This window comes from Bos indicus, chromosome 27 (assembly GCF_029378745.1).
Source record: "Bos indicus isolate NIAB-ARS_2022 breed Sahiwal x Tharparkar chromosome 27, NIAB-ARS_B.indTharparkar_mat_pri_1.0, whole genome shotgun sequence".
Classification (NCBI taxonomy): domain Eukaryota; kingdom Metazoa; phylum Chordata; class Mammalia; order Artiodactyla; family Bovidae; genus Bos; species Bos indicus.
Window position 1 is genome coordinate 35,554,756 of NC_091786.1, and position 576,716 is coordinate 36,131,471.

The following is a 576,716-nucleotide window of genomic DNA, read 5'->3' on the forward strand; positions in this document are numbered from 1 at the left end:
CCTAAGAAGTTAGAACTTCCTAACACAGGTATTTCTGCCATCATGCACAGACATATCCAACTATAGCTCTCTGGAGAGCTCATCCTTGATGGAGGAGACCAGCACAATCCCTAGTCTGTGACCATCATTATCTAGTTGGCTAGCAGTGCCCTGAAAAAATGTTGGAAGGCAATTCTCTCTGGGTGTCTTACATGTCAGCACATCTTGTGATAAGGCTTCAACAGCTTATTTCCAGGCTATCTTAAAAGGATGGCTGCATAGCAAATCGCCTTTGAAGATAGAAACAGTATCTCCTTCTAAATAGGAAGGAATATTTGTTTCATGACCAGGGCAATGAAGATAATGTCTCCTCCAGGAAAAGTTTGGGCACATTGGCTAGAAGCCTCATTATAGATTGGGGGTTTACTAAGCTTGGGATTCCCCAGCTGAGATAAGCCCATTACATGGGTAACATCCTCCTGGACCCATCACCAATCACCCCCGTGGGGCTTTGGGGGCAAGAGGAGCCAGTGTGAACATGAAGCTCATGCTGTCTGCTGTGCCCTAATTAATGAGGTCTTCTGTCTTTGACCCTAGGGCTCCCCTCATGGCTTAACTGGTGAAGAATCCACCTGCAATGCAGGAGACCTGGGTTCGATCTCTGGGTTTTGAAGATCCCCTGGAGAAGGGAAAGGCTACCCACTCCAGTATTCTGGTTTGGAGAATTCCATGGACTGTATAATCCATGGGGTCCAGAAAGAGTCAGACACAACTGAGCAACTTTGACTTTTGTCTTTGACCCAGGAATTGTGTGTCTCCTTCCCCTGCCTATGAAATGGTAGAAGGCTAACTTGCTGGCTTGCAAGCAAGAAGAAATCTCAGAACCTTCATGGGCCTTAGCAGTAAGGGGACAAATTGCCTTCTTTCCTCAGTGAGGAAACAGTAAATTGGGCAAGAAGACGGAGAGAACCAGCAACGCCCAGGATTAGGGAGAAAATGGCGCTCCTTCTCCAAGGGAGGCTGGTTCTCTTCCTCCTGCAGCACAGAGGCAGGATTTTCCCACCACCAGAGCCCAGGAGTCTCAGAATCCAAGCCTGCACACCCCACACCCTGAGTGCAGAAGGAGAACATGGTCAAGGTGATAGAGCTTCGTCTTTGCTGCACTTCCCCTGTGGCTACATCCTGCTTGACATTTTAAGGTGCATTGATGCAAAAACTCCTTCCACTCAGCTCTGTGTAATAACTGGGAGATAGAGTGGGTCTCCACGGTTGTAAAGCTCAGAAAATTATACTAGTGGATAGAGTGAAAAGGTCACCCTTCCTGCCCTTCAATGTATTACCTCCTTATTTGAGGCAAACAATTTCTTTTAATTTAATATCATTTTAAAGTCATTCCAAGAGAAAATCAATGAAAGAGACTCCTGTTTATCTTGTCAATGCTCCAAGGTGAAAAATGTATGCTAATGTTAGGGCCCGAGAGTTGGTGGCTACGGCAGAATAAAGCTGAGATGATGAAAGGAGAAGTGTGAAGGAGAAGAAGGAGAAGGGGTTGACCAATGAACAAGGGACCCACAGGCACCTTGGGTGTCCATTCAAGGTTTGTTCTTGAATGGACGTGGACATATCAGAGATCCAGAGAGAAATATAAAGAAATGACAAAGGAACTCATGCTGGACTTTGAGAGTATCCATGATAAGCTATTGATACTATATTATATTATTATTTCTATGTAATTCATATTATATACATCTATTATATTATTATTACCATAACTAAAATTTATTAAGAATCCACTATATTCTAGGCACTGTTATAAGTGCCTCCAATATATATTAACTCAGTTAATCTCAATAAGAGTTTGAAGTAGGACCATTTTTCTTCTTTTATAGGTGAGAAAATGGAGTCACTAAAATGATAAATAACATGCCAAAAGTTACAGAATTAATAAACTCAGTCTAGACAACCTGCTCCAGAGGCCCCATCCTGGACCACGTACAATTTCTCTCACAGTCTATGGCTCTCTTTCTCTCATATACCCCTAAGTTTCTTGTATCCTGTGCTCCCAAATAGTACTGTCAAGAGGCAAATTCTAGAAACTTCTACTACTTCCAAACTAGAATACTGAATCTCTTTAAACTTCTCTTGATTATGTAATGATCACGGTGAACCCCCAATACCCTGATATCATTCAGTGAAACTTCACAGAGAATTCAATTGACAATTCATTTGTGCCTGCCATTCTGTGACTATCTGGAAGTTTCCCTTGTTTTCTTCTACATTTTTTTTTATGTCAGTCATACATTTTCTTTTCTTTTTTATTTATTTATTTTTGGCTATGCCACAAGGCATGTGGGATCTTAGTTCCCCGACCAGGGATCAAACTTACCCCCACTACAGTGGAAGTGTGGAGTCCTAATCACTGGACCATCAGGGAAATCCCTTCTGGTCGTCTTAATTAAGCTGACCAGTGTCATTGTTCTTTTGTCTTGCTTTTTTTTTTTTTTTTAAATAAATCTAACACAGTTATACAACATGTTAACTTTTAGGGAAGTTGAGTGAAGTTTTATGAGATGTTTCTGTACTGTCTGTATTGCTCTTCTGTAAAACTGTACATATTTTCAAAATCAAAAGTTAAAGAAAAAGCAGAGGCCAGGTATGACTATGACTAGGATTCTTGGCTCCTTTAATCACACTTGGGTTCCAACACTAACTATTCTACAACATTGCTTTTCACATTAGAGCCTGAGTTTCCTCATCTTTAATAGGCTTGCAGGATAATGATAGTTATAGGTGGTTCTCTCAGGAGGATTAGATGAAACAAAACACTGAATAGCTTTAGCACACAGCTCACCAAGTAAATGCTCAAAAATTGTAGCTCTAATTATCCTTTGTATGACCATAAAGAGAGGTCCCTAATCTGAGTCCACAGAAGACTTCAGAAAAATCTGCAAAGTCCCTAAAGCTTTCCATGAAATTGCTGCAAAAACTCATGTTTTCTTGGGTAAAACATTCAGAGATTTCACTGCATTCTCCAGCAGGGCTCAGTTGCTCAGTGGTGTCTGACTTTGTGACCCTATGGACTGTAGGCAGCCAGGCTCCTCTGTTCATGAGATTCTCCAGGCAAGAATATAGTAGAGAGTTGCCATTTCCCCTTCCAGGGTATCTTCCTGACGCAGGGATTGAATCCGTGTCTCCTGCATCTCCTGCCTTGACAGGTGAATTGTTTACCACTTTACCACTAGCACCACCTGGGAAGCTGGATTCTCCAAGAGGACCCTCCCCAAATGATTTTAACTTCAAGCCTAAAATAAAGGCTTTGAAGATTCTGAGGAAGAGAACAAGGGAGCTTAGCATGAAAGCACATTCTATATTTTTATTGTACTTTTTCAGAGCTGGGCTGCTCAAGATTTTTCCATATGTAGAATTTTTTTATCCCTTAGATTGTGTGCTTCACCTGAAGAAGTGAGAGAGAACATTGGATTCATGAAATTGCAGGGACGGCATCAGAGGGTCATTTCTCAGCTTCCATCATTCCCCATCCTCTTGTTTTACTCTAAATGTACCACTATCTGACCTCACATCCACCAATGGACTTGCTGATGGTCTGTCTCCCCACTGGACTGTAAGCCTCAGGAGAGCAGGGGTGTCTTTGTTCACCACTGCATCCTAGCTCCTAGAATATGGACTGGCCTGTGATTGGCACTTGGGAAACATGAACAGAGTGGATGAAGCCGGCAAAGTGCAGGCTGAGAGGAAGGCAAGCTTTAAGAAAAGCTGAGCGGGGTGGGATGAATTGGGAGACTGGGATTGACATATATGCACTATTGATGCTGGGTATAAAATAGATCACTATTGAGAACCTACCGTACAGCAGAGGGAACTCGACTCAATGCTCTGTGGTGACCTAAATGGGAAGGAAAACCAAAAATAAGGGGATATATGTAAATGTATGGCTGATTCACTTTGCTGTACAGTAGAAACTAATACAACATTGCAAAGCAACTGTACTCCAATAAAAATTCAGGAAAAGGAAAGTTGGGCTGGAAGCTCCAGAACCAAACCCGACCACAGGGATTTTCAGCATGAAGCTGAATCTGTCCATCTCTCCACTCAGACAGCCTTGGGCCCCTTCTCAGCTTTCCAGGTGACCCTTCCCCCCAGAATCTGCAGAGATCACCAAGAGGTCTGCCCTTTCATAGCAACATTTGTGAAAAGGTTTGGTTTTCATGGAGCTAAGACCACAGACGGCTGCTATTATGGACTAAATATTTTCCCCAAAGTCATATGTTGAAGTCTTCACTCTGAGAATCCCAGAATGTAACTGTAGAGACAGTTTGGAGACTGGTCTTTAAAGAAATAGTTTAGTGAAAACGAGGTCATTAACAAGTGGTGCCCTTACAAGATAGAGAAGGCAATGGCACCCCACTCCAGTACTCTTACCTGAAAATCCCATGGATGGAGGAGCCTGGTGGGCTGCGGTCCAGGGGGTCACAAACAGTTGGACACGACTGAGCGACTTCACTTTCACTTTTCACTTTCATGCATTGGAGAAGGAAATGGCAACCCACTCCAGTGTTCTTACCTAAAGAATCCCATGGACAGTGGAGCCTGGTGGGCTGCCATCTAGAGGTCGCACAGAGTCGGACACAACTGAAGCGACTTAGCAACAGCAGCAGCAGCAGCCCTTATAGGAAGAGACACAAACAGAGGAAAGACCATGTGAAGACACAAGGAAAGACAGTCATCTACTGTAAAAGGCAAGGAAAGAGACCTCAGAGGAAACCAATCCTGCCCACATCTTGATCTCAGAGTTCCCATCTTCAGAACTGTGAGACAATCAATTTCTGTTGTTAAAGCCCCCCAGTCTGGGCTACTTTGTTATAGTGGCCTGAGTAAACTAATACACACGGATACCAGAATTCAGGGTCTAACCTCAGGGTTCTGTTGAGGGTTAAGACCTGCAGACAAGATGAAAGTTCTATTCTCCCCTAAAGTGGTATAGTCAGCAGTTCTCAAAGTGTGGTCCTCAGATCAGCAGGATGGGCATCAACTGTGAGTTTGCAAGAAACGCAAATTTATGAGACCTACTTCAGATTTGCTGAACCAGACTCCCTGGGAATGGAACCCACGGGACTGTTTTAAAGAGACCCCCTGTGACTCTCAGTCACGTGAATATTTGAGGGTCTCTGGGGAAGAAGCTGCAGGGTGTGGGTTTCATCCCTATAAACTGGGCTCAGGCATTCACCCCATCTTGAAGTTGCCACACTTCCTTTCAAGCACTGCAATGGTAAAACAATGAGAAGGGTGTCATTACTGGTGACTTCATTAAAGATTAAGAAATGCAAGATTATCTGGTATTGAGGCAGACAATAAACTCAACTGAAAGTTCAATGCTTTTAAATGTACTTGGAAGCAAAAGGCTTGAGAAAACATACTGCTGGCAATTCAGTCAAGAGAATAAAAAATAATTAGCTGTTTTCCTAAAGGAGATCAATAAAAAATTGAATTCTATTGCAACAGAGTATTCTAAAAATCTCTAGTGCTTCAAGCCTTGTCTAATTGCAGGACTCTCACTGGGTCCCTTTGCCCAAAGAGCACTTTGCTTTCCATCACCAGGGAACAGAAAGTCACATCTGAGGCTTCTCAGGGGTTTTCCTCTTTCTGGATGGGCAATTTTAATGAGTGATTTTGCTGATAAAATGTGTAATTTCTGGAAAGGTGAAAAGCCACTGAGTCTTTTTGGTGAACCCGCAAAGAGTGAAGTTTGAAAATGAAAACTTAGAGCCCAAAGACTACAAATTCACTCCACTCCCCAAACCTATAATTCATGTAAGTTCCCCCAGGATCCCTGCCCGAGGGGACCTTGTCTCCATCTTCGTGACATCATGGACTAATGCACGTGGACAGATGGCTTCAACTCCAAATGCGTTTGACCGTCTTGCTTCTGCTTCTCGGTGATGACAGAAAAGCCTGATGTCATTACCAGACCAACGGACAAGAGAAGTCAGTACCTTCTCCCTCTCTGGTCTCCTGGACACACTCGACTACTCATCTCCATGGTTTCAATCAACACCCGCATTGAATACCAAACCCCATATTTCAGCCCCGACCTTCCTGATCCATTTTGCTAACCACTTCTGGTGATCTCAACCTGAATATCGTGTAAGCACCTCAAATTCAATACATCTGGAGCTTCAACACTATTAATAATTAAACTTCCATCATATGAGTGCCAAGCAGCATATTTCAGGTCACAACTTCTTGTGTGCTTACTCCTTGCAAGCCACTAGTCTCTCTTTTCATACCTACACTTATACCTTCCCCAACCCAGCTTAGAATAATCACTCCCTTCCTTGACCCTCAACTATCTTGACCCTTCTTCCCTTTGTTGCATCACAATCACTTTGCATCAAATCCCATCTTTTGTTCAACTAGACTCTCTATTCAGCACCTGCATCAAGCAGATGAACCTGGCTAAAACAAAAACTGAAAATTTGGAAAATTCTGAAAGAGATGGGAATACCAGACCACCTGACCTGCCTCTTGAGAAATTTGTATGCAGGTCATGAAGCAACAGTTAGAACTGGACATGGAACAACAGACTGGTTCCAAATAGGAAAAGGAGTACGTCAAGGCTGTATATTGTCACCCTGCTTATTTAACTTATATGCAGAGTACATCATGAGAAATGCTGGGCTGGAAGAAGCACAAGCTGGAATCAAGATTGCTGGAAGAAATATCAATAACCTCAGATATGCAGATGACACCACCCTTATGGCAGAAAGTGAAGAGGAACTCAAAAGCCTCTTGATGAAGGTGAAAGAGGAGAGTGAAAAAGTTGGCTTAAAGCTCAACATTCAGAAAACGAAGACCATGGCATCTTGTCCCATCACTTCATGGGAAATAGATGAGGAAATAGATGGGGAAACAGTGGAAACAGTGTCAGACTTTATTTTTGGGGGCTCCAAAATCACTGCAGATGGTGACTGCAGCCATGAAATTAAAAGACGCTTACTCCTTGGAAGACAAGTTATGACCAACCTAGATAGCATATTCAAAAGCAGAGACATTACTTTGCCAAAAAAGGTCCGTCTAGTCAAGGCTATGGTTTTTCCAGTGGTCATGTATGGATGTGAAATTTGGACTGTGAAGAAAGCTGAGCACCAAAGAATTGATGCTTTTGAACTGTGGTGTTTGAGAAGACTCTTGAGGGTCCCTTGGACTGCAAGGAGATCCAACCAGTCCATTCTGAAGGAGATCAGCCCTGGGATTTCTTTGGAAAGAATGATGTTAAAGCTGAAACTCCAGTACTTTGGCCACCTCACGAGAAGAGATGACTTATTGGAAAAGACTCTGATGCTAGGAGGGATTGGGGGCAGGAGGAGAAGGGGACGACAGAGAATGAGATGGCTGGATGGCATCACTGACTCGATGGATGTGAGTCTGAGTGAACTCCGGGAGTTGGTGATGGACAGGGAGGCCTGGCGTGCTGCGATTCATGGGGTCGCAAAGAGTCGGACATGACTGAGCGACTGAACTGAACTGAACTGAAAACAAAAACAAAACCCCCTGAAACATGCTGACTGATCTCACTTTCAATTTATGTGCACAGATCCCATTGTGACCCTTCATGCTATCTAGGAGTCATGCTACTTTTTATTCCCCAGCTCTCCAAGATGACTATTTCATTCCTTCTCTTTCCTCAAGCCTCCAAACCTCCTCCATCTTTCTCTTGCCCAGCTGATGATAGTTTCTCATTTCACTGAAGAAATAGAAGCAGTCAGAGAGAACGTCCCTCATCTCCCTCCCCACCACTACTCACAACCTCTGTATCCCTGTACCAAGACCTCTTTCCTATGAATGAGGGTGAACTGCGCCTGTTCCTTACTGAGCCTGACCCCCAGGAGTGGACCAGTAATTTCACTGGTTGAGATAATGCCCAGTAATTAAGTGGTAAAAACCCTGCTCATGTCATTTCCCCCGGTGATGCTCTATGAGATGGGGGTGGGTAACCTCGAGCTTGAGGTAGAATATCCCTGGAACCCAGCTATAGGATTTTATGGTTGGAACGAACAGTTCCCTATTTAATACCACCAAGCAGTGCAGAACAAATGGAGAGACTGGAAACAGAGCCAGATTCCCCAGTTCAGTGTATCAAAGGAGGATTCTCATCACTGATCAGTGGAACAGCCAGAATCAGAGAACAAAGCCAGCAGATGGGACAAAGGACCACCATGTCAGGAAAGAAAGGGTAAGAAAATCATGGACAACCAGGGGGCTAGGATGTTGTTGCTGACTGTGTGTGGTTGTCTAGTCACTCAGTCATGTCAGACTCTTGGTGACCTCATGGACTACATGACCACGTCCAGGTATTATTTGTAGCTCAGTCCACTGATTTTTAAAGGCCTGGGTGAGAAGAGACTGAAGACACAAAGATGGGCACAAAAGGGCTGCTTCCTGCCTTTTCCATGTATCCCTTCATTTTTTTTTAATTCCTCTTCACATTGAACATGGGACTTCCTGTACCGACAAATCAAGTGAGGAAGGTACATGGGAGGGGAAAGCTCTATGAGTCATGCCGTGAAGGTTGATGCCCCCACTGTGATGCCAGGAGCTGCCCACACCCAGCAGTGAGTAGCTCAAGGTTTCTCAGAGCCACTGGTAACTGACTGAACCACAGGTCTCCCCAGCAGACAAACTAAGAGAGCAATAACTCATCTTGATTCCGGCAGCTCTCACTCAGTGATTTTGTGTCTAACAGGGAAATAATTTGATCTGAACGAGTAAAGAGATGGCTCCAGAAGTCATCAGGCATTATGGAGGGAACACGGTCTCCCAAATCTATCAGTGACTGAATGAAGGGAATCCCATTTAACAACAGAAGATCAATTCTTCATGTGCCTTCTCTTCTGGCTGCAATAAAAAGGAAGAAAAAATCCCTATCAGTATAAAATGGGCCTATGATACTTGACATTATTGACCAATGACTATGTGAAATGGTGACCAGGCAGTCATTGGGTCCTCAACAGCTACTGCGTTCCACCCCAGAACCTTAAATTCAAAGCCAAGGACTCATATTCTTTCACCAAAGAGTGAAAGGAGTGGCTTTCACGCCAATCCACTTCCTTATTATCATTTCTGAAGATGTACTAAAGGCCTCACTCTGAGAGTTAGCGCATGTTTTATTGGGGTTACTCATCACTGCCTGGTGTTAGGTGACCTGAACAGAGGTAGGAAAAGATCTTCTAATAGCAGGGATACCTTTTCCTTTCCTTCCAGTCTACGAACCCTATGTAGTGATAGGGTTTCCAGTAAAATACAAAATGATCAAATTAACTTTGGTCATTATCTGCAATAGAACGTGAAGACTTCATCTGATGATCCCGTGTCGCTCAAATCTGAACACTGATTGTCTCTGGAAGTCGGGAATATGAGTGATTTGCATTATTTCTTTATCTTTTCTCTGGGGAGTCTCAAGTTGCCCACTAAGAAGTATATATAATTTTTATAATTTTTTTAAAAACTGCTAATTTTTCAAGGAAGGATAGGGAGGTAAAAGAAGAAATGAGGACTTTCTTCTCGATGAAGAGAGGGAAGTTGACATCACCAGAGTTCTTGGCAGAAAGCCCAAACACCTAGAAGCGGCAGAGCAGGTCGAATGCCACGTCTCACCCACATCTACGATCCTGTTATTCATCCCTACATTTCTGTGCAGCTTTTTGAAGCCCAATAGCTCCAGCTTGCTTTATTCGTTTTATCAAGGGGAGACAGAAAGCAGAAGGGGATTGACAGCAAACAGAGAGTGGATTCTGCAGCTTCTGTCCATCCCTGAGCCCACTTCACAGCAGACAGGCATCCGCATGGATTCCTGTCATAGGAAAGCGCAGGTGCTCATGAAAGAAAGCTCGGCCAGTGACACTGCTCTGAGGTCTTCATTATCCCTCTTTGACTGTCTACTGTGACATTGAGTGCAGAACCCTCTAGACCTGCAGGTTTGATATCTATTTAAACAAGCTGATGTTTCTTGGTTGAAATTTAGTTCCCTTATCCATCAAACCTCTCCCCAGCCTCCAAAGCTTTCTCCAGATGCAAACTGCCCCAGCATCACCCGTAAGACCTTGAACCTGTGGAAGGAGAGCTCCCCTTCTTCCACACTGACTACAAAAACCTGGGCTTCCCCAGTGTCTCAATGGTATAGAACCCCTCTGCAATGCAGAATTTGCAGGTGACATGGGTTCGATTCCTGGATTGGGAAAATCCCCTGGAGAAGGGCATGGCAACTTACTCTGGTATTCTTGCTTGGAGAATCCCATGGACAGAGAGCCTGGTGGGCTACATGACTGAGAGACTGAGCACACACACACACACACACAGACAAAATCCCAAAGCCATCGGCATGGTTTATATGGCTCTTCACTCGCCATTCTTAATTTATAATTTCAATGTTCCCACCACCCCAACTCATGTGACAGTTCAATTTTACCAGACTAATAACTGCCTGACCTCACCATGTGTTTATGTTCCTTCGTCTTTGTCTTTTTTTCCTTGCCAAAAATATAGTCCCTTTGTGCTGTTATTCACTTGGAACATTTCTGCCCATCCTTCTCTACCTAATATCCTCAGCGGTCTCCCAGATCCAAAGGGCAGCCCCGCCCCCTTAGGCTCTCACAACATCTGCACCCACCTATGTATGATCACACTTCCATCTAACTGGTGGTTTATTTGCTCTCTTATCTGTCGTGACCTTGTGACTCACACGGGAGAACTATTCATTATTCTCTGTGTTCCCAACAGGCAATTGCCTAGTAGTTGTTCTCTAAGTGTTTGATGAATGAAGAAGTGATTTCTTCTGCCAGGTTTTCAAATGCTGTGAGATTATGTCTCTCAATCTAATCACAAGTGTTGGGGGTTCTTTTTGTTTTGTTTTGTTTAAATATCTTCCATTGTGACTGGATTATTTTGGTTTTGTGCTTTATTTAAGGGAGCAGATATCTGTAGATTTAAGTGAATTAGCACCTGCAGTTAAGTATATGCCATTCCATCAACAAACAAGTAGGCACTGAAACCTTATTTTAGGCTAGCTCCGTGCTGGGTCATGGGGAGATGCTATCTTGTTAGGTCAGAAAGAGAAGGTACATATGGTCTAAGTGGAGAGATAAAGCTGAAAAAAATTTAGACACATATGTTCAGTTTAGTTCAGTTCAGTCACTCAGTTGTGTCCGACTCTTTGCGACCCCATGAATTGCAGTACGCCAGGCCTCCCTGTCCATCACCAACTCCCGGAGTTCACTCAAACTCAGGTCCATTGAGTTGGTGATGCCATCCAGCCATCTCATCCTCTGTCGTCCCCTTCTCCTCTTGCCCCCAATCCCTCCCAGCATCAGTCTTCTCCAATGAGTCAACTCTTTGCATGAGGTGAAAAGTATGGGAGTTTCAGCTTTAGCATCAATCCTTCCAATGTACACCCAGGACTGATCTTCAGAATGGACTGGTTAGATCTCCTTGCAGTCCAAGGGACTCTCAAGAGTATGTATCTTGGTTAATTAAGATTAATAATGTAGGTTTGATTTACATCGTTACATTACAGATCTTCCGAAGTTTACAATGGGTTTATATCCCAATCAACTCATTGTAAGTTGAAAACGTAAGTTGAAAATTTTAAATGCTTTAAAATGGATTTGAAACATCTCACCTACTTACACAGCTTTGCCTGGTCTATTTAAAGGTGCTCAGAACACTTGTATTAGCCTACAGTTGGGCGAAAGTCATCTAACACAGAGCCTATTTTATAATAAAATGTTGACTCTTTCATATAATTTATTGACTACTGTTTTCAGTGGGAAACAGCATGCTTGTCCGGGTACAGAAGAGTAACAAGCATATGGATTGTTTACCTCGTGGTGAGGTGGGAGCCGCAGCACCCTGGGCTGTTCCCAGATGCCAGAGAGGGTCTTACTACAGATCGCTAGCCTGGGAAAAGATCACAGTTCTAAGTTTTCTACTGACTGTTGTTGCTCTCACACCATGGGAAAGGTGAGAAATCATAACGCGAGGACCTTCTGTAGTGTCTGTCGCTAAGCGTGCTGGCTCCGGGGTAGGAGTGATCAGCATGCTCGGGAACAGCGGAGGAAGCCAGGGGAGGAAGCTGGGCTTTCGCCGCTGCTTGAAGGATCTGCACATATGTATAACTGCAGACCCTGGAGCGTGCCCACACTTCAGGAGAGGAAGCCGTCTTTTCTCTAGTAGATGCTGCTCTTAACATATCCGGGATGTCTTAAGCTCAACAAATGGATTCCCGACAGCACGGTTTCTCAACCTCAGCACCATTACTATTTTGCCCAGGATACTTCTTTGTCACAGAAACTGTCCTGTGCATTTAGAATGTCTAGCATATCTCTCAATGTCATAGCAACCCACCTCTTGCCCAATCGTAATGAACAAAAGTATTTCCAAACATTGCCAGTTATACTCAGTCAGGTATAAAGTCTTAAAGTCTCTAAGGGTCCAGCCACTATAAATGGGCTTTCCAGACTTGCTTTATTGAAGCATTGTTATGGATTCTTTAAGAGAGAGAAAGAGAAGTTGTATGGATTACCAGGAAGACAGCTCCTAAAAATTCACTATTTTTGTTTTCTTTTGTAATTTGCTAGTACTGGGAAAATGAGAAACACACACACTCTTCACTGTCTATTTCCTAGTGTTTATTACTCATCCAAGATGAACTGATAATACGCCAGCAATATGAAAATGGTGCCCAAAGCCATTGAATATGACTCTGAATTAAGCTTTGAAAATATTCTGAGCAACACGTTTAATTAACTAGGATACTTGGTTTCTATTAAATCCACATCAACTAATATTAAAAACATATATATTGAGGCTTAACAGCTTCAGAAGGGCTCAGGACGTAACTGGGATGTGATTCATTTTCCATGTATGAGTTCATTGAGTCTCCAAATGGAGCACTGGGGACGGGTACATTACCACTGATTTGGAAAGAAGCGAGGAAAATTAAGTCATGTGTAACAATGTTTATATTTCTTTCTTTTTAAAATTTGTATTGGAGCATAGTTGATTTACAATATTGTGTTCATTTTAGGTGTACAGCAAAGTGAATCACTTACGCATTTACATATATCCACCCTTTTACAGATTCTTTTCCCACATTGGTCATTACAGAGTACTGCTACACAGTAGGTCCTCATTAGCTGTCTGTTTTATTTACAGTAGTACGTGAATGTCAGTCCCCATCTTTCAACTTATCTGCCCACCTTCGTGTCTATATTTCTAAGCAGTGTTTATAATGAGCTATAAAGAGATTGGGGGACCTTGCTTCACTGATGGCAGTATTCTTCCTTCTACCTCGAAATGTTTGGGTTTCACTTCCTTAAGCAAATGCAGAACAACCAGAGTGATTGAAATGACTGATTGATCATCCCTTCCCCAACACCCTCTGGCAAAGTTTAGTTGAATATTCGGGATCATCACTAAAGGCTGCCCTAGGTTTGACCAGAGCTTGGAGGAAGCAAAATGGGACAGGATCTAGAAGCAATGGATCCCTGCCCCCACTGAGATGAGGGAGACAAAGGATCATGGGATTTGAGGGATTACCAGGACTGGGAAGTTGGTGGTGGACGCAGAGAATAGGCCTAAGAAGTTTCACTTAACATTTCATTCAACAAATATTGAGACAGGCTGGGACCTAGAATGCTTTGCTGCAGTGCTTGCACCTGGATAAACATCTCTTCCAGCAACAAAATACAAAGAAACTATATGGGACTAAAAATAACTGCATGCATGTGCAGTTGGGGAAAATTATGGACAAAAGATACAAAAAGACCCAAAAATCCAACTGCCACTTCTAAAGAGCTGGGAGGAAAAACAGGGTGTCCAGAGCAAAAGTAGGGTATGGTACATGGGCCCGCCTTTACCCTATACAAGCAACCAGATTGTCCTCCTTCAGGGAGCACACGAGGGAACCTGTTACTTGCTTTCGCCTCCTCCCTGATCCCTTTAACAGGGGTCCCAATAAAGCCTTGTCTGAGTTTTTTTGTCTGGCCTGTGACCAATTTCTATTGATTGGGAAGGCCAGGGACCGTGACTGGTATCAGTTCAATAGATCTCAGACTATGTAATCTGATTCATAAGATTCCAATTTTACAGGAGAAACCCTCTTAACCACAGAATTCTTTAATATTTTGCTTAACTGTATAACTTTCAGAATCTTACTCATCATATTCACATGTTGCCATCAAGTGCTCATAAATGGTTTCCTGTGTGTTGATTTTTCTGTCCCCCCTCCCCCCAAATATTGTAAGATTCTAAAAGACTGAATTAGAGAAGGGAGCAGAGCCTGTGAAGAAGGGACTTTCAGCCCCCACTGCCTCCCTTGTCAGGAATCCCTTGACTCTGTCCTAAAAATATTTGCGGACTTCTTACTCACCAAGGTGAAGACCACAGTGGATGCTGGGACCTCATTTCTGAGCCCACGCTGATCACTAAGGCCCCATTTTTTGACCAGTGCCCAAATCCTTGAACACAAGCTAAGAATGTCAAAACACAGTGAATTAACAAAGCCTAACACTATTCTCCGGAGAAGGCAGTGGAACCTTACTCCAGTACTCTTGCCTGGAAAATCCCATGGACAGAGGAGCCTGGTAGGCTGCAGTCCATGGGGTCGCAAAGAGTCAGACACGGCTGAGCGACTTCACTGTCATGCATTGGAGAAGGAAATGGCAACCCACTCCAGTGTTCTTGCCTGGAGAATCCCAGGGACGGGGGAGCCTGGTGGGCTGCCGTCTATGGGGTCGCACAGAGTCAGACACGACTGAAGCGACTTAGCAGCAGCAGCAGCAGCAACGCTATTCTCCACATTCACCCCTCCAGCAGCCCTTTCCCACTCTCCCAGTGGGTGCCTGCCAGGACACCTCTCTATACCCCAGACCATTCTTTTTTTTTTTTTTTTTGCTGAAGTATAGTTGATTTACAACGTTGTGTTAATTTCTGCTCTACAACAAAGTGATTCGATTGTACATATTTTGTTGTTCAGTTGCTCAGTCGTGTCTGACTCTTTGTGACTCAATGGACTGGAGCATGCCAGGCTTCCCTGTCCTTCACTATCTCTGGGAGTTTGCTCAAACTCACGTCCATGGAATCAGTGATGCCATCCAATTATTTCATCCTCTGTTGTCCCCTTCTCCTGCCCTCAATCTTTCCCAGCATCAGGGTCTTTACCAAAGAGTCGGCTCTTTGAATCAGGTGGCCAAAATGTTGGAGCTTCAGCATCAATCCTTCCAATGAATAATCAGGATTGATTTCCTTTATAACTGACTGGTTGGATATCCTTGCAGTCCAAGGGACTGTCAAGAGTCTTCTCCAGCACCACAGTTTGAAAGCATCAATTCTTCAGCGCTCAGCCTTCTTTATGGTTCCACTCTCATATCCATGGATGACTACTGGAAAACCATAGCTTTGACTATCCTATTGAAGACTTTATTTTTAAACAGGAAAAAAAATACCAAATAGCTTGAGATACTCAGAGTCAATCTGTCATTTTGTGATTGCTATTGTTCTGGATCGATTAAAAATTTGATACTAAAATGAAAATATCCTGATTAAGGCGATTTGGGGGACATTTCACAAGAAATCCTAAAAACTCCATTTGGAAAAGACAATTCTGACTTTCAAGGTCCATGAAATAAGAAATATATATCGTGGCCCAAACATTGTGGATTTCACAATTTTGTGTGTCAATGGAGAGGTGAAAAGACATTCGGAAGGAAAGATTAAAAAAGAAAAGACCAACTACGAATTGCAACGTTTAGAACAGTGTATGCAATCAAATTTGCTCTAAATTCTGTAGCTCATTGACATTTAACTTCTGAGCAGTAAGTGGAGGAAGGAAGGGCAGGAAGTTGATGGTAAAAATCCTCTGTGTGATGGTGTCATCGCATTTAATTCTCACCACAACCTTCTTGGTTGTGTCATTTATTGTTTTGCAGATGAAAGAAGTAACAGATATAAAGATATAAAACAGTTAAATAGCTTACCCAGTGTCAGTCAGTTTATAAATGACCATCAATCTCGAAATAAGCTGCAATCACAGATAGTTCGCCTTCATTTTACATGCAACTTGGAACAGATGGAAAATGTAAATTTCTTCTGAGGAGTTCCACTTAAGGTTTTTATAAAGGAAACACTGTGTCACAGATTGGGTGACCAGTCTCATTATTAGTGGGCAAACATCAGCAGTATCTCCATCTTGACTAATGAATGTGGGTGAGGAATGAGGAACTGTCAGCTTCTCAACATCATTCCTAGCAGAATTCTTCACCAACCTGTCAATAAACTCAGTACTAAAGATCTTTGTTGTTTTAGAAATAAAGCTAATGGTATGACTTCTTCCTCCAGGACATGGTGGCCCTTTGCATTCCTGGAGGCTGGATTCTGAATTTTGAGATCTCCTTCTAGCCAATTGTTCTATATTTCTACTTCTTATAAAACATAACTTCAATAATTTATTGAGTAATTGAAAGTTGCAATCAATTGTATTCTCAAACATTTGTTTCAGAAATTATCTCCATGTGCTGTGCTGTGCTGTGCTGTGCTAAGTCGCTTCAGTCGTTTCCGACTCTTTTCGACCCCATGGACTGTAGCCCACCAGGCTCCTCTATCCACGGGATTCTCCAGGCAAGAATACTGGAGTGGGTTGCCATGCCCTCCTCCAGGGGATCTTCCTGACCCAGGGATTGAACCTGTGTCTTCTATAACTCCTGCATTGCAGGCAGATTCTTTACTGCTGAGCCACCAGGAAAATACGACTTCCCAGTGTTTTTGGTGATAATGTTAGTGATTTGATTTTGTCAAGCTGGGAATGTTTCCAAAAAGCCAGTGGTGCTTTAAAAATCTGTAGAGATGTGGAAGGATCTAGAATCTGTCATACAGAGTGAAGCAAGTCAGAAAGTAAAACAAATATAGTAAATTAATCCATATTTGTGGAACCTAGAAAAAAAAATGGTACAGATGAACCTATTTGAACGGCAGGACTAGAAACACAGATGTAGAGAACAGATGTGGGGACACAAGGAGCAGGGAAAGGGTTGTGTGTGGTGAATGGGAGATTAGGATTGACATATGCACTCAGTTCAGTTCAGTTCAGTCGCTCAGTTGTGTCCGACTCTTTGCAACCCCATGAATCACAGCACGCCAGGCCTGTCCATCACCAACTCCTGGAGTTCACTCAGACTCACGTCCATCGGGTCAGTGATGCCATCCAGCCATCTCATCCTCTGTTGTCCCCTTCTCCTCCTGCCCCCAATCCCTCCTAGCATCAGAGTCTTTGCCAATGAGTCAACTCTTCGCATGAGGTGGCCAAAGTACTGGAGTTTCAGCTTTAGCATCAGTCCTTCCAAAGAAATCCCAGGGCTGATCTCCTTCAGAATGGACTGGTTGGATCTCCTTGCAGTCCAAGGGACCCTCAAGAGTCTTCTCCAACATCACAGTTCAAAAGTACCAATTCTTTGGCACTCAGCTTTCTTCACAGTCCAACTCTCACATCCATACATGACCACTGGAAAAACCATAGCCTTGACTAGACGGGCCTTTGTTGGCAAAGTAATGTCTGCTTTTGAATATGCTATCTAGGTTGGTCATAACTTGTCTTCCAAGGAGTAAGTGTCTTTTAATTTCATGGCTGCAGTCACCATCTGCAGTGATTTTGGAGCCCCCCAAAATAAATTCTGACACTGTTTCCACTGTTTCCCCATCTATTTCCCTTGAAGTGATGGGACCAGATGCCATGATCTTTGTTTTCTGAATGTTGAGCTTTAAGCCAACTTTTTCACTCTCCTCTTTCACCTTCATCAAGAGGCTTTTGAGTTCCTCTTCACTTTCTGCCATAAGGGTGGTATCATCTGCATATCTGAGGTTATTGATATTTCTCCCAGCAATCTTGATTCCAGCTTGTGCTTCTTCCAGCCCAGCGTTTCTCATGATGTACTCACCATATAAGTTAAATAAACAGGGTGACAATATACAGCCTTGATGTACTCCTTTTCCTATTTGGAACCAGTCTGTTGTTCCATATCCAGTTCTAACTGTTGTTTCCTGACCTGCATACAGGTTTCTCAAGAGGCAGGTCAGGTGGTCTGGTATTCCCATCTATTCCAGAATTTTCCACAGTTTATTGTGATCCACACAGTCAAAGGCTTTAACATAGTCAATAAAGCAAAAACAGATGTTTTTCTGGAACTCTCTTGCTTTTTCGATGATCCAGCAGATGTTGGCAATTTGATCTCTGGTTCCTCTGCCTTTTCTAAAACCAGCTTGAACATCTGGAAGTTCACGGTTCATGTATTGCTGAAGCCTGTCTTGGAGAAGTTTGAGCATTACTTTACTAGCATGTGAGATGAGTGCAATTGTGCAGTAGTTTGAGCATTCTTTGACATTGCCTTTCTTTGGGATCGGAATGAAAACTGACCTTTTCCAGTCCTGTGCCCACTGCTGAGTTTTCCAAATTTGCTGGCATATTGAATGCAGCACTTTCACAGCATCATCTTTTAAGATTTGAAATAGCTCAACTGATATTCCATCACCTCCACTAGCTTTGTCTGTAGTGATGCTTTCTAAGGCCCACTTGACTTCACATTCCAGGATGTCTGACTCTAGGTGAGTGATCACACCATTGTGATTATCTTGATCTTGAAGATCTTTTTTGTACAGTTCTTCTGTGTATTCTTGCCACCTCTTCTTAATATCTTTTGCTTCTGTTAGGTCCATATCATTCTGTCCTTTATCGAGCCCATCTTTGAATGAAATGTTCCTTTGGTATCTCTGATTTTCTTGAAGAGATCTCTAGTCTTTCCCATTCTGTTGTTTTCCTCTATTTCTTTGCACTGATCGCTGAAGAAGGCTTTCTTATCTCTTCTTGCTATTCTTTGGAACTCTGCATTCACATGTTTATATCTTTCCTTTTCTCCTTTACTTTTCACTTCTCTTCTTTTCACAGCTATTTGTAAGGCCTCCCCAGACAGCCATTTTGCTTTTTTGCATTTCTTTTCCATGGGGATGGTCTTGATCCCTGTCTCCTGTACAATGTCACGAACCTCATTCCATAGTTCATCAGGCACTCTATCTATCAGATCTTGTCCCTTAAATCTATTTCTCACTTCCACTGTATAATCATATATGCACTACCATGTGTAAAATAGATAGCTAATGGGAGCCTGCTGCATAGCACAGGGAGCTCAGCTTGTGCTCTGTGATGACCTAGGGGGTGGATGGGTGGGGTGGAAGGGAGGTCCAAGAAGGAAGGGACATACGTATACACATAGCTATCTGATTCACTTCATTGTACAGTAGAAGCTAACACAACATTGTAAAGCAAATATATACCAGCAAAATTTTTAAATGCCCCTTTCCTGGTGCTTATAGAGTTTACCAAGATTTTCTCATGTATTAACTCATTTAATCTTTGTGACAGCCCTAAGGCACACAAGAACCATTTCATTTTTCAGATTTGTGAACGGAGATTCAAAGGATTTTAGTAATTTGCAGAATCATATGAATAGTAAAAACACAGAACTTGAACTCATTTCTTTTGACTTTTGTTGTTGGGTTCCGCCCTGTATTTATCCATCCAATGCCTTGGGTCCCCAAATACTTTAGGGAGATTGGAATCCAGACACAGTGCTTTGCCCAGTACCTTATATACACCTTTCAAGAAGACCTGATGTGGGCACACGTGTGATGGCGCCAAGTTTAGTGGCAGACCCTGCAATCTAGCCCTTCCCTCACCATGCTTGAGCCTTCCTCTACTCAGAGTCAAATTAAATAACTAAAACTATCTGATACTGCTTTCTCTAGTTTGTCAACAGAAATCCATCCCAGCTGAGAAACACAAATTCAAGTATTTCCTTTTGACTTTTCATCAGAAGGGGTTGGCTACCCTGGGGATACAGAATTCTGTCTTCTACTCCTCAAATCTGCCTGTCTATATACCTATGTATTGTTATACTTTAAACAAATCTGCTCCTAAGGACTTTCCTGGAAATCCAGTGGCTAAGACTTTAGCTTCCAATATAGAGGTTACAGGTTTGACCCCTGATCCAGGAGCTAAAATCCCACATGTCTCATGGCCAAAAAAACCAAAACATAAAACAGAAGTGATATTGTAACAAATTCAATAAAGACTTTAACAATGGTCCGCATCAAGAACAATATTTTGAAAAAATTGCTCCTTGATAGGTCTCTCTCTGCTAAGCCTGTTATATCAAGAATGTATGAGAATTCCTAGAGAATAAGCCAAGGACTTTGTGTTCAACCTCTGCATTGAAAAGTAGCCTCCCCATTAAATAGCAGATCCTTCATCTCAGAGGTTGAATAGTCCAGCTCTTCAAAAAGACTTCCAGCTGGTTACCTATAAGGGGCTGGAATAAAGGCTGGTCCCAGAATATCTACTGGCTTGAGGCCACGATATATTTTTGTTTGATATTGAATGGGAAGCTTTTCACGTGTTCTCTATTCCTCCCCCGGGGACCTTCAGTCCTGTGGACACAGGCATGTGAGCCTGGGAGCCTCTGGCCAAAGTACCCTGCGTAGTGACCCCACTGAAATTCTATCTTCTCATCATCAGTTCTGGGAGGAGGGGGGATTCCTGCTTGGAATCCTTTGTCCAAAGAGAAAAACACACAAGACCAAAGGCTGTCTTCTTACGTTGCTTTGCCATTGCAAACTCTTCTGAAAAAGGGCAGCAAGAATGGGAAAGAGCCATGCCTTCCGGGCAGGGAAGTGGGTTTGCCTGTCTCGCCACCATCTTTGTACGACTGTCCCCTCTGACCCCAAACAGCTGCACGCCTGTCATCTCTCTTCATCCTTCTTCCACGGCTAATTCTCCTCTTCTCCCTCCTGTGTCCCTAACGTTAGACTCTCTCACCATTCAGGCTTTTAATCTCTGCTCAGTTTTAACTCTCTTTTAACTCAGAAAAGTATTGAGGTAGAAATAGTGCTCTGTCCTTTCCCAAGTATAGCAACTTTTCACCAGTGTCTTATTTCTAAAAAGATAATAAGAATTGGGATGATTCGTGATGCAGAATTTTGCTTTTAGTGCTTGCTGCTCACTTGTCCGTGTCTACTTGGCATTTACTTTGTTCTGTGCTTAGCTGCATCCGTATGCGACCCCATGGACCGTACCCCATGGACCGTACCCGGCCAGGCTCCTTTGTCCATGGGGATTCCCCAGGCAAGAATACTGGAGTGGGGGATTTTCTCCCCAAGAATACTGGAATTTCCCACCCCCTAAGAGTCCTGGGATTTTCCCAGCCCAAGCCAGGGCTCGAATCCAGGTCTCCCGCATTGCAGGCAAATTCTTTTCCAACCTAGCCACCGAAGTACAGTGGCACTGTTTGAATAAATAGCATGTGCAACTTTTTAAATGTTTATTTGGCTGCATTGGGGTCTTCACCATCTTCTTTACCATCTGAGCCACAGGAACCATAATGAAGGGCTTTCCCAGTGGTGCTAGTGGTAAAGAACCCACCGGCCAGTGCAGGCGATGTAAGAGATGTGGGTTCAATCCCTGGGTTGGGCAGTTCCTCAGGAGTAGGATATGGCTACCCACTCCAGGATTCTTGCCTGAAGAAATCCCATGAACACCGGAGCCTAACAGACTACAGTCCATGAGGTCGCCAAGAGTCGGACATGACTGAAGCGATTTAGCAGGCAACCATAATGATGTGTTTGTCTATGGAGATAACACCAAACTGTGTATGTCTAAACCCTGATCTCCTATGTCAGCTCCAATGTCTTAGGCTGACTACCTCCCTGACTTTTTTTTTTTTGGATGTGTTGGGTCTTTGTTGGGGCTTTCAGTTTCTTCACTGTGGCATGGGATTCTCCGTGTGTAGGCTTCTCTAATGTGGGTGAGTGGAGCTTAGTTGCTACTGCTGTATGTGGGATCTTAGTTTTCCCACTAGGGATTGAACCTGCTCCCCCTACATTGGAAGGCAGGTTCTTAACCACTGGGCCACCACGGAAGCCCCTCCCTGACATTTTGATTGTATACTACTCTTTCATCATTAATTGTCACTAAGGGAATAGCCATAATCCCTCATCTCACAGATGTTCCAAGGGACCAAGTAGTGGGTTTGTTCTGATACCAAAGACTGGTAGAGCCAGTGAAGAAAGAAGAGTTAATCACCTCTGGAGAAAGAGAAGGACCAAGAGCCAAGCTCAAATCCATCCCAAACTGGCTTCTATCATTAAGGGACCTGATTCAGTTGGGACCAGAGGGTTGAGTGGCAGCAGTTCTTAGCATCAGAAAGATGATATTATTATTAAATCAGGGTGGTAAATCCAGGGGAGGCAGAATGAGCCAGAAGCAAGATGTAGCTCTGTGATAAAAGGATAAAAGATAGCAGGGACATGGCAAAGGGTCATTGAAGTGAATGATCTCAGAAATGAGACCTCGTAGAGCCAATGCAGACCTGGAATAGAAACATCAAATTCTGCTTCTAGATCACCTGACCACTCCGGTGACTATGAGACATGGAGAATGTAGGTCAGGGCCATGAGACCAGAAGACAAGGGCAACGTCTCCCCACTGGAGAGAGGGGGCTTGTGTGCAGCTTGAGTTTCTGGGTTCTCAGTGGTGCTGAGTCTGCAAGAGAAAGCCTCCGTGCCTTTGGCCACAGAGGGTGAGAGCGGGTGAGCAGTGCCCAGTGGATGCGCCACCTGCTTGAACTGAGTTTCCCAGCTTCCCATGGTGACGTCACATTCTCGACATCTCGTCTGAAGGTTTCTGCTAGGTCTGATTTTGCACCCTCTGCTTCCTCATAGGTAAGCCGTCATTAAGTCCTAACGGCCACACCTCCAGCCTGTGCTAGTACGCTTGCTACCCTCTCCAAGCCTAAACTATGCTAGCTAATCTCCTGCTGTTTCACTTCATCCATCATCCACTTAACAGTTTCCCTCCAGGCTCTCTTCCATCAATCTATCCTTTTTCCATCTAAAATTCTATATATTTTAATCATAACACTCCCCTCTATGACTCAGCATTAGTTCCTGGGTAAAGTTCACATCCTTTCAACTCAGCTTTCAAACCATTCCACAAGCTGCTCCCCAGGCAGTGCTCTCACTTAATCTCTTGCTCAGTCTTAACAAAATTGTGGCCATCAAGTTCCTCCACCCACAGGCAGAACTCCTGGTAATTTTCACCCTACAACTTCTGCACATGCTGTACCCGTGACTCAGACACTGCTTCCCAACTGTACTTTCCTGTATTATTGCTCTCACCTCACTACTAAGATCCTGGTCACCTCTTCTCAGAACGTCCATTAACCTCCCAGTTTGCAAATAACTTACCTAGCATTTACCATCTCTTCCGCCATTCTGCTACTTTTGATATCTACTTATCTAGCTAATTGTCCATGTTTCTCAGACTGCATCCTGGTAGTTAAGCATTCCTGGGGATCCCAGCGTGTGTTTGTCCATTTCTACCAGAGGACCTATCTCCACAGCAGATAAACAAGAGATATTTCCTTAATAAATACCCTCCTTTTTCATACTGGTGTCTGCAAATGGATATGGCTGTTCTATTGGATATAGGCAATCCTGTGATCATTTCTATTTTTACTATACACAGGACAGCACTCTGAACTGCTTTCCTTCCAGTGGGAATGGACTTCTATGGATCCATTTACACAGGAGGTGTCCCCAGTGATGAATAAAATGGATCTGTGAGATGGTCTCCCAAGGCTACCATGTCTCAAAAGAGGTTTTTGCCTTTATAGAACTAATAAGGCAGAGTGGACTTTGAACCCACTTTAACAGAATGCATTAACCATCAGAGGCATATGGGCTCTGATCTACTTCAGTTTGGTGCAGTTATTTTTAATAATGAGAACAACTTATAGATATGAGCCCATGATTGTGGACATACACCCCCATCTCCCCTTCTAGCCTATTCTTATTTTATTATATCCCACTTAACATAGAAGTGGCCAGAACACTCCAATAGACCTTTGAGGTAGGTTGTTTTAGGGTGAAGGCTAAACCACCAAGTAATTGAAGGAGGAAAATAACACATTTTTTTTTTCTCTCTGTCTTAATTTTAAACAAATTAAGCCGTTAAAGACAGACAGCTGCCAAATTTCACCTTTTTACCGATATATGTAGGGGCATTTTGTCTTCCTGATATTTTAGCCACAATCAGGCCAACTCCTACACCTGGGATGGCCTTGCTGAACCAGGACAGCCCTCGGTACCTGGGGCTACCTGGGAACCTAGCTGCCTTTCCAGGAAAGAGACCATCACGGTAAAAAGTAAACATTCATAGTGGAATATGGAGGAGATGAAATAAACAGATAACTTATTCTACTCAAAGTTCCCGATCAGATGTGCCACTCTCCCTCCCCAAGGCAGTGTAAGCCAAGGAGTAGGACGGAGCCAGGAATGCTATACCCCCTAAGCTTTCCCTTGTGGAAGGAAACAGCAGGTGTGGAAATGAAACACCGCACTCCGAGGATATGCTTGTGCCAGCGCCGGACTCCAAGTTTCCACCCAGCCGGTCCCCAGCGAGGTTCAGAATACTTCTAAGTTACTACTTCCTCATCTCTCTAATTTGTTACTCACCTAAGCAAGGTCGGAAAGCAATAGTCAATCTAGGACCAGCAGTTTCAAGAGAAAAGCCAGGCTAGCTTCCAAACATGGGGACTAGATAAAAGCATAAATGAGCCAATTGCTCTATTCTAAATTCCGGAGAAGAGCTTATGCCAACATATGGAACTAGCTCAACACGACCACCTGGATTTTGAACCCTATCGCAGGACTGTGCATATGCGCACAAAGCAGCAGGGGTTTGACAAACACTCGTCTCGCAGGACCCTCTGTGTCAGCCCCAGGCTGCGACTTGATGCCAAGCAAGGATTCTAAGTCTATCTAAAGGCTAAAGCTTCTTGCATTCATTTGCAGAACTAGGAAATCCCAGCATGGATAACACACTTTAATTCATTTCTTACCCAATCTCTGCTTGTTTGTTTTTAATTGTCTGTGTGTCTCTAGATCCTGGAATGAATGGGGTCCTTCCTATTGTTAGAGATCAAGCCCATCTTAAGTACCAACTGTTGTACTGAGGATTTATTGATACTATATCATCTCATCTAATCTTCGCAAGAAAACTCATGAAAAATGGACAATTCCTGACTGCTGCTGCTGCTAAGTCACTTCAGTCGTGTCCGACTCTGCGCGACCCCATAGATGGCAGCCCACCAGGCTCCCCCGTCCCTGGGATTCTCCAGGCAAGAACACTGGAGTGGGTTGCCATTTCCTTCTCCAATGTATGAAAGTGAAAAGTGAAAGGGAAGTCGCTCAGTCGTGTCCGACTCTTAGCGACCCCATGGACTGCAGCCTTCCAGGCTCCTCCGTCCATGGGATTTTCCAGGCACAGAGCATCACAAAAGAATTTCCCCATAGTCACAGAGCTACTATGGGCTGAAGTTAGGATTTGACTCAAGGTTTTGGTGGTTCCAAAACTAGGTTTTCTCACCATGCTTGGCTCCAATCCCTAGATCATAGGAGAAAGGGCTGGTTGTTCAGTCCCACCCTGCTATTAATCTAATGAATGGGACTTCCCTGGTGGTCCAGTGGTTAAGAATCTGGCTTGCAGGGCAGGGAACTTGGGTTCTATTCCTGGTTGGGGAACTAAGATCTCTCATGCCGCAGGACAACTAAGCCTGAGTGCCACAGCTGGAGAGTCCATGCACCACAGTGAAAAGTCCCACGTGATACAGTGAAGATCCCACGTGCCACAACTAAGACCCAATGTAGTCAAGTAAATACATATTTAAATGTATATATTTTTAAAAATCTAATGAATGATCCAGAGCTGGGCACTTCTTGCTAAACTCCTATTTGTTTAGCAGAGAGGTCACTGTGAATCCCACCCATGACCTGCCAACAGTGTTGATCCAACTGGAGCTGATTATTTTCTCAGCACTTACCCAGGACTTTTTTCCACTCTTCCCAGGCCCCTTCTCCCCTAGCAGGGCCTCAGAAGGCATATCCCCTCCCTGCCTTTTCTCCTGGGCCATAGCAACTCTTTTCTCAGCATGTCTCTTGCTAAATATGCCTCTTTTGTATAAATAAAATATAATTTGAAGTTGTTCTCCCTCTCAAAAAAAGAAAAATTGTTTATCTATAAAGTGCCTGCCTCACTGGGCTATTGTGAGGAATAAAGGCGATTATTTATGTGAAGCTGTTATGCAAATTGCTTTTTAAAAAAGCACAGGAGTAGAAAGGATTCTAAGTATTTCCTTCCTGATCTGAACCTCAGGGGAGAGGGTCAGAGTGACACACTCATCAGAGCCTGAACTTTATTCCCCTTGACCTCATCACCTGCTCCTGTTTGTCCCAGTTTCTGCCAACTCCCTGTGCCCCAGGATTCTCTTCTTCTGTTTCTTCTCTCCAGTTGGCAAAACAGGGGTGGGGGAAGGCTTAGCATTTGACAAATGTTTGACAGGTGGAGGGAGTAAGGGAAGGCAAAGATTGCGAATGAACAAATGATTTTCACTTTTCAGTAGAAAGCTGGCAATGTGGGCAGAGGGATGTCAGACTGGAAAATAACTCAGGGAGATACGACTCCCCGGGTAGTGAATTCATCGACCTCGTGTGGATAAATCAAATACGAAATCACTCCTGACGTGGGTGTTGGTCAGATTCCTCCTACGCATGCCTTTCTCTTGGCTTCTGGGTGCATTTCCTTGGATGAATTCCTTTTCCAGTTGGGCCTTAAATAACATGTCTCTGAGCAGGAACGCCCAGGAGAGAAATAATTCACTTCAACAGGGGAAAAAAATCATGCGTGATAATTAATATTAAAATGCCAGGAAATTCAACAACAAATCCCCACTGAGTTTCATCAGGGGAGAAATGTCATCTGGGAAACTGGAAACTCTCTCAAAAGGAGCTCAGGGAGTGAAAGTAAGTGAAGGGGCTGTGAGGTGGGTGGCAGTGGGACTTCCTAGCAGGATGACCCAACTGCAAAGAAGGGACTGGAGGGTGGACACTGTCGACTACACACTGGCCCTTGCCATGGGCACTTGCCACCTACCTTGGTCGTGTCTGACCCTTTGAAACCCCTATGGACTGTAGCCCACCAGGCAAGAATTTCCCAGACAAGAGTATTGGAGTGGGTTGCTATTTCCTACACCAAGGGATCTTCTCCACCTAAGGATTGAACCTGAGTCTCCTGTGCCTCCTGCATTGGCAGGCAGATTCTTTACCACTGAGCCACCAAGGAAGCCGGCCATCTACCTCTATAAGGGTTAAATCTAACTCTACAAGGATTAAATCAGGGAACCCTGCAGCAGCTGACTTGCAACACCCCCTGAAAAGAGTTCAGGATGGAGATCAGAAATGAGGCACTCTGTGCTGGGGGAAAACTGGCAGAACCGGTCTGAAAATAGATACTTTCAGGAGCTGATTTTATAAGTCCAGTTCTTACATCTCCTTATATCTAGAAAAATCACTAAGCTCCTTCACGCTGAGATCTGCTCCTCATGGCTAACAGTAGCTCTTACAAGACTAGCAGAAACAATCTGCAAAACAAACAAACAAACAAACAAACAAAAATATATATATATATGCTTCATTGCATGTAGCCCCCCTTCACAAAAATCACATGTATACTGACCTTTCCCCTACCTCTTTGGAGCAGTTTCTCAGAGCTAACTGAAATGCTGTCTCTCGGGCTATAGTCCTCATTTTGCCCCGATAAAATGTAACTTAAAACTCTCACATTGCACATTATTTCAAAGTCAGCAAAACCTTGAAACAGGAGAGCCCCTAAATACCTGAACTTGAATTTCCTGCTTGCTGGGTGGGATGAAAGCTGTGAGTCTAAATTAAACTGATTTTTTAATTAAAAACAACAACAACAACAATATTCTTTGCACACCTGTCTTTGAGAACTGCGATTCATACTCATTACACAATCACACAGGAAATCAGAAAGGTCTCACCACGATTTTAAAAGAGAAATGAACCTATATGAGCATAGTCATGTTTTCCAATATGAAAAGGAAATCTGTTTTTATATAAATGAAGGATAGGATAGAGAAAGGGAGCTTTAAGATTGAAAATTCTCAAATATGACTCATAAACAAGACAAGGACCAAGGGCAGCTGCTCTGGGCTTTTTTCCCAGATTCTCAGATTTCTTCATTTGGTTAGCATGATCCAATTGTGTGCATTTATTGCGTTTATCCGGGGTTTTCTCACTCGGGGTCTGGCAGCGTAATGGAGTGGAAAGACCTCTGGGGGGCAGCAGAGAGACCCGGGTTCTATGAGACGCACCAGCTCAGGGGCCATTGGCAAGATACCGGGTTCTTCAGATCCCTCCTCAGTAAATAAAAGGATGGGGTTCATTTACTCTACTCGCAAGCAACTACTCCTTATGGGGGCTGGGCGAGCAGCCACCCAGCTGGGAGAATATTTCTTCACTGGCATTGTTTAGAATTATTGGTGCCTGGCTAATAAAAAGCAGACTGACTATTATTCTTTTTATTTTTATTTTTTGAAGTTCTTTCCAAAAAATGCACCCTCCCTTACTGGCCTACTCCATCAGTAGGAGGCTCAGACCCCTCCCTCTGTTCCTTCTTGGTACCCTCTGCTTGGAAGTCTTTTTCAGTCCCTGAAATCTAAGACTTTATTTTATTTTTTTCCTGATCAACATGTAAAGGTATCTTCTGCTTCTCCCCATTATTTTCCAGCTGGGCTGGGAGAGATAACAAACCAGGACTGTGTTGGGTTACCAGCAAAGACACAAGATCGAAAACTGGCAGGGAAAATGGCATGCATTAGCCTGCCAAATGGTGAGTGTTATTGAAAGATGTAAAATACCCCATGACTTTCATAATGTGGAGAAATGGCTTGACACAAACTCTAACTGCCAGCCAAAGAGAGGCAGTGACAGCTGATCCATTAGGCCTTCTTAGTTTCCAGGCATGAAGGTTCTTGTTGGCCCCCTGTGGCTTATTCAAAATCTGGCCTGAAGTATTAATTTGCAACCTGCTAAGAGCACTGTGAACTTGGATAAATACAGATAAATACAAGACAACTCATTTTAAAATACTCTTTTCCTTGTTCTGCTGATTTCCCTCCAGTGGGTATAGTATTTCCAAAGAACTCTGAAGTCACTTCTTCCATTGCATCTGCAGGACTTCACACTAGCCCTACCGGTATGGAAAACCCCTGAGTGCTTGCGGGCAGCACCGCTTGAGCTGCAGACCATGAGGCTGCAGAGAAGGAGGAGGGAAATGGTTCAAGGACAGGAAACCTCGGAAGTGAGCATCTCACGTCAGTGATGACCCCTTCCTCCTTTTCTCTGGCCCACTCCACCTTTGAAAGTGAAAGCATTAGTCACTCAGTCCCACCCGACTCTTGAGACCCCAGGGACAATAGCCTGTTAGACTCCTCTGTCCATGGAATTCTCCAAGCAAGAATACTGGAGTGGGTTGCCATTCCCTTCTCCAGGAGATCTTCCCCACCCAGGGATCAAACCTGAGTCTCCTGCATTGCAGGCTGATTCTTTACCACTGAGCCACTAGGGAAACCATTCCCAGCCTTTGGAGATTATTTGCTCAAGGTTCATGGTTTACAGATGGAAAAGGGAGAAACGTAGAAGAATGAGTAGGGAAAATAAAAACTAATCTCCATCCTAGCTGTTCTTTTCTCCTCCTCCTTTCAGTTTTGGGTATTTCAGCATCTTGGCTTGGGGGGCTCATTGGTCTCCCAGGTAAATCTTAACTCATCCCTTGTTTGTTTATTCCAAAGTTCTTACAGTTTTCAGTTCAGTTCAGTCACTCAGTCATGTCTGACTCTTTGCCGCCCCATGGACTGCAGCACACCAGGTTTCCCTGCCCATCACCAACTCCTGGAGCTTGCTCAAACTCAGGTCCATCGAATCAGTGATGCCATCCAACCATCTCATCCTCTGTCGTCCCCTTCTCCTCCTGCCTTCAATCTTTCCCAGCATAATTTGGTGTGTCCCCTCCACCCTGCTCCACAAGGAGAACACTGATCTAATCCAGTTTCTCATTTTATAGACAGTCAAGGATCAGACAGAATAAGTAGACTATGATGCTCTTTATTTAGTAATCAGGCAGGAACTTGAACACCAGCTCACTATATTTTATTGTTTTTTCTGTTCTTTGGGCTCTCAAGGCAGCACCAGCTCTGGGGGCTTCCACCCCTGGCCCCTGCCAGGTTTAATTACCAGCTGGTGTTTCTAGTGACAGCAGCCAACAAGGGTGTTTCAGTTGTAGGGGGCCGCCTGGGCCTGGGGCCAGCAAGGCAAAGCTCCTCAAATCCTGGGCAGCTTTTGTTCAGGAAGCAGAGGTGTTTGCAGCTGGAGTTGAACAGAAAGCCCCCTCTTCTGTCTTGGGAGACCCTCAGTGCCTGAAACTTTGGACCCCGAATCCTGCCAGGTTGAACAGGTTAGAAAGGCACAGCTCCAGGCCTTTGAGAAAGAGTGGAGGAACAGGAATTTGGAGATGAGGTGGTAAATTTTCTGAAATGAGATGTCTTTATTTTTTACCTGTTTTCCTTTCATCTGTTTCATGCGGAAATACCTGAGAAAGCAGAGGGCCTAGGCAAGAGAAATTTGGCCCCCGCTCTAATGATTTTCAACTCAGTAGACCAATCCAAAAATGAGTTGCATTTTAAAGGAGAAGAGATTTACCCAAACGAAGAGGCGATCTTAGATCTGACTGAGCAATGTACTCAAAGTAGACAGATTTCCTGCTAATCCTCTGGATCCTCCCCACCCTGAGAGACAGGGAAGGCAGCTTTCTGAGTGAATCATTGTCATTGTGGAGGTTCCCATAGCCTGAAAGGCAGTGTGAGTCCTTGGAAAACCAAGATTTTGGAGGAAAGCCTGAGATGAGAGCAGGGTGTGAACATGAGCGTCAGGGGGAGGGTGATGAGGTGTAGCAGGGCTGGAAACTCACTCTTGTGTACTTTGCATCCTTTGCCTGTGGCTCCAATAGACTGAATTATCTCAGAAGTCCTCTGGTCTGCAATTTAATGGGGGAGGTCAGCAAACAATGATGCACAGCCCACGTGGGGGCCCCCAAATTTTTCATACAACCTGCAAGCTAAGAAAAGTTTCTATAAATTTATAGGGTTAAAAAAATATCAGTAGAAGAATAGTGTTTTGTGAAAGTTATATGAAATCCAAATCTCTGTCTTCATTGACAAAGTGCAATTGAGCACAGGCACACTCATTAATATATGTACTGAATAAGTGCTATTTCCAGGCTTCCTAGGTAGCGCTAGTGGTGAAGAATCTGCCTGCCAATGTGAGACTTGGGTTTGATCCATGCATCGGGAAGATCCTCTGGAGGAGGGCCTGGCAACCCACTGCAGACTTCTGGCCTGGAGAATCCCAGGGACAGAGGAGCCACATGGGCAGGCTGTAGCCCATAGGTTTGCAAAAATGGACACAACTGAAGCAACTTAACACACACAGGGCTATTTCCATGCTACAAAAGTGGGACCCTCTGACCTGCAAAGCCCAGGATACTTACTATCTGGCCTTTTAGAGAAAAAAAAAATTGTTTTCTGGCCTCTGATACAGGGGCCGAAATAAAGACAGCAGTCATGGGGATTCCCTGGTGGTCCAGTGGTTAAGAATCCCATCTTGCAATGCAGGGGATGCAGGTTCGATCCCTGGCTGGGTAACCAAGATCCCACATGCCTCAGGGCAACTCAGCCTGTAGCTGTGACTAGCCAGTTCACGCACCACAAGGAAAGATCTTACATGATGAAATGAAGATCCGGTGTGCCGCCAGGAAGACCCTATGCAGCCAAATAAATAAGTAGAGTAACAGAGGGATTTGTAAAGTCACAGTGGAGAAAGATTTGTCTCCGTTCCTCTGAGATGAGTTGGAGGAGGGCATTTGCCTCCCTGGTAAAAACCTCCCAACCAGTTCTGTGTGTGTTCTTTCTTGTCACCAAGGTCAACCTCTGTTCGGCACATCCCTTCCACCTGACACAGGATGAAGCCAGTTTTTACAACAGAAACAAGTGAAGACTTTTCTTGAGCAGGTAGACTGGGCACTCAGTCTCAGTGTCAGGAAACAGCCCAACCTTCATAGATCCTTAGCAGGCAGGCAGCGACTTGGGGTATTGCTTCAGGCACGATCATGTTTTATTGTGGGAGGGAATTGGGTATTTAACTTTCAATACATATTTGTTGAACTGTTGCTGGCCCTAATGAACTGTCAGTTTTGAATCTGGAGAACAACCTCTGGATTCCAACACTTGTTTGCCCTTCCAAACTTTCCACTGGCACAACCTTTGAAATACAGAAGCCAAGTAGAGTCGCAACCTCTCTAGAGACATGGAAGTTGGTGGATGGTCTCGCTTTGAGCAACAAACAGAAAGATCTGAGGTACAACATCTTGGCTGTGCAGACACCAAGGAGGCTTTCATTTTTCCCCCCGTGTCCCTTCCTGAGCCACGTGGGCTTTTGTCAACCACAAGCGGAGGCCACCCCTCGTAGCTGCTGGATCTGCGGTGGCCCCGCCCTTCGGTTTTCCTGTTCTCCCACCCACACTTGCATCCCTCAGCCAGACTCTCTTCCTGGGAATTAGTCTCTTTCTCAGCACACTCTCTCTGAGACTTAAACCCCCGGCAGAGGCCAACGAAAGAAGGAAACAAACGGGCATGTCTTACACTTTGGAAGACTGTAATAACCTGAAGGAGGTGGAACCAACAATGGGAGGAATATCCGTGGGGGACTATAGTCTTTATTTTCTGTTTCTTGCAAAGAAAAAGAACTGGAATATTTTAGTTTTACACAAATAAATTCACCTTCCCACCATCAGATAACTGTAACATATAAGCAGATGAATCTCACTTTCCACAAAGACGGAAACTTCCTATGTCTGCACTCAGAGGCCACTGAACACTTGAAATGTGTCTAGTACAAATGGCGAACCACATTTTAAGTTTATTTTGTTTTAGTTACTTTGTAGCTGCATGTGGCTAGAGGCTACTGTATTGAACAGTACAAGTCTAAGGGGTACCCATTAGACAAATAAATGCCAGCCACCAGAAATTTGACTAAGGCTTCTAAACTTCAATATATCCTTATGCTTGAAATCTAACATGCAAAGTCAAACAAGTAAAAGCAGGGGAGCTAGGAAATTCCATTCTTTTTGAGGGCAAGCAATAGACCCTACTAGCTCTTGTCCCAATTAAGGATGAGTAGCAATAAAAAGAAAATAAACATTGGACCCAAAAATATATTTTGAGACATCAAAGAGCAAACACATATTTTTCATCTTCTAATGCAGGAAACAAAAAAATCTCTTTTGAAATCTATTGCTTAATGTTGCTTAAATTCTCCATAATACCCAAGAATAGGAACACTCTATAAAAGGAAAATTGAAAGATTAGCTGTTGAGACAACAAACTGAGATGGAAAAATAGGTAGTTGAAAATCAGAAAGAGATTAAAAAAAAAGTTGTTAGATGAAAGAAGGAAAGATTATAGACAATTGAAATGCAATCATAGAATTGCCATCTGCATCAGAAGTCCCAAAAGACAGAATCAATACTGTAAAAATCAAAAGAGCAATCTGGAAGATGCATTTCCAAAGCTCCACTTGCCTGTGGATTTTAAAAATGCAAAGAAATGCAAACCACTAAAGTTAAGAGGAACAAATGGAACAGAAGCAATAAGCAAACATATAATGAGAGAAAAACATTCATAAACATACAGACAGACACAAGGCACAGATTGACAGAGGTCATTAAGTGAAAGCTGGCAAAATAAGTGCAAACAAGCCAAAAGGCAGAAAGAGTTAGTCAAAAATTCTAAGACTTTTCAGACAAAGCTATTGGCACCGAGTCCAACCTCTTTCTGCTTGCCACGTGACAGGCCAATAGTCAGGAGAAGAGGTCTTGAGGCAAGGAAGAGTGACTTTCTTCAGAGAGCTGGGCATCCCAGAAGCTGGTATGAGGTATCCAGACAAGGAACAGTGACTTTATTCAGAGAGTTGGGCGTCCTGGAATCTGGTGGACTAGAGTCCTAGAGTACCATCTTTTCAGAGTCTGGGTGCTAGTTTCTTTAATAGAACAGAGAGGAGGAGGAGGTGAAGATGTAAAGTAGAAAGACTATAAGTCTTGAAAAAATATCTCTTGGCTTGGCCAGCCTTGGGGAAAAGTTGTATTAATTTCTTTTATCTTTCAACCATTCACAGGTGCTCAGGGTCAGAATGTCTCCCTGTGAACTGAACAACGGCAATTTAGTTTAACATTCAGGCAGAGGGGCAGGGTTTCTCCCAGGCAGGCCATTATGTAGGCTTAAAGGTAAAAACAACATCACTGTAGTAATTATAGTATTAATAACAAAAGCAATGGTGAGCAAAGGTTAAAGTCAAAGGAAAACCATCCAACGTGGAGTCAGATTTTGTTCTCTGTTACACTATCTCTCTTCACCTAACCTCCCCTAAAGTGGATGATACAAGAAAGAACAAATCTACTATTTCTACCAGCTACCTCAATATCACACTTGACAGTAAAGTATGTACATGCATACCGCAGTTACAGAGCTTTCATTTATGTGCAGTCTTTTACTGGATTTTTATAGAACAGCATGAAATAATGAAAATATTTTAAAATCAATTAATAAAGTGATAAAACATTCATATGTTTGAAAGAATGTCCATTTCTTCCTCAATATTCAATATTCCATCCATAAAATAATTTTTTCTTTTCTACAGTATGGACACTATTGGGAATTTCCCGGTGGTGCAGTGCTTAGGACCCTGAGCATCCACTACCAGGGACTGGGTTTGATCCCTGGTCAGGGAACTAAGATCCCACAAGCCATGCAGCCAAAAACTAAAATGAAATAAAACATGGAGGTATTGCCTCTCCAGCATTTCTTTCACAGATTTATTCAAAGTAATTACATTTTGAACCCTTCATAAAACTACATTTCTAACAATATTCAGAAATTGGCGCAAAATAGGCTATAATTTTTCACAGTTATGTCTTTTATGACTATTAAAACTGTTACATTTTAATGGATCGTGATAAAACTGGATCCAAAGATTCTTAAGGTCAAACTCTTCTTTTTAATCTTGCTTAGTGTCCATACCATAGTTTGCAGCTTAGTAGGAACTTAATTATCATTTTAATGTACCCTAACAACCTACACTTTTGATGAACTGCTGCACTGTAATACATCGAAGTTTGTTTGTTTTCAAAAACCTCTTTTCTGGAAATTCTCGTGAGTGTCTAAGTTCTGGGCCAGCATCCCTGAGACCGCAGGAATGTTGTTGCAGCAGTGTTTCAAGCTGCATCTGGGATTTGCCCACAGACTTTCATCTCACAGACCCCTTCCTCACCCTCAGAGCATAGGAATGTGTGAGCAGCCACAGCCTGGCCAGTCCTCCCCAAGACCGTTTATACAAATACCCCGCGAGGAGGAGTTCTCTTCTTGCCCATCTGACATTGGCCACCTGCCCCCTCATCCCCATGGAGAGAGAAATTCTGAATGGGCAGCAAGCAGAGAAGGATCCAGATGAAGGCAGCTGGGACCCAGGGGAGGGCGGTCCCTGCAGCCTGGACCTGCGGCTTCCCTGGAATTTCGTCTTCTCAGTCTTTTTTGCTCATGTGGATTTGAATTAGATTCCTACCTTCCAGGTGGCTCAGTGGTGAAGAATCCTCCTGCCAATGCAGGAGACGCAGATATGGGTTTGATTCCTCAGTCGGGAAGATCCCCTGGAGGAGGAAATGACAACCCACTCCAGTATTCTTGCCAGGAGAAATCCATGGGCAGAGGAGCCTGGGGGGACCATGGTCCATGGGGTCCCAAAGAGTCAGACACCACTGAGCATGCAGGCACTCTACCACCTACCTGCCATGGGAAGAGAGCTGACTGATAATTACAGAAATAAATGAAAAATTAAAAAAAAAAAAAAAACATACCTGAACCTTGAACAATGTGGGGGTTAGGGGTGCAGTCGAAAAGCCAGGTGTAACTTCTGTGCTTGTGACTTACGTATCCAGGGTTCTTCTGCCTCTGGGGATTCAACCAACCACAGGTACCTTAGTTGGTATTTACTGAACAAAATCTGTGTATAAGTGGACCTGGCAGTTCAAACCCATGTTGTTCAACAGTATACATATATTTATATTTTTAGACATTTTGTTAGTTAGAAAGGGGTGCCTATTATGACAGCTGTTTAATTCACCACTGAACTCTGTTCTGCTAAGCGGCTGCCATTGCCCTCTCACATTGTTTTAGACTTGTGTGTTTGCATACTTATCTCTGTCGTTGATTTATTTCTGTGTAGCAAATTATCCCAATACTAAGTTACTTGAAATGATCGTTTCATCTGGCGATATGATGGGTCAAGAATTCAGACAGGGCTGCACAGACGGTCTGCTGTACACGGTGTCCCTCGGATTATCTGGTAGCAGGCAGCTGGCGACTGGTCTGGTCCAGCAAGTCTAGAGAGTCCCAGTCACACATCTGCACTCTGTGGGAGTAACTGAAAGGCAGGGCTCAGCCAGGCGCTTCATCCACCCCATGCAACCTCCTGTTCTCCCTGTGGTCCACTCAGCAGAGTCAGACTTCCTGCATGGTGACCCAGGGCTCCGTGAGAGAAAGGACCCAGAAACCACTGATCTCTGAGGACTGGACCCAAATCTGGCACCTCATCACTTCTGCCATATTCTCATTGCCAATACCAGCCCAGATTCCAGAAGAAGAACAGTGTCAAAGAATCTGTGGCTTATTTTGTACCTATTACTCTGAGAGCAAGAAATGTGCCTTATTGATCTTTGCATCCCAAGGTCAAAAGCCAGGCCAGAAGCACAAAGACAAAGTTATCTGGAATCCAGACAGTCATCTGGAATCTTAAAAATATCCTTGGACAGCTGTACTAGTCCTGGACAGACCACCTCTCAACTTCTTGATACATGAAAACACAAACCAACAAAACCTATGTGTTTAAACTCTTGCTGATACAAAATCAGACTGGACTAATATTCCTCCTCTCCATGAGGTCTCAGAACACAACTGAGGAGCCTTCACAGTGGGGTTTCCTTGGAGGGACCAAGAGGATGGGGCGATCTTGACTTAAACTGTGCTGATTTCTCTAAAGCCATATTAGGAGGAATTTTCATTTTTGCATCAAGAAGTAAGGAAATACAGACTTTGGTGGTCCAGTGGTTAAGACTTTGCCTTCCAATGAAGGGGGTGCAGGTTGGATCCCTATGCAGCGAGCTAAGATCTCATATATCTCCCAGCCAAAAGACTAAAACATAAGGCAAAAACAATATTGTAACAAATTCAATAAGGACTTTAAAAATAGTCCAAATCAAAAAAATCTTAAAAAAAATAAGAATTAAGGAAATAATAGCCTTGAATATATGCTTAGAAAAATTTAAAGGTAACCACTATGGAATTTAAATTTTATTTAAATTACAAGTGAGTAGGAGAAAGGAAATACTGTCCATATAATTCAGAGAACACAAAGGAAATACATAAAATGCAAAGCAAAGTGATTTCAGACTGAATTTTTTGAAAGCCAGAATATGTAATGGTTTAATTCTCCTGGTAAGATACAAAGTCAAAGATTAAAGAAATAAAGCAAAACAAACAAAAACACAAGCCTAGTTAGTAGTATGTTTTTGACAAGACACACATCTAGATAAATGACACAGAAAGCTGTCAGGGCTGATGCGTGGGATGAGGCAGGGTGAGCAGAAACAGAACAGGTAAATGAAAAATAAAAGTAGGAATAAGGGGACAACCTTAACAATGTACCCAGTGTTCGGTCGTGTCTGACTCTTTGTGACCCTGTGGGCTGTAGCCCACCAGGCTCCTCTGTCCATCGGATTTCTCAGGCAAGAATATGGAGTGGGTTGTCATTTCTTTCTCCAGGGTATCTTCCAGACTCAGCCATCAAACCCAACTTTCCTGTGTCTCCCACATTGCAGGCAGATTCTTTATCTGCTGAGCCATCGGGGAAGCCCAATGTTCACAATAGACAATAAACTATAAAATATTAACCCAGATAAGGAAGGTTAGTTCATAATGTTAGAGATACAAGCCATGATAAATATATAATAGCTGTGACACTTACACCAAAACCATTTTGAAATACTTTGGGTAAAAAGGTATGGGCTTCCCTGGTGCCTCAGAGGTTAAAATGTCTGCCTCCAATGCGGGAAACCCGGGTTCGATCCCTGGGTTGGGAAGATCCCCTGGAGAAGGAAATGGCAACCCACTCCAGTATTCTTGCCTGAAGAATCCCATGGACGGAGGAGCTTGGTAGGCTACAGTCCCCGGGGTCGCAAAGAGTCGGACACGACTGATTGACTTCACTTTCACTTTCAAGCACATTTACAAATAGTATCTTATGGAATCTTCATCACTCTACTTTAAAATAGGTATTATTATACCTCCTTGACAGATATGGAAATCTAAGGGTCCAATCTTAGGTAAGAGTACAGGGGTGAAGCTTTTCAAGTGCAAATGACAGATGAGAATTTTAAAAAGTGGAAAGAGCTGGGGTCATTCTTTGAAATCTGCCCCAAACAGAGGAATTGGCAGGAGTAAAGACAAGAGCTGGCCTTCTTTCAGATGCCTGGTAAGGCGTATGCCCTCCTCTCCTCCAGATCCCACACTGGAGAGGGTAGCAGGGATGACCAGGAAGCCTGAGAGGCCCACAGGAGGAGGGCTTAACTGAGGACAGAGGGGTGGAGGGTGCTGCTGTTCTGACCTCGTGCCCTCTGGCTGGTTGCAGGGCTCAGGTAAATGCAAGACTGAGGGTTTTAAGGACGTATGCCGTACCTGTTGGAGGGACCCTGGCCCCAGAGTGGAATGGCCTTGCTCACTCTTCAAACATCTAGGAAATAGCTTAGGGGCTGTTTAGTGCTTGTTACTACTCAGTTATGGATGCTCTTCTGCTTACAAGCTATCAAATAATAATGTCCATCACAAGCACGGCTATAGTCCAGAGCAAAAAGGCATCCATCTGGGCTGCTATTAAAAGAAGCCGCCTGCTATTCACACACTGTGGCCCAGCCATTGTCTTGGATCGGTTGTTTGGCCGGTTTGGTTACATTTGGACTTTGCACTGAAATGACTTACAGACAACATTAAGCTCCACAAGTCCAGTGCCTCATTCGCGGAGAAGGTACTGAAAACACCAGTAAGATGAGACAGTGGGTTAGACACGGGGAGAAAAGTAAAGATAATGCATGAATAAACTAAAAGTGGATTTTAAAAAATATTTATATACTTAGGCTGCTCCAGGTCTTAATTGAGGCTCATGGGATCTTTGTGTCATGCACGTGGATCCCTAACCAAGTATCGAACCTGGGCTTCCCGCATTGAGGGTGCTGAGTCGTACTCACACAGAGTCTTATTTTCTTCCCTGGACCACCAGGGGAGTCCCTAACAGTGGGCTTTTTAAAATGACGAATACTGCGTGTCCTTGTGTTTGTGAAAATGAGTCGTTGGACTATCACAAGGATTCTGAAAGAGCACATTGTGTATCAGTGATAACCTGGAAACATGCGGAGAAGTGATTGACTGCAAGCACCATTGGCCTCCCTGGGGTCAGCTCAGGAAACTGCCAGGGTCACGGAGAAGCAGGGCAGATGGGGGAGGGGACCTCATAACACCACATGTGGGAGCCCCATCCCTGTGGTCCACTGGTTTAAGGCTGATGGAAACCGACTAGTTCTCCTGGGGAATTCATCAGGGAGAAAGTCTCTACTGATGTCCAGTTGTGAAGGGTGGTCTCCCCTTTTTGTTGGGCGTATATCTGAGGCTGCAGGTTAAGCCCTCTCATTATCAGTAGGGATTACAAGCAATTCAGAGCCTCCTAGAGTCTGGGTTTCTCTTTGGGGCTTGTTTTCAGAGTTCTCAAACCAGGGCTTCAGGGGGCCTGACTTGGCAAAGAGTGAGGCTCTGATCTGGAGTTTCTGCTGCGTCCGCCCTAGCTGTCATCACTGCCCAGAATTGCTAAGTTGCTAAGTAGTGTCTGACTCTTTGCGACCCCATGGACTATAGCCTGCCAGGCTCCTCTGTCCATGGAAATCTCCAGACAAGAGTACTGGAGTGGGTTGCCATTCCCTTTTCCAGGGAATCTTCCTGACCCAGGATCGGACCAGCGTCTCTTATGTCTTCTGCATTGGCAGGCAGGTTCTTTAACACTAATGCCACCTGGGAAGCCCAGGTTCTGACCCTAATTCTGCCCCTAGTCAGCTAGGACTTCAGGTGAGTTCTCTACCTTTCTTTGCCTCATTTCACTCATTGGGCTGGTACACACTCCAAGTTCTACAGCTATAAGGGAGAAGGGATGTCACAGGACCTAGTTTTAGAGAAGGATGCTACAGCCCCTACATGAACACATGTCTGCTAGTAAGCCTCCCTTCCCTCTGATTCATTTTTTAAATTAATTTTTGTATGAGCATAGAGGCTCCATGGTAAAGAATCTACCTGCCAATTCAGGAGCGTGCATGCTAAGCTGCTTCAGTCGTGTCTGACTCTTTGCGACCCTATGGACTGTAGCCTGCCAAGCTCCTCTGTCCATGGGATTCTCCAGGCAAGGATACTGGAGTGGGTAGCCATTTCCTTTTCCAGGAGATCTTCCCAACTCAGGGATCGGACCCAGGTCTCCTGTGTCTCCTGCATTGGCAGGCGGGTTCTTTACCACTGGTACCACCTGGGGGTTCAGTCCTGGGTCAGGAAGATCCTCTGGAGAAGGAAATAGTGACCCACTCCAGTATTCTTGCCTGGGAAATCCTATGGACAGAGGACCCTGGCAGGCTACAGTCCAAGGGATGGTAAAAGAGTAGGACATGACTTAGCAACTAAACAACAAAATGAGTACAGTTGGTTTACAATGCTGTGTTAGTTTCTGCTGTACAGCAAAGTGAATCAGCCTCTTTTCTGGATTCCCTTCCCCTTCAGGTCACCACAGAGCATTGAGAAGAGTTCCCTGTACTACATGCATAGTATCAGTAGTGTATATACATCAGTCTCAGTCTCCTCATCCATTCGCTACCCTCCTTGGTGCCCATACATCTGCGTCTCTAGCTCTGCTTTGTAAATAAGCTAATCTATACCATTTCTCTAGATTCCATGTGCTCAGGTGCTCCATTGTGTCTGACTCATGCCCCATGGACTGTAGCCCACAAGTCTCCTCTGTCTGTGGAATTCTCCAGGCAAGAATACTGGAGTGGGTTGCCATTTCCTTCTCCAGGGGCGCCTCCTGACCCAGCCACCAAACTTGCATCTCCTGTGCCTCCTGCATTGGCAGGCAGGCTCTTCACCACTGAGTCACCGGGAATTCCACATGTATGCATTAATAGACCATATTGTTTTTCTCTTTCTGACTTACTTCACTCCATATGACACAGTCTCAGTCCATCCACGAAAAGACTCTGACCAAAGTCAGTAGGCACGTGTTAGCCGCGGTTTTGTTAATTGCTTCTCACCATCCTCCCTCTGCATCCCATGTGTGAGGGCTTTCCCGATTCCAAGATGACAATCACTCCACGAGCACAGGGGTGCAAATAACTTGTTTTCTGCCGTTAGCCTCTCATGGAAGTCATTTCAGCTTACTTGTAGAGGGGGATTAATGAGGTCTATCTAATCTTCTTTTTCCAAAGTTACTATAGTTAACAGACTGTCCTCATTGCAAGAGCCCGTGGATGATCTATAGCTTTCTGCAAATGTGTAAAGAGCTAACTCATCACTCCACCCCACAGAGTGACTTAACTCCATCTATTTCCCCAGATTTTTTTGGTGGGGGTGGAGTGGAAGGTTTTTACAAGGAAAGGGAGCAGATAGTCCCCCTCAAAGAGGTAAAGCCGTAAAATCCTGACCCCTATTGATGGCTTGAACCAGCCTGGAATACTTCACAAACTATCAGAGTAAAGGAACATGATGAGTTGTGTGTGTGTGTGTTTGCGTGAACAGAACACCTTGGTCTTTCACCAGATGGAAAGCCTTCCGTTTATGTGCTTGAGAGCATCACGCTCCTCTAACACAGCTCTGTTGGTCCCTCAGTACAATAAGCAGTTACATTTCTCTAGGTATATTGATTTAAATACCAATTATGTAATTAGCAAAATGCAGTTCTAATTAGAGCTTTAAGTCCGTGACAGTTAAACACAGCTTTCTCCTTAACCTGTGCGAGCGTGTCTGTCCTGTATGTTTAGCTTCTGAAATGTGCTGAAATAAGACCTACAACAGCTCAGGCTGTTACCCACATAGCAGATCTATCTGTCAATGTTGATTTGCCAGTGGACAAAAGACCCTAAGTCAGCACTACAGGCGACCCTTATCCATTTGTCCCCCTCTGTTGTCTTGATTCCCAGAGGCGGTCCCTTGCTAGGGTGATGCTTACCAGTGGCCTGGTGCCCACTGAAGCAAGACCTGCCTTGTCCACGTGCCATGGCTTCTGAGCACCATGGCTAAGCTGACTACCCCCCAGAAATGGGCTGGTGCAGAAATCTGGCCATTTACTCTGTTCCCAGCAGCTGTGGGCAGAGGGCCTTGACATCCTCGGAGCAGAACTGAGCAGGAACATGTAGAGCAACCTGAAATAAGGTTGGAGTGGCATCCTACCCTCTCTCTGGTCAATGGCATGGATGCTTTGGGAAGCTGGGTCCCTTCCGCGCAGCCCTTCCCTGGGCTCCGCTGGCCGACTCTCCGCGTGCTGCCTGTGGGCACTTCCCCTGGGTTTCTTCGCTTCACGCTTCGTTCTGCCTTTGACTTTGCATCATCTCCACGTCCACGTCCTCTCTCGGCTCTCAGCCCGGCCTGGGGCTCCTGCTCAGTGTGGGCCAGCAGCAGGAGCAGAAGGCCCTGCATGGCCAGCTGAGCGAGCCAGGGCCAACCCCAGACAGCTCATCACTGTTGCCTGGACAATTGATGTGCTTTTCACCTGGGTGGCTGGGAGCCAGCCCCCCTCCTTCCAGCCTCTCCCTGGCAGCTTCTGACTGGCCGCTTGGTCTTTGCCACAAATCTGTGTTCCTACCCTGTCGCCGGACAGGAACGCTTTTCCAAACGACACCCTAGTTTGGATGATTGTCTGAAAACGGCATGATGTTCAGCTGAGCGGGTCTTTCTGTCTGAGCCCTGGCTGGCTGCCTGGTCAGTCTTTTGTGTCTGTGCCCCGGTTCAGCTGCTTCCTTAGCCGGGCCAACACAGAGCACCGGGGTCCCTGGGTGCCAGCCATGGAACTGACCTGAGATGTGACAGGGGAGGGTTCCCTCACAGGCCAGCAGTGGTCGGCGGCCAGGTAATTCCCTCCCCATCTCCTTTTCTAAAAGGGCTTGTGTGAAGATGGTGTGCGCCCCAGGGGCAGAAAGCCATGAGCAGGGTGAGCCATCCCTCTCGGTTTGTTTTGCAGAGAAGGGGCAGCGGGAGGTGGGAGGGGACTCCCTTTGCTGTTCTAACATCAATACTGCCAGAGAACAGGATGCAGCGTGGGCTGGGATGGACTTCCAGCCCGCATTGGATGAGCAAGAACTCAGAAGGCCTCTCCGGGACTCTCGGGGTTGGTGGCAGGCCTGGAATTAACACACCGACGCCTGCGCTGCTATAGCCTCGTGGCTGAGGTGCCTCAGGGAATGACCCAGGGCACTAGGCAGACTGTGGGCCTGTCCCCGTGTAGCTGACCCCGAGAAAGCTCCATGTCCATCTTTAGCCTAGTATCAGATGGCTAAAGAAATTTCTGAAAATTCACATTCCCTTGCCTTCTGAAGCCCTGATTTTCTTTAACTTTTCATTTCGTGTTGGAGTATAGCTGATTAACGATGAGATAGTTTCAGTTGCACAGCAAAGCGACCAAGCCATACAGACACTGTGTCCATCGTCCAAATTCGTCTCCCATCCAGGCTGCCACATAACAATGAACTGAGTTCCCTGTGAAAGCTTTGGTTATACGTCAGTTTTGTTTTGTTTTTGTTTTGTTGTTTTTTTTCTCTTTTTGGAGATGGGGTTTTGGCATGTGGGATCGTGGTTCCCCGACCAGGGATTGAGCCCCACCCCCACAACAGCAGAAGTATGGAGTTTTAACCATTGGAAGGGAAATCCCTCTTAAGCCTTGATTTTGCCTGAATTCTATTTTCCCATCCCTGTGCTTTTCCTCCCCTGTCTGGAGACCTAGAACTTAGCTGCAGCCTTTTTGCAGGAGCCAGACCTTCCCTCTCCCTCTCCTCTCTCAGCCCAGGAAGTAGAAACCAATACAGTGCTTTAATCTTCCTGGGGAACATCATTATCATTTGATATGCCAACGTGCAAGTGGGCAGTTTGCCAATCTTGTCATTTTGGAAGCAAATTGGCTTAAGTAATCACCTAAAGCATCCTCTTCCCTGGGACTTTTTCTTCCCCCTATGTAGGAAACAGCACCTGTCATTTCTGACTGTGAGGAACAGAGGAAAAGGCTCTTCTCCTAAGTGATACAAGGGGGTTGTTTGAAGCCTTTGCCGGCCTTCCATTTAAATAAAGCGCTCTCTCTCCTTCTTCTTTTTTTAAAGTAAAAATTCCCTGCACGCTCAGTGTTGTCAAATATTCAATTTAAACTCTCCCTGTTATTTACACCCTCCATCCTAACAACCATGATTACACAAGAAAATGTTGTCCCTGCGGAGAGCATTCGAGCCACGTGGGTCTGGTGTTATTACCCTAGCGATTCTTGTGTCCCGTGGGCTGGGTTCCAAAGCCTGGCCCCCATTGTTCCCTTTGTCCCTTCCAGCACCCAGAGGCGTTCTCTATGGCAGCAGACAGCGATGATTTCCATCTCTCAATAATCAGCCCTGTTTCCAAGGGGATGGAGACAGGGGAGCCAGAGACTGGAAGCTGCTGGGCGCTGTGCCCCCGGGGGTGGACAGCCCCCCTGCCCTGCTCTCCCTGCCTCCCTGCTACTCCTGATGGACGTGGGAAATGAACATCCTGCCTCTTCTGTTTCTCAGACAGAGGTTTTCTAGGTCGCCTAAAACCAGGTGCCGGATGCCGCCTCCTTCCTTCCCCAAGGCTCTGGCTGCCGGGCTGCTGTTACCTTCTGACTCAGGCCCGGGGGCAGTAACAGGACATTGTGTTTGGACCCTGGCAGGTGGTCATGGGCTGACTCTTGACAATGACGACGGGGGCCGCACACCTGAGTGTTCGATGACAGGGAGGCTGCAGAACAGTCTGCAGACCCTCACCCTGGCTGGGTGCTGCCTTGTCACATTACCTCCTAAGATCCATGGTGATTTGATCTCGGAGTCAACGCTCTTTGCTCCATTATCGCTGAATTGTTTGACCTACGTAGTTAGGTGAGCAAGCAAGGAGACCTGCTGTTTGTTTTTGCTCCTTGCTCCACCCCCCACCTCCGCTGAAGCAGGGGTCCCAGTAAAGCCTTGCCTGAAAAACAAAGATGAAAATGCTTCCTCCCTGTCAACTGAGACCTGCGATGCCTTGGACAATTGCTGCTGCTGCTAAGTCACTTCAGTCGTGTCCGACTCTCTGCGACCCCATAGACAGCAGCCCACCAGGCTCCCCCATCCCTGGGATTCTCCAGGCAAGAACACTGGAGTGGGTTGCCATTTCTTTCTCCAATGCATGAAAGTGAAAAGTGAAAGTAAAGTCACTCAGTCGTGTCCGACTCTTAGCAACCCCATGGACTGCAGCCTACCAGGCTCCTCTATCCATGGGATTTTCCAGGCAAGAGTACTGGAGTGGGTTGCCATCGCCTTTTCCGTGGACAATTGCAGGATCTTGAAAATATTGAAACTGTGAGTGGGAGCCGTGTCGTCAAAGAGGTGAATGGTGATAATACCGAGGCATTCTCCTGTCACTGCCGAGTGCGAGGAATAAAATGCCAGAATCCCCTCTGGACATCTTTTTTATGGCCGGGGGAGGCTTGATTGTGTAATATTGTGGGCATAGTAATTGCAAACTTCATTTGGGATGCTGGTGGCATCCAGTGTTAGCCTCCTGTGATCTGCTCATATAAATTTTTCTGAGTTGCTTTAATTCACATTCCTGAACCCCCAAATAACCTTAATGTGGGAGGTATTACTTCATCACAGTTACCACAGTAAAACGCATCATCACTTTCTTTATTATTCCATCGACTTCCTATTTTACATGGTAGCTGAGACCATCTTGTCCATAACTACCCTCCTGCTTTACTTGAGAAATCTGGGCTTAGAGAGAAGAAATTGGTTTGTCTTATAAAAACCCCAATTTCTCTTCTGACAAAGCCTGGTTAAAACTCCTAAATTTCCTACTTTTCAACTCCCTTCTGGCATCCGGATGCCTCCTAATTCATAGAGCTTCAAACTAAATTCATGATCGTTTCTGTTCAGTATTTAGCCTCAGATCGTTGAACAAGTGAAACCAAATATATTTTTTAAAATGTGTGCAAACCAGAGCCATGCATGGCTCCTTCCCCAACCACCCCCCAACCCCATTGTCAGGATTATTGCTGCCCCATTCATTAATGGTGAGAAGAAAAGCAGGAAGGGAGCTGCAAGCTAAAGATGGTCGGTGCAGAGAACAAACTGAGAGGAGGGCCCCATCTTCAACTGAGGGATCAGTAGTTCACGTCATCAAAATTGAGGGAGCTGGTGAAATCAACACAACCTCGATGTCAGAATCAGGCTCCAGGAATGAGGATCGAGGAGAGTAGTCAGCAGCTGGCCACGTGTCTAGGTCTGTCCAGAGAGACAGAAGCCTAATATTGTCAGGATATTTACTTTGAAAAGCTCAAGTCCATCAGGCTCTAGGTAGAAGGCTACTATACACACCCAAACCTCACTGATTGTCAAGCAGTGCTCTCACTGGCTCGAGGACAGGGTCAGATGGGACCCCTAAACCCACTGTGCCCCGAACAAGCCTGGGCAGATGTAAGCCAGCTCCAGCCCCGCAAGAATGCACTCATTTCCCAGTGATGAGGATGCTGGCCATGTTTCTCCAGCATCCGTGGTGTGACTCTGAACCAGAGGGAGGATTTCTGGGCAAAAGTATAGGGAATTTTAGCCAGCTAATAATGAAAATTTAGGGTGTCAAAGGGCAGACATATTTAGAGAGCTGGGTCCTTTGATCTCATGTCCACGTGTAGTCAGCTTCCTGGAGTTGGGGGCTAACGTGTCGTGATTGATGCAGTGGGTTAGACTCAACTGCACAAAGTTTACGATTCAGCAATGTCTGCCTGACATTTATTACCACTCAGACTGGCAGTCATAAATCCAGCTTCATTGTTACAGTCAAATGACTCCTCTCATGAGACAAAGGAACAAAGGGGAATAATCCACAGCTGTGCTATTCATTCTTTGTCATATCAAAAAAAAAAAAGGAAAAAAAAAGTTTAGAAATGAATAGGTCATGTTGTAGCAGATTCATATTTATGGACATGCACGCATGTATTCTGTAGACAAATGCTATATAAAAACATCTGTTAAACTCAGCTCCACCTATGAAAATGATGTTGAGTAGGCGGCTGTCTCATCTCTCTGTGTTAGAGTCAAACCTATCACAAGCACTTCTTGCTAGCTGCAAGTGTGGGTTCTGGAAACAAGGAAAAGCCCAACAGGCAGGCAGAGTTACTGACTTAGATGCTTGTGGGGACAGATGGCTGGTAAAGATGCTTGAGCCTGGGGTTGGGGGGTGGGGGAAGGCAGTTGGAGACAGATAAAGGTGCCTCTTGGGAATTCACACTGACAGCTTACGGAAAGCTTTAATCTTTGCTCTTCTGGGAAGCTATTTCCTGTTGGAGTTATACTAGCCGCATCCTTCTATATAGGGTTCTAAATCATCATGTATTTTTAAAAACAAGAACGATCAAAATGAGAAAGAGGACCAAGATCCTCTTAATGGCTTCTTCCAACTCTTATACTGAATGGTTCTATTTTACATCAAACAATTATTAGCTAGTTGGATGATAGAAAAGAGGAGAGAAGAAGAAATGCATATAGCTAATTGGTTTAAATGCTATAATTTTTTAATAAAAGTCTCACTGAGTGTGTGAGCTCAGTTGTTCCTTCTCCAGGGGAACTTCTGACCCTGGGATAGGATCTGTGTTTCTTATGTCTCCTGCATTGGCAGGAAGGTTCTTTACCACTAGCGCCACCTAAGGTATCACTCATCTCGCCTTAAATAGTGAGAAACTGAAGCTCAGGAAACTCCCATAACTTGCCCAAGATCATAGAGCAAATAAACGGCAGAACCACATTCTAAATTCAAGTTATTTTTTAACTCCTCCATCATTTCCTTTATAGTATCCCCTTCGTTTGGAACTTTTTATTCAGTAAATAATTATTAAATTGATATATGCACAGAACCCATACAACTTTTTTAGTCTTTGCTGTAAACTGGATTGCCAGGGTTTGAGAAAAAAAAAAAAAAGGTAAACAGGTTTTGGGTTTCACCTCCTAGAGGTACCCATCTCTATTCTCAGAGAATAGAGCTTTGGCGAAAGAAGTGTGATTGCAAAGAAAAGCTGGTTTGTTCTCTTCAAATCCTAGCAACAAGCCAGATAACATCAGATATTTCCTAGAAGTAGGAATCGTGCTCTGTCTTTACAACACCTGCAGCGATCAGGCTTTAGAGTAACCAAGACATGTGTTACTGGATAAGGACTGAGTCTATATCCACCCAGAGAGAAGCTTACCACTCACCGGGGAAGATGGGCAGGTTCTGAAGTAGTGAGTGACTGATATTAAAAAAAGTAGTTCATTTGCATCGCAATGCCATCAAAGAAGTAAATGGCTGGCAGAATCCCCCAGGTGTGGAACACTCAGGTTATTATAAACCTCCATGGGTAGCTTGTAAAGGATTCCAGAATAGTGTTCATCACAATTAAACTCTACAACTAAAGGACACTGAGAGATGGTAGCTTATATAAAGAAGTAGGAGATGAGCTTGTAATTGACTTTAAAATAAGTGGTAAGGAACAAGATAATGAAGACAGAGCCTTTAAAAAAGATACCGAGTCAGAAGTAGAAACTTGTTGGCTTTTAAAAAATGTGTCTCCAAAATGCCAAGTATTCTCCATGCCCTGACTATATTTTCCTGTTGTTAATTACTTTAACAGCAACATGCTCTAGTTAAGCAAGAGGGCTGGAGAAAAGGACACACCACTGAGAAGTTCTGAATATGTGGTCCTCGTAGCCAATCAACAGGAAAGCTGCAAAGGAGATCCAACGAGAGAAAGGAAGAATGAATGTGGGAGAAAAAGGGAAAGAAAACTCAAACCATTTATGAATGTTCCTCCAACTGACTGTGGACACCTGGAGGCCAGAGGATGTCTTTTCTCTCATGGGTGTGATCTTCCAAAGGCTTTGACAGTTCTAAGAGTTGCTGCAGACTGACTTCCTTGTAGTATGACTGTCCTTCTTTCCATTAGTCTCAAGCTCAACCAAAGAGATTATTTGTTAAAAAACTTTTTTTTATGTTGAAGTATAGTTGATTCACAATACTGCATTAGTTTCAGATGTACAGAAAAGTGATTTAGTTATACATATACATGTGTCTATTCTTTTTCAAGTTCTTTTTCCTTTTGTTCCATAATATTGAACAGAGTTCCCTGTGCTACACAGTATGTCCTTGTTGGCGCTCCATTTTATAGTTAAAAAAAATTAATGTGGAATCTACAAAAATGTTAGAGATGAACCTTTTTGCAAAGCAGAAATAGAGATACAGATGTAGAGAACAAATGGATGACACACCAAGGGGGAAGGGAGGGGAGGATGAATTGAAAGACTGGGTTTGGCGTATTACATAGATACCATATGTATAAAACAGTCAACTAATGAGAACCTACCGTAAGCACAGAGACTTCTACTCAACGCTCTGTGGTGACCTCAATGGGAAGGAAATCCAAAAACGAGGGGGTATATGTGTATGTATAGCTGATCCACTTTGCTGTACAGCAGAAACTAACACAACATTGTGTTAGCAACTATACTCACACAAAATGTTTTTTAAAAGAGAGATGATCTTTTTGACAAAAGAGAAAAACATCCTTACTACCTTGCTTACACATATGCAGCATTGATGATCATGGAATTCATATCGGGGGAGCCAATCTCATCTTTCCATTCTGAGCTTCTTCGGACGATTTACAGCCAGAGCAGTAAACTGATGGGACACAATGTTGACCCAACGCAGCAACTCTCTGGAGTCTGAAGGGTAAAACCGCCGGCACTGCTGCTGCTACGGATACCAATTAACACTCTATCCAGCTGTGAAGACAGTATCCAGCAACATAAGAACAGACAATGACAGCCTGATTTTAAAGTAGAACACTTGGCCACTGAGTTGGCCACTGCAAGGAAACCTTTCCTGGCCCATCATTTGTGGTTTTATGGTCAGACTTTTAATCTTTTTTAAAGTCAGGTAGAAAAATGCACTGAATTCTCAGAATTGCAAGGATGCAATAGGGGAATCCATTATTATGAAGAGCAATTTCACATTTCCCCTTTAATTAAAAAAAGTGACTAAATTTACAGCCAAATGCACTACACTGTACATTTCTTCAACGTTGTGAAACTGAATCAGCCCTTACTGATCCTGGTGCCACTTGGGGAATGAGAGAACTTGAGCGTGGACTTCAATCTCTGTTGACGTGTCAGTTTGGCACAGAAGGATACTTCGAGTGCTCTTCACAGTGTAACATGTTCATGATAGTTGGAGGTAGGGGGACAGAGAATATATTTTTTTTTTTCTTCACTCATATAATTTGAAGAGTATAGAATGTGGTTTTTAAAGGTCAGAATGAATTGCTAACGAAGTTGAGGCATTTGAAATTAACAAATAAAACTGCTCCTCAGAATGGTGACTAAGGAACAATTAATCATGTGGGGGAAATGGCAGCTGAGTAGACCCAGCAGGAAAATTTCTTTTTAACTAGTTTCCATAGAGCCTTCAAATGGCATTACTGAGAAGCTGTTTGGTTTTAATTCCTTTCCTTTCTCTTAGGCTATATACTTTTTTAAGAAAAAACAACCAATGTGCACCATTTTTCTAGAAAAAGAGAAGCCAAGGCAGACGCTCCCCCACCCAGACTCTTGCAGACATTCAGAAGTATATGGACCGGCCATGACTCTTCCCTCTTTAACTCAGCATGGGGAGGAATCAGGGTTACATTATGTAGGTATAAACTTCACCTTATTCTAATTAATTTTTAAATATAAATCACTGGCTATTTTGGGCATTTTTTTTCATTATACAAAAAATCAATTTTATTTCATTAGCAACAAAACAAAAAAAATGAAATTTAAGAAGATGTCATATAAATCAAAATTTTTAAAAAGTGTGGTCTAGTCACCAAGTCATGTCTGACTCTTGGTGACCACATGGACTGTAGCCCACCAGGTTCCTCTGTCCATGGGGTTTCCCAGGCAAGAGTACTGGAGTGAGTGGTTTGCCATTTCCTTCTCCAAGCATTTAAACTGTTATAACACAGGGACTTCCCTGGTGGTCCAGTGGTTAAGACTCTGGGCTTCCACTACAGGGGGCACGGGTTCCATCCCCAGTCAAGGAACGAAGATCCCACACGCAGGACAGCAAGGCCAAAACAGAAAAGGAAAAAAAAAAAGCCTATTATAATGCAAAATGACTTAATATACTCTTTAAAATCAGTGTTGACCTCCCCTCCTTCGTACCTTGGAGAACACCTGCTTTAAAATCTGCTTAAGGAAGCATTTTGTGTTTGCTCCTAGGTGCTTTGCGTTTCTATATGGACTACATTTGCCAGATTTGAGTTAGATATCCTGAGTCCATGGGCTTCCCAGGTGGCGCTAGTGGTAAAGAACCTGCCTGCCAATGCAGGAGACTTAAGAGATTCAGGTTTGATCCCTGGGTGGGAAGATCTCCTGGAGAAGGGAATGGCAACCCACTCCAGTATTCTTGCCTGGAGAATCCCATGGACAGAGGAGCCTGGTGGGCTACAGTCCATGGGGTCACAAAGAGTCAGACCGGACTGAAGCGACTTAGAACACACCCTTAGTCCATATGTAGACTTAGTCCCAGCACTGTAGATTTCCCCTCTCTGAGACACCATAGACTATTTCAGCTACTTAGTGAGCATCCTTTTAAATATAAAAATATTCCTCTAATATAAGCACACAATTAGCCTTGTGTGTTGGGGCTTCCCCAGTGGCTCAGTGGTAGAATCTGCCTGCCAATGCAGGAGATGCGGGTTGATTGCTGGGTCTGGAAGATCCTTTGGAGGAGGGCATGGCAACCCACTCCAGTATTCTTGCCTGGAGAATCCCTATGGACAGAGAAGCCTGGAGGGCTGCAGTCCATGGGGTCACAAAGAGTCAGATGCAACTGAACACTGAGGCTTGTGTGTTAACTCCAAATCATTTTTCCCTCATGGGGGTCAACTCCAAATGGGCAGCAGTTGGTTGGTCTAGTTGATACTGCTACAAGTATTATGGATTGGTGCCAGTACTTTGAATACTGACGATTTGGATACTCTCACTCTTTCAAATAGATAGGGTTCTCCCTTGGTTCCCTGAATGGAGATTTTAAGGGAAATTTTTGGATTCTTCTGTCTCCTGGAATCTCCCCTGTAATCAGATGGTCCTTCCAGAGCAGTAGCTCTGCAGGGGCTCATCCTCTCCACCAGAATTTGTATGGCTATCTGAAATTCTTCCCTTACATCTCAGTCCCATCATTCCTCATGAAATTGGAAGGTAAGAAACTACCTAATTAAACAAAAAGAACCATTCCCACCCAATAAGAGACAGAAACAATAAGCCTCTAGCTTCCCTAGCTGAGACGCTCCCATTCAACACTTCCCCAAATAGAAATCACATCCATCGCAGAATATGTCACCTCCATGGTACACAGGAATGATCATTCCTTTTATTTGCATGGATAGAAATAAAGAAATTTGAAAACAAACCACAAGACCTCTGGTAGGGTGTTTACTTGGACTTGACAGATTACCAAAGAGCCATGGTATCTAGATAAGGAATTCTAAAATAATCTGATATCTATAAAGGGTTTGGCACAGCCTCTCTGAAAAGCAAAAGAGATTTACATTCATTGGTGTGTCTATATTGTTATTAACAACAATAATAAAAAAAAAACACTATAAACACAAACAGAAACAAAGATTTTTTTTTCTTTCTTTTTTACTTAGTGCTTATTTTACAGCAGACTTGACAAAGAAAGCTTTATTTTACACATTCAAAGAAAAGTCATCATGGGAAGTTTGTAGCTCTGTGGTGTGCTTTCCAAAACAGAAAAATAGATTCTTCCTATCAAAGCTTCCTTCCTTCCCACGGGACGGACCGTGGCTGGTGAGACTGGCGGGGCTGGCTCTCTCTGAAGTCACAGAAACTGACAAGCCTGCTCTCTCCTGAGTGGACCCTTCTCAATAGAACAGGGCCAAATTGCAACCACCTCCGTAAAGACACTGTGCATCCCTATGTCATTCCATTTATTGCTCGCTGAGTTGTAACCACCTTAGGTCTCTGTGGAAAAATCACAGACACCCAGAAAACCCTGACATGGGGAGACCAACCCCCTGTGGTCACAATGTACAAAGGGCAACCCCAGTCAGGGCTCTAAGAAGCATTCAGAATAGAGTGTAAATGCCCAGCTTTGCAGTGAGCCTGCAGGACTACAAATCCAGTTGCCATGCAGAAGATTTCAACCTAGAGATTTCAGCTTCAGAGACATTCCCCTTCAGAGAGGAACAGTTTTCCAGTCTGCCATACCGGCCAGTGGCATTCTCTCCAGAGTGGCTGAATCTCAGCTCAGCAAGAGGACTTGAGTGACAAAGACAGGAACGGGTGACCTCAATGTCCAAGGTGGTTATTTGTGCAGAATTCCCTCATTTCTTTCCAGATCCTCCGTGCCCTACACGAACGTCCACAATTCAGGTCAACTTCATAAGAAAACATTCTTTTATTTCCCTCTCATTCTGGGGCTGATCGTTCTTTTCGTGAATGCCTTTGGGAAAACGTTTCATCGAGGTCAACTGCTATTAAGACATTTTTGCCTAAGAGGATCATCATGCAGGCAAACTAATTCTTTTCCTAAGCTATTATTTTGGCAGCTTGCAAAAGAGGACTTGGCTTAACCTTGAGAAACTATTCTTTGAATGATCAGGAAAAAAAAAAAAAAAAGGAGGATTTCTCCTTGATTTACTGTCCTTATTCTTGATCGGATGGCAAAGCTGGCTCGTATATTTGAAGGTGAAATGAGAATTTGTGTCCATTATGTAACTTCTACTAATGGTGGTCAGGCTCTGTGCACGTTGCCACCAATTGTGTTCAACACGATGAAAAAATAAAGTTTATTTCTTGATAGACGTGGTTTGCATTTCCACCAGCAAGGAGTTAACAGAATAATTACATGGTGAAGAAATCTGAGAATAAATTGGAAACTGAGATTTTTTTCCCCACTGTCTTTAAGTTTGAATGATGCTCCTGCTGTTTGCTATAGGATTATGATGTAGAACATGTGCTAAATATATTATCAGGAAAGAATTTTTCCAAAATCCATCCACATATCATAGCTTACCACAAAATTTAAAAAAAATAGAAAGAAAGGAAGCTCATTCATTCCCCAAAACTAAGATTAGTCCTATGTTAATCTGAATCCTCATGAGAAATGTTCATTGTTCGTGAACAGATCTTCCTCTGGTGGTTGGTAAGCATTTCTCCAAGGCAGAAAATCCTGACTTTTTTTCTCATCTCTTGATTGATGTTCTTACTACTTATTCTTCAGGCTGTAAGACAGAAGGAAACACCATTTTATCTGCTTTCATAATTACATATTTCAATCTTCTCCCCACCCACCCTCTCTCTCAAGCTCTTCCCACCCCCGACACCACTTTAGCCATCAAATTAAAGTAAGGATGAATCGATAGAATGAATTGTTTAAGTTTTCAATAAGCTGTGTATATCTTAATTCAATTACCAATGTCACCTCTGTGTATACACAAGAAAAACTCTATTTCTACTTTGGCAAACCAGACACCAAATTCATTCTGAAAGTTCTTGTGAAAATGAAAATAATAAGTTGAATCTTATGTACAGTGTATTGCAAATACCCATCTGTAAGATTCAGGTTTCACTCATTGCAAAGCCCTCCTTTTGGGAGGAAAGAATAATTTTATAGCATTTAGATTTCAAAGAATTACAAGTGCTTTTCTCAGTTCATTTGGAATTTTCAGTTAAATAGGAAAACATTGCTTCTGGTCTTGCTCTCAAAAAGTATTGATTGAAAGCAAATAGATAACCAACTTTTAAACAGGTTTTTAGTCTTTGTTCTTTGTGGTAAAAAGATGCCTCCATATATTACATTCCTACCACGTGACAAAATTTCCACATTTATTATTATTATTATTATTAGCTGCATTGGTGGGGGCAGCATGTGGAACTTCCGGAGCTAGGAGTGGAACCCCACACCACCTACAGTACAAGCCCAGCGTCTTAAACCCTGGCCCATCAGGGAGTGAAGTGAACTCGCTCAGTCGTGTCTGACTCTTTGCGACCCCGTGGACTGTAGCCCACCAGGCTCCTCTGTCCATGGAATTCTCCAGGCAAGAACACTGGAGTGGGTTGCCATTTCCTTCTCCAGGGAATCTTCCCAACCCAGGGATTGAATGCAGGTCTCCCACATGGCAGGCAGATGCTTTATCCTCTGAGCCACCAGGGAACACATCAGGGAAGCCCACACTAATTTTACGTTATAATGTAATCCCCTCAACCACCTTTAACGTGAGTGTCATTTCTCCCCATTTTAAAGGTGAGAGCAGTAAGACTAAACTTGGCTAAGTTACCAGAACAGCCATCAGCTGCCAAGGCGGGGAGTCGAATCCTGGGAAAGATCAAAATCAAAGGTTTAAGTTTTGAAAGAGCTTTTGGAAAGAGCTTGTTGACAAGATGTGAAAGGGATTTTTCTTACACTGAGGAAGGTTTCTTCTGTCTGCAATCAGCCTGCCGAGTTGTATCTTTTAACAATCTCCATTTACCCTAAGGCTATATTTTAGGACCGAGGGTGACAATGTGCTGCTAAGTTCTGCTAAGTTGCTTCAGTCGTGATCGACTCTGTGCGACCCCATAGGTGGCAGCCTACCAGGCTCCCCTGTCCCTGGGATTCTCCAGGCAAGAATACGGGAGTGGGTTGCCATTTCCTTCTCCAGTGCATGAAAGTGAAAAGTGAAAGTGAAGTTGCCCAGTCGTGTCCGACTCTTAGATGCTAGACAATGTGCTAGAGTAGGTCAGAATCATTGCACAGATTTTCCTGTTCAACACTGAGATCTAAATATCTTAGCGGAAATCTGATAAATGAAAACACACACACCACAAAGGAAAATTCTTCTACTCACCTAGAAGCACACAGCATATCTTGAAATTTTATTTTCCAAAAAACAGTGTTGTCATAGAGTATTCTTAGGATCTGAATAAGAATTAAATGCTCTTGGGATAATGTAGACCAAAAGAAAATGGAGACTACTTGCATTTGGTGGGGTGGGGGTTTGAAATTTTGCCTTGGAATGACCCTGGTAACCACAGATGCTTTTTAATAGTTGTTATAAAAAGAAAGAGCCTGTTTTAGAATCTCACATTCAGTGTCTGCTACCATCCGGTCATGACCTAAGGAAATTCTACAGTTCTTGTCATCTTCCTGAATTAATGTGACATAGAGGTTGGAAGTTCTCACTAAGCAAACAAGTATAATCGCATTTTTAAAAACTGCAAAGATGAACACTTTTCAAATGAAAATGAGTTTGAAGTGCAGCATGTCCACATAATAGTAAGAAGATCAAATATATTCCTAGCTGAGCAGACTTCAATCCTGATTACATCGTTTAGAAGAAACCACAAGAGAGGTTTTGGTTTTTTGTTTTTTTTTTAAACTTATAGTAAAAGTGTTATACTAAGAACATAATCCCATAATGAGGAAAAATAGTGCACTCTTCTATTTTATGGGCAGAATAATTATTCAGATCCTTCCTAAACACACAGAAGTAATGACAAATTAAAATGCCTTCCAATTCCATACAGCTTTTATAATTATTCAGCCGTTACTGTTATTATTGCTGGAAAGCCTCCTTCGTAGTTTAGTCAGCATCCCATCTGATACAAAAGAACATGGAAAATTTTACTGCTATTAATAAATACGCAGCCATCCAATCCAAGAAGAAAATTCTTTCTCATCTGAGAGATAAGCTGCATAATTCATGTATTTTCAGAAATTTCCTTAAATAGAAAATTGAAGAAAGGCATAGGAGAAAAAAAAGAATTCAGTACATAGCTTCCATTTGTGGGCAGGGATGGTCTTTGTTTTCAGTCTTCAACGTGATTCTGTTTGAAGAGACAATTTCAGTTGCATTGTATTCATACCAATCAAACAGAACTCACTTTATTTTCGACTTGTATCATGGTAAAAATGATGACAATGTGATCTTTTCTTTCATTATCTAAAAAATACGACCCTGTAATTAAAGGTTACTGGGACTTTTCTTGGGATTTTAGAATGCAATGAGAAAAGCTTAGAACAATTTGTGATGGGTATCTCTGATTTTCAAGAGAAGTTTCCACATCAGTACACAGTGCGGTTTCCACGATCCCCAGTCCTGTTGGAGTTCCTGCCCCCAAAAGGGACGTGTACGAGCATGCTTAGTCACTCGTGCCCAACTCTTTGCAACCCTATGGACTGTAGCCCACCAGGCTCCTCTGTCTGTAGGATTCTCTGGGCCAGAATACTGGAGTAGGTTGCCATTCCTTGCTCCAAGGGATCTTCCTGACCCAGGGATCAAAATCAAGTCTCCTATACTGCAGGTGGTTTCTTTGCTGTCTGAGCCACAAGGGAAGCCCTAAAAAGAGATGGGATGGCCTTAAAAACAGGTGTTGGATTTCAAAGTCCCAGTCAGAGAAGAGTCACATGTGCAGGTCCAGTTGGTAAAAAGCTTTTCTTTCCACTAATCACCCCATTCACCCATCTGACCTGACAGGTCCAGAGAGTAAGGATGCTCTGAATGGGCTGTGAGACAGAAGTATAATGCTGTCTGATAAAGACTTAATACCTGAAAAGGAGTCTTAAATGCTGAAATTAAACTGTTCTCACCATTGAAAATGACCAGAAATGTACACAGTTTTCTTAGATATTATCAAGGTGAGAGAGAGAAGTAGAGAAAGCGTTCAGACCAAGTGCGTTTAAAGTGGTGAGTAAGGGAAAATGAAATGAATCATTACCCCCAGGCTGAATTTACAGTTTGATAAACCAATCAAAAAGCAAAACAGAACATCCTCAGTTCTGATTAAGCCCAGTTTCTGACAGCCAGGCAGCAGTTAGCAGTGACATGAACCATGAAGCTCTAAGCCATGTCTTATCTGAAATGATATGCCCAGGATCCATCAGATGAGGAGTTATGTTCCAAAATCTTCCACAGACACGTTTCCGGACAGTCGCTGACTTTGAACTTATTCAACCCACTGCCTGTGCCTAAAAGGACTTCCAAGGGCTTGCTATCTTTGTCCGAGGTGTTAAGACAGTGACAACAATAAACCAGATTGAATTATGTTTCCATAATTGAACATCAGCAATCTCTAGTCTTTCTTTCCCTACATTTTCTAACTTGAATCCACAGTAGAAATTCAAGAGTTTTTCCTGACCTGTTTCTTCCTCTCCCACACCCCATAACCAATCAACCGTAAACCTGACTGGCTTCGTTTCGCTCTCCCAAGGGTTATTTGCTCTGCATCCGCTGCCCCTGCCCTATTTCTGGGCCTTGACACTGCACCATCTTCTATCTGGTAAGTTTTGCAACCACCCTGCTGTCTCCTCGCACTGCAATCATACTAGGCCTAGGTTCCCATCACCTACCGGAAGAAAATACAATCACAAAAGTCCTCTGTGATGTGACCACCGCCTTCTCCTGCATCTCCATCTTTTTGTTGGTCACCTTCATGACCACGCGAAACCCTGACCACAGAGACCTGCTTGAGGTCTCCGAACCTGCCAGGCTCCCATGTGCTGCCACAGTGTCTTTCTTCCTCCAGGGAGCTCATCCATGTCACGTGCTCTCATCCTGCTTAGTAGAAGCATATTTTCTCATGATATCCTTTCAGAAAATAACCCTGACAAGCTGTAACAAAATAAATGGATTTGGAAACTTCTGAGCTGCCTCTCAGGAGCAGAGAATAGAACCCCAAGAAAATGTCCAAGCTACAGAAAGTGATTGGTAAACTGCTACACCCAAGGCAAGGGGTGCAGTGTGCTTTGCTTCTGTGAGGGGTGAATGGAGGGAATAAGAGGGGTGGGGGAAAAGGGCGAGGAGATAAAGAAGGTAAGGGGGAAGGGGGAAGGAGATGAGGCAGAGAGAGTAGACAAGGAAGACAGTGTTGTTCTGTGCATGATGCTATCTCCATGATCCTCAAAACTTGTCTAAATACATAAAATATTTGCAATGTGTTATTATTAGTGGAAGTCTATGTAGTCTGATTGATACAGGGGCACTCAAAGTTATAAGGGGAGAAAGATATAGAAAGACCACAAGACACTGGAAGTTAAAAGGGCTTTGCATCCTAACAGGTTGCATAAACTTTGTTGGTGTCCTGAGTCAACCCACGATGACTGAGAGTGGATAAGGTTCAGCTGGGCTATGCAAGGGGAACTTCTCCAAACCTTCTTAGAAAAGCAAATCTCATATATTTTATAATCCATTAAATATAGAAATAACTTACAAAGATTCAGGCTAATTCAGAGAAAATGCAGATAGTCTGAACATTCAAGGAACTGCGACTATTCTGAAGTAAACAGTATTTAAAATGAATGCAGCTCTTCCACTTCCTATTATACTTAGAGTAACAAAATTGAAAAGACCGATCTGTAATTAACTTACCACAACACCTAAGAAAACAAGCCTCCTCTGCTTATACAGAATTTGCATTGTTTATATGCAAATGAAGGCTCCTGATGTGTTTGAGAACGATTTATCCCCTTAAGAAGGCAAATATTCTCTTTATAATCTTGTTTACTTTATTCATTTACTTTGCAAAACATTTTTCATCAAGATTACAAGATGTTAGAGGCAGAAGAGACCCCAGGGAAGTCCAAAGTCCTCATAGTACAGATAAGAAGCTCCATGGACCCTGAAGCACCCCCATATACCCTCAGCATTCTTGAGGTCTGCTACCCTCGCACCCCCATTCCTCTGATGCTGGGGGTCCAGCTATAGCTAGGGCAGATGCTAACAGAGCAATGATCCTGCAAAGCTTTAGGTTCAGGGCATCACCAGGACCCATCCGCCTCCCAGTTTGAAGCAAGAGATTCCAGTATCATTTCCAGATACACTGTAGGCTTTGTAAATCTCTGTTTCTAAGCCCTGGCTCCTACTTTAGCTCCCTCAGGAGATCTTTGCTGACTCCCTCTTACCCCAGTCCCATCCTGATTAGCTGCCCATCCTAAGCGTGTTCCTCTATTTTTTTTTTTTTAATTAAGGTTGCAGATGGAATAAAGTAGTTAACCAGCTGATTTATTTATTTGGCTGCACTGAGTCTTAGTTGCAGCACGCGGGATCTTCGTTGCATCAAAGGGGCTCTTTCGTGGCTCCGCATGGACTCTGTAGTTGTGGTGCCCAGGCTTTAGGAGTTGCAGTGCGTGGGCTTTTGCTCTGCAGCACGTGGGATCTTAGTTCCCCAGTCAGGGATTGAACCCATGTCCTCTGTATTGAAAGGCAGATTCCTAACCACTGGACCACCAGGGAAGTCCCTCCGCTACTGTTTTCCTAACTACATCCTATGGCCAACTTTCCTACACTTTCTGCCCACCCGGCAAAGAAGCCCAGGACTCTTTCTATATTTTCAGTGCTTGGGATAAGGCCTGACACAGGCTTTATTAATGCATCAGCTTCTCCAAATAAACCCAGGAAGAAAAACTGGCGAGAGAATCAATCATCTCCCAGGGAATGGAGCCTCACTCTAAGATTCTCACATTGCTCCTTTTCTGACCCACCTTAGCCAAGTTTGCTTCCATGCTGCATTTTTAGATAAGAAACACAATTAAGAATTCAGAGCATATCTCTATTTTTATCTTCTTCTACTCCTCTTTTTACAGATGCAAGGGACTTCTGATTTAAAATTAGGAAACTTGGTTTTTAAACTCCAACACCAACTGCTACTACTTGGACATTCATGGACCGCATTTTTAATTTTGTTTAGTCTCAGTGCACGCACTGCCAAAAAAATCACTAATAGATAAGAAAAATGAGGTAACATAATGTGTCCAGTAACCACTAAAATTTAGAAATTCAAAGGTCCTTATCCTTGATCTTAGTCAGCTGAAAGAGACACTTTTGATGTAGCTGCTATATAATAAAAAATTTAGCAGATTTTTTGTCCTGGATTCTTGGGTGGAGGTCCTGAGCCCTTAGAATTTCCCAACCGATAGGAGTATCTTTGTTATTCAGGCCGGGCTCTGATAGTGTTGGAGAAGGGAACAGCTTGGGTAGCTCCAGTATTCTGGCCTGGAGAATTCCGAGGCCTGGAGAATTCCGTGGGGTCGCAAAGAGCCAGACACAACTGAGTGACTCTCACTTTCTGACAGTGTATGCTAACAAGGTGATGCCTGGTAAGTCCCAGGATAAATTCAGGGTGGGGGCTGGCCATGCCAGATAGACTAGCCAGCAGATTAGAGAGGTGGGGCTTTCAGCCAAATGCTATTACTCTGACCCCAGGGGAAGGGAGGGTGGCTGGAGACCGAGGTCAGTGATGTGGCAGATGATTCAGTCCATCACACTGAAAAAAATCGAAGCCCCGATAAAAACTTTGGACACTGAAGCTTAGTTAAGCTTCCTTGTTATCCTGTGAATACATCAGTGTGCCAGGACGGTGGGTGGTGCCCCTGATTCCACAATGAGAGGGCGCAAGAGCTCTGCGCCTGGGAGCACATAGACCTTACCCGGTGCGTCTTGTCTGGGCCTGATTTCTATGCTTTACAAAGGCCCCCAAACTCTTTGGCTCTAGGAACTGGTCTGATGGAAGACAAGTTTCCCATGGACCATGGGGGAGGGGGGTGGTTTCAGGATACTTCAAGGGCATTACATTTATTGTACACTTTATTTCTAGTATTATTACATCAGCTCCACTTCAGATGATCAGGCATTAGATCTTGGAGGCTGGGGACCCCTGCTTTATAATTAAACTGTAATTATAAATCCAGTGCTATCTTGTGGAGAAGGAAATGGAAGCCCACTCCAGTGTTCTTGCCTGGAGAATCCCAGGGATGGAGGAGTCTGGTGGGCTGCCATCTATGGGGTCGCACAGAGTCGGACACGACTGAAGCGACTTAGCAGCAGCAGTGTTATCTTGAGATCTGCAGTTCCCTCTAGTGAACTGTCTAACCTGAGGGAGAGGTAGGGGCCCTGGAAGTTGTAGACACCTGGTCAGAAGTGCAGGAAGCCTGGGGATCCCCAGTCTTGCAGTTGGGGCCTACAGGGAGGGTGGTCTGATGGAAGATTACATCCTCACCTCCTGAAGGCTTTGCAGACTCCAGGCAACCAGTGCCAGAAGCATGCTGCAGTGCTGCAGCAGCACACCTACCCGGCTCTGCTTCTGGTTTAGTGGGCAGAGCCCAGCCCTGTCTCCATGTGGGCTGGGCCCCAGGCAGGGGCAGGGGGCGGGCTGGGAGCTTCTCTGCGGTGGTGCATAAGGTCGAGGCAGCTCTGTGGTTATGAGAGAGAGAGAGCTCTGCCATCACATGCTGGACCTCACACTCCAGACTGGACACTCATGACACCCATGGCCTTTACCTCTGTTTCCTGATCCTTAAGATGGGAATGACATAATATTCATAATAGCTCGTGAGACTGCTTCAAGATTAAATGAGACGGGAATTCCCTGGTGGCTCAGTGGTTAAGATGCCATGCTTCCAATGCAGGGATATAGGTTCAATCCCTGGCTGGGGAACTAAGATTCCCATATGCTGTGTGGTATAGCCTAAAAATGAAAAAACATACCAATTTTTAAAATCTATTAATAAAAAAGACTAAATCAGTTAACACGTGGAAGTATTATGTACCTCGTGCACACGGAGCAATAAGTAAATGTCCTCTCTTATGATCGCTGAGCTCTCACTGTTGGTATTAGTATTACTTACTCTGCTACATGAGCACTGCTTTAAGCTAAGTCAATAACTGTATCTTACATAACAGACAGGAACAGAGACAGGGTGTTGAAGAGAAATATGCTTTCTACAATAGAAGCCAAGGGCGGCTCTGGTTCTGTGTGTTTCTAGAGTAGTGAAAGGTCATGGGAAACCATGGAGTATGGCATAGAGATACTGGGGTAGGGGGAATGCTAATATTTCATGGGTTCTCAACATCCTCTCCTGCAACAACAACAACAGCAAAAAGCTTAATGATCTAGACTACGCTGCCCACCATGGTACCCAGTATAAACATGTGGTATTCAAATGCAAAATAAGTAAAACTGAGTAAAACTTAAGGTTCATTTCCTCAGTGCGTCCAAGAGAGTGGGGCTATATGTGCACATACAGCCAATGCACTTTGTTGTACAGCAGACGCTAACACAACATTGCAAAGAAACTCTACCCCGATAAAATAAATTAACAAACAAAAAGCTCCCAAAAAGCAAAAATAAAAAATTGAGAAGCAAGGCCTCGTGAGGCACATTGCTGAGCGGGTAACCGGGAAGGATGGTGGGCTGGTACGTAGCCAGCTTGCAGGAGGGGAGCTGCCAGGATGAAGAAGGAGAGAAGGATGCTGATGGAGGCAATATGGGGTCACAGAGGACTCTGGAACTCAAGCCTGCCTGCTGGAAGAGCATAACAATGCAATTTTTATAAGAAGTTACTTGGCGATTCTTATATTCTTATCAAAACACCAAACCATGGCATGATGGAATGAGTGACCTCCGAAAAGACATTAAATTAAGATCTGGGCCTGGATTTAGCACTCAATATCTACACTGCAAATATAGCGTCCTTTCCCCAAGCCTCAGCTTTCTCAACGACTCAATTAAGAGATGGACAGACTGGTTCTCTAGGCCCTTTCACCTCCGTCATGCTGGAATCCTGGGCCAAGGTCACTGCAGTGCAGATAGGTGCAGCCCTTAAGTCACCCAGTTCCAAGTTCAGCAGTTTTCTGTCAGCCCCATCTTAATGACCACAAACTCCAAAATGACAAATCCACAGATACAGAGGCTTCTATACTTTTTCCTTTCCTTTTCAATTTATTTTCCCTTCACACTCAGAGTTTATTTGCTAATCAGCATCAGCTACAGAGACAGCCAAATCTTTCAGCAGATGCCCAAATTCACTTCTGAAATTGTCAGGACATTTCCAAAGGAGCCAAACTCTAGCTTAGAAATGTGCAGACAGGCTGAAGAAGAGGACCAAGAAAGCCAGCATGTGCTCATGGAGAGCCTCTGGGAACTCTGATAGCACCTCTCTAGGGCACTCAGGTCTGGACCAAAACAAAGCAAAACACACACAAGCAGAAGGCGGTGGTGCCTGCAGCGTTGGTGATAGGGAAGCTCAATGACACAGAGACAAATCAGCCAAAATTAGAGGCCATCCTAGTAAAGTTATTCACCCGGATTCCTCACTCTAAATGACTCTAGAAAGATGATCTAAATAGACATTTCTCCAAAGAAGACATCAGTTCAGTTCAGTTTAGTCGCTCAGTCGTGTCCGACTCTTTGAGACCCCATGAATCGCAGCACGCCAGGCCTCCCTGTCCATCACCAACTCCCAGAGTTCACTCAGACTCACGTCCATCGAGTCAGTGATGCCATCCAGCCATCTCATCCTCTGTCGTCCTCTTCTCCTCCTGCCCCCAATCCCTCCCAGCACCAGAGACATACAGATGACTAAAAAGCACATGAGGCAAATGCTCAACATCAATAATTATTAGAGAAATGCAAATCAAACTACAACGAAGTGTGACCTCACACTGGTCAGAATGGCTATCATCAAGCAATCTACAAACAATAAATGCTGGAAGGATGTAGGGAGAAGGGAACCCTCCTACACTGCTGATGGGAATGTAAACTGGTACAGCCACTAGGGAGAAAAGTATGGAGGTTTAATAAAAAAACTAAAAATAGACCTGTCACATGATCTAGCAGTCCCTTTTCTGGACATGTGCTGGAGTGGATACATGCACCCTAATGTCCATAGAAACACTATTTACAATAGTCAGGAATTGGAAACAATCGAAATGTCCATCAACAGGTGAGTGGACAGTGAAGATGTGGTACATGTGTACAATGGAATATTATTCAGAGAGAGAACAAAATAATGGCATTTGCGACAACATAGATGGATCTAGAAATTGTCATACTGAGTGAAGTAAGTCTAATAGAGAAAGACAAATATCATATAATATCACTAATATGTAGAATCTAAAAAAACGAGGCACAATTGAACTTATCTACAAAACAGAAATAGAGTTGCAGATGTAGGGAACAAACTTGTTGTTACCAGGTGGTGAAGGCGAAGGAGGGATAAATGGAAAGATTGGCATCGACATAGACACAGGACTATATGTCAACAAATCTGGAAAACTCAGCAGTGGCCCCAGGACTGGAAAAGGTCAGCTTTCATTCCTATCTCAAAAAAGGGCAATGTTAAAGAATGTTCAACCTACTGCACAGCTGCGCTCATTTCACATGCTAGCAAGGTTCTGCTCAAAATCCTTCAAGCTGGGCTTCAGTAGTACGTGAACTGAGAACTTCCAGATGTACCAGCTGGGTTTAGAAAAGGCAGAGAAGCAAGAGATCAGACTGTCAACATTTGTTGGATCATGGAGAAAGCAAGGGAGTTTCAGAAAAACATTTGCTTCTGCTTCATTGACTACTCAAAAGCCTTTAATGTGTGGATCACAACAAACGGTGGAAAATTCATAAAGAGCTGAGAGTACTAGACCACTTGCTGCTGCTGCTGCTGCTGCTAAATTACTTCAGTCATGTCCAACTCTGTGCGACCCCAGAGACGGCAGCCCACCAGGCTCCCCTGTCCCTGGGATTCTCCTTACCTGTCTCCTAAGAAACTGCCGTACATTGGTCAAGAAGCAATAGTTAGAACTGGACCTGGAATAACTGACTGGTTCAAAATTGGGAAAAGAGGAAGACAAGGCTGTATATTGTCACCCTGCTTTTTTAACTTCTGTGCAGAGTACATCATGCAATATGCTGGGCTGGATGATCACAAGCTGGAATCAAATTTATTGGGAGAAATATCAACAAACTCAGATATGTAGATATACTACTCTAATGGCAGAAAGTACAGAAGAACTAAAGAGCCTCTTGATGAGGGTGAAAGAAAAGAGTCAAAAACCTGGCTTGAAACTCAACCTTAAAAAAAGAAAAAACCAAGATCATGGCATCCAGTCTAATTACTTCATGGCAAATAGAAGCAGGAAAAGTATAAGCAGTGACACATGTTATTTCCTGGGACCCCCAAATCACTACAGATGATGACTGCAGCCATGATATTAAAACACACTTGTTTCTTGAAAGGAAAGCTATGAGAAACCTAGGCAGTGTATTAAAAAGCAGAGTCATAACTTTGCAAACAAAGGTGCATATAGTCAAAGCTATGCTTTTACCAGTAGTCACTCACAGATGTGAGAGTTGGCCATAAAGAAGGCTGAGCTCTGAAAAACTGATGCTTCTGAATCGTGGTGCTGGAGAAGACTCTTGAGAACCCTTTGGACTACAAGGAAATCAAACCAGTCAATCATAAAGGAAATCAACCCTGAATACTCCCTGGAAGGACTGATGCTGAAGCTGAAGCTCCAATACTTTGGCCACTTGATGGAAGGAGCTGACTTATTGGAAAAGACTCTGATGCTAGGAAAGATTGAAGGCAAAAGAAGCGGGTGGCAGAGGAAGAGATGGCTAGATAGCATCACTGACTCAATGGATATGAATTTGAGCAAATTATCAGGAGATAGTGGAGGACAGGGCCTGGCATGCTGCACTTCATGGGTTTGCAAAGAGTTGGATAGACTTAGAGACTGAACAACAACAATAATATGTAAAATACGTAACTAATAAGGAGCTGCTGTGTAGCACGGGGAACGGCACTCAGCATTCTGTAAGGGCCTATCTGGGAACAGAACATAAAAAAGAGTGGATACATGTATTAACTGATTCGCTTTGCTGTACACCTGAAACTAACACAACATTGCAAATCAACTACACTCCAATAATTGTTTTTAATCATGTAACTGATAAAAAATGACTTGACCTCCCTGAGCCCCAGAGAGGGGCCCAAACCCTAAAACTGGGGAAAAGACATCTGCTGCATGGGACATTTGTGAGGAATAAGGAGGTTAATGAAAACCCTTTTAAATGACAAAGTGAGTGGGAAAAGCTATTTAAATGTAAATCATTAGAATTATAGCTTTAGCATAATGTAACTTGACTGCTTCTTAAAGACTATGTTATACATTTTAACTGATACAGTGTTATGGGAATAACATATTAGCCAACTACACCATCATCAGTTGTTTGTTTATATGATGAATCTCTGTCACTAAGGATTTCCAGGTGCCCAAGGACTTGAATCTAGCAGACTTGAGTTATTGGAAACAAGATGTCTGTTAGACTGGGGATGCTGAGAACCTTGGCCTGAGTAGCCAGGGGCTGCAAAGGGCAAAGAAAGCAAGAGGGAAGGGGAAGGGAAGAGCAGGGAGTGTGGGGGGGGGATTTCACAATTATGCATGGGAGGGATGCTAAAATATAGTTTCTCCCTAATAAGGTGGTCTTGACCAGCACTAATGAACTTGGTGACTGAGCAGAGGAGATTCTTAAGCTATGCTGAAGGTGCCACCTGGCTTCATCTTGCTGCTTATGGGGAACCCCGAGAGTGAGAAACTGAAGGAAGAACTGTTAAATGAAAAGAAACCCAGACCAGATGACTTTGAAAATTCTCAGTGTCTCTGGACAGAAAAAGATGCTAAAATTAAGAAACGATTTCTAAGCACTGTCAGAAAAATGTGGTCAAGACACAGGGCTGAAGGAGACCCGCATAACACTGGGTTAAGACTCCAAAAAGATCAAAGAATGAGCTGTTGCTGGGTCCAGCCCAGCAGCCTTAAAAGAGACTGAAGGTGTGTCTTACAGATTGTCCTAATGATTTTTCAACAGGACCCAAAGCTAGAGAAAGACTTTTCTCAGAGAGATTTGTAGGTGTGACATTATTCTAGTACAATGAACCCCTACAGTTCAGTTCAGTCGCTCAGTCATATCTGACTCTTTGCGACCCCATGGACTGCAGCACGCCAGACTTCCCTGTCCATCACCAACTCCCAGAGCTTGCTCAAACTAATGTCCATCGAGTCAGTGATGCCATCCAACCATCTCATCCTCTGTCGTCCCCTTCTCTTCCCACCTTCAATCTTTCCCAGCATCAGGGTCTTTTCCAATGAGTCAGTTCTTCGCATCAGGTGGCCAAAGTATTGGAGCTTTAGCTTCAACATCAGTCCTTCCAATGAATATTCAGGGTTGATTTCCTTTAGGATCGACTGGTTTGATCTCCTTGTAATTCAAAGGACTCTCAAGAGTCTTCTCCAACACCATAGTTCAAAAGCATCAGTTCTTTGGTGTTCAGCTTTATGGTCCAACTCTCACATGCATACATGACTACTGGAAAAACCATAGCTTTGACTATATGGACCTTTGTCAGTAAAGTAATGTCTCTGCTTTTTAATATGCTATCTAGGTTGGTCATAGCTTTTCTTCCAAGGAGCAAGCATCTTTTAATTTCATGTCTGCAGTCACCAACTGCAGTGATTTTGGAGCCTAAGAAAATAAAGTCTGTCACTGTTTCCATTGTTTCCCCATCTATGTGCCAGTAAGTAATGGGATTGGATGCCTTGATCTTCATTTTTTGAATGTTAAGTTTTAAGCCAGCTTTTTCACTCTCCTCTTTCACTTTAATCAAGAGGCTCTTCAGTTCCTGAACCCCTATAAGATTTACAGAAGTTTCAGTATTTTTGAGAAAATGATATTAGCAGAAATACTGTCATTTTGGATTAAAAGAAGTAGACACAGTACAAAATGGGAAGGGGCCATCAGAACCCAGAAATTCTACTCATAAGAAGCGGGCCAGGAAAACTATTCAGGGGCAAGCATGCATTGTGTGTGTGTGTGTGTGTGTGTGTGTGAGTTTCTCAGTCATGTCCAACTCTTTGAGAGTCCATGGACTGTAGCCCACCAGTCTCCTCTGTCCATGGAATGCTCAAGGCGAGAGTACTGGAGTGGTTCACAATGCCCTTCTCCAAGGGATTTTCCCTAATCAGGGATCGAACTTTGCCACCTGAACTACCCAGGAAGTTAGATTTCATGAAAAAGGAGGATGACTCAGAGAACAGACCATGGAGAGCAGCTTCCAAAGGTCCCCACCTTCTGGTACCAATGCCATGTATGAAGCCCCTACCTTGAGTGTGGGCTCAATCTGGTGACTTGATTCTAGCAAATAGGATGGGCATGCATGTGTGCTCAGTCACGTTGGTTGTGTCCAAGTCTTTGCAACCCTATGGACTATAGCCTATCAGGCTCCTCTGTCCATGGGATTCTCCAGGCAAGAATACTGGAGTAGGCTGCTACGCCCTCCTCCAGGGGATCTTTCTGACCCAGGGATTGAACCTGCATCTCCTGTGTCATCCTGCATTGCAGGCAGCTTCTTTACCACTGAGCCACCAGGAAGCCCAGTATATAGGACATGTACAGCCTTACTGCAAGACTAGGCTATGAAAAGACTGTGGTTTCCGTTTCCCCTCACAAGCTCTCTCATCCTCTTGCTTTCTTATTCAGATGGTTATGAGCTGCTCATGACCAGAAATGCCTCTGGTGAGTATTTGGTGAGGAATAGAAATCTTTATCTCGACAATTCACAAGCAGTTAGATCCTGCCCACAACCACGTGAAAGCTGATGCATCACTAGTGAAGCCTTGATGGAAGTCTTAGGAGAAAACCAGAAAACCCAGGTAAACCACGCCTGGATTCTTATAAGGCAACAAGGTTAGCAGTGATTCATTAAGGAAAAACAGATAACTAGTGGCCGGTGTTATGAACAGAATTGTGCCCCCACCCGCTCCCCTTACAATTTGTATGTTGAAGTTCTAACCTCCAGTAGCTTAGAATGTGGCCTTATTTGCAAGTAGTCATTGCAGTTGTAATAAGTTAAGGTAACCCTGCAGTAGGAAGGGCCTCAATTCCAGTATGACCAGTATGCTTAGAAACAGGGGAAATTTGGACAAAGATACGGAGATAATGCCATGTGGAAACTGAAATTATGCTCCTATAATCCAAGGAACAAGCCAAAGCTAGGAGAGAGTGCTGGAACATATCTTTTCCTAGCACCCTCATAGGGTCCTTCCAACACCTTGATCTAGGACCTCTGGCCACCCGAACTTGGAGGCAATCAATCGCAGCTGTTGAAGCCGCTCATCTGTGGTACCTTGTTACAGCAGTCATAGCAAACTGTTAGTAACTGGGGGCTTCCCTGGGGGCTCAGATGGTAAAAAATCTGCCTGCAATGCAGGAGACCCCGGTTTGATCCCTGGGTTGGGAAGATCCCCTGGAGAAGGGAATGGAAACCCGTGCCAGTATTCTGGCCTGGAGAATCCCATGGACAGAGGAGCCTGGTGGGCTACAGTCCATGGGGTCGCTCACAGCTTAGCAACAGAACAGCAAAATTAATACAGTCAGTAAGTGGGAGGAAAAATGTTACAGAATATCAAGTCAGAAGAGAACAACAAAGGGATGATTTGCTCTGGTTCCAGTAATCCTCGGAAACACTGACATGCCCTCACTAAATCTCAGCCAAACAAACAAAAAAGATCTATGTGTCCCCATTCAAATGCCATCCCTCCGGGGCACTTCTGATCACAGCAAGGAGTCACAGGACCCAGGCAGAGTCACCCAGGTGGGCATGGTCTTTGCACCATGACATTCACACTCCCAGAAAAGGTAAGCAGGGTAGAGTAGCTGGAAATCCCCAAGACACAGTAAAAAGAAAGATTCGGGTAAGGAGATCCCATGCATCTCACCCCTTGCACAGATTCATTACTAAAAGAATAAAAATAAATAAGGAGAAAATGTGACTCCCTTTTGTGTAAATTAATTTACAGCACTGGCTGACCCATTTAAAGAGCCACAGGGTGAATCGCTTTAACAAGAGACAACCGTCTTCTAACAGACCTCTTACATAAGCTCGGCCTCTGTGGCGAGGCACACGCCTTCTCAGCCCAGAATGTGAGCCAGCGGGCATCCAGGCGGCCAGATCCATCCGTTGTCAAATCCTACACATATTCGCTTTCAATTAATAGACAAAAAGAAATTGATTATGGCAAATTCAGGGCTGGAAAACAGACTCTCTGATTAAAATTCATGCTGACTGCTCTCATCCAGGGCTGGCAAGTCCTGGTGGGGAAGAAAAGCCTTTTCTGTTGACTTTGTTAATACTTGAGAAGAAAGAGTGAAGAAATGAATCACATTCTAATGGTCTCCAGGGGCGAGCACCAGTTCCTGGGGCAGCATAATCACATGCTTCCAGCCCATGACCTTTAATCCTTGGTGCCTGGCAGGTAAGGAAGCAGGGAGAGGAGCCCAGCGCGGCTCTCCAAGGCTCCCTGTGAGCTGCAAAGGTCAGGAAGCACTCTGCTCGAACAGATATGACAGAAATGTAGGCCACGTGTAGTCCATCAAGCTGCACCTAAATACAGCTCGATGATACTTCCAGCACGTCCTCTGAACAGATTCCAACACATCCCACCACCAAGGGTGGGTCTGAGCAGACCAGTGTTTTTAAAGCATCACACACACACTCACACACAGCAGACTAACAGAGAACAAATATGGAAATGCAATCATGATAAAGGGGTGACCTTTTTCAAGGTGCATCATTTGAAGTATTTTGATTAATTCCTCTTTCCGAATGGCAAAGCAGCTTTTGTGAATAAACAGCAAACTCTAGTTAGATATCTGTGCCTGCAGTCAAAGTGGAACCCTTGGCTGGCTCGCACGTGGCACGGGTTTTCCCAGGGTCTGGGTACGGCCATCCAGCCTGGGTGTCGGGAAGGTTTCCAGCAGTCTCCCAAGGCACCTGTGTTGAACTCCTGGAAGCACACAGACCACTGCAGGCTGGCTGCTGAGCACCCTTCTCTCCTTTCATTGATTCTCTCAATCAGATCCCTGACCACCATGCAGTCTAGATAGCAGGACCCCCCGTGCAGAAACCACTCCCTGAATATAGGAAATTATGGAGCTGGCTATTCAGAGAGAAAGGAAACCACCCAGCACTGAAAAGGTCATTGATCACGGGCCAGCCACTGATCTGGATTTGACTCTCAGCCTTGCCATTTTCCTAAATAGGTGACTTGGGGAAACTGTCCCCGCTTTCTCAGCCCTGTCCTATGAATATCCATTAATTACTATTAATAATTAATATTTAGTAGCTAATGAGTATGAATATGGATGGGAATTTTAATAGTCACCCTTTTAGAGCCAGGCATTGCTGCAATGTGCTTGAGGACACAGCAGGAAATCAAAGTGGCAAAAATCTTTGCCTTTTATTTTGGTAAGGAAAGGCTGGCAGTGGATGAAAATAAGTGAAGTATATGGTATAACGGAGGCAATAGAGACCATGAAGAAGAAGAAAGCAAAGCAGGAATTGGAGTCGGGAATGTTAAGGGTGGCCAGGGGATTGGCCGTTCCAACGTGTGGGCAAACTGCCATGCTTGTTGAGAAGAGCAGCAGGGATGGGCAAGGGCAGCAGGCCTGAGACAGAGCTCTGTGGGGGTGTCTGGGGAGCAAGGAGGAGGTGAGCGGGTCTGGAGCTGAGGGAAGTGGGTGAGAAGCAAGGGAGGGGACAAGAGAGCTGGAGGCAGGACAGTGAGGTGGCTGCAGGGCCTCACGACTTTCATGGTGAGAAAGATGGAAACCCATCCTTGTGCTCTGGACCTAGGAGTGACCTTGTCCTTGAGGATTTAGTGAATTTAAAGAAGACGAAGACAGGAGGAGGAGAGGGACTGTATGAATTTACATTCCCACCAACAGTGCAAGAGGGTTCCTTTGCTCCACACCCTCTCCAGCATTTACTGTTTGTAGATTTTTGGGTGATGGCCATTCTGACCGATGTGAGGTGATACCTCATTTTAGTTTTGATTTGCATTCCTCTAGTAATTAGTGATGGCACCCTACTCCAGTACTCTAGCCTGGAAAAATCCCATAGATGGAGGAGCCTGGTGGGCTACAGTCCATGGGGTCACTAAGAGTCAGACACGACTGAGCAACTTCACTTTCACTTTTCACGTTCATGCATTGGAGAAGGAAATGGCAACCCACTCCAGTGTTCTTGCCTGGAGAATCCCAGGGACGGGGGAGCCTGGTGGGCTGCCATCTATGGGGTCGCACATGGTTGGACATGACTGAGTGACTTAGCAGCAGCAGCAGCAATTAGTGATGACGCACGTCTTTTCATGTGCCTCTTGGCCGTCTGTGTGTCTTCTTTGGGGAAATGATGCAGCCACTGTGGAAAGCACTATGGAGCTATGACCCAGCAATCCCACTCCTGGGCATATAGCCAGAGAAAGTGATAGTTTCAAAAGCTATATGCACCGTAATATTCATTGCAGCACTGTTTACAATAGCCAGGACACGGAAACAAGCTCAAAGTCCACCAACAGGGATGAATAAAGAAGCTGTGGTACATATATATGTGTGTGTGTATATATATATATATATAGTGGGAATATTACTCAGACATAAAAAGAAAACTGTGCCATTTGCAGAGACATGGATGGACATAGAAACTGCCATACTGAGTGAAATAAGTCAGAAAAAAAAGTGCATATTAACACATATATATATAATCTAGAAAAATGGTACAGAGGAACCTATTTGCAAAGCAGAAATAGAGACACAGATATAGAGAACAAATGGATGGACACCAAGGAAGGAAGGAGGGGTGGGACAAACTGGGAGATTGGGATTGACATAAATACACTGCTATGTATAAAATCGCTGCAGATGGTGACTGCGGCCATGAAATTAAAAGTTGCTTGTTCCTTGGAATAAAAGCTGGGACAAATCTAGACAGCATATTAAAAAGCAGAGATATTACTTTACTGACAAAGGTCCATATAGTCAAAGCTATGGTTTTTCTAGTAGTCACGTATGAATATGAGAGTTGAACCATAAAAAAAGCTGAGCGCTGAAGAATTGATGCTTTTGAACTGTGGTGTTGGACAAGACTCTTGAGGGTCCCTTGGACTGCAAGATCAAACCAGTCCATCCTAAAGGAAATCAGTCCTGAATATTCGTTGGAAGGACTGATGCTGAGGATGAAACTCCAATACTTTGGCCACCTGATACAAAGAACTGACTCACTGGAGAAGATCCTGATACTGTGAAAAATTGAAGCAGGAGGAGAAAAGGATGACAAGGGATGAGATGGCTGAATGGCATCACCGACTCGAAGGATGTGAGTTTGAGTGAACTCCAGGAGTTGGTGATGGACAGGGAAGTCTTGGTGTGCTACAGTCCATGGGGTCGCAAAGAGTCAGACACGACTGAGCGACTGAAGCAACTGATGTATAAAATAGATAGCTAATGAGAACTGACTGTATAGCACAGGGAACTCTACTCAATGGTCTGTGGTTACCTAAGGGGGAAGGAAATCCAAAAAGGAGGGAATACATGTGTATGTATAACTGATTCACTTTGCTATACAGCAGAAACTAACGCAACACTGTACAGCCAACTATACTCCAGTAATTTCTTTTTTAAGGAAGTTGAGAGGAAGGGGGACAGGGAAGATGAAGGAAAAATGATACAAAGTGCAATAGGGAAGAATAAATCTGACTTCATATTGGATCTGTTTATTTCACTTGAATCTTTGTATTCTATCACGTTTGCTACAGGTTAGTCACTAAAGGAATATTGCCTATAACTTAAAGAGTTCATAATGGCCCATCTCTGGGAACCCTGCTTCCCATGACTAAGCATGAACCTCAAATGCCTTTGTTTAGGTCACAGGAAACATCCTGATCAGATCCACTCGTGAATGGCTGCAGGAAAGAAGAAATTAATAGATGCCCTCCCAGAATCTGGTCAAAACCAGGAGATTTTTGCAACATCTTCTGACCTATCAACTTTACCTTTTCATCTCCCTCCTTCTTTGTTCCATAAAAGAAGTTAGCATCCAGATACTAACAAGATGGTTCTGTAGGAGCCAGATGTAGTTCTGTAGATGACTGTTCCATTATCTTTTCAGTCTGCTAGCTTCCCGAATAAAGTCTTTATTCCCTGTCCCAATACCTCATCTCCTGATGTATTGGCCCAGTGTGGTGAGCAGATGGAGCTCGGACTCTGTAACAAAAGTACTCAGGCACCTCCTGAGACAGGTATGTGCTTTAAAAATGCTGTTTTGAAACCATCTTCATATTCCCCAGAGAATCACAACCATCTCTCTTTCTCTTCTCCTTTGCCCCAAGACAGTGTGGTTTATACATACAGTTTTGCTTGGGAATCTTTATGTTGCCGGAATGAATGTCATGAAACCTAAAGAATAGAAATGAAGTTTGGAATGAAAGCACGTTGTTTTTACTAGAGATTCTGGAGATTTGTGTGGGTGGTTTGTGTCTTGCTGGGTCCAGGAGCATAGGTTTCCATCCGTCCATCACTGACTGTCAGAGATGAGGGTGCTCATGACCAGTGTTTGCACGTTCCAACCCCCACCCCCATGCACCTGCCTGGAGTGAGCAAGGATGCAGCCCTCCAAAGGGACAGAGGAAGACAGACAGGGGCAGGCTGGTAAGTTCCTCATCCACGTGGTGAGAAATTCATGGCTGCTGTTCTGCCTACTGACCTCTGCTAAGTAGACAAAAGTCAGAATCGAAGGGAGCTCACTCAACTCCTCTCTTTACAAGATTTGAGGTGGCCGCTGACCCTGCAGGGGTTGTTAAAATGCCTCCCAAGCAAGTAAAGCTCACAAATCCAGTGTGCATCTCATGCACTGAGTTATCATCCCAGGTCTGGGTGAATCAGTGCTGAGGGATCTACTGAATAAAATGCATTATTGTCTAAAGAGCATTCGTTTTTCCCAAGCTGTTGTCTCTAGACGCAGTCCCTCATAGCTGAGGGGATGACCCCACTGTCTAGTGTGCAAGTCAGAAATCTGTAAACAAGAGACGCCTCACACACAACTGGTGACTAAGTGATGTTAATTCTAACCTCCACACACCTTTCCGAGCTTCTCCATTTCCGGTGTTACTGTGATGGCCAGAGCATCCCCTGTTCTACCTCTTTTCCCTATTTCTTATTATCTTCCAATCCATCTACTAATTCATTTCGGAGGAAAGAAAACTTATTCAAACCCTTCTCTACTTAAAAGGCTTCCCAGGTGGCAACAGTAATAAAGAACCTGCCTGCCAATGAAGAAGACATAAGAGATGCAAGATGGATTGGGAAGATCCCCTGGAGGAGGGCATGACAACCCACTCCAGCATTCTTGCCTGGAGAATCCCATGGACAGAGGAGCCTGGCGGGCCACAGTCCGTGAGGTTGCAAAGAGTTAGACATGACTGAAGTGATTTAACATGTCCTACTTAAAACTCTCCAATGTCTCCTCCCTGCCTAAACCCCTTAGATGTACACATTAGACTCTGATTGAGCTACTGAACATCTCTGCTTATTATTGAGTCGGCCAAAACATTCATTTGGGTTTTTTTGTATGATGTTATGAAAAACTCAAATGAATTTTTAAGCCAACCCAGTATTTCTCAACATCTGCCCTTCATCTTTCTTCATTTCCCCATCAAAATGCACATTAGCCAGATGGATCTTGGAGATCACCTAAAAGGTACCAAACTGCTTTAAGCAAACACTTTGCTTAATCGGCCCTGTCAGTCTGGAGATCTGGCCTCATAATCACTACAGGGACCCCGAGAACATGCCCCAGGGACCTACCACCCAAGGGGAGGGTGGCCTCAGACCCAGGATCCTGAGTACAGAGCTCTGATGGCTTCTCCCAGACCACAACTGAGGGCTGTTCCTTTCAGACCAAGGCAAAGGGCAGCCAATATGTTGAGGCCAATCCTTGCCCTGAAGGCAGGGAGCCCTGAGGCAGCCTCTCTCTGTCTTCCGATGATTTCCCTGGATGACAGGAATCTGGGTCACTTCTACCATCTTCCCTCACTCTTTCCTTTACCCCAGATCAGCCGGGAGGTCCAACAAGTTCCCCAGTTTCTCCTGGACCACCCCACAGTTCCTCTCACAGCCGTTCCCCCAGGAATATTCCTGCACGTTTAACCCTCTCTCAGCCTCTGGTCCCCTCACAACAGCCATGGGGTGAAAGCCTCCTTTTTATCAGACGCATCCTCACCAAGGTGTCTTATGACCGACCCCTGGGTAAAATGATACATCATATATAAAAATAGTATATTGCACATTATAACTAATCATAGCACTGCTAATCTTGGAGAAGTAAATACTCTCATGTGTCCACGGCACCCCAGCTGTAATGCCATCACACCTCCCACTACACTGCATGGGCTCCTCACAGCCCATGTGGTGGCGTCCAACACAACACCTCTGTGTCCAGAGAGCTGAGCACAGGGATTGGCCCACAGCCAGCAAGGGTTCATTGGTGATGAGAGAAGCGCTCAGCACACAACAGATGCTCAATAAATACACATTGAAAGAGTGAATGAGAGATGTTTACTGACTATATGAATGGATGCACACAAGTGTGGAGGGCAGGGGTCTCCAACAAAGGTCCTGGAGAAACCTAAGGGAGAGAGAGAAAATGTTTTGCTTCATACATCGGTACCTAGGTGTCAATGTGTGTGCATGGCTAGGTCCCCATGTTGTTCACCTGAAACTGTCACGTTATTTGTTAATCGGCTATACATACCCCAGCACAACATAAAAAGTTAAAAGAAAAAAAAAATTCAAGAAAAAAAAAAAGAAAGAAAATGTTTTGTTTCCTTGAAAGAATAATGGAGGATAAGCATATTCTGACAGGTAAGGATCTGGAATCAAGCTTGCTGGGAGAAATATCAATAACCTCAGATATGCAGATGACACCACCCTTAGGGCAGAAAGTGAAGAGGAACTCAAAAGCCTCTTGATGAAAGTGAAAGTGGAGAGTGAAAAAGTTGGCTTAAAGCTCAACATTCAGAAAACAAAGATCACGACATCTGGTCCCATCACTTCATGGGAAATAGATGGGGAAACAGTGGAAACAGTGTTAGACTTTATTTCTGGGGGCTCCAAAATCACTGCAGATGGTGACTGCAGCCATGATATTAAAAGACACTTACTCCTTAGAAGGAAAGTTATGACCAACCTAGATAGCATATTCAAAAGCAGAGGTATTACTTTGCCAACAAAGGTTCGTCTAGTCAAGGCTATGGCTTTTTCCTGTGGTCACGTATGGATGTGAGAGTTGGACTGTGAAGAAGGCTGAGTGCCGAAGAATTGATGCTTTTGAACTATGGTGTTGGAGAAGACTCTTGAGAGTCCCTTGGACTGCAAGGAGATCCAACCAGTCCATTCTGAAGGAGATCAGCCCTGGGATTTCTTTGGAAGGAATGATGCTAAAGCTGAAACTCCAGTACTTTGGCCACCTCATGTGAAGAGTTGACTCATTGGAAACTCTTGACTCTGATGCTGGGAGGGATTGGGGGCAGGAGGATAAGGGGACGGCAGAGGATGAGATGGCTGGATGGCATCACTGACTCGATGGACGTGAGTCTGAGTGAACTCCGGGAGTTGGTGATGGACATGGAGGCGTGGCGTGCTGTGATTCATGGGATCGCAAAGAGTCGGACACAACTGAGCGACTGAACTGAACTGAACTGAAGGATCATAAGAAAGGTACAGAATTGTACTTCTGACATGTCAATTTAAAATATAACCATAAGTTAAATATTGGACGTATTGTAATTTTGCTTTGTGGACTGTTTGGGTAATTAGGCTGTTATGAGTTGTTGTGTAGTGGAGGATGGATTAAGTATAGCCTGGATGTTTGCAAAAGATGTGCAATTTGTTGTGGGGAACATACAACCTTATTTCTGAATAGGAAAGACGTGGATTTGCAGAAGAGACTCTAAAAGAAAGTCATCACCAGGTTATATGTTACTGCCATAAAACTGCATTGTCAAGAGCAAGGCTTTTTTCAAGAAATGAGATAGACCTGGAGGTTACTCTCCACTGGTCTTTTGTTTAGGAAGATATGCTGTACCTTAGGAAATGTTAGTTAATCCAGGATGTATCTGCATTTGCAATTTCTCATCTTAAGAAAGGAAGGTTATGATATAACCCAGTGTAAAAACTTGGATTCAAAAAGCCCAGTTTGCCTCTTGCTAACTAGGTGACTTCGAACAAGGACCTCCCAGAGACTAATGGCCTCTAAAAGTAGAATAATAATAAAACTTCCCATACAGGGTTTGTGAGGATCGAATGAGATAATAAATGTGAACGCCGAAGGAACAGTGCTCAACACACAACTGCTGCTTGATAAACACCGGCTTAATCGACAGCCAAGGCTGTTGTGACATCGAAGGCTTTTGGAATGTCTGAGATGAATTTACAGCGTGGTGTTTCTCCAAAATCCAAATCTACTTGGAAAGGTTGTACATCATAACCCTCTCTCACTCTCACCAGACTCACTCAGCTGCTTTGGGCTGGATTCCCTACCCCCGTCTGAAGAGACCTCTTTTTTCGCCAGGTCTGAGAGATTTCCCCAGGCAGGTTCCCACTCTCATGGTCCTCTTCCCATCCGTCAAGCCACTATTGCTACTGCCATTGTCAGAGACTGCGGTCCGCCTCCGGGCCTCCCGATCTTGCCTTCCATAAACACGTGCAGCTATAAAGCTGGGATTTGAGCGCTTAATTCCCTGTCCTTTTCTATTGGAGCTTTGTCTCCCATCCCTGCCCCTGCTCTTCAAATCCTCGTGTCCTCTCCCTCCTCTACTTACTAAAACCTGTCTTACATCCGTGGTGCCCCAGTGGTTAAGATGTCACCTTCCAATGCAGGGGCTTAGGATTTGATCCTGGTCAGTTAGCCAAGACCCCACATGCCTCATGACAAGCAAACCAAAACATGAAACAGAAACAATATTGTAACAAATTCATTAAGGCTTTTAAAAAAATGGCCCACATCAAAAAAAATCTTAAAAAACGAAAACAAAACCCTTTGTCCTGGAAAGTATCTGATAAGTTACTTCCACTAGAGGTTTTTCAATACACTGAATTCATATTCATTGAACTCTTTTCTGTACTAGGCATTGTGTCCCTTCTTGCCATTTATTTTAAAGGAGACCATGTGTTAGAACATACAAATAAACATAAATCAAACTCTACTGGGAGAACCTGAGCAAGCAGTTGAAGTTGGTTGAGAAGGAAGATGCTGTCCCCATGCTAAACGGATCAGGAGCACTGACTGTCTCATACTGTGATGTCCTAGGGGACTGTTCATGAAATTTGACCCTAAGGAAGTGTGGTGGATTTCAAATACATCCTCATATTTGTTCACATGCCTGCCTTCAAGAGGAGGAGTCTCAACTCAGACTCCCCTTAAAGTGTGGCCAGACTTGAGTCCTTTCTAATAAATAGGAAAAATGGTAGAGTGAACGGTGTCTGACCTTACAGACTTGGTCACACAAGATGCTGTGTCTTCCTCTTGGATTTCTCATTCTGGAAGTAGCTGGCTGCATCTCATGGAGAGAGAGCCGTGTAGTGAGAACAGACACCTCCTGCCGATAGCCAGGTCGGTGTGCCGTCTTGAAAGCACATGCCTCAGCCCCAGTCAAGCCTTCAGATGACTATGTCACACATCATTCCTGGTTCCCAGACTGTGAGATAGCCAATATGTGCTGTTGGGAGCACCTTAGTTTGGGGATACTTTGTTACCCAGAAATAGTCGGTTAATATAGAGGAACCTGGACGTTATGATGTTGTACAGTTAGTTAGAAGTCATGGTGCTTCAAGGTGGCTGCTGAGTTTCTTGTACGATCACAAGGAAATGGGCCTAAAATGCTAAAACCAACACCACGGACAACTTCCAAAGGCAGAGCTGACTCTCACCCCAGGAGAGGCATGTCTGGACCTCAAGTGTCTCGGAGGACCAAAATAAAGGCGCCTTACATTCATGCATCATTCTGTGCCCGAAGTCATCTGATCTTCACAATAACCCCATGGGAATGCAGGGAAATTATAATTATAAATATATTTTGTAGATGATAAAAAGTCAATGCCTAAGTTTCATAGATAATGAGGGATATGGATGGTGTGAGAATTCAGATCCCTGAATGTCAATCCAACATCGTTTCTTCTATATTATGCTCTCTGCATGAATTTATTCCCAAGCCAATGACTGTGTTAGTTAATAGTGGAGAGGAAAGAAATAAACACTTTGTGATTGTTCATTCTGTGCCAAGAAGTACAGCAGGTGTTTCACACACACGATTTCATTTAATCACCACATCCATTGGCATAGCTCTTGTTATCTTAGTACTTCTGTCCTTGGAATTCCTTGTAGTTACAACCTGACCTGATATAAGGTCAAGGTCTGTCACCCCGAGTAATTTTTTGTCACATAAAGGCTTTTGTATTAGGGTAAAAGGCAAGAATAGAGCAGGCTTCAACTACAGCTACCAATGTCAAGGTCACCTCCAATTCCTGCTTCTGTTTTTGGTAAACCTATCACCATCTCTAACACAGGCAAACAATTAACAACACAAAGCGATTTGGGTCCTGGAAATACACCAATGTAAAAACTAAATATAAACTTCTGCCCCACCAAGCCCTCTGAAAGTGTCAAGCAGTCCCACACGTATAGAAACCAAGTAAAAATCTTCATTCTGTCCCATGCTACTTCCTCATCCAGGTGGGGCATCGACGGCCAATCTTTTAATTTGTTCTCCATCAACTGCCTCACAAAGACTTTTTAAGAAATTGGGATATAATTGCCTTACAACGTCATGTTAGTTTCTGCCGTAGAAGAGGGTGAATCGGCTGTACGTATACACATATCCCGTCTCTCTGGGCACTCCCTCCCACCCCTCTAGGTCATTACAGAGCATGGAGATCAGTTCTCTCTGGTATTCAGCAGGTTCCCACCAGCTGTCTATTTTACACACTGTAGTGTATATACGTCGATCCCAATCTCACAATTCATCCCACCCACCTCTTCCCCCACGATATCCACATATCTGTTCGCCATGTCTGCATCTGTATTCCTTCCCTGCCAATGGATCATCTGTACCATTTTTCTAGATTCCATATATATGTGTTAATGTTTGGTATTTGCTTTTCTCTTTCCGACTTACTTCACTTTGTCTGACAGACTCTAAGTCCCACTACATCTCTACAAATGACCCAATTCCACTCCTCTTTATGGATGAATAATGTTTCATTGTCTATATGTAGCAAATACTTCTTAGTCACAATCCAGGATGCCTTCAGATATCACAGTCTTCAAGATTAACCACCACAACAAAAGCAGCAGCTAACCTGCTGGAGCGCTTGTCCAGGTGGAGCACTGTGGGTAACTCTATGGTAACAATCTTATCTGTTTCTCAGACCCCTGTGAGATCAGCACAGGGATCCAGTTCTGTGGATGAAGAAACCAAAACCCAGAGAGGTTAAGCTACTTGCTCAAGTCAAACCATGAGGGAGTCGCGTGCCAGCTAGCAATGGTAATGTCGGAACCCAAGTTCTTCACTACAAAGGGATGCGGTCTCTCCTCCGGTCCCCACCCCTTCATTCTCAGCAGCAGAGGTTTCCTCTTCACTGATAAGACTGATCTGTGGAACAGCCCACCCGCCTCCTCCTCTCCAGTAAATCACACACCCACGATCACTTCCGTTCTCCTTCCAGTTTCAGAGTGTGGGTCCTCCTCCTGCCTTTAGCTCTCTGCCTCTGCTTCTTCTAGGACTTTCCTTCCCTGTGAAAAGTGAGTTTATGCAGTGAAGGGTCTGTACCCTCAACTTCCCTTCCTCCCCTTTCTTCACCTTTTGACACCCCACAAACCGTCTTCGCTCCCGACCTCTCCACAAACTGCTTTTGCTGAGATCATCAAACCAGCCCACTTCTATACTCTCCAGCGAACAGGTAGAGATTATTTCATCAGAATTCTCTCTTGCATTTGACTCTGCTAGACTCCTTCCTTCTTCAAAAGCTGTCCAGTGTTCTGAGGTGCTTACCACACGATCCTCCTCTGATATAACTACTCCTTTTTCATGTCCTTCATTACCCATACTTAAATGCTTCTGTTTCCACAGTTTTTTCCTTGCCTTCCTCTCTTTTCACCTCTCATCCTCTTTCTATCCAATAGGACTCAGGCTCTTCAGTTTAATAACCACCTAATTTGAGGATTCCCAAATCCCTAGATGTGGAAACACTCCTCAGTGATGTTTGCCCCTCCCAACTCTTATATCCATTTTTAGATGGAAAATCTTTCTTAATGCTCCACAGATAACTCAAACTTGACATCAGATCAGATCAGATCAGTCGCTCAGTCGTGACCAACTCTTTGCGACCCCATGAACTGCAGCACGCCAGGCCTCCCTGTCCATCACCAACTCCCGGAGTTCACTGAAGAGTCCATCGAGTCAGTGATGCCATCCAGCCATCTCATCCTCTGTCATCCCTTTCTTCTCCTGCCCCCAATCCCTCCCAGCATCAGAGTCTTTTCCAATGAGTCAACTCTTCGCATGAGGTGGCCAAAGTACTGGAATTTCAGCTTAAGCATCATTCCACCCAAAGAAATCCCAGGGCTGATCTCCTTCAGAATGGACTGGTTGGATCTCCTTGCAGTCCAAGGGACTCTCAAGAGTCTTCTCCAACACCACAGTTCAAAAGCATCAATTCTTCAGTGCTCAGCCTTCTTCACAGTCCAACTCTCACATCCATATATGACCACAGGAAAAACCATAGCCTTGACTAAATGAACCTTTGTTGGCAAAGTAATGTCTCTGCTTTTGAATATGCTATCTAGGTTGGTCATAACTTTCCTTCTAAGGAGTAAGTGTCTTTTAATATCATGGCTGCAGTCACCATCTGCAGTGATTTTGGAGCCCCCAAAAATAAAGTCTGACACTGTTTCCACTGTTTCCCCCTCTATTTCCCATGAAGTGATGGGACCGGATGCCATGGTCTTCGTTTTCTGAATGTTGAGCTTTAAGCCAACTTTTTCACTCTCCACTTTCACTTTCATCAAGAGGCTTTTGAGTTCCTCTTCACTTTCTGCCATAAGGGTGGTGTCATCTGCATATCTGAGGTTATTGATATTTCTCCTGGTACTCTTGATTCCAGCTTGTGTTTCTTCCAGTCCAGTGATTCTCATGATGTACTCTGCATAGAAGTTAAGTAAACAGGGTGACAATATACAGCCTTGACGAACTCCTTTTCCTATTTGGAACCAGTCTGTTGTTCCATGTCCAGTTCTAACTGTTGCTTCCTGACCTGCATATAGGTTTGTCAAGAGGCAGGTCAGGTGGTCTGGTATTCCCATCTCTTTCAGAATTTTCCACACTTTATTGTGATCCACACAGTCAAAGGCTTTGGCATAGTCAATAAAGCAGAAGTAGATGCTTTTCTGGAACTCTCTTGCTTTTTCCATGATCCAGCGGATATTGGCAATTTGATCTCTGGTTCCTCTGCCTTTTCTAAAACCAGCTTGAACATCTGGAAGTTCATGGTTCATGTATTGATGAAGCCTGGCTTGGAGAATTTTGAGCATTATTTTGCTAGCATGAGATCAGTGCAATTATGTGGTAGTTTGAGCATTCTTTGGCATTGCCTTTCTTTGGGATTGGAATGAAAACTGACCTTTTTCCAGTCCTGTGGCCACTGCTGAGTTTTCCAAATTTGCTGGCATATTGAGTGCAGCACTTTCACAGCATCATCTTTCAGGATTTGGAATAGCTCAACTGGAATTCTATCACCTCCACTAGCTTTGTTCGTAGTGATGCTTTCTAAGGCCCACTTGACTTCACATTCCAGGATGTCTGGCTCTAGGTCAGTGATCACACCATCGTGATTATCTGGGTCATGAAGATCTTTTTTGTACAGTTCTTCTGTGTATTCTTGCCATCTCTTCTTAATATCTTCTGCTTCTGTTAGGTCCACACCATTTCTGTCCTTTACTGAGCCCATCTTTGCATGAAATGTTCCTTTGGTATCTCTGATTTTCTTGAAGAGATCTCTAGTCTTTCTCATTCTGTTGTTTTCCTCTATTTCTTTGCATTGATTGCTGAGGAAGGCTTTCTTATCTCTTCTTGCTATTCTTTGGAACTCTGCATTCAGATGTTTATATCTTTCTTTTTCTCCTTTGCTTTTAACTTCTCTTCTTTTCACAGCTATTTGTAAGGCCTCCCCAAACAGCCATTTTGCTTTTTTGCATTTCTTTTCCATGGGGATAGTCTTGATCCCTGTCTCCTGGACAATGTCACGAAGCTCATTCCATAGTTCATCAGGCACTCTATCTATCAGATCTAGGCCCTAAATCTATTTCTCACTTCCACTGTATAATCATAAGGGATTTGATTTAGGTCATACCTGGATGGTCTAGTGGTTTTCCCTACTTTCTTCAATTTCAGTCTGAATTTGGCAATAAGGAGTTCATGGTCTGAGCTACAGTCAGCTCCTGGTCTTGTTTTTGCTGACTGTATAGAGCTCTCCATCTTTGGCTGCAAAGAACATAATCAATCTGATTTCGGTGTTGACCATCTGGTGAACATGACTAAAGCTAAATTCACAATTCTCCTCCTCCTTTCAGATCAGCTCTTCCTCCCTTATTCAAGTGATACTACCACCATCTCATCCAGTTCTTGAGTCTGGAGTTATAAAGATCACTTTCAATCTGCCCTTTCTTCAACTCCTAGTATTGATCCTATTAATAATATTGTTGTAGATAATACTGTGTATCTTACTCCATCCAGTCCTGCAACCCGGCCTCCTAGTGCAGGAGCTCATCACCCCTTGCCTGGATCACCTTTTCGCTGTTGTTCTTGTTTGCATGAATGCATGCATGCATGCATGCCAAGTTGCTTCATTCATGTCTGACTCTTTGTGACCCCATGGACTGCAGCCTGCTAGGCTCTACTGTCCATGGGATTCTCCAGGCAAGAATACTGGAGTCGGTTGCCATGCCCTCCTCCAGGGGAACTTCCTGACCCAGGGATCAAACCCGTGTCTCTTACATCTCCTGCACTGGCAGCTGGGTTCTTCACTACTAGCGCTACCTGGGAAACCACAGTTGTTGTTGTTTAGTCACTAAATCGTGTCTGACTGTTTGCAACCCCATGAACTATAGCCCACCACGCTCCTCTATCCATGGGACTTCCCAGGCAAGAATATTGGAATGAGTTTCTTGCAACCCCATGAACTATAGCCCACCACGCTCCTCTATCCATGGGACTTCCCAGGCAAGAATATTGGAATGAGTTTCCTTCTCTGGGGGATCTTCATTACCAAGGAATGGAACCCACATCTCTTGCTTAGCAGGCAGATTCTTTATCACAGAGCCAGCAGGGAGCCCTGGATTACTGTAATAATTGATTAACTGTTTTCTCCATTTCTACAGTTTTTCAATCTGTTGCTTTTCCTTTTTTTTTTTTTTTTAAATTGCAGTATAATTGCTTTACAATGTTATGTTAGTTTCTGCTGTACAAGGAAGTGAATCAGCTATATGTATACACATATCCCCTTCCTTCAGTCGTGTCCGACCCTTTGCGACCCCATGGCTGCCACACACCAGGCCTCCCTGTCCATCACCATCTCCCAGAGCTTGCTCAGACTCATGTCCATTGAGTCAGTGATGCCATCTAACCATCTCATCCTCTGTCCTCCCCTTCTCCTCCTGCCTTCAATCTTTCCCAGCATCAGGGTCTTTTCCAAAGAGTCAGTTCTTCATCATGTGGCCAAAGTATTGGAGTTTCAACTTCAGACTCAGTCCTTCCAATGAATATTCAGGACTGATTTCCTTTAGGATGGACTGGTTAGATCTCCTTGCAGTCCAAGGGACTTTTAAGAGTCTTCTCCAACACCACAGGTCAAAAGCATCCATTCTTCGGCGCTCAGCTTTCTTCACAGTCCAACTCTCACATCCATACATGACCACTGGAAAAAGCATAGCCTTGATTAGACGGACCTTTGTAGGCAAAGTAATGTCTTTGCTTTTTAATATGCTGTCTAGGTTGTTCATAACTTTTCTTCCAAGGAGCAGGTGTCTTTTAATTTAATGGCTGCAGTCACCATCTGCAGTGATTCTGGAGTCCAAGAAAATAAACTTTGTCACTGTTTCCATTGTTTTCCTGTCTATTTGTCATGAAGTAATGGGACCGGATGCCATGATCTTTGTTTTTCAAATGGTGAGTTTTAAGACAGCTTTTTCGTTCTCCTCTTTCACTTTCATCAAGAGGCTCTTCAGTTCCTCTTTGCTTTCTGCCATAAAGGTGGTGTCATCTGCATATCTGAGGTTATTGATCTTTCTCCCAGCAGTCTTGTTTCCAGCTTGTGCTTCATCCAGCCTGGCATTTCACATGATGTTCTCTGCATAGAAGTTAAATAAGCAGGGTGACAATATACAAGCTTGAGGTACTCCTTTTCCAATTTTGAACCAGCATGCTGTTCCATGCCCAGTTCCAACTGTTGCTTGTTGACCTGCATACAGGCTTCTCAGGAGGCAAGTCAGGTGGGCTGGTGGCTCTATTTTCAGTTTTTTAAGGAACCTCCATCCGGTTCTCCAGGGTAGTTGTATCAGTTTGCATCCCCACCAGCCATGTAGAAGGGCTTCCCTTTTCTCCATACCCTCTCTAGCATTTATTGTTTGTAGATTTTTAGAGGATGGTCATTCCAACCTGCGCAGAATAATACCTCAAAAATGTATCAGTGTGACTCTATGATCTGTGAGACTAACTTTCTATTTCCTGTACCTCTACTCATCAACAACTTAAGTCAACTCAAGTCAAATACCACCTCTTCTAGCTTGGCTCCCCATCTTGTGGGCTCCCTGCTTTCCCCTAATATGGCATTTTCCCATATTATATTAACATTTTCTGTCTCTGATTATCTTTAATATTAGGAGACAGTACGTGCTTCCTATGTGCTGACCCCTTCCAGGCACTGGGGATAAAGCAGTAAAAGTGACCTAGAAAATCCCCGTTCCTCTGGGATCTTTACACTATTTGTGAAAGCATAGATACAGGGATGGATGGCTAGATAAACAGATAGATAGAAATGCCAGAAAGAAACATGTGCTAGGCAGGGAATCAAAACAGGATGACACAGGATGATATGACAGAGAATATTTTGAAGTTTTTAAGCTGAGACCTGGCTGACAAGAGGAGCTAGTCACATGATGATTAGTTAAAAAAAAAAAAAAAAAACATGATAAGGAGAAAATCCAGAATGTGTGGGAAATATTAGTTCAGGCAGAAAAAGTTTTTGCTGTTAGAAAATCAGGATGAACCCCACAAAGGAGGCCTGGAGCAGCGCAGTGGGCAGGGGGAACTGGTCTGAGCTGACAGAGAGGTGGGTAGAGGTCAGATGACATCGGGCTCCATGAAGGACAGAGCATCTCAGTTCTCCTCTGTGTACAATGGAAAGTCTTCAGTGGATTTTCAGTAAAAGAGAATAAGATCTGGGTTACATTTTTATGAAAAAAAGATTTTAAATAAAAATAGAAACCTTGATTAAAAATAAAAAAAGGTAAATAAATAAAAGCTCACTCTGACTGTGTATGAGGAATGGTAAATAGAGAGACAAACGTGCTCCCAGAGAGTAAGTTAGAGGGCAGTTACAGTAAGCCCAGAAAAGACAGAGTCTAGAGGCTGGGACTACAGTGCTAATAGTGATGGAGAGATCCAGACCTATCTGAGATGTGCAGAGGCAGAGTCATAGGATTTGCTGGTAGACTGGATGTGGAACTGGAGGGAAAGAAAAGGATCAAGGTTAATTTCTAGACTTTTGCCTTGAGAAGCTGGATAAACTGTAGTGTTGTTTAGAGATATGCGGTGATTAGGGGAGAAGGAAGAAGGAGGTTGCAGAGGGAAATTAAGTGTTCTTTTTATTTTTCTTTCTTACTTTTTAAAAAGTATTTTGTGGAGTTACCAAAAAATTTAAAGATTTTTCTTTTTTAAAGTGGAAGTAAATTGATTTATAATACCGTATTAATTTCAGGCATACACCGTAGTAATACAATAATTTTATCAATTATAGTCAACTTAAAGTTATTATAAAATATTGGCTATATTCCCTGTGCTATATCCTTGCAACATATTTACTTTACACGTAATCGTTTGTATCTCCTAAGCTCCTAACCCTAACCCTCATCCTGCCACGCTGGTAGCCACTAGCTTATGCTTTACCGTTTCTATATTGTTATATTCATTTGTTTATTTTGTTTCTTAGATTCAGCATATAAGTGATAACATACATTTTTCCAAAAAAGACAAACATATGGCCAATAGGCACATGAAAAAAATGCACAAAAATAGGAAAAGGTAAATCAAAACCTCAATGAAATATCACCTCATACCTGTCAGAATGACCACCATCAAAAAGACAGCAAATAACACGTGTTGGCAAGGATGTAGGGATCGAGGCACGCTGTTGGTGGGAATGCAAACTGGTACAGCCCCTGTGAAAAATGGCATGCAGATTCTCCAAAAACCTGGAAATAGAAACACTACCCAACCCAGCGATTCCATTTCTGGGTCTATAACTGAAGAAAATGAAAACAACAATTCAAAAAGACACATGCACCCTAATGTTCACAGAAGCCCTATTTACAATAGCCGTAAGACAGAGGAAACCTAAGCGTCCATCAGTAGCTGAATGGATAAAGAAGATATATACATCATGGATTATCACTCAGCTATGAACAGAATAAAACTTTGCCATTTGCAATAACACAGACAGGTCAAGAAGGCATTATGATTAGTGAAATAAGTCAGACGAAGGAAGAGAAATACTGTATATTATCAAGATTTCTCTTTTTAACTATGCTAAGTTTGAGGTCTGAATAGACAGTCTGGAGTTCTAAGGGAAAGTGTATATATACATACATATACCATCAAATGTATATATGATAGTGCATGTGTATATATGTGTGTATATGTGTGTGTGTGTGTATATATATATTTATTCATATAGATAAATTGTATGTCATTGAATTAGATCCCTTTTGGAAAATGTGCTAATAGAGAAGAACAGAGCACCCAGGGATGGTACCCATAAGACTCCTTGTGACCAGACTTTTTTGATAAGCCTCCTTGGTAGGAATTTTAGAGATGCTGGGGCTGAGCAGGGACTTGGAAGTCTTTGTCAGTTTCTCCCTTTTTGTTCCCTGAAGGATGTCTGTGCCCTATCTCCTGTCCTCAAGCAGTTTCAGGAGATGGCCCTGCCACTGTGATCCTAGACACCACTCAGTAAATTTCCAGCTCCGCCCATTCACAAACTAGCTAGGCTATTTTCTTCGGAAAGATCTTCCATAACCCTGTCAAATTTTAAATATATACATTGAAAGCAAAATAGACAATTTCGCCAAGGGAAATTGGACATTCTATCATAACTCGTTGTCCTGAACAAATTATATAAATAATAATACTTGCAACCACAGATGGTCTATTTCCCGGGAAAGCTCTGTAATAAATCCCTAAGCCATAGGGATGTACCAGCAGAAAATGTTTTTTCTCTTCCTTTTTTACTCACCAGTGGGAAAACAAATCATTATTTTCTCTCTCCCTCAAATAAATTTCAGCAATTCAAATTAGTTTCAGATGAAACCATGTATTCTCCAGGTGGTGTTTCAATTCTTTAGTATTCTTGGTTCAATTCATTTCTAGGTGGATATTAATTATCTTACATATGTGATTCTAGAGTATTTTTATTAAAGTCATCAGTTCCATTAAAAATGGTCTTTCATTTATAATTTTTCTATGTACCTAAAGCAAAGAGATTCGGAATGCCATTCATTAATAAAACAAGGTCATTTTCTTGAGAAAATTGGAGCCCTCTAAAGTTCCTCTTCAATTTTTTTCAGGGCAGGACTAAATGACTCAGCACTTAATGCTCTGAACTTTCATCTGGCATTTAACTCTCTTTGCTTCTATTGTTATCCAGCTGCTTTTTCAGTGTGCTGTGGTAGTTTTGTAGTGTGCTAACACGGCTAGACTGAATGTTTCCTACATTCTCCTCCACTGTCTCATTCCAGTTTTGTCTTTTCACGCTTGAAGGTCAAGGCTTTTGTGGCTCACGCAGACAAGCATCTGATTCCCCTGCAGAATGCACCCTTCACTGAGGTGAGTGGTGGTGACCAGTGAGCACTAACAAGGGATTCTGTCCACCCTTGTGGGTTCCAGCTGGTGATCAGGAATTCAAGCTCATCCTGGCACTTCTCCACTTTCAACTCCTTTTTCCTCCAACAGCCTGGGCTGCATCCTCCAAGCCCCAGCCTCCAAAGCAAAAGCAACTTAGAAAAGCAAAAAGGCTTAGAGAGTATTTAGCCAGCTGCCACAGCTGCTGGAGGTCAAAAACCTCTGTTGTGGATACCTGGTGGCGGATGGGGGGAGTTGTTCAAGATGCTGCTTTTTCCTCTCTGCTGCTTTCCCAACACCAAATGACACATCTACCTTCTGGGCTTTAACTTGATCCTCTCTGTGAAAGTGAAAATATTAGTCGCTTCAGTCATGTCTGACTCTTTGCGACTCCATGGACTGTAGCCCACCAGGCTCCTCTCTCCATGTGACTTCCCAGGCAAGAATACTGGAGTGTATTACCTCTCCAGGGGATCTTCCTGACCCAGAGATCGAACTAAGGTCTCCTGCATTGTAGGCAGATTCTTTACCATCTGAGCCATCAGAGAAGCCCTCTCTAGTTAACTCCTTAACTCCAACATCCCCATTTTAAGCCTTGGCTTGTATCTGCACTCCCCATCTATTTCCAGCTACCTACAGGACATCCCCATCCCTTCAAAAGCAATGCATTTAAAGCTTAACTGACTAAAATCCCTGCCAGCCTCCATCAGCACCTCTTCCATCTTCTAGACTGGACAAAGGCAGGCACCTTTGACTCTTACCTCTGTTATCTTCTCAGCAATGGTTTTCAAATGGTTCCTCAGAGTTCTAGAAAACAGTATGTGCCTGGGAAGAAGTCCAGTGGGTAACACTTTTGACCCTACATGTCCAGTTCCAATAGACAGAGTTCTGTTTTCATGGAATTCCACATGCAGCTATTTTAAGAGTTCTGCTGTTTACTGTGGCATCTTCATGAAAAGTCCTATCCTTGGCATGTCCCAGAGTCACATGTCACCCTCTGCCCTCCTCACTGCTATTATCTGTGGGGCTGCAGGCCTGTCTTGCTCAACCTGTGAGAATATTGGTGAGGAACAACCTCACTCCACCCTCACACTCATCATTGGGGTCATCAGAGTTTTCAAATGTCAGCCAGGCTCCCATGGGGAAAACCAACCACCACCTCCCACTAGACAAGCCAGGCTCCCATGGGAAAAACCAACCACCACCTCCTAATGGGCAAACTAGATTTTTTGGTCTCTTCCTACTTAACTCTTTCTGGTATGAAGTGACTCTGTTCTGTACTCTTTGAAATGCTTTTCTCCCTTGGCTTCTAAACCATTAGTCTGCTTTGTTCTCCTGCTATTTGAAAAGAAATAAAAAGCCATCATTATGGGAAAAGGGGGTGACGTCACTTCCTTTGGTCACCCTGTGTGTGGGCATGTCCATCGGTGTATGTGTCCCTGTTTTTCTCCATACACTCTCTTTGAATGATCTCATCTCTTCCTGGTTCATCCTCTTCAACAATCTTCTATAAGCTGATGACCCTGAGTCCTATCTCAATCACCATCTATGATTTGTACTCCAGTCTCAAAGAACCAAATGTCCACTGGAATCTTGACCTGAACACTCCTAGACCCTTACAATCATCCCGTCTACAAATGAATCCATCCTTGTTCACCAGCCCAGGTTCATCTCATCCAAGTGTATTTCTCTCATTTATTCATGCTTGTACTATTCTCTCCTTTCTCTTGATTCTTGCATGATGGTATATAAGATCACTCTCAGATATTAGCATGTAAATATTCTTTTATTATGTACTTCTATTGTTTCCTCGTATAAACTCTAGGCTTCTTGAAGGCAGGGATCACACCATTGGCTGGTCTTCTAGACTCACAGTACCTGACATTTAGCTACACATAGAGCCAACACACGAAATGGTATAGAATTATTCTCCAGTATTTGGCTCAACTAATGAAATAAGATGCCAGAAAATCATAACTACATCCGCTCTCTAAATCCAAAAGTAACAGATGTAATTCATCTTATTTGAGTACTACTAACAGGAGAAATCATTCTAAAGTGGAAAATATGTAAGAAAAAAAATGTTCTAAAATAGATTTTAAAGTTTGACTTAGAGTTATGCCTTAAACATTTTCACCTGCATGACTTTGCATGACTTGATAATCCATCTTTCTCCAACTCCAGCCCTCTGACTGGACAAGGGCATATGAAGACAGATGAGAAAGGCATGATTTATTTGGCTATAGGGCTCTGTCCCTAGAGATAGTCAATCCTTGATTCTGAAAGCCAGTCAGAAATTGGGGGACTAAGGGGCAGCTGGGAAACAGAAGTGGGGCTTCCAGCTTTGCTTCCTGTGGCCAGTCTCCTGGTCCAGGGACAACTGCTGACCTTCCACCCTGTGGCCACGGGAGGAGCGGCCTCTCCACTCTCTTATGCCAGGTTCCCCCAGACTCTTAGAAGCCTCACAAATCTGCTATCTACTACCTTTCTCTGACTGAGAATGATGAAACGATAATGAAGCTACTTACTCCCTGCTAGCCTGCCAAAATGATAAAAAAAAAAGAAAAGAAAAACCGATGATGAGTCATGAGCTCAGTACATCCATAGTTGCTTTAGAATATTTGAAATCTTGGCTTGACGGGCACTAAGCAAGAGGAACCAAAAGAATCACCATGGACAAAGCCACAGTGACAAGGAGGTCTAGAAATCCTATGCAGGAGAAATAGTTAGCTCCTTGAGTCACACTTCTCACTTGCCCTTTTAAATCCAGACTATATAAAAGTAGATGCTATTTCTCCATCCCTGGGTCCCAAAAGGCCAAGCCTGGCCTGCCAGCGCCAGTCCCCCTCTGCCCTCTCTGCCCCACTCAATGGCATGCTTTAAATGTCCACACCAATCCCTCCCATCCAAACTCCTCGCAGACGAGATTCTCATATCTGTCATTTACACATCCCATTGTACAACCAGCCCTGGGACTTCTATGGGAAAGCAGACAAAAGTAATTTTTTTCTTCTTCTTCATCAATTAGCTATTAGGCATGTGTGGAGGGAAACGTATCATCATGAAAGAAGAAAGCCATTGCCTGAAATCAGACCCCAAGGCAGGTCCAGTGGTCCAGCCTGTCACATTCTCTCTGGGGAATAGCAAAATTACTCACAATTAACAGAGAACACTTTGGAATGATATTTGGTGACTTTAGTTATTCATATGCTGTGTTGGTCTCAACCCTAATTAGACAGTTGAGGAAAGAAAGACTATTAATTGCCTAGCCTCCATTGTGGACACAGGATGAGGTATTTTAATCAAAAGATTCAGGAATAATCCTTCTTCAAGGTTAAAAGAAAAATTACCTTCATGGATAGTTTAAAAAAAATCTGCTTTGGAATAATAAAGCAGTTCTTGTTATGAATATCTGACTCAGGCTGACTCTTTTATCTGTGTGCTACTTTATAGAAGCTAATCATATGCTATCAATGCCTAGAACCATATGCTAGAGCTCGTGTTAGAATCATGAAGAGAAAACAAATAATTAGAATTTATTTTCAACAGAATTTGGACAGATAAATGCATCTAATCATCATTCTTTGATCACAACTGTCACTTATTCCTAACGTAATTTGCATTCCTGGTTTCTTCTGAGGAATCGCCATGAAATATCCTATCAGGTGTTACAAGATTTAAATCATCATACATAAGACATGAGGGCTCTTCAAAGAAAACCCAGAAAATAGGGCATTTTGAGTGAAGAAAGCAAAGGCTTTTGGAGTAAAGTCTTAGAAGGCAAAGCTTCTGTGACAGTCCAGACAATGAAACGCCACGTGCTTACTTGATGCTTCACCCTGTTCATATCTGACACCCCTCCTGCATCCTCAGACCACCTTTGCTCTTCCCTTCCCAGCTCAGGTTCCCAGCTGCTACAGAAAGTAAAAGCTGCACCTAGAATGCGCATTCCTGGCGACACTTTCTTGGACACGCAGCAGGGGATGCTATGCCTGGTCACCCAGTTGCACTGCAGTTGGCACCTGCTCAGAAAATCTGTCAGCCTCCATCACTGAGAAGGGCCACCTTGCCCTCTCTCCTGCAATTTCAGTGGACCCTAAAATGAGAGGTCACTCTTGGGATCCCAGAGCTTTAGTGTTTAGGCATTTAAAAGGTGCATGAATGCTTTAAGGATACGGAATGTAATTTGTTAGTTTACCATTCTCTGCTAAGTGACTTGGAACCTAGAATGCAGTGGATCACTCTGTCATGACTGATTCAACTATTGACCCAATCAGTGGATGACCTGGAGTTCTTTCACCATGACTTATTGTTTCAATGAAAATGTCCAGCTCATGAGTGGAGCAAATTCCATCAGCAGAATGAACTCTCAAGATTCAATAAAGAACTATCCATTGCATGCTCTAGAAGGTTGACTAATTAGTGGCTTTCGATTAGGTTTCTTGAGAGTTAAATTTAAATGAGAGATGCCTCCTCAATGTGCATACATACATGAAACCTGCTGGTAGATCTTTAACTTGTACTGATGTTTTCTGAAATACTGGTGTGAGGGAGCCTAACTCCTTTCCTGTCACTTTTAGAAGGAGAACACCAAATGTCTTCCTTCTAATCCAGTAAACTTCTTGTCTGTAATGAATCACTCAGATTACATTCTGAACTGGTCTCTCTCTTAGACAGAAAGCATCCTTTTTACCTCCAGGATTCCTACATAATATGAAATAACACAACTGTGACATCTGGTTCCAAGAAATAGAAAACTGTGTAGTTGGTCTAAAAGGGTCCTTTCTATTATAGATACTCAAGAGCAACTCAATAAGTTGCCTGATCATGAAAATCTTAGCTGTCAGGAAATTTATCTTATTTAGCACTGGAAAGATGTTAGAACACAGAATCTATTGTTTAAGTTTTATCCATTATCAAGGAAGCCAAATCAGAGGTCTGAAACTCCTCTATTTGGGGCTATTATAAGATCATTCTTGTTAGAACAGGAATAAATTTGGCAGTGATGGTTTTGGAATCAAACAGAGTAAAGAGCACATGTTAGACTATTAGGTGTCTTTAGAAGAAAGAGCACTTAAATAAGGAAGCAAAAAGACAGATATATCTCTAGGGAATATAACAGGACCAGAAGCTGTGAGTAGAACTTTGAAGTTATTATGTCCTGAACTTGAAATGTCACCAACATTTTGAAAGCTAGCTAGATTTTGATTTGTATTTGACTACTCAGCATGACACAGACTGAGGTTTCTCTGTGACCCTAAAACCTATAGAAAAGAAAATACACATTCCTATTTCCTGTTAAGGACTATTCAAAGTGACACATATATACTATAATGATGCTCAAAAATGTATATTCAGACTGAGGCCCAGATTCTGATTACATCTTGCTATGCTTAACCCACTATAGAATGGCCTGGAAAATTTTAACTCCAAGAAAGAAAAAAAAAAACAAACAAAAACCTTCAAAATGTTTATTGCTGAGTTATAAATTAAATAACAGTAGTTAACACCTGCAAAGGTCACTCCCTAATACAGGAAGATCATTTGTTTTTTGAGAAAACCCTTCCAGATTCTAGAAGACAGGGTCACTTATCAAATGCTGTGAATCACAGTCAGATTTAATAAGTTAATGTTGAGATTAGCTAGTATCTAGCATGAGCTGCAGCAGACAGATGCCTGCATAAAAAAGGATACATATTATTTTTCAATGGCGAAATAAAAAATGCAAACGAAGAAGAAAAATGTGGTCTGTGTTAGCAGAATGGTAAAGAAAAATCTCTCCAAGGAGTCTCAAAAGAATATTAGAAGAATGACTTTAGGAAATGCATCCAAGAATATAGTCCCATTTATTTTATTTACTTTCAAGGTTTATAACTCCTGGTCTTTGGAGAATAGAGTGCTAATTACTGATGACTGGCAAAATGTAACTGGTAATCAGAGCCAGAGAAAGTCAGAAGCCTGAGTAGGAATCAGAGTGTAAAGACCACACACACATACTGGGAGCATTCAAAAAATTTCCTCCATAAAAAAGAATGAAATAATGTCATTTGCAGCAATATGGAGGACCTAGAGACTGTCACAGTGAGAGAAGTAAATCAGACAGAGAAAGATAAATATCATATGATATCACTTATATGTGGAATCTAAAATATGATACAAATGAATCTATCTGTGAAACAGACTCATAGATATGGAGAAAAGACTTATGGTGGCCAAGAGGGGAGAGTGGGGAGGGGAAGGATAGCTTGGGAGTTGGGGATTAGCAGATGTAAACTACCATATATATATATATATAGAGAGAGAGAGAGAGAATGGATAAACAACACGGTCCTATTGTGTAGCACAGGGAACGCTATTCAATATCCTGTAATAAATCATCATGGAATGCTATTCAGTATCCATGTAATAAGTAAATCATATTATATATATATATATGAAACTTAATCACTTTGCTGTACAGCAGAAATTAACACAATGTTGTAAATCAATGATACTTTAATAAAATAAATTCTTAAAAAGTGTTCTTTCTGATGTGGCAAGATTGAATACCAAGGTTGAAACTGTGTGAAATGAGGACTTGGAACAGGTGGAAGGCAATAGATCCCAACAAACTCAGAATGAGACTAGCCTTCTAAAGACTGTCCCAGATAATTCTTTATATTCCACTGTCTGATTTAGGTCAATTTGGGTCCTAAACCCTGAATGGCCCTAAACTTTTGTTTGAGTACAAAATCCCAACTTTGAGCAAGCAACTAAACTGTGCTATGAAGAATTCTGGAGCAATCTTAACAGAAGGAGTGTATGTGTCACTTAGTCGTTTCTGAGTCTTTGTGACCCCATGGACTATGGCCTGCCCGGCTCCCCTGTCCATGGGGATTCTCCAGGCAAGAATAGTGGAGTGAGTTGCTATTTCCTTCTCCAGGGGATCTTCCAAATCCATGGATCAAACCCAGCTCTTCCACATTGCAGGCAGATTTTTTACCATCTGAGCCACCAGGAAAGCCAAAAAGAGTACTTAGGACAAAAAAGTCCTGAGGGAGCCATCAATATTCATCTCCCTGTTCCCCAAAGTCCATTTCAAATGTAATTTCATTAATACAGAATGACAACTAACACTTATGAGAAAAAGGTCCATGCCATTCAAGCCAAGTATTGTCCAAGAAGTTTCATATTTTTTGTTATTGTTGCTTTTTGTGGTTCTTAAAACTCAGTCCTCACCACAGTTTTGCTAAGAGTTTTTATTTTTTTATTTTTATTATTTTTCTCCTTCTATTTTTTTTTAAATTTTATTTTTCTTTATTTTTTTTAAATCTGTCACTTTTTCAGGTGTGGAAACTAACCTCCAGAGAGGTCTTTGCATAAGAAACTCAAGGGCACCCAGTGAGAAGCTGTAGAGCCAGGATTGAATCCTGATGGTCTCATTCCTAAGTCCTTTCCCTGCCCTCACCCTTGACCACCTTTCCTTTGGGCCTCCAACCAGAGGCAACCACCTCTTCTGAATTCCAGCAGCATTTTCTACCAACATATCCTGTATTGATTTTAGCTGCATTTGCTTGACTATGCATTGCATCCCCTCAACTAGATTACAAGCTTGTTGAGAGGCATAATGATCTTCTATTATCCCTAAGACTGATTTCAATGTCTCAAACACAGTAGGTGCTCAACTGATTTTGGTCATTGGAGTGAACTGAATGGGGTGAGGGGTAGATTTGTCCAATCACTCAAACTACTACCTCCTTTATTTACACTGGGAAAATCCCAGCCAGAGTGGACCTCCTCAGTCCTCTCCTCCAGCTAAAGGGCAATGATGGAGATCCAGACTCAAAGCCATAACCATGCCACATTTCCAGCCCCATCCTGTCTCCTCCAACCACTCCCCTACCAGCATCGACCTATGTGAAGCAAGGTCCTTTATTTATCTTACGTCAGTTTCCTGGCATTTCCTGTTCTATGACAGTTTTAATAGATGAGACAAATGTTGGCCAAATTCAATATTTTTTCCAGAGTTAGGTTGGAATAGAAGTCAAGGCAGCTCAAGATAGTTAACACATGGACATATTCTAGTTTCTGATCACCTCTGGTGAAATGAGTGAGAACAGGTTACAGTAACTTACAAAGGCCCAGAATGAGTATAAAACCAGAGGCCTGACTGCTCAGGTGAGGGGCCAACGTCCCCTTTCCAGCCTTCCTCATGCCTTTCATCCATCCTGTTGGTCAGAGAAACCGACAGAATGAGTGCTTGGTATTCACAACACAGAATAAAGTGAAAGTAAGCTTTTTCCTCTACTCTCTCCTTGTATAATGAACTTCACCTCTTTTGCTCCAAGTCAGAGCCTTTGAAAAGCCCCTTTGTCTTTGTCTAAGGATAGGATAAACAGGCCTGTAGGACACCTTTCCTTTAGCAGAACCTGACTCTGAGGGGGTTGGTCAATTTCTGGGCCACTCAGCAAGAGACAAATAAACACTAAAGAAAGATGACTTAAGAGCCACTCTTCTGCACCTGGAAAATCCTAAAAAGCTTAAAAAGCTCAACCTTGAAGCATAAAATTAGATAATGTTGGCTTAACAGAGATCTTGACTACCCTGTATTCCAGGAGGGCTTTGAAACTCAGTGAGGGGACATGATTGAGAAGCACTGATCTAGGACTAGCTGTCCACCTTCCAATGCTGGGACTATTGAGCTCCATCACTTCCTTCTGGTGGCTCTTTTCTCTCTTGATGCAGATGCACTTTCCAGAACCAAGTCAGGTAACAGGCTTGCACCCTTGGAAGTTGGTACCAAGTGACTTTATTCTTCTTCTTCTTCTTTTTTTTTTTTTTTGATGTGAACTCTTTTTAAAGTCTTTACAAAATTTGTTACAATATTGTTTCTGTTTCATGCTTTGGCTTTTTGGCTGTGAGGCATGTGGGATCCTAGCTCCCTGACCAGGAATCAAACCTGCACCTCTTGCACTGGAAGATGAAGTCTCAACTACTGGACCATCAGGGGAGTCCCTAGGAGACCTAAGTGATGTTCTGGAGCAGGAAGACGAGAACATGAGAGGTAGGCAGGGGGACTCACTATCAAAGCTGAGACTTGAAACCATCAGCTCAGACCACTCTGGAGACAGCCATGACTCGTGCAAATGTCAAGCAGGTCAAAATCAAAGGCCCTCCAGGCTTCCCTGCTGGCTCAGTTGGTAAAGAATCCACCTGCAATGCCAGAGACCCTGGTTCGATTCCTGGGTTGGGAAGATCTACTGGAGAATGGATAAGCTACCCACTCCAGTATTTTTGGGCTTCCTTTGTGGCTCAGCTGGCAAAGAATCTGCCTGCAATGCGGGAGACCTGGGTTCGATGCCTGGGTTGGGAAAATCCCCTGGAGAAGGGAAAGGCAGCCCACTCCAGGATTCTGGCCTGGAGAATTCCATGGACTGTATAGTCCACAGAGTCGCAAAGAGTTGAACAACTGAGCAACTTTCACATCACATCCAGAAGGAGAGGGATGGGAAACGAGTGAGCTAGAGAATACTAGGGGTCATCAGTCATTCTGTAAATAATATGAAAGAGTGAAAGAGCTCTGTATTTAGTTCTTTCCAAGCCCACGAAAGGCCTAATCTATTCACAGACTGAAATTGTAATGTATCCTTAGATATGGCATATAGAGTAAACGCATGCAAGTGAGATTTAGGAAAAACAGAGATATTAGAATTGCCCGTGTACTAGTGCTATAGAGAGGGACATATCTAGTTTTTTTCCTGCTTCTCTGGAATTCCTTTATCTATAGGCTACTGTCTCTTCCACTTGAGAAATTGGACTCTGGGGCCTTCCACAAAGAAGGGAGGACTCTTAACAATAGTGGACTTCAGTATTCAATTTAAAACAGGGTTAATTGTGGAAAAGACTGGAGGTTCCTTAAAAAACTAATAATAGAGTTATCATATGATCCAGCAATTCTACTCCTGGGCATATATCCAGACAAGACACAAATTAATTTGAAAATATAATATACATGCATTCCAGTATTCACAATAACACTACTCACAATAGCCAAGACATAGAAGCAATCTGAGTGGCCATCAACAGAGGAATGGATAAAGAAGATGTGGTAAACATGTACAATGGAATACTACTCAGCCATCAAAAGGGAATGAAACTTTGCCATTTGCAACAACATGGATGGCCCTAGAGGGTATTATACTAAGTGAAGCAACTCAGGCAGAGAAAGACAAATATCATATGATATCACTGTGTGTGGAATCTAAAGAATGATACAAATGAACTTATTTACAAAACAGATTCACAGACATGAAAAACAAACTTATGGTTACAAAGGGTAAAGGAGGGGAGGGATACATTAGGAGTTTGGGATTAATAGATACATACTACCACATATAAAACAGATAAAGCACAAGAATTTACTGTACAGTAATATATTTACATTATATTTGTTATCTTGTAACATTATATTTGATATCTTGTAACAACCTATAATGGAAAAGAATCTGAAGCTGTACATCTGAAAATAACACAACACTGCAAAGCAACTATAGTTTAATAAATATATTTTAAAAAGCACGGCTAAACAGAGAATGGCCTTTAGTCCACAAGCCCTACCTCAGCCCCATCCTTGTGCTTCACCAGGCACCCTGTTCATGGTGCCTAGGTTGTAAATGGGCTTCCCAGATGGCGCTAATGGTAAAGAACCCTCCTGCCAATGCAGGGGACATAAATGCATGTTCAATCCCTGAGTTGGGAAGATCCCCAGAGAAGGAAATGACAACCCATGCCTGGAGAATCCCATGGACAGAGGAGCCTGGCAGGCTACGGTCCATTGGGTTGCAAAGATCCAGACAAGACAAGCGACTGAGCACACAGGATGCAAATCCAGCCCTGGGGCTAGAAAGACGTGGTGACACCCCACAAGCTCCACTCCCTACAGGGGCTCGTCTGCACGGCCAGATTCATAAACTGGAACAAACAAAGCAGTTGCCTTGGATTCTAGACTGTGCCCTTTATTCTGAGCCTTTCCAAGCAGCTTACGAATAATTATCAGCAGAGGAGAACTAACCTCACCCTCTTTGGGTAAGGACAGCTCTGTTGTCAACACTGTCTCATGCCCTGTTGATCTCAGCACTCAGAACTAAAGTCCCAACCCCTCTGGTTATTGAAATTGGTTATTGACAGGAAATGACATTGAAAATTCAACAAAAATTTCTATATTCTTAGCCTTCGAAGAAGTCCATGCCTTGACTTGGCTTTTGTTTGTTGGCTTGTTTCTGAAGAGAACATCACCTTGGAATATTGAGCTACTTAACTTATTATAATTGCTATTGCTGAATAGTCACTAAGTTATGGAATTTCCCAGGCAAGAATACTGGAGTGTGTTGCCATTTCTTTTTTCAGAGGATCTTCCCAACCCAGGGATTGAATCCAATCACCTGTGTCTCCTGAGTTGGCAGGAAGATTCTTTACCACTGAGCCACCAGAGAAGCCCAATAGTGAAGCTGAAGCTTCAATACTTTTGCAGAAGGGAAGAGCCGACTCATTGGAAAAGACCATGAAGTTGGGAAAGACTGAAGGCAAAAGGAGAAGGGGGCAGCAGAGAGTGAGATGGTTAGACAGCAGTGGACACGAAACTGAGCAAACTCTGGGAGATACTGGAAAACATAGCAGCCTGGTGTGCGACTGAACAGCAACAAATTTATTAAAATTCCAGTAGATTCTCCATGGTTGGCATCTCTTGCAAAAATATCTTATTTATTATTGATTGTACTCCCACCCAACTACTATCCTGAATGCAAGAACTGAATTCCAAGGTTTTTAAAGCAAATATATTCCAGCTCTGAAAATTAGATTGAACGTCCATTCAATCACTTCACAAATAAATGAACACAATGGGGAAGTGAATAATATGAAGGTTTTGTCTGGATGATTCATATTAATTGGGAAAAAAACTGCAGAAAAAGCAGTGGATATCACCATTTTAGGCTTCTTCTCAAAGGAAGCAGCACATTTAGAAATTACAACGAAATTGTGGTCAGTCAGATTTATTCTCTTAGACACATGTATCTCATTTTGAACTGTCTGAAATATCAAAGTAAGTAACGACAACTTTTATATCCTTTAATTCTAGGTAATATAATGTCCTGAGGCTTGAAGCGTTCCCTAAACTCAAATTTAAGTACATTATGGGCGGGGGGACTGTTCATTAGTCTATAGTATGAACTCATGTGTCTTTAAATTTCATTTTAAGCATTTGTACTAATTGACAGGCTAGATCTCCTGGAAATGTTGAAAAAATCTACTAATGGGCAATTGCTTTATATGTCAGGGTAATCATTTGCATTTCTAAACCTTTAATCTCATTAGATACTGAATATTTCTCTTGCTATTTAGCCATGGAGCAACATTTGACTGTCATTTTGCTGTTTATGACATTTGCCTAAAAAAGAAAAAGCCATTTAACTAGTTGAGCCAAGAACAGAAGTCAGGTTATTTGCAACCACTATTACAGTTATAGCAATACTTAAATAACGCTATTATTGTCATATTGCTCTTAAGTATTACTATAACAGTAATAGTAAAGGTTACCAATAAACCTGACTTCTGTTCTTGGCTCTGCCGACCAATTATTCTGGGGGCCTTGGACAAGTCTGAGATTCAATTTTCTAACCTATAAAGTGGAGATGCGTGGCTCTGGCCAATTACAGGACTACTATGTGTATGAGATGTGATCCTTTCAAAGCATTTTAGTCTATAGCTGTGTCCTAGTCTCATTCGAGTACCACTTCAGTTATCCAGGGTGGCGTCACCATCAAACCATCCTCTGCATCATCACCCCCACCATCATTGTCATGATCGGGAGCAGCATTGTAAGCAGGTGTCCAGGAAAATAGGACTGAAGGATTACTTACAAGACAAAGCATGTAAGTTTCACGCTATATTAATTTCCTAGGGCTGGCCTCAAAAAGTAGTCAAAGCTGAGTGACTTCAAATAACAGAAATGTATTCTCTCTAGAGAATGGAAGTTCTAGAAGTTGGAAGTCTGAAATCAAGCTGTCAGCTGGGCGCACTCCCCCTGACATCTCTGGAGGAGAATCCCCTGGCCTCTCCCAGACCCTACTGGCTCCTGGTGGTCCTTGGCTTGGAAGGAAGCAAACTCCGATCTCTATCTTCACATGGCCACCTTCTTCACGTGTGCAAAGCTCCCTTTCCATCTCCTCATAAAGACACCAGAAAGATTTCACTTTGAGATTCTCAACTTTTACTTCTGTAAAGGTGCTATTTACAAATGAGGTCGTATTGTGCAGTTCTGGGTGGACATAACTGGGGCAGGGGAGGGTCATTGCCAGTTTCAGTAAACAGTTAAGGCTGACTGGGGGCATGTTTCAGGAGGAATTTTAGGTCTGAATTCAGGTTTCATACAAAAGAATACCAGGATCATGAGTAAAGCGTGGAAAGTGGAACCACATTTGCCTCATTCTTGTCAGCACTAATCGCTTCTCTTTGAGGGAAGTGAGCCTGAAAGAGGGTTTGTTGGTGCCCAGGGTCACTCAGTGGCAAAACTGCCCTAGAAATAAAATTCAGTTCTCTTTCCAATACACAACTGGATCATGTTTGCTCATCTCAACACTTCTTTAGAAATGATTGCTAAAAATATAAAACCTTGAAAATTACTGACACTTTAATACTTATGTCGACTTAGATTAGAACAGTTAAAAAACCACTTGGCTGATCTCCATTTCTGGTTCTGGTTGAGTAACTGGTCACACTAACCTTCCACCTGAAGACAAAATAAGAGCTGGATGCAATTTAAAGGAAAAAGCTTTTGAAAGCCTTGAAGAGCTGCTGTAGTTGATGTTGGTATACCTCAAGGAAAATGCTACTAGTAACAAAGACAGACATTTCATGCTGGCAAAAGATGATTTTAGAAAAAGGGCCCATACAATAAGAAGGCATTAAAAATCCTAAACTTGGAAGTAGCTAATAATATATCTTTCAGTATATAAAACTAAATACAAAAGATTAACAGGACACATAGGCTAATCCATACGTATAGTTGGAAGTTTTTAATTATGTCTGCTTCTCATGGATATAACAAATAGATTTTAAAAAGTCAGTGAGGATATACTAATTTGAACTAGATTAAGAAACTACCTAATTGATAGCAAGGATCATTTACCCGACAGTAAATTCTTTTCAAGTAAACATAATACATGAGCAAAATTGACTGTATGCCTGGGGAACAGAGCACGTGCATGCGTGCTAAGTCGCTTCAGTCGTGTCTGACTCCATGGACTACAGCCTGCTAGGCTCCTCTATCCATGGGATTCTCCAGGCCAAAAAACTGGAGTGGGTTGCCATGCCCTCCTCCAGAGAATCTTCCCGACCCAGGGATTTAACCTGCATCTCTTAAATCTCCTGCATTGGCAGGCAGGTTCTTTACCACTAGCACGACTTGGGAAGCCCCAGGGAACACAGCAAGTCTATACAAATTTCAAGAGACTGAGGTCATTTAGAATATTTCCTCTGACCCTGGTAGAATCCAGATACAAATAAATTACAAAAAATATAAATAGAAAAATCCTATAAATATTTGATTTTAGATCTAACACTTCTAATCAAACATGAATAAAAGGAGAATTTCTAAACAAACATGAGTAAAAGGAGCAAAACAGAAAGTATATTGAAATAAGTGACAAAAAGCAAATACTACATATTAAAACTTTTGTAATACAAAAATTTGCTTTTAGAATGCAGCTAGAACAATCTGTTGAGGTACATTGAAAACCTGCTGCTGCTGCTAAGTTGCTTCAGTCCTGTCCGATTCTATGTGACCCCATAGACGGCAGCCCACCAGGCTCTGCCATCCCTGGGATTCTCCAGGCAAGAACACTGGAGTGGGTTGCCATTTCCTTCTCCAATGCAGGAAAGTGAAAAGTTAAAGTGAAGTCACTCAGTCGTGTCTGACTCTTAGCGACCCCATGGACTGCAGCCCACCAGGTTCCTCCATCCATGGGATTTTCCAGGCAAGAGTACTGGAGTGGGCTGCCATTGCCTTCTCCGAAATTCTTATACTAGAAAAAGAAAAAGCATTGAAAAATTGCTAACTTACACCTTTTTTTTTTTTTCTAATTTTTATATTGACGTATACAGTTCATGGGGTTGCAAAAGAGTCAGACACAACTTTAGTGACTAAACAATAACAGCAATAGTTAATTCACAATGTTGTGTTAGTTTCAAGTGTACAGCAAAGTGATTCAGTTTTATATATATGCATATATACATCTTTTTTCTTTTTCAGAGTTTTTTCATTATGGATCCTACACTTTTATATTAAGAAGCTAGAGAGGAAATGCAGATTAAACCTTAAAAGGTAGCAAAAAATGAAATAATGTTTTAAAGGTCATAAAATAACTGCACATAAAGAAAATAAACAAATCCCCAATATCTGATTATCTAAAAGAAACTTAATAAAGAATGATAAACTTCTAACAAAAAGATGAGCCAAAACAAGAGGAAGAAACAAATAAACAATGTCCAGAAAGAAAAAATATTCCACAAACATCAAAAATAAAATTAGGTGATAAAGTAAACAACTTTATACCAATATATTTTAAAATGTAAATAAAATGGACACACTCATTGAAAGACAGCTTATTTAAACTTGTATAAGAAAAACAGAAAATATGAACAGTATGGTAGTAAAAAAAAAAACAAACTACTTTTCTAATCAAAATACTCCCATAGCATAAATCCATCACCAACTCATTGGAAAAGACCCTGATGCTGAAAAAGATTGAAGACAAAAGGAGAAGCAGGTGACAGAAGAGGAGATGGTTATATAGCATCACTAACTCACTGGACATGAGTTTGAGTAAATTCCAGAAGATGGTGAAGGACAGGGAAGTCTGGAGTGCTGCAGTCCATGGGGTCGCAGAGAGTCAGACACAACTTAGCAACTGAACAGCAAAGCATAAATCTCTAGGCCTAGATGACTCCACCAATGAATTCTTAGTTTTTAAGATAAGAAACCAGAAGCGGTCTACCACAAACTCATTCAGGGATTAGAAATAGAAGGAAGAGCTCTCAACTTGTTTAAGGAGGCCCCCACACACTTGAAATCAAACCTAACAAGGATATTACAAGACAGTTATGGAGCAGTCTGGCTCATAAACCAGGATACTCAGATTCAGTATAACAGCAAATGAACCAGACCAGTGGGGCAGAGCGGTGACACTTGTTTTCTTCACATTTCCCTCATTTCACTCTTCAGAAGCACAGCAACCTCGTACTTTTGTGGTTAAAAAAAAAAGCAAACTCTTGTTTATTGAAAAGAAGCCAGCACAGGAGGTGATGTACCGTTCCGAAGTCATGTATGTTTATTAAATTACACTAGGGAGGCGATGCCCTTTTTCAAAATTCACCATGGGGCCTTCTACCGGCTGTCCCTGACATCCTGTGTCCCAAGCCTGTCTGCGGTGACTGAATGACATTAATTAATTAGAAGCATGAGTCAGATGCTGCTGAGTCCAGTCCTGGTTCTGCCATTTGTCGGGTGTTGGCTGACTTACTTAGCTTCTCTGAGCCTTGGTTTTCTCAAATCAAATAACAGGTCAGTAATATGTATGTTGGGGCTTCTGTTGTAGCTTAGCTGGTAAAGAATCCATCTGCAATGCAGGAGACCCCAGTTCGATCCCTTGGTTGGGAAGATCCCCTGGAGAAGGGACAGGCTACCCACTCCAGTATTCTTGGGCTTCCCTGGTGGTTCAGGGGGTAATATGGGAGACCTGGGTTTGATCCTAGGGTTGGGGAGATCCCCTGAAGGAGGGCACGGCAACCCACTCTGGGGTTCTTGCCTGGAGAATCCCATGGACAGAGAGCCTGGCGGGCTACAGTCCATGGGGTCGCAAAGAGTCAGACACGACTGAGTGACTAAGCATAATACGTATGTTGAGATAGTTAAGGGGACAAAATAAGCTAATAGATGTGACTATGCCTGGAAGGAAAGTTATGACCAACCTAGAGAGTATATTGAAAAGCAGAGACATTACTTTGCCAACAAAGGTCCGTCTAGTCAAGGCTATGGTTTTTCCAGTGGTCATGTATGGATGTGAGAGTTGGACTGTGAAGAAGGCTGAGTGCCAAAGAATTGATGCTTTTGAACCGTGGTGTTGGAGAAGACTCTTGAGAGTCCCTTGGACTGCAAGGAGATCCAACTAGTCCATCCTAAAGGAGATCAGTCCTGGGTGTTCACTGGAAGGACTGATGCTAAAGCTGAAACTCCAATACTTTGGCCACCTCATGGGAAAAGTTGACTCATGGGAAAAGACTCTGATGCTGGGAGGGATTGGGGGCAGGAGAAGAAGGGGACAACAGAGGATGAGATGGCTTGATGGCATCACTGACTCGATGGACGTGAGTTTGAGTGAACTCTGGGAGTTGGTGATGGACGAGGAGGCCTGGCGTGCTGCGATTCATGGGGTCGCAAAGAGTCGGACACGACTGAGCAACTGAACTTAACTGATGCCTGGCTCAAGTTCTATCACAGGAAGTTTTATAGGAACACAGAGAGAAGTAGACGTTTTCCTAAAACTGAGATGCTATCTACCTGCGTTAGTTATCTACATGATCCTTATCACCTAAAGTCATTATTGTCTACCTTTTTCTACCCACGAAGAGCAATAAATGTGCCCTAAATGATGATTGTTTCATGCTGCAGCTCCTTGTAAGGTGTGTGCGTGTTGTTAGAATGTTGGTTAGGATGCATGCACTGTGATGATTAGCGATGCTGCAGAGATTATGTTTTTGGTTGGGGGTGGCAGGTGGTATAGCAGCTCCTAATAATCAATGCAGGTGCTCAGGAACCAATCATAGAAAATACTGCTTTGGAAGATTTCCCTTGATAGAAGCCCTGTGGGGGTGAATAAGAGTAAAGCAAGTCATGAAAGCAGCTTTGGCTCACCCGACAGCCCAGCATGGAGGGAAAACTGAGTCAGTAAAGGTCAGTCAGAAACTCTGGGCTTAAACTCCCCCACTGCAGCCGGACCCACTGTGATCTACACATCTTTACAATATCTCTGCAAAGACATTTCCTATCTGCTTGGAAAGTCATTACTTATCTTTTTAAAATCACACATTCACGCCATCAGCAATGTATTGCTCTCGTTTAGTCGCTAAGTTGTGGCTGACTCTACAACCCCTTGGGCTATGGCTGACTCTACAACCCCTTGGACTTTAGCCCGCCAGGCTTCTCCATCCATTGGATTTCCCAGGCAAGAATACTGGAGTGGGTTGCCATTTCCTCCTCCAAGGGCTCTTCCCAATCCAGGGATCAAACCTGTATCTCCTGTGTGGTAAGCCGATTCTTTACCACTGAGTTACCTAGGAAGCCCATCAGGAATGTTCATGAAGCACTAGAAATGTATCAAGTGCTGTGCTGGCCACTGAGTGATAATAGAAAACAAAATCAAACCCCAACTTCATTGTTATGAACTCAGCCTCTATGTCGATGTCCCTGGAAATCTTTCCCTGTCCCTGGTCCTCAGAGCTTAGGGTGCCCATTTTATGGTAACAGTGAACAATCTATGTGTTTATATGACTGTTTCCCCAGCTTGGCAGAGCGTTCCCCAAGAGGAAGGCTTAAGTCCACTCAGCTTTTCTTCCCCAGGTCACACTCAGGGTCTGACACACGTGGGAGCTCCATCATTGTTTGCCAATGAGTCATTCATTATTCATGAGGCCCTGATATAGTCGAATCTGTTTCAATGATTCTGCTTATGAATATGAGAGAAATGAAAACAATTATTTTCAGGAAAATTGCATCTTTTTGAGATATCCTTTGATTTTTCCCTATTTTATTAGATTTTATTAGCAGTTCTAGCAGCTACTTTAAAAATACCTAAAAGCATTGGGTTTGTAAAAAGATGAGCAGTATGTATACAGGGGTAACAATGCCTGATTAGCTTTTTCTGCTATAAAATCATGAGAATCAGAGGGGGATGTGGAATGAGCTTCCATTCAATTGAAAATAGCTATACATGTGAATGACTTAAAATTCCAGAGTTGTTAGTTTTCCAGACTGATCAACCATACTCTTCTAGAAACAGAAAATGGTAGAAGGCATGCATAGAATTTGACTTCACAACAAGGAGGCCTGGTCCATCCCCAAAGTATTAAGAGAAATTATATTGTTTATTTTAAAACATTTAATAGACTTAAAGATTTCTGGGAAGTTCATACAAATGTGCTTACTGTCCTTGAAAAGAAGGAAAGAAATGGGGAAAAAAAAAAAGTCATCACTGTATCCAAAAAAAAGGAAAAAGTCAGTCTTCAAGCAGTGTCAGGCAAGCTCTGTAGGCTTGAGTGGCGTAAACATCAAGGGAACCTTGGAGATCAGAGATGTAGTTTTCATCTACTTATTTTGCAATAAGTAAAGCGGTTAGCCTTCATTCATCATACTGAAGGTTACATACAAAAGGGCTGAAGAGCGAAAGCATGAAAGTACCTACTTGGTCTGGTGTTTGGATCCTTTCAGATGGGCATGATACTGTTCTATTGAGTTTAGAGAGACACTGCAGGTGGTACATCTGTAATTGCGCCTCAGACCTGTGGATGACAGACACACAGACCTGGTTAGCTGCATCATTGTCATCAACCACAGGAACAAATCCCGGAATCTCCGAACGTTCAGGGACAGACTATCTTAGAAGCCACCCGATCTAACCCACATTTCAATCCCTCCTCCCAAGAACCCAACCAGCAGGTTCCTTAGCAGAAGCTGACTGTGAATACGTTGGAAGCAGCCTGTCTCATTGCTGAATGACTGAAATGATCAGGACATACTTTTTGGTGTAAAATGTTTCTGGATACTTTGTAACCCAAATAAAGAAGCATTCTAGTTTTTCCTTAAGGCAGACAGATGTGGTAAGCTACTGTTTCTGCAATGAAATTTGAGACTCCAGAGAAAAATTCTGTCTCAATTCCTCTTCTACCTCTATTCCAATCACAGAATCAGAAATTCAACTTTTTATATCATTCATGTCAACTCTTCTCCCAGGATCATCTTATAAAATGCAAATACCTAGGATAAGGATTAATTAATCTATTTATTTTTAAAGATTTTTTTTTTTTACTGTGGATAATTTTAAAGTAAGTCTTCATTGAATTTGTTACAATATCATTTCTATTTTATGTTTTGGTTTTTTGACCCCAAGGTACTTGTGACCTCAGCTCCCTGACCAGGGATCAAAGCCACATCCCCTGCAACGGTAGGTGAAGTTATAACCATTGGTCCTCCAGGGAAGCCTCAACTAACTTAAGTCACATGAAAAATCACTTCCCACCAGAGAGTTGCAATCAAAGTTATTCACTCATCTGTTTACTCATTTAGTTCATCCAGCAATAGAGTGTCAACTTTGGACCAGATATTAGGGATTCCAAGATATATAAGATGCTCTTTGTTTTCATGAACGGTAGTTCAAAAAAAAACACAAAACCTTGACTGCTATATAATACTGATTCATCTAGAGTCAAATGTGTTAGAAAGAAACTTCAGCCAAACATCCACCACAGCTCGTATTCCTTCTGCTGCTGTGTCCCCATCAGAGTGGAGAGAAAAAGTAGCTTCAGTGTCATGGCTGAGACTTCAGATTTTAAGTCTTGGCTCCAAATAGTCCTGGTTGTGTAGTGTAGAGGAAGTCACATAATTTCTTACTGGCTTTAGTTTTTCATCTATGAGATGAAGACAAAGCCATCCATATCACAAAGTTTTATAGGAATTAAGTGAATATAAATACTCAAGTGCTTAGCAAGTGAAACTTCTGGTTAATTTTACTCCAAGATTCTCTCTTCCCATTGTCAAACCCAGAATATTAAACAGTTATAGCATTTTTCCTGATGAATGCATAATATTTTCTTTCTAAGGGGCAATATCATTCTTATTTTCCTAAAAAGAAAGTAATGCATAGAGTTGGAAGAACTTTGCAATCTGTTACCTGAGTGACTTTACAAAAATTACTTGACTTCTCTGAAGTTCTGTTTTCTTATAAGATTGTGAGGAGGACTGAGTAAGATAAGGTATAAAGCAGTGTCTGCTACACAACAAATAATCAACATAAACTAGTTATTATATGATTGCAAAGAGGTATTATAAGGGAATCTCGGTTTCCCAATGCCCAGGACGAAGTCCTAAGTTGAATTTCTAAGACACAGATGCTAGTTACACCACCATGACTAAAGTAGAGATAAGAGTCCCAGTTCAGGGCATTCAACAGAAGTGATCAAGAACCAATTTCTAACTTAAACTGGCCACTCATCACCAGTCTGAAAAAAGAGACTGAGAAGAGAGAGAGAATTTACCAAAGGGAGCTCTCTCATACTATGAGTTTGACTTACCCTTGTCCATGTCAGATGGGGGATTCCTTCTCTTTCAACTCACACCCCTGGGAAAAGAATTCAGTGGAACTACCCGGAGATCTTGAGAAATTCCTTCCTGAGTTTGACTGTCCTGGACTGGACACCATCCTCAAGATCCAAAGAGTGAGAGACTGTGACTGCTTAGCTGCTCTGATGGGGAAGTAAGAGAGGTGGAAGGATTGTACCTGGCATGTATTCTCAGAGCTTGTTGGAGCAAAAGATGTTAAGTGTCCCACAGACCACGTGTGTGCCATGTATGAACAGTTGGAGCAATGTGACCTCAGCAGAAGAAGGCTATAGAGTTCAGCTGGACATCGAGGGCCTTAAAGTGACCCTGGAAGAGATGCTTAGCTTAAGGTTAAGTATCAACTAATGCTGAGTTCTTGAAAAAGCCAAGAAATCACCCCATGGGAAAGAGTCAAATGGCATCTAGGCTAGCTTTGTCTGTGTATCTATCAAGTAAGCCTTTATCTCCCTTACCTTTCTAACCTGATACCCTGCATCGCTCAGCCCTGGAGGAACCTGAGCTGAGAGAAAGGAAGAAAAGCAAAAGCCAAGGGCAATGAAAAAGAGAGAAGCCTATTGCCTCCTTTTGCATGGCTAACAGGCAGCCCAAGCAGAACTGACCTGAGGGAGGGGAGAAACTCACTTTCAATTAAGTTCAGAGTTATTTAAAAATTATCTTCTATCCTGTGTGAACAAAGGATGTCACTCGCCATCTCAGTCAACAAAGGAGCCATCGGCCCTGCAGCTGCTCCTGCTGCTGTGCTGCCTGAGGGGATTCAGGACGGGAAAACGGACACTGGCCCCAGGGGGTAAAGGCGAACACCAAAGGAAACGACTTCAGTGGGCCAAGACTCTTGCATCTTCCCAGAGATGGAAAAGCACTGAAATCATTAACTTGAAATGTTTTGTTTTTCTTAGTAGCAGTAATCTTCTGATGTTCAAATACATGTTTTGTTATGTTTTTTCTCTCAACAAAAGCTCCTATATATCCTGGCTCTTCCCTTATTATTTTTTTGGAACAGTCCCTCAGAGATATCGGAGAGACTGTATCTTGGGCTAAAGTCCTCCATAAATTCCACCGAATAAAGATAATTCTCAACCTCAAAGCTGTGTATATATTTTTTTTTTCAGAAGACACTAGGATATATCAGCTAATGACATAGAGCTTCTACGTAGCTAAGAATGAAAGTCAAGAACTCTTTACTAGTTAAAAGTGAGTGAAAATTCATGAAACTTACTCCACTTTATACCCGAAGGGTAGGAAAAAATTAACCCTCCAGAGATGGCATGAAAGGGCGGTGGATGGCAAAAATAAAGTTAGTTCTGATGATATCCAATGAGCCCTGTTTGTGGAACATTGTGGTGTCATCAGAATTGATCTTGTGTCCATATGTGGCAAAGGGTAGAACTTCCTGTAGACTTTAAGATTCCTACAGTTCAATGCATGTTTCCGAGAAATCTATTTGACATGGCGTGATAAGTTGATCTGGCCAGAGTATGAATTAAGTCGTTGTTTTGTTTTAGCTTCAATTACAGAATAATTGGACATTGACTTACTAATTATTCAATGAGGAATCAATTCAGTTATGAGAAAAGCAATGAAACCACAGTATCTTCTGGAGAAGCAACCTAAGGGACTCAAAACTTTCCAGGCACAGACTGACAGATCAGAGATGAAAGACATAATTCTTGTCTCTCTATTCCCTCAAGCAAAGACTCCTGGACATCCTAGAACATGCTCTGGTGATGGTGTTAAAATACGGATCCCTAGGCACAGCATCTGAAGGTTCTGATCCTATAAAACTTGGATGGGGCCTGAGACTCTACAAGAAGTTTCAGACTTGTAACTCTAACCTCTAATACACTACACACACATTTTAAAAAGTGCCATCCCATAGAGTCATACTTCTTTTGGTAGCTTGAATTTGTCAGAACAACACTGGGTCTTAAAGAAAAAAGTTATTCTATAAAGAAGAGCTGTGGTTCCATGGTTTTTCCATCTCACAGGTGTGCATGATTCAGAAAGTTTATCACAGTCTCCAAACCCAGAGGCAGTAAGTTATCAGAACCTGCATGTGAGTTGTTTGAATGCTTATCCAGGGCTGGTCTATCTCCACTTTTATGCATGGAATCAAAATATAAAAGCTAGCTTCAGGCATTCCTGCCTCCAGAGTTCTCTATCAATCTTATCATAATAAATGGTAACCAGTGTTTATATGGGTCCTCTTCAGACTACAGACTCATCAACGGTCTCCTCACAACGAATGGAGGTGAAGTGTGGCAAGAGGCATAAATATTTATGTTTTCAAATAGGCATTTTTAAGAGCACCAACAAATCTAAAAAATATTCGGATCTGTTGCTTTCCATTACAGTTCTCCAGCTCTGCAGCCAAACAGAAGCGTGGGCAGGAAATATTTGGCACTTTATTGCAATGCAAACTACAGGGAGCATAAACCAGAAAGGCAGTGCATATAAACAAGAACAAAGGCAGAGAAGGGGCAGAGGAGTCCTCCCCCACACATGACACAGTGTCCTTGGTGGGAACTTAGGGCTTTATTAATGTTCAGCTGAAATCCTAATTACTTTGGAATTATACAGCTCCTTTTTCCTCAGAGAAATGGCGAATCTTATTAAACAAAAATGCTAACTTTCTTATTCATTTTCAGTGCAATGCCATTTTATGTGTATACCCAAACCTCTGCAGATATAAAGGTTAATTTCTGCTGTATTGCCACTGTGTGCTCTGAAATACCATTCTTGCCTGCAAGGACTGACAATCCAGTTGCAGCGGGAAGATGTGTATGCTGTGCTTAGTCACTCAGACGTGTTCAATTCCTTGCGACCCCATGAACAGCAGTCCACTGGGCTCCCCTGTCCATGGGATTCTCCAGGCAAGAACTCTTGAGTGGGTTGCCATTTCCTTCTCCAGAAGATATGTGTACAAAACAGCAATAATACAAGGTGAACCACAAAAAGTACTACAGTCAGAATGAAGTGGAATGTTAGGAGAACTAGAGGAGGAGATTGTTTCCAACTTAGAAAATCTGGAAAAGCTTCCTGAAGATGGTTCACTTTTAAATTTATATTCCCTAGCACAGTGTGTGAAGCAGATGGTCCTGGAGAGTTCAGCAGTGTGACTACTCACTGTGTCTTTTCGGTTCTAGCAAAGCAGACTTTGGGTGCCCCTTAGCTTCAGGTGCATTCATTCTACGTTAGGGAAACATCCTTGTGCCTTTATTATGGTGCCAGATATTTCACCAAATGCCAAGAATATAAGAGAATATAGAGTAAATTTTCATACGGAGCTATTCACGTAGAAAGACAAAAAGCAAGGAAACAAATACAAACGTTGTAGAAATATTACAGAGGATGTAAACAGGAAAATGAGAGAGTCACAAAGAAGGCTGGTTTTGGATAGTATGGTTAACAGAGATCTCTGAGTAGCATGAAATGAAACTGGAGAGACAAGAATTTAGCCTGTGAAGTGAGGAACCGGTTAAAGAGTTGCCCAGGGAGAGTACAGGGCAAATAGCAAACAGAGAGGACCAGGAGTGAAATGGGCATGAATGGTCTAAGGAACAAAAAGTGGGGAAACAAACGAAACAAACAAACAACAAACAAAACAACAAACAAAACAAACAAACAACAAACAAAACAAACAAAACAACTGCCAACTTAGAATTCCACATCCAGCAAAAATACCCTTCAAACTTTAAAGTGGAATAAGGGCATTTTCAATAAATAAATAACAGAGAATGGTCTGCCAGGAGACTTGCACTAGAGAAATGCTTATAAAGTTCTTCAGTTGGAAGGCAAATGACATCAGATGCAAACTCATATCCACAGAAAAAATGAAGAACACCATAAATGATTACTATTGGTATTTTTTTATTGCTCCAAGTTTATTTAGAGATAGTATTTAAAGCAAAAACTATAATACTCTGCTTGTATTGTGCTGTTTATTCTGTATACAGATGTAAAAATATTGAGTTGTAACATATCATGAAAAACTCAAACTTTCTGACCAACCCAATATGTGACAAGAATGAATAAGAATAAGCAGTATTGTTGGAAGCTCATTATATTTTATATAAAATATAATTAACAATTAAGAAATAATAAATTTACCAATATTAACTTAAATATAGACAGTGGTCATTTATGAATGCACACTAATCCCCTAGAAATAAATACAAAGATATAAAGCTTAGGAGACTCTAGAGAAAATAAAACAGGATGATTAAAAAGTATTTGATTAACCCAGAAGTGAAAGTACCTATATTAAAATCAAACAAAACAGACTTCAAGACAAAAAGGATTTCCAGAGATAAAGATGTTTGGTAATAATAAAGAGAGAAACTCATTAGGAGAACCTAACAGTTCTAAATGCAATTTAACTAATAAAGCATAAAGATACATGAGGTAAGAACTGACTGAAGTACAGGCAGAGACACCATAACCATAAAAGATTTAACACTCCTATCTCAGTAGCTGACAGAACAGTAAGATAAAACAATTAGTAAATTTTAAAAGATCTAAAGGAAACTATCAATTAAATTGTACCAGAGTTTATAGAATGCTACACTCAACAACTGGAGAATACACAATATTTTCAAGCGTACAGCAAGTAAACTAAGTTAGGGAATATGCTAAGCCATTGACAATTCTTACTAAATTAGAAATAATTACATTTTGTACTGTGATTTCTTTGACTACCATTGAAATCAATAAGGATAAATAATAATATTATTTATAAAAAGACCTAAAATACTTCTAAATAACCTATTATCACCATAGGGAAAAATATCTAGAGAAATCAGAAGATATTTTGACAAGTGTAATAAGTTTTTAAAGGAAAATACATAGCTTTGTGTTAGAAAGAATGAAAGGCTTAAACTCAGTGGTCAAAGTTTAAATGCTATGAAACTAGAAAATGATAAGAAAATTAAAACAAAATCAAATATAAGGAAAGAAATAATATACCCATGTCAATTAAATATAACGCAAATTACCAAAAAAACAAAAAAAAAACAAAAAATCTGTTCTTTGAAAGGATTAAGCAAGTATTACCATTAGCAAGCTTGATGAATGCTTTTTAAAAAGGCAACATAAAAATTACTAAAATAAAAGGATTATTTTTAGTACAAAAGCTACAGACAATTTTTAAAGGATAATAAGAAAATATTATGAACAATATTATGCCAATAATAAACATAATAATGGACAAAAGCCATGAACGCAACAGAACAAGAGTCCAGAACTGGACCTAGACCCAAAGAATCAATTGATTTGCTCTCACTTTCATTAAGATATAACTGACATGCAGCTCTGTGTAAATTTAAGGTATACACAATAATGACTTGACATATATATATTGCTAAATGACTACCACAATGAGTTTAGTTAACATCCATTACCTCACATAGATTCAGAAAAAGAAAAAAAAAGTCCTAGTTATGAAAATTTTTAGGATCTACTCTTAGCAGCTTTCAAATATATAGCAGAGTTAAACTATAGTCATCATATTGTTCATTACATCCCCAATACTTAATTATCTAAAAGCTGGTATTTTCTCTTTTGATAACTTTCACTGATTTTCAACAAAGGTATCAAGGCAATTCCATGGGAGAAATGAAACATTTTTGAGAAAAGGGGGCTGGGATAATTGAATAAGTGCAGGAAAAAAAAAAACAACACAATCTCTACATCACAGTATCACAGTACACATTAAAATTAAGATTGATTATAGACTCAAATATAAAGGTAAAGCTATAAAGCTTCTATAAAAATACAGGGGATTATTTCTGTGAACTTGGAATAGGCATGGATTTCTTAAGAAATAAAATACAGCAAATATTTTTTAAAAGATGAATTGGATTTTACAAAAAATCAAAAGCTTTTGCTTAAAAAAGACACATCAAGAAAACCAAGTAAGCCACATCCTGGGAAAAATTAATTGCAATTCATATATCTGATTCAGGACTTCTGTCCAGAATATATAATTAACTCCTACAAATCAATAATAAAAAGACAAAAAATTCAACTTTTTCAAAGGACAAACTATTTGATCAGATATTCCATAAAAGAAGATATAAAAATGATCAATAAGCAAATGAAAAGGTGCTCAGCATCATTTGTCACCAGGAAATGAAAGTAAAAGAAAAATTCAAAATCATCTCGTAACTATTACAAGTGCTAGCATCAAACAAAGAAATAAACATCAAATAAAACAATACCAAATGTAAATAACCACATGGAACAGCCGAAATCCACATACAGAAGAATGTAAAATGGGAAAGTTTTCAATTTTTTGTAAACTTAGACTTACTCTGTGACTCAGAAATCCTACTAGACATTTACCCAAAAGGAACAAAAACTTAGTATAAAAAGGGACTTGTGCAAAAATGTTTATAGCAGCTTTATACATCATAGACAAAATTCAAAATGTTCAACACAAGAATTGATAAGCAAATGGTAATGTATTTATACAATGAAATAATAGCTGAAAATTAGAAGAATCTACTGATTTATGAACAACATAAATTAGAATAAAAAACATAACATATAGGTAAAGAAGTCAGATAGAAAAGAGAACATACTGTGTGATTTCATCTATATAAATTTCAAGAACAGCACAGCTATTCCATAATGTTAGAATTCAGAGTAGTGTTGCCTTCTGCGGGTAGGGAGTGACTGGAAGGGGACATGAGAATTTTCCAAAGTAACATAATGGTTCTATATCTTAGGATGGTAGCTACAGGGTATATTCATTTACCAGAAGTCATCAGATTATATACCTAAGACCTGTATATTTCACTTTCTTAAAAAATAAAGTTGGATGGTCATGGTTCCACAAAGAAATCTCAGCCAACTTTTTGAGACTTCAGTTTATTCTCATTTACTCTCTACAAATTCTATTGTTTTGCATTCCTAGAAAGTAAACTTTATATTCCTACTTATGCTTTGATAACCTTGAATCACTCACATAAATTTTTGCATATGTTCTGTATATTTAATGCTTACGAAAGCTAGAACCATTTCAAAAGATAATTAATAAAGTAAAAATGAAAAGAAAAGGTCTTTGGTTTGGAATGATTTCCTTCTTCTCTGACTCTTAAATATTCATGAATCAAACTGTCTTGTAAATGGATGCATCATCTTCTGGAATGAAAAATAATAACTAACACTTATGTATGTCATATATTAGCACTGTTGGATTCATTTATTCTTAGCAACACTCTACAAGCAGGCACGGCTGTTATCCTGTTTTAACAGATGAGGAAACCAAGGTGGAGCAACTTAGTGACCTTCACAGAGCCACGTAGAGACACAGCTGGGTTTGAACCTATCCGTTCTGCTCAGGCTGCTCCTCCCACTGTGCATGGGACAGACAACTGGGAACAATAGATTCACAGAACTATGGAAGGTTCTTTAGAGTTCAACTGGTCCAGTATTTCCCACACGGGCCACTAGAGAATTACGTGGGAGCTATTAACAACACAAATCCCAGGCCTTACCCCAGATGACTGTAAGTCAGAAAATCTAGAGTGAGACCTGGAAGTCTGCATTTTGTAGAGCTTCAGAAGGTGCTAGTTTTAGAGAAACCATTGGTCTAGTCCAAAACCCCATGGGCGTCACATAAGCGTTTTCCAGGCAGAACTGTTGGTGTCCACTTGCATTTGGAAGCTCTCCTTTCTCAAATAACCCACTTGTCCGAATTCTGCTTTGTGCACAAGTTTATTCGCATCTTCTCAAAACGATCACATCCACTAAGGTTCTGTTTACCAGGTTGAACGTCCATTGATACTTTGACAGTGTTCTTCATTAAAATATAATTTCAAGTTCCCCTTATCGTCTCTATTACCTTATGAATGAAATTTCCTGTTTGTTGATAACATTTTTAAACCATGACCCTGAAACTCAAGTCCAAGACCCTCGTGTGGCTGCATCAGTACAAAACACAGCAGGGCTGTCACAGCTCTTGTGCACCATTAATTCTATCAATATCTTTAAAGCTTTAAGTGTGTGTGTGTCTGGCACCCCTGACCCACTGTAATCTATACTCATACTGAACCTGCTAGCAATCAATTCTAAGTCTTTTCCACATGGATTTCTGCTAAGCCAAATCTTCATTTCCTCTACTCCTATACTTGATGACTTGGATGTTTCTGTTTATCCCCGTTAAGTTCTATCTCAGTGAACTCTGCTCATTCCTTTGGGGCATCTAGCAGCAAATGGAACCTGCCTCATGATCCATTCTGATTGGCAGCAGCAATGCTGTGAAGATACTATGAGCTCTCACTCCAGATGACCATCGAGGACGGCCACCATCTAGTAGCCAGTCTCTCACTGGCCCCTGGTGTGCTTGGCCTGTCGGTGAGATTCCAGCTCCAGCATGTCAACATATACAGAAAAGTCAGGGCAAGGAACATTCTGGTAAACAAGGCTTCATCTACGTCTAGGTGGTAGTTAAAGCTGTGAGTGAGTGAGTGAAGTCGCTCAGTCATGTCCGACTCTGTGCGATCCCATAGCCATAGCCTGCCAGTCCCCCCTGTCCATGGAATTTTCCAGGCAAGAGTACTGGAGGGGTTGCCATTTCCTTCTCCAGGTTACAGCTGTAGGGCTGGTCAGATCATCCATGAAGGCAATGTAGGTGAAGAGAGAGAGTGGTGGAGCAGTTAGTACCCCTTTATATTAGAGATACTCACCTTGACACGTGGGGTGGAGCCAGACTCACAAGCATCTCTGGCTCCGCCTTCCAGGTTACTGAGCCCTAGGACAGGTGTGGATTTGGGGACTGGGTATAAAGCCCCAGCCTGTCTTACATGTCACCCACATCATTAAGGCTAGAGCCCACCTGACCTGGAGGGGCTGAATGACCCCAGGTCGCCCTTACGGGCTCCAGCTCTCCCTCACAATTTGCTCTTCCCTGGAGCTCATGGCCATCTTTCCTTTCTGATTGCCGGAGCTACTGACTTCAGGCCCAACACTAGACGCAGAAGAAAAAGCATTACAACACTGCCTCACCAGTTGCCATAATTCTTATAAGTGCTTCTTTTGTGTCAGTCACGGTGGTTATACCCCTCCGAGAAGACCCCAGCTGATAGAGGTGATATCGAGGAACTAGAGAGAAGAAAGCTTTGCTAAAAGGTCATTGTTCTCATGTTTAATCCTCAAAACCACTTTATGAACATTATTAGCCCATTTTCCAGATGAGAAAAACCCTACTTCAAAGACATTAAATCCATAGAACTAGCAAGTGGATAAAGAGACCTGAAACTGCTTACTTCTGAATTCAAAGCTATTGACCTTAATGACGACACTAGGGCTTTTAAAAGAAATATAGGAGTGAAAGAAAGCAGGAGAACCCTGTTTTCAAAAATAAAAACTGTTAATGTGAAACATATTAATATATAAGATTGACAAAGCACAGCTACTCGAGTTGAAATGGGGGCTAGAGGTTTCAAATACCAGCCAGACCATCAAACTCCAAGCATAGTGCTTACTCCAAGCTTACTCCAATAAGGTACCTTGAACTTGGTGGAAAAGAGTTTGAAAATCACTGCATTTCATCATGCTACTCATCACAAGGATAACAGGAGGACTGCTGCTGTATCCGAACTTAGACTTGCACTGTGGAATATCTCTTCCTTGTGAATGTCAATTAAGGAAACTTCCTAGGATCAGGGCTGGCTGCAGACCCAAATAAAGAAGATACATATTACTCCATGCTAGAATCACTATGAGGTACAGAATGTTTAAACACTTAACCTTCTGAATTCAGCCCACTGCTTGCAGGCGCAGACTGCAGGATATCTAACAGTCAATTAAACAAAGAACACACATTTTCTAAAACAATTCTTTACTTAAATAGTATAAATGTGAAGCCTTGAAAATGGAATCAAGAAGCAAAAAGCTTTAACATCTTCAAAAGCTCTTGGCAAACAAATAAAATCTAAAGCTATGGACTAAATGTATTCCCCATAATTAAAAGACAATTTTTAGCCATGTTGGATGCCTGACCCAAGAAAGGACTGGAAAATTGTCATCCTACTGTGATGATTCAGAAGTAACAGAGTAGTTCATTTTAAGTACTTAAAGAGCTACTTGATCAGAAGATGGTTTAAATGTATTCTATCTGGTAGAGGACTGAGGATACTTTTCTTTTCCTGAGGCCATGTGGCATGTGGGATCTTAGTTCCCCAACCAGGGATTGAGCCATGCTCCCTGCACTGGGAGCACAGAGTCTTAACCACTGGACTGCTGGGAAAGACCCAACACATTTTCATATTTTGAGCAAATCAGCACCCAGACAGCCTTGATTTTTGCCTTGGAGGGGATCACTATTATTATGACTGCTAATAGAAAATGGGCTTCCACAGTGGCTCAGCAGTAAAGAATCCACCCACAATGCAGGAGCCTCAAGAGACGTGACTTCAATCCATGGGTCAAGAAGATCTCCTGGAGAAGGGCATGGCAACCCATTCCAGTATTCTTGCCTGGAGAATCCCATGGACAGAGGAGCCTGGCGGGCTACAGTCCATTGAGTTGCAAGAAGTCGGACATGACTGAAACGACTTTGCACACACACACTCACTAGAAAATGACAAGCAACCCAAAGAATTGAACTGATTTTTGATTTTGTGATTTGATCTAAATGTTAAGAAAAGAGAAGTAAACCTACTCTGAAGTCATCTACTATTTGAACGATACTCAAGATATCTATAATCATATGTTATAAACCAACACATGGGGGAAATACCCTCTTCCTGGCTTGGATATTGATGTGATACAAGTGGGAATTTATAGAACATGAAATGTGCTTTTTCCTTTGGGTCCCACGGGCTATGCCATAGATCTTACCTTATACAGGCAACTAATAACATAGCAGGGCTGTAGGTTTTTCATGTAAAATGTTCTCATAAAATGTGTTTTCTTTTTTCCTACAATACAACTTTTGATGACAGATTGCTTCATCCATAAAATAAACTGTACCCCTAAGGTGAAGTTGTGGATTAATGGCATCAAGGTCACCAAGGAGTTACATTAAACTCAAATGGGTTAAATTAAACTCATGGGGGCTGTTAGAAAGCATGTAAAGGAAAGAAGATGTGTGCCTCTTCCCTTCTCTCTCCGCCTTGTGGAGATGTGTCTTCCAGGCCATCTCTCATTTGTCCCCGAGAACTAGAGAATCACAGGCCATGTGATCTCCCCGAAGAATTGTCCTGATAGAGCTACAGCTATCAAAGAATCATGTCCCTAGCTTGTTAGCTGCATCAGCTGAGGACACAGTGACTGTCAACTCCTTTGTCATGGGCTAGAGGTCCAAATGCAACCCTGGTGACATTTGCTTTAGAGCTGTCCTGGCTAACTGGTCAACCAAAAGGCCCCAGGAAGCAGGAGGAAAACTGCTGGTCATTTTCAAGAGACCTCATCCAAGAAGGATTCAAAGGGGAAATATGAATGAAGAAAAAGTCCTAATTGTCAGTATCTTCCTTGAATCACATTATGAATGAGATCGTTCTCCCTCCCTGTTTCTCTCTTGCTATCAGTTCACACACAAGTCAGCTGTCGGGTGCTTGAATGTTATCTTTGGTGTCCTTCTGGTTCTTGTTAATCCCTCTTGTCTGCCTGTAGACATCTATCTCAGATGACTGGGTCTTTATCTTGCCTTCAGCAGACAGCCTGCCAAACCCCTTGTTAAGTCACGGCTGTCTGATGCTTCCTGCAGTATTGGCTCTTTAATAGGGATGTTTGACATTAAAAAGCTTTCAACATTTGAAGAAAAACAATGTGAAAGGTGAAATTTCAGGCCTGACCAGACAGGCAAGAGACCTTAAGAAGACAGTGGCCTTCCAATCTCAGAAGCCACCTGAATGTGCGCCCTGCCTTCCTCTGGACCAGACTGACACAGACACCCTGACACACGTGGCCCCACTGTGCCTTGAGTAAGTGACTTTTCTCTGCAACATGTCACAAGAGATCTCCCTGTTTAATACCACTGTCACAGGAGCCTCACCCACTTACAGAAGCACATTGACCTTATTCGATTCGCAATGTAATAGAGAATAGCAAAACGCACAATTTACTGATAAAGGTTGATTTTAACATTGCAAAAAAAAAAATCTAGAAAATGACTGAGGCTTCATAATTCTCAAATATAATTCGACCTGTGAATACGGGAAACAGAGAACATGAAAATGAAGTACAGATCATTTTCAAGAGGAGGAATTATTGGGTTGGCAAAAAGTTCATTCAGGTTCTTCTGTAAGATGGTATAGAAAGACCCAATAACTTTTTGGCCAACCCAATATATATTTTTTCCTCTTTCAATTTAAGCTTGTTACTTAATGTTTAGGTGTCTCTATTTCCTGACCTATAAAAGGAAGATAATAATTTTACCTATTCAGAAAGTTTCTATGAAAATTAAAAATGTTAGTGTAGGTGAACAACTTAGAAAAGAACCAAACAGCTTAATAAATGCAAACTATCATTGCTATTTTTAACCACAATGATTCTTTTCTTTGAACAAGAATAAAGACCTAAATCATGAGAGTGAGACTTCTTAGTAATTTAATATTCTATGAAGAGTTCTCTTTCATATAGCATCCTGAGGCATATTTAAATTATTCTGGCAAGCTGCCTTCTCTACAGATGCTATTTATACACATCTTTTTTTTGACAGGTCAAATGCTTCCTTATATAGTAATCATCCTATATAGTTGCTTGGCATAAAGTTGATTGGAAAATTATCTCTATTATTCATTTTTTAAAATTTTTTTAAAATATGGAAGATATGACATTACATGAACTATTTCCTAGGAAGCTGTTGACAGTAGATCTCAATATATTTTGCCTGGCTTTGTTCTTAAATTGAATGATTGAGGCTATTGAATAGGTAATTAACCAAGTTCATAAATTAGAATAAAAGGAAAATGCAGAAGAGTATATTGGAAGTCATGTAATTGCATCTTTTTTTTCTTAAGGCATGCACTCAGGAGCCATCTGAAGACCCGTTTTTATTCTTCCATTAATAGCCTTTGTTCACAATATTCTTTGTTCTCTTGGGCCCTTATAAACACTGAGCAGGCAACGGCTCTGGTGAGAGCAGCAATTCCATTCCAATGCTCAAACCGACTTCCCAGGAGACTTTGATGTACCTGAATAGAATATATATACAAATAAATAAGTATATAAATGTATCTCCTTATTAGTATATTATATATATTATTTGATTGGCGAAAAAGTTCATTCAAGTTTTTCATATTACAGAAAAACCCAAATGAACTTTTTGGTTGACCCAATATATTACATTATATTATATTATACTATATTGTATTATACTTTCTAGATCTGTATTTGTGAAATCACCTACCACTAAAATTTATTTGTAATCCACAAAATCAATATTAATGATGATTTGTGGTCATTCTTGGAACAGCCCACATGCACATTCTGTGATGAGGTTGAACAGGTCTGTCTCCTAGCTTCAGTTCTCACTGAGATGACCAGAGGTGGAGATGGTGGGAGCCACCAGTGTAGGGCAAGAAGTTCTAGCTTTGGGACCTGTTGATGGGATTTGAATTTCAACTCTAGTCCCTTTTGCTGGGCAGCCTCAGGCATGCTGCTTATCACTTCTAAACCTCATTTTCCCTTTGTTAATAAAAGGAAAATAGGCTCTCCTGATTTAAGTTGTTTATTAATATTATAATCTACTTGAGATGAACCATAGTCAGCTCTCAGTCTTGTTTTTGCTGACTGTATAGAGCTTCTCCATCTTTGGCTGCAAAGGATATAATCAATCTGATTTTGGTACTGACCATCTGGTGATGTCCACGTGTAGAGTCTTCTCTTGTGTTGTTGGAAGAGGGTGTTTGCTATGACCAGTGCATTCTCTTGGTAAAACTCTGTTAGCCTTTGCCCTGCTTCATTCAGTACTCCAAGGCCAAATTTGCCTGTTACTCCAGGTATCTCTTGACTTCCTACTTTTGCATTCCAGTCCCCTATAATGAAGAGGACATCTTTTTTGGGTGTTAGTTCTAGAAGGTCTTGTAGGTCTTCATAGAACCATTCAGCTTCAGCTTCTTCACTGTTACTGGTCGGGGTATAGACTTGGATTACCGTGATATTGAATGGTTTGCCTTGGAAACGAACAGAGATCACTCTGTCGTTTTTGAGACTGCATCCAAGTACTGCATTTTGGACTCTTGTTGACTATGATGGGCTTGATGGCTACTCCATTTCTTCTAAGGGATTCTTGCCCACAGTAGTAGATATAATGGTCATCTGAGTTGAATTTGCCTCTTCCTGTCCATTTTAGTTCGCTGATTGCTAAAATGTTGATTTTCACTCTTGCCATCTCCTGTTGGACCACTTTCAACTTGCCTTGATTCATGCACCTAACATTCCAGGTTCCTATGCAATATTGGTCTTTACAGCATCGGACTTTACTTCCATCATCCATCACATCACAACTGGGTGGTGTTTTTGCTTTGGCTCCATCTCTTCATCCTTCCTGGTGTTATTTCTCCACTCTTCTCCAGTAGCATATTGGGCACCTACCAACCTGGGGAGTTCATCTTTCAGTATCATACTTTTTGCCTTTTCATACTGTTCATGGGGTTCTCAAGCCAAGAATACTGAAGTGGTTTGCCATTCCCTTCTCCAGTGGACCACATTCTGTCAGACCTCTCTACCATGACCCGCCCATCTTGGGTGGTCTTACCTAGCCTGGCTCATAGTTTCATTGAGCTAGACAAGGCTGCGGTCCATGTGATCAGATTGGTTAGTTTTCTGTGATTGTGGTTTTCATTCTGTCTGTCCTCTGATGGATAAGGAGAAGAAGCTTACTGAAGCTTCCTAATGGGAAAAACTGACTGAGGGGGGAACTGGGTCTTGTTCTGATGGGCAGGGTGATGTTCAGTAAATCTTTAATCCAATTTTCTGTTGATGGACGGGGCTGTGTTCCCTCCCTGTTGCTTGCTGCTGCTACTGCTAAGTCACTTCAGTCTTGCCTGACTCTTAGCAACCCCATGGACTGCAGCCCACCAGGCTCCTCTGTCCATGGGATTTTCCAGGAAAGAGTACTGGAGTGGGGTGCCATTGCCTTCTACCCACTGTTGCTTGACCTGAGACCAAACTATGGTGGAGGTAATGAAGATAATGGTGACCTCCTTCAAAAGGTCCTGTGCAAGCAGGGCAGCACTCAGTGCCCCCAACCCTGCAGCAGGCCACCACCCACCCACGCCTCCGCCAGAGACTCCTGGACACTCATGGGCATGTCTGGGTCAGTTTCTTGTGGGGTCACTGCTCCTTTCTCCTGGGTCCTGGTGTGCACAAGGTTCTGTTTGTGCCCTCCAAGAGTCTGTTTCCCTAGTCCCATGTAAGTTCTGGTGGCTCTATGGTGGGGTTAATGGAGACCTCCTCCAAGAGAGCTTATGCCATACCCAGGTCTGCTGCACCCAGAGCCCCTGCAGCAGGCCACTGCTGACCTGTACCTCCACAGGGGACACTCAGATACAGTTCTGGCTCTGTCCCTGTGGGCTGGGCGTGTGTTTCATGCCCTTCCCAGGTATGAGCAGCTCAGGAGACCAGATGCTTTTGGCGAGTGCACTGTCCCAGGAGGGTCGTGCGTCTTAATCACCTCCCCGGTCCCAGCCGCTCAGTTTCCTGGGTGCGCAGTGAGAGCACGGTCTCAGGTGTGCCGTGTGTCCACTCTGGGGGGCTGACCTCGGGCTGCGACCCTCCTGGAGGACGGCAACCATCCAGGATCCCAGGAAGACGTGGTTAGCAGCTGGAAGCCAGCTCACAGTTTGGTGGAAGATGCCGTCTCTGGGGCTGAGACTGCAGCATCCTCTTGCCTTCCAGCTCTGGCTGTTGCAAGCCTGCCTCTCCACCTCTGGGCAGAGAGGGGCTGGTCTGCAGCCTGCCAGCTCTCCTTTGGTGTTCGCTCAACCTCGCTCAACCCTTTGTTCTGTGAGCAGACCAGGCTGTGTGTTAAGTTGTTACATTAGAGCCTTTCACAGGAAAGTTCTCTTTCCCGCAGTTGTAGCTGGGCATGTATTCTGTGTGTGTGTGTGTGTGTGTGTGTGTGTGTGTTTTAATCCAGATTATGTTACCTTCTGAGATTCCAAAACTCCCGGCAGACCCTTCTGTGAGAGAGTTTCCTACTGTGTGGAAACTTCTCCTTCATGATTCCCTCCCCAGGACCGGTCTCCATCCCTACCTCTTTTGTCTCTCTTTTTGTCTTTTATATTTTGTTCTACCTCCTTTCGAAAACAATGGGCTGCCTTTCTGGGTGCCTGGTGTCCTCCGCCAGTGTTCAGAAGTTGTTTTCTGGAAGTTGCTCAGCATTCAAATGATCTTTTGATGAATTTGTGGGGGAGAAAGTGGTCTCCCCATCCTATTCCTCCACCATCTTGGCATCTAATTGGACTGCAAGGAGAGCCAACCAGTCAATCCTACAGGAAATCAGTCCTGAATATTCACTGGAAGGGCTGATGCTGAAGCTGAAACTCCAATACTTTGGCCACCTGATGCAAAGAACTGACTGGTTGGAAAAGACCGTGATGCTGGGAAAGACTGAAGGCAGAAGGAGAAGGGGACAACAGAGGATGAGATGGTTGGATGCCATCGTCCACTTGATGGACATGAGCTTGAGCAAGCTCTGGGAGTTGGTGATGGACAGGGAAGTCTGGTGTGCTGCAGTCCATGGGGCAGCAAAGAGTCGGACACGAGTGAGCGACTGAACTGAACTGAAATACTTGACATATATATATATACACACATGCATATACATACAGATAAAATGATAGATGTTGTGATACTGTGATTTATAAGAAATACATATTTTATCTTCACCCCTGTTTCTGGCACAGAGCTTCTAAAACACTGGGAATTTCCAAAGTGGGGTCAGAGAGGTGTCTTGTTATGTTAATGAGGGGTGGCTGCCAGGAGAACCAACCATGTGATTAAAGGGTTAAAACTTTCAAGCCCATCCTTCCTTCTGATAGCTGGCTGGAGGTTGACTCTATCACCAACAGCCGATGGTGTAATCGATCATGCTGATGTATGACGAAACCTCCATAGGTACACAAAGGACTGGGTTTGGAGAGCTTCTAGGTCGGTGTCCAGGTGGAGATGTGGGGAGAGGGATGCCTGTAGGACACTAAGGGGCTCCTGCACACAAAAGCCTTTCTGTGTACCCCATTCCTGGATTATAGGAAATAGGCTTCACTCAGCCTTCATGATCTTCTCTAAGTTCCAAAGGGCAAGTTCACATTGTTGCTAATTAAGAAAGCAAAGAGGTGTTGAGACAAGGAAGAAACAGTCAATAGAAAGGACAGTGGCCAGCCTTAGGGCAGGGTCCTGATTCCCCCTTAAAGGATATAGAGAACAATATCTTTGAGCTGTTTTGCAGATACTCCCACCCTCAAATCAGGTGGGAGAAATCAATGGTGTGCTACACACAAGCACACAGAACCCAGTCATGTTGGAACCAGTAGGTTGACGATGCTGACTCCCACTTACTCCACCAACCAGTCAGAGGAATGTCCATGAGCTGGCCACACTCTCTTTGAACCATTACCATAAAACTCCTCACTACTTTCTCCAAGTGAGGACACACAGTTTTGAGGACATTAGCCCACTGTGGCCCTCTTTGCCTGGCAACGCAACAAAGTGATTCTTTTCTACTTCACCTAAAACTCTGCCTCTTTTTAAATATAGCAGTGTGTACATGACCTTCCCACACTGCTATATTTAAAATGGATAAGCAACAAAAACATCTTGTATTGCACATGGAACTCTGCTCAGTGCTACGTGGCAGCCTGGATGGGAGGAGGGGTTGGGGGGAGAATGGATACATGGCTATGTATGGCTGAGTCCCTTCACTGTTCACCTGGAGCTATCACAGCATTGGTAATTAGATTAAGGAATGAGACCCCACATGCTGAAACTGAGACTTTGTGCAGCCAAATAAATAAAATCTGAAAGGAAAAAAAAAAAAAACCTCTGCCTTTGAGATTTAATTTGGTTTTGGGGTACAGAAGCCAGATTTGACTTCAAGAGAGCCTGGAGATGGCATGAAAGGTTGTATCCCCTTCCTGCATTCATCTCTTCCATCTGGCTATTCCTGAGTTATATCTGTTTACAATAACCTGGTAATCTACTGAGCAAAATGTTTCTCTGAGTTGTGTGAGCTGCTCTAGCGAATTAATCAAACCCAAGGAGGGGGTCATTGGAACCTCCAATCAACAGCCAGTTGGTCAGAAGCACAGGTACAGACGACAACCTGGCCTTGCGGCGGCACCTGAATTGGGCTGGGGAGACCAGTAAGCATGGACTGGACCCATGGGGCCTGATGCTGTCTCCGGGTGGATGGGGTCAGAATCTAGTCGAATTTTAGGACACCCATCTGGCATCCCAAGGATTGCTTGCTGGTGTGGGAAACACCCTGCCAGCGTTGGCATAGGTACCAGAACCTATTTAAATATCCATATTCCCCTAGGAGCAATGGTTCTGGGGCTGATGCTAAGTCGCTTCAGTCACATCCTGCTGCTGCTGCTAAGTCGATCCACTCGTATCCTGCTGCTGCTGCTAAGTTACTTCAGTGCTATCCGACTCTGTGCGACCCCATAGACGGCAGCCCACCAGGCTCCGATGTCCCTGGGATTCTCCAGGAAAGAACACTGGAGTGGGTTGCCATTGCCATTTCCTTCTCCAATGCATGAAAGTGAAAGGTGAAAGTGAACTCGCTCAGTCGTGTCTGACTCTTCATGACCCCATGAACTGCAGCCTACCAAGCTCCTCCATCCATGGGATTTTCCAGGCAAGAGTACTGGAGTGTGTTGCCATTGCCTTCTTCTAGGAGCAATGGTTCAGTACTGGCTAATTCAGTTTTGGGGTGGGGGATTTATAGAATAACTACCTTGAATAAAAGCTAACTGCATATACACACAAGGGGAGTGACCAAGACAATGTGAGGACCTGCGGGCCACTGGGGTGGCTTTGGCTCTTAATTGCATGATGGGAGCCACTAGACTGAAGGTCAACAGGATCTGACTGCTATTTTGAGAGTTGTCTACAGGCAACACAAGAACAGAAGCAGGAAGAAGATGTAGAGATCAATTACAATCATTCTGATAAGAAAATGTAGAGACCTGGAGCAGGGTAGTGGCCCAGATTTCATAAAATGCCAGAAATGAGCTTAAAATGTGCCGTTCTCCTCCCAAAAGATGAAAAGCAAGAGAGCTTTAGCCATGTGATGTCTCCATTTGACTGCTCCTCCACAGTGCTTTGCATCATCTCCTGGGAGCACAGGCTAAGCCTTCAGAGTCATCCTCTGAGCCCCTTCCAGCCCCATCCAGCTCTCTGGCACATTGTCTGACATTTAAAAAATTCTTTTGATTGTGCTAAAATACACATAACATAAACTTTGCCATCGTAACCACTTTTAAGTGGACAGTCCAGTGGCATTAAGTAGAGTAGGTCCCTTGCATGTGAACGAGTTCCATTCTGAGAGTGCCTGTGTAAGTCCAATTTGTTCATGAGTCCAACATAGTTAGCCTAGATACCCAACTAACACAATCTGCTATATAGCACTGTACTGTAATATATTTTTTAATACTTTTCAACCAAATAATACATAAAAGACAGAACAAAGAAAACAAACTTTTAATCTTACAGTACAGTACCTTGGAAGTATGGTACAACAGCTGGCACGCAGGGGCTGGCACAGAGTGAAGAGGCAAGAAGAGTTAAATTACTGACCAGAGGAGGGAGAGGAAGTGAGAGATGGTTGAGCTGAAGGATCGTCAGCAAGAGGAGAGGGAGGGCACGCTGGAATTTCACTCATGCCTGACGCTGATGGAACACAAATTCCCATCTTTAAAAGTTCAAAACTCAAAGGTTCATATATAGGGCACTTCCTGTTCATTCATACCGTTCTGCTGCCATCACCACCAGCCATCCTCAGAGTGCTTTCCACCTCCCAAAACCAAAACTCTGTCCCCATGAGACAACATTTCTTTCCTCTGTCCCCACCGACAACCACCATCTACTTTGTCTCTATAAATATGACTATTCTAGGTACCTCACATGGGTGGAATCATCCGGGATTTTGTCCCGGTTTGTATCGGTTTGTGTCTTCAAGATTCACCCAAGTGGTAGCATTTGTCTGAACATCCTAGTTTTTAAGGCTGCACAATATTCCATTTGTATGAATATACTACATTTTGTTTCTCTGTTCATCCATGGACATGTTGATTTCACCTATTGCCTATTGGAAATATTGTTGCTATGAGCCTGGTATACACATACACATCTGTCTGAGTCCTTGCTTTGAATTCTTTTGTAAACAGACCCAGAAACCATCCTTGAAACCTCAGCTGCTACCACCCTAGTCTAAGCCCCCATAACTTTCTTATTTGGATGATACCAGTTGATACCCTCACCCTTCTGTTCCCCTTCCCTCTGTTTAGACCGTTCTCCACGCAGCAGTCAGAAGGATGCTGTTCACATTTCAGTCGAATGGCCCCCTTTGCACTCTGATGAAAAGCCATCACAGTGGCATCACACTGTCACCTTGGCTGGACCTCCCCCATTGCCTCTGCCTCACCCCCCGACCCCCTACCCCCACCCCCACTCCCACTGCTCCCAGCCTTCCACACCCCTGCCTCAGGGACCCGCCCTGGTTACTCTGCCTGCTCATCCCCAGGGCTGGGCGTGGCTTGCACTCAACTCTTCAGAGCTTCTTTCAAAGGTCGCCTTCTCCATGAGGTCTCCTCTGACTGCCCTGATGAGACTGCCACCTCCTGCTGCACTCTCGTCTGTTTTCCTCTCATCTTTCTCCATATTACCTAGCACCACCCATCATATTGTCGATTTTACTCTTTAAAACAATTTTCTGAAATGCTGCATTAAAATCTAACATTCAAAAAGGCATATATCTTTGTCTTTCTGTTCCAAGCACAGAGAAGTGCCTGGCATAGAAGCACTCAGTAAATATTTGAAGAGATAAATGAATGAACAAATGAAATGGACAATCATTCAAAGGTAATTCAGACGAGCTGAACATGAAAAGATGTTTAATCTTTAGAGAAATATCTAGTGGTCCTTTCTTTTGGTTTACCTAGATGGAAAAATTCATTGACCTATTATTTGAATTTCATGGCTATTGAAAACCAAGGTTTCTGGATGGGAGCGGGTTTCAGCAGTAACTATTCTGTCTCTCTGCCTCTCATCAAGATGCTAATATACCTCTCCAAAAGGAAGCATTTGAAGATGCAGAGAGGATATTTTTTAAAACTCCTTGAGGTTTATAACTTTATACCACAGACTGAAAAACTAAGAATACACACAATTCCTTTTTACATATGAGCACGGGCAGCTGCGACCGGCTCACTTAGCGCAGCCGAGAGGAGCTACCCCACGTCCGAGGTCAGGGGCAAAAGCCAGGAGGACCCCATACCTGAGGGGCGGCGGCCAAGAGGAGTTACAGGCAGGAACAGCCGAGAGGGGCTACCCCAGTCCGAGGTCAGGGGCAACAGCCGAGAGGAGCTACCCTGTGTCTGAAGTTAAGGGAGGCGGCCGAGAGGAGCTACCCCACCTCCGAGGCCAGGGGCAGTGGCCGGGAGGAGCAACCCCACGTCCAAGGAGCAGTGGCTGCGTGGGTGCAGGAGGGCCTAGAGGAGCTATTCCGCATTCAAGGTCAGGAGGGGCAGTGAGGAGATAACCCTCGTCCAAGGTAAGGAGCAGTGGCTGCACTTTGCTGGAGCAGCCATGAAGAGATGCCCCACGTCCAAGGTAAGAGAAACCCAAGTAAGATGGTAGGTGTTGCAAGAGGGCAAACACACTGAAACCATACTCACAGAAAACTAGTCAATCTAATCACACTAGGATGGGCGGGTCATGGTAGAGAGGTCTGACAGAATGTGGTCCACTGGAGAAGGGAATGGCAAACCACTTCAGTATTCTTGCCTTGAGAACCCCATGAACAGTATGAAAAGGCAAAATGATAGGGTACTTGAAAGGGGAACTTCCCGGGTCGGTAGGTGCCCAATATGCTACTGGAGATCAGTGGAGAAATAACTCCAGAAAGAATGAAGGGATGGAGCCAAATCAAAAACAATACCCAGCTGTGGATGTGACTGGTGATAGAAGCAAGGTCCGATGCTATAAAGAGCAATATTGCATAGGAACCCGGAATGTCAGGTCCATGAATCAAGGCAAATTGGAAGTGGTCAAACAGGAGATGGCAAGAGTGAATGTTGACATTCTAGGAATCATCGAACTAAAATGGACTGGAATGGGTGAATTTAACTCAGATGGCCATTATATCTACTACTGTGGGCAGGAATCCCTCAGAAGAAATGGAGTAGCCATCATGGTCAACAGAAGAGTCCGAAATGCAATACTTGGATGCAATCTCAAAAACGACAGAATGATCTCTGTTCGTTTCCAAGGCAAACCATTCAATATCACAGTAATCCAAGTCTATGCCCCAACCAGTAACGCTGAAGAAGCCGAAGTTGAATGGCTCTATGAAGACTTACAAGACCTTTTAGAACTAACACCCAAAAAAGATGTCCTTTTCATTATAGGGGACTGTACTGCAAAAGTGGGAAGTCAAGAAACACCTGGAATAACAGGCAAATTTGGCCTTGGAATACGGAATGAAGCAGAGCAAAGACTAACAGAGTTTTGCCAAGAAAATGCACTGGTCATAGCAAACACCCTCTTCCAACAACACCAGAGAAGACTCTACACATGGACATCACCAGATGGTCAACACCAAAATCAGATTGACTATATTCTTTGCAGCCAAAGATGGAGAAGTTATACAGTCAACAAAAACAAGACCAGGAGCTGACTATGGCTCAGATCATGAACTCCTTATTGCCAAATTCAGACTTACATTGAAGAAAGTAGGGAAAACCACTAGACCATTCAGGTATGACCTAAATCAAACTCCTTATGATTATACAGTGGAAGTGAGAAATAGATTTAAGGGCCTAGATCTGATAGATAGAGTGCCTGATGAACTATGGACGGAGGTTCGTGACATTGTACAAGAGACAGGGATCAAGACCATCCCCATGGAAAAGAAATGCAAAAAAGCAAAATGGCTGTCTGGGGAGGCCTTACAAATAGCTGTGAAAAGAAGAGAAGCGAAAAGCAAAGGAGAAAAGGAAAGATATAAGCATCTGAATGCAGAGTTCCAAAGAATAGCAAGAACAGATAAGAAAGCCTTCCTCAGCAATCAATGCCAAGAAATAGAGGAAAACAACAGAATGGGAAAGACTAGAGATTTCTTTAAGAAAATTAGAAATACCAAGGGAACAGTTCATGCAAAGATGGGCTCAATAAAGGACAGAAATGGTATGGACGTAACAGAAGCAGAAGATATTAAGAAGAGGTGGCAAGAATACACAGAAGAACTGTACAAAAAAGATCTTCACGACCCAGATAATCACGATGGTGTGACCACTCACCTAGAGCCAGACATCCTGGAAATGTGAAGTCAAGTGGGCCTTAGAAAGCATCACTATGAACAAAGCTAGTGGAGGTGATGGAATTCCAGTTGAGCTATTTCAAATCCTGAAAGATGATGCTGTGAAAGTGTTGCACTCAATATGCCAGCAAGTTTGGAAAACTCAGCAGTGGCCACAGGACTGGAAAAGGTCAGTTTTCATTCCAATCCCAAAGAAAGGCAATGCCAAAGAATGCTCAAACTACCACACAATTGCACTCATCTCAGATGCCAGTAAAGTAATGCTCAAAATTCTCCAAGCCAGGCTTCATCAATACATGAACCATGAACTTCCAGATGTTCAAGCTGGTTTTAGAAAAGGCAGAGGAACCAGAGATCAAATTGCCAACATTTGCTGGATCATCAAAAAAGTAAGAGAGTTCCAGAAAAACATCTATTTCTGCTTTACTGACTATGCCAAAGCCTTTGATGGTGTGGATCACAATAAACTGTGGAAAATTCTGAAAGAGATGGGAATACCAGACCACCTGACCTGCCTCTTGACAAACCTATATGCAGGTCAGGAAGCAACAGTTAGAACTGGCCATGGAACAACAGACTGGTTCCAAATAGGAAAAGGAGTTTGTCAAGGCTATATATTGTCACCCTGCTTATTTAACTTCTATGCAGAGTATATCATGAGAAACGCTGGGCTGGAAGAAACACAAGCTGGCATCAAGATTGCCAGGAGAAATATCAATAACCTCAGATATGCAGATGACACCACCCTTATGGCAGAAAGTGAAGAGGAACTCAAAAGCCTCTTGATGAAAGTGAAAGAGGAGAGTGAAAAAGTTGGCTTAAAGCTCAACATTCAGAAAGCGAAGATCATGGCATCTGGTCCCATCACTTCATGGGAAATAGATGGGGAAACAGTGGAAACAGTATCAGACTTTATTTTTTGGGGCTCCAAAATCACTGCAGATGGTGACTGCAGCCATGAAATTAAAAGACGCTTACTCCTTGGAAGGAAAGTTATGACCAACCTAGATAGCATATTCAAAAGCAGAGACATTACTTTGCCAACAAAGGTCTGTCTAGTCAAGGCTATGGTTTTTCCAGTGGTCATGTATGGATGTGAGAGTTGGACTGTGAAGAAGGCTGAGTGCCGAAGAATTGATGCTTTTGAACTGTGGTGTTGGAGAAGACTCTTGAGAGTCCCTTGGACTGCAAGGAGATCCAACCAGTCCATTCTGAAGGAGATCAGCCCTGGGATTTCTTTGGAAGGAATGATGCTAAAGCTGAATCTCCAGTACTTTGGCTACCTCATGCTAAGAGTTGACTCATTGGAAAAGACTCTGATGCTGGGAGGGATTGGGGCCAGGAGGAGAAGGGGATGACAGAGGATGAGATGGCTGGATGGCATCACTGACTCGATGGACGTGAGTCTGAGTGAACTCCAGGAGTTGGTGATGGACAGGGAGGCCTGGCATGCTGCGATTCATGAGGTCACAAAGAGTGGGACACGACTGAGCGATGGAACTGAACTGAACTGATGTTATATACATATTTTAAACATGAAAGTAAGGTGTCAAGTATATTATTAAAGGGTATGGTGAACTGATTTTGGAATTCTTTGTGCATATGTATTGTTGTCGTTCAGTCACTTAGTCGTGTCTGACCCTTTGCAACCCCACGGACTGCAACACGACAGGCTTCCCTGTCCATCACCAACTCCTGGAGCTTACTCAAACTCATGTCCACAGCATCGGTGATACCATCCAACCATCCCATCCTCTGAAGTCCCCTTCTCCTTCTGCCTTCAATCTTTCCCAGCATCAGGGTCTTTTCCAACGAGTCAGATCTTCGCATCAGGTGGCCAAAGTATTGGAGTTTCAGTTTCAGCATCAGCCCTTCCAATGAACACTCAGGACTGATTTCCTTTAGGTTGGACTGGTTGGATCTCCTTTCAGTCCAAGGAACTCTCAAGAGTCTTCTCCAACACAGTTCAAAAGCATCAGTTCTTCAGTGCTCAGCCATTTTTATGGTCCAACTCTCACATCCATACATGACTATTGGAAAAATCATAGCTTTGTCTATATGGAACTTTGTTGGCAAAATAATGTCTATGTTTTTAATATGCTGTCTAGGTGATTATGTATAGGAAAATAAATGGAATATTAGGCCTACAATCCACTGAGATGAAATCCCATTAGCTATAAAATATTGCTTTGATAGTCCAACCAACAGTTTCCACGATTAACCATCACCAGGCTTGTGAATTGTTACAGGCTTTTCTTCTGATCAACCAATACAAATGACTACTCTGTAGTTAACAGTCACATACTGGTGGGAAAATTTGACCAAACAATTGTTAATTCAATAAGATAAGTAGACATAGACAAGTCAATCAAAAGCTTTAAATTTAAGATTTTCTGAAATCTTCCAAATATCTGACATTGATCTGGACTCCAAAACAAACTGCAGATTCACTCACTGCAATTTATTTCATCCTTTTTCCTCTTTTTTTCCCCCACTGCACTTTAATTTTCTAACACTCTGGCCTCTTCTATTACTTAGTTATAGCCCCAGAGAACAGGAAATATCTGATTCATTTATGAATCTATTCCAGCCTAGGGCCTGGCACATAGTAGGTATTTAGTTGAAGTCTATTAATTACGTTTAATCATTGGACTCTGTCAAATAGACACATACATAAACATACATACAAAACACAGAGACATAAATGCATACACATAAACATGTATAAATACACATGCTTACACATATACAGGCTTTCCTGCTGGCTCAGTGGTAAAGAATCTGCCTGCCAAGCAGGAGACACGGGTTTGATTCCTGGGTCAGGAAGATTCCCTGGAGAAGGAAATGGCAACCCACTCCAGTATTCTTGCCTGGGAAATCCCATGGACAGAGGAGCCTGGCAGCCTACAGTCTATGGGGTCGCAAAAAGAGTCAGACATGACTCAGCAACTAAACAACAACCAATGCACACATACACATATCGAGTTCAGTGTTTCTACACTGATTTCGAAGAAGTTGAAAGAGTTCAGTTTCCAAGGTAAATTTCACCAAAGAAGGGCTTCCCTAACATAGCAGGTCTTCTCCATTAAAAGAGCTAAGCTGCTCTTCCCTTTGGTGAAACAGGGGTACACCTCATCTGACAACATATCCTCTTAGGGAACCATCAGCTTGCTTTGAACCCAAGAGTTGGCATCTGCAAAGCCCCATGTTAGTGAGCAGCTGTGCAGTGCCTGGCCATGGTTTCCTCTCCCGGGATTGTGCTCCAGGCAGTTGGGAGGGTGGGGTGAAGACAGCTGGAAGGAGGCTGACTGAGGCTGGTGCTGGCTCGAGCATGCTCTGTATGAGGAGGAGCGAAGGGAGGCTGGTGCGGTTCCCATCACTGAGCCCAGCTGAGCCCTCCGTTCCCGGCAATGATCTTTTTCTGCCTGGTCTCCCTCCCCTTGCACAGGGCCCAAGTTACCCTTAGGGTTCCTTGGACAGTGATGGCCTCCGCTGTTCATGCAGACCTTGCAAATGTTCTTGGTCTTGAACTATTCAAACGAGCATCATCTTTTTGGGTGTTTTCATCTCCCTGTTTAAACTAAAAGCTGCTTTGAAGCTACGGTGACATCTCAAGATAGTCATGCTTTCACCTCCCTCAAGACCTGCAGAGAGCTCTGCTCACAGGGCTACTTACAGAATAGGTATGTAGTCAAGCAGGCGTTTATGCAGGAGGGGGCAGGGATGTTGGAAGGGAGGAGTCAGGTGATAGATAAGGCTCTTTTTTTGCTTTATTTCCATACTTCGGGCATCAGTCATTCCTCCTAGTATGTAAGTCAACAGATAATAATAGTACAGTCTCCCTCACATTCAGATATTCTATTTTTCTGACCTCCTTTCTGGCCTGAGCCATGCGAACTCCTATCTCTAAGTTCTTCCAAGATAAAAATGGACCAATGGAAGCATTTCTACACCGCTCAGTATAGGATGCTGGAGAGTGCTGCCTGAGTCCCAGCCCACAGACACTGTTTCCTCCATCAGAGTGGACCCAGTTGCCTTTAACAACAGAAAAATACACACACACACACGCATAGGTCCCAACTTCCCCTGGGCATTCCCTAATGCCCCTGCCATCCTCAAGCAAGAGGCTATTCTAATCCTGGGGATTGGGCGTCTGAAGGACTCCCAACATCTAGGCTGTGTAACTTCATCTTGCCCCATGTCTGGAGACTGGATTCTCGACTGGGTCATGAGGCCTGAGTCCTCGTCCTGGAGAAGTCCTCTTTCCTCAGTCAGTCCCCCTGCACTTCAGCCCATTCCCCTTCCAGCTTTCCACAGAAAATCCACTTGATCCTTCCCATCAGTTCCAGAACTCCAACAGGGTGGAAGTAACTTTTGTCCCTCTAGCCAGGTGGGTTTGCAAAAGAGTAGTTTTAATCTATAGCTGAGCATGCAAATGTCAAGTACATAGCACAGACAGGCAAGGGTAGGACCTCCAGCCCTCAACTTGAAAATGGCTCTCACTAACAACCCTGATTGCTTGAACATTTGCAGTTGTTGAAGGAAATAATTTAAAGGATTCAAAAGATGGGGGGGGGGGGGGGGAGGTGAGACGGAAGCTCAAGAGGAAGGGGATATATGTATACACATGACTGATTCACATGATTGTACAGCAGAAACCAACACAACACTGCAAAGCAGTTAGCCTCCAATTAAAAATAAAAAAATTATTTAAAGGATTCAAATAAATCTGAATGGCTTTATTCATCTGATGTGCCATTAGGGAGCCCCCAAAACCAAGTGACCCAGGGTTGAAATAGAGTCAGTGTCACAGGGCACGGGAAAACTGAGTTTGGGTCCCTGTGGTTTGGATGGAGGCAACCTTTTTCCACTTGAACCAAAACTTGCAGCCCGGATACTAACAACCATTAGCATAGGATTTTCCTAGAAGGGTTTTAGCGTTGTGGTTGATCAGGCTGTCCAAGTGGCTAGGACGGGGAGATAAAGAGCAGAAAAGTAGGGTCCAAAGGTGGGGACTGGGCTCTCTGAGGTCTGTTTTATTCCGCTTATGTGGTCAGTCCTTCTCAAAATATCTGTGATGAAGAACCAGAATTTTTTGTTTTTACTGACTTTGAATTTTCACTATGCTGCAGAACCACACTTCTGTGAAATCCAATAAAAATTAAATTAGTAGGAAAATAAAATGAAAACAAAGTCATGTAAAACACCAGCCCAGAGTTATATTATCAGATTCAGCGCATTTAAAACGACGCTATAAAGTTTGAGGGGGAAGTTGCTAAATGTTTGCTCTCAATTCCCATGCTTATCTCACTGCAGACCGGTAAAACCCAGTTCTCAGGCCAGCACAGGTCCATGAACTAATTTTTGAGCAGGACTGTTTTGATTAAGTGGCGTTTCTTCATTGCCTGTCAATCACAAAGCCCCATCTGCCCATGGGAACATCCCCCTGCTTGACGGCGGGCACCCCTGTGACTGCCTAGCTCTTTCCTGCAGACCACTGCCCAAACGTGGTCCCCATGCTGCTGTCTTCAGCAAGAATTTATTCCCCAAACCCACAGTCAGATGTTAACACAGGCCAATCTGATCACCAGCCCCTGGAATGTGAGCAAACCACAGAGGCACCTCACTGTGACAAAACCGCACATTTAATTCTGGATTCTTCTCACCTTCCCTCATTCTCTCAATTCCTTGATGGATAACTGATTCAACATCTTTTGTTCTGTAATCCTTTCAAACTTTTTTGCTTCTGACAGCTTTGGACCATGGTTTTGCCCAAGTTTCATGTCCTTTCTGTCCCCCCAGCTCCCTTTGAGAAGACATCGTAGGTTCCAGGTGAACCCACAGAGTTCCAATTCAGGGGATTCAGGTGGCAGGATCTGCAGCGTCGATGACCAAATCTAAGTCCTACTCCCTGTCCTCTGTTCCGTCTCCATCAGCCAAGGTACGGCAGCATCTCCAGCTTTACGGTTATTAGATTTATTGATTAGATGAATTAATGCATCGCAATTTGAACAGATTCCAACCGGTGAATTCTATGCAGTATTTTTTAAGGAAGTTTTTTTAAAAGTATCTTTTAATAAAGTCAAGCCTTGAAAACAAACAAAACTGCAAAGAGTCCAAAAATAAATCCCCACTCATTATTGAATCCAGAGCCTGGCGATCTTCCGTTGTATACAATAAATCCAGAAAATTGACAGCTTATTTACAGAGGCACACACACAACCGAATGTAAAGAGTGCCCAAAATACTGTTCACCTGTACAAAGACCGGCTGGGTGTCTACTTATCTTTTATCTTGGATCAAACAGGCAAACCTCTGTGAGCGCATCATGCCTTAGGTGGACATAATACTACAAAGCAAAAAATGGACTGTGTGAGGCAGCCATGCAGGGTTGGAATTCATCTCATGAGGAGACACCCAAAGAAAATCACACACAAAAATAGCCTAATCAAGTGGATGATCCACCAAATCATACACATTTTTTTTTTTTTTAAATGCATCTGTCTGGAAAGCCTGATTGCCAGTTGAACCACTTAAGGGAAAATGACTCGTCTGCTTCATGTGGATAAAAGCAGGAACCATTGCTTTCATAAATGACATGAATACAATTTAATTCTGTTATCTTTTCTGCTTGGGAAAAGTGACTGGATTTCACACAGAAATAGAAATTTGATGTTTGTATATTTGCCATGTTTTCCTGAGAGTGTAAAAAGAAAGAGATGGTGCCTCCTGCATTTCGAATCTTTGGATGTGCCTTGGTTTCAACTGTGGACACTGCATAAACAGCAGAAGGGAGACAGAAGATGGGACAATAACACAAGGAGGTTTTGTGTGAAACCCAAGCTGGTTCTAGACTAGATTTTCTTCTATTTTCAAATTGAGTAATCAGATTTCCTTGGCGGCCAGTCTCAGCTTATGTGTATGCCGGCTGTTATGGAAATCCCTCTTTACCACCATATAAATACACAATTATCATTTTCAAAAAGATCCAAGGTGGCATCTGCCCTTTCTTTTGAGTTCTAAGAACAAGCAGCCTGTACTTAATTGAGAAGTTCCTTTGGCAAATGCAAAAGTTGTGGAATTTTTTGCTATAGAGAGTCACTTAAAAGTAGTTTTAATGGACCATGTAATAGCTTATTCCACTTCGCCCTTTTATTTCAGCATAAAAGCATAAATATTCCACTCAAATGCAGAAAATCTATTCAAAGCAAAAATACTGGCCCAGCCTGTCAGCTACAGCTCTCTTTGGGTTGTGGTCCATTTAAAGGACAACGACGGGTCATCATTCATCCCTTCTGCCTAGAACTTGTACGTATCATCTGTGGGACATATCGCTGAAATTTACACTTCAACTTAATGTCTGCTGCATGTAATCACATTGAGAAAACCATTATTCTGTCCTACAGCAAATCAATGTAGGATTTCCTTCTGAAGAAAATGTAGGCTGTTCATATTCTGAGCATTAGCAAGGGGGACCAGTAAAGAGGAAAAGTTAAAGTCTCCAATGTTCAAACAGTTTCTCAAGAGAGGTTAAAAATAAAATTTTACTATCATCTATTTTAGTTTTACAGACAAGTAGCTTAAGTGCCGCAGTAAACTGGGAAAGTAGGATCTGGAACTCTCCTGTAATCTAGAGAGCTGACTTTTCAGCAAGCGTTTTTACTGTCAGACCTGCATTGTCATGGTTGAACGGCAGAGAGTCCAGCGGAGGGCAAATCCCCGGGGCTTCGGGCTTCACTCTCAGCCCCAGGTCTTACTGTCGTGAGACACTGAGGCTCAGTCTTCAGCTTTGCAAGAATAAAGATCATTTCATACAGTCTGGAGGTGGGGGGTTATTGTGAAGGAAGGAGGCGACACATGGAATATACCCAGCACAGTTCATGGTATTCAATGAAGAGTCTGTCACTGCTCATTCCTAGTCTCTCTTCTCTCTCTCATGAATCTATTATGATAAATAATGATCACAAGTGCTCTGGGGCAAGACTGCAAACCTGAAGACTCACTGTGTGTCTACACAAATACAGAAGATGTGATTTGTTACTGCTTTTGTTTAGTTGGTAAGTCGTGTCCAACCCCTTGGCAATCCCATGGACTTTAGCTTGCCAGGCTCCTCTGTCCCTAGGATTTTCCAGGCAAGAATATTGGAGTAGGTTGCCATTTCCATCTCCAGGGGATCTTCTGGACCCAGGGATCAAACCCATATCTCCTGCTTGGAGCTCTGATTCCTAGGAAATCTAGGACTAAGAAAATTTCTGAAAAAGCTTTTGCACAACTTTAAAATAAAAGACTTTCTTCAATGAGATAAGAAGTCTTAGCTTATTTTTCTTTTTTGGCATCAGATATTAAAGGAAAAGAAAAATTAATATTTATAGTTTAAGCGTCTGTTGGGGGAAAGCTATATTCATTTTACAAAATTTGACTTTAGGTTTTCTAGCAGCTGGAATGGAGAAGGAAGCAGAATAGGTTTCATAAGTCAATAACAATTGGAAGTAAATTTATCAAGAAAAAAATATCTCAACTCTTACTAGACTCTCTGCTTTGGGAGGAATTTGTCATGATGTCATGATGCTCCTTATGTAAGAGTCATAAGGTAATGTCATGAATTGTATCCTTTATATTTTTTACACTGAAAAAAATATACAGAATACTCCTGATGTGGAATTTTCCTTTACTAGAATTCAGGGGAAAGCAATAGCAAGATTTTAGGACAGTAATTGTAAAATACTAATCTACATAAGAAGTTTCTTCAAAATACACATTTCAAGGCTTCATTGATGACTCAGAATTCCCAGGACTAGAGTCACGCCCAGAATACGTTACTTTGGAGAGGATGCAGGTACTGCCCACCAAAGGTTGAATACTGGCCCTTTCCAATGGTTCAACCTAAATGCTGTCTAGAAAAATGGTCCAACTTTGGCATCTTCTAAGAATGCATTCTAAATGTTACCCTAAATGAGGAGATCACCACACAGAAAGACACCATCATTGAGATTTGAGGAATTACAAAATGAGCATAAAGCTAAAATAAAATGGCAAATTATGGGTCAAGAAACACGGTGAATGTTCTTTGAGCAGGTATCTGTGTCACACCCTCAGTGGTTACAATGCCTTATCTAAGTAAATAGCATGGGACACGCAATATGGGATCCTGAAAAGCAGAGGTGGGGGACCCACCATTGATAAATTTACAGCACAATTCAGAGGAAGGATGATCACACAGCAAAAGGTTATGTCAATCAGGGCGAGTCAATGTACCATGAATTATGTCCACAGAGGCAAACTGTCTACCGAATATGCCAGCCACTGAGGACCTCCAATACCAGCCTAATGTTTTGTGTTTTCTGAAAGAAAGCCTTTGCCAGATAGCTCTGCTGCAGACAAATTGATTGAAATTAAAAATAAAACTAATAAGGAACTTCCTTCGTGGTCCTGTGGTTAAGATTTCGCCTTGCAGTGCAGGGGATGTGGGCTTGATCCCTGGTCGGAGAACAAAGATCCCATATTCTGAGGGGGGACAACCAAGTCCCTGGCACAGTAGTGAACCAGTGCGCCGCGGAGCAACTGCGCCTGCGCACCGCAACTAGCGAGTCTGTGCACCGCATCGAAAGCTCCTACATGATGACGTGATGCAACAAAGATCCTACAAGCCGAAACTGAGACCCAGCACAGCCAAATAAATAAATACAAATGATTTTTTTAAATTCCAAACAAAAAACGAAAAATAAGGCACGTGGCACAGATCAGACCACTAGAACATTCTCTGAAATTCCACCCCACTCCCTACCTTTATAAAGCACGACTTAAACAGCCTGACTGGTCAGAGTTGAATCCCCATAGTTTCCTATATATTTAATCTCCAAGCCCTAGGTTTCTACTGTCTGGGTGTGTGGCAACAAGCTGACCCAACACTGGGAATATGATTTTTCAAATTCAATATTTAGAGGTATTTTTAATCAGTCCACATATAACAAAGAGAAAGCATCCCTTATCCTGGGGTATCCAGAACAAAGGCAACATGAGGCAGTGTGCTCATTTGTAACAGAGTCCCTCTGGACTCACTGGTATTTATCTTCTACATCATTGCTCACAATTGTGTCAGAGGGTCTGGGGAAAACACACACACACACACACACAAATAATACTTCCCGACACCAAGTATATTTCATAGTGTCTAACAGATGCTCCAGATTTTAAAAATGGGACCATGGTTTAAATATCTTTTGAGGCGGATGCAGTCTGTGTGGACAGAAAAACGGATACTTCTGAGTGCAAGGATTTCAGCCGTCTTTTGACACTTGTGAGCAAGCTTTCTTTAGCTGTGGCGAGTAGGGGCTACTCTCTGGTTGCAGTTTCCGGGCTTCTCGTTGCGGTGGCTTTTCTTGTTGTGGAACGCAGACCCGAGAGCACATGGGCTCCAGTAGTTGTGACACAGGAGTTTAGCTGCCCCCGGCATGTGGAATTCTCCCGGACCAGGGGTGGAACACCATATGTCCCCTGCATTGGCAGGTGGATTCTTACCCACTGAACCACCAGGGAAGTCTGTCTTTCAAGACTTTTAAATCCAAGCTACCAACTCATTTAATGTAAAAACTGAAATTGCTTGATCCTTTTGATTCAGCGCATTCCATTCTTCCTGTGACTAGAAAAATCCTATGGCTTTTAGTGGCCAGAGCCACACTAAGGGTGGAAAGAGAAGAGAAGTGAAGCTCTGGCTCTCTCAGGCCGACCGTGCACCACTTCTGGCCATGTGCCCTGACTTGGTATTAAGTGGCAGCTTAGCTTGGGTTTCTGCAGAAGTGACTTGATGCAGGGAATCAAGTACAAGAATTTTCTTCTGAAGACAATTCCAGGAAACACTAATGAGGAAGGAGAAAAAGAGGTAAGGAAGATGATTGATGAAGGACTTGTTTTCCAGTAAGTGGGCTCTTAGAAGAAGGCTGAACTCCACCGGGTTAAGTGTCTGTCACAGATTAAGGCATGGACCCCACCGTCAATAAGCTCACAGCGTCATTCAGAAGAGGCACACCAGCACCTGGCCCATCACTGAGGACAGGCTGCTGGAGAAGGGGAGGGCTATTCACTCTCTGATGCCTGGAGCCTGCCATAGAGACAAGAAGGTGGACTCTGGTGAGCAGAGAAAGCCCTCAGACAAAGACATGCTGGTGGCAACAGCCTTAGCTCAAGGTGGCATGCCCTGAGTGACATGGGCAGAGTGCCATCAGTCGAAGAGGACTTGATCTCCAGTGCCCATTTAAATTCTCTGTAGTCACGAAGATGGCGGAGCAGGGGCAAAAGAGAAAAGCTTTTAAAATAAGTTTTGAAAAGCCTAAAAAATAATAAAATCACAACCAGTTTGGTCTTCTCGACGTGGGTGGAGCACACTTGGCGCCCTCAGGGTTTATTCTGTACTGGGTGGGATGCAGGCTGGGGACAGGAAGAGATGCTCATAGGGCAGACACTGATGAGCGATGCGTGGGTCCAGATGGAGAGCCCAGGAGAGGCAGTGGGGAAGGGAGGCAGAGACAGAACATTCCGCTCAGTCTCTGGGGTAACCGAGGGGAAGACAGTGCAGTCTGCAAGGTGAGGTCCAAGGAGGTGGGCACCGGAGAAACGCAGGGCCAGGGGGACAGAACATCTCGTGCAAAGTCCTGGCCGGACAAGAGTTCTATCTGGCTCATCTCTGAACATCAGTTCTGCACTTCTGACGGATCAAGCAGAGCACAGAAGGTGAATCGGGCAACCCTTCACCCCACCAGTGAAGAAACATGCCCTGGGCAGAGGACAGGGGGGTCACGGTAGACCATGGCCACCACAAACAGACTGACTGCCTGTCCTTTCATTATGGATCCGTGATGTCCTTCTCATACTTGCAGCCCAGCCCATTACCCACGGCCCAAGACACTGCAGTCTAGCTTCTCACACAGGCAAATCACTTACTCACATGGAAAACACACAGTGGAAACACAGCAGGCCATCCACCAAACAGAGTCCCAGCATTTGAAAGCTGTTGGTCACAAAACAGGAATCTAGATTGTTCTCGCTAGCCCTAGAGAGTTCTAAGAGATCCCAGGACATGGAAGTGTCTGGGCTGGTGGGTTGTTTAGGAAGGCGAGAGGCTAGAAATTGCTAGAGGGCACAAGCCGTGCCCCGCCCTGTGATCATTTGACCCTTGCCAGTCTTGGTCCCAAAGGGTCCCTGCAGAGGCACACTCCAAGTGACAACTGAAATCTGGGTGTCTAGAGCAACAACAGAGTGGCAGCTGGAGCGAAGGTTGATGTGGGAACAGTCAGAGGCCTCCTTCCTGTCTGTCCTTCTGCAGAGCCTGGCAGGACTCGTGGCCTCAGGGCACAAAACCAGGACAAACCAAAGATTTTCAAGCCCCGGGGCTGGGGAATCTGCCCTCTGACCAACATCATTTTTGTTCCTCTTGTTAAAGACTATTTCTGTAGCTCAGGATCCTTCCTACAAGATCTGGGAATCTCGGGTTCTAGCAAAGCAAGGACCCTGGTCAAAGGAAGACAACAGATTTGCTTCAGATTTTGAGAGGCTCGCGATGTAAAATCGTACGTTATCGTAACACAAATTATCCAGCCAATGATTCCTCACTCCCATAGCCTGTTTACAGATTTTTATTATCAAGCTCTTGATCCAGCCACTGGGGCTTGCCAGGGCTTCTGTTTGAGTCAGCCTGTAACAAACAGCCCTGATAGGTTATAATTCTGCATTTACAGTGCCTAATGCAATCTGGATGTGAACATGCACAAAAATGTAGCAGAAGATCTGTTTCTCTCTCTGGTTTTCTCAGACAAGCTTTTTTGCTGCCCAAGCTCCTTTTAAGCTGCGCTGTACAATTGTTTTTCAGCGAACGCATTTGATTATATATCCCCTGCTGCTTGTTCATTTCCAGTGCATCCTAGACCATTTGGAATACTAGTAAATTATTGACAGAATGATTTATATTCTAATGTTAGCAATGGTGTGTTCCACAAAATTGAGGCCTGAGTAGTTTTATTAGAGAAATGACATTCAACACTATTGGTCTCCATCTTTTTAACCTAATAAGAGCGGGTGATGCTCTGCAAAGGAGAGACGCTCTGATTCTAGTCTCATCTCTACCACAGAGGGGTGAGGGACCTTGGGAAAGTGACTCAGGGCTTGTGCCCATGAGACAGGCCTGCACACACCAGAACCACCTGTGGAAAGCCCGAAGGTGGAAAGATGGAAAGATGCCAGAAGGCTTAGACAAGGCCAGAACTCGCTTCATGAAAGGGTGAATTCAGACACAAGAGCCTGGTGATAGCCAGCCCCGAATCCATGTTCCAGTTGAGAGGAAAATGGGAAAAGAGCTGGAAGAGGATGTATTCCAGTAGCTGAGGCTTTGAAGTGGGTTCAGGTCTGGGTAGCTGGTGATCTGCAAAGACTCAGGGATTCAGAAGTTGGAGCAGAAAATAAGGGTGGGGGCAAGAAGACAGACTCACCCCAGTGGTATCAGGCAGGGCTGGGAATTAAAGGTCCAAGGTTGGAGTTGAACAATCTAGGAACTGTTCAAAGCAGATCAAATCATATTTGGCAAAAGCTTACCCACAGCTCTCAGATTTCAGTTGTGTCAGAGCCAATACACGAGTGGCAAGGTCATGGACTTTAAAGGGTGCTATAAATATTGACTCTTTCATTGAGTTTTAGTAAAAATAGAAACTCTACTTTCATTTACCAAAATAACAGCTTTCAGAAGTTTAGTATAAGAGTCAGTTCAAAGTATTTAACATGTGTAAACTGCCCATCGGTGATACATGAAAACACAAAAGAAAGTTCAATTGATAAATGAGCTGCCAATTCTTTAAAAAACAAAAACAAAAACAAATCACTGTGGCTTATAACTTAAACATACAAAACATAGAAGAAAGAAAAGACTTAATTTCAGAAATCCAGAGTTTACACTTGTATCTGCTCAGAGGAAACAGTGAAGAGGATGAATACATGTGTAAGGCTCACAACCAAAGGGTACTGGGAAGGACCATTGACCCAAAGACATGTCTTCTCAAAGACTCATGAGGAGGCCCCTCTGAGGCAGGGAATGTGACTTCCAGGAAGCTGGCACGGCCGACAGAGGTTTATGGAGAAGAAAACACACTGGCCAAGAATCTGTTCTATTTCCATCAGTGGCACTAAGTGGGCAACTTTGCACAAATCCTTCATTTCTCCTGGTTTTCTGCCTCATTTGCAAAAGAAGGTATTTAAGGCCAGCTTAAATGTTATTATTCTAAGAGGTTACTAAGTGTTAACACTTCCTTTGACAAACATTTACAGCTTCCCTCTGATGTGTCCGACTCTATGTTTAGGGGTGGGCAGCAAGACAAATGAAACGGCACATGTGGCTTCAGGGAGCCCTCCGTCTGGCTGGGGGACTAAGGAGGACACGCTAGTAGTGAAGTCCAGTCTGGCGGCTCACTGCTGGAAAGCCGATACTTGAGAGGCAAGGTTGGTGGAAAGGAAATCTTGCTTTTTTTTTCCTTTCTGGAGGCTGGCAACCAGGAAGACGGCAGACTTGTGCCCAAAGGCCAACAATCCATAGCTGGTCAGTGGGTGAGAAAAGAGGAGTTTCAGGGGTGTGTGGGGGGAGGGGCTACATGCAGAACATCACCATCAGCTTTAATGGCCATCTAGAAATCAGTTATCAGTGGTCTGACCAGCATCATCTTGATTGTTTTAAGTACAGTTACTCTTCAGTTCCAGGATCAGTTCACTCCCATTTCTTTGAGGCCAGTTCTTATCATTGTGGCAGCTTATGTCATGGCCATAGTCTGGTCATCATGTAGTTAACTTCTTCCACCCAGTGGGGGTTTCAGTATCTACAAGACAGCTCTCAGGATATGGCTCAGAAGATTATCTGTAGTCCTTGAGGAGGAACTGAACATCCTTGACTTTAATGACTAAATTAGTATTTGGTCTTATTTGAGTGTTTTTCCTCTGTTTCCGTATTTTTCTCATTTCTCTGATTAAATTTATTCTTTGACCAAAGTCCTTCTACAGACAAAAGGTAGGCTGAGGACTTGGGGGTAGGGAGGGATCAGTCAAAAGGCTCCCTTAGGGTCCTGCTCAGTTTTATAAGCACGGGACACTACACAGACAGAGGGAGGTCCCCTGATATAACAGAAGAAGCTAGCTGGAGATTAACAGCTGTTATCTGAGTAGCTGGCCCCATGGCAGCACAGCAGGGCAGCATGCAGCCCTAGGACAATGTGACATGGAGACAAGACGGTGGGCTCGGAGGCTGCTCTAGGCAAATACTGTAAGCACTCTGAGTGCTCCTCTGTGAATCTGAAAAACAAGACTAGTATTATTTTCCTTGCAGGGTAGGTGTGAGAATAAAAGTGAGCTAATGCATAAGAAAATGCTAACAAATGCCTAGCATAATTTTAATATGGAAGAACAAACCTGACTCCATTTTAGATCTATTTCATTTACTTTAACCTTTGTGCCCTGTGGCCTTTGCTGAGTCATGCTGGCTCTGTGCTTTTTGTAAAAGAAAGTGGCCTGTAGCCTGAAATATACAGGACAGTCCATTCTCAAGGCTCTGACCTTTCAAAATCTAACAGTCTTCCATTCAAACAGAGATAACAGAGTTGCACAATAGAGAATAACATTTGTGTTGTTGGAGGTTTACAGGAACATCGTGATCTGACCTATGGGGAGAGCTGCAAGAACAAAGGATTCTGACACCAAGAAGTCTGCAACAACCAACCCCATACCCTCCCCTTTTAGGGGATTCTAACTCAAGCAAGATGGTTCTTTGGGACATTAGTCTGCTGTCTTCTCGGTTCGATGGCTTTCTAAATAAAGTCATTACTCCTTGTCCCAACATCTCCTGATTTACTGGCCTTTTGTAGTGAGTAGAACAAGTTTGGACTTAGTAACATTATTTTGGTGATTTTCATTTTTACTAATATGCAAATTACTCAGAAGGGGAGCCAAGAGGACAAAAAGACAGACAAGGCAGTTTTGTCTCAGCTTGGCTGGAGAAAGTGATCATCACTAACTTGTAGACCCCAGATCCATCTTTTCCACAATGATCAGTGTATATTGTGGTACAAGGGGACCAGGGACCGTATCTAACATTCCAGCAGCAATCAGAAAACAACGGTGTCCTTGGCTGCGGGCGGTCCGCCTCACAGGCACATGAGATACGTTGAGTTCTAGAGCCACAAGGACCCCAGACAGACCACATCAATCCTAAGATGAAACAAAGGAAATTTCTTCCTCCAAGTTTCAGCCCTGCTGTCATAAACCACAGAAATAACAAAGCCTCTGCCTGTCCCATCCAACTCAGTGCTGACTCAGGTGGGAGAGACTTCTGTGATTGGAGGTCCTTTGTCCCCTCCATCCTGTAAACACTCAAGGTTTAAAAAACATGAGTTTGCCAGGCTCTCGTTATTGGCCCAATATCAATACTTGGGGAAGTTCCTGGGATGCTCACTCCACTCACACTTTCTCTGCTTGTCTGTGCCTTCAGCACCCTATGTGTTCTCTGTGGGTGCATCACAAGGCCCTGGGCATAGATCTGCTACAGATTGAGTCGTGCCCCTCACCCCGACCACCCTAACTCTACCTGCTGCTGCTGCTGCTAAGTCGCTTCAGTCGTGTCCGACTCTGTGCGACCCCAGAGGCGGCAGCCCACCAGGCTCCCCAGTCCCTTGGATTCTCCAGGCAAGAACACTGGAGTGGGTTGCCATTTCCTTCTCCAATGCATGAAAGTGAAAAGTGAAAGTGAAGTCGCTCAGTCGTGTCTGACTCTTCGAGACCCCATGGACTGCAGCCTACCAGGCTCCTCCTCCCATGGGATTTTCCAAGCAAGAGTACTGGAGTTGGGTGCCATTGCCTTCTCCGTTAACTCTACCTAGTGTGACTATATTTGGAGTTGGGTTTTTTATGAGGTAATTAGGATTAAATGAGTTCCTAAAAGTGGGGTCTTAATCTGATAGAATTAGTGGTCTAATAAGAGGAAGAGAGAAAAATCTCTTTCTTTCCAAATGTGTGTACAGAGGGAAGGGGTGCCAACTGAACAATAAGAGCATGACTAAAAGTTAAGAATTATATTCTATCCAGGAAGCTTTCTGAGAACTGAAACACAGGAGACAACCTCTCAGCTTACTCTGAGGGCTGCTCCACGAGGTAAAGGAAGAGTCAGGATATGTACAGTGTTTTGCAAAAAAAAAAAAATCCAGGTACTCAGAATGTCAGAAATTACTGTCAAAGAAAACCAAACATCTAAAGTTAATGATTTTAGCATTTTTCTCTGTATGAGAAAATGCAAATACTTGCTCAAGTGTCCTGTTTCTCTCTATCCTGAATCCCCTCAGTGTGCATAGTCAGGGAGTGGAAGAGGAGGAGGTTCATGGTTTCAATGGCTGATTACTTGAGGGCAGCAGCATCCTTTGATATGGCAGGGGGCACTTTTTGTCCACATACAGGTGAGGTGGCAGCAAGAAGATGACCATCCACAGACCAGCAAAAGAGCCCCCACCACAAGGCGACAATGCTGGCACCCTATCTTGGGCTTCTAGCCTCCAGGACTATGAGAAGATGAATGTCTGCTAGTTAAGTCTCCCAGACTGTGGCAGTTTTTGATGGCAGCCCGAGCTCACTGAGATGGTATTCACCTTCATTACCAAGTTACGCGCTCCTTGAAGGTAGAGACCTTGACTTGCTCGCCTTTGTTGCCACAGCCTCAAGTGCCCAGCACATCTTTAATTCCTAAGACATGTTTGTCATAAAGAACCCACCAATCAGAGCAGGAGACATAAGAGATGCAGGTTGGGAAGATTACCCTGGAGAAGGGAATCGCAACCCACTCCAGTATTCTCGCCTGGAGAATTCCATGGACAGAGGAATCTGGAGGGCTACAGTCCATAGGGTTGCTAAGAGTCAGACTGAAGCGACTTAGCATGCACCCACACAAGGCTGGAATACTTATCAGACACTGAATGCAGATGTAGAACAGGCAGCCGGACACATCAGTCTAGAACTCAAAGAAGAGGTCAGAACTAGATCAGTACATCTCTTGGTCATCAGCATACATACAGTACTTGAAGCCGGGAAATTAGATGAATGCAGTGGAGGAAATAAATAGAAGAAAGTAGGTGAGAAGAAGAAAGTGCAGGACTTCCCAAGTGGGGCAGAGGATAAGAATCTGCCTGCCAATGCAGGGGGCACAGGTTTGATCCCTAGTCTGGGAGGATTCCACCTGCGGCAGAGCAGCTAAGCTCGATGGCCACTTCTGAGCCCACGCACCCTAGAGCCTGTGCTACACAACAAGAGAAGCCACCACAATGAGAAGCCCCCACACCACAACAAAGAGTGACCCCACTTGCCACAGTTAGAGCAAGCCCGCAACAAGCAATGAAGACCCAATGCAGCCATAAATAAGTAAATATTTTAATTATATATAAAAAGAATAAGATGCAGACACATACTGTTTGAGATACCTAGAATACTCAGATTTATAGAGTCAGAAAGCACACTGGTAGTTTGCAGAGACTAGGGGCTGGGGGTGTGGGGAGGCGGGATGGAGAGTTAGTGTGTGATGGGAACCGCGTTTCAGTTGAGGAAGGTGAGGAGGTGGATGATGATGAGAGAGTTGCTCAACAACGGAAATGGAAATGTGCTTAATGCCACTGATGTACAGTTAAATATGGTTAAAGTAGTATGTTTTAAATTATGTGACTTTAACCACAATAAAAGTATTAAAACTAAAATATTAAAATAATCAAAAAATTAGATACCATTTTACACACACACATAAAAGAAGAGGCCCCAGGACACTTCAATTTCTAGAATCACATATGCAAGAAGCAGCCAATGGAGACCCTGAGAAGGCACAAGCAGTGAGGAGGGAATCCAGGTAAGTTTGGTATTTCAGAAACCAAGAGGAAATCAAAATGCTTCCTGTTGCATAAAATGAAGATTCTGACAATTCAGATAGCTGCTTTCTAGGGATAGGAGCAGCAGAAGAGACTTTTAGACCTCAAATGAGCAAACTGAAGGGAAAAAAGTCCCCAAGGGCATGCAACTCGTCTGGGTAAAGGGCTGAGACTAGACTCCAAGACTAAACGAGCCTGCAGGCAGGCCACCCTGCGATCCTGCCCTGTGGCACGCCACCCTCCCCCTGCCCTGACGTGAGCAGTGAACAAGACAGGGTGTTCAGGGCAAAGCTGGTTAAGCTCTCTTCGTACCTGAGCGCTGTGCCAGCACATGGGCTGGGAGGACAGACCAGATCTTTAAACCACCGGTGTAAAGTTAGGTCTCTGCGACTAAAGGAAGGAGCACCCAAATCTTTAAAAGAAGCAAAGCCATCAGTTACTCATGGGAGAGACTGGGTAGACAGGCACAAGTTAGAATTCAATGGGAGAAGTAAAAGAAAACACAGAGAGGAACTTCCCTATCTAGAATAAAAGCAAAACAAATGTAGACGTTTCCATAACAAAATGGCTCATGTACTAGCTGCTGTATAATACCTGTCCTCCTGGAGCACTAGAATCTCTATTTCAGAAATGAACTTTTGGGACTTCCCCGGTGGTCCAGTGGTTAAGACTCCATGCTTCCAATGCAGAGGACACAGGTTTGATCCCTGGTTGGGGAACCAAGATTCCTCATGCCATAGGTGGGGTTTAACCAAAAAAAAGAAAAGAAAGCATTTATAACTGTTGCCTCTGCAGGAGGGTTTGGAGTTTGGGTAAAGGTGAACAGAACCAGGAGATATGGAATTATCCACTGGATGAATTAAATTTCCAAACCAAAATTCAGCACATCTGACCCTGTGACGCTCTTCCTGATAACTCCACTCTGAATTATGTGTTTCCTCTGCAGTTTTTCTGAATAATTCTGCGTATAAAATCACGTTGTTCTTATCTACCTTTGTACCTAAGTGCCACTGAACCATTCCTGGTCTGGCAGACAGTCAGAAAGTGATTACTGAGCCAACCAATAATCAAACAATGAATGGATCAGAATATCTGACATTTGGTTTGTCCTTGAAAATCTGAGATGAGTACCTCCCTTAAGAATATTGCTGCAGAATATTCTATCAGAAAGGCTGAGATTTTCAAGGGCATTAAGCACACTGAGAATGTATCACTGCATTATGTAACTAGAACATTTGAGGTGTATCTGCAGCAGAGTCAGGCATTAGAATCCAATGCATAGATAAACAAAAGAATATATATACAAACATATATGTACACACACATATATACACACATATATACATGCATATATACTCAAAACTATATATATACATACATATACTTAGCTTTATATATTTGTATGTCTATATACACACAGAGAAAGAGATAAAAAATATTCTTTCACTGTCTTTATGGACCAGGAGGACATACACATGGCTAAAATTAATATTCAATAATATTATTAACAATATTATAATTCAACTTACTTGAATTGTAATTTTTCTACCATTTAAAATTTTTCTACTATGTATAAGCTGGGAATAGAATTAAAATATCTTACACTTTTGAGATTTCAATACCTTCTAGACTGATTTTCATATTTAAATTATTTCAACTTGCTTCTTCAACTTTAAATCTAATGAGAGCTGCATCTCTTTTCTTATACAGCAATAAGCATTCTCTGTGTTCAACAAATAGGTATGTTAATAAGGCTTTGTAACGGATCCAGCTCTACTTAGGGAGTCCTTGGAGAGGAGATGGGAGGAGGTGAGGATTAGTCTACAGACAGAGAGGCAAGAGGCCAAGGGATTGAATACTGGAAGGTCTCACTTCTGTCTGAGGCAGAAGGGAAGCCACCACTGAAAGTGAAGATGGTGGAGGCCAGGAAGAGCTTTGCAATCAGTTGTCAGCTCTGAACTGTCCACAGGGAAAAGGAAAGATACACAGAGATACACAGGAGGACTAAGCTCCGAGTCAAGAGCTGAGGAAGGACTGTGTTAATTTATCACGGCTGAGGTTTAGGTGATTTTTCCCACTGGTGTCTCAACATCCTGATCAGAGGAAAGGATGTGAAGATGTGTGGGTGACTCCAGGTTACAGCCTGTCTGGGGGGATGTAACACACCAGATGGCCAGAGACCTGAGGGTACTAATAAGAGATGTATTGAAGACAGAGAAGCAGGTAGATGTCTAGGTGATAAAAGAAATGAAGACAGGAAAAAGTTGATAAGATGACAATACATGTATCAAAGGACTAAAGGTCATAACACTGGACATTAAGATTTTGGAAGGCTTATTATGAGCCAACTATTGTGTGAGGTGTTTCACATACGTTATTCCATTACATAATAACTACGAAGCCTGCACTAAGACTATCTCTGTTATGAGCTCAAAGAGGTTGGGTAAGTTATCAAGGTCATGCTGCTAATAAATTATAGAACTAACAGGACTCAGCCCTCTTATCTATTATATTAGGAGACCACATGACAAATAGTTTCAGTGAGATTAAGAAATTGTTTTTTGAGTTCAGAAAGCTGTGATCTGGGCAAGAAATTCTGGATGAAAAGGAGAAACTGCTGGAGGACTGAAGTTCTAGAAGTTGGTAGCTGGCTGGCATAAGCATGGGAGGAGCCTGATTACTACCTTGGAGCAGAGAGCTGGAAATTTGCAAATGTCTTTAATAAACTATAAGGGTGTCAACAATGCTTCCGGGTTATTTGTAACTTAGAATGAAAATAAAGAGTAGCTAGAGGGGCTATGCCAACCCAAATCTATGCAAGACACAGTCACTACTGCTGTGAATCTGAGTACATAGCAGTCAACATCCATCACACAGTGGAAATAAAGACCATATTTCTATGGAAGATCACATAAACCTATTATAATGTCTTCTTAAGAAAACCTTACTTTCAGTCTTTCCTTTCTATTTGAATTCTACTTCCTGGACAAAAAAAACAACAACAACTTATTTTCAATTCCTACTTAATGATTCGATCCTCCATGTGAAGTTTCACACAACTCATGCCGGTTCCTCCATCTGAAAGGTCCAACCATCAGTGGCATTCATGCACACTCTCCCTTGTCTGGACCAAATTCCATATATTCTATGCAAAGTTTTTCTTTCTTTTCCAAACAGAAGTATAGCGTGTCCACCGAATCTGCAAGTGGTTGAATCTGAGAAACACAGAACCGGCAGATGCCAAGGGCTGAGTATACTACGCCATTTCATACAAGGAATTTGAGCAGCTGCAAATTTTGACATGAGGAGAGACTCAATCTTCCCTAGAAACTGAGGGACAACAGTCTCCACTACCTGTGCTCCAAAATCCCCAGCTTGCTCATTTATACTTCAAATGCCTGTCCTGTCTTTGACATGGAGTGTGAAAGTCGCTCAGTTGTGTCCAGTTCTTTGCGACCTCATGGACTATACAATCCATGGAACTCTCCAGGCCAGAATACTAGAGTGGACAGCCTTTCCCTTCTCCAGGGGATCTTCCCAACACAGGGATCGAACCCAGGTTTCCAGCATTGCAGACGGATTCTTTACCAGCTGAGCCACAAGGGAAGCCCTTGTCTTTCATAGTTATATCCATAATCATAAAACAACAGCTCACAATCATTGAGAACATATTCCCCGTCAGGCTTAGCATGGGTCCTTTTAAATAGATTTTCTCTGACTTTCACACATCTCCTATGTAGAGCGCAATTGGTATCAGATCCGTTTTATATATATGAAGAAACTGAGGTTCAGAGAGATTAGGTTACATGTTCAAGGTCACACAACCAAACAGGAGGAAACCCAGTACTGAGACACAGTCATACCTATTATTAATCTTGGACCCAACCTTAAGTTTTCCACACTTACATATTTATATTCTGTATATCTTGAGTGTTTCTTAGCAAGTAAGGACAGGTTAAGATCTGAGTCTAAATCATCTTTGTTTCCTAGAGTGGGCATGACAGTGCTTTGCCCATAGGAGGCTGTGCAAAGATTCTGAATGAAGGGAAAATGAATCAGCTTATAGTATTTAATAAAGAAAATGTTGTTCCTGGGCATACAAATAATTGTAGGAGAGGGTAAATTATCAGAAGAAAAATAATTTCAAAGTGAGGAAAAGTTGTTAATGTAGAAGAAAAATGACTGCCTTGGAAATGAACCAAGATCGTTCTGTCGTTGTTGAGATTGTACCCAAGTACTGCATTTCTTACTTTTGTTGACTCTGAGGGCTATTCCATTTCTTCTAAGGGATTCCTGCCCACAGTAGCAGACATAATCATCATCTGAATTAAATTCACCTCTTCCTGTCCATTTTAGTTCACTGATTTCTAAAATGTAAGTGTTCACTCTTGCTGTCTCCTGCCTGGCCACGTCCAGTGTGCCCTGATTCATGGACTTAACATTCTAGGTGCCTATGCAATATTCTCTTTACAGCATCAGACTTTTCTTTCACAGCCAGATACATCCACAAGTGAGCCTCATTTATGCTTTGGCCCAACCTCTTCATTCCTTCTGAAGATATGTCTCCACTCTTCCCCAGTAGTATATTGGATACCTAAACAGTCATTGGAAGGACTGAAGCTGAAGCTGAAGCTCCAATACTCTGGCCATCTAATATGAAAAGCCAACTCATTGGAAAAGACCCTGATTCTGGGAAAGATTGAGGGCAGGAGGAGAAGGGGACGACAGAGGATGAGATGGTTGGACGGTATCACTGACTCAGTGGACATGACTTTGAGCAAACTCCGGGAGCTACTGAAGAACAGGGACGCCTGGTGTGTTGCAGTTCAAGAGGTTACAAAGAGCTGGACATGACTTAGCAACTGAACTACAACAACAACACAAGAAAAATGGAACTACAGCATATCAGGAACACTACAGCGACCTGAGCCACCCCAGCGCTGCAGAAGCCTCCTAACTCCACTCACTGCTAACACACACACACGTTGTGTCAGTGCCTATGTGCATGTCTCCACAATGTCGTTTTCCAACCCATAAGAGTTTGATTTTCATTTAAAAACTTTTATTTTATTTTTCTTATCTCACTCCTTAATACCTCAGCAATGCACAGCCCATCAATGTCATGTATATTTTTTTTCCCAAAGCTAAGTAATGTCACAAAGGTCATCTATTAATGCAGTGATACATAATTTAAGTCAAAGCTTTTATTTTTCTAAATTAAATGTTATAACCTAGACCAGTGGTGGTACTACACTGCCTGATAGTTAAGGAAGGAGAGGAAATATGTCTTATGGTATAGTGTTTTTTAAAAACATGCCTTGTGTATATGTAGGTGTGCAGGAGTTTATACGTCCACACACGCAAATTAAAAGCACACATGAGGCATGATCACTACATGTAATGCTGAACATTTGGCCTTTAGTCTCAAAATTGTCTTGCACAGACATTATAGAACAGTGCTGGACAACCTAGATATATTGTGAGCCACATGCGTAATTTAAATTTTCTAGACGCCACAGTAAAAGAAAATAAAGCAAAACAGATGAAATTAATTCTAATAACATTAGTGTATTTTACTTAATATGTCTGAAATACTATCATTTCAACCTATAAGCAATAGAAAAATATTAATGATAAGCGCTTATTATTTTTAAGTGCCCAATAGCTATCACATCAGATGGTACACATGGAATGTTCCAGTTGGAAAGACTCACAGGGATTACATACTTGAATGCCATTAATTTACATATTAGACACCAAGGACCAGAAGGGCTGAGTGACTTGTTTGATTCTACACATTTCTAATGTAAGATACTTCGTTCCTCTTTATGGCTTGTTCCCTTATTGTTTCTTGTTTGAATGTAGGCAGAAGGAGGTAGGTTGGAATAAAGTAAAACCATTTAAACTTCCTGCAATAGAAATACTTTAATGGTACCAGGAAGTTCAAAACTCTAATTTCACAAATGAAGAAACTCAGAAAGAGGAATGGAGTCATATGTTAAGAGAGTTTCATGCTCCAAGCTTTGAGGTGAGACATCTGAGGCTCTGACTGGAAAGCTGCTTCTTAGAAGGTCCCTGAGCACCACATGGGGTGGGCACCCCAACCCTGAGGCGATAGTTATTAATTCTTCAGTTCAGGTTCAATCCTCCATATTCAAATGGGCAGAGTGTCTCTTACAAGGACATTCGTCATTGGATTTAGGACCCACCCTAATTCAGATGGTATCACCTGGATATAGTGACTATGGTGAAGTCGCTCAGTTGTGTCTGACTCTTTGCGACCCCATGGACTGTAGCCTACAAGGCTCCTCTGTCCATGGGATTTTCCAGGCAATACTCCTGGAGTGGATTGCCATTTCCTTCTCCAGGGGATCTTCCCAACCCAGGGATCGAACCTGGGTCTTCCGCATTGTAGACAGACGCTTTACTGTCTGAGCTACCAGGAAAGTCTTAACTACATCTGCAAGGAGCCTTCTTCCAAATAACGTCACATCCTGAGGTTCTGGGTGGATGTATCTTTTGGGGGCAACTTGAGAGTCCCTTGGACTGCAAGGAGATCCAACCAGTCCATTCTAAAGGAGATCAGCCCTGGGATTTCTTTGGAAGTTCAGTTCAGTTCAGTCGCTCAGTCGTGTCCAACTCTTTGAGACCCCACAAATCGCAGCACGCCAGGCCTCCCTGTCCATCACCAACTCCTGGAGTTCACTCAAACTCATGTCCATCAAGTCGGTGATGCCATCCAGCCATCTCATCCTCTGTTGTCCCCTTCTCCTCCTGCCCCCAATCCCTCCCAGCATCAGAGTCTTTTCCAATGAGTCAACTCTTTGCATGAGGTGGCCAAAGTACTGGACTTTCAGCTTTAGCGTCATTCCTTCCAAAGAAATCCCAGGGCTGATCTCCTTCAGAATGGACTGGTTGGATCTCCTTGAAGTCCAAGGGACTCAAGAGTCTTCTCCAACACTACAGTTCAAAAGCATCAATTCTTTGGCGCTCAGCCTTCTTCACAGTCCAACTCTCACATCCATACATGACCACTGGAAAAACCATAGCTTTGACTAGATGAACCTTTGTTGGCAAAGTAATGTCTCTGTTTTTCAACATGCTATCTAGGTTGGTCATAACTTTCCTTCTAAGGAGTAAGCGTCTTTTAATTTCATGGCTGCAGTCACCATCTGCAGTGATTTTAGAGCCCCAAAAAATAAAGTCTGACACTGTTTCCCCTGTTTCCCCATCTATTTCCCATGAAGTGATGGGATCGGATGCCATGATCTTTGTTTTCTGAATGTTGAGCTTTAAGTCAACTTTTTCACTTTCCTCTTTCACTTTCATCAAGAGGCTTTTTAGTTCCTTTTCACTTTCTGCCATAAGGGTGGTATCATCTGCATATCTGAGGTTATTGATATTTCTCCCAGCAATCTTGATTCCAGCTTGTGTTTCTTCCAGTCCAGCGTTTCTCATGATGTACTCTGCATATAAGTTAAATAAGCAGGGTGACAATATTCAGCCTTGATGAACTCCTTTTCCTATTTGGAACCAGTCTGTTGTTCCATGTCTAGTTCTAACTGTTGCTTCCTGACCTGCACACAAATTTCTCAAGAGGCAGGTCAGGTGGTCTGGTATTCCCATCTCTTTCAGAATTTTCCACACTTTATTGTGATCCACACAGTCAAAGGCTTTGGCATAGTCAATAAAGCAGAAATAGATGTTTTTCTGGAACTCTCTTGCTTTTTCCATGATCCAGCAGATGTTGGCAATTTGATCTCTGGTTCCTCTGCCTTTTCTAAAACCAGCTTGAACATCAGGAAGTTCACAGTTCACATATTGCTGAAGCCTGGCTTGGAGAATTTTGAGCATTACTTTACTAGCGTGTGAGATGAGTGCAATTGTGCGGTAGTTTGAGCATTCTTTGGCATTACCTTTCTTTGGGATTGGAATGAAAACTGACCTTTTCCAGTCCTGTAGCCACTGCTGAGTTTTCCAAATTTGCTGGCATATTGAGTGCAGGAATAATGCTAAAGCTGAAACTCTAGTACTTTGGTCACCTCATGCAAAGAGTTGACTCATTGGAAAAGACTCTGATGCTGGGAGGGATTGGGGGCAGGAGGAGAAGGGGACGACAGAGGATGAGATGGCTGGATGACATCACCGACTTGATGGACATGAGTTTGAGTGAACTCCAGGAGTTGGTGATGGACAGGGAGGCCTGGCGTGCTGCGATTCATGGGGTTGCAAAGAGTCGGACATGACTGAGCGACTGAACTGAACTCAACTGTTGGCTCAGTGGTAAAGAATCCAACTGCCAATGCAAGAGATGCAGGTTAGATCCATGGGTGGGAAAACATCCCCTGGAGAAGGAAATGGCAACCCACTCCAGTATTTTCACCTGGGAAACCCCACAGACAGTGGAGACTGGTGGGCTACAGTCCATGGGGTCCAAAAGAGTCAGACACGACTTAGCGACTAAACAATGACTGAAAATTATCTTTCACAGTGCAGAGACACTCCCCATAGCACAAATCCTAGAGAAAGATGATTTCCACATACTTAATTTCACCCAGAAATTCAAAAGTAAGCCAAAGCAGTAATGTTATGCATCAAGCTGCCATTCTACATGTAATGAAGAGGATCCAGAAGCCCTAATTCTGTGCACAGGGAGTTAGGCAGAAAATGTACACTACTTTCAGGGAAAGGTTTTCTCTCCTGAGGCATCATTCAGCATGGCGATCTTAAGCTCAATTATTAATAACTTCTCTGCATTCATAATACATCTGATCACTTTAAAAAAAAAACTACTCAAGCATCAATAATCTCCCACAATTCACTTGTGTGTAAAAGCTGCTAAGGAAGGAGTCATTGACACAGAGAAAAGATACGGATGCAGGATTCTATCACCTACATTCCTCATCACCTTGAAATCATTTGCTGCATTTTAATCTGTATAGATTTGTAGAGTTTGCTGGAGATAGATCTAGAGGCCAGTCATATGGTGCTATTTCTTCTCCCCATTTTGATGGTGGATGATCTTTTCAAAGGGAAGGGCAGAGATTTCCCTGGGGCTCATGTGTAAAGTGCTTGACCACTAATACAGCAAATGAGATTCTCCTCAGTCTGACGAACAGACAGTGTGCCTACGAGGTTTGCTCTCCCAAACCAGGGCAAAGCATTTCCATTCGTATGATTTCTGCGAGGTCCACTTAGCCGAGGCACAGACAAAGAGAAGGTGGCTTAGGAAATGATTTGCAATCAATCTTGATCGTAACTTTTCTCCAAAGACCTGGACACAAGTGGTGAGACTGACTGGGGAAATTTGCTCCCTGTAACTTCCTCGCTCAAAAGAACACTCCCTATCACCACACACAGACACACTCACACACATCAGTCAACACTCAGGCATACAGACATTCTCAGACACCCCATCTCCTGGCCAAGCAATCAAAATCCCATTCTCTTGTAGTGAATGTACACTACATATTCATTAAACATGATTCCTGGGAATTTCCTAGTGGTCTAGTGGTTAGGACTCTGCATGGGGGCATGGGTTTGCTCCTTGGCGGAGGAACTAAGATCCCACATGAAAAAGCACAGGCAAAAAAAATAAAAATAATACAATTTTTTTTAATAATAAATAAAAAAAAACTAAATGATTCCCACTGAAAGAGTGGCTACATGTTCCAGAAAGAGCCTCTGACTTTAATTTGAAAGTTTTGTGTATTCTCCTTGTTTTATCACTTAACTGAAAGGACAATGCCAAAAATGTTGAAACTGCCTTACAATTGTGCTCATTTCATATGATAGCAAGGTTATGCTCGAAATTCTTCAAGCTAGTCTTCAACAGTACATGAACTTTCAGAAGTACAAGCTGGGTTTCAAAGAAGTAGAGGAATCAGAGTTCAAATTGTCAATATTTGGTGGATCATGGAGAAAGCAAAGGAGTATCAGAGAAACATCTGCTTCATTGACTATACTAAATCCTTTGACTGTGTGGATCCCAGCGAACTGTGGAAAATTCTTCGAGATGGGAATATCAGACCACCTTACCGGTCTTCTGAGAAACCAGGTCAAGAAGCAACAGTTAGAACCAGACAAGGGACAACAGACTGGTTCTAAATTGGGAGAAGTACAATAAGGCTGTATATAAGGCTCAATGGGCATGAATTTGAGCAAACTCCAGGAGATAGGGGAGGATAGAGAAGCCTGGTATGCTGTAGTCCATGGGGTTACAAAATCAGACAAGGCTTAGTAAGTGAACAACAACAGATTCTGGGGCTTCTAAAAATTCCTCTGCATCTTCAGTGATCCCCTCATCAACTCTGGTGTCATGGCCAGGAAAACATTTAATACTCTGGATAAGTAGTTAATAGACATCGCTTTTGTACATGTGTTTGAAAAGCAATGTTTAAAAAGGGAAACTTAAAGAGTGTATATACATATATATACACATATATATATTCATATTCATATATGTGTGTGTGTGTGTGTGTGTGTGTGTGTGTGTGTGCTTGGTCACTTAGTCATGTCCAACTCTTTGCAACCCCGTGGACTATATAGCCTGCCAGATTCCTCTGACCATGGGATTCTCCAGGCAAGAATACTGGAGTAGGTTGCCATTTCCTCCTCCAGGGGATCTTCCTGACCCAGGGATCAAACCTGCATCTCCTGCATCGCAGACAGATTCTTTACCGCTGAGCTGCTGGGGAAGCCTGTATATATATATAACCAAATCACTTTGCTCTACATCTGAAACCAAAACAATATTACAAATCAACTATACTTCAAGTTTTAAAAAGTTAAGATGTTAAAAATAAAAATTAAAAAGGGACCTTAGGAAGTCAAAGAAACTATAGTCAAGTTTCAGAGTGGGAAAGGCTGAGTTCTGACATACCTTGTAGGGGTCCCCATCACCACCTGCCAAAAAGAACGTCAGTGACCTGGCCCTTTTCTAAAGGTTCCAGACTTCTGAGCAAGCTTCTTAGCCCCTGTCATAAGAGATGCCATGCAGAACTGTGAGAAAGTCCAGCAATCAAAATTAAGGACATTTCCAAAAGATCCTGTGACTATTCCATGGCACTTTTCAATATGTCATTGCCTTTTCATTTAATGGACATGAGAACATTTCCTAGCAGATATTTGAGGGTTACACATTTTGTATTACCTTTTCTTCTTAAGAAACAGGCCTGCACTCACAGAACTGATTGCAATGGGAAAAGAGACTCTGCCAAGCAGTGACGACTGATGTATGGTGCAGCAAAGCTTTCACTCTGGGAAAAACCAGCTTCTCGGACATAAAGGCAAACCGTTGCTTCGAGTCCTGCACATCCCCATTCTTATTTTTAACCCAGTGCTCAATTTATTCTGACAAAGAATCAAAATGGTCTCACAGTGTTTTGGGGGTTGTTTTTTGTGTGTTTGTTTGTTTTTTGGTGTTTCGAAGGTCAGCTTTAAATGCCTTCACATTTCTTTGGCTGCCTTCTGTTAATCTTCCAGGAAAATAAACAACAACTTAGAAAATTTAATTTGCTATGCCTGCTAAAGCTTCTGGAGCTGTAAGCTATAAACACGGGGCGATCACAAGTGACATAGCCTAGGGGAGCTTGTAATTACATAGAGGCATTTTGAGTCCAACCAGAAACCACTGATGAAAGATCGATGGGTAGGGGAGAGTTTTTGTCTCAGACAATCAAGTCTCATTCTAACAGATATATCTGGGGCACTGAGGAATCTTATACGAGGGATTAGGGCCCTAGGATCAATTTTAATTTCACTAAGTTCCTCAGATGCATTTGCCAAGTTGTTTGTTTCTTTTTTGTTGTTGTTTGTTTGTTTTCAATGAAAACTGTTTAATCTTTAGAAAAAATAAAATAAAAACACCTCCCTCCAGAGGGAGTCCTGGTCCTTTTTTCTGATCTGAAAGCTGGGCTAGGTATCCTGCAAAAGTAATTGCTTCTTTAGCCTTGGCTCAAGTGTGCAGTTTCTGAAAAAATAACCACCTTCAAAAGTTCCAAAGAGAGGAAGATGGTCTGAATCTCAAATATAAAAAAAAAATGAAATAGATTTTTTAAAAAATAAAAACTCTATGATTCCCAGGAGAGCAATCTTGAAATGTCTCCTCTGTCTCAAAGAGACATTTCTCAGCCAAATTGCAGGTGCTGGAGATGGGGGTCAGAAGAAACACTACAGTCATACGACCAAAATAGAATAACATAAAATTATTTTCAGATTATTCTCAGAATGGTACCCATTTCAGAGAGACAAGAAAAGCCAGTTGTTCTCATGGGAATTGCTGAGGGCCAAATCAGAATTAATGACAAGGAAGCTGACTCAGGCTAGAAGAGGCTGACACCCCAGTAAATGTGTGATTCCTCCCTTTGAGTCAGAATCCGCCAAGGTCTGGATAAAGGAAAGTAAACCGAGATGTCAATGTGGAATTCCTTATGGTTCTGCACCCCCTGTCTCCTCACAGAGAGAGAAATTAATGGGACTCAGAGAATTATTAAAATTAAACTTTAGAAGCAGAAATCCCTTCAAAGTCACAGTAAAATAGTTATTAGCCAGGTCTTGGCTATAATAGAAGTGGTGTATATTGACGATTCAGGTCATGATGAAGTCCTGGACAAACGTCTGCTTTGAAGAAGCCCTGAACCACTCATGTGACTGCGGGATGGAGGTATCCTCGTTTTTCAGACTCAATCGGGACACGAGGTACCCATCGCCGGGGGTCAGGGGGTGAAGCAGGGTACACTAGATCCTGAGGATGCTGGAATTTGGGCACCGTTGGGAAGACGTCCCGGCGGCCACCGACAACAAACCTTCAATCTGTCTTTATACTCAGTGGGGGATGGACTCTCTCATGGCACAGTTAATAGGAGGGTCAGAAAGCTCCTCTGTTTAGGAGGAAATCAGTTTCCGTCCCTTCTACGGTGTGAATAAGTGCTTATTAGATGGGAGGATACTTCTGTTGTAAGGACCAAGAGATGATGGAGAGTCAGAGGCGTGGGGACCAGGCAGAGAAGCACTGCAGGAGAGGCCCTGTCAGGGCTGTAGTAGCATCCGAAGAAACCAGTGTGAGCATTAAAGTCAAACTTCACCCACTTCTCAATTTGGCATTTCTCAGGCTGCACCTGGGTGTGAAAGGCCCCAGAGAAAGCTTCTGGTGTTTTGGAGAATATGGGACATAAACAAGGTCAGCCACAAGCGTACACACTGTTTGGATTTCTATTAAATGGGGGCAAAAGTGAGTAAATGCATAAGGCTGTATTTGGAGGAAGTAAAAGTCATAACGAATAGAAAGCACATTATAAACTTGAAGTGCAATAGAAAAGCTTTTGAGTTCAGTCTGTTATGTAGCTGTCATCTCTCTGATACAGCAGTGAGAAGTCATTACATAGCAATGAGAAATTACCCTCGGTCACAGCAGCCTCGGTCTACCCCTACAATGACTATGTTGGTGACGGCAGGGCACCCCCCCTGCACCCAACCCCCCAGGCCTATGACTGCTGTTTTCTTTGCCTTAGGGCTTATGGGATCTTAGCTCCTTGGCCAGGGATTGAACCCAGGCCCTCGGCAATGAGAGTGCAGAGTCCTAACCAATGGACTGCCAGGGAAGTCTCTGACTGCTGCTTCTCAGCTGAGCAAAGCCTAGAGGTGGTAAAGGCTCAAGTCACAGACAAGGTCATGGAGAAGTACTGGCCAACAACCCTTTAAAGGATTCATGCCTTCAGCTTGACTACTCTTTACCTTCTCATCCATGACTGTTCAGATATATATGTGAAAATTGGAGGTATGAAAATCGTACTTGGGTAAAATTTTCCACTAGGTTTTGAGTGAGCATGGAGATAGTTTGGGAGATGAGAAGGCCCAGCTGGGGCTAATGCACCCAGGCAGGCTCTGGATCTCCAGCCGGACACAAGGACCCCAGGTCCACACAGGGATTCCCACACTCGCAGGGGAATTCCCGGGCTCACACAGGGCTCAAGCTCAGGGAGCAGTTTTAAGTTTTAGAATCTCCACCATTCTCAGTCATGGGATTTTTGTAACAACCTTCCACAGAGGTGGATCAGAAAGACAAAGCTGTGTGTCTCTGAGGTGCAGCCAAGGTAAGGTTGAAGTGAACTGTTAGTCACTCTGTCCTGTCTGATTCTCTGTGACCCCAAGGACTGTGACCTGCCAGGCGCCTCTGTCCATGGAATCCTCCAGGCAAGGATACTGGAGTGGACAGGTATTCTCTTCTCCAGGGGATCTTCCTGACCCAGGGACCGAACTTAGGTCTCCTGCATTGCAGGCAAATTCTTTACCATCTGAGCCACCAGGATTTTCCTAAATAACTTTTCTACGGAAATAAAAAGCGAGGGGGAAGAGTGAGACAAAGCAAAAACACAAACACACAGATGAAGTCACACAAAAAATCAGTATCTGAGTTCCTACTTGCCTGGGTCTAACCTTCATAGTTTTGAGGGCAGGTGCTTGTCTCAAACAAAAGATCTTTATTATAAATAAATACATATGTAAAATACAGAGGTAACAATGTACAAATGTATGTAAATCCATGGCTTATATTTGCATATATTTATAAATGTATATATATATATATATAAGTATACGTGTAATATGGTATATATATTTGTATGCCTATATTATTACACAAGAGAAAAATGAAGAGAAACACTCAAGTGAGGGGAGAATTATAAAAAAAAGAAAAAGAAAAAAATGACAAGCTACCACAAGCCACTCCCTTCCCCTGTCCTCTCTTTCTTTGCCTTATATCTATTTATATTTACATTTATTTTGCTCAGATGACTTTCAAATCTTGGTACAGGAACAGGGAAAGTAAAAGCTCAGAAATGGCTCCATACTTTACATGTCTCAATAATTTACACAGAAATGAAATACTTAAAAGTATTGATAAATTTTAGTCTTTGTTTTTTTTTTAAATGATTTTTCAAATTTGAGGATCCTCTCTGGCAATAAAAACTGATGCTGCCAAGGGCAGTGAACGCATTTCCTTCTTCAAAGACATCTTTTACTCTTTATTTTATTGAAATTAAAGCTTTTAATGATATTTTGGCCTGAAGAATTAGGTATGGCACAAAGTGTACCAAATTTAGCAAGTGAACATACAGGAAGTGTGATTAAAATTGAATTTTGGATAAATAATAAATAATTTTTGAGTATCAGTGTGTCCCAAATATTGGATATTCATTGCATACTAAAATTAAATATACTAAAAATTATTTGTTATTTTTCTGTAATTCAAATTTATCTGATCTTCTTCTATTTTATCTGACAACCCAAGGGGCCATTAAAAAAGTCATACCCACACCATATAGCCTACTGTTTTTGTGGATGAGCATCAAATATAAGAAATTAAAAAATAATTATCCTAGGATGTCAAAGACAGTAGGAAAAAATTCACCATTTAGTCATCCTCATTAGCATGGCTGAGAGGCAGAACATACAAACAGTCAACGTGGCTTCCCGAAGATCCACACACTTTAGTGTATTCAGCTTTCCTCATTTCCTCCCTTGGCCAACAAGGTCATGCTTTTAGGACAAATATTTCCAGCTCACTCCATTCCATACAAAGATAAAAGACTTCCTTCTAAACCTGATGCACAAGCATGTCCTTCCTTCAGGAGAAAAATCTGGCTACATTATGGCAGTTTTAGACTCTCTCTCCTAAAAGCTATCTGTGAAAGGAGGGCTATTAATATTCTCCCCATTTCCTTGTCTAAGGAAGGAGGGTTGCAGGTGAGGCCTCTCCCCTATCAGATTTAGAGGAAGAGCATCAGTGTTTGGAAGGAGTAAAGATCAATATCCATCAGGGTGGGTCTGAGACCTCACATCCGGGCCGTATTTCATGAAAGCAAGATGACCGTCCTAACTCCCCAAGGAAAGGTATATGAAAGACACTGAAGTCTTCTCTGGGTCAAACACTGCTGTGAGGGAGCAACGTCACACCTTATCTACCTGCTCTCCTGTTACAGGCTTTGTGAGTGTGTCACTGTCAGAGCAGAAGTTTTGGAACCTGTTTGGAAATGCCTTAGAGAGCACTCTCTATCCTGAGCTGCGAGAAGGTGCAGGTGGAAATTTCTTGGCAGCCTTAGAATTACTGTCCATTTCTCAGTGGCTGGTTTCCCAGTCTGTTTAACCAAGCACTTGCCACATGTTACATCAGGATGAGGCTCAAGCAGTTCAGATGTTGTATTCTGCCTTCTGTGTTCATTTGGGAATGATAAAAAGGGAGGCCAGGAACTCCGTCTTATGAGCAACAATAGATGGGTTACATTATCTGTTCAGATACCTAAGGAGTCTCTGCCTATAAAAATCAGTATATACTTAACATTTGGAAAGCCATACTCCTTTGGAAGTATGTCTGGGCCCTTTATATCCATGAGACTAGCATGAGGGGGGAATCCCCCAGGGGGCACTTACTGATTCCCTAAACACATACTTCTTCTTCAGGGCATGTCAAGTGCCAGCCATTGGGTTAAGCGTTAACTCTACAGTGATGAAACAGTGTACTAAGCCTCTGCCGTCACAGAGCCTTCAGCCTGCAGGAAGAGATGTGCAAAGTGATGACAACCATTGCAATGGGTGTCGTGACATGAAACCACAGTGCGGGGCCCTGTGGGGAGATGAGGAAGGACCCCAGCTTGGAAGCATCCTTGTGAAAGCTTCCTAGAAGATGCTTATCTAAGGAGAGGGCTAAAAACTTCATAGGAATCTACCCAGTGAAGTGTGTGTGTTGGCGTGTCTGTCTGTGTGGTATCTGTGTGTGTGTGTGAGTGTGTGTGTGTGTGTGTGGTGGTAAAAACAAAGGAGGAAGTGCAGTGTTTTTGGAATGTAACTATGCAAAGACTCACAAGAAACTAAAATTATTTCACTATGGATAAAGTGTAAAACGAGGTTGAGAGTTTTTAGAGGCAAAGTTGGAGAGGAAGATAGAAATCCGATCTCCAAATCCTTTCCAACAATATTAAGTTTAAACTTTCTCCGGAGGAAAATACTGAGCTTACAAAGGTTTTTAACCAGGGTAATGGCATAATAAGATTTGTATTTTATAAAAACTTCTCTGGATGCCAAATGGGAAATAGATTAAAGAAAGAGACTGCTTAAGAGATTCTTCCAGTAGAGGAATGATGAGCTGAAAGGCATAGATGCAATTTAAAAATAAAAAAATACTTGAAGAGAAAGAATTTGACTACATAAGGGCACTCCAGTAATTAATAAGACTCCATACTTCCAATGCACAGAGGATGGGTTAAATCCCTGATCAGGGAAATAAGATCCTACATGCCTTGTGGCATGGGCAAAAGATTAAAATAACAAAAATTAATTTGACCAGGTAGAATAAAATGGAAAAAAAACTTTCAAAGTAAACAAGAGGTATAATGCCCAAATCATGGTTTCTAATATAATTATCAACAAAGAGGGGGTATAACCATGATGTCTTCAAGAAATGGCTAATTCTAGGACTGAGGAAGGAAATTTACAAGATGATCCTCAAGTATCTTGTGCTAAAAAGTAAGGAAATGCCAACAAAACAAATCAAACAAGGAAAACCCCACAATAATAAGAGTATATCAAAGAGACAGAGGAGCTTAGCTACAAGAATTCCCTGAGGTAAAACCAGAATAATTTAAGCAACAAACTAAATAGAGTAGAACTGGATTATAACCAAAAGTGTAAAGTAAATATATCTGTGAGTTCATACTGATATAAATAAATGATTGAATAAATGAAGAGGAGATAAAAAGGAAATACTTCCCAGGCAGAAGACTTCTAAGTAATATCTACATATCCAATTCATTTTCAAGATAGTGGAGGATAACTCTCCACTCCTTAAGTGTGGGCTTCTTTCCAAAGACATGATCATGGGCTAGGTGTCAAGGTTAACATCAACAGTCAGAAGTCACACTGATAGTATGTACACACGATACTACTTTGCCACTGTGGTCTTTGCCTCAAAACCTCATGCCCCTGTCAAATCATGAAGATAGTACCAATTAAGGGGCATTCTCCAAAATATCTGACCAACACCCTCAAAACTATCTAGATTATAAAAAACAAACCGATTCTGGGAAACTGTCACAGCTAAGAACCCTACAAGACATGGTTAATTGTTATAACGGGGACTTCCCTGGTGGTTCAGTGGTTAAGAATCCGCCTTCCAATGCAGGGGACAAGGGTTCGGTTCCTGGTCGGGGAACTAAAATCTCACAAGCCATGGAGCAACTAAGCCTGAGCACCACAACTACTAACCCCATGCACCTGAGTGAGAGATCCTGCAGGCTGCAACAAAGATCATACTTGCTGCAACCAAGAACTGACACAGCCATAAATAAATAATTAAAATAATAATAACTACATTAGTATTCTAAAAATAACAACTGTAATTGACTTCTGGAATAGAAAAAGGATATTAAGTAAAAATTAAAGAAGAATGATCAATTAGGGACTTCTATTAGTAACAACTTATCAATATTATTTCATTACCTGTGACAAATGTGACACACAAACATAAGACATTAATAACAGGAAAAACTAGGCGCGATATACATGAAAACTCTCTGTACTATCTTCACAGTTTTCCTGTAAGTCTAAAACTATTGTAAATTTTTAAAGTTTATTTAATATATACATAAACAGCGGTGATAGAAATGAAAACCATGAATTACTGAGATAAGAAAGAATCTAATTTTTTTCAGCAAGAGTATTTGAAAAGACACCTAAGGTTTTAGGGAGAGCCAGGACATAATATATATTTTGCTTAAGTTTGACAGATTAGAGAGAAGAATGTATAGAGCTAAAGAGAACACTTAGGTAATCTAAGTTCATTGTAGTAAGGACTTTTATTTGGGAAAATATCTATAGAGATAGAGAAAATAATCAGTAGAAGAGAAACTATATTCAGTCAGATTCTGGATTGAAGAAAAACATTCTTTTTAGCCCAATGGAAGGAGTGTGGAGAGCCTTAACATAGAGGTACGAGAGGAAGGGCCCGAATGAGATACGATCAGAACGCTTCCAGCATGGCAGTAAGGTTTCCGGCACTGGGTAGATTTTCACACGAGGGAGACAAAGAGACAAGAGCAAAGGTAAGTGACAACTCATGAGTATCAGTTACCGTAGGAAACAAAATACAGTCAAAAGTCTCTTTGAACCCCCTTAAATCATCCATAAAGTATAGTATATACAGTTGTATGTACGTGGTAGGTGGGGTAATACGTATACAGTATAATGAGGTAACAGTAATAGAAGAGGGTAATTGTGCTAAGATAATACACATCCCTTAACAACAGAATCCTAATATTCTCACTGTCAGTTATCCTCACCATGATACATAATAAGTATCTCCTTTGAAATAAGTATACACAAAGAGGACTTTCCATGGTAGGTTTAGTTGGGTCTTGAATTTCACTCATTCAGAAAATCTCTTCCTTTGAATTGAATGGATAATCATGTCATATTGAACTATACTTATTCAAATGGCCAGATCTGAGGCTTCCATTTTCACCACTTATGTTCATCCTATATATTATTTCTCTTCTCCTTTCATGTTTCTTCTGACTTCTTTGAATTATTTTAGAATATTATTTTAATTTATCCATTATCTTTTTAGACAATGGATAAATTGCACTTTTTTGGTGTTTTCTCTAAAGACTTTTGTATAGAAACTTTAACTTTTTATTCTATTTAGATTACTGCATCCCTTCCAAAAAAGTGTAAGAACCTTACATTTCCATTCTTTATGTTATACTTTTCTATTGTATTTAATCTACATATGGTATAGAGACAAAGAAGGATATTTTATGATGATAATGTAGTCAATCTAACAATAAAATAAAACAATTTTTATGCCTAACAATAAAGCCTAAAATGTATATGAGGCAAAATTTGACAAAAATGAATAAGAAATGGGCAATTGGACTACAGTAACTAGAAGCTTCAATATCCAGATTTAAATACAGATAAAATAACTAGGTGAAAGATCAACAACAACAAAACCAAAGACTTGAAAACACTATAAATAAGTGAGTTCCACAAAAGTTCAAGATAGTGATCAATATTTTAAAAGCGTATTTCTAAATACTTGAAATAAATAATCCAAAAAAGAAATAAAGTAAACAGTAGCACTTACAATTGCATGAAAATGAATATAATATTAGGTATAAGCTTTATAAAATGTGTATAAGACTTGTACACTGAATACTACAAAATATTGTGGAAGGAAATTTTTTAAAGACCTCATTAAATTCAACAAATCTTGAATTCATGGATTGGAAGACTTAATACTATTTAAATGGCAATATTCCCCAAATTGGGCCACAGATTCAATACAAGCCTATCAAAGCTTAGCTCTCTTTTTAGAGAAATTGACAAAATGATCCTAAATTTCATATGAAAATGGAAGGGAACCAGAAAATAGACAAGATATTCTTAAAAATGAACAAAGTTGAAGTGCTTACACATCTTGATTTCAAAATGGGACAATAATCAAGATTGTGTGATGCTGGAATACAAATAGATCAATGGAATAAAACTGGTTGTCCAGAAACTCTCCCACACATCTGTAGTCAACTAGTTTTCAGCAAGGATGCCAAGACAATCCAATAAGGGAATAATCCTTCCAACAATATTCCTGGGACAAACGGATATGCACATGCAGCAGAAGGATGCTGAAATACTAGTACAAAGCATATATATACAAAAGCATATATTATACAAAAAATTAATTCAAAATGGATAAATGCTAAAACTATAAAACTCTTAGAAAATTTGGGGGGAAGCTTTGTGACAATTGGATGAGGGAAGAGTTCTTTAGATTGGATAGCAAAAAAAGGAAAGAAAAAGGAAATATACACATGAATTTAAAATTAAAAATTAAAAATATTTGTGCTTCAAAGGATACTATTAAGAAAATGGAAAAGATAACTGAGAGATGGGAGAAAAAAACTGCAAAGCATATATCTGATAAGAGTCTAGTATCCAGACTAAATAAAGACTCTCACAATCCAAAAATGAAAAAACAACTCAGAAAATTGGCAAAGATTACACACAAGTATTTCCCCAAGAATGTATACAAATATACAATAAAAACATGAAAAAATACTCAATGTCAGCAGCAATAAGGAAAAAGTAAATCAAAACCACAAGGAAATACCACTTTACACCAACTAAATAGTTAGAATCATGAAGATAGATAATAATAAGTGTTGACAAGGAAGTGGAGAAGTTGGAATACTCATTCATTGTTGGTGGGAATGTAAAATGGTGCAGTCACTTTTGAAAACAGGTCTTCAGTTTCTTAAAAAGTTACATGGAGAGTTACTGCATACCTGGCAATACCACCCCTAGTTACATACCCAAGAGAACTGAAAACATGTTTGTACAGAAACTGTAATGTGAGTGTTCAAAGTAGTATTATTTATGACCGTCAAAATGTGTAAACAGCCCAAATATCTATCAGTTGCTGAGTGGATAATCAAAAAGTGATCCATATGATGGAAGATGACTCAGCAATAAAAAGAATGATGTACTGATACATGCTGCAATATAGATGGATTAAAAAAAAAAAAAAAAAAACCATTATGCTAAGTAAGAAAGCCAGACGCAAAAGTCACATATCATTGTATGATTCTATTTCTGCAGAATGCTCAGAATAGGCAAGTTCACAGAGACAGAGTGTACATTAGTGGTTGTCAGGGACTGTGGCAAGAAGACAGTGGGAAATAATGCTCATGGTGCAGGGCTTTATGGGATGAAGAAATGTTCTGAAATTGTGTTCACGGCAGCACTTCACAAAGGGACTAAAAATCACTGAATTATATGCTTTTAAAAGGTGAATTTCATGGCATGTAAATTCTATCTCATATTTTTAAAAACTTGAATTTAAAAAGATCATAAGTATTTTTAAAAAAATTAAAAGAAAGTCTGTTATGCTAATATACATATCTATTATGCCTGGCAATTTTCATTCCATCTTGAAGATCTGATTTTCCATCTGGTATTTCTAAACAGCCTGAAGAACTTCTGTAGCACGTCCCGCAGTGAAGATCTGCTGGCAACAAACTCTTTAGTTTTTGTTTATTTGAAAATGTCTTTATTACACCTTTGTCTTTGAAGAATATTTTCACTGGTTGACAGGTTTGTTTATTTGCTGCTGTTTTCCTTCCAGATCTTGGAGGAGTTCTCCTGACTTCCGGATACAATTTTTTGTTTGGTTTGTTTTTTATCTTTTAAAATTTGTTTTAATGAGAAACCAGCTATAATCCATATTGTTGTTGCCCTCTGTCTAATGTCTAACTTTTTATTGGCTGCTTTCAAGGTTTTATCCTTTATCTTTTGTTTTCAGCAGTTTGACTATGATGTACATGATGATTCAGCTATAGTTTTCTTTATATTTATTTAACTTAGAGTTCATGAGCTTATTAAATATGTAATTTCTTCTGTCATATACATTATACTTTTTTACATTGCCCAATGCACTACTACTGGGGCATTTTAATATTTTAAAATATTTTTTTTTTCTCTGTGCTCTTTAGTTTGGGTCATTTCTATTGATATAACTTCAACTTTTCTGACTCTTTGGCCAAATCCAATTGGTGTTATAAAGACATTTGATGAGTTTTTATTTTGGATATTTTGTTTTTCAGATCTAAAATTTCCACTGGGTCTTTTTGTTTGTTTCTATTGATCAGATTTTCTACTGCCTAACTCATTATGAGTATATTTTCCTTTCTGTCCTCAAATGTATCCAATAGCTGGATCATCTCAGTGTCAGTCTCTACTGATTGTTTTTTTTTTTTTTTTGAATACCAGTCGCATTTTCCTATTTCTCCATAAGCATGTATATTAACTTAGTAATTTATTTTTTGGACATTATGAAATAGTACCTTGTGTAAACTTTGAATTCTGTTATAGTCCTCCAGAAGAAGTGATTTTTATTTTTGTGAAGCAGACAGTGAGCTTAGCCACTTAAACTTTCCCTGATTGTCTGTGTGTTGCAGTGGAGGTATCAGATGAAACTTCTGCTCAGTCCTTACAGCCTTTGCCAGGCTGTTTGGAGTTGGCTTTGTGAATGTGATGTTTAGGTGGCAGGGACAAGTTTAGGAAGAATATAAAAACAGAATTTGAGGCTTCTACTCTGTGGCTTTTCTTTCTTGAATTTTAGTAATTTATTTTTTGGACATTATGAAATAGTACCTTGTGTAAACTTTGAATTCTGTTATAGTCCTCCAGAAGAAGTGATTTTTATTTTTGTGAAGCAGACAGTGAGCTTAGCCACTTAAACTTTCCCTGATTGTCTGTGTGTTGCAGTGGAGGTATCAGATGAAACTTCTGCTCAGTCCTTACAGCCTTTGCCAGGCTGTTTGGAGTTGGCTTTGTGAATGTGATGTTTAGGTGGCAGGGACAAGTTTAGGAAGAATATAAAAACAGAATTTGAGGCTTCTACTCTGTGGCTTTTCTTTCTTGAATTTTTATTCCAATCCCTAGTGCCATTGTCCCCAAGAGCTATTTTATTCTAGTTCTTCAAGTCATTAAGACTGTAGCTTTTATCTAAGTTTTAGCCAATCAACTTACTGCTGACTGAGGTCATCCCTGAGGGAAAAAGCCATAAAAACTGGGAGGCGCACTCAATGCTGCTTCTTTCTTCCAAGTATTCACTTCTCTCGAGTTCTTGCCTGTTTTTAATGCTCTTCATTGCTTCCAAGTACATGATTTTTTTTTTATATTTACCAGAGTTTATAGTCATTATCAAGCGGTGGGTTCATCTGATAAGAGTTATTCCACTATTAACAGAACCAGACTCCCATGATTGGGTGCAGCAAGAGTGGATTCCATTCAACGAGCAGCCACATTTGGAGAAAATGAGAGACAGTTAGAAACCATGTGTATGATCAGTAATCGCATATATGTGTATGGGCAAGAGTATGTACGTGTGCTGCAGAAGCCAATTTGACTACAAAGTTCTCCACTGAAGAACTTTTATGTTAGAAAGGTACAGCTGTGCACTTGCAATTGAGGGAAGAGAAGTGAGACAAGGAGATAAGTAAGAGGCTGGAGCTGGCCTTTGCCCTTGGTGGTTCAAAGCAAGTCTCGAATAATCAAGATGCCTCCAGAGTTCTACTTGTGTGGGTTTGCTTAGAGCTTCCAGTAGAGATTTAGCTTATCCAGACTCAAGTCAAAGAGTGATTTTAAAAGAGCTAAGACTACACTCCTGAATCAAGTCCATACCTAGTCCCTGGAGTGCAGAAGCCCACGGTTCGTCAAAAAGAAAAGGGAGAGGACAAAATAAAGCTCTTCTTCATGGGCCCGAGGTAGGGTCAGTTCATCATTAAAGCTGGGCTTGGACAATCTGATGTACCAGATCCCATTCCAGAGACGCAGCTGTCCACACTCAAAGCACATGGACTTACAGTGAGTAGAGTGTTCCTCTGTGGTTTAGAGCGACCGGATGGAACCCGGATGGAAGACAATACTAAAGGATGTGTTGTGGATGACCCAGCCCAACGCCTGCACTGTGTAAGAGAGGAAACAGGCCCAGAGAGGTGAAGCGACTTCTCAAGATCTCCCAGCTCCTTAATAACAGAGACAAGACTCAACTCCAGATTTTCTAACTGAGTCCACTACCCCGAACCTTGAGCAGTAGCAGGACTTTGTGAAACCACAACCCTCTCCAAAAAAAGGGTTCATAGTGAGCAATGGATGCCCTTCTTTCACAGGTAACCACATAAGAAATCAAGACCTTTACAAAATTTACACACACAAAAATTTACCAAACAGGAGTGCCTGATAACTCATTTTAAATCATTTAACAGTTTGCCAGCTGGTATCTGTGAAAAGCAAGGCTGCGGCTTCACTGAGCCATTAGCTATTTCAGTAAATGCATCATTATTTGTCATACTTTGCAAAAATAGACTCAAAATTCAAGTTATTGCATATTCTTTTTCATTACCCAGGTCTAAGAACCCACTTAGCTAATGGAGGCATCATATATACCTTCAAAATTAAAAAAAAAAAAATGTTAAATAACATTTCTATCAGCAGCACACCACCAACCTCCATACTTATAAAGATACCTTCAGTTTTATTATTGTGTACTTGTGTTAAAAATGATTTATTTGTCCTGTTTGTTACACTAAAGAAATATAAATCATTTGGGGATTTTAAGCACATTTTTAAAGTAATGTTAAAATGCTTCCTTTTCCTATTAAGCTTGGAAATTTCCTGAAGTCAAGGACCATGTCTTGTTCATTATTGCATTCCAGCATCGAGCATGATAACATGTAACATATAATACACTTCACCTATGAAGTATTTGTTGAATGACTAGTGGATGAATAAATAAAGAGATTTCTCTTTTAGGTGACTCTATTCTAGCAAAGCATCAGTAGGACTGGATTTCTCCAATTTCATATAGCAGTTTCCGCCTTGGGCATATAGCCCTTCAAAAATTCCAGACACGGTTTACCAGAATTCCTACTGTTTCTTCCCTTACATTGACCTCCACTAGAAAAACCTTGGAGAAGGCAATGGCAACCCACTCCAGTACTCTTGCCTGGCAAATCCCATGGACGGAGGAGCCTGGTGGGCTGCAGTCCATGGGGTCGCTAAGGGTCGGACACGACTGAGCGACTTCACTTTCACTTTTCCCTTTCATGATTTGGGGAAGGACATGGCAACCCACTCCAGTGTTCTTGCCTGGAGAATCCCAAGGACAGGGGAGCCTGGTGGGCTGCCATCTATGGGGTCGCACAGAGTCGGACGCGACAGAAGCGACTTAGCAGCAGCAGCAGCAGCAGCAGCAGGAAAACCTCATTTTCTTGGGGGAAAAGTTCTCATGTGATGATAATTTCCAGTAGCAGAATCTATTTGAAAAATAGATCAAAAGAGTAGGATAGACTATTTGTGTGTGTGCGTTTTCCTTCCTGTATCTCAGTGCATTTATATACATAGGATACAGCAGAGATCTTCAGGGTAAAAGCTTTTCACAGTATTTCACTTGCCACCACCCTGCTGTGGCCTTCTTGAAGATGGGAGAATGTCTTCTTTTATATTCCAGGACAATGCCATCTTTATACGCCAGGATTTATCACAAAGCCTGGTATATGCTAAGTGTTCATTAAATATTAGTCAAAATAAAGTAGTGAACAAAAATACCAGTAGGCAGGCTCTCCTTTGAATAAATCTGACATTTTTTTTGGTATGCCTTAATCTCCGTTTTCACCATCCACTTTGATAGAATCTATCTGTTGCAGAAAATTAGGTCTATCTGTAGCAGCTTTGAAAAAAATCAACACATGATTTTTTTTTTTTTTTTTTGCATGGAGTTAAAGCTATCATTTTAGAAACAAAGAAAATAGTTTTCCACTTGTTAAAAGACAGGTTTCTCCTGTCTTTGCATCTTTGCACAAAGCATCCCTTATTTTGTCAAATGACAAAGCCCGACTAACAAAGCCCACAGCTATTGGAAGAGTCAGCATGGCAGATACATGTTCCTAGAACCTTAGGACAACATTGTGCTGAGCTCTTACTAAATACTAGCCTAGTTCTGGAGCTTAAAGTAAACAATAGAGACCTTCAGTCAATACTGAGGAAGAGCCTTAGAGCACCGAGGAAGGAGAGCAGCTTCACATTGACACTGTCAGCTTCCTCGGGGTAGCCAAAACAGGCATCTAAAGAATACTTAAGTGACCTGGATTTTTGGTGGGTGTGTTTTGATGTTGTTTTTGCCCTTTTCTTGGTCGACATCTCAAAACCAAGGACGCTGGTCCACTGTGTCAAATTTAAGGCCGTTTCCAACGTATTGTCCCTACTCTGAAATTAGAAATGCAAGCCGCTGTCTTTGATAAGTTTGCCCACAATGCATAAAGGGAGGCAGAATGATTCCTTTGGAACAACCAAGCTCATCTATTTTGGAAGCTAGTCAGTGATGATGAAGAGTTAACCCAGCTTCTTTAGACAGGGTCCCATCCATTAGAGACATGAAGAACAATAATGGACCAAAATCTGTCACAGCTGAAGAAAGAATGGCCCGATAGGATGTAAACAGACTGCCATGAGTGTTTATCAACTACATTTCTTGCTGGATTTGAGGGTGAACAAAAATTTCACTTATTATTCATATTACTCATTAAATTTCTATTTTTCCTATTAGTGTTCCCAAGGCCTTGCCAGGGTGTCTTTCAGAATTCTAATGCTCTGATCCCTCTTCATTTGACTGGGGTGGGGAAGGTAGAGTCTACTGAACCATGCAAAGAGAAATATGTGTTATCTTTCAGGGGGCCCATTTCTCCCCCCCCCCTGCTGGACCTCAGGCCCCTCAAGCCTTCACAGTGCCCTCTGCATCGATTCTATTTAGTTTCCCGGCCTCCTGAATCCCCCTACTCCAATCCATCACACAGCAATCCTCGGAAAGCACAGATGAAGCCAGTCATCTTCCTACTTAGAAAAAAAAAATGTCATGGCTAGCAAATAAAGTTCAGCTTTGCCTGACATGGAAGCTATTTATAATTTGGTTCCAATTTATCTTCTCAGCTTCATCTCACTCACACATCTAATTCCACTGAACTTGACTGCTAATGGTGCTCACACTTCTGCCACCCCTCTGCACCTTTAGTCACACTGGTCCTCTGCTCTCAAGAAACTGGTCATCAGTTTCCACATGTCCTGACGCTGACTCCAGGTTGGAAGTCATCATTCCTCTATTTTCAATTCTCCAAAACTTCGTACTGGTTTGGCTTTTAAGCTCTGTTTTTTGTTTTCATATTTTGTGTTATATTTACTTTAATAAACATATTATTTAGCTCTTCCCCTTGTTCTCAAGACTTTAAACTCTTTGAGGTGAGAGGATGAGTCACAGACATTTGAATATTCCATGTAATTTTAGGCACAGAGCCTGGTACATAATAGGTACTTAGTAAGCATGAATGAATGAATGATTGAATGAAAATGAATTCTTCCATATCACCCTATTTTTCCACACCAGTAGTATGACAGGAACATGAGCCATTTAAGCAGTTTAATTATCTAACCCAAAATGTGGGCTCTGAAGATCAGAGTGAGTCTAGATGCAACAGCTGAGGTGTCAAAACACATTAAAAATAATAATGCAAAAATAACCAGGTGTAATCTAAGCTGAGCATTTTCTTCTGGCACCTCTTCCCCTACCATTCAATTTAGAATTATGTTCTATAATTATCATATCTGCTTAAAGGTCCTATTTTCTGCTGATTCTCAACTAGATAAAATGCATACAGTTCTCCAAGATTGAAAATATTTCTAAGAGGAAAGAACTAAGGCTTTAGTTTTCACTTCTTAAATGGAATAAAAAGACACCTCACTTAACATAGGAATTTTTTTAATCAAAAATTCAGCACTGGGAAATGTTCAGTCATCCATCTGAGACCCACAATCCTGAGAGCACCAGAGAAAAGTGGGATTGCTTAACAAGTGTAAGGCCACTCAAGTGCGTGGCCACCACTCAGGACCTTCCATCAAGGATACATTGTTCTGGATACTGTAGGTGATGCAAAGAATAATAAGTCCATGAATGGGTTAAAAGTGAGGTAGGAGACAGACGGGCCCCTGGACTGGACAACTGGTGATTGATTGTCAAGTGGAGTAAAGCTGAAATTTTGTTCTCAGCCGGACACTCCAAGGACAAAGCTAGAGGCAGAAGCTGAGCTCTGCTGAAGTAAAGAGAGATGGTGCTCACTCCTGAGGTCAAGGAAAAAGTCCCTGTCTGCACATGCACAGAAGGCTTCTTGGGGGTCAAAAAGGGAGGAGGTGCCACCCCATAATAAGTGTGGGCATGCACCCACAGACCTCTGTGGTGGGATCCATCTTAGCAAAAAGTTGCACATGCCTATTGGGGAGGGTCCTAGGCCCCGTCAGGAGTGAAAAGATGAAAGAGGTATTAATAATTGGCCAAAGGTACACAAAGACCCAGAAGGACTGTCCCATCTAAGTGATTTAAATCACCTCTTTACTGAGCTCCTCACTCGGAACGCCTGCTCTCCTCTCCGGGTGTGTATTTCTGCCTAGCTTCCATCTTAAATAAACTGTTTCTCCGTGTGCTCTCCCATTTGTTATGCTGTGGCTCTAATAATAAACTCGTACCTGTTTTTTACAGTGTTTGCCTCGCTGAAATACTTCCACTTTCAAATGGGGAAAAAGAGCCAGGGCCGCTTTGCTTCTAGCCTCTGGCCCCTGGTGATCTTGCAGCTAGGATTCCTGGTTTTCATCCAGGCTACACAGGTTCAAATCCTGGACAGGGAATTAAGATCTCTCCTCGGGACTGCTTACTGCTGTCTCTCCGAGATCATAAGCATCATGGCAGGTAACACCAAATGCCCAGCCCACGGTTCACACTTCAGCAGAAGTTTCTGATGATATCTGGGTACGCAGCCTGGCCAGTTAAGAGTCAGTCGTGGGCAGGATTTGCCTCCACATGGAAGGGACAGCTGTCCACGGCTCTGGAGGACCAGCTGGCCTCCAAACTTTGTTGAATTCACATCCAATTCCTTTCTCATTTTTTGCCTTTACTGATATCCTCCCTGCCGCTGCTTCGGTTTGTTCAAGTTGATGCAATTTCTCATTGGATTAAATTAGAAGCTTCCCAGTAAAAAATTCCCTGCCTCCCAATCACCTCCCTTCTAATCCAGCTGCCTTGTTGCTGTCTATAGACATCTCTTTCAAAACCACAAATACAAACATGTCATTCTCATGACAAAGGTCTAAGTTACTCCCGATAGCCCTCAGGGTTCCGTATTCGACTGTCACGGTGATCTGACTTTCTCTGGCCACTTCTCCCATTAACCCTAAATGTGGCCTTAAGCTCCTCTCACTTGGTGCTCCTCACCAGCCCTGAGACAATCACTGTTCTGAATTTTTTTTTTTTTCTCACCATAATTTATTTGGGGCTTACCAGGTAGCACTAGCGGTAAAGGACCTGCCTAAAATGCAGGAGATGTAAGAGATCAAAGTTCGATCCCTGGGTTGGGAAGATCTCCTGGAGGAGGATCCCACTCCAGTATTCTTGCCTGGAGGATCCCACGAACAGAGGCGCTTACAGTCCACGAGGTTGCACAGAGTCGGACACGACTGAAGCAACTTAGCACGCAGCAGGCAAGCTGCAACCACCCCACACATCTCCTCCAGGGGGCGCTGCTGTCCCTGGTTCCCATGGTTCCCTGGTTCTCTGTGGGGATTCCATCTTCTGCCTGGAGCGCAGCACTAGGTGGCCTGACCTGCACATCTTTCAGTATCCTTCAAGGCTCTCTTGATCCCAGGGTACATTCCCAGGAATGACAGGAGCAGGACCTGTTCTTCGACAGAGGGAAGAGCCTGTGACCCACAATGGAAGTGAACCAAGCCCTAAACTATAGAAAGGTGAGACATAGGGTTCTCGCTACTTATCTTATACACAGTATCAATAGTGTACACGTATCAGTCACCATCTCCCTATTCATCCCAACTCCTTCCCCACTTGATGTCCATGTTTGTTCTCTATGTTGTCCATTTCTGCTTTGCAAATAAGTTCACCTTTACCATTTTTCTAGATCCATTAATGCACTGATATATGGTTTTGTTTTTACCTTTCTGACTTACTTCACTTTGTATGACAATTTCTATATCCATCCACATCTCTGCAAATGGCACAACTCTATTCCTTTTTTTTTCATCACTGAGTATTGTTCCACCACACACACACACACACATACACACCACATCTTCTTTATCCATTCATATGTTGATATTCATCTAGGTCGGAGAAGGCAATGGCACCCCACTCCAATACTCTTGCCTGGAAAATCCCATGGATGGAGGAGCCTGTTAGGCTGCAATCCATGGGGTCGCTAAGAGTCGGACACGACTGAGCAACTTCACTTTCACTTTTCACTTTCATGCATTGGAGGAGGAAATGGCAACCCACTCCAGTGTTCTTGCCTGGAGAATCCCAGGGACGGGGGAGCCTGGTGGGCTGCCGTCTATGGGGTCGCACAGAGTCGGACACGACTGAAGTGACTTACTATAGCATAGCATTCATCTAGGTTGCTTCCATGTCCTAGCTATTGTAAATAATGCTGGAATAAATATTTGGGGTGCGTGTTTTTTTTTAATTACAGTTTTCTCAGGGTATATGCCCAGAAGTGGGATGGCTGCATCTTACATTATCTCTATTTTTAGTTTATTAAGGAGCCTCCATACTGTTCTCCATAGCGGTTGCACAATTTACATTCCCACCAACACTGTAGGGGGGACCCTGAGGAAAGGTGGAACATTTGAACGCACAAGGAAGATGAGCTGCAAACACCTCTGTGCACTTAGAATAAATCACAACTTCTTCCAACAACCTGCTAGGATCTACGCAGTGTGACCTCACCTAAATCCAGTCTCACTTTTTACCCCTCTCCTGTCATTAGCTTCAGGCCCTCTGCCTACCACAGGACCTTTGCACCTGCCAACACCTCTGCTTGAAGGAGCAGGTGCTTCGTGTTGGGATCCTTCGCCTCCTTCACAGGTCACAGTTCAACATATCAGCTTCTCTGCGTGGCTGTCACTAACCTTCCCATCTAAAGGAAACTACCACCCTCCCATTCGTGCTTGTCATCAGCTAAACATATTTTGTTTCCTGCTTCTTCTCAAGATACGAACCTTATCTTCTCATTCCCTGCAGTATTTCCAGTACTTCATGCCTGGTACCTAGCACGTATTCAGTGTTAGTGGAATGAAGTGGGAAAGAAATGAAAAAGTAAAAGAAGGCATCAAAGAGGAAATACCAAAGTGACAGATAACTAGCTGTCTGTTTCTAAAATCTGGACCTCGAGTCACTGATCAGAAGGTCTGGGTCCATCATCTCACAGGGAGACTGGGTGCCCCTAAAACAGCTGGAAACTCCAGTAATTAATAATTTGGCTCCCAAGTCTCTGGAATCCCCAAAAGTATTGGAGTGGCCATGCCCTAAGGGAGAATGGGTGTCAGATGAATAAAGGATTGTTGAAAACTCACATGGAGATGCTTAAGCAACCTGCCCTGTCTCTGTCAGTTCTACCCATGACATCCATCAAGTCCTGGGCAGAGGACCTCAGAGAAACTATTTTCTGTTGCTCTGGTTCTCGTGAGAACAGGCAGAAATCTCTGTTAGATTTGTTTAAAACAAAATCCATGACTTGACATGTTTTTTGTACATATTAATTCCACCTGTGGGTGAGATGTTTTTCACTCCAAAGTCAACAAGTGTGCAATTTGTCACATGGATCAGTCATTTGCCTGCATTATGACTGTGGTGGTTTAATAGTGTCCATGTGTTCTCTCATAACCCTCTCTTCAGGGACAGAGGTGAATTCCCTACCACCACTTGAACAGTCACTGGCATTGACTTCTAGGGCTTCCCTGGTGGCTCAGTGGTAAAGAAACTTCTTGCCAATGCAGGAGACCCAAGAGACATGAGTTCGACCCCTGAGGTTTGGAAGATTCCCCTGGAGAAGGAAATGGCAGCCCATTCCAGTATTCTTGCCTGGGAAATCCCATGGACAGAGGAGCCTGGAGGGCTATACAGACCATGGGATTACAAGAGTCAGACACGATTTAGCAACTAAACCACCACCATCACCATTGACTTCTAGCCTATAAAAAGTAATGGAAGCAAGACCACGTGACCTTGGAGCATCCTAAAAAGAATGGCCTCCACTTGAGGCTCCATGGGAAGCCAGTAACCACAGCGTGGGCACCTTCAAAATTACTGGGAGAGGCCCACGAAGAGAAAAACTGAGGTCTCCTGCATCACATGAGTGAGTCACCTTATATTTCTTTTTTAATTTGACTCTTGAAACTGACATGTCACTGTCTCCTTGGATACAGTTACATGAGTTTTGACAAACAGACACATACAGCCACATAGCCGTATCAAGATCCAGAAAGTTCCATGACCCCAAATGCCCTCTTGCGGTCCCACTGTAGTTGACTCATTCCCCTCACCCCCAGGAACCGGCAAGCACTACTATGCTTTCTGTAATGGAATGAACCACCTTTCAAAGCAGAACTGCAGCCCAGGCTGAAATCTCAGCTACACAGGGATGAGAAACCTCAAGTCAAGATCACCCAGTCAAGCCACTCCCAAATCGCCCCCTGGAAACCTTCGGAGATAATAAAGGTCTACAATTTTTTAAGCCACGAAGTTTTGAGGTAACTGTCACACAGCAATAGCTGCACTGTTTGCCTTTGGAAACTCTTCAGTTTTTTAACCTAGAGTGCTTTTCCTTCTTAGAGAAGCCCCCAAGCTCAAGGCCCCTGCCCAGGTACCCTAGGTGACCTGAAGGTGGAGGAAGGTCACTGAATGATACGACCAAGCTCGTCTTGTTTTGTTGTTCAGATGCTCAGTCATGTCCGACTCTGAGACCCCATGGACTGTAGCCTACCAGGCTCCTCAGTCCATGGAATTTTCCAGGGACGAGTACTGGAGTGGGTTGCCATTTCCTTCTCCAGGGGACTTCCCAACCCAGGGATTGAACCTGGGTCTCCCGCATTGCAGGCAGACATTTTACTGTCTGAGCCACCTAGACTTTCCTAATTCAGTAATGTCAGCTTACCAGACATTACTTAAGAAAATGAACAGCCAAGACATAGGCTAAGACAAAATATTCATAATGGGTATATTTGTATTGATAATATATGGACACCTTCCACTTAACTCAGTAATAAAAAGGCAGGCAACCAATTTTTTTTTAATTGGCAAAAGACATGAACAGACAATTCACAAATGTAGATATACAAATGACCAACATTTAAAAATGTTTGACACTATTAGCCTACAAGGAAACACAAATTAAATTCATAGTGACATGCTCTCCTACACCCACTAGAATGGCTATTATTTGAAAGACAAATGTGGTGAGGATGTGGAATTCATGTACATTGCTTTAGGGTGTGCAAAATAATGCAGCTACTTGGAAAACATTTTGGCAGTTTCTTATACAGTTAAAAATGCACCCAACTTATGACCCAACAATTGTACTCTGAGATATTTAACAACAGAAGAAAAAACATCTGTCAACAACAAAAATAATGTTCAGGAAAGCTTTATTCAACATACCACCCGCCCCCCACCCAAAAAAAAGGGAGATGATGCATAAGCCAAATGCAGGATTTCTGTCTAGAAGAAATCCACTCAGTGATAAAGAGCAAGAAGCTACTTGCTTTCTATGCAACCAGTGGATCCATTTCAAAGCAATATCAGAAACTAGATCCAGAAACATGCATACTTTCCATGGTCATTTATACAAAGTTTTAGAACAAGCAAAACTAAGCTATGGTGAACCAAAGAAGAAAAGTTGCTGGGAATCTGGAATGGGAGGTTAGGGTTGACTGCGAAGGGGTACATGGCAACGATGTCATGATGGAAAAGTTATGGATGTTAATAGGAGTGTGGGTTACACAGGTATTTGCATGGTTAAAATTCAATGAACTATATAACACAGTATCTCTGCATTTCACCATATATAAAATATATGTCATTTTTTTCAGTTAGACAAAAAAAATCATAAGTAATTTCTTGTAAAAATATTCAATCGGGATCCTTTTAGAAATGAAAGTGCTGTGTTTAAAATGCAGAATTTTCAATGATTTATTTAAATCCTGCTTTCTCTATTTATTCATTCATCCAGCAATCATTGAGTACCTACTCTGTATCTGTCACTGTTCTAGGTGTTTCTGAACATATCAGTGGGCAAAACAGACATGGAACCCTGCTTTTAAGTTGCTAACAGTCTATAGGGGTAGGGAGAAATCAGGAAAACCAAATTAAATGGGTAAATGTGGTGTCTAAAATCTGAGAAGTGCTAAGAAAGAGAGGAAGCCTGTGACATTGCCATGTCATCCTCTAGATGCTTGACAACGTTTTTTAAAAAATTATAGATATGCCTGTGTTTACTGATTCGCATTTTATCCTTTGTTAATTGATGGATCACGCACTAGAAGATTTCCAGAAATAGCAGACAGTGCGTGCGTGTGTGTGTTTTAAAACTTGCTGGGTTATCATCATTGCTTTATTCCCCAAGCTTTTGCAATATTTAATGCCTGAAAGCATATATATCAAGATGTCACCTGGGGTGAGTAGAAAGGTTGGTTTCAAGGACACTGTGTTCAATGCAAATCCCATTTCGTGTGCTACTGAGTCAGAATCACACTGAGTTATCAAGTCCTGGAGCAGCTCTTTTTGTCTTCTGTATAAAAAGACCAACCACTCAAATGTTACAGAATTCAGACACCCAAATCATTAAGATGTGGTTGTACATAAAAAAGGCAGCCCTGATAATTCAAAACAGACAAGAAGAATGTGCTCTAGGAATCATTCTTCTCCAAATCATAGAATCTGGCACAAAACATAAATAAAGCCCTCTTTTTCTCCTTCGGTGCCTGCCATGAAGGAGTCACTGAGCAGACTTGTTATCTGCCAGGAACAGCGAGTTGTGGAGAGGCCTTCAGCTAAAAAATACTCCTCCTGTATTTTTTAACAAGGCAGAGACTGAGAACACAAGTAATTCCCCAACAGACAGCAACAGGACCAACCATTCAAAAGCATCTGCTATGTGATTATCCAACACACCAAAATATTAAGCTCCATGCTGGTTCTCTTTAGCTACAAGACCTACACAAAAATAAAGTGGTTTTGCTCTTTGCTCTTATTTCTTGTTTTTAATCATGTATCTTGGAAAACTCAGTCTCTCATTAGGCTCCATAGATGTCCTAATGGACCTCCGATCTTAAATCTATGCCGTATCACAGGATTCCTCCATGACAATGTGTTTATTTGTCAGTTACCTCTTACGCACTCCTCTCTTTTACCAGAATGTGCATGGTTCTGCTCAAAGGGAATGCCTTCTCATCTGTTAAAATGCCACCCACATTCCTAGTTCCAACACAAGTCCCTTTCTTTAGTGAAGTCTTCCCCAACCAACACAGTTAGAAGTGACCCGTTCTTCCTCTCAGCTCACTCAGCATGATCTTCTATTCCACTTATTTGATCTAGACATGTTCTGGGTTCATCCTCTTAGAGGCTCATAGCCCAATCAGAGTGATAAGAATTGTAGGCTCCACAAACCAAACCCAATTTAAACCCAGGTTGCATTCTCAAAAGTGATTTGCAAATTCTGTTATTACAGTTATTAGGATGGATGATCCCCAGGTCAGTCCCTAAAAGAGTATCTAACCCATAAAATATCTGAGATACAGTAGAACACCCTTTGTAGAATTATGTTTCTGAGAAAATGCATTTCTACTTCTACAATGCCAACATCAGCTGATCAAAACTGTGTAGGTGATCCAAAACTGCTTGAGTGGTCGCTGACGATCCAATACTCTACTAGGTCCCACAGATTGGTTTCTGGCTTCCTTAGGAATCCATAGGACTGATCCTCATCCTATGACTTACAAGTCTCCACTTCACAGCTTCTGTAAAATCTCACATGGACTTCTAATGCTCTGTGGTTTCCCAGCAACAGACAATATGTGTCAGGTGGGGGAATGGAAGGAGCCAAGTATTGATTCCACACTGGTCCACAGCACTGTCTTACCTCAACTTCCTAACATGCATGCAAAGGTCTTGGGCTTACTTCAAGCCATGAAATAGAGTCAACAGTTGGCTTTGTTTCAGCTGACTTCATAAAAGCACACAAATTTAAAACAAAGATAATGGCATTTGGCCTTTGTTGCATCTGCTCCCTTACAATTCATGTACAAAAGCATTTATTTGATAAGGTGCTTAAAGATAAGGCAGAAGGAAAAACTCTGGTTCATGGATGGACAGCTCTGATCTGAAACACAGTCAATCAAAATCTGACGACCCTAAACACTTAGAAAGGAGATGGCAAAATGTAATTTTATGTCCATTTCTGTTTTCTTCTATGCTTTTTGGAGAAGCCTAGAATTGTCCTTAGTAAGCAAAGCGATAAGAAGAATCATCCTAATTTGTGAAAACACCACCCTTTCTCAGAAAGCCCAGTTCCATGGCAAAAATTAGAAGTTTCTCTTACCTCTTAGTTCGCCCATATCCAGAGTTGTCCCCAGCTGCTCTAACAAAGCAACTCTTGCCGCATTCTTTTTGTGCTTCTTACCATCGTAATGCTGCTGGGCCATCAGAGGATTGTTGAACCAGGCTGCACAGAGTCCACAGTATCTGTCTGAATCTCTTCTTTGATAGGGAGATGGAACCACTGGAGCAGTGTCCACCCTCGGAGGTTTAAGTGAGCTCAGAGGCGTGGCTGGGGAGAAAAAAAACCGGAGAGAACCACAAGCCAGGTTAGTCCCTTCCTGAGTGCATGCCTCCTTGGTAGCTGAAGATGGAAGAGTCTCACGTTCATTCTAGAGCTCAATAATCCAAGAAATGGGGACAGCGCATGAAAGAGAACAGAAAAGACCTTGACTGAAGAATCTTGAGGGCCAGGGTATCATTAACAGCCAAGAAGGCCAAAGCCACTTAAAGCCATTTACTTCATGAGTGTGCTTCACGGACTGAAAACACCAACATCACCTGTAGTTTATTGAAGATGCAAATTTCAGGCTCGGCCCTGGACCACTGGATGAGAGCATACATTTATGAGAGCTTCAGGTGACTCATGCAAATTAAATTTGGAAAGCACTGAATTAGGATTCAGTGGTCCTCATCCTTGATGGAGCGTTAGATCACCTGGGAGGGGTTGAACATTTTGCTTTTGAACCTGGGCTACAATTAAAAGTTCCTAGTTTACTGCGGTCAGAGATTGCAGTCTGTTATGGTTTCATCTGATAGTTCGGGAGACCACTCTTTAGGAGGAAAGAAAGGTTCTGTTTTTGTTTTTAAATAAACTCTTGGAGGTCAAGAAATGATTTATTAACCAAAGCCAAAACTTCAAGTAAACATTGAACAATCAGGACTTGAAATGAATGAATTAGACATCTGTGTGCTATAAATGGATATAACTAATAAATAAGGGATTTGCCAAAGTGATAGAAGCAGATCCATCAGTTGCATAGATTATATCAATTGACAAAGTCATGCTAATTTTATTATCAGTTACTATGTTTATTGTGAGAGGTTATTTTCAACCCAAATCTGCTAAAATAGAAGTTGAAAGTACAATATTTTTTTAGACCAAAAGACAAACACTATAGAGCAGATGTTGCTTATCTAAACTGAAAAGATGGGACTATCACTATTTTGAGATACACAGCCTCAGCTATTAGCACATTCCACTGTGAGCTTACAGTTATTTTGGGTTCAGGGAGGGGAAAAAAGAATCTAACTTGTAAGGGTTTACTAACAGAAAACATAATTAACTTTTTTAATGCATTACAACATTGAGTTGCTTGCATCTTTTCAATAACTATGAGTTGGATTATTGTCCTTCTCAGATGATGGACTTCGGAGATGTCAAAGTTTTTTTTTTTTTTTTTTTCTTTTTAAAAATAGTTATTTATTTGCCTGGACCAGGTCTTAGCTATAGAATGTAGGATCCAGGTCACCAACCAGGGATCAAACCCATGCCCCAGATCTTCCATGCAGAATGTAAAAATAATGCAAATGAACATTTATGCAAAACAGAAATGAATTCACAGTCTCAGAAACAAACTTGCGGCTACTAAAGGGGGACTGGAGGGACAAATGGGATTCATACACGCAAATTACTACACGTGAAACAGATAAGCCTCAAGGATTTACTGTACAGCATGGGGAATTATACCCAATATCTTCTAATCATCCAAAATGGAGTATACTCTGCAAAAATACTGAATCATTATGTTGTACAACTGAAACTGACACAAATTTGTAAGTCAACCGTGTCTCAATAAAAGACAAATAATTGATATACAAATAAATACTTGCAAAAGGACATTTTAATTCAGAAAACGTCTGCATGTCACAATACCTAGAGAGCCTTTTTGGACCTACCCAGAGATTTCACCATTCGGGAAGTTTTTAGCTACTCTGGATGAAACCGAGTGGTATTATTTCTATAGGGGCTTACGAGAAATAAGACGTCTCTTGAAAGCCTCATTGCCAGACTTAGTAATACATCACCCGGTGATGATAAAACTCCAGCTGGGGCTGTACCGCTCCTGCAGGCACGCAGAATCACTCTGCTCTGACTTAGAAATGCTAATAAAAGCTACAAATATGCAATTGACCTGTAATATGAAAGGACTTCTATCCACTTTTCTGAAGGAAATTGGATCTTTCTTCCAAAGTTTCCAGCATCTTTATCAATTTCTGAGGATTTATGGCCATCTATGGTTTTGGATAGACATGAAAAACGTATCAAATGTTTGCAGTCTGAATGGATGCTGACTCGTGAAGCGTAATTTGCTTTTCTGTAAACTGGACCCTAAAAAACATTTCAGAATTGATTTTATCAATTGATACCTTACATACCACATTCTGGCAGGAGCGACACACCATAGAATTTTCATCAAATAAGATAATCTTATCTTGTGCATAAGAAAGTAGTTTAATATTGCATTTGCGTGGGAGCTTCTTCTCTTTAATAATCCTACCATCCTGGTACAGACCCAGAGTTTAATTTTTCTTACGCCTCTATGTCTAACTGTCTTCATCAATCGAAACTAAGTTTATATTCCCTATGTGCGTGTTAGTCGCTCGGGTTGTCTCCAACTCTGCAAAGTCAGAACTGTTATCACACCAGGCTCCTCTGTCCATGGGATTCTCCAAACAAGAATATTGGAATGAGTTGCCATTTCCTACTCCAGGGGATCTTCCCAACCCAGGGACTGAACCTGGGTCTCTCACACTGCAGGCAGATTCTTTACCATCTGAGCCACCAGGGAAGCCCATATCCCCTACAGGCAAACAAAGGCAGTAGCTGGGAATGAAAACAGCTTTGACTCAAAATTGGAAATCAAAGTGGAATTGGACCCCCACCACTCCTGAACTGCGTGACCTTCAGCCAATCTCTGATGCCTCTGGTCTCCACAAGGGTCTCTCTGCATATTTCAGAGACTACAAATAAGGCATCTTTTTCTGGAAATTTTGCATTCAAAAAGGAAGCCATTTTCCTCCGATTCGTTGATCACAGTATCCAAACCCTCAATGTGGCTTTTGGCAGGGTACCAGTGTATCTGTGACTGAGAGGGTTCCCAAGACATGGGGCTTTCAGAGCTAAAATGGGAAAGTGAAGTGAAGTGAAAGTCACTCAGTTGTGTCCGATCCGTTGTGACCCCATGGACTATACAGTCCATGGAATTCTCCAGGCCAGAATACTGGAGTGGGTAGCCTTTCCCTTCTCCAGGGGATCTTCCCAACCCAGGGATCGAACCCAGGTCTCCCACATTGCAGGAGGATTCTTAACCAGCTGAGCCACAAGGGAAGCCCATAATGGGAAAAGATCTGAGCAAACGGGGATGAGTTGATCACCCTAGCCTCTGGGATCAGACCTGATTTAGCATCCCACTGGAGAAAAGAATTAAAAAAAAGTTCAGAAATAACTGCTTAGGAGACTAGAGCAGGTTTTCTTTCAACCAAGCAGAGAGGATCCATTGATAGTTCTCAAAGGCTTACCCGCTAGATCGCTAAGTGGGTGTCCTTTGCCAGAGAAGGCAGTAACACAATCTCCAGGAAATGGGGTAATGGTGTTCTCACTGACCTGTCTGCCTTCCGGTCCAGAGTCACACGAAGACCTTCAACCCCCACACCCATCCAAGTGAGGCTTCACTAACATCTCTTAGTTCCGACACTTTGTCTCTCTCTTCCTCTCTTTCTTCTTTTTTCCTCCTTTCCTCCTTTTCTCTCTCCCTCTTTCATTCATTCTCACAAAGAATTTAGGGGCTTTTGAAATAATTCTGTAAATGGATGCATTTAAAAACAGGTGGTTTTCTACCAATTGAAAAAGACACACACACCTCAATGTTCACAGCAGCATTATTTGCAACTGCAAATACACGGAAGCAACCTAAGTGTTCACTGACAGATGGACAGATAAAGAAGATGTGGTACATATATGTACAATGGAATGTTACTTAGCCATTAAGAGGAATGGAATTTTGTCATTTGCAGCAACATGGATGGTCTTCAAGGGCTTTATGCTAAGTGAAATAAGTTAGACAGAGAAAGACAAATACTGCATGATATCGTTTATATGTAGAATCTAAAAAAATACACTAAACTACTCATAATAACAAAAAAGAAGCAGACTCACAGATACAGAGAATGAACCAGTGGTTACCGGTGGTAAGGAGGAAGGTGTGATACAGGGCAGGGTGTGAGAGGTACAAATTATTTGGTATAAGACAGGCTCAAGGATATATTGTATAATATGGGGGAAATAGCTAATATTCTGAAATAACTAAATGGAAAGCAACCTTTAAAACTTGTATAAAAATTTAAAAAATAATAAAGTCCATAATACATTCCCCCAAAAAGTATGTGCTTTTCTTACTTAAGAGTTTTTGTCCACAATACTGTCTTCCAAGTTTTGTGATATTATGCAGTTTATTCTGTCTGCCGTTGTATTGTTTTTTAAATATTTGAGCTGTCCCCAAATCCAGCTTGACCAATGGGGCAGCTTGGAGCTCGGGAGATACATCAGCCAGTGCAGGACTCCTAATTAATAAGCCGAAAAGGAGATGGCAGCGATCAGCTCTCCTGACTTGAGACCCAGCACCGTATTTCAATGTCAACTAGTTTCCAGTGATGGCAATGGTGCTACAGGCCAAATACTAACAGATAAACTTCAGAGTCAGAACACATTTCCCAGGCTTCAGCATCTGTTCTCAGTAGGGATTATTTGAAAATATGCATGTTCTCTTAAAATAATTTTCCTAATTTCCAGGCCCTATGATAAACTGCCTTTCCTTTCTCTCTCTCTCTCTCTCTCTCTCTCTCTCTCTCTCTCTCTCTCTCTCTCTTTTCCTATCCTAAACCAAATTCGTGACAGGAGGAATTCTTCTTCAAGTATCACTGTTTTTTGCACACGCTGTTGACAGTTCAGTGTGACCAGGTCACTTAGTGCCTGGCTGAAAAGTGGCTGTCCTTACACAGCTGTCCCTACACAGCTTAGCCCAACAGTCCAGCCCCTTCTGCAGGTAAAGGCCTCAACTCCATGCAAACTGTGCAAAGTTGGGGCTCAAAATGTAGATTCCCTTTGTGCCTCTCACAGAGGACAGCATCCCCTTGTAGGTAGTAAATGCTCAATAAACATGTGATGAATAAATGAAGAAAAGAACTAGTAAATTTCAGTTAATACCAACTTTCGTGTTTTAAAAAATGCCTTATGATAGCTAAATTTAAAATCTCTGATAATTTCATTAAACTCACTTTATAGGATTAAAAACAAGTTAGATATTCATAAGTGGAATGAATTAAATAAACTGTGGCTCTCTACACTCTGAAATGACCCAGGTTCGATCCCTGGATCAGGAAGATCCCCTGGAGAAGGAAATGGCAATCCACTCCAGTATCCTTGCCTGGAAAATCTCATGGACAGAGGAGCCTGGTGGGCTGCAGTCCATGATGTCACAAAGAGTCGGGCATAACTAAGTGACTAAAACTTACTCACACTCTGAAATACAGCAGTCAAAACTATGTATTAGAAAAAATACTTAAAAAAAAAGAAAAAATACTTAGAGACCTGGAGAAATGTGCAGGATATAATATAAATGAAAAGACAGAAATTACATGGGGGATGTAAACCAAATTACTTATTAAATTATGCACATAGACATATAAAACTATGAAGACTAGCAGGCTATAAATAAAAATCTTAGGCAATGGTTATTTTTAAGTTGTGGATTATGGATGATGTGGTTTATACTCATGGATATATAACCCTTGATGCGGGGAAAATCATTTTTATTTTTCATCTTATATAGAGGCCACATTTCATGCTAACTTGTTTTAGTGCAAAGTCCAGAAAATGGTGCTTAGGGGACTTTTGGTGCCACAATCAGGTCGTAAATTAAATCTCACAAGATGTTTATTGCAATGATTTATTCATTAATTTATTTTTGAATGGGGGGGGATGGGTTGGGTGAAAGCTGACTCAGAATATGATGGAAAAGCTCCAGCTTCTCCCACAAAGGTACTGGGTGACTCCTTTCCCACTACAGCCAGTTCTGAAATGGCTCTCATGATTTAGACAAAATGAAGCATCTCTCTTCCTTCTCATCTGATATGTTAGGAAGTGAATACTGCTCTCTGAGGCTGCAAGACAGAATAGAAAAATCCATGTGCTATTTCTTAGATGCCATGAAGAAAATTAAAGAACACTATCAAATATCCCATATTCCAAAGCACGTGCCATTAAACACTTCCTGAGAATAAACAAGGATGAGGGTGACTTACCAGAACCATCATTCCGATTCAGTTTTGTATCAACAGTCTGAGTATAATCAGCCTATTAGCAAGAACTGCTTCCTCACCCACACTGCATTCATAGATCATCAGTCTCCATTAATATCCTATTCATAGATCATTGATTTTCATTAATATAGGATAATTCCCTCTAGTTCAGTCACTGATTAGGTTCTAAATATCTTAAGTATTCCTGTTTTCTGCAGAATCCTAATCTTTGAAAATAAGCCATTAAATAGAACTTCAGAGGAGATAAAAGCCCTTTTATAACTTTCTCATGTTGCTTGACAAAAGACTACTAGGGCTATGATATGCCACATTCTTCTAGGCATTGAGATAAGGAGGACAGAATGTAAGTTTCATGAGGACAGAATCTTTATCTATTTTGTCCGCTGACATATCCCAGGTGCTCAGAACCAGTGCGTGAAGAATGAGGGGGGAAATGTCTTCTCCACTGACCTATTTATTTAAGAGAAGGAATCACATTTTACTTTAGGACAGGGGTCCCTTACCTCCAGGATCTAATGCCTGATGGTTTGAGTAGACTTGAGGTAAGAATAATACAAATAAAGTGCAAATAAATGTAATGTGCTTGAATCATCCTGAAACCAAGCCCTAAGCTGTGTCCGTGGAAAAATTCTCTTCCGTTAAATCACTCCTTGGTGCCCAAAATGGGGCTTCCCAGGTGGCACTAGTGGTAAAAGAACCCACCTGCCAGTGCAGGAGATGTAAGAGACGTGGGTTCGATCCCTGGGTCGGGAAGATCCTCTCGAGGAGGGCATGGCAACCCACTCTAGTACTCTTACCTGGAGAATCCCATGGACAGAGGAGTCTGGCGGGTTATGGTCAAGAGGGTCACAAAGAGTCAGACACGATGGAAGCGACTTAGCGCACACACACTTTAGGACTTTGCTAGGATGACATAGCACCCTCTCTGTTCCAGACTGATCTTAAAACGTTCTGCTGCATTGTGGGTACAGTACACTCAAGGCATTCGGTCCTCAAACACTATTCAGTTAAGAGGCTTTCTTCCCTCTGAGTTCAGTCTCAGAATCTTTAGTTATGGCCCCCATCCTCAAACTCTGTGCAGAGGTGCCCTGGACAAGGCAGTGAACAAACAGGAGAGCCCATAAGATCTTTTACAATCCTAGAAGGCATAGTGAATCCATCAGACCCCATGGGAACCTCTACCTCCAGGTAAAATTCACTGTTTTCAGCGTGAGATGCTACCATCCTTTCCATGCGCTCCACATTCCCAGGAAGCTGGACTTCTGGAGGCTTCCGTGTACCTCCAATCCATCCAACCAACCAATGAGGAACAGGGAATACAGTTGACAGCATCCAGTCTAATTCTAAGATTTGAGAAGTCACACGGTGCCTGACAGGCAAATGCACCCATGAGTCAGTGTGGTTATTTGAGGATAAAGTGCAAAGTTAAGACTTCGTTCAATGTATGAGCATTACTTTTGCACATGGCTGAGAAGTCATTAGGACATAAATACTCATTAAGTTGTTTGGACCCGAAGAGTTATGACATCATCCGGCTGTATTCTTTGCTTATTGCTTGAGCAAGAATTAATGACCAGCTAATTGGACGCTGCTTGAAGTGCCTCTCCTCACAAATCTCAGACAAGAGGCAGAGTCGGCTTCCCCAAGAGGGACTCTTGATACACTGCCACCCCCCACCCACCCCCAGCAGGTGCCATTCTTAGAGTGGTGAGCAAGACAGCATCACCCAGACCATCGTGGGTACAGTGAGAGAGGGTGGGCGGGTCACTGAGCCTGGGAACAGATACCGACTCCTGCTCTTTTAATTCTGCTGTCGTCCCCAGCGTCACCTAATCCATACTCCATGCTCAAGGGGTGGGCATGATTTACTTATCCAGAAGCATCAGCTATGCAACCAGGGAGCCAGCTTCCTGGGATCGTTTCTTATAGCCTATGAATATTTATAGAGGATTAAAAGATGAGAAAAGTGATCCGTGCCAGAAGCACAGCGGAGATAAAGCGCCAGCTAAGTTTAGAGGAAGACGGAGAAAGAGGGTAGCCTTTTGGCCTGGGCTGGAGGGAGGCTGAGACTTTAGAAGTCATTTTAAAGAAGTTGTTGCTGATACTGTCCCCCGAGGAGAACACATGCATGTACGCTTTCCTCCTTCACCCTTAGCCAGCATCCCCCGTGCCCACAAGGGGATCTCCTGGCTTCCCCATCCAGCCTCAGCTATGAGCTTCCTTAAGTCCACATTCCTAAAAGGAACACTGATCACAACAACTCAGAGTTTGCAAGTTATGAAAATTGCCACTGCTTTGTATTTATTTTTCATTTATTTTTACTTGGAGGATAATTGCTTTGCAATGTTGCATTGGTTGCTGCCGTACGACAATGTGAATCGGTTGTTGTCATTCAGTTGCTTGGTCATGTCCGACTCGGTGAGAGACCCCAGGCTTCCCTGTGCTTCACTGTCTCCCGGAGTTTTCTCAAACTCAGGTCCATCGAGTCGATGATGCCATCCAACCATCTCACCTCCTGTCAGCCCCTTCACCTGCCCTCCATCTTTCCCAGCCTCAGGGTCTTTCCCAATGAGTTGGCTCTTCGCAACAGGTGTAAGTGTACATAGATTCCCTCCCTCCCATCTCAGCCCTCTAGGTCATCACAGAGCACTGGGCTGGACTCGCTGTGCTATACAGCAACTTCCGGCTAGCTGTTTTATACCTGGTAATGTGTATGTTTCAATGCTGCTCTCAATTCCTCCCACCTTCTCCTTCCCCTGATGTATCTACAAGTCTGTTCTCTATGTCTGTGTATTTAAAACTTTGGATATTAGCTTTGCATATATTTTGCATGTATCTATTTGGCTAATCCAAATTGATGCTTTTGAACTGTGGTGTTGGAGAGGACTCTTGAGAGTCCCTTGGTCTGAAAGGACATCCAACCAGTCCATTCTAAAGGAGATCAGCCCTGGGTGTTCTTTGGAAGGAATGATGCTAAAGCTGAAACTCCAATACTTTGGCCACCTCATGTGAAGAGTTGACTCATTGGAAAAGACTCTGATGATGAGAGGGATTGGGGGCAGGAGGAAAAGGGGACGATAGAGGATGAGTTGGCTGGATGGCATCATCAACTCAATGGACGTGAGTTTGAATGAACTCCAGGAGTTGGTGATGGACAGGGAGGCCTGGCATGCTGCGATTCATGGGGTCACAAAGAGTCGGACATGACTGAGTGACTGAACTGAACTGAACTGAACTGAAACAATCTAGAAATAAAAGTACTTTGTATTAACTACCACTTAGAAACTGCTTGGTCTGTGCCCTTGGGAGTCAGTTCTATAAACCTCAAAGTAACCCAAGAACTTCCAGAGGTCAGACTGTGACACAGACGGGGCTCTTTGGCTCCATCACATGACTTGCCCTCCAATACCTGGATCAAAAGAATCCAGAATATCAAAAGCTAAAGCAAGAAGGTTTTCCAGCCCCAATTAGTTTCAGGACCACAGACTTATAGCACTGCTTCTTGTCTTGGACAAACGTTGGTGGACAGAGAATGAGGTTTTAGGCTGGATGAGACTTTGAAGGGAAATGTTAGAAAATCACCAGGCAATCCAGTTTTCCTGAGCAAACAGAAGCCTACTCAGAGCCTGAATTGATTACATGTAAATGACATCACCCTTACGGCAGAAAGCAAAGAGGAACTAAAGAGCCTCTTGATGAAAGAGGAGAGTGAAAAAGCTGGCTTAAAACTCAACATTCAAAAAATGAAGATCATGGCATCCGGTCCCATCACTTCATGGCAAGTAGATGGGGAAACAAGGATTTTGGGGGGGCTCCAAAATCTCTGAAGATGTGACTGCAGCCATGAAATTAAAAGATGCTTGCTCCTTAGAGGAAAAATTATGACCAACCTAGACAACACATCAAAAAGCAGAGACATTACTTTGCCAACAAAGGTCCATCTAGTCAAAGCTATATGGTTTTTCCAGTAGTCATGTACGGATGTGAGAGTTGGACCATAAAGAAAGCTGAGCACCAAGAATTGATGCTTTTGAACTGTGGTGTTGGAGAAGACTCTTGAGAGTTCCTTGGACTGTGAGAAGATCAAACCAGTCCGTCCTAAAGGAAATCAGTCTTGAATATTCATTTGAAAGGACTGACACTAAAACTAAGCTCCAATACTTTGGCCACCTGATGTGAAGAACTGACTCATTGGAAAAGACCCTGATGCTGGGAAAGATTGAAGGTGGGAGGAGAGGGGGAAGAGAGAGGATGAGATGGTTAGATGGCATCACTGACTCAATGGGCATGAGTTTGAGCAAGCTTTGGGTATTGGTGATGGACAGAGAAGCCTGGCGTGCTGCAGTCCATGGGGTCATAAAGAGTCAAACATGACTGAGTGACTAAGCTGAACTGAACTGCTCATCCATAGTCATTCCTTTAACCATGGTTTTGACCACAAATTGCACACTTCATATCCAGACAGACACAGCCTAAAGGGAATGCATGAGAGAGAACAGAATGATCTCAACTGAAAACTTTCTACAATTTAAGAGGGTGAAGCCTCTTAAAACTTGCTACTCTGAGTGTGCTCCATGGATCAAAAACATCAACATCGCCTGGTAGTTTATTGGAGATGGAAATCTCAGGTACAATCCTGGGCCACTGGATGAGAACATTCATAATGTATGAGAGCTTCAGGTGACTTGTATGCAAATTAAATTCTGAAAGCATTGAATTAGGATTCAGTGGTTTTCATCCCTGTCTGAGAGTTAGAATCACCTGGTTGAACACTTATGCACTCTAGGTCACACTGTAGGCCAATTAAATCAGAATCCTTTGGCTCAGGGCTGAGCATCAGTAGGTTTCAAAGTTTTACAAACTGCTTCCAGTCTGGGGTCAGGGCTGGGAACCATGGGACTGAAAGGACATTATCTGGCTTGGACCCTGTGTTCACCTTGACCTTACCAAGACCGTGTGAGCCCTTGTCTCAACCATTTGACTATAACTAGCACCATCTTTCCCTTGAGATCTATGGCACCATGCTGGCCCATCTTTAATTATTTTTAAGTGGCATCTTGTCCAATGACATGTAGAATTCAGGAACTTGGAGCCAAGACAGAGCGTTCCTGGCTTAGCACAAGGTCTCCCAGGACATCTTTCCAACCCCCTCCTGTCAGAGGGGAGGTGGACCATGCACTGGATGCCCTTTGGGCAGATTTACTGCAGATGTTAGGGCTTCCCAGGTGGCTCAGTGGTAAAGAATCTGTCTGCATTGCAGGAGACACCGGAAACATGGGTTTGATCTCTGGGTTGGGAAGATCCCCTGGAAAAGGAAATGGCCACCCACTCCAGTATTCTTGCCTGGAGAATCCCATGGACAGAGGAGCCTGGCAGGCTACAGTCCATGGGGTCGCAAAGAGTCAGACGCAAACGAGCTGCACAAGCACACACCACAGATGTTATTGTTAAAATAAACGTCCTTTCCCCCTCCTTTTCAAATGAACAGATTTGATTTAATAAATTCTAAAATTATTTTAAGTCTATGGCCATACCACCCTGAATATACCTGATTTCCGCTGATCTTGGAAGCTAAGCAGGATCAGGCCTGGTAAGTACTTGGGTGGGAGAATACCTGGGAATACTGAGTGCTGTAGGCTTTTTTTAAAAAAAAGATAAATAATAAAAAGTTTATGAACTATTATATTTTGCTGCATTAATTCTACAGAATTCCATGTATCTTTTTAAACAAATTAAAGAGATAATAGGAATGGAAAAAAAATAACATGGCTTTTAAATGAAATCCAACAACAACTCAGGATGGAGTTTTTGATTATACAAAAAATTATGCTAATGGTTCAACCTCATATTATTATTGTGAGGATTCAAAGTACCTGCTTGGGGGAAAAAATACTTCCATGGTGGTCCAGTGGCTAAGACTCCATGCTCCCAATCCAGGAGTCTCAGGTCGGATTCCGGGTCAGGGAACTAGATCCCACATGCTGCAACTAAGTAGGACCCAGTGCAGTCAAATAAATATTTTAAAAGAAAAACATTTATGTCCAAAAAAAAACCCTGCTTAATAAACATCAGTTCCCCAGCATCCCGGCCATAAGGAAAACTAAGACTGGAACTCAGATGTCCTAACCCTGGCTCTGTGGTTTCCCACAGCCCTGCACCGCCTCTAGTTCTGCCAGGCTGGTCCACAGCCTGGCCCAGCAAGGACCAGGCACACGGTGAGCTTGAGGAAGGGCAGAGTCACGTGAGAATAAGCTCCTTTCGAGGTAATGAAATGTTCATATAGCCTGTCGTAAGTTTCCGGTATCACAGTAAGTGGTGTATGTTGTAGAATTATACGTTAAGAGCCACAGAGCTGGCTTAAAGAAGAACAGTGTATGAGGGATTACATACACCGTTGCTGTATGTAAATGGATAAAGGATCTGGAATGGCCAGACCAGAAGAAAGGAGGCTAAAGACTGAATACCTCTTGAGACTCATCAAGGATGATGGCCTTTGGACTGATGGCCAGCTATTTCCCAAATCTGCTCAAGAAGTGAAATGGACTGAGTCTGGAAAGTGGGATTTTGGAAGAGAGGCAGCTTAAAGGAGCTCATGTCTGATGCCTGATGTGAAGCACGCTTCCCGCCCTAGGATGAGTACCTGAAGGAGATTTCCAGAATGTGAGCATCATCAATATCCAGTGTTGGGGGATGCCAACAATGGGACAATCATGCCAAACAGTGGGACTTAGAATGAAATGGAATCTTACTGGAAACAGATAGATGGATAAGATGCTAAATCCAGATTCTGTGACTTTCTAGGTATAACTAGCCTTTGAATGAAACATAAGACTTTTTTTCAAAAATCAAAATTCTTCCTTTTTCTGCATTCCCATTCTATATTCTAATTACTACACATAGTTCACTTGACATTTCCCAGCAAGACACTCTCCGTGAATCAATAGATTTTAGGTTTGTTTATATAGTCGGGTTGGGTACATCTTTCTTTCTTTTCTTTTTTTTTTTTTCTTTTTTTTTAATTGGAGAATAATTGCTTTACAATGTTGTGCTAGTTTATGATGTACAAAACATGAATCAACCATAAGTATACATATATTCCCTCCCTCTTGAGCCTCCCTCCCACTCCCCATCCCACTCCTATAAGTCATTACAGAGCATCGAGCTGAGCTCCATGAAAAAAGCGAAATTCTTGAATATTAAATCAACAGAGTTATATATATACATCTTTCTTTATGACTTATTTTGACTAAAAATCAGCTGCCTTGGGTGATAAGAAAGATCAAGAAAAACATTGCCAAAGTTAGTTTTTGCTTCCCTGGCCCATTAGCATTCTTCGTCTATTAGTTTTACTGTCTAAAAGTGAAAGTCCAAGTATTAACATTTCATCCATTCTATTGATGGAAAAGCAAAATGAAGATGTAACGATTTGCACTCTGCACTAATCAAGATGTAATTACAGTAAGAATTCACAAGGAGGCCTTTAACCCAGGACTCTTGCTTCCAACTAAGTGACTCCAACAGGTGGGACAAAGTGGCCATCACGCCTTCCAGTGACCCAGGGCTGTTGGCTTCCAAAGACCTTTGTATATTTCAGGTTCGAGAATAGCGCTTGGGACTCTGAGGTCATGTTTTTAGCCAGTATCACTAACAGTGGCTGTACTCCTTCAACATAGCCAACATTCTCTAGAAAAACTAGATGGATTAACAATTAAAACCACAAACTGTGTGCCGAACAGACCACAGAAGAAGGTCCCTTAACAGCAAACCCTAGACAAGAGAAGCCGCTTCTCTGAAGGCTGGTCATACAGTGAGAAAGCATGAAATGTTATCTCTCTGTTTTCAGATGGGGAAACTTGGTGTCTAGATCACATGATGATTTATAGCACAGGATAATCTGTAGAGAAACTGTCTATTTTCCTATAGACCACCTCCTGATAAGGAAAGGTGCTTTTCTACCACATTCCAGCAAGAGAGATAAGCCTGGAAGTATGATTTTTCCCACCCCCATGAGAGAAGGGGCACTGCATTTATCCTGGGCTGTCTGAGAGGTAAAAGGATCTGAATGTCAGAGGGGTGGGTCCCATGTCGGGACAGGAACTGCTACTTAGGGATTAGGAAAAAAGAGGGCTGTACATATGGATAGAGACTGGGGTGTCCAAGGTGGCTGGACCTCCCCTGGGAATGTTCCATAATGGGACTACGGTCATTGCTTCAAAAGCCTAGCTTGGCACAGAGGGATTGAAACCACCAAGGAAACGCATTGACCTGGAGGAAAACACCAGGCTAGAAGAGGAGAGACAAGTGAGACCCACATCTGGGAAAGCCCCAGGTCTTCATCTTGAACCCGTGGAAGCGAGAATCCAGCAGCCTCCTGGTGATCAGAAAGCTATCAGGCTGAGGGATCTCTTTGTGGGTCCCCCACATGTCTCTAGGGCCCTGTATGGCCCTAAAGAGAGGGTACCCCAAAGAATGACCAAGACTGGCCTTTTCCTCTAGCTTCAAGGCTAGAGGACACACGTCAGATAAATTGATTTCTTAAATATAAAGAAATATAATATTTATTGCACTCAAGTGCTAGCCAGTAATTCATACCCATTGCATCTGTTTATTGCAGAAACCAAGCTGAGTGTTAATCAAGAGTTTTAAGGCTGATTTTAAACTATATAGATATTTGAGAAGATAAGAGTACAGTTTGGGACATTTACGACCAATTATTTCAGGTAGAATGTTTACTGTACAAGTACCTTCTCAATCTCATCAAGCAGACGGTTTTAGGGTTCTTATCCTTAGTCGATTATGAAGAGTTGCCGCCCGAACATCTCTCGCTCATAGTTTCCTGAATCATGATGCATTCCATATACAGATGCTAAGACCTGAACATGTCTCCTACTGACCATTTCAGAGAAAGCACAGGAAATTGGTTATTTTATTGTTCTACTATATTCTTTCCTAAAAATGTGTCAAAGAACACTTTCTGGAATAAGGGTATAACCACATCATAAAAGCTGCTGATATCATCAACCATCTTCTACTGCTATTAGATTACCTAGAGGAGAAAAGTGAGTTTGGGATATTTAAAAAGATTTGTGAAAATTAGCTAGGCAGTAGCCTCATTGTCGAAATCTTTAATTCTATCTAATCATCAACCTGTTGTTTTATTGGCCATCAAATATAAAATAAAAAGACAGTAGCCTCAATCGAATCACTGTTCCAGGCCTCATATGATCCACTGTACAAAAGCACGGCCAAAAGAATTTGGCTCACCTCCCATTGCTAATTCATTCAAATCTAATTTCCCATAGAGAAGCCAACGACCTGACTGGTGCAATTTCTCCTGGTTCGATTTCTCCCTGATCATTCTCCAGACCAGGGAATGATCACCGCAAGAGAAGAGAAGCCTCTTTGCCATCCACCAGTTTTATCACCTTGGACAAATAATTTCATCTCTCTAGGCCTTCATGTCCTCATCAGGAAGATGAGGTGGTTGAAATAATAACTGCTACGTGCCTTCCAGCTCTGTAATTCTGTAAATCTATTACTTGCTCTATTTGTAAACATTAGATAAGCCAAAGGCATCATCAGAACAAATGCATTGATCTGAAGACAATGCCTTAGAACATGGCAGCTTTCCTAATTTAAAAGAAAATGCACTGCTGTGAGGATCTGCCTGTTTGACAAACTATTGTTTTGCAATTATTAAAACAAGTATCCAGACAGGTTCTGCCAGGCAACCCAAATAACCTGATTCAGATGATAGAACTGCTGTGGTAAAGAAACTCTTCTATGCGTATATGAGGCACCAATTGGACCTGAAATGCATATATTATTCAAAACGTGAATTTATAAAAGTTTGAAAGAGATTCAGAATACCCTGATCTTTATTCATTCAACAGACAACTCAAAGAAGCAATTCGGTGTCTGCCATAGAAATGTATGGAAAAGTTCTGAAACTCTGTCTCTCCCAGTTTCAACAGGAAATAAGGAAAAAATAGAGACAAGCAACATGGTTTCAGAAGAGGAATATACGATACGCACACCCACACACGGGATAAGCAGAGCCCCCGGGATTGTTGGCTGTCTGTGTCTTTCCTCACAAGGTGGTTCACTGCTCCTACAAATGAGAAATTCTCTTTTTTTTTTTTTCTTGAGTTTCATCTTTTTAATTGACTGACATTTTTGTATAAATATCAGTCTTTGCATCTTTATTGCTTTCAATCATCTTAGTGACAGCTTTGGGGTTTGAACTGTGCTCTTCATTAGGTGAGCAAAAGTGTGTAGATCATTTTACGAAGCATTATTTATCGTCACGTAGAGATCAAGGGAAAAGCTTTAGAAAATGCAGTCAGAAGTCCTGGGTTCTGACTTCCTTGGTGGTCCGGTAGTTAAAGAGCCGCCTTCCAATGCAGGGGACAGAGGTTCGATCCTGGGTCTAGCAACTAGGATCACACGTGTCTCGGGGCTAGTAAGTTCGAGTGCTACAACTACCAAGCCTGCTCCACAACTAAGACCCGATGAAGCCAAAGAAATGAATAATTTAAAAAAAAAGAAGAGGAGGAGGAAGTCCTGAGCTTAAATTCCTATTGTGTATTTCATTATGACACCAGGCAATCAGCTTACCCTGTAGAGTTTCAACGTCCATCCACAAAATGGAGATAACACTAAGCTTTATATTTATTTTGAAGATTCAATGAAATGATGAAGGTGATGTTTCTGACATAATATCTTAACAACTATCAGTTATGATCATTGATTTTTCTCATGAGGTTAGATTCAGCCTGCTCAACTATAGTTTACCACACTGCAGGATCTCTAAAACATATTACATTTTTATTTCGTGGTTGAGAGATGAACAGGTTTTTTCGAAAGTTTCATTTTATAAATGAAATGAATATAAAGGAACTTTTATCACATAGACATTTGATTCTTGCTATTCCTGGCAGTTATATTCTATAAACTCTCCAAGTACACTGAATTAGCAAATATTGATCAAGTGTTCCTTGGAGGAATGCGAGGCTGTGGTCACATTCTGATCAACTGGTCAACACAGAATCTTTTTGTACATGTGCTTCTGTTTAAAGACACCTTCTTTCATGTATATTTTTGATTCACTAGCTTTTAACTCAAATCCACCATATTACAATGCATGCCTGAACAAAGCTTATCTAAACATACACATTTTCCCATAAGGCACATCAAAGCCTTCTCGCACTTAGAAGCCCTAGAGAGCATTCCAGCACTCTCCTGGGGAGCCATTTTAAATGGCAACATTTCCAATAAAAAGCACAAAAGTGCAAAATACTTGGCAGGAACTAGATTGTAAAAAAGGCATTTGTTTGCCATGTGAGAGTTGAAATTCAGAAGACAGAGTGTGGCCTTCGGCTGAGAACATACTCACAGGGCAACTCAAATGTTTTACCACTTTGTACACAATTGCACACATGGCCCATCAAACGCCATGAGTGTTGATTTTGCGGTTACAAAGAAATTTTAGTGAGTAGGTGCATTCACAGACAAAATCTTGCAGATACTGAGGGTTGTGTGTTTGTGTATAACTATATATATATATATTCTTTAAATACTTATGTTGTAGGGACTACAGTAAGTATTTTACATATACCTTCTCCTTTATTACAATAGTTACATAAACTCAGTATCTCCATAATCTTACCAACATGCAATTGAGGGCTGAGGACTTTAATTGCAAAAGTTCACACAGATATAACCAGAATTTAAAGCTGAGTCTGATTCCAGGGCCTATATTTGTATTATCCTTTATTCTTTGTTTCACCAAATTTGTTTTTTAAAATCAGACAAGTGGCCAGGCATGCCACTTCTTGTCAAATTGGAAAACCACTGCCTTTGATCATCACATTGACGTCAAATTTAAATAAGTAAGGTAACTTAAATTGAAAAGCAAGCTACAGATATTTAAACGGCTCTCGTTATTCTAATGCATTCTTCCAATTTTCAGTATTCTAACAAATATTCATTAAATGCCTACTAAGTGCCAATAAGTGTTGCACGTGCAGTCATCAACACAGAGGTGATGCCAGGAGGCCTCTGGAGCACGTCAGACCATTCTCCATCCATCTCCTAAGGTTAAGATACATACACCACTACAACAACTTCAAACTCTTACCGATCAAAAAATGAAAGAAAGGTTAAAGCTAAATTTGATGCCATTACCTGTCAAGCCAGTGATTTGGGGGCATTATATTAAAAAAAGCACTCAGTATCCTTTTTGGCTAAGAATGATGGATGTATTCATAAAAGCTTATGTGTGAAACAGTAACATTCAGGGACAATGTATCAAGCAGGATGGATTAGACCCTCCTGAAATAACAAACAGCCTCAAAGGACCACAAAAAAGCCTTCTTTTTTTGCTCTTGCAAAATCTAATGTCGGTTGAATGGCCCTCTTCCATCTTGTAACTGCTCTTAAGACATCTACTCCATGAACTTCCCTGGAGCACCAGTGGTTCAGAACCTGCCTGCCAATGTAGGGGAAACAGGTTTGATCTTTGGTGTCCCACATGACCCAGGCCACCAAGCCACAACTACTGAAGCCCACGCACCCTAGAGCCCATCTTCAGCAGCAAGAGAAGGGACCACAATGAGAAACCTGTGCACCTCACCTAAAGAGTAGCCCCGCCCACCACAAGTAGGGAAAATCTGCACAGAGCAACCAAGAAAAACTGCAGACAAAATTAAGATGAATAAACTTTTTAAAAAAGTACATCTCCTTTCAATCATCTGAAAGTCTGGGGAAGGCAGAAGCAAAGAGCATTTGGATGAGCAAGGTCTCTGCCACAAATAACTATTCCTGATAATTCTGAAGATAATACCTAACCCATCACCCATCAGAAAAAGACCCAGTTTTCCCCTAACTCAGTCTCTCACATTAGGAAGCTCCCATAAGCCTCTTATCCTTCTCCATCAGAGGGCAGACAGACTGAAAACCACAATCACATAAAACTAACCAATCTGATCACATGGACCACAGGCTTGTCTAACTCAATGAAATGATGAGCCATGCCACATGGGGCCACCCAAGACAGACGGGTTATGGTGGAGAGGTCAGACAGAATGTGGTCCACTGATGAGGGCATGGCAAACCACTTCAGTATTCTTGCCTTGAGAACCCCATGAATAGTATGAAAAGGCAAAATGATAGGATACTGAAAGATGAACTCCCCAGGTCAGTAGGTGCCCAATATGCTACTGGAGATCAGTGGAGAACTACCTCCAGGAAGAATGAAGAGACGGAGCCAAAGCAAAAACAACACCCAGCTGTGGATATGACTGGTGATGGAAGTAAAGCCCGATGCTGCAAAGAGCAATGTTGCATAGATAGGAATCTGGAATGTTAGGTCCATGAACTAAGGCAAATTGGAAGTGGTCGAACAGGAGATAGAAAGAGTGAATGTTGACATTTTAGGAATCAGTGAACTAAAATGGGTTGGAATGGGTGAATTTAACTCAGAAGACCATTATATCTACTGCTGTGGGCAAAAATCCCTTAGAAGAAATGGGGTAACCATCATAGTCAACGAAAGAGTCCAAAATGCAGTACTTGGATGCAGTCTCAAAAATGACAGAATAATCTCTGCTTGTTTCCAAGGCAAACCATTCAGTATCACAGTAATACCAGTCTGTATCCCAACCAATAATGCTGAAGAAGCTTAAGTTAAACGGTTCTATTCAGACCTAAAAGAACTTCTAGAACTAACATCTAAAAAAGACGTCCTTTTCATTGTAGGGGACTGGAATGCAAAAGTAGGAAGTCAAGAAATACCTGGAGTAACAGGCAAGTTTGGCTTTGGAATACAGAATAAAGCAGCACAAAGGCTAACAGAGTGTTGCCAAGAGAATGCACTGGTCACAGCAAACATCTTCTTCCAACAACACAAGAGAACACTCTACACATGGACATAACCAGATGGTCAATACTGAAATCAGACTGATTATATTCTTTGCAGCCAAAGATGGAGAAGCTCTATACAGTCAGCAAAAATAAGACTGGGAGCTGACTGTGGCTCAGGTCATGAACTCCTTATTGCCAAATTCAGACCTAAACTGAAGAAAGTAGGGAAAACCACTAGACCATTCAGGTATCACCTAAATCAAATCCCTTACGATTATACAATGGAAGTGAGAAATAGATTCAAGGGATTAGATCTGATAGACAGAGTGCCTGAAGAACTATGGATGGCAGTTCCTGACACTGTATGGGAGGCAGGGATCTAGACTATCCCCAAGAAAAAGAAATGCAAAAAGGGAAAATGGTTGTCTGAAGAGACCTTACAAATAGCTGTGAAAAGAAGAGAAAGGCAAAGGAGAAAAGGAAAGACTGTCCATCTGAATGCAGAGTTCCAAAGAATAGCAAGGCGAGATAAGAAAGGCTTCCTCAGTGATCAGTGCAAAGAAACAGAAGAAAATAAGAGAATGGGAAAGACTAGAGATCTCTTCAAGAAAATTAGAGATACCAAGGGAACATTTCATGCAAAGATGGGCTCAATAAAGGACAGAAATGGTATGGACCTAACAGAAGCAGAAGATATTAAGAGGTGGTAAGAATTCACAGAAGAACTATACAAAAAAGATCTTCATGACCCACATAATCACCATGGTGTGATCACTCACTTAGAGACAGACATCCTGGAATGCAAAGTCAAGTGGGCCTTAGGAAACATCACTACAAACAAAGCAAGTGGAGGTGATGGAATTCCAGTTGAGCTATTTCAAATCCTAAAAGCTGATGCTGTCAAAGTGCTGCACTAAGTATGCCAGCAAATTTGAAAAACTCAGCAGTGGCCACAGGACTGGAAAAGGTCAGTTTTCATTTCAATCCCAAAGAAAGGCAATGCCAAAGAATGCTCAAACTACCACACAATTGCACTCATCTCACACACTAGTAAAGTAATGCTCAAAATTATCCAAGCCAGGCTTCAACAGTACATGAACTGTGAACTTCCAGATGTTCAAGTTAGATTTAGAAAAGGCAGAGGAACCAGAGATCAAACTGCCAACATCCGCTGATCATCGAAAAAACAAGAGAGTTCCAGAAAAACATCTACTTCTGCTTTATTGACTATGCCAAAGGCTTTGATTGTGTGGATCACAACAAACTGTTGAAAATTCTGAAAGAGATGGGAATACCAGACCACCTGACCTGCCTCCTGAGAAATCTGTATCCAGGTCAAGAAGCAACAGTTAGAACTGGACATGGAACAACAGACTGGTTCCAAATCGGGAAAGGAGTATGTCAAGACTGTATATTTTTACCCTGCTTATTTAACTGACATGCAGAGACATCATGAGAAATGCCGGACTGGATGAAGCCCGAGCTGGAATCAAGATAGCTGGGAGAAATATCAATAACCTCAGATATGCAGATAACACCACCCTTATGGCAGAAAGCAAAGAAGAACTAAAGAGCCTCTTGATGAAAGTGAAAGAGGAGACTGAAAAAGTTGGCTAATCATGGCATCCAGTCCCATCACTTCATGGCAAATAGATGTGGAAAAAGTGGAAACAGTGACAGATTTTATTTTGGGGGGCTCCAAAATCACTGCAGATAATGACTGCAGCCATGAAATTAAAAGATGCTTGTTCCTTGGAAGAAAAGTTATGACCAACCTGCTGCTGCTGCTGCTAAGTGAGACCCCATAGATGGCAGCCCACCAGCCTCCCCCATCCCTGGAATTCTCCAGGCAAGAACACTGGAGTGGGTTGCTGTTTCCTTCTCCAATGCATGAAAGTGAAAAGTAAAAGTGAAGTCGCTCACTCGTGTCCGACTCTTAGTGACCCCATGGACTGCAGTCCACCAGGCTCCTCTGTCCATGGGATTTTCCAGGCAAGAGTACTGGAGTGGGGTGCCATTGCCTTCTCCAATGACCAGCCTAGAAAGCTTATTAAAAAGAAGAGACATTACTTTGCCAACAAAGGTCCGTCTAGTCAAAGCTATGGTTTTTCCAGTAGTCATGTTTGGATATGAGATCGGACCATAAAGAAAGCTGAGCACCAAAGAATTGATGCTTTTGAACTGTGATGTTGGAGAAGACTCTTGAGAGTCCCTTGGACTGCAAGGAGATCCAACCAGTCCTTCCTGACTGGCAGGAAATCAGGAATTAGGGAATTCAAATTTCCTAAAGGAAATCAGTCCTGAATATGCATTGGCAGGACTGATGCTGAAGCTGAAACTCCAATACTTTGGCCACCTGATGTGAAGAACTGACTCATTTGAAAAGCCCCTGATGCTGGGAAAGATTGAAGGTGGGAGGAGAAGGGGCAACAGAGGATGAGATGGTTGGATGGCATCACCAACTCTGTGGACATGAGTCTGAGTAAACTCCAGGAGTTGGTGATGGACAGGGAGGCCTGGTGTGCTGCAGTCCATGGGGTCGCAAAGAGTGAGACATGACTGAGCCACTGAACTGATATTGATAGAGTATCATATCAGATCAGATCAGTCACTCAGTCATGTCCGACTCTGCGACCCCATGAATCGCAGCACACCAGGCCTCCCTGTCCATCACCAGCTCCCGGAGTTCACTCAAACTAACATCCATCGAGTCAGTGATGCCATCCAGCCATCTCATCCTCTGTCGTCCCCTTCTCCTCCTGCCCCCAATCCCTCCCAGCATCAGAGTCTTTTCCAAAGAGTCAACTCTTCGCATGAGGTAGCCAAAGTACTGGACTTTCAGCTTTAGCATCATTCCTTCCAAAGAACACCCAGGGCTGATCTCCTTCAGAATGGACTGGTTGGATCTCCTTGCAGTCCAAGGGACTCTCAAGAGTCTTCTCCAACACCACAGTTCAAAAGCATCAATTTTTCGGTGCTCAGCCTTCTTCACAGTCCAACTCTCACATCCATACATGACCACAGGAAAAACCATAGCCTTGACTAGACGGACCTTTGTTGGCAAAGTAATGTCTCTGCTTTTGAATATGCTATCTAGGTTGGTCATAACTTTCCTTCCAAGGAGTAAGCATCTTTTAATTTCATGGCTGCAGTCACCATCTGCAGTGATTTTGGAGCCCAAAAAAATAAAGTCTGACACTGTTTCCACTGTTTCCCCATCTATTTCCCATGAAGTGATGGGATCGGATGCCATGATCTTTGTTTTCTGAATGTTGAGCTTTAAGTCAACTTTTGCACTCTCCACTTCCACTTTCATCAAGAGGCTTTTGAGTTCCTCTTCACTTTCTGCCATAAGGGTGGTGTCATCTGCATATCTGAGGTTATTGATATTTCTCCCAGCAATCTTGATTCCAGCTTGTGTTTCTTCCAGTCCAGCATTTCTCATGATGTACTCTGCACATAAGTTATATAAACAGGGTGACAATATACAGCCTTAACATACTCCTTTTCCTATTTGGAACCAGTCTGTTGTTCCATGTCCAGTTCTAACTGTTGCTTCCTGACCTGCATACAAATTTCTCAAGAGGTAGATCAGGTGGTCTGGTATTCCCATCTCTTGAAGAATTTTCCACAGTTTCTTGTGATCCACACAGTCAAAGGCTTTGGCATAGTCAATAAAGCAGAAATAGATGTTTTTCTGGAACTCTCTTGCTTTTTCTATGATCCAGTGGATGTTTGATCTCTGGTTCCTCTGCCTTTTCTAAAACCAGCTTGAACATCAGGAAGTTCACGGTTCACATATTGCTGACAGTATGGGTGATCTCAAATCTCACTTTGATTAATGGCAGACAGTGGGAAATACCTGTAGTTGAAAGTTTTTGTTTTATGCTTCAAGGGGACATGGTTTGGGTCTGCTTGGAGATGGACCTTTCTGGAGTGAGTTCTCTGAACAGAGCGGGGGGACTGGCCCAGGAGAGGGGAGGAGTGCAGGAGCTGGGGGACCTGGGGAGCACTGAAAATGCCGTCTAGGCTGACCATGTAATCTAGCAACTTAAAACGTCCTCTGGGCTAATGTTACGATGGTAGAACCCCCCTCAGGAAGTGCCCTGCCAAGTGTCCCAGCCTCTGCTTCAGCAGCCCCTCATCTCTGGACACACATTCCACCTCTAAGTGTCTCTGAATACTCAGATTTCCCTGGTGTCCAGGGGTTAAGGCTCTTCACTTCCAACGCAAAGGACCCAGGTTCAATCCCTGGTCAGGGACCCCACAAGCTGCATGTCATGGCCAAAAAATAAAAACAAATATCTCTGAATATGTGATACTTACCAGAGCTCAGATCTAGACCCCTAATTTCTACCTACTCATATCTTTTAAACCCAAGCACACACATGCATGATGCACATTCACACGCACACACAGAAGCATTCTCTCTTTCCCATGACAGCCTTCCCAGTAATCTCTATTCCATGCTCAACAGCATCACTTCCTTTCCTCCTCCTCCAGTGAGAGGATCCCCATGCTCTTCACTGCTGGCCTCTATTCTCTGGGTCACCTCCAGAAGCTTCCCACAATGTGGCAGTGACATGACCAGGGCAGCCTCTACCTAGCCTCCGATCTAGGCAAGACCTCTACACTAAGGTCTGTCGACCCTTGGAGAACATGGTGAGTTTGTAGTCTCCTCATGTTCTCATCTTACAGAAAGAAAAGCATGAACTAGAGCAGAGATTCCAAAACACACTGGGTTTTGTCCTTAGTGGCGCCTCCAAGCATTTCAGACATCCTAGTAAACACACACCCATTTGAAAAAAGCAACTCAAACACCAACTAATTCTGCAGGATCCTCAGCTGATGTCTGATAAAAGTGCATCCTGAGTAGGAGGAAAGGTGATGGTTCCCAGACACCAACTGCTCACCTTCACCACATAGAATAGCTCTGCGAAGTAATGAATCATGCTTTATTCAGTTATTCCCACTCAGAAGTCACCACCATTCAGGAGCCTGTTACTTATGGAGGGGAATCTCCAGGAACCTACCTGAGGAGGGAGATTGCTTCTGAGTTCAGTTGGCTGGGTTTTTAATGTTCTGTGTTTTCCTTCTGTTTTCATTGTAGAAGTGATGTCCAGCCACCCTGGTGGATTAGACAGAGCAGTTCCTAGATGGGCAGAGGGCAGCCCCAGCCACAGCTTCAGGCAGTGCTGCTGGGTTCAGCTACAGGCAGTAAAGGCTGTCCTGATGCCATTCAAGGATCTGAAGGAGGAAGTCCGTGTCCTGAGTATTCTTTTCTGCTGCCTCTTGGTCCTTATCCTCTATTTGCAGTAACTGAATTTGTGCTAGAGACCAAGCCTCAACCTCTAACCTAGATATGGGAGCCAGGTTCTTGCTATGTTCCTGTATGGTTTCCAGCCCAGGGCTCTTGTTGAAAATGATTGTGCCTTGCCATGCTCTTGGATTTCCCCGGTGGCTCAGATGGTAAAGAATCTGCCTGTAATGTGGGAAACCCAGGTTTAATACTTGGGTCGGAGAGATCCCCTAGAGGAGGAAATGGCAACCCACTCCAGTATTCTTGCCTGGAGAATCCCATGGACAGAGGAGCCTGGCAGGCTACCGCCCACGGAGTTGCAAAGAGTTGGACACAACTGAGCAACTAACCTTTCTGCCATGCTCTTAACAGTCTTTCCTTTCCCCAGAACCTCAGGACTGCAGCCAGGGCTCTGCTACCATTTGCCTGACTCTCCTGATGCTGGTACCCTGCTTAGTCTCAGGATGATCTTGGTACTCCGAATCCCCACCACTGGAGTCCACCCTCCTCCCAGGCCCTCCATCCTTGTCCTGTGCCCTGGGAAACAATGCCTGCCCTCTGCTTACACGTATACCTAATGACTCACCTCCCTCTAGGAGGATAATTTGTTTCATTTGCTCCCTGATGGCAGTTGGGTCAACATCAATGTCAGCCCAGGGAACCAATGTAGCTCCCCAGGCTCTTCAATTCTGTCTGGAGTTAACACATTCTAAGATCCTTTCTGCTCAAAGCAGCTTTGGAGGAGAATGGATGAGACGTGAAGCTGCAGAAAGGGGATGTGCAGCTTCGGGACCCGAAGCTAGATGAGAAATGGAGATGCTGGGAAAAGAAAACGACATCTCTTTCCCCAGCCCGAGCTAAGTGCTGTGAGTGCTCCCTACCCCCCAACCCACCCCTAGTCCCCGCTCCCCACCCAGCAACTCGATGTCTGTCACAGTGAGGACTGGGACAGCTCTGTGAACTCCAGAACTAAGTCATTAAGTATACACTGCAGTTTCCATATTTTAGATTGTTTCCCCTTGGAACATATAGACGGCAACTAACAAATTACCCCCAAGTTATATTTACCAGCTTTGAGGGTAACTCAGAGAGACAAAATGGTGCTTGGCTATCTGAAGGATGTGTTGAAATTCACAAAGACCTATTTTTTGCCAGGTGGTGATTCTTCTTTACAGAAATAATAACTCCCACTTGCTAATTGATGTGATAAACGAAGACAGAGCCTCTCCTCTTCCATCACTACCTCCAAAATTAAATTTAACAGCAATACTCTGCTTAGGCAGGGAGAACAAATGGGCTAGTTACTCATTCATGGAGAACAGGTAAAAATTTTCCAGTGGCTGTTTCTTTGAAGTGTCTATTTTAAGAGATTTGAGGGGGAGTAGGTTACAAGGTGAGTATCCAACCTTTCAGAGAGCAAAAATCAGGAGTTTCAACCAAGTGCCTGCTTATCAAATGTCAATACAGACAGTGTACCTCAATCAAGCTGAGCTTTCTTCCAATTCCAAGTGCTTTCCAGCCATCCTATATCTGAATGTCACAGCTACCTTTACAAAAACAATATTCTTCAGTTCAAGTAAGTAGAAAAATACAGTGAAAAGATTCCCTACTAGTCTTTAGGTAAAAGCAGATATTTTTCTTAAGAAAAACACCGGTGAGAATAAAAGCCAAGTATTGTTTTAGATTCTCTTCAATTTCCAAAATACCATTTAAAAAATAATTACACCCACGATTTATGCATGATTCATTAGGCAGGCAGCTCCAATGCACAGCTCCATTGTAATTGCACTGAAAATGTCGACATCATGAAATATACCCTCAACTTCTTGAGATTATCACCTATTCTAGTAACATCTTTGCTACCATGTAAATCTTGCCCTAATAGTCTGTCCTCATTAAACAATGATAGTATTTCAGTTCTATGATTGGATAGACTTCTGAAGAAATTTTTTGTTACTTCTGAATAATTAGAAGGTCAAACACTCTATGACTGATATTTAAACCTTTTATCGTGAAAGTTAATAGGCTTGAATCACAAAATCCCCCAAGAAGATGACTGGAATGTTACCTGGGGTGGGGTGGGTGGGGAGAAGGCACACCATGGTTGTCAGCAAATAAAAGTGTTTCTAAAGACAAAAAATGGTACAGATGAACCAGTCTGCAGGAGGGAATCAATAATAAACAGTACACTATCCGTCACCTCTGCTGATTACAGACCAAAGTCAGAAAAGACAGCATTCCTTACATAATAGATAACCTTACATAACATATAATAAATATGATAGGCAACATCTTGCAGGATAGAAACAAAAGATGCAAACTGCTGAATCACATATCTGAAGGGGCCAAGTTGAGAGGACCAGCACCTGGATTTAATAGTCTTACAACTGCAAGTTCCACTGGGCGACCTGCCCATCCCTTTAGCTTTGAAGGGCATCCACTCTGATCTGGCAGCCACCCCTGAAGAGGCAGCCTGATGCACGGGCCAGGCACTGGAGGTCGGGGTCTCCCCACCACCACCATTCAGACACCTACCTGTGGTCTTTAACGGGGTTTTCTCTCCTAGCAACAGTTTTAACCTTTTGGCGTGGATTTTGCCTTGATAATGTGAGTCAGCCACCACCGCGGAGGTGAAGGACATGTTACAGAGGGTACAGCATTTGTTTTTATCCACCATATCAGCATCATTTCCCTGTGTGTGAGAGAGAGAGAGATCGAAAGAATATTAGAGCACCCCAAGGCTTCCAATGTCTTTGTTCCACTCCGTTCTGTTGCACATGAAACTCACATGAGTCTTTTTCCTGTCTTTTTTCTTTCTTTTTAAAGCATTGCATTGAGTATTATTCCATGTGGGATTTAGAGACGAAAACTTAGTTTACCCACATTATGTCATGTAACTTCATTATAAAATGAGGGTTTTATACTTAGTATTGTTAATATTAACTATCAAAAAATTGGTTAATATTCATTGGGCAAGTTAGTTAATATTGTTGAGAAGATTGAAATAGTCAATCCATATAACAGGAGTTAATCCAATGCCTGGAAATAGTAATCAACACATATTAGGTTCTACTATTAAATCATTTTAATTTTGGCCTGATCATTAATGTTATCAGACTAGAACTGATTGTGTGTGTGTGTGTGTGTGTGGTTATTTGCTTAGTTGTGTCCGACTCTTTGCAACCCCATAGACTGTAACCCACCAGGCCCCTCCATCCATGGGATTCTCCAGGAAAGAACACTGAAGCGGGTTGCCATTTCCTTCTCCAAAAGGAACTATAGAAAGAAAGAACGTGAAGTCACTCGGTTGTGTCTGACTCTTTGTGACCCCATGGACTGTAGCCTACCAGGCTCCTCCACCCATGGAATTTTCCAGGCAAGAGTACTGGAGTGGGGTGCCATTTCCTTCTCTGAGAACCGATTATATTCTTAGTTAATTATTGGCTAGTTTTTGATCCATTCTACACAGTGCTTATCTGTACTTTCTCCATGTTCATCAAACTATCTCCTCATTTGACACAATTTTAGTCAATGGCTTTATGCTCTATATCGTTGAAAATTTTGTGGTCATCAATCAGATGAGCTCAAGATTTTTTCCTTATAAATAGTATCTCTGCGCAGTCACTTCACTGCTCATCATTTTTCAAAAGGCATCTTAAAGCTGATGCAATAGTTGTTCAATTAAGCAAGAGTTTACTAGTCTACTCTCTGTTTCTCATTTCTTTTTTTTTTTTTTTTTGGCCATAAGTAAATTCTCAGCCTTGGAAAGAAGTAGCCTCTTCCTTTTTCTTGAAATGTCTGTTTTGCCCTTGCTCTGCAATCTATTATTTCCTACATGATAAACATCACCAAAACTTCCTCAGTGACCAAGTTCAACCTCTATTTAATAGGGACCACGACTGCCAGGCACTAGCAACACCGCACAGAGGGGTGAATATGAGCTACCTGCAGAAAAACAAGGCCCACAATGGTGAGAACACAATGGATCTGGTTCCAGGAGGAAAAGGTTCTCTCGTTGCATCTGTATCATGCATCAAAGTAAGTAAAATACCAGAGTTCACAGGGCCTGAATTATTTAGCAGAAATTATCATTTGGCATTCAGCTCTGCTTTGACACACTTTAGCCTCACCAGGATACGTGGCCCCATGTTCAAGATTTTTTTTTTAAAGATTTCTTTAAGGAATCCAATATTTATCATAATGAACTTGAGTCTATCATAAAGCTATGGTGACCATGCTGGCTGAATTTTCCAGGAGAGTTTGCATCATTTTCCTTTTCTTCAAGACAGGTGATTCATTAACTGCTGCACAAAATACTTAAATCCAGCTTGATTTTTATTCCTCTGTAAGACTTCATGAAAATGAATAATGATTTGGGAAAAAATAAATCCTTTGTCAGACCATGTGACCTGGAGATTGTGCCCACAGGTCATCAATTACCTATATTCTGCAAGGGGAAGATTAATTCACGGGCTCCCCTCATGCCTAGTTAGAAATTGAGGGTAAAGAGGATTCTCAGATAAGGAGTTAATCTATTCCTTAATGGAATGGTAGGAGCAAAGCATCTCTTTGTTAAAAGAGCAGCCATGGGTGAGTATCTGGCCTCACAAAAGCCCCTTCTCCTATTCCTGGCAGACCCCAAAGAATGCAATTTAAAATGGCATGGCGACAAGGATGAAGGTGGGGTGGCACAGAGAAAGGGAATTCTGTATTTTTCTGCACAACAGTAAGATGTCCAGAGTGATGGAGAGCACTGCCTTGCGTATTTTGTGGCAGTTAAAAAACGAACACTTTCCTTCTTAAGCCATCTATTGGCAATAGCACTGACCATTTGCACTCAGTCTTGGGAGGAGTGTGAGTGTGTGTGTGTGTGTGAGTGTGTGTGGGTGTGTTCCCGGAGGCTGGAGTGCAGTTCAGAGTTGGGGGAAGGGAGAGACTCCATAAAAGTCTCTGAGATTTGGAATCCTACCTATAGCCATTTATTAGCTTGACCTTGCGAGCGTGCTCAGTCACGTACAACTCTTTGAGACTCCATGGACTGTAGCTTGCCAGGCTCCTCTGTCCATGAGATTTCCCAGGCAAGAATACTGGAGTGGGTTGCCATTTCCTTCTCCAGGGGATCTTCTCAACCCAGAGACTGAATCCGCATCTCCTGCATTGGCAGGCAGATTCTTTACCACTGAGCCACCTGGGAATGGTAGCATAAATTAAATCTTAGAATCTATCCAAGACCAATATCACATTTTAAAAGTGAGATTTAAGGAAATGTATTGCTAGACGTGAGGGTGGGGAGTCCATGAAAGGAAATGGATTCTATGGAGAGAGGATGGGCCTCCCAAAAGGGGTCTCTCCCAGCGAGGCACAAACCTCAGGACACCTGGGTAGGTTCTGAGGCTGGACCCACCAAGTGTATCCCTGCTGAGCACTTCAAGCTGAGGTGCTTTGAGTTTCCTCATCAGTAAAAATTCAAAGAGGGACTTCCCTAGAGGTCCAGTGGTTAGGACTCCACACTTCCACTGTAGGGGGCATGGGTTCAATTCCCGGTCGGGGAACTAAGATTCTGCATGACATAAGGCATGGCCCAAAATTTTTTTTAATTTACAAAAAATTAAAAAAGAAAAGCTTTTAAAAACAAAAAGAAGTCATAGACACTTGAACCCCTTTGTGTGGTCTGCTGTGGAGCTGACTGAACCAGGCAAGAAAGGGGAGACTTGGTTTCCTGGCATCTGTGTCTCTAAGCAGGCCCAGGACATGCCCCAGGCCCATGATGGGGCAGAGCCAAGAAGACCAGGAAACACAAATCAGGGAGTTGCTGAAGGGGTCTAGCCCAGTGAGTGAGCAGTGGACAGCCCGGGAGGATTGAGAGCCCTAACTGACACTTTCCCACTCTGTGTCAGGGAATATTGGTCTGATGTTTAAAGGGACAAAAGGAGAAGGTTGTCAAGGTGAGAGTGGTTGCTTGGATTGCCCATTTTTACCTACTTATGCATAATATGGGCTCAAGCATCTCATTTTTCTTAAAATGAAGCACACGATCATAAGCTAAAGCTTAACTCACAATCCACACCTATTTACAATCTGTGCATCCCTTACGCCACTTCTAGCAAAATCACCAGCTGAACCTGGGCTCAGGAACTAGTCCCTGTCTCCCTGGAGCTCTAAGGTGGAGACATCCCTACAGAAAGGGGCTGCCATCATTGTATGAAGTGTATTCAGATCGAGTTTCCAAGGCAAAGAACAGCCCTTAAACTGGATAATGACTAGTGGGTTTATGGTATTCATTCATTCAACACATTTTTCAGGACCCCCTAAATATGTGCGATGCTGTGCTAGAAGAATAAAACTCCACTCTCTGTTATTAAAGAGGTTGAGACCAGGGGAACTGGAGAAAGCAGGCACAAAATGAAAGGAAAACATTATAATCAAAGAAATACAGTCTCCTGTTGGAACCATGCTCTCCCAATTAGGTAAGCTTAAAAGACCAGTCATGTAAATGAGCCTATTTGTGTGGATTTTCATCTTCAAGTCTTCTCTTGCCTGGTACATCCTTCTTCATCATTGCTTATCTAATCTGGTCTACCCAAAACCTTTATCATGGCTCAGTTTAACCATCACTTTCTTGAGATGAAGCTTCTTCTGTCTCCCATCCTGAAGAAGTTGACAGGGGCCTTGGGGTCTTCCATGTGTCCCGTATATGCCTCTTTTATAATAGAACACTGAATTCTGACATGTATTTTTTTCATATTTGTTCCCCTCAAAAGGAACAAGGAAATAGCTAAAGTTAAGGAAATTTTTTCATTAATACCGGGGCCTCAGGTCCTAGTACAATGCTTGCCACACAGTAGGACATGCAGGTGTTTATTGAATGAACACAGGAGTTGAAGGTTGGTTTGTGGGATTACTAAATTGCATGCCATAAAAAGACAAAACAGGAAGACAGGTAACACAAGGAAGCCTATGGTCAGCCAGGAAGCTGGCCAGGAAGAGAACCAGAGTTTTCAACAATTTGTAAACTAACTTGAGGTTTCAACTAGGGGAACATTTTCCCAAAAGGTATGGTCATTTCATCATGGTTTTAATATGCATTCTTAGATTTCTGCTCTGCTGTATCAATCTCATGAGATTCTTAGATTTCTATTCAATCTCATTCATACCATCATAGACAAGAATCAAAGAATAAGACAAGCAGAGAACCAACTGTTATGCAAGAAGATATCATGGAAGGCAGTTATGCCATCATTACAGAAGAGGGACCAAGAAAGTTTAGGTGTCTGATCATACAAGGGCTGTTATGCCCTGAGAAGTCGGGCAGCTTTTTGAGGTCCATAGGACATCTTTTATGGGATATTTTACTAAGGGGGTCAATGTAACTTACACAATGTCACCAACTCTGATTCCTCGAATGACCCCAGTGGAGATGCAACTATCCAGAGAGAATCTCAACATTAACCAAGGTCCTGGAATGTACCAGAATTTAGTTGTGTATTCCTGGCTATCTAGATCCTAGATTAAATGCTGCTTGCAACTACAGATCACATCATTGTTACTGGAGTCTCTCACTGTCCCAAAAGCCCTGCTGTTCTATAGCTCAGGGGAGAAATTCCATAAAGGTTGATGAACTGATGTCAGAGATCACATTTAAAGTTTCTGACTTAACAAATTGAGAATGGCCCTAAGCTACTAAGTAAATAAAGGGGAATCCAAGATTGTTTTTATAAAATATGGATTTCAATCAGAAGGCAAATATTCGGTCTGACTTTTTCAATGCAGTGTCCACATGACTGAAAGAAAAAAAAAGCGTCTGGAACATCCTAAGACCACTTATTCAAAGCATTTCACAAAGTTAAGAAGTTTTCTGAAGAATTCCAACCTCATGAAAAACCCTGACTGACAGCCAAAAATCTAGTTTTGAAATTCCATTTTATTTTATCATAAGCTTTTTTTTTTCCACTCCATTCAAATAACTGTCTTCATTCTTCTTTCAGTTCAGTTCACTCGCTCAGTCGTGTCCAACTCTTTGTGACCCCATGAATCGCAGCACGCCAGGCCTCCCTGTCCATCACCAGCTCCCGGAGTTCACCCAGACTCACGTCCATCGAGTCAGTGATGCCATCCAGCCATCTCATCCTCTGTCGTCCCCTTCTCCTCCTGCCCCCAATCCCTCCCAGCATCAGAGTCTTTTCCAATGAGTCAACTCTTCGCATGAGGTGGCCAAAGGACTGGAGTTTCAGCTTTAGCATCATTCCTTCCAAAGAAATCCCAGGGCTGATCTCCTTCAGAATGGACTGGTTGGATCTCCTTGCAGTCCAAGGGACTCTCAAGAGTCTTCTCCAACACCACAGTTCAAAAGCATCAATTCTTCGGTGCTCAGCCTTCTTCACAGTCCAACTCTCACATCCATACATGACCACAGGAAAAACCATAGCCTTGACTAGACGGACCTTTGTTGGCAAAGTAATGTCTCTGCTTTTGAATATGCTATCTAGGTTGGTCATAACTTTCCTTCCAAGGAGTAAATGTCTTTTAATTTCATGGCTGCAGTCACCATCTGCAGTGATTTTGGAGCCCAAAAAAATAAAGTCTGACACTGTTTCCACTGTTTCCCCATCTATTTCCCATGAAGAGATGGGACCGGATGCCATAATCTTCGTTTTCTGAATGTTGAGCTTTAAGCCAACTTTTTCACTCTCCACTTCCACTTTCATCAAGAGGCTTTTGAGTTCCTCTTCACTTTCTGCCATAAGGGTGGTGTCATCTGCATATCTGAGGTTATTGATATTTCTCCCGGCAATCTTGATTCCAGCTTGTGCTTCTTCCAGTCCAGCATTTCTCATGATGTACTCTGCATATAAGTTAAATAAGCAGGGTGACAATATACAGCCTTGACGAACTCCTTTTCCTATTTGGAACCAGTCTGTTGTTCCATGTCCAGTTCTAACTGTTGCTTCCTGACCTGCATACAAATTTCTCAAGAGGTAGATCAGGTGGTCTGGTATTCCCATCTCTTGAAGAATTTTCCACAGTTTATTATGATCCACACAGTCAAAGGCTTTGGCATAGTCAATAAAGCAGAAGTAGATGTTTTTCTGGAACTCTCTTGCTTTTTCCATGATCCAGCAGATGTTGGCAATTTGATCTCATCTCACTCAAATTGCACTCATCTCACATGCTAGTAAAGTAATGCTCAAAATTCTCCAAGCCAGGCTTCATTCTTCTTTAGGTAAATGTAAAAAGCCTAAGAGAAAGACTTTTGTTTCAGAACGTCAGAGTGAGGAAGCCTGTGACATTGTTCCCCAGCAAAACAGCTATAAATGGTGCAAGTTATTTGTTTAAAAAATTATTCAAAGTCTTTGAAAATTATCCTAAAAGTAAATACCACATTAAAATATTTTTTCAGGAAAACATACTAACTCTAAGTAAGAACAGTGAAAGTTCCATGGCACTACAGAGACAACCCTTGCTCTCCCTCTGGACTCCCCAGCTCAGCATGATGGCAGCTCCACTCCACTGTGTGTGGTCAAGAAATTAGGGCTTCCTTTCCCATCAGCTCCCAGTTAGGAGATATTAGGAAGAGCAGGCCACTAACCTGAACTGCATCCCCTTCAGCTCCAAGATGCAGAAACTAAATTCCCAGCAAAGCAACCCAGAGATCAGGTACTCTCTCCCTTCACTCTTATTCGTAGGACAGAAGCTCCATCCCCCACACAGCTGGTCCAGAATATTGGAACCGTGATCTGATGTGCCCCAGTTTGCTTGTCAGACAAAGGTTCTGTGCCTGGGAAACAAGCTAAGAAGACCAGAGGCTGCCACCTCAGCCCAGATAATGAAGCAGAGCAGTCGCTCTGAGAAAAGCAGTGGCTCAGAGATTTTTCCATAAAAACAGAGGGGAAATGAGGTACTATAAGAACAGAGAGCTGCTAAGCTCTCCCCAGAGGAACAGACTGTGTTTGAATAGAGTGTGGGAAGGTTTAAGCATAAGGATGCTCTCAAGAGCAATGGTGGTTTTGGTGGTAAGCAATTAAGAAATAGCCGATGGCTCCATCAGAGCAACAAGCTAGTTTACCAGAGAGAACCAGAGAAAGAGACAGCTAAGGCCAGCCTTCTCATTGTCAGAACAAACTGCAAAGACTTGCCTTAAAAACGAATGATACAAAAGGGACTAAATTTAATCAGATCAGCATTTATATCTTAGAGTACTGGTAGAAACAACAGAGCAATCATCCAGCAACAAGCAGAGCCTAAGAGCTAGGTATGATTCCAGTAGAGGGAGACAGCTTAACAGAGGAGACCAGGGAAAGAGACAGTCCACTGGAGTCCTGCAAAACCCACCGTCAGCCCACAATGACTGTGCACTCTCCTAAGGATGTTCCTCTGAGCAATCTGCAACTACATATAGTTGGGGAAAGGGATATAATTAAAATAATCTAGTAAAGACACTGGACAAATAAATAAGCAATCTACAACAAAAACAAGTTCAAGAGAGTGGGAGAATCAGTTTCCAACATTGCTACATTACCTAAAATATCCAGTTTCCAACAACAATAAAAATTACAAAGTAGGCAAAAAAAAAGAAGAAAAATGTAACACATATACAAGGGAAAAAAAGACAACAAAAAGATGGTCCAGATATTAAGTTTATCTGGCAAAGACTTCAAAACAACACCATAGATTTCAATTACTGATGTGTTCAGAGAATTAAAGGGAATCATACTTAAATAATGGAATGTATGATGCCAATATGCTGTAAAATAGAGAATATCACTAAAGAAATAGAAATAATGAAAAATAAAATGGATATTCTGGAGTTAAAAAGTACAGTGACTGAAATTAAAACTTCATTAGAGAGACTCATCAGTAGTTTTGAGCTTGCATAAGAAAGAATCACTGGTTTTGAAGACCGAAAAAAAAAAAAATAGAGATTATGCAATTCAGAAAAGAAAGAAAAACAAGAATGAAAAAAAAAAATGAAGACTATCCTAGAGAAATGTAGAACACCATTAATCACACCAACATATGCACTTAATTATAATACCAGGAGAATAGAAAGAGAATGGAGGAGAAAAACATATTAAAAAAATATTGATTGAAAACTTCCCAAATTTAAAGAAAAATATTCGCATACACTTCCAAGAAGTTTAACAAAACTCAAGTAGGATAAGCAGAAAATGATCTGCATCACAATACATCATAGTACAAAAACACTGAAAGCCAAAAACAGAAATTTTTGAAGCAACAAAGAAACGCAGCTCACCACACACAAGGCAACCACAACAAGATAAACAGATGATTTCTCATCAGAAACAGTGAAGATCAGAAGACAGTGTGATGACATACTCAGAAGGCTGAAAGAAAAAAAAAATCTACCGACCAAGAATCTTATGTCCAGCAAAACATCCTTTCAAAATTTAAGGTCAAATAAAGGCATCCAGAGATTTTTTTAAAAACTGAATTTGTTACTAGCAGATTCACACTACTGCTAAGTCGCTTCAGTCGTGTCCGACTCTGTGCGACCCCATAGACGGCAGCCCAGCAGGCTCCCCCGTCCCTGGGATTCTCCAGGCAAGAACACTGGAGTGGGTTGCCATTTCCTTCTCCAATGCATGAAAGTGAAAAGTCAAAGTGAAGTCGCTCAGTCGTGTCCGACTCCTAGCGACCCCATGGACTGCAGCCTACCAGGCTCCTCCGTCCACGGGATTTTCCAGGCAAGAGTACTGGAGTGGGGTGCCATTGCCTTGGGAATACTAAAGGGAGTTCTACCTGAAAGCAAAAGACATGAGACAATAATTTGAATTTCACAAAAAGAAACAAAGAGCACCAGGAAAGGTAATTATATAATTATAAGAGACAACACAAATGCATGTGTCTCCTTTTTTCTCTTAGAAAATTAAAAACATATATATATAATCACATGTATATATCTATATAGTCGGGTCAGTAATACATAGAAATATAGTATAGAGGATAATAATAGCACAAAGGAGGTAGGTGGGACCAAATCTATATCATAAGGTTGCAAGTCAAATCCACAGGAGTTAATGTTAAGAACCATAGAGAATAAATAAGGTTATTACAGCAAACACTAAAATACATACTTTCTTTCATTTCTAGCTTCCTTATAAAATTGCATAAAACAGCAATTATAACAGTGTATCATTGGATTTATGACATGCCTAGGCAGAATACATATAATAATAGTAGCACGAAAAATAGGGAGAAGACAGCTAAATAGGAGAAGTATTTCTATATCTGGTTAAAATTAAGTCAGTATAAATCGAGTAAATTCTGATGTTAGGATGTATATGTAAACCCTAAAACAATCGCTAAATAAATAATGCAAAATAATACAGTGAAAAATCCCTTAAGGAACTAGAGTGGTGTAATACAAAATACTCTCTTAAGGCAAAGGGCCTCCTGTACTGTAGGCAGATTCTTTACTATCTGAACCACCAGGAAAGCCCAGTACAAAATACTCTGCTAATGCAAAAGAAGGTGATATGAGAGAAACAAGAGAAGAAAAGGACATAATTCATACAGAAAATAAAAACTAAAATAGTAGACATAACCCCAACTATTTAGCAACAGTGCGAAAGCACTGCTGCCACCCAGGCCTTCAGCCGAGTCTGACTCTTCATGACCCAGTGGACTGTGGCCACCAAGCTCCTCTGTCCATGGACTTTTCCAGGCGAGAACACTACACAGGGCCACCAGTTTCTGCTCCAGGGCATCTTCCTGACCCAGAGATCACACCCACGTCTCCCGCATTGGCAAGAGGATTCTTTATCACTGTGCCACCTGGGGAGCAGCGTGAAAGTTTTGTCTAATCAAAATAGAGAGGATAAGACTGGATAAAGAGAAAATTTGACAGATCAATATGTTGTCCGGAGGACACACACTTTGGATTCAATGATACATATGAATGAAACCAAAAGGATGAAAAGACATATCTGGCAAACAGCATCCTCAAGGAAGCTGCAGTGATGCTTAGAAAAAGATGTGGGTAGTACAGTCTTTGACATCAGTCTGAGAAATATCTTTTTGGATATGTATTCTCAGGTAAGGGAAACAAATATACACAATGGGACTATTATCACACAAAAGACTTCTGCATAGAAAAGGAAACCGTCAACAAAACAACAAGACAACCTACCAAACCGGAGAAGATATTTGCAAATCAAAGAGGTTAATACCCAAAATATATAAAGAACTCATACAACTCACAATAAAAATTTGATTAAATAATGAGCACAGGAGTTGAAGAGACATTTTTTCCCCAAAGAAGACAAATAGACAACAATCATGTGAAAAGTTGCTGAACACTGATGCTGCTGTTAAGTTACTTCAGTCGTGTCCGACTCTGTGTGACCCCATAGATGGCAGCCCACCGGGCTCCCCCGTCCCTGGGATTCTCCAGGCAAGAACACTGGAGTGGGTTGCCATTTCCTTCTCCAAGGCATGAAAGTGAAAAGTGAAAGTGAAGTCGCTCAGTCATGTCCGACTGGACTGCAGCCTACCAGGCTCCTCCACCCATGGGATTTTCCAGGCAAGAGTACTGGAGTGGGGTGCCGTTGCCTTCTCCGCTGAACATTGCTAGTCATCAGGGAAATGCAAATCAAAACCACAAGGAGCTAAAACCCCACACCTGTTGGAATGGCTACTTTCAAAAAGACAGTAAATAACAAGTGTCAGCTAGAACGGAGAGAAAAGGGGACCTTGTGCCCCACTGTTGGGAGTGTAAAGCAGTGGAGTGGAGTGTAAAGCCTGTGAACAAGTGTACCAAGGTTCCTAAAAATTAAAAACAAAGCTACTATATGATCCAGCTATTCCATTTCTGGGCTTCCAAAGAAAACAAAAACAGTAATTTGAAATGATATTTGCAGCCCAATGTTCAATGCAGGATTATTTGCAATAGCCAAGATATGGAAGCAACCAAAGTGTGCATTAACAAATGAATGGACGGTAGTCATAAAAAGGAATGAAATTTTGCCATCTGTGACAACATGGATAGACCTAGAAGGTATGCTACATGGGGAAAAATAAATCCTGTATTATTTCACTCACAGGTGGAATCTAAAAACCAAGACAAATGAACAAACATAACAGAAAAGAAACAAAGTCAAAAGTACAAACAGGTGGTTGCCAGAGAGAAGGCAGGTAGGGGGATGGGTGAATTAGGTGAAGGAAGTTAAGAGGTACACACTCCCAGTTACAAAATACATGGGTCAGAGGATGAAATGTATGGTGAGGAAACTTAACAATAATTGATATTGCATGGTGACAAAGGAGATCAAAAGGTACAAACTTCCAGTGATGAGATAAGTAAGTTCTATGGATATAACGTATCATAACAAGATTTATTAGCACTGGTATATGATATATATGAAAGCTCTTACATGAGAAAATCCTAAGAGTTTTATCATAGCAAAAGTACTTTTGCTGGTTTAATTTTTTATCTGTATGAGACAATGGATGTACACCTAAATTACTGTGGTAATTCAGGATGTATGTAAGTATGTAACTTAAATCATTATGCCGTATACCATGAAGAAAGTGAAAGTGAAGTCGCTCAGTTGTGTCCGACTCTTTGCCACCCCGTGGACTGTAGCCCACCAGGTTCCTCTGTCCATGGGATTCTCCAGGCAAGAATACTGGAGTGGGTTGCCATTTCCTTCTCCAGGGGAATATTCCCGACCCAGGGATCGAACCCAGGTCTCGCGCATTGCAGGCAGACGCTTTAACCTCTGAGCCATTATGCCATATACCTTAAACTAATACAATGCTGTATGTCAGTTACATCATATTAAAATAAGTAGAGTTAAGTAAAGGGCCTGAATAGACATTTCTATGAAGAAATGGTGAATAAAAACATTAAAAAGTGCTTGACATCACTATCAGGAAAATGCAAACAAACCACAATGAGATACCACTTCATAACCACTAGAATCAGTTCAGCTCAGTCACTCAGTCGTGTCCAACTCTGCGACCCCATGGACTGCAGAATGGTTAGTATAAAAAAGACGGGTGATGAATGGCATTAGCAAAGATGTGGAGAACCAGGAAGCCCTGTCCACTCCCGGTGAGAATGCAAAATGGCACCAGCAACACTGGAAAACCACCTGACAGGTCTTTAAAAGGTGAAACATGGAGTTACCAAATGGTCCAGCAATTCCAGCACTAAATGCAATCTACAGGTGTGTACCGGTATCCCAACGTTTTGGAAGTTTGCTTTTGCAAAAGACCTCCATTAGCACCTGCTTCACTAACTGAAAGAAATCACAAGGGGATTTTGGCTTTTAAGGGGAAAATCTGAAAAATGAAAATAGCATTCAGCTTTTGTTTTGCATTGGCCTGCTTTAAAGCCAGCGTGCACCCCGAAGCAGCCCCTTCGCCAGGAATTACGCAGCATCTCGGCATCAAGCCGCCATAGCTCGGAACTGCCTCTGAGCTTCTGTGCTTTAACTCAATCTATTTTGTGTCTCTAATGTAAGATGTATTCTAAGCTAATCGTTTCTTTGCTTTATGCCATTTCAGCATATGAAAGGTTTCATAGGAACACTCTTCTTTCAGACAGTCAGGAGAGCCTGCATTTGCAAACTTACCTACTTGCAAATATTTATTTGAAAGCCCCAAATTCAAACTTGTGGTGCTTTGGTGGTAATTCATGGGCACGTGCAGAGTGTCAAAAATTTTTCACCTGCCACACATGTTCTCAGCTGAGCTTAACAAGGCAACACTGCCTTCTTGCCTCTAACGCTGTAAACAAGTGTTCTTTTCATGGCCAGTTCAGTTTCACATTCTTTTTTTGTGTGTGTGCTTTTTGTTGGTTATTTCATTGCTTCAAATGACCCCCAAGGGTAATGTTGAAGGGCTGGATAGTGTTTGCAAGCACAGGAAGGCTGGGAGCGCCTTATAGAGAAAATACATGTGTTAGACCAGCTTCATTCACGCATGCATTATAGTGATGTTCGCTGTATGAGTTTGGTGTTAATCCATCAACAATATTGTACATCCAGAATAAGGAAGAAAAAATTCACTGATCCAGATGTCAGATCACTCCAGAAAGTGGTAAATTAATATCTGTAGTGCATGATGAAGCTGTGGAAAGGCTGGAAAAGTGACTGTGTGGATTCATAAGATAATCAATGGAAAAAATACAATGGACTGCATTATTGTAAGGCTAAAAGTCAATGAAATGTACCATCTTACCCAGAGTCAGGAAAATATTTAAACATTTCTCAGCTCATTTTATTATAAAAAGAATTACATATAAGCAATTATTTGTAAGAAATGTATGTTAAATAATGTACAGTTAAAGAGAAATGCATAAAATGAGGTTACCTATTGATGGATGATTGATCAAAGTCTTGGGACCAGCGGCTTGCAGGAAATTAACCCTGTACTTCCCCTAGAAGCTATAGCCCAGTATTTGCTAACCCAGAGCTGGTGACTTCACAGAAAGTAACTATCAACACATGAAAAGTGGGAATTGAATGTATATTTCATTCAAGAGAAAAATACATGTCCACATGAAAATTTTATGAAAATTTTCATGTGTACATAAAAATTCATAACAGCATACTTCATAAAGCCCAGATGTGGAAGTAACCCATACGCCTATCACCTGAAGAACAGGTAAATAAAATGTGCCATAATCCATATAATGGCCCGTTATTAGCAAGAAAAAGAACAAGGTACCGATAGGTGCTATAACCCAGGTAAACCTCAAAAACATTATGCTAAGTGAAAAAAGCTACAAAAGACTGTATACTGTATGATTCCATTTATATGAAATTTTCAGAGTAGGAAAATCTACAAAAACAGTGAAGTCACATAGTGATTGCTGCAGAGTAGGAAAAGAAGAGAAAGAGTGAGGGAAAACAGACGCACCTCAACAGGTACAGGGTCTCTTTTTGGTGAGGATGATATTCTACAGTTTATTGTGATAACAGTTTCACAGCTCTGTGACTGCTCCAAAGGCCAGTGTATTGTACATTTTATATTTCTAATTGGTATATTCCCAGGTGGTGCTAACGGTAAAGAACCTTCTATCCAATGTGGGAGATTCAAGAGACGCAGCATGGATCCCTGGGCGGAAAGATCCCCTGGAGTAGAAGGAAATGGCAGCCCACTCCAATTTTCTTGCCTGGGAAATCCCGTGAACAGAGGAGCCTGGTGGGCTACAGTCCATGGGGTCACAAAGAGTTGGACACGACTGAAGCGACTTTGCTTGCTCACTTGCATAGTTGCCTTACAACGTGGTGTTAGTCTCTGCAGGACTGCAAAGTTAATCAGCTACAAGTTTGCATATATCCTTCCCTCTTGAGCCTCCCTTCCACCCCCACCCCCACCCCCACCCCTTCCCTCTAGGCCATCACAGAACACTGAGCTCCCTGTGCTATGCAGCAGGCGCCCACTGGCTTCATGTGACATGCACACACGGCAGTCTACATGTATCGGTCCCAATCTTCCAGTTCATCCCCACAACCCCGTCTACACGTCCATCCTCTACAACTGCAGTGAGTTGTAGGGGATATGAATCATATCTCAATAAAACTGTTAGAGGGGGGAAAAAAAGTGATACATTTAAATGTTCTAAACTCTCAAAGAAATACCAACATTTGAAGCATAACTTTTCTTTTCTGGGCTTCTTTTGCTTGGAGGCAAATCAACTGAGAAAGGGAAAAATAAATTAAAAGTATTTTCTTTGCATGGGCTTCATTGTAGTAGTATATATCTCAGGACTAGCTGACGTCCTTGGAATTCTGATCACCAGTGTCCATTTTAGCTAAAGGCATTTCTTGGCTATAATAGAACTCTATCTGTAGCTGCTACTAAGCTACACTTAAAGGCGAAAGCCACCTGACATTCTCTGCTACAGCCAGAAATAACTAGGTCCCAGCATATACCGTGCAGTAAGATGAAATGTCCAATAAATGCAACTATTTCCAGAGTTATATATGTCATTGCTTATTGTCTAGTATCTAACTCTGAAAAGAGGCAGTAAGCGGGAAACACTGTTCCTTCTCCTTCTCTCCTACTTTACTTGGACCAAAAGACCTAGAAAAATTCTTCCTGATTGACTGCAGGGTCCTGAGCAATCCTTCTCCCACTGTTCTCTCTCAGGCATCCTGTCCCACTCCATTTAGGTCGTGCCGTTCTCTGTCGTCCCAGCCTATTCAAATTACACTCAGATGCTGGTTCATTTTATCTAGGACCCTTGTTAACTTCATCCACAGATTCGTGGCTGACCTCTCCCCGTCCTGAACATCTGTGCCTTAAGTTCTGCTTAGATATATTTCTTTAATTATTTCATTTGCATTTTTTTTAATTAGGATTGTCACTCCAAGAACATCTTGAAGGCAAGAACTTGAGGCATGATACTTCTTCCCCATCTCCAAGTCTGCCATGCGTCTAGTTACATGGAAAAAACTCAGCATGAACCAAACAGCTGCGGAATGAATAAAGCAGCCATCCACGAATCAGTTCTAACTTGTTTGTGTACATCTGTTTTCCACATAAAGTCACCTCTCCCCTGCTCTCTTGCCAACATTACTTGCTCTGTCTCAGGAAAAGGTCAGTCAGCATAGAGTTCAGACTCAATACTGAAATGGACATAGTGGCAATGGTGTGCTGTCATGGGAGTCTGCCCACACAAGAAGGCTGTCTGCTGGCTGGGGAACTGGAAGGTGACCAGATATTCCAAGAGGAAGGGACAGTGTCTGCAAGAAAGCTGGCCAGAGCCTCATGTCCCAGCATTGACTAAAGATACACACCCTGAACCTTGAATGGAAACCATCCCTCCAAGGCCATAGGATTGGGGAAAGTGGTCCTCTTGACAATAAGGGAAAGAGAGACGGGAGGTGTCTCCCCTGGAGGTATAGACTTCTCTGTGGGCCTTTGGCATTTGGAAGGCACTGGGTGGTTTCCCAGCCACTGAAGAAGTGTTTAAACAGGTGGTAACAGGACTTACAAGACCCCAAAAGGGAGGAATGAACCAGAGCCTCCCGAGAGAGGACAAACGCATAACTCAGATAAGCCCCAGTAACTAACAGAAGTGGCAAACAAAAGCATCGCCACCGCACCGCTGTGCCACCAGCACAAAGGTGGTGGGAGACGCAGGAGGGGCAGAGAAAGGTCTGAGAGCTCTGAAAATCTAGAAACTTCCAAAGGAAAAGCTGTCTGAAGATCAGACAGAGTTGAGGTGGCTTTAAAACCAGAACGCCATGTATGTGCTTGTTTCATTGTCGCTCGAATCTGTTTCAATCATAATTGATGGGTTTACCTGTTTATGGTTGAGATTACCTTTCACTGTTACGGATTATATTTCATCTGTCTCCACATTTTGAGTGTCTCATGCTTTAAAAAGTATGTCAAATGGAGTGACTAGAATAAAGAAATACGGAAATTGTATGTCAAGTCACAAGTACCACCTTTATTAAAGCTTGGTTATCTGAAAAAATAAAGAAAGAAAATCGGAATGCCATCCACGGCAGAGAGGTCCACCTCCGGAGCAGCCCTAGTCACCTCTGCCAGCCACGCTCTCAGGCTCCACGGTCTCCACACAGTCCTCTTCCAAGTCACACACGGTGCCTTGCGTGTTTCCCAGCAATTAGTCTCCATGACTCTAAAACAGGCTTAGGACTTCTTCCTCTTCCCTTTTCCCTCACCACCCCCCCCCCCAAACGGTCTATTTCTCTCCACCTCTCACTACACGTTTATCTTTTCTCCCATCACTCCCGTCACAGCCCGAGTCCTTCTCCATCGCATGCCTCTCCTTTAGACTCTTTATAGCACTTAGTTCATGTTCTACAATTATATAATTTAGGATTTTAAATCAACTTATTTCCTATCTGTCTCCTACCACTAAATTATTCAGGACCGTGTGGCCATATCTAGAGCAGAAGCACTGGCCTGGAGTCTACAGTACAAGCCACAAATACGGCCACATTTAAAATTTTAACAACCATATTAGAAAATTAAAAGAACCCATGAAATTAATTTTTTAAAGATATTTTATTTAGTCTGATATATTCAAACTATTTTCCTTTCCTCATGTATTCAACATAGAAATTATTAAGGAGGCATTTTATAGTCCTATACTCCTATGTTCTAAGACTTTGGAGTCCGTAGTTTACACTTACAGCACAACTCAGCTCAGGTTACCTGTGTTTCAAGTGTTCAGGGGCTCCATGGGCCAGTGGGTACAGGGTTGGATGGCATAACTTGAGATCAAAGTGAATAATTATTAAATACTAGTTTAACTAAAGAATGAAGGAAGGAAAAAGAAAGGAGTCAGTGAATAGCCAAATGAATAAATTCCCATTTTCACAGGTCAGGAAAGTGAAGCTAGAGTTTACGTAAATTCTCCAACATGTCAGTTGTTGACCATGTGGGGAGGTGCTGATTTTTGAATCCTTGACTCATGGAAGTCAAGGCAGTGCTATTTCCATGACAAGGCACTGGCATCTTAGGTCAAGTCTTCCCGTCAGAAACTTTCAAGGGCTCTTTACTACTACCTAAAAATAAATTCCTCGTCGTGACATTTAAAGTCTGCTAGGACCTAATGTTCAACACACTTTTCTACTGCTTTTCATACATAATATGCCCCAACCGAACTGATTTTTTTCAAGGTCAGGAACACCAAGGGACCTGCTAAAAGATGGTCTGAAGTCCCAGCTGCCAGTATCTCTGCCCTTCCTAGGCTGCCTTCCTGCCCTGGTCAGATGCTGCAGGTGAGCTAAAATTCAGGGCTTCCGATCCCATCTCTGTCTCAGGTTGGAGAGCAGTAGGTTCCCCAGGAGAGGAAGGCCCTGTTGATCTTTCTGTCTCTGCCCCAGCACAGTGCCTGGCACCTGGGGGCTGGCATGGATGAGTGAATGCCCACCCACCCCCCATTCTACAACCATAGGGAGGACTTCCCCTACATGTCCTTCTTCACACAGCTCCTCCCACCTGAGATTTCCCCAGTCTCTGCACACGAAAGGGTCACTCAGATGCCATCTCCCTAACCGGGCTTCCCCAAGCCCACCCACCACCAACAGATCTCTTTCTTCCCTCACAACTGCACTTGGGTGTCTGCCCACACACTTCGCACCACGTAGCAAATATCTCACTATTTATACTAGAACGCTCATTCTTTGGTCTAAAAATGTATTATCATGGTGTTTTCCTTGATGTCCTAAGAAAAAACACAAAATACTGAATTAAAGAGGAGCACATATGGATTCAAAAGATGCTAGTTCAAGTCCTGGCTTTAAATGTACTAGATGTCACTTATAATTATTGAGTCTGAAATTTCTCCCCAGTTATCTATGAAATAAAATCTGCCCTGTTTGTCTATTCATGAGATAAAAGTCAGGATAAAGGAATACAATACATGGAGACATAGCTTCCTTCATAGTTCAGTTGGTAAAGAATCTGCCTGCAATGCAGGAGACCCGGGTTCGATTCCTGGGTCTGGAAGATCCCCTGCAGAATGAAATGGCAATCCACTCCAGTATTCTTGCCTGGAGAATCCCATGACCAGGAAGATGATGATAGTCTATGGTCTTTGGGGTCACAAAGAACCAGACTCTACTAAGCAATTGAGCAGAAACACACATACACACATATACTATGTACATACATGTATAATAAATAATTATATTATTATAATTTAATAGATTGTTCATATATACATACATATTCAAATGGACTGGGGAATGGATGCATATTACCTTATTTATCTTTTTCAATGAATGTACTTATCCCTGACATTTTCTCACTTATTTACTGGTATACATGTTTAATGTCTGGCTTCTACCAATGTGAAGTATGCTTCTTGAGGCCAGGAACTCTGTTTTATTCACAGCTTGACCTGTAGTGTCTATAAGAGGAACTGCCATAGTCCACTCAATAAACATCTGCTCATGAATGAAAAACTGTATACTCACAAATAAAATGAGAATTCTGAGAAGATGTTAACCACAGTGGCACCAGTTTTAATATTTATCTAAATCCCCCAATAAAAGCAGAACTCAAAAGTCAAATGAAAAAACTCACGGTCTAACAAAACTAGGTGTCAAAGTATTCCCATGAACTTCAAAATACAATGGGATAAAAATAAACAAGATCTAGAAGCCTTGTAGGTATTAGCCTCCGTGCAGGAAAAGAGTAATGCAATGGAGCATTGTTGGATCTCAGAGCAGGAGGACCCTCAGCAGCCAGCAGGTCCTCGTGAGAAAGCACGGCAAATCCACATGAGAACTGTGGTTGAAATTAGGAAGATCAGCCTCATGCCAACAGCAGGAAGGCACAAGGTCTATGTAAGGTCAGAAGAGGCAGGCACAGTTTAGCCCCTTGGAACTCTCAATACAACCCATTAGAATTATCTCTAGGACAGACTTGATACTGACAAGACAATGCTGAAGGCAGAATCAGAATCTTGGGGTTGATGTATACACACTATATTGAAAACAGATAACCAACAAGGACCTCCTGTATAGGGCAGGGAGCTCTGGTCAATCGGAGAAGGCAATGGCACCCCACTCCAGTACTCTTGCCTGGAAAATCCCATGGACGGACAAGCCTGGTAGGGTGCAGTCCATGGGATCGCTAAGAGTCGGACACGACTGAGCGACTTCACTTTCACTTTTCACTTTCATGCACTGGAGAAGGAAATGGCAACCCACTCCAGTATTCTTGCCTGGAGAATCCCAGGGACAGGGGAGCCTGGTGGGCTGCCGTCTATGGGGTCGCAGAGAGTCGGACTCAACTGAATTGACTCAGCAGCGACTTAGCAGCTCTGCTCAATATTCTATAATAACCTAAATGGGAAAAAACTGAAAATGAATAGATAGATGTATAACTGAATCACTGTTCTGTATACCAGAAGCTAACACCACATTGTAAATTAAGTTTATTCCAGTATAAAATAAATTTTTAAAAATATTTAAGAACATGGACAATGGAGACAAAAGAGAGGTTAAGACAAATGTGGAGAAGTGAAAAAGAGCCAAAAATATTCAGTAAACAAGCCCTTGTATTTTTAAATACTATACACACACACATAGTCATGTCAGTAATGGAAAAAGAAAACAGCTCTGTTAAGTGAGGAAACCTTGAAACACACTTCCTTCTAAAAGTTCAAGAGACAAATACATGATAATAAGCAAGAGAAAAACATAAAAATCATATGCCATAAAAGTTATTTTCAAAAGGAGCAAAATAACATGCTTACATAAAATGAAAACATATCAGAAATAAGTGCTTTCAAAACAGATCAAACAGTAACCTTCTATTTCAAAGCAAATGAAGACACTTTAAGAAAATGATACAAGGCATGAAAGGACAAGATCAAAATGAGAAAATTCAAAAATTAGGTGTAAGAACCACAAAAATAAGTGGAAATAAAAAGAATAAATCACGGCTTCAGAAATGAAGACTAAACTAGAAGAAACAGAAGATGAATAAACACAATGAATAATTCTCTAAAAGAAATAGAAGGTAAAACCAAGGAAAACATTTAAAATTCTAAAGAAGTAGAGATAAAAGGGATTCAATAATAAGTGATGAATTGAAAAAAGACAAGGATGATCCAATATATGAATAATAAGAGACCTTGAAAGCAAAAGGGAAATAAAATAAAGCAAATGCACTGGCATTTCTTAAAATTGAAATTAAAGAAAGCATATATTAAAAGAACGTCCTCTGAATGTCAATTTGGAGCAACCACTCCTAAAATACATTCCAGGAAAATTATTGAACTTTAACAATTAAAAAAAAATTTGAACCTCTAAAAATTGAATTCTTCCTAAAGGAAAACAATATTAAATCATCATCAGACTTTTCAACGGCAGAGTATTTCTTTATAAAAATTAGAGTAACATATTTTATATTCTCAAGAAAATATATATCCAACAAACCCGACACTTCAACAGAAAGAGTTCAAAGTAATAACAGGTAATTTTGTTCTCATGTCTCTCCTGCTGTATCTACTGAAATGACTGTTGCTGCTGCTAAGTCACTTTAGTCGTGTCCGACTCTGTGTGACCCCATAGACGGCAGCCCACTAGGCTCTGCTGTCCCTGGGATTCTCCAGGCAAGAACACTGGAGTGGGTTGCCATTTCCTTCTCCAATGCATGAAAGTGAAAAGTGAAAGTGAAGTCGCTCAGTTGTGCCCGACTCTTAGCGACCCCATGGACTGCAGCCTACCAGGCTCCTCCGTCCATGAGATTTTCCAGGCAAGAGTACTGGAGTGGGGTGCCATTGCCTTCTCCAACTGAGATGACTAGGAAACCTCAATAGAAGATGGGCGGTTGCCTAACATACATGATTACTTATGAAATTAAGATAAAGATGGCTATAGGAAGAAGGTATAGTATGTAGTGGCTATATGTTCAGATCTATGGATATAGTATAAGTATTTAAATTAGGGTGAATATGTGCTGCAAAAAAGATATATCCATCAACACATGAGTTGTATAGTATTAGTATTGCTGGGCTTTCGAGGTGGCTCAGTGATAAAAAAAAAAAAAAATCCATCTACAAAGCAGATGAAAGATGAAAGAAACACAAGTTCAATCCCTGGGTCAGAAAGATCCCCTGGAGGAGGAAATGACAACCTACTCCAGTATTCTTGCCTGGATAATTCCATGGGCAGAGGAGCCTGGCAGGCCGTTCATAGAGTCACAAAGAGAGACTCAACTGAGCGACTAGTTCACATGCATTAGTACTGCTATTTGCAAGCTGTTATGTGTATAATACTGGAGGCAGTAAATGAGTAATTATGAGATACTTTAATTTTCTCATTTCCTATGTCTTTGACATTTCCTATGTCAAGATGCTCAGTGTGGAGAAAAGGGAAACAGAAGAACAGAGGAGAGTAACACCTGAAATCATGAAATCAGGAGAGCAAACCCGGAAATCATGACTGAACTAGAAGAATCAGTATTTGCTCCTAAGATCTTGTATAAGGACATATCTCTCTAGTTTCTATCCACTGAAGAGACCTAAAGACAATCACAAACTCAAGAAAACACCCCTAGAGCTCAGAAACCTAACAATCTTAAGATACCATTCCCACCAAAGTAAACTCAGTCTTTTGGGGACAAAAAAACTAATTCCTGGAAATGTACAAGATATTCCAGGAAGTGTACAAGATGAGTCTGGGCTATCCTCCCATACCAGATAACAAGAATGCTATCAACGACAACCACAGGGGCAAACTTGAAGAGGCTCCTACTGGCAAAAGATGAACTTCAAGAGAGATGGTAATTGTAACTGACTGAAACTCACCAAAATACGTTAAATCCACGCATTTCATAACAGTATTTCTTAAAAGTCTATCAGATCACCTTTGCAGGGAAACCAAAAACTTGGTAAGTAAAACAACAAAATAAGGCAATATTTCTGCCTTTTCTAGAAGAACTGTAAATGAGAAAAAGTGTGTGTTCTAAATAATTCCAACTAATCGATGAAAAATTATGGAATAAAACAATTTTGCAAACTTCAATGGAATCATTGATCTAGGCACTGAACACCAACAGCTGCTAACATCACAGAGAGACAATCAAATATCATGTATCTTTGGATGAAAGAACCCAAACCATTTATTCTTGCCAAAGGCATTGATCCCAAATCTTATCAAGACTCTGGATCCATCTGCCAATTTGAAGCACATGGAAAGGATATAAGGAAGTGTTAGATGGAACCACAAATACACATTCAGGAAAAACTATACTCTAGAGAATTCTGTAGGTCAAATGCCCCCCAGGCTTTTTTATGCAAGTAAATTATAATGAAAAGAAGAAAACAGAGTAGGAAATGGCAGATTCAAAGAAATAAAAACAAATGCATCAAAATTTTAAAAATTCAGATCAGATGAGATCAGATCAGTCACTCAGTCATGTCCGACTCTTTGCAACCCCATGAATCGCAGCATGCCAGGCCTCCCTGTCCATCACCAGCTCCCGGAGTTCACTCAGACTCACATCCATCGAGTCAGTGATGCCATCCAGCCATCTCATCCTCTGTCGTCCCCTTCTCCTCCTGCCCCCAATCCCTCCCAGCATCAGAGTCTTTTCCAATGAGTCAACTCTTCGCATGAGGTGGCCAAAGGACTGGAGTTTCAGCTTTAGCATCATTCCTTCCAAAGAACACCCAGGGCTGATCTCCTTCAGAATGGACTGGTTGGATCTCCTTGCAGTCCAAGGGACTCTCAAGAATCTTCTCCAACACCACAGTTTGACAGCATCAATTCTTCGGCGCTCAGCCTTCTTCACAGTCCAACTGTCACATCCATACATGACCACAGGAAAAACCATAGCCTTGACTAGACGGACCTTTGTTGGCAAAGTAATGTCTCTGCTTTTGAATATGCTATCTAGGTTGGTCATAACTTTCCTTCCAAGGAGTAAGCGTCTTTTAATTTCATGGCTGCAGTCACCATCTTAGGCAAGATTAAACTATGGTTGGGACTTCCCTGTAGCCCAGATGGTAAAGAATCTGCCTATAGAGCAGGAGACTGGGTTCAATCCCTACGACGAGAAGATAGTCTAGAGAAGGGAATGGCAACCCACTCCAGTATTCCTGCCTGGAGAATTCCATGGACAGAGAAGCCTGGTGGGGTACAGACCGTGGGGTCACAAGCAGTGGGATACGACTGAGAGACTAACACTACTAAACTACGATAATTAGGGAGGCACATTGTGTCATAAAATTTTACAAAAACTTGAGAAATGATTCTGGGAAAGTCAGGGTAGCAGGTTATTTTGAGAGACGTGGGTCATGGTTACAGTGTTTGCCTTAAAATTCTTTAAGTGATACATCTATTTCTTTGGTAGAACTTTGCATCTGTATTCTATTTTCTAACAAAAGTTTAAAGAAAGATGGATTCCAGTTTTCAATGTACCTGACTAGCAGCTCTAAGTGCCTCCCTGAGTATAATTCTAAAATACTAATGAAGAATGAAAGAGATGAAATGCACACTAAAAATTAATTTGATGGACCGCCTGATACCAGAACTTAAAGTGAAGTTCCACTAGCTGTAAGGCCTGAGGAGTTCAACTGAGATAAGCTGTAAAACTGGAATAATAATAGACTGCCCTCACTGGGTAGTAGGGAGGATTAAATGACTTTATAGGTGGAAAGTACTTAAAATGGGGTCTGACTTCGAGTAAGGCTATATTTAAGAATAAGTTACTGTTTTTTTATAAACTTACCCACAGCCATGTTTTATGAAAGAGAGACCCGTGAAACAAACAAAAAAATATACTGTCTACATTTCACTGTCCTTTCCCTACAGACTTCTACTAGCAACAGTAACAGCAACTGAACAGCTACCCCTTATTATATGGCTTCTTTTTTTTCTTTTTTTGGCCATGCCACAGGGCAGGTGGGATCCTAGGGCCCTGACCAGGGATGAAACCTGCGCCCCGTGTTCTAGAAGCATGGAGTCTTAACCACTGGACGATCAGGGAAGTCTTTCATATGATTTCTTGAACTGATAAAACACTAATTGCCATCTCTCTGCAGACACTCTGTGACACACTCATAATTATCAGCCAGGTAAGGTGGCCCAGCAGTAGAGAATCCATCCACCTGCCAACTCAGGAGACATGAGTTCATTTCCTGGGTTGGGAAGATCCTCTGAAGAAGGAAATGGCAATTCACTCCAGTATTCTTGCCAGGAAAATTCCATGGACAGAGAAGCCTGGTGGGCTACAGTCCACAAGGTTACAAAGAGTCAGACTTGACTTAGTGACTAAACAACAACAATAATGAAATGTAACTAATCCACTATAGGGTGGTGGGTGTATCTTCCCAGCCCATCAGCAAGAAAAAAGATAAGTTTCAGGCACAGAGAGAAGGAAATGGCAACCCACTCCAGTGTTCTTGCCTTGAGAATCCCAGGGATGGGGGAGCCTGGTGAGCTGACATCTATGGGGTCACACAGAGTCGGACACAACTGAAGTGACTTAGCAGCAGCAGCAGCAGGCATAGAGGCAGGGATGGTTTGTAGGGGCTCAGCACCTTGGCGGGTCATAGCTTTAAACTGAGGCAGCCACTCCTAGTGTTGGGGAACCAGGCAGCAAGGATAAGAAAAGTTGTTACTCAGAAAGCAAGGCTTAACTGTAAAGTGGAAGATACTGCAGAACCTGGGGATAGGCCAGAAGCTGTGCCCACCAACCCACATTTCATAATGGCTCTAAGAAAGGGATTAGGCAATTAGCCAACTGGACATCAAGAGAAGTCATTTCTGCTCAAATTTATCAACAAATTCAATGCAAGTTTAACTACTGGATGTTGGTAAAAAAAAAAAAAAGAATCTAAATTTCTGCATCAAGGGAAAAAAAAAGGTGAGACAATTTTGAAAATTAAAATTTAGGAGTTATTCAGTTTCAAATATGACAAACATAAAACTCTAAGAGTTTTTAAGGTGGGTTTCCTCTACAGAAAGCCTAATGAAACAAAAATGCAGAAACGGCCGAAGAATAAATTCAAATTTGGATGTAATAAGGGGAAATTTCAAGTCATCAGGGAAATCACATTATTAAATAAATGGAATTGGAAGATTGAATAATAATTTGGGGAAAATAATACAGCCATAAAATAACTGCTAAATCGCTTCAGTCGTGTCCGACTCTGTGCGACCCCAGAGACAGCAGCCCACCAGGCTCCCCCGTCCCTGGGATTCTCCAGGCAAGAGCACTGGAGTGAGTTGCCATTTCCTTCTCCAATGCATGAAAGGAAAAAGTGAAAGTGAAGTCACTCAGTCGTGTCCAACTCCTAGCGACCCTATGGACTGTAGCCTACCAGGCTCCATGGGATTTTCCAGGCAAGAGTACTGGAGTGGGGTGCCCTTGCCTTCTCCGACAAAAATAACTAGAAGTATATAAAATATTCATATAATCTTAGGATGGGTTAAACTTTTTAGGCATAAAATTAAAAAAAAGAAAAAACAGTTCAACTCAGAAAAGCTATGCATATCCCATTCCCTAAACGCTAAACTGTTTTGTATATCAAGAAATACCATGATGATATTTAAAAACAAATGGCAAAGACTATTAACCATGCACATTTTTTTAAATTTTATTTTTAAACTTTACATAATTGTATTAGTTTTGCCAAATATCAAAATGAATCCACCACAGGTATACATGTGTTCCCCATCCTGAACCCACCTCCCTCCTCCCTCCCCATACCATCCCTCTGGGTCGTCCCAGCACATTTTTAAGTGCTTATCTATATAAAGAACATTGGCAAAACACTAAAAGAAAGCTGACCAATTCTACCCTCAGATTAAGCAGAAAACAAAATCTTAAATGTATAAAAGAAATATACACATCCAATAAAAAGATTTTAAAAAATCAATCATATGAGCAATCCAAGAAATATCAAAATATTTTTACTTGTAAAGCTGTAATATGTTTTTTTTAATCTAATATTGTAAAAGGTGAAGAGAAATGAACATCCTAAATCACTGCTTTGGGAAAAATACAGCCTTTCTGGAGAGCGATTTGAGAATGTGCATGAAAAATCTTAGATATATTCTTCTTGACCAGAAATTTCTTTTCTGGAAATTTATTCCAAGGAAATCGCCAGAGTTTGTGCGAATGTACACAAAGTTATTTGCTAAGCACTGATTATAATAGCTAAGTGCAAAAATTTATACACTGAAATTAATAGAGGACAATATTTGAACAAACGGCGGTATATTGGTTATTAAATGAATGTTTAATAAACTGTGGCATGTTTGTATATGGGCATGATGGAACACAAAGTTATTAAGTGAAAGCAAAGCTATTAAAGTCATGATAGAAGATATTTATGAACACGGAATATGATTTTTGATGCATTACTAAGCTCATTCATTAGAGATTTTTAAACAGGTATTTATAGAGTGTCATCTCTGCACTGGGAATAACACAGGAAACAGTCCAGGTGACAAGCCCCGTCATGGAGTTAATATCCTAGTTGGTGAAGCGGACAATAATTAAGTAAGCAAAATACATGGTGTGTTACTCATGAGTGCTAGAAGGAGAAAATGATGAGTCAGGAAGTGAAATTTTAACGTGATCCTAGGATGGGCAGCAGCAGCAGGATGGGGGAGAGAAGGACTGGGAGTTTGGGACTAGCAGATGCAAATTAATATATATAGGACAGATAAAAACAAGGTCCTACGCTACAACACCGAGAACTATATTCAAATCCTGTGATAAACCCTAATGGAAATGTAACACAGCACAGTGAACAGAGACCTTAGCACGCAGCCATTGCCGTGTGACATTAGTAGGTACCCTGTTCCCAGGCAACAGGTCCTGCTCAGCCATTGGCTGGCACCTCAGTGGGCCCCGCCCACAAGCAGCCAGCTGACAATTAACGAACATTAGCAGTCCTGCCCTGCCACTGGTCAGTGGGCCCCGCCCACTAGTAACAAACTGTCAATTAGGGACCTTGGTAAAATGATTCAGCCAATGGTTGGGGATGTGGTGGTCATCAGATGGAGAGTGACCTAAGAGGCAGATTCAGGCTTTCTCCTGGAGGTCTTCCAGCTCACCCGGCTTTGGGCCAGAGGGTGAGCTGGGAAGCCCAGGGAACAGACGTCCTGCAGGGCTCCAGAGTCCTCCCCAAGACCACCCACTAGCTCTGGCCCAGGCCTTGAGGCAGCAGTGAACCTCTCCCCCATCCCTGTCTCTGAGACCTAATAGCAGTGGCCCTCTACCTGGGTTGCAATCTGTGGGACCTGGTCCCCCCAGTTAGGCAGTCTGAGGAGACTGAGGGCCAGTTGAGTTGAGCGCCTGGCTCCCTCAGAAATGATAGCTGGACAGAGTGTGGGAACCCGGCTGGAGCCGCCAGCTGAGCTCTGCTCCTCTCAGGCAGGACTGGGACCTTGGAGAGTGAACGCTGTACCCTGGGACCTTGCCCTCATGTCAGGACAGAGAATAACATTCATTTGGTAGACATTTACAGGAACATCACTGCCTGACCCATAACCTGACCTCAAGAACAAAGGACCTAATGCCAAGAACTTTGCAATAACTAACCACACCCCTTCCTCACCTTTTGCTTAAAAACGGCTTTGCAGAATGCTTTCAGTAACTTTAGGGTTCTTAGGGCACGAACGACCCATCTCCTCGCATGGCCCTATAATAAACCAGTCTCTGTTCCAGATTCCACTGTTTCAATATTGTTTGGCCTCACTGGGCATCAGGCTCATGGACTTGCGATTCAGCAACAGAAACAAATATAAAAAAGAATAGACATATGTTAACTGAAACATGTTGATGCATGGCAGAAACTGACACCACACTGTAAATCAACTGTACTTCAGTAAAATTTAAAAAAAAAATAAGCAAAATTTAAAAAGTGATCCTAGAAGACCTCACTGTGGAAGGAACTTCTGAAAGAAGAGATGACAGGTTATGCTGATGGATACCTGGAGGAAGAATGGTCTCTGTGGAGGGTACAGCAAATAATACAATGCTGAGCATGAGGTGAGCATGGTGCTCACAGGTTAGCAAAGAGACTGCAACAGACTGGCAGGAGAGGTAATATCAGGGAGATGACCAGGCAGGGGACGTGATGTAAACAGTAGGCTATAATAAAGACATTGGCTTTTACGCCGAAAGCAATGCAGTCATCTACAGGGAACAAACAGCATGGTCCATATGCTACCATGTACAAAAAGCAATATTTGCATGTGTAAGCACACATTTTATTTATTCATATACACATAAGACAAGGGAGAAAAACAGACAAGTGAACACAAACCTAGAAAGACACGTCTCTAAATAGTGAAAAAGATTTTCTATATACACAATTACATAAAATTTCTTTCTTTCTTCTTCATAAATTGTCTAAACATTCTATATTGAATATGTTTCTTTTTTGTTTTAAAAGAGATGATCATACTAAGTGAAGTAAGTCAGAGAAAGAAATATTCTCTAATATGTCTTATGATGTACCTAAATCTAAAAAAAAAAATGATGCAGATGAATTTATTTACAAAACAGAAGCAGATTCACAGAATTCAAAAAGAAATTTACAGTTACCAAAAGGGAAAATTCAGTGGGGAGGGATAAATTAGGAGTTTGGGATTAACATCTGGACACTATATAAAATAGATAGTCAACAAGGACCTACTGTATAGCACAGGGAACTCTACTCAATATTCTGTAATAACCTAAGTGGGAAAAGAATCTGAAAAATAAGTAATGCCATATGGATTCTTTTCCCTGGTAGCTCAGCTGGTAAAGAATCTGCCTGCAATGCAGGAGACTCCGATTTGATTCCTGGGTCGTGAAGATCCCCTGAAGAAGGGATAGGCTACCCAGTCCAGTGTTCTTGGGCTTCCCTGGTGGCTCAGCTGGTAAAGAATCAGCCTGCAATGTGGGAGACCTGGGTTCGATCCCTGGGTTGGGAAGATCCCCTGGAGGAGAGCATGACAACCCACTCCAGTATTTTGCCTGGAGAATCCCCATGGACAGAGAAGCCTGGTGGGCTACAGCCCATGGGGTTGCAAAGAGTTGGACACGACTGAGCAACTAAGTACACACACACACACACACACACACACACACACACACACAACTGAATCACTTTGCTATACCTGGAATTAGCACAACACAGTAAATCAACTATACTCCAATATAAAATAAAAATTAAATTAAGAAAAAATAATACCCTAAATCTACTTCAGGAGTGGTTCTTCAGAATCTGCTTAAGGGAAAGTTGACTGGATTGGGGGCGCAAATGTCTAGGCTTCTGCAGGAGCTCTTCCTTCCTGCTTTGTGCTCTGTAGAGCTTTCCAAAAGTAGTGTCCCTTCATGATATCAACACCTACCCAGTCTCATTTATATCTCCAGCTGGTTTAGACTGGGCAAGATTTGGGTCATGAATCCTTTCTCTAGACAGAATTCAGAGACCAATGCCCATCTGCTTTCCTCTCTTATTCCCTCAACTGCCAGCAACTCCTATCATTATGACACTGTTCCACTGGTGAGTTAATCTCTCTGGATATAAAACTCTGTCCTCCTATGAAAAGTTCAGAACATTTCCTTTTAATAACAGCAAGACTAGCTGAAACATTCTGTATCTCTTTATAATCCTGTAATCTTATCTCTGATTGTTCAGTAATACCGTCTTTCCCTGGTAGGCTGGAATCATCCTTTTGCTATTAAACCTTCGCACACACTGAAGGCCCAAAGTCCCAATCTAACAGGCCCAGAAGGAGGGTATTCTGAGTCTCATTTACCATTTAATAGGTGTCTGTCTTGGATGGAAGGTGTACAAAAACAAATCACGTACTCACTACCCTTTCTGTGTCCATTCAACTAAGCAAGCCAGACCAAAGGAACACTTTCTAGTGGGAAATATGCAAAAGAGAACATTCAGTAAAAAATGTGTATTCCTTGAAAAAACTGCATGGGGTTATAGCCTCAAAGATGCTTTCAACCTCAAGCAGGGACTGAATCTAGCAAAGTAAGGTAACTGAGAATTTGGATGGTATGTTCCTTTCCATTTTATTTGTAAATAAACTGTTTATTTTGGAATAATCTAAAATATACAGAAAAGTAGCAAGGATAGAACAGAAAGTTCCCATATACTGCTCACTCAGCTTTCCCTGGAGAAGGCAATGGCACCCACTCCAGTACTCTTGCCTGAAAATCCCATGGACGGAGGAGCCTGGAAGGCTGCAGTCCATGGGGTCCGCTAAGAGTTGGACATGACTGAGTGACTTCACTTTCACTTTTCACTTTCCTGCATTGGAGAAGGAAATGGCAACCCACTCCAGTGTTCTTGCCTGGAGAATCCCAGGAACAGGGGAGCCTGGTGGGTTGCTGTCTATGGGGTCGCACAGACTCGGACACGACTAAAGTGACTTAGCAGTAGCAGTAGCAGCTTTCCCTAATGATAACATCTTACATAACCATGATGTATTCGTCAATGCTATGAAATTAACACCTGTACATTACTATCACCTAAACCAAAGACTTTATTCGGATGTCACCCGTCTTTCCACTCAGATTCTTTTTCTGTTCCAGGATCTGATCCAGGATACTACACTGCATTTAGCATTCTGTGTTTCAGCTCTCTTTTACTCCTTCCTGCCAGCTTCAGGATTAGAACTTCATACAGAATAGCTGCTTATAAATAGCTGTTAATTAACTAACACAGCATCCTGTGTTTCATAACTGGCAATGATTCTCTTCTAAACATCAAGCAACTCATCATGCCCTGTCACCAGCCTGCCTTGGGGGTTAGGCTGGCCTGACTCAGACATGGGCACCCTCCTAGGTAGGCCTGCAGTCAGAGCAAGAAGTCTATTTTGGGCCCCCATGAACTGGACAAGCTAACCAAGCCCTGTTGGTTCCTATTCCTGAGGATAAAAGTCAGCCAGTGTGTTGTGGGGGGCAGGTCTTTGTAATAATATTCTCAGGGTGGCAGGGATGACAAATGGTTTAGGAAACTGTAATTATTTTTTTTTAATTGCCAGTTTATTCAAAGGCTACGATATTATCTAGGCAATGGTGGGGGAAAAAACCAGCAATCACCCCCGATTCCTTGGAGAGCAGCCTCTGGACAACAGTTACTGTGTCTTTATCAGCTCACCAGCCCCCCTATACACCCTCCCCACCCCACTCACCTCCACAGCAGTGAGAGAAAGAGAGAGACACACACACCGTAAAACAAAAACCTTTAGCCAAAAGGGAAGGTTGCAGCAATCCTTCTAGATGGTGGTTCTCAGCCCCGCTCTGTACACAAGGTTTCCGCAGGTGCAGGAAAATGGTTTTCTGAGTGAAGGCAATCGTCTCTCACACCCTGTGAGTTCAAGTTCCAATTTCTAACAATGCTCTCCCTCTCTAAATCTCCAACATGCAAACACTTCCTAAGGTCCCACTCTGGCTTCAACTTGAAATCTCAGGACCCTTACAGGAGGAAGAAACACATAATCACACCTGCTTCTTGGAGGCACCTTGCAGATGGGAAATGGGTGAGGCCCAGAAATAAACCCTGAGGCTTTCTACTTAAATGAATTGTACCATGAGGATGCTTTTTCCTTTTAAAATTAATAAGTTGGCACGAGAGTCATTAAGACTTTGTGGAAGAGACAGCAGAGAAAGCAGTGGGAATATGGCCCTGAACAGATGATGATGCGGCCATAGAGAAGGCCTCCCATGTGCTGCCCTCCATGAACCAAAGGGTACAAAAGCCCCATCGGCCACAACCACTGCCCTCCCTCAAGGCTAATTCTGGATGGGCACTGAGACCTGGACAATTCTGGCTTACCCTCCACAGAGGACCAAGCCCCCTACATCATCCTAGGTCAACGATGGACGCACCTTCCCCTAGTTTCAAATTGATGACTCTCTGCATCTGAACATTCTTACCAACTTCTTGCCCATGTTGTTTAGCCTCAGGTATTTGTCTGGAAGCACTGTCAATGAGCCAGAGGCAATCAGTCTTTCAGGTGGTGGCTGTCACTGTTTCTTGTGACAAGCAGCACTGCTGAGTACAAAAGGTCCTGCGATGAGCGTGCCATTCAGAGCAAGTGTCCCCAAACTCTTCTTAATCGATTTGCAAATTTTCCAAAGATAGTCTTACAATTGCCTTGGGTAAATAAATCTCTGGGTCTGAGGTCAGAAACACTTGACTCATCCTGCCTCCCTGCCATCATCATCCAAGTTACAGGAAAAGGATGACAGGAAGTGTGACATCAGTGGCCAGCTAGGTCACAGGCCAGATGCAATTTCAGAATCACTGGCTAGACTCTTTCAGAAGCCCCTGTCTCCTGAAAGCACGATCTGAACCAGGGGATAAAGGGAGGGAGAGGCAGGATCAGAGACAAAATAGCAAATGCCACTACAAAGCTGTTTCAAGCCCGCACGTGACTCTGAGGGTAGAGGCTTCTTGCCCCACAGAGCTCCATCTTAAAGCCAACATGCCTCTGCACTTGAGAACTGTCAGCTAGAAGCATCTTAGTGAGTAGGGAATTTATACGTATAGCCAGGTAAGTACACAGTCCGATCATAAACAATGTAAAGCCACTTCTTTCTCTATGCCTAACAGGATTTTAGCAGCACTCTCTGCTTTTCTACAAAGAGACCTAAACGTGGTCACAAGCAAAATGCCATCAAATATAATAAAGTCATATTCAAATTATTCACCAAAATGTGAATAATTATTCTCTTTTTTTTTTCATGTGATGAAACCCCAAGGGGAAAACCCTGACTTGGAATCAACACACAGCTCTCCCGCTCACGAGCAGGAGAAAATAAAGGAGAGCAGTAGGGGCTGAATGCAGCGGCAGGGAAGCGATGGGGAGGCACAAAGTGGAAGGGACCCGGGAAACCGAAGCGATGACGTTTATTTCCATCGCTACCTATGGCTGCAGGTGCGCGCAGAGCACAAGACAGCAGGCGCATGCGCGCACACGCTACGCAGTGCAGATAGACGCACACAGACACGACCCTGTACACACGCACATACATCATGCACACACATACATGCACATACACACACGCACACTCATACACTCACAAGCTAGTCTTCCTAGTTCCCAACATTCACACTCTCAACACAAAAGTGACCTGACCCACAGACAAGAAGTTTTCCCAAGGAGTCCACACTGCTGGGACAAGGCCATTTCTTCCCCCACCTAACTGAGCCTGCGAGCGTACCTCCACTCAGGGAGAAGCGCGAGATGGAGGCATGTCTTCTTTCAAGGTGGTCACTAAATGATGCTCAGGACTGGAGACTGTGGGTACCAAGAACCCAGAATCCCCTAAGTCAAGACGGAGAGGCAGGGGGTGGGGGTGGGGGCGTGAGGATCTGTATCTGAGGCCAGTCTCTCTTGGAAACCGTATCCTGAAGATTGGTTAAGTGCAACTGAAAGATTCTATCCATTCTCCACCTCAGGCACATCAGGGGCTGGTGACATGGTTTAGTGGACCAAGGGGAGATCAAACCAGCGTTTACAGTATTCTTTCTAGGGAAAAAAAGTTTCCAACTGCAGGTAAAGATTTACAAATGAGTCATTAGAACACCATATGTTTGTGCTAAGGAGGGGAAGGGAGGGGGAGGGACTAGCTTTTTGCCTCTCATCTTGAAGAAGGATGCAGCCAGAGGATGAGGGGCTGTGCTCCATGGGGGCAGTGGAATGTCCTAGAAATGTCACATCTGCAGATGCACTCTGACGATGACTGCCACTGTCCTCCCGCATGCGAAGCTGCCTCCCGAAGTCCTGTGCTGAGTGCCCTTGCCCTTGAACCTAGCTGTGCATTCACCCTCCCCACCCCTTGCTCTGAGAGCCAGGTAGATGCCCTTTTTAGTCTGTAATTCAGGTTCTTCCTGTCCTGTAGGTTGAAGTTTCCCATGTCTTTGAAAGTCACTTCTCATGCTCTCCTTGTGGCCTGTCTGCCCAATGAGTTGTCCTGGAATAAACGTGAATCCCCCTACCTCTTCCCTATTGCTCTGCCCACAACCTGATCGCCACTTTACAATTAGTTGAAAAACCTCTGCTTTTAAGTTGCTGCCAGGCAGAAATTAACACACAAGTGTCTTGGGAAGCACGGGTGAATTCAGGTACACCAATGCAAAGCGACTGAACGACAACAACCAAGGTTGTTGACGTTCAGTCGCTCAGTCGTGTCTGACTCTTTGAGACCCCATGGACTGCAGCATGCCAGGCTTCCCTGTCCTTCACCATCCAGACAGGACACTGGATGGGGAGGGGAAGGAGGGACAAAACCACTCAAGGAGGCAGGTGTGGTGCCCGGTTTCAAGGGAGGTCGGGATGGAAAATTACTTCCTTGGCTTTTAGTAGGGCTTGAAGCTTATTCTCTTGCACAGAGATGACTCTGTCGGTGTTTGATTTTTTTTTTCTAGCTTGTTTTGTAGACCAGTGCATCATGGGACAATGTCTTAAGATGACATCTAGCTTTTCTGTGGGCTGACTCATATACACAGATACTTATTAATCATCTACTATATGCCTGGCATCAGAGATGAATAAGATACAGACTTTGACCTTCAGGAACTCCCAGTGAAAGGAGAGAGAATGACATGTAAACAGACCAGTTGATTTCACTACATTCCGGTATGTTCTGTCACAGACAGCGGGAGGCACAGCATAGATAATAACTCTTCTGGAGAGAGCTGGGACCTTCCTAGATGAAGAAATATTTAAACAGGGTTTTGAAGGATGAGTAAGACTTTGCCAAGCAGATATGAATGTAGAGATGAGAAAGGAGATGGCACAATCTGGAAACAGGAAGATATACACAGAGTAGGGTACTCCAGGGAGATGATGAAGTCGGACAAGTAGGCAGGACCCAGGTGCTTCCCTCATAGCTCAGTTGGTAAAGAATTCGCCTGCAATGCAGGAGACCCCGGTTTCGATTCCTGGGTTGGGAAGATTCACTGGAGAAGGGATAGGCTACCCACTCTAGTACTCATGGGCTTCTCTTGTGGCTCAGCTGGTAAAGAATCCACCTGCAATGTGAGAGACCTGGGTTCCATCCCTGGGTTAGGAAGATCCCCTGGAGAACAGAAAGGCTACGCACTCCAGTATTCTGGCCTGGAGAATTCCATGGACTGTGTAGTCCATGGGGTTGCAAAGAGTTGAACACAACCAAGCAACTTTCACTTTCAGGCAGGATCCAGGACAAAAAGAGGCTCAAGCCCCAGCAGAAGGAGGTTAACTGGATACTCAGCTCCCCATGCTCATGTAGAAAACCACTTTACTAATGAAGGACCAGAAGTCAAGACCACATCTCTTGTTGAATCTGCCTGCACTTCCACCAGTGAGGCTAAAACAAGGACTCCCTTCCATCACTGTTATGACTTGCATGTGATACTGTGTGATCATTGACTGGGATCACAAGGCTTGACCACAAGGCTCCAGGGAGCCTTGCCGTGGGGGGAGCATGCAAGGGGAGTCATCTCACGATTCTCAGGCATCAGGCTGAGCTTCTTGAGACACCTGTGAGTGTGTGGATTCCTGCTCAGTCACCTGGCAGCATCTTGAAAGCATAGGCTTTTCAATTAATTGTAAAGTGATTTACAGTCGAGCTGTGGGGAGAGCAATGGCATGCATGCATGCTGAGTCGCTCAGCTGTGTCTGAGTCTTTACAACCCTGTGGACTGTAGCCCACCAGGCTCCTCTGTCCAGGGAATTCTCCAGGCAAGAATATTGAAGCGGGTTGCCATGCCCTACTCCAGGGGATCTTCCCAACCCAGGGATCACAAGTCTCTTAGACTCCTGCATTGGCAGGCAGGTTCTTTACCACTAGCGCCACCTAGGAAACCAGTGGAGAGGGCAATAAGAAAGGGGTAAAAGGATTCAAGTTTCCTAGGACTGTGTTTACTTCTTCCCAGAGAAGACCTCGTTAGAAACTACGCTAATGTAATGCCTTTCCTGGGGTGCCTCTTAAGAGGGCTCTTTTGTCCTGTTTTCTTTGTGTGTGTGTTTGTATTAATCGGAATCCACCAAGATACTGACTGTAAGCACACATGTGGGTGATACGACACAGACTTCTCTTCTACCCGAGATGCAGGGAGCAGCTGCTGGTAAGCATGATGCTGACTCAGGGATGCAGCAGCTTTGCTGATCCTGCATGGTGCTCAGTGGTCCCGCACAGAGCAGGACCCATCAAACAGCCAAGAGGAAGCCCTTCCTCTGGGGCTATGTGCTCAAAACCATCATTTCATTTCCACCTACTGTCAGAGACAGTGTTGTATTGGAAGAAATAAGGAGAATCAGAGATAAGAGAAGAGCTAAGATAATTCATTGTAATATGTAATGAATGTTCTTCTGAAATTGTGCTGGACACAACTGCATAATTTTTACAATATTAATCATCAGATCATGTCAGCAGGATCGTCCAGCCTCCACTCTGCTTTTCCCCTCTTTTTTTCTCATCACTGGTAGGTCAGTCTTGCCTAGATCAGTCTCTTACCTGATTTCTGTCACCCTATGTTGTTTTTTGACAGAGTTCTTGATTATCTCAAATAGTACATGGGCTAAATGTAACAGACAAGCACTTTAAGAATTAAAGGGTTTCCTGATTCCCTAATTAGAACAACATTCCTGCACAGACTATCCAGGCACACCTGCCTTGGTACAAACTCTGAAGGCAGAATAATTCACAAGCCATGTCCAATTAGTGATGAACAAGTTATATATGTTATACACACACACACACGCATGCACGCACACACACACATATAGACAGAGAGAACTTTATACAGTAGAGAATGCCTTCTATTTTAAACATTAAACTAGTTCCATGAGCTCTCACTGTGAACTTGGAACTTGGGTACATCATTCTCTCTCCCTGGACCTTAAGAGGTTAAGACAAAATGAAAACCCTTTCAAGGTCTGGGATACAAAAATCATTATTAATTCACAACCTTAAGTAAAGGAACATTGGTATTTGGATAAATATTTTATTCATATGTTTTTATATTTATAAGCTGCATTTTTACACAAAGCAGATGAGCTAACCTTAAAACAAATCTAAATTCCAAAGGGAAAAATAAGTAGCCATGGGAATTGGTGCTAGCGGAAAAAAATGGAAGGAAAACATTAAAGACCGAGGTTAGGGAAGCGTGGAGAAAAGCAGACCATATGTTCCCAGAGAGCTGCTTGTAAGAACCACCTAAAAGCTGAGTTCTAACCTCTCTACCATTTGAAATAAGAAGGGAAACCCCTCAAGTTACAAACAATATCCATGAGATAAAAATCACAATACTGCTTTAGAGGAAGCATAGCTTTGCTTGATAGTAAGACTTAAGACAAATTTTACTCATGTCTCCTCTTAAGGAAGACACTACAAGTATTATTCTTACTGTCAACATTTTAGAGTTTGATCTAATAATTAAAGCAATGCTGTGCTTCATCACTTGGTCATATCCAACTCTTTGTGACCCCATGGACTGTAGCCCACAAGGCTCCTCTGTCCATGGGAATTCTCCAGGCAAGGATACTGGAGTGGGTTGCCATGCCCTCCTCCAGGGGATCTTCCCAACGCAGGGGTCGAACTCAAGCCTCCCACATTTCAGGTGGATTCTTTACCATCTGAGCCACCAGGAAAGCCAAAAAGTAATGCTAACCACTGGAATAAACCAAACCTAACAGTTCAGTGCCAAAACACAGTAAAAATGTATCACTGGCTGATGTGACCTCCAGTGTTGGTGTTTCTGGCCAGGGGGTGGCCATGATCTTTCCGTATCTCAGGTTCAGCCTTCTCTGGGAACTCAGAGCCTCTACATCCATTTAATATGGGGTTTCTCAGCCTTGGCACTCCTGACACCTCAGGAGAGCTGGTGTTCTGTTGTAAGGGCTGTCCTGTCGTTGCAGGATACTGAGGAGCAGCAAAACCACTACCCACTAGATGCCAGGAGGAGGGCAATCCAAACGGCCTCCCAACACTGCCAGACGTCCCAGGAGGGATGAAATGGCTTCCAGCTGAGGATGGGAAAGGAAGAGCAGGGAAAGTAGGCCTCCTTTTTATTGATGTATAGTTTATGCACACAAGTGGTCAGATCTTCAAGGTTCAGTTCGGTGAGTTTTGACAATCACTACACCTGTGTGATAATCACCATGCGAGACAAACGTTAACCATTCCCCTCACCCAGAAAACTGCCTAGACCTCCTGCCCAGTCTGTCCATCATTCCCTCCCAGGCATTTCTCATCTCTGTCACCGGCGATGAGTTTTGTCTAGTCTGGGACTTCATGTCCATGGAATCGCACCCTATGCATTCTTCTGTGTCTGGCTCTTTGCACAGCGTTTTGAAACTCATCCCTGTGTTGCATGCATCTGTAGCTCTTTTCCTCATGTTGCTGACAGTACTCCATTGTATGAATAGACCGCAGATGTCTTTATTAGCTTTTGCACTTTTAAAAGTTTTTCCTGGAAGTGATGTGTATCACTTCTGCTCATGTTCCATCACTGAGAATGACTGTTGTGACCCATCTAAATATAGGAGGGTGGGAAAATGATGGCCCTAGCTGGGCAGTCACTGTCAGATGATTCTGTACTCTGGAAGGTAAAGCATAAATCTTTTGTGGGACAGTTAATTATTTCTCTCATAACTTGCACCCAAATGAGAGAAATATGTATTGTTTCTTGCCTTTAGGCTAGAAAAGGCGAAAGCTGTGGGGGAAGTACTTATATTGAATGGATAGTAATTTTTGAAATATAGTCTAAAAAAGTATTAGCTATACAGATATTTTCCAATGTTAATCATTGTTAAATAATGAAATAAACTCATACACAGTTGATCATCCACATGGTCTCCCTAATACTAAATAACCCATTGATATCCCAAAGAACTTCCAGCAAATGCATATCAGTGTCTTTTTGTACATTTCTTTTTTTAAAGGCCCAATGATTTAACAATAAATTATTTGGCATGATTAACCAGGTATAAAGAGTAATATGTTCGAATATAAAGAGCAATATTATGTTTAGAATCTGCAGACGTGTGCGTCACAGAAGGCTCGACTTACATTTCATGTGTGTTAACTTGTTTTAACTTAAACTAAAAAGAAAAACAAAAAAGGTAACCCATACAGAGAAATTAAGTTGAATATTTGTCACATGTGCTCACGAATGGAAGCCCGTTAATCATGAATCCATAAATGCTTTCAGAATAAAATCTTTCCTGGACCAAAAGGGCGAGGACCCTCAACACACGTGGAGAAAACGCCACAGTCTTTTCTGCTTGAATAATGCTAAAGGTAAAGCAGCTTAGCATTCTCTGGTTTATTTCACTAATGATTTAATCAATAAAAACACTCAACTAAAATATATGAAAGTGTGATTGAAGATGAATTGAGACATATTTACATACATATTCAAAGGAGAGATGTACATATGTATATATGTGGTTGGCCAAAAAGTTCGTTCAGGTTTTCTATGTTTTAGAAATAGCCAAACAACCTTTGTGCCGAACCCGAAACATTCCTCATTTGAAAAGATGGACACATCTATTAAAATGGCATCATATAAAAAATGTATATAGATGTGCATAAATATGCCATCATATGATGACCCTGCTTGATTTCCCTAAGCTAATACATTAACAACACTTAATTCCTTATAATCTTTAAGACACTTGATTTGTATACATTGTATAGCTCTTTGTATAGGGGTTTCCAACATGAGCTCCTGGAAAGGGTTCAGACCCAAGCATGTACATGGAGGCTGACAGGTGGAGGTCGGGCAGGGGTCTCATCGTAAGGATCTAGGGAAACTCCAGGGAAATAGCCCTTGAAGGAAGAGCAAACAGACTCAGCTCATATTCAAAGAGTCCTGATACAAGAACCTGCAACAGGAAGGTCAAAGCCAATAGCAGGTCCTGGTGACATACGGCAAGCAAGAGACATACGGTCAGTGTCAGACCAAACCAGGAGCAGGAAGGAGCGTCCTAGGGCTGCTGCCCTCAGAAGTCTAAGAGAAAGGCGGTACCAGGCATTAGGACAGTCAGGCAGCAGGGAGCAGGGCCCAAGTCACTGAGCTGGATTCACGTCCAGGACTCGTGCCAGGAGTGCTGGCATGGGACTCAGGCAGAAGACAGAGGAGAGTTTAACACCTAGCCAAAGCATCCAGTGGTCCACGACGCCAGCCCATGACCGATGCTGGTGTTAAGAGCAGTAGGATGGATCCTCTTCATCTCTTTCGAAGGTGGGCCCCAGATGCCTCAGCTGGGGAAAGAAGAAGGATGCAGGATATGGGAACCAGGGATGCCTGGAGGCACAGGCTGAGCTTGTTTATTTTTTATTTATTTTTTAACTTAAAAAAAGATATCTTTCCAGAGTTGGAGTATATTGACATTCTTTTAGAAGAGCCCTGAACCCACCTTGGCAGGGAAAATTATTACGGGAGGGTTGATGGGCAGAAAAGACCCCCTTCTTGCACCTTCGTTAGGTTTGCTATGGTCTCTGCAAAAATCAAACCTCTGGTGTATTGACCTTCCTACTTAAAATTGCCTTGAAATGCTATCACGTCCCACATTTTTAAAAAGTCATTGCCAGAAAGAGGGTAACTGCATCTAATTGGCAATGCATGCCTAGTCATCATGTTAATTCACAGGACTTGTGTTAATAATATGATACACTTCAAAGTGAATCCTGTGTATTCCACAGAATTAACTCGAGTTGTTTAGGGGCCTGTTAACAAGTTGCTGAAACACAGAAGCTTTGGTGTTTGCTGGGCAGTCACAGCCTATTACAAGTTGTGTCAAGGCGATGTCAGGGGCAGGCAAAAAAGGATTCTTACTCTCTGGGGAGCCTTAGGCATGACTTTCAGATTGCATTAGAAATGACATGTACATGGATTCTGGATAACTATTATAGGTGGGCTCCATGTGAAGAAATACTGGTTATGAAAGGCAATCTGAGTGCATGTCTATAACGAGCAGGAAGTTATTCATTTCAATACATTAATTTTCTGTTTATTTCAACAACTATTATTCATTCATTCATGGAACAATGTTTTCCAAGCCTCCCCATGAGTAAGAAACTCTCAGTTCAGTTCTGTTCAGCAGCTCAGTCATGTCCAACTCTTTGTGACCCCGTGGACAGTACACCAGGCCTCCCTGTTCATCACCAATTTCCGGAGCTTACTTAAACTCACGTCCATCGCATCGGCAATGCCACCCAACCATCTCATCTTCTGTCGTCCCCCGCTCCTCCTGCCCTCAATCTTTCCCAGAATCAGAGTCTTTTCCAATGAGTCAGTTCTTCACATCAGGTGGCCAAAGTATTGGAGCTTCAGCTTCAGCATCAGTCCTTCCAATGAATATTGGAAACAGATTTCCTTTAGGACTGATTTCCTTTAGGATGGACTGATTGGATCTCCTTGCTGTCCAGGGGACTCTCAAGAGTCTTCTCCAACACCACACTTCAAAAGCAACAATTCTTTGATGCTCAGCTTTCTTTACAGTCCAACTCTCACATCCATACATGACTACTGGAAAAATTATAGCTTTGCCTAGATGGACCTTTGTTGGCAAGGTCCTGAAGACACATGTTAGTAATGAGCTAGTTCCAGGAGGTGACAGATGAAAACAAGATGCTCTGAGCTTTAAAATGACAGAGATGCCATTTCTGGCTGGAAATTTACTGAAAGCTTCTCAAAGAAGATGGCAGCCTAGCTGAGATTCAGGGCTAGCAGGGGTTTAGCAGTTAGTACTTGTTAGTAGAAAAGAGGAATCATCTAGACAGGCATAAAAGTGAGCAGAGAATGAAGACAAGAAACAAGAGGGCATAGTAGGGAGCCAGCAAAGGGACGCTTTTGTCTAATTTGAAGAAGAGAATGGAAGTTGCAAACAGAATCCGACGGGTTACTTAGAGCCACATTGAGAAAAGCCATAAATTCAAGGGTAGGGAGTGTGTGATGGATTTGTTAGGCAATCAGAAGCCACTAAGCTGTCTGCAAAGAGAAAGAACAGGATGAATGCTTATTGAAGGAGAGCAATATTTGCTTCTGAAAGGCTACGCTTCTTCTATAGGGAAAGAAGATTGAAAGCAGTGACATCAGACACAAATATGTCACCATCGTCTGGTGGAGAAGTGATGGAGCACTGACCCATGTGATTGTACACCGTACATTTCAGCGGTGATGCCCCATAAGCTGGTCTGGAGGAGGCTCCAGGGCATGTCACAGTGCTGCCCAAAATCGGGCACGCATTTTTAGTGTGGGCTTCAAACAGGAGGAGGCTCTTCCTCCCAAGAGTCTTTCAGTGGCCCCATCATACTGCCCTTGGGGAAGACAGACAGACAGACAGGCAGACACACGGGTTAGAGGGATGGGACTGTAGCCCTGTGGTACTGCCACCAGGAAAACACAGTCATCAAAGATACATTTTTCTCAGGACCAAACCAAGACCAGGTTATTGATGAGAGTCTGGAGTGAATACTGGACATTCCAGAATAGACCGGACTCTTGGGGACCAGAGCAGTCGAGGCTTTAGAGCAGAAGCTATAGATATGATCCATTCAGAAACATTCTCCTGGCATTGCTGGCAAAGGTTACTCATCAGTTCTTTAATATAGAGGACCTGAAGGCTGTGCTGAAAACCCACTACTTCTACATTTAGTTGCACAAAAGGCTGGGAAGGAAGCCAAATATTGCTCCCACTGGAGTAGAGATGCGGCTCTTCATGCTGCATTCTCTCACCAGTGCTATACGGGAGCGAGACGGCCAGTCCCTCCAGGTAGGGGTATCTATTCATTACCTACGTTGAGAGGATGCCTCTGAAATTTAACATCAGGATCCCTGTGTCCAGCGTGTGCTTAGGGACAGGGCGGGTAAGGTGACAGGTTGTCCCAGCGTTCCATGGTACCAAGGGTTGTATGCACCCAGAGAAGCTACACTTGGCAGTGACTTCAAGAACAGTAACCTGGCTTTAGGTTTGGAGACAGGAAGGAGAGGAGCTGAGTGGGACTGAATGATTGACTTTGGGAGCCAGGGAGCCGATGCTCCCTGTCAAGTAACAGTAGTTACGAAGGGGAAATTATTTGTTGAAGATGATGATTTCAAGGAATTCCCTGCTGGTCCAGCGCTTAAGACTCTTCCTTCCAATGCAGGGGGCATGGGTCTGATCCCTAGTCCAGGAAGATCTCACATGCTGTTTGGCAACTACTGAATCCACAGACTAGGGCCCCTGAGATGCAACTAGAGGAAGCACACAAGCCTCCATGAAGACCCAGTGCAGACACACACACACACACACACACACACACAAACACACAGATGATTTCAGTTGAGGATGGGTTTACATTGGATGGGAAATTCAAAGCAAAATGCAGGCACTAGAAAGGCAGGCTCAGGGATCAGTGGAAAGGTCAGGGCACAACCCAAATGTTTCTCAAAAGAAAATGCAAACCAATAAAAAGGGACTCAAAACATATTATCTGTTTGCACACAGCTTTCTAGACCTATCTCAAAAGGTTAAAATGAGTTACACCTTTAATTACATTAGTAGTATATTTGACATTAAGTAGACTATCATTTTACACACTTTTAGAGAAGTAAAAAACAATACACTTTTTTCCAATACCAAGTTGACTTTATTTTTTTTACCTTTTTATTTTGTGTTAGGGTAAAGGAACTGCAAAGTTCTAATATATCCCTCATTCTTGAATTAGTCAGTACTCTCACTGAGACAAGACTATCATTGCAATAAAAATTGGCGGATGTAAGTTGCTAATAATTTAATCTTTCATAGAAGGACTGGAGGGTTTAAGACACTCTGAGCTCCAAGTGTGCTTTTGATCATAAATTAAGAGCCAAAATATGCAACACACTATTGCTGTTTATCATTTTTAAGAACACAGAACCAAATCCTAACTCGAAGAATTAATACATGTTGTGTGTTTCTATCTTATGGCTCTTCCCTCTTTTGGCTCTCCGATGTGCAGAATTAATCATTTTAAGTCACTCCAGAAACAGAATTTATAAGGCAGGCTCACGCGGAAAGGCATCTACTCAGCTCCTCTGTACACAGGCCACGTGTGCAATCGTTTTCCAACTCTATTCTCAGACAAAACAAAGCATACCTGAACAAACTCCTGAAGCCAAAACACCCACCAGTGCATTACACCACTAGAATATTCCACCTTCAGACAGACAGAGACTTCTGTCTGTCTGTTCATTGCATGCTCAATGCTGACAGCAGTGTCTGGCATCCACTGGGTGTTCAGTAAACATTTGCTGAATCAATCAATCAATAAACACACAGTGAAATTTTTCTTTCTCCACAGACACACATGTGGCGTTTTAGAAGGAACTGTTCTTACCTGTGAAATATCACCCTGCATGTTGTAAGACAATTAGGACCCCGACTCTCCCCTGCTTGATGCCAGGAGACCCCATTGTAACAACCCCCAAACACTCTCACCCATGTTCAAATGACCCCTAAGAGGAGGTATTGGCCCCAGCTTGAAGATCCTGTGTGGTAATTCATTGCAAGCATCTGTCTGAGAACCCCAACCAGCTTCAAGAAACTCTGCAAAATAAAATCTGGAATATCCGAGTGTAGACTTGGTGATTTCCACACAAAGGAAAAAAAAAAATGCTGCTACTAAGAAAGTGTGCAGAGAAAAAATGCTGTGTTAGAAAGGTGCTAAGTTAGAAAAAATCAGCCCTCTCTCCTAAGTAAACACTCAGCCGTAGACTCCCCACACCATCGATAGAGAAACACATCCGAGTTTATAAAGAAAGCCAAAAGGGAAGTAAGATCAACCCTGCATTATGCATCACCCTGTCCAGAATACAACTATTCCATCACGTTATAGATACCTAATCCAGAGGGTAAAATTGAAAATCCGCAAAATATATTTGAATTGTTCAGTACTTAAGATACCTTTGGGCTCAGATGGTTAAAAAATCCATCAGCAATACAGGAGCCAAGGGTTCAGTCCCTGGGTTGGGAAGATTCCCTGGAGAAGGAAATGGCAACCCACTCCAGTCTTCTTGCGTGGAGAATTCCATGGACATAGGAGCCTGGCGGGCTACAGTTCATGAGGGTGCAAAAAGTTGGACACGACTGAGCCACTATCATTAAGATACCTTTAGAGACATTAGAAATTTCATGTTTTTGAAAATAATGCTCTCTTATTTGAATGTTGCAGCAAATGTATGTGAAGTTGCTCAGTTGTGTCCAACTCTTTGTGACCCCATAGACTGTAACCACCAGGCTCCTCCTTCCATGGGATTTTCCAGGCAAGAATACTGGAGTGGGTTGCCATTTCCTTTTCCAGAGGATCTTCCCAACCCCGTGATAGAACCCAGGTCTCATGCACTGCAGGCAAACTCTTTTACCCTCTGAGCCACCAGAGAAGCGTTGTAATTAAAGAAATGTGCAGGGATTTTTTAAAAGTACCCTAAACATTTCATAGGGCTCTATGTCAATTTTTATTGCAAATAATACAGTAACATCAGTATCTATCGCCACTGAAAAATTACAGAGCTTGTTGAGTTTGATTTTTGAGGAACATAAACTATTTTCAACACTTTCTTGGGAGGATGCCCATTGCTTGATGACAAAAAGGCCCGTCTGAGGCAAAGCTGACTCAGCTTTCAACGGACTGAATGTGTGACCATCTCAATTGCTTACCAAATCTGACGTTCTAGGCAGAAACCCTCTCTTATCAATGCTCAGAACTCCAGGTTTTGTCTATAACAGCACAACAGTCAAGTCATATAAGTGGAGCCATCGTGAGGAATCCTTGATGGTGATAAATCTACCAATGAAGATGCTGAACACCCAACATTCAGCACCATGCTTTGTGCATATTTGGAGTGTCATAAATATCGCTTGAATAAAGGAATAAAAGAGATGACCTTAGCCGTCCAGGAAATTTAAATTTTATTCCGTTATCTTCTGTTTATATAGGACAAGATAATGGTCTATACATTTTACGAGGCTTTTTATCAAAACAGTTAAATACTCATTTTCAGGGCTCACAAAGTAATAGCCAATTCTCTGAAAAAGATACTCATTGAGAATGGTCCGTTAGCAGAAAGTGTCACGTATTTTTAGAAAGCATCGCTAAAATACAGGATATGAGTTAGAAACTTGACTAAAATGTTTGAGAGCTGGTTTCAAGAATTTAACCCACTGCGAAGCCTGAGGATACACTTTTTGTACTGCAGCTACTTTCCAACTCTGCTCACAGAGAGTGGGCCTCCACACAGCCACCCATCAGAAGGGGCAGAGCTTAGCCCCCAGTGGGTGCGATCGTCCTCCTAAAGCAGAGAGTTCATCTTCTCTCTAGTCGCAAAGTGTCTCTCTCTGCAGACAAAGGCATATGGACGTGTAACTGCAGGCACCACCACAGTATTCACTGTCCCAAAACAGTGTGTCTGGAAGGGAGCTGGGGAGGCATCTTCTTTTTACAGAGAGAAAAACAGGCACAGAGAGTCTGAGTGACTTGTCTTGGGTCACAGAGCATTTCAGTAACTGAGATGATACTGGAAACAGGTCTTCAAAGCTAAGAATCCTGGATGAATTATGTTGTTGTGGTTCAGTCACTCAGTCGTGTCTGATTCTTTGTGACCCCATGAACTTCAGCACACCAGACTTCTCTGTCCTTCACTGTCTCCCAGAGCTTGCTCAAACTCATGTCCATTGAGTCGGTGATGCCATCCAACTTCATCCTCTGTCGTCCCCTTCTCCTCCTGCCCTCAGTCTTTCAAAGCATTAGGGTCTTTTCCAATGAGTTGGCTCTTCGCATCAGGTGGCCAAAGTATTGGAGCTTCAGCATCAGTCCTTCCAGTGAATATTCAGGGTTGATTTCCTTTAGGATGGACTGGTTTGATCTCCTTGCAGTCCAAGGGGAAAAACATCAGAGAGGCAATGATTGAAGCATCGGAAACATGATAAAACTTCAGCCTTCCCACAAGGTCCTCAGGAACACGGGGAAGGAAAAAGGAAAGTCTTTGCTGGCAGTGGCAGAGAATCCATTGTGAAAACACACAGGGTGTGGAAGGAGGAACCCGGGTGACCATTTATCCACAAAGCAACTGCAGGCAGGAAATGGGGGACATTTCCCTTCAAATCTGGATATCACCCAGAAGCCTCTGCTGGCACTGCTGCTATTTTTACATCTTTCAGCAGTAAATTTTATCTGACAATCTCAGAGTGGGATTCTGTGATTCTCCTTCATTCAGTACATACTTCCTGAGCACCGACTGTGAGAAGACTACAGCACAAGCTCTGGGGCACAGGATAAAGGGTCTGACACCTGCGAACCCCCAGTCCAGGCCCAGGAAAACAGGAAACACCAAAAGTCTCCAACATGGCCGGGAGTAGGTTACAAGCGCATAACCTATTTAGAGGAGTAAGAAGGTGTGACTCCCAAGAAGGAGAACAGGTGAGACCCGAGGTCGCAGCATCAACAAGGGAAAGATGATGAAGGACTTTAGAAGGATCCTCCTGCCGCTGAGAGACAGAAGTTGATTGAAGCAAACGGGATGTGGAAACCAGAGAGGCAGTGATGGGAGAAACAGAGGTCAGAGAAGCCTCAGAGGGACTTCCTTACAGATGGAAAGTGGGAGATGAAAACAAGAATGACCCCAAGGTGTCTGGCTTGGGGTCTTATTTGCCAACACTGGAAAGATCGGGAATGCGTTTAGTTCTGACAGGACAAAGCACCAGTAGACTTACAGAGGGAGAGACCTGTAAAGCACTTAGATACAGGTCTAGACGTGGGAGGGAATGTGGGGAGCAGGGTGGAGATGGGAGCCATGGCGGTGATGGGAGCCATGGCAGTGAATGGAAGAATGCAGAGAGAATATTTAAAGAGAGAAGTGATGGCAGCCATGGATGGGACCTCGAAGCACTTGAGAAGTTAAGAATTTAATGGAAGTAAGCCATTAATAGAGAACAAAATGATTTTCATGAATGAGATTCTTTTCAGAGAAATAGGGGAAGAAGGAAAATTTATGAATGTGAAAAGTGTTCCTCTGTCCAAGGGATTCTCCAAGCAAGAATACTGGAGTGTGTTGCCATTTCCTTCTCCAGGGGATCTTCCCCGACCCAGGGATCAAACCTGGGTCTCCCGCATTGCAAGGAGATTCTTTACCATCTGAGCCTCCAAGGAGTACTGAGAAAAGCAAAAGAAAGAGGTATGCACTGGGTGGGTTGAAAAGGAAGAGTTAAAGGGTTGGAGACGTGGATGAGTATGGACAAGGCATTACTAAATTTACAACTTGGAGAGCAAGAGGAACAAGAAGTCACGATTAGAAGTTTCTACGTTGCATTTTAATATGTCAAAAAAAGGTTAAGTGCTGGGTAATAACAAAGGAATATGACTAAGGCAGTGAGGAAGACAAAGATCATTTGTTCCCAAGAAACAAACACTTCTTGAGAAATGTTGTTTGGGGAGCTGGAGACACACCTTCAATCAAACTTGAAACCTGACTGCAAAGCGTAGAGGTCAGGATGAAGGATGGCTTGTCTCCGAGGATGTGAGAGTTGTTCCTGGCAATGGCTGGACGGTAGACCCAGAGATCCAAGACCACATAGGCCCAGGCCACAGGCCTCAGCTAAAGGAGAGCTGGAGGGTGACGTGTGTGGACGGAATGAGGCTGGAAGTAGATGGTGGCAGGGAAGTGCCCGCCACGTGGGGAGGTGGGGGACGTGGTCTGAGAGAAGACTGCTCTAACGCTGTTGGTTTGCCCCCTGGTGGTACCATATCCCACAGTAGGCAGTACTGGCAACCAGCCTCAGGGCCCAAGGCCTTTCCAGAACTTACAAAACAGACTTTTAAAAAATTTGGCTCTGAAATATGGAAAGCAAACAGCAAAACTGCTAATGCTAAATGCTTAATTAAACATACACAAAATGCATCATTATGTCAACTTCATTAACTGTTAAATTTAGTGCTCATAAAAATTTCATCACATTTAGAAAACAATTTGTATGTTAAGATCTGCCCACTTCCCAAGAACCCCTTAGTAAGCACAATTGTCGTCAAGAACTCAGTTAGTTGCAAATGAAGTTGCTTTCTCATAATCAAGTGATTTAAAAAATACAATTAGTATAATTCTTTCAATGCTGTTATAAAAATATATTTAATGGGAATATGAGTTGATGATAATACATTTGATGTAACACTTGCCAAGTTTCCAGGGGACATAGGTCAGGGATCCCAGAAAGAAGAACGATGCAGAGAAAGGAAAGGTCAGGGCAAAAGAACTCTAACCTCTCACCAGGAGCAAGTCAGAATCTTCTAATAACCTTGACACGTTCTCTAGTTCAGGGATTCTTAACCTTTGTGTGTCTTGATGCCTACAGGCTTCCTCTCAAAATAATCTTTTTAAGTGCACAGAGCAAAATGCGCAGGATTACAAAGGAACCCAACTGCAGTGAAAGATACAACCAACAAATAATTTCATGTTTTTGTAATAAAAAGACAGAGTAACATCTATGTGTTTTTATAAAATGGCAAGGCTAGTTTCATTTCAGAGTGGTGATGAGTGTCCTTGATACGGGAGGGCATCTTCAACAGCAATGACGTGATTTCAAAATATTGGTGGTTTTTATGGGTGTCAAGAATCATTACTACTACTATGGTTACTCACATTTATAATTGAAAGACATATCAAATTTCAAGATGTCAGTGCACATAAAGATGTAATTTTCTTTCCCATCTAAGTTCACAAATCTCTAGAATTCTACCCACAGATTCCCTTGAAAGCTCATGGATCCCTGGTTAAAAAAATAACACGCTGTAACTTCTGTGCAGATGAACAGAAGGGAGAAAATTTAAAGGAGTGAGAAGCAAGGGCAGAAATTGCCGGCTGACTTACAGGGACCTCAGATTCAAAGGTGCTCCCCCGAATTTTCATTTCCTCTTTCTAAACTACATACATTCTGGCAAAATCTATTTCAGTTGGTCTGGGGTTTTATCTGCTTTAGCAAAACCTCATATGAAAACTATTGGCTTCAAAGTAGAAGACAGTTTCACAAATTGGTAGGGGGGATAGAGTGTGTGTGTGCAAGCTCAGTCACTAAATTGGGTTCCACTCTTCACCACCCCACGGACTGTAGCCCGCCACGCTCCTCTGTCCGTGGGGTTCTCCAGGCAAGAATACTCAAGTGGGTTGCCATTTCCATCTCCAGGGGATCTTCCCAACCCAGGGATCAAACCCATGTCTCTGGATTCTCCTTCACTGCAGGCAGATTCTTTACTATGAGCCACCAGGGAAGCCCATACATATCCATATGTACATAGTTTACACATAAAGGGGATATGTAAATATCATAAACAGCTTACATACAAATATCATGTATGTATACATACAGATGTACAAATGTATACATATATACACACAAACATAGTATTTGTGAAATTATGAATACCTATTTGTGAAATTATGAATACTCCAGTATTCTTGGGCTTCCCTGGTGGGTCAGTTGGTAAAGAATCTGCCTGCAATGCGGGAGAACTGGGTTTGGTCCCTGGGCTGGGAAGATCCTCTGACGGAGGGCATGGCAACCCACTCCAGCCTTCTTGCCTGGAGAATCCCCATGGACAGAGGAGCCTGGCAGGCTGCAATCTATGGGGCTGCAAAGACTCGGAAACAACTGAGTGACTAAACACACAGACATAAATGTATATAGAAATGCAACTATCAAAATATTTTCTCTACATACATATATCTCCAGATATATCAAATAAAGAAAGCAGAAAGGATCTGTATCATATAGTTACCTACGACATCTCTCAGGGTGAGATTTTAGTTTTCAACTAAAATAGGTAAATAAATAATCTTGTTGTTGTTCAGTTGCTCAGTCATGTCCGACTCTTTGCAACCCCATGGACTGCAGCACGCCAGGCTTCCCTGTCCTTCACCGTGTCCTGGAGCCTGCTCAGACTCATGTCCATTGAGTCAGCGGTGCCACCCAACCATCTTGTTGTCTGTCGTCCCCTTCTCTTCCTGCCTTCCATCTTTCCCAGCATCAGGGTATTTACAATGTAGACAACAAGAATCACTGGATCTGATTTTATAATCAGAAAATGAAGCAGCACAGCTATTCCTGTTTGACAAAGTGTAACCTGGTTTCTGTGTTCGCCAAAGGCCGCCTTCTTTAGAAAGGAACCTTTAAATAATTGAGCCTTTTCTCTACTCAACAAGAATTCCGGGCTTTAAAACACTTGCTTAATTGGGTCATTTCAGTTAACACCTGAAAGCAGTAACTTGTGATGACAGCTGAACAGGAAGCTTCCTTCCTGAGTACTTCCTAATGTCCCCAGGACGTCAGGCAGACGCCCGACAGCTGATCCCAGGTTGCCGTGGTTGAAGGTCCCACTGAGGATTTCCTAAGGGCCAAGTAATCCACCTGAAAAGTAATGATGTTTTGCATTGACAGAGGTCTGGCTCAAGCCCAAGTGTTATTTTCTTGTTCATTTATTCTCTCACCACCCATGTGCTAAGCGCCTAAGACGTAAAGAAATAACATATTCTCTCCCCTTCTGGTCCTTACCACAGAGAAGGAAACCCTTAGTATACAGGAAATGCGCACACACACAAACACACACACACACTGTATGTGTATCTATATAATATATATATATGTATGCATGTATGTATGTATGTTTGTATATATCTTGTACTAAGTTCCTTCATTCATGTCCGACTCTTTGTGACTCTATAGACCACAGCCCACCAGGCTTCCCTGTCCATGGGATTCTCCAGGCAAGAATACTGGAGTGGGTTGCCATGCCCTTCTCCAGAGGATCTTCCTGACCCAGTGATCGAACCTGTGTCTCTTTTGTCTCCTGCATTAGCAGGTGAGTTCTTTACCACTAGCACCAAATGTTGGTGTATATATATATACACACACATATATATACATGTAATTAATATATATATTCCACAAAACAGAATTCAGAGGGCCCCAGGTGACAGTAGTCTCTGAGGGGCAGGTGCTGTCCAAGCTGGACCATGAGTGAGAAACGGGGTTCTCCAGTCAAAGAAGGGGAGAGCAGGCACTCATTTCCAGGAAGACGATCAGCTCTGAAAAAAGATGTGTAGTGACCGCTTCCAGAAATGGGGAGAATCTGACCTGACATGATCTTCGGGTTCCCCTGGGTCAATGCCAGGAGCTGAGTCCAGAAGGCTGAAGGGATGGGACAATGAGGGCTTGTAAAGGACTCCTTGGAGACAATCCCCTATGTGGGATCCAGCTCCCTGGCACCCTGGCACCGCACGCTTGGATGTTTCTCTCAGGAAGCAGGAGGGGTTGGTGCACAGCTTATTCAAACATGCCAAGGACTCTGGGTGCACAGCCAGTGGAGAGAGAAGGCAAGCCAGCCAGAGACCAGGAGCTGGGAGGGGGCATGAGCGTGAGGCGAGTCCAAGGGGCGGGACCCCCTGCAGATGCCCGGCTGTTTGAGTCATCAGGCTTTGGTTCCTTTTATGTTTGCATCAAATGTGAGGCACACCCTGCTCATCAGTGTCCCAAATGAGGTCAAAGAAATGTGAAAAGATGGATCTGGTGGCCCCCCACCCCCATTTCTCCTGTAATTGAAAAAACACATGGGCTCAGACCCTGGATCTGGCACCTCAAGCACGTCTCCTTAACACAGTGACCCAGCTCTGCTCAGCTCTAATCATAAGTGTCCTCTAGACATTAGTCACTGGGTACATTACCTCGGGATAGGAGACCTCTGGCACAGTTCAAGAATGGCCCCTTAGACTTCCTCGGTGGTCCAGCAGTTAAGAATCTGCCTGCCATTGCAGGGGACACAGATTCGATCCCTGGTTTGGGAAGATCCCACATGCCCACTAAGATCCCACTAATCCCGAGCTCCACAACTGTTACCACAAGCAGTGACGCTCCTGTAGCCTAGAACCCATGCTCCACAAGAAGAGACACCATCACAGTGAGAGGCCCATGAGCCACAACTAGAGGGTAATCCCCACGCTGCAACGAGAGAAAGTCCACGCGTGGCAACAGACTCAAAAATAAAATAAAATAATTAAAAAAAAAAAAAAGAATTGCATCTTTATGAAGGGGAACTGGGAACCAGGAATGAAGGTGAGTGAAATCCTTTGGCCGGACCTCCCCTTGATATTCGGTAGATCCTTTTCTAACTTTAAACAAAAAGTAACGAGTAAGGCAAGCCCTAGTTAGACAGCTTTTAGGAGGGGCTGCGGGTGCTCAGTCAAGAAAGTTTAGGTTTTATCCTACAAGAAAATGCATCAAAGGTAGATAAAGGAGATGGGATAAGATCAGACCTAGACACAAGAAAGGCAATTCTTGTGACACTATTTCTAGGCTGGAGGAAAGTGAAGACAGATGTAGAACAAGGGTGAGGAGGCAGAGGCCACAGGGCGAGTGGGAGCTGATGACGGCTTGATGTCTTTCTGAAACGGCAGGAAGGAACCAAGAGGGGGTGAGCAGGTCAGACAGGGCAGAGTCACAGGATCGGAGCATAGCTGAATTATTTCAACAGTTTGCAGCCTGAGCAAATGGAAGAAGTTTGGTATCATTAAATCACGAAAGGACAAACAGGAGGGGAAGCGGGTTTCTGTGGGGAGAAAAGATAAGTCCGGGAGGTGGGCTGATTCTAGACTGAAAACACCCCGAAGTCCACAACCTGAGGCCAAGGGGCTCTGTTTTCAATATATAAAAGCAAACTGCAGGGCAGTCATGAAAGCAAGTGGCATACGAAAGCATTTTCCCCCACACTCACGTAACCACATTTTCCAGAGTAGAGAGATATTTCTTCATGTCTAAAATTCAGTGTTCTGAGCAAAACAGGACTTTAGCTTATCAGTCATTTGCACCTTAGTGTAAAAGAGCTTATAAGGCTTGGAGGAGAGTATCTGAGAGTCAAGTACTGTGGCCTCAAGAAGGAGCAAAAGTGCAAGAAGAGGATTCGATGCATGAGACGCGGCCCTCAGGGCCAGTGCACTGGGACGACCCTGAGGGATGGGATGGGGAGGGAGGCGGGAGGCGGGTTTCAGGGTGGGGTCACACGGACACCCATGGCTGACTCATGTCAGTGTATGGCAAAAACCACTATGACGGTGTAAAGTAATTAGCCTCCAATTAAAATAAATTAATTAATTCTTCAAAAAAGAAGAGGATTACAGGCAGCGCAGCCCTTGCTAAACACAGGGCCCAGAGCTAAAGCTGCCATGCATTTCCTCCTGCCTTCCCAGCCAGAGAATGGGTTTGTCCTGCACTCACAGGGCATCAAAACCCCTGTCCCTCCAGCCCGCGTACCAAAAGGCAAGAAAGACAGGCCATTTGGTATTACTTAGTGCCTCTCATTCAACTTGCCCCCTTGAGGAAACACAAATGGACCATTTGTTTTTATGGAATACTGAAGTAGTAAAATGCAAAAAAAAAAAAAAGAAAATGTTCTATAGCTGATTTTATCCTCTACCATGACTTTGATAGTAACCAGAGAGGCTGGCCTGACACAGCACGCTCCGATCTTCCTCCTGCTCGGCCTGCCTCCTCCACAAGTCCTCTGAGTCTGCACCGTCATCCTCGCAGGAGGGTTCCAGGTGCCTGCCCCAGCCCCCACCGTCCCCCTCTCTTCTCTCCACACTCTCTCCCTGGAGCTTGCCTACCCCACAGCCACACACACTCACACCTATTTCTCCACTCAGATCTCCCCTCTGAGCTCCAGACACAGATCCCGAATCCTGGTTGACGTCACCTCCTGAATGTCTTAATCGTTCCTCAAAATCACCACGTCCACACAGATTTATCCAAACCTAGTCTTCTAGAGTTTTCTCTCAGTAACAACTTCCGCATCTGCACTGTGCTGAGTCGCTTCAGTCGTGTCCAACTCTTTGTGACCCCATGGACGGCAGCCCACCGGGCTCCTCTGTCCATGAGATTCTCCAGGCAGGAATACTGGAGTGGGTTGCTGCTGTGACCTTCTCCAGGGCATCTTCCCAAACCAAGGATCAAACCTGTGTCTCTCATATCTCCTGCTTTGCAAGACAGGTTCTTTACCACCAGCGCCACCTGAGAAGCCCTTCTGCATCTACTGCTATGTAACAAACCAAACCTAAATGTACTGGCTAGGAACAACAACGGCTTCCCCAGAAATGGAGGTGGGGTGGGGGGTGGGGGACCCTGATTCCTCTTTTCACATTTCTTTAACCTTACTTGGTATACTGACCAAACAGGGTGTCCCTGATATTCTATGGAAACATACAAGGAATGAAACATACAAGCTTCATCAAACATAGCTGCTTACACCTATTTTTCCAGTTTCATTATCAACAGCGTGCCTTCACTTTCACACATGTCCCAGTTGGAATGGGTTGGGATGGTCAAGGACATTGTTAGACTTCCCCTAAAAGCCTCAGGGGTCTGGCTCCTACTTAGTGACCGTTCTAGCCTCTTCCAACTCCACACCCTGTGATGTTCTGCCCTGGTTATGCTCACCTTCTCTCCAGTCCTCCCAAACTTTCATAACCTTGATTCCTGCTCCTGGAATGATGGTTCTTTACCACCTTACCCAGTGAATACCTATGCGCTCTTCAGATGTCACTTAGGAATCACTGCTCAGAGACACCTTTCTTCAGCTCCCAGACAGGTCCCCTAAGGAGTTTTCCAGGAACCATGCCCACTCACCACAGCGCTTATCAAGGTTGCCATTTTCAGCTAAGGGTAGAGGGACCTTGTATGGGTCTGACTTTCCTCACCATTGACTCTATATCTGGAATTGGAACTTAATAATGGATTATGCAGATGAATAATTATTGCATTAGAAAATGAAAGAATATTTGTAGTGATAAACAATTCACCATCCAGTTTATTTATGAAATATAATACTGGTCCTCATAAGATACTGTCTCAGCTGGTAAAGAATCCGCCTGCAATGTAGGAGATGTGGGTTCGATCCCTGGGTTGGGAAGATCCCCTGGAGAAGGGAAAGGCTACCCACTTAAGTATTCTGGCCTGGAGAATTCCATGGACTGCATAGTCATGGGGTGGCAAAGAGTTGGACATCACTGAGCAACTTTCACTTTCAGAGTATGTTTAAATCAATTAATTTGATGAAGATCAGAAAGCAACATGTGATCATTTAACCCAGATAAGGAAACATACCAAAAATGTTTAGTGATTCATTCAAGATCTCTCAACCTTTCCTGAAGTCCAAGTGAAATTCAGACAAGACTACAGGTTTTCGTTTTTATTTCTAAGTGACAAGACTTTCATGAAGAAGCCTTGAGATCTCTTCCAAACTCAGATACTAGCTGATCTTGATTTAACTTTATTTTTGTCTTGATAGTGTTCTGTGTTTTTTTTTCCCTCTTTCTCTCCCTTTTCTTTCTCCTTTTTGCATCATTAGATATTAAAGCCAAGAACTACTGCCCAAGAGAGTATGTTACAATGCACACACACACACAAAGCTTAAAAATGCCAAGACTATATGGAGAGAGGCAAGGACAGGAGAGACACGCTCACAACCCTCATTTCTTAGTGTTGAGGAAATTTCAAGCCTTAATCCCAGCTTGAATTGTTCCATTCTCCATTACAGCAATGAAAATAATGGGTAATGAGAGATCAGACAAACTAATTTGTCAATTCTGGGATGTGACATCATGACCATTCATTTCTGGGGTTGTTAATGCCAACCAGTGACCTTCTGGGATTATGTATAGCTGAAATGTGATGAGGAAATTTAATAAACAAAGGTCAACCATCATTCAGTACAGCAAGGAAACAATACTTTTTTTCTTTTACAATAAAATACCAAACATTTTAAAATCCAACATTGTCTTGGTTATTATAATAACCAAGTGTCTTACAATACTTATTCGGTGCATATAGCCCAAATTCTAATGACTTTAAATTATACAGAGGATAATATTTGCTGAGTTCTTGGGTATCTGAGGCTATAGACATTCCTTGAAAGGTCAGCTGTAAAACCCAGTTAGTAACTTTGAAGAAAAATGCCTTTTTCCATCAGGAATTCACAATAAAAATTATCTCCTTTTCTACACAATTTTCCTTTTAACTCTACTTGGCAAAGGGACAAAGCTAATAGACAAATTATACATGATTACAGGACTATTTGGCTATACAATGTCACAGATCAAGAGAAACGGTCCCCACTGCAAGTAAGCAATGGTCTTGCACCATTCACTCACATAAGCTCCAGAGAGAGTTTTGATGGAGCTTCAAGAATGACACAGTTAAACAGCCACATTTTTAATATCTATTAAAGTCACTGTGCCATGACTGAATAATGCCACCCGTGAGCGGGAAGGAGGAATACGGTACAACCAACCCCACCATGCACGTGGCCAAGGGGCGTGCATGCTGTCACCCCAGCTGTTCCAAACATCTAAGTCTCTCCTGCTTAGACTCAATGACTGGGGCTGGATAGCAGCCAAGTCATGACAAGACAAACGTGTTCCTCCAAGCACAGATCCGATGTGCAAATACCAACACCATATTTTTCACTCTTTGTATTAGTTTAGGTTCCTTAGAACAAGAATGTTATTGAACACTGTAATATTGCCTCTCAGCCTGTCTAGCTCCTTGGCCATCATGTAGGGCTTCTACAGAAAATGTATGTCTCAGCATCCTTTGATTTTCTGGATACAGACCATTCAATTTAGCCACTGGCTCATTCTAACCAGTCCGGTGCGCGTTTCTCCCTCCATCAGGTGTAGCATCGGAAAGATACTCACCATTATTAGGGCTGTTAGAAAGGAGAAAAAGGTAACAGGCATGGAGCATCTCTCTCCCACCAGACCCTGGGCTCCCTACTTTATATAAACATTATCACGTACATTCTTCTCAGTGGTCCTGGAACATAAGGGTTGTTGCCACCATTTTTCAGATTGTTGCAGCAAAAACAGAAATGAGTGAACAGCCTTAGGCACATACCAGCCAAAGAGGCAAGACTTAAACCATCTTGCTTATTCTTTAGCTGTTGCTACTAACAAAGACTCACAAGCCTTATAAGCTGGATGTGTCCTTCACAAAGCTAATAACTCTCAGACCCCATATGAAGTGCACTCTGCACCTGGCATTCTTCTGCCCTAACACTGTCTTGTAGGCTTCTGCATTTCAGAAGGAAGGTCACAGACCAATATCTTCAGGGACACCAGACCCAGCTGCTGAGTTGCCTGATGCCAGCTGGGGCTGGTTAGAAATTTTGCAAAAGAAAAATAAAATGGAAGACCTCCATTGGGATATAAAGGCTCTCCCAGTTCCCCAGAGAGGAGGATGCAGTTTTTGAGGTGCTAGCCTGCGGTGTTCTTCCCCTTTTCCCACAAAAGGAATAAAGCCACTCTTCCTATTTCCTCCAAACTCTGTCTCTGTATTTCTATTCAGCACTGGTGGACAGTGAGCCAAGATTTTGGCAACAAGATGAGGAAACTAAGTCTCAGAAAAATGAAGACATTGACCACGGTCACCCAATCAGCAGGCATTGGAGGCCATATTCAACGCCAGAGACGTTCCCAAGGTCTATGACTTTCCATTTATATGACACCGAACCTGGTGGCACCTCAGAATTTCTATAAGTCCATAAGGTCATAAACCCTTGGTAGGGACCTGGGGGGAAAAAAAACGTGACTGGGATGACCCAGCAAACATGGCCCCAGCCCACGGCAGGCTCTGAGTGGAAGATTTCCTTGAGTCACTCCCGTACGGAATGTTCCACAGGAAACACACACTACTGATGTCGTCAGCATATGAAATGGCTGAGCCAGGAGTAAAAACGTGTGCTTAAAAAGAAAGAAATCCGAGGCATCAAAGGTTGCCACAGGGAGATGGGAGGATGAGAAAGTCTCTAGAATTAGATGACCTGCCCCGGAACCGTCTTCATCTCATTTGTAAAATAGGCACAGTACTTGCTCACGTGAGAGAAGGTTCTGAGAATGACAAAAGCCCACGCAGGCCGAGTTCCCGGGGCCGTCCGTGATACAGAGCAGGGGCATGGGAGGGGTTAGATGGACCCAAGTCTAAAAAGCCATTTTCCTGCGAATTAGTCGGACTCAGTGCATCATCTCTATTTTCAGAATGTATTTTTGCAAGGCTTGCTGGTGTTTATCGGGAGACATTCATCATTGTCTCAGCATGACCCGCACCAGATCCAGGTCACATGAAGTTATAAATGTATCTTATATTCCAATGTCATGACCCCTTGTCCGATTCTGAGGCAAGAAGAAAAATTTACATTTATTTCTAAAAGAACACATCAACCGAAACACAGCCCAAATGGCCGTGAGCCAGAAGGTAGTGAAGGAAACAGATTTCTTTGTTCTGCAAGAATAATATTTGGAGCATGAGGAATGTCCAGAGGTGACAAAGGAGAACCAGAATGGGGACACATGGGGTCACATAATGGGGTGATGGCAGGTGTAATTTATGGCAGGGCTGCAATGAGGTACGACTCATGAAGCCACGTGGGACAAAGCAGGGAAGGGAGGCAAGACACCCTCACTCTGATCCCTGAAGCCGAGGAAGAGATGAAGATAGATGGATTCTGACACTGAAGGAAGGAAATCTGATTAAACATGAGTGATAAAATTTTCTGGATTGAATTGGGATTTAAGAAAAAACAAACTGACATTTTGCGCGATTCTAGCATTGAAGAAGGAAATGGCAACCCATTCCAGTATTTTTTCCTGGAGAATCCCAGGGACAGAGGAGCCTGTTGGGCTGCCATCTATGGGGTCACACAGAGTCGGACACGACTGACACGACTTAGCAGCAGCAGCAGCACCAGCATGTCAACCAAGGAAATCTATCTATCGGGGGAAAAAAATTCAGACAGGGAAGATACGCTGGAGATGCAGACGCCTGAATGGAGAAGACACAGCAGAGAGGGAGAAGAGAGATGTAGACCCCAGAGACCCCCAGCTGCCACGTGCCAGTGAGTCCCCACTGTGCAGGCAGGCTCCTGTGAACCCCTGCTTAAAAAGTCAACATAGAAACTCATATTTCAGAGCTGAGGTCAGTAGGAGAGCAATTATCACAGATCCAATAGCTCTTTGGTAATCTGTGGTCACCAGGATTCTTTGAGTCAAACTACCCTAAGCAAAACTATATTTTGATTCATTTTCAAGGACCCATATGGTGTGCAAAGTCAGAGACACACACAGGAATTAGACCCATACTCTTCCATGTCTCAAGATCACCCAGTAGGCATGGACAACCTCTTTGCTCCAGAGGCAATACCAGACTGTCCTCCTGAGAAGGACATCTTGACTCTCATGTCCCATTACACTTAAGGATGAGAGAAGGTTGGCCTCTCGGGAAGGCCATCTGCCTCTGTTAGCTGCACACCGACTCCTGTTCACACAGCCTTGATTTCTGGTAAAACAGCATCAAGTCTCCAAAGCAGACAGGAGAAGGCAAGCAATGCCCAGCAGCAGAGGTTGCCAGTGAGAGGCCAACAGGGTTTGTCGGGGGACAATGGAGTCAGGATGTGTAGGCTGTGATCAGAAGCAACCGCTGAATGGACCAGCTTGTGCTGTGAGAGGACGCCCTCCAAGGACCTGCCTCTCCTTTTCTTTGGGTTTTTCCTATTTGAACATGACCCCCGTGGGACCAAGAAACGGGTCAAGATGCTTGTGGAAACTGCCCACAGCCCTAAGATTTTCTTGAATACAGCCAACTGCACAAAATATTCCTTAATAAGGCCACTTTGATAGGTATACAACCAAAGGATGATTTCAAGGAAATGTTCTAGAAGACTTTCTATACGAATGACAACTTTCTGTTAAAGCTATTTTTAAACTCATTGTTTTAAAGAAAACACCAGTGGGACAATAGCTTATTATGAAGATACGAACAATCGTTTATGCACCTCCCTCTGTGTGAGGTACTAAGGTGAATAAGTAAAGACCATGCACTTGAGAAACCTAAAACTGTGCTTTCTGGGCATTTTTAAAACATCTCTGCATTTTATCTCACTTATTTTATTTTTTTGGCCACACCACACAACACGAAGGATCTTAGTTCCTTGCCTGACCAGGGATCAAACCCACATCCCCTGCATTGGAAGCATGGAGTCTTAACCATGGTACCACCAAGAAGTACCCCCATCTCTGCATCTTAAATGAAAGAACAGGATGGACTCCCTGGGGATCACTGGACCTGGGTCCCAAGACCACATCTGAGCTATTCCCGCCTTCTAAATAACCTCAGTCCTCCAGCTGGAAGCACATTATCTAACCACTGCCAACTTCTCCATCTCCTCTGGAAGCCCTCCAATAGCTCTCTGCTGGTATCTTTCATTCAAGGCACCAGGGCTCTGATAGTGTGCTCTCCCCAGCCCCTCACTTGGTGCCTGTCTTGAACTCACTCTGCAGGCTTTTCTGGTTTTGTATATCAATGCACCAGGAGGGCACCTCTAGCCGCTGTGACTCTGTGGGCGCCCCCTCCTGGGCTGGTTCCTGAGTCGCCTCACCCTAACCATCAGAGAGAGAGAAAGGCTTGACTGAGAAGGAGTGCTAAGGACAAAGTCTCCCAGGCCCTCTCTCTTGCTGCCCCTACCCCTTGGCAGGGGGCAAATTCACTCTAGGCAACTCGGGCAGGGGGGCAGTAACCGTCCAGTTGTCTAAGATCTAAAGATGGAAGTTATTCAAAAACAATCTTACATCTCACATCCCTTATCCACGTCACCCATTTTTACCTACTTAATTGTCCCTCAGATCTATGTATTTCTCATTTTTCTCCCCTGCTGTTACCCTCATCCAAGGCCACCCTCTTTCAGTTGATAAAAGAAATGCTCACATATTGAAGTCTTGGGAAGTTATTCTGACTTGACATGAGTTAACTTGAATTGTGGGATAACAAAAACTGCCTGTCTGTGGCGATCAAACCTACAGTGTACATCTGCTTTAATTATTGAAGAAAAAGGTGCAGTGACCAGAAGTAAAGAATGTCCATGTTAAAAAGAAAGATGAAACACCTCCCTTCCTGAGACACCAATGCTGGTCTTCCTTCCATGATAAGAGTCCCCCTTTCCCAGGCACCAAGGCCATACTCACTGTGTACATGCCAATCTGGATTCTTGAAAACCTAAAGGAATGTATCCCCGACTTGCTTGATGTTCTTTGTTCTGACAAGATATAAAACTGTGCTGAAAATCATGCATCTCCAGAGCAGTTTCTCAGAATCATCTGAGAAGCCATCTTCTGGGCTATAGCCCTCAATTTGGCTCAAATAAAACTCTTTCTATTCCTATTATGGGGTTCCCCAGGTGGTATTAGTGGTAAAGTACACGCCACCCAATGCAGGAGATGTAAGAAATGTGGGTTTGATCTCTGGGTCGGGAAGATCCCCTGGAGAAGGGCACAGCAACCCACTCCAGTATTCTTGCCAGGAGAATCCCCTTGGACAGAGGAGCTGGTGGATATGGTCCACAGGGTTGCAAAGTGCTGGGCACAAGTGAGGTGACTTAGCATGCACGCTTTCCTATTGTAGATTGCTTACTGATGGTTTTCATGGACACAGGAGACAATCGGAAGTTTGATAGATGACAGTCCAAAGAAGAGGAGGCCCTTCTTTCCCCAAATCCATTCTCTACGTCTCACCACACAGCTTCTACCTCTGAGCACCAGCCATGCTGATTTTCTTGTTATAACTTATTCCTTAAATTGCTGTGACTTGTCTGAGTATAGAGGCTTTACATGTGCCCTTTCCATCTACCTAGAATTCTCTGACCTCTACTCATCTTTCAGACACAGCTCAAGCCTCATTTGTTCAGATTTCCCTGATTCCAAAGACCTCATGATTTCCCAAATTCTATATTTTTCCACTATGTTCCTTCATTTATGTATCTGTCCATTCCCCACACTATCCTGTAAACACTGCGAACAGAAACTATGTTTCATTCACTTTTAAGTTATCCACAATTAACCCAGCACCTGACTCTTGGTAGACAGCCAATCAATAGGAAAGATTAAATAAACAAAGTTGTTGTTGTTCAGTTGTTCAGTGGTGTCCTAATCTTTGCAGCCCCATAGACTGCAGCATACTAGGCTTCCCTGTCCTTCACCATCTCCTGGAGCTTGCTCAGACTCATGTCCACTGAATAGGTGATACCATCCAATCATCTCATCCTCTGTCGTCCCCTTCATCTCCCACCTTCAATCTTTCCCAGAATCAGGGTCTTTTCCAATGAGTCAGCTCTTTGCATCAGGTGGCCAAAATACTGGGGCTTCAACTTCAGCATCAGTCCTTCCAATGAATGTTCAGGATTGACTGACTTTAGGATTGATTGGTTTGATCTCTTTGCAGTCCAAGGGACTTTCAAGAGTCTTCTCCAACATCACAGTTCAAAAGAATCAATTCTTGGGTGCGCACCCTTCTTTATGTCCACTCTCATATCCGTACACACATGGATGAATAAATGAAGAATACATAGTAATTCAGAGCTCAGATCCGAGATTCAATCTGTATAGTATTCGCATCACTTACACGGTGTACAACTTTGGATAAACTACTTGACCTAAGCTTCAGCCTTCACATTCTTTTAAACTGGAGGCCATAAAGATTCCTACTTGTACTTGTAAAGTTCAAATGAAGTATCTACCATGTATTTATTAGTAAAAGGCCTGACACATAAAAAGGGCATCATAACTTGCTGGCTAAGGAGAGAATTTATCCAACGATCACAATAACAAAATTAGAGTTCAGCAGGAGGGCCACGAAGCTTGTGGTAATCAAACATCCATGACACTGCATCCATCTTCTAAAAAATTAGTTTCATAGCTGTCATTTTGGGGAATTCTTTCCTCTCCTCTGGATCAGATTCTAGACAGGAGTCATAGCTACGATACATATTTTAGTATAAATGAGTTTCAGAACCAGAGTCCCAAGCTATAGATCTAGTCTCAGGCCTAGGACGTTGTATACAGCTCAACCGTCATACTTCACATTGACATCTGTTTTTGCATTTAATCATTTGTGTGTTTGTATAATAAAAGTTTTTACTCCACTTTTGGGTACAGTTTCCTGAGAAAACATTGGTCTTTTCAGGACATATCATTGATTTGCAGTGACAAGAAAAAATACTCTAAATCAGGGCTGTCTCAGAAAACTCAGGAGTTCTGCTTACCGTAAACTGAGTTTGGTGGATAGACAGCAGAAGAAGGAAACCGTTCTCATTGTTTCTACAGTGTTACAGGCTTCACCTGGATTCCTGCAACATAACCTGCTCATACATTCCAGTCTATCTATATTGAAAGAAGCAAAGCAAAACAGCAACGGTGTTCCCGCTCAGTGGTGGGAACGATGTTTTCTATTCTGTGCAACCTTCTACCTGCTGGGCCCTGAAAAAAATGAAACTCCTGAAATAAACAGAAGACACAGGGAACTCAGCTCAGGGCTCTGTGATGACCTAGAGGGATGGGATGAGGGGAGGGGAAGCAGGTGTGTGAGAGTCCAAGAGGGAGGGGATATATGAATACATAAAAGCCTCTTGATGAAAGTGAAAGAGGAGAGTGAAAAAGTTGGCTTAAAGCTCAACATTCAGAAAATGAAGATCATGGCATCTGGTCCCATCACTTCATGGGAAATAGATGGGGAAACAATGGAAACAGTGTCAGACCTTATTTTTGGGGGCTCCAAAATCACTGCAGATGGTGACTGCAGCCATGAAATTAAAAGACGCTTACTCTTTGGAAGAAACGTTATGACCAATCTAGATACCATATTCAAAAGCAGAGACATTTCATTGCCTACAAAGGTCCATCTAGTCAAGGCTATGGTTTTTCCAGTGGTCGTGTATGGATGTGAGAGTTGGACTGTGAAGAAGGCTGAACACTGGAGAATTGATGCTTTTGAACTGTGGTGTTGGAGAAGACTCTTGAGAGTCCCTTGGACTGCCAGGAGATCCAACCAGTCCATTCTGAAGGAGATCAGCCCTGGATATTCTTTGGAAGGACTGATGCTAAAGCTGAAACTCCAAAACTTTGGCCACCTCATGCTAAGAGTTGACTAATTGGTAAAGACTCTGATGCTGGGAGGGATTGGGGGCAGGAGGAGAAGAGGACGACAGAGGATGAGATGGCTGGATGGCATCACCAACTCGATGGACATGAGTCTGAGTGAACTCCGGGAGATGGTGATGGACAGGGAGGCCTGGCATGCTGCAATTCATGGGGTCGCAAAGAGTGGGACACGACTGAGCAACTGAACTGAACTGAACTGAACTGAGAGATGATTCACTTCATTGTACAGCAGAAACTGACACAACATTGTCAAGCAATTATGTTTGCTGTTGCTTAGCTGCTCACTTGTTTCCAAACTCTTTTGCAATCCCATGTACTGTGGTCCACCAGGCTCCTCTGTCCATGGTATGTTCCAGGCAAGAATACTGGAGCGGATCGCCATTTCCTTATCCAGGGGATCTTCCCGACCCAGGGATCAAGCCTGAGTCCCCTGCATTGGCAGGCAGATTCTGTACCACTGAGCCAGCTGGGAATTATACACCAATAAAAAAAAGAAGACAAGGCAGCTTTAGAGTCTGGAATGTTCCAAAGGGATAATTCCTGTGAGTAGGGAGACTACATCCACATCCAGAGAGGTGACAACCCACCTCTTCCTTTGCCAAAAGCATGCACTTCACCCAGGGGTTAGCAGACACCTCCTGTGCAGGGCCAGAGGGTAAGTACTGTAGATTTTGTGGGACAGAGTGCCCCATTGCCACTGCTCAGTCCCTCTGCATGATGTGAAGACAGCTCTCGACAGTTTGGAGAGGACTGAGAATGCCTGGGTTCCAATAAGACTTTACTTTCGAGCATCAATATTTGAACTCCATGTAGTTTTTCATGTCACGATGTACTAATCTTCTTTTAATTTTTTCCCCCAACATTTAAAAACGTAAAACCCATTCTTAGCTTGTAGACCTTACAAAAATAAGCAGTGGCTGCATCTGGCCGGTGGCTATATTCTGACTCCTGGCTTAAGACGAGACACATACACAAATACTTAACTTGCACCCACGGATTTCCTAATTGCTCTTCAAGTCTCCCAAATGTAGACACCAGGCCTGTCCCTAACTGGGTGATGGAAGTAGTGTACTGCACGGCAGAGACCAAAGATTGGAACGCACAGATGAGGAAATTTCTAAAATTCCCTGAAAGAACAGTTTACACACACTTTACAGTTTGTCATGCAGCTGCACAAACAGGAAGCTTTTATCTGAAGCCCTCTGAGAAAGGGGCAGAGAAGCAGGCAGTGCAGTGACTGTAACCCTTGATTATAAATCTACGGCAATTACAGTTTAGAAAGTCCAAAGCAAAGCTGTAACACTAATCTGTAGCTCAGCCAGGGACAGCATCCCCACTTTTAGCTCTAAATGTGTAGCTGGCAGCCAAGACACGACATCGTTGGTAGACACATCCCTCATCGAGAAATCCCCATGAATTCAGCAGACCACTGGAGACAATGGAAAAGGTTGAGCAAGCAAATGTCAATACTATGCACAGTATGGGCTCGTATCCCTGTCCACCGTCCAATCTCCATTTGTGTCTCCACTGCCGCATTGGTTGAATACCGTCTCCCCGGTTATATCCACCTCAGACATGTGACCTTACTTGGAAATAGCATCTTTTCAGATGTAATAGATTATGATGCCTTCACAGTGGATGATCAGGCTTCCCTGGTGGCTCAGACAGTAAAGAATCCACCTGCCAATGAGGGAGACCGGGGTTCGATCCCTGGGTCAAGAAGATCCCCTGGAGAAAGAAATGGCAACCCACTCCAGTATTCTTGCCTGGAGAATCCGATGGACAGAGGAGCCTGGTGGGTTCCAGTCCATGGGGTCACAGAGTCAGACACAACTGCGCACGCCCGCGCACTGGATGACCGTGGCCTAGATCCAAAGACGGGCATCTTTATTAGAAGACAGAGACGCACACAGGGATGAAAGCCTGGTGCGACACAGTTGCAAACCAAGGACTGCCAAGGGTGGCCAGCCACCTTGCCAGGAGAGAAGCATGTACCTGATTTCCCATCAAGGCCTCCAGAGGGAGGTCCTGCCTACACCTTGATTTCAGATTTGTAGCTGTAAGAACTGTGAGAGTATATATTTCTGTGGTTGGAAGCTAACCGGTTTGTGGTCATTTGTTAACGGAAGCTGGAGGAAACAAACACAGCCACCTATTAGTACTGTGCATCTCAAGTACCTTGGAGTTTTATTTCTCTGAACACATGACTCGTGTCAAGTCCACGTTCAGAAGAGGCCTTTCCCAGACTTTTTCATTTGATCACTCACATCCAGACCCTCTAGAATCAGCTTGGGGACTTCCCTAGTGGTCCAGTGGCTAAGACTCTGTGCTTCCAATGCAGGGGGCCTGGGTTCAATCCCTCATCAGGGAACTAGATCCCACATGCCACAGCTAAGACCCAGCGCAGCCAAATAAATTTTTTTTTTTTTAAAGAATCAGCTCATTGTCACTTTCTCTGGGAAACACTGTCCTGCCAAAGTCCTGCCAAGAGATATCAGGGTCCCCTCCCTCGTGCCCAGATGCTAGTGATAAAACACACATTCACACTGAGGGTCTGGGGAAGTCCTGCTGGCTTACACATGACTTAACTTGGATTTTATGCTAGCCAGAACGGCCTGCTTATGATTATCAAATCTACATTGTACAAATGCTTTAATTATTAAAGAAAAGAGCACAGTGACCAGCAGTGAAGAATGCCCATGTTAAAAAAGAAAGATGAAATGACTTCCTTCCTAGTCAGCCAGTGCTCGTCCTCCTTCTAGGATAAGAGCCCCTTCCTAAGCACCAAGGCCACACTGACTCGCCGTGTGTGTACTGGAACAGTTTTCCTTTTGAAACCTTGAAGGAACGCATCCCTAACTTTAATGGTCTCATTTCTGACAAGACGTGGAACTGTGCCCAAAACCATGCTTCTCCCGGAGCAGTGCCTCAGGTTGTCTGAGAGGCTGTCATCCGGGCTATGGTCCTCAGTTTGGCTCAAATAAAACTCTTTTCTCTTCCTATTATAGATTGCTTATTGATTACTTTCATTGACAGTCATCTAGCCGTATGACCAGGGTAGCATCTGCTACACTTTTCAAATCATGAAAAGACGTGATCTGCATATAATGGAACCCCCGCTACGTCCTGATTCCTGTTAAGGAAAGTTCCATGTGCTTCCATCTTTACGCCCCAGCACTTAGGAGATGGTGCAGCCCCTGTCTCCAAGCAGGGCATGGTGAGCCACTTTGCAGGGGCCAGAGGGAATTCTATTGTGCTGTGTTTTATATTTCCCCAGCCTTGTCTCTGCCACTTACTGGCTGTTTGACCAGAGTCAAATGACTTCATTTCAGTTTTCTTCTCTGTGGGGAATAACACTAGCCCCTACCTTACACAGGACTTGTGAAGAGGAAACGTGTTAATGTATAAGCATTTAGGGGGGAAGCATCTGAGAAGCGCCAGTTACTATTAATACTCTCCCCTGGGGAAGCAATGCTGTCTGTCTCTTGACCCAGCAATGGCTTCCAGGCCCCCAAAGAAGCTACAATTTCAAGACATGTAGAAGAAGCCCAGGAATAGAATTTAGGGTAGCAGACAGGGTCTTTTTTTACAAATTTGGACAAGACATGGTACTTCTTTGAGCCTTATTTTCACCTTTGTAATTACGGGGTTGGAAGGGGATTACAATGAATCCTTCCAACCCAAAATCCAGGCTATTTAGGGACCTGTGAAGGCAACAGTGGAAGTTCTCAAGCTATGCCAAATATTTCAGAATGTAAGGAAAGCCATATAAATATTTAGGAGTGGGTAAGTCCAATCACACTAACCAAATGTCAAGTCTCCTCTCTCAGAAGGAATTACATGAACTCCAAGTAAAAACAGTTTACTTAATACTGACAGGCAATTTGAATTTGCAGTTAACTTATCTTTACAGAATAAAAATAAAAGTAAAACTAAATCACCTTTTAACTTCAAAGTGCTGTTTCCCAAGCAGACTTTTTTTTTTTTAAAGCATGTGATCCATGAGTGAGAAGATAATAAAAGGGCCCATTGGTGGAAAACCAAGGCTCTCAGTAGACTAGATAATCTTTAAGTCCTTTCTGGCTCGAATGCTCACGGGATTACTGAAAATTTCTCCAAGGCAATCAACTATAGCAATTTATTTCGTATTTAATTTTACTCTGTGGCCTCACAGGGAGTATGTTGTGCTCTAAAATTTCAAGGAAAAAAAAAAAAAACCAGAGGATCTAAATGAGGATTCTAAAGAGTAAAACAGGGGATTTTAAAAAGCTGGAAAAACCAGAACAAAAGGCAGAAATGAACTTAAGTTTTTAAACAACAACCAACCAAAAAGGTCAAATGACCTGGAATAGAAATGACAATGGCCCTGGGGATAATAACAGGTACTTCTGTTCCTCTGTACGTAAATAAAGTTACCAAGTATTCCCAGGAAAGGGATGGCTGCCATTACCTATCAATTTTAGGAATCGCTGTGGCCCAAGCTTCGTGTGTGGTCAGGGTTTGGAAAATCAGCAACAAGTTTTCTATTTCCAGAAGGACTCACTTTGTTGGATATTGTTCTCAATCAGTGACATCAGGATGCAAACCTCAGCCCCCGGGAGCAGGGCAGGTGGGAGGATGGGCAAGACAAGAGAGGCAAGTGGAGCGAAGTAGGACAACCTCCCCAGATCACAGGTGCTGGGGGGTGAGGATCAGCAACAACAACGCCTGCAGAAAGCACTTTGAAAACAAAGTGCTCAATGAATGAGTTTGCTCAGTTGGATCTTCTGATGAACCTGTACATGATGGGTTATTATCACGCTCCCCGTCTTACCACCCTGTGGAAAGAAACGCCAACCAGAGGAGAACAAGAAAGGCTGCTGATGCAGAGCGTGCTGTAGCCAGGGAGCCAGCCAGCCGTCACCTGCATCTGCAGGAGACGCAAAGGCAAGCAGAGACGTGGGGAAGCTTCAGAATGGAGAAAGGGTAGGTCTCACCTGTGCCCTGATGTGGGGAAAGGCAAACAGGTCACCTAAAATGGGAAGAAGCCCATGTGATGGGTCAGGGGTGCATATTTGGCTTTTTCTGGTTGGTCCTGAGTTGGAAACGGAGACAGAAGTCCGCGATGATGTCAGCTACTCATCAAGTCCTGCCATTCGGGGCTTGTCACAGGGCTGTTTTTCACTTCCTGGATTGTTACTATAGACAGTGGCCTGATGTCCTATAGACTGACTTACAGCAGGCAGGCTTCTGGGCTGGTCACTATATATCAGTAGGTTGCTCTTCTGTACTGGCTGCAGGCTGTGGGTCAGTCGTAGTTTTATATATGGTCTGTGCATTGTTGCTCAGACGAGTCTGACTCTGCAACCTGATGGACTGTGCCTGTCAGGCTCCTCTGTCCATGGGATTCTCCAGGCAAGAATACCGGAGTGAGCTGCCATTTCCTTCTCCAGGGAATCTTCCCAACCCAGGGGTGGAACCCGAGTCTCCCACATTGCAGGCAGATTCCGTACCATCTGAGCCACCAGGGAAGCCCTGTGTACGGTCTAGCCATTGTTGATTTGTATATTCAGGGTCTCAGTCCTTAGATGTGAATCTGTATCAAATGAAATTGGTTCAAATGGTTACAACATCAACTCTCAAGGCCCTGGAAAGGGGCTGGGGGAGCCTTGCACATTGCATCCAATACATTAAGATGCCTAATGGAAACGATAGTTTTCACTGCGAAATGTCCATACAGCCTGCTAAAGCATCAACCATCTCTTCTAAAGAGTAAGAACATTAAGTTGCTTTTCCTATTTACTGATTTGCTCATAGACCGGGATTATCGAGTCAGAGGAAATGACTGAATCAGCAAATCCAATGATAAAGCCAAGTTTTCAAAACCCAGCAAAGAGTTCTCAAAGGGGTCTTCAGGAAAGAACTCTTGTAAATACTTCTTGCTGTAAAATCTGACCTTCATCCCTGCTAGGAACTGACCCCAGGGTGTCTGGCAGAACCAGAGCCTGAGTGGGGTGCAGCATGGGTCTGACCAGACTGGCAAAGACTGTGTCTTCAAGGCCACCAGCAGCAGTCCCAGTGCCCCTTTCTCTTTGCCTATGAAGGGGAACAGGACACCCCACCCTCTAACATGCCAGTTTGATATACTGATTTTTTAGTAAAGTGACTTAAGAAACAGCAGGTGCAGGAAGGACACTCTGACCATCTCCTGTCCCCCTGAAAGCAGGAGATAAATCTCCCATGTGAAAGGCACCCTCCCTGTACCAGGAGGCAGAGGGACAGCCCTATCACCAGGGATACAGAATCCAGGGCCAAGAGGCCTCTATAAGCAAACCTCAGTACTTCTTCACTAATTTGCTACCCCAAGCCCAGCACCCTCTCTTTGCCCCTTCAATTCCTTATAAATTTGTCACTTCACTGTCTAAGAACATAAAAGCTGCCTGCTTTGGTCACTTTGTTGAGTCTCTTTTCTTTGGGGCTCCCACATGTATGGAATTAAATTTGTGTTTCCTCTGTTCATCTATCTTTAAGTCAGTTTAATTATTAGACCAGCCAAGGAACCTGAGAAGGAAAGGTTTTCCTCCTAAGGATCACTCCTTAGGAGCTCAGCTATGCGTGCACCACTCATGATTAGAACTTGAATGGACAGACAATAATAATCTGTGCTCCAAGAGCTTCTTATTAAGTGTCCATGAATCCCTATTGTTTCTGACTCTTAAGATTAGATGCTAAATGGCCACTGAATGAAGGGATACATCACTGAACAACTGCAAGGGGAAACAACGGAATTCTGTTCTCTCTGTTAATAGACACCTGACGGAGAGCATGACTCCAGCATGCTACAGGATTCTGAGATTACATAAAAGCTGGCTTTAGCCGACTCCCCTGTGGCTTAATAGGTTGTTTTGCTACGGATGCACCCAAGAAAACACCCGTCCACCCTCCTCACTCCCACTGCGTCCATCTGGTACCATCCATCCAATCCCAAAGACCCCAGCTCGCATGCCACCTCTGCAGTCACACGTTCCCTGGTCGCATGGCCCGGGCATGACTCATCCACCCTTTGTCTCCATGAGGCGCTGTGTACAAATGTTAACAAACAACTCCACTGTGGCACCAGAGCTCTTTTATGCAACGCTTACCTCTCTCGCTATATTTAAGTCTCTTTAAGGCAGGTCTGTGGCTTGTGTGTCTGTCTCCTTGGTGGGCAGTAAAGAAAAATCCACAGAGTCCAGGTGAGTCTGCACCTGTTACTTCATTTTGGGATGCTGAGATGTGGCTGGAAACCCCTGGCCCCGGCCAGCCCTGACGTTCTCCACCTTCAGTCACGTGGAAGGGAGGAGCCCCATTGTAACCACAGCCAAAATCCCCCCTGATCCTTACCGGTCAGCTTCCTGACCCCTAATTAGGCAAAACTACCCACCCCGGGCCTCACTCATTAGGGCTGTAACCAGTCACCCCATGAAAACCACACCTTTCTCTCTCTCCCGTTTCTCTCTCTCTCTGTCTCTCCTGTGAAGAACAAATGAGTGCAGGTTTTGCCCAGTCTCTTCAATGATTATGTATTAATTTTTAATAAGAAAAGAAGACTGGCATCGATATGGCAGCAGAAAAAAAAAAAGCAGGATCACAATCACAGTGAGAGGTTGGGATGTGAATTCTTCACCCGCAGCCTCTTGGCCCTCAGAGGGTGAGGCGTTTCTGTGTTTAATCCGCAGTTGGTATCATGGAGGACCTCTGCCATGGATGGGTAAGAACATTCTACTCGGCAGGAAAAGGGCCCCCCGCAGGGAGGAGGGGGTGCTCCTCTCAGCAGTCTTGGCCTCGGCCTGGCTAAGGGAAACCCTTTGCTCTGACTTTAAACCCTCAAAGCGACTGCCTAATTGTTATTTGTCTTCCTAAGTAAACATTCCCTCAGAGAAAGGTAACACTGATCAAAACCCTGAATATTTTTATTTGCAAGATATGTACACAGTTTTCATTATAAGTGAACAAACTGGCGCTCTGTTTCACACACCAAAGGAAACATACATTATGTAGAAAGCAAGGCTCCGATATTTCTGACAGGTTTGCCCTTAGGTCATGCCTTCTCCAGGCGCCCGCCTCCCCTCACCCAGCCTCTGACGGTCTCAGCCCCTCCGTTTGTTCTTTCTTTGCAAGGTCCAAGCACAAAATCATCAAAAAGTCTCCCAGCCCTGTATCCTGCAAGATCTGGCAGGAAGAAAAAAAAAAGGAAAAGACTTGCTTATATGTTATATTTTCTGTCATAGTTAATGAGAACGATTTCAACTCACTTAGCTTTCCCGCTAGGCTGGACATAACTGGAATTCCCAGACCTGCAAAGTTTCTCGCCGACAGAACAAACTGTCCAAGGATATCGCGTGGTGTCAGATACTCACGTTTTCTGATCGGAGCCTCTTGGCTGGACACCCACCATCCCTGGGGTGAAGCATGTAATACAGTCGGACTTTGCTGGCATGTTTTCGACTCTGGGAAGGAAAAGCAGAAGCAGATACTATGAAAGAGAAGGCATTGAGAATCCTTGGACACATCGGCAGTGACTGCCAATGCCCAGAAGGAATCTCCTCAGAAAATGTGAAGGTCTATACCAAGGTCACGGTGAGAGGCCTTGCACCAAGGCCCCGGATGGAGAGGCCAGAACCAAGGTCATCTCTGAAACTGACTGAGCCCGGCTGTGAAAGTGTTAGTTGCTCAGTCACGTCCAACTCTTTCTTTCCTTCTCCAGGGGATCTCCCCAACCCAGGGACCGAACTCAGGTCTCCTGCATTGCAGGCAGATTCTTTACCTTCTGAGCCATCAGGGAAGTCCATTTAACTGTTGCCAAAAGCCCCCCTGATCCTTATCTAGGTCAGCTCCCTGACCCCTAATTAGGCAAATACGCCCACCCTGGTACTCACCCTATAATGCTCTAACCCAACACCTAATGCCACCCTTCAACAGGAATTTTCTTTGTCTTCAGGCGATAAACATTGGCTACTAATTCATGCAAAGTGTTGATTCTCCCTAGTCTGTCAGGAGGTCAGCCCGCTGTGCTCACAGCGCCTTCATCCTCAGCCCCCTACTCTTGATAATTACTCCCTTCTGAAATTCTCTGTGTCTGGAAATTCTTTTCCAACCCACGTTTGGACTGCCACGACAGAAAATACTGGAGCACGTTCATGTGGGTCCCTTGGGATGACGTGTCAGATAGGTGAAGTGACTTGCCCAACGTCATCAAGACAATGTAATTTCAGGATTAAAAAGCAGTTAGGGAAGAAAGGTGCAACCACTGGGATCTTTTAGCCTGGAGTGAATCCTGTTCAACTGTCTGCAAAGGTAAGAATAGGTCAGCAGAGGGAATGATACAAGGATCAGCTAGGAAGAAGAGCCCAGTTCCCTACCTTAGTGAAAGTGAAAGTGAAGCCGTTCAGTTGTGTCCGACTCTTAGCGACCCCGTCCTGCCCTAAATAGCTGGGGACCACACTGCCGTGGGAGCTGGACGTGCACACAGCATCTCTAACTGAAGCCTGATTAGAGCCAAGCTACATGCATGGAGCCAGATGCCACTGAACCAGTCAAGCCCCACCACCTGCAGATCAGCAGGACTCCGAACTTCTATCTGTCCTGACTGCCCCATGCCTAGTGTGGAGAAACTGATTTCTTGTTACTTCCATCTTTCCTGTCTTCCTTTGCTGAACTGATAGCCCATCTGAACTCCCCTCACCTCTAAAGAACACTGAAGTTCTAACTTTCAAGCTGCTACCTGAGGCAGGATGGTGGACTGAAAAACACCCATAAAAGAGTCAGAAATTCAGAATCCCAGTTCAGGCTCGACCACTTTCTTCCTGTGTGATATCGCACAAGTCATGACATGGAATGAGTCATTTACTCTAATCTGATTATAGTCAAAGCTAGTCTCAAGCTTCCCTGGTGGCTCAGCAGTGAAGAACCACCTGCCAATGCAGGAGACACAGGTTCAATTCCTGGATCGAGAAAGATCCCCTGGAGGAGGGAATGGCAATCCAGTCCAGTAGTCTTGCCTGGAGAATCCCATGGACAGAGGAGCCTGCCAGGTCCACAGAGTCACAAAAGAGTCGGTCACGACTTGGTAACTAAACCACCCAAACAAGTCTCACATTCTCCTTGTACAAAATGAGCACAATAATATTAGGGTTTCCAGGAGAACCAAATGAGACATTATATAGGAGAGTCTGTTTCTCAATGTGGATTGCACCAATCCTGACTTTGAGCTCTATGTGGTCTCTGTAACGTGAATTCTTGAATCCATTGCTGCCTGATTCCAAGTCCCCCAGCCCCTACCTTTACTCAGAGATTATTTCCTTCTTTTCCAATGACTTGGTTCCACGTGTCATTCTTTACAATTGGGTTCTAGCCTGATTGATGGGTTGCCTTCCTGGATTAGCCATAAAGGGGAAGTGATTTCAGGGAATACACAGCAAGTTGCATCTTGTTCACAGGACATCGTGTAACTCCTTTCTGTCTGGTTTGCCTCATTTATCACTTCTTTCATTCCTTCACTGTGCCTCAAGCAAGAAGACCACGCCTCCAAACACCTGCTAGACACTTCTAAGGTCTTTAAATGCATTTAAAAGTGCTAACCGGTCCATCCTAAAGCAAATCAGTCCTGGGTGTTCATTGGAAGGACTGATGTTGAAGCTGAAACTCCAATACTTTGGCCAACTGATGCAAAGGGGCTGACTCATTTGGAAAAAAAAAAAAAAAAACCTGATGCTGGGAAAGATTGAGGGCAGGAGGAGAAGGGGATGACAGTGGATGAGATGGTTGGATGGCATCACCAATTCAATGGACATGGGTTTGAGTGAACTCCGGGAGTTGGTGATGGACAGGGAGGCCTGGCGTGCTGCAGTTCATGGGGTCTCAAAGAGTCGGACACGACTGAGCGACTGAACTGAACTGATTTGCAATATGAAAATTATTAGAGACATTTAAAAAAAGTACTAAAGTGTGATTTTCGAAATATATCCGAAGCCCTTTCTAGGTTGAATTTTAAGTTTTAATCAAAGGTTATCTGGAGTCTTGTCTGCTTGGAAGACTGGAAGGATAGAGAAATGGAACCCCATATGAATATGTGTCAGATGATTTCAACATCACTGCTTAGCTTCTGTGAGCTCTTGAGAATGTTGCCATGCAAACAAGCACGTTTCATTTTGCAGGTAAATATGCTGATGTCTAAAATGTGTACAGCTATTCTACAGGGCTGTGGGGGTTTTGGAGGTAAGGGGTAGTGGAAATATTAGGAACACTGCCACAATTCAAAAAAAAAAAAAAAATTTAAAGAAGATGTCAAAATCTCCAGGACATTGAATGTTGCCACAGAATCTGGGCTGCTGTAAAGCACACGCAGGCAGGTAATTGGTGAAAAGACAAAGTGATAACAGTGTGAGCTCGAATGGGGCTGAAGTAGGTTTTCAATTTGGCTTTTGTTACCATAGAAGAACTTCTTATCACAGTCCCTGCAGCATCAGTCTACCCAGGGAACAAAATCATGGCAAAATTGGAAATCTCATAAAGCAGCTTGTTTTGTGGTAAGGTTTTTTTTATTCTTTCCTAAAATATAACATTTCTTTCAGAAAGGCTATTTCCAGCAAAGACAGAGTTCACCGGGTTATTTACTTGCAGTTTGACAAAACAAGTAAAAAAAAAAAAAAAAGAAAAGAAAAAAAGAGCAGCTCTGCTGTGATTAGTGATGAGCAATATTGGGTCAGAACCTTCTTCCTGATAGTGTCCACTGAAGGCTTGTTTTTCTCCTTTGGCTTCCCAGTCTCCAGGCTAGCTGGAAGGACTGCCTTGACCTAGTGTCTAGGTGGAAAGAAACAGAGCCTTGGCAAACACCACCTGACCCTGGACTGATGGCGGATGGGGTCTGGTACTGGCTCATCACTCAGCTGCATCCCTTGTGCCTGGTCCTCTCTTTCCCTCCTGTTGCTTTTCCCAGGCCACTTGGCCTGGAGCCAACATCTCCCTATGCTGACTTCAGGGGGAAAGTCAAAACCCCAAAGACAGTCCACTCCACAGTGAGAGGAGCGTGGGACTGCCCTCCCAGCTGGTCTGACTCAGACCCAAAGCCACAAATGATGTTGGTCAACAAAGGGAAGGAGGCTCCCAGTTGAACGTTCCTGGAGCCCTGCTCTCCCCCAGAGCTCTGCCAGCAGCTCCTCTCTTTCTTCCTGCCACGTTCACCTCTTCACCCAGACAGGACACAGAGTCACCTACTGCATCACCCTCCAAGTGACTTCTCTTAATTACCCTCCTCTCAATTTCCCTTAACTCTCTGAAGCTGCATCAAATTTGGCATAGAAATCTCACCCCATTCCATTTATTCCAAAAACGAAACCTTTCCTACAGAAAGTTAAAATTGCATTTGAGCAAAGATGTTCATCACAGCATTATCTAAATAGGAACAAAATAATAAACTGGAAGACAGCTACACTTTCAACAATAGGAGACGAGTTCAAGCAGCCATGGAATGCCCTTATGTTCAGTTGCAAATGGAAAAAAAATGCTTCCTACATAATGAATATTGGATAGAAAATGCAAAGCTCAAAATTGCTCATATACGATGATGACAATTAAATAAAAATTCGTAAGTATAGCAAGAAGAGATGAGGGGAGAAAAATACAGTTTTTTAGGGTAAGAGTCTAGATGGTTTCTCTTTTTAATTTTTATAACAAATTCATCTTTAACAAAAAATAATAACTTCAAGCCTTTGTAATTCCTCCTTAAGTCTACTTTATACTAATTATAATTAGTAAAAAGCATCACTGATCTGGAGTGCATTTAACATATATTGATATAACTGATCACTTTTCCATCTACCCTTATCAACATTCAAAATGCACACTGTTTTCACTGTAATTCTTGGTAATTAGATGAGCATACTTAACCGAAGAGCAGGACGTGCTCCTTCAGAATTGAAAACCTGATTTTGGTCCATTGAATTCTTTGGTAAATATGTATACTTTTCACCATGTGGTCATTTTAGCTTTCTGTGTATGAACGGAGATTATGGGATGGTAAATGCTGTCCAGACAACCAAACCAAGAAGACTTGAAAAAACACTACCCCTCAAACTGCCTTAGGTCATTTCAAAGATCCATTAATACCTAAAACTAACACTGTTTTTAAGAGTTTAAAAAGCCCAACTGCCAGCCAAAAGGAACTTAAAAGAGAAAAAATATACCTTACTAACATGTTAAATGTATATATTACAGAGTTTCAGGAGGGAAAAGGACCATTAATTTCAGGGGGAAAAAACACGAAAAAGAAATTATACTCTCTTTCAGTTGCACTGAGAGTCAATCCCAGGTTCTTTCTTGCATTAATATTTGCATTTTAAGTAAAAGTCATTATTTTCATTCAAACCACATCAACTTTAAGCTTCCCAGATAGGCCAGAAATGACCAAACCTTTCGTTTTAATTAAAGCCCTTCCCCCGTTGCTGGGCATTGTGTGGGGGCAGACCTATCTGGAGACTATTTTCTTTGGCTGAAACAATCTCTTGGCATGCTAAGGAACAGTCTAAAGTGGGAATTCAGGCCAGCCTTCTCTTTGCAGGGATGAAGAGCAAGACCAACCTCTGTTTCAGATGTATTGCTGTGAAAGGAGAGAGTGAAACACAGAAGCAGAACAGCTCTGTGCTTCACCTAAAAAGCCACCTTCCACGATCACACGCGTTCCTTTAAAAATTCTCAACTCACATTTGCTTCCAACAAGGCTACTGATTTCTGCTCTCATAAAATGTGGCGATAACAAAGCAACTTGGTATTTGCATAATGTTCCCAACAGCCTTCAAAGTCCTTTCACATTTATCCTCTCATTTTATCCTTGGATCACAGTTGTGAGGCTGGCAGGAGATATGTTGTTTCAAATAAGCTTTAAGATCCATTGCTGATTTCCCACTTAAATCTTCACCATCTTATTTCATCATAGATATCTAATTATACCTCCTTCCAGAAACCAGCTAACATAAGCCAAGGACTATAAGGAAAAACGAAAACCTGGAACAGACTGATCATTATAGAAGAGTGATTCTCACAAGCCACCAATTTATTTCTACTCATTCTAGCGTGAAGAGGGGCCGATTAGGGCAGAAATAAAACACAGCAAAGGTTTCACTTCCTGGTTGCCCAAGAATGTCTGTCTAGCTGATATGGGATGGAGGCTCCATCTCTCGGGAAGGAGAGGCTGCCCTGGCAGATCCCCCCTTAACACTCTAAGGTTGAGGGCCCAGGGCGGAGCCCCACAAACACTGAGGGGCAACTTCAGTAGGAAGTCAAGGTTAAATGCAGATGAACCAAGAGGAAACACCAAGTGTCAGAGATTCTCTCTGATGAATGGGGCTCTTTCCTGGATCAGTGTATCTTGATTGGTTGGATATAGAAACCTAGAGTAGAAGACAGACCAACTGGAAACCTAGGAAGAGAAGACTGGCTCTCTAGAGAAAGCCTTTCACAGCACAGAGAAGGAAGATATAAAACTCCTCTACCCAAGTCCCCAGATACCAAGTCTCCTACCCAGGCTGCTGGGCTCCTGAAATGGCCTGTCTTCATCCAGTCCTCAAGCTGAAATTGGATCAGAAGATCCTAAGAGGGTTCAGGTGGACCGTGAAAGGATGCAAGGCTGATACACACACACCGGGGACATGGGGCAGGCCTAACCTTCTGTTCTGATGAGTGGAGCATAGGAAAAAAAGTTATGTGACACAAAAGAAGACACTGACAAAAACTCTCAAGGAAGAAACATCAAGAAATGTTTTCTTTGCAAAAGATTTACCACAATAAGTAGATGTTCTAAGTGGCAAGTGTTTAGACCATTTAATTTAAGAAAAAATTGAGGATTAAAACTCAAAGATGAGATAAGACAATAAAGTAAGGATGTTAAAAATATCACAGCTTGGGACTTCTCTGGTGGTCCAATGGCTAGGATTCTGTGCTCCCAATGCAGGGGGCCCAGGTTCATCTCTGGTCAGAGAACTATATCCCACGTGCCACAGGTAAGACCCAGCATGCCAAAACTAAGACCCAGAGCAGCCAAGTAAATAAATAAAGTTTTTTTTTAAATAAAAAACAATATCACAGCTTAACTTGGAAGGTCCTTCTCAGCAGGGCCAGAGCACAATCAGCACTACAGCGAAGTGTGAAGTTAGGACACAGTCACTTCCTAGAAACTAGAGGATAAGATGAAGAAGTGGGGAAAAGTGGTTCTGGAGATGTGACATATGAGAGACCAGGACAAATACAGTGTGCCTTTAACAGTAGAAAAACCAAACAAATAAATGGAATATTATAGATTACAAAATTCCAAAATACACCCAATAGTCTGAGACCAAAAAGAAAGTTACGAAAATACAGAAAATACATCTAACTTTATGATTGGAAAATGTTCTAAACAGCAAAGCAAAAGCAGTACTGATAAAAATGGCTATATATATAGATACATAGATAGATAGATAGGACAGAAATGGGATGGACTTAACAGAAACAGAAGATATTAAGAAGAGGTGGCCAGAACACAGAGAAGAACTATACAAAAAAGATCTTCACGACTCAGATAATCATGATGGAATGATCACTCACCTAGAGCCAGACATCTTGGAATGCGAAGTCAAGTGGGCCTTAGGAAGCATCACTACAAACAAAGCTAGAGGAGGTGATGGAATCCCAGTTGAGCTAGTTCAAATCCTAAAAGATGATGCTGTGAAAGTGCTGCACTCAATATGCCAGCAAATTTGGAAAACTCAGCAGTGGCCACAGGACTGCAAAAGGTCAGTTTTCATTCCAATCTCAAAGAAAGGCAATGCCAAAGAATGCTCAAACTACTACACATTTGCACTCATCTCACATGCTAGTAACACAGAAGGCAATGGCACCCCACTCCAGTACTCTTGCCTAGAAAAGAGCGACCCCATGGGGTCCCTGAGGGTCGGACATGACTGAGCAACTTCACTTTCACTTCTCACTTTCATGCATTGGAGAAGGAAATGGCAACCCACTCCAGTGTTCTTGCCTGGAGAATCCCAGGGACGGGGGAGCCTGCTGGGCTGCTGTCTGTGGGGTCCCACAGAGTCGGACACGACTAAAGTGACTTAGCAGCACACACTAGTAAAGTAATGCTCAAAATTCTCCAAGCCAGGCTTCAACAGTATGTGAACTATGTACTTCCAGATGTTCAAACTGGATTTATTAAAAGGCAGAGGAACCAGAGATCAAATTGCCAACATCTGTTGGATCATCGGAAAAGCAACAGAGTTCCAGAAAAACATCAACTTCTGCTTTATTGACTAAGCCAAAGCCTTTGACTGTGTGGACTACAACAAACTGTGGAAAATTCTGAAAGAGATAGGAATGCCAGACCACCTGACCTGCCTCCTGAGAAATCTGTATGCAGGTCAAGAAGCAACAGTTAGAATTGGACAAGGAACAACAGACTGGTTACAAATCAGGAAAGGAGTACATCAAGGCTGTATATTTTCACCCTGCTTATTTAACTTATATGCAGAGTACATCATGAGAAATGCTGGACTAGATGAAGCACAAGCTAGAATCAAGATTGTGGGGAGAAATATCAATAACCTCTGATATGCAGATGACACCACCCTTATAGCAGAAAGTGAGGAAGAACTAAAGAGCTTCTTGATGAAAGTCAAAGAGGAGAGTGAAAAAGTTGGCTTAAAGCTCCACTTTCAGAAAGCTAAGATCATGGCATCTGGTCCCATCACTTCATGGCAAATAGATGGGGAAACAGTGGGAACAGTGTCAGACTTTATTTTTCTGGGCTCCAAAATCACTGCAGATGGTGATTGCAGCCATGAAATTAAAAGGCGCTTGCTCCTTGGAAGAAAAGTTATGACCAACCTAGAAAGCTTTTGAAAAAGCAGAGATATTACTTTGCCAACAAAGGTCCACCTAGTCAAAGCTTTGGTTTTTCCAGTAGTCATGTATGGATCTGAGAGTTGGACTATAAAGAAAGCTGAGCACCAAAGAATTGATGCTTTTGAACTGTGGTGTTGAAGATGCTTGAGAGTCCCTTGGACTGCAAAGAGATCCAACCAGTCCATCCTAAAGGAAATCAATCAGTCCTGAATATTCACTGAAGGGACTGATGCTGAAGCTGAAACTCCAATCCTTTGGCCACCTGATGTGAAGAACTGACTCATTTGAAAAGACCCTGGTGCTGGGGAAGATTGAAGACAGGAGGAGAAGGGGACAACAGAGGATGAGATAGTTGGATGGCATCACCAACTCAATGGACATGAGTTTGAGTAAACTCCAGGAGTTGGTGATGGACAGGGAGGCCTGGTGTGCTGCAGTCCATGGGGTCACAAAGAGTCAGACATGACTAAGCAACTGAAATGAACTGAATATATACATATATATGCTTGTATCTTAAATACATATATGTAAGAAGAAAAACAGACTTCCCAGTTGCCTCAGTGGTTAAACAATCTGCCTGCCAATGCAGGATACATGGGTTCAATCCCTTGGTCGAGAAGATCCCCTAGAGGAAGGCATGGTAACCCATTCCAGTATTCTTGCCTCAAAAATCCTGTGGACAGAAGAGCCCAGAGGGCTACAGTCCACGGGGTCACAAAAGAGTTGGAGATGACTGAACACACACATATACACACTAGAGGCAACCACAAAGCAGGAAAATACCTGCCATATGTGAAAGTGGTCTGATACCTTTAAGATAAAGAGTGTTCCTACAAATTTAGAAAAAAAATAATAGTAAATAAGCAAAAGATAGAAATAGGGATTTTAAAAATGCAAATAGTTAAAAGATACATAAAGAGAAGCTCATCCAAATTCTACCTTATATTTTTTACATTAAAAACATGTATTGTCACCCATGAAATTGGCAAAAATTTACAAAATATACATATCCATATCAGTGAAGATACAAGGAAACTAAGACTCTTGTACATAGCTAACAGGCAAGTGAACTGACATTATCTTCCTGGATGGAAATTTTGCAATATATATTCAAAAGGCAAAAACTCATTCAATCCAAAATTCTACTTCTATGAGTTCATTTTAAGTTCACAATCAGAGACATCCCTTATTTATAATAATGAAAATGAGAAAGTAATTTAAATGTCCTAAATGAGAGGGATAAATAATATGATACATATATATATATGAAACAGATTACCAAACTGCCATTAGCAAGCATATTAGTAGTATTCAAATACATGAAAAATACTATGCAATAATACTAAGAAAGAAAATCTGCTTCAAACCAAAAAATAAATGATGCCAAACTTCTTAAACAAAAACACGTGTGAGGACTTCCTTGATGGTCCAGTGGCTAAGACATCCCAATGCAGGGACCCGTGTTCGATCCCTGGTCAGGGAACTAGATCACTCATGCTGCAACGAAGAGACCATTGGCCACAACTAAGATCCATTGCAACCAAGTAAATAAAAAAATATTTAAAATATACACATATGTTTGTGCTGTATACACATGGTTGTGTGCATAGACATGACAAAACTCTAGGAAGAAACACACCAAAAGATTGATATTCTTTACCATGGATCACAGGTGACTTTAATGTACACCTTTTTTGAATTTTCTAAATTCCGTAAGGAATCTAATCATTCCAGTAAACGGAAAGAAAAATCACACTTTTATAGGTTCATTCCAGTTTTGATGATTTCCCATTCTAATCACTTAAGATGAGGAAAATGAGTCTCAGGAAGACTAAGAGAATTGCTCGAGATCGCACAACTTCTAAGTTCTCAGAGGACACGGATTATACGTCTTCTCTTCATTTATATCCCCATCATCTATCACCATGCCTGAAATACCCCTGACACAGTCAGTGCTCAATAACTGTCGATTAAGGGACTGAACTCGTGAATGAAAGAGGTGATCCCAGAACAAGAGCCCAAGACTCCCGATTAATTAAAATGATCCTGTGAAAGTGTGTGTACATAATTGCTATAGACTCCCTTTGATTCTGAAAGTGAAATTAAACCCATCTCCTGTCTCCTCCCATCTCTCTACCCCAGCCAGCAGTGTAGGTCCTAGAGGAGGAGGGAGCCTGCAGACCAGGGGGAGTTCTGGCAACAGCTCCCGAAGGCATTCTGCAGAGTGAGCACATTGGAGGAAAAAGTCTCAGCAGGGGATCTGACAAAAGCTGAGCTTGAACATAAACTCCCAGGAAACCTAGGAACTGCTGCAGCTGGTGTGTGTGCTCGAGCTAGTCGCTCAGTCGTGTCCGACTCTTTGCGACCCCATGGACTGTAGCCTGCCAGGCTCCTCTGTCCATGGAATTCTCCAGGCAGGAATATTGGAGTGGGTTGCCATTCCCTTCTCCAGGGGATCTTCCTGATCCAGGGATCAAACCAGGGTCTCCTGCATTGGCAGGTGGATGCTTTACCATCTGAGCCACCAGGGAAGCCCCACTGCAACTGGCACAAAAGTCCAGTCTGGAGTGATGCCTCTCGTCACAGCCACCATGCCACATGCAACCCAGCTGGTTAAGCAAGAGAAAGTTTGGAACCAGCAGAGCCAACTCGTCCACTGTTTTTAAGAATCCCAATGCACCCGATGCTGGCTTGGCAAATCTCACTTAACCCGTTGGCCTCGGGTGATACGTCACTTTGCTTTTAATTATAGAATCCTGGGCATGTGTGGCACTGTGGACTCAATTGTATGCCCTCGCAAATTCATATGTGGAAGCCTAACCCCATCCCCTCTTGGCATTACTTTTAGATAATCAAACCAGTCAATCCTAAGGGAAATCAGCGCTGAATATTCACTGGAAGGACTGATGATGAAGCTGAAGCGCCAATCCTTTGGCCACCTGATGCAAAGAGCCGATTCACTGGAAAAGACCCTGATGCTGGGAAAGATGGAAAGCAGTTGGAGAAGGGGATGATAGAGGATGAGTTGCTTAGACAGCATCATTGACTCAACGGACATGGATTTGAACAAACTCCAAGGACAGAGGAGCCTGGTATGCTGCAGTTCACGGGATTGCAAGACATCAGATATGACTTAGCAACCGAGCAACAAATCAAGGTTGAATGGGGTCAAAAGAGTGGGGCCCTAACCCAACAGAACTGGTGGCCTTCTGGGACAGGGGATGCTTCCTCTTTCCGTGAGCACAGAGGAAAGGCCACGTGAGGAAAGAGCAAGCAGGTGGAAGTTCTGCAAGGCAGGAGGAGAGGCTGCACCAGTAACCACGCCAGCACCTTGATCTCAGCCTTCGAGCTCCAGAACCGGCACAAAAGTAAATGTCTGTTGTGTAAGCCCCCACTCAATGCTATTTTGTCTTGGCAGCCTGGGCTGACTAAGACACATGCCGTCATCCACACCAGGCGCTCTTTCTTCTAGTCCCAGGAATTGGTCCATTTTTCAAAAGCAAAGAGGACAGCCTTCAAGTTTCTAGAATTAGGTCATTTTTATGTATTTTCTGAAATATTTTTAAAAGAGCATTTAAAATGAGAAGTGCTTATCTTAAACAAGTTTTGGGAAAAATGGATTTCTGTTGAAGAAAAACCATCTAGGGTGGGCTGGGCAGCCTTCACGAGTGTGTAAACATGTTTGCACTAAATCTGTACTTCCGTCTGCCTACACGAGGGCCTACACGGGCGCATTACAATTTTAAATCAAAGTCTTGCAACTCAAAGCATTACATTACCACCAAAGTACAGAGGAACCATCTTTCTGTCGTGTGAGGGCAGAGCTAAATGTGTCTCCATGAAGTCTGCACATTTTTAGCAGAATCACAGGAGAAAGAAGAGAACACCGGAGGATAAATAATGTAATATACCTCATCTAGGCTGCTCTTCTGCTGTTTGGGGAAATAAGGCAAAAATGATTTTCCCCCCTCTCTGGAAGCTCTCATTAAGAAGTTAAAGATAGAGATGAGGGAAAAAATGAAGCCAGTGAGATCAGTGATTAAAGTCAGAGAAGATGGGGTGATTTGAAGCAACAAAGATACAAAATCCTTCTGCAACGTGAAAGCTTTAACCACACAAGCCAGTCCTGTGCTACCGTTTCCCAAGGTCTCTTGGCTTCTTTTAGAAAATTCATGCCAGGGATAAGAAAAACGTTAGCACTTTATAAAAGCATGATTGTGAATGAGGTCTTCAAAGATTAACCCCCACCACTGCCAAGGGCAAATGTTCATCTCCATCTGTTTGGAGTGAGGTTTAGGTGGTGGAAAAATCGAGATTAATCCAAGTCCATGGTCTTGTGAAATAGATGCTGGTCACTCAGACAACCAACCCAATAACCAAGGCAGTGGGAGCACAGTTCACACGTGGCCTCATTACTCGTATGTAACATTTTTACATTCGATTCTCTTTTGGCCCTATTACTTTATACACCTTGGTATGCATCCTATAATTATTCTCAAACTGAACTCCGTTTTTACAACTGAATCCTCAATTTTTGTTATTTTTATAGTCCTGATCCATCCCACTGTGCACCTTTAAAACTTCTGCACAGAACGGTTCCTCTACAAAAGCATGTTAATTACTTAAACAGTCAGGTGAGAAGAAGCTTTTTTGATTTGTTGTCTGTTTTCATATTATAGTCTCACTTGCTTATTTTTACTTAGGTTGCCTTTGCTCCTGGTGTCAAATCAAAAAGTAATTTGATTGGTCGCGAGTCTCCTGGAGAAGGAAACGGCAACCCACTGCAGTGGTCTTGCCTGGAAAATTCCACCAACAGAGGAGCCTGGTGGGCTACAGTCCATGTTGTCACAGAGAGTTGTATGCAACTGAGTGACTAAACAACAACCAAAAAATATAATAATTGTCAAGACCGCTGTCAAGAAGTTTACTGCCTGTGCTTTCTTCTGCGAATTTTATGGTTTCAAATTGTATGTTTAAATCGATCCTTTAATCCATCTTGAGTTAATATTTGCATATGGTGTAAGAGAGTGGTCCAGTTACATTCCTTTGCACGTGACTGTCCAGTTTTCCAAACCCCATTTATTTAAGATGGTGTCCTTTCCCCAGTGTAAATTCTTTGCTCCTTTTTCATAAATTAATTGATCATACATGCATGGGTTCACTTCTGATCTAAGTGTTCTGTTGATCCGGATGTCTGTGTTTATGGCTATATCATACTGTTTTGATTACCAAAGCATCAAAACATGATTTGAAATCCAGAAGTGATGCCTCTATCTTTACTCCTCTTTCTCAAAATTCCTTGAGTTATCTAGGGGTTTTGTGCCTCCATACAAATTTTGAGATAGTTTGTTCTATCTCAGTGAAAAAAGGCATAGTAATTGTAATAATGATCGTATTGAACCAGTGGAATGCTCTGGTTGCATGGATGTTTTAATAGTATTACTTCTCTCAATTCATAAGCTTCTACTATCTTTCTATTTTTGTGTGTCTTCTTCAATTTTTTTTTCACTTTCAGTTACAGACCTGTCATCTCTGTGGTTAAATTTCTTCCTAGGTATTTTACCCTCTTAGATGCAGTGGTAAATGGGACTGCTTTCTTAATTTCTATTTCTGATAATTCATTGTCAGTGTGTAGAAACCAGCTGGGTTTTGTGTATTGATTTGTATTCTTCAACTTTAACGATTGTCATATTAGTTCCCTTTAATGACTTTGCGTATTAGTTCTAACAGTAATTTTGGCACAGTCTTTAGAGTTCTCTACGTGTGATATTACATCGTCTCCAAATAGGGCCAGTGTTACTTCTTCTCTGATCTGATACCTTTTGTTTATCTGTTTTGCCTGGCTCTGGCTAGGACTTCCTATACTACGCTGAATAAAAGTGATGACAGTGGGAATCTTTATCTTACCCCTGATGTCACAGGAAAAGCTTTCGGTGTTTCCCCACTGAAAGTATAATGTTGGGATGTGGGCTTATCGTGTATGGTTTTTACACACTGAGGTATATTCCTTCTACAACCAGTCTGTTGAAAGTTTTATCAATAAATGGATGTTTGAAGTGAAGTGAAGTGAAGTTGTATCTGACTCTTTGTGACCCTGTGGACTGTAGCCTACCAGGCTCCTCTATCCATGGAATCTTCTAAGCAAGCGTACTGGAGTGGGTTGCCATTTCCTTCTCCAGGGGATCTTCCCTACGCAGGGATCAAATCCTGGGTAGGCAGACGCTTTACCATCCGAGCCCCTAGGCCTTTACTAAATGGATGTTTAATTTTGTCAAATGCTTTTCCACATCTATTGAGATGATCAAATGAGTTTCACATTCATTATGTTAATGTGCTGTATCACACTGATTGATTTGCCAATGTTCAACCATCCTTACATCCCTGGAATAAATCACATTTGGTCATAGTATACAGTCCCTTTGATGTATTATTGAACTTGGTTTACTGATATCTTGGTGAGGATTTTTCATCTATGTTCATGAGGATTATGAGGCTGTACATTTCTTTTCTTGTAGTGCCCTTGTCTGGTTTTGGTATTAGCATAATGATGGCCTCATAGAGCAAGTTTAGAAGTGTTCCCCCCTCTTCTAATTTTTGCAAGGTTGTGAAGGATTGCTATTAATTCTTCTTTAAATATTTGGTGGAATTCAGCAGTGAAGCCATCCAGTCCTGGACTTTCTATGTTGAGAGGTTTGTGATTACTGACTCAACCTCTGTAGTCGGTTCAGATTTTCTTTTTCTTCATGGTTCAGTCTTTAAAGCTTGCACTTTTTAGGAATTTATCCATTTCTTTTAGGCTGTCCAATTTGTTGACATCTATTTGCTTGTAGTAGTCACGATAATCCTTTGTATGTATCAGTTGTAATGTATTCTCTTTCATTTATAATTTTGGTTTTGAGTCCTCTCTCTTTTTTTCTTGGTAAATCAAGTTTAAAAATGTATCCGCTTTGTTTATTCTTTCAAAATAGCAGGTTTGAGTTTCACTGGTCTTTTTAAACTGTCTTTTTAGTCTCTATTTCTTTTATTTCCATTCTGATCTTTGAGATTCCTCTCCTTTTACTAAAAGTTGCTGCATAGGAAAAACAAAACAAAACCATTGACAAAATAAAAAGTCAACTTATGGAATGAGAGAAAATATTTGCAAATCATACTGCAAATAAAAGCTTAATAGCCAAAACATGTAAAGAACTCCCTTAACTCTTTCTTTAATCAAAAATAACAATTTGATTGAAAATGGGAAGAGGAATCACATAGACATTTTTCCAGAGAAGATATACAAGTGGTCAGTGGGCACATGAAAAGGTGCTCAACACCACTGGTTATCGGGAAAATGTAAGTGAAAACCACACCGAGAAATCGTTTCACACCATTCAGATTAGCCACTATCAAAAGGACGAGAAATAACAAGTACTGGCAAAGATGTGGGGGGAAGGTAAGCTGGCACAGCCACTGGGAAATCAGAATGGAAATTCCTCAAAAGAATTAAAGTTAGGGCTACCATGCTGCTGCTGCTGCTGCTAAGTCGCATTAGTCATGTCCGACTCTGTGCGACCCCATGGACGGCAGCCCACCAGGGCTACCACACGATCCAGCAATTTCACTTCTGGGTGTTTATTCCAAGGATATTAAAACAGGATATCCAAAAGGTATTTGTATTCTCATGTTCCTTATGGTCTTATTCACAATTATTCACAATATTCTTATATCAGAAGATATGGAACAACCTAAGTGTCCATTTATGAATGAAAAGAAGATGTGGCACTTACATACACAGAAATATTATTCAGTCATGAAAATGAAGGAAATCCTACCATCTGAGACATAGCGATGGCCTTTGAGTGCTAAGTGAGATGAACCAGACAAAGGGAAATACTGCGTGAAATCACTTATATGGGGGATCAATCAATCAATACAAAGCTGAACCCATAGAAACAGTAGAAAAGTGGCTGCCAGGGGCTGCAAGATAGGAAAATATGGAGATGTTGGTAAGAGTGCAAGACTCCAACTATAAAATGAAAAAGGCCAGAGGACCTAATATAAAAGATGGTGACTATAGTTGATCACACTGTACTGCATAATTAAAACTGTGAGGAGAGTAAATTTAATTGATTTCACAAAAATTAAATAAATATGATAAATATATAAGGTGATGGATGTGTTCATTAATTATATGGAGAGACTCCTTTCACAATCTATACATATGTCAAATCACCATGTGTTCACTTTAAATATGTCAATTATACCTTAATGAAACTGAAGTAAATAAATAAATGGTCAGATGACTTATACTATAGAACATTACTCAAATATATTTCACTTTGAATGCAAACAATAGTAAATAAAAATAATAAATTTTAATTGGACTAACAAACAGAATATCTACCTAACAAAGAGACTCTTGACTGACCAAAAAAAATTATTTTTTAAAATCAGTTCCCTCTGGTACACTTGAAATGTGACTTTATTTTCCAATTTTCCTAACTTTATTTTCCTATTTTCAAGAAAACTTTAGGTACATATAACTTTTATAATCTGAGAAAAGTAATCAGCAAATTTATTAGGAACATTTCTAGTATAAAACAATGTGCAAAGAATGGAATGTCCATTTCTTCCTATCCAAGTATCCTCCCTACCATGTCTAGCTAGTATTTTTGCACAAGAAATTAGCTGGCTGCCTTGGGGATAGCTAGAAAGCCTCACAGCTGCTTGAAATCGAGAGGGTTCAGCCTCCCCACCCCTGATTGCTAGAGGAAACCTGGGTTTGTACCTGTTTCACTTAGTAATGGGAAACATAAATTTTTTTTTTCACTTGAATCCCTAGAGTCAAGTATCCCGAAGCATATTTTCTTTTCCCAGAGATACTTGCTTTGCATAGCACAGCTCCCCAGACCTGCAGGGCACACACATGCTCAGGGCTGCCAGCTGCAACTCTGCTGTCACTTCCAGCTCACCACCACCTGCACTTCCATTTATCTATTTGCCTATTCAAAGTCCCAGATTTTAATCTGCTTGCAGGTTGTTTTGAACTGATAGCTTGATTAAAGCAAAACAGGGAAGTCTGAAATAATCCATCCTCTCTAGCCAGGTGGTTCAGAGAGAGAGACTTGTTCCATGGAAGACTGTTGTATCTATTCAATAAATGCTCCCCCAGGTGCCCCCAGAGCCCATGTGTCACTCCTTTCCCTTCTTTGGAGGGACCAGAGAGAAATACATCCTACAGGAGCCAGAGGTTTGCACATCCATCTGCCACGGGGTGCAGAGCACCTCCTCTCAGGGACACTGGGGATGGGAGCAGGAACCTCTAGGTCCTAGCTCATCTCCGCCCCCTCTGCATACAGATCAGACCTGGAATAGCTCTTTTCATTCCAGTCTTTCCCAAAGTTTGGTCTCTGGACCACTGGTTTCAGAATCATAGGGCGTTTTCTTAAAGGAAGGTTTCAGACCTCATCGCAATAATTGCTAGAGGGTGGAGGATGGGGAATTAGGTTTTTAGCAGCTCCCCAAGGGCTTAGGGGCTTACCAGGTGGTACTAGTGGTAAAGAACTCGACAGCCAATGCAGGAGATGTAATGGACAAGAGTTCAATCCCTGGATAGGGAAGATCCCCTGGAGGAGGGCATGGCAACTCACTCCAGTATTCTTGCTTGGAGAATACCATGGACAGAAGAGCCTGGTAGGCTACAGTTTGGTGGGTCGCAAAGAGTTGGACATGACTGAAGTGACTTAGCATTACACATTCAAGGTTCAGAAGGCAAAGATGCACTCTGAAAACCCAGCTTAATTTTCCCTTCTTTCTAATCAGCTCATCTCCTCTTTCCTTCTGTGGCTGCCAAGCCCAGATTGAAAGAAAAAGAAAACAGGTCGGGAGAGCTATCCCCAGCTTCAGCTGGATTGCATCTCAGCGTGAAGCAAAATCTGGAGAGCTGGTCTCGGCCAACCTCCCAGGACCCGCGAAGAGCAGCTTGAGAAGTGCAGAGCTTGAAAGAGACTACATGGGTCAGAGATGCTGCTTTGACAAGCCCAGATCTCAAATCCGGGACTCCACTTTCTCCTTCTCACCATCTTCTCAGCTTCTCACAGCTTCCACTCTCCTCTTCCTAAGGGTCTTCAGAACATCGCCCCTAAGTCCTACCACTATCTTATTCAAACTCAATACTTCCAAAGAGAAGTTGTTACTTTTCTTCCTTGTCTAATTCCCTTTGCAACATCTCTAATTTTGTCTGGAATACCAGTATTTTTGCAGGCAACCAGGCACAAAATCAAGTGAAGCAAAAATATTGGGAAATGCCAACCAAAATTGTTAAATAGGGATGCTAAATATATTTAAGGAGTTGAGAAGACATTACCAATATGAAGCAAAACATGAAATCATAAAAAGTAAAGAAGCAAAAATACTTATTACACAGCATGACTGTATGAGGTTTATTGTTGGATGAAAATCCATCAGTGTAATATATCACATTCATGAATGTGAATCTGCCATGTCTCTTAAGTGAAAAACAACCAAATACTGGAAATTTTATATGGTTTAACTTTAGTTTACTTTGATAATCAGAAAAAATACATCTTGTTTTTTTTTTCAATGAAAATGCATATTCACGCAAAAACCTGCACACAGATATTTAAATAAGACTTGTTCATAATTTTCAAAATTTGGAAGCAATCAAGATTTCATTCAGTAGGTGGATGGATAAACAAACAACAGTACATACAGACAAGGGAATATTATTCAGCACTAAAAAATAAATGAGCTTTCAAGCCATGAAAAATATAGAGGAAACTTAAATGTGAAAAGGTGACATATCATATGATTCAAACCACATGAGAGTGCAGAAAAGGTAAAGACAGTATGGGCTTCCCCCATGGCCCAGTGGGAAAGAATTCCACCAGCCAATACAGGAGACACAAAAGGCATGGGTTCACTCCCCGGGTTGGGAAGATCCCCAGGAGTAGGAAATGGCAACCCACTCCACTATTCTTGCCTGGAAAATTCCATGGAAACATGAACTTGGCAGGATATAGTCCATGGGGTCTCAAAGTGTCAGACATGACTGAGCAACTGAGCACGCGCACACACTCACACACACACACACACACACACACACACACACACACATACACAGAGGCAGAATAAAGATCAGCAGTTGCCAGGGGCTACAGAGGGGAAAGGATAAACTGGCAGAGTACATAGGATTTTCAGGAGAGTGAAACTACTCGATATGATATTATAATGATGGATGGATGGATGCCACCATGCATCTGTCCACACTGAATGCACACCAAGAGTGAGTGAACCCTAAGGTAAACTATGGACTTTGGGTGATGACGTTGTGTCCTTTATTAGTCGATCAATAGTAACAAAAGTACCATCTGGTGAGAGGTGTTAAAATGAGGGAAGCTGTGCGTGGGGTGGGGGCAGAGTGTATCTATGGACTCTGAACCTCTTTCTCAATTTTGCTATGAACCTGAAAACTACTCTAAAAATCATGTGTTAAATTAAAAAATTAACAGAGATTCCAAAACTTCTAAGTAAAACTGACAAACTTAATACATAATTTTTTTTTAAAAAAGCACTTTCTTTATCTTTCAGAAACTGAATATACAAAGCAAGTTTTTTTCCAAAATATTTTCATAGGCAAAAGATTAAAAATTATTTTAATTATACACATGTGGTCACAATTTTGCTTTAACATTGGCTTTTAAAGCGATGTATCATGATCAATAATGGATTATCTAAGAAAAGCAAGCATGGAAGAGCATCAGAAGGATCAATGTTATTTACCACATTAATAGACTAAAAGAAGAGAAAATCATTATCTCGACCAATACCAAAAAAGTCAGATGATAAAATCCAGAACCACTTACACTTTTTTAAAGCTTGGCATAAAGTAGGGAATGATAAGAATAGTCTTAATTCCATGGAGGTTATATGAAGAATCTGCAGCAACCATTACACTTAATGGAGAAATTTTGATTTGTATTTCCTTAAAGACGGATACCAAGAAAAATTTGACCACTGTCACTCTTACTGTTGAACACTGCCCTGGAGTTCCTCATCGGCTCCATAAAGACAGAAAAAGAGATCTGAGCAAAGGAAGGGAAGAAATAAAACTCACTGCTTGCAAAAATAAAAAGCGTACCTGGAAAAAAATTGACAGTCTATGAGAGATCAAATTGCCAACATCCACTGGATCATGGAGAAAGGAAGAGAGTTCCAGAAAAATATCTATTTCTGCTTTATTGACTATGCCAAAGCCTTTGACTGTGTGGATCACAAGAAACTGTGGAAAATTCTGAAAGAGATGGGAATACCAGACCACCTGACTGGCCTCTTGAAAAACCTGTATGCAGGTCAGGAAGCAACAGTTAGAACTGGATATGGAACAACAGACTGGTTCCAAATAGGAAAAGGAGTAGGTCAAGGCTGTATATTGTCACCCTGCTTATTTAACTTATATGCAGAGTACATCATGAGAAATACTGGGCTGGAAGAAGCATAAGCTGGAATCAAGATTGCTGGGAGAAATATCAATAACCTCAGATATGCAGATGACACCACCCTTATGGCAGAAAGTGAAGAGGAACTAAAAAGCCTCTTGACGAAAGTGAAAGAGGAGAGTGAAAAAGTTGGCTTAAAGCTCAACGTTCAGAAAAATAAGATCATGGTGTCTGGTCCCATCACTTCATGGGAAATAGATGGGGAAACAGTGGAAACAGTGTCAGACTTTATTTTTTGGGGCTCCAAAATCACTGCAGATGGTGACTGCAGCCATGAAATTAAAAGACGCTTATTCCTTGGAAGGAAAGTTATGACCAACCTAGATAGCATATTCAAAAGCAGAGACATTACTTTGCCAACAAAGGTCCGTCTAGTCAAGGCTATGGTTTTTCCAGTAGTCATGTATGGATGTGAGAGTTGGACTGTGAAGAATGCTGAGTGCCGGAGAATTGATGCTTTTGAACTGTGGTGTGAGAGTCCCTTGGACTACAAGGAGATCCAACCAGTCCATTCTAAAGGGGATCAGTCCTGAGTGTTCATTGGAAGGACTGATGCTAAAGCTGAAACTCCAAGGCCACCTCATGTGAAGAGTTGACTCACTGGAAAAGACTCTGATGCTGGGAGGGATTGGGGGCAGGAGGAGAAGGGGAGGACAGAGGATGAGATGGCTGGATGGCATCATCAACTCGATGGCCATGAGTTTGAGTGAACTCCGGGAGTTGGTGATGGACAGACAGGGAGGCCTGGCGTGCTGCGATTCATGGGGTCGCAAAGAGTCTGACACGACTGAGCCACTGAACTGAACTGATGACGTATCTTAAGAAGTCCGAAGAGAGAGTCATCAGCTTGATGGACATGGAGATGCACTGCCCAGATCCGCTTCCATGGAGAATGTGTGGTCTCTGCTTCTGGGGGTACTCTCAGCAACCAGCCTTCAGCTATCAACTCTTTCCAGGATCCCCAAGGCCTTTCAGGGATCCCCCCAAGATTTCAAGTCCTCCCCAGAGTATTGGGAGAAAAGAGCATAAATAAATAACAGGAGAGGGACCTTGCACAGCCCAATATTAAGAAGAGTTTATGAACTTGGAACATGATTAAATTATCCAGGTTACACATTTAGTAGGTTGTGTACAAGGTTAGACAACCAGGAGGTTGTATACAGCCAGTATTTGAACTCTGGTTTTCTCATTCCAGGGACTGAAGTCTAAACTACAAGGTCATGCCACAGGATGATTTCCTCTTACACTCTTATGATCACAAAATGCATATCCTTGCTTCTATACATTTGTTGACTGTCTTCCCAATTCCTGGGATACACAGATGCCTCCCATCATAGACTCAAATATATTAACAATAACCCTTCTATGTCTATTTCAAGACTGACAATTCTATGGACTCTTCTCCAGCTGCTCCAGACACTAACTTCATCCTACTTGAGCATCTCACAGCTCTCATTGTCTTTACCATATATTTTGGCCTCTTTATTATTTTCATTTAAGCATTTCACAAAATACTCCCCAGGAATCTAGTACCCTCCCCAGCAAGACTTGTGTAGCCCAAAACCACAACCATTATGCAAAAGGCAATGCTGGAGCTCCAATCCTTTGTCCACCTGATGCAAGGAGCCAACTCATTGGAAAAGACCCTGATGCTGGGAAAGATTGAGGGCAGGACGATAAGGGGAAGACAGAGGGTGAGATGGTTGGATGGCATCACCGACTCAATGGATATGAGTTTGAGCAAACTCCAAGAGAGAGTGAAGGACAGGGAAGCCTGGCATGCTGCAGTCCACAGGGTCAGAAAGAGTTGGACACGACTTAGCAACTGAACAACAATGTATGAATTTCTTTTACTCTTACAGGGCAGGGTGTACAGTAGGTGTCCAAAAAACACCTCTTGACTTGAATCGATTACAGGTGTTTTATGAATTAGTCTCGCTGTCTCAAGACTGAAGTCAAAGCGAACAGAACTGTCAAATTCAGTTCTGCTTGTCTTTCTCAAACACATGGTCAGTATTCCATAATTTCTTCCTCACCCTCATCATTCTTGACAATCTAATTTTGATTCAGAATCTCTTCCCAAAAGTTGGCCCACAGATAAATAGGCACATATAAAGTTAGCCCAAGACTACTGAGGAGTGGTTAACCGGTGTAATCACTCATTCAGGCTATATACTTTCTCATCCAAGGACAATAATGACATCTTCATCCTAACATCATCAGGCACCCATGGCTTTGCAGTGCCACACACAGCCCTTGCCCTCTACCACCTGCTCTTAACTAAATTTCAAGGAAGCCTACCCCACTTCTTTTCACCTGCTGAGTGACTGGCTATTTCATATAAATGGACTGAAATTTTGAAAACTGATGAATAAGGGTGGGAAAATTATGACTATTATTTTTCAAAAGGAGAGAGGGTTTGGCTGTCTTCAGCTCCCCGACGCCCACTGCAGCGGTTTCTGGCTTACATGACAAAACACAGCAGCCAACGGGGTGGGGGCTGCGGCTGCCCGTTCTTTCCTTCTCTGCTGAATTAGGAATCCAGCAGAAATTAGTGCCTTCAACACAACCATCTGTTCTCTACACGCATTTCTTTCTTCTGGACTTCAACAAGCGGTGATATGTTGATGCTAAGATGCATTTAAATCCAATTCCTGGTGTTTCAGATCTCATTCGTCTCAGCTGAGAGTGAAGTTATGAAAATGGGCCAAGACGAGGGAGGAAATTAACTGATGTTTGTGCCCCACTAATTTTCTAGCTTTCTTTTACTAGACTAAACCAACTGTACAAAAAAATCCCCGTGATACGTCAGCTACGAGAAGAGTTATAAGGACTGTGGCAGCTAAACAGTGTGGGCAATTACACAACATTCGCCACTCACTCATTTATCGTCAAACCCTGGATGTGTAATATGTACACTCGGGGGTCAGAAATTAACCTCCGCAAGTCATGTGGGTTATTTTGGTTGAGTTATTGCTGCAAAAAGAGATGCTACCAAAAGGAAGATGATCTAACACACACACTTTCTAGTTATTCTTTTGTGAAGTCTGAACATCACCTTCCACGAACGTCTGTTGAGTCACTGTGCTTCCCAGTTTACTGGCCAGAATTCACTCAGCTACCCTCCTTCAGCCTGACACATCTTGATCTTCTTTTGACTCGGTGTGTCTAATAGCACTCCCCTTCCTCAAGAGTCTGGGCCCTAGAATAAACGTACACAAACACGAGTTGTGCTAACAGAAGAAAACTGGAGTTGCATTTCACCGAAGCCTATTCTGGATCCAAAAAGGATGAGTAGGTAGAATGTAATTTTGAAATCTGTTACAAAGATTAAAACAGAACAGAAAGCTAGATTCTGAGTATAAAGATGGATTAACTTTCCAAAATTGGGTTCACGAGAGAAGCTTTTTAAAGGCCAGTGAAGGAAAATACATTAACTTTGAGATGCAGGCTAATTTATAATCCCTTAACAATAAAAGGTAAGGGTAGAACATGATAATTTTTAATGTCCCAATCAATGGTAACGTCATGATTCACGACGTACACGTGTTGAAAATGTCATGGCAAATTTAGAACACTAAATGCTTATGTAAGTAGAGAAGGAAGGTCTCAAAACAATGACTTCAGCTTCTACCTTAAAAACAAAAAAAAACTGTAAAAAAAAGAAAAGAGTAAATTAATCCTAATGAAAGCAAAAACAGGAAAAAAATAAATATTAAAGTGAAAATCAAGGAAAGAAACAGAAAAAAATGGAGAAAAACCAATGAAATCAGAAGCTGGTTCTATGAAATCAGTAAAATTGATAAGCCTCTAATCAGACTGATAAGCGAAAGAAAAAAAAACATAAAGGACACAAATCACCAATGAGATGAGAGCATTAACATCAGTACAGATAGTACAGACATTAAAGTGTTAATGAGAATATTATGAACAACTTTCAGTTCAGCTCAGTTCAGTCACTCTGTCATGTCCGACTCTTTGCAACCTCATGAACCGCAGCACGCCAGGCCTCCCTGTCCATCACCAAGTCCCAGAGGTTACTCAAACTCATGTCCGTTGAGTTGGTGATAACATCCAACCATCTCATCCTCTGCCATCCCCTTCTTCTCCCGCCTTCAATCTTTTCCAGCATCAGGGTCTTTTCCAATGAATCAGTTCTTTGCATCAGGTGGCCAAACTATTGGAGTTTCAGCTTCAGCATCAGTGCTCCCAATGAACATTGAGGACTGATTTCCTTTAGACCAATGAACAACTTTAGACCAATTAATTCTTCAACTTAAATGAAAGGAAAACAAAATGTCCTTGAAAAATATAAGTTACTGAAGCTCACTCAAGGTAACTCAAATAGCATATCTATGAAAGAAATTAGATTTGTAGTTTATTAATAAAACCTTCCACAAAGGAAACAATACACTCAAATGATTTCACTGGGAAATCCTACCAAACATTTAAGGAGGAAATAATACCAGCTGTACACAAACTCTTCCAGAAATGGAAGAGGAAGGAACGTTTCCCAACTCATCCTATGAGACCAGCATTATTCTGACACCAAAAGCAAAGATATTACAAGGAAAGAAAACTACAGGTGAGTATTTCTGATGAACAAAGATGTAAGAATCCTAACAAATTTTCAGCAAGTGAAATCCAATAATGTACAAAAAAGGTAATACCTCATGATCAAGTGGGATTTACACTAGTAATGTAAGGTAGGTTTAATATTTGAATATCAGTCAGTCAATAGAATTCACTACACCTGCCACCAAAAAGTAATATATAGGAGACGGGAAAAAATAAAACTCGTGTGAACATCACGATAGATGAAGAAAACGCATTTGAGAAAAATCCAACATTGATTCCTGATAAAAACTGAAAGCACACTAGGAGTAGAAGGAAGCTTCCCCAAGTTGGTCAAAAACATCTACAAAACACCTAAAGCCACCACGATGCTGAATAGTCAAAGCATTAATGCTTTTCCCAAGATGAATTAGGCAATGACGTCCAATCTCACTGCTTCTATGCAATATTGTACTAGAGATTTCTAGCCAGTACAATATAGCATGAAAAAGAAAATATTTCCAGATGATAGAGTGAAAGACTAAATATACCAACGAGCAACAGTCTAACCATGTATAAACATAGAACTCTGACCCGTAGCTGTAGCGACCAGCCCTGGAAGTTAACCTACTGTCTGCAGATACTAAGAGGTACTATCTGGACTACTCAGTCCAGAAAATCAAAGTACTATTAGTAGCAACCAGTCCAAGGAGCCAAATAGTAATACCTGTCAAAATAGCACCCAGCTGTCAGAATATAATTACTAACTGAAGCTTCATGATTTTTCCCTTATTTCCAACTTGAGATCAACTGGAGAAAGTCAAATATACATCCCAAACCAATCACATAGTTAACCCATCTATAGATCCCCCACTGCTAAAAGCTTCCAATAAGGACATGTCTGAATCCTTTTTTTCAGCTTTAAAGTTTTCTCATTCCTCTACCTGTCTTTGGGTTTCTGCCAAACACAAGTGGTGGTGACTGACTCCCTTACTATAGCAATTTCTGGAAAAATAGCCTTTGCTTGCTCTCATTTGAGTAGTCTTCACTTATATCTATAAAACAAAGAAACTTGATTTTATTCACCAAAAAAAAACAAGATTTATGTGCCAAAAAGACCATAGAATCTTTCTTAAAAGCTCTTAAAACTAAACACCAAATTAGTAACGTTTCAGGGTGCAAGACTGATATTCAAAAATCAATGGTATATATACTAGCAACAAAATATCAGAAACTGATGTTTTAACTCACTAGTTACAATAAATAAAAATGGAAATGGTGGTGGTGGTGATATAGTCAATGAGTCATGTCTGACTCTTGTGACCCTATGGACTGTAGCCTGCCAGACTCCTCTGTCCATGGAATTTTCCAGGCATGGATAGCAGAGGGGGTTGCCATTTTCTTCTCCAGGGGATCTTCCCAACCCAGGCATCAAACCCTCGTCTCTTGCACTGCAGACTGATTCTTTACCAACTCAGCCACCAGGGAAGCCCAAAATGGAAATACTTAAATAAAACAAATTATGTGCAAGACCTATACACTAAAACCTATAATACATTGTTGAGAGAAATTAAAGAAAAATAAAGTAAATGAAAAGCTGTATTGCATTCATGGATGATAAGACTCAACACTGTGAAGGTGCCTACTCTTCCTACAGCTTATTTATAGATCCAATGCAATTCCAAGATACAAAAAAAAAAAGGATATGAACATTTCTCCCAGTGTCAAATAAGCACATGAAAAGATGCCTTGGCATGATTTGCCATTAGGAAAATTCCAGTGAAAACCACCATGAGATACCACTGCATACCTACTGGAATGCTAAAACAACGGCTGAGCATACCAAGTGTTGACAGGGTTTTGGAGCAACTAGAGCTTCTATACACTGCTGGAGGGAGTGCCAGAGGGTACAATGACTTTGGAACATGGTTTGGGAGTTTCTTAAAAAGTCAAATATGCACTTACTGGATCAGCTTGATAGGGATGCCATAATCAGTGTCACAGACGGGGAGGTTTACACAATATCAATGCATTTTCACACAATTTTGGAGACTGAAGTCTGTGAGCATTGTTGGCCTAGCTAAGAGGGTCACTGCAAGGCTTAGGTAACAATGTCTCCATGGCGAAGGGCATTGCTCTGCTGTCTAGCCAAGAAAAGCAGTGAGTTCCTGTCCTCTGAAATTGTGGAGAAGGTTCCAGCTATGACTAGGTTCAAGGGCAGAACAAGTTTAGATGGACCCTGAGCCATAACATGAACAACAGACTGGTTCCAAATTGGGAAAGGAGAATGTCAAGGCTGTACACTGTCACCCCGCTCATTAAACTTCTATGTAGAGTGCATAATGCAAAACGCTGGGCTGGATGAAGCACAAGCTGGAATCAAGATGGCCAGGAGACATATGAAATAACTCAGATATGACACCACCCTTAGGGCAGAAAGCCAAGAGGAACTAAAAGCCTTTTGATGAAAGTGAGATAAGAGTGAAAAAGCTGGCTTAAAACTCAACATTCAAAAAATGAAGATCATGACATCCAGTCCCAACACTTCATGGCAAATAGATGGGGAAACAATGGAAACACGGACAGACTTTATTTTCTCAGGATCCAAAATCACTGCAAATGATGGCTGCAGCCATGAAGTTAAAAGATGCTTACTTCTTGGAAGAAAAGCCATGACCAACCTAGCTGCTGCTGCTGCTGCTAAGTCGCTTCAGTCGTGTCTGACTCTGTGTGACCCCATAGACAGCAGCCCACCAGGCTCCCCCATCCCTGGGATTCTCCAGGCAAGAGTACTGGAGTGGGTTGCCATTTCCTTCTCTGATGCATGAAAGTGAAAAGTGAAAGTGAAGTTGCTCAGTCGTGTCCGACTCCTGGACTGCAGCCTACCAGGCTCCGCTGTCCATGGGATTTGCCAGGCAAGAGTACTACCTACATAGCATATTAAAAAGCAGAGGCATTACTTTGCTGACAAAGGTCTGTCTAGTCAAAGCAATGGTTTTTCCAGTAGTCATGTGTGGATGTGAGAGCTGGACTATGAAGAAAGCTGAGCACCAAAGAATTGATGCTTTTGAACTGTGGCATTGGAGAAGATTCTTGAGAGTCCCTTGGACTGCAAGGAGATCCAATCAGTCCATCCTAAAGGAAATCAGTCCTAAGAGTTCACTGGAAGAACTGATGCTGAAGCTGAAGCTCCAATACCTTGGCCACTTCATGAGAAGAACTGACTCATTGGAAAAGACCCTGGTGCTGGGAAAGATTGAAAGCAGGAGGAGAAGGGGACGACAGAGGATGAGATGGTTGGATGGCATCACCGACTCGATGGACATGAGTTTGAGCAAGATCCAGGAGTTGGTGACGGACAGGGAGGCGTGGCGTGCTGTAGTCCATGGGGTCACCAGAAGTTGGACACGAATGAGTGACTGAACTGAACTGATAGGTTCATGGATTATAACAAATGCACCACACCAATCCAGGATGTGAAGAGTATGAGAAATAGAGGTGAATATATAGCAACTCTGTACTTTCTGCTCAATATTTTTGGTAACCTAAAACTTCTCTAAAAAATGAGTCAATTAATTTTAAAAGAAAAAAAAAATGCACCTTGACTTTCATGGTCAAATACACAGACTAAAGGACAGGTGAGCTCAAGGAGAAAAAGCCCACACAGGCTGTGTGCACCTGGGGCGAAAGGCAGCCTTCGTGTCTGCAGAAGGGGCCCTGAAGGAGCTCAGACAAGTCCCAGAGACACGCTCCACCAACTTTCCAATCTGCCTAAGGCTGACCTTCCTTTCCTAATAGCATGACTTCACAGCAGCCTGGAAATCCTTTTGCAAAATTTGCTGCTTCCTTTCAAGCATCACAAATTTTCCATTTGGGGGGTGTTTCTGAAGCTCTGGTGACGTTTAATCTCATCTCCAAGTCATGCAAAGAAGTACAACACTTGCAAACATTTCCAAGTAAAATGAATAAATGGTGACAAGCAGTGTCTCCAGTGTTTTCAAACCTGCAGGTCCGGGAGGACAGGGACCACTCTATTTTTATCTGGGTCATTTTTGTTCACCCTGAGACTTCTCAAGGTTGAGGAGTCCCCTGAGATGTGACCCCTGTCATTACGATCCCTCTGGATGCCTCTTGTCACCTCCTTTATGGGAAATGTGACAGACTGGCCCCTCCTTTTGTGATTCTTGATAGAAGCATGCACTTGTGTATTTTCTGCCCAGATCTGTACATTCCTGAAGGCCTTCCATCCATGGAAAACAAAGCATGTTTATTTCTCCCCATTCTCCTGTATTCTCATTCGGTTGAACTGAATGGCCCATTTCACAGAAAAGAAATCCCTTGGAATTAGTTATCTGTGGGCTGATGCAGGAGAGGTCAAAGGGCTATTTTTATTTTACCTTTAACAGCATTTTTTGAACTGAAATATAAATATCATTAAATAAAACCCAGTGATCCCTTCCTGGAAGTCCCTAACATGACACAGTACTCAGCTAATGAAACTCGGCAGCTTGATCGGGAGGTCAGGAAACATTAAGGAAGAAACTGCCCTCAAGAGCCTGGATGGGAAATAGCTTCTCTACAGGAGCTAAAGAGAGGCATTGGGATCTGCCTGGACTCAGGATGTAGGAATGATTTCAGTCAACACGCTAGAGAGGAGGACCAGTCTGCAGTGTGGATATTTACTCAAACCTGGGGCACCACGAGTGGAAATATACACAGCATGTGCATTTCACCAGCCCATGCACAACCTGCTAGGCCTCATCAGTCTGCCTTCTACATCAGGCTTCTTCTTAAGGGCTTTCATTGCCTCATTATTGAGGGTGATGGCTTCCCGGGTGGCTCAGTGGTGAAGAATTCACCTGCCATTGTGGGAGATGTGGATTCGATCCCTGGGTTGGGAAGATCCCCTGGAGGAGGAAATGGCAACTGTCTGGAAAATTCCATGGACAGAGGAGCCGGGCAGGCTATAGTCTACGGGGTCACAATGAGTCTGACACGACTGAGAGACTGAGCATGCACACATTGAGTGTGTGCTGTTGGCATCAGAATGCCAAACGGTGGCTCACAACAGAAACTTCGTGTCCCCAGGTCCTTCTGACCCTCCCTTTCCTAAGGACACAGGTGTCCTCATCCCGGTGCTGCACTCACATCCCCCGTTTTCTCTCTTCTTGGGGGTCTGTCTCAGCCAAGTTCCCAGATGGACAGCTGTCATCACAGACCTGTGGGGCGATAGCCTGACAATGGTTATATTAAAGGGAAAACAAGAACTTGTCAATGGGACAGGAGGTTGAGTGATAGCAGCTAGTGGACCCTCATCAACCTGACAGCAGAGGAGGAGCCGGGGCGCTGGAAGACCCGAAAAGGGAAAGTGACTGACGCAGAAGCACTTGGTGTTGGCTTAGAAACCCAGACAAAGCCACCAGGAGTCCTCCAAGCTTTTTTTCCTGCATCTGCTCATTAAGGACTCCTGAGTAATTGTAGCTCACGGTCCTGCCATAGCGGTCACCCTCAGGCCCCCCCAGTTGTATATCTGCTCTGGACCCAGCCTTTGCCTTGCAAGTCCCAACCTGGGCCTTGGAGCCCAGGTTGTGATGGAGGTGTTCCCATCACAGCACCTGACCCGGGGACAGACCTCTTGGGCAGCCACCACCAATGATGTGACTGTTTCTGCACTGCCCTCATGTAAAGAGGCACTTCTGCACAAGAATCCTAAAAACACAAACAGAGAGCCCACTGCGTCAACACATCAGGCCTTTGAAAGGTGCGAGGTCCCCTTCTGACACACCACTATCAGCAGACTGCCAGACTGGTCTTTAGTGTAATTTCTCGCCAACTTCGCTAACTTTGGAATTAACAATTGCAGAGATTCAACGCAGAGCTCGGCTATCCCTAAGCTGAGGGCAGAATTTAGGGTCACACCTGCTTCCTCCCTAGGGGGAGGCTCCCTTTTTGCTTTCACTGGCTGCACTAATACATCGATTGGGAAGCTGTCCCATCAACTGGGAAAATCAGCAATGGAAAGCAGTATTGATTTAAAGGGCTGAGGCTCTTGGGCTCAGGATACAAACCTTCTCCCCAGATTTATTGGATACAATCCACTGCATTAATGTTGCATATAAGAATTGCCCCATACTTCATAAGGAACATTCTCTGTTCTGCACATCACAAACTGATGGCGTTCCTGAGCACCCAGAGAGATGCTGTGTACGCCAAACCACCATCACTAGTATCTTAGGGTTGATACTAGACACTGCTTACACAGGCTCTCATCCGTCCTTATTACAAAATAGACTTGAGAAACAAAAGAAGTACTTAAAAATGTGGCTATGCCTTTTGAGTTTTCTACATTTCCTTAAAAAAAAAATCTGTTATTTATTTGGCTGCACCGGGTCTTACTTGTGGCACGTGGGGTCTGGTTCCTTGACCGAGGGTCAAACCTGGGCCCCCTTCCTTGGGAGCACAGAGTCCAACTCACTGGATCAACAGGAAAGTCCCACACGTTCCTTTCATTTTGAGTCTCAAATAACAACTCCATGTGAGGCCATGTAGAGGTTTATGCTGCAGTCTCTCTCCCCGAAACAACCTCACTCTGGCTGGCAGAGATGGGTGAGTCCATAAAGAAGGGGTGAGTTTCTACACCATACGTGACCTGCCTCGAAAGGAAGGTTGAGGGAGCCAGAGCGCACCTCCCGTGGAGCATGCACCTGCCGACGCTCCGAAACACACAGAGGGAAGGGAGACATCAACACCGCTCTGTTTCGCCCAAACATTACGGCGGCCTCCACCCTCCCCTACCCTTTCCCTTTAGGGGCGTGGTCCCCATATGATATACTCAGATCACTGCTGAAATGAGGATGAGAACGTTAATATTCCATCTCAGGATGCGTCTTTGTGTGCCATTAAGCTCAGGAGAAGGTAAAGAGCAAGTACTTAAATCAGCAATTCGCAGAGCAATTCACAACACTGTCTGCTCACCACCACCCTGGAATTTCACCTGGCCCTTTGTCACTGTCTTGGTGGTATTTAGAAAAGAAAAAAGAAGACAAAGAAAACTTAAAAAACTGCAGACCTTTACTTCTGCCTCCACGGCACTAATGAGAATGGTGTCTCCTTCCCTCCCCACACAGTTGACGCCCAGATGGGAGGTGAAGGTGCCTGGATTTGGACGCCTGAAGCAGCTGTCACAGTATTGCCTTTTGCTTCTTCCTTGAATCCAGTCTGGGTGTCTGAAAGCTAACCTCAGATATGCAGATGACACCACCCTAATGGCAGAAAGTGAAGAGGAACTAAAGAGCCTCTTGATGAAGGTGAAAGAGGAGAGTGAAAAAGCTGGCTTAAAACTCAACATTCAGAAAACTAAGATCACGGAATCTAATCCCATCATTTCATGGCAAATAGATGGGGAAACAATCACTGTAACAGTGACAGACATTATTTTCTTGGGCTCCAAAATCACTGAGGACAGGGACTGCAGCCAAGAAATTAAAAGACACTTGCTCCTTGAAAGAAGAGCTATGACCAACCTAGACAGCGTATTAAAAAGCTGAGACATCACTTTGCTGACCAAGTTCTGTCTAGTCAAAGCTATGGTTTTTCCAGTAGTCATGTACATATGTGAGAGTTGGACCATAAAGAAAGCGGAGCACTGAAGAATTGATGCTTTTGACCTGTGGTGTTGGAGAAGACTCTTGAGAGTCCCTTAGACTGCAAGGAGATCCAACCAGTCCATCCTAAAGGAAACCAGTCCTGAATATTCATTGGAAGGACTGATGCTGAAGCTGAAGCTCCAATACTTTGGTCACCTGATATGAAGAGCCCACTCATTGAAAAAGACCCTGATGCTGGGAAAAATAGAAGGCAGGAGGAGAGGGGACAACAGAGGATGAGATGGTTGGATGGCACCATCGACTCAGTGGACATGAGTTTGAACAAACTCAAGGAGATAGTGAAGGACAGGGAAGCCTGGCTTGCTGCAGCCCATGGGGTCACAAAGAGTCGGACATGACTGAGCGACTGAACAACAATAACAACAAAGCTGCATGAAGTTCTAGGCCAAAGACCCCCCCACTCTGCTTGAAAAACAGACCGACCCCAGCCTGAGTCACACCAGCCCCAAGTCTTCCAGCCCCACAGGGTCCCCTCACCTCGGGGGTCGGCTGATCCCCTGATCTCCACTTTAGGGCTCACTGCACGTGCTCTGTGCTCCAGCAAAGCCAGGCTGCACACCTTTCATCTTTACTCTGACTCTGGAGATTTGTGCCCCCAGCCTGGAGCTGCCTTTTCCTCAAGTCCAACTGCTGAAAACTTCAGAGGCCCGTCACTGCCCCTCGGTGAGTCCCACCCAGTGATCTACCACGCCCCACCCACGTGTCACCCAACACAGCCAAGCCCCTGTCCAGGGGTCAGGGTGGGTCTGACCTAACCTCTGGGGCAACTTGACATGTAGAGCAACCACTCATTCAGCCATCCCTGCACTCTAGGAGCCCCAAGCAGTCACCAGTCACCCTCTAATCTTGGGCCCCAGGGCTTCCCAGGTGGCACTAGTGGTAAAGAATCTGCCTGCAGTGCAGAAGATACAAGAAACGTGGGTTCGATCCCTGGGTCAGGAAGATCCCCTGGAGACAGAAATGGCATTTCACCACAGTATTCCTGCCTGGAAAATTCCAGGATAGAGAAGCCTGGTGGGCTACAGTCCACGGGGTTGCAAAGAGTCAGACATAACCGAGCACATACATTCTAATGCTCAGTGCCTGGCACATTTTAAAAGCACAGCACCATGCTTGCTAAATGGAAGAAAACACCTGAAATCAACAGCATTGTCAGCTGTCCCTTCTCAGAGGAAGGAGGGAGTGTGCTAGGATCAAAGAAGGTGGCAACTGGGGAATTCCCCACATAGCAGATTCCGGGTCCTGCACCCGGGCAAACTATGTAACTTATTCTAAACAACAGCATCCTCAGAAAGAAGTGAAGTTGCTCAGTCGTGTCTGACTCTTTGCGACCCCATGGACTGTGGCCCACCAGGCTCCTCTGTCCATGGAATCTTCCAGGCAAGAGTACCGGGGTTCCTTCTCCAGGGGATCTTTCCAGCCCAGGGATCGAACTCGGGTCTCCCACATTGCAGACAGATGCTTTACCATCTGAGTCGCCAAGGAAGCCCAAGAGGACTCTCCTCAGAACACAAGGCTAAAATGGTGACATCTGTTACTTGAGAGTCCTTCAAGGAACAACACGAGATGACCCATGTGGAGACCGGTGCAGTGCCAGGTCCTGGGTGAATGGAAGCACTGCCATCAAGAGGAGCTTGGGGAGGGGGGCACGTCAGGCAGGGAGTGGTCGGCCAGTCCACACTTCTCACCTGCAGCATCCTCAGGGTGGGATGGGTGTGCAGTGACTCCAGGTCAAAGCCCTCCAAGGGGTGAGCCAGGCGGGAAACAGTTTGGGCAGTGCTGGGGACCGGCAGGTCCCTTGGGTGAGCTCCTACGGGAGGGTGTCAGGGGTCCTAGGCTTTCTCCCTCCCCCAAGTTGTGACTGTCACCCTCAGCTTCAGAGCAGGGAGACAGGAGGGCTCAGCTAGCACCTGGAGAGGGGGCATCTGCAGGAGGTATGACCCTGGCTTGTCTCCTCACCTCCTCTGAACCTGCACACATCTTCAGAAAAAAAAAACATTTTAAGTCATTCAGTCGTGTCTGACTCTTTGCAACCCAGTGGACTGTATTATACAGTCCATGGAATTCTCCAAGCCAGAATACTGGAGTGAGTAGCCTTCCCCTTCTCCAAGGGATCTTCCCAAGGCAGGGATCAAACCCAGGTCATCTGCACTGCAGGCAGATTCCTTACCAGCTGAACCACCAGGGAAGCCCTTCAGAAAACTTTAAATCCAAGTATGCACCAGGGCAGCTCTGCTCAGAGACCCGATATGCAGTCTCATGTCCCACACGCCTCTCAGGGAGAATTTTCTGCTTGGTTCTCCTCCTTCTCCACTGGCAACTATTCACCCAGCCCCACAGCGGGATGTGGTCGTGCCAATCTTCAGGGCATGGTGCCAAGGTCCTGGGCACTGGCTATTAATGCATGAGAACCCATAGAGGGCAGGGCATCTTATTTCTCAAACCCTGTTGCAAACTATCTGAAAAGAAAGATGCTGCTGAAAAGCAGAACACTTAGAAACCGATCAACGTCTCTACTCCCTGACCAATTCCACCTGGAAGAGCTGCCTTGAGTTTCCATACATGGCACACATTCAGGCCATTTTAGAGCCATGAGGTCTCCACCGATGTCCCTCATGGTTCGGATCCCTCCCAACTTCTGTTGGCTCTGACAAGAAAACTTTGTTGACAAAGTAGATAATTCATACTTACTTTCCCAAAGCAGCACTTGGCTGAGATGTATTTCCCCTTCTCTTTACTGCCTTGCTGCTTCTCAGCTCTACTTCCTAGGGTTTGATCCTGGCCCAGCACTGTGTTTTATCAGTGAATAAAACAGCAGCTAAAATTAGAGGCACTTCGGTGCACAGACCACCTCCATCCCCACCTCCTTCTGCACTCCGGATTTCTAAACTCTTTCTACCCTTTCAAGGGATTTTTTTTTTTTTTTCAGACTGAATTCTCCTCAATTGGATCAATTACCTTTATTACCATCTAGTCTAGCTTATCCCTTCCTGTGGCTTCCCGGGTGGCTCAGTGGTAAAGAATCTACCTGCCAATGCAGGAGACACCTGAGACGTAGGTTTGATCCTTGGGTTGGGAAGATCCCCTGGAGAAGAAAATGACAATCCACTCCAGTATTCTTGCCTGGGAAATCTCATGCAACTGGTGGGCTGCAGTCCATGGGGTTGCAAAGAGTCAGACACGACTGAACACGCATGCACATCCCTCTCTTTGATCGTTTCTATTGATAGATAGATATTAATAGAAAGAAAACAGATCATCAAAAATTCTGTCTTTCTCTCTCTGTCTCTCTCATACAACAGAGACAGATATTATATCTCTGATATCTAACGGAAAAAGAGGAACAGAGTCAGACAAGAATGGAAACAAACTGTTTTTCTTTTTCTTTTTCTTTGTTCCAAATTCATAGATCAGCTCCTTTCACCACTGGAGCTTTCCCTTGAGATCTCCGAAGGCTCTCTTAAGTGGTTTCCAATTTCAACACATAAAAGAAAGTCAGCTAGTCAAAAACATGAAAGTATAAAAGAAAAATTTTAAAACAGCACCAACCTACTTGGAAAACAGATAAAATCAATGGTTAGATCCATCAGTCTAATGATCATCCAATCGTCTAAACCATCAGTTCACCAAATCTGGAGACCAGGGACACAAAAGCAATTTAAAAGTATTAAGCCCCCAAAGGAATAATTGAATTATGGGCTGTAAGATGCAATGTGTCTCAAATCAAAGTAAAAGAATAAATTCTCAAGTGTCCACAAGGACAGTATTCTTCAGGATCTGATGATTCCTGTCTGAGAAACAGTAATTTAATAATCTAACGTCTTAATCCATAAAAAAATATCTTGTGTAACCACAGAAAAGGAACATGATTCCTCTTTAGACCTGGCAAAACACATGCATTTAAATGATTATTAAAAATTTTGAAGAGTAAAAATGTTTGCAGAATCACAAGATTACATCATTGTACCACATGTGAGAAGCCCGAAATGTCTCACATCCAGACAATTCAGTCAACAGTGTCAACACTCCCTGGAATCTCGGAGCTGCCAACCTCCACCTCCACAGAAGCAGACACAGGGCATCACAAGGCTTCAATTCTGTTTTGTTTTGTTTTCTTTTTTTTTTTTTTTTAAGTCAGGGCATTTGAATTGACTTTATTTCCTAAAGACAGGAATAAGCACTTCCTCACAGTCATACACAGGACAAGTGTCCGAGGTCAGAGAAGCAAGGCTTCTTTAAGTGTGACCTTGAGTGACCTTAATTTTCAGAAACATGCTGCCATAATCAGGTCTTTGTTCTAGTAAACAACTGTATTTCTCCCTTTTAATTTTTAAATATATAAAATGTACAAATCTAGTCCAGAGAAAAGACACAGGTAGTTTAATTTCCACATTTCATTAGAGAAGAAGAAGTCCAACTGAATTTCCTTTCTAACCAAGTCACCCTAAATCGCTGATGAATAACACATACCTACACTTGCCTGACACTCCCTCACCTTCTCATTTGTATGGCTGTCATTTCTACTTTATCCAAATGAGTGTCAGAGCTTTGTCTTTTTCATCTAGGGTTCCCCGTAGAGGAGGAAAATGGAAACGATTATGCTGCATTTACACAGCAGAGATGTTCAAAAAATATGTTGGGAGAATAAATGCAGGCAAACATCAGAGGTGTTCATCACCAGGCTCCTGACTTAGAAGAAGATGTTCAGAAATTGCAGTGAGTCAACCCACCTCTTAGAATCCTATACTACTTGGCTGATTCAAATATAAGAGCACGGACCAGTGTGTCTTAAACAGCATTAAAAGCAAGCTGAAGAGGTTTGCGGTTTCCCAGATGAACATTTCCAGAGGGCAGAATAAGACCTCTTGAATTCTGGAGACAACCCTCGAAAGTCTGGGTGTGCTGAGTGGGGATGAAACCATTTATGCACTTGGAGTTTCACGTCTTCCCAAGACTGAAGGGATAGCCCTGGTCTTTACCACCCGGCGTGAGGTTGCATTTTTATTAAACAGAGAATGTGTTATCTCTACCACATTAATATTTCAGCTGCAAGACTGCTTTCCTGAGCAAACACATTTTGGCTTCTAAGGTGCTAATGTAGTAAACATACACTTTGCATTCCTTCACTCAGAAAACATTTCAAGGAAAATTCTAAATGTCACAGAAGCACAGTGACATCAGATTAACTTCTGTTTCCACCTCAACAGAATCAGCAGATTGATTAATCCATAAACACCACGCCCCCGTGTGTCATCTCAGACACACCATGCCATTCCAAAGACATCCAGGTTCTCAAACTCCCAGGGCCAAGGGCTACCTCGCTTTTTAGTGCCCTCAGCTTATCCAGTTTTGAATTGTTTCTTCCAAACAGGGTCTTGCCCTCTCATAACAAGCAGTCCCTAAACCAAATAACATGATGAATTCTTTGCACGGTGACATAGGTTCAAACAGCTTTTCAACTTGGACAACCTCATTATCATACATCTTTATTATGTGGGTTTAGATGAGGTGCAGAGAAGGCAATGGCACCCCACTCCAGTGTTCTTGCCTGGAAAATCCCAGGGACGGAGGAGCCTGGTGGGCTGCAGTCCATGGGGTCGCTAAGAGTTGGACATGACTGAGCAACTTCACTTTCACTTTTCACTTTCATGCATTGGAGGAGGAAATGGCAACCCGCTCCAGTGTTCTTGCCTGGAGAATCCCAGGGACGGGGGAGCCTGGTGGGCTGCCGTCTATTGGGTCGCACGGAGTTGGACACGACTGAAGCAATTTAGCAGCAGCAGCAGCTGCAGCAGATGAGGTGCAGGTCCAACCACGTTTCTGGATCATCATGAAGATTAAAGAGCAGACAGAGCTAAACAGCTAATAGAGCTGGGGTCCAATGTGCCATGAGCCAAAGAAAGAAGCATCTACTACGACTTTCTTTTACTAGAACTTTTTTGTTCTCTAGATCAAAGAAGACTACCACGGGAGCACCTAAAACAATAAAGGTTTCCATAACAAATGTTACAGCACTTTGAAAAGAAGATGTGTAATGAAAATGCAGCTTGAGGATGACATTAGAGGGGGAAAAAAAGACTGCATACATTGGCTTTTTATTACAGGATATTTAAGAGACAGCTTGGCAATAAATGTTAACACCTTTCTAATGGTTGACAATGCAGTTGTATAAAGCCGAAGACTCACCTTGACTTATTGACACAGCTGAGTTTTAAGTGACACTGCTCAACCCAAGAGGGAATGCACCACTCTGCAAAAAAAAAAGTGCTCAGCCTCACTCGATAAACGGGAAGGAGAGGTACGAGCTACAGTTACAAAGCCACGTTAGACATTCTCACCCAGGGGAGCAGACAAAAGAAAAGCATGGAATAGGCAAGAAAATCAGTAAAGAGGGAAAATCAAAGACCAAAACTGTAAGTGAGGAGGCCAGGAAAAAATTACCTTCTCTAGGGCATTTATCCTGCATATCAACTAATTAAAAAAAATAACAACTGGCATTCATTATGACCCTCTAGGTTCAAATACAGTGAGAGGGGGAGAAGAAATTAAAAGCATAACCCTTGATCCTCATCACAATTCCAATTTAGTTGAAGAGAAGTGATTAAAACTTGACAGAAGAATAGAAGGGAATAAATAATCATCAAGAATTAAATTACCCAGCAGTTGTATATGGACTCAAAGGTTCTGTGTTTATTAACCTGTTACTGACCAGAGACATATTAATGCCACAGGTATTAGTTTCTGCAAAAAATCCCCTGGTCAATAATGTGTTGAGTTACATTTCACTGAAACTGTAATGTAAATTGAATAAGTGGATAGATACCCCTGCTTTAAGATGACTTGATACTGTAAAGGTACCCATTCTGTTGAAATTCACTCTTCAGTGTGATGGAATTCCAGTCAAAATTTCAACTGAGTGTGTGCACTGAGTCAAGCATGAATATGAACAGCACAGCGGGACACTGCATAACTAGCCAAGACAGCTCTGCAATGAAAGAGGAAAGAGGTGTGTCTGGTCCCTCTCAGATATTAAGACATGACACCAAGTCACAGTAATTAAATCCTGTACTGACTGACCTGGATAGACAGAACCATGGGGCAGAATAGAAAGGTCTGGTTTGGAGACAAGCACGTGTGGAAAATGAACAGATGATAAAGGTGACACCAACCACATCACAAAGACCATAAAGAAAGCTGAGCACTGAAGAATTGATGCTTCTGAACTGTGGTGCAGGAGAAGACTCTTGAGAGTCCCCTGGACAGCAAGGAGATTCAACCAGTCCATCCTAAAGGAGACCAGTCCTGAATATTCATTGGAAGGATGGATGCTGAAGCTGAAACTCCAATACTTTGGCCACCTCATGCGAAGAACTGACTCATTGGAAAAGACCCTGATGCTGGGAAAGATTGAAGGCAGGAGGAGAAGGGGACGACAGAGGATGAGATGGTTGGATGGCATCACTGACTTGATGGACCTGAGTTTGAGCAAGTTCCGGGAGTTGGTGATGGACAGGGAAGCCTGGCGTGCTGCAGTCCATGGGGTCCCAAAGAGTGGACACAAATGAGCAACTGAACTGAACTGAACCACACCATGGGGAATGAATGGACTGTAGATGGTGGTAAGAAGAGTGGTTCACTGTATGGAGGAAAACCAAAGTTAATTCGCACCTTATACACTACACAAAGGTAGACTCCAAATAGAGATAAAGGCATGAATGTGAAAACAGAAGTGTCAAATTAATAGGAGCTGGGATACTTAATGCTTTTGTGACCAATCAATAAAGAATTTCTTAAGGAAAACACAGAGGAAAAAGTTTATTAAATGTATCACGTAAAAATTAACAAGTTCAAGAAATAAAATTAACAAAGGACATGAAGAGCAGACATAAGAAGAAGATGACTGAATATATGTTATGTGCATGAGCGCTACATTATGCCCAACTCCTTGCAACCCCAGAGACTGTAGACTGCCAGACTTCTCTGTCCAAGGGACTTTCCAGGCAAGAATACTGGAGCGGGTTGCCATTTCCTTCTCCAGGGGATCTTCCTGATCCAAGAATAGAACCTGTGTCCCCAGTGTCTCCTGCATTGGCAGGCAGATGACTGAATGGGATAAGGTATTTCCAATGTCCAAACCCAAGGAGGAATATATGAGGAAATCAAAAAGAAAAATACAGGAATACCGACAGGAAAATTGACAATAGGAAAAGCAATCAGCAACAAGAAAAGGAAAGCAAAAGGGCTAATCGAAAGTTTGTGAATCTGTTTGTGTTTTTTGTAATTCATTTCTATCGAAAAATGTCTAAATATCTTTTTAGATTCTGCATATAAGGGATGTCATATGCTATTTCTCTTTCTCTGCCTGACTTCAGTAGAACAGTTTCTCAAAGACTTAGAGAACAAACTTGCATGCGGCGGGGGAGGAGATTGGAGCTAGGAATAGTTAGGAAGCTTGGGATGGGCATGTACACACTGCTACATTTTAAATGGATAACCAACAGGGCCCTACAGAGCACAGGGAACTCTGCTCAATGTTCTGTGATTGGCTGAACAGGAGGGGAGTCTGGGGGAGAATGGATACATGTATGTGTATGGCTGAATCCCTTTGCTGCTCACTCCAATATAAAATAAAAAGCTTTTTTTATAAAGCTGTTATAACAGCTAGAAAAAAGAATAATTAATTGTGGTAGAGGTCTATTTAATTCCATCTATAAAATTAGTCTTAAAAAATAGAGAATCTTCCAGGAAAAATTAATTTAATAAAATGACTTAAGAAAATCAGCAAAAGCTGAATAGAGCAATAATCATTCATAGCCAAGAAGTGGAAGGTTACCAAATCATTATTTAAAAAAAGAAAAACCTTCAGAATGAATTTTTTCTATTAGTTCTTTCAAATTATCAAGGAAATGCATCTTTTGTGCACAGAAAACTAGTAAAGAACACAGCTGAACATGAAATTGATGCTGAATTGTACTGAGTGCATTCTTCACTATCCACTGATATTATTTTTCTCTGAGCCTATTGATTTGATTTGTGCCATTTAATAAAAATTCTAATACTTTTGTATTTTTAAAAAGAGCTAGAATGTATACAAACGTTGTTCAAGCTTTATAATAATTAGAGAAATGCAATTTCATATGACAAGATATCACATAGCAACTAGATTAGAACAAAATGAGAAAGCCAGACAAAGCCAGTTATTGTCAGAAATGTGGCCACGGGAACCATAGCATGCCAACTCTTCCCTGAGTGAGGCTCAGTCAAAGTAAGAAATAACAAGGCTTCTGAGCCACAAGGGCCCTTTAGGCCTGCACGTGCAGCTCAGAAAGATGCCCACGCAGCTCCTTTAGGAAATGTGGTTCAGAATGTTTGTCCACCATCGCCTGTGTGCATGGGGGACTGGAAGCAATCTAGGTATCCATCCCTGAAGGAACGGAAAAGTCAAAATATGAGAGATGCTCACTAAAGAGTGTCGAGCAGCAGGAAGAGGGAAGATATTAGACATACATGTAGCAACACAGATGATACTTAAAAGCATCCTGCTGAATGTAAGAGCAAGAGAAAAATGAAGCTCACTCCTTAATGCCATTAAAAATATTTGCCTGCACCGTGCATTACGTCTTCCTTCCAAAGACCGCAATACAGAAGAGGAGGAAAGAGTAAATTTGCGGTGGAGAAATATACGAACAGTATCCAGAGCCAGGAGCTCAAGGTCACCATCACCAGGGATGCAGCCACTTGATGACCAGACACTGGAAATGATGTGATGAGCACAGCACTTCACCTCTGGGATCGTCCCCACCAAGAACCCAGCAACCACTCTCATCATGAGAAGCTCAGCAAACAAACAGCCACTGACGGTCCTTCTACTAAACGTCTGGCCCGGAACCCTAAAAATGATCAAGGTCATCAAAAACAGTGAAAGTCAGGGACTTCCCTGGTGGTCCAGTGACTAAGATTCCTTGCTCCCAATGCAAGGGGCCCAGGTTCCATTCCTGGTCAGTGAACCGGATCCCGCACATCACAACTAGGACCCAGGACAGCCAAATAAACACATAATTTAAAAAAAAAGCCAGAGAAACTATGACATCTACAAGAGCCTAAGGACACTCTATGACTAGGTGTAACGTGGAATCCTGGACAGGACCCTAGAGCTGGAAAAGCACATGAGGTAAAGACTAAGGAAATCTGAATAAAGAATGGACTTCACACTTTATAATGCACATTATAAAATAATGATAATGCATCAATCTTAGTCTCTTAGCTGTGACAAAGGTACCATAGTAACTCAAGATGTTAGTAGCAGGGGAGATGGGGTCAGGGTACACAACAGCACTGAATACTATATTTGCAACTTTCCTATAAATCTAAAACTACATTAGAATAAACATTACACTAAACTACACAGAGCAGCACTATTTACAATAGCCAAGACAAAGAAGCAACCTAAATGTCTATCAAGAGAGGAATGGACCAAGAAGACGTGTACATACACAATGGAATATTGTGTGTGCTCTGCTCAGTCATTCAGCCGTGTCTGACTCTTTGCGACCCCATGGACTGTTGCCCACCAGGCTCCTCTGTCCATGGGACTTTCCAGGCAAGAATACTGGAGTGGGTTGCCATTTCCTACTCCAGGGGACCTTCCTGACCCAGGGACTGAACCCACATCTCTTGCCATCTCCTGTATTGGCAGGCGGGCTCTTTTCCACTGTGCCACCTGGGAAGACCACCCAATGGAATATTACTCAGCCATAAAAGGAAAGAAATAATGCCATTTGCAGAGATGTGGATGGACCTAGAACCTGTCATATAGAGTGAAGTAAGTCAGAAAGAGAGACACAAATATCATACAATATCACTTAAATGTGGAATCTAGAATGCTGGTACCGATGAACCTACTGACAAAGCAGAAATAGAGACATAGAGAACAAGCGTGCGGACTCCAAGGAGGGGAAGGGGGTGGGGTGGGACGAGCTGGGAGATTGGGATTGACATCTACACACTGTTGATACTATCTCTAAAATCGATAACTAATGAGAACCTACTGTGCAGCACAGGGGACTCTCCCCAGTGCTCTGTGGTGACCTAGATGAGAAGGAAATCCAAAAGAAGAGGAGATGGGTATACATGAATAGCAACTCACTTTGTTGTACAGAAGAAACTAACACAACACTGAAAGCAGCTATACTCCAGTAATAATTAACTAAAAAAATACACAAGTAAATAAAATATACACACCCACAAGACAATCTACATTTCAAAGAACAGATACAAATAAAAACACATGTCAACCCTAATAAAACAGTTACCAGTGTGGATGCAGGGGAAGTGGGCATAAGAAGTGTGGGTGAAAGGAGAGAGGATGCCTAGCCTTCTCAGAGTAAGAGGGGGAACTAAATTCTGGACTCTGGACAGGTGCCCGGGTGAAGCGATGTAACTAAGATTATCTTAGCAGCCTCTGACCCTGAGAACACCAGAAGCCCTCTTTCTACCTCAGGGCAGCTCTGCCTGTTCTGAAGATGAGCCAAGTGAACTCACTCCACCAGTACGAAGTGGAGAATTTAGCAGGTGGGCCATGAGGGAGCATGAAAGTTTCCACCAAGTTGAAAAAGAAGCTGCTGCTTTAAAGCAAGGAACAGAATCCCATAGAATCCCCCAGGTTAAACCCGGGGGCTGCTTTAGGGCCCAGGGAAACTGGCGAAGAAGATGAGAGATACCATCGAGGGCCAAACCTGGAGGGGTTTCGTTTCCAGAAGGGACACGTACTACCGGTAAGTTGGTAGCTACAAGGAATTAATGAAAACAGGGGTTAAGTCAGATTTATGGAACTGGAAGATGGGCAAACATCCCTAGGGAAGGGCAAAAGTTCGGGACTGCAAGGCCAGCGCAGGACGAGGAGGATTTGTAGCAGAGACAGAAAGGAGTTCTACTATTTTCCCTATTGTCTCAGTGAAATCTACCACTTGGTAGCTGCCTGTAGGTTTTTCAAGGTGAGGGCAGGGCTGTTTCTATATCTGAATCAGTGGAGTGTGTGGACAGGAGAGGTTTCCCAGCAGCTGGCATCGTGGAGGCACTGACCTCCCCAGAGGCCAGGGAACCTGAAGGATGGGGCAGTGAGTAAGGGGCTGCAGACAGGAGGGGGCAGTTTGAAGGCGGCAAGGGTCCTGCCTGAGTAGGTGGAGCTATGTCTTTGTAATGATGATCCTTGGGGAAAGGGATGGAATTCAATGTTACAAAAATGCCACTCAAAATTAAAGCATCTTAAGAAAAGCCTAAATAAACTGAGGAAGGCTCAAGTCATGGGTGATGCCCTCAGCACCTTCTCCAAACATCAGAAGAAACGCGGGCAAAACACATAGCTTAGAGCAAGGCTCCAACACACTTCCTTAGGTCATCAACCTTTAAGAATCCCCTGCCTGCTAATAATATCTTCTTTAAAAATTGGCAAGCCCGGGAACTTTCCTGGTGGTCCAGTGGTTAAGAATCTGCCTTGCAGTGCATGGGACATGGGTTTGATCCTTGGTCGGGGAACTAAGATCTCACAGGCTGCAGAGCAGTTGAGCCCACGCAATGCAACTAGAAAGACAGTCCGTGAGCCAAAACAAAAGACCCTGAAAGACATAACTAAGACCCAATGCAGTTAAAATAATAATAATAATAAGGTAAATAAATAAATATTTCTAAAAATCCACAAGCCCAGATGGTTCAGTGACTCGGCAGTCAGAAATTCATATGCTTTTAAGGGAATGCCGAGAATGGAAAACTGGAAGAAAACATGTCACTGTCAACAGCCAGTCAGTAGGAGCCAGGATCCGAAAAGTAACTGACATTCGCTTCACGCACCGAGGGTGCACGGAGAGCATCTTCCTGCTACCAGAGTTTTATCAAGGCTGCCAAGGAGTCATCAGTCAATTCAGTCAGATGTTTTCTTTACAAGTGGTGATATCATATCAGGAGAATCTAAGCCACAATTAAAACGGATGAAACATGGAGTCTCTAGCATGCGTTTGTGGCAAGTAAATGAAAGGAAAAATTAAATTGCAGCAACATGATGGACCTAGAGATTGTCATATGAGAGAAACAGGCCAAAGACAAATATCAGATGATATTGTTTGTATGTGGGAATCTTAAAAAGCTGGTACAAATGAACTTATTTACAAAACAGAAATAGAGTCACAGATGTAGAAAACAAACTTACGGTTACGGAGGGGTGGTGCAGGGAGGGGAAGTGGGGGTGGGGAGAAATTGGGAGCTTGGGATTGACATATGAACACTGCTATGTATAAAACAGATAAGTAATAACGAGCTACTATACAGCACAGGGAACGCTACTCAATACTCTGTAATGGCCTATGTGGGAACAGAATCATAAAAAGAGAGAATATATGCATATGCGGGCTTCCCTGGTGACTCAGACGGTAAAGAGTCTGCCTGCCATGCGGGAGACCTAGATTCGATCCCTGGGTCAGGATGATGCCCTGAAGGAGGTCATGGCAACCCACTTCATGGACAGAGGAGCCTGGTGGGCTGCCGTCCATGGGGTGGCAAAGAGTCAGATGTGACTAAATGACTACGCACAACAGAGCACATATGTACCTGCGTTAATATAACTGATAAACTCTGCTGTATACCTGAAACTAATACAAGACTGTAAATCAACTATACTCCAATAAAAATTTTTTTAAAATTAAGTTGCTTGGACCTCCCTGGTGGATCAGACGGTAAAGCGTCTGTCTACAATGCAGGAGACCTGGGTTCCATCCCTGGGTCTGGAAGATCCGCTGGAGAAGGAAATGGCAATCCACTCAAGTACTACTGCCAGGAAAATCCCATGGACAGAGGAGCCTGGTAGGCTATAGTCCATGGGGTCACAAAGAGTCGGACACGACTGAGTGACTTCACTTTCACTTTCACTTTCTTTGATATGCATAGAAAGAAAAGAAAGTAGAAAGTGAAGTCGCTCAGTCATGTCTGACTCTTTGCGACCCCATGGACTGTAGAAAGAAAATCAGTCACCTCTGATTCTTCTGAGATGGAGAGTTTGGGAGTTGAGAGATGGGAATAAGTGTAAGAATCTTCATATTATATACCCTTCCACATTTTAAAGAAGTTGAGCCCTATAATTTGTCCCCTTCTTCCAAAAAAATAAATAAAATGTTAAAAATTAAGATTAAATATTAATACGTTTATCCCCTGCTATTTTCCTCAAAGACTTTAAGAAGTCATATCAAAACAACATCCACCTCTAATGCAAAAGGATGAAACAAATAATTGAGAGGCACAGATTTAAAATAAATCAGGGAAAAGAGCAGCATAGCATACGGGGTAAAGTGAGTACGAGAAAGGCTCTCACAGAATCCTGTTGCTGGACGTGGCCTTGAATTTGGTGGATAAAGCAAACCATGAAACAAGATGAGAGTTGAGGGGCAGGTGACAAAGCAGCCTCTCAAGCAGAAGAACTAGGGAGAGCAAAGAGAAATTTCTCTCAAACATCCACCTTTAGCAGATGGTGAACCCCAGGCAGATCCCTAACGTCTGCCTGCAGACGGAGAGCCGCCCCTCTGGGATGGCTCCCAGAACCTTGAGTGTGGGGTGAGTGGGCTGCTCACCACCCAGGGGGCCCAGAGCTCAGAGCCTGGGAGACCTGATGGGGGGCCGAAAAGGCAGAGCAGAGGCGGGGAGCACCCTACAATCAGACACACCGCTCAGAACACAGGCTCCAAACTCCAACTAAGAACAAGATGATGGAGGACTAGGTGGACACGGAGTACATCTCTCCATGGATATATCAGGAGTACACCTTCAGACACAGAAGTGCATGCGGGACACCAGCTGAGAACAGACGTGGGTACCAAACTCCAACTAGACCATCTCTGTGCTTGGCCAATTAAGTCAGAGGAGCTGGAGAAAACGTTCTCGGTTAATAGCGTTTTATTCCTTTGTCTCTTAAATGACACACGGTAGCTTCAGCTTTCCACGCAGCCTGGAAATGAAGTCGGCATCCAGTTCACAGCGGCCCCCGGGCACTTGATTCCCGGAGTGGTCTCCTATGCCTCTGTTTGCCCAAAGCACTCCCTGGGGGATGCGCAGCCTATCTTCCCTTCCTCTTTCTTCTCCTGCCCACTCTCCACCCCCAGCAAACCCACAGCAGGCCCAAACCACCAAGCCCGCTCTAGCATCACACGCGCGTCGTGCACAGAGGCGATGCTGCATGTTCACCAGACAGGCTTCACGTTCCTCCTGGGCACCCAGCTCAACCACCTTGCCCAGCCTCGCATGCAGACAGAAGAAGAGACAGGACTGAACTCCGGCCAGTAGAAGGTGAGTGGGTGTGGCATTGTCACTGGCAGGGCTGGCCCCTAAAATGTCCTGCAGAGTCACCCACATTGTCTTTCGGTTCCCCAGATGCCAGCTGGACTTGGATACTCAGAGCAACTATCTGTCATCTTTGTCAGGAGCCAAGATGGTGGTGCCTCGGTCAACCTTAGTCCTAAATAACTGCATGGTACAGAATGCCCTCTGCTAACCCACAATGAGCTACAACATGGGCAACCATAACATTTATTTCTAAGGTGCTGAGATTTTTGTGACTGCATTTTAGCCTACCTTGCCTAAGATAGAAATGGGGGTTCACCCTTAACAAAACAAAACAAAACAAAACAAACAAACAAAAATATATATATATATATTTAGCACTGGCTTAGCAGGTGGAGAGTTAAGGGGACTTACAGAGTGGATCCAGGTCATTTGTGACAAAATATTGGCAAAGCTACATCCTACAACACCCTGGAGTGCAGACCTGCCTCTGGAGCTTATGATGTAAGAACTGGATGGTTCTGCACTCAGAGGTGGTTAAGATTCTAAAAGAACTAGAAGAGGATGGAAAAAAGAGATTGCCTGGCTAGATGTTACCTTGTTAGAGGAACGGGTAATGTCTACTTGTCTATTATTGATATTTGGGCATGTTTTTTATAAAAGAATCAACTATAAGAGCTATTAATATGATGTGTCACTGATACACTAGCAAATAGAAATCAACTAAATATAGCCATTCCAGAAATTTGAGACCTAGAGAGTTGGAAAAGTCATTTGCTAATTGCTTCTAGTCACTTCAAAGTGAGAGATGTCATTTTTAACCTTTTTTTTTTTTAAATTGAAGTATAGTTGCTTTACAATATTTTATTAATTTCAGGCGTGCAACACAATGATCTCAGATTTTTATAGCTCATACTCTATTTATGGCTATTATAAAACATAGGCGATGTTCCCTGTGCTGAACAATACATCCTCATAGCTTATTCTCTTCTTTTCACTTGTAGCTTATTTTTTTTTAATTTTGTTTATGTATATATTTTGGCTATGCTGAGACTTCATTGCTGTGCACAGGGCTTCTCTAGTTGCAGTGAATGGGGGCGCCTCTCTAGTTGCAGTGCACAGGCTCCTGATTGCAGGGACTTCGCTTGTTGGGGGCACAGGCTCAGTAGTTGTGCCACAGGAGCTTAGTTGCCCTGTGGCAAGTAGAATCTTCCCGGACCCAGGATCGAACCTGTGTCCCCTGGTAGATTCTTAACCACTAGACCACCAGACGGAGAAGGCAGTGGCACCCCACTCCAGTGCTCTTGCCTGGAAAATCCCATGGATGGAGGAGCCTGGTAGGCTGTAGTCCATGGGGCTGCGAAGAGTCGGACACGACTGAGCGACTTCACTTTCACTTTTCACTTTTCTGCATTGGAGAAGGAAATGGCAACCCACTCCAGTACTCTTGCCTGGAGAATGCCAGGGACGGGGGAGCCTGGTGGGCTGCCATCTATGGGGTCACACAGAGTCGGACACGACTGAAGTGACTTAGCAGCAGCAGCAGCAGACCACCAGAGAAGTCCATTTATTTATTTTATACATAGTAGTTAGTACCTCTTAACCTCCTACCCCTATCATACCCTTCCCTCTTCCCTCTCTGTCATTTTAAAAGGTTGTGTGTGTTGGAGACTCTGTGAGATTTCTCAGTTACACGTTGTGACTCAGGCCTGTGGCAAAAATCAGATTAAGGATGTGGTCTTTCCACCCACTTTCAGATAACCTCAGGGTAGCCACCATTAAACTGAAAAATAGAGGCACAGAGGTGAGGAAGTAATAAAATAAACAGCCTTGAAATTACGCCTAGGAAAAATCGTATAGTTATGACATGCAGAGCTTTCTGAAAGGAAACAAATCAGAAGCCTTCTGTATCACTGAGAGAATTGTATTACTAAAGCCATTATGATCTTGAATTAGAAAAGCTTTGAATGATCTCCAAGCCTTAAATCAATCTCAGGCAGGAAGTGGGCTGTGAATGCTGGCAGTCCCCAAGGAGGATGTGGGATCCAGGATTCATCTCACGTGTAACAAGGAGGACAATGGATGGACAGGGACGTGCTCTGGGGGCAGAGCCAGGGGTCATTGGGGAAAATGAACAAGAAACTCCCTCCCATAGGCAAAGATGGGAATCTATTTGGGCAACTTCCCCCACTCCCTGCAAAGAGAAACTTCCCAATGCCTGCACGGAAGGATGCCAACTCTGCTGTGAACTAGTGGTTACTCTTTGCCTTCTTTTCTTCCTTTTTCTGATGGAAAATGTTCTGCTGCCTTCACCACTCTCAAGTGAAGAGGAAAAGAGGTGTCGTTTCTCTTCTGGTCATAGGCTGTCGAGCCAACAGGATTCACATCCACAGCTGATAGGGAGACCCACCCCCCCTCCTCCTGGAGATCCTGAAATCTGAGCTGTCAGCAGTGACTAGGTAGCACTTGCGGTTTGTTGCCAGGGAGAGGAGATGCGCGTTCTCCACCTGCCACAGGAAGACTGTGATGGTGACCAGAGGGGTTGACGTGGCAAAGATGACCCTAGGTATTTGCTGCTCCCATCTTACTCCCTTGCATGTTTAAAGAGCATTCCCCAACTTCCTCAGAGCTTAAATGGGACCATGTAACTGAGTTCTAGCCAATGGAGTGTGGCCTGGCTTCTAAAGTCCATTGAGCAATGTCATATGCTCTCAGCAAATGAAAACTCATCAACCACCCGCTCTAAACCAATGAGCATTAAGCACAGCATCTGATACCTGCTCTCAGTCAGTGCCCATGTCTTCTGGAGTTGAGTGTGTTCCTTTGCCTTGTATTGTTTATTTCACTGTAGCTTCTCTATTAAGCATGCATTTTATGTGCCCATGAACAATTTTGGCCAATAATAACTGATAAAAGGTAGAATGACCAGACCTGCTGGAATAGACAGTGGAAAAACATAAGAATGGCTACAAATTTCACAAACGCTCAAGACAGTTCCCTGAAATGATCAAGATACCAACTTTGGAGAGTATCAGGCAACCAAAGACATGATGAAAGGTAGTTAAGAGCTGCTTTAGCCCCAGCAGATGCACTGATAATTCTATTATTAATAATAAAAGCATCTGGGATAAATTAAGCATGCCGTGACTCCGAGAGATCTGAAGAGAAAACAGAGGTTCTCAGTGCACAGTACACAGTAGGCACCTCCACAGGAACAAGAGATAAGGACCTCTTGTTATCCTCCCCCAGTTAGTCCTCGCATCTCCCAGAGCACATCACCAGCATTACCAGGAGAGGTGTGAGGATAAAGGGAGCCCAGTTAGCCTGGCACCTGGCAGGTCCAATGGGCTGCAGAAACAACACACTGGTTCACCCCCAAATCTCATACATGGGTCGGGAGTTGTTTAGGCTGCACGCTCACTCAGGCAATTATCCCGAAGAAGAAGCAAAGTGGAGATGAAGGGGTGAGGAATGAAGAGTGAGGAAGTAACAGAGACGTTGTGCTGTGCTAAGTCACTTCAGTCGTGTCCGACTCTTTGGGACCCCATGGGCTGGAGCCCGCCAGACTCCTCCATCCATGTGATTGTCCAGGCGAGAATACTGGAGTGGGTTGCCATGCCCTCTTCTAGGGTAGCTTCCTGATCCAGGGATCAAACCCATGTCTCTTATGCCTCCTGCACTGGCAGGCAGGTTCTTGACCACTGAGCCACCAGGGAAGCCCCAAATAGAGGCACTGATAGCACCAAAAGGTAAAGACACTAATCAGCACTTATTAGGGACCTCGGGTTTACCCTGTTGGCTCTACCCACAAGACACTTATGTCCCATTTACTATTTGACCCAGAGAGACTAGGAAAGCGCCCTTTGGCTATTCCCCACTTTGGACAGAAGCTAGGGAAGGCCAGAGTTGTGTTGGAAGGCCATCAAAGCAGGTGAAACCGAGTAATCTGTTCAGTATGCCCCAGTGCCTGCTGCTACTGACGAGAGAAATACTAGATTCTGACTTTCCTGGGTGAGCTAACGGGGTGCACTTGCCAGAACCCACATTACTACGAGATTCAGAGATGGTTGAAGGCTTTCCCATCAGTTTGGAGAACCGTCTTTCCCGTAACTATGGAACTGTCATCTCTACCTTGAAGGTCGCTCCGAGTACCAAGTGACTTCCAGCCTACAGAGTCACCTATTCCGGTGTAGCCATCAAGGCTTCTGTGAAACCTGCCCCACCGCCTTCCTCCACCAGTCCCAGCCCAGCCTCTTCATCAACCTCAAAGGGCCTGTGAGCAACAACCACGGGCCAAGTGTGGAAATATTAATAAATTAGAAACACAAGGCGTGACTCCAGTGTGCCCTCAGGAAGCTCACCATCTTGTTTGGAGGTGCCTCTGAAGCATGGAGTTCACAAAGAATGATTAATTACAACACAAGGGATATTAGGGTTCACAGAACAGACATGCACTCTGGGCTGGCACTGTGATGACCGACTTCCTTGGGTCTGCCTAACAAGAGTTTTCTGTTTCCTTCTAGATCCGATCGTACATCTTTTTCCTTTAGTTTTACTCCAAGAAATAATCCTTCTGCCCTTTTGGCTTCGGTTCTCATAGAGTTGGGATCCTCTTCTTCCTGTACCTAGAAAACCACACCTTCCCTCATGGCCTTACTAGGAAATGATTTTTAACTTCTGTAACATTCAGGTATGTTCATCTGAAAGCTTTCTCTTTCCCCTCTCTGTCTGCACCTACTTGTTTTACTGATTCAGACTATTCAACCAGTGAGAAGAGACAGCATCTAATTATATTTTCTACCGAAACATTAACATGTTATTAATGCTTAGCAAATAAGAGAAGCAATAGTGTCGTTATGTTTCTTCTTTTTTCACTCCCAGAGTTCACATGCGAAAAGAGATCTTAAAAGTATAGCATCCAAGTGCTTGGTCCATTAGACATATATTAGGTTGTTCTGCCCTCCTATACAAAGGTTCAGGCTTTTAAATGGGGCATGAAGCTATTAGCCATTACACATCTGCTGTGTTTTTTCTCTCCAACTTCAGTGGACTGGCACGCTAAGCTCTTGGCAAAACTTACATAAAAAACTGTTCTTTTCTCAACAATACATCTTGACCACCATAAACAAGCTATCATTCAGAAAGGCTCAATTATTTTTTATGCTCTCAAAAACCTGAGAGCCTCAGAAGAGTCCAGGTTCCCTTTCCTTACCTCTTGATCCCACCCTACTTGAAGGTGCTGCCAGCCTCTCTAGCAAAAATCTTTCAGTCCAGTCAGGCTGGTCTCCTTAGGGCTCCTTGGAGATTCCAAGTCCCCTTATTCTAGTAATCACTAAATTTAAACCATCCATCGTGCATGCATGCTCAGCCGTGTCCTACTCCTTGCAACCCCATGGACTGCAGTCCGCCAGGCTCCTCTGTTCATGCAATTTTCCAGGCAAGAATACTGGAGTGGGTTGCCATTTCCTACTCCAATCCACTGAAGCCTTGGTAATTCATGTCATCCCCCACAAATCTCTCTTGACCATAATAGATCTTGGTGATGACTCACCCTTTTGAATTTGGAATTTGCGAAGATCCAAAAATTTAACAGCACCACACAGCATACGTATCACAAACCCAAATGGACACAAGAATGGACACTTTGTTTATATTAAATTAGATCAGCCTCTCCCTAGGAGCAGAATCTACAGGTTCTGTTCTTGGTATCACACACACAGGTACCACACCAAAGTATTCATAGCTTTTCCTTCCAGTGGAGTTTATGAGCTTCTTAGGGGCAGAGACTACTCCTGATATAACCCAGAACCCCTGTGATAGCAAACACTAAGAGCGCTGGGCACGCAGAAATACACAGTACATTGTCACTGACTGGCCCCATAGAGGGCTGGGAATGCGATCTGGTCAAACGGACAGTAAAATCATACTCAAGCAAAAAATCAGTGATAGAGTATTGAGAGTAAATGTGACCACATGGCCAATGTGAGTTTGAGGACTATAACAAACATGACCCTAGGGGGTCTTCCTAGAACAGACCCCCGGCCACGTCCTCTGCCTGCCTTTTGTCTGTAGAAAAATTTTAGTCAAAGAATAAATTTAATCAGAGAAGTGAGAAAATGCAGAAAGGAAAATAGTCAAGCAAAACAAAATAATAATATGTTAGCCAATCAACAAAGGCAAGGAACTTAGTTCTTCCTCAAGGGCTACAGATAACGCTGTCACCCATGCCCTTTGAGCTGTTTTGCAGACAATGAAACCCCCAGCAGGCGGAAGAAGGCAACTGTCTGCTGCCCACACGGATGCAGATCCTAGACCAATTGGAAGCAGAAGTTGATGATGCTGACTCGCCATGACTTCCTCATCGACCAATCAGAAGAGTGTTCACAAGCTGGCCACGCCCTACTTCTTGAACACTGTGAGACTCCTCAGTACCTGCTCTAGGGCGGACACACCATCTTGAGGGCATTAGCCCGCTGTGGCCCCCAATGTCTGGCAAAACAATCACGCTATTTCTTTCTCAGTTCAGTTCAGTCACTCAGTCGTGTCCGACCCTTTGCAACCCCATGAACCGCAGCACGCCAGGCCTCCCTGTCCATCACCAACTCCCGGAGTTCACTCAGACTCACGTCCATCGAGTCAGTGATGCCATCCAGCCATCTCATCCTCTGTCGTCCCCTTCTCCTCCTGCCCCCAATCCCTCCCAGCATCAGAGTCTTTTCCAATGAGTCAACTCTTTGCATGAGGTGGCCAAAGTACTGGAGTTTCAGCTTTAGCATCATTCCTTCCAAAGAACACCCAGGACTGATCTCCTTTAGAATGGACTGGTTGGATCTCCTTGCAGTCCAAGGGACTCTCAAGAGTCTTCTCCAACATCACAGTTCAAAAGCATCAATTCTTCAGCGCTCAGCTTTCTTCACAGTCCAACTCTCACATCCATACATGACCACTGGAAAAACCATAGCCTTGACTAGACAGACCTTTGTTGGCAAAGTAATGTCTCTGCTTTTGAATATGCTATCTAGGTTGGTCATAACTTTCCTTCCAAGGAGTAAGCGTCTTTTAATTTCATGGCCGCAATCACCATCTGCAGTGATTTTGGAGCCCCCAAAAATAAAGTCTGACACTGTTTCCCCATCTATCTGCCACAAAGTGATAGGACCAGATGCCATGATCTTCGTTTTCTGAATGTTGAGCTTTAAGCCAACTTTTTCACTCTCCTCTTTCACTTTCATCAAGAGACAAACTCCATCTTGGAGATTTAATCCAGCATTGGCGTATACAGGCCAAATTCTGGCCACAAGACTCAACAGAGACCCACTCTATACTCAGTTCCAGCAGAGGGGGTGTGTGGAGGAGGAGGGGATGAATTGCATCACAAAACCTGTTCTCAGACCGCCTTGGGGATCATGTGAGAGGTCATCCTCCTGGAGATGAGGAATGAAGGGTTTCTCCTAACCAAAGCCGGAAGACCAGCTACTACACAAGGTGCGCTTGGTCCTGACTCAGCCAGTTCTGCACCCTCTGCAGCTTTTCAGCTCCTATTTCTCCTGAAGGAAGGGCCCACCGCTGCCTGGAGGCAGGGCACGAGCCGTCGCTCAGAGGTCCCATCCCTGGTTAAGTGGAATGCACCTCATGTTGCTCTGATGGTGTGTAACTCTGCTAACTGAAGGTCTACTGTAATTGTTTTCACTTCTCTATCTCACCTGTGCTAAAGGGAAGTGAAGTCAGTCAGTCATGTCCAACTATTTGTGACCCCATGGACTGTAGCTTACTAGGTTCCTCCGTCCATGGAATTCTCCAGGCAAGAGTACTGGAGTTGGTTGCCATTTCCTTCTCCAGGGGATCTTCCCAAACCAGGGATGGAACCCGGGTCTCCATCTGCAAGCAGATGACTTTACTGTCTGAGCCACCGGGGAAGCTTACCTGTGCTACCCGCAACAAATCCTAACACATCTTCTAAACCATTAGATTGGGCCACAGACAGTACAGTGTGGTGAGAGGAAAAGCTGAGTTCAAACAACTAAATCTGTAACTGAGCAGCTAAGATTTTTTTTCCTTTAAAAAGAATTGATGTTTTTGATTTTCTGACATTACCTTTCTAGCTCAGGTAATAACAAAGGAGTGCCTGGACAGGGTCACCAGGTTATTTTTGTAAACAAAAGTTCAGTGAGTGGCTCTGATAGGCCGGCAGACACTGTTCCAGGAATTACGGAAGAGCAGATGAATAAACTCTGTTTCTGGTCATAAGAATCTAGTAGTGAAAGTCCCTCAGTTGTGTCTGACTCTTTCTGACCCCACAACTAGATACAGTCCATGGAATTCTCCAGGCCAGAATACTGGAGTGGGTAGCCTTTCCCTTCTCCAGGGGATCTTCTGAACCCAGGGATCAAACTCAGGTCTCCCGCATCACAGGCAGATTCTTTACCAGCTGAGCCACAAGGGAAGCCCAAGAACACTGGAGTGGGTAGCCTAATCCTTCTCCAGTGGATCTTCCCAACCCAGGAATTGAACTGGGGTCTCCTGCATTGCAGGCAGATTCTTTACCAACTGAGCTATCAGGGAAGCTCCTTACTAGAATCTACTAAAATGATAAAAAGGGAACCCAAAAGGTCTAATAAAGAGAGAACATAATGGGCTATGGAATTTCAGAGCAGGGACAAATATCCTGAGTTTCCTTCAATGAGGAAATGGAATTAATAAAAAACCATATGTGTTTACAAAGCAATATCTAACGAATTTAGAAATTCATTTCAAAAGATGGCTACCTTCCACTTTAGAGCACCCTTTTGTATTCACATTTTCTTCTTCTTCCACTTGATTGCCTACTGACAAAAGAATATGCTGACTTTTTTTTTTTTGCAGAGGCTGATTTTTTTAAAGTTTTTCTCTGAAGAGCAAGTTTTCTTTGCCATCGTCCAAACACTGCTGCCACAGAGTAGATAATGAGAAACAATGTAATTTTGCATGTTGGGCACACGTTCTAGCTGCCAAAGCATTTGTGCAAATAACCATTTCAAGGGCTCTCATCTGGTCACCACAAAACCCCAAGGAGCACACAGGGGCCAAGGAACGGGTCCGGGGTGTATGCGTGTGCATGCGGTTATTATTGTTTCCCCGTGCTCGGAGGAATCTGAGACTCAGAGGAGCATGGTGAGTGACAGTGACAACTGGCATTTGTCAGATGCGACAGACAAAAAGAAAATTGCTGGCTAAGCCCTCCAATCTAAAATTACTTACAAATTATTACCCTTGAAAGCTCGTGTTCTCACTGATGTGTGTTCTCTTGCACAGCTACAGGCCCTGGGCAGCATCTGGGGGGCCAGGGGCCCCTTTTCTCCACGTGTGCCCCTCATTCCCCCCTCAGAAACAGGTCGATCTCTCTCCTCTGATCCTCTCTTCCCAAAAAAAGGATCAAAAAGCAGCCTTTTGAGCTCCCATCCTTAAAAGTCAAAGCCACTGAGTTATGTCCTTCGAGAATATTTGGACTTTAAAACTCGATTATCTCCCGGCGGGCGATGTCTTTCTGCTGATAAACCCTTTGGGAGCAGCAGCCAGAAGGCGGAAGGATCTGGTGCCGGGCCACTGTGTCCCCTCCAGCAATGGAGAAAGGGCCTCTGAGGTTTCCTTCAAGCGCCAGAGAAGGACAGAGAAGCTGGCGCTAATGCATCCCTGGAAGGAACTTCAAAGATGAGCAGTGACAGGTTCAACGAGCAGAGCAAGCCCACTGGACTCCCAGCGGGGCTGAGATCCAAAGGGAAAAGCTGTACCTGGGAACCACCAGGGGCCTGAAAACGCCATCCCCAGCCCTCTCTGCAACCCCTCACGTGCACCCCTCTCCTGACCTGCTCTCAGACTGTGTGCTCAAGCCCCGTGGTGCTTCAGATCTGCCCCAGGTCCCGAGGCAGAACCCTCAAGCCCCACGACCTTGACTCAGGCTGCTCTTTCCTCCATCTGAACACCCTGAGCGGGAAAAGTTGTTCTTACCTCGTAGTGGGCCACACGCTGAGATTCCGATATCAGCTGTGCGCTGCACACCTTGCAGTAACTGTCTGTAAATAAGTCCTGATCAATATCGGAGGACTTCATCAGGCTAAAAGAGAATCAACAGAAAAGAGAGATGAATCCACCGCCATGGTGTTTATGTAGGACACTAAGGGTGTGAAGAAGCCAGGAGCCTGGGACCAGATCCAACAGTGGTCAGCCGGGGAGATCTCCCCCCACCTTCCGGGTGACCATGTCAGTCACCTTTAGAAAGTGCACAGTGGACCATTTTCTCATAAATGGTTGAGAGTAACAGCTTGGCTGGTACTCTGAAAACCTGAAATCTAACTTTAGTTTTCTATGCATGACAAATCAGACTTATGTCTACTGTATTGCTGAGAATTTATGTGAGAAGATATCTTCAAAAATAATTTATATTACCAAAATACTGTAAGTACCCAATATAGCCAAGAGTAAGAACTAGGTTAAATGAATTTTGATACATCAGCTTGCTAGAATACTATATACCTCCCAAATCCAAACTCAGATCAAATGTTTTCATCGAATATTTAGTAAAGTAGGAAAACGTTTATCATTAACAGCAAAAGGCTTACAAACCAGTATGTACAGTATTATACTAATTTCTTTTAAAACATGTAGAGGTGTGCAGAAAAACATTCCAGGAAGTTTTAACAGAATGTTAGTAGCAGCTGTCTTTGGGAGATTATAGATAATGACACGATTTTCTTTCTTCTTAAATTTTCTGCAATGAATATGAATTGCTTTTGTAGTACAATGAAACAGGTTAGCTTTGTCAAGAGCCTTGTACAAACTCAGTCACTCAGTCATGTCTGACTCTTTGTGACCCGATGGACTGTAGCCAGTCAGACTCCTCTGTCCATGGGGATTCTCCAGGCAAGAATGCTGGAGTGGGTTGCCACGTCCTCCTTTAAGGGATCTTCCCAACCCGGGGATCGAACCCAGGTCTCCCACATTATGGGCAGATTCTTTACCATCTGAGCTGCCAGGGAAACCCCAAGGGGCTTTCAAGCAATATCAAATAGAGCTTTGAGTTCAACAGCTATTCTTGGGGGCTTCCCAGGTGGCGCTAGTGGCAAAAAACCTCCTGCCAATGCAGGTTAGAAGTAAAAGACGTGGATTCAATCCCTGGGTCAGTCAGGAAGATCCCCTGGAGGAGGACACAGCAACCACTCCCATATTCTTGCCTGGAGAATCCTGTAGACAGAGGAGCCTGGCAAGCTGCAGTCCTAGGGTCACAGAGTCAGACATGACTGAAGCGACTTAGCATGCATGCATGCACAGGTATACTTAGACAATTAAAAAATAAAATCAGGCTAAACTATTGCTTTCTTCTGCAAGCCTATATCTTATAAAGTGAGGAGCCCTCATGATTCCTACTGACTCGTCTACATGTAGGGCAGAGGAAATTCATAAAAATTATTTCTACCCCTCCACACCACAATTGAACCTGTAAAGGCAAACAAACATCCTCAAATTCCAAACTCTGAATTACAATGCAGCCAGGGACTTCCCTGGAGGTTCAGTGGTTAAGGCTCTGAGCTCCCAATTCAGGGCACACAAGTTCAATCCCTGGTTAGGGAACTAAGATCCCACATACTGCACAGCATGGCAAAAACAATGCAGCCAAGGTTCACAAGTTTGTGCAAGTGATCTGACACAGAAATGTATTACATAGAATATCACCACCCTGGAAATACACGCCTGCACATCATGAGGCTTTTCTCCAACCCAGAGTTTCACTTCCTCTTACCTCCTACCTGCCAGGCGAAGAGTAAGGACTCCGCCAGGTGCCAAGGCCAGAAAAGCCCAGATGGTAGGGGGGGGTGGGCCCCTGGAACTCAGCCTACTCCAACGCCCTCACTGTACACATGAAACTGCCCAAAGCCACATTGCTGATGCTCGGGCACTGGCCCAGCTTCCATGGTTCCAATTCCCACTTTCCAGCTCTATCCCAGGTGGAACACGGCTTGCCAGCTGCATGATACAGATGAGTCACTAAGCCCTGTAGGTCTGTTTTCTTCCTATAAAAATTGAGAAAATACTATTTTCCATGCCTCCTTGGAGAATTGCAGAGAATACCAAAAGAGGAGAAGGTAATATAAACTGTAGAACTCCCTTTGTTTGACAGGGATCACTATCCTATTTTTAATGGCATACCAATGTTGGTAAGATATTGGGCAAGTCTTGATTAATGCAACAAATGAAAGATTGCCGTCCAATTGAAGATATTTTTACAAATCATCTAAATAGTTGGGTCGCTGAGCTTCTCTGGTGGTCCACTGGTTAAAAATCCAGCTGCCAATGCAAGGGACACAGATTCGACCCCTCATCCGGGAAGATTTCACGGGCCTCAGGGCAACCAAGTCCGTGAGCCACAACTACTGAGCTCTCTAGAGCCCATGCTCTGCAACAAAAGATGGCTCCCATTGCCACAACTAGAGAAAGCCCATGTGCAGCTACAAAGACCCTGCACAGCCAGAAATAAATACATAAATAAACAAAATTTAAAAAATAAATACATTTTAAACAAATAAATAAATAGCTGTGTCTCAAGAATAAAATATCTTCCTGAAACAAAAGGCTGCCTGCCTCAGCAACTCCAAAATCCCTTTCTACCTTGACTTTGGCTGCCATGGCCCGTGAGGACATTTGTATTAAGCAACTCAAAAGGATTCAGAGTTTCTGCTGCCAAGAGACAAGAGCACCTGTGGTTTCCAATGCCCCGAGTTTCGACAGTAATGCCAAGGAGTAAGGACGGGTGACTCTCACAGCTGAAATGGACCTGTTATTTCTGGAAGGATCATTCTGGGCAGACAGCCCGGTCAACCTGGAGTTTAGCACCTAGAGTGCCTGGAGGCGCTCTACCTCACATGACAACCTGCTCCAGAGTCTGGCAGCGCTAGTCTCTACGCACTCTTTAGGTTGAATCAAAATCCGTGCCCTTGTACATTCCATTCATTGACTCGGTCTCTGGGAACGATACAGAATAATTCTACTCCCCTTTCTCATGAGGTCCCCTCCTTCAAGCACTGGAGATAGCTCTCTTCCATCTATTCCCAACCCCTGTCCTCCTTTATCATCTCGGTCTGTGTGTATCTTTTTATGGGCCATCTTCAAAGGCAGCGCCAAGAACAGAATGAAACATTCCCAATATGTGGGCAGAGGATCACGAATCCAAATGACCCTCCGAAATATCTACTGTCATTTGCAACGGTCTGTATTCACAGCTTGGAATGCAAATGGAGAGGAGGCGCTTTGATGATGTGAAAATGTAGTACAACATTTTGAAATGTCAAATGGGAAAAGAAAACTTGGGAAGGTGTATTTTGAAGCCAAGCTCCTCTAAGCAGTTGTGTTTAAATATTATCATGTTCCCTGCTATTTCTAATAAAGAAGAGCACAAAAATAGATTCATGGGTGACCTGGTTAATAGGAATCTCCAGACTCACTGCATACTCCCTCCTCATTATACAACCGACTGCAGAAATCAAACAGTGTGAAAGGATATTCAAGGTACATGGAGGACCAAGTGGGGCCCGTAGGAGTCTGAGTCTCGGTAAAGCAGCTGTGCAGCAGAAATAGCTTTAAAGGCAGAATATAAAGTGTGTATACTAAAAAAAATAAATCAAAGGAAGAAGAGAATATCCTGGCTTTTTCCACTGTTTTATATAAGAATATTGACTTGAATAAGCCCACATGCAGGAAAAGGACCATAAAGACCCCCCCCCCCCCGAAATTGACAAGGCCTGGAATAATTTAATTTTCAGTAGGAGACCATCAGGGAACAAGTATCAGTCTAGTCTATGCAGGAGGCCTTTTCTCCAAGAGAACTCTCTCTGTGTTAGTTACTTTAGACGACCAGAAGGTCTGATTTATGATTCAAAAAGTGGAATTCCCAAAGGGGAAACCTGCTACTTGCTCCCCTTCTTCAGGTTGTTTAGAAGAGGATCTTAGCTTCCCTAGCCTTCAGAAGTATAGGAGAGCTGGGAAGAAAAGGTAGGAAAACTTGAAGCTTTCCTTAGCCTTGTCCATGGTGCTGAATCATCGCTAGAGCTGCAACAGAGCTGGACCGTTGATCACTTACTGACCAATCCTACTGGCCCAGAGCCAATGCATGGTGACCCCCAACTCTAAGAACATGCTGACTGTACTGGACTCTGAGGCACTGGGACATTGTGATGGAGGAGAAAAAAGTAAGGAAAGGAAGGAGAGAAGGAGTTTGATTTCCAAGACTTGAAACTGTCCTGAACAAAAGCTTTCTCAGTATTCCCCATCCTGGCACATTTCAAAGCAAACATTGAAGGTTTGAAGAACTTCAACTCTTTACCATTCACAGAGGAAAGTGCTACCTGTATTTTAGGAAAATCAAGGCCCAGAATAGAACTGGAGGCAATATTAGAAGAGGAACATGGTCAGATTCTTCTGTGCTAGCCCAGGTCTCTATAAAGCAACAGACCTACTTAAACATGTATCAGTGACAGTGGAAGGTGGAGGTGAGGGTAATAAAAAAAAAGAAAATACAGAGGGGGAGCTTCTATTTATTCAATAATGGTTTGGAGGGGGGAGCTTTCCTGGTGGCCCAGTGGTTAAGAATCTCCCTTCCAATAAAAGAGACTTGGATTTGATCCCTGGTTGGGGAATTAAGATCCCACATGCTTGGGGTAATGAAGCCTGTGCACTGCAACTAGTGAGCCCACGGGCCACAGCAAGGGAAGCCCAGAATCTGCACACCACAACTAGAGAAAGCCCAGGCACTGCAACGAAGACACAGCACAGCCAAAATTTAAAAATAACCAAATAATGGTGATTGAGCATCCGCTATGTATCAGGATGACATCAGGATAAAAGAAGGCACATTTCCTGTCTTCCAAATCTTTCTGAGCTATTTAATGAGAAGACAGATACCCACCAAATACCTAAAACACAAGCAGCAAGTATAATGGGCTGGTTTAAAAAAAAAAAAAGCTACAGGATTTAAAGAGATGGGAAGAATCTTAAAGAACTCTTCCAGTTCTATTAGAGTTGAAAATTTGAGAACTGATAGGATTAGAGTGAAGGGAAATGGGTTCCAGCTCGAGCTAATTCTTTTCCCTGGCACGGGGGGGTGGGGGGGGGGGTGGGGGCGGAAATCTTGCTATCAGTTGGCATAAGACACATCGGAAGGGCACTGGCGGGGCTAATTCAGGATTATGCAGCATAAGGGGAGGAGGCAGTACAACGCAAGAAGAGAAGGGGACACCAAGCTGAAGGTCCAGATGGAAGGAGGAGAGGCAGGTCCCAACGCATTGCTCATGGTGCCGTGGATGGCCTTTTTCAGGATTTCCAATCAAAGGCAGATAAGGAAACCTTCCTTTCTGACTCTTCCTGCTCCTCAAGAGCAGATTTGAGAAACACAGGCTGAAAACCCAAAGAAACCGGAGGCTTGGTAGCCAAGATTGATATTCTTCATTCCATTCCATTTCTAATAATGCTAAAATAGCTTCTGTCTCAAAAATCCCCAAACCTATGCAGGGCTCTTTAGAGGGAAACAAGACATTAGTTCAGATGCAGGTTTGGTCCCTCACCAACTAGGTCTGTGAGCAAGTTATATATCCTCCTTGAGCGCTGTTTTCCTCATTTGTGAAATGGGGTAAACATTCTCCCAGGATTATTGTGATGACTGGAGAAGATGTAGATGGAAAACATCTAACAAAGACTGTGACATATGGCAGACACTCAAAAACAGATATTACCACCACCGTTACAAATGTTATTATTTTTGTATTATCGTTATTCTTATTTTCAGGAAGGAGGCTGTAAATATTGAAGCAGAGAAATAAATAGAACCACCTTCAAGAGTAAGGGGGAAGATGACACCGTCAGTGTGCTAAAAATCATACCCTTTATTGCCATCACAGGCTTTTTGTTGTATATTAATATCATCCACCAAAATGTCTTATTTTCACTGAATTCCACTGGCAGCTGATACTGGTGCTGGATGCCTGTGAAGACCTCATACTTCCTGAATGCTTCAAATCTCCTCTTGTTGTCAGTAGGCACTGACAGTCACAGATGGAGCATTTTGCTAAGAAGTGCGTCCCACCCTCTCCCTTGCCCACTTGCACTCTTCCTGCTGTGACCTGCTCCCAGGGGGACATAAAGGAAGAACACACCACCTAAAGGCTGGACACGGACCAACTTTCTGCATGCACGGCCACTCACTGGAGCAGCTCTATGATAGCCAACAGCCATCAGGATCCCCTGGGCAACACCTCTCTGTCCCTGGCAGAGAGACACCTTCAGCTCGGTGATCCCCACCTTTGGGTATCTCATCACAGATTTGGGCATTTTCACTCCAAAGCTCATCTGTAAGGTCTAACAACCTAATCTACTCCTTCACCTACTCTCCTCCCTCACTAGTCCTTTAAAAAATAGGATTTAAGGGGCTTCCATAGTGGTCCAGGGGCTAAGACTTCATGCTCCAAATGCAGGGGGCCCAGGTTCGATCCCTGGTCAGGGAGCTAGATCCCACATGCTTCAGCTAAAGATGAAGATGTCACAGTTAAGACTTGGTACAGCCAAATAAATTAATATTTTTTTTAAATAGGATTTAAGACTCATGGTAATTTCAACCAAAGAATTACTCTCACCCTTAGGGGCAGATTTCTGCATTTCTCAGACTGCCAATCCATATGACTTTGTGAACTCATCAGTATCAGTTCAGTTCAGTTGCTCAGTCATGTCCTACTCTTTTCAGCCCTGTGAACCACAGCACGCCAGGCCTCCCTGTCCATCACCAACTCCCAGAGTTCACCCAAACCCATGTCTATTGAGTCAGTGATGCCATCCAAACATCTCATCCTCTCTTGTCCCCTTCTCCTCCTGCCTTCAATCTTTCCCAGAATCAGAGTCTTTTCAAATGAGTCAGCTCTTCGCATCAGGTGGCCAAAGTATTGGAGTTTCAGCTTTAGCATCAGTCCCTCCAATGAATACCCAGGACTGATTTCCTTTACGATAGACTGGTTGGATCTCCTTACACTCCAAGGGACTCTCAAGAGTCTTCTCCAACACCACGGTTCAGAAGCATCAATTCTTCTGTACTCAGCTTTCTTTATGGTCCAACTCTCACATCTATACATGACCATAGGAAAAACCATAGCCTTGACTAGACAGACCTTTGTTGGCAAAGTAATGTCTGTTTTTGAATATGCTGTCTAGGTTGACCATAACTTTCCTTCCAAGGAGTAAGCGTCTTTTAATTTCATGGCTGCAATCACCATGTGCAGTGATTTTGGAGCCCCCCAAAAACTAAAGTCAGCCACTGTTTCCCCATCTATTTGCCATGAAGTGATGGGACTGGATGCCATGATCTGTTTTCTGAATGTTGAGCTCTAAGCCATCAGTATCAGGGGCTGCGTCTAAAACAACTCCTCAGTGTTGGACGCTTGTGAAGCTCTAGACCCAGAAGGAATAAAGAGGTGTACTATGATTAGAATATTAGGTGGGGCTCCTGAGCTGGGCTTAGTGCTAAGGGCCTTCCCACCTGACTTCATTCTTCCAAGAGGCAGGTAGAGTCATCCTTCTCACTGACCAGTTGAGAACCTAAGGTGAGGATGGAGTAAACAGGCCTGTAAGCGGCAGTCAGGTACCAAGGCCGGGCTGACTCTGTGTCCACCAGCTCAGCCCCCATCCTGACTGCCTCCCCGTAGCGGAATTTAGCACAGCGAGCCCTTCAGTCTGTTCCCTACTGCCCATCTAAAGAGCCACCATTTTAAAAAATATGAAAATGAAAGGCAGACACCCTGCCCAGAATTCATGTGGACAGATCCTAGGGAGCCTCGACTATCCAGGTGAAATCTGGGAAGCTGGAAGTGACCTCAGGGCCCAGATGCTCTTCTCTGCGTTTATTGGAATCAAACTGGGAGGCAGGGCCTTCTTGCCATTCATTCTGCCTGCCTGACCATCTATAGTCTGACTCACCCTGAAATTTGGTACCTACTCCTGCTCTCCCTGCTTGGCCTGACAGCCTGCAAAACCACCCTCCATCCAGTCTGGCTGGCTCTTCTTAATCCAGCCAAGACCCTCCATGGTACACCACGTGCCCGCCCCTGGCAAAGCACTGGGCTACCGCGGCCACCACTCTGGGCGGCTCTGCCCCCAGTGCCCAGTGTGGGAAGACTGGACTCCTCCTGTCTCTTTCAACTTTGACAAGCTGAATGGGTGACTGAAAATGCCACCAATTAAAACGAAACTGCCTCTGGTTGTGAATCTGAAACAGCCAGGAGGCATGCCACTGCCGTTTAAAATCAGCCACTTTTTTTAAAAAAGATTTTTTATGTGGGTCATTTTTAAAGTCTTTTATTGAATTTGTTACAATATTGCTTCTGCTGTTTGACTCTTTGGTGGCAAGGCATGTGGGACCTTAGCTCCCCAACCAGGGATTGAACCCACACCTCCTGCATTGGAGGACGAAGTCTTAACTGCCAGGGAAGTCCCCCAAATCAGACACATTTTAAAATTAAAATTATTAATATTGAAAAGGCTACTGAAATGGTTCCTGTTTTGTTTCACCAAAATTGGAAGGGATCAAAGTCTGCTCAGAGGAGGAAAGGTATAAGGATCGGGGCTGGGTCATTCTCAGCACAAAACAAATAAGCCTTGGCCTCCTTCTTTGTGAAAAAGGGCCCAAATTGGAGCCCACCTTGGTCTTCTTGTGACTGGGTCTTGATCTTTGCTCCACCCCCTTCAGGCCCTGCCACTGTCCTTCTGGAGCACAGAAAACACCTTCCCCACTCGCCTTCCTGGCCCTCAGAAAACTAAGATTTGGAGACAAACACACCAGTTTATAAACACCTCCTCAGTGACTCCCCAACTCCCTCCAGTGCCTCTAGGGACCAGGAACCCCTACGGACAGGCCGGGTCTGTCTCGTCCCTTCACACCTCCCTCTGCATGGGTTGGGGGATGCAAGACTGGTTGCCATGACAGCAGATCAAGCAGCCTTAGAAGAAGAAAAAAAAAAAAAAAACATGGAAAGTGCTCCAGAAATGGAAGCATATTGGACTTTCATGAAACAATGCCCAAGGCAGAAATGGGGCAGAGAGCACACAACTGAAGCCACCACCTGGGACCAGCTCCCAGGGTCTGGAGAGCCTGCACACTCACCTTCCATTCACCACACACCCCCAGGAGGCTGAGCTGTGGACCTGGAACCTCTGTGAAGTGGCTGCGATCAGGACAAATGTCAGATACAGCCAGGCTGAAGAACCTGAGGGTTCCCTGTTTCTTGGGATGAAGCCGTCTCTGCTGACTGGCTGCTACCCCCCTCCCCTTCCTGGTGATGCTCAGAGGCAAGAGTGTGCTGGTCCAGGTCCCTTCATTAACCATCCACAGGCAGGTGAAAGCTCTGGTTTCCAGCCAAAGTTTGCATCTGCATCTGCCAGAGGGGGAGGAATAAACTGAGGTAGAATCACCACGTGAATGAGGGCGCACAACACCCGAGGCTGGAAGAACTGTGGCAATCGAAAGTTTACACAAAAAGGTGGGTCAAAGAGCACCTACTTGAGATCCATTCTACAAAGGCAAAAACTAAACTAAAAATAGATACCCCTTTAGCATCCATGCAGAGAAGACACAAACCTTCTCTGTTGCGGGGGGAAGGTGGTGCAGCAGGGTGGGAGGAACCCCTCACACCACTCTCTTCTGCTTGGCATCGCCAGGAGCTGCAAGGCTGACTCATACCCCTTTTGATGGCACCATTTTCTTCACTTGTAAAATCGGCCTCCGTGATCCTGACTCAGAGGCGTTTGCCTCTGCTGGGCCCACACGCCTTACCCCAGGCCCCGGGCCGTGGAACCGTATCTGTCATTCTTGTGCACGTACTGCCCGGGGCTGGCTGAGGACACCCAGAGCAGTGAGTAGCAAACAAGCCCCCAGCCTGGGCCAGCCTCTGAGGACGCACACACGTGTGCCTGCTCCCTGGCCACTTGTCCCTCTCCGACCCCTTGTGCCCTGTCAGGACGTGTGAGTTTGGAATGTAGACTCCAGCAGGCTCTGCAGAGCCCAAGGCTCCCAAGGACTCCAGCCCCTCAGACTTGCCATGGCATTTACTGGACAGCCTCTGCCCGAGCCAGCATCTCCTACAGCCTCACTCAGATCCCCCTTAATCATCACCTGGGTTTTGCTGAGCATTTGCTATGTGCTGGGGTCGCCCTAGGCACGGGCAGTGCCACAGAGAACAGCTCCTCCAAGGCTCTGATCTCTCAAGAATGTTCGCACACGGGACTCACTGCATGCCATTCTGCAGAAACACACCCAGAATCCCTATCTCCTCGCACATAAATAAAATACCCATACCAGCTAGTAAGCGGTGGCTGGCTCTCTCACTCATGTCACTTGAGAGGCTTAACCTTCCTGCTGAGGTTTCAATGTTGGTCCTTCATCTCCAGCAAGCGGTAGAGACAGGGGATGTGGGCAGAGGTGGGGCTGACAGGTGGTCCAGAGGGTGGGAGACCTTCTGTCCGGGTTTCCTAGGGGGCCCTGTGCGAGGCCTCTGCAGGGACGGCCTGAGGAGTCCGGCAGGACCAGGCAGGGAGCCCAGCTGCGCCCAGCTGACGGGTCTGAGGGGACTGGCAGGGCACTTGTGTCAGAAGAAACACCATTTGCTGATACAAATGAACCTATTTACAAAGCAAATGGACTTATTTACAAAGAAAATGAACTTATTTACCTTACTTTGCTAACAAAGGTCCATCTAGTCAAAGCTTTGATTTTTCCAATAGTCATGTATGGATATAAGACTTGGACTATAAAGAAAGCTGTTGCTGCAACTGCTAAGTCGCTTCAGTCGTGTCCCACTCTATGTAACCCCATAGACAGCAGCCCATCAGGCTCCCCTGCCCCTGGGATTCTCCAGGCAAGAACACTGGAGTGGGTTGCCATTTCCTTCTCCAATACATGAAATTGAAGAGTGAAAGTGAAGTCACTCAGTCAGGTCCGACTCTTAGTGACCCTATGGACTGCAGCCTACCAGGCTCCTCCACCCATGGGATTTCCCAGGCAAGAGTACTGGAGTGGGGTGCCATTGCCTTCTCCAAAAAAAGCTGAGCACCGAAGAATGGATGCTTTTGAACTGTGGTGTTGGAGAAGACTCTTGAGAGTCCTTTGGACTGCAAGGAGATCCAACCAGTCTATCCTAAAGGAAATCAGTCCTGAATATTTATTGGAAGGACTGATGCTGAAGCTGAAATGACAACACTTTGGCCACCTGATGCAAAGAACTGATTCATTGGAAAAGACCCTGATGCTGGGAAATACTGAAGGTGGAAGAAGGGGACAACAGAGGATGAGATGGTTAGATGGCATCACTGACTCAACAGACATGAGTTTTAGTAAACTCTGGGAGTTGGTGATGGACAGGGAGGTCTGGCGTGCTGCAGTTCATGGGGTCGCAAAGAGTCAGACACAACTGAACTGAACTGAACTGAACACAGACTCACAGACTTAGAGAAAGAACTTTTGGCTCCCGGGGGTGGGGGAAGGATGGGGGAAGGGATAGTTAAAGAGTTTGGGACTGACATGTACACACTGCTATATTTAAAATGGATAACCAGGGCTTCCCAGGCATCCCAGTGGTTAAGAATCTGCCTTGTAATGCAGGGGACGAGGGTTTGCCCTGTCCAGGAAGACTGTAGCCAAGCCCATAAGCTTGTGCTCTAGAGCCGGAGAGCCACAATTACTGAAACCCACGTGCTCTAGAGACTGTGCTCTGCAACAGGAGAGGCCACGGCAAGGAGAGGCCACACTTTGCAACCAGAAAGCAGGCCCTGCTTGCTGCATCTAGAGAAAGCCTGCACGCAGCAAGGCAGACCCAGTGAAGTCAAAAATAAATAAAATATCTGAAATGGATAAGCCACAATGGCACAAGGAACTCTGTTCAATGTTATGTGGCAGGCTAGATGGGAAGGGCGTTTGGGGGAGAATGGAGGCATGTATGCATATGGTTGGGTTGCTTTGCTGTGTGCCTAAAACTATCACAACATTGTTAATCAGCTATACTGCAACATAAAATTTTAAAAAAGAAGAAGAAAAGTCATTTTCTTTCATAGAGTATGAATGGGTAAACTCCCACGCACCTGCCAGTCACAGGGGGCCAGGGGCATTTTCTTTCTCTTTCTGCCCCATCAGAGGGGAGACACGGCGGGGTGGGTGGAGTACTTGGATTTTCCCTTGGTTCATCCCTTCAAATCAGAGCAAACACAGAGCCTCTGTCTTGGGAGGAAAGCCAAAGATAGACAGAAAAAATAAATCACCAAGCCACAAAGAGTAGGAGAGGGGAGGAGAAAGTACAGGGGAGAAGAACACGCCCTTTATGTTTTCTGTTGCCTGTTCCATCAAACTAAAACGCTGCGCGCCCAGGTGGAAAAGCCACGCAGGTCTCAAAGCCCAGGCTCCACCCTGCCCCCACCCTTGACTTGAAAGAAGCAAAGCAACGTGGCTTCTTCATTTCCCGGGGTGCCAGCTGCCTGGGTGGAGCAGGCGCACCCTTAAAACAGGTGGATTTTCTTAACAAGCTGCAAGACCAACACAAGCTGGCTTTCAAACAGTCGATCCAAGCCTTCACAAACACAGTTCATAAATAAGTATTCCATTACTGTAACTTGTTTATGTGATTTATCTTCACAAGATCGTCACTGTTCTGCCCCTACTGAACCAGACAGATTGAGGGCAGCTCTGAATGCAACCATCACAGCTGGGGCTTGGAGGCACAGTTGTGCACCTGTAACCTACTGCAGAGGAGGACAGAGCCGGACTGAGCTGAGCTGCTGCAGGGGAAACGATCACTCTTATCTTCATCTGCACTCCGACAATGCAGTGTGGCTGTCCATCAGCTAGCCAGCAGGCAATCTCAGCCCCGTTTCCCTGCTCCCCTAGCCTGCTTAACTTGCCTTGGCTTCTCAGAGGATTGCTCTTTGGTCTTGATTTCTGTGCTGTTTTTCCTAAAATCAGCAGAATTGTAGAGCCCATGTAGTAGTGTCTGGAGTGGCCAAGATGGAAAGACGCAGGGATAAAAATGTCACGGAGGCAGGGGCTACCCATCCACAAACGGACAAAAGCCTGCCTGTGGGTCTACCCGTTTTGTGGTTCTTCAATCAGAACGTCTCTTCCCATCTGAGAGTTGGCTTGAGATCTTGTGCCGTTTCTTGCCTTGGGATGCAGTCAGAAGTAGCGAAAATGAGGATAGCTTAGGGAATTCAGCTATCAGGGGAAGATAAGTATAAAAAGGTATGTGTGCTATGCTCCTGATGATAAAGGGATTGGTAAAAATGAAAATGTCTCTATCGTGTGTTGGTGAAGGTATGGACACATGGAGTCTTTCATCCATTTTTTGATAGGAGGAACAGTTTAGCATAATCTAATCAAGCTAAGCACTCTAGCAACTGTGCTCCTAGTCGACAGGATAGAACTATTCTCACTCAATGAGAACACGAGGTATGTAAATGATGATGATGGTAGCATTGTTCAAATACCAAACCTGCAATCACCCTGGCACACATCTGCCAGAGCGGAAGGAACTAACTGGGGCAGAATCGCAAAGTGAATGATGGCCCACATCATCCCAGAGTATGGACGAACCATGGCAATTGAATGTTTACACAAAAAAGTGGGTCAAAGAGCACTTACCTGAAATCCTTTCTACAAAGTCAAAAGCCAAACTAAAAATAGATATACTTTTAGGATCCGTGTGGAGAAGACACAACTCTGAAAATGTCTGGCAAAACGTGAGGATCAGATTCAGGATGGTGATTAGCATAGAAAGGCAGGAGAAGGGAGTCATGTGACTGGATGCAAGTTGTTGCAAGATCTTCACTTTTCTGTGGAAGGTGTCGTCGGGAGTGGGGAATCACTCTGTCATTAAAGATGGGCAATGATAGTGATGATGGTGGTAGATACAGACAGATAGATGGTGATGCTAGATAAAAAGATAATAAATGGATGCATGGCTAGACAGACAGAGGACTAATAGCTAAAAGACAGAGGGATGGATAGACAGTAGATAGCCTCTATGCACCAATGATGAGAAAGAATGTTTTAGAAACAATTCTCCACACTTTCTGTAACACAGACATAGCTGTACTTTTTCTTTATCCCCAACCACAAAAAACAACTGAATTTGGCATCCTCTCTGGCAGTTAGTGTTCCTTAGTACTAGTTCTGGCCAATACAATCTCGGACAAAAGCAGTGTGTACCCTTGGAGACTGGCTCTAGAAATCCTGCACGTGGTCTTGAACCTGCTCTTCCACCTGAGGGTTGAGTACCCCTGCCCTGGTCCCCCTGCCTCACATTAAAGAAGTGAAACCTCTGAAAGCCTGAGTTTCTGAATGACCACGTGGACTGGAACCGCACTCCCCAACCCCAGTTGCCCACTGGATGCTCCACAGTGGAGAAATAAACTTCTGATGCACTAAGTCACTATGATCCTAGGGTTTACCTAGTACAACCCGAACTAACTCAACTCAAACACAGGTACCACGGGCACGGCTGGAAAACAGTTACCCAGAAGCATGCTTTTTATCAGTTAAACCTCTTATGTGCTGGCAGTAGACAGCCCAGACCTCTGGAGTATGCTTACTCAGGCCAGTACCAATCGCTTCCTCATTTGAACAGATGTGGTGCTTTTACGGTGTCTGGAATCAAGCAATTCATGGAGAAGTAGAGCATCATTTGAGGACAAGGTCTAAGTCCTGGTTCAGTGACCAGAAGGGCCTTTTCCTGTATGTTAACTAGGAGCCCCTTTCAAATACCAGCAGCACTAGGAAGGCCACCCTTGTTCTGTCCTGCGAGCAGCGAGTTCATCCTCCTCATGCCTGGCACGCCAGCACTGTCTTGTGCAATCTGCTCTGCCATCTTGTTGGCGGGGGGGACACCGAGCAGATGGTCATGACCACTGGGATGCCAGGTAATGAGCAAGTGCCTCACATCAGAGGATCAGGGCCTTGTCACCCCGCCAGAAACGACAGCTTGGCCGTCTGGCATCAGCCCTGATGTTGGGGAGACGCTCCCAGCTCACCACTCCAGCTCCTAATGTAGTGACACTTTCAGATTCTTGCCCCGAATCAATTCTTCTTGCCTTTTCAGCTGAGTTGAGCAGGGCATGGGCGGTTTCCAGGAATGAAACCATATTAACATAGATCCATCACTTGGCTGACGAGTCTGGCTTTGGGGACCAGATCCTGGGCTCAGTGATACTCTCCTAAGGACAAGCCCCCTCCCCATCTATTCTGCTTTCGTCATACCCCTGCCCCAAGCCTGGCAGTGAACTGTCAGCCCCTCCACCCAACTTGTCCACGCATACCAGACTGACCTTAAATCAGTGCCCCCATCCAGCCTCCCTCCGACCTGTCTTCCCCACCTGCTGTAAGAGGGGTGGGGCTACCTAGTGGAAGAGCAGGTCAGTGTTTGAATGCACTGGCAAGGAGACAAGGAAATGTGAACATTGGGCAGGTAGCAGAAGAGGGCTGGCTGCAAGGTGAGGAAGGGCAGACACCAAGGGGAATGGGACCCAGCAACCCAGAACTGAGTGGACTGGAGACAGTGTAAGACCGCATCCCACAGCGGAGACAGGAAGGAAATCGCAACCCTAGAAAGGACCTGGAGGACCACCTGCCCTATCCTCCACGCTCACAGAGAGGAAGAGACACCCAGGAAAATAATGGGACTTACCCCTACCCACCTCTCATGAGTAAAGGCAAACTTGGGATCCCCAACTCCTATGGTAGCATCCTTTCCCTACACATCCCCTCTCCATCCAGAATGTTCACTGTCTTCCTTTTAGCAATCTTTCTGAGCAGGGAGGAACCAAAGCCACTCTTTTAAATTAGGGGGGAAATCAAACTCTTGTGGGAGCCTGCAATACAGAGATGCCCAACAAAGACCACCTTCCAAGCTGGTCCCTGGGAGGCATATGAGAGGAGCTGCAAAGAGGAGGAGGGACACTGGGTGGGGGACCTCACCCCGCCCCGCCCCCCGCCCCCCCCACCACTGCCAGGCTCTCAGATTGCCCAGGTGAGTATTCTGTCAAAAATGAAAGCACTGTATCCGGGACCTGTGAGCCATGCCGATGTCAGGTTAGAGCACTAAGGAGGCTTAAGGACCGATTCCACTACACTGGCCATGCATCCCTGTCTCAAACAGCAATTCTGAGTCCTCACAGCAAGAGTAACAGGCCATCCTCCTAAGTCAATGGGCTGTGACCTGCTTAACGATCAAGCAGTCAGGACACCCAGTGAAATGTATACTTGGATCTTCCTGGGCTGGATGGGGAAACACAAGATCTGGACACCCTTTCAGGGAAGACTTTCCCACCCCACCCCCCTTGCTGGGACTGGGGTTGGCCTTTGGGATCAGCTGTATGCCCTTTGGGAACAGCTTCAGCTGCAGAGTCACTGGCCCAAGGTCACCCTCCTAGCCAGGGTGGCCCATGCCTAGGGGTCGATGGATGCAAAGATAAAGAGAACAGCCACTGGGGCTTAGTATGGAGCAACTCACACTCTCGGTGTCAACCAGACCCCCTCAGGACCAGCAAGGTTATGGCACCAGCTTCCTGCTTCTGCCCCTTCCTTCCACCAGGCCCATCCTGGGTGCTTCTCCTGCTAAACACCCCGAGCGCTAAACCCTGGAGAGTTCGCCTCATGGCAAACTGCTTCTCTTTTGCCTCCAGGGAAGCAAACCTCACACCATAGCCTCACTGTGGACCCCACTTTGAAACAGAGCAGGACCCTACAGTCCATGTCCTCTGCCTGCCTTTTGCCTGTGGAAAGCTTTAGTCAAATAAGATTAATCAGAGAAATGAGAACATACAAAAACAGAGGAAAACAAAGGAGATCAAATAATAATGACGTAGTCATTAAGCACAGACAAGGATTTTTAGCTCCTTCTCAGGGGCTGTAGATAATATTCTGAGCCATATCCTGTGAGCTGTCTTATAGATACTGAAATCCCCACCAAGTGGAAGAAGTTAACTACATGATGACCACACTGGACCCTTCCCGCCCCCAGTTGCCAGCATCTGAACAAAAGCAAACTTTCCCCTTCACCAACCTGGCCTGTTTATTGGCTTTTGAGCATCGAGCAGCTGGACTCACCACACACTCTTTTGGAAACAACCTAATCAGAAATTCAGTGTGTTGTTATTAGGTTGCTCATTCATGTCCAGCTCTTTGCGACCCCATAGACTGTAGCCCGCCAGGTTCCTCTGTCCATGGAATTCTCCAGGCAAGAACACTGGAGTGGACAGCCATTTACTTCTCCAGGGGATCTTCCCAACCCAGGGAATGAACCCAGGTCTCTCGCATTGCAGGCAGCTGCTTTACCATCTGAGCCACCCAGAGACCTGATCAACTCCCCAAGCCCCGGAACTCTTCCAGGAGCCCATCGAGTCATCCCCAGAGTAATATTCGTGCAACCTGAAGCCAAGCATTGTCTCTAGTAATGCTGAATCCTCAGACAGGCTCAGTACAACTTACTAACATGCAAAAAAGGAGAAAGCTGCTAGTGCTGAATCCCATTTTTCAGCCCTTTGATCTGCGGTCTCCACAGGGGTTACAGTTACTCTCACACCATCTGACTAGAACTGATGCTTCTAAGTTCTATAATGTCAAATAAGTCATATTTCAGTAACACTTCCTACCCACTGCTAAAAATATTGTTTCTTCCCACACAGCTATTTCTAATGAGATATTTCAAGCCACCTGGCACTCAGGGAAGATCCCTGGCTCTTCTTCGACAGCATGCCATGAAATGGAACCAGGTACAATAGAACCCAATGGATGCTGGTGTCAGGGGCAGGAAGAGACCTCACAGCTTCCTCTGTCCTATGGTAAGAGACGCCCCTTGGAGACGGCATTAGATCCACAATCTGAGTGACCTTCGAGTAAAACGTAGGACACCAGAAGAGGCACTGGAGCCTGTTACCAACGGTTTGTCCTCCAGGACCTTAGCTGTTCTTACAGCTTCTGAAGAGAACCAGTTTGAAGCCTGAAGAAGTGTTAACTCCCGCTGAAACGTGACTGCATCCAAGGAGCAAACAAGGTTCCTACCTGTTCATTTGCCTTGCCATTTTAAGTTACTTCAGTCATGTCCAACTTTGTGCAACCCTATGAACTGTAGCCCACCAGGCTCCTTTTACCATGGGATTCTCCAAGCAAGAATACTGGAGTGGGTTGCCATGCCCTCCTCCAGGGGATCTTCCCCACCCAGGGATCGAACCTGCATCTCTTAAGTCTCCTGCATTACCAAGTGGGTTCTCGACCACTGGCGCCCTGTGGGAAGTCCCTTACCTGCTGCTGCACTAGCTGACAAACAAACCCCAGCCATCCCAAAGGCTTGCCGCGGAGGATCACAGATGGAATACCCACCACGCTCATCCTCCCATCCTGTCCAATGCTATGTTCCCTTCTCTTCACCATCCTGTGGTCCAGGGGGTAGGGGCTGCCTCCCTGGACCATGGTCCCTCTTCTTCTCAATAAGCTGGGTAAAGGGCCCTTTTCTAGATCCTCCTGGCACTCTGTGAACACATATAGACAACAGAATATATTCTGCACCCCTGGAAGGCTGTGTACCCCACGGACCGAGAGCTGTTCTAGGCACGTCAGCTAGTGTGACAAAAACAAAACTAAAATGTACCGGCGTGGTCATCCGGGTCTAAAGCCGACGTGCCGTTTCTGCTGCGTCTTCCTCTGAAAATGACTAAGCAGAGCCCAGAGGATGGTCCCAAAGGAGATAACTCCAGCAGCACCCCTGGGCTGCCCTGGGCAGGCCTTCAGAAAGGCAGCATGCCCCTGCACCTCCCTGTGCAGACCGGGTAGTGTCTCAGAGCCCGCCGAAGAGGTTCCACCCTCTCACCAGAAGAGGTGAGATCTGTGACCCGGAAGAGGCCTCTGTGATCCGGAAGTGGTCTGGAGGTCAGTAGAGTCTCCCCTCCCCAACCCCAAGACCCTCCCCGCTTCACACTGGGTCACAGCGGTAACAGGAGGCGATACTAAAGAGAATGAATGTGCCTTTGTGCGATCCCAGGATCCCAGGAGGACCAAGTGAAAGTAAAAGTCGCTCAGTCGTGTCCGACTCTTTGCGACCCCATGGACTATACAGTCCATGGAATTCTCCAGGCCCGAATACTGGAGTGGGTAGCCTTTCCCTTCTCCAGGAGATCTTCCCAACCCAGGGATCGAATCTAGGTCTCCCACATTGCAGGCGGATTCTTTACCAGTTGAGCCACAAGGGAAGCCCAAGAATACTGGAGTGGGTAGCCGATCCCTTCTCCAGTGGATCTTCAGGACCCAGGAATCGAACTGGTGTCTCCTGCATTGCAGGCGGATTCGTTACCAACTGAGCTATCAGGGAAACCCAAGAGAGTTCACCAACTCTGCCTCTGCCCACACACAGGGCGGCTCTGTTCTCAGACACCCCTCCCACGGCCTGGATTTCCCCTCATCCACCATTCAGACTACACCTGGGGGACATTTAGGAACATGCTACTGGGTACTCATCGTCAGGGTCAACACTGACTGCTATGGGTTGAGTCGTGACCCTTAAAAAAAAAAAAGGTACATTTAAGTCCTAACTCCCAGGACTTGGGATGTGATGTTATTTAGAAACAGGGTCTTTGCAGACATAGGGAAGTTAAGATGAGGTCCTATTTAACTGGGGCAGGTCCTCATTCAGTAACTACTGTCCTTATAAGGAGGAAGTTATACAGATGGGGAGATAGGCCGCCACCTGAAAACAGAAGCAGACCTGGGAGTGAAGCATCAACAAGACAAGGATGCCAGAGACCACCAGAGCTGGAAGAAAAGAGGGTGCATACTCCTGAGAGCCTCCAGAGAGCGCCTCACCCACACCTTGATCTCTCGGAAACTAAGGTGGTGAGCAGGCATTTTATGCTGCACATCTAATGATGCTGTACAGCCCTCACCTCATGACAGCCCAGGAGGTGCTTATTGATGCCCAGAAAGCCCACATGAGAGGCCCAAGGCAAGGTCAGCATAAGGTTCCCAGAAACAGAGCAGAAACTCAAATTCATATCCCAGAGACTCAAATCCCTGTCTCCTTGCCTCCAAGTGCAGCCATCTTTCCAGAGCATTTAAGTCAACTGTTGTTTCAGCATTTCCTTCAAAGGTCCTCTGAACTTTGTTAGAACTTTTCTTCCCAGTTCAGTTCAGTGCAGTTCAGTTGCTCAGTCGTGTCCGACTCTTTGCGATCCCATGAATCGCAGCACGCCAGGCCTCCCTGTCCATCACCAACTCCTGAAGTTCACTCAAACTCACGTCCATCAAGTCAGTGATGCCATCCAGCCATCTCATCCTCTGTCGTCCCCTTCTCCTCCTGCCCCCAATCCCTCCCAGCATCAGAGTCTTTTCCAATGAGTCAACTCTTCGCTTCAGGTGGCCAAAGTATTGGAGTTTCAGCTTTAGCATCAGTCCTTCCAATGAACACCCATGGCTGATCTCCTTTAGAATGGACTGGTTGGATCTCCTTGCAGTCCAAGGGACTCTCAAGAGTCTTCTCCAACACCACACTTCAAAAAGCATCAATTCTTCAGTGCTCAGCTTTCTTCACAGTCCAACTCTCACATCCATACATGACTACTGGAAAAACCATAGCCTTGACTAGATGGACCTTTGTTGGCGAAGTAATGTCTCTGCTTTTTAATATGCTGTCTAGGTTGGTTATAACTTTCCTTCCAAGGAGTAAGCGTCTTTTATTTCATGGCTTCAATGACCATCTGCAGTGATTTTGGAGCCCAAAAAAATAAAATCTGACACTGTTTCCACTGTTTCCCCATTTATTTCCCAGGAAGTGATGGAACCAGATGCCATGATCTTAGTTTTATGAATGCTGAGCTTTAAGCCAACTTTTTCACTCTCCTCTTTCACTTTCATCAAGAGGCTTTTTAGTTCCTCTTAACTTTCTGCTATAAGGGTGGTGTCATCTGCATATCTGAGGTTACTGGTATTTCTCCCAGCAATGTTGATTCCAGCTTGTGCTTCTTCCAGCCCAGCGTTTCTCATGATGGACTCTGCATATAAGTTAAATAAGCAGGGTGACAATATACAGCCTTGACGTACTCCTTTTCCTATTTGGAACCAGTAAAAAGACACATGCACCTCAGTGTTCAATGCAGCACTATTTACAACAGCCAAGACATAGAAGCAACCTAATTATTCATCAACAGAGGAGTGGATAAAGAAGATGTAGTACATACAATGGAATATTATTCAACCATAAAAAGGAACAAAATTGGGTCATTTGTAGAAACGTGGGTCAACCTAGAGACTGTCGCACAGAGTGAATTAAGTCCAGAAAGAAAAAAAACAATCATATCCCTTATATGTGGAATCTAGAAAAATGGTATACATGACCTTGTTTGCAAAGCAGAAACAGAGACACAGATATAGAGAACAAACACATGGATACCAAGCAGGGAAGAAGGGGTGGGATGAATTGGGAGACTGGGGTTGATAACAGAAACACTACTATGTATAGAATAGATAACTAATCAGAACCTAGGTGAACTCTTCTCGAAACTGTGGTGACCTGAACAGGAAGGAAATACAAAAAAGAGCGGATCTATGTATATGTACAGCTGATTCACTTTGCTGTACAGCAGAAAATAACAACATTGTAAAGCAACTACATTCCAATAAAAGATTTTTTAAAAACAGAACTAAAAAAAAAAAAATTTAAAAAAAAAAAAAAGTTTGGCCCATGCCAGAAGGAGAGAGACCTTGAGGCTCTGATGGAATTCCAAATCTCACAGTGAGGAAAGGCTGGGCCAGTCACAGCTGCCGTCTGCTTTTGTCATAGGGTTGATGCACTTGATTTGAGGGTCAGGAGAAAGCAGTAATTTACCAGCTGTCTTCACCTGCCAGTGTCCTAAAGGGAGTCCATAGCAATTAGGCACTTATAATCACTTAATCCACTGTAAATCTCTGCAAGAGAAAGGTAATCATTATGGAACTCCAATCTGGCTGTTCCTTGGCTGGTCTTCAGGTACCCTGAGTCCTACAGAATATTTTTAAAAATACACATTTTTAAAGACTCCTCCAAAACAGCTGCAGCCCTGAAACGAGAGCTCTGTGTAGAGGCCAGGAAACAATTTGGGTTTCCTTCTGACCCTTCCCAAGTTGGGAGCCAAGTTGTCTGAAAGCCCTCCACAGCTGGGATGTCAGGGTTGCAAACTGGAATCAGACCCCTCATTCCATCACATTGGCTTGGACCACCTTTGCAGCCACTGCTGACCTCTACGGACCCCAATAAAGGTCAGAAAGTAGAATATACCAGGTGCTGTGGATCACAGACCCAGCGTGATGTCCCGGGCTCCTGTGTCCAGCCGGGTGGCATTTGTGAGCTGGAAAAGAGAACAGAACTGGGAGGGGGCAGGACCTGAAGGACAGACCAATGCAATTCCCATCTTTCCAGAGAACAGAAAGCTTGCCCATGGCATGGACACCCCTCCACCTACTGGGAGAAAACCTCTCCTCTGATCTTTCCAAAGCAACAGCAACAAGCTCTAAATATTTCAGCTTGTATCTCCAGGAACTCAGCGCTCCGCCAGCCTTCAACGCCCTCAGTGTCTAGTCCACAGAAGCGCATCATTTATTCACCAGCTGCGAGGTCCACAGACCCAAGGGTCACCCTCCAAGCCTGAGAAGTGAATGACAACCCCACTCCAGTATTCTTGCCTGGAGAATTCCATGGACAAAGGAGCCTGGTGAGCTACAGTCCATGAGGTCACAGAGTCTGACATGACTGAGCCACTAGCATCATCATGGTGGGGCAACCGGGGGCATGACTGGAAAATAAACCCAGTGGGACCTTGCATTAATTTTCAGACTCTGTCCCTCCTTCTTTCCCCGGGGTTTATGGGCTGTGTAGACACGGCATCCAGAAAACCAGGACTCACACAACCAGCACTGACGCGGTTCAGCAAAAGTCCAGCCAATGACACCAAACATCTTCTTCAGCCCAGGGGCCTCTGAAAAATCCCAGGGATACAACCAGTAGATCTGACAAGGGAGAAGGGTTGAAGATGAGGAAACTGGGAAAGGAAACATCAGAGTTAAACGAAATAACGGCTGACCTGGCATAAGCAACAAAACTTTCTAACTTGCCAAAGTGATCCCACAGAGCAGCATCACATTTTCAGCTCACTTAGGGTAGTCAGTGTCTTTATCTCTCGCCTGACAGAGCAGAAGGTGAGGACCAGCGGAATGAAGGGATTTGCCTTGGGTCACATCGTCTGTGGCAGGATCAGGGTCAGAGGCAGGGAACCTGTGGCATTGCCATGAGCAGAAATAATGGGGTTCTCCCAGAGGAGGGTCCACAGGGCGAGCTCAGTGCAACAATGAGACAAAAGCAAAGACACGGAATGCTCCATGCAGCCAGCAAGGGGTCGTTTTCAATTCAGTCCCAGATAACCTAGTGCAGGGGCTGAGTGAGGCTCTGAGCTGAATATCAAGCACTGATAATAAATATCACACCCCCACCCCTTCACAGCCTCACCTTTCGATATCCCCCACTTCCCTGGGACTTGGATCACCTCCTGAAAGAAGTGTGGGGACACCCTGGACCCGTTCCCAGATCAATACAGCCAAGCAGCATCAAAGAGAATGTTTTCAGCATCTTCATTATTACTTTCAAAAGCTTGGCTTCTCCAGAGAAAATAGTCTTGTTTCCAGAGCCACCAGTCTTTGGATTGCCTTCCAAAGAGGACAGAAAGTTGAAAGTTATTAATGGGTATCTCCAGGCAATTACAGACACCCTGACCTGGGGTTTCTGGTTTCTCCTGAGTGCCAGTTGGCGACTCTGCTGCTTCTGGAAGATAAAACAGCCTCTGCTAAAAGTCGGCGAGATGCTCGATCAAGACCTGCGGGTTGTGGCAGCTTCTGCAAGCAAAGTCGCGTCCTGTAATTTGACTGCAGGCAAGACAGTTGCTCATGTTCGGGGCAAGAGAGTCCTGACACGGCAAGAACCCCAAGAGACCGCCGGGAGAACATGGTGAAAAGCCGTGTTCACCGTCCGAGGAATCTCGAAAAACCTGTTAGGGAATGATTCAACCTCCTGGTGCTAAATGCACTTGATAGACTTTTTTTTTTTCCAGAAAAGCAAGGTTGGAGGGGGCCAGTAAAGGTGAAGATATGCTGAATGAAGACAGAGCCCAGCATCAATCAAGACCAACCCCCAAAGGAGGCAAGATGTCAAAAGGAGGGACCAGCCAACTGGCATATGGGTTCCATGCAGGGAACATGCAGATCTCTCCTCGCCTGTGGATCCTGGAATTCCAACGTTTGGACTTTAGCCTCTTTCAGAGCTCAAGATCAGCTCAGCAATAGCCTTCTCGAGGCATCAGAGAGCAGGCCCATCTGCCAGAGGGGCATCAAATAGTCTGCCCGTCAACCAGTTCTAGCTGAGCCCTGGGATGCTGCTATTCTGTGAGCTTCTTCCAAAAAGGCTCCCCACTCACACGTGTCATTTTTTTTTTCTTACAGCCTTTTGCATATTTCTCTCCTTAATCCATCCCACCATAGCCCCACCACCCCACTCTGCCCGATCTCCAATCTTCCAAACAAGACCAGATCTCCCTCTTTCTCGATGTGCTTCAGGACACAAGGGGAAAATCGGCACCCCGGAGCTCAGGTCTGGGGGCCGAGGAGGTGGGTTCCGCAAAGGGAGAGGGTTCTCAGGGCAGGGTGGCAGCCGCCTCGGAGCTGTCTGCCTCTGGATTCCGTCATTAGAGTCGCTGGGTGTTTGATCGCCTTCCCGACGCAGAGTAATTAAAATTCTGCACTGTTTGTTTTTCATTTCCTTTGATAAATGGTGAAAACTGCTCACGAGCAAGGGCAGCAATGTTTCCCGTCATTCACCCTTGGCTGGCTCCCCGTTTCCAGGAACATCCCGCTTTCCTCCAACTGGGGACCACACAGCAGGAGGTGCAGGAGCAGGGTCCCACAAGGTCCAAGAGCCCTGGCAGGATGGATCCACACAGCTGCAGGGAAGGTGTTCGAGGACAATCTCTCAGGGAGGACTGACCCTGTCCCTTTTTAACCTTTAGAAGGGAGACATGGTCAGGGCAGGTCTTTGTTAAGACTATTCTGTTTGGCTTGCAAAGGCATTCCCCCTTCCCCAAGTCATTATGAAAAAGAAACGGGAAGATCCCATCATCAAGGAAAAAATGCCTTTCTAACTCTCAGCCTCTCCATCCAAGAAATGGGTACAGTTGGATCTGCCCTGCTTGTCACACTAAGATGCCATGGCAATTCAACAGCAGGTTACACAAGAGAATAGCACACAGACAGGAGGCTCTAAGAAAGCAAACTTGTCAGCGAGCTTCCGGCATCATCCCTGCCTCCCTAGGGCGCAAAGGGACAGCCTGGCTGGTTCCCAAAGCAATTTAGTGTCTCTGGCTAAAACAGGGGCTGCTGAAGAAGGACAGGGAAGGGGAGGAGGTGGGGAGACAAGGGCGTTCCAAGGAAATTTCCACACCATCCGCTCTGTAAGAAGAGCTCGCCTCTTCCTCTTGCAAACCTCTAGAAGGTGCTGGAGGCCTCTGGCCTCACCTGTCATGACTTGCTTTCCCAAGTTGCTCCACAGCTATGGCAACTGCAAGAAAAATGTCCTTGCCCTAACGACATTCATGTCCGTGTACCTGGATTTTGAGGCAAATAAAGGTCCCTGCAGTGATGACCTCTGTCCTGGGAGTTGCCCCTCAAGCCACTTCTCCTGTGACAGCTTAAAGCCACCCCTCAGATGCAGGCTGGATCTGCTGAGGTCAAGTCCAGTTCACCCTGATGATTCTAGCAGCACTATTTACGTGAGCCAAGACACGGAAGCCACCTAGGAGCCCATCAACAGAGGAGTGGAGAGAGACGGAAGTGGTTCATGTATACAACGGAATACTACTCAGCCACAGAAAGAATGAAATCCTGCCACTTGCATCCGCACGGATCGACTTGGAGGGTATTATGTCTAGTGACATAAGTCAGAACAGACAAGTACTGTCTGATACCACATGTAAGTGGAATTTAAAAAATACAACAGAAAAATAAAACAGAAACAGGCTCACAAATACAGAGGAAAAACTTGTGGTCACCAGTAGGGAGAGGGAAGAGGGGACAAAATAAGGGTTGGGGATTAAGAGATACAAAGTGCAATGTGTAGAATAAATAAGCTACAAGCATATATTGTACAGCAGAGGGAAGACAGCCAGTATTTTATAATAACTACAAGTGGAGTACAATCTTTTAAAACTGTGAGTCACAACACTGTACACCTGAATCATAATATTGTACATCAACCATGCTTCAATTTCAACATTATTAAAAATTCAAAGAATTTTTTTAAGTGCAATGGCTGAATAGAATTTGGGGGAACTTTAATTACTGAGCCTCAGTTTACTCACCAATAATACAGGGATAGTAATAATCACATCATATTACTGCTGTGGGGAGAGAAAAGAACATAAAGTACCTAAAATCTTGATGCATAAAAGGTATTAAATAAACAGTAGCTATTCATCTTTACTACTAAAGATTGCAGCTTTTTTGAGGGGGAAACAGGGTAAGGGATAAATTTGGAGCTGGGGATTAACATATACACAAGACTATATATAAAATATATAAACAACAAGGACCTACTTTGCTGTATAACACAGGGGACTATATTCAATATTTCATAATGATCTATAATGGAGAACAATCTGACCAAGAATATACACATATATATATGTACAGGGTTTCCCCAGTGGCTCATCAGTAAAGAATCTCCCTGCAATACAGGAGCCGCAGGAGATGTAGGTTTGTTCCCTGGGTTGGGAAGATCTCCTGGAGGAGGGCAGAGCAACCAACTCCAGTATTGTTGAGAAGCCTAGTGGGTCCATAGAGTCACAAAGAGTTTGCCAAAACTAAAGCAACTTAGCACACATGTACATATATGTATATATAACTGAATAAATATATATGTATATTTATGTAAATGAATTGCTTTGCTGTCCATCTTGAAAGCAACATAACAATATAAATCAATTATACTTAAAAAGCTATCTGAAAATAAATAAAAATTTTAAGTAGATTACAGCTTTGAGGAGGATTGTATAATCCTTCATCCATTCCCTTCCTCAATTCAAAAGTTCCTTCACCCTAATTCCTGGTCATAAAAACGAAGTCAGCCCCTGCATCATTCCAGCCAGCCCCAAAGAACGTTTTGGAAAGGACTCTGGATTCAGCACCAAGGAGAGCGGAGGGGTCCCCTGCAGGTCACCGCACTCTGCTCCTGGCAGATGGTGAGTCCTGCAGGGGACCAGCTGCTAAAGGGCTGGCGGGTACCACCCCACGCTGGCATCCCAAGTCGTCAGGTCAGGTGGCACAGCTGCCTAGAGAGAACTAAAGAACCCAGCCTGAGGATCTAGAAATGAGGCAGGGAGGAACCTCTCCCTAGGACCTGCACCAGCCATGGCTGACCATGGGCCACTCTGAATACACAACTGCCCTGTCTTCATCACCTTTAACCCAAACAAACACACACCACCAGGAACTGTCTCCTTTTCTGCTTTCATTGGTTCATAACATATTTCCAATAATGACATTCCTCTGCCCACCTCTCTCCCAGTTACAGGAAGGGGGAGTAAGATGAAATGCTCTAAGCTTCCCAGAAGAAAGAGATAAAAGACAGCTCTTGGCATCCCCCCAAATTGCAAAATGCTTCCCCAGCCATGTCACCTGTCTTCTGAAGAGTATACATCTCTAACTCCTGGATTTTCCTGTACCTTGGTCATTCTCAACATATTCCCTGAGAAGGGGTCCCAAGATGATGTTACCCTGATGGGGTTACAGTGACCCTCTTTCCTGCTTCCAAACCACTGGACAAGAAAGACTGTCACACGTGATTGTGTGTGTCTCATTCATGAGGAAACCCTTGAATGCCTAGATCAGTATTCCACACAGCATAGGCACTGCTCAATATCTGCTCAATGACACTGTAGTTCATACGCTCACCTATCATCCAATAGGGCTCTAACTTAACTGGAATCCAGAGAGAACTACTGAACACCATCTGTGAGCTCATGGCCCCCAAGGCTTTCTCGGCTCTGTAAATGGTACAAAGCACTCATCCAGCTACTTGGGAGAGAAGCCCAAGACTCCTCCTTGACTGCTCTTTGTTTGCACCCACATCCAATCTGCAAGCAAGACATGTTGCTTCCAACATCTTCCAACATCTTCCAACATTCGGGATCTCAAAAACAGATCCCAAATCCAACAACTTTTACAGGCAGGACCCCTGGTGCTGCCCAGCCCAGAAGCCATACCTGATCTGGACCCTGCCTCCCTCCCTGGCTGAACCTCTGTCTACACTCCTCACGCACACCCTCCAGCCCCCCTGGCCTTCCCTCCATCCTCTTGAAGGCACAAAGCTCATCCCTGGAAGGTTCATCGACCAGATCTCTGTCTGCTGCCCTCTTGCAAGTCTGACCAAGCCCCCACGTTGGCAGGCACCCACCCCTCTCCTGCTGACATGATTCTCTACCTAGTCAGCCTGCTTTCCCTGCATGAGAGCTCAAACCAGTACATAAAGTGGTGCAATTTGTGTGTTTATGGTCTAACTTCCCCCAGAAGAATTTAAGCTCTTGAGAGAGAGACTTCCTCTGCTTTGTGGATGGCTAGATCCCGGGAGCCCAGAATGCCATGAGGCGCATGGTAGGTCCTTCACAAACAATTGTGGGATGACTAAATTAAACGGCGTGAACTAGCACTGTCTCCATGACCCAAGTTCTTTCTCACTGAATTTAGTTCTGCACACACATGTGTATTTATAGATCACATGGGGAAGGAATAAGCCCTCCAGAGACATTATGTAAACTCTCAACCTCGTAACTCTTATCAAAGGTGAGCGATTTGCAAATACGAACGTTCTTCTCTCACAGAATACATGAGGTCAGCAGTTTTCAGACTTTTTGTTCTCAGAACCCCTTTCCACACTTAAAAATGGTTGAGAATTCAAGGGCTTTTGTTTACATGGGTCATATCTCTCAGGGTTGAATGTGATAGAAATTTAAGCTGAGACTTTTTTTTTTAATTGAAGGATAATTGCTTTACAGAATTTGTCGTTTTCTGTAGGGTTCAAGAGGGAGGGGACATATGTATACTTATGGCTGATTCATGTTGATGCTTGACAGAAAACTGAGACTTTAAAAAAAATATTTATTAACTCATTTTAAAATAACAATCATAGGGATTCCCCTGGTGATTCAGTGGTTAAGACTCCATGCTTCCATTGAAGGAGACAAAGGTTCAATCCCCGGTTGTGGGAACTAAGATCCCACATACTGTGCGGCAATGCCAAAAAGTAGAAAAATAAAATAAAAAGGGTTTGCTATAAAAAATAACAATATGAAATCATTACATTTTCACATGCATTTAATATTTATATAACACTATCTATATTCTAAATGTCTCATGATATCCTAGATTAATCCTGGAACAGAAGAAGAATGTTCATGGAAAACCTGGTGAAATCCACATGAAGTTAATATGAAATCCACATGAAGTTAATCAACATGAGGTTAGTTAATAGTGGTGTACCCACACTAATAACTATATTAATATTAATCATTTCTAAGTGTTAAACACTTAGTTTTGATAAACATACTATAGAAATATAAGACCCAACACTGGAGGAAAGTGAATGAAGGGGATACAGAAACTTTTTGTACTATGTTTGAACTTCCCTATAAATATAAAATTAACTTAAAGATTTGTTTTTTAAAAGCTGCATTTAAAATATATTAATGAATTAGTGTGGAGAGTGGCACTATTTTGATTTTCTGCAAATCTCTTTTATGTAGAATCTCTTCTAGCTCAGTAGAAGAAATCTGGTTTCTTTTATCTATATCTGCATTCAATCTGTTGTGATGTGCTGTTTTAGTTGCAATAAATGAAGAAAATCCAGTTCACATAGGTATGTCATTGGAAAAGGAAGGATATAATACCCTTAGCATAGAATTATGGATATTTTTTCTGTGATACTACATCAAAATTTGACAAGGGGTAACTTCTTAAAAGGTTAGATGCATTATGAAACATGAACCCTTATCAGTGAACTTTTTTGTAGATCCAACCAGTCCATTCTGAAGGAGATCAGCCCTGGGATTTCTTTGGAAGGAATGATGCTAAGGCTGAAACTCCAGTACTTTGGCCACCTCATGTGAAGAGTTGACTCATTGGAAAAGACCCTGATGCTGGGAGGGATTGGGGGCAGGAGGAGAAGGGGACGACAGAGGATGAGATGGCTGGATGGCATCACTGACTCGATGGACTTGAGTCTGGGTGAACTCTGGGAGTTGCTGATGGACAGGGAGGCCTGGGGTGCTGTGATTCATGGGGTCACAAAGAGTCGGACACGACTGAGCGACTGAACTGGACTGAACTGAACTGAATGATATACTCTTGTTAGTCTGTCTTACATTTTCAATGTATCTTCTATCCATCAATGATTTCATAACAACAGGCATTGATCATGTGGAAAACAGTTCACTGAGTTATGTAGATCTCTCAAATTTTGACAAATTTCATTGTGCAGTATCAAAAATAAAGAACATTCATTAATATCAACCACCTCATCAGAAAGTCTTTAAGGTTTGGGAAGCTGTCAAACTCATCATGATAGATACAAATTTTCCAAAATTCTAATTTTCACTTGAGTGCTTAGATTTTATCACCGGTAAAAAAAAAAAAAAATACAGTCAGTTGTATTTCTTAAAATGGCAAACTTGTTTCACTCAATTTTGAGAAAATGTCTCACAAATACTCAAATCTGAATAACCATATTTTCAAAGAGTAGTTTATCAACCAGTCCTTTTTTCAAGCAAAAATAGTATTCCATGTAAAAAGCACTAGGTCAGTGCACAACACAAACAGCTGGACATGTACTCTTCCTCAAGACAACTGTTGCACCATGTAGAAAAGAAACCCTTTGTGTGCCCTTCCCACTTCACCACTTCACCACATAGGATGTTAAAAAAAAAAAAATGTGTACTCAAAGGCTGATAACGAACACAATTATTAGTTTCTAAAACTTCAGCTAGGACATTCTCAAGTACAGCTGCCAGTCTGGGATTTTGGTTTACTGCCACAAGTGTGTGGCTGTTACACTGACGTCTAGCATAGCTGACTTCTAGCACAGTGATTTGGACTGAGTCACCTGCAGTATTACCACTTCTCTTTTATTGATCGAGGTTTCAACACTTTCCATACGTGTTTCTACAAACTCCAACAAGTGGAAAATGCAAAGAACACCTCGAGAAAATGATGAAAATCACGTCAACCTTGCAGACATCCTGCAAGCATCTTAGGCATTCCCAACAGCCTTTGGACCACATTTTGTGATCCACCCTTGTGAACGGTCTGCTGCTAAGATCCCCCTAAATGAAAACATCCAGAGGGTGCCTGCTGCAGGCTGACTGAGCTCTAAATTTCTGTGGAGAGTGAGGCTAGGACAGCGCAAAAGAAGAAAGATAAAGTCCCTTCCCTAGAACTTCAAAACATGGTTACATACACAATGGATTCATAAAAGAACCCCAAATAATTTAAGGAATGACAGTGATAGCAAGACAGAGATGCAAGTGGGAATTCAGAGTGCTAAGGCAATGCTGACTGTGGGCCTTCAGGGGTCAAGAGGATTAGGGAGGGGGAGATTCCAGGTCAATCCTTTGGCAGAGTTGGCTCCGAATTCTGGATTTCTTCCCCCCATTCCCAGCAACCCAGCTCTGGTGGATTCTGAAGATCATGGTCTCAACCCAAAGATTGCAAGTAGTGTGAGAACCGTCCCAGGCAGGAAGGAAAGACAGCAGCCGGGTGCATGAGATGGTTTCCGTAAGTTAAACAGTGCAGGAGAGAAAGACAAAAGACCCAGGCCAGACACCAGTGCGGGCCAAGGTCTATACTTGGGCAAGGGACAGAGAGAAGGGAAGACTTTGGGATGTTCCAAAGGGGCCGATTATTAGGAAAAAATAAAGTCGGTTTAATGGAAGGTCGTCATCCAAGGACAGGTAGGGCAGTTTTGAGTTGAAGTTTATACAGAGGAAGACGCTACACCAGCAGCATCCGAAACGCCCACAGCTAATTTGAACACAGTGGCATTCACGCTTTTCCTCCATCCCCCGCTGTTTGTGTTCATTTCAAATGACACTAGACTTCAGAAATTGGCCACCTGCCCACGTAACTCAGGCTCTTCATAAATGGCTGGTCCACACCAAAGCCATTGGCGCCTGCACTATTTTTCTGAGAAGCGGTGGTATGTTACCCTGCAGAGCCAGGATGTCCAGAATCCCAGTGGACCCCCACAAGAGCCCATCAAGAGGTGGTGATGGCTTTTCTGCTGGCTGCTCTGATGGCCCTGGTGCCAAATGACTCAAAACCCCTCAGGCTCTCTGTTGCTAGGCTCTGGATGATGCAAAGCCAAGGGCCAGAGGCATGTTCAAGGACGATGAAAATTGTTTCTGTCCCAGCAAATCTACAGGCTTGGGTACCACAGCCCTGCATCACACAGTATGATGGAATCAGAACCAGTTCTCAAGGAGGCAGGGCATTTTTCCCAACAGAATTGATCCGTGTCTTTCAGGTCCACCCACCACTTACAGGGTCTGTCCTTCCATCATGTGGTGCTACCGTGATTCCAAGCATTACTTTCTTTAAAATATTTTTAGGATGAAGCTAATTCTCCATTTTATTTTTCTGCTATTTATTTACTTATTTTTTTGGCTGCACCATGCAGCTCGTGGGATCTTAGTTCCCCAACCAGGAACTGAACCCATGCCCCTTGCAGCAGAAGTGCAGATTCCTAGCCACTGGCCTACCCACCACGAGGGAAGTCCCCAAGCATTCATCTTTAAGGAGCCATTCGACCTAGTTATTCCTCCCACGAGACCCCCAGGCTCTGAATAAGGAATGAGCTGCAGTAAGTCTTAGTTCCCATAGGCCATGTGAGCTAGGGAAAGGACACGATGAATTCTATACCATGCCCTTACTATCTCTTCCCCTGTATTTGTCTCAACTCTCTAAATAGACCGTGAGCCTTTAGGAAGGCTATGATGAGTAAAGGAATGTAGAAATATTGAGGATTACTCGGAGGAGAAAGAATTCTTTCTGGACACCTTTCCTCTGGGTGTCCTGGGATGCCAGATGGCGGCAGCAGAATTAAGGAGCTAATACAAGGCAGGAAGGATGGGAAAAGGCAGACAAAGTGCAGAGGGCATTCCAGGTGAGGCAGGATGTCGTGGGCAAAGGCACGGAGAAAGATGCTTGTACAGTACAGAATGTGTACCACTCTGGCAGGAGTGCAAGGTTAAAGCATGGAAATTAGCGAAGATAATGTAAGAAAAGTAGGCTGAGCCCATCATGTAAAGGAAATTGAACGTCAGACTGTGGGAAACAAGGGCAATTAAGACGACTGCAGCCCAGCAGCGTGTGTGGAGGGGAAGATGCTACACAGAGCAGTAGACAGCAACCCCGAAGATGTCAGGAAGGATGGATGCTGGAGTATCTTGGCTCAAAGGATGTTGTGGTCCCCAGGCAGGCATTGGGGCATGGACAAGAAGCACTTTACAAGGACAGGAAACAGCACACGCAGAGATGCTGAAGCCTGGAACAGTATTTTGCATCCAAAAGACTACAGGCACAAAGATATGGCTGGAAGGGGATGAAAAGGAGCCGTGGGGGCTGGAAGAGTAGATGTGCACAGGGACCATGTTGCGGTTGGGCGGGAGCAGTTGATGGTTTCCAACATACACCCCAAAAAGCATCAGGAGCTCATGAAGGAACCTCAGGGGTTGCAACTCTACAAGGACAGATGGGAAGTATGTATAAGCACGTTCCCATCGCCATTCAAAAGGCAATCTCTGCTCTGAAGAAAGAGTTCTACACTATGATCATATTTAAGTTTGAAACTTCTGATATTGGTGTTAGTCATTCAAGGCATGCAGGCACGAAGGACTGAAGCGATCAGGAAGCCAGCAAAGCAGCCCGACAACCTGGCCGCCTGAGTGAGGAGGGCCAGTGAAGAGACCACTGCTTAGCTCAGTTGAGAGGTGATCAAGACCAGGCTATGACTAGTAAAGAAAGGAAAAAAGTTTAAAAGATGCATCTGAGAGCATCAAGAGCATCCTTCAAGAAAGAATTCACCGGGACTTGAAGGTTAATTTCACATGAGGAACCACAGTGAGACTTCACTACACATCCACTGAAATGATTACAAAGAAAAGGTTAACAATAACTAATGCTGGGAGGGGACGGATAGCCCTTCAAATTCTCATGCATTGATGGCAGGGGCTGGGAAAGGGGTGTCCACTTTGGAAAACTGTGTAGCAATTATTGTTAACATGAAATACCAACTATTTCACTCCTAGATAATTACCCAAGAGAAATGAAAATATACAGTCCCAAAAAGACCCATATAAGAATATACATAATAACTTTGCTCATAAAAGGAAAAAACTGGAATTTTCCCATATGCCCATCATCTGGAAAATGGACAACCCAGTTTTGGTATCTCCATATCATTGAATACAACTCAATGATAAAAAGGAATGTACTATCCATCTAGGGAACAGTCTCAAAAATCAGGATGTGAGGCAAAACGTTAGACATAAAAGGACTCAATGCATGAGTCCATTTAAATGAAGCTCAAGAATAGGCAAGACTCTTTTCTATGAGGAAAATCAGAACACTGGGGAGTCCCTGAAAAGGTCAGGAGCGAACACTCAGGGATGAGGGGTTGTATTTTTATTTGGGTGAAAGTTATGCATTTGGAAAAGACCCTGATGCTGGGAAAGACTGAAGGCGGGAGGAGAAGGGGACGACAGAGGATGAGATGGTTGGATGGCATCACCGACTCGATAGATATGAGTTTGAGCAAGCTCCAGGAGTTGGTGAAGGACAGGGAGGCCTGGCGTGCTGCAGTCCAAGGGGTCGCCAAGAGTTGGACATGACTGAGCGACTGAACTGAACTATGCAACGTAAACATTTATCAATACTCACTGAACTCGACACTTAATATCTAGGCATTTCACTGTGTGCTTTGAAATATACTTCAGTGACTTTTTTCACTCAAGGAGACTGGAAAAAGGAAGTCAAAGGTGACTTGAGTTCACCTGAACAGACAGAAAGAAGCTTTCCACGAAGGAAACAGGGAATCAACCAGGGGTGAGATGGTGCTCTGTTTCACCTCTCCTGAAGCTTCCTGTTTATACTTTGAAATATTTGGATTTTGTCTTTTGCCTCCTCTTAGATCATCAGCTGCCTGAAGTCTCCTTAGTGCAAGATCCGGGGCAGACCAGCCCCTTGGTCACTGGTGCTGCCTCAGCCCTGAGATCAGGTGGTGACTTTTCTTCTCATCCCTCTGGATCCCCAGGTCGACCGGCTTAGAGAGTCTAGGGAAGCCCTGCTGAATGAATGATGCCAGGTCAAAGTGCTACCTTTGCCAGAGAAGAGGGCTTCATTTCTGTGGGTTTAAGAGAAACTCAAGGCCTTCACCCAAGGAAAGGCTAATTAGAAGACTTAGGCTCCACGAAGGGCAGGCTGCAGAGATCTATGAAAGGGTTTGCCCCAGCCTCAGCTCACATTATCTGCTTCCCCATGAAGAGTTCAGGTCTGTGCTCAAGGTACCAGCGCATGCTCTTAATGGATACAGGTATATGCCTGACTGAGTCCTTTTGCTGTCCACCCAAAACTATCATAACATTGTTAATCAGCTATACCCCAAAACAAAACTAAAAGTTTAAAAAAAACAAACTCCTCAGAAATCCCTTCTCCTTTTGGCTCCTCTGTTCTCACCTATCATGTTCATCCACTGGCCTTGTCCTCCTTGTCAACATCGTCAAACATGTGGAATCAGCCCACACTCCCTGTACAAGGTCCTGGCCCGTCCCCTGCCCCGTGCAGCTAAAGGCGGCCCTGCGAGGCAGGACAGCCATGTTTATGCTAACCGCGCGGCACGTCAGGTCCCAGCATCCTCCCGTCATCAAGGTGCATTTTGTTGGCACTTAATTAAATTGGGAGGCAGAGGGGACGACCCCTGAGGTCCAGAGGAAGCCTCTGTAATTGCCCTTGACCATCAACACCTCATACATGCTGCTTCCTCCCAGCAGGGCCAGGCTGCTGGTGCCTGCCTGGCCGCTCCTGATCTCAGCAACTTGAGAAGTACTGTGTTAAGAGGACAAAATTAGATTTACACAAAATACCCAGGAAAGTCGCATGCCGACCTTCCAGGTTTCCCTGATCCCCTCCTGCTTCAGAAGCCGCAGGGGAGCTGCCCCAGGTTGCTCTCCCTACCCTCATCAGATGGTGAAAAGGCTTAACCAGAGACACAAGCCTACAGAAAGGAAAGTGACAGCCCTGCCTTGTCCTCTGCACACACACGGTACACGCGTGGAAACTCAGATGGCCACCCTCCTAAACCCCCTGCGATGGCAAGCGGGGGGTGGGGGCGGTCTAGGGACACACACCTGGAGGATTCTAACTGTCAGACAAAGACAAGGATGAGTCCAGCTCTCATCTTCAGTGGGCTATGGACATAAACAAACAACTCGGATTAAGAGCAGAGCCCAAAGGACTTCCCTGGTGGTCCAGGGGTTACGACTCCATGCTTTCACTGCAGTGGGTGTGGGTGCGATCCCTGGTCGAGCAACTAAGATCCCACACTCTGCGTGGTGTGGCCAAAAAAGAAAATAAAAACAGTAGAGCTCAAGGTAAAAGGCAGTGACACAGCTACCAGATATCAAAGCAAATGCTGTGTGTTCACAAGAGATGCTTCAATTACAATCTCGGTGGTCAGGAATATAAATTACCCTGCGGTGAAACCAAGCATCTATATATATATATATCCGTGCACAACGAGTTAAGTCACGTTAAGTCACAAGGGTTAAGTGGAGAAAGAGGGTAGCCAGGACCCAAGCATCTCATGTTGCAGCAGAGTGATGTCACACAAGCTCTTCCTTCAACATCTCCCAAATCTACTTTTCAGCCTCACCACGCAAACGACTTGATAATACTGAAAAAGATGTCTGAAATCCTACTGAGAAGTAACACAATGGTATGCGGTAAGTAAAAAGCATAGAATTGGGGGTCAGATAAATCAAGGACTAATCCTAGCTCTGGAATCGGTGCCTGTGGCAAGTCACAGACTGTTTCAGCCTCAGTGTGCACATCTGAATACAGGGATAATAATACCTGCTTATACACAAGCAATGTTTGCTAATGACCCCGGCCACAAAAAGCCTCTCGCCTGTAAGTGATGTCATACGATGCTTCTTTCCCTCTCTGACTGACTTCACTCAGTCAGATCCATCCATGTTACTGCAAAAGAAGTTATACAAATGAACTGATTATTTACAAAACAGACTCAGAGACTTACAGAACAAACTTATGGTTACCAGGGGGAAGAGATAGGGAGTTTGGGATGTACATGTACACACTGCTGTATTTAAAATGGATAACCAAAAAGCACCTACTGTATAGCACAGGGAACTCTGCTCAATATTATGTAGCAATCTAAATGGGAAAATAATTTGAAAAAGGATACCTGCATATGTATAACTGAATCACTTTGCTCACACCTGAAACTAACATAAGGAACAACAGACTGGTTTCAAATCGGGAAAGGAGTGCGTCAAAGCTGTATATTGTCACCCTGCTTATTTAACTTATATGTAGAGTACATCATGAGAAACGCTGGACTGGATGAAGCACAAGCTGGAATCAAGATTGCCGGGAGAAATATCAATAACCTCAGATATGCAGATGACACCACCCTTATGGCAGAAAGTGAAGAGGAACTCAAAAGCCTCTTGATGAAAGTGAAAGAGGAGAGTAAAAAAGTAGGCTTAAAACTCAACATTCAGAAAACTGAGATCATGGCATCTGGTCCCATCACTTCATGGCAAATAGATGGGGAAACAGTGGAAACAGTGGCTGACTATTTCTGGGGGCTCCAAAATCACTGCAGATGGTGACTGCAGCCATGAAATTAAAAGATGCTTGCTCCTTGGAAGAAAAGTTATGACCAACCTAGAAAGAATATTAAAAAGCAGAGACATTACTTTGCCAACAAAGGTCCGTCTAGTCAAGGCTATGGTTTTTCCAGTAGTCATGTATGGATGTGAGAGTTGGACTATAAAGAAAGCTGAGTGCCAAGGATGGATGCTTTTGACCTGTGGTGTTGGAGAAGACTCTTGAGAGTCCCTTGGACTGGAAGGAGATTCAACCAGTCCATCCTAAAGGAAATTAGTCATAAATATTCATTAGAAGGACTGATGCTGAAGCTGAAACTCCAATACTTTGGCCCCCTGAAGAGGAGAACTGACTGATTTGAGAAGACCCCATTGCTGGGAAAGATTGAAGATGGGAGGAGAAGGGGACGACAGAGAATGAGATGGTTGGATGGCATCACCAACTCGATGGACATGAGTTTGAGTAAACTCCAGGAGTTGGTGATGGACAGGGAGGCCTGGCACGCTGCAGCCCATGGGGTCACAAACAGTCAGACACGACTGAGCGACTGAACTGAACTGAAACGAACACAACACTGTTAATCAACTCTACTCCAGGATAAAACAAAAAGTTAAAAGACAAAGCCTTTCGCCTGGAGATGTTCCAATCTGGAAGAAACGGATCACTGGCATGAGTTGAGTATCAGCTCGAGATGAGGTTGGGGGATCCATCATGGGAGGGGGAGCCAAACAGAACCCCGATGTCAGCCAGCAGTCACAAGAGTCACTGTGACACACTACACATCCACCCCGCCCTGCAGAATTTACAGGCGTAAGAAATGTATTGAATAGGACAGATATATTTCCACTTTATAACAATGTCCAATATCATCTTAGGTCTTTTCAAGGGGAAATGATAATCCTTTGCATCATGACATTACCACCGTGGGCAGTATCTCCCTCTGCTTGCTCCCAGGACCACCCAGGAAGCTCTGCGAAGAGCCGTGGTTGAGTGGCACAAGGCCCTGGAGATATGAATTGGCCAGCTCAAACATTAAGATAATAGCTCCTGAATTGTTTCAGCCTATGGAGAATTTTGGCAGAAAATGCAGGCTACTGTTTCCCTCCTGTGACTGGTAAGAGCTTCCAACTCCCCCCCAAACTATCAAGAGATATTCATGAGCAACTACTGTGCCTGGAAATAGGGATGCAGAAACCAGGCTCTGACCCCTCCCTCATAAAGCTGACAATCTAAAGATGGAGGGCTGATTTTCCAATATAATAACCAAAAATCTGAGAGGGAAGTGGGAAGTGCCATGTGAGCCCTAGGAAGTCATGAAACCCACAACAAGGAAGCCAGGAGAAGCTTCCTAGAGAAAGTGGTTGGAGAAAGACCCTGAAGAACAGGTCTCAGCCTCCTCACTGCCTCCAGGAAGCCCTCTCTGACCACCACCTTGATCTAAATCAGGCCCTTCTCACACTCTTGTCTTGCCTCTTCCCTTACTTATCACTGTTGCCATTTACATATTCACGTTATCATTGGCCCCCTGAACTAGTTCCAGACCATCCCGGATAAGAAGACTAGGCCATGCAAAGGGCTGAGCATTGGAAACAGAGGCTGCATTTGAGGAACAGGAAACCATTCAGGTGACACAGAGATCATCTGGGGTCCAGAACACAAGCAAGAGACAAACCTGGAAAAGGAAGCAGTAAAGACACCAGACAGTGGTGGGGCAGTTTAGACTCTTTCACAAGGACAACACGAACTTCGGAAGAGCTGAAGTAGGGCAGTCAGGTGATCAGATCTGTGTTGCTCTCACTACCGCATAGGAAGGACCAAGCCAGCAAATGGGAAACGGGTTAGGACGGTGGGTATAAAACCATGTGGAAAGTCCGGGGCAGGGTGGGGGCACGGGGGGGGGGGGGGGGGGGGGGCGGGGGGCGGGGGGGGGGCGCAGGGGGCGAGGAGGCACACCAGCAGTGGAAGAAAATTTGGAGGAAATGAAGGTACAACAGAATCAGTAGGAAATAGAATCTGTTGAAGGTCTTTCAAAGAAGTCGTCAAAGAAAAGGAATGAGTCAAGAACTAGCCCTGGCATTGGCTCAGACGGGGTGCCATTCAGTTCAGTGTGGCCAGAGCAACCCCAGGAGGTGGGAGGTGAGGCTGGGAGCAGATGGAGGTAGCAATTACGTACAACTGGGTGAGTTTAAGTTCATATGGAGAGACTTCCCTGGTGGTCCAGTGGCTAAGACTCCACACTCCCAATCCAGGGGGCCCAGGTTTGATCCCTCGTCAGGGAACTAGATCCCACATGCTGCAACTAAAGAACCTGTGTGCTGCAACTAAATAAATAAATACATTTTTAAAAATTCCTATGAGTACTTCCCCGGTGGTACAGTGGATAAGAATCCACCTACAGATGCAGGGGACATGGGCTCGATCCCTGGTCCAGGAAGATTTCACATACGCCACAGCTACTGAGCTCACGCTGTAGGGCCTGTGAGCTACCATCTGAGTGACCCCATGTGCTGCAACCACGGAAGCCCACGTGCTCCGAGGCTGTGCTCTGCAACAAGAGAAGCCACCACAATGAGAAGCCCAGGCACCACAGCAAAGAGTAGTCCCCACTCACCACAGTTAGAGAAATCCCGTGCTCAGCAATGAATGCTCAGCATGACAACAACAAAAATGTCCTACAAAGTTTCTAAGAGAAAATGCCCAGCAGGTAACAAAATGCACCAAAGTGTCTCAGACCAAGAACTAGACTTGAGCTAGAGCCCTGAGACAAATCCATCTAGTGACCATCACTGAAGCAAGAGAACATAGGAAACTCCGAAATTCATCAGAATAATGTAATTTTAAGATACCAATGATGGAAAACCTTGTGAAAATCATTCATTATGTCAGAAATCAAAGTAAAGCTGTCTACCATCAATACCCATGATCTAGTATCCATTTAAAGATTACACACACACACAAACACACTTTTACTTTTATGACAGCATTTACCTATATAAAGTAATTAGCACACATTATTACTTGTTCAACAATTAGATCATAAAGTCCTGGAAAATGGGGATATATTTTTATCCATATTTTATTTGTATCTCTTGTGACTGGCACAATTCCAGCATACAGAAGGCCTGTGCATGGCTTAGGGTTGCATGCCTTGTTTATAACCTTCTGAGTTCCTTTGCCAGCAAATGAATGCATCTGACTTTTGCTTGGATGGAATGAACCTGAGTTGTGTTGTCCCAGGCTCAAGAAGTCTGGCCCACTTCACCCTGGATGGAAAGGCACTTGTCTAACTGCCAGTGTCTAGAAAATCAGCAGAAAATGAGCTCTGTTGAGGTTGATTTCCCCTTTAAGAGTTTCCCCTTCTCCCACTTCTACACTGGCTATAGGCCCACAGATAAAACACAGCACTAAAATCTTACAGATCTGAAAATGTTTGCATTTCAGAAGAAACTAGAGAAAACTTGAGAAAAATAAATCTGTAATGGGGGGGAGGGTCAGGTGGGGTGGCCCTCAGATCCATGCTGGGAACACCTCCAAATTGTTACCATCTAGCTGGGAAAGGTCAACTCTAGTGACCAAGATGATGGCTGAACATCTTTTGCAAGGGCAAAAGAGGTCAAGTTCACACTTACTCCGTGGAGCCGGTTACTGTGACGGAGTCCAAGCTCACTCTGCTTGGCCACATGATAGGCCAATGAATCCAGGTCAATTAATCAGAGAGACAAGGTGTTGAGGCACAGAATACAGACCGAGAAGATGGCGGACTAGCGTCTCAAAATAACCATCATATCGTGCCAGCTCCTTTGGCAGAATAGAGATGGGGGTGGGGGGAGGCAGGGAACAAAGTTAAAAAGGCCATGAAGCTTGTAAATATCTCCCAGAATGGCAAGTCTCAGGCAGGGAATGCGTAAAATTTCTTCCTTCCTGCAGCCATCTACAGGTGGACAGGGTCCTGAGCAAAGGCACTTTAACAGTCAGGCAGAGGGACAGGGTTCTCTGAGGCAGGCCATTCATTCTGATTATAGTAACAGAAGCCATGAAAAGCAAGTGGAAGAAACGCTTCCAACACAGAGTCGGAACTGGCTTTTCCCTGCAACAGTACTCATCACGGTTCCTGGCAGCCATGGGCTGGGGATGACGTCATGACCCTAGGTCACACAGGTGACACAAGGGTGCAGGGTCTCAATTCTACATTTTCCATCTCTACGACTGCAGTGGGTTGTGACTTGCCCAAGCGACGGGTATTCTTACACACCGTGATGGTATAAGTTGAATTCGACCAAATATAGAGACAGCCCCCAGCATGTTAGGAGGTAGCTGTAAAAAGTCTACCAAATTGCATTTGTCAAAAACTGAACTATATGTCACAACATATCAGAAATTGAAAATGCACTGAGCCTGATTTGGATGATATGATATTCCAATATTTATATATGACGAACTGACTTCCTAAAAATATAAAATCCCGAGCACTTTCATTGAAACACTTACTGGCTCTAATAGAGGAAATTCTTCCTCTATTTAGTACGTCAGCTCTTTAAATAAGAGTGACATTCATACAGCACAGAATTTTACTGAATGGATTCTGAACAGGGTCAGGCAAAAGAAAAACATGTGAAATTAAATCATATTGGGAAGATTTTGACGCAAGATTCCCCTAAAAAACGTCAGGTTCGTGTGTGGATACCTCTCGGCAAAAGGGAAGGCTCAGAGAATCAAGCTCTTTTGAATTCTCAAGTTTGCCATGCCTCATAGCAAGAGTGACAAAGGCCACTTTCTCCCGTTTCTGAGCTTCAGCAGTGTTTCACACAGGAAAGTCCAGGACAAAAAGGGACTTGTGAATGCAGAGTCAATTGTGCCAGTACACACCAAGACGGACATCCCTCAGAAAGCGTGTCCTTCAAATAAATCTCCCCCATTATTCCACCTGCACTGTGGTAGAGAGGAGAGCCAGGCGGGTCTGGGACAGAGAGGAAGGGGGCCTAGTGCAAAGGGTGGGACATAGTGTAGAGGGGCGGTCCAGCCAGGACAGGAACTGGGCCCCCGGGGCAACCCTGCCGGGAACCCCAGGCCTCTCTCCTCCAGAGTCCATAGAGGATGCGCAATGACCACTGACCCAACATCATTTCCAGGGTGAACCCCAACTGGGTGACTGAAATACATGGCTCATCTCTCCCCAGCAACAGACCTAGGAGGAATGACATCATCCTTATTGTACTGAGATTCAGACGGAAACTGGAAGTTAGAAAATAAGTCACCTAAAGCGACACACCCTCCATGTATAAAGCAGAGACTCAGTCCCAGACTTCTCATGTAGTCTGAGCCCTACAAGAAGCTAACTTCCCTTCTCCAACCCACTGGCTGGCTGATCATCAGTCTGACTTTCTCAACAAATGTTTGGATTTTAGAATGCCGGACCAACTAACCCACCAGCTTCTCAAAAGGAAAGAAAGCCAGGAAGCAGGTGAATGACCATAAACAATCCTCAGCTCCAGGGGCCTCCTCGGACAGCCACTCCCAGAGCTAACCTGGTGTTTCCCAGTATCTGTCTAGTGGGTGAGAACAGAGATAGAAAATTCTGGTTCACAGCATCTCCAGACCTCAGCATTCTCAGTGCCTCCAATCCCTGGCCTTTCTGGGGCCCCAGAAAGAAGTTCCCCTGCGATTGTCCCTCTGGAATTCGTATCCATCACTGCCATCTGCGACTTCGTCTCTTCCCTTTTCGTGATTTCGTCGCCTGTGGTTAACAGTGGTGGGGACCAGAGGACCCAGAGCCCCGCGGGCTGCAGGGTTCTGCCTACAATGCTGGTGTCCCGGGGCTGGAAAACCTCAAGTGCCCCATTGCAAGCAGATCCATTTCCACTAATAGCTGGTGGATGTGCATTCAGAGCCCACGGGCACCCCAGGCACATTTCCAACAAACGATGTGGCACACACAGGAATTCATCCGAATCCAGCAAAAATCACTTAGCTTAATAACGCTGCCCTGATTTAATTTTAACTTTTCATAAAGCATGAGCGATGAGCGGGGGATGCTTGGTTTTTTTATGGATTACTGATGAGACCGGGCTCACATCTGGCTGTTTCATCTTTTTTTTTTTTTTTTTTACAACTTCCAAAAAGAAGGGGGTTGGGAAAGGAAGTGGTGGATGATTGAGGGGAGGGCAGCATCTGCTAAATACACCAGCAAAATGCCTTGGGGGTGGGGACTCGGGGACGGCTGGCGAGAGCCCACGGAGCCAGAGACACTTGCCTCGGCGGATGGATTCAGGACTGTGGCTGTCCGCGTCCGAAATGAAAGGCACCACACGCATGCGCACACCCTCTCCTGTGCACACGTGCACAGGTACACATTTATACACACACACACACAGGGCACACTAATGAAGAAACAGTACCGGACCCCCCCACCTCACCCCCACCCAGTCTGCATTTAGGCACAGGAAGCCCAATGGCTCCCTACAGAGTGACTCCGGTTTACAGGCAGGAGATTGGACCAGATGTTCTAACAAAGGCATCCTGAACACTTGCTTCCTTTTCCAACTCAAACTGCAAAATACATCCAGCCCTCCGCCATCTCCACAACTCTGCTGTCAGAAGGCATCCTCCCCCCTCACCTGCATTATTACCCTGGGCTCCTTGTCGGTCCCTCTGCGCCCTCTTCTGTCCCCTGTTCTATTCTCAAAGGAGCAATCAGAGTGATCCTGGCAAACAGAAGTCAGATCCTAAGATGCCTTTGCTCAGGCCTCCCCAGTGGCTGCTCATTTCTCTCAGAGTAAAAGCCAAAGTTGTTGCAGTGACTGCAGAGCTCTGTGTGACCTGCAGGATCCCAGCCTCCTTCCTCTTTGCCTCTGTCTGAACCACCAACTGCTTTGGCTTCGCTCCACAGTTCCAGTCGCATGACCTTCTTACTAGGTCTCAAACACTCCAGGCACGCTGACCACAGGGCCTTTGCACTCACTGTTTCTTCTACCTCCAAGTCTCTTACTCCAGTACCGCCCCACAGCTCCTTCTTCACTTCCTTTGGGTCTCTGTTCAAATGTCACCTAACCATCAGGGGTAGAATTCCAACCCTGTCTCCCAGCATCCCCAATCCATCCTACAGGTGGTTCTTATTTTTCCACCCCACACTTAGCATCTTATAAAATATTATGGAATTTGCCTGTTGGTTTGTCTTGTTTTCCCCAACGTAGCAGACTGTCATTTCCAGGAGAAAAGGGATTGCTGTCCTCAGCTGTACCCCAGAGGCGAGCACTATGTCTGGCACAAATAAATTATTAATATATTTTCATAGTATATATAGCAATTATTTTAATATATGTGTGGAATGAAGAATGAACACATGATTTGTTCTGATTTGCAAGTATATTCAGATACAAAAATGTAATGCCATTATGTTGGCTTTTATAAATCTCCTGTACTCAAAATAAAAAAATCAGACAACATGGAGAGGGCCATGGGCTATTAGGGGGCTGGAGGCTGAAAGGCTTGGAGGCCACAACAGCTTAGGAACGTCTGTGACAAGAGGTGGCCACTTCGGGTCTCCATCTGCAGCTTCTGGTAGCTCTGGGACTCTTGCCTGAAGGGGCAGCTCAGCTCTGCTCCAAAACCACAGGGAAGGGGGAAAACAGCTCATTTCTTGCCCGCACTGCCTGAGGGTGATCCCGTGGTTATCTCAGGACACCACTCCTTTCAGCCCTGTAATCACAGACTGTGCCCTCGGTGTGGGCCAGGACAAGAAGCAGGAAAAGGGTTTGGGTTAGATCATCAACAGAACAGAGTCCAAGGGCATCTGATAGGATCTGTCCTTCTCCCCAGCTTCAAGCAGTGATCACTAAGAACCCCTGTCCCTAAGCAACCGACGAGCTCTAAGGCTTCACACTGACCTTGAGAAGGAGAATGGGTGGAAGGTGCGTCCATCCTTCTCCACAGCCATCAAAAGTAGGCACTGCCCGGCTCCAGGTTTCGCTACCTAATCTATTCTGTTCACCCTGATGAATGACCAAATGCCATTGCTCACAGGCAGCTGCCTATTTAAAAGTCTGCACGTTTATCTATTACACCAAATCAGATTTTACCTATTACACCCTCCCGCCCTCATACCCCCTCGAGATGGCTTTGCTCCACCCATCCAATCCTCTAGATGGATTTCTTCTTCACTCTTACCAGGCTCATGCACGTCCCCTGTCTGTTCTAATATGTTTGCGTCATTCCTTTTCACTGGAAGGCCCTCCCTTTAGCCCCACAAGAACCACTGAAGCTTCTAGAAGGTCTGGCTCAAGCCTCACCTTCACCAAGAAAGTCTGCTCCTCTTATGAAACACCATCAGCCTGCATAATGTCAATCTCTTACATAATAATGTTACTGAACATAGACAAGCCTCCCAGTAAATATTCACCGGTTGGCTGATGTCTCTTACCTGGGTCCCGGTACCCTGGGGATTCTTTTTTGCCCATGGGGAAAGAGCATAATATGGGACTTGGATTTAAGCCTCCAGCTTGACTTTGGCTAAACTACTTAACTTCTTTTAGTGTCAGCTTCATTCTCTATAAAAGACCAGAAACTTTGACCACCCCCCGCCATAGTTATTAAAAGGACAAAATGAGATGATCCCCAAATTCCACTGGAGCAGAAATTTAGTGTTATTCATCTTCGTGCCTAGACTGTAACTGCCACACTGTTCTCAGTAATAAAAAGTGTGAGTGAATAATGTGCATACAGCTTTTCATATAATCCAGTGTGAGGTAGACAATAAAAAAAAAAAACAGCACAGAGTATTGTTACAGCCTTATTCTTAAGCAAACTGGAGAACAATGCAGGAGCACTCACTGAACAACTCCACACTGCAACAGATGTCAGCAAGAGTCCTCCCCAGCTCCTCTCCTGGGGGAGACAGCCCGGCCCCTTGGCTCTTTCTCACCAGATCTCTTTCCCTAATCTTTCCATCTCCTTCCTTGAGGATCTTTCCAATCTTCCCACAAGGTAAAAAATGAAGAAGGCTGGTTAATTTCAGAAGGGAAGATTATCCTCCCCTAGAAGTTAATTGCTTAATTTCATCCATGTCTTGTGCTGCTAAACGCCTCTGAATTCATCAGGATATGTCAGTCGTCCCCCTCCCAGACAGAGGATGGATTCTTAGACCTATAGATCATTTGTGACACGTGTTTATCCCTCCGACATCAGGCACATAATAGATGGCTGAAAAAAATTAATGCTGAGTAACTGAATGAATGCACCTATGGACTGAATATGGAGAAGGAAATGGCAACCCACTCCAGTATTCTTGCCTGGAGAATCACAGGGACAGAGGAGCCTGGTGGGCTGCCGTCTATGGGGTCGCACAGAGTCGGACACAACTGAAGCGACTTAGCAGCAGCAGCAGCATGGACTGAATAAAGCCAATTTTATTACCGCACATCTCAAAAAGCAACAGCAGAAGTGGGTCTAGACTGTGGTCTTGCAAATCAAGAGGAGATTTCTTTCCAGGCTAAGGAAAAGGATTCTGGAGCAAACCAGGCTTAAGAGACACTCTCTCCAAGAAGGAGCTCCTGTCTGCTGTACCATCTCCCCTTTCCCTCCCTTGACCAGCTCCCCTGTGTGTAAAGCAAGCCCATGACCTTCCAAGGATGTTGGTGGAGGCTGAGATGGCTCATCTTGAAACTTCCACACTCCTTGGGAATGTGAATGCATTCACCACTGTCAGGTGAAGCCCGAGCTCACGTCTTACTGCCCCACAGAGACACGTGGCAAGAATTTCTTTTTCACAGAAGTAGCTGCACCATTTGCTGAAGGATGTCTTAGGGCGGGTAAACAGGATGATAAAGAGAAGGGATGTCTCAAGAGATCTGCTCGACCCTCTCCTAAGAGTACAAACAGAATTAGAGGTAACTGAGAACAACGGAGAAACACCGTATTTCTCCACCTTTGTATCCAGAAATAGCAAAAGCAAGGGATGGGGAATTCTCAGAACCTCCACCGAGCTGCACAGGTTGGGGAGGGGAGGAAGCAAGGGTTTGTAGAGTAACGACATGAAAAAGAGATGCCCGAACACAAAAGAAGCAGACTCACAGATCTAGAGAACAAAGTGATGGTTATCAGTGGGGAGAGGGAAGGGGCAAGGGGCAAGGTACAGGTAAGGGATTAAGAGGTATAAAGCATTATGGATAAAATAACAAGAGGGGCTTCGCTGGTGGCTCGCTCAGTAAAGAATCCGCTTGCAATGCTGGAGATGCAGGTTCGATCCCTGGGTCAGGAAGATGCCCTGGCGAAGGAAATGGCAACCCGCTCCAGTATTCTTGCCTGGGAAATCCCATGGGCAGAGGAGCCTGGTGGGCTACAGTCCATGTGGTCACAAGAGTCAGACATGACTTAGCAACTAAACCACCACTACCACCAAGCTACAAAAGACAAGTTCATACTGTATAGCACAGGGAACTATATTCAACATTTCATGACAGACAATTTACACAACACACACACACACACACACACATACACATCATGTTTTAGTACAGAAGAAATTAACACAGCATTGTAAATCAACTATACTTCAATAAAATTGAAAAGATAAAATAAGCAACAAGGATATATTTTTGTACAATGTGGGGAATACAGCCAATATTTTATAATAACTGTAGTGGAATATGACCTTTTGAATTGTGAATCAGTATATTGTACACCTGTATCTTATATAATACTATACATCAACTATAACTCAATAAATAAGTAAACAGATAGATAAAGAGATTCCAGACCAAGACTCGGAGCAATAAACATCACCAAGGGTGTACTCAGTCTCCCAGGGTAAATGAGGCTTACCATCCGGCCGGGGACAAGGCTGAGTGTGGATGATCCCTCTCCTATGGCCCTTCTCAGCTTCTGCCTCAGAAACCTGCCCTTCCCCTAGGGGCCCAGCTCCCTCATGCTCTTTCTGCCTCCATCCAGGAAGTGTCCTCAGAAAAAGATGTGATAAACTGCCCCCCTGATATGTCTAGACTGATAAAAAGACTCATGGGTTAGACTCCTAAATATTTTCAGCTCAGATTAAACCCCAATGCTAAGGACAATTAGCAAACATATTACCAAATGAATTCAAGGTAACTAATGTGTGACAAATAATGCCATCAAGTCCTCTGAGGACTAGACATTGTTTATCTTTTTTTAAAAAATGTATACAATGTTTTGTATCTGTTTGACTATGTATTAATAAAAGGGCAAGATTTCTTTAAAAAAGAAAAACCTAATGTGAAAGACATCCATCTTAATGTTGGGCTTTCAGGGGGAAAAAAGGCATGCCATGTGGTGGAATGCAAAACAGAATGTTTGAAACCAGGGCCAGCTTGGGCCAGTTTTGGCAAATGTGATCATTGCAGCAGTCAGCCCAAGAGGAAGGTGTGTACCTGAAAGTGATGGGCACCTTCCGGGATGTCTGGAACCCTCTGGAACCCCAGGAACTGAGCTGCTGCTTCCCCGGCCTCTGCACTCCCATCACCACCACCGTCCTCATGAGTGGACCAAGCACGTGAGCACACAGAAACACACACACATGTGCACACACCGTGTGCAGGAGCAAGAAAGACATCCCACAGTGAGGGACTCTGCAGGCGGGCCCCAGATCACCCCGAGAGCCACCCACCCCCCCCCCAGCTCAGGGAGAGGCTCAGGGAGTTCCCTCCACGTGCCCGTGGAGACATCTTTCCTCCAGCCACAGACCTGTGGCAGGATGTGACTGTTGCTAGGTAACACCGATCCCCATCCAGTCTCCCCCTTGCCAAGCCCTCCCGCCGTGGACAAGGAGGCCCCTGTACAACCTGCTAACTGCTCCCGAGTGTCCTCAAAGCCCTCCTCCTGGGAAGGCAAACCCTGGCCCCATCTCATAGGGCAACACCCCTGTGCTTAAAAATGAGAAGACTACGGTCAGAGAACTGGCCTTGCATTTGAGGATAGGGGCCACTGCTGGGTTCGGGGCATGGGGAGAGGAGCGAAGGGGATTTTGCCCATCTTGAGCTTCTGTGGACTGTTTTACAATTGAAGGGGGGGATTTGCCATTTCATGCGGCCCTCAGAGCCCAAGACACCGGAGCCAACAACAGGGGCCAGCCAGCTGAACTCTCCCTGGACCAGCACAGCAGAAACTGTGGCCTCCAGGATTTTACATAATCAGGGGCCGTCAGTACCAATAAGCCTCAGTCTCTAAAGCACTGAGAGGTTAAAAAAAAACCTCCACAGAAGGTGACAAAGAGATTTGGATGAAGAAGCCTTCGGGATGACAAAGGGGGCAGCCGCAGTGTGCAGGGACGAGCTGCCACTGGCCCACCAGGGAAACCGCCCAGAGTCACCTGACGGGCCAGCCAGGCCCCAGCCAGCCCTCCCTGGACACACCGGCACATGTGCACAGAAAAGATAATGTTAATGTTGCTCCTTATTTGTTTTCTGTCGACCCAAATGCCTACTTATCAGTGCTTAATGGCTCTCAGAAATAAAGCTATTTTAGAACATGATCCAAGATGAAAATAAGTCGCCGGAAGCTGTTGCTACGACCTTTCCCGGTGACCGGGTGATGTTCCCAGCTCCACAGTAGCTCCCGGATGGCCTGAAGCAGGGTGGGGTCCCAAACAGAGTCAAGGAACATGGCCCTTAGCTGTGGGGGAAGGGGGAGGCAGAGACCCCCAAATATTCACCCGTCCTTGAAGAGTCAAGTCCTTCATTTTACAGAGAAGCCCCAGGGGCCCGCTCTAGACGAAAGGCTTTCTCCTCAAGAGGTTGTTTCCTTACCCGCCTGACCTGTGAGGAGAAAGCCAGGCCATCCAGGGACACAGCCAAGGACAGCCCTCTGCCTCTGGAAGACGCAAACACACAGAATTCGGTCAAAGAAAGACCCCGCCACCACCTGCAAGGGAGCCGCAGAAGCCTTCCAGCAGTTCACCTTCACCGCAGTCAGGAAAGCAGGACCTTTAAGAGATCAGGCGTCCTCCCGCCTCTCTCTCCCATTTTAGCTGTTTTAGACAATCTCAGTTCCACTAGACCGCCTGAGCTTTCACCCCGGGGCTGTGAGGATGGGATGGTGGTGGTCAGTGTGAATTGGGGACGCCAGGCACACGGGGCGGGGTGGGGGAGTGGGGGGCATGGGGGCACTCTGTTCTCACCACCAACCTCGGCTCCCACTGCAGACTCAGCAAAGGGGATGCGGCTGGGACCTGAACTGCACTTTCTCACATAGAAGGCCCTTTTCCACAGACGCCCACACCCACACACCTCTGTTCACCAGCTTCCACCCCAGATGCTACAGGAATATGTGGACCCACAGGCAGTGTTTCCAAAGCCCCCTAGATATGAGGGTCCTCAAAACCAGGCTGGCCTCTTCCCTCCCCTCAGTCCCCCAAAGAGCTGTCTCTCTTCCTCAGTCTCTTCATCCATGAGATGAGATGCTCTTCCCAACCCCGGAGGCAGTCACCGCGCATGGTGAAGGGCAGCCGGACCCCTGGCTGTGTGAGAGGCTGGGCAGCTTATTTAAATCCTGGCCTGTTTCTCTCACTTACAGGATGAGCTCCTAACAGTGCCCACCTTCCAGAGAGCGGACGGAAGGATTAAGGGAGGAAAGTGTCTTATAAAAGCCATCATCATCATTGCGCATGAGGGCTTGCTAAGTCACTTCAGTCCTGTCTGACTCTTTGCAACCCTATGGACTGTAACCCTGCAGGCAAGAGGGGGGATTCTCCAGGCAAGAACACCAGAGTGTCTTACCATACTCTCCTCCAGGGGATCTTCTCAACTCAGGGATCATACCCATGTCTCCTACAGCTCCTGCATTGCAGGTGGGTTCTTTACCGCTGAGCCACCAGGAAAGCCCTTCATCATCACTACACAGTAGTTTTTAAAGTCATCAGTAATCTGGGTGCAGAAAGGTACAGATTCCTCTCCATCAGTCTCCATCACTATGGTCCTAATTCTGGCCACCACCACTTCCTGCCAGGACTATGGTGAAAGCGTTTTGTCTCTCTGACTCCACAATCCCATCTTTCCAATCTTTCATGCCACTCTAGAGTCCAGGACCCGGTCATTAATTTATATCCTTCTTCTACTTGAAAATCTTTACTATCTAACTGTTCCTTATGGCTTAAAGTTGACTCCTTATAAGGGTCTTCACGGCTGATCCATGTCTCTTCAGGGTCACCTCCCATATCATGCTGGTCCTAACTGCCAGAATCGGCCTTCCTGCTTTATCTGGGAGAAGTACCGCACATCCTTATCCATACAACTCACATCCTTACCCGTACAACTCAACACCGTCATCTCTAGAAAACCCCTCCAGGTCCAGCTGGGCAACAGACCTCTCTTCCAAGCCCCAGCTTGACCTCTGGTTGCTTTCACATCTGTCTCTTCTGGTTGACGGGTCGTTAACAACAGGTGGTGTATAGCAGGCATCCTTTCTTCTGGCCTGGTGGCTGGTACTGAGTAGATGTTCCTTAAGCATCTGTGGCATGAAGAGTCCCCTCTTGCGATGACACAGATACAATCAGGTTCAACATCAACCTATTCCCATCACTGGGACAACCCCACTGGGTCTACTTTAACTAAGCAGCCCCCATGAGTAAATTTTCAGCCAGATCTCTCTGCCAACCAAGTGGGAAAGCTAATCTAACCAGAACTCTCTGAAGCCTGGGGTCACAGAGAAAGCCCTTCCTGCCTCCCTATCTCCCACTCTAGCTTCCAGAATCCAAAGGAACATTTAATTTGTAGTAGAACTCACACTCCATCGGCATGCCAATTAACACCAATTAATCATCTTCATTAGGTGTGATAATGACTAAGGAAAGAAAAGATTAGCTCCAAGAAAAGGTTCTCTGCTTCTATCAAATGTCCTGGTGGCTCAGGAGATTAACCCACCCAAAATCAAACCCTCAGCAAACAACCCCACTCTACAGGAGACCCATCACTGAATCTTTGGGTGATGATGAAGAAGCAAAATGCCCAGCTGGACCGGCAGCAGATGGACAGATTTGACCTGAACAGTCACCGGAAGTCAACCAGTGTCTTCCCAACACAGGAATTCTTTGCGACCAGAACAGTTTCTGAAATAGAGTCCATCTATCAGTGATCGACAACTCCTGAGTCCCAAAAGAGACAGCCAAAATGGACAATGCCAAGGCGAGCCTCCTTCCAAGTAGTTTCCAGTCCAACGAGGACCAACTCAAAGCCCCTCACTTAAGCGAGCCAACCCGCCACCGCATCCCCTCAACCCCAGCCTTTCTCATCCCTGGTGATGGACGCTGCAGCCTTGCAATTGTTCAGGCCAAAATCTTCACATGCATCCTTCATTCCTTGCCCTCTCTATCACAACCTTTTCATTGATAATAAAATTCAAAACACATACACAGTTCTGACCACTTTTCATCAGTTCCATGCCAGCCCAGGCCAACTGGACCAGCCAGGAGCCTCTGGTTTGGTCTTCTGTGTCCACCTTCTTCCCTCTGTTGTCAACACAGCTTCCAGCTTGATTCTTTGAGAAAATAAATCTTATCAGATCACTCTGTGGCTCAAAATCCTCCTTGTCTCCCTCAGTCCTTAAGATGGCCTACAAACCCCACCCCATCCCCCATCATTTCTCTGATTTTATTTCCTGTTCTCTCCACTTCTCACTCTATTACAACCACACTGGCCTCCTTGTTCCCAGATTGCACTATCACCTCAGAGCCTTTGCACAAGCCTTTGCACAAGCCTTTGCACAGATGTAACCTTCCACACAGACATCACCCTCCACAGGAGGCCTATCTAAAGACCACCTTCTTAAAAATTACAACCCAATACTCTCCCCTCACATCAGCCTTCCCAACTCCCCTTCTTCCACTCTCTTTTTCCTTTTTTCCATAACCATTAACATCTTCTAATACTTTATGATTTATTTATGTATTAACATTTTATTCACTATCTGCTTTCCCTAACTAGAACACTAATGCAGCAACAGCAGAAGTCTTTGATTTATTCATTGACTTATCTAAGGTGCAGAGAGTACTGCTTAGTACATAGTAACTCCTCAATCAATATTTTACTACTAAGTTGTAGGGGATAATTAAGGAAAGTACATATAAGTGACTCCAAGCATCCCTTAGAGCCAGGAACAGGAGAAGATCAGGGCAAGTTCCACAGAGGACGTGACATCTCACTGAAGGCTGGGAAGGATTTGAACCTGCAGAGCTGTGGGAGGGCCTTAGGTGGAGGAGAATGGTATGTCTTAAGCCAGTGAAGGGGCTGCTGAGATGAGAGGTGGTTCTATCAGGTACAAGGCAAGCAGCGGGCAGGGAACACTGACTTGGGTGCACCGGAGCCATAACCAAGCCCAGGCTCACTCTGCTTGCAGCACAGCAGACTAATAATCCAAGAGAGGAAGGCACGCTGACCAAGAAGATGGCAGACTAATGTCTCAAAATAACCATCTTATCGGGGTCTGGATGCCAGGTTCTTTATAGATCAGAAACAGGGGTGGGGAAGTAAAGTCAAAAGGCCATTAATCTTGAAAATAACTCCTAGAATGGCTGGCCTCAGGAAGGGGACGTGTCAATTTCTTCCACAGGTGGACAGGGTCCTGAACAAAGGCATTTGCATTTAATATTCAGGCAGAGGAGTAGGGTTCCCTGAGGCAGGTCATTGTGTATGGACCGTATTCTTTTAGGGAACCAAAGCAATGGGAAGCAAGGTTAAACAAAATAGATCCAACATGGAATCGTAATTGACTCTGCTCTGTAACAAAGCCACAGCTGTGAGGTCCAGGAGAGGACTCTGATGATGAGGGTTGTAAGGATTCTGTGATGAGCTAGAGGGAGGGCTTCCCCTCAGCCACTTCTGTTTTATAGAAACACAAACTGAGACTATTTGCCATGCATACCTACTTCACAAACTGGTGGCCACCAACTGATCCTTCCCCCTCTTTAACCTCCTAGACTAACTGTCCCTGGTTTGACCTTCTTGCCCTTGCACTTGCCACCTGCTCTTACCTCCACCAATGATCATCCGCTCCTCTGCACATTCACGGCACCCTCCTGTACCCCACTGCACCTTCCCCGTCCTCTGGTCATCTGACGTGTGTTGTCTCCAAGTCTACATCATAAGGGACATTCAGGTCTCTTCTGTGGCATCGGCACTCTTCTGAATAAGTAGGAGGTATGCACAGCGTGTCTGTGTTTGGCTGTTCTTCTGGACCAAGAAGCAGTCTGACCCAGTGCAGGATCTATATGAGTGTGCCTGACATGTCCACAGTTAAGATCATCATCTCTCAGCACTCTATGGAAGAAACGAACCTCTGAAGGACTGAGAGCTACATTCTGGGCCCACCTGAAGATAAGGAGAGTGAATGGTACAGGCTTATTGCTGGTTTGTTTTTGAAGGAATGAGCACAAGGTACACAGAGAAGACCTCGGGGTGGGAGCGAACTTCAGCATCTTCCTTAACAGTGTTCTGCTTCATATCTGGGATGATACCTGGGCTTCCCAGGTGGCCCAGTGGTAAAGAATCTGCATGCCCATTCTGGAGACTGGGGTTCAATCCCTCAGTCGGGAAGATCCCCTACAGAAGGAAATGGCAACCCACTCCAGTATTCTTGCCTGGGAATCCCCTGGACAGAGGAACCTGGTGGGCTACAGTCCGTGAGGTTGCAAGAGTCAGACATGACTTAGTGACTAAACGACAAGAACAGACAAGCTGGAATGATACACCTGCTCCAATCTTACAATCGGGGGCCAGTTCCCCGGTTGCCCCCCCAGAGAAGAACTCCCCCCAAGCTAACAAGCGTGTCTTTCCTGTGCTTTGCCTTCACTCTCATCCCAGATTAAAAACTACGTAAGTCCTCTTTACCGGTGTCATTTGTTGCCCTCTCCAAGCCAGCTGAGCCTACCTCATTTACATACAATTTGCAGAAGGTTCCACTTTTGCACATGAATGGTTCTTGGCTCTGGAAACTTTTCTGTGGGCACTTTTGTGCAATCAGTGGCCCACCGCCTTTCCTTAACTCGAAGCCTGAATGCACTGGACTGGGCTACAGCGGATGTGGCTTCAGACCAGGCTTATCTCAGAGAGCAAGGCTGGAGAAGCTGGTGGTATCTCTGTTCATAACTCAGGAGGAGAGAATTGCTTCCTCTCTAGCCATTTTCCCCCAGGATTTTCCATCTGCACTGCTCGGCATGTCAAGAGCAGAGCAGACGGAAGAACCAAGATAAAGACCTCAAACCCACTTGCCCTCGAAGCATTAAATATACCAGTGCCAAGTTAGAACTGGCCAATACAACTTCCCAGCCTCTAAGGGAGGGACTAGGATGGCTGGGAGAGAAGCTAAAGTCTTATTTCTGTGTCAAACCAGGCTCTGTTCCTGGGCTTCAGATTCTTAACCTTCCCCAGAGGAATCCCAGTCTCCTACTGAACAAGCATTAATGGACCCCTGGCTCCCTCCTGCCCAGAGCCCACGTTAAACCTCTCGTCCAGATGTATCTACACTCCCTGCGTTGGTCTTTTCCAGCCCAGCATCAGCCCCTCCCGTGATGGCTGTGGATGTAAGTTGCAGCGTGCTCGGAGGGGCGGACCCAAACATCACCCTGAACGTGTCTGGGACAAGGGCAGAGGGTGAAAAGAGGCAGCTGAGGAGCTTATGTCTAAAAAGTATTCAAAAGAGCCTAACCTGTTGGGGCTGGCAGCCCACTGGCTAAAAAGAAATGAATAAGCGTGCGTCTGAAGAGAGTTGGAGGTCAGCTTACTGGTGCTGGCCGTCTCCCATGGGCAATGAAAATACCCGTTATTTCCTATGGGATTTCCAAGTTCTGAAGCAGAGTGGGCAAAGAGGGTGATGTGAGCGGTGTGCAGTGTCTTCCCTGGGCAGGGAGGAGTGGCTGAGAAGTGGCAGAGTCAAGACTTCAGCTACGGATGCAGCCAGGCTGGGGCTGAATGCTGGCCCTCCGCTCTACCTGTTCCCTGGACCGCACAAGTTCTGCCCACAGGACCTGGGGCTGATCAGGCCACGGTGGAGAAGGAAGGATGCAGGATGTGTTGACTGGCCTCCTGTGCCCCCACCTGGACCAGGACAGCCCCCTGCCCCCCGCCACCCACCTGCCAAGGCTTTCCCTCCCTGTAGGAGCTAAGGGTCAGGCTGCAATGGGAGAGTTCTGCACCATGAAGAGGCCAAAACATCTGTGGGACAGAGAAGAGGGATGTGTCTTGTCCGTGAAGACAACTTCTAAGCCCCTAGACCCAGTGGGGGTGGGGGTGGTGCGCTGAGCGTTCTCCACTGTTTCACAGAAGAGGAATTGGGTTTGGCGCCAGGAAACAGGATGTGGTTCATGGGGTCAAATTCAAAAGTAATGTTCTGGAGTTCCCTGGTGGTGCACGGTCTAAGAGTCCAAGCTCCCCATGCAGGAGGCCGAGGTTCAGTCCCTGGTCAGGGAACTAGATTCCACATGCCACACACAATTAGGATCTTGTGCAGCCAAATAAATAAAAATAAACACTAAAAAAAAAAGAAAATAATGTGAATTGTGGAAATTCACTCCTTAGTGAGGGGACATATTCTCAATCTGGTTTTCTGGGATGGCTTAAGGCAAGTTATTGCCCAAGATAAAAAGACTGTTGTCAGGATTCAATGGTGCTAAACCCACCCCTGTAACAAACTCAAATAAGATCCTAACTCCAGGCCCTCAGAACATGACCTTGCTTGGAAAGAAGAGCATGAACAGAGGCAATCACACCGAAATGAGGCCATGAGGGTGGTTTCTAATCTAAGAAAAATAGTGTCCTTATGAAAGGGGATATTTGGACACAATGCCAGACACACCGACAGTGTGAAGAGCCCCAGGGAGGATGGTGGCCTCTACAAGCCAAGGACAGAGGTCCAAACAGATCTATCCCTCACAGCCATGGGAGGAAGCAACCTTGCCACCACCTTGAACTCGAACTTGGACTTCCAGCCCACAGAGCCTGGAAACGGTGCATGTCTCTGGTTCAAGCCACTCAGTCTGTGACCCTCTGTTATCATCGTGCTGGCAAACTAATACAGCTGTGAGAAAGCCTCTGTGCAGCTGAGAGAAGTCCCCAGGAGTTTATAAAAGGTATCTCTTCGCATTTTTTGCGCAGGGAACCTGGTGGTACAATTAGTTTCTTATAAAGCTGCCCTCTTGCTGGACTGTGCGTTCTGATGCCAGGAACTGATTTAATTTAATGCTGTGCTTGTACAGAGTAGATATTTGGGAAGTCCTTTTGTTTTCTGTTATTGTTGAAATGTCTTTAACTCTGTGTCACCTAATTCCTAAAAAAAAACAAAAGAAGCAAACACCCATACGTGTCTGAACACAGTTAAGCTTTCTACTTCTGTCTAAATATAACTTCAAATGTGTGTGTGTGTGGAGAAAGAATTTTCTCCCAAGACTTTCAGTGGGTGGCAGGGAAAAAAAAAATCAGCCTCACACCAGCATTATAGCTGATGTTTGGTACTATTTATAGAGCCGGCCATGGTCATGTCAGATCTTTAAAAGAAGCAAAACATCTGGGCTCATTCCAAAGCAGAGAGGAAGAACCTAAGTCACAACATATTACACGTGGAAGGCTGCATCTTTACAAAAGATACAATTTACATTTGCTAAACATAATCCGTGCCTCTGAGGATCTCAGGGAACCGGATTCTGGCACCTGGTGTAAGGAAAGAATAACACAATAGCCATTGTGTTTTTCACATTTCAAGAAGTTGTGAAGGGAATGAATGAATGGTTTTCCAAAGGCTGAAAACCCAGCGCCTCCTCAGTGAAGGCCCTCCAAGTGGCCAGTGGCCATCGACTCGATCATGAGAGGCAACACCCCTGAACTGAGTCCAGAGCTATTCCAGAAGGTTCTCAGTACTGCCACAGTTCAAGTCCAAACCATCCTCCGCTCCACACTTGAAGGCAGGCAACACTGCCTCCCTGCTCCCATCTCCCAGAGCTGTCTTAAGGATGAATTAAAGAAAAATATTTAAACTTACATAACACTTGGGACATCTGTACTAAAAGGGAAAAAAATCACTATTTCTACAATATTTCACAGACCGAAAGCAACGATGTCCTACTTTAAGCAAAACCAATATTCAAAAAAAAAATCCAGATTTTTGAAATACAAACCAGAACTAAGTTGGTCGTCCAATGTGCAGAAAAAGAGTAAGCTCCTCAAAGGCTTTATTCACCTGGGGAACGCCCAGCACCTAGCCTGAGACCAGGCAGGTTACATTCAAAAGGCATTTGTTGAATAAAAGCATCGCTTCTGTTAAACAGCCAGCTCCATTGGTATATTTCATAAGTTACAGAATCTACAACTACCCCGTTCGTGTGGCCCATTCCCCAGCATGCACAGACCAGCAGGTGAGACCCTGTAACATGACCAGCTTGAGGACAGCTGTGTCCTGGGAGCCACTGGCGCCCTGGACTCACTGCCTCTGCAAGTGTTTGCCTGCATCCCTCCTGGGGTCTCAGTTCCCATCATCCCCTGCCCCATCACTGATAAAGAGGCAGCTCCGCGTCTTTGCAGACACCTCTTCCTGGCTTCCTGGTGGCAATGGCCAGGCAAGAGGGCAGCCTGTCCCAGGCCGGTCATGGCTTTTTGGCAGTGACTAAAGACACTGGCTGTCACTGTGTCTGTGGCTTCTCAGAAGCTGTTGGGTTTCAGGGAATAGCTCCCCACTGTGCTTCTCACTGTCTTCATCACATACCCACCCCTGCCTCTTTGTTCCAAAATGTTTCTTTCTGTCCCCAAAACATTTGTTTGGTCCATGTTGATGGGCCAGGGGTTAGCAGGGGATCCATGCAGAGCCATCTACAAGCTTCCAGGGAAATCACATCAGATCTGGTCCACAAGGAAATCCTTCTGAAACAGGGCTAGGACCTGGTCCCCTCGGGTTACTGGAGCTCATGTTCTTACTGTAACTTTTATTATTTCTATGATAAAAATTAATAAAGGCTCACTGTAAGACATTTGGAAACTGTAGGAAAAAAACATTAAGAGGAAAACAAATATCATCCATAATCTCACCATGCAGAAAGACTGTCTCAGCATTTTGGTATATTTTATTCATGTCTTCATATATATAAACACATACACACACATTTCATTAGCCAGTTTGGAAGATATTTAACATACAGCTTCATCAGCATTATCTCCTGTCATTTTCATTCTTCAAATATTTTTATGTGACTGCCTATGACTGCATTGTATGGATGTGTCTTTATTCACTTAACTAGCTCCCTGCTAGTGGGAGAAGTTGAGTCCAGTGTTTTCAGAAAGATAAATAGCATCGCACTGAACAATTTTGTGCACACCTATTTCTGATTAGCAGAGGATACATGCAGAGCCATCTACAAGCTTCCAGGAAAACCACATCAGATCTGGTCCACAAGGAAATCCTTCTGAAACAGGGCTAGGACCTGGTCCCCTCGGGTTACTGGAGCTCATGTTCTTACTGTAACTTTTATTATTTCTATGATAATTATAATAATTATCAAATTAATAAATCCCCAAATTTCTGATTATTTCCTTTGTATAGACTCCTAGAAGTAAATCAAAAGTATGAAAATACCCTCCCCCAAAATCATGCTTTCCAGAAAGATTGTGCCAATTATAGTTCTATCAGCAGGACTTAGACAATCTACTATACCTCCGTGACACCGAGCAATGTCATTTTGAAACTTTAGTAATTTTATAGCTGAAAAAAAGCGCATCTCATTGCCATTTTAATTAGCATTTTTATTGTTGTTATTATAGTAAGTCCCCTACATATGAATGAGGTCTGTTCCAAAAGCCAGTTCATAAGTCCAATTTGTTCGTAAGTCCACAAAGTACCCAACTAACAGAATCGGCTATACACTGCTGCCTTTACACTTGCTTCCAGAAATCCTGGACTTGAAATAAAGATACCGTACCACTGTAGTCTACACAGGAAAGTACACAAAAGCACAACCACTTGTAGGAAACGCACACACATGACAACGTACAGCAGACGCGGGAGCGAACGCACACGCCTGGACGTGCAAACACACACTCACTTCTCTGAGAGCTTGTAACCTAGAGGTTCGTATGTAGGGAACGTACTGTATTGGCAGTCAGGGCTCGACTTGAATGCCTCCCCTTACCCTCACACCGCATCCGTGGAAGACAGGCTCCCTCAACCTCACTCTACAGAGGGGGACGCTGAGGCCCAATTAAGTGACTTCCACAAAGACAGCCTTCTTCAGAGCCAGGGTCAGAGCCCAAAGCCCACCCATCTGACTATTCTATTATGCTGTATTCATGGAGTCAAACTGTTTTTCATGTGTTTGTAGCCCCTGTATTTCTTTTTCTCAGAACTGGAGTAAATTTATTCTTTGTGTGTGTATATAGAAAAACAGCCCTCAGCATTTCGGATGTTTTGACACTCCATGCTTGTGTGAAGATTCACACCCTCAGCTTTTGGAGCCTCAGCCCAACCCAGGCCCCTGTCTCCCCCCAACTCAAGGATGACACAGGGTCTCCTCTCTACATTAACAAGACTGTAAACTGACTTCACCTGAGCCCTCATGAGGTCAGTCAGAATGCCCTGGAACTGAACTGAACCTCGAGTGAGAAATATCCTTTCCCAGTCAAAGAAGGGTCAACTCTGTAGCACCCAAACCCTAGCCCAGCCTGTAAGCACAGCTCTTCCACAAGGGCCGATTCTCCTGGACCATTTGTTCCTTTCTTTGCAGGAGGCAGAGGGAGGAACCCCTATGTCTCTCCTCACAGGGATAGGAATATCTCTTGACCAGATAGCTCCTCCTCCATGGCGTTCAAGTTCACAGTCAAGACAGCATCTGCCCACCAGGGCCACTCCTCAGAGGCCCAGGGAAATGTGTGCCAGACTCCCTCCATGGGCAGAAAAGCCTCAAAGGCTGGGAGCCAGGAGGCTCTGCCCTGGGCAGGCAGGGGACACGCTTCCACCCTACCAGGAGCCTGCACTGGCAGCTGGAAGGAAGGCCAGCGGGATGGGGGAGATTTTCTCCTTTGAAGTCACCTGCTCGCCCAGGAATTCATGCTGCAGAAAAGTTCTGCAGGATCATAAACCAGCCTCACACCCGCCTCAGAGCTCACTCTGCAACTCACAGCGATCGTTTGCTTGATTCAGCTCAGGTTAGGGAGATGGATAGGATTTTCCCACCAATCACTTGATTAGGATGAGAAATCCATGCTCCTGCTGTTCTAAGCATTGCAGGGGTTTTTGCTTCCCTCAAATCTCTCTCAATATTACAGTTCTTGCAGCTTTTCAGAGTTTCCTGCCCAGGGTTATTTTTCGAAGGCACTGCACAATTTGCAATGCTACATGGTTCTTCTCTGGTACCCTGTCCAGCAGTATCTGGGAGAAAGAGCTTAAGCTTTGAAATCCCCAAACAGGTATTCCGACCTTTTCGCTAACACTCTAGGATCTCGGCAGTGGAATCACCTGGAATCTGTCACCTGGTGTTTCCTGAACACAGTCCATTACCCTGGCCCCCCTGGCTTCTGCTTAGAGACAGACCTACTCCCACGACCATCATCACTTTGTATAACTCCCCAGACATCCTGGAGCCCTCGATGCATTACAGTGCTGTGTTTGATGTGCTACAGCTCACACTCCACTGAATCCGTACAAGAAAGCTCCAATGTGGGTACCAGGAGGTCACACAGGTACCAGGAGAAACTAAAGTGTGGAACAGCCACAGGGACGATGTGAGTTGGGTCTGCAGAGACGCCTTGGGGTCCCTAAGCCTCCATGTTTCCAGCTCCTCTGCTGCTGCTGCTGCGAAGTCACTTCAGTTGTATCCGATTCTGTGTGACCCCGTAGACAGCAGCCCACCAGGCTCCCCCATCCCTGGGATTCTCCAGGCAAGAACACTGGAGTGGGTTGCCATTTCCTTCTCCAATGCATGAAAGTGAAAAGTAAAAGTGAAGTTGCTCAGTCGTGTCCGACTTTTAGCAACCCCGTGGACTGCAGCCTACCAGGCTCCTCCATCCATGGATTTTCCAGGCAAGAGTACTGGAGTGGGGTGCCATCGCCTTCTCCGTCCAGCTCCTCTACTTTATCTCAAATAGACCTCCAGGAATAAGATCTGGAGAAAAGACGGGAGATCTTTCTTCCTGGATGAGCCCTGAACCACACTCCTTCCTGCCTTTATCACCCCCACAAAGGACCACATCCCCTAAGTGAGCACAACATCTTGGACCCTTTGCCACCCAAGAAGAGGCCCCTGTCAGAGAAACAGACAAGATCAAAGCTCAGGGCCAGTCACACATCCTGTCCGCTCTTGGTTTCGTTGGAGGCCACGCCTTTCCCCGCCGTGTTGACAGTGAAGGAGGTCCCCTTTCTAAAGCTCCCTGAGCAAACCCGCCTCCCTCCCACTGCTGTGACCCTCCTCAGCCCCACAGCGCTGTCTGGGTCAAGTTCTCCACCCTGGTCCCCTGTTGGTTTGTGAACCTGGACTGTTCACTTTGCCAAAGTTGCAGATCATCCTGCAATCCCACCTCTTGCCTGGGCTGCTTGCCTATCTCTCTTCCGACTGACACCTAAGGAGAACGAAGATGATGCTCTTTGTCTTCACAGTTATATCAGCATCTCCCTCTTCCCAAACTGCGGGGAAGGCTGAAATCCCTCTCCTAACAGGCTTTCCTGGTGGCTCAGACAGTAAAGAATCTGCTTGCAATGCAGGAGACCCAGGTTCAATCCCTGAGTCAGGAAGATCCCCTGGAGAGGGAAATGGCCACCCACTTCAGTATTTTTGCCTGGAGAATTCCATGGACAGGGAAGCCTGGAAGGCTACAGTCCATGGGGTCTGCAAAGAGTGGGATGTGACTCATAGACCACCCCCCACCCACCCACACACACACACACACACACAACGGGAAACACCCAGAGCTCGGCCTACCCTGAGCCAACACCATGTCCAGATCAGGTGACCTGGGTTGGTTCCCTCTCTCCCCTAGAACAATGCATCTTAAAGCAAAAACTAGAGAGAGGAATCTTCTTCCATTCATTCCCATCTCCCTCCTGCTTTATCAGAAGATGGAGGAAAAAAACTAGGAAGTCTCAAAAAAAAAAAAAAAAAACCCACAAAAGCTTTAGGAGGAGAGGGGAAAATGTGCAGGAAGCACCTTTCAACTCTCTTTCATCTCTGGCCAAGGGGTTCTTGGCACCTCCCACAACTGTCTGATTTTGAGGATTGTCACAACTCCAGGGAAGCCATTCCATTTCTTCAAAATGAAATTGTACCCCAAAAAAAGGTTAGCTACGAGTGGTGATGGATGTTATCTAGACTTACTGTGATGGTCATTTCACAATACCTAGAAATACTAAATTATTACACTATATGCCTGAAACATATAATTTCATTCATCAATTACATCTCAATTTTTAAAGAATACAGTCATACAAGAGCCACCTGGGTAGACAGCTCCAGGCCTGGAGGCATCTGAGACTAGGTCTTGAGGACTCTCAATCCACACCTTCGTCTTGGCCTCATCCATTCAGTCCATAACTCTTGAGAAGGTACCTGATCCCTCTTACGGTGGGAGCGTCGGCAGAAACCTCCTTCTGATTTAGAGACTCAACCTCTCTCGGTCACTGTCTCCTGTCCACTCCCTCTGGGCGCAGGGGGGCGTCTTTCTCTGTAGACCTCAGGCCAAGGTCTCTCCCCTCCTCTGCTACAGCTCCTGATCCAAGCCACAGAGAAAACGAAGCTACCGGAGTGAGCTCCCTGGATGATCCCCCAGGTCCCCGCCGCCCCCAGCTCCTCCAAACCCCCACCCGGTGCCTCTGAGGATGACTGCCTGTCCTCTCTCGGCCTCCAGCGAAGGCCACGCCCGGTGCTGCACTCTGCACCCCGACTCCTCCCCCAGGCCATCGCCCAGCAGGGCCTCCTCTCCCATATCACCTCTGCTCTCCCCACTGGACCATCTCCATCAGCACAGACATCCTGGTACCCTTCCCATGTTAGAGGGAAAAGGCTTCCTTTGACCAAACAGCCCTACACTTAACCATTCACGTCTCTGCACCCTTCACACCACATTCCTCCATGAAGTTGTCTACCCGAGCAAGCGAGAAACCCCCAGCCCCACACAGCACCTCTCCTCCAACTCGCTCTGCTCCGTCCCCACAGCATCCCAGTGGCCAGTTTTGGTTCTCCACCCTCCTCTGACATCAGCACTTTGACTCCCTCCCTGTGAGAACACTCCCCTTTGTCTCTGAGGACACATTCCTTCTGGGGTCCCCCTCTTCTCCGCCCCTGGGGGCTGCTCCCTCTCAGTCTCCTAGGCCAGGTTCATCTTCACAGCCCAGATTCAGGGGCAGCAAACGTGGCCCTCGGGCTGCTGCCTGCTGTTGTAAATAAAGTGAACACACACACACACATGCTCATGCATTGTCTGCGGCTGCTTCTGTGTTACAAAGGCAGAGTTGAGCCATTGCAGGAAAGTCCGAAATATTTACTATGTGGTCCTGTAAGAAAAAGTTGACCAATTCCTTCCCCAGACCCCTGAATACCATGGAGTTCCAGGCTCAGACTTCAGAGCTTCTCCATCCACACTCACTCTCCAGGTGATCCCATTTGGTCCCACACTTTCAATTTTATTAAGACACTGACAACTGCCAAGATTCTTCTTCAGCATAGAAAACTCTTCTCTGAACTCCAGACCCATCACCCTGCTGACTGGTGGACTTTTCATTTGGATGGCCCGGCATCCTTCCCAAACAAAATCCTCACTTCTTGTTTCTCCCGAGTTTGCTCCTCCCGAAAGCCTTCCCATCTCACACCAAAAACCTGGGAAGTCATTCTACCACCCCTCTTTTCTCTCAAACCCCACGTTCAACACATCAGCAAGTCTTGTTGGTTCCACTTTCAAAATGTATGCAGAAATGGCCCAGTAACCCCTCTGTTGTTCCCACCCAAATCCAAGGCACCCCCACCCTTGCCAGGATCACTGCCTCCACGCAGCCCTCCTGGAGGTGCTTTCAACATTGCCACACACAAGGCGGCCGGAGTGATCCGTTTCCATCTAAACCATGTCAGTCCTCTGCTCAAAACTTCCCAGGGGTTGGAGGACCAGCACCCTGGTTCCAGTGCTACCCCTGACACCTCGCGTCTCCAGCCTCAGGACCCCTGCTGGGTGGACAGTTCCTCCCAAGCCTCCACCTAGACCCTCTCCTCTGCACTCTGTCTCTGCTTCAGTGTAGCTTAATTACAAAGACACCCCTGGGCCCGGCCTCCCCCACCCCCACCCCCTGGTTCCACTTCCATTCTCCCATTGCACTGACCCACCTTACTACATACTCACTCCCTTGTTTACCATCTGTTGCCCCCACCAGATAGAAGCTTCGAGAGGACAGGGAGCTAGCTGGTCAGTTTTGCCCACTCTGAATTCTCAACTTGGAGACCTGCGCTTGTCAATTCTCAGTATTTGGGGCAATGAACAAGTAGACATATGACATTTCAGATGCTCCCGTCTCCTTGGGAGGAAGCAGAAGGTTGGGGAAAGGAGCACGTAGCTTCTGTCATGGAGAGATCAGAAAGGACCACAGCACTGAGTTCTCCGAGCATGAGCCAGTGGCATCCCCCCACTGACCTGTCCCAGGGAACGTTCTGAAGCAAGCCAGTCCCCGAGGACAAGGCGACTGCCCGCCAGCTGCTCCCCCAAATCCTTCTGAAGACCCCCCGGAAGCCAGGAGGCTGCTCTGGAGGCAGATGGTGCCAGATCCCAACAGGGCCTCCTCGGTCTACCCTGCAGGCATCCAGGTTACCCAGACCCAAGAGGGGTGAGCCGGATGGGGAGTCACGGCAGACAACGCACCAGGCTTGGAATCCAGCCGTGTTACCTGCTGAGCCTTAACCAGGCCAGGTCTCAGTGTCCTCTCTGCAAAAGGAGGGTGGTGCGTAAATGTTTTAACAATTGAAAATACAGTCAGCCTTCTGTATCCGCAGGTTCATCCCTGGATACGGAGGCCGGGGAGGGAAGATTGCAAGGGACTTGGGCATCCATGAAGTTTGGTATCCCGAGGATCCTGAAACCCAACCCCTGTGGATACTGAGGGACAACTGTAAAGGGTGGTCTCAGACTCCTTGAATTTTTTCATCTTCATCACATCACATTTAAAGGTCCACTCTGTAAAGAGAGGTCATGCTTAAAGTTTGGGGTGAGCTGAAAGTCACTCCCTCATCTCCAAGCATCCTTCTTGAGTTCCAACCTATTCCCTCATCTGCTCCCGTTTTTTTGGGTTTTTTTTTCCCCTTTGTCTTTTTGTCTCATAACTTTTCCCTCCTCTTCACATATTCTGAAAACCCTGAGGTCTGGCAGTTGGGGAGAGTGGGCAGGATGGGACCATCCTAACCCCTTTCCCTCTCCTCCCAGAAATCCCACAGGACAGTTTCACATCAACGGAATCAAAAGCAAGAGACGGCGAGACAGTGAATCCCCGTGAGAACCCCCAACCCTCCACCCTTGCCTCCCCACCCTCCTGGAACAGCACCTTGGCCCCAGCTGGTGAAAACAGAAGGGTTTTCTGAGAACCCAGCACAGCCTGGAACCCCGGGTTTCTCAGCAGCCTCGACACCCACACTGGCTCTGGGCTCGAGACCACCGTTCACACGAGGATGTCCCTCCTTCCGTCCAAGTCGTCCTCACACTTCCGTGCTTAGGACTCAGGGCTCTGTCTCCTGAGCCCCCTGTGACCTCTCACACCCCTACTGACACCCACTCTCTTGGCACCTACACCCCGGCCTTGAGTTAGGTCTCATATGAACCCACCATGGACCTGAAGTCATCTCACCTATGCCGCTGTTAACCCCTCCAGGGTCCTCCAGGACACAGAATGCTCTGCCCACCCGTCTGTGGCCCAGGACACTCAGGCCAGCAAGAAGCCCTGCTGGCTTCCAGGTCAAGGTGGTATATATATTTGCAGGCTCTTTCCATGCTGGCCCTTCTGTCTGCTGCCATACAACCTGGGGAGCGTGGCTTTGACTCTCCAGCTATCAATTGCTTCCCCATCCACCTCCAAGGCTTGTGAACACAGAACACCACACACACACACACACACACACACGTTTCTATTAAAATAAATAGAGCGGCAAATCAGCCGCAGGCCCACACCCCTCCTCACCCTGCCGACTCTCCAGCAGCCTAGCCACTTTTCCAATTAAGCCCAAGGAAGCCCCAAGGAGGTGAGCATCACAGCTGGCACCCCCACTGAGCCAAGTCACCCCAGAGCCCCCCGCGTGGCTGGGCACACATCACACAGCCATCCAGCTGTGAGCTGCACTGGGAGCTGGGCGCCCAGCCTGCCCGGAGCAGAAGCAACAAAGGAAAGCACATCGGCAGGTGAAGACATCTCAGAAAAGCAGCGACAAACCGGACCCCAGGAGGCAGAAGCCGGAGGTGGCCTCTGGAGAGCCTTGGGTACCCAGAGTCCCTGCTCTGAGGATGAGAGCTGTCAGGGCGTGCACTGGGTCTTAATCAATAAGGGAATCAGGCAAAAGGCACAGCTTCCCAGAAGGAGGGAAGGACGGCTCCACCCTTCCTGGTGGAGAGGTGCCAACTGACTCCACGGCACCCAGAGCCCGGCTCAATGGCCCAGCTGGACAGGCTCTGACATCCGCATTTCCCATGACCCGGCTCTCCCACGCTCTAGCTTGGTGAGTCTGGCAAGTCTTGGTCTCTCTGAGCCTCAGCATCTCAACCTGCAACATCCACAGAGGTGCATGATGCCTGTTACCAGGCCTCCTGAAAGGCTAGGACTGGTCTGACCCCTGCAGACGGGAGCTGGGGGTGAGGCAGGGAGGAAGCAGCAACACGCCACAGCCCTGGGTCCCCGCGCCCTGCCCGGAGACCCTGCCCCCTTGATGCTCAGCCCCGACGGGCGTGCAGGACCACAGGCGGTTTGGTTTGGGCACACTGATCTGACCTGGGCACACGGATCTGACATCACTATTCCTACTCGTGAGATGCTTTTCAGTGAGAACATGGGAGCTGATCCACTGCTACATGTACGGTCACTGCTTAAACCTTCGTAGTTTGAGGAACTGACTTCGAGTTTTTTTGATTTGCAAAATAGCACATTTCCTGTAGGAAATTTGGGAAATAAAGACAAGTTGAACAAAGTTTAAAAATCAGGTGTTTCCTAAAACCCAAAGAGAACCACTGTTAACCCCTCCATATATTTGCATCCATTCTATTTTTTCATGACTGTACACTTTTTTTTTTTTACCAAAATGCATTTATACTCTGTTTGCTTTTAAACCTTTATTTACTTAATATATATGGTTAGCACTTTCCCGTATCCTTGTATATTATTCAATGTCATTTTAATTGCTTCCTCAATGGATACACCATATTAGGTTTAACCAACCCCCCCTCCCCCACGATGTTTTGTTGTAATGAACAACACTGAAAGGAATCTCCTTGATTAGATCTATTCTGCACAGCTCGGATGATTTTCTTAGGAGAAATTCCGGAAGAGGAATTGCTAACTGGTTCAAAGGGCATATTTTTCAGACATGTCTCTTGTGTTTGCAAATTATCTTCCCACCAGCTATGTCTGAAAAGGTCCATTTGCCAACACTCTTAATGGCACTGATATCCGTTTTCATTTTTGCTCATCTGCTAGTTGGGTAATAATATCTCGTTTTTAATTTCATATTTTAATGATGAGGGAGGTCGAATGTTTTTGTATCGTTTTCTGGACATTTCTGCTTCTTTGTGTATGAATGATCTCTTCACATCCTCTGCCCACTCTTGCAACAGAGGACAGGATGATTTGCTAATACTATACAAAGAACAGAATTAGCCCACAGCCTCCTTTGATGACTCTGCCCCTGTGTTGAGCAATCCCCTCCATTAAGGCATTAATGATAACATCTAGCTTACATTCTTTTCCTGTTGTTTAAGCCCATTTGCTCTCATCCTGCCTTCAGTGAGGGGCACCCTGCCTCTCACCTACCTTTGCCTCTTCTCCGGGGATGAATAACTCCTCTTCATTTATGCCTGACCTCGTGGAACTCATGAAGCCAGAAAGTCACCCTGTGAGGCCATCCCTTGTCTTCTTAGACTTCTTCCTCCAGACCCTCATCCTTTCTCCACTAGACAGCAACAAATGGCTTCGGAACTGGCTTCCACATCTTACGCTCACCCCTCCCCAACCTCACCTCCCTCCACTCTCCACTCCCATCTCATTTTCCCTAAAGGCAATTGTGACTGCCTTGTCCTGCCTAAAACCCTTTCATACCCGAGGGTGGCCCCCTGGCCCCCCGCTACCTGGGAGCACCCGTATCCCCTCCTCCAACACCCCCAAAGAATCCTTCGTGTGCTCAGACGGAGTCACACCCAGTGTGACCCCCAGGGCACCAGTGCCCCGCTACTTTCTGCTTCTGGGTCTTGACCTATGGCTGTCCACCTTCCCCACCAGGCACTCACCCCTAGCTAGCCCAGCACCAGCCTCTGTGTTTTCTCCCTTTTTCCCAGTTTTTCCTCTAATTATGTATTTATTTGGTGATGTTCATTTTGCCAATTTATCTTACTGCCCACGTGGCTCAAAGCACCACAGGGCGAAGCTGTCCATGGCCTCTGCCTGTTTCTCCAGAGGCCCAGCCTCTGTGTTGGTCCCCAGGCCACGAGAGCATCCCTCCACATCCTCTCCCATCCCCGGGCCCCCGGGGTGCCAGCTTCTAGACCCTGACACAGCAGCCTCTGCCAAAGTGCACACCCTGCCCTGGGCCTCCAAGCACCCAGGAGGTGGATCTGCCCAGAAATGAATCAGATCTGGCCAGAAGGAAGGTAGAATTTTAGCCCCTTGTTGTAGAAGCTTCTCTTAGAAATGAGATGCATGAAATTCAAAATTCCGTTTTGCCAGGTGAAGGTAACTGGTGAAATGTCTTGTCCAGAGCCCACGTGTGCTGTGGACCTGTTTTATTTCATTTATCCAATGAGGAGTTAGAGCTAGACATCTCAAGACTCTTGCCTTGGTAACCAGCAGACTAAATCATCCTTTATTTTCCTTCCTCTCTCTCTTCCTGGTCTCCACAGCTCTACCCAATCCCCCTTTTTATCCCCCGGGTCTGGCTCACATCCTGCCAACCCTGGCCTCGCAGACGCCCCTTCTCTTCCAATGATGGAGACCACAGCATCAGTCATGTAAACCAGGGAAGCTAGAGTCAGTTCCAAGGCATCCGTGATGGGCAATCCATGACCAATGCTAACTGCAGGGCTCCCTGCCTCTGCCATTTGGATAGAAGACAGCAGCCCAGGAAAAGGAAGCAGCCCCTTCAATTGGGAAGCAAGAAAAAAAAAATTGAGCTACAGGCTTGGGATGGAGGACCTTGATTCTGGTCCCGGGTCTCCCAGTCAGGTCACCTCTCCAGGCCTTGGGCCACCTCTCCAGACCTTGGGCAACACATCTGGAAACAAAAAGCTGGACTTGAGATGAGGTCCTCAAGCCTGATCGAGTCTTCCCCCCTTGCAGCAGCAGGACAGCAGCGGGGTGTCCTGCCTCCATTCCTGGGACTCTGATTCTCCATCCCTTTGATGCCCCAGAGCACAGGTGAGGTCTCGGTGAAATTTAAAAAAAAAAAAAAAACAGGACCCTTATCAGGAACGGGCCAGGAGCCCTACACTAGACGGCCCCAGCCTGTCCCCACGCCCTGAGAGCCCCCCACCTGCTCCCCCAGCTGAATTCCCCGCTCATCCGTTTCCTAAAGATCATCACAGAGGCTCCAAACCTTCCCTTTTTAACAACTCTGGCTGATGGAAAATTCTTCTCATACCTAATCTAAGTCCATCTGCTGCAATTTCTGTCTATTTTCTCTCGTTCAGTCCTTACTGGAGATGGAGAACAGCTGGTCGCCATCCTCCATATAACATCCCCTCCTAAACCCAACTTGGTTATTACATCACCCCTCAGCCTGTTTTCCTTCTGGTACAACATCCACTGTTCCAACCTGCCTTCACGGCGGGACTCCAGCTCAGGACACATCGCCGAGTGCGGCGGCTCGCGGCGGAGCAGCTCGGTAAACCCAAGTCCTCTGAGAACCGCTACATCCCTGGACGGACATTGGACACGGGCGGCAAAACCCTGAGAGAAGGTCGGAGCAGAAAAAGGGTGGCTGAGAACACAGCCCAAGTCCCAGGTTTTATGTGAAAGTCAGAAAAGGCAAATAGATTCAGTGCTCAAGGTCAGATCTGAGGGATCAAGCCTCACCTGCTAGACCCTCAAACCCTGCCGGCACAATGCTCTAGGGGACCGCAGCGCGACCTCAACGTGGGTAAGAGCAGAACGAACAGAGCCTTAACGGGCAAGCAAAGCGCCACAGCTACGCAGACATTCCCGATCCAAACTCACCTCCCTTAACAAAGAAACTCCACTTTGAATCCCATGGAGAACTCAAACATCCCTGAAAGTGTGTGTGCAACACTGTTAACGGTTCACACTTTAGTAGGAATAAGTCAATTCCATCCAGGCTCTTGATAGAGACATTTAGGGGTGAGAAGAGAACAAAACAAAGAATAGAAGATTAACAAACAAACGCCACCGCAGGCAGGTTTTCCAAGGTCAGACTTGAGCGCGTATGAGAGGCTAAGGGGGGCTGGGGCTCAGCATTGCAAAGGCGGGGGCTGCATCAAGCGGGCGTCAGTGTGCATCCAGAAGATGTGTGCCCCTGCCCTCATGCAGGGTTTCTGCACCACCCTCGGTGCCCGGGTGAGGTCCAGACCTGAACACAGAGCTCCCCCTGGGGCCAGACCCCAGGTGCATTCCAGAATTCCTGACTCCCTCCGGCACACGGTCTCAGGTCTCAGACGTGCGATAAGGATGGTGTCTAATATTAAATCTCAATCTCTAAGGTGCCCTTAAGTGACAGCAAGGAAGAACCAGAAGGGAAGGAAGAAAAGACAGGCACACATCAGGATGAAGTAAGATGATTCAGGTATCCACTTGCTGCCCTGTGAAGTCCCTCCCAAGGTGGGAGGTGGGCGGGGGCCACTGAGAGTATGGAAAGGGGAAGCAGGTGAACCACTTACTAATAATCTGGCTACAAAATGTTTCCAAGTGGAGAATGTAGAGGGCAAAGCACAGAGTAGAGTGAATGCATCTCAGAGCCTAGATTTCAAAACAGCCTTCACCGTATCTTGAATAAGCAGAAGCATCATACTCCAGCCTGTCCACCCTCAGAGGCTGCTCCAGACTCTTTCCCACCTCCAGAATCACACCCCCATGCTCCCCAGGATTACCGGGAGTTCACACATCTACCGGAGGAAGAAAAGAAGACATTTCCACTGTGTTTACAAATACACCTAACACAATAAGCCCCCACCCCCTGACATCGCAATATTAAATTTTAAGAGAGAAGACTCGAAGGTTCGTCTCTGATCAAAATTTTCATGTTTTCTATCCTATTTCAGGGGATAGTGTTCTTTAAGAGCACAATTGGCACAAAATGACAAGATCAAAGCAGGTTGGCAAAGAGATTATTTACTGATGTGTTGATGAGGAAATGAAGAACAGGGAAAAGGAGCCGAAAAGTAAGGAAGGGACTTTGTCTGGCTTGTGAAAGCAGACAGAGGCGACCCTTTCACGGCACAGTGGTTAAAGGAGTCGTCATCCTGGCTGGCCAGTTGGGCAGGGCCCTGTGGATGGTGCTTCTCCAGGGTCCGGGACCAAGCTACCACGTCTGATGAAATGACAAGTGACAAATTTAATTTCCTGAACACTAATCAGTCCCTTCAGACACAGACAGGCGCCTGGCTTCACAAGGAACCAGCCAGCCCAACAGCAGCCGGCGATTCTCCGAACTGGATGGCATGGCACGACAGAGCGGCTGGATCCTGGGTTTCACGGGGCGCCATCCAAGGTGAAGTTGCAGTGGTGGTGTTTTGCGTGCCGTCAATTATTCTTTAGCTCCCATTATGCTCTTTTTAGCCTTAAGTTGTTATTTTAATGATCTTTGTTCCAAATAGGGAACTACAAGAAAGACGAAGGAGGAGGAGAGGAGGGGGAGCGGGAAAGCCAGTGTTCCCAGCGTGTCCCACTTGTACGGTGCAGCTCACCGTGCTCCCTCCCCCATCCTGCCTTCTAGCTCCGCATGAGTCACCACTCCGAGCCGGGTTTCAAAGCCTTACTTTGACTGTCCTCTATCACGACAGAGATCTAGCAGATCAGCATCGGCAGAGGGGACCCGCAATCTCACTCCCTGTCCCCGGTTCTAAACACTCCTGCGACTCCAAGGCCATGCTCCGTTGTTATTACTGCCTTCCTGAAAACCAAAGCCACCCCCTCCCCTTTCAAAATCCCCCACCTGCTAGATGTCGCCTCTGTGGGCTCTCTCTGCCCCAGACAGACCACAGAGGAGAAGGTCTCAGGCCAAGGATGCCTCAACAGCCAATAAAAGTTCAGCATCCTCTCCAGGCTCCCAAACACAAAGGCGTTCTCCTTTGCGGGGTTGCAAGCTTGTTTTGTTTACTGCCAGGCAACATGTGCAGAGGAGAAGGCTGACTGTATCCTGACCAAGAAAAAAAGAGTCAACCAGCTTTTTTTTTTTTTTAAAGCGTTGTGAGTAAAGCTTCAGCAATAACATCTCCCACCCGAAATAGCTGTGGAAAGAAGGTGGGCGAGAAGCCCTTGCGGAGGTTAAAGGAGACAAGAATTAAAGAGTGAACGTGATTAGTGGAGCCAGAGAATGGACACATTCACATCTCGGCGGGAAGGCTGTCCTGGGGACCGGGTATCCTCAAGGAGCCCTGCCTGAACATCCCCATGCGGCCAGGACCAGACTCGAACCTCCCAACTAGGGGGTCTAGGTTGGAGGTCAGAGAGACTCAGGGAGATGGAAGATCAGTCCCAAGCCGGCAGCTTCTGAGGACCCGGCAGGTCGGAGGACACACCTGGCCAATGTTGTGGAATATGCAAATAGGAGCTGCCTGCACCAAAGCAGGAAGGAAGTTTGAGACCAAGCACATCGCTTCTCCCACAGGGACGCTGCTTCCTAGCAGGCCCTCAGACCTAACACCTCCTGGTGGGCAGAATCTGGGGAGCAGGGTTTCTCCCCAGGACTACGAGTGGGACTCAGATCAAGCCGCACCGTTGTGGGCCCACCATTCACAAGCGAACAAGGGTGCCTCGAGGCTGGACCGCCCTCCGGCGGTGGCCAGCTTTTCCCTTGAAGAGCAGTCATCACAGACAGCAGGGATGATGGCTCCAGTCACCCCTCAATCACAGCAGCACCTGCGCACCCAACCAGAGCCAGCTTCTCCCACCAGCCCCCACCCCCCTCCCCATCCAGAGCCCCTGGCCTGCTTAATGGACAGCCCATCCCTGGTGAGGTGTAACCTTCACAAGGGACTCAATTTCCTTCCAGCCCCTTTATTTCCATAGACACCAAACCTGGACAGTCTTCCAGAGTTTTCGGGAGCTAATCAGTTTAGTGATGTCTTCCCCCACCCCCCACACACACACCCCAGAGAACTGCTTTGTTGATTTCTCCCCAAGTTTTGTGTTGCAGACAGACGCCCATCAGGTCACACAGGACGGTCGCCCACACCCCAGGATGCCACACATCTCCCATGAGTGGATTAAGTGAGCTGAGACAAAGTGGGCAAGGGAGGGGGCGGGGACGGAAGGAGACAGAAGTTTGACGAAGGACTCAAGTCGAAGGTCACAAGAGCTGGGGCACAGCAGGTCCACGTAATGTCAAGGGGGCAGACCCTATGATGGAAAACACAACCACCCCATCGCCAGTCCCAGAACCGGCCTCCCAGCTGCGGGGTCAGCGTGGCGGGGAACCAACACATCCAGGGTCCAACCCTCCTCACCCAGCAAACCCGAATCTACACCCCGACCCCAGGCACAGCACCCCAGCCCAGGACTAGACCTATTTCCACAGACCTGAGCGCCACTGATTGAAAGAGTTGTAAACAAACCCCAGTTGTAGACAGCGCAGAAGTTTCCCAAATCATCAGCTTGTTTTCCTCCCAACAGAAGACGGGGATTTCCCTCCTTGGTCACGTTTCCTCCCCTAAACTTTTCTTCCTGCGCCCCCTCGACAGAGGCTCAACTGCCAGCCCCTGAGGATGGGGGACCAGGCGCAGCGCCCCCCACACACACACACCCGGGGAGACGCAGCGGGAGTACCTTTTCCGCGGAGCAGAGGGGCCCGGTGCCCAGAGGCTCGCTGCCTGCGGAGCCTGGAGGGATGCTATGGGGATGGTGCACGCTGAGGATTGCGCGTTCCTGCCTCGGCGACCAGACCTTTCGGCAGCGCGGACCAACTGTGCTAGCGAGGCACTTAGCAATTATCTGCGGGCGCCGACGCCCCGCCCTCTGCTCCTGCGATTGGCTCCCGGGGCCCGGGCAGGACTGCATTGGTTTCAGACGACCTCACTCATTGCTCTGGCTCCTACTATTATCTAAGCCATCAAAGGAAATAATTCCAGGTTTCATTGACAACCTGTAAGGCTCTCCTCCGGCCCGGTGTGCTTGGGGGGGGGCGGGGGGGTACTGGTGTGCAATCCTGCGAGTCCGGGGGAGGGAGGAAGGGTAGAAAAAGTGGGGGTTCAGGAGAGCCGAGAAGGGGTGGGGGTGAGAGAGAGAGATGGGGGGGCGGGGGGCAGCTATCAAGCAATCAGATTCTTGCACCCTCATTTTAACTTCCAAAACACAGAGCCCATAGCAACAATTTTCTGGCCTTATTTTTCCCCCCCAACTGGTGAATGTTCCTGAGGGCAGAGAGAAATATGACGGTGGGGTTTCTGCCTGTGTAACACAGGCTCTGGGAAGCAGAGCTAGGTAAAAGGCTGAAGGAATCTAGTGATGTATTTCCCGGGGCCACTCTGGAGGGCATGTGAAGGTCATTTTAAATTATTTAGAGGGACAGATTGTGCACCTTCAGCGGATTCGTCCATCCATTCTTTCCCTCGTGGTCCACCTCAGCCCCCACCTGAGAAGACAGCTTCTCTTTACACCTTCTTCAGTCTCAGAAGAGCAGATTTTAAAGTCAGTGAAAGTCTGAAATTCCTCACTGGCCTCGCAGGGAGGTCCAGAGAGACAGGCATTTGCCAAGCTAGTAGTTCTGCTCGGACCCTGGCTTTTGGTTGTTCCCAAGTGGCTTCAGTGAATTGCTTAGACTCACATCATCAGCTCATCCAAGGGTGAGAAAAACCCAAATGCTTTCCCTTGCTCAACAAAGAATTATGAAGCATGAGTCTTGCCCTTTTATGTTCCCTTAATTTTCCCTTTATTTTTCACTATATGGAAAGGACATTATTGGATAGTGGGCATCATTTGATAGCTGAATTTTTTAAGAGTAAGAAAAAGAATTTGAAAAGGGTCTTTTAAAGGAATCTCTCGGGATGTCCAATTTCAGATCAGTTAGAACTAATCCTTCCCTCTTCTCCTGTTGGAATCCACCCATCTTTGAGTCCAGGCTACGGTTCCAGTTCATCCTCCCGTGGCCTCAAACAACTGTAATTGTTATCACCATCTGCATCCTTGGAGGCAAATAGATTGTTCCTCCTGCCTCGTTCAGTGAGGTTCTGCTCCAGGGGACTATGCCCATCACAAGCTTTGTAGGGGCAGAGCCAGAATCATGCATATCTTTATAACTCCACTGACAGCACCTAGCATTCAATAAGTGCGCTGACTAATAAAACTCAGCTCAGAACGTTGAGTGTGCCTCTGAGCCTCCTGGAATCTTTATTTCGCCGTGATCACTCATCCAGCTGGCGGGGTAGGGGAGGGACCCTGGATTCCAGGAGGTAAAAATTCAGGACTAAATGCACTGACAGCTACAGCCATCCCTCCAAGCTCTCGGTGCCCCTGTTCTCTCTGGAAAATAAAGCAGCTCTTCACTCCATGTCTTCTTTCTCCCTCGAGCACTGGAAGGAAATAAGAAGATGAGGGATGCACATTTTATTTGTGAGGCACAGACCTCAAAAAATTAAGTCATTTCCATACTGGCTTTCCAAATATCCACATGCCTAAGAGGGGAGTGACCGTCTACTACGAATCAAAAACTAGGACAAGGAGTGTAGCAAAGTGTCTGTTACCTATTTCCTTCCTTTGTCTGGATGAAATTCTCACAAAGCACCAGGGCAAAATTAAACTTAGCTGTTCATTTGAAATTGACCCTGTCCCAGAAAATCTGGCATGTTCTGTCATGGAGGGAAAACCATAAATAATACTTTTATGATTTAAGCCATAAGGTTTCCACTTCCAAGAGAAAGCAGGCTTCAGCTCTTTGCCTTCGCACTATCCCCCTTTCCCTCCTTTAGAAAATAAGAGAAATAAAGTAAGTTATAAGAACTCTCTCGAGCACCTATCAAAGGTTCAGTCATCCTCAAAGGAAAAGAAGGCACTTTGAGTGATTTTCTAAAACGCTGTCTAAAACAGCAAGTCCTTACATGTACTTTTTGCCTTTTGAAGATGAGAGGGGGAGAGAGAAGAAGCTGCAAACAGTTGTTTATGTCAGTGCCTTTAAAACTGCCTGGTCATAAAATATTCTCTTTGAGAGAAGGATGATCCATTTGTGTCCCCTAGATCACAACTGCTTAATTCTGAGAGTTGGAGAACACAGATTAAGTATGCAGATTCCCCTGGTGCTCGCATTTGTATTAAATATCAGCTTCATACCATTTAAAGGCATCGAGGTATGAAATGTACCGCACTCCATTCTGTGGGCAGTGCCCTGGCAAAAGGAGTCTATTTCGATTTAACAATTTCAGTGCATTAGTGGCCTGAAAGGCTTTGGAGGGGGTTCACGATTCATTTTCGGCAATTAAAAGGAAGACCGTGGGTTGGTTTATTAAAACACAAATTAAATAGCAGCTGTTGTTGCTCCCGTCCTTCTTGTGGGTAACCACTCTCTTTGACAAATCGCCCTGACCTGCGGTAGGAGGTTGGAGGAATCCTTTGTTTACCCTCCTGCTTATACCATTTTCTCAGTTATCATTTATTTATGCCAAATTCTGTTCCTAAGAGGGAGAAGAGGAGAATAAATCTAGGCAATGCCAAGAGAAAAAGGAAATGTGTGAAAGCGGGAGAAAAGGAATGACAAGAAAAGAAAGGGTGACTTTCAACCCTACGTGTTTGCTAATTGAGTCGAGCCACACAATACTGTCTTGGAACACATATTAGCAAGATTTCTGAAAACCAGCATTGGGTGGATGAAGACACAGCTTCCTGAGTAGAGAAACTTGGAGGAAGAGACTCACAGCTTTCCGCTCTGGCTGATGGCTGTTGTGAAACTTTATGTAATCGGATTCCCGCCCCCTCCACCCACCACTCCACCTCCCAGATCAAACCTGTGGAGCCAATGACATTTCCACTAAGTACAAGAGGGGATTGTGGTTGCCAGGAAGGTGTCAGTCACTGTGAACCATTCTTAATGATTTCATTAATTACTAATGAATCTTCAGCAAGTTGGTATTAAAATAGACAGGGCTTCCTGAGCTTTGAAGATAGTATTTTATTATTTAAAATACCCTGCTAAATAAAAGCAGGTGATTCGGGGGTGGGGGGGATTTCAAATCATGATGATGTTGTCAATAAACTGAAAGAGAAAAACAGAAACGGACAGACAGGCAGACAGTGATCTGCAAGACTGAATTGCCCACGTGAATTCTGTTTTGCTTCAGCTAATTTCTTTACAAGAAGTATGAAGCTACAAGATGCCATTAAACATTGTCCAGCAATGTACAATCGACATTGTACATTGTACAGTCGACAGAGGAAAGGCAGCATGCCTTCCATGAGGCTGGCAGAGAGATGAGGGTGGCAGGAGGCACCTTCCAGATCAAAGGTCTGCAGTGTGACTGTGGGACCCCCTGCCTGCCAGGACCCATCCTGACATAGTGACTTCTCGAAAGGACACATCCAACATGTTTACAAAACCTGGCACACATCATTCCCCTACGTTAGTATTATTTCTAGGGCCATAGAAAGAATGGTGGCAAATCAGCTGACAGAGGACCATACAGATGTCGATATGAAGGGACCACGTTAAGGCATCGGCCAACTGTCACTCTGCTCTATTAGTCCAGTTGTAAGATCAGCTCTTGCTGTGGGACCAGAAGATACTCAGAGGGGCAGAAAAGATGCTCCAAGCACAGGGCAAAGCCTCAGGCAGTGAGATTTCGTTTCCTACTGCCTAAGGAAATTCTCAAACCGGCCCATGATGCATGCCATATGGAAGACAGCACCTGGGGGTTGACACTCATGCAAGGGATCTGCCATGAGCCAAGATGTCTTCAAATATGCATATTTTATTTTGAAAGTTATGCCAATTTTATATTCTACTCCAAAATATGTCCGTGTTTGTTTTAGCGCACAAGTTACGGAATGATTTGCCCCCAAATATTTGTATAACACTGGGTTTCCAGGAAGATGCTACATATTCATGAGCAGCCTGGGGTTTGAGAGACACAAGCCTCAAGTTTCTGGTCTGCCCTGGCTTCTAGAGTCAGGTGAAACCTGGCCCCATCGCCTCTGTGTAGCGTCCTCCACCCTTACCCTCACGGACCACGACGAGCCCGTCACAGCCTCACCGAGCATGCTCACTCCAGGTTCCTGGCCTCCCCTTGCCTGCCCCAGTGTCTCCCTCACACCCTGCCTTCTCCGAGAAAGTCACAGCCATCTTCCTACACCCAGCCGCATCTCTCCACCCACCACTTCCGTCTGCCAGGATGCTTCCATTGGACCTTGCACCTCACAAATTTAAATTAGTTACATTCTTGTTTGTATTTTCATGATTGCTTCCACATGGGCATTTTCACATTTGCTAGTGCATTGCACGCTGTGTGGCAGCCTTAATGCCACATCACCCCCAAATCCTCAGTGATACCCATAGCTGTTAGGACAGTGCTGGACAGGCACTTAGAAATCCCAACAAGGAACAGTTGATGAAGAAGTGGACAGACCAACTTCATTCACAGCTGGAGAAAATACATTTCCGGTAAGTGGTAAAGAATCTGCCTGCCAATACACTGATGACATGAGTTTGATCCCTGGTTGGGAAGATCCCCTGGAAGAGGAAATGGCAGCCCACTCCAGTATTCTTGCCTGAGAAATCCCATGGAGAGAAGAACCTGGTGGGCTACAGTCCATGGGGTCGCAAAGAGTCAGATACAACTTAGGCCACTGAGCACACACGCCGGAATATCTAGCCCAAGGCTCATTCTGACCTGTTCAGAATGTTCAGGGGAGACTGAGGCATCCCATCTCAGCCTCTTGGCCATTCCCACACATATCACACTTAACATCTTACATTAATTTTAGCTCTTAGCATCTCATCTTTGGGAAGCAAAGAGCTGAAAGCATCTCACTGAGGCAGGATCTGATTTTCTTCCATCTACTTACTTCTTTAGTCATTCCTAGAGGAAATCAGTCCTGAATATTCATTGGAAGGACTGATGCTGAAGTTCAAACTCCAATACTTAGGCCACCTGATGCATAGATCTGACTCACTGGAAAAGACCCTGATGCTGGGAAAGACTGAAGGTGGGAGGAGAGGGGGATGACAAAGGATGAGATTGGTTGGATGGCATCACCAACCCGATGGACATGGGTTTGAGTAAGCTCCAGGAGTTAACAATGGACAGAGAAGCCTGGCGTGCTGTGGTCCACGGGGTCCCAAAGAGTTGGACATGACTGAGCGACTGAACTGAACTGAACTTACTTCTTCCTTCAGCAAGAAAGGAGCCTTGGTAAGGCCAGCAACATTCCTTTTAGCATAAAAATGCATTTAAGTTACCCAGGAAAAGTGATAAACATTAGCAAGGAAACCCTGGTCTGCGGTGATGACGTATTTAAAGGGAGTACTTTCTATCAAGTACGTTGCCTCCTTTGGAATGAAGGGAAGATCCTGGGGAAGATGGCAGGGGAGGAAAAACTGCAGAGAGTTGGAATTGAAGAGGAAGATAGGGAGGGAACGCCTGGACCCTCATCCCATGTGGTCACTGTTAGGACTGAAAGGTGATTGATGCAAAAAGCAAATTAGTGCTTTGCATGATCCTCTGCATTCTCTGTTTGGGATTGGCTGATACTAAGAATATCATGAGGATACACTTGGGCTGCACATCTTTCCAGTCCCTGTTGCATAACCAGTAGTTTCCATTATGATGCAACGGAGGTGCAGAGCTAGTGTAACATTCCCCCAAAACTGTTAGGGAATCATGTTTGGTTATACTCTCCTATGGCAGCATTAAGTATCTAGAAAAGACAGCTCCCAAGGAAAACTTACTCTCCGAGGGTTACTGTATACTAGTCATCTTTCCCTTTTGCCTTAGAAGTCACCTTAATAAGCTATTTATTTCAAAGTTTGAGATAAAAAATGTGTTAGGTAGAAATTAATTATGCACAATAATTGTGGGCTTTGGTTAGCTAAGTGTCTGGTGTGCTTTAGACTGAAATAAAGACTCGTGATTCCTTCTTGTTCAGAATTCACGGATGCTTTTTCTTTCCTCATCACCTGGACATCTATTCCGAGCTGCACACCAGAAGACAGGTGTTCATCTCCTTTGTTGTAAGAATTCCCAGAATACCAGCTTCCCTTGGCCTCTCCCCACCAAAACTCCCACTGGTTTGCTGGTAGAGCTCCGAGATTTTTATCCTCTGTCTCCTCAAGCGCTCTGGACCACCCTTCCCAAAGAAGAGTCAGTGAGGTGCCCTCAGGGTCCCGCTGGGCGATAGCCCCCACCAAAAACATCTCCTTCCTCCTCAATGAAAGATGGCTCTGTTTTATGACTGATTTATTAATGGAACTATATACTTTTTTGTAACTTTATTTCATGATTATGAGACCATCAATCTGTTTTAAGCAAAGTCCACCTACGTATGTGGACAGTGGGGCATGACCAGTTACTGTCCATTCCTACAGAGACCAGGACCAAAGGCACAGGACGGATGAAGAGACACCTCGAGATCTGGACTGGAGAACAGTCCAGCTCTTCCAGGAACCTCAGAAAACAGGGAGACCCTCTCCTCTGTTGGAATGGTTTATGTGAACGCCTCCCTGAAAGTTCCACAGCCGTGTTCCCTCCGTGCATCCTCTGATCTCTAAATTCTGGTGGTTTACCTCTTCTGATCCTTTCCTCCTTTCCCCTCGTTCCTCTTTCTCTTTCCTTTTCTTGTGACTCCTGCTTTCATTTTCAGTGTTCAATATTAGACCTTCTTGTTAAATATTCCTAAAGATATCTTCTTCCTCTTATAGGACAAACGGTCCCGACCATTAAGCCATTTCAAGCAAAGAAGACATGAAAATCTAACCAAATGAAATCAAAATCCATAAAGCCCCACCTCTTAGCCTAGATGGTCTAGAGAAGAAAAGAAGGGCAGACGTACAGTTTTTAAAACGGTTCAGGCTGCAAGTTGTTTGTGAAGGCAGAGTGACGTAAAGGTGGGTCCATGGAGCATGGTCTTGATTTTTCTCAGGATTTGGGTTGGGGGTTATTCTCCTGTAACCTCAGCAAATGACTCTTTGGTGCTGAAACTCCTTATCACCAGTCCCCTTTCCAAGCCTGCAGCAGGAATATCTGAGGGATTGGAGGCTCGAGTAGGGTGACAGATGAGTAAGAAAAGAGTGATGGAGCTAACATTTCAGGTTAAATCTTCTTAACATCAGTTTTACAAAATGTCTGAGTGATGGAGTTTCAGAATCCAGCTCTCTTTTTAGCTATTAAAGAACGGTTAAGAAGGGTTAAGCTTCCAGAGGAAAGCTCTGAAATCGACACAAGCTCCTTAAGACAGTCTCCACAGCCCAGGACGTTGAGGGGCTGGAAGAGGATAAATATGCCAATGCATCTGCAGCAATATCACTGCCATGATTAGAAGTGGTCTTTTAATCTTTTTTTCCCAACTTTCAAGGGACTGCTGGGCTTCTGTGATGTACAGCTTCTATGAACTGATGTTCTTTTCTGGGTCATTCCCTCTTGGCTCCATTGAGGGTAGAATCCATCTAAGGACATATGGTCCTTCTGCCCTTATAATGGGCAGAGTGCAATGACCTGCTCTGTGGGGATAAGAGGACACATGTAGCAGGTATGTATGGACATTTTAATAAAACTAATAATCAGTTGCACAGAAAGACCCAGCTGGGATTCTCCATCTTGACTAACTAGGAAATTGTTTCCTAAGGTTTTGAAGTACATGTAGAACTTCTCTAAAATGGGGAAAATTCTACAGGACTCCTCACCCTGATACTGAAGGTCTTTGGTTGGGGGAGGGGGGCGGGCATGATCACAAACAGTTTATCAACAGAACAACAGGACACTCTAAAAAAACAAGATTAACCAAAAGAATGTTTGCGGTTCAATGAGTAATGATGATGGGCAATAGGGACCAGGACCTGGTACCCTCCTCGGGCTCCATGAATATGGGTTGAAGAATGAGCGGATGAATGAATTGCATCACTGGCTCAAATCTTTGGTTCCTTTAACATGACCTCTCATTTCCGGGAGTAACACATTATATGTTTATAAGGAGAAATGATCTCCTTTCTCAATGTTACAAGCAAAGATTAGGAACACCTCCTAAATATCATATCTTTGTAAGGTCCTATGCACGAAACCAATGCCACACAAAGCTACCTTCAACTTTTCCAATTTATCTCCTCAAACATCCTCACCAGGTTTGGAGGGGTCCCTAACACTGCCTACAATCTCCTCTGGGTGGAGGAGAGTACAGGTAACGAGTAAAAAACTTCCTTGAGTTGTTCTAAAAGGACCCTCTCATTCACTACTCACCTCTTACTTTATTTTCAGCTGATCACTGTCAAAGAATGTGCCTGCATTAGTCGGCTAGGGCAGCCAAAAGAAAATGCCATAGACTGGGTGACTTAAAAATGGCAATTCATTATGCCACAGCTCTGGGGGCTAGAAGTCCTAGATCAGTTTCTGGAAGGACCAAGTTCTGGGACGGATTCTCTTCCTGACTTGCAAATGGTCATCTACTCACTGTGTCCTCATGTGACAAAGAGACAGAGCTCTGGTGTCTCTTCTCATAAGGCCACGACTCCAGTCGGATCAGGGCCTCACCCCTGTGACCTCGTTTCACTGTCATTGCTTCCAGAAAGACCCTATTGCCTAAAGTCATATTGGAAATTGGGATTTCAACATACGAATTTTAGGGAGACACACCTCAGTCTATAGCCATGATCTTTTATCTAATTGGAATAGTTTGGGTGTAATTCTTCCTGAAGAGGGAGAAGTGGAATGTGTGACATCCCAATATTTTATACCTCCCCAATTGTATTTGTGTGTGGCTTCTGGAAATTATCTTCCTTATTTTTTGCTTTTTCCTCTCTTGTTTTTCCCTTGCCATCATCACCATTGAATTCACTAATTTTTAATATTAGAACATTTTCAAAAAACGTAATAAGACAAAACCCCCACTGTTTGTACGTTATGATACATGATGTCCTGCATCATTTTTTGCAATCTGCTCCAGCCTTCCTTTTCATGGCCCCCAGCTGCATCCTAAGCATCCTCCAGAATCTCAGGTCTGCATACCTTCCCCTGAGCGACCTCCTCCTCTGGTGACTAGTGGGATTATCGCTCCCAGGCTCTCCAACTGGCCCCTCTGCCACATGAGCAGACCTCCAGGATGGCAGAGCACCTCATCCACCAGATCTATGCGCAACAAAGCAGGTGCTCAGTTGATGCTTGTAGAAGGAGGGACACATTTGATCTGACATAATTGCCATTTCAGAGCAGGTTGAAAAGAAGATGTGACTAGGTGACCTGTATCTTGCCATATTGTCTTTAATCCAGCAAGAGCTGGACTAGGCATCAGAGGACTTGGTGTCCATTCTCAGGCATGTGCTTCTCTTTCAGAACAAACAACCTTGTCTGCGGTTTAGCGCCCATGACTTTAAAAGGTATATTGATGCCTATATTAAAACAATGTTAGGAGAATTATTACATGAGCTAATGTATCTGAATTCGTCAGCAGAGTGCTGGGTACAAAGCAGTTCTCAACAAATGTATGTTCAGCCTGAACAGTGTGACAGGAGAACAGTGCATGACTTCTTGCTCATGTATTTACAGAAGCTCACTGGACAGTTTACTACTTTTAAGGTGAATTCTCTTTGATTGAAGTATCCTGCTACGAAGGACGTTATGGTTTCTTCCTTATGAATTATGAAATAGTCAGCTCCTCTTAAAATGGTAACTTGAAAGGACTTTTGCAGACCAAAGATAATAGTAGTTTTCCTTTTCTTAAGAACAACTTAGTAAAAACAAATGGCAATCTTTTAAAATGTGAACAATTCAAAAGACACTATTTAGGGCCAGTGTATTAAAAAAAAATAAAACAGATATGCTTGGCACTTTAAACACTGATCAAACTTATTTTAATCTGACCTGACTTTATTCTTCCAAATATGAAACTCTATGCATATACTTGTGTGTATCCATATATAGCTGCTGCTGCTGCTAAGTCACTTCAGTCGTGTCCGACTCTGTGCGACCCCATGGACTGCAGCCTACCAGGCTCCTCCATCCATGGGATTTTCCTAGCAAGAGTACTGGAGTGGGGTGCCATTGCCTTCTCCATATATAGACATCAGCACAAAGGCTAGTGTGAGGGTTTAACATAGAACAACAAGAATTCCCATTAAAGTGAAAAATGAAATAAGTATATCTATTATAACCATTTTTACTTAGCATCATTCTGCAGACACTAGCTTATACAACCATATGAAAGAAATAAATATGTATTTGGAGGAAAAGGAAGTACAGCTATTATTATGTGTGTGATATATAATTGTATTCTTTAAAATGTAAGAGAAGTTACAAATAACACAAATTTTAATATGGATAAAGATGTCTGGGTTTATAATTAATGTACCAAACTAAACAGTTTTTGTGTAATTAAAAATCAGTTGGAAGACCTTACTTTTACTATGAAAGTATAGTTAAGTGTAAAATTAAAATACTTAGGAAGTTACTGGGTGTGCCAAAAGATTTGTTTCAGTTTTTTGGTAACATCATACAGAAAAACCTGAATGAACTTTTTGGCCAGCCCAATACATAAAAAATGTGTAACTTCTGTGTGATTTAAATTTTTCAATGCATTGAGAGATAGATATGAACCATTTAATGAACAAAAGGCATGCTATGTTCTTGAGCAGAAATACGTAATATAAAGATTTCAATTATCCTTAAATATCTATAAAATAATGCACATAAAACCCACAGGACTTTCGGAAGGAGGGGGCAAGCAAACGATAAAATATAATTTAAAAATCAACAAGCAGAAAGAGTGAGGAATGTTTTTTAAAAGTAGAGTTCCTTCAATGGATCACTAACAAAATAAAAGTGGAAATCAAAAAGTACCCAGAGACAAATAAAAAAAAAAAAAAAACACAATGATCCAAATACATAGGATACAGCAAAAGCAGTGCTGAGAGGGAAGTTTCTGACCATAGAATCCTACCCCAGGAAATAAGAAAAACTACTACTAAAATATGCAGTAAGCTATAAGAATTAAGAGAATGGTGTTCTGTTTCTTGACTGTACAGACTAATTAATGGTTCTAAATAGAAGTCCCAAAGTAGATTCAGGTTTAAGTAGTAAAAGTAGCATTTCAAATCAATGTAGCAAGCATGGCTTATTTTATAAACGGTATTCAGATATCTCAGCTACCATCTGAAAAGTAATAAAGCATAATCTTTGGTGCAAATCTGTCATAAAAGAAACTTCAGATGAATCAAAAATTTAAATACAATAATGGAAATGCTGAAAGTAGTTGAAGCACACTGAGATTTTGCATGAGAAATTTGAAAGGGGAAAATCTTACTAAGTATGATAACAAAACCCAAATACAGATATAGAGAAAGATTCATGCATTTGTTCACAACAATAAAAAAAGCTTCTTAAATGCCAGCAGGCGTAGGTAGGGTACAGAGAAGTGCGAGGCACACGATATATAAACCAGATCAGAAGGCAAGTAACAAATGGAAATAAATGTAGCAAGTAGCGGTACAGAGAAATGATGAATTTCCTTAATATATAAAGATATCTTGTAAATCAATAAAAAGGAAGCAACCAGTAGGAAAATGAGCAAAAGAAACAACAGAATATTTATTTCTGTAAGGCCTCATAAACATAAGGATGTTCAGTACAACGGAGCCTGAATACAAATGAAAATTGCAACCAGAGATTTTTCACCTGTCATAATCTCACCCAGCCTAAAAATGGGAAGTGGTTGATAGGGCTGTGTATTGGCTCTGGTTGGGAAAACAGGTACCCCAATCTTGGTAGTGCTACAGAAAGTTGGCAATATCAACAAAATGTAAGACACGTTCCCTTTGTCCCAGTTCTGCTTCTAGGGATCTGTATCCCGGATAGATCCCCACATGTGTGAAATAATATATCTACAGAGATCCTTATCACAGCGTTGTTTGAACTAGCCAAAGAGACAACGTGACCTAAATATGCTAAAGAAATTCTAGGACCTCCAGACAATAAGACATGAGGCAGCCATTTAAAAAGAAAGAGGCAACTGGATGGGACCTGATGTGTTCGCAGCCCCCTTGGGATGTTGTAAAATAATAAAAGCGAGATGAAGGACACCATGAATAGTGAGCTGATGTTTGTGTAAAAAAAGAAACAGAGAAGTGTGTATTTACCTGCGGGCTTGTCCACGTGTGGTCTGGGATGCTCTGAGGGGCATATGGGGAGCCTGGGGACAGTGAGCCCGAGGCAGGGGAGATGCTTCAGCCAGGAATGAGAGGGAGACCGCTTTCTGAATCTCTATCTTTTGGATTCTGTATCATATGCAGATACTGTTTTAAAAAATAAATAAGGTTTAAAGCCCTCGACTTTGTTCTTTTCTTTAACGAGACCTTGCTATTTACAACTAATCAACAAATAAATGTTCAAGGAGGGAGAAAACCGAATTTAAAAGGCAAATAGTATTTAGGGAGCTATGAACAGAGATCAGAAGAGCTAACGTTCTTTACCTGTTGTGCTTCTCATCCACACAACTATATACTCAAAAACTAATATTTAAATGAGTTTTCTGCATAACACCCATATCCTTGTGACACTAGGGGGATTGCCCCTCCTCTCCCAACTTCAGTTCCTGCTTTTTTATAATGACATCATTGGACTGGATGCTCTCCAAAATCCCTCCAGCTCTGGAATTCTATAAAATGTTACCCTGATCTTTCCCTCAGGTCATTTTATTAACTTGCTTCAGTATTAGTCCACAAAGTAGGGGATTACCAGCTGCTAACCATTGCTTGAAACTTCCTCTTCATTTGAATAAAATGGTTCCCTTATCAACCTTTAGCTTAAAACCAAGCTTATAGGAACAGATTCTGTTTATCTCTGTTTACTAACAAAGCTTGTTTTTGTATACATCCCAATTTATACCATTGTCTGTTTTCTAAAAGCCAGTCTTCTTTCTGGCTCAAAGGGTGTCTAAACAAAATTTTTAAAATGGCAAACTTTATATCCAAAAGGGAGGAAGGAAGCAGTTTCCCCTCATGGTTTTGTGTGTGTGTGTGTGTGTGTGTGTGTGTGTGTGTGTTTTGTTTTTTTTTTTGTTTTTTTGAGGCAAGGCAATGCTCAGGAATGGCTTCCCAGGTGGCTCAGTGGTAATGAATCTGCCTGCCAGAGCAGAAGACGCAGGAGATGCAGGTTCACTCCCTGGGTTGGGAAGATTCCCTGGAGGAGAAATGGCAACCCACTCCGGTATTCTTGCCTGGAAAATCTCCAGGACAGCGGAGCCTGGTGGGCTACAGTCCACGGGGTTGCAAAGAGTCAAACACAACTGAGTACGCACACATGCAATACTCAGAAAAGGATTTTCCACTTCCAGCTAACAATCAATTTGCAAAATCATCTTCTGTTCTCTTTTCTGAAAGGCACTGGGGCCGCAGGATTTGCTGGACCAGAGGGGTTTCTGAAAGGTGGGTCTGTTTCCAGGGGCCTATTTAGCCAGTGGGTTCATGTCCCAACGCCTTGGTCTCTCCTTCATTATTCCTGCTTGATCCTGCCTTTTGATCATTTCTGGTAACACCCTGGTATCTTATTCTCTGCTTTAGTGACAAGACTGAGGGAGAGTTACTTAAGTCACTTGACCAAAATACATTTTGAGCATCAAGACAACATAGGTTGTTTCTGTTCTTGCACCAAACAGTTACATGGATAAATCTTGTTCACAGACTTGTTAGTTGCAACATGGTGACATGACATAAATTTCTCAGGCTGTTAGTATCTCTACTTTCCTTTTCACAAAATGAAAATAATAGAATATCTTTACAAAGAGTATTAAAAATGCATAATATATAAAATAGACAATACATGTAGCATAGTATATATATTGTATGTGTATATATATACACACACATATGTATAATTGTTAATGAAAAAATGTTACCTGCCATATCAGTAAACAAAGGATGTTGTAGCCATCAAGCCATCACGTTACAGCTGCCCTGATGGTGAGCCCTGAGTGAACTCAGACTGTAAACAGGATGCGCACCCCCCCACCCCTCCCCAGCCCCCACCCCCCCCAACACCACCCCCACCCCCTCTAGCAGTCACATGCTGCAGCCCATCCCTGACAGGTTAACCTGAGGCAACTCAGGACGGTAAAGCACAGGATACTGGCCCCAGAGAGCTGAGGTGTATATCAAAGGAATGATTTCAATGAACCCATAATCTTGCCTTTGCCATTCATAGAAAGGGGGCTTCCCACGTGACGCTGGTAGTAAAGATCCCACCTGCCACTGTAGGACACATAAGAGACGTGGGTTCGATCCCTGGGTCGGGAAGATCCCCTGGAGGAGGAAATGGCAACCCACTCCAGTATTCTTGCCTGGGAAATCCCACGGACAGAGGAGGCTGGAGGGCTACAATCTGTGGAGTCATGAAGAATCAGACACCACTGAAGAGACTTAGCATGCATATACATAGAAAAGTGATAAGTTCATTCACTTGAGATGTCTGGTTTTCTTTAATTAACAGTACTCTTTTGATGTCCTCACTACCTGGTCTTTGTTGGAAACAGTCCTACATATCCAGCCTCCTCCCTTACCTCTTCTAAGCAGTCCCTCGGAGCTATCTGAAAGGCTGTGCCCTAGACTTAAGTCCTCAGTTCTGTCCGCCAGAGAAAACATAGATCTCAACTTCTAAGCTGTGCATTTCTTTTGGTCAACATGATATGTGTGTTAAATATATGTGCATATATCTTAGTGTAGGGGGTAAAAACACGGGCTTTCAGTTCAGTTCAGTCGCTCAGTCGTGTCAGACTCTTTGCGACCCCATGAATCGCAGCACGCCAGGCCTCCCTGTCCATCACCAACTCTCAGAGTTCACCCAAACTCATGTCCATTGAGTCGGTGATGCCATCCAGCCATCTCATCCTCTGTGATCCCCTTCTCCTCCTGCCCCCAATCCCTCCCAGCATCAGAGTCTTTTCCAATGAGTCAACTCTTCGCATGAGGTGGCCAAAGTACTGGAGTTTCAGCTTTAACATCATTCCTTCCAATGAACACCCAGGACTGATCTCCTTCAGAATGGACTGGTTGGATCTCCTTGCAGTCCAAGGGACTCTCAAGAGTCTTCTCCAACATCACAGTTCAAAAGCATCAATTCTTCAGCACTCAGCTTTCATCACAGTCCAACTTTCACATCCATACCTGACCACTGGAAAAACCATAGCCTTGACTAGATGGACCTTTGTTGGCAAAGTAATGTCTCTGCTTTTTAATATGCTATTTAGGTTGGTCATAACTTTCCTTCCAAGGAGTAAACATCTTTTAATTTCATGGCTGCAGTCAACATCTGCAGCGATTTTGGAGCCCCAAAAAATAAAATCTGACACTGTTTCCACTGTTTCCCCATCTATTTGCCATGAAGTGATGGGACCGGATGCCATGATCTTAGTTTTCTGACTGTTGAGCTTTAAGCCAACTTTTTCACTCTCCTCTTTCACTTTCATCAAGAGGCTTTTTAGCTTCTCTTCACTTTCTGCCATAAGGGTGGTGTCATCTGCGTATCTGAGGTTATTGATATTTCTCCCGGCAATCTTGATTCCAGGTTGGGCTCCTTCCAGCCCAGCGTTTCTCATGATGTACTCTGCATATAAGTTAAATAAGCAGGGTGACAATATACAGCTTTGACGTACTCCTTTTCCTATTTGGAACCAGTCTGTTGTTCCATGTCCAGTTCTAACTGCTGCTTCCTGACCTGCATATAGGTTTCTCAAGAGGCAGGTCAGGTGGTCTGGTATTCCCATCTCTTGAAGAATTTTCCACAGTTTATTGTGATCCACACAGTCAAAGGCTTTTGCATAGTCAATAAAGCAGAAATAGATGTTTTTCTGGAACTCTCTTCCTTTTTCCATGATCCAGCGGATGTTGGTAATTTGATCTCTGGTTCCTCTGCCTTTTCTAAAACCAGCTTGAACATTGGGAAGTTCATGGTTCACGTACTGCTGAAGCCTGGCTTGGAGAATTTTGACCATTACTTTACTACCATGTGAGATGAGTGGAATTGTGCGGTAGTCTGAGAATTCTTTGGCATTGCCTTTCTTTGGGATTGGAATGAAAACTGACCTTTTCCAGTCCTGTGGCCACTGCTGAGTTTTCCAGATTTGGTGGCATATTGAGTGCAGCACTTTCACAGCATCATCTTTCAGGATTTGAAATAGCTCAACTGGAATTCCATCACCTCCACTAGCTTTGTTCATAGTGATGCTTTCTAAGGCCCACTTGACTTCACATTCCAGGATGTCTGGCTCTAAGTGAGTGATCACACCATCGTGATTATCTGGGTCATGAAGCTCTTTTTTGTACAGTTCTTCTGTGTATTCTTGCCACCTCTTCTTAATATCTTCTGCTTCTGTTAGGTCCATACCATTTCTGTCCTTTATCGAGCCCATCTTTGCATGAAATGCTCCCTTGGGATCTCTGATTTTCTTGAAGAGATCTCTAGTCTTTCCCATTTTGTTGTTTTCCTCTATTTCTTTGCGTTAATTGCTGAGGAAGGCTCTCTTATCTCTCCTTGCTATTCTTTGAAACTCTGCATTCAGATGCTTATATCTTTCCTTTTCTCCTTTGCTTTTCACTTCTCTTCTCTTCACAGCTATTTGTAAGGCCTCCCCAGACAGCCATTTTGCTTTTTTGCATTTCTTTTTCTTGGGGATGGTCTTGATCCCTGTCTCCTGTACAATGTCACGAACCTCCGTCCATAGTTCATCAGGCACTCTATCTATCAGATCTAGTCCCTTAAATCTATTTCTCACTTCCACTGTATAATCATAAGGGATTTAATTTAGGTCATACCTGAATGGTCTAGTGGTTTTCCTTACTTTCTTCAATTTAAGTCTGAATTTGGCGATAAGGAGCTTTACTTGTTATTTAACTATTATGAGACTCGGTTTCCATTGCATAAAAATAGATATATTAATAGATCCTAAGTTGCAGTGCTGTCAGAAGGGCCAAACATACATAAAGCTTGTGGACACTGTCTGGCAAACAGCAGGAGCTCGACAAATGTTGTCCAACGTCACCGCCTGGGGTCACTATACGGTGGGTATTATGCTTATCATCCATTTCTTTCCGGGGTCATCTGGAAGCCCAGAGGCAGAGGTATGGAGGGAAATGTCAAACCTCAGGACTGTCTATTCAGCGTATCTGCAAAAAAAACAAAGGAGATGGATGTCAGGGTGCCCTGAGGTCCCGCCGCTCCATGGCTGCGGCGCCAGCCGTTTTGAGGGCAAACTGCTCACTCCAGAGTATTGATCCAGCCACAGCAAGGTGCAATCTGCTTTTTAAAACAGTTCTGTTGGAGAAATAGACCCACAGACACAGAAAACCGTCTTGTGGCTAGCAAAGGAGAAAGGGCGTGGGGAGGTATGAATCAGGAGTTTAGGACGAACAGAACACTGTGCTGCTGCTGCTACTGCTAAGTCGCTTCAGTCGTGTCCGACTCTGTTCGACCCCATAGACGGCAGCCCACCAGGCTCCCCCGTCCCTGGGATTCTCCAGGCAAGAACACTGGAGTGGGTTGCCATTTCCTTCTCCAATGCATGAAAGTGAAAAGTGAAAAGGAAGTCGCTCAGTCGTGTCCGACTTTTAGCAACCCCATGGACTGCAGCCTACCAGGCTCCTCCATCCATGGGATTTTCCAGGCAAGAACACTGGAGTGGGTTGGCATTTCCTGCTCCGGGAGATCCTCCCAACCCAGGGATTGAACCCACATCTCTTGTATCTCCTGCACTGGCAAGTGGATTCTTTACCACTAAGCCACCAGGAAAGCCCAAAAGAATGTGTGCATGTATACATATATGGAGGTGGGGTGTGTGTTTAAATTATGTAGGACTCCCCTGGCAGTCCAGTAGTTAAGACTCCATGCTTCCACTGCAGGGGCACAGTTCCATTCCTGGTCAGGGAACTAATAATCCTACTATGCCACACGGCACAGCCAAAAAATTTGGGCTTCCCTGGTACTCAGCTGGTAAAGAAGGCACCTGCAGCGCAAGAGATCCTGGTTCAATTCTTGGGTTGGGAAGATTCCCTGGAGGAGGGCATGGCAACACACTCCAGTATTTTGCCTAGGAAATCCCCATGGACAAAGGAGCCTGGAGGGCTACAGTCTACAGGGTCGCAAAGAATCAGAACGACTGAGCGACTAAGCACACAGCACACAGCACATATATTACATACAATATACACACAACACTGTAAATCACCTATACTTCAATGTAAAATTTTTTTAAATAAAAAATAATTTTAAAAAATTTTAGTCTGTGTGTAGCAAAACAGGAAGGTGAAAAGCAGTTAAGGTGGACAGAGGCAGTCTGCCACCATGCCCCAGCGCACAGCTTCAGACCAGGAGCCCTTTACTGCCTGAGAGTTTTAGCACGTGAGGCAGAAGCTTTTCAACTCAATTAGCATTTAATGGTCCTGATGCTCAATCACAGGGATCAGCTGTGAAGTTACTAAAGCAGTTACCAGGGGCTGGAGTCGCCAGTCACGTTTGAAATGTCAGTGCATTTCCACTGACATCACCTCCGCCCATCCCACCGTCCCTCCCAATCAGAGATCCAGGTAATTTGGTAACCTTTCACAATGGCAGGGAGTCATCCTTCAGTCTTGGGATCAGGGACTTTGAAATATCCAAAGGAGTCAATTATGGCTTGACTCTGTCCCTGGGAAAATAAAGCAGCATCAGAGATGTGGGAGGAATTGGGGTCCCAGGCAACACGGGCATGTGAGTTTTGAGGCTCCTTCCCCCAGACGGTGCCTGCATCCCACCAAACCTTCCTAGGGGACCATGGGCTGTAGGGGTAGAAAGAAGAGCCAGCTGAATGTTGCTAGAAGCAAAAAGAGAATACAAACGGAAAAGTGTCTAGCATTAGATGAGGATTGCTGCAAGAATGTAACCATTTGTATCCTAAAGATCTCAGAGTGAGTTGGTAGGTAGGTAGCACCTTGGCTAGTTACTAACCAGCATCCATTGGCCCTTCCTCTTTACTGCATCCAGATTCTCTTCTGTAGCCCCCTTGCTTGTGGGGTGAGGCCATGTGATGAGCCCTCGCCAGTGGACCATGCACAGAGGTGGTTCTGTCCTCCCTGGGCAGAGGAGGTCAAGAGCATGCATGCCTTCTCCAAGCTCCCTTCTTCCTGTCCTCCCAGCGTGGGGCTCTGAGGTCCTAAGGTAGGGGATGCACGAAATGGAAGGGACCCCGAGCCCCTCACCTCTGCAAAAGCTGAGTCCCCCACGCCAACCCTAGTCTGTGAATGGATCAAAAGGTCAGTCTTTAACTTGCGTGATTGAAGAATGTCCCTCCTCTACCTGTTAACAAAGGATGTCGCGGCCATCAAACCATCAGTCACTGGAGCCACCTCCGGCGGTGCACCCGGAGGGGATTCAGGATGGACAAGGGCTGGATGCTGACCCTAGATTGTTACGATGCACATCAACGGAGTGATTTCAGTGAGTCCAGACTCTCGCATCTTCTCTTACACAGAAAAGCACTAAATTCATAGCTTGAGATATCTGTATCTTCTTTAATTAATAGTCAATTTTTGATGTTCCAACTACCTGGTTGTCTGGGGTTTTCCTTTGTTTGCAAAAATCCCATATGTCTGGGCTCCTTCCTTATGTGTTTAGAGCAATCCCTCAGAGCTCTCTGAGCCTGCCTCCCTGGCTTAAGTCCTCAGTAAGTCTGCCGAATGAAACATAATTCTCAACATTTAAGTGTGTCTTTTTTCTCAGTCAACATCTGCTAAGCCATTGAGACTTTAGTTTGTTTGTTAGGACAGCTACCATCGATTATCCTAAGTGAACAAAATTACAGAAGAATCACAGATGAAAATATCGATCATAGATGTATTTATAAACAGCAAAATAACTGAACTAACTCTCCAAAAATAGGGAACTGATTAAATAAAGTATGGTACATGATGCAGCCATTAAGACACATGTCTTTAAAATGATGCTAATGACATGGTGATATGACACAATATGGTGATATGGTGAACTTACTTTTTTACTGGGGAGTCTAGTAGTCAAAAAATAATCATAAAATAGTGTAAGTACTTTGCCTAGAGTCTCTGAAGGGGATTTACAGAGCACAGAATTCTCTAATTCCCCCCTCCCCTCTGTCCACTCTTCTTAACAGCAGCTGCTCCCACTTTCTTCTTCAAATATTCTTGCACAAACTCCACTCCCTCAGCCAACTTAGCTCTAGCCTTTTCTTCCTTCTGTGCCCCAATACTGTACCGTAGCACCACAAAACTAAAGAACAGTCTACTTGGCAGAAAAGGAAGGATGGAAGGAAAAAGGAAAGATGGCTAGCAGTCATGCATCAACAGGGCTCATCCAACATCTGTGGCAGAAAGAACTTCATTTCCTTCAGTTTCCAGGATCAGAATCTTGCCCGGTTCAATGCATGAAGCAAGGCACCCAAAGCTGGTGCTCTGGGACAACCCAGAGGGATAGGGTACGCAGGGAGGTGGGAGGGGGGTGCAGGATGGGCGGACTCATGTGTACCTGTGGCCAGTTCATGTTGCTCTAGGGCAAAAATGATCACAATATTGTAAAATAATTATCCTCCAATTAAAATAAATGAATTAATTTTTTTTTAAAAAAGAATCTTGCTCACCTCTGCCCCAGGGTCAAAGGCAATTCTTATCACCACAGAAAAATTAAGGCGCTCTCCATTGCCAGGAAAAGTAAGTGAGGATGCTTTGTGATAAACTGCACGCTGAGGGAGAGAACATGTTTAACCTAGTCAAGGGCTCTTTCATGACATAGAAAGAAAAGAGGCTAAAGTTACATTAAAATGAAGAATCAAAGAGTTCTTTTATCAACAAATCATTCATTATCAGACTGCATGCCTTCTCAAATCAGGATGTCACTCACACATAGATGAATAAGACATCCCCACAAGATCCCTCATCAGCTGCAGCCCCCAAGTTATTCTAACCACTTTGGCTGGGGACAGTGGTTTCTTTCCTCTCTGTGAGTCAGGTGGGTTGGGGATGTTTCACTTTGAAAAGAAGATGCCCTAAACTTTGTCCATTAAAAAAAGGCAGAGTTCTGCAGCCTTCCTGTCTGTTCTGGACACCGACTCAGGGCTCCGGAATGATTCTGTCTTCTGAATCTTCACCAAAGATGGGTGTGAATTACATGACAAAGCTCCAGGCCGTGTCAGACAGAGTAGGTGAGTCATGGTGTCTGATAGAACAAGTTTTTGCCCATTTTTAAACTTCTGCACAGTAGGGGACCCTTTTCTACAATGACCCATCTGAAAGTTCTTTTTTCCCCCGCATGTATCAGTTTTAGCCTCAACAGAATATGGGCCCCAGAGATGCTGCAGATAGATCTCAGACTGAAAAAAGAAGAGCCCTATAGAGCCTGGATCTCCCAGAGGACAGAAACAGGCATTTTGCAGAGACCATTAAAGGAAAGCATTAAAGGAGATGACTTTACTTAAAACAGAATTTTGAGCTACAACAGCTCCAGGAACTCAAATCCTCTCCGATTAGTAAATATATAGTTTGCACCATCTCAACACCGAATCATCTGAGATAAGATAAGAGACAAGGTACTAAAGATCAACAGGACCTAGATTTTGAGAGAGGAGGACTCTGAAATAGGCAAGAACTGAGATGATTATACTTGACACAACAAGCTGGGAGCTTGTCCACCCTTGGGAGGAAGGTGAATATTAGGCGCCTTGGTAAAAATGACTTAGAGAATCCTTTTGCTGTCTTGTAAAACATGCAGAGAGATAAACAACCTTAGTAATTATCATGGACCCTGTCTGGACTATGGGTGTGTCATTGGCAATGATATTATAACCATTTGTGGAGTATTACAATGAATTGATCCTTGTCAAGGGCACTTTCAAATATGGTGCTGACTGCCAAGCACACAGCACTGTAGAAGTGATGAGTCGCATACTACAGAACAGTAAACGGAAGCTTGGAGAGGATATATGATACCTTATAATACCAAATACAAAAAACTGTAAAGATGCCCCCTGTAGCCAAATCCACACTTGTTTTAATCCCTTTTCTTGCACTTTATTATTAAATTTTAACAAACTTTAAATACTCCATCTAGTATTCTGTGCCCTGCTTTTACACTACTTCTTCCCATCATTAAATATTCTTTGAGAAAATCATTTTTAATGAATGGACTGTTTTCCATTCTTAAGCTGGGCCATCAATTATTTAACCAATCCCCTATTCGGGATTTTTAGGTAGTTTCTAATATTTTTTCTATTATGCTAATGACTGAGATGAATATTCTTGGCCATAAATCTTGTACATAAATTTTATTTTTGCCTTAGGATAAAATCCTAAAAGCAAAATTGCCGGCTCAAAGTGTATGAACATTTTATGGCTGTTGATGCACAAATTGCCAAATTACTCTCCAGAAAGTTTGCACCAATTTCCATCCCCATCAGCAACAAGAGATGAAAACTGTCTTTTCCTTACATACTCAGCAGCAAATTCTGTGCTTTTGGGGGGAACAAAGGAGAAGATGGTTGAATGGCACCATCAACTCAATGGACATAAGTTTGAGCAAACTCGGGGAGATAGCGAAGGACTGGGAAGCCTGGCGTGCTGCAGTCCATGGGGTGGCAAAGAGCCAGACACGACCGAGAGACTGAGCAACAAACAGCAACAACCCGTCAGATGAGGGGGAAAAAAATAGATTTACAACTCGCATTTCTTTGGTGGATAGTGAAGTTGAACATCCTTCAGTGTCTATTGGGCATAAGACTCTGCTTTATCGTGAATGTCCCATCACCTCTTCTACCCGTTAATCTATTGCTGTGTTGGAAGATGCTGGGCTGCAGAACCTTTCTCAGTGCTTGGTGTGGATCTGTTCCTGCTGAGTCAAGTCCTTTTTCAGTGAAGGACCGTTGCTTCTTAATACAGTGAGTGCCCTAGGTACGAACCTTCGAGTCAATAACTTTCAAAGATGCGAACCCGAGTTCCATCATCGTCAGGCATGAGTGACATCGCAGCTTGCTCCCCATCTCCTATTGCAGCTGACCCTTCAGCTCCACCATCTTCCACTTCCTCTCCTTTTTCTAGTCAGTAGCTCTTCTTGCTTGATCACTTGATGCCAACCCCTGGATGCCAGCTGCCGTCTGCACTACTGCACTTTCCAAGGCACTGTACTGTAAAGCTCAAAGTGTTTATTTTATGTTTGTTTCTCATCTTTAATTTGTGTGCTGCTGCTGCTGCTGCTAAGTCGCTTCAGTCGTGTCCGACTCTGTGCAACCCCATAGATGGCAGCCCACCAGGCTCCCCCGTCCCTGGGATTCTCCAGGCAAGAACACTGGAGTGGGTTGCCATTTCCTTCTCCAATGCATGAAAGTAGAAAGTGAAAGTGAAGTCGCTCAGTCGTGTCCAACTCTTAGCGACCCCATGGACTGCAGCCTACCAGGCTCCTCCATCTATGGGATTTTCCAGGCAAGAGTACTGGAGTAGGGTGCCATTGCCTTCTCCGTAATTTGTGTGAGAAAGTATTAAAAACCAGTTACAGTGAGGTACGATGTAGCCAGTCATGTTAGTTGGGTACCGAGCTGAATTTTGTTGGATTCATGAGCAAACTGGACTTATGAATGTGCTCCTGGAATGGAACTCGTTCATAGGCAGGGGACTCATTGTACAGAGAAATGTCATCACCCCTACAGCCTGGCCGTGGGACTGGGACCAAGGTCTCCTTGGTCCAACCACGATGGCTCGGGAGGAATTGAATTCGTGTCCCTAGATTTAAGAACTCACCAGCAGCCAGGACTGGGACTCCAGGACTGAATGAGTCTGCAGTGGACCATTTCTCATGAACTTGACCTTCCTCCTGCCTTCACTGGGTGACGGACGGAATGAGGCCAAGAGGCCGTGGAGACACTGCTGCGGCTCCCTCCTCCCAGGAGTGGGGCTGCAAGGCCAGTCCAGAGCAGATCATCCCTGCAGATGGTGGGGACACCCGCTGGGTGACCCTGGGGCACAGCAAGAGGGAAGAACAGTGACCAGCTTAACACTTCTAGCGAAGCAGCCACACTCCCCAAAATAGATGTGGGAAACATAAAGCACACAACAACCCAGATGAACTTGACCTCAGCGGTTGCAATGAGTAACCCCACCTCTCTGCAAGTCCCTGCTCGCAGGATCCTCTCTCCATCAACAAGCAGTTCCTTCTGACTTAAATTGCTACCGCTCGTGGTTTCCAGCTTGGTCTCCCCCCACTAGAATGTCAAATTCAGGGCATCCAGTTCCTAGCAGTGAAACCCTTTGTAGTTGCTATGGGTGAATGGATGAGTGAGTGATAAGTGAACAAAACAATTTTTTTTCCCTGGCACTTTCATGCTGTTTCTAAGTGACAGATTTCCACAGCTGCCTCCCCCAGACAACCGCAGACTCTTTGAAGACACCTCTCTCTCTGCATCTGCCTGGCACATAGTAGGGTAAATACTTATCTAAGGAATGAATGAGCCAGGTCCTCTCTGGACCACAATAACACCCACATGAGCTCATCTCTTTTGAAGTTCTTCCCTTAGGAGACGTGTAAAATGCAGCAGGATTCTCAACCTGTCCCCCACGGTCGCTCGTGCTAGATGGAGCTTTGCATTGTTCTGTGCAGGCCATGGGCTGCTGGAAGAATGCTTGTAACAACTGCCCCCACAGGACTTTGGGGATAATGAAAAGTCTGTCTTCCCAGCCTGACGCTGCTGAAAACCACGCTTCCCAGAGGAGACAGATGGGCCAGTCCACACTTGAGTGCACGTTTGTGGACGGGCGCGGGTGTCGGCCAGCTCTTGCAGGACCCAGATCAGCTGAAATTCACAGAATTCGGGCGCCAGCCCCTGACAGCAATTGATGGGGGTGTTGCAACTGGCATTGCTTGAAACCATGCCCTCCTAAGCTGCATCAGAGTGAGATGCTGTCGGAAGAACTAGGCTGTGGTAGCAGTTAATGAGGGCTTCCCAGGTGGCGCTAGTGGTAAAGAACCCGCCTGCCGATGAGGAGATAGAAGGGACGCAGGTTCGATCCCAGAGTCAGGAAGATCCCCTGGAGGAGGGCATAGCAACTCACTCTCGTATTCTTGCCTGGAGAATCCCTTGGACAGAGGAGCCTATCGAGTTACAGTCCATAGGGTCTCACAGAGTCAGACATGACTGAAGCGACTTAGCACAGCAGCGACAGCATGTTAATGAAGAGTTTCCTCATGAGAAAAGTCCCTCAGAGGGCAACGCTGTGAAAGAGGCATTTCCCACAGAGCAGGGCATAAGTCCCAGGCAGGGCGTCCTGCACCCTGTCAGCATGGTGGGAGGTGCTCCCCGAGTTGCCCCCACCCCCCCCCCACCCCAGACACCAGGAACTCTCCCTTCCTAAATAATTGAATTTTCCATCCAGAAGAGGTTCTGTTCTCTCCTTCCATGAACACTAGAGCTTCTAAATATTTCAGGATCCCTGGGTTGTAGAGGGTCATTCGCCCAGCCCTTTGGATAAACGAAGCCAATGCCAGCGGCTATTGGGATGGCCTTGAAGAAAACCGTCAAGAAAGCAAGTCTCTGCTCCCAACCTTCCTCCCACCACCCCCAGTCAAGCCTTTCCTTTAGCATGCAATGACTCAACTCTTTGGTAAACAGGAAAAGGTACCTTTTATGCACGCACTTCTGCGGTCCCTGCAAAGATGTGGTGGATGCTGGGGGTCCTCAACCATGCCCACCTCTGCTGCCATCCCCGGGAGCCTTGATAAGGGCTTCGGCACAGCACAGCCACCCACAGGGCCACTCGGGCTCCAGCCAGCAATCCCTTGGGCCTTCCTAGGGATGCTCAGATGAATACAAAGCCAGCCCTGCAAACCCCTAGCTTCACCAAGCTGGAACTCTTCAACTTTTCTTGACTCCATCCACATCCCCCTCCACTTACACACTCTTAAACCTTCCAAAAGGGGGGTGGCCCTACTGCTCTGCCATGATGCCAGCCTAAAGGCAACCCCCTTCCAACAGCCTGCCTTGGCAAGGCAGTCATTGCCGCCTCCTCGTGGACTGTCCTCGCCACCTCCACATGGACTGTCCTCTCTGGGGTCCAGTGAAAATGCACTGCAGGGTGGTGTCTTCTGTGGAGCCACTGACCATACCTGCGGCCCCTGCGTCATCCCCCTCCTTGCATCCGCTCTCGGCTTTCGTCCCGTGTGCTTGCCCCGTCCCCTGTGAGTGTTCCCGGATGTGCGCGTTCCCTGATGTGGGCACACTTCTCTGTGTAGAGAGCATGACCACCAAGTCTGAGCCTCCCCCCAGACCTCTGTGCTTGAGAGGCTGGAGGAGGCGGCTCCCCAGTTGGCATCACTGCAGGATCCTGGTAACCCAGGCTGCCTCCACTCAGGGAGGGCATGGGACCCCCATGGAAGGCCGCCCAGAAGCTCTCCCAGCCTGTAGGAGTAGGCAGGGGAGAAGCGATTGTTAAGCTCCCTCATGCTGGGTCCACTGACTGAACTGCCATCTCCCCCTCGCGTCTGTCTTCAGTCTCTTGCCTGGGCATCCCATCCCCTGTGAAAATGCAAACTAAACCCCCCAGGGGCGTGGCCTGGAGGGAGGGGCCGCCCAGGGTCAAAGTATATCCCTCTCCACCTTCCCTCCTCTAGACTTGCAGGTGGGGCTCAGGTTAAATTCCTGGTGCCTCCCGGCTCAAAGACACAAATGATGAGAAAGGAGGTATGTCTGCTCATATGTAGGGTCCTTACTCCACCTGCCAGGAGGTAATGTGATCCCAGAGGTTTTCCCTAATCTGTCAGCCTCCCTGTCTTAGCCTCAGGGACCCGGGGTACACTGGCATTCCATCACCCTCAGCTGGACTCCTGAGCTCCAGGGTTAGCCAGCAGCTGAGGACGACAACATGTTCCAGGGATTTCTCTCCTCTAAGGGCTCTTAAATGCAGAAAGAGCTCCAAGATCAAGGAATTTTGCTCCAGTGGCAAAGTTACAAGTAGCTCTGCAAACACGTCAGGCTGGAGAACTAACTAATCACTCCCTTAAATCCCACCAAACAGACTCTGCTGACCCGGGCTGGCCAATGTGGGTCTCTTAAGGCTGCTTGTGATATTGATCATCTCGTATCTTCCAGGTAGAGCTACAGCCTTAGGAAGGAGGCTGGACCCAGACCATCAGGCAATCATATTTACCCATTGATCTACCCTCTTCCTCCCTATTCCCTCCTTCACTTTGGAAGCTTTAGCAAAACATATTTCAATTCCCACTTTAAAACGAAATCATTAGCCTCTAAATAATTAACCTTGTGTCGATAGGAGGGCATGCAATCTGTACATACACCTGTGCTGGTCCGTCTGCCCAGTGAAGGGGAGGAGCAGAGTGAGTGTTCCCCAAGGGGCTTTCTCACAGCTTCTGAGGCTGAAATTTGAGGATTGATGGGATGTGCATGTTTGGAAGTGAAAGAGAGAGACTCCAACTGTAGGAGAGGAGGGAGAAAGACAGAGCAGTTCCTAGCTCTCAAGCTCCTGGAGCCATTGACACTCCTCTCCATCACACCCATGAAACAGCAACACAGCACATATCTCTGTGTCCTTTTCCTAACATAAGATTATCTTTTAAATATTTTAACTTTGTGTGGTGTTGTCCAGGAGGGTCACTGAGTCATATATTCGAGACTGGGAGCCCTGACTCCATGAAGAACAAAGCTAATATCTGATGCAGCCAGGAAGTTGCAAAGCCCCCTGGGACCCCAGGTACCCAAGATCAGTCTGCACAGATGACCCAGCTGCCCATTCTCTGGTCATCCACCTGCAGGCTCTGCTGTCAACTGCTTACATAGCCTCCGCTTTGTATCTTGCCAAGCGGCAGCTCGTGGTGCTCGACTAACCGAGCCTGAGGCACTCAGAGCCTCTCCTGCTGGGCACACAGAGCTCTGATCCCAAGAACTGCACCACCAGAACAGGATCCTGTGGCCAAGGAAATAGGTAATCTTGCAGAGTTTGTCCTCTTTCTGAGGAGCCACCATATTTTTTTGTTAGTAAAGCCTCTAAGGTAACCTTTAAGAAAGACACCTGGTTTCTTTCTCCCAAACTCACTAACCTTTTCCCATGATGAAATTTTTATTAATATCCTACAGACTTGTGCTTCACAAAAAGCAGGAAGACTTTTCCAGAATCGCATGGAGGGTGGCTGCAACAGTAGTTCTTTTGCAAATGCAGCACTGAGCTTTGCATGACTGTTTCAAGGATGTTTAATTAAAGCCAAGGGCATGATTCCTAAAATGCAATTCAATGAAGATAATTACGCAAGGAAATAAACTAATATGGTTCGAGTAATTGGCCTTCCGGTAGTCCAGAGAGATGCATTGGGTCTCAAAGCGCCTACAGGGGTGGATGGGGTGGGGGATCTTGGACGGTCACCCCTAAAGAGTGCTTCCCTCCCAGAACTTTGTTAGTACTAAACAGCCAACAATTCGAGGTTAGACTCTCAGGGGGGAAGCAGAAACACCATTATCTCTCTTTAATAATTGAGAATAGGATCCATATGCTTTGGAGACAAGAAAAGCAAATGGCAAAGATGCCATCTGAGTAGGGAAATTGATGAGCTCATCAGTATCATCACCTGAATGGAAGTCTCCATCTTCCTCAAGGACTGGGGCAGGGACAGACTTGCCCGAGGTCACACGGTGAGTGGCTAAGAGGACAAAGTCACATCTGATTTCCTGACTCTCCCCTCGATGATTCTGTTCAGTGGTTACTTACCCAGCCAACTACCTAAAGACCTCAGTTCTTCTTGAACTGAGCTTTGTGAGCTCATCATTTTAATGCAACCAGAAGTTTCAATAGCTTTGTTTTATTTTTATTAAGTAGCTGGAAGCCTGAGACTAGGGGTGATAGGAACTAGAATGGAAAGGGAAGGAAAAGAGGAAAAAGTAGGGGAAGCAAATCCTCCTGAACTCATGCCATTTTGTTTTAAAGCTTCATCTTTCCAGTCCTCTGACCCAAAGAATAGTGATGGTTTTGATGAAGGCTGCGAGTAACTGAGCTCCTGCTCTGTGCTGTGTCTCATCCTCAGCATGCCATTTTGACTCTCTTAATTTCCTCTCATTTTCCTGACTTTGAGACCTTGGAACGCCCCACCCGCTCCTTTCCTCTGTCCTCACTCACTCCCTTAATGATCTCACGCAGTCCCAAGATTTTTTCTTTTTTAAATATTTGTTTGGCTGCACCAGATCTCAGTTGCCACTTGTGGGATCTTCACTGCAGAAAGCAGGATTTTTAGCTGTGGCATGTGAACTCTTAGTTGCAGTACATGGGACCTAGTTCCCTGACTAGGGACCGACCCTGGGTCCTCTGCACTGGGAGGGTGGAGTGTTAGCTCCTGGACCACCAGGGAAGTCTCCAGTTCCAAGATTTTTAACACCGCCTATACGAGTGAACTCCGGGAGTTGGTGATGGACAGAGAGGCTTGGCGTGCTGCGATTCATGGGGTCGCAAAGAGTCTGACACGACTGAGCGACTGAACTGAACTGAACTGATACATGGGTGATCCCAGTCTGGTGTCCCAACTCCAGCCTCTTCCATGGCCCCAGACTCTCAGCATGCCTCTATGTTGATATTATTTGTTAAATCAGTGAGTGCAAGTATCGTAATCTGATTTTATAGGTGAAGAAACTGAGACTCTTAGAAGCTCATAACCTGCCAAAGTGATAAATTCTACCAGTAAGTTCAGCAGACACTAGAGTCCTTGCCTTGGTGTCCAGTCCCCCTTGGGGCTGCCACGTCCATCACATTCATAACAATAAAGAGTGCTCTTCTCCCAACCTCTCTTTTCCTGCCTCCGGAAAGCAAACCACTCTCAGGGGGCCAGGATGGGGCCATGCACAAACCAGCAGAGGCTACAAGCAGAGAGAAGTATGGGGTGTGTGAGGCTTCACTGGTGCCACACAGCGGCGCCTCTGTCTCCTGTAATTGAGTTGCTGAACTATGTACAGCCAGCCCGGATTCCAGGGCACCTGCCCCAGAGGAAAAACTGGCTTCCAAAGGAAGCTGGAGGTGCCCACGGTCAGCTCGCTGAGCCTTCTTTGGGCCTGCTCACCACACACTGCTCAGGCTTCTGGATTAATCACGAGACATGGAAAAGAATAGGAAATCTATCTCTGTAATTGCAACTCAGCTGGGTTCCGTAGGACATTTCCCAGCAGGCCCAGTGAGCCTTGCTTTGCCAGGACTGCAGGCCCATCGTTAAGCCCAAGGTCCCCCACCCCTTCCTGGGAACGGAGTGCATGACTTGCTCCCTGACCAAGACTGCCTGGGGAGCCACAGGACTCTGCTGATGCAGAGCTGCCAGAGCAGATGACCCTGCCTGCCCGGCTGCCTGAAGGATGGAGCTTAGGAGGGGGGACAGGGCAGCAGGTCTCAGGCCAGCCTCCCACTCCCCATCCCACAAGGGCCGACTCCCCCCATCGCCCCCCCAGGGAGCCACAGCCCACAAGTTCTGCCAGTTCGGGAGCAGGTCTAGGCAGCAGGTCTCAACAGCACCTGAATCTCAAGCGGTTCCCCTTGTTCTCTGCCTCTCAGACTCTTCCCCAAGGCCTCAGGGAGGAATCTCATCAGAAGAATATCAATCTATTGATATGGGGCCCGACAGCCTCTCTGAGCAGAATACCAAAGCCTCAAGCCTGCGCTCTGTCTCCGCCCCCGCGCACTCTAACTGCAGCCTCAGGGCTCGCTTCCCAGTTCTGTGGACCCTGGGCAGAGCTCTGAGGCTCCAGGGTCTTGACTCAGCCCCAAGCAGAGAGGTGCCATGGGGAGGGCGGGAGACAGGCAGACGTGAAGACAGAGGACCAGAGGGAGGCAGAGGCGAATCCAACAGCCCTGCTCTTCCTGCTGCTTCGGAAACCTCACTTCTGCCTGTGACCGTGCCGCATCCCAAGGACTTGTGACCTGGGAGTCTCGCTTCTTTCCATTTCAGAGAGTGACCTGGGAGCCCAAAGATAGCTTGACGGGCTGGGTCCTGGCATGCCACTGTGGCTTCTGCTGCTGGTGCTGGTGATGATGGTTAGGCTGCTGCTGCTGCTGTTGATGATAGTAATGATGGCTGGGATGATGCTGATGCTGGGATGATGCTGATGCTGCTATCAGCGCTGTTGCTATTGATGATGGTGGTGGTAGTGACCCTGATGCTGTCACAGCATCTCTCCTGGTCCCTCCTCTTCCCTCAATCAGCCGCTTCCCACTTGTTGCCCTAATCATGAGCCTATGAGTCCCACACGAGTCCCTGGGCTATTAGAAGTCATCATGTGTATGGTGGGGAAGGGGAGCAATGAAGGGTCTGTATGGAGGGTAATCACAAAGTTAGAGAAAGCCAAGATCAGGAAAGATAAACGGATGTCTTTCTTGCAGGACTTCTCAGAGCCTTTAATTTTTATGTTTAGATGGGGAGTCCCAAAGAGGGAAATCAAGGAGCAGTGTTCTCTCACTGATTTTATAAGAGAACACATTTTTCAAGGGACTCTGACAAGGGCTTCAGAGACCTATTTTGTGAAATGTCACTGTTGGCGTGAAACATGGCCTGAGGTGCAGGGAAGGACTCGGAAGAGCAGACGATGAGATGGGACAGGAGCCCCCCTTGCAGAGAAGCAAGATGCCCCTGTCACCACTGCTCAGCTGTAGGGGAGCAGTGTTTGGAGCAGAAGCACGGGTGGTGTGTACCCGGAGAGGACAGGGCAGAAGGGAAAGAGAAGCAGGTCTGGAGCCCTGGAGGAGAGGGTCAGCTGGCTGTTAAGACATGCCTGAGACCCCCTACTCTGGCTCCCCATCTCAGCCTGTCAAGGAGAGGGGAGGAGGACATCCAAAACTTCCTGACCCTTTGTTCCCAAAGTTTCAGTTTCGATTTTAATTCCGGAAAGTGAGTCAATGGAGCTGAAGCCTTTCCATGCCTCTCAGTTCATTTTAGCCAGTGTGTATTAAGTGCCTAGGATGGGAGTAGGGCTTCTCAGGTGGCTCCAGTGGTAAAGAACCTGCCTGCCAATGCAGGAGACAGTAGAGATACAAGTTCAATCCCCGGGTCAGGAATATCCCCTGGAGGAGGGCATGGCCACCCACTCCAGTATTCTTGCCCATGGGAAATCCCATGGACAGAGGAACCTGGCAGGCTACAGTCCATGGGGTCACAAAAAGTCATACGCAACTGATGGGGGTCGGTCCTCAGGGGCCGTGAGGAATGACAGTGTGAAACCCAGATGCGGCTTTCAAAGAGTTGGCAGCTTTATGGGATTGACAAGACCACACCAGGGGAATGATTGGGGAACAAGAGGAGACTTAATGAAGAGTGAGGGGAGAAGTGCCAGTAGGGGCTGGAGGACTGAGCTCAGGGAGACAGGAGGCAGGGAGCCTGGGGGTGGTTTCCATCTGTAAGTCATGGGCAAGGGGAGGGCACTCCTGCGAGAGGACAGTCAGGGAGGCACCCTTGGCAGCCCCCTGCATCCAAAGCGAGATGGCGAGAACTGGAGATGCCTGTAGACCTGCTGGGTAGGCGCGGACCTTCTGAGGATGCTGGAGGGAGACTGATGGCCAAGGCCGCATCCCACACTGGGCACCCTTAGGCGTTACACAAAGGAGCGGGGTGGGGACAGCCAGGGCTACTGGTGGCATACAGGAGTGGTCTGAAGACCACCCAGGTGACCATCACCACCTTCCCACCTTCCAGGCAGGGTCATGATGAGCTGAAGTGCATCCCTGCCCCCAAATTCATGTGTTGAGGCTCTAAGCCCTAGAACCTCAGAATGTGACTGTACGTGGAGATAGGCTCTTTAAAGAAGTGATTTTTTAATAAGGTTAAACTAAGATCAGGAGCTGGCAACCCACTCCAGTGTTCTTGCCTGGAGAATCCCAGGGACGGGGGAGCCTGGTGGGGCTGCTGTCTATGGGGTCGCACAGAGTCGGACACGACTGAAGTGACTTAGCAGCAAGGTCAGGAGTGGGGTGGGGGCCTGATCCAGTCTGCCTGGTGTTTACAGGGAGAAAACGGCTGTCCTGAAGCCAAGGAGAGAGGCTTCAGAAATCAGCCCTGTCAACATTCCAGCCCCTAGAACTGGGAGCAGATAGACCTCTGCTGTTAAGAGGCTCAGTCTTTGATACTTTGTTACAGCGCCCCAGCAAACTCATAGATGTACTCACGCCATCTTTTCTGGTGTTCCCTGATAGAAGAGAGGCCATCTTCCCAATTCCTCCATCACTTATTTTCCCTTCTTCTCCATAGTCTCGTCATCAAGATCAAATATAAAGTTGTATCAGAACAAACTCTGAATGGACTTCATATAAATATCTGTTAGCAGTAATGAGGCCCAGGGCTGGGCAGTGGAGATTCGAGGATGCGCAGTGCAGTGATCCCACCCTCCAGGAGCTCCCAGTGGAGTGTGGATGGCAGTTACACACCCCCGAGTGTCTGGGGGTACTAAACAGGCGGGAACAGACGGGAACTAGAGGCTCACTAGGGAAGACTGTCCAAAGAAGGGAGCATTTGAGCTGGGCTTTGACGATTGAATAGGAACCTGTCTGGGAGAGAGCGCAGAGTATTCTCTACGGAAAAGGAGCATGTGCAAAACCCACAGGCACGAAATTCATGATGTGTTCATGGAACAGTGAAGAGTCAGGGTGTCTGCATGGGCCACGTGGGGAGAGGTAAGAACAATCTCGGCGAGGCAGCAGAGAGCACTGGCGTGAAACAAGATCTTAATTCCCTGCCTGGGAATTGAACCTGAATAGCCTGGATAAGAACCAGAAATCCCAGCCACCAGACCAGCAAGGGCTAGAGGCTAGAGGCCATTTTTCCCTGGATCTTTGTCCCCAGTGAAAAAAATGCATTTATCACAGAGGCAGAAAACTGTAAATGCAGGTACAAGGTTTATTGTCAGAGACACAGCACAACAAGTGGGGAAGCACACAGAAAAATGGTCTGTTTAGTTAAGACAGAAACAAGGAGATAAAGGGTGTGGGTGTCCTGCCTAGTAAGGAGGAGTGCAGTGAAGGGCTGATTCAGTCATTTGCATCCATCAGTTTTTCCTGGTCTTTGTCTTCCTTTGGGCCAATTCTCTGGTTTCTTTTTCCACATCCGATCTACCCTGGGACCCTCCCCTGGGTGCACACTCACCCCTCAGCCAACATGGATCTCGAAGTGAAGGCTTCTGGGAAGAGCAAGACTCATTATGACCTGGTGTTATTTCTTGACTTTTGCCCCACGAGGAGCCTTTCTGAGTATGTGCGGTGTCTCCCTTGTCCCAAAAGAGGTGGGAGCAGAGATCCCTTAATCCCGTAGTGAAACAAGGTTTTGCCCAACTTTGTCTTTGCGGTGACTATTACCTTGACTACTGCCATGACTATTGCCTTAAGCATTTACAAGAGAGAAACACTGGCTATTTACCCTGTTGCCGTTCTTCCTTCCATTTGGGAGGGCAAACAGGAGACGGATTGTAAATGGCTTAACTGGAGCCCATTCGTCTTTGGCCTCAGGAAATGCTAACAGCTGTAAGTATGCGGACTGAAGCCCGCTTCTTGGTGCTCCATGAGATGTAAACAGGAGGCCAGTTGTAAATGTCTAAGCTGGAGCCCATCTATCTCTTACAAAGAGGCTGCGAAGTCTGATGGGGCTTGTAGTCAGTCCAAGGCCCCCTGGGAAGGAAGCTGGCCTTTGTCACCGAGTAGTGAAGAGCCTGGAGAAGGAAATGGCAACCCACTCCAGCGTTCTTGCCTAGAGAACCCCAGGGACGGAGGAGCCTGGTGGGCTGCCGTCTGTGGGGTCACACAGAGTCGGACACGACTGAAGTGACTTAGCAGCAGCAGCAGTGAAGAGTCGGAGAAGTCAATGGCACCCCACTCCAGTACTCTTGCCTGGAAAATCCCATGGACGGAGGAGTCTGTAGGCTGCAGTCCATGGGGTCGTGAAGAGTCGGACACGACTGAAGCGACTTAGCAGCAGCAGCAGCAGTGAAGACCCACAGAGGGTGCTAAGTCTGGAGAGACCCTGGTGGGATGAGCAGATTAGAAGTCTGCTGTTGGACCCTCGGCGAGACTGTGGTGCCCGCATTCATCAGGCAGCGATCACGTGAATGTACAGCTTAGGAGAGGACTGCAGATGGGGTGGAGGAGGTGTGAAGGGCGGGGTGGATGGTGAAATGAGAAGGTGGTAGGGGCTGGGAGCCCACCTAGGCCAAACGCTTAAGCCTTCTAGGCCTCAGTTTCCTCATCTGTAAAAGGTGGGGAAAAAGAGTTCTGACCTCACCTGACCAGTTTAAGGAGGAAAGAAACCAAATAAAGTAACACGGAAGCCCTCCCAGCCTAGCCCGGAGGGTCCAGTCGGCAATGGCAGCTTTTGTTGCTGGTCTTGGAGGGAAAGAGAGGAGACCTGGTCACACAAAGCAGGGTCTCCTCAAAACTAGGAAAGATGTCAGAGCTCGTTGGCAGTATGTTTGCTTGGATGCCCTGCTTCTCCATCTATGGGGTCACAATCCCAGCTGACACCTTGACCACAGCCTGGGAGATGCTGGGCTGAGGACCCGCGGGGACAGCGAGACAAGAGATGTGTGTTGTCTCGAGTCGATACATCCATGATGGTTCGCTGGGCCATGGTGGATGACTGATATGCAGAAGCCATCAGCATGTGTGAGCCACGTCCATCAAGCTGCAGGTGACCTGCCGGGAGGGATGAGGAGAGATGGACCGAGAATCTGCAGCCTCCTTCCTCATCCTGAGGCTCAAATTCAATGTCAAGCCCAGGAAGAGATGGGGTGAGTCTCTCCCCTGCAGGCACTGCAGTGATCAGCTGATCTGCATGTAAATACGATCTCGGGGGTACTGGGCTCCATGGCTGTGTGTTCTGGAGGTTGGGGAAGGCACAGACTCAGAGCTGGTGGTCCTGCCGGGCTCGTTGATGGAGGTGCTCTGGGGCTACCGTGCTTGCTGGGCACAGGCAGGCAATTCGCTTCCCTCTCTCCCTGCTTGAGTTTTCCCATCACCCTTCAGTCCTCAGGCACCTTAATGAGAAGCCCAGGGTTCCTTTTCCTCTTTGCACTGGACGCGATGCGTTTCCCTCTGTTAAATGGCAGGTACTCTGATTCTGCTCTCTAACTGAATACTCAGGCTTCTCCTTCCCTGCTACTCATCGGACTGGAAATTAAAGCCAACAGAGGCAGTTTTTATCAGGCAGACCAAGAAAAGGTACTTGAAATTCAATGCAACTCCACATTTAAATGTCTGGGATCCCCTACATGGCCAGACTCTGCGCTTAATCAATTTGAAATGTGGCACTGAATGCATTACCGTGGACTTTCCTCATCTACTTGAGGCTCTTGCATCTAATGCAGAAGTTTTATGGAAGATAGATGCTTGGAAGGTTAGCCAGGAACATGATTCTGTTTTGGGCTGTGCTTGCTGTGTGTTTTTATGTGGTGGGGTCACCAAGGGTCATGGTCTGTCTGGGTCTCAATTTTACAGATTAATAAATTAGATTTTATTGGCTCATCTAAGGATGAGCATGTACTTGGGAAAGAATGTGTAATCATCGAATTCACAAAGGGCTGACAGGTAACCCTCATCGTGGGAGAGGCAAGTCCAGAAGAATCATCGGTTCAGGTCATGACCCTGGTTTAAATTTGGGTGGGCAGGTTCACCCCCAAAATAAAACTTAAAACCTTACCCAGCACACTTCTTCTGAGTCCATCTTACATGCCAGGCACCAAGCCAGACACATGATGGGTGCAGTCATAAACTATGTGGGTTGTGCCCTCGAGAAGCTTCCTTACATATAAATGTGATACTGATGAGAAGGTGATACTATTTAAAAAGATGCAGCAAACCTTCTAGGGGACAGGGGAGGGAGAGATCTTTCCAGTAGCGGGTGGAGCCAGTGGGGAGGGAATCAGAACCCAGGGAGAGAGCCAGCGTGTTCCGGCTGCCTCTTGCAGGAAACGTAGTTTGTACCCAAGGGGGTGGAGACGGTCATTCCAAGAACAGTGGGGGAGCAAAGAGGATGGGAACAGAGGGTGGGAAGTGAGTATTCTGGCCAATGGGGTGGAGGGGAGGATGCTAGAAAGATGAGGGGGTACCAGATTATGTCTCACTGTCTCGGAATTCATGAGATGTGTCTATCAAGCAAAGGAGAGCTCGATGAAGTCGCCTTCTCCAGGATACAGAGACTTTTGTTTACATAATCAGTATTGACTGCTTGAAATTGCGTTTTCCACCAGTTAGTGGAGACACCCTGACATGCTTCAGTAGGCTCTGCTTACAGCCAACTAATTCTTCCTCAGTCATTAATGTCTTCCGCCATTGTGACACGTCTTACAGCTCACGAGACTACGGCTTATTGTGCATCAGTTACCCTGTGCATCCATGTCTTCCCAGCAGCCTTCTCAAACCACAAGCCTCTGTTCTTACCAGCCGTGCTGAAGCCAGCTGCTCCTGAGAGCGGCTTCCTTTCTCAGAGGCAGAGCTCCTCCGTCTTTGGCAGAATTCATCAACTCAATGGACATGAGTTTGAGCAAACTCTGGGAGATAGCAGAAGTCAGGGAAGGCTGGCGTGATGCAGTCCATGAGGTCACAAACAGTCCAACATGACTGAGCAACTGAATGAAAAATTTGTTCCCATAACAAGGGGTGACATTACATGACTTTGTTCCCATCCTTGAAGTCTACACTTCTTGCTGATTATGGCGCGACTAGAGATGGATCTGGCATCCCACTCCAGTACTCTTGCCTGGAAAATGCCATGGGAGGAGGAGCCTGGTAGGCTGCAGTCCATGGGGTCGCAAAGAGTCAGACACGACTGAGCGACTTCACTTTCACTTTCCACTTTCATGCATTAGAGAAGGAAATGGCAACCCACTCCAGTGCTCTTGCCTGGAGAATCCCAGGGACGGAGGAGCCTGGTGGGCTACTGTCTATGGGGTCGCACAGAGTCGGACACGACTGAAGCGACTTAGCAGCAGCAGTAGCAGAGATGGATCTTGGGTGGGGAAGATCCCCTGGAGGAGGGCATGGCAACCCACTCCAGTATTCTTGCCTGGACAGAATCCCACAGACAGAGGAGCCTGTTGACCTTGGGCAGATTGAACATGGCAACCTGGCCTCGGAGGCCAGTTTGTTGAGGTCTGTAAGTTTCTGCTGCAGAGAACAAAACCTAAGAGTTGGCAGAGGATGTGTCCAGAGCTCCAAAAAGGTTTGGGTGTTGCACTTGATGATCTGTGTTGGGCTGGGAAGTTGGGTTCCAGAGGAACAGAACCAGCTCTGCTACTTAGCAGGTTTATAACCTTGGGCACGTTATTTAATCCAAGCCTTGGTTTCTGTGTAAAGTGGGGATCAAGATCCCGCTTTCCTCCTAGGGTGGATGTGGAGGCTGACCGAGATGCAGTCTACACAGCAGCCAGCACAGTGCATGCGTGCTAAGTTGCTTCAGTCACTTCTCTGCAACCCCCTGGACAGTAGCCACCAAGTTCCTCTGTCCATGGGATTCTCCAGGCGAGAATACTGGAGTGGGTTACCACCCCCTCCTCCAGGGGATCTTCCAGAACCAGGGATCGAACCCACGTCTCTTACATCTCTTGCATTGGCAGGCGGGTTTTTTACCACTAGTACCACCTGGGAAGCCCAGCCAGCATAGTACCTGGGTTGGGTAGATGGAGCTGGGTAGATGGTAGCTGTCACCACCACAGACTTAAGAGAGCTGGCAGGGCTGTCAGAAACCTTCCTGCCAGTGGGAGGCGCTGCCATCAACACCACTGGTAGGTAGGGAGAGCTGGACCAGTTGCCAGAAGGTCTACCCCTCTGTCTCTGAGATGATCACAGGAGTTCCCGCCTGCCCCTCTGTCCTTCCTACATCTGACTCTGGGGCCACCAGCAGTTGGTGAGCCCAGAGGAACTCTCCGAAGCTCCCCTGATTTTCCAGTGTCCAGTGTATACCTTGGTGACCTACCATGGGGCCAGGGAAAGGCAGTCCTTTGACCACCTGAGGGACAGGAACAGGATGCCCAGCCTCCCTGTGGCTGATGGTACAGGGCATGATGGTAATTCGAGTTTCTAAGCTTCCAGAGACAGCGGCACCCACCACGTGCCTGCCAGTTTGGGTAAGTCTATTGCTACGTCTTGGGGAACTGCCTTAGCTGCCAGGCGTCCTGTTCACAGGGTGACATGGGTCACCATGAGTAGGTCAACGGTGCCTACTGTTGACACACAGACGTCTGTGGACATTACCCGTCAAGGTGGTTCCCCTCCCCCACTCCCATCCCCTAGCACTGGTGGTTAAACATTTATGAGCACATCCCCTGGCACGACCTTCCTCACTCCCTACCCCTACCTCCAGCTTCCCTGGTAGTTCAGCTGGTAAAGAATCCACCTGCAGTGCAGGAGACGCTTGTTTAATTCCTGGATCAGGAAGATCTGCTGGAGAAGGGATAGGCTACCCACACCAGTATTCTTAGGCTTCCTTGGTGGCTCAGCTGGTAAAGAATCTGCCTGCAATGAGGGAGACCTGGGTTCAATCCCTGGGTTCTGCCCTGGAGAAGGAAGAGGCTACCTACTCCAGTATTCTGGCCTGGAGAATTCCATGGACAGTATAGTCCACGGGGTCACAAAGAGTCGGACACGACTGAGTGCCTTTCACTTTCATTTCACTTTCACCCCTCCCTCAATTGTTTTTAACTATCCCCCTCACACTGCACACCCATCTCAAGTGCTCCTGAAATAAACCACCAGAGACAGGCAATGAGAAGCCGTCTGTGACATGGACAGGGTGCACCCGTGAGCAATGAAGACTCTGGCTCCTCCCTTTATGGGCTGTGCCTTTTCTCGGAAGGAAGTTCCCCAGCAGATATTGGGATGCAAAGACGTATCACCAAGATCTCTGCACTGGCTCCGCCAGGCTCTGTGGATCAAAGAGAAAGACAGAACAATGACTCAGAGCCCAGAACCTTGACCTCTAGGGGAACACCTATGGCCACAGAGACTTGTGGACACCACTCTGTCCCCGTGGAGAAGACTCATGAGCAAGAGCCTGGGGGGCTCATGGAAAAGGAAGACTATGCAGTGTCAGCCAGGATCGGGGGGCCCAGCGGAGACCTCAGCTTTTCTGGGGTCTCACCCGCATCTCCACTTGTGGGAGCCAAAAGGAACCCAGAGAGGGAGCTCTGAGGCTGAGGCAGATGGAGCATCTCTGTCCCTGTGACCTCTGCCAAGTGGACACTTGCAATCCTGTCCCATCAGGAGCATCACTGAGGGGGGCAACATCTCAGAAGACCGGGGAGTCCCAGATCCTGGAGCGACACTGCAGAGCCCCAGTGGGAGCCTCCCTCTCCCCATCCCCTCCTCTCTGCAGAACCTCCCCCTCCACGGCAGCGGGTTTCTCCCTGAACTTTATCCTCAAGTGTGTCTGGTGCATTCTCTCCTGCAATATTTATGACCCACATCAATTTTTCATCCATCCCTTCGCTCAGCTTCTTGGGCACATTTGGAAGCTTCCCTTCTGAGTTCTCCATCTCCTAAGGATGAGACACAAGTAGAGCTGCAGGGACCCACAGCCCCCATCCGCCCCGCTGCCCTCCTGCCCGGGAATCCAGCATCTGCCAGGTTAACTGCCAGCTCGTCCACCTCTCTTTCTCAGCCAGTCACAATCTGATTATGCTTCAAACATCCAATCTTATCCCAGCCTCTGTTCCCACCTGCCTCTTCTCGCCAAGATCTGCAAACACAAAGCTTCCCCTTCCTGCCTGGGTCGGGGAGGGGGCCTTCCTGCTTCTGACCTTGTCTTCCTTTAGTGAATCTGGCCTCATCTCCTCCTCCAAGCCCAGACTGACTCCACATTTTCCACAAAGTCATGTTTCCCTTCATCTAACCCCACACCATCTCCTTGCTCATCCCTGTTTCACTTCAGCCGGGAACTAATGACTCAGTATTTAACTGTTCTTCAACTGTTCTCTTGGGCTGAACTATGAGCTCCCTAAAGACAGAGTCTGCACTCTCATACTTCTGTGATCTGGTCCCCAAAGGGCTTACATATGTAGCACCAGCCACATAGTAGGGGCTTCATAAATAACTAGACATGTAAATAAAAAGGAAAGCATAAAATAACATACTAAAATGATAAATAATACAATGATTATAAATGAACAATTTAATACATAACTTGGTGGAAATCATTAGGACTTTTCTCTATAATAATAGGGTCTTGTTCTTATCTGGTCTAATCTCAGGTGTGATGATGCTAGTACTCACAGAGATGCTCTTATCTCTGAGAAATACGGTAGTATGTTGACTGTGTTAATTATAATAACAATTGCTCTGATTTATTGAGCACTTATTCTGTGCTCAGAGCAACAAAGTGTTTTACAGGCACTATCTTGCCCATCTTTCGTGTGTGTGTGCGTGTGTGTGTGTGTTAGTTGCTGAGTCGTGTCCAACTCTTTGAGACCCCCATGGACTAGCATGCCAGGCTCCTCTGTCCATGGAATTCTCCAGGCAAGAGTAAATGCTGTTTTAACCCCATTTAACTTATATGCAGAGTACATCATGAGAAACTCTGGGCTGGAAGAAGTACAAGCCGGAATCAAGATTGCCGGGAGAAGTATCAATAACCACAGATATGCAGATGACACCACTCTTCTGGCAGAAAGTGAAGAGGAACTAAAAAGCCTCTTGATGAAAGTGAAAGAGGAGAGTGAAAAAGTTGCCTTAAAGCTCAACATTCAGAAAACGAAGATCATGGCATCTGGTCCCATCACTTCATGGCTAATAGATGGGGAAACAGGGGAAACAGTGTTAGACTTTATTTTTGGGGGCTCCAAAATCACTGCAGATGGTGATTGCAGCCATGAAATTAAAAGACGCTTACTCCTTGGAAGGAAAGTTATGACCAACCTAGATAGCATATTCAAAAGCAGAGACATTACTTTGCCAACAAAGGTCCGTCTAGTCAAGGCTATGGTTTTTCCAGTGGTCATGTATGGATGTGAGAGTTGGACTGCGAAGAAAGCTGAGTGCCGAAGAATTGATGCTTTTGAACTGTGGTGTTGGAAAAAACTCTTGGGAGTCCCTTGGACTGCAAGGAGATCCAACCAGTCCATTATAAAGGAGATCAGCCCTGGGTGTTCTTTGGAAGGCTAAAGCTGAAACTCCAGTACTTTGGCCACCTCATGTGAAGAGTTGACTCATTGGAAAAGACTCTGATGCTGGGAGGGATTGAGGGCAAGAGGAGAAGGGACGACAGAGGATGAGATGGCTGGATGGCATTACCGACTCGATGGACGTGAGTCTGGGTGAACTCCGGGAGTTGGTGATGGACAAGGAGGCCTAGCGTGCTGTGATTCATGGGGTCACAAAGAGTCGGACACGACTGAGTGACTGAACTGAACCGAACTGAGCCCCCATTTCACAGGTGAGGAATCTGAGCCACAGAGGATGTGACTTGTCGAGAGACACTCGGCTAATATGAAGTGGAACAAACTCTCACTGCCAAAGCCCAGACCAGGATTCACGCTGACATATCGCCTTGGTCCTGCCACAGCCAGCATTCCTGCCTCTCTGCACGCAGACCCCAGGAGGGCAGCCTGAGGTGTGGACAAGCCAGTCGCCACCAATGGCTGGTGCAATGAGCCCAGCACAAGAGGGGAATCTTCAGGTAAATATGGGGAATGGGCGTAAGCACTTATATCTGCTCCCACTTGAAATAGCATAAATTTTATGGTAAAGGAATAACAAAATGATCAGTCCCCAAAGACAGTAAGAGGAAGAGAAGCCACAATTCTGGAAGTCAGAGGGTGGGAGAAGGTGGGGACCACAGCAGGACAGACAAAGGACCTGCAGTCCCGGAGTGGAGGTGTTGAGTCCTGGAGAAGGCAGGCAAGAACAGAGACTAAAAATAGAACAGTCCAGAAGCTTCCTAAAGAATAATCAGGCCCCCGAGACCCCTCTTCATACCCTGCACAGGCAGAGCATGGCTCCTTTTCTTAGTTCAGGCAGCTAGCACAAAATACCATAGAAGTGTGACTTCAATGGCAAACATTTATCTCTCAGTTCTGCAGGCTGGGAAGCCCAAGATCAAGGTGTGGCCAGTTTCTGGCCCTGTTGCAGATGTCTGCCTTCTTGCCCCATCCTCACACACCAGAAGGGAGGGAAACTCTCGGGTCTTTTCTCATAAGGGTGCTAATCCCATGATGGGGGTCCACCCACATGACCTCATATAACACTAATCACCCCCCAAAGCCCTCCACCTCCAAATACCATCACCTTGGGAACCAGGCTCCAGCCCATGAGTCTGGTGGGGACACAAATGTTCAGGCCATAGCACTGACCCCCACTCCCCTACCCGCAGTAGGAAAAGGCACTCGAGGCACACTGGCAGGTGTGGCTGAGCTACGAGGCTGAGGAAAGGGACTGAATGATGTGTGTCTACAGAGCAAACCAGCCTTCACCCCTCCCTACTCCCCACCACCCTCTTCTGGTCTCAGACTTCAAGTGCTAGCAGCCAGATATATATCCCAAGGCAGGAGGTCAAACAGTACTCTCTCAAGAAACAGAATTCTCTATTAACAAGCAGATAGTTCAGAGTAAATGGGCTGGTACATTTGAGAGATCCCCCATGAAAAACCCACCAGCACCTCCACCCTCCAATAACACAGCCTGGGAGGCAGCATCCCACCAGGCAGGGAGCTTCGCATCAGCTTCAACCCTCTATTCTGAAATGCGGACAAACAGCAACATAGCAGTAGATTAAAAAAAAAAAAAGCATTCAATATGAAGATCAAAATTAAAACAAGATTTTTTAAAAAATCAGGAAATAGAGACAATAGGGAGAACAGAAGAAAAGTTCCAAAAGTCATCACTATCGTTACAGACATACAAAGATACTACACTCATGAAATAAGAACAGGATGCTCTAACGCCAAATGGAGCAATTAGAGAATAAGGAAGCTCTTTAAGAAACGAAGTTAAAATTCTGAATCTTAAAATTTTTAAAAATTAGTAGAAGTTTGAGTTAAATTAAGTAAATATCCCAGAGGGTTCTCCTGGTGACTCCATGGTAAAGAATTCATCTCAGTACCAGAAACACGGGTTTAATCCCTGGGCTGGGAAGATCCCCTGGAGAAGGAAAAGACAACCCACTTTAATATTCTTGCCTGAGAAATCCCATGGACAGAGGAGCCTGGTGGGCTACAGTTCATAGGGTTGCAAAAGAGTCAGATACAACTTAGCAAATAAATAACAACAACAAAATATCCCATAAAGTACATTTAAAGAAAAAGAGAACAAACAAATGAGCTATAGACAAGCTGATAGGAAAATCCAATGAGCAGTTCAGGGAGTGTAATATTTAGCTAGTAGGAGGAATTCTGTGAAAAAAGTCAGGAAAAACTTGGATGGGAAGATAGTAACAAAGACACAAAGGAAATAATATAGGAAAATTTCAGTCTGGACAGATTAACAGGGCCCATTTAAATACCAGTGCAATGAATGGAAAAAGGCCCAGAGCAGGAAATCCTAATCACGAAGTTTCATAATGAGAGTAAAAATGATGGTTGAAAGAAAGGGAAAGAAAGAGAGATAGAAAGAGGAAAAGAAGAGGGATGAAGCAGAGGAGGAGAGAGAGGAAGAGAGAGAGGAAGGTTGTATGTGATGAACTGGAGACCCGAATGTCATTCAGTTCAGTTCAGCCACTCAGTCGTGCCCAACTCTTTGCAATCCCATAAACTGCAGCACGCCAGGCTTCCCTGTCCATCACCAACTCCCTGAGCTTGCTTAAACTCATGTCCATTGAGTCGGTGATGCCACCAACCATCTCATCCTCTGTTGTCCCTTTCTGCTCCCACCTAACCATCAACAAACTTATATTTTCAAGCATGAGAGTACATAAATGTTCTATCCTACCATGCATTATTTCCTGGGAGCTACCAGGAAGTTTCAGCAATAATGGATACATGCATACTCACACAAACATGCAAACAACACAAAGATACACATATGCATATATGATACACACACAGAGATGTGTGTACATATACATGCGTACTTAAACATACACATACATGCATGCCCACATAAATCATACATCCAGGAAACAAACGGGAAGAGAGAGGCAGGGAAAGAGGAAAGAAGAAGAAACCAAGAAAGAAGAAGACCAGATCCAGGAAACCAGTGAGATGTCAGAGAAACTGCGAAGAAGCCCAAGGACAACAGTCAAGTGCCATGTGTAATGAAGGCAGCAGAAAAAGTAGAAAAAGTAGAACCAATTTTTAAAAAGTGTTAGTCTGCTTCTCTGGTCAATTCCTGAATTTCTAACTCGAGGAAAAACAAAAGGATGTGTAAGAGCAAAAATACACCCACAGTATAGCATGTGGTTTAGCAGTGAACAATATTTGTAGGAACAGGATGAGTTAAGAACCAACCACTAGTTCATCCAGATACGACTCTACTGAGAAGATCGAAGGGGGCGTGCTCGGGTGCGGACAGAGTAGGAGGTGGGTAAGAAAGCTGAATTGCCAACCAAGTTTATTCCTGCCTCTGGGCTCTTGCACAGGCAGTTCCCTCTGCCTAGAACACTGTTTCCCAGGCAAAACATGGCTCACTCCCTTATTTTATTCAAGTCTCTGCTTAAATGTCACTTCTTTTGCCCAAGATATCTAAAATAATGCTTCCCCAACCTACAGCACCTTATCATCTCACTGTGCTTTATTTTCCTTTATAATATTTCCTAACTGACACCTGATGGCTCAGTAGGCAAAGAATCCACCTGCAGTGCAGGAGATCCAGGTTAAATCCCTGGGTCGGGAAGATTCCCCTGGAGAAGGACATGGCAACCCACTCCAGTATTCTTGTCTAAAGAATTCCATGGCCAGAGGAGCCTGCTGGGCTATAGTCCAAAGGGTCACAAAGAATCAGATACAACTGAGTGACTAAGTATACACACAATCATGGATAATGTAAACCTTACAGAACAGTGCTAGCCACATGGTAGATGCCAGGTTGGTTAAATATTATTAAAACAATGGATTACCATGACACAGAATCCATAGTCAATGTCCATCTCAGTTTGAACTTCTCCAGAAGCAGACTCTCAGACAAAAATTAGTACAAAAGCTTCTTTAGAGTGGTCACTGGGGGCGTGTGGGGAGGGAGTAACAAGGAGATAGGATTAAATGGGTACTGGTTTTCAGTTTGAGATGGAGGAACATTCTGGAGATAAGTAGTGGTGTTGGTTACATGTTGGTGGTAGTAACACAGCAACATATATGTACTGAATGCTGCTGACTTGTACACTTATAATTGGTTAAAGTGATGTTTTATGTTATGTATATGCTATCACAACGAAAATGGTATGCGTGCTGCATGCCGAGACGTTTCAGTCATGTCTGACTCTTTGCAGCCCCAAGAACTGTAGCCCACCAGGCTCCTCTGTCCAAGGGATTCTCCAGGCAAGAATACTGGAGTGGGTTGCATTTCTTCCTCCAGGGGATCTTCCTGACCCAGGAATCAAACCTGCATTTCCTCTGGCTCCTGCATTTCAGGCAGATTCTTTACTGCCGAGCCACTGGGGAAACCCAAAACTGATATATCTATTCTTAAAAAAAAAAAAAGCTTACTCAAGAGAAACAGAAAACACCACAGAAGAGTAAGTAGAACAATGGGGCCACCAATGAAGGTGTGTGACCAGGACTTCCCTGGTGGTTCAGTGGTTAAGATTCCAAGCTTCCACTGCAGGGGGGTGGGTTCAATCCTTGGTCAGGGAAGTTCCACATGTCTCGTGGTGCGGCCAGAAAAAAGAGAAAAACAGGAGTGCAATCAATCAGAGTTTGCTGGAGCAAATTCATCCTGCAGAGAAACCCTGGGGTGGTTAGTGCCTGCCCCAGAGTCAGTCCACCAGCAGCTAGGGAGGGAGGGCGTTTATACACCAAGTCCCATACGTTGGGGGGCTGCTTCCAGGATATTCCTCTGTACCTCCAGCCTGCCCTGTGCACAGAAAGAGTGGTCTCTGAAGCAAGTCCCCAGGCAAAGAGGTGACACATTAGCACCTAGACACAGGCCAGCTGCCCTGAAGGACTAATACCCAAGGAACACAGGTAAGGCACTGATGGGTCTCAGACAGCCTAAAATTGATAAACACTCGGAGTGCTTGGCAATGTGGAATTAAATACCCCAAGCCACAGTCAGAGGAGAGGTTGCATCTGGGAAGCAGGACTGAGAAATGGGAAGGAGATTGCTTTATTTTGTCATAAATTCTTCTGATTTTAAAGTATTATTTCACTTCTAAACTATGTCCATGTATTATTTTGAAAAGGGAAAAAAGATGAATTTTAAATGAGTATGAATATCACCAGGAAGTCATCCCACACTGATTTGGCTCTAATTTTTCATGAGAAAATGTCACAAAAATGATTAACCAGCCCCCTGGAAAAAGAGCTCCGTGAGTGTTAATTGAAGAGAACTGTAGCCAAACACAATCCCGCCCCTGCTCAGTCGCTCAGTTGTGGCCAACTCTTTGCAACCCCATGGACTGCAGCCCATCAGGCTCCTCTGTCCATGGGGTTTTCCCGGGCAAGCCCAACATGTTGGAAACTGGTAATGGGTTGTAAGCAATCCTGAACACTTTTTGTTGAGCTCCTATTAGGTGCTGGAATCTGTGCCTCATATTAGCAAGAGGAAGAGGTGCAACCCTGGTTCCGGGGTGAAAAATCTCCCTGCAAAATCCATGTCCACCCAGAACCTCAAAATGTATTCTTATGTGAATGTAAGTTTTTTTGTAGATATAAACTTAGTTGAGAGGAGGTCACACCAGATCAGAGTGGATCCTGAATCCAATGACTGGTGTTCGTATAAGAAAACATGTGAAGACACAGACATGGAGAGGAGGAAGCATGAAGATGGAGCCAGAGCGTGGAAGGATGATCTACAAGACGGGGCACCAAGGAGCCGGGAGAGGACCGTGGACCATGTCCCTCCTTGGAGCCTTAGAGAGAGCGTGGCCCTGCCCACACCTTGATTTCAGGCTTCCTGCCTCCAGAACTGCAAGAGGATACATTTGTGCTTGAAGTTTGTGGCCATGTGTTACAGCAGTCCCTGGAAGCAAAGACAAGCCTGTTTCCAGAAGTCTGTGGTTTGGGAAGGTTACCTCTACCTAAGGGGCGTGTCCTTCTCCCCTCCTTTTCCTCCTGTCCGTGGTTGGAAGGTGAGCCCGATGGACTGAGCTGAATGAGCCGCCCGGGATGATGAACGGAAGCCGTCCCCGTGAAGGGAGGGGGATCAGCCTGGGAGAAGCCCCCCCAGCCACGCTGGCCTGGGACTGCCAGATCACACGTGGCTTGGAAACGTGCACCTACGCTGTTTATGCCACTGTCATTCGGGGTTTCCTCTTACCTGCTGCTCGACCTAATCCTAACTCATCCTGGGAGACAGATTTGCAAATGAAAAGATGCAGTTCGGCGTGGTAAATAATATGATAGAGACAAGCCACAGGAGGCGCACCGAGGAATGAGTGATTAACCACCCCAGGGAGATCAGGGAAATCACCTCGAAAAAAGCCACAGCCGTTGGAGTCAAGAACACACGACAAAGTCTGCCCGGCAGTCAGGATGTGGAGGGGGGCGGGGAGGTTGGGATTTTCAGACAGAAATCCACGGCGGAGGGAAAGAACAGTTCCATGGATGCACCTGTAGCTCTGCACAAGCGAAGCAGGGGACAGGGCAGGCAGGGACAAGACTGCAGGGAGCACAGAGGCAAGGTGGTGAGCCCCTTAGAATGCCGTTCCTGGCGCTCGCCACAAAGAAGAGCCAGCTACCGAGGTGGAACAGTGGAGCAGTGTGATCAAGTTAACCTGGTAGAAAGACCACTTGGCTTTCTACCAGTGGATGTGGGTGGATGACTAGGAGGGAGCAAGGAGGGAGTCGAAGGTTCTTGCAGGGACTGCTGGGTTTGATGATGACAGGGTGAACATGAACGTGGACACATTGGGGACCAAAAGGAAGCGACAACTTCAAATACAACTAAGGAGGCGGAAATGATTGGCTGTGGGGCTATAAACCTGCTTGGCTGGTCCAGGGCATGAACAGGTAGAGTTTCACCTGGGACCAGGAAGCTCAGAGGGAGGGGCAGGTATGGAGGCAGATGATGGAATATTAACAATCCGCTGGGCTCTGAATCTTCCTTCTGAATCCTGGAGACCACATTGCTCCATTTATACGGCCACAAAGTCGCCAGGGGGCAGGGAGAGGAGGGGTGAGGGAGAGAGGGATTGACTAGCTTCCCAGCAGGCTGGCCATCAGGGGTGCCATTCCACCGTCCAGAACCAGCCTGACATACCCTTTCAGAAACCCAGCACCAGCCCGTCAGCCTCCATCCTCAGAGCCCGGGGTCTCAGCTCTGTGGTTTCTGTTCCATGCTCCTGAGTTTTCGGCACAGACAGCTGAGCTCTCTCTGTGTGGCCTGGGCCTCCCAGATGGGAGCAGCCTCTCGTGACCTTGTGGAGGGTCCTCCTGGTGGAGTGAGTGGAGCACAGAGGGTGATGGGTGAAGCCTGAGGAGCTGATGGAAAACAAGACCAGGCAAACAGATACTAGCTACAAGGCCAGAGGACAGCGGTTCTATTTCTACCTGAGGGAGACCCGAGTTCCTTTAGAAGCCCTGGGAGGGCACCACCAGAGAGGAGGCAAGGGAGATGGAGAAGGAGGCGGTGACCTGGGAGACGAGCCTGCAGCAGCCACAGTGTCACTTCCTCTAAGGCCATGCGTCCACCAGCAAAGTCTTCCACGTCTAAGGTGGGTCAGGCACTGTTCTAGGGGTGGCAGGGAATAGAAGAGATCAAAGTCAGAGGGTGGGGCTTCCCTAGTGACTCAGCGGTAAAGAATCACCTGCCAATGCAGGAGACACGGGTTCAATCCCTGGTCTGGGGAGATCCATGGATCATGGAGCAACTAAGCCCAAGCACCACAGCTCCTGAGCCTGTGCTCTGAAGCCCAGGAGCTGCAACTACCGAAGCCCCCACACCCTAGAGCCTGTGCTCCGCAACAAGAGAAGCCACTGCAGTGAGAAGCCTGGCACCGTAAGCGGAGAGTAGCCCCCGCTTGCCCCAACTAGAGAAACAGCCACGCAGCAACAAACAGCCAGCACAGCAAAAAAAAAAAAAAAAATCAGCGACTGGAAGCCAAAAGAGCTTCAGGGTGAGAAGCCTAAAAAGCAAAACCTTCCAGGGTCTCTGGAAGAGGCAGCAGGGTGACTGATTGATTATTTTTTCATCTATTTGGTCGAACATCATGTGGGATCTTAGTCCCCCAGGCAGGGCTCAAAGTTGTGCTACCTGCAGTGGAAGTGCTGAGTCCTAACCACGGACCACCAGGGAAGCCTCGAGGCAGCAGGTTTAGAAAGCCAACTACTGCTCTGTTTTCCCCTGAATCATTGACCCGTTATTGTTTGAGTGAGGTGGGGAGACCCACTCTTCCTTGCGACTGCTGGCTGCACCCCAAGTAAAGATGCTGAGCTCACCCTGGGGTCCCCTGCCTTAGAAAGAGAGGCTCAGCGTGTAACTTGCTCCTCATCTTCTTGATACAACCTCGGACTGCACAGCCCACAGAAATGCTTCTGACCATTCTTTTATTTCTAACCATAAATTCTTTTCTAAAAAAATTAATTTATATTTGTTTATTTGGCTGTGCCAGGTCTTAGTTGTAGCATGCGGGATCTAGTTCCCTGACCAGGGATCGAACCCCAGTCCCCTGCATTGGGAGCACAGAGCCTTACCCACTAGACCACCAGGGATGACCCCTGACCCTGGTTTTGACTTAGATGTCTGGCAGCGCTGTTTCTCACGAGATCCTATCACTGCGATCATAAACAGAGGACTGTGATCACAAAGATGGCTCCATCTTACAGGCAGTGACGATTAAAGAGTGGATCCAGATCTGAGAGGGTGTGAGGCTGTCTCAGGCAGCCCTGCATGGCCAGGCAGGGGAGGCTGGACTGCTGGGACAGCCCCTCACTGGGAGGCTCTCCTTCCCCTCGCCCTTCCAGTCCATTTGCCAAATAGGCCATTTCCCACTTATGCCCCTTGGCATGTGAAAACCCGAGTCTCACAAGCCTCCAGCAGCCTCCCTGTAGACACATTCTGACGCTTTAATTCAGCCACATGGAGTGACTCGCCCACCAGGTGTCATGGTGTCTGGAGAGTGTGCTGATCTTTTTTTTTTTTCCTCACCATTCTTTGGCCAACTTCTACTCAACCTTTCAGCTAAATGCAAGCATCACCTCCCCAAGTACCCAGCACTCATTGCCCCTCCTGCTGGACATTCTGCAGATGGTGCTATTAATACTGGCAACGACCTTGCAGGTCAGCTACTGAGATGGGGCCCGATGAAACTGTATGCCTCACCAACCACTCAGGAAACACCTACCAAATAGAACACATCACTTGAGGACTCATTAAAATATAGATTCCTGGATCCCACACACATCTAGGAATTCACTGACAAATTTGGGCATTGGTTTGCTATTGCCTGTCAGTGCAGGAAGTTAGGAAATTTAACTCAGACCCAGGAGGGAAGTGAGGGATCTCTGCATGATAAATAAAGCCAGCAATATTCACTCAGAAGAAACAGAATCAGAGCTGTGATTTTAGCGATCATAAATATCAGTCCCTTAAATTGTGTGTAAGAAATACCCACTTTTTTATTCTTTTAAATCTGATTTTAAGTTCTCATCCTTCCAGGATGGCAAGAAAGAACCTCCCTCTTTCATGCCCGACCCCATCCCCAGCTCACTTCCTGGAACTCAGCTTCCTGGGATGTCCAGAAACAATGCAAGACCACCAGCTCTGACTTAGCCTCGGTCAGCGCTGGCATTCACAGCGTCCACAGCTGCAGTGGGCTCTCGGAGATCAGAGATTTGCCTCCTGCACACTCTCACTGGGGCATGGGAATCTTTGCTGAGGCTGCGAAGTCACCCAGTCATCTGAGATGACATCCCCTCTCCAGGGAGCTGCCACAGTTGGGGATGGTGGCTTCCCACTGCTTGCCAGGTCAGGGGACCATCTGCCCATCCCTAGCCCCTGGAAATCTCTTCCTCCTCTCTCCCTCCATCAAAAACTCTCCCTTCTCTCTCCATGTCTCCCATCTATGACAACTAAAAAACTTTGCAGTGATCTCAAGCCTTGGAGAAAACAAAAGCTTGGAACAAAAGTCACGTGGGCAGGGTGCTGGATGTGTTAGCAGAAGAGGAGTCTGGAGACCCTTCCTCCTATGGGCCTCAGTTCTTGGTAAGGATGCCAAGAAGAATCTAAGATCTTGCCCGTTGCAAGAAAGTTTATTAACAATCAGGGAAGAAAGAACAGGCTGCAAAGAGTTGATCACAACTGAGCAACTGAACACACTCAAAGAAAGAACAGAGAGAACACAGTAAGAGAGAGGTGGACCACCCGAAGGGAGGCAAAGGCCCTGGAGGGCTGGGATCCAGAGTTTTCAAGGCAGGATCATTTACATAATCCAGGCGGGTCATTGATTGACAGCCTTGATTGACAGCTGCAAGCTATATAATAAGATGCTCTGCTGCACATGTCCTTCCCATAATTCAATCTGTTATAATTAGATGTATGTGTTCATGGAATATTTATGAGCAGTTAATGAGTCTAATGGCTACCAAAGGTTAGTACAGAATAGTGTGAGGTGTGTGCATGTAAACTGCTCAGTGGGATTAGGCAGCTATTGTACAGTTAGCTAAAGGCATCGCCTCTCCTTATTCTTAGCTAACTTCCTGCCTATCAGATGCAGCGTTCACCCTGCCCTCCTCCTCTGGGGACGTGTCAGTCCCTGAAAGCAGAGACCGTTGTGATGGGTAGCAGCTGACAGGTAGCGAGGGACAATGTGGACTGCCTACAATACCAGCAGACTTAAGAAGGGACTGAAAAAAATAACCTCCTAAAAATGTAGAGTTTCTATTGAGAAGTGTGACAGATCCCAGGATAAAAGAAGAGGGGAAGAAAATGGAAGAAAAATGTTTCTGGAAAGAGAAAAAGATGGAGGAACGTGTGTTCTACAAAGAATGCCTACAGAGCAAAGTAAGAGAGGGAGCAAGAACAATCAGGAAAGAAAAAACTGGACCAAACACAAATGCTTGATGGAAGAAGAAACACAAATAGCTGATGAAGATAAGCAAAGATGCTGGACAGGGCATCTCAAGTTAAAACCACGGCGAGGTCTGTGGCATGTCCACCATATTGGCCAAAATATTAAAATGTGATCATGACAAATGGTGAGAACATGGAGAAATGAGAATCCTTGGGAAGAGTGGAAACTGTTACAATCACTTTGGGAAACAAATTGACATTGTCTAGGAAATATGAAGCTGGGAGCACCCGTTTAACCCAGAAATTTCACTACCAAGTACTCAACATAGAGTCCCCAAACTCCTGAGGGCCCTCAAGACTCTTACAGGGGTCCTGCAAGGTCAAAGGAAAAAATATCATTCTAATATTTGGAAGCGACTGGATTTTTTCACTGTGTGTTTCATTTTCAGGTACTTATAATTTTAAAAAAGTTGCTGTTATTCCTTAAGCGTGTCCTTAAAGCAGAGAAAGGCATTAGCTTTATTACATCTCAACTCTTGACAAACATCTTTTTAATATTTTATGTGATGAAATGAGAAATACACCTGAAACATTTCAGCTGCATATTGAAGTGTGAGGTTGATATTGAGGAAAGTAACATCACTTGAATTGTGAGCTGAATTGACCATGTTTTCCGCGGAACACCGTTTTTATCTGAAACAAAGACTGACAGGCAAACCCCATCGCTCAGTCTTGAACATTTGAAAGATAGCTTCACAAAAATGAATGAAGTGAATCTTTCAGAGGAAATTAATATTCTTTGTTGCCAGTGGTAAGATTCCACCTTTCAGATTTCACGTTGCAACTGACACTCAAGAAATTCCTGCTTGTCAAATTTTGGTGTAAAATTAGAGAAGAATACCCACAGTTACTTGAAAAGGCTATTAAAATATTACCATCATTTTCAACTCCGTATCTGAGCAAGGCCAGATTTTCTTCACATATTTCAACCAAAACAAGTAAAAATAGGTTGCAAGAACCCCCTGGTGGTCCAGTGGTTGGGAATCTGCCTGCCAATGCAGGAGACACGGGTCCCATCCCTGGTCAGGGAACTAAGATCCCACATGCTGCACAGCAACTGAGCCTGCAAGCCACAACTAGAGAGAAGACCAGTGTTTGGTTACAGCATCAGTGCAGGCATAAACATCCTGGTATGTTTCTCCTCCGTTCACGAGTGAGTACTTCTCTGCAACAGAACTGCTTGGAAAGATCCGAACCAAGGAAAGATCCCACATGCCACAACCAAGACCCAGTGCAGCCAAAAATAAACAAACAAGTATTTTTTTTTAATTCAAAAAAACACGATAGTTTGTAGGAACAGACATGAAGATCCAGCCACTAAAGAGGTTTCTCTTAATGTAGAACAATGCCTCTCTTCATTAATTTTTTTCAGAAACTAGAGTCATTTTTTATAAAGATAAGTTGCTTATATCAGTACCTAATGGAACAACAGACTGGTTCCAAATAGGAAAAGGAGTACGTCAAGGCTGTATATTGTCACCCTGCTTATTTAACTCATATGCAGAGTACATCATGAGAAACACTAAACTGGAAGAAGCACAAGCTGGAGTCAAGATTGCCGGGAGAAATATCAGTAACCTCAGATATGCAGATGACACCACCCTCAAGGCAGAAAGCAAAGAAGAACTAAAGAGCCTCTTGATGAAAGTGAAAGAGGAGAGTGAAAAAGTTGGCTTAAAGCTCAACATTCAGAAAACAAAGATCATGGCATCTGGTCCCATCACTTCATGGGAAATAAATGGGGAAACAGTGGAAACAGTGTCAGAATTTATTTTTTGGGACTCCAAAATCACTGCAGATGGTGATTGCAGCCATGAAATTAAAAGACGCTTATCCCTGGAAGGAAAGTTATGACCAACCTAGACAGCATATTAAAAAGCAGAGACATTACTTTGCCAACAAAGGTCCGTCTAGTCAAGGCTATGGTTTTTCCAGTAGTCATGTATGGATGTAAGAGTTGGACTGTGAAGAAAGATGAAGACTCTTGAACTGTGGTGTTGGAGAAGACTCTTGGGAGTCCCTTGGACTGCAAGGAGATCCAACCAGTCCATTCTAACGGAGATCAGTCCTGGGTGTTAATTGGAAGGACTGATGTTGAAGCTGAAACTCCAGTACTTTGGCCACCTCATGCGAAGAGTTAACTCATTGGAAAAGACCCTGATGCTGGGAGGGATTGGGGGCAGGAGGAGAAGGGGATGACAGAGGATGAGATGGCTGGATGGCATCACCGACTCAATGGACATGAGTTTGGGTGAACTCCGGGAGTTGGTGATGGACAGGAGGCCTGGCATGCTGCAATTCATGGGATCGCAAAGAGTCAGACATGACTGAGCGACTGAACTGAATGTCTTTTAGAAAGACTTTATTTTTAGAGCAGTTTTTAGTTGACAGTAAAACTGAGAGAAAGGTACACAGATCTTTCCCAAATGAGCCCTGCTCCCACAGATGCACAGCCTCCCAGTTATCAACGTCCCCCAGCAGATGGTACACTTGTTACATTTATTGAACCTACACTGATACATCAAAAACACCCAAAGTCCAGAGTTAGCAGTAAGGTTCACTCTCGGTGTTGTTCACTCTGTGAGTTTGGACAAACACATAATGATATGCATCTACCGTTATGGTATCACACAGAGTATTTTCACCATCCTAAGATCACTGTTATTTTAAATGAATTCATAAATATCTTTAAGTTGTCTTGATTTTAATTCCTGAAACATTAATAGCTCTTTAAGGTCCTCAAAACATTTTAGAAGTGAAAAAGCTCCTGAAGGCAAGCAGTTTAAAAGTTCTATTGCAGAGAAATACTCACTCGTGACCAGAGGAGAAGCACAGTAGGATGTTTACAGCAGCCCTGCCGGTGTTACCCAAACACTGGATTCAACGCACTGGACCTAAGAATGAATGATAAATAAATAGAGCATGTTCATACAGTGCGACAGGAGTGAGTACTGCAGACACCTTCACGTTCATGAACATTAGTGATCTACAACAACAGAGATTAATCTCAGTAACGTAATGTTGAGGGCCAAAAGGAAGTGAATGGAGAATATGGTTGGTATAATTCCATTGACATATAATCAAAGAAAATTCCAAGCTAAAAACACAGCATTCAAACTGAAACAATCCCTATTTCCTTACACAAACTCCCAAGGCAAGCAATGGAATGATACACACAGAGTTCCAGAAAAAGCTCCTGTCCGAGAGCAGGGCTGCAGGAACAGATTGTGGAACAGTGCGCTGGAAGCTTCAAAGAAAATGTTTCATTTCATCAATGAGGAGTAAGTATGTTGCTGCGTGTCCTTTTTTTTTTTATTCTTCATACTGCACACACTTTATAAGATTCTGTATCTATCCAGTTTTTATCAAAGCAATCTAGACAAAAGAAAAACTCATGAAAATTAAGTCAACTTTGGAAATGAAGAATGGAGCGGAAAGACCCGCCCACTAAATGCACTGCTAATCCACAGTAACAGAATCAGGGCAGCACACGTGAGAACAAGCAGGCCACAGGAAGGGAAAAGGGGCTGGGAGACAGTCCTGTGGATACTCAGGAAGTTTACAGCCCCACCAATTACACTGGAACAGGGGACTTCCCTGGTGGTACAGTGGATAGGAATCTGCCTGCCAATGCAGGGGACACGGGTTCGATCTCTGGTCTGGGAAGATTCCACATGCCATGGAGGAGCTAAGCCATGCACCACAGCTACTGAGCCCCTGTTCTGCAACAAGAGAAGCCGCTGCTCCCTGCGACTAGAAAAAGCCCTCACAAAGCAACAAAGACCTAGCACAGCCAAAAATAAATGAACAGAAATTAAAGAAAAGAAAAACAGGAACACAGTCTTAGTATATATAGTGTTGGGAAAGTTGGCTCAACGGATTAAGAAAAACAGAACTGGATCTTCACCTAACCCAACATTTCAAGATAGACTCCAGATGAACTAAATACCATCTGGAGTCTATGTGAAAGATACAATGATAATATAAACAGACAATAACAGAAGCCAATAGGTTTATGACCCAGGACTAGAAAGGGACTTCTTAAACAAAATCTAAAAAACATAAGGTAAAAAAAAAATTTAATGGATTTGAAAACCTCAAAATTAAGGATTTTTGTGCAATGAAAGTTAACAAGTTAACCAAACAAGAAGAGGTATTTATAACATTTAAAACTAACGAGGGATTAACACTGAAAATCTTCCAAGAACTCCCACAAATAAAAAAATCTACAAGAAAAAGTCAGGAGGCCCCGAAGAAAGTGATCAATAGCCACAGTCAGCTCACAAAAGGGAAATCCTGGAGGCACATGAGAGACACTTGCTACTAGAGAAATGCAAATTAAACAAGGCTCCATCACTTAACCTCTACCAGCTTAGCAAAAATTAGAAAGCTGGATAAAGCCAGTGGGTTTCGAGGCTGTGGGGATGTGGAGGCCCTTGGCAGTGTTCGTGAGGGTGTAGAGGCTGCAGCCCTCCTGGGGACCATTCTCGGAGGGCTTAGACTAAACACTCAAATACTCCGTGGCCCAGCAAGTCTGTTCCTGGGTATAGATCACAGAGAAGCTCTCAAAGTTCCTGAATGCGGCTGTCTTGAGTACTGGTTGTGTCCATTTGGGAGGGGAAAGACAGAATAAATATGGCAGACACCCATGATGGAACACTCTGTGGCAGTTAGAACCAACAGACCAGAAGTACACAGACAAGCAGGAAGAGATGGTGCGAGCACAGTGCTGCATTTGGGAAAAAAGGAAGGAAACAACTCCATTCTGTTTGTGTACATTGAAGCGCTACATGCTATCTGCTACATAATCTACAACAGCACAGACCAAAATGAAAGAATATACAAGTACATCAGAAAGATGTCCTCAGAGAGAGAAGGAGAAGGGTAAAATAAAAAGGAATAAATAATAGAAAGCAGCAACAAGAGAAACCATGCAGGAATAGAGGATAACTTGCTCAGAAATGATGAGAGTTTGGAAATCAACCTGCGACTGCCTAGCTGCTGAACCACCCATTTCTGGGTGTTGAGAAGCCAGAGGACTCCTCCAGGGCCAACACCTCAGTCCCACCTTCTGATGAAGAGCTGCTTAAACTTTCACTGGCCAGTGTGCATTTGAATAGGCCAAGACACAATGATATGGGATATTAATCAATGTTGCCCAGAGAAGCAGAACCAGCAGGGGATGTGTGTGTGTGTGTGTGTGTGTGTGTGTGTCTTTCTCTAGTAGATGGATAGATAGATAGATACAGATATAGATAGACGGATGGCTAGATAGATACAGACAGGGGGCAGTGTAGAGAGGTATTTCATCTCTATGTAGAGGGAAAAAAACATGCAGTTAAGGAATTGGCTCATACTGTTGGGGCTGGCAAGTTTGAAATCCGTATGGCTGGCCAGCAGGCTACAAACTCTCGAGCAGGAGTCAAGGCTGCAGGCTAGAGGCAGAATTTCTTCTTTCTCTGGGAAACCTTGGTTTTGCTTTTAAGACATTCCAACTGATTGCACAAGGCCCCCCTAGATTAACAAGAATAACTGCATGATCTCTTTTACTTAAAGTCAACCAACTGTAGATATGAACTACATCTACAAAATCCCTTTACAACACCTGGGCTACTGTGGGGGTGAATAACCAGGCACTGTAGACCAGCCAAACTGACATATGAAACTATGTGTCACAGATGGCGTCCAGATCACATAAGAATAGCCTTTGACAACAGATTCATTACAGACAATTGGGCATCCAGGGATATCAACTCACAAATACCATCCTGTTGGGTTGAATAACCAGGCACTGTAGACCAATCAAATCGACACATGAAACTCAGGTTTGAATCCAATAAGCAAGGATAAGTGTCAGTAGAAAGGAAAGATGTTTCATTTAGAAAAGTTCATCTGGGGGGAAGGTGGACTCCCGTCCAGAGGCCAACTCCAAAGATTCTGCTCAGCCTTGACAATTTTTTAAGGGAAAAGGGGAAAACATTTTCAGTTCATCAATAAGGCAGGACGTCAGATTCTTCATCATTTTTCCACCCTGTGCATACTGCCAGCTTCTCTTGTTTTCCTTTGAATTTTCTCTTGCCCATGTGGTCCTCATGCAGATTTGCTAAGGGGAAAGTGAGGATAGAAAGTCAGTCATTGTTGAACTTTAAAAAATTTTTTTAATGTGGACCATTTTTAACGTCTTTATTGAATCTTTTACAATATGCTTCTGTTTTATGTTTTTTTTTTCTTGGCCACGAGGCAGGTGAGATCTTAGCTCCCCAATCAGGGATTGAACCTGTTCCCCCTGCATTGGAAGACAAAGTCTTTAACCACTGGATCACCGGGGAAGTCCCCATTCTTTACTTTTTTAATTCTTCACTCTTACTCCTTTTAATCCAGGAAAGGAATCAACAGGTTAGCTGAGGCATAAACGTAGTAAAGCAAAAATCAGGAGTTCAGTTCAATGCTACCTGAAGGAAAGTGAAAGTATCAGTCACTCAGTCGTGTCTGACTCTTCACGACCCCATGGACTATAGCCCACCAGGCTCCTCTATCCACGGAATTCTCCAGGCAAGGATGCTGGAGTGAGTTGCTTTTCCCTTCTCCAGGGCATCTTCCTGACCCAGGGATGGCACCCGAGTCTCCTAAAATGTTAACGAGTAATCTCATTTATATGGTTAAGATGTAAGGGAAACAGAAATAGACCAGCAGGAAAGGGGCAAAGGAGCTGCTTACAATCGAGGCAGAACACGGATGGCACCTCCTCTCCGCTCCTTTCTGCCCTCTCCACTCCTCAGGCCAGCACAGCAGACCTCTGCCCTAGCAAGCCGGCTGTGTATCATCTTCATTTACAAATGAGGAAGCATGCGCAGAGGGGTAATTGACCTGACTTGCTCTAGGCCACCAGCTAGAGCTGCTGTATCATCTCGAGTCAGGCGGATGCCTTCTACAACAGAAACCCTGCCTTTGACACAGCACAGCTTCCTAAGCGTCTTCCTCTGGTGCCATCAGCTCTTAGAATAGCCCATGAGAACCTCAGGTGTAGCTCTTGCCTCTTCAAACTGGGTCTATTCAATCACCGGTCTTCTTCCCCAAAATCCAGATACCTGGCCCTCCCTGTGTTCCTGGCCTCGTCTGATTCGGGCACATACTTGGTATAAGAAACAAGGGTGCCCAACGGTCCTGTTTTCCAGAGAAAACAGAGGTACAGAGATGTGGAGCACCTCAGTGCTCACACTTCTGTGATGACCCTGCCTCCCTGGCCAGGGAGTTCCCCAGACCCAAACTGGGCAAGTTACATCATCTCACAGGAATCTGAAACTGGAACCAATAAAGGGCTCGGCAGTGATCAGGAAGGGATCTGAGCAGTGACAGATCCCACTGCTGGGGGCTTCCACAGTTGTCCCTGCCTCCTCCAGTCTTTAGCTGTCAACGTCAACCCACTCCAGTACTCTTGCCTGGAAAATCCCATGGATGGAGGAATCTCGTAGGCTACAGTCCATGGGATCACAAAGAGTCGGACACGACTGAGCGATTTCACTTTCACTTTCACTTTCCTCTCTCTTGAATCACCATCCTTGAATTGATGAGGGTTAAGGCCTAGAGAATTCCATGGACTGTATCCATGGGGTCGCAAAGAGTCGGACACGACTGAGCAACTTTCACTTTCACTTTTCACTTTAGGTGAAACTGCTAAAACACAGAACCAAGGGCTCAAGCCAAGCAGAAATCCATTCCTTGCAAAGGGACAGTGAGGCTCGCTGCCGGTCACCCGACCACGCTCAGCTCCAGGCGCGTCCCAAAGCCACTGCAACAAAGCTGCTCGAGCCTGGGGCGGAGGGAGCGATGGACGGATGAGCTACGAGGTCCTGCAGCGCAGCCCAGCGGTGGAACGTGGAACTGCCACTCACATTCACGGGCCGCACCTGCAGGAGGCGTGGGGCCGGGGATGTTGGTTCCCCGCTGGACGGCCACCTCTTGCTTCGATGCCGAGGACTACTTACGACGGAGGAGGAAAGAACAGCCTTGCTGGACACCAGCAATCCCCCGCTGTTAATCTCTGATGACTATGCCCTCCCTCCCCTAGACGAGTCAGAGTCTCTTTCTGTTGCTTCCAATCAGGGGAAACTTGGCAGACCTGGTGAGCGAAGAGTTCATTGATGTGTCCTTCATAATGTCCCCCGGGGCTGGGGTCCTGGGGTTGATGAGCAGAGACTACACCTATTGGATCTGGGGTCAGAAGACAGAGGTCAGAGGTCTCATCCTATCGAGGCTTCGTCCTCCAGGCTTGGGAGGGTCTGAACTATAAGGAGGGGCTTCTCTTGGGGAGGCAGTGACTTGGATGGGAACCGGGGCTTTACCAGACCAGTCCCGCCCTGTGTGAAAGGTGGGCAGAGTCAGGGACCAGGAGCCCCTGCAGAAGACCCCTTGCTCACACACGGACCCCACAGAAGGGACCAAGGGGAGCTCAGGTCTTGGTTTCCAAGTCATCGCCTCGGAAGAGTCCAGGAGGGTTCTAGAGCGTGGCCCAGTCCCCAAGAAACCATGATCCTGACTCTCCTCCAGGGCAGCCCCCAATCCTACAGAAACAGAGCCCCCAGAGGCTTTCAAAGTAGAGGCCTTAGGACTTCCCTGGTCATCTGGTGGCTAAGACCCAGCTCTCCCAAGGCAGGGGATTCAGGTTTGATCCCTGGTCGGGGAACTAGATCCCACAGGCTGCAACCCAGCCCAGTCAAATAAATAAGCCAAAGTAAATATATTTGTTAGAGGGGGAAAAAGAAATAATACATTAAAAAAAAAAAAAAGTAAAGGCCTTCCTGGTCATTGGATGAGCTATTAGGCTGTTTCATTTTCGAAATACAACTCAACCCTCCCAGGTCCAGAAGGACCCAGAACTGGATGGATCAGATTCAAGGCCAAATCCACACACCCAGCAGGGCTGCAGCCGCCACTTCACTCGGGAGCCCCGTTTGTGGGAGAAGCGCTTGGGAGTTGACTCTTGAATATAGCCAACGGGGATACTCATCATTCACATATTATGGGCAGGGGAGTTTCCTTAAGTCACACAGAAGAAAATGAGAAGGAAAAGATCCACGGAACTAAAAGGGGTGACCCTGTGCGTAGGTGAGAGAACACTGCAAGCTGTTTACAGGAATCTTACAGGCGTGCGTTTCACTCAGTCATTCCTCTCTGCTATTCCACGGCTATGATTACAGTTCAGTCACTCAGTCGTGTCTGATTCTTGCGAACCTGGACTGTAGCCCTCCAGGCTCCTCTGTCCATGGGATTCTCCAGGCAAGAATACTGGAGTGGGTTGCCCTTTCCTTCACCAGGGCATATTCCTGACCCAGGGATCAAACCCAGGTCTCCTGCATTATAGGCGGTCTCCTGCATTGCAGGTAGATTCTTTACCAACGGAGCCACCAGGGAAGCCATGCTTTTACATACATTTGAGTCTCAAAGCAACCCGTTGTCTGAGTAAGAAAACCAAAGACTTCTTGTATTATTTGCTTATATTTCTTACGTTGGTTTCTTCTTCTAAGTCTGGTGACCTTATCTTTAGAAAGAACAGTAATCACAGTTAACACCTGTGAGCACTTAGTCCACACCAGGCCTTCCGCCATCATGCACACCATCTTATTAACACGTAAGTCCCAAGGCATGTACACAGCCCGACAGAGGCACTTGTATTATTTTCATCTGATGTAGGATAAAACAGGCTCAAAACTTGTGATACAAAATCTGAACTTCACAGCATCGCAGTATCTTAAGGCTTGGTGGTTTCTAGACCTAACCTAATTCTTTCACCTTCTTGAGCCAGAAACTAAACAGCTGCAGAGTTTCAAGGAGTTTCACCACCTCCTCTGGCTACTCCCAGAAGGACCCGTGTAGCTTCTTAACTTAATTACAGGAACTTTTCTTTTTGATGCAGACACAACTATTTTTTAATTGTAGTATATCAGATTTAAAATGTGTTAGTTGCAGGTGTACAGCAAAATGATTTAGTTATACATATGCCTGCATGCTAAGTCACTTCAGTCGTGTCTGACTCTTTGCCACACTATGGACTATAGCCCACCAGGCTCCTCTGTCCATGGGATTTTCCAGGCAAGAATAGTGAAGTGGGTTGCCACGCCTTCCTCCAGAGGATCTTCCCAACCCAGGGATCAAACCCACATCTCCTGCCTCTCCTGCATCGGCAGGCAGGTTCTTTATCGCTAGAGCCCCCTGGGAAGCCCAGTCATACGTCTACATATATCAATTCTTTTTCATATTCTTTTCCCATATAGGTTATTACAGAGTATGGAGTAGAGTTCATCGTGCTATACAGGAGGTCCTTGTTGATTATCTGTTTGTATTTGTGTGAATGTTAACCCTAACCTCCTAATTTAGCCCTCCCACTCCACCACTCCCCTTTGTCAGCCACAACTTTGTTTCCTGTGTTTGTGAGTCTGCTTCTGCTTTGTAAAGAAGTTCATTCGTACCATTTCTTAGATTCCTCTTATAAGTGACATTGTATGATAGTTGTCTTTCTCTGTTTGACTTCCTTCACTTCATATAATAATCTCTAGGTCAATCCATGTTGCTGAAAATGGCATTATTTCATTCTTTGTTATGGCTGAGTGATATTCCAGTGTGTGTGTGTGCGTGTGTGCGTGTGTGTGCATGTGTGTGTCTGTGTGTGTGCGTGTGTGTGCATGTGTGTGTGTCTGTTCGTGTGTGTGTGTGCGTGTGTGTGTCTGTGTGTGTGGTGTGTGTGCGTGTGTGCATGTGTGTGTGCATGTGTGTGTCTGTGTGTGCGTGTGCGTGTGCGTGTGCGTCGCATCTTCTCTGTCCTCTCCTCCATCAGTGAACACGGGTTGTCTCCATGTCTTGGCTGTTGGCAATAGTGCTGCAATAAATTGAGGCGCACGTGTCTTTCAAATTACGGTTTCCTCTGGATATATACCCAGGAGTGGGATTAACGGATCATACGGCAGCTCCATTTTTAGTTTTTTAAGGAACCTCCATGCTGTTCTCCATAGTGACTACATTCCAACCATTAGCAGACATCACCATTAAAGCACAGAAAATACCCCCCTCCAAATTAGCCTAAAACAGGAGACTCCAGATTGGCCCTGAGCAGGATTCTCCCCATTTTGTACTCTGCAGCTGAGAGGCATCGTGCACCTTTCGCATTGCTAAGAATTCCACAGCTCTAACGTCACTCAAATTTAAAGTAAGAGGAAGCATGGAGTAATAGCTTTCCTTGTGGGAGGCTGTCTCCTGGGATAAGTGCTCTTGCTAGGGGGCCCTGCTTGTGCCCCAGTGATGGTACGACTGCCCAATTCCAGATGAATTTGCGAGGTTTCAGGCCGAGTGTCCAAGACTCTCAAAGCTGTGGGTGAACGCAAACAAAAGTGACTGTACCACACATTCACTTTCACTTAAAAGAAACCCAAGCCTCAAAAGCAGACGATCCCTTAGGAGCAACTCTTTGAAAGAAATATCCAGTCTCAACGGGACATTATCCAAAATGGGATCATCGTCAAACACCAAAACCAGGAAAGCACTTTTGTTACTGAACCAAACTTGGGTCTGCTTGCCCCCCGCACTATGCAGTAAAGCCAGTTTACTGACACCAAGTGGTGGTGAAGGGAAGTGCAGTGTTTACTGCAGGGCACCAAGCAAGGAGTCCAGGAGCCAGGGCTTAAAGGGTTCAAGCTCCTCAGTGGCTTTCAGGGAAAGATTTTTAAAGACAAGACAAGGGAGAGGATTGCAGGGTATGGGACCAGCTTGTGGACAAGCTTCTGATGGGTTGATGGTGAGGTAACTGGGAGTCAGTATCAACAACTTTCACGTTCCAACCTGTATGGGGTCTACGTGCTGTGGGCAGCATGCGGTTAACTTCTCCCACCTGGTGAGGGTTTCAGTATCTGCAAAACAGCTCTAAGAACGTGGCTCAGAATATTATCTACAGCCCTTGAGGAGGAGCCAAGTGTCTCTGACTTTGTTTAATGGTGAAACTGCTGTTCATTTGTCTTGCTTGACGATTTTCCTTTGTTGTTGCATTTTCTCACTTCTCTGATTAAATTTATTCTTTGGAACTCAGAGAAAGCCTAGAAGGCTAAAGTTTTTCTATAAACAAGAAGCAGGCAGCCCCCACCTACCATAGGGTCCTGCTCAGTTACACTTCTGGTCTTAGATAGGAAATTAGAAACCTCCCAAGGATGGTCGGGCCTAGCTAGGACCCTGTGTGTTCATTTGGTCCTGACGGTTGTTGGTTTCATTTGTCAGTTTTCCATTAGACTCTGTCCCACACACTCCCCTCCACGCTGCCCCACACCCCAGACAACCTGGGTTTGTTTTACGTCGATGACAAGAATCCAGGATTGGATCTGCCTTTTCTTGCTTCTGACGGCCTGCTGGGATCCTTGCCCAAAAGCACTGGAAACCCTAATTGCTCTTTGTCAGATGTCTGTCTTGCTTTTCCATATGACTTATTAATAGTGCTCAGAGAATTGCGATGGCAAAAAAAAAATCACCTAATTTTTAAAATGCTACTAGCAGACACGTGTGGAGAAGGCGATGGCACCCCACTCCAGTACTCTTGCCTGGAAAATCCCATGGACGGAGGAGCCTGGTAGGCTACAGTCCATGGGGTCGCTAAGAGTCAGACACGACTGAGCGACTTCACTTTCACTTTTCACTTTCATGCATTGGAGAAGGAAATGGCAACCCACTCCAGTGTTCTTGCCCGGAGATCCCAGGGATGGGGGAGCCTGGTAGGCTGCCATCTATGGGGTCGCACAGAGTTGGACACGACTGAAGCAACTTAGCAGCAGCAGCAGACACATGACACTGTCAAGTCTTGCTGATAATGATGCTCCAGCCACATTCAGTTTCTTCAATTTGGGTGCAGAAAAGATGCCATTTGAGTGGGGAGCCCAGGACAGCCAGATGTGTCAAACTCATTCCCCGGTCCCTAAACAGCCACAGGTGAGGACAGCAAATGTGTCACATGGGAATGATGGCAACAGCTGGGGAATTTGCTTGAGAAACTTTGCTGAAGAGTTCAGTGCCATGGAGGTGGGGGCGGGAGGAGGCTTATCTAGGGGTTGCCAGGGTTCATGGCACAGGCTGGAGCTTAGCATTTATGTGTAGCGTTTATGTCACATAAGATAAGCTTGCAAGCATGACCATTTCTTGATCAATTCTTGACAATCATCTGAACAATCTGATTTGGATGATAACAAACACACCGGCCCCATTTACAATTCCTTTGTTTCTCTTGGAACCTGCAATGAAAAAATAAAAGACTTAGTCTTGGAGATAGGGTTGACCTTCAACTTGATTTAAGATGGGGTCTGGGTTTTCTTCGCATTTCATCCACTCGTCACCTACGGGAAAGCAGGCAAGTTGCTTGTCCATGTTTAAGGGATCTGGGTTTCAGGACAGGGCACAGAGGAGGATGGCAAGGCAGAAGGGCAAGGAATTGGAAATACAGCATGTATCCAGGTTCTTGTGAAATAGCTGACTTCACAGACACCAGGGGACCTCGCTGTTTAATAGAAATCTGCAAATGTTTTTAAAGAGAAGAAGTCTCTTTGCATTATTATTAATTATTTTGAAGTTAAAAACAAATAAATGGAGTTTTATCCAATTGGGTTACCAGTGGACACCTTTTGCTTATGTGGCTCTAGTGGTAAAGAGCCCACCTGCCAATGCAGGAGACATAAAAGACACAAGTTTGATTTCTGGGTCACAAGATCCCCTGGAGGAGGGCATGGCAACCCACTCCAGTATTCTTGCCTGAAAAATCCTATGGACAGAGGAGCCTGCTGGGCTACAGTCCATCGGGTCGCAAAGAGTCGGATACAACTGAAGCGACTAAGCACGCACACATGTTGATATGAGTGTCCCTAGGGGACACCAGCCTAGGGGCATAGGTCAGAAGTTCTTCATTTAAGTCCCAGCCCCACCCTTGACGATCTCTGCAACCCGTCCTCCTCTTGACCACGTTTTCCCTGCAAAAGACAGCAAGATGAGGCTGTGGTGTATGAGGTCTGTGGTTTTTCATGATGTTTGGTTCAGGGAGCACACTGCAATAGTTGTGACTGGTGGTCCACTCAGACCCACTGTACCCCCTTCTCTGTGTCCACCCATCTCCCCGCCTCTGCAAGCTTCAGGTCTAAGGGCCAGCACCTGGACTACTTCCTGGGTCCGCCCTGGGCCCCCAGAGTCAGCAGGGCCCAGAGAACTAAGGGCCCTGGGGGGTTACATCTCCTGCCCTCTTAGGCAATGGCTCATTTGGGTGTGAAAACCCAGCAATGAGGGCCAAGCAGACAAGCAGAGGAGTGACTGAGTGACTGCCACTCCAGGGTAGTGGGGCCGCCCCGCCCCTCATCTTTGGCCTCTCCTCTTCCCTGTCCACTCACCCAAGCCCTCCCCACTTTCTCCTAGGAAGGGTTCCCTGGTCTGCTTCTGCAGAAACTGACTTAAAATTCACATGTAATAGACACAGCAAAATTCATAGTCATCGCAAAAGAGCTGTCTGCATCTGCAGTCCAACCTTACTGATAATTAAAGAGGTTCGCATCTGAAAGAAATGGGCACGTAGAACGGCACCACATGCCCTGATTCTCCAGGACCGGAGGCTGAGAAGATGGTCTCAGTGAGGGATCGCATCCGGTTTAAAACTCTTCCACCTCCAAGTTGTCCTGGAGAAGCGCCCATACGCCCTGAGTGTGTGAGTACAACCAACAGGGATGATGATGGGAGGTGGTGATGAAGCGTAGAGGTGGATGGAAGACAGAAATGCAGAGGAAGGAACCTCAGAGCTTGTGTTCAGGGTGTGAACCAGGATGGAGCCAGGAAGCAGAGCATCCCCTCACTTCTCCAAATGCCCAAATCCAGAGTGAGGGTTGAAAATCAAATGGCCTTTTCTTCCTCTATGGCCACCTTGCCCTTCTCCGCCTTCCCCTCATCCTAGCTCCTTCCTTCCTCCCTAGACAAGCGTGGGCTGCCATGGGTCACACCCCCAGGGAAGCCCTGTGATTCTGAAGAATCCCTCCCTCCCATCACAGGGTCTGCGGTCCAGGCAGGACCAGAAGGATGTCAGTGAGGGTCATGGTCAGAGTGTTTTTGAGGGTCTGACAGTTAGAAGGGAGGGAGTCTGGTGGTCGTGTCTAGGGGTTAAAAATTATCTGGAGAGGATGATCTGGAGGTGAGCCTCGAACAGTGGCCACAGGGAGGAGAGAGAAGGGCATTCTAGAAACTCAAAAGTGCAGGGGCTGCCCAGAGAGTGACGCCCTGCGACCACAGTGTGTGTGGTTCGGGAGATGGGGCAGGAGAAGAGATCAGGAAACTGGGAGGGAGAAGAAGCAGAGGAACCAGGCTGCAGCCACTTCCGTTCACAGCGAGGGTCTTGAACGTCATCCCGTGCACAGTGAGCAGGGACTGTCAGGAAAGGGAAAGTGTCATCGCTCAGTTGTGTCCAGCTCTTTGCAACCCCATAGACTGTAGCCCACCAGGCTCCTCTGTCCGTGAAATTCTCCAGGCAAGAATAGTGGAGTAGGGGTTGCCATTCTCTTCTCCAGGGGCTCTTCCCAACCAAGGGATCGAACCCAGATCTCCCTCACTGCAGACAGATTCCTTACTGTCTGAGCCACCAGGGGACTCAACTGATTGCCCTTCAAATACTTCCAAGGTCACTCAGATGCCTGAGGTTGAATGCCCTCAACCTCCAAATCCAGGGAAATTGATTCCTCTTCCCAGGACTCCCTGCTCCAACCTCCGTGCCAAAGCCAGAGGCTGCTAATTTCAGCTCCCATTAAGCTCTGCTGCAGGGCCCTGGAGCCCCTTAATGAAGAGGAGCACGAGAGCCTGCTCTGCACACAGGAAGAGCTGAGAACTCGTTTGTATCCGTGACAGGGTGCAAGGAGAGCCAGAATCTCAATCTAGCCAGATCGCGGAGACACCAGCCCTGACTTTATGGAGTCTTAATTAGATCTCCTCGGTCCTCTTGTTATTATTTCGTGTTAGCCTTAAAAAAAAAAAAAAGTACAGGAAGAATCCCCAGTATCTCACGCTACCGGAGTGCACATTTTATGGCGAGAATGCAGATGGTGGGGGTCTGCTTCCCGACCACCTGTAGGGCTGAGAAACCAGGGGAAGGGGCTTCATTCTGCTCGAGGCGGGTGAATCATTTCTTGTCCTGATGAACCCTCACTCGAGGAGCACCACAAGCTACCTGCAAAGGATGCTTTGCCTGCCTCACCTATCTGAACCCAGGTGGTTTCCTGGGTGGGGTGGGGGTGGGTTAGAGCTGGAGGAAGTTGGGACCACAGTCAGCTGTGGGGGTGAAGACCCTTCCTTGGCATTTTCTTCTTGGGATGAAAATGTGACGAACTCAGGAAACTCTGGAGAAAGGCATCAAGAAGGGAGCACAGCAGGGAGGAGGGTGCAAGGCCAGGAGAGGTGCCTGAGCTCGGAGACCTGGGTTCACCTCCATGTGGTGCTGGCGAGGTATTTATCTCCCCAAGCTTGGGTTGACTTGTCAGTAAAACGAAATAAGATCTGGTGGCCTTGCCTTGGCCCCATCCAATTCCAATAGGCTTCAAGCCCAGGAAGAGAGGGTGACAACCCGGAGGTTGCATTCGAGATGTGGAGCGGCCTGATCCCAGCAGGACAGAAGAACATGCTTGTCCTCTGAGGCCCACCACCGGCTTCAGGTGACATGCAGAAAAGCCAAAAGATATTTCAGTCCAGACTCTCAAAGACATATATAAGGCAGCCTGGACCAGAGCTCCCCCAACCCAGACCTTCCCCCAATTCCATGAGGGTGGTTTGGGCCAGAGAGATTGTCAATTGGAGTCTCAGCTGAGAGGGCCAGCCTGGCTGAATTCTCTTCCTCCCCATCCACCCCGGAGATGGACACTCACACGCTCCCCCCTTGAACAGTTCCACTCTGTCCTCTGACTTCTCCATCTCCGCGTGTCATTGCAACAGGTCAGTCAGAACTGGGGTCCAGCCCAGGCAGAGGACATGGCCTGCGGATGGGGCTGGGGGGCCAGGCTTGGGTCGGAAACACAGAAGACACACTCGGCAAATAGACGCCGCACATGGAGAAGAAAGTCAGGAACCCAGAGACCAACATCCAGGCCTCAAGTCAGAGTCACGAGCTCAGAGAAGGGAGAGCAAATTGCAGTGCTCGGGCCAAATCCTGTCCATTGCTGCTGTGTAAGGGACATTTCACAGGAGTGCAGCTGCCCCCGGGCACTTAGGCCTGGTCTACGGCCGCGTTTGCATTGAGACAGCAGAGGTGAGTGGTTGCAACAGGAAGCACGGCCCACAGAGTCGGAACTGCTCACTATGTGGAACTTTACAGGAAAGGCTGCACCGTGCCTGGCGGTCAGTGTGGATCCAGGTTGGAAAAAAAGGTGAAAGTGAAAGTCACTCAGTCGTGTCCTACTCTTTGCGACCCCATGGACTATACAGTCAGTGGAATTTCCCAGGCCAGAGTCTTGGAGTTGGTAGCCTTTCCCTTCTCCAGGGGATCTTCTGAAACCAGGGATTGAACTCAGAGTCTCCCGCATTGCAGGCGGATTCTTTACCAGCTGAGCCACCAGGGAAGCCCAAGAATACTGGAGTGGCAAGAATACTGGAGTGGGTAGCCTATCCCTTCTCCAGAGGATCTGCCTGACCTGGAATCTAACCAGGCTCTCCTGCATTGCATGGCTCCAATGTTTCTGCACGAAGGGTTGACCCTCTAGGTCTCCCCGCTTGACCTCCAAGCAGAGCCTCCCTTGGGAGCAAGGCTGCTCAGGAAGTCCCACAGAAGCCACAGTCTTGGTTGGTCTCCTCCTGGCCCAGGGAGGGAGAGGACGGCTCTGCTCTCTCCCAGCCTCACCCACATGCTCAGCCCTGATCCTGAGTGCCCCTCAAGCCCCCAGCAGGACAGTCCGATCAGCATGTCCGATCAACACAGGAACCTAATTGTCCAGGAGGTCACTCTGATCTGCCCACTAGCTGAGTGGAATCAGAGTGCCCACTCAGCCCCTGGGAGGCAGCCTGCTGCCCGCAGCCCGCTGTCCACAGCCCTCAGCATTGGGGCCACAGAAATCCCTGCTCCCAGTTACATGACTCATAAATCAGTTCAGTTCAGTTCAGTTCAGTCGCTCAGTCATGTCCAACTCTTTGCGACCCCATGAACCGCAGGACGCCAGGCCTCCCTGTCCACCACCAACTCCCAGAGTCCACTCAAACTCATGTCCATTGAGTCCGTGATGCCATCCAGCCATCTCATCCTCTGTCATCCCCTTCTCCTCCTGCCCTCAATCTTTCCCAGCATCAGGGTCTTTTCAAATGAGTCAGCTCTTCGCATCAGGTGGCCAAAGTGCTGGAGTTTCAGCTTCAGCATCACTCCTACAAATGAACACCCAGGACTGATCTCCTTTTGGATGGACTGGTTCGGTGTGTGCTAAATTGCTTCAGTCGTGTCCAACCCTGTGCAACCCTAGGAACCATAGCCTGCCAGGCTCCTCTGTCCATGGGGATTCTCCAGGCAAGAATACTGGAGTGGGTTGCCATGCCCTCCTCCAGGGGATCTTCCTGACCCAGGGACTAAACCTGCATCTCTTATGTCTCCTGCACTGGCAGGCAGGCTCTTCACCACTAGTGCCTCCTGGGAAGATTCATGAATAATGACTAGGTAATTTCCAAAGACATAGATGTGGAGAAAGTGTAGAACTGTGAAGAAAGAAATTAAATATATATATACTCAAATATTTCATATATATTTCTATAGATAGATATAAAGTCAGCTGCAAAGATGATGTTCAGGGATAAATTGTGTCACATGTGAGTGAGGGGTGACCTCGGGCTTCAGAGCATCCTCAGAAGGGATTTGTGGGCAGGGACCCTGGTGAGGTGCACATCCATGGACATGACTATTTCTACGGATGGAAGAGGCCATCAGCTCCCCCAGCGGGCTCCCCGATGGGGCAGAAAGATGAAGTATAAGCACCAGCTGAAATAAACCTCTGTATGAGCAGGAATAGGGTTTCCCCAGTGGCTCATCAGTAAAAAAAAAATCTGCCTATGAGGCAGGAGCTACAGAAGATGAGGGTTTGATCCCTGGGTCAGGAAGATCCCCGGGAGGAGGGCATGGTGACCCACTCCAGTATTCTTGCCTGGAGAATCCTGTGGACAGAGGAGCCCGGAGGGCTACAGTCCATGAGGTTGCACAGAGTCAGACGTGACTGAAGTGACTTAGCATGCACATACAGGCAGGAATGGAGCAGGGGAGGGGGTCAGGGAGAGATGTGCTATTTGTTAGGTGGGAAGAATGAAGTCAGGATGGGGTGATGGTTGTCATGTTGGAACCAGGTATGTTGATCAGGTTTTTTCAGCAGAAGAACCAAATGACAACTCCCGATGCTCCTGGGAAGGTGTGAGAGGTGAGGGGTCTCTGAACTCCAGAGAGTCTCCCAAGAGGTGATGTGGGGAAGGTCCCCTTCCTGGGGACCTCTCCCTTCAAACCAGCCCCCTGAATGATTCCTCTAGGATTTATGTGATAAAGAGAGAGAAATTGTTGCCCTGAAGTAGCTGCTATTGCTCTCAAATGTAGGAGAGTCTCCTCCAAGACCCATTTCCCTTCCCTCGCCCCCGGGGAGCCTGGACAGAGTGTTCCCTAGGGGATGAGAAGTCAACCGGTGCACCATTAAAACCAATACGAGATTCCAATATCAGGGCTGATGTGGCTTTTTACTCCAGGAACAGGTCATTGTGGGTGAATCCCCATCCTTGTAATGATGGGCTGATGTCACTGCTCAGTAAACAGAGCTTGTTCCATTGGTCACCAGAGTCACATCAGTGGTTGACACACCTTTTCTTGTGGGGCATGGGCTTCCCAGGAGGGATGTGTGAGCCCAGATTTCCATACACGAGCTTCTGTGCAGAGACAGACTTGATCCCCAGATCACCCTCCATCAGCCCTGTACCTCGGCACTCACTGGTTCTTATGCCCAGGGTCCTTCCCCGTGCCTCCATCACTCCCTGCCTAGCTCCCCCGCTCAGCTCACTGGGTCTTCAGTCCCAGCTCTGAGAGCATTTTCCAAGCTTCCTGCAGACACAGGCAGGGGTGCCCACTCTGGCCTGCAGTTGCCTCCACCCAAGTCTCCATCCCACTTCCAAAAGTCTCCCTCCCGTCTGGCATCTTCCCACCCAGACTGTGCGTGCCTCCAGGACCAGGCTGCATCCTATCCATCTCCACGTCTCCAAAGGGGATATTACACAGTAAGAGATAAAATATTTAGAAGCCAGCTGGCAAGCCCCAGGCACATCTGGCAGGGGGTCCTGACAGCGGAGACCTCCTGAAGAGCAGGATGACTGAGAGACCCCCGGAGGTGGGCGTCCCCGGTGGGTGCTCCATCCCCAAGCAGGCTGCTGTCCCAGGAACTGCCCTTCCCTGGGAACGGGTGGCCCGCACCCTGATCCCCTCCTACTGCTCCAGACCTCTGCCCCCTTAGTCTTCTCCACCCCTGCTGCTGGCTCCCTCATCCCCAGCTACTATGCCAAGAATTCCAACAGCACTTCCAAGTCACAAAATCACCACCTGTCAAAGCCCGAGAGCCTTTAGGATTCCCCAGGTGGGGCTTCTGTGTGTCCCACAGAGCCCCAGGCATGGGAAGGAGATCCCCTAAGAGCCAACCCCACCCCCGCACAGTTTGGGGGTCCATTCTGCTTGGTAGGACTCCAGGCCACCCCTCTCAATCAGAGCATACTTACTTTTGAGTGAACCCGTAATCATTATAAATTTGGCTTCCACCAGAAATGTCTTTTTACAATAATGACTCTGCTGGTAAAGCAAGATTGAAAACCTTGAAGACTGGAAGAGAGGACGGTTCCCGTGTCCAAGGTCACAAGATGAGGAAAGGACAGACCACAACCTGAAACTGAGCTCTTCCACTCCCCGCCCTTCCTCCCTCCCCATCACGCGCCTCTGGCGGCCACAAGCCAGTTCCAGACCTATCGACCCTTCAGGGCTCTGGCCTAAGCTCACCCGTTTGCTTTTTTAGAAAGTTATTCTTTATGGAAGGATAGTTGATGTGTAATGCTGTGCTAATTTCTACTGTACAGCGAAGTGACTCAGTTATGCATCTGTTTTATTCAGTGATGTATTTCAAGCGCTTCGAACAGTGCCAGACTCATAGTAGATGCCCCACGAATATTTGCCATTGAATGAATTATGGATGGATGCACGCATCGATGGATGGATGCGGGGATGGATGGATGAACACAAGCTGGTCTCTATATTAAACCTCCATCTGCACCAGGAGGTGGGCGGTCATGCACTGTCTCCTGGCTCCTTGCGGGGGGGCCCAAAGCCTTTCTTCCACAGCCTCCCGAGTGTGTGATATTGTCTTACATGCAGCACCCCTCACCAGGTGAGAGTCCAAGCTGGGTTGTCCAGGCTACATGTGAGCCTTCAGCCACTGAGCAGGTCAGGGAGTCAGTGCAGAGCTGCGCGTCTGGTGGACGGCAGGAGCCTGTAAACAGGAAGCTGAGTCCAGAAGACGGTCCAGAGGGCAGGAGGATTCAGGGAGACCTGCGTGTAGGGAGAAAATGAGGTCACGGTGTTGGGGATGGAGTCTGTGATGGCATGGGTCACAGCCAGGGTCTGTTCTGTGAGGGGGTTGCTGGCGTCCACACAAGACAGGTTTTCAGACTTTTCTCCCCAAACCAGAGACCCTGGTGGGCAGTCTCTAGAAGGGTGCCTGGCACTAGAGGGTGGAAGGTAAATAATCATTTATGGGATGATTGGAGGTTTGTTGAAAGGGGTTCTGTGGTATGAGAGAGTCCTCCACCTGGTACTCATTGCACATCCTGGATCTACACTCTGATCAGGTAGCCTGCCACCCGCCTTCCACACCTGTCATCAGAAAGATCCCTTTGTGCAAGGGATGCTCGTACCACAGCAGTTCTATGGGCTCCCGAGGCAAATCGCCAGGGTTTGAGCCCACCTGTGTGGCCAACACACAGAGCTTCATCAATCTTTAGGGCTCCGTGTCTTCATCCATACAGTGGGGTAATAGTACTGCTCACATCATAGTGTTGTCAGGCCTGGTTCATATACTCACTGTATTTATTATTCCTGGAGAGGGGTCCGGAACCCCACTCACTATGTTATGAGTCATTGGTGGGTCCTGCATCCTCTACGTACATTTCTGTGAAGTCACGATACCGTGGGGGCCTACTTGATTCTGGGTCTCAGACTGCATCTCAGTGTTGTTGGTTGTGACCTTCCTGCCCTCCTCTCTTTAACCCCTTGGATCTTTACACCCACCAGGAGCTCACTCTGCCCCACTTCCTGAACACTGGCTCCTTCTTGAAAAGGGCTGGCTAGTGGGCCTGGCTCAGGCCTTGGAAACCATGGTGTAAAATTGACCCTACGGCAAGGGGAGCCCTCGAGAGGCTTTGATCTGTGAAGTGACGGGACATAAAAGGCATTGCCCTTTGACTTCCCAGGTGGCCCGGTGGTTAAGAATCCACCTTGCAATGCAAAGGACTCAAGTTTGATCCCTGGTGGGGGACCTAAGATCCCACATGCCGCAGAGTCACTAAGCCCGTGTGTCCCAACCGGTGATTCCGTGTGCCATGGGGAACTGATGATTCCGTGTATCACAAGAGAGTCAGCATGCCACAATGAGGATTCCGCAAGAGGCAACTGAGATCTGCTGCAAGCCAAGGCCTGATGCAGCCAAATTAATTAAGATTTCTAAAAAGTATTGCCCTATAGAAGCAAGGATGGATAATGACATGGCCTGGGGCAGGCTGGTGGCAGTGAAGATGCTGAGAAATTGGTAAATTCTAGAGTACTCTTGCCTGGAAAATCCCATGGATGGAGGAGCATGGTAGGCTGCAGTCCATGGGGTCGCTAAGAGTCAGACACGACTGAGTGACTTCACTCTCACTTTTCACTTTCATGCATTGGAGAAGGAAATGGAAAGCCACTCCAGTGTTCTTGCCTGGAGAATCCCAGAGACGGCGGAGCCTGGTGGGCTGCCATCTATGGGGTTCACAGAGTCAGACACAACTGAAGCGACTTAGCAGCAGATACCTTTTGAAGGTCGAGTCAGTTGGGTCCCTCATAGATAGGATGGATTAAAGAAATTAAAGAAGAGTCGGCAATGACACAGGTTTTGGTCCTGAGCGACTGTAAGGGTTGAGTTGCCATAAAGAGACAGGAGAGACTCCCGGTGAAACAAGTCTGAAACAGAAGCCAGTAGTTGAGTGTTTACATGGAGGGTGTGTGGTGCCTACTGACTGCCAGATGGACGTGTCAGGAAGGGAGTTGGATGTATCGGTTGGTGTTTGTTCTGGCCATTGGGTCTGGTGATGAAAGCTGAGGGTCATCACATACATACGGTGATTAAAGCCACCATACTCCTGAGATCAATGTGGGAGTGAGCGTGTTGGAGAAGAAAAGAGGTCTACAAACTACGCCCCCTCGCCACACACACACACTACACCCAGGGAGAAACCAGCAAAGGAAACAGAGAAGAGGAAAGAGTGAGAAAAGAGAGTGCTGTTGGAAACCAACCTGAAGGAAAACATGCAGCCATGAGGAGGGAGTGAGGGGCTGACATCTCGCAAATGGGGTGCGAGGACTGGATTTAACAACAAAGAGGTCATGGGGCTTCAGAAGAGCAGCTTCCTCAGAGCTGGGGAGGCAGTACAACCCAACCAACAGAGGTCAAGGAAATGGGAGGCAAGGAGCTTTGCTTCAAAGGGAAGCAAGCATTTGAAGATAAAGCTGGTGGAAGAAGTGGAGCCAAGAGAAATATTGTTTCATCGACACTTTTTTTTTTTTAATGAGAGAAACAAGAGCATGCTCAGATGCCAATTGGAATAATCCAGAAGCGTAGAGGATGAGTGATCAATGAGGGAGAGAGGGAGGGAAGCGTTGAAGTCATGAGCCTGGATGCTGAGATGGAATGGGCCATGGAGATAAGTGAGCAAAGAACTGTGGGCAGCTGGCCCATGGCAACAAGCGTGGATGCAGTGGTGGGAGTCTTTAGAAGCTGCTTCCATTTTATCAATGTAACAGGACAGGAGAGAAGGTTGAAGATTCGTGGAGAGAGGGAGAAGTCTCTTAGATGTGTAAGAGAGTAGGAAAGTGACTCCTCCACTGGGCAAACAGAATGTGAGTATCTGGAGGCCCATTGAGAGTTGCTGGTTGTGAATGTCAGATGGACAGTCTTCGTGGAGTGTACTTTTCTCCAGCCACATTCAGCTGCCTAGATGCGGGCAAGCTCAGGCCAATTCCCCTGGACCCTCTGGACCTGCAGGGGACAGACTCTCAGTCCCTCATGCCAGGAGTTTCAGAGGCCAAAAAAGACAGAGACTGAAAGCTCAGGCCTGCCTCTGCCCTAAAATCCCTGTCACTCCTTCTAGGTTGAGCTTTAAACGTAACAGATCTGAAATCCAAGGAAGTGCTTTTGAGTCCTTGGGCAGATCTTGAAAACGAAGTATCCAGTTAGTGTTACTCTGTAGAAATGGCTGCTAGGGCAAGTCTATGAGAAGCAATATTTGGCCAGACCCAAATAAGTGGGCTGTGAACAGCCAGCCCTTGTCCAGCCAGGAGTCCAGTCCCAGCGCAGCTGTCATGCCTGCAGAGCCTCTGGTCTGCCTGCCCCAGACATGGGCTTCCAGGCAAGTTTTCCCTACCTTTTTGGGTGACTGACCCTGTGTTACTTAGGAATGTGGTCGCCGACCTTTTTGGTGCCACAGACCAACTTCACGGAAGACAATTTTTCCGTGGAGTAGGAGGGATGGTTTCAGGATGATTTAAGCTCACTGCATTTATTGTGCATTTTATTTCTAATCTAATGCTGCCACTGATCTGAAATGAGGCACTGGGCTGTGCTCTGGAAGTTGGGGGACCCCTGATTCAGGGCGTATCTGCCTCTGCTCAGAGAGGGTCTCTGTGACTTCTGAGTCACGCAACACAGAGCCCCAGGAGCACAACCACTCCTGTCTGGCCAGTGAACAGAGCTATGATCAGGTGATCAGATATCGGGGACCAATCAGAGAAGACACTTCTCTCCCACCCTGGTTCACTGATTAAATGGAAGCAACTTCCAAAGACTTCTGCCACTGCCTCCACGCTTGTTGCCGAGAGCAAGCCACCCACAGTTACCACTCACTTGCTCAGTTCAGTTCAGTTCAGGTCAGTCACTCAGTCGTTTCTGACACTTTGTGACCCCATGGACTGCAGCACACCATGCTTCCCTGTCCATCACCAACTCCCAGAGTTTACTCAAACTCATGTCCATTGAGTTGGTGATGCCATCCAATCATCTCATCCTCTGCCATCCCCTTCTCCTTGCACCTTCAATCTTTCCCAGCATCAGTTTCTTTTCCAATAAGTCAGTTCTTTGCATCAGGTGGCCAAAGTATTAGAGTTTCAGCTTCAACATCAGTCCTTCCAATGAATATTCAGGACTGATTTCCTTCAGGATGGACTGGTTGGATCTCCTTGAAGTCCAAGAGACTCTCAAGAGTCTTCTCCAACACCACGGTTCAAAAGCATCAATTCTTCAGCACTCAGCTTTCTTTATAGTTCAACTCTCATATCCATACATGACTACTGGAAAAATCATAGCTTGACTAGAAAGACTTTTGTTGGCAGAGTAATGTCTCTGCTTTTTAATATGCTGTCTAGGTTGGTCATAGCTTTTCTTCCAAGGAATATGTGTCTTTTAATTTCATGGCTGCAGTCACTATCTGCAGTGATTTTGGAGCCCCCCAAAATAAAGTCTGTCACTGTTTCCATTGTTTCCCCATCTATTTGCCATGAAGTGATGGGACCAGATGCCATGATCTTCGTTTTCTGAATGTTGAGTTTTATGCCACCTTTTTCACTCTCCTTTCTCACTTTCATCAAGAGGCTCCAGTTCTTCACTTCCTGTCATAAGGGTGGTGTCGTCTGTGTATCTGAGGTTATTGATATTTCTCCTGGCAATCTTGATTCCAGCTTGTGCTTCATCCAGCCCAGCATTTCGCATGAGGTATTCTGCATAGAAGTTAAATAAGCAATACACAGTTTTGACATACTCCTTTCCCAATTTGAAACCAGTCTGTTGTTCAATGTCCAGTTCTAATGCCCAGTTCTATGTCCAGTTCTAGCTCACTTGTTACTTACAAGTTACTTAGCTGCTTGTTACATGAACGCTCATCACCTTTGCATGAAATTTCAAGCCAGTACCATGAAAAATAAAATACATCCACTTAGACCTCAAAAAAATAAAACATGGTTTAAGTAAAGTGTCTGGCATAGAGGGCGTGCCCAGAAAACTGTTGCTTCAATGATCATCCTGTTGTGTTTTCTGATTTGTTTCTTGATTTTTTTTTTACATGTTCTGTTATCCTTTAGGCTTTAAGTAAAGGTTCAGAAGGAGGGATTCCAGAATCTTTTTAGTTCTTTATTTCTTCCCAAATATGAAACCTCTGTATTTTTGTTGGGAAGTCATTTCTACGAGCATTCATTCAGTTAGAAAGAAAGCAGCAGTGTCAGGATTTAGAATGAGCTTGTGACGGTGAGTCCGGGAGGGCTGTACTGACAGCGAATCTGTGCAGATTCCAAAACTGGGCATCATTTTACCAGCACAAAGGAAGGGCAGAAAAGCCATTCCCAAGTTTCTGCATGACACCAAACAAGGCAATATTGAGGTGTTCACTATGCCACAGTGGAAGAAGGAATTGCATGGAAAGCTCTCTCTTTTGCATCCATACGTATCCAGTTTCCTTCATCCCTCCCTTTCCCCTACGCCCCAGAATGCTAACGTTATTTTTGCCTCATCCATTATAATGAAGATCCATTGAAAGGGCTAAAGACTTATTTGCTTTAGTTGGTTTTCCTAAGTAGAAAAAGGCCATAAACATCACCAAGAATGTATCCCAAGCATTCATTCTCTTTGATCTATTAGCAGAAGCAATCAATACAAGTTAGGTTTGTCTGGGAACAAATTCCCCGGCAGCCACGGCTCTGAGTTGGGGAGGTGGGGGACAGCCAGTCAAGGGTGCCTTTTCCAGGCAGAACCTGCCACCGTGTGGCACGCATCGGCTCTGCAGCCGCCTGTCCAAAAACACCTGGGACCACGTCCCTGGCAATGGCTGCTGTGAGCAAAGGGCAGAGGGCAAAATGTAGTCAAGAGCCCCTCCAAACGGAGATCGTGGAGAAGCAAACGCCTTCAGTCAGCTTAGGCCGCCAAGGGGACGCGAGGATAATGGGTGCTTTGGGCTTAGAAAGCAAGACTCTGGCTCTGATTCTCAGAGACAGGGCACCCCCATCGCCCACCCCCGACCCCTCTACCCCCATCCCCCTGCCCACTTGCACTTCTACTTCATCCTCCCCCCCGCCTCCCCAAAAAAGAGCCACAGACCATCAGGGATGGGAACCTGTCACTCACCTGGTTCATTTTTTAAAGGGAAGGATAAGGATGACTGAGATGTCTGTGGCGTTGTGTCCTTTCTCTCCATGGTTGATAGACACAGAAAGTTCCCAGGAGACGCCTGTCGGGGACACGCGGGTTCACAGAGCGTGGAGGGAGGTGCACTTGGATGAGAACCCTCCTCTCAGGTCAGCCAGGGGAGGCACCTTGTTCTGAGCCTGTCTGAGCTGAGGGGCCAGCGTGGTGGGGGGCGGGGACTGGGACCCCTAAGTCCAGATGAGGTCTGGTTCATAAATCTGTGACCTCTGCGGGATGGTGATGGGGCAGGTGGGGTGGAGGGAAGTGGGGGTTTGGGCAGGCCCTCTGCCCGTCCCTCTCTTCCTACCTGGTTGGGTCACCCATGTCTGGGGCAGATGACACTTTCTCTAAAGTACAAGGAATGGGGAGGGGGGTGGGTTCCAAAGACTCAGGGGTGGAGCAGGTGGTGAAGGGAGCCTGGAGCCTGCCCTGGGCTCTCAGAGCACCTCCCACAGCTGTAGAGGTGGACCTAGAGACTGTCAGAGCAAGGGAGGAAAATGAGATACAGAAAGACAGATATCATACAGTATTGCTTAGATGTGTAATCTAAAAAACGGGTCCAAATGAACTTAGTTACGAAGCAGGAGTCACAGATGTAGGAAACAAACATGGTCACCAGTAGACAAGCAGGAAAGGGATAAATTGGGATACTGGGACTGACGTATACACACTACTAGATGTAAAATAGATAACTAATAAGGAACTCTCCTTGATACTCTGTAATGGCCTATATAGGAAAAGAATCTAAAAAACAAAGAGTGGATATATGTGTATGTGTAACCGATTCACTTTTCTGTATGCCTGAAATTAACACAACATTGTAAATCAACTACACTCCAATAAAAAGTTTAAAATAAATATAAATAATTTTCTGCCTGTATTGTTTTATACTTGTGAGGATATGCTTTCAGGGGAAATTTCTAGGAATGGGATGCTGGTCAAAGGTTACATGGACATGATGGTTTGCTTGCTATTTCCATCCATGGGAACCGTATCATCCCATTCTACACACAAGCATCATGTGGGAGTGCCCATCTTCCAGAGCTGTGCCAGCCGCCTGCTGTTAAGTCTTCGAATTTTTGCCAAAGCGACAGGTGAGAAATGATATCTCAATGTGGGTTTAATTTTTTAAATTTTAAATTTTAAAAATTTTAATTTTGCATTCTTCTTTTTACAGTAAAGTTGAAAATCTCTGCAAGATTCAGTCACTTTATCTATTTTTTAATGAGTCTCCTATTCATCACTTGCCCATTTTTTCTATCAATTTGCTGATCTTTTATCCTCCTCAGTTTCTAAGAACTCTTAGAGTGATTAGTCCCGTGTCTATGAAATACACTGTAAATGTTTTCTCATAATTTATCACTTGTGGCATTTTTTTACATTAAATTTTTTTTTAATTTTACATGGTTCAACTTGTCAGGACTTTTTTTTTTCCTTTTCAATTTCATTTTATTTTTTAACTTTACAATATTGTATTGGTTTTGCCATTCCATTTGAATTGAGTAATCCTTGCAATACAGTGTCATATCACAGTGGTGGAACATGTCACAGAGATGTAGGACCTCCTGCCATGATGGAAAAGCCTCTATTGTTTGACCAAAATAACATGGGGCTTTAGGACCAATGTGTGATGATACATCTGGTAAGGTAATGGCGTAAACACACACACACATCATGCTGAAGAAGTGTCTATCCATCATTATTTTATTGTGTATTTGTACAAGGAATGGCTGTTGGATTGTGTTGAAGATCTATATTCATCCACAGATATAAACAACATTTTCCTATATGAATTAATTTGGTGGGTTATATTACTCAATCTCCTAATATTAAGCCATTTATATATTCTTAATGTACTGAATATTTATGTATTCCCTGCAGGAGACCTGGGTTCGATCCCTGGATTGGGAAGATCCCTGGAGAAGGGAAAGGCTACCCACTCCCGTATTCTGCCCTGAAGAATTCCACAGACTGTGTAGTCGATGGGGTCGCAGAGTCAGATACAACTGAGCGACTTTCACTTCACATGTATTCTTAAAGTAAATCTCACTTGGTCATAATGTGTTGTTTTCTTAACATAGTACAGTTAGTCCTCTGCATAAGAACAAGTTCCCTTCTGAGCACTTATTTGTAAGTTCAATTTCTTCCTAAGTCCAACAAAGTTAGCTTAGGTGTCCAACTAACACAATTGGCAATATAGGACTGTGCTGTAAGAGGTTTATAACACTTTTCACACAAGTAATACATAAAAAAAAAAAAACTCAAAAAAATAAACGTTTTTAATCTTACGGTGCAGTACTTTGAAAAGTACAGTAGAACAGCACAACAGCTGGCTTACACAGACACGTTCGTATCTTTCAAAGTTTGCAACTTGAAGGTTCTTGTATACGGGACTTACTGTATTAAATTGTCTCTGCTACCATTCGGGATTTTGTCTAGATATTTGTAAGTGAGAATAATCTGAAGTTTCCTCTTTTTAATGATCTTTTTAGCACATTTAGTATTAATATTATATTGCTTCATAAAAATAATTTGAAAGCCATTGTTTTTAAGTCCTGAAAAAATTGGTTTAATATTGGTCTTTCAAGTTTTGATAGAAAGCACCTTTGAAACCATCTGGGCTTGGTGAGTTTTTCTTAATGGTGCACTTCTTTGATGACCTCCTGTATTCCTTTCGGGGAAATTAGTCTGCTTAATAGCTTCTCTATTGAAATCAATTTTGGTAAATTGCATTTTCCCAAGAAGTTACCCACTTCATCTAGGTTTTAAAATGTATTTGCATGTGCCTTTGTGATACTTTAATATAAGAAATATACTTTTGGTCTTTGCAGGGGCGGAAAATTTTTTTTCCTTTTCTAGGTTTTTACAATGACAGAGGTCAGATTAACAGGAGAAAAACAATTTTAATTTTGTCCATACAGGAGTCTCATTACAAATACAATACCCAAAGGCAGTTGAGGCTTATATGTCAAAAAGGAATGGAATAGGGGCAGGAACGTCAGTGGGCAGGACGGTGAATTACAGGAAGATAAGAGCAGGGGTGTGGGAATTAAATGTTTGCTCTGCCATACAGGTAAGTTTTTCAGATTAAAAAAAAATCATCTCTGGGGAACTTCGCTCATGGGCCAGTGACTAAGGCTCCAGGGTCCTGATGCAGGCGGCCCGGTTCCAACCCTGTTGGGGAACTAGATCCCACATGCTGCAACCAAAGACCCTGCAAGCGGCATCTGAGACCTGGCGAAGCCAAATAAATAAATATATGTTTTTTAAAAAAAAATCATCTCTGGTAATAGCTCTCTTTCTGGGCCAGGTCCTCTATCTAGATTATTTGAGTCAGTTCAGGAAGAAGTTTCAGTTCTCCTTGAGTCGGTTGGGTCTGGATTGCCTTCAGCTCAAAACAACCCACTTGCCAAAGAGGCATATTTTGGGGTGGGCTATTCTCCCCAGGTGGCTATTCTCATCCCCACCTCACATTCATCGCCCAGAGCTCCTTAAACGCTTACAGTTGCCTGAGTGACAGGGGCGATAGAAACATCTTTGGTTCTATTTTCTCTTAGTCCCCAGTTCCTGGTCCAAGAGCTTCTAGGACACCAGGCAACTCCTGAATGATGGAAGAGAAGTTGGCCATAGGTGTACATATGTCCCCTCCCTCTTGAACCTCCCTCCCACCTCCCACCCCCTACCCCATCCCACCCCTCTAGGTTCTCATAGAGCACTAGATTTGAGCTCCCTGCCTGTTTACGACAACTTTTTAAGTAGCAGCTTTACTGAGATGTAGGGCTTCTCTGGTGGCTCATCTGGTAAAGAATCTGCCTGTAATGCAGGAGACCTGGGTTCAGTCCCTGGGTTGGGAAGATACCCTGGAGAAGGGAAAGGCTACCCACTCCAGTATTCTGGCCTGGAGAATTCCATGGACTGTATAGTTCATGGAGTTGCAAAGAGACAGACATGACTGAGTGACTTTCACACTTACTGAGATATAATTCACATGTCATAAAATTCACACATTGAAATGCAGAATCTAGTGAGTTTTAGCATATTCACAAAGTTATGCAATCATCGTTACTATCCAATTCCAGAACATATGGATCTGCCCATTCTGGACATTTCATAGAAATAAAATTAGATCATTTAGATGTCCTTTTATGTCTTTCTCTCATACAGAATAAAATTTTAAATATTTGCCCATGTTGTAGCATATGACGTGTGTCCTTCTTTTTTATTGTCAAGTAATATTGAGTTATGGGGAAACAGTGAAAACAGTGACAGACTTTATTTTTTGGGGTTCCAAAATCACTGCAGATGGTGATTACAGCCATGAAATTAACAGATGCTTATTCCTTGGAAGAAAAGTTATGATCAACCTAGACAGCATATTAAAAAGTAGAGACATTACTTTGCCAACAAAGGTCCGTCTAGTCAAGGCTATGGTTTTTCCAGCGGTCATGTGTGGATGTGAGAGCTGGACTGTGAAAAAGGCTGAGCACAGAAGAATTGATGCTTTTGACTGTGGTGCTGGAGAAGACTCTTGAGAGTCCCTAGAACTGCAGGGAGATCCAACCAATCCATTCAAAGGGAAATCAGTCCTAAATATTCATTGGAAAGACTGATGGTGAAGTTGAAACTCCAATACTTTGGCCACCTGATGTGAAGAACTGACTCATTGGAAAAGACCCTGATGCTGGGAACGATTGAAGGCAGAAGGAGAGGGGATGACAGAGGATGAGATGGTTGGAAGGCATCACTGACTCGATGGACATGAGTTTGAGTGAACTCCGGGAGTTGGTGATGGACAGGGAAGCCTGGTGTGCTGCAGTCCATGGGGTTGCAAAGAGTCAGACATGACTGAGCGACTGAACTGAACTGACTGAGTATTGAGTTATGCTTTTCCTCTGGTTTCTGATTGGTTTTGTTGGGAAAGAAGTCCATATTTATTGTCATTTTTCATTTTCATCTCTTTGAATCTTTCTTTTGTTTTCTGTTTTTCGAAAATGCCTTATATTTTCCTGGGTGAGCAAGTGCAGGTGGGCAGGGGTGAAGGACCTAGGTGACTCACCACTGGGTTTCTTAATTCAAGATTTCACTTTTCTCTCACTATAGTAAGATGCAGATTTGTTTATTTTTAATCAATGAGAAACTTCTTTCTGTGGGGAAGGGTTCGGTGCATCCTTGGATCCCCTGGTGCTCTTTTGTTTCTAAAGGAGCCTTTATTTCTACCTCTTACTTCCTTCTTTCCTTTTCCCATCAAACCTTCAAGGAACACCCGCCTCTTCTAGGTCACCGGTCTGATTTGCGCTGTCCCAAGATGGCGCCCTCACGTCCCTTCCTTTGATTCCCCAGGAGCTAGGTGTTCAACTCCCAGTCTCAGACCTGTGTTCACATTTCCCCACCCGGGTGGGCCCCTCACCTCCTAAGCGTGGTTTTATCGAAGTCCTCTCACCCAGGGACCCAGAGGCACTGCTGCTCAGCACAGTCTCCATTCCTCCCCGTTGTGGCGAGGGCTCCCCTCCTGGTTTCAGATGTCTGTCCCTTACTTACTGAGGGTTGCCGTGTCCCCTGTCTTTCAGGGGTGTTGCAGACATGGCTTACAGGTGCTGTCATGGCCCCTGCTTCTTGCTCTGTGTAGTTTTTGCCGAGCCCGTGGAGTCCAACTTTGGAGACACCACTATCCTAAGAGCTCTTGGTAGCTCCTCCTCTGATTTTCAAAGACTACTTTGCCCTTCAAAACTTTTTCTGAAATTCCTTGGCTTCACTAGTTTAAAAAGTGTTTAAACGTGTTGGGACTTTCCTGGTGGCCCAGTGGCTAGGACTCCATGCCCTCATAAACAGAGGCCCAGGTTCCATCCCTGGTCAGGGAACTAGATCCTGCATTCTGCAACAAAGATCAAAGACACCGTGTCTACAACTCATACCAGGTGTAACCAAATAAATATGAATAAGTATTTTTAAAAAACCTAAGTCTTTAAAAAACATAAAAAGTGTTGAGTAGTAAACAAGGAAGATATAAAAGTGATCGGACTCAGCCGTTCCCTAACCTGGAACAGAGATGAGAGACACTTCTATGTCCACAATGTTTGGAGGGTCTAAAGACCCTAAAAGGATCCTATATCATCACATCCTTCTGTTTTCTGCTTCCTCCTTTCTCCTGGTCCTCCAACCTACTGACCTTTATCCCATCTGATAAGCAGGGCCACATATTCTACTCACAGAGGAAGTCAAATAAGCAGATGACCCACATACAGTCTAGGGCCCCAAGACTGAGGTCAGAACCACCCCCTCCTCCAGCCAGCTCCAAGTCCGGAGGATAGTCCTGTGTCTCTCTGAACTCAGCATCTGCATCTATAAAGCCCAATAGCTATCTCACCTCAGGAGACTGATGAAACACGAAGATGCTTTAAAAACATTTGTATCATTTCTTTTTCAATTGCATATATAAAGGATATCATACACTTTTTCTCCTTCTTTGTCACACTTACTTCATTCAGTATGACAATCTCCAGGTTCATCCATTTTCTTGAAAATGGCATTATTTCATTCTTTTTAATGGCTGAGTAATATTCCATTGTATAACTGTACCACATCTTATTTATCCACTTGGAAGGTGACGTCTATAAGCACTGGACTGCCAGGAAAGTCCTCCTCGGGATCTTGAAAAAGATTTTTTACTGTTTCTTCTCCTTCCCATCTTTATTTACTCTAGGGGAAGAAAACAGAATTTGGAGAAGCCAACAGCCTCTTCTCTGGTTCTTGGCTTACTAATCGTTTTCTGAGTCTTAAACAAGTGAAGAGTGAGAGTGGCTTTTTATAGAATTCAGAGAAAGGAGCAGCTCTGGAAAGGCTCAGTCTCAGGGCAGCTGCGTGAGGATTATATCCACTTGGTTGGTTATAGCCTGATCTGCCTCCAGCTCTGACCTTCTTCAAGGTCTCTGGGGGCCTCTGGAGAAGACCCCATCTTCTCTGTCCTCTGGACTCCCTGATTTGTAGATAGTTATCACTGAGCGTCTTTGATGCCTTTCCTCTGGACAATATCTCAGCACCTGATTTATGTTTCATAGTTTTAAGTGGTCCTCCTCTCAGCCATCATCTTAGGAAGCTGACAAATGAGAAGTTACACCATATGTATTATATATTATACATATATATTATATGTATAAGCATGCACGCATGCTTCAGTCATGTCCAACTCTGAGACCCTATGGACTATAGCCCACCAGGATCCTCTGTCCATTGGATTCTCCAGGCAAGAATACTGGAGTGGGTTGCCATGCCCTCCTCCAGGGGGTCTTCCTAATCCAGGGAAGATTGAACCCGGGTCTCCTGCACTGAGGGCAGATCCTTTACTGCTGAGCCATCTGGGGAAGCCCCTGCATATAAGTATGGCTTGGTATATAGTTTGCTATACTGCTGCTGCTAAGTCACTTCAGTCCTGTCCAACTCTGTGCGACCCCAGAGACGGCAGCCCACCAGGCTCCCCTGTCCCTGGGATTCTCCAGGCAAGAACACTGGAGTGGGTTGCCATTTCCTCCAATGCATGAAAGTGAAAAGTGAAAGTGAAGACGCTCAGTCGTGTCCGACTCTTATCAACCCCATGGACTGTAGCCTACCAGGCTCCCCCGTCCCTGGGATTTTCCAGGCAAGAGTACTGGAGTGGGGTGCCATTGCCTTCTCTGTTGCTATACTAAATACACACATTTAGTAGACATGGTTCGTTATCCAACCAATGTCTATTTCTCCTTCTTCCTTGCTAATAGACCCTATTTTGTGTAAGTATGCACCCTGTGCCTTCCAAGGGAAAGAGATCCAGTTCCTGGGGGTAGATTCCACTTCATTTAACCACATCTGGTCATTCCATCTCCCTGCCAGTGGTTGGCTTAATAATAAGACACCATCCCAGCCCATGATACAAGGTGGGACCATTACCAGGGCACTTCTGAGAAGGGAGTTCTCACTCCCAAGAATGAGACGAAGGAAGACACCTCCCTCTTGTCAGGTCTGGATACAAGGCCTGGAACAGCCCCAGCCACCGTTCTCCAGTCTGAGAATGGAGCCAGACCTCTTGTTACGTGGAATAATGAATTGTCTTTTGTTTAAGCTGGTTGTGTCAGGGTTTTCTGTTCCAGCAACTAAAAACATCTACTCCAATAATGAGAGTAACATAAAGAGCTTCTATTTGAAAATTTCCACCCACAATTACGCATACCCAAGAAGTATATTTCCACCTCGTTACAAAACCTTGATGGAGAAAATGTTTATTTGGTAGAAGGGAGTGATTTTTATTTACGAAGATTTCCCCCACAATTCCTTTATACCACAAGGTGTACAAATTTTCTACAGAAATACCTGTGTTCCTGCTACGTTTCAAATGGATAACCAACAAGGACCTATTATATGGTGCAGGGACTTCCCCTCAATATTGTATGACAGCCTGAATGGGAGGGGAGCTGGGGGAGAATGGATGCATATGTATGTATGGCTGAGTCCTTTGTTCACCTGAAACTATCACAGCCTTGTTAATTGGCTACACCCCAACAAAAAATAATAAGTTTTAAAAATACCTGTTACACACTTAGGAATTTTTCAAGAGAAGCCTTGTTTTAAAAGGGTGTACTTCTGGTGTATGGGCTTCCCTGATAGCTCACTTGGTAAAGAATGCGCCTGCAACGCAGGAGACCCTGGTTCGATTCCTGGGTTGGGAAGATCTGCTGGAAAAGGGATAGGCTACCCACTCCAGTATTCTTGGGCATTCCTTGCGGCTCAGCTGGTAAAGAATACACCTGCAATGCAGGAGACCTGGGTTCGATCCCTGGGTCGGGAAGATCTCCTGGAGGAGGCCATGGCAACCCATTCCAATATTCTTGCCTGGAGAATTCCATGGACAGAGGAGCCTGGTGAGCTACAGTCTGTAGGGTCACAAAGAGTCGAACATGACTGAGTGACTTAAGCTATGCCTTTGACTTATCTGTGCCCTGGCTTCTTAACAAAGGCCAATGCTTACAGGAGTGAGTAGCCCTTGCCTATTTGTGAAGGAGAAAGCAGATGGAGTCCTCATCACTGTCCATATGTGTTTCTCCTCGAATAGTTACTTTGGTGTGGGACTCCATGCTTCCACTGCAGAGGATACAGGTCTGATCCCTGGTTGGGAAACTAAGATCCTTCAAGCTGCAATGAAGATCAAAGACCCTGCGTGTCACAGCTAAGACCAGGCACAGTCAAATAAAAATAAATATATTTAAAAAAAAAAACCTAGCTACTTTGGTGTGCCCCCAGAGTCTATTATTCTAACCAGCCAACCCAAAGTTGTTAACTCATTGAAGATGAAAATGAAACCTAAAACTTGAGGGTTTAATACCCCAAAATATCACCAGAAATCCTCATTTTTAAAGAAAAGTAAAAATAGCTTAAGTCACTGTCATAAGGAAGAACATAAGAACCTTGGTGAGTCTTAGCTGTGTCTTGAAAGTGGGCAGTCAGAAGTGGGCTACTTCTAGGCCTGTGGTGTCTCAGCTCAAGTGACATCCCTTGGGTTGAATCTTTCAAGGCAGAGAACTGATGGGGGAGATTTTGTGATAAAATACTTTATAGGGGAGATGGATGCAGCAAAGCAAGAATCCCAAAGGCAGTCTTGATATCTACACTCTTACCTGAGAAGTGGGCAGTCTGCTCAGGTGAGCAGACAGTTGTCTCCAAAAGAGAGAAGTGAAGTTGTTTATAGGTTCACAGTGTTATATTTCCCAGCAAAGTTTTCCAGTAACAAACAATTTAGTCAGGCTTCTCTGGTGATCCAGTGGTTAAGAATCCACCTTGCAATACAGGGGGTACCAGTTTAATCCCTGGTCTGGGAAGATCCCATAAGTATCAGGGCAACCAAGCCAGGGCACGACAACTACTGAGCCTGAGCTCTGGAGCCTGGGAACCACAGCTCCTGAGCCTGCGTGCTGCAATTACTGAGGCCCGTGTGCCTGGAGCCTGTGCTCAGCAACAAGAGAAGCCACTGCAATGAGAAGGCCGTGCACGGCAGCAAGAGAATAGCCCCTGCTCTCTGCAACTAGAGAGAAAGCCCGCACACAGCAACGAAGATCAGCACAGACATTGCAAAAAAAAAAAACTTAGTCCTGTTGACACAGTGGGTCTCAGTGTTGTCATGAAGGATCGTGCGTCTCAGGCAGTAAGAGGGAAAGATTTGAATTCAGAGGCAAAGAGAGAAAAGGCACATGTCCCGTCACGTGGCCCAGTCTTCTCCACTACGTCCCGTCCAAGAAGGGGCCTTGTTTTGTTTAGTTTTAACGACAGTGACTTCTGAACGAGCTCTAACAATACTCATGCGTTCATGGCAGCTATTTTGTACCAAACCCTGGCCATGCCTGTGTGACCTCCGGCACGTCACACATTCTCTGAGCCTTCATTTCCACAACTAGAAAAAAATCAATAATACCTTCCAGGGTTGGTATGTGGATTAAACCACCTGACAAATGCAAAATGAACTTAGCATGGTGCCCGGAATTGTTCAATACGTATATTAGTTTCCCTTGTCTTTCTTCAAGGAACTTATAAAAATTTTAGAGGAGCACAGATAACCTAGGTGATAGGTGACTAGCAGAGTGTCAGACTGCACAAGCCAGCAAATGTCCAGTGGTTGTAAGTGCTGGAGACAGCAAGCTTTGGAGGCTGGGGCGTGTGGGTGTGTGGGTGCGGGGTGCTCAGGACAGGCTCCACGGAGAGGAAGGGGGCCCACGCCAGGCTTGAGAGCTCTTGGTATTTCTCTGATTCCTACTGGGAAGAGTCCAACATGGCATTTGCTTCAGTCCCAGGACTCCGGAGTTGCATTGACTACTGGTATGTGATCATAGAATACAGCAAGTCCCCTACAGTAAGTCCCCTACGGACAAAAGAGGCCCATGCCGAGTCCAATCTGTCCATAAGTCCAACAAAGATCGCCTAGGCACCCAACGAACACAATCAGCTATATATCTCTGCTTTTCTGCTTGCCTCCTGACATCCTGGTCTTGAAATAAAGATGCTGCCTACTGTACTCTACACAGTAAAGTACACAAAAGCACAGCCACTTGTAGAAGATGCACACATGTGGCAGTGTATGCCAGACACGCGAAGTAACTTGTGATTGAACACGCAAATGCAGGCTTGCATCTTGGAGCATTCACAACTCGAAGGTTCACACGTAGGGGGCTTACTGCGCTCTCTTTACCCTCAGGAGTTCACTGTAACCCAGACCTCCACATCTGACATACCCTGAGGCACTGTAGGGTAATTCAGCTGTAAGCAAATGGCTGAGAAAATAAGGTGTCTACATTGTAAATTGTAGTAAGATGTTTACATTGAATGTATGCAAATACATCAAATTTAAGAGACATCATCTTTCTTCAATAAATGGAAAACCATTTATGGATCAATGATCATAAATAAAAGATAACTTCGAAGATAAAAATAATGAAAATAAGTGCTCTGTCCTCTCCACAGATCTCCCCAGGAGAATATCATAAGTACCTGGATAAGTACCTCTTTTCCCCTCAACACAAGCTCTATCCTGAGTCCTTGGATAGACGACTCTATCCTTGACCTCAGTGCTTGAAGAACTACTTGCATAAACAAAGACTCACAAAGATGCCCTTCATCTGTTCTTTTGAAGCCATGGAACCCAGAGAAGGTGGCTGGCAGCCAGCCCTCCACCTTTTGTCTCCTAATCTGGTCAGTTTAATTCCCCAGAACCAAAGATGCTCTCAGGCAGCAGGTATCCTTCAACTAAAGAAGGGAGACAGAGAGAGGAACCTGAGACCCACAGCCCGAGGTTTCCAGCCTCAGACCTGTCTCCTGCCTAAGATCCATCCCCCGTCTGAGGACACCACTTGGTGTGCCTGCACCAGGAAACAGAGGTTGTTGGCTCTCTATGCCTGGGAGGCACAGTGGTTCCGCTTGCCCTTTATCCTCCTTTGAGTGTAAGGACTCCTTGCAAAACTCCACAGACTAAAACTCCAATTCAAAAAGACACATGCACCCCAATGTTCATAGCAGCATTATCTACAATAACCAAGACAAGGAAATAACCTACATGTCCATCAACGGATGAATGGATCGGAAGATGCGGTCCGTATACACGCTGCAATGCTGCTCAGTCATAGAAAGGAACAAACTTTTGCCACTTTCGGCAACACAGATGGACCTAGAGGTTATCATACTCAGCGAAATCAAAGGCAAATACCACATAATACCACTTAGGTGTGAAATCTAAAAAATGGATGCAAATGAATTTATTCACAAAACAGAAAGACTCACAAAGAAAACAAATTTATGATTACCAAAGTGGAAGGGGAAAATGATAGACTAGGAGTTTCAGATTAGCAGATACACACCACTGCATATAAAATAAACAAGGATCTACTGAATAGTACAGGGAACTATATTTTGTATCTTATAATAACCTATAGTGGGAAAGAAGGTGAAAAAGAATGTATGTATTTATATGTATGTGGATAACTGAATCTCTTTGCTGTGTACACCCAAAACTAACACAATAGTGTAGATCAACTACACTTCAGATGAAACTCCCTAAACTGTTGTGAGCCTGGGCTCCTGCTCACAAGCATTCCTACAAGCCTGAGTGAAATCACACCTCAAACTGTGGCTCTGTCAGAGCCGCTGTGACATCTTGGCCAGCATAGAGTCCACCTAAGTCTAACAGTCTAAAACTCTAAAAGCAGGCATCGGAGGACTCCCTCATAGTTATAAATTGGACTGGAGGGAAGAGGACTGCAAGGGACCAGGGACACCCAGACCCACCAGACGTGATGGTCCAGCCTCTGACTCAGTTCAGTTCGGATGCCTTTTCACTAAACTTCATAGAGATATCTGTAATTCAAGAGTGACTAGAGATCAGCCTTTTTCAGAAAACTCTCTTGGGAAGGAGGGTGTGGGAGGAGCAGAGGCTAGAGCCCCCCACTGGTAGAGAAGAAAGTGAGACGCCTGGCAGAATAGGAGGATGCTGGGTGCTGTCCCTGGAACCTTCCATTTACACTTCAGAATAACTCAGAAGGATGAGTATTATTAGCCAATTGGAAGAGGCCATGAAGTAACTTGCCTAAGATCACCCAGTTACAAATCATGGTGAGTGAGTGAGTGAAGTTGCTCAGTTGTGTCCGACTCTTTGTGATCCCAAGGACTGTAGTCTACCCGGCTCCTCTGTCCATGGAATTTTCTAGGCAAGAGTACTGGAGTGGGTTGCCATTCCCTTCTCTAGCGGATCTTCCCAATGCAGGGATCAAACCCAGGTCTCCTGCATTGCAGGCAGACGCTTTACCATCTGAGCCACCAAATAATTCACATCATTGTATTTCCTCCCACACCTTCCTTCTCAGAACGTTGGTGATTTGAGCACCACTTCCCTAGTCTCACCATGTACGTGTCCATGTGTGCTATAGCTTACTGGACATTTTTCTTCAAGTGGAGCCCTTTAAAAAAAAAATTGGACTATAAGTTGCTTTACAGTGTTGTGTTAGTTTCTGCTGTACAAAGGCATGAATCAGCTATATATATATACACACGTCCCCTCTCTCTTGGGCCTCCCTCCCAGCCCTCACCCCAGCCCTCCAGGTCATTGCAGAGCACAGAGCTGGGCTCCCTGTGCCAGTCTGCAGCTTCCCTGCAGCTGTCTGTCTGTCTCACGCGTGGTGGTGTGCATGTCAGTGCCGTTCTCCTGACTCATCCTGCCCTGCCCTGCCCTGCCCTGCCCCTCCCACCAGGTCCGCAAGGCCATTCTCGAGCTCTCTGTCTCTTTCTTTTTAAACTCAAACTTGTTCTGTATTTATGTATTCAATTATGTTTACACTGAATATATGCAAATACATTCTACTCAACAGACACCATCTTTCTTCAATAAATGGAAAACCATATATGGATCAGTGATCACGAGTAGACGAGAACTCCGAAGATAAAAATAATGAAAATCAGTGTCCCGCCCTCCCCACGGATCACCCCAGGAGAACACCATAAGTAACTAGATGAGGAAAGAATGTCAGCACGGGTTTGGGTGGAAGAGAGAGGCTGGGGGAAAATGACCTCCCTGGCCATGTGGGCCTGCTATGGTCAACGGCCTGTTTTCATGTATAAGAATGAATTTTCCAGCTTTCGTGATAAATGCTTCCTGAAAAAGAAATGTTTTATAACATGTGAAAATTAAAAGAAAGTCACACATCCATGTCCATAAAGGGTACAGCCACGCGCATCCATTCACACGCGGTCCACAGTTGTTCTCACTCTGCGGCTGCTACACACACACCACCCAACCTGCAAGACAGAAACTAGTTTCCACCTGTCCTGCAGGTGATCTGCTGACCTCTGACCCCAGGGCTGGCTGGCAGTGCTTTACAAGTGAGTCCAGTCTGTTGTCTTTTGAGCTGCAGGGCTCCTTTCCTAGCTGCTATCCAAACCAGTCACTGTCACTTCAAGGGACCCCTTAGGTCAAACCTCCAAGCTCCGGTTGTCCTGATTCATCCCAAGTCCGGGGACAACCGTGGAGAGGGTCCCCGTGTCATACTTTGAGTGTGGATGACGATGATGGTGGTGGTGATGGTGGTGATGATGAAGGGGAAGAAGGAGGAAATGGGAAAGAATAACATCAAGATACCACAAAGGAATCATGGACATGGCTTGGTCTAGTCATCAACCCAGTCCATCCCACACCACTGCTATGAGAGAGATACTAGTATTGGCCCCGTTTCACAGATGAGAAAAACCAAGCCTGGAACGGGACATGTAGTCAGCGGCACAAGGATGCATAAGGGATGGTGGCTGGGTTATCACTCAGTGTTCCAGCTCCTAGCCTGGATCTTACTGCTCTGTCAGAAGGCCACCCCCAGTACCTTCAGAATTTCAGAAAGCCCTAAGATTCTTTGTTGCAATCATGACTGATTTTGTTCATCCCAACTGAACTGAACTGAACTGCTTACTCACACCAGGGGAGGTCCACAGCAGAGAAAGCTGATTCTCAGAAACACTATTAAAGTTAAAAAAAAAAAAAAAAGGAGAAGAAGAAGAAGAAAATGTTGCAGAAAGTGTGTCATCCACAGAAAGTATTCCCAGAGTGACCCAATTTCCAAACCCCAAATCAAACAGTAATAAATTCCCCACCTGTGGAACCCAGATCCCTGGGCAGATCTCAGAATCCTCACAAGAGACCAAAGAATCCATCTATGCATCATGGCTTTAGAGAAATGAATAACATTCTTTATATATCAGTGGATTTTTAAATGGATTAAATGTTGGGGTTTAGAAAAGAAATTGATTTAAACGGATTGTTGAGCTTGCACTATCTTTTTGTCACTCGCCTTCCATTCCCAATCAATAGTTACTAAATTGGGAAAACTATCATCTACAGTATCCTCACCCCGAAAAGTGACTGGGGACTCTGACTGCAACATTTAGCCTCACACCAGAACCAAATGTTTACAGCTGGTGCTTTCCAAGCAAACTCGGGTGTATGGGCACTGAATTCAGAACCCTTTCATTTCCATGAGTCTTTCAAATCGAATTACCTAGTTCTGTCTGTGTATATCCACGGGAAATGAACATGTACGAAATTTATTCTGAGTCACATCCAGAGGCTTCTTCTAGAAAGAGATTATATTTTTTTGCCAACTGTGAAGAGGGCACTGGCTAACATCAGCTCTGTTTTCTAGTAATGTTTTCTGCCTCGAGCCACAGGGAGCGCTCTGTGCATCAAAGAGCTGGATGCAACCATTAATCAGGGTCTCCGCGGATAGAATTTCCACTCTGGGCAAGAGATGCTGATAACCTCAGAGGACCGTTCTGATTCAAAATCTATTATTCTAAGTTAAAGCCCAGGAACATTTTTCTGAGGCGATCCCAAAGAAAATCTAATAACTCCGGGCACACAATACCTCTTGTTCATCATTCACCTGCTTCTGCAGCCTGAGCCCCTAGCTATCCGTTACGTTCATAAAGAGTAGAAGATTTGGCTTCTGAGCTGCAATTCAATATGTGTGTAAAAGTGATATGAGGCTCGTGCCCATCAAGAGGGCTGTCGTCCAGGGAACAGGGCAGGCTTTATTAGTTCCTCGTCAATTAAACAGGGAAACATTCAGGCTCCAAGAGGAACTCTGTCTCGGGGGCGACAGGGAGAGATGGTTTGTCTAAGAGAGCAGAAATCCCCTGGGGACAATGGAAGCTCTGTTTCACATGGGGAAAGGGTGGGGGTCCTTATCTGCCTTCAGTAGCGATTCTCAGTGAGAGAGAAAATCCTCTTGTGAAGGAAGGAGTAAGGAACAAGAGACCCCCGGGGGCTTTTGCAAACTCCATGCCCTTCCACACCAAGATTCTGGCATGTCCTAGAATATGTCTGAATGCATATACCCATTCTTCCATGGGACTCTACAAAAATGTTATTGGCTGCAGCGCCTTCTAGACCCCAGCACGCTGGTGCAGAGAGTGGAGAACCGCAAGCTGGGACAAGTGTGTGTTCCCTGGGGACTGGAGGGGCTGATGTGTGTTTGGTTATCTTGTGATAGACAGTTAAAGGCAGGGACTGTAACAAAATGATGTTTGGGGACTTCCCTGGTGGCCCAGTGGCTAAGACTCCATGCTCCCAATGCAGGGTGTCTGGATTCAATCCCTGACCAGGGAACTAAGATCCCATATGCCACCACTAAGACCTGGTACAGTCAAATAAATTCATTAAATAAATAAAAAATAATTTAAAAACATAAAAGAAATGATGCTAGAAAATGAGACTGAGGCCTGATCACGGAGAGTCTTGTGTGCCTGGTGAGAGGCTTCAGCAGGTTACAGAGCCGATAAGGTTCTGAGAAGGGGCATGATGGGGAATGATGAATATCACTGTCAGCTACCTCCTGGGGGCATGTGCTTGGATCAGGCACAGGCTTCAAAAACCAAGGGAAGAAGCTTTGACTGGGAACAGTCATTGTGGTATCACTAGGGTATAAGTGGTTGATGAGGACATAGGAGGCCTGAGACCACCCAAGGAAATAGAATATGGGCGGGGTGCAGAGAAAATTAGGAACCTGTGCATGAGATGAGAAAGCAAGAACCAAACAGCACAAGAGCAACTCGGGAAGAGAAGAGAGCAGGGGGAGCCACCCAAGCACCAACACCTCTTTGGGGACTGAGGTGGGAGGGTGCAGGGATCCAGCAAACCGAAATCCAGGGTGACGGCTTTGGGGATGTTGATTTCATTTTTGATAAATACTAAAGAGGAGAGCAGTGATGAGGAGGTCAGATGGTCAAGAGGACCATCAGGGCCAGAATGTCGAGTGTGACCTGACTCTGACCGTGGGACCTTCTGAAAGTCACTCTTGGGGTCCACTGTCTCAACTGGAAAGTCAAGGGGTCGACTGATCTGCCCTCCACTGAAACAGGAGATGAAGCTGCCAGTCATCTCCCCAGCCCGCCTGGACCAATCGCCATCCTCCTCAGCTACCAGAAATACAGAAACAGAGAGAAGGTGACCAGCTATGTCCAACACGGAGCATCTCCTTCTCTACCTCCAACCTGCCATGATGCACAGGCCCCATGTACACCTGGCTCCCAGTGGTACAATAAGAATGCTCTTTTTCTCCTGGTCAATAGCAGGAACTCTTCTCTGGGACTCCTCTGAAAGTCAGCTTCATGCACACGCGCGTGCTCAGTCATGTCTGACTCTGCGACCTCATGGACTGTAGCCCACCAGGCTCCTCTGTCCATGGGATTCTCCAGGCAAGAATACTGGAGTGGGTTGTCACTCCCTTCTCCAGGGGGTCTTCCCAACCCAGGGATGGAACCCTGGACGTTTTGGCTTCTCTTGCGTTGGCAGGCGGATTCTTGACCACTGAGCCACCTGGGAAGCCCCAGACGTCAGCTTAGAATGTTTCTTAAAAGTCTTAAATGAGTCATGAGAGCATCGCCATGCTCACTTTGGGGAAATGCAGTAACAGGGCACCTGGGGAGCCCTTTACACAGGTCTTGGCAACACGGAGACTTGCTGATATCCTAGGGAATAGGATGGGGTGCATTTGTTTCTTCTCTGCCAGGAGGGTCACCTCTGCTGTACCAAGATACCCCTTTGCACGAGACACCCCTATGCAAAGCCCCACCCCATGTCTCGAGATAGTCCAGCCCAGAGCCCCTGATACATCCCTCTCCAGTTACTTCTGTGCAAACCTCCCCTATGTTTTGAGAGACTGCTGACCATAGAAAAGGAAAAAAAAAAAAAAAGCTCTTGGGGGAAAAAACAGACTTTTCTACAGGTAATGATGATCTTTGCTTAAAAAAAAAAAAAAAGAAAAAAAAAAAAAAACCCTGACCACTTGCTCAAGTAACAAGGCTCTTTCTGCATAAAGTTGTAAAGAGCAAAGATCACTCAAAAGTGACAAGGTTGGGGGTTTTTCTCCCATCCCTTCCTCACATATTCCGATCCCCAGTGGACGGTAGGACCTGTTTTCAAATACTGACCTTGGAGGCTTTAGCACACAAGGCTGCAAGCACTGAACACTGAACTGGGTCCGTTATTCATTCTGTTGATGGGCAAGATAAGATGGATTAGAGCTGAGTAAAGAATCATTTGTAGCCTAAGAAGATTCTGATGGCAGGACTCATTGTCCCGGCCCCTCCGTTGGTCTTAATAGCGTGTTATCACCACCTCCGTTTCTGAGTATTTCTGAGGCTTCCATCTCTTTCCATCTGAAAACATACATGTCTTTGAGTCCAGCCTAATGTCAGGAAGAGACAAATCATGGCAAATAGCAGAGAGGGACCAGGTGGAAGACACTGTGAGCTGAGATAGCCAGCCGTTTTGTGCCCACTGCCACCGCCATCCCTAGGGGCTCATCCCCATCACTAGCACCAGCTCTCCTAACTGCAAGCCTGTACCCACTCACGCTGCCCATAGACAGCTGCATGGCTCCGGGGCTGGGGAGGGGGGCCAGGCAGAGACGGTCCTCACACCAGAGCTGCCTGTCTTACAGAGACAACTGAATTCTCTGAGGACGCAAGTTCTAACACCAGGAAGGACTATCAGTTCTCCAGCCCCAGCCACTGAACCCCGTCCACGCCCTGATCTCTCTCTCCCACCTTCTAGACCTCACAAATTCACTCACTTCTCTCCACCTGTCTTGCTGACGTACCCAGATGGACCATCTATTTTTCCTGGACACCTAAAAGCCTCCCAATTACTTTCCCTGTGTTCAACCCTTGCCTCCCACAGTGGATTCTCCATCTTGACAAGTGATCTTAAAATACTACTCTTGGGGTTCACCTGGTGGTCGAGTGATAAGACTCTGTGCTCCCAAGGCAGGGGGCCCGCGTTCAATCCCTGGTCGGAGAACTAGATCCCACATGCTGCAACTGAGGCCCAGCCCAGCCAAATAAAAATTTTTAAAAACTCTTATGTAGTCACTTGTCTGTTTAAAACCCTAGAACAGCTTGATTGGCCTTGGACTGAGTCTAAATCTTTCACCTGACCTAGAGGCATTCAGTAGGCACCTCCTGCATACCATCCCCCTGACCTTTCTTGCCCTTATTCTCTGCTCTAGAAATTCTACCTTTCTTTCAACTTCTCAATGTTCATCTTAAGCTTTGTTCCATAGAGAAACTTTGCCTGTGTTTCATTTTATAATCAAGTGCTATATTTTCTTCTGTCTCTAGTATCTCAAACTATGGCAAGCAGGCAATAAACATGTATTGAATGAATGCCTGAGTGAAGGAAGCCCCCCTTAATAAAATCATTGCTGTTTCAAATGAACTTTGGTTTCCAAAGAGAACTGCGTTTATTAAGCCCAGTTTGCCCTGATTGGTCTGGCCTGTTAAGATTTTACAGTTAGTATGGCTGCTTATCATTCAAACTAAGACATTTTGGGGAGTGCTAATTAAAATTATATGCTTTTGAATATGCATTTATTGATCGACATACTGATTTTATTGATTTTATTGGTGGACCTATAAGACAGGTCTATTTGAGGATAAAATTATTTATAAAAGTAATTTCAAAAATAAAACACTTCCATTTCAAAATTAAAAACTTCAAAACTGAAAATACCTTAAAAATGGAAATCTGTAAGTTAAGACAACAAAACTTATTTACAGTGATTATCTGAACATTGAGAAATAACATAAGCAAAATAACTGTCTTTAGTAGTTTTCCATGTACTTATGTTAGTTGGTAAAATGTATTTGCATCACATTATGCATCATTGTCTATTTCTGGCCTTTTTTTCCAAAACGATCTTGTTTTTAATTCATCTGTAAAATCACTTACAGTCATCTTCAGAGTTGCAATTTATGTATGATTAATAGTATGAAAATGTTGATACATTCTATTAAACCACAATATTTTTATTTAAGAAAAAAAAATCTCTAACAAACTGTACTAAATGAAGGGTAGTCCCAATTCCAATTTTTCTCACACTGAAATGTGTAAATATTTCAACCTAAATATTTTCACTTTTTTTTTTTTTGCCTCCATTCAGAGCAAATTTCTTTGACAAATACTTCAGTAATACAAAACATCAAATAAATTCCTTGATCCTTTTGAACATTTGACTGTATTTAGGTGCCACAAAGTTGTTGGTCTTGTCTGTTTTGTTCTGTTCTGATAATGAATCCATACTTTTCAATTAGAAGTAGAAATTCTACAAACTGAGCCGTTTCAAAGTGAAATCATAGAATATTAGCATTAAGTCTTATTCATCATTCTCATTTACATTGCTTGATTTTGTTCATTTCTCCTTGCTTTTATAGGGATAAATTTCAATGGTTTTCTGTTTGCAAACTTTGTCTTCAAAATTGCCACATAACAATTTGCTAAAAGTTTCAAAGGTTAAAGGTTTTCAGTGTTCCATTTATTGAATATTTTACTTAAACATTTTAAACACCTTTTGAACAAAATGTAACTAAAATTTAAAGGACTCATTTCCAGAAATGTCCAAATTGTAATGAAGCTTAATTCACCAAGGCCCAGATGTTTCTAAAGTCCAATTGGTGGCAAGTAAAAAGAAAGAACATAAAACTGCCAATGTCAAACTGTTTTGGAAGGAATTCAACATCAACTTCATCAAAACAATTTTGTATTTCAGTCATTCAGTGTATATCTGAAAATATTCATAAATAATGACACCTCTGACCTCAACTTTGGTAGAATATCAAGGACTTTTTGGATACAATTATGAATTTTTAGTGAACCACAACCAATTCTAAGTATATTTCTGCCCCATGATTTTCTTAATTAAGATCACTAGTTTCACCACAAAACTCTGTTCTCCCGGACCTTGTTTATATCATCCCTGTAAAAACGATAATTTTATTTCAGTATTGAACTTTAAAACAACATTTACAATAGCCTTCACAACAGTCAAGATTCTGCCTTTGAGAAAATAAACTGCCAAAAGCTATACTCTGATGTCATGAATTGGATAAAGAACCAATTAATGGGATTCATTGATTTTCCTACTTGGAGTATCTGATGACATTTTATAAAACTGTCATCACTTAACTGAATGAGGAGTTCTTCTAATGGAACCCACACACCAGCAGCTATGACTTCACTTTTTTGTATGTGCCAGGAGAACTTGGGGTTCCAGATGGGTGGTGCTAAAACTCTGGAGTCAGCAATACCGCATCACATACTCCAGTATTTGTCAAGAGAGTTGATCCCAAGTTAAGTGTTTTTACCACACACACAAAAAAAGAACATAAGGAAACTTGGAAGGAATAATACATGTCTTTTATCTTGATTGTGGAGATGATGTCACGGGTGTATGCGTGAGTCCAAAATCATCAAATTTTATATATTAAGTATGTACAGTTTGATGTGTACCAATTATACCTCAATAAAGCTGTTTAAATTTTTTTAACTTTAATGAGTGGAATTAGAAGATATAAATGATGTAAATAAAGACATCGATATAAACAAAAAGTAATACTCTTCAGAGTAATTTTAAAACATGCTTTTGAAAGCTGCATATGGTCTTCTTCAAATAACTCTTGGAGTAACTTCTGAAGTAGATGTTGACTTTTTTTACCAGCTGAGGGTGGACAGCAGAGACCAGCAAACATTTTGTGCACCGTACATGTTGTTGAAGTTGATAGTGATCAACTTTCTTAGAAACATAAATTTAGTAAACCCTTTACTTTCTATTAAATACTTATTTTTTTAACTACCACTGAGAGCTTTATAAGGGTTACATTAATTGGGAAAGAACTGCTATCTCATTAAAACTTAAGTTTTCTAATATGAGAATTAATATATTCCGTCATCTATTTAGGTTGCCTTTAATTTATCTCACTACTACTTTAGACTTTGATGTGTAGAAATTTGACACATTTTGGGGAGATAAAGTCCTAAGTGCTGGACTTGTGTCATGCTACTTTAAATGGTATTTTTTTTCAGATTTAATTTTCTACCTGTTTGTTACTAAGTATAGAAGTGAAATTAATTGTCCTACATTGACTTTGTGTTTGCTAACCTTGATAAACATATTTATCTTTATTTTCTGTGAAGATTTTTACTCTGAATTTTCTATTTCATAAACATATCATCTAGGAACAATTTCTTCTTATTTCCAGTCCTTATACATTTTACTTTTTAAAATTTTTCTTTTTTATCATACTGGCTAGTAGCTCCAGTACAGGTTGAACAGAATTGGCGTTGGTGACCCCTACTTAATTTTTCAGCTCATTTTTGCAAATGGCAAACCCATGCAAAATATGACTTCTTAAGATTAAATCAGTGACAAAAATCACTGTAGCTGGAATGTAGACAACTCGCCCGCCATGCTGACATGTCCGGCCTTTATTTCTCACACATATTTTACCTACTCCCAGCCCATAATTTCTGGTGTTTTCTAGTGGATCGTGGCCTGGAGGCTTCCTGCGTCTGGGCCAGGGCGCAGGTGTGATGGAAGTGGCCAATGCGTTGAGAGGCCCCACAGGTACAGGAGGGACAAACACATCTCTCAGCAACACTTGAGATGGGAAGATTTACTCTCCTTAGCAGCTTCTGTCTGAGATGTTTCTGTCTACCAGAGTCTCCTAGGAAGGTGTTGATGTCTTTTGACTGGAAAAAGTGAAAGTGTTAGTCACTGAGGCGTGTCCGACTCTTTGCCATCCCATGGACTGCAGCCCACCAGGTTCCTCTGTCCATGGGATTCTCCAGGCAAGAATACTGGAGTGAGTTGCCATTCTCTTCTGCAGGGGATCTTCCCAACAAAGAGATCGAACCTGAGTCTCCTGAAATGCAGACAGTCTTTACCATCCAAGCCACCAAAGAGAGCTGAATGGATGCTCTGGTCATCTTCCAGATAAAACCACTGCCCACGCATCTCATAACCTACCCAGTAAGGTCATAGCACAGCAGGAACCACGAAGAAGAGGTCTACCAAAGCCGCCCAGGCTTACTTCAAGGGAACTATAATATTTCATTTTAAAATGAAGACTCTGGAACTTCTCTGGCTGTCCAGGGGTCGAGACTCCTTGTGTCTACTGCATGGGACGTGGTTTCAACCCCCGGGTGGGGAACTAATATCCCACATGCTACATGGTACAGCCAGAAAAACAAATGAAAAATAAAAATGAAGAATTGAACAAATGCTCAGCCAAACTGGGTACTAGGCCAGTAGGAACAAACTCCCTCAGCCCTGGGCAAACCAAGACCTGTGTGCCTCTTTATTCTTCCCTGGCACCAGACTTACTCATTTTCTATTATTGAATATGAGTCAAATATGATGCAAAAAAAAATAGAAGGTGTCTGCAACAGTCAGCATTTATTCTCCATCAACAGCTTGAATATTTTCCATTTTGGAGACTGGATTCTGCTGTAAGAGGAGGAGATGGGGAATGAAAGCCAGGAAATAGAGACGCCATCATGATCCAAACAATGGAAGCACGTTTAGCGCTTTTCAGCATTCTGTGGGCCATTAGAACAAGAACAAAAGTGAAGAGAAGCCAATCTCCCGGGCACTGTTGAAAACTGTCTTTCTGGGGATCTGTCCTTCCCATCTGGCTGGAGACATCAGTGAGACAGGAGAAAGCAGGAGACCAGAAGTGGAGGGGGTAGTGTGGTCTGTGTGCTTTGGGGCAGGAGGGGGGTAGTGTTAAGACACGAATTTGTCATCCCTTAAAAAGCTATGATGTTCCTTCAAAATAATTGATGTTTTCCAGTCCTACCATAAAACATTAAAAAAAAAAAAAAAAAAGAAAACCTTTCCAATGTTAAACTTTTCATCAGATTAATGCTTGGAGCTCAGCAAGCTGCAGAACAGAGACTGCTGCTACTGCTAAATCGCTTCAGTCGTGTCCAACTCTGTGCGACCTCATAGACGGCAGCCCACCAGGCTCCCCCATCCCTGGGATTCTCCAGTCAAGAACACTGGAGTGGGTTGCCATTTCCTTCTCCAATACACGAAAGTGAAAAGTGAAAGTGAAGTCGCTCAGTCGTGTCCGACTCTTTGCGACCCCATGGACTGCAGCCTACCAGGCTCCTCCATCCATGGGATTTTCCAGGCAAGAATACTGGAGTGGGGTGCCATTGCCTTCTCCAGAACAGAGACTAAGACCCCAGAAAGCTTTGCTCCAACTTTCAAGCTTCCAGTAGAAAGGCTGGAGGTTTAGAGCTGGACTCAGGGGCGAGGAGAGAGGGTGAGAAATAACCTTGGCCTTGGGGGTGATTCAAAGTGATTTGGGGCTTCTGAAATTGTAGAAAAACATCACTGTAGCCAAACCTGCACAAGCATCTTCTTCTCCCAGGCATTTCCCCTGACACAATGCTTTAGTAGAGTCTTAACACGAAAATGACATGTGTTCTATAATCTACTCCCAGTGCCCGGAGCATTCTCAAGGTGAGCCAGCTGTCTTGGCGGAAGGTGCCAGCTCCTTTTCTCCCCTCAAAGTGAGATGCTTCAGTTCAAACCCAGAACTGAGATGCTGTTAGCAGGATGAGCCTGGGTTTCCAACCACCTAGAGTGGAAAGTCATCAGTGCAAACTTCTTTGACCCCAAACCCACCATAAGTCCTTCATCCTCCATGATGTTAACTCTGACTGTTGTTACTAAACAGGGAACAAAGAGGGAAAAATATTGAGTTGCTGAACAATGGCTGTGATTGTTTTCTGGTCATTAAAGCCTTTTTTAAGGTTCTCTCAGGCAGGGCAGCTTCCCCAGTGACTCAGCGGTAGTGAACCCCTCTGCAACACAGGAGACGCAGGAGACATCGATCTGATCCCTGGGTTGGGAGCATCCCCTGGAGAAGGGCATGGCAATCCACTCCAGTATTGTTGCCTTTAGAATCCTCAAGGACAGAGGAACCTGGAGGGCTATGGTCCACACGATCACAAAGAGTTGGACGTGACTAAGCACGCACGCACGCAAGCAGGGCAGTCTCATTTCCACCCTCTTCTCTGACAATTGCATTCAACACAAGGGTATCTGAAAATCAAAACAAGGAATTTGACCTCTAAAGTTTCCTATTACAGAATGTGAAGACTTTCTCAACTGATCTTCCCTTTTCTAAAGAAAAAAAAATTATTATTATTTTATACTGGAGTATAGCTGATTAGCAAAGAAAGCTGAGCGCCAAAGAATTGATGCTTTTGAACTGTGGTGTTGGAGAAGACTCTTGAGAGTCCCTTGGACTGCAAGGAGATCCAACCAGTCCATCCTAAAGGAAATCAGTCCTGAATATTCATTGGAAGGACTGATGCTGAAGGTGAAGTTCCAACAATTTGGCCACCTGATGCGAGGAACTGACTTGTTTAAAAAGACCCTGATGCTGGGAAAGATTGAAGGTGGGAGGAGAAGGGAATGACAGAGGATGAGATGGTTGGATGGCATCACCGACTCAAGGGACATGAATTTGAGTAGACTCTGGGAGTTGGTGATGGACAGGGAAGCCTGGCATGCTGCAGCCCATGGGGTCACAGAGTTGGGCACGACTGAGCGACTGAACTGAACTGAACTGAATATTGTGATAGTTTCAGGGGGACAGCAAAAGGACTCAGCCAAACATATACATGTATCCGTTTTCCCCCCAAACCCCCCTCTGATCCAGGCTGCCAGGTAACTCTGAGCAGAGTTCCCTGTGTGATACAATAGGTTCTTCTTGGTTATCCATTTTAAACATATCTGTATGTACATGTAGTTTGGGATGGACATGTCAATTGATCTCTCCTTGTCCAACAGGAGCAATACTGTCACCCCTGGAATCTACTAGCAGTGATCCACTGATGTGCTGAGACCCTGTACATCAGAGCTGCCTCTGAGCCTGCATTTTCCCCAAGAGGAGGCAGGACTCCCGGCTCTGCAGGGCTGCGATTTCACGTTGGTAGAGGTAAGACAATATTAGGGTTATTGCAGCCAGCAACGTCTGCCGGATGGTCAGTTTCTTGAGGGCAGCGACCAGTGGCTTCACCCCCATGCTCACCACGTTATCTGGTACGATCAGAGCCTGACCCACACTGGAGACTCAGCAGGTGTGCTCTCTGTTGTGTTCAGAGCTACTTTCCAAAGGGCTGACCTCACAGCCCTGACTGTACACCGTCTGAATAGATTTGCAATGGCTTTTGCCTCCTGACTTCAGTACACCTCCCCGCTCCTAAGAATGGCAAATTAGATGAAACAGCTCAAGCGCTTTCCAACACAATAGTTTGGACAGGATGCACACAAAATGCAGAACAGATTTCCCAACCAATTCCTCTCATCACCTTCGAGACGGGCACTGACAGACTGATAAGCAAGCACTTGTGTAAACAGGGGGAGGAAGGAAGAGAGGGAGGGGCTGGCCGAAGGTAAACAAGCAGAGGGTAGGAACAGGAAAGGCATCTTTTTCAGGATTCCCCCAATTTTTCTTTGAAACCGCCTAATTAGTTCCTCATCCCTTCCAAAGATTAACTTCAGTTCCCTGTTGGCTTTTCATGTGTGAATAGACTGAAAGGAGGTGGAAGGAGGGATGGGGATGGGATGGGAAGGAATGGAGTTTTTCTTGTCTTTGTAAACTCAGTACCAGGCTAGAGTTTACATTTTTTTTTTAATTAAAAAGCACAATTGTCAGTGAACTTTCACATACATTATCTCAGATTATGATAAATGCAACTGTTGCCCACACTGTTCTAGAACTCTTGGTGAAATTAGCGTTGTGGTCCTGCCAACTTAACCCCAGTAAGAACAGAATTCCTTAGAGACAAGCTGGTGAGCAGCCGCTGGGAGGCAAATACGAGACCATCGGCCGATGCTCTTCCAGCCACATTATGCTGCTTGCATTGCCAACACCTCAAGATCACAGCCCCCAGCCCCTTGGGAGAGAGCAAAGCTGAAATGAGAGATGCAATTGACAGACGTGAGAACTGAACGCTGAGCCATTGCAGCAGGGGAGACTCGGAAGTCTCTGTAATTCACACAGTTCACTGCAAGGAAAGGGATGTGCATTGCTTTTGAAACTCTTCTGGTAAACAATTAAATGAGCGGGAAGGCACAGACCGGTATCCCTGGGGAAGTGGCTTTCCAGACTGGTAGAAACTGGGGGTGAGCTGAGGTTCAGAGACACCTGGACATGGACCCTACTTTATCAGTCCACACCCAGGAGAGTTTGGTGCTGCTGAGGAGTTCGGTGAAGAACCGGGTGTAGTCCCATATTTGCAAACGTTCCTCTAAAGCCGTGGTTCTTTCCTGAATACCGGGAGAGGCTTTAGAAGTTATTCATGCCCGGACTTCACTCTCAGAGATACCAGTTTCACTAATCTGGGGTACAATCTGGATATCCAGGTTGTCTTCTGTTTCTTGTCTTCTTCTTTTAATCTTATTCATTTTTTAAAGATATTACATGTACAAGGCGTAGATTTTAAAATGTACACAAGGACAATACAATAGTCTTCATCCAAACTCTGTGTCTACAGCCACTCACTTCTCTAAGAGGCAACTTCCAGAGAGTATTTTAAAGCAGACAAGAAATCATATATATTCATACTGAAATGAAAGTGTCGCATACACTGTTCCCCATTTTACTTTGCTCTATCTGTATGCCTTGACCCTCTTTGCTTTTTCAAAAGTTTCCTATATTGATAAGATCTTGCACTTGTGTGGTACATGTGTTGCAATGATATGCCAATATTGACATGTGACTATTAACTTAAAAGTTAATAGTTTCTATTAAAAGTCCATAGTTTATATTAAGGTTCAGTCTTGGTGTTATATGTTTCATAGTTTTTTAACAAGTGTGTTAATGACATGTGTCCACCACTCCAATGACACAGAATGGTTTCACTGTCCTAAATATTCCCTGTGCTTCACTTATTCATCCCTCTCTGCCCCCAACTCCTCACAAAAAAAAAAAAATCTTTTTATTATCTTCATATTGCCTTTCCAGAATCATAGTCTATTGCCTTTTCAGATTGTCTTCTTACACTTAGCAATATACACATAAGATTCTTCCACATCTTTTCATGGCTTGATAGCTCATTTCTTTGTCTAGTTGAATAAAATCCCATTTTCTGGATATAAACAGCAATTTGCTTATCCATTCACCTATTGAAGGACATCTTTGTTGCTTCCTAGGTTTGGCAACTCTGAAGGAAACTGCTATAAAAATCTATGTACACACTGCCATATTTAAGACAGATAACCATCAAGGACCTACTGTTTAGCACAGGGTACTCTGCTCAGTGTTACGTGGCAGCCAGGATGAGAGGGGAGATTGGGGGAGAATGGAGACACGTTTATTGTGGCTGAGTCACTCTGCTGTTCACCTGAAATTATCACAACATTGTTAACTGGCTATAATCCAATATAAAATAAAAAGGTTTTACAAATCTGTGTACAGGTTTTCATGTGAACATAATTTTTCAGTGCATTTGAGCAAGTACCAAGGAGCGTGATTCCTGGATCACGTGGTAAGAGCATGTGTCACTTTGTAAGAAACCTTTAAACTGTTTTCCAAAGTGACCGCACCATTTTGCATTCCCACCAGCAATGAGCAGGAATTTTTGTTGCTCCACGTCCTTGCCAGCATTTGATGTTGCCAGTGTTCTGGATTTTGGCCACTCCAATAGGCCTGTAATGCCTCTTATTGTTGTCTTCATTTGCAGCTTCCTAATGATGGAAGATGTTGAGCATCTTTCCATGTTCTTCTTTTCTGTAAACACATAAGTCTTCATTGGTGAGGTACGTGTTTAGGTCTTTTGCCCATTTTTTAATTGGGTTGCTTCTTTCTTATTGTTGAGGTTTTAATATTCTTTGTATATTTTGGATACTAGCCTACTATCAGATATGTGTTTTACAAATATTTTCTCCCAGTCTGTGGCTTGCTGTTTCATTCTCCAAACAATGTCTTTTGCAGAACTGAAGCTTTTCATTTTAATGAAGTCCAACTTATCATTGTTTTCCTTTCATGGATGAGGCTGTTGACATTATATCTAAAAATTATCACTGAACCTAAGGTCACGTAGATTTTCTCCTGTATTACCTTCTAGGACTTTTGCAGTGTTGCACGTTCCATCTGAGACTACGATCCATTTTGCATTAACTTTTGTAAAGGGTGTAAGGTCTGTGTCTAGATTCATTGCTTTTTGGTTTTGCGTGTGTATATCCAGCTGTCCCAGCACCATTTATTGAAATGACTATTCTTCCTCAGTTGAGTTACATTTGTCCTTTCTTCAAATATCTGTTTACTCTATATACCCAGAAATCTAGGTATTTGGAGGGGGGGTGGTGTTATATCTCACCTCCAGGTGATTCTAATATGCAGCCAGCATGTGGATTGTTAATATAAATTCCTCTGGGAAGGTAATATACACCCTGCATATAAAAGGGCAGCAGTTTAACAAGAATCTATTTGCTTTCTTAATTCTGGAGGGGAACGTGTCACCAGCAACTGTGCGTCCTGTTAAAACCCCCGCTCCAAGGAAAAGCCACTCCAAGATGTGTTCCCTCTGCTCCTACATAAACTTGCTTTATGAGGAAGATTCCTAATTAAATAAGTTGAGAACTTATACTGCATATGTGTGTGTGCACGTGCGTGTGTGCGTGTCTGCAGCCTCCTCCCTGAAGTCCTTAAACACCTGAGATACTGCTCAGGGGTTGAGTATGGCCGGGTGCTCTGCAGGGGATGTGGGAAGCTTAGACTGGGAACCAGAAGGGCAGCAGAGGAGGCCAAAATGAGCATGGGAAGGGAGAGGCTTTAAACGCTCTCAGATTAGACTAAGACCCTGGGGTTGTTTCCAGCTAAGAGGCTCCTCTGTCCATGGGATTCTCCAGGCAAGAATGCTGGAGTGGGTTGCCATTTCCTCCTCCAGGGGATCTTCCCAACCCAGGGATCGAACCCACATCTCTCACACTACAAGCAGATTCTTTCCCCTGGTGCCACCTGGGAAGCCCTTAAAGGCTTCATGGGTTTCTGTCCAACCACCCCCTTGGTAGGAACAGCATGCAGGAAGTAAGGCCCCAGTGGGGAAGATGAAGGCAGGGCTTCCATCCTGGGGGGTCAGGGAAACAGAGCAGGAAGAACAGGGCTGGAAAAGCCAGGCAGCCTCCACGCTGGCGGCAGCATGAGGGTTGGTCGCTGCAGCCTGGTCCAGCCTCTGGGCCACCCGGGCAGGGAGGAGAGGACACTGGGGATAGGAAGCCACGTCCAGAAACTGGGGGGACCCTGGACCAAGGCAGGAGCCAGGTGGGAGCCAGTGAGCAAGGTCGGTCCCTGGAGCCGGGCACACAGACAGCGTTTAGTAAGTGTCTGCAGAAATAATGAACGACTAAGTGAATGACTTTGCAGATGGAATCACTCTAAATCACCTCTTGTGATCACCATCATATGATATTTTTCCTTCATGGGGTTCACAGCTGGGCTAGATGGCGGCCTAGAGGGTAAATATTATTCCCATATACTGTGCACTGACTTGTGTTCCCTCAAAAAGAGAGAACTTTCTGATTTCAGATCCCAGGCTCCGAAGCTGTGAGAGAATAAATTCCTGTTGTCTTAAAACACCTAGTTTTTGGTTCTTTGTTACAGCAGCCCGCAGAAACTAATACACCACATTAAAGTGAAAAAAGAAAAAGCTGAGGCAGAGTGACGGTCTGTAAATCGCCCAGGGTCGCCCAGGCGGGAAGGGGCACACTTGCTCCCTGGACTCCAGTCTCATTTCTCTTCCTCTCTCCTCTGCAAGTGTGCTGTGAGTCTCGAGAAGAAGATGTTTTCCAGTCATGTTTAATCAGGCCCAGGAAGACACACCTCATCATTTCAGCCATGATTCTGCAGCCCAGCATAAACAGACCTTCCTCAGAGGCTGGGGCCTGCACAAAGCTTATTCCCAGCTGATGAGCCATTGCTTCTTGCTCCTATATAAGGAGATTTTCCAGGAGGACACTTGACCCCATTTCATTTGTGAATGAAGTACAGAATCGGGGCATTTACTGCGACAGTCATTCCCAGGAAATATTCTCTTAAAGACAAGGTTGAAATAGGGTTAAACTTAGAGCTTCAAAATCAAGTCAACAATGCCCCCTCCCAATCACGAGCCTCCAGGACCACCCCTGAGGGGGACCGGCACGGAGTTTGGTCCTGAAGAAGGAATTGATATGTACACAATACTACGTATAAAATACATAACTAATAAGAACCTGGCTTCCCAGGTGGCACTCGTGGTAAAGAACCTGCCTACCGGTGCAGGAGACTTAAGAGACTTTGATCCCTGGATGGGGAAGAACCCCTGGAGGAGGGCGTGGCAACCCACTCCAATATTCTTGTCTGGAGAATCCCACGGACAGAGGAGCCTGGCGGGCTACAGTCCAAGGGGTCGCACAGAATCAGACACGACTGAAGCAACTTCGCACACATGGAATAAGAACCTACTGTACAGCACAGAGAACTTTACTCAGGACTCTGTAATGACCTATATGGAAAAAGAATCTTAAAAAAAAGTGGGCGTGTGTATATGTATAACTGAGTCACTTTGATGTACAGCAGAAAGTAACACAACATTGAAAGTCAGCTATATTACAAAAAAATTTTTTTTAATAAAACAAATAAATAATAAAATACTCTTGGGACTTTCCTGGTGGTCCAGTGGCTAAGACTCTGCACTTCCAATGCAGGGGACCCGAATTTGATCCCTGGTCAGGGAACTAGATCCCACGTGCACAACCAGGCCTTCTTATGCCCACTACTGAGACCCAGCACAGTCAAATAAATAAATACAAAATAAAATACTCTCTGTAAAAAAAAAAAAAGGTAGGACTGTGTCCAGGAGCTCCCCTGAAGTGATGAGCAAGGGGCACATCTAAAGAGGGAGCTCACAGAAAATACAGAAACGAAAGGTAGGGTGAAATGGGGAGAGAGTCAGGGGGAGTGGGTGCTGGACTGGAACAGGTCCCCCAAAGGGACGGGGCAAGAGGGCCCTCAGGTGTCGCTGCCCAGCTGGGGGAGTCTGTACCAACTTTAACAGCCACGCCTGTGCTGGGTAAATGCCCCGGGGGTGGTCGAGCAGCCACTCCCTCACCATCGGAGAGAACCGCTTTCTGGCAAGAGCCGTAAATCCCTCCTCCCCACTGTCCTCAGTTGCCCTGACTTCCCTGCAGAGGGTAAGAGCACAGCACTGGCGGGCATGCAATGGGTGCTCACTGAATGAATGGCGCTGTGCAATGTGCAAACTGGCTAGAATGTGAAAGCCACAGAAGCACCAAACTGGCAAGTCCATCAGTGGAGTCTTCCCAGGCTATGTTCCTTTCACTTGAAGCTGTGAGTGGACAACCACTGTATCCAAAGGGGAAATGAATAAGAGTGAGTACTGTGCAGAGTTTATTGATGAAGTAAAACTAAGATCATCATGTCCCATCACTTAATGGTAAATAGAAGGGGGAAAGTGGAAGCAGTGATAGATTTTAGTTTCTTGGGCTCCAAAATCTGAAGATGGTTACATCAGCCATGAAGTTAAAAGATGTTTATTCCTTGGAAGGACAGCTATGACAAATCTGGACAGTGTATTAAAAAGAGATATCACTTTGCTGACAAAGGTACATGTAGTCAAAGGTATGGTTTTTCCAGTAGTCGTGTATGGATGTGAACATTGGACCATCAAGAAGGCTGGGCACTGAAGAACTGAGGCTTAAGAACTGTGTTGCTAGAGAAGACTTTTGAGAGTCCCTTGGACTGCAAGGAGATCCAACCAGTTGATCTTAAAGGAAATCAACCCTGAATGTTCCTTGGAAGGACTGATACTGAAGCTGAAGCTCTAATTTTTTGTCCACTTGATGCAAAGAGCTGACTCATTGGGAAAGACTCTGATGCTGGGAAATATTGAAGGCAGAAGGAGAAGGGGGAAGCAGGGGATTAGATGGTTAGATAGCATCACCGACTCAATGAACATGAATTTGAGCAAACTCCGGGAGATAATGAGGGACAGGGAAGCCTGGCGTGCTTCAGTCCCTGAGGTCTCAGAAGAGTCAGACATGACTAAGAGTCAAACACAACTGAGTGACTGAACACAGCAAGAGTTTTGAAGCAGAACTGGAAAATTAGAGGTGTTCTACTTGAGCCTCTACTTAGCACAGAAAACTAAATCCCCATCACACACACACACACACACACACACACACACACACTGTCCTCAAGCAGCTGCCTGCAGCTCACTTCCTCTAGGTGAGATGGTGAGGATTCTAGATGTCAGAAACTCCAGGTCCCTGGTTATGGGTACCTGGTCCCCAGGTCATACTCACCTACAGGAAGAGGAAGTGAAGGGGAGGGCAGGTGGCAGAAGGACAATCCTTTGAGGTGAAATGGGAGTCCTGCATTCGAGAAATAAGATGAGATGTGTTAGAACTGGGGGTAGGGGAAAGGAAGAAGGAAAGAGATGTCTTGATACTCTCCTGTTCCTTCTAACCCATTTCTGACCCCAGAAATCTAAAGCAGATTTATGTTCCTAGGCAGCCTTGGCAACAACTACTTCAGTGGTGGGAGACATCTCTCCACCTGTCTAAAAATATTATCTTGTTGTTGCCAGATGTTGCTCGAACCAGAGTCAGAGCAGCCCCAGACCCCAGTTACCCATAAAGACTCTTAAGAGCAAATACCTGGGAGGCAGAACTTCCTGGTGTGAACAAGTTTCTGTCAAAGTGTAGAAAAAGATCCGATATCTTTCTGTTTGGACAGAGGCAGCCAGATGGCAAAGAATTCAAGCAAGAACAAAACAAAGAGGGAGAAAAGGTCAGGGAGGAAGAGCTGCAGACTCTGGATTTTCTGATTCAGCATTTGGCTGACAACTGATTCCATTTCCAAAGACAATTTGAATGTTTTTGTTCTTTGACTTTTCCTATATTTCTAGCCACTCCCTCTTTGTGTCAAAGCACCCCAGCCTGATGGACTCCCTCTGCCTTCTAAGCCACATGACCCTGTGGGTCTATCTGACAGTGTTCCTTGCCGTGCGTCTTGTACTCTACTTCAGGCATATCAACCTCTTCTCTCAGTAAATCATGAACTCCTTGCAGGCAGGCAGGCTCTGTGTCTAACTTCTCTCTAAGATCTTTCAGGGCCCAGCAGAGTGAGCAGGAGGGATCTGTCCTCGGGGACCCCCAAGATGACCCTCCGGTTCAGTGATTCTCCAGAAGGACTCAGAAAATCGATTACCTTCACAGTTCAGTTTATGACAGCAAAAGGCCACAGGTTACAATCAGAAAGTAAAAGGCAGAGGAGGCAGAGAGACCACATGTGGCCTTATAGTTGCCCTTGTAGCTGACCTTGTCCCCATGGAGTCACACACAGTTAGAATTCTCCTGGCAAATGTGGGACAGCACCCCAGGGCATTGCCCGCCTGCAAGCTCACCGGAGCCTTGCTGTCCAGGGCTTTTACTGGGGGTCAGTCATGTAGACGTAGAGTGTCCGCATAGTCAAGTTTGGCTTCTTAGTCTCCAGCCACTTTAGAGGTCAGACTGATGGTGTGTGGTCCCAGGTCTCTACCATAAATCATATCTAGGCTGAGTGCCAAAGAATTGATGCTTTTGAACTGTGGTGTTGGAGAAGACTCTTGAGAGTCCCTTGGACTGCAAGGAGATCCAACCAGTCCATTCTGAAGGAGATCAGCCCTGGGATTTCTTTGGAAGGAATGATGCTAAAGCTGAAACTCCAGTACTCTGGCCACCTCATGCGAAGAGTTGACTCATTGGAAAAGACTCTGATGCTGGGAGGGACTGGGGGCAAGAGGAGAAGGGGACGACAGAGGATGAAATGGCTGGATGGCATCACTGACTCGATGGACGTGAGTCTCAGTGAACTCCGGGAGTTGGTGATAGACAGGGAGGCCTGGCCTGCTGAGATTCATGGGGTCGCAAAGAGTCGGACACAACTGAGCGACTGATCTGATCTGATCTGATCTACATTGGCTCAGGGCCCCAGGTGAACAAAGATATCTGAGATCAGGTACCTGAGATCAGATATCTGAGATCAGGATTTTCCAAGGGTTTAGAGTTTATCTCCCAGCAGTCATCAAGGGCCGAAACTTCTCTATAATGTGTAACATTTGGACACTCTGGACCTGCTGAGTCAACTTTTTATTGTACAGGATCAGAGGAAGATAAAACTCTTCACCACAGGTTCATGTTCTGACCAACTGCATGGGATTTCTAAGCAGGCCCACCTAGACTTACAAACAAAAACCAATTCTGCCTGAGGATGGGAGTCCACCTAAATAAAAAGTCCACACTGGACTTTTTAAGAGATGATATTTAAGAAAGGAGCATGTTTGCAACAACAACAACAAAGATTCTCTCTCATCTTTAAGTTGAAACTTAAAACATCTTTAAGTTAAAACTTAACTTTAAAGTTAAGTTTTTACCTATGAATTTCATGACTCTTGGGTAGACATTAAAAAAGCAATGTGAGGGCTTATGTTTTGATATGCCAAACATACTTGCTTTCTCAAAATGCAATGGGATGCCACTGTAATAAGGATTGAAAATATAAAATGGAATAATCTAGACCAAAAAGAGAATTCAAAATATCTTCAAAAGCAAGTAGATGGGAGTTAGTTGATGAATAAAGGAAGCCAAAAAAAAGGGGTGACCTGTATGGAAAGTTCTCAAAATGAGGGCTGTCTACAATGTCATTATTATATTTTCACGATAATACTAAGAACCTATTGGCCTTTTTCACTTTGCAGATATTTGCACTGATGGTCAAAAGGCAATGATGGTTAAAACTGCAGAGGCTTCACCATGAATCTAGGCAGAGGTACCACACTGCCCGAGCAGTCATTGTATTATTCACCCCCACCTGTCACACACTCACAGGAAAAAAGCCAATTTCACCTGAGATGTTACAATTATTACAGGTTGAAACCATAAAATTACTAATTATATTAATTATTACCTTTAAGTTTTGCTAGATAATAGAAGAGTCCCTTGGACTGCAAGGAGATCAAACCAGTCCATCCTAAAGGACATCAGTCCTGAATATTCACTGGAAGGACTGATGCTGAAACTGAAGCCACCTGATGTGAAGAGTCAACTCATTGAAAAAGACCCTGACGCTGGGAAAGGTTGAGGGCAGGAGGAGAAGAGGGTGACAGAGGATGGGATGGTTGGATGGCATCACCAACACAATGGACATGAGTTTGAGCAAGCTCTGGGAGATGGTGAAGGTTAGGGAAGCCTGGCGTGCTGCAGTCCATGGGGTGGGCAAAGAATCAGACGTGACTGAGCAACTGAACAACAGTGTAATAGAATATCTATACAGAATTATCTAGAAAGGCTACTAAAATACCCCTCCCCTTTCCAGCTACACATCTGTGTAAAGTGTCATTTTCTCTAATACTTCAAGATTGAATGCAGAAGTAGATATAAAAATCCAGATGCCTTTTATTAACCCAGATACTAAAGAAATTTGCAGAAATGTAGATCAACGCCACTGTTCTCACTAAACTGTTTTGATTTGGAAACTGTAGCTATTGTTCGTGAAAAAAATATGCTTTTTTCTATTAATATGCAATGAGTTTATTACTGATACTTTTAAATAAATCAATAAATAATTATTTTCAAAATGTCTCAGTTTTAATTTCTGATTTGGTAAACACTGACAGATAAAACCCAGAGAAGTAAAAGCTCGTTGGCATCCTCAATCATGTTTGAGAATGTAGAGTCCAGGGACCAACATGTCTGAGAATATCTAGCCTAGATCACCCTTCTCTCTGTTCATCACTCCACCTGGAGATCTTGAGGGCTGAGTCACCTCAAAGGGTAAGACTGAGAAATGAAGCTGAAAGCTGAGGATTAATGACGGGTCTATATGGGGGACATATAGTTCTGTCCTACCTATTCCTTCCCCATGGAGCACAGACAGATCTTTCTAGGGTAACCACTGCTTCACTTTGCCCAGGATGTCCTGGATTTTTACTAAAAGTCCCATCACCTGAGGAGTCCCTCCTGGATGTGAAAAGTCCTGGTTTTCCATCGTGAGTGCAAGAGATCTGGGAGAAAGTGTAAAACCTAGGCAGTGCCCCCCAAAATAGAGACTGAAAGCAGTGCTGTCTCTGATGTCGAGAGGACACGGCGGAGATCGTTTGCCTTCACAGAGCCCGTCATCGTCAGCCATTCAGCTCTCCTGCCCACTGCCATTGGTGACCACGATTGGTGGCTCCCCTGTAGTTTCACCCCCGTGATTTGCATGTGCGATTCAAATGCAGTGGATCTTCAACTTCCCAGTGAAGGAACGTCTGTGCTTTGTATTGAGATCGTATTTGTTTACCTTTTCACACTGTGAATATTGTGATCACTTTTTCTAAGAGTTCACGTCATCAACGAGAGAACAATGAATGACTCACACCCACATGACCCAGACATCACTGAACCAGACTAAACAGCTGAGTTATTTTCCTGACAGAAGGACGCACACAACTGGATCCGGAAATAAATAACCAAAACAGAGCATACTGCATGACATGCCAAAAAAAGTTTGGTCATGGTGGAGAAGAGGATGCGAAAGTTCCCCCGGAGACTGCTCTGTGCTCCCAGTTCAGGGGGCCTGGACCTCAAGTATCTATGATGAGACAGGCAAATACTTCTAAATCCATCCAAAGCCTTTTGTTTCCCCAAAGACTCCAGTGGGCAGTCAAAAATAGCTGAATTCTCTTGAGTACACCATGCTAAATTCCTCATAGTATTGCATTCCTCTTTTGATTACTCTGAAATTGAGTAAAGTAGTAAAATTACATTTGCTGACCAAGAAGATGCAACGGCAGTGACCTGTGGGCAAACAAAAGGGAACATTTTGATCAATTCTGTGTTGGCCCCAACACTGCAGTATTCTGCTCATTCTGTAAGATCTTATCAGGGCTCTCTACTGTGTATCAAACGAAGCATCAAATTGCAGCAACTAAAAAATTCTCCCCCTAGCTCCTAGGCACTTTGATTTCAAAAATGGAACTTCAGATCATCTTAATCAACAGTCCTGTTCACTCTGCTCCTCTAGTTGCATTTTTGGCAGACAACATAAATGTAAATTTTGGCAAATTCCATTTTGTAAAGTTCTTTTTTTTAAGCATTATTTCTTATTTAACTTTTATTGGCGTATAGCTGCTTCACAGTGCGTGTTCCCACCATAGAGCAAAGTGAATCAGCTACATGTACACATATATCCCCTCTTGCTTGGATTTCCTTCCCATTTAGGGTGGTCCGTGTGTAAAGTTCTTAAGTTCTTACCAAAGAAAATGAACGAGCTCAAGTGTCCTTTGCACCTTGTACAGAATATTGCTTTAAAGAAAGGGAGAGGTATGGGGCTTCCCTGGCGGTTCAGAGGCTAAGACTCTCAATGCACGGGACTTGGGTTCCATCCCTGGTCAGGGTACTGGATCCCACATGCCATAGCAAAGATTTTGCGGGCCACAACTGAGACCCAGAGCTGCCAAATAAATAAATATGATTTTTTTTAAGATGTGATTTTCTTACCTGAGTGATATTGAGACTTTTAAAAAGGTTTTTTAATCACTTTTCATTCTTCAAAACATGCAGAAGCACTTAGATTTTTGATATTTTGTAGCAATAGGAGGTCTCTTCTTGCCCACAAGACTGCTATTTTTGTTACCAGTCACTGAAATTAAGTTAGAAGTTTGGCTTTCCATATAATCATGTTTTCTAAATGTGGGAGGAGAAGAATGTGGAAACACAAGGATGTCTGGAAACACACTGGGGAGGAGAATAGAGGAAAGGATTACCAGAGATTTATTTGCTGTTTCTACCAAACAGCTTGATGATCTGTGAAGAGCCCCCAAGTGTCCTAGAAAAGGATGCCTTCACTGCATTCGAGTTGTCTCATGTGAAATGTAGGTTGCAATGAAACTCATACAATAAAAAGAAATGACTTGGTTTTTTTTTTTTAGAAATAGGACTCAAAAACATGGTTACCCCAAAAGAGCAGCCAAGTTAAAAAGGAGTTTCTCAGTTTGTTTACGCAAATCATAACATTTGAAATCCAGTTTTGATTTCACAAATTCAAATTCTTTCTGTGCTTTTGAAACATTTTCCCCCACAAAGAGAGATTTAATTTATGATGGCATCCAACATGCTTCGCAGTGTTTTAAAATGCTGGACATTTTGGAGATGGCTAGCCTAGATGAAATTATAGATGCAAAGGACCTGATTAGCAAAGAGGTGATCTGCCAGGAAAACCCACAGGTACAAAGTGAATGAACATTTTGGGAAAGCTGTCAACTAAGTCTTACACGTCTACAGCCTGCTAGCACTAGGAAGTAAAAATCCTATCTATCTCATGGCCAAACGCCTTTGTTAAGGAGTGGTTTAGCTTGAGGCCATTAGATTGGCCCCCAAATCAGTATAACATGGACGTGGACTTAACAAGAGCCCTGCAAGGCAGTGAATTTTGACAGTGTTCAGTTTTACTGCTACATAAAAGAAAAGAAGTCTTCTCTTTTTTTAAGCTGTAAGCATTCAAAGAAGCATTATTGGAAAAGAAAACAGAGTAAAAATACCCAAGTATATCAAGGGACATAAAGCATATGTCATTGTCATTTTTTATTAAATATAGTAATAACTACTTAATTATTCCTATTGTATTTCCCTTTTTTAAAAAAGTAATGTTCTTTTTTTTATTTTTGGCTGCGCTGAGTCTTTGTTGCTGCTTGAACTTGTCTCTAGTTGCAGAAAGCAGGGGCTACTCTATACTTGTGATATGTGGTCTTCTTATCGCGGTGGCTTCTTCTGTCTCTAGAGCACATGAGCTTCGGTAGTTGCAGCCGTGGGCTCAGTAGTCGTGGTCCCGGGCTCCAGAGCACAGGCTCAGTAGTTGTGACACAGGGGCTTAGCAGCTCCGTGGCATGTGTGATCTTCCCAACTCAGGGATCGAACCCAGGTCTCCTGTATCTCCTGCACTGGCAGGCAGATTCTTTACCACAGAGCCACCAGGGAAGCCCTCAGGCATATTTCAGATTCTAGTTTTCCACATGCATATCTGGGGCTAGAGGCCAGGATCAAGAGGCCTGGGAGCTGGGAGTCCTCCACCACAGTTCTGGCTCTGCCGTCTGAGGCCTTTGGTGAGTGCCTGAACTTTCCTGGGACTGTTGACCCCCTCAAAAATGCCCTGCTGCTTGTTAAGTTATGTCTGACTCATTCGTGACCCCATGGACTGTAGACCAACAGGCTTCTCTGTTCATGAGATTTCCCAGGCAAGACTACTAGAGCAGGTTGCATTTCCTTCTCCATGAGTTTCTTTTTTCAAAATCTTCACATTTATGCATCTTTGGAATATACAATATAGCCTAAAAAATGAAAATATACAATAGTTTCCAAAAAGGGTTAAGATAAATTGTATTGAATGAGATAAAAACATAACTAAAATATTAATATACTATCACTTTGTTGTACAGCTAACACAACGTTGTAAGGCAATTATGCTCCAGTCAGCTCACCTGCTCAGTCGTGTCCGACCCTTTGCGACCCCGTGGACTGCAGCACGCCAGGCCTCCCTGTCCATCACCAGCTCCCAGAGCTTACTCAGACTTACTTCCATCAAGTTGATGATGCCATCCAACCATCTCATCCTCTGTCGTCCACTTCTCCTCCTGCCTTCAATATTTCCCAGCATCAGGGTCTTTTCCAAGGAGTCAGTTCTTCACATCCGGTGACCAAAGTATTGGAGCTTCAGCTTCAGCATCAGTCCTTCCAATGAATATTCAGAACTGATTTCCTTTAGGATGGACTGGTTGGATCTCCTTGCAGTTCAAGGGACTCTCAAGAGTCTTCTCCAACACCACAGTTCTAAAGCATCAATTCTTCAGTGCTCAGCTCTCTTAATGGTCCAACTCTCACATCCATACATGACTACTGGAAAAACCATAGCCTTGACTAGATGGACCTTTGTTGGTAAAGTAATGTCTCTGCTTTTGAATATGCTGTCTATTGTCATAGCTTATCTTCCAAGGAGCAAGTGTCTTTTAATTTTATGGCTGCAGTCACCATCTGCAGTGATTTTGGAGATTAAGAAAGAAGAAAGTAAAGCCTCTCATTGTTTCCATTGTTTCCTGTCTATTTGCCATGAAGTGATGGAACCAAATGGCATGATCTCTGTTTGATGAATGTTAAGTTTTAAGACAGCTTTTTCACTCTCCTCTTTCACTTTCATCAAGAGGTTCTTTATAGTATGCCCCAATAATAAAATTTAAAAATATAAAAAACTGTATTTCTTCACACAGTATTTAATCACTACCACTTCTAATTATTTATTATTTATTCTTTTACTGTTACCTACTGTTAACTGCCACTGTTAACTAGTCCTATTGTTATTTTGTTTAAGTAACACCATGTAGGTAACAGAAAGTAAATATTACAGAATAATCTCTAGATGCAAATAAACTTCTGTTTTTCATATTTCTGTATTAAATTATAACACATCTAAGTATAATGATTTATATTATACTATTATGGGGATTTTTGGTTTTGTTTTGGTTTTTGTCTAGTACAACTGCATCCCATGTTGGATTTTAACACCTGTGGTGGATTCATTATGATATTTGTCAAAACTAATACAATTATGTAAAGTTTAAAAATAAAATAAAATTTAAAAAAAAAAAAAAAAAGAATTGATGATCTACCTTCATATCCAATACTACACTATCTAAATAGTCTCTAAATAAATCAGAGAATTTGGGGGGATAGTTATGTTTCTAGTGGGAATATTGGTGACCCAGAATAAGGTCCTTTTTCAAGATGGAGATGGAGGAGGCCCCAGTCACAGTGAGCTGACCCCTTTCACTCAACTGACTACCATCTGCCAGTTCACAAGCCCAGCTTTGCCTCACACGACAGGCCTGGGGAGAATCCCTCTTAGACGTAGAGTCCTCGCCTGAACCCAGGTTCCTTCCACAGCACCAGAGGAAGCCTCCCCAGCTACACAGCCCATTTACATTAAATATGAACAGAAAACCAGAGATCACCAGCTTTACGAAAAAAAATCAAGTATCTTCATTCTGAATCAAATTGAAAAAGAAGAACCTGAAGAAATAGACACAACTCAGGAAACAGAGAAGCACCTTGAAATCATCCTGCCCAGAGGGGCTTCCCTGGTGGCTCAGGGGTAAAGAATCCACCTGCCACGGCAGGAGACAGGGGTTTGGTCCCTGATCTGGGAAGATCTCATCTGCCACAGGGCAACAGAACCCACGCGCCACAACTACTGAGCCTGTGCTGTAGAGCCCGGGAGCCACAGTTCCTGAAGTCCAAGGCCTTAGAGCTGTAATCCACAGCAAGAGAAGACGCCATGAGAAGCCTGCTCGTGCCAACTAGAGAGTCGCCCCTGCTCGCCACCACTAGACAAACGCTGCCCCAGCTGTCAGAGAGTCACTGCTTTCATCTCTATTTTTAAAGGGAGATTTTCTTAAATTTAGATTCACAGAATAAAATTTTTTTAAGATTTTCCAGAAGTTTATTTTACTTTATTGTTTAATTTATTTATTTTAATTGGAGGCTAGTTACTTTACAATATTATAGTGGTTTTTGCCATACCTTGACATGAATCAGCCATGGGTATACATGTTTGATTAGAACTAGTCCTTTGGATCACTGATTCTGAAGTCTGGACCAGTCCCTCTGATATACGGCCATTCTCTCTGCCGTGTGTGTTACCCCTTCGTATTGTTCCCCTTAAGAGTGTTATATTTTGTGTCCCCTGAGCTTGACTTTGCAAGCTAGAGTGTTCTCTCTGACTTTTCCCAGCCAAGAGGCGCTGATTGTTGGAGTCTATGTCTGGAGGCAACCCACTGCCCGTTTGAGGACCTGAGCTTTCTTACTAACTCTCCCGGATCCCCTGGGACTGTCTAAATTCCAGTTCTCTTCTATCGCATTGCCTTTGTGGTTCTGAGAACGGCCACCCAGGGCAGTCCGTTTGGGATCATGGATTGGTAGGTCCATGACCGAGGGCAACTGACAGGGTCAGCCAATTCTTAGTCACACCCACAGAACCTACCAATAAAGTTAATGCAGAGGATCAGACAACCAGATTTTTTTCAGTTGATTCTGGGGCAACTTTTCCTACCATCTACTCAAAAGAAGCTAGCAATTACAATCCCTTCCTCTTCCCCTGTGCTTCCCAGGTGGCGCTAGTATTAAAGAAGCTGCCTGCCAATGCAGGAGACATAAGAGATGCAGGTTTGATCCCTGGGTGGGGAAGACCCCCTGGAGGAGGGCATGGCAGCCCACTCCAGTATTCTTGCCCGGAGAATCCCATGGACAGAGGATCCTGGCAGGCTATAGGCCATAGGGTCACACAGAGTCGGACGCGACTGGAGCGACTTGCAGGCACAAACATGCCTCTTGCTCTACCAAGATGCTGTCTTCTACCACCCAGAACTATCTTCTCTGGGTCTCCTCTCAGTAAGTGCCAGTTATGACCCTCCCTCCTTCTCGAACTCCTGCCAGCTATCTTCTCAGTCACTCCAGCATCAGCTGCCTGTTTCCTTTCTTATTGGCTTGAGTTATTGAGGATAATGTAGAATTTCAATGGCTTCTTTGAAAAAAACTTAATACCTCCCAAACTGGATCCTCCTAACCCCTTTTTCTTCCCATTCTGCCTTTAAAATTCCTGTAGTCACTTGAGCTTTAGGCTCTCTGCTTCATCAAAAGCCCTCAAGGGACTTGTGCGTGCCTGCTTAGTTGCTCAGTTGTATCCGACTGTTCGCAACCCCATGGACTGCAGCCCACCAGGCTCCTCTGTCCGTGGGGTTCTCCAGGCAAGAATACTGGAGTGGATTGCCATGCCCTCCTGCAGGGGATCTTCCTGACACAGGGTTCAAACCAGGGTCTCCTGCATTGCTGGTGGATTCTTTACCAGCTGAGCTACCTGGGAAACCCCAAGAGACTCAGGGACCCCCAAAATCAGCCAACCCAAGCTAAAGAGACTAATTGAAAATAGACTGAATATTTCATCCACCCAGATGAGCCTGGGAGAGAGCTCAACAGCTGTGTGACACCTCCTCAGCCTCTGGCCCAAAATTTAGTTCACAGCCTCCATAAGATTACGTTATCAGGGCAAATGAAAATCCTAAAAATCTCCTCTACAAATACTGGTTAAAAAACTTTAGCCCTCGTATTGAGCAGATGGAAGATAACTTCTCCCATCTGCCAGAAGCACAATTTGAATAAAAATATAAAACGAAGCAAAGATGAGAATGAACTCATATATACACTAGTGAGTTTTGTGTTACTGTGTGTACATCCAACTCATGGTAAACTTTTAGAATGAAAGCCAAAGACTTCTGTTTGCATCTGTTTGTATGTTTACATAATTATATATATGTGATATTTTCTTATCTCTAGATGGTATGCAAAATTAAGAATCTTTTAAAGGAGCCGTATTCTAATTGGCTTAGAGAAAAATAAGCACTTATATAAATAAAATATTCCTAAAATTTTCAGAAATATAGAAATTAGTCTAAATGCTTTCTAAATTCACATGATTTGGGTAAATAAGACTAGTCTGATATCATTGACTTAATAAAAAACAGGTATATCTTCAGAATTGCCAGCATTGTATATAATCCAAGCATACATCTTTATTCCACCTGTGTTTATTAGTCAAATAAGCTAACAGTATATCTACTAGTTGTCCAAGATTATAAAATTTATAGATTTGCATTTAATCAAATTGAGTCATTTTTCTATCAAACTTTATTTGAGAAATAATTATGCTTCATCATATCTGCTATTGCTAAAACATTTATTATATATAATATATATATATATATATATATAAGTTTAGATATTTTTACTTCTTATTTTTGCAAAGAAGCTAGAGATATCTGGATCTGTTAATAAGCATGTTCTTTCCCTACATTAAATATGACTGTAAAACTTGTGAGAGAAAGATATATACCCATAAAATATGCTGATTACCATATATGCTGATATATGACAGACAATTCACGATGATCTACTTCCTAGTTTTCTCTGTATAATAAAGGTTACTCATGGATAAAAATCATAATTAATATATGGAAATGAAACTACTAGAAATAAGAAATGGAAGGGAAACAATTTTGTGTGTAAGAACATAAGATACATTTTTGTTAAGGGAAAAAGAAAGTCACTTTATTCTAAAGTAATTAGTTAGAGGTTTGTGAAAGGTTGTTCCCGAATGAGAAAGACAAAGGAATAGGACAAAACCCTGAACAGATACAGAAAGTCATAAAAAATCTGCAGGAAAAAAGAAAGTGGCCAAACTGGCTCAGATCACATGGATTTATCTGTGAGGTTTTAAAAGGAGCTTTAGTATCAGTAGTATGCTTATGGAAAACTAGTTTTCTCCTCTTAAAATGACTAAGTCTCTTGGGTCATTAGTCTGCTCTTCATAAAAGATAGCAAAAATGTTTTTCTTTACCTTGCAAGTAATCTTTCAAGGAAATAGATTCTGTGTCTAATAAGAACAATTTCCCATGTTATCGTTCTCATGTCCTTGATCTTTTAAGAGAAACAAATTTTCTTACCGTTCAAAGAGCTAAGTCATTTTTTAAATCTAAAATGTCACTTCCTTAAGTGAGAAAGAGAGACAAATACCTTAGGATATTACTTATATGTGGACTCTAAAATATGACACAAATGACCCTATCTATGAAACAGAAGGAGACTCACAGAGCGAGCAGACTTGCGGTTGCCAAGGGGGAGGGAGGGAAGGATTGGGAGCTTGGATTAGCAGATGCAAGCTAGCAAATATAGAATAGGTAAGCAACAAAGTCCCACTATATAGCACAGGGAACTAAGTTCAGCACCTATGATAACCCAGAATGGAAAAGTGTATATATATATATATATATATATATATATATATATATATATATATATAATATGTTATACATTATACATATATATGGGGCTTCCCAGGTGGTGCTACTGCTAAAGAACTTGCCTGCCAATGCAGGAGACATAAGAGACACAGGTTCAATCCCTGGGTTGGGAAGATGCCCTGGAGAAGGGCATGACAACCCGCTCCAGTATCCTTGCCTGGAGAATCCCATGGACAGAGGAGCCTGGCGGGCTGCAGTCCATGGGGTCGCAGAGTCGGACACGGCTGAGGCAGTTCCTTTTATTTTGCTGTGACAGTTCTGAGGCCAACCATAAAAGGCCAAAAAGTGAGCATGGAAACCCCCACCCTCCCCTCCAAAATAATTGGCCTAATCATGAGATTGCCCAGCCCATAAAAACTAACCGTGCCATATTTTGAGGCTCTGTCTCTTAGATGGTCTACCCTCAAGCTGTGGAGTGTGTTTCTGTCTAAATAAATCCACTCCCTACCTACCACTTCGTCCCTGAATTCCTTTGTGACGAAGCAAGAACCTTAAATTCCCCAGCAACATATATATGGGAGACACCCAGATGAAAGTGAGTAACTCTGAGATGGTTTAAAATTCAGGCTTAAATACTATCTCCACAGGGGAATAAAAGGCAGGATGTAGACCTCTTGCTGCTGCTAAGTCACTTCAGTCGTGTCCGACTCTATGCGACCCCACAGACGGCAGCCCAACCAGGCTCCCCCGTGCCTGGGATTCTCCAGGCAAGAACACTGGAGTGGGTATGCAGACCTCCTAGGGGAGTACAAGTGACTATTAGGAAAGATGAACAGGCCCTTGGAAGAACAGAGAGGAGGTACTACACTTTGTAACAAAGTTTGGGTAGGGTGTTGTTTGCTAGTCTTTTCTCCTATGATAAGAATCTCTCTTCCTTGGGTGGATAAAACACCCAGGAGGAGGAATTTAGGACAACTGAGCTCCTTTTGAAGGATCTGTCTGTAGACAGGTGAGGGAATTCTCCCAGCATTTGCTGTTTTTCAAGTTCCTGCAGCTAAATAGCCAACATGCCAAACGTGGCATACTTTGGGATAGCATATTCTGAGCTCCTATGGTTATATTTTGGAGTAACACATGTTACCATCTAGTGGCAACCTCAGGACAGAAAAGATTCAGAAAGATATGTTATCACCAAAAGGAATTAGTATAATCATACAGAAACTGTGAACTGTTTCCAGATAGGGATTCACAAGGTGGGTAAATCATGAGGTATCTGACAGATATCAGTTCCCCCAAATTTCACAGTATCCCTCAGTCTCCTGTGGATTAGTTGCTGGGTGCCATCAACTTTAAAAAAGAAAAAAAAAAAAAAAAACAATGGCAGATTTGTGAGTTAAGTTTTATTTGGGGCCAACTGAAGACTATAGCCCAGGAGACAGCATTTCAGATAACTCTGAGAAATTGCTCCAAAGACATAGAGGGAAGGTCAGTATACACATGATCTTGGTGAAGGTGGGTAAATGCCATCAAGTATATATATATATTGCAGGAGGTTTCTGTTAGTAGCTCAGCTGGTAAAGAATCTGCCTGCAATGCTGGAGACCTGGGTTCGATTCCTGGATTGGAAAGATCCCCTGGAGAAGGAAATGGCAACCCACTCCAGTGTTCTTGCCTGAAGAATCCCATGGACAGAGGAGCCTGGCAGGTTAGAGTCCATGGGGTAGCAAGAGTCAGACACGACTTAGCGTTATCTTTTTGTTTTTTCTTTCTGTTAGTCACAAGGAACAGTCATCACCATGAAGGATTTTATTGCTTTTCTAGATATGAGGAGATACAAGAATAGGGCTCATAAAGTCAGCTCCTGAAAATATTGTTCTGCCAGTTTTCCCGGAGCACAGAGAGCCTCATTCCTGCTCTCACCTTGAGCTCTTTTCAGGGGCTTGTTGCAGATCAACAGCTGTGGCAGCACATGATTTAAGCCTTGCAGAGGTAGACGGCAGGTGCCAGTCTGTAGTTGACAGTGCCTATGTGCCAAGTTGAGAACGCAAGTTGAGAATAGGCTTCTGAAAAGTGAAAGTGAAAGTCGCTCAGTCGTGTCCAACTCTTTGCAACCCTATGGACTATACAGCCCATGGAATTCTGTTACTGGAGTGGGTAACCTTTCCCTTCTCCAGGGGATCTTCCCAACCCAGAGACCGAACCCAGGTCTCCTCCATTATAGGTGGATTCTTTACCAGCTGAGCCACAAGTGAAGCCCTCTGAAAAGTTAGGTAGGTGGTAAATATTAAGTGGAAGCTGATGGGAATTTGGAGACTTCATCTCAACACAAAATAATTGGGAATTTCCCCCATATCTTTACATCTGAACTTGAATGCCATCAGAAGACCATTACTGCAAAAACTGCCAGAACAGTCAAAATACTTCTTGTTCTAGAAAATAAGACCTCAAAGATTGCTTAAAGTAGGAGGCATGATGGGGATAAGGTAGCCCATTTCCTCCATCTTTAAGCAGAGAACTTAATAACTAACATTATTTAGCTCTTCCATATCAGCACATTAGTCACTATCCTAAGTGCTTTACTGCTCTAAGTCAGGTGTCCATACCACAATCCCATGAATCGCTACTACTGTCTTCATTTTATAGATGAGTAAACTGAGGCAGACAGAGGTCCAGAAATTTGCCCAGCAGGTGGAGAAACTGGCATCAGACTCCAGAACACCTGGTCCCGAAGTCCAAGCCCTTCCTCGCGTGGAAAAGAGACCTGAAGAAGATTCTTCACTAGATTGAGTTCAGTAGTTGACAATTTACAATGTGCTTTCAAATCAGTTACCTCCTCCAAGAGTCATAAAACTTCAAGGTGGGTGGGAAGAATACTGTACCCAAATTCCAACAGGGAAAACTGAGGCTGGATACGATCTGGTCCTAGGTCAAGTTACTACTGAGTGATTGTGTGGCAAGCCCAGTTTTCTGGTGACACCACAGTTCAATGATTTTTTTTCCTCATAAGAGGAAAGACAATTTTTCTAAGACAATATGTGGTATCATAGAAGAAAATTAGAAGACTATTACTGTTCACTAATCTTCAGATGGGTTTCCCAGGTGGCGCAGTGGTAAAGAACCCGCCTGTCAGAGCAAGAGATGCAGGAGATGCAGGTTCCATCCCTGGGACAGGAAGATCCCCTGGAGGAGGGCATGGCAACCCACTCCAGTATTCTTGCCTGGAAAATTTCATAGAGGAACCTGGCAGGCTACAGTCCATGGGGTCACAAAGAGTCAGACACAACTGAGCAACTGAGCATGCATGCACACATTTGCATGGAGTCCAGATAGAATAATGATAGCTTCAAGCATTGTGTCAAGCTCTCTACCTCAACAAGTCCTCTCCACAACCTTACAGGGTAGACGCTTTCCCCATTTCACAGATGGGGAAACTGAGGCTCAGAAGCCCCACTTCAGCAGGTCCTTCAGCTGGTTCTAGAGCTAATTCTAGTTTTTAGAGAAGAGTCTGAAAATTAACATATGCTTGATCATTGTCCAGGTTTTACAAAACCTGATTTGGTGAAAACGACATGCTTCAATTTCAGGAAGTACAGAGAGGGTTTACTGGCAATTCTGTTTCCTGGTGGGGAAAAAATTTTATCTTACAAAATATAATTGTGACTTTAAATCACTATTTCCTGTTTTCAGAAACGGGTGAAAGCAACTGGAGTGATAGCATGCAGAGGTCAAGAGACAGGGTGGTTGTTTAATTTGGCTTCACGTGTAAGTAGAGCAATGGAATTTAAGGAGATAAAAAACCACCGAAAGCTAGAATTGCAGACAGAGAAAACAAAGGGAAATGGACAGAAGTTAAATCCCTATGGTGCGCCACAAGCCTGAGCCTGGTTTCCTCCTCGCATCCCCCAGTCTAGTGAGCATTTTTACTTGTTTATAGGTGAGGAGACTGAGGTTGGGGTGGTTAAGAACTATTAACCCAGCCAAGGTGCCACAGGATTGGGGGGGGTGGCAGGAGGTGAGGCTTGAACTCCCAAACCTAAGCTCTTTCTCCTGACACTCATTCACCTATTCTTCCTATGCGGCCCTGAAATACACCTTTCTCTGCCCCAAACGCCAGCGCTTCACTTTGTTTGACCTCACCGTGCGTTGGACACATGAACTTGCCTTGGATAACATAATCTCTCCAAATTAACGTTGCTATTACTGCTACTCTCACTATTATCGTTCTGACACCCATTGATCTACACCGACATCCTGTGCCAGGCTCCAAAGCCAGAGCCTTCGATGACAGACAGGTCGTGGGACTCGAGCCTAGCTCGGCATCACTTCGCCTGTCACTCCAACCAAGGGAGCCTGCCAGGCCAGGACTTCTCTTACAGCAGACTTGGCTTCAGTCTGCAAAATTCCATTGTCACCGTCGGAGACACATTCTTAAGTGCCTGAGTACTGAATCTAAATCCAGCCTTTGGGTTGTTAAGAGTAAGTCACTACCGTGTTGAACTTGAAAATCAGTTCTGGTCTAACGTTAAATTTCCAAAAATGTACAACAAAGAGTAACCTAAAAAAAGATTAACTTGGTGACATCTGTTTTTATTTCTGCTTCTTCTGAGGTTAAAAACTAAGTTCAAATAATATGTGAAGGAAGCACAAGAATAAGGAAGAAGTGAGGAAGAAGTCACCATTTAATAAGAAGTCTGGGAGTTTTTAGCCTTCCCTTCCCTTCCCTCAAAGTGACATGTCTGTTATATAAATTGGAATTCTGAACACACTTCTGACAGAGACCAGAAGGCTGGACGTGTATGTGTCATCTGATGCAATAATTATCCCATGTAACTCTCTGGGGTTTCCTGGTGGCTCAGTGGTAAAGAATCTGCCTGCCAATGCAAGAAGCTTGGATTTGATCTCTGGGTAGGGAAGATCCCCTGAAGAAGGAAATGGCAACCCACTCCAGTATTCTTGCCTGGAGAATCCCATGGACAGAGGAGCCTGGTGGGCTATAGTCCATGGGTCCCGAAGAGTCGGACAGGACTAAGCAACTAAACAAAAACACCACCACCACAACCCTTTCTCTATGATTCTTTTGTTCTTAGTGCTTCCTCCTTTGCAGAAATTGAGTTTACTAATTTATCTCCCTCACCAGGCTGAAAACTCCTTGCTGTGCTTAGTCGATTTATTAATGTCCAACTCTTTGCAACCCTATGGACTGTAGCCCAACAGGCTCCTCTGTCCATGGGATTCTCCAGGCAAGAATACTGGAGTGGGTTGCCATGCCCTCCTCCAGGGAATCTTCCCAACCGAGGGATCAAACCCAGGTCTTCCGCATTGCAGGCAGGTTCTTTCCTGTCTGAGCCACCAGGGAAGCCCAAAAGCTTCTTAGAAGTAGAGATTATTTTAACTTTGTACCTCCAGAGTATTCTCATTTGTGCTTTAGGACATAATAGCCTCTTGATGACTATTTAAATGGATAAGTTAAGCATACGATGAGTATTTAATGAATATGCACTTATCTCTATAGTCCTATCTTGACACTCTGGGGGATACAGAGAAAGATGAGAAGCCATTTCCATCTTAAAGGAGTTTAGAATTGAATAGGATAGATAAGATAGACAAGACTTAATACAGACAGATAGATCAATAGGTGAAAAGTTACAATAAATTCTTCATGTTCAAGGTTGATGAATGATGAAGGGGAAAATGGTGATTAGGGGAGGGCAGGCACCCTGCCTTGTCCCATCCAGGAAAGCTCTCACACTGACTAGCATTGTGGCAGGTGGATCAAATTACGGGGATCAAATCAATGAACATAGTGTCAGCAGCCAGATTTGAACGAGAACTTCGAGTTTATGAAGTCTCACTCCTCATTTTACAGACAAGACTTGTTCTTTAGCGGGGTTCCTCCCACTGTGAGCACCCTCCATTTTTTCAGCTGCCCCATCACACTTCATCTTCTTGGCAAGAAGATACTTTGCTGACTCTCTTTCCTGACTCCAAGCACAGTGACCTTGCAGCTTCTTGTAAATCTTGGTTTCTTTTATCGTCTTCGTTTTTCTTCTTCCTGCTGCCCTCTCTCTTCCTTTCTTTCCCGTTTCCTTCCTTCTCTCCTTCCTTTTTCTTTTTTTTTAAATTTGTTCCTTTCCTCTTTCTTCCTCCCCTTCTTTCTTGTCCTTTTCCTTCTTCCTTTCTTTCCTTTTCCTTTTCTTTCTTGGGTCTCCATTTTGTTAGTTACAAATTATACATACTATTAATTTGCAGTCTTCTAGATTATGAAACACTTCAATGCGACAGTGAAGTACAAGAAAAATAATGGAACAGAACCAAATACCCACTTTCCAGGTTTATCAAAAGTTCACATTTTGCCACATTTGCTTCAGCTCTTCATTCAAACTTGTGTCCTAAAGATGTGCTTGGAAGGATAGACTCCAGTCATGGTGCAGTCCTTATGTCTGAGACGGGAGGAAGTGGAGAAGCAGTGGGATGGGCTCAAAGTTTGGGGATTTAGCTATTAACTTCCTTCGAGAAACTGACAACAGCCGAAACATCCTGGAACCTGGTTTCTGCTCCCCCTGCATGCTCCATCTCCTCTTCCGATGTAACAATCAGATGCTTCTTTTTCTCTGGCAAAGGCTCAGGCACTATGATACACCTTCTCTAAGTCTTGTCTGAACAACCAGCTTGTTCCGAGCTCCTGGAGGGTATACGAGCCACATCATACCCACATTTGTGTTCCACACGGTGCAGAGCCATATGGAACACGTTGGAAGCTTATTTCGTTTTATTAAACCGTGCAGTTCCTATGAATGTGGCATGTGCAGCTCATTTGTTTTATTTTAATAAGGGTTTCTCTCTCGAATTATTAACTTTGCAACATCTTCATTCATCATCTCATGCCTAGTTTGCCCAAGAATGTTGTAAATGGAACAAGTCAAATTTACATACAAACTTGTTTCCAAGGGATTCCCACTACAACCAGGATGAAAAATGGCCACAGGCGGTTTTCAACCCCATCTGCACACACCATGCTTTGGGGACTCATTAAACATGTTTTCTTTGCTTATTTGGAAGATAAACTGTTGCAGTGTCTCCGTGGTGGGGCAGACGTAATCTTCCCTGGCCGGATCCACCGCCAATGCTCAGCCGCCCGATGGAGCTGAATGTCTCAGAGGTCAATAACTCTTCCTATCATTTTTCATTAAAGGGCTTGGAACTGGCAGATCCTCAAGGAATAATTACTTGGAATCTGGCGTACGATCCTAGTTCACCCCCTGGGTTAGCCTTGAGCATTCCAGCCCAAAGCCAGCTCTTGACAGGTTTTTGTGGAAGTCTCACCTCACACCTTGGAACAACTGAAATGTCTTAGGAAAACCACATTTCCAAAGCGAGAGTTCCCGGGCTGGGTGGGAGACACAAAACACCCCCCAAATCACCACGCACCAGGGTGGGCTGACTCTCCAGATGGGGAAGGGGAAATGGGGAAAAGAGGAGCATCCTCGATCTGTTGGCTTCATGAAATGGCTCGTTTCAAACCTTGATTTAAGACAGGTTCAGGGAGAGAGGAACCAAGCTGTTATTATTCTAAATGCCATGCTCTGGTAACAGAATCCAGCTCTTAAGTACAGCCTCAGCCTGACCCACACACCTTGGGATCTCAGCTGTCCTTGACCAGCAGAATCTCATGGTCCAAATCTAGTTCCCGTGGCCCGAGCTCAAGTTCCCACAAGCCAGAGGCAGAGTCAGGGTTGGGGGACAGGCATGAGGGAGCCAGGGGATCTCATCCTTTCAGACCGTGAACACGAGCCACTGGGAGCATTGGAAGCATTCTCAGGCAGAGACATGGAGGCATCTGTACATCACTCGGGACAGTTTGGATCCATTGGTTTATCAGTCTCTTGGGCTGCAAATAATTCAGTGTGCTCTGGCTCGGATAAACCGAAAAGGGAAGAGGATGAAAGAGAGCTGGATCAACTCAAGGAGGAAAAGACAGCTGAATCATAGCCCACGCCTGCCGAGGCTAGTTACCACTCAGCCCCAAGGGCCTCATGGAACTTTTATCCAGAGCAGTTTTGTTCAAAGGAAATAAAATTCCAACCACATATATGTAATTTCCAGTATTCTAGGAGCCACACTAAAAAAAAAAAGCAAAAAGAGATAGAAGGAATCCATTTCAATAATATATTTTATTTAACATGATGGGCCCAAAAGATTATCATTTCAACATATAATTCAAAGAATGAGATATTTTAAATTCTTTTTTTTTTTCACACTATGTCTTTGAAATCCACTGTCTGCTTTGCACTCACAGCCCATCTCAATTTGCATAAACACTCTGTAGCCTCGGTAGTTTTTGTGTGTTGAGTAACACAACTCTGGGGTGGTGCCAGTGGTCTAAATTATTACCAACAATTCTTGATATCTGTGCATCTAAGCTCAAGATTCCAAATTTCTGGGAGACAGAGATGAAAATGGGCATTTAGTCTTCTGGCTGCCCGCTGGATCAATGAGCCATGTCGAGGCAGGACCACCGCATATCGACATCATGGCTGAAGGTCCAGACTTGGAGAAGGTGGGGGTGAGGATGGGGCCATGAGCAGGCAGCCCCAGGAAGGGGTAGCCAGAACAGATTTGGGTGGGCACAGGGGGTTTTCAGGGCTTCCCAGGGGGCACAGTTGGCAAAGAATCTGCTTGCCAAAGCAGGAGACATGAGAGATGTGGGTTCAGTTACTGGGTCGAGAATCCCTGGAGAAGGAAATGGCAACCCACTCCAGTATTCTTGCCCAGAAAATTCCATGGACAGGGGAGCCTGGTGGGCTACAGTCCACGTGGTCACAACAAGTCAGACATGACTGAGCACGCACGCATGCACCTTGCTAGCATGTGAAATGAGGGCAATTGTACGGTAGTTTGAACATTCTTTGGCATTGCCTTTCTTTGGGATTGGAATAAAATACTGACCTTTTCCAGTCCTGTGGCCACTGCTGAGTTTTCCAAATTTGCTGACATATTGAGTGCAGCACTTGAACAGCAGCTCTAACAGTAACTGGAAGTTTTCAAAGTCTCTTGGGAAATGTACAATGGAGGAGACTTGGGATTCACTGGCTCTTATCCCTATTTTTGCAGACAAGAACTGATCCCAGAGCACCCCTGGGACTAGTGTAGATATCAGCCTCTTTCCCTGTCATGGTGCTGTGGTTTCAAGGTGAGAGGCAGGCAGCTTAGATGATGCTATTTCTCCACTCACTGAGAAGGTCCTCTGTGAATGCTCCCAACCTCCCAAGGTGGGATTGGCCCTCCCTAAACCCATAGACTTGGGTAGCTTTTATTATGAACCCTGATACTTGAAGACACTGCCTAGACCTCCTCAGCCCTTCTTAGCCAGTATCAAAGGTACTTTCTCTTAGCCTCTCTTCTCTCTCTCTGGGGAGCTCTGATTTATAGCACTTGCCAATTTTGGTGGTGTAAATGCTCCCACTGTGACCAGTTTCAAGCTACTAGCATGGTATCAATCTCCCTGCAAAAATCCTGAAAATTTTCATGTTTTTTTTCTTTCCTCTTACTAAAATATAGTTGATTTGCAAAATTGTGCCAACTTCAGGCATGCAGCAATGATTCTGTTATACATAAATACGTCTGTATATTCTTTTGCAGATTCTTTCCCGTTATAGGTTATTACAAGATGCCGAATGTAGTTCCATGTGCTATACAGTAAATCCTTACTGTTTATTTTATAGACGGTAGTATGTACATGTTCATCCCAAGCTCCTAATTTATCCTTCCCCCACTCCCTTTCCACTTTGGTAACCACAAGCTGGTTTTCAATGTCTGTGAGGCTGTTTCTATTTTGTAAATAAGTTCATTTTTAACCTTTTTTTTAAGATTCCATATGTAAGTGATATATAACAAAGACACACAGATGGCCAACAGGCACATGAAAACATGTTCAACATCATTAATTATTTGAGAAATGTAAATCAAAACTCTAGTGAGGTAACTCACAGAGCTCAGAATGGTCACCATCAAAAAGCCTACAAATAATAAATGCTGGAGAGGGTATGGAGAAAAGGGAAGCCTCCTCCACTGTTGCTGGGAATGTAAATTGGTGCAGCCACTATGGAGAACAGTATGGATGCTACTTTAAAAAAGTAAAAATAGAATTACCATATGATCCGGCAATTCCACTCCTGGACATACATCCGGAGAAAAACTTGGTTAAAAGTATGCATGCACTCCAATGTTCATTGCAGCACTATTTATAACAGCCAAGACATGGAAGCAACCTAAGTGCCCATCAATAGACGAATGGATAAAGAAGATGTAGCGTATATATATATATATATATACACAATAGAAAATTGCTGAAAATTTACCAATCAGATCAGGTGACCTGAGAGCAAGCTGGATCCAGCATCCCACAGCAGCAGAACTAAAGCCCTAACCCCTCTGAGCCCTGTCCACTCTCCCCCTTCCCCATGTCCCCCAAGCTCTCCAGAAATGTGCAGAGCTGGTCAGAACATGGCCTGCTCCCCGGGGCAGTCTCTTCCTCCCAGCTGGATTATTTGACATTTGGGTTCATGTTAAGTAACTCTCAGGACAGTGGTGAAGATCCTTGCAAAGCCCGCTCATAGGAAGTATGCCACAAATACCACTGTTCCTATTTTCCGATTTTAAATTTTCAACAAATAAACTTATGCAGAAAGTCAGAATAGAGCCAGATTTGAACACAGGGCAGTCCCTCTAGAGATTTCAAATTGAATTACCAACACTGCCCAGTTTAAGATGGCATAGACACGGATGACACTTGCACCCTTTGGAGCACACAGAGGGAGGGTCACGGACTGAGAGGTGAAACTGCCATATGGATTATGACAACACAGAAATGAAAGATGAGACTTCTCTGGTGGTCCACTGGTTGGGAAACCACCTGCCAACACGGGGGACACAGGCTCAATCCCTGGTCAGGGAACAAAGATCCCACATGGCACGGAGCAACCCAGCCTACGAGCCACAACTCCTGAAGCCCGTGTACCCTGGAGCCCATGCTCCGCAACAAGAGAAGCCACTGCAATGAGAAGCCTGAGCACCGCAACACAGTAGCCCCCGCTTGTCACAACAAAAGAAAGCCCGCACACAGCAACAAAGAGCCAGTGTCACCAAAAAAAAAATAAATAAATAAAAATGTAAAAGAGAGGAAAAATAATATTAGGTCCTGTCATTTGTTTCATAGGGCTGCTATAAGGAAATACTACAAACGGGTGATTTACAATCACAGAGTTTATTCAGCTAGTTCTGGAGGCTTGAAGTCTGAAATCAGGATGCCAGCAGGAACTGTTCTCTCCAGAGTCTCTGGGAGTGGATGCCACTCTCTGCTTCTGTGTTCCCATGGCATGTTCCCCATCTGCGCATCTCTCCCAGCTTCACCTTACAAGGACCCCATCATTTTGGACGAAAGGTCCCGTTACCTTCAGTTGACTGAGTCTGCTGCTTTCACATGTGGTCATATTCATGTGCATGCTGTGTGCTCAGTCACTTCAGTTGTGTCTGACTCTTTGTGACCCTATGGACGGTAGCCCACCAGGCTCCTCTGTCCATGGGGATTCTCCAGCCAGGAACACTGAAGTGGGTTGCCATGCCCTCCTCCAGGGGATCTTCCCAACCCAGGGGTCAAACCCAGGTCTCCAGCATTGCAGATGGATTCTTTACCATCTGAGCTACCAGCGAAGCCCAAGAATACTAGAATGGGTTGGCATGCTGTCCTCCAGGGGATCTTCCTGACCCGGGGAGCAAATCTGCATCTCATATCTCCTGCATCGGCAGGCAGCTTCTTTACCCCTATCGCCACCACAGGCAACTTTTTTTCAACATGTGTTTGCTGCTGCTGCTAAGTTGCTTCAGTAGTGTACGACTCTGTGCGACCCCATAGACAGCAGCCCACCAGGCTCCCCCGTCCCTGGGATTCTCCAGGCAAGAACACTGGAGTGGGTTGCCATTTCCTTCTCCAATGCATGAAAGTGAAAAGTGAAAGTGAAGACACTCAGTCATGTCCAACTCTTCGCGACCCCATGGACTGAAGCCTACCAGGCTCCTCCGTCCATGGGATTTTCCAGGCAAGAGTACTGGAGTGGGTTGCCATTGCCTTCTAGAGTTACACTATTACAATCATTGATCATATATTGAACTATACATTTGATCAACTGCTTCAAGTCTAGTCATCATTTCTGTTGAAGGCTCAGTCATATACTTGGTAATACAAGAAATAATAATCCTGTGAACAAGCAAAATACAAATGGTATAGTTAATAACATTAGTGGAATTAAAAGTAAATATTTTAGCCATGAGCCTCCTGCATAAGTTTTTTTTTTTAAGATTGTCAAGACTAGGGAAGGGTCACTTAAAGCAGATTTTTCATGAGGTTCAAATGTGTTACATTAAAGGATTTATCAGGTACAAAAATACAGCATTCAGTTTGAATTATAGCACAGATATCTCCCCGAGATGCTGTGAGGTGTCAAGGGTCTTGCAGTTCTGTAGCACTGCCTTTCTCATCATAGACATCTCAGAATTCAATAGGCTAACAGCCTGGTTACTATCATTTAAAGCTTATGAAAGTTGTCAAGGTCAATTACATCCTCCAACCCCATTAAAGGCACACACACACACACACACAAGCTGCTAAATGGTCATACTAGTAGAATACAGATCTTTGACCCATTGGGATCATACCAATGGTAGATTGGTTGGGGTTACCTGTAATTTGTTAACATGTATGACCTTAAATTCATGGGAATCCCAGGCTACACCTTCGTATCATCCCTGTAGATGTCAAAGCCATAAATTAGTGCCACAAATCCACTGAGTTCCATACCAATCACTCTCTCTAAGGGTAATAACCGGCATAGTTCATAAAGCACCCAGCCTTGTCTCATAATTACCAGGTTGATCATTTTTAGTATGATTTAACCATTCCCAACATAGAGGAGCCTTCAAACTTAAATGACCATAGCCTGGTATTAACCATGTAGATCCTCCCCATAACTGTAGGAGTTTTCCTTTTAATAGATGAGAAGTTAATTTTTTATTGAGACTTAGCTCATCACTCCAATTGAGTTTAAATGACCCTAAGAGAAACCTTAAATCTATGGCCAGCCTCAGAGCAGGTATTTTTAATTGGCCAGGTGAGAGGATCTCATCTAGAATTATTATGAATAGATATAACAGGACTGAACACTCATCTAAAACAAATTTCCAACATGTGTTTAGGAGGACACAATCCAACCATAACATATCCTTTGTAAGATGTGGCCACTAAACATCAAATCCCTACAGGATATTTTCAGCCCTCCAGCCTCCTTTCTGCAAAAAATAGAAAAGTGTTTTGTCTATTTATAAGTTAAACGAATATATTGTCGAACTCTGTTGACAACACGGAAGGATGTAAGCCTCTTCTCCCGGTCCATCAGCCAAACTTAATCTGGCAAAACCTAGTCTGCAGGTCTGTTCTCAGCAGGAGGACGCTCAGTGCACAGACTCTAGACTTCGCCGGTCACACAGCCTTAGAGCCGAGTCCCAGCGCTCAGACTTGTGGAGTGTCTTTTGCCCAAAGCCAGCCCTGACCTCTCATTACACAGGCGAGAAGCTGAGGGCTCAGAGAGGAGAGGGGATTTGCCCCACCATAGAGCATGAACCTCGAGTTCTCCTCCTCTGCTCCAGGGTCTCATGCACAGGAAGAGTTGGAGTCCAATGCAACTAGCCCCCTCCGTGGGGACGGGTGGGCAGTGCAGGAGGCAGAGTGGCTCAGCGTAGAGAGGAACAACACCACCCTTGGAGCTGACAAGCCACTCCCCAACCCCTCTCCTTGGGGGCTCTGGAGACAGAACCCTGGACATGGATCAATCTAGCCTTGTGTCTGCCACCCAGAATCCCAGGGGTGATTCCAATCAGTGTCTCTGCAAAATGACAGATGTCCCAGACCTTCAAAGTCACACTCCACTGTCTGGAACCACAAATGTGGAAGCTGCAGTTATTAAAAATTACTGAAATGAACCACCCAATTACCACTTATGCAGCCTCCAATCAAGCAGAGCCCAAGGGCCCTTGAATTTAACCGGCTCTTGATGGATCTGAGTGACCATCTCAGGGCAGTATTTTTTGGCAACTGTTCCCCAGCATCCCACACCCCTTCACTGGTGATACTTCTGAAAGTAGAGTGAAATTTGCCAGGGAAGGACAGAGAAGGAGGCTCTTGGTGGGAAGAATTCCCCGGGGGCCGGGAGTGGGTTAGGAGTGGAGGATGATGGCTGGAGGGAATCACCTGTGAAGAGTCTAACAGATAGTTAGTTCTGAGAAGAAAAGGCCACTCCCTGTGCCCTGGAGATCTTGCTTCTAGTCACCCCTGTCAACCTGCCCTGCAGGTGTGTGTCAGTTCACACACCTGAGCCATCAGCTGGCTGATGGGGGGTGGGCTTTAGAGGAAGCTGGTTTCCTGGTGGATGGCGGTGCCCCTTCTTAAAGTCCCAAGGGTGGGGCAGGAGGTGGGGGTAATGATGGGGGGCTCACAGGTGACTGGGGGGAGGAAGGGTCACCTGGTGAAGAGGGACGCTGCCAAGGAGATGATATCACTGAGCTTCCCCCACATACATCCGGGAGGCTGGGTGGGGAAGGCACAGGCAGGGCCCACTTCGTGCCCTCTTGGTTGGATGAGTGGGTGCCTCGGTGCCCTTAGGGCAGATTGCAGCAGTCATGGGCAGGAGGGGTGTCTGTGCTGAGTGGGCAGAAATGGGCTGTGAGCCCCGCCTCCTTTGTCCTGTGCCCTCTCTCAGAGGGGCAAGGGCGCCACGCCATCACCGCAGCTCACAGCCCCCTCCTAAGGTCACCACATCGTGCCACATGTGTGCTCAGTTGCGAAGTCGTGTCCGACTCTTTGCGACCCCATGGGCTGTAGTCCACCAGGCTCCTCTGTCTGTGGGATTTCCCAGGCAAGAACACTGGAGTGGGTTGCCATTTCCTTCTTTAGAGGATCTTCCCGACCCAGGGATCGAATCCACCTCTCCTGTGAATTCTTTACCCACTGAGGCACCCGGGAAGCCCATCACCCGACAGGCTGTCCTGAGATCTCTTCCGCCTCCAGGTCACCCTGCCATGCCATCCTCCCAGCTGTCATATGAACAGTGAAAGTGAAAGTGAAAGTGAAAGTCACTCAGTCATGTGCGACTCTTTGCAACCCCACGGACTATACAGTCCTTGGAATTTTCCTGGCCAGAATACTGGAGTGGGTAGCCTTTCCCTTCTCCAGGGGAATCTTCCCAACCCAGGGATTGAACCCAGGTCTCCCACATTGCGGGCAGATTCTTTACCAGCTGAGCCACAAGGGAAGCCCAAGAACACTAAAGTGGGTAGCCTATCCCTTCTCCAGGGCATCTTCCTGACCCAGGAATCAAACTGGGGTCTCCTGCATTGCAGGCAGATTCTTTACCAACTGAGCTATCAGGGAAGATCATGGAGGAACAGGGAGGCTTCTAACCCTCCCACTGGCCTCCGTCCATGGAGGCTGGGGAGCTCAACGGATGCATCCTGTCCTGATTTACGGTATTTGAGAGCTGGAGGCCTGTGTCCCTAAAAGAGCTTCAGAAACCTTGAGGGTCCCCCAGACCTGCTCCTCTCCTCTGCCCGCCCCTCCTCCAACATCCTGCTTGGCCTTTTCCAAGCAGCCTCAGATTGCAAGCCGAGGAAGATATGGGCGGGGGCCATGCACTGGGCTCTCAGCCCTGGAGCCTTGCCAGGCAGTGACCGATCACCCCACTTCCGGCTCTTCAGTCTCCTCTCCCAGGACAGACACAGTTGTTCAGGCTTTCAGAGCTCTAGGAGAGAACGTGGTCTTCAGGGCTTTTTCTGTGCAGAGATCCAGATAAGGAAAGAAAACATCCCAAAGCCCGAACAATGAGGGCCTTTGTCGCTGACAAGTCTGGGGACCATGGCTCTCTTGTGGGGCCTGGCTGGGCGGGGTTGGCAGGCATTAGGAACAGGAGCCCGGCTTCCCTTTGCAGCAACAATAACCTGGGAAGGAGCCTGGAGATGGGGGAGGGGGAATGATGGGGCTGGCGATGAGGGTGCTGGTCTGTGGATTCTAAGAGCAAGGCTGATTGTCGCTCCTCTCTGGCACTGACTGTGCTGGGACTAAAGGACAGGTTAGGGAATTTCCAGGATTTCACATTTTTAAACATTGCTTTTCTTCCTGTGCTCTTTCTTCAGCTCAACAATTATTACTTTTTAAAAAACTTTCTGTTTTATGTTGGAGTATGGCAGATTACAGGCTTCCCTGGTTACTCAGATGATAAAGAATTTTCTTGCAATGCAAGAGACCCAGGTTGGGAAGATGCCCTGGGGAAGGGGATGGCAACACACTCCCGTATCCTTGCCTGGAGAGTTCCATGGACAGAGGAGCCTGTCAGTGGGGTCACGAAGAGCTGGACATGACTGAGCCACGAACAATTTCACGTTCATACCAGATTACAGTGTGGACATGACTGAGCCGCGAACAATTTCACGTTCATACCAGATTACAGTGTGGACATGACTGAGCCACGAACAATTTCACGTTCATACCAGATTACAGTGTGGACATGACTGAGCCACGAACAATTTCACGTTCATACCAGATTACAGCGTTGTGATAGTTTCGGGTCGACAGCAAAGGGACTCAGCCATACATGTATCCATTCTCCCCCAAAATCCCTCCCATCCTGGCTGCCACATAATACTGAGCGGAGTTCCATGTGCTATATGAAGGACCTTGTTAATTATCCATTTTAAACACAGCAGTGTGTACATGTCCATCCCAAACTCCCTGACTGTCCCTGCCCCACACCCTTCCCCCCAGTTACCGTAAGTTCATTCTTTAAGTCTCCATCAACTCAACAGTTATTGAGTAACTACTACAGGCAGTAAGGATTGTGGAGAGGAAAGGAAAGAGCTGGTTCATGATGGGCTCTGGGGAGATTAACCCTGAATTACCTGAGGACACAGTCAGAGTCTCCCCTGAAACAGGTGCCTCACAGGACCCTGCTGATTCCCCTCAGGACCCTCCCCCAACCCCTCTTTGACTTTAGACCTATAACTAGATTCAACCCCAAATGCCCAGAGACCGGGAGAAGAGCCCATGTTGCAGCTCAAGCGCAACAGTCCCTCTCGCACAGGGAGGCCAGTCTTGCTCCCTTCAAGCCTTCAGCTGATTGGGTGAGGCCCACCCACGTTAAGGAGGGCGATCTGCTCTACTCAAAATCCATCAATCTGAATGTCAACCTCACCCCAAAACACCCTCACAGACGCATCTAGAATAATGGTTGACCAAACATCTGGGCACCATGGCCCAGCTAAGTTGACACATAAAATTAATCCTGAGGGTCCACTCTGTGTGTGAGTTTTGCACCCACGTGTCAGTAACGCCTAACACGGCTCCCAAGCTGTGTTAGGCATTACTGACACCCACACATTGTTCTTAAACCATACTTAATCTCCAAATGAAGACATTAACGAGGTTACAGCCACTCCCCACCCCCAACATGATACAACTATCTTTCAGGCAACCGAAAGCATGCTAGCCCCTTCCCCAGAAGAGGATGCAAAGTCCTTGGATGATGTCGTACTTCTCCTTGATACCCTGTAACCTAAATATGATGGTGCAACATTAACAGTACTTAAATACTATGATACAAATTCAGTGCATCTTATGCTACATAATAAGGAGATAAAAGAAGAAGAAAATAAAGTTATCTGTATACATACATGTGCACACACTAATATATTCATTACAAAATAAGGAGAAAATACTCATGACAATTAGTCACAAATACTCATTCCTGTGACTGGTCATGTGGCCATAGCTGGCATTTATAACAACCTTCTTGCACTGTTCATTCTGTATTCCTTTTGCCCTCAGCAAGCACCTCAGCTGGTTGTGGTTCTTAACTTGGTGGAGTGAACCAAACCTTCATTCCTCAAGTTCCTGGGCCATTACCAGTCCTGTCTGGAGGGGGCTGTTGTAGTTTTCCATCAGCCTTAATTTCAGGGCATGGTAATACTAACAGATGCCCTAATGGATCTCCTCTGTTCCTAGACATTCTCTTCCTCACCTCTGTTGTGAATCATAGTCCAATTTCTCCTTGGTAGTCGACCCATCTAAGTAGTATCCAGTTGAGACCTTGTATTTGGTGCTGGAGGCTGAGTGATTGAAGCTTGAATGATCTCTCCAGTTAGCTTTAATATGCATCCAGGGCTGTGATCCATTAACCCAGTGGGAGAGGCAGCAAGGAAGCTGCAGAGGGAAGCACCTTGTGGTCAAGGCTGGAGCGGGTGGGCAGGAAGAACAGTGTGTGTAGTTACATGTGCTTGGGTGTCTTGGATGAGAGGCTTGGTGGGAAAAGAAAAGACAGCACCACAACATCTATCAAATGGAATGTCCCCATCAAAACTGTACCGTGAGTCGTAATGTCACAAGAAATTCAACATAGGAAATAATTTATGAAAGAAGAAAACTAGCCCTGAACTTGAAGACTGAAGGTCGCTTACCAGGACCATGATTCAGAAGATACTCCCACAGTAGCCAAGAGACCTGTAAGTAAGGTCCCTGGGAGCGGCATTTCCTCCAGATACAAGAAGAGACAGGTAAGTATTGAATTTACTCCTGACAGCTGATAGGGCTTCAATTCTGTTAACTAACAAGTATGCAAGATGTTCCATTTCCCCAGTAAGCAAAAAAAAAAAAAGGCAAATTAAAGGAAAATACTAGCTCACACTTCTCAGAGTAGTCGAAGTCAGACAAGGCTCTTGCATGCAAGAACTGGGACAGCCGCCCAGGGGCACCATCTGGCAGTGAGTCTCCCACATCAGAAATGCATATGGAGGCAGGTAGGAAAACTCTCCCTTGAGGGTGTGCTCCTAAGAACACACACACACATATATACAGGCTTGCATATCAAACACATCAGATTAGGTGCATATGGGAGAAGGGATGGGAATAGGGATGAGAAATGAGCGGAGAAAATTAATAAAACAAAGTGAGCAAGGAGCCCTACAAGACCACTGCTGGGAGCATGCCACCAACTGTGGAGTGTAATTAACTGGATGTGCTCCATCTGAAGTCCAATTTCATTAATTACCTAATTAATTAGTTACCTTTACTCAGCCTCTCAGGGCCAGCTCATCCCTTGGCACTGACAAAAGGCAAGTCTGAACCTTCCAGGCAGGAGCCAGTTTCAACCAAGGCCTGCCCTGGATGATGTCATTATGCACTGTGAATGCAAATCATCTCTACAGGTAATAACATTTTTAAAAAAACTTTTTGTCGTTCTGATGAGTGGAGAAGGTACGACTGCATTGTGAAAGAAGAAAGAGGATTTATAAAATTAGATCTTTCTTCAAAAGTCAAATGTATTTTATTTTACAAAGTGAAGATTTAGTGCGCCCCTGTTGATGCCCAAGAAATCCCTAAACTATCACCAGGTGGGGCTCGGTCAATGTGGTAGATAGGATCACGGCCCCCAGATGTCCACGTCCTCATTCTCAGGACCTGTGGCTGTGTTGCCTTAGGCGGTAAAGGGACATTGCAGATGTGAATAAGGTCAAGATCTGAATTATACAAGTCCTGAAAAGGCGAGAACCTTTCCTGGTTGTCATCAGAGAGGGACATGTGACTGCAGAAGGTCAGAGAGTTGTGACAAGATTGACATCTTTAACGAATTTTTGTTGGAGTATAGTTGCTTTTCAGTATTGTGTCAGTTTCTGCTATACAACAAAGTGAATGTGATACAGATACATATATCTCTTCTTTCTTAGATTTCCATCTGATTTAGATCACCACAGAGCATTGAGTAGAAAAATTCCCTGTGCTGGACAATAGGTTTTCCTTAGTTATCTATTTTATATATAGTAGGGTATATATGTCAATCCCAACCTCCAATTCATCCCGCCCCGCTTCCCTCCTCGGTATCCATGTTTGTTCCCTATTTCTGCTTTGCTAATAAGTTCCTCTGTACCATTTTTCTAGCTTCCACATATGAGTGAAATTATGCAATATCTATGTTTCCCTTTCTGACTTACCTCACTCTGTATGGCAGTCTGTAGGTCTATCAACGTCTCTGCAAAGGGCACAATTCCATTCCTTTATGGCTGAGTAATATTCCACTGTGTATAGGTACCACGTCTTCCTTATCCATCCCTC

General features: G+C 44.4%; 1 protein-coding gene across 4 annotated transcripts; it reads right to left on the reverse strand.

Annotated features, from left to right (window-relative positions):
- Window positions 1–52,858: 52,858 nt before the first annotated feature.
- On the reverse strand, window positions 52,859–429,414 carry ZMAT4 (zinc finger matrin-type 4). 4 transcript variants are annotated; one of them, XM_070781470.1, is made up of 7 exons: window positions 429,271–429,412; window positions 353,061–353,166; window positions 294,526–294,615; window positions 220,222–220,378; window positions 192,208–192,435; window positions 110,832–110,928; window positions 52,859–54,756 (listed from the first exon to the last, which is right to left on the reverse strand). In XM_070781470.1, the coding sequence occupies exons 2-7, from the start codon at window positions 353,160–353,162 to the stop codon at window positions 54,741–54,743; spliced, it is 690 nt and encodes a 229-aa protein (XP_070637571.1). In that variant the 5' UTR covers window positions 353,163–353,166; window positions 429,271–429,412; the 3' UTR covers window positions 52,859–54,740. The 4 variants fall into 4 exon arrangements, with proteins under 4 accessions (XP_070637571.1, XP_070637572.1, XP_070637574.1 ...); XM_070781471.1 differs by lacking the exon at window positions 429,271–429,412 and adding an exon at window positions 371,762–371,951; XM_070781473.1 differs by lacking the exon at window positions 110,832–110,928 and having other exon boundaries at window positions 429,271–429,414.
- Between the last annotated feature and the right edge of the window lie 147,302 nt (window positions 429,415–576,716).

Excerpts from the sequence above, each read along its gene's own strand:
- ZMAT4 (XM_070781470.1), bottom strand. The coding sequence starts at position 353,162 with ATGAAGTCCTCCGATATTGATCAGGACTTATTTACAGACAGTTACTGC. Across the intron at positions 220,379-294,525 it reads AGAGGCTCCGATCAGAAAAC|GGAAATGATGCTGATATGGT; the intron begins GTGAGTATCTGA and ends TCTCACACACAG. Across the intron at positions 192,436-220,221 it reads AACCCCGTTAAAGACCACAG|CCACGCCTCTGAGCTCACTT; the intron begins GTAGGTGTCTGA and ends TTTTCTCCCCAG.